The following is a 576,716-nucleotide window of genomic DNA, read 5'->3' on the forward strand; positions in this document are numbered from 1 at the left end:
TACCTCTGTGTCGTCAAGTATACTATCCATCCATACCTGTGGTGCATTTCAGTTTTGCACAGTTTGCTGACCACCAGTATATACTATATAGCAGTACGGTACAGTAGTCCACTGCTCTACCTACCTCTGTGTCATCAAGTATACTATCCATCCATACCTGTGGTGCATTTCAGTTTTGCACAGTTTGCTGACCACCAGTATATACTATATAGCAGTACGGTACAGAAGGCTACTGCTCTACCTACCTCTGTGTCGTCAAGTATACTATCCATCCATACCTGTGGTGCATTTCAGTTTTGCACAGTTAGCTGACCACCAGGTTATATTATATAGCAGAACAAAAGGGGTGGATTACCAGCGCTGGCTGATCAAAATTATAAATAATAAAAAAACAATCTATATTCCAAAAGGCTTATAATTATAAAATCATATTTATTCCACATATATATCCTATTAATAAAAAATAAAAATGAAGATGAATAAAACACTCAATAGATTTTACCACAATATCTTAATTGCTTGTAAATCCACATTTGGCTATGGTAGTACTCAAGGGGACTGGAATCACTTGGAAATGTCCATCACTAATCGGTTATTTGCATAAAGCCGATAATTTTGCAGATGTAAGGTATTTACCAGTGTTCTGAAAGCAGATAGTGTCCACCTGATGTATGACTGGATCAGTTGTTCTCTTTGGCATGGAGGATTGAGTCCAGAAGGTGGATTCTGCTGATAAGGATGTCCCAAATAGTATGCACCAGAGTATCCGTAAAGCCAGTGGAGATGGTGGTATTGAGTGTCCAGATAGATATAAAGCTCAACGCGTTTCGCTGGTTAGGATAGTCCAGCTTCCTCAGGAGCAAGTAAGATAGTGGCTGTGGTGGAGCCTTTTTATACCGGATATGAGTGATTAATTAGTTACACATGAATGAATTGCATAAAATCATATATAAGCCTTTTGGAAAATTCATGTAATACTATACACATTAGAATATCCACTGGTCCCATATGCTTATTATCACAAGAAACTATAAAAACGATTATTTATTAAATAGTTATATACTTATAAAATGTATGTGTGCTTGTATGGTATCCCGATCATGTGACAATTTGTATCACGTGATCGGCGTTTGCATCCAATGGAGGTATATATTCAGGTCATGTGGTATGACACGTGGCCGTAATAGAGTCAGTTGCTTAGCAACTAGTCCGGAAGAGTTTGAGATTAAATTCATGACGTTTGAGGAGTTACGTAGCGTCCCGATCATGTGACCATCTATGTCACATGATCGGGATGTCAGCCAATGGAAGGATATTATATCAGTCACATCTATATGACGGAATTGGTTGCTAAGTAACAGGTCTCTGATAGAGAGAACGGCAACGTCCTGTCCGATATTATGACAGAAAGGTCCTGCAAGCGGACTCGCGTCCTGATATTTGGCTACTTCCTATCAACATGAACATTGTTCAATCATGTAGTTTGTCGGCCTCCTAACTAAATACAATTAATACATCTGTATATTTTTTTATCAATTAGTCCCGTACATATAGGTACTATAGACATTTAGACAGATATATATATCTCGATCGTATGGTTCATAGTCACATATAATAAGGATAATTTATTCAAATCTTTGTATATAGTCCATGACCATGTAAAAATAGATTATTAGTAACGAGTTAAAAATAAATAATATAAAAAAAAAAAATCATGACATGAAAGATTATATAATTACCCGATCATGTGACTATTTTAGGTCACATGATCGGCATTTTCCTCCAAATAGAGAAATTTTATAAACATCTATATGGAGGAAAGTTGATTGAGAATAGCAGTTATAATAATAACTTATCTATCTATATGAGATATTATTCATAGAAGAGAGACAGAGAGAGTTAAATATAGTTGACATATACTTAGATATAATTTTTCATATGGGAATCAATTCAAAATCTTAAGAGATTCCTCCAAGGTTAGGAAAAGGTTTAAATAGTAATAAGAGAGGCATATAATTTATTTATTTCTATAACAATCTTATGCAGAAAGGGGGGCATATCCAAAACAAGAGAATAAATGAGAAGTTTGTATAGTTAAATAACGGAATTTAATTCCATGGTTTCATTTAGACCAGCCGGGTGCAAGGAATTAAATTTCAGCATCCAATATACTTCACGGCTACAAAGTTTTTTGAATCTATCGCCTCCCCTAGAGGTAGGAGTAATCTGTTCAAGGCATGTAACTGATAGACAAGAAGGGTTAGACATATGTTTTATAAAATAATGTCGTGAAACGCTATGGGTTTGGCATTTATTTATAATATTTCTTCTGTGCTCCATAAAGCGAACCCGTAGTTTTCTTGTTGTGCGTCCTATATAATTAAGCCCGCAGCTACAGGTTAGCAGATAGATTGCGTAAGTCGTCTCACAATTCATAAAAGTTCTAAATTCATATGTCTCATTAAAGGATGGAATATTAATTGAGACGGTCTTACGTTGTATATGAGAACACATCGTACATCTTGTCAAGCCACATTTATGGAAACCTAGTGGTTTTGTACTAAGCCATTCTGTACCCTTCTGAATCCTAGGTTCCCTAATGCTTTTTAAGTGGCTAGGGGCCAGAATGGTCTTTAACGACCTGTTTTTCCTATAAGTAATTTGTGGTTGGGGGGGTAGGATAGTACTGAGTATATTGTCTTGTTTTAGTATTTTATAGTTTCGTGACACTATTGATTTTATTTCTTGGGCACATCTATTATATTTACAGATAAAAGAGAGATCCCGATTATTCTGTTTTTCTGTTTTATATTTAGATTGTTTGGGATGGAGAAGTTGTTGTCTATCCATATTGTAGACCTCTATGTAGGCCTGTTGTAATCATGTCTCAGGATAATCTCTAATCCTGAAAGAGTCTATCAGTTCTCCAGCCTGAGTTGCAAATGTATCAACATTGGAGCAGTTGCGGCGTAACCTCATAAGTTGACCTTTGGGAATATTGGTTTTCCAAGGTCTATAGTGTGAACTTCTATAGTGAAGGTATGAATGCGTATTAACTGATTTGATATAATTAGATGTAACAATTTTGTTGTTAATTATGTCTAATGTTAAATCAAGGAAGTTCACACGGGTCTTATTAAACGTAAAAGTGAAGGATAAATTAAAAGGGTTGGTGTTAAGAGTGGAAACAAACTGATTAGCAGATAACTCATCCCCATCCCAAATTATAAATAAATCATCGATATAACGGCCATAGAGGACCAGGTGCGCCCCCCATGGGCCATTCCATATATACTGTTCTTCAAAATCGCCCATGTATAGGTTTGCATAACTGGGGGCGAACCTGGTCCCCATGGCCGTTCCCATCACCTGTAAATAATAACGATCTAAGAACGTGAAATAATTGTGTGTAAGGATAAAAATAATACATTGTAAAAGAAAAGATCTGTGATCCACACTGAGATCACTATCTTGGTCTAGACGTCTAGAAATACTATCACAACCCTTTATGTGAGGTATATGGGTGTATAGTGATTTGACGTCAAGAGTCAAAAAAGCAAAAGAATCTTTCCATTGTAGATCTTGTATTTTAGTTAAAAAATCAGTTGTGTCTTTAAGATGTGATCTCAGTGTGGAAACCCGTGGTTGAAGGAAAGTGTCAACGTAATAAGATAAATTAGATGTGAGGGAATCAATACCCGAAACAATAGGTCTACCAGGGGGTGAAGTGAGGGATTTGTGAATTTTTGGTAAAAAATAAAAAGTGGGGGTAACAGGGTGATAAGGTAATAAGAACCGGTGTTCTTCCTTAGACAAAATATTTGATTCTAATGCAGAATCAAGAAGATTTTTTAATTCCGATAAAAAAATGGATGTGGGGTTATTGTCAAGACTTTTATAGAAGTTTTTGTCTTCCAATTGGTTTAGAGCCTCCTTGACATAATCCACACGATCCATAATGACAAGGCCGCCACCCTTATCCGCCTCCTTGAAAATTAGAGAATTATCCTTAGTTAATGCATGAAGTGCCCTCTGTTCTTGTCTAGTTAAGTTGGAAGATGTTTGTAATTTATTACGGTTATGTTCCACCATTTCCTTAAAATCATCTAACGTGATTTTATAAAATGCCTCTATACTACTACTCTTGGCTGATATAGGAAAGAATTCAGATCTGCATTTAAAAGAACCGACTTCTCTCTTTATATCAAATATTTTTTCTGTTTTTAATGGTAAAGTATTATTTTCTTCCCATAATTGTTCTAACATTGATAACATAATATCATCTGTGCTATTCAGAATAATGGGTATGGACTCGTCTTTTTGTATGTTCAGACTTTTCCTAGCAAAATACCTCTTACGGCATAGTGTGCGTACAAATCTGTTGAGATCAACATTCAGTTCAAAAAGGTTTGGATCATTAGTAGGGGAAAATTTTAAACCTTTCTCCAGTAATGACAACTCTGAACTGGTAAGAGTTTTACTGGAAAGGTTAAATACACTGGATTTTTTATTTATATCTTGTGAGGTTCTTGTAACAGATGTTAGAATCTTCTTGGATTTTTTCTTTCGGTTTCTACCTCCTCTGACTCCTCTATACTGGAATCTCTTCTTCTTTTGGGGGTTTCCCTTTGATTCCTGAAATTTGATCGCCACTGGAATGTCTTGGGGCGTGCCCCTAAAAAATCCCCCCTCTTTTCCTGATCAACTGCATCGTTGGGGTGTGGTCTTTTTTCTCTATTTGATTGGTATCTGTCCTTTCTACTCGGATAATGGGAGGAGGGTGATTGAAAGGTTCTATCTTCATATTCAGTTAAGACTTCATATCTATTCAGATGAATATAATTCCTGTGGTTGTTTTTCTGTACTATGTTTCTATTATATTTGAGGTAGTCCCTACGAGGGGATTCAAAATTATCTCTCCTTAAATTAGGGTCACGCTCTCTCTTCTCTCGTTGTCTAAAGGTGCGAACTGCATTATTCTCATAATCTGCCATATCTCGTCTCATTTTTTTCTGTTTCATACTCATAATATTCTGTTCATATTATATAGCAGTATGGTACAGAAGGCCACTGCTCTACCTACCTCTGTGTCATCAAGTATACTATCCATCGATACCTGTGGTGCATTTCAGTTTTGCACAGTTTGCTGACCACCAGGTTATGCTATATAGCAGTATGGTACAGAAGGCCACTGCTCAACCTACCTCTGTGTCGTCAAGTATACTATCCATCCATACCTGTGGTGCATTTCAGTTTTGCACAGTTAGCTGACCACCAGGTTATACTATATAGCAGTATGGTACAGAAGGCCACTGCTCTACCTACCTCTGTGTCATCAAGTATACTATCCATCCATACCTGTGGTGCATTTCAGTTTTGCACAGTTAGCTGACCACCAGGTTATGCTATATAGCAGTACGGTACAGAAGGCCACTGCTCTACCTACCTCTGTGTCGTCAAGTATACTATCCATCCATACCTGTGGTGCATTTCAGTTTTGCACAGTTTGCTGACCACCAGTATATACTATATAGCAGTACGGTACAGAAAGCCACTGCTTTACCTACCTCTGTGTCGTCAAGTATACTATCCATCCATACCTGTGGTGCATTTCAGTTTTGCACAGTTTGCTGACCACCAGTATATACCATATAGCAGTAGGGTACAGAAAGCCACTGCTCTACCTACCTCTGTGTCGTCAAGTATACTATCCATCCATACCTGTGGTGCATTTCAGTTTTGCACAGTTAGCTGACCACCAGTATATACTATATAGCAGTACGGTACAGAAGGCCACTGCTCTACCTACCTCTGTGTCGTCAAGTATACTATCCATCCAAACCTGTGGTGCATTTCAGTTTTGCACAGTTTGCTGACCACCAGTATATAATATATAGCAGTACGGTACAGTAGGCTACTGCTCTACCTACCTCTGTGTCGTCAAGTATACTATCCATCCATACCTGTGGTGCATTTCAGTTTTGCACAGTTTGCTGACCACCAGTATATACTATATAGCAGTACGGTACAGTAGGCCACTGCTCTACCTACCTCTGTGTCGTCAAGTATACTATCCATCCATACCTGTGGTGCATTTCAGTTTTGCACAGTTTGCTGACCACCAGTATATACTATATAGCAGTACGGTACAGAAGGCCACTGCTCTACCTACCTCTGTGTCGTCAAGTATACTATCCATCCATACCTGTGGTGCATTTCAGTTTTGCACAGTTTGCTGACCACCAGTATATACTATATAGCAGTACGGTACAGAAGGCTACTGCTCTACCTACCTTTGTGTCGTCAAGTATACTATCCATCCATACCTGTCGTGCATTTCAGTTGTGTGCAGTATATATAGTAGTAGGCCATTGCTATTGATATATTACTGGCATATAATTCCACACATTTAAAAATGGAGAACAAAAATGTGGAGGGTAAAATAGGGAAAGATCAAGATCCACTTCCACCTCGTGCTGAAGCTGCTGCCACTAGTCATGGCCGAGAAGATGAAATGCCATCAACGTCGTCTGCTAAGGCCGATGCCCAATGTCATAGTAGAGAGCATGTAAAATCCAAAAAAATAAAGCTCAGTAAAATGACCCAAAAATCTAAATCAAAATCGTCTGAGGAGAAGCGTAAACTTGCCAATGTGCCATTTACGACACGGAGTGGCAAGGAACGGCTGAGGCTCTGGCCTATGTTCAAGGCTAGTGGTTCAGCTTCACCTGAATGGAAGCACTCATCCTCCTGCTAGAAAACTTAAAAGAGTTAAGATGGCAAAAGCACAGCAAAGAACTGTGCGTTCTTCTAAATCACAAATCCCCAAGGAGAGTCCAAGGAGAGTCCAAGTGTGTCGGTTGCGATGCCTGACCTTCCCAACACTGGACGGGAAGAGGTTGCGCCTTCCACCATTTGCACGCCCCCTGCAAGTGCTGGAAGGAGCACCCGCAGTCCAGTTCCTGATAGTCAAATTGAAGATGTTACTGTTAAAGTACACCAGGATGAGGATATGGGTGTTGCTGGCGCTGGGGAGGAAATTGACAAGGAGGATTCTGATGGTGAGGTGGTTTGTTTAAGTCAGGCACCCGGGGAGACACCTGTTGTCCGTGGGATGAATATGGCCATTGACATGCCTGGTCAAAATACAAAAAAAAATCACCTCTTCGGTGTGGAATTATTTCAACACAAATGCGGACAACTGGTGTCAAGCTGTGTGTTGCCTTTGTCAAGCTGTAATAAGTAGGGGTAAGGACGTTAACCACCTAGGAACATCCTCCCTTATACGTCACCTGGACCGCATTCATCAGAAGTCAGTGACAAGTTCAAAAACTTTGGGTGACAGCGGAAGCAGTCCACTGACCACTAAATCCCTTCCTCTTGTAACCAAGCTCCTGCAAACCACACCACCAACTCCCTCAGTGTCAATTTCCTCCTTACACAGGAAAGCCAATAGTCCTGCAGGCCATGTCACTGTCAAGTCTGACGAGTCCTCTCCTGCCTGGGATTCCTCCGATGCATCCTTGAGTGTAACGCCTACTGCTGCTGGCGCTGCTGTTGTTGCTGCTGGGAGTCGATCGTCATCCCAGAGGGGAAGTCGGAAGACCACTTGTACTACTTCCAGAAAGCAATTGACTGTCCAACAGTCCTTTGCGAGGAAGATGAAATATCACAGCAGTCGTACTGCTGCAAAGCAGATAACTCAGGCCTTGGCAGCCTGGATGGTGAGAAACGTGTTTCCGGTATCCACCGTTAATTCACAGGGAACTAGAGACTTGATTTAGGTACTGTGTCCCCGGTACCAAATATCATCTAGGTTCCATTTCTCTATGCAGGCGATACCGAAAATGTACACTGACGTCAGAAAAAGAGTCACCAATGTCCTAAAAAATGCAGTTGTACCCAATGTCCACTTAACCACGGTTGTGGACAAGTGGAGCAGGGCAGACTCAGGACTATATGACTGTGACAGCCCACTAGGTAGATGTATTGCCTCCCGCAGCAAGAACAGCAACGGCGGCACCAGTAGCAGCATCTCACAAACGCCAACTCGTTCCTAGGCAGGCTACGCTTTGTATCACCGCTTTCCATAAGAGGCACACAGCTGACAACCTCTTACGGAACCTGAGGAACATCATCGCAGAATGGCTTACCCCAATTGGACTCTCCTGGGGATTTGTGACATCGGACAACGCCACCAATATTGTGCGTGCATTACATCTGGGCAAATTCCAGCACGTCCCATGTTTTGCACATACATTGAATTTGGTGGTGCAGAATTATTTAAAAAATGACAGGGGCGTGCAAGAGATGCTGTCGGTGGCCCGAAGAATTGCGGGCCACTTTCGGCATTCAGCCACCACGTGCTGAAGACTGGAGCACCAGCAAACAGTCCTGAACCTGCCCTGCCATCATCTGAAGCAAGAGGTGGTAACGAGGTGGAATTCAACCCCCTATATGCTTCAGAGGATGGAGGAGCAGCAAAAGGCCATTCAAGCCTATACATCTGCCTACGATATAGGCAAAGGAGGGGGAATGCACCTGACTCAAGCGCAGTGGAGAATGATTTCAACGTTGTGCAAGGTTCTGCAACCCTTTGAACTTGCCACACGTGAAGTCAGTTCAGACACTGCCAGCCTGAGTCAGGTCATTCCCCTCATCAGGCTTTTGCAGAAGAAGCTGGAGACATTGAAGGAGGAGCTAAAACAGAGCGATTCCGCTAGGTATGTGGGACTTGTCGATGGAGCCCTTAATTCGCTTAACCAGGATTCATGGGTGGTCAATCTGTTGAAATCAGAGCACTACATGTTGGCCACCGTGCTCGATCCTAGATTTAAAACCTACGTTGTATCTCTCTTTTCGGCAGAGACAAGTCTGCAGAGGTTCAAAGACCTGCTGGTGAGAAAATTGTCAAGTCAAGCGGAACGTGACCCGTCAACAGCTCCTCCTTCACATTCTCCCGCAACTGGGGGTGCGAGGAAAAGGCTAAGAATTCCTAGCCCACCGGCTGGCGGTGATGCAGGGCAGTCTGGAGCGAGTGCTGACATCTGGTCCGGACTGAAGGACCTGCCAATGATTACTGACATGTCGTCTACTGCCACTGCATATGATTCTGTCACCATTGAAAGAATGGTGGAGGATTATATGAAAGACCGCATCCAAGTAGGCACGTCAGACAGTCCGTACATATACTGGCAGGAAAAAGAGGCAATTTGGAGGCCCTTGCACAAACTGGCTTTATTTTACCTAAGTTTCCCCCCCTCCAGTGTGTACTCCGAAAGAGTGTTTAGTGCAGCCGCTCACCTTGTCAGCAATCGGCGTACGAGGTTACTTCCAGAAAATGTGGAGAAGATGATGTTCATAAAAATGAATTATAATCAATTCCTCCGTGGAGACATTCACCAGCAATTGCCTCCAGAAAGTATACAGGGAGCTGAGATGGTGGATTCCAGTGGGGACGAATAATCTGTGAGGAGGGGGATGTACACAGTGAAAGGGGTGAGGAATCGGACGATGAGGAGGAGGTGGACATCTTGCCTCTGTAGAGCCAGTTTGTGCAAGGAGAGATTGATTGCTTCTTTTTTGGTGGGGGCCCAAACTAACCAGTCATTTCAGTCACAGTCGTGTGGCAGACCCTGTCGCTGAAACGATGGGTTTGTTAAAGTGTGCATGTCTTGTTTAAACAACATAAGGGTGGGTGGGAGGGCCCAAGGACAATTCCATCTTGCACCTCTTTTTTCTTTCATTTTTCTTTGCATCATGTGCTGTTTGGGGACTATTTTTTTGAAGTGCCATCCTGTCTGACACTGCAGTGCCACTCCTAGATGGGCCAGGTGTTTGTGTCGGCCACTTGTGTCGCTTAGCTTAGCCATCCAGCGACCTTGGTGCACCTCTTTTTTTCTTTGCATCATGTGCTGTTTGGGGACTATTTTTTAAATCTGCCATCCTGTCTGACACTGCAGTGCCACTCCTAGATGGGCCAGGTGTTTGTGTCGGCCACTTGGGTTGCTTAGCTTAGCGATCCAGCGACCTTGGTGCACCTCTTTTTTTCTTTTCATCATGTGCTGTTTGGGGACTATTTTTTAAATCTGCCATCCTGTCTGACACTGCAGTGCCACTCCTAGATGGGCCAGGTGTTTGTGTCGGCCACTTGGGTCGCTTAGCTTAGTCACACAGCGTCCTCATTGCGCCACTTTTTTTCTTTGCATCATGTGCTGTTTGGGGACTATTTTTTAAATCTGCAATCCTGTCTGACACTGCAGTGCCACTCCTAGATGGGCCAGGTGTTTGTGTCGGCCACTTGGGTCGCTTAGCTTAGTCACACAGCTACATCATTGCGCCTCTTTTTTTCTTTGCATCATGTGCTGTTTGGGGACTATTTTTTTGAAGTGCCATCCTGTCTGACACTGCAGTGCCACTCCTAGATGCGCCAGGTGTTTGTGTCAGCCACTTGGGTCACTTAGCTTAGTCATCCAGCGACCTCGGTGCAAATTTTAGGACTAAAAATAATATTGTGAGGTGTGAGGTGTTCAGAATAGACTGAAAATGAGTGGAAATTATGGTTATTGAGGTTAATAATACTATGGGATCAAAATGACCCCGAAATTCTATGATTTAAGCTGTTTTTGAGGGGTTTTTTTGTAAAAAAACACCCGAATCCAAAACACACCCGAATCCGACAAAAAATTTTCAGGGAGGTTCTGCCAAAACGCGTCCGAATCCAAAACACGGCCTCGGAACCGAATCCAAAACCAAAACACAAAACCCGAAAAATTTCCGGTGCACATAACTACCCTAAGGTAAATTTTAAGAATGGAATAAATTGTTATTAAGGACACTGTTCTCTATATCAATACTTTACCACTGCTGCATGTGTAATCTATGTTGCTTGAATGTAACAATGCATATTATATACTATAATTAGTCTAGATTTAATTGACAGACAACTTTTTCCTTTTTCACCTTGGTTTTAGTTTTTGATATCTCAATTTTTTGACATTTTTGCAAAAAAACCAAACCATGGTCTTAATTGCGACCAGAACCTGTAAAATGCTACTTGCATAAAATTACCAATGTCCGTTACAAATACATTATTATGATAAATTATTTTGCAGGTCGTCTTCTGGTGCTGGCTGTATGTTTGGCCATGATTTTACGTCTCCCAAAGGTAATTTTTAATAATAGAATAAAATGTTATTAAGGACACTCTTCTCTATATCAATACTTTACCACTGCTGCATGTGTAATCTATGTTGTTTGAATGTCACCATGCATATTATATACCTAAACAACTGTACTCAAATTACTCTAGAATTAATTGACAGACAACTTTTTCCTTTTTCACCTTGGTTTTAGTTTTTTCTTGGTATGTCAATTTTTTAAATTTTTTTGCAAAAAAACAAATCATGGCCCTCATTCCGAGTTGTTCGCTCGGTAAAAATCTTCGCATCGCAGCGATTTTCCGCTTAATGCGCATGCGCAATGTTCGCACTGCGACTGCGCCAAGTAAATTTGCTATGCACTTAGTAATTTTACTCACGGCTTTTTCATCATTCTGGCGATCATAATGTGATTGACAGGAAATGGGTGTTACTGGGCGGAAACAGGCCGTTTTATGGGCGTGTGGGAAAAAACGCTACCGTTTCCGGAAAAAACGCAGGAGTGGCCGGAGAAACGGAGGAGTGTCTGGGCGAACGCTGGGTGTGTTTGTGACGTCAAACCAGGAACGACAAGCACTGAACTGATCGCAGATGCCGAGTAAGTCTGGAGCTACTCAGAAACTGCTACGAGGTGTGTAATCGCAATATTGCGAATACATCGTTCGCAATTTTAAGATGCTAAGATTCACTCCCAGTAGGCGGCGGCTTAGCATGAGCAAATCTGCTAAAATCTGCTTGCGAGCGAACAACTCGGAATGACCTCCCATGGCCTTAATTGTGACCAGAACATGTAAAATGCTACTTGCATAAAATTACCAATGTCCATTACAAACACATTATTATGAACAATTATTTTGCGGGTCATCCTCTGGAGCTGGATAGCCCTTTCCTACTTGTGTCTGGTCATGTTCGGGCAGAACGTCTTGGTGGCGAGGTTACAGGTGACACTAAGGGGGTTGTGCCTGTAGAACTGGTACTTGTTTGCTCATATTGATGAGTGAGATGCTATGTTAGGGCTGTTATAGTGACATTCAAGTCTCTAGTGGCTATCGTGTGGGTTATCATGATTCGGACCATGCTCTCTTGTGTGTTTTGGGTAGGCTTGATGGAGCCTGTGATTCTCATCCATAATTTTTTGGTATGCGTCTAGCATCCTATTATTGTCTGCCCTCATTAATTCCAGGGTGTTAGCCATTGTAGTGAGTTCTGTGGTTTGTCTGCTGTTGCTTCATCATAATCTGTGTACATAATGGGCCAGACTACCAATAAATTGGGGTTGCCTACACAAAATTCTAATTTATTTGCTTGCTGGGTGGACCAGCTGTCCCAAAAGGCCTGTTCCTGAGACTGTGAGTGGTAAGGCTTATGTCCTGTTCAGGTGTCCTTTGAGTGGGCAGAGTTAACAAATGTGTAGTTGTTGCGTCAGGTGTTGGTATTGCTGTCAGATTTAATGTGAATGTGTCTTCATTGTCAGGTGGCAGCACTTGGCCAGGCTGAGTTGGGTGAAGAAGGGTATCCCCTGAAATTGTGTGTAAGTATAATTTGATGAACTAATGAAGAATATCCTATGTGTTTTGCTTCCTAGGGCTACAAATATTATGTTGCTTTAATTAATAATTTGTGGCTATTGTCCTTATCCACATTTTGTATATTTGCTAAACTTTTGGGTTATTTATTTCCTAAATTATATTTTGATTTTGATTGTTGGCTATGGACAACATATGCACATCAATTCTATTTGTATAAGTGATTTAAGACCATAATGATAAGTTTGTTAGCGGTGCATTATTTACATCACCACTTTGTCACTAAACTGCTTCCTTAAACTTTGAAACTACAATGGTGTAATTTTTCTAAGATGTGAGTTCTATTTATGATGGGATGTTGCACATAGCAACCAATCACGTTCCATGTTTTACCTTCTAGAAGGTGCTACATAAATGAGAAGTAGAATCTGATTGGTTGCTGTGGGCCACATCCCATCTTAAATAGAACTTCCTTCTTAGTAAATTTATCCCAATGTTTGACTTATGGTAAAGTGTGTGTGTGTGCGAAAGTATGTGTCCTTTTTGTGTTGTTTTGTTTACTCACCAGGCAGATGTGGCGAATGTGGTAACAATGGCTGCGGACTGTCCAGGAGTTGCATTGGTGGCACGGCTGATACCTCCGACATGCGTCGACGTGGTGGTGTGATGTGTACTGGTTTTGAAGAAACACACAGACTGCGTTTCCATGGTGGCAAAATGTGTGTGGATGGACCTAACAAAAAACTAAATTATTATTGTATCCAAATTGATGTGAAAACACACCCAATGCTAATGTACTTACCGGCTTCATCAGCATCCTCAGCTTCAGTAGGAGTGGAGATGGGGCCAGAGGATCTTTTTGACTTTTGGGATATGAAGCATTTAGTTATTTTCCTAAAAATGTAATCAACACACACATGTTGCTACTCATAAATTCAAAACTGATGTTGGACATATTTTTAAATTAATGTATATTAAAAAACAACATTATCCAAAATGTTTGCATACTTTTTAAACAACTATAACACATAATCTGAATAACCATGTATTACACAAATCACCACCTCTATTTCATTTGGAAAACATAGAATTCAGATTTAACCACAGTATGTTAGAAATAGTATTTATGCACAATACCCAAATAACATATTAAAGATTGGCATGCATGATTCTACAACAAAGCCATGACAAATATTTGAAACTCTCACTACAACATACTGACGTAAATGTTTAACCCAAAAAACAGCACCTTCACAACATACATTTCAGTGTTGTCAGCATACACAATGATAATTTTTTTTTCAAAACATGCTTCATTATTACTGATCAATACATAAAAAAATGCACAACACAAAGCTTACTAAAAATAATTTACAAATTATTACATCTTCAAAATTATTATATTAAAAAGCACAACTTACCAGCTTCCTTGGGGGCGATCTGAGTCCCAGACATAAGTCCCCCTCACTACTTCTGGAGGAATCAAGTTCTACAGGGGCTCCTCATATTTTAAATAAGTGGCAACAAAAGTACGCTCACCTCCTGTTTGGCATGCAGACTTGACTTTCTTGGCCATTTTGGCTTTCACACGCCGCTTAATATCATAGAAACGTTTTCTACAGGTCTCCTTGGTTCGCCTCACCCAGCCCACACAGCATCAACCACCTTCTTCCAGGTGACTGTTTTTTTTATGGGATGAGACATTAGCAGACTCTGGACCAAAAAGATGCCAATGGTACTTCATGGTCATCCGCACCAGGGCAACATTTTCATCAAAAGTGAACTTCACATTGCGCCCTGTCTTGGTCCTGGTGCACGGCTGTGGAGCCACATCACTCTCACTAGAGGACTCACGCCATCCTCTGCCATCTCCTCCTCCTCCTCACCCCCCTCACTAACCTCCTCCGCTTCACCCCCTCACTAACCTCCTCCACCTCACTTCCCTCACTAACCTCCTCCACCTCACCTCCCTCACTAACCTCCTCCACCGCACTAACCTCTGCATGTGACATACTTAAGACAAACAACACAGAACAATCAAAAATAAAGACAAACAAAACACACTCCTCTTCTACCTCTACACAGCACACCACACACACACACACACACACACACACACACACACACACACACACACACACACACACACTAGACTAAATGCAAACAACACTGACAGAAAATTTGACAAACTACTAACTAACAATACAACAATAAAGACAAGACAACTTTCAAACACAATACAACAATCAGAAATCGAAATACAGAACACCACTAAACTTACCAACTCCTCAGACCACTATCTCTCACCTCTCCACTAACTAAACCCACAAGGTTTGGACGATTTGGGGAGTATTTATATGGCTGCGCTTTGACACTCCCACGTATTCGACACAACCAATCACGTATCACCGTCAAAATCGAAAGTCACGCTTCAGCGGCACAGAGAGGGCAGGCTGTTTTAGTAGGGCACTGCTTAAGGGGCAGGGCGCATTTTGCTATTTACAAATCGGGCAGGGTGCAGCTAAAACAGCCTAGTATTAACACTATGAAAGAGCTGCAGATTGAGGAGACATTCTAGTTCATTGCACACCGCTAGTGCATGGCCACTTCCGGTCTCCTGGTGTGCCATTTCTGGTCCAGTGGTCAGTTTTAAGTTGCTTTTATAGCAATTTAAGATTTAGAAATGCAATGTATTAAAAGGGATGTGTGCCATGTATGTGATAATACCTATCAAAATTGTTTAAAACCTTAGATCCCAGTACTGCATTTATAATATACACCACTTTCACAATGGAGGAAATCTGGTTTCGCCCATCTTTGTTTGCCTTTATGATCAATCAATTATGCAATCAGGAGCCCTATATAAGTGTGCTCTGTTAAAGAGGATACACATTATCCCTGAGGGAGTCTGAGTGATGAGACATAGCTCCATCTTGATGAAACACATTTGATAACTTGCTGACTGGCAGTTTTCAAATAAGCAAAATTTTCTCATTTACATTGTACAAGCATTCATCTATTTTTATGGTGTTCATTTCTTGTAAACTGGATTGCACTATGGGCCTAATTCAGACCTGATCGCTAAGGTGTGTTTTTTGCATCCCTGCTATCAGGTAGTCGCCGCCTACAGCGGGGAGATTAGTTACTGTGCAGGGGTGCGATCTCATGAGCAGAGAGCTGCACAAACAAAAGTTTGTGCAGTCTCTGCACAGCTCGGGAATTACTTTTCCAGTGCGAAGTACCGGCCAGGAGCTGACGTCCGGAACCCTCCCTTCAAACGGCTGGACACGCCTGCGTTTTTGCTGGACACTCCCTGGAAACGGTCAGGTGACACCCACAAATGGCCCCTTCCTGTCAATATTCTTGCGATCACCAGTGCGATCGCTTTCTTCGTTCACCCCGTCACTGTCCTGCGATTCCCGTTGCCGTGGGGTGATGCGTCTGCGCATTGCGGTGCATACGCATGCGCAGTTCAGGCCTGATCGCAATGCTGCACAATAAGCTAGCTTGTGATCAGATCTGAATGATCCCCTATGTATGTTTGTTTTATAGTGTTTTTAATGCTGTTTGGAGTCTTTTTAAAACACAAACACACTGCTGTCGAATTATTTCAAGCAAACAGATTAGCCAATATTTATTTAATTTTGGAACAGGTCCACTAACCTTTTTGGTGGTGTTTACATATTATAGCACTAGGAGGCACCCATGTTTTTGTTTTATTTCAGATTTAAGAGTTGGTGTGTATCCAGACGAGGAGCTTGGCCATCCCATACATGTGGATTTTTCTAAGCATTTCATATTTCACTTTAAGGAGTATAGTCAGGGCCGGATTGGCCATTAACCCAGCTTTTGAGAATCCTGGTGGGCCGATTGGTGTGCGAGGCGGCCTGTCATCTGTGGCACCGCCCCCCGCATGTCATCATCTCAATGTAAAGCGCCTTGTGCGCTGCAGACGTCGGCCGCTAACAGGAGAAGAGGTCCCGCTCCCACCCAACCTGGCTGTCTGAAGAGGAGGTCTGCATGCCAAACGCTGTTGATGTCATCACGCGGACCTCTGAGGAAGAGACTGTGTGGCTGCGGTGGATCCAGCAGGAGAGGTATGAGTCTTCTCTACTCTCTCTGAAATCTGCCTGCAAACAAAGTACTTGTCTTCTGTCTGTAATGGTGCACTGATATACTAAGTTCTGCAGGTCCAACCCATTCATTATCACATTTTCATTCTCTTCATTTCCTCAGCAGTGCTGCACATAAATACTACTGTAACTTAAGCTGATCCACAATCGACCCTCTGTGTGGTGAAATGTGACTAACGGACACCACTGTGTGCTGTAATGTGAACAACAGCTGCCGCTGTGCGGTGTAATATGAGTAACAGATGTCACTGGGCACTGTAATGTGACGCCGCTGTGCGCTGTAATGTGAATGTAATGCCGCTGTGCACTGTAATGTGAATAACAGACGCCGCAGTTCATTATAATGTTAGTAACGGTAATCGCTGGGCGATGTAATGTGAATAAAGGATGCCGCTGGGCGATGTAATGTGATGCTGCTGTGCTGTGTAATGTGAATAATGTGACACTGCTGTGCTCTGTAATATAAATAACAGATGCTGCTGTGGGGTGTAATGTGAGTAACGGATGTTGCTTGGCGCTGTAATCTGACTCCGCTGTGTGCTGTAATGTGAAGAATGTGATGCTGCTGTGCTCTGTAATGTGAACAACAGATGCGGCTGTACATTGTAATGTGAGTAACAGATGTCACTGGGCATTGTAATGTGAGTAATGGATGCCGCTGGGCGGTGTAATGTGAGTAATGGATGCTGCTGGGTGGTGTAATGTGAGTAATCGATGCCGCTGGGCGGTGTAATGTGAGTAACAGATGTCACTGGACATTGTAATGTGAGTAACGGATGCTGCTGGGTGGTGTAATGTGAGTAACGGATGTCACTGGACATTGTAATGTGAGTAACGGATGCTGCTGGGTGGTGTAATGTGAGTAACGGATGCCGCTGGGCAGTGTAATGTGAGTAATGGATGCCGCTGGGCGGTGTAATGTGAATAACAGATGTCACTGGACATTGTAATGTGAGTAACGGATGCCGCTGGGTGGTGTAATGTGAGTAACGGATGCTGTGAGTAACAGATGTCACTGGACATTGTAATGTGAGTAACAGATGCTGCTGGGTGGTGTAATGTGAGTAACGGATCCCGCTGGGTGGTGTAATGTGAGTAACGTATGCCGCTGGGCAGTGTAATGTGAGTAACGGATGCCGCTGGGCGGTGTAATGTGAGTAACGGATGCTGCTGGGTGGTGTAATGTGAGTAACGGATGTCGCTGGGCAGTGTAATATGAGTAATGGATGCCGCTGGGCGGTGTAATGTGAATAACAGATGTCACTGGACATTGTAATGTGAGTAACGGATGCCGCTGGGTGGTGTAATGTGAGTAACGGATGCTGCTGGGCGGTGTAATGTGAGTAATGGATGCCGCTGGGCGGTGTAATGTGAATAACAGATGTCACTGGACATTGTAATGTGAGTAACGGATGCTGCTGGGTGGTGTAATGTGAGTAACGGATGCCGCTGGGCAGTGTAATGTGAGTAATGGATGCCGCTGGGCGGTGTAATGTGAATAACAGATGTCACTGGACATTGTAATGTGAGTAACGGATGCCGCTGGGTGGTGTAATGTGAGTAACGGATGCTGCTGGGCGGTGTAATGTGAGTAACAGATGTCACTGGACATTGTAATGTGAGTAACAGATGCTGCTGGGTGGTGTAATGTGAGTAACGGATCCCGCTGGGTGGTGTAATGTGAGTAACGTATGCCGCTGGGCAGTGTAATGTGAGTAACGGATGCCGCTGGGCGGTGTAATGTGAGTAACGGATGCTGCTGGGTGGTGTAATGTGAGTAACGGATGCTGCTGGGTGGTGTAATGTGAGTAACGGATGCCGCTGGGCGGTGTAATGTGAGTAACGGATGCTGCTGGGCAGTGTAATGTGAGTAACGGATGCTGCTGGGCAGTGTAATGTGAGTAATGGATGCCGCTGGGCTGTGTAATGTGAGTAACATGTCACTGGACATTGTAATGTGAGTAACGGATGCTGCTGGGTGGTGTAATGTGAGTAACAGATGTCACTGGACATTGTAATGTGAGTAACGGATGCTGCTGGGTGGTGTAATGTGAGTAACGGATGTCGCTGGGCAGTGTAATGTGAGTAACGGATGCCACTGGGCGGTGTAATGTGAATAACAGATGTCACTGGACATTGTAATGTGAGTAACGGATGCATCTGGGTGGTGTAATGTGAGTAACGGATGCCGCTGGGTGGTGTAAAGTGAGTAACGGATGCTGCTGGGTGGTGTAATGTGAGCAACAGATGTCACTGGACATTGTAATGTGAGTAACGGATGCCGCTGGGTGGTGTAATGTGAGTAATGGATGCCATTGGGCGGTGTAATGTGAGTAACGGAGGCCGCTGGGCGTTACAATGTAACACCACTGTGCACTGTAATATGAACAATGTGACACCACAGTGTGCTGTAATGTGAATAATGTGCCATTGCTGTGCACTGTAATGTGAATAACGGACACCGCTGTGCAGTGTAATGTGAATAACGGACGCTGCTTGGTGGTATAATGTAAATAACAGATACCGATGTGCGCTGCAATGTGAATGTGATGCTGCTGTGCGCTGTAATGTGAATAATGGATGCTGTTGTAATGTGAATTGCAACTATTCTTTGGCAACAACCCCATATTTTTTACGTGCACCTTCGGTGCGCCCTGTCAATGTTTTAGTTATGTGGGGGTGTGGCACCAAAGGAAACTTTTACCCTGAGACTGCATCATATGGGTTACAGGATAGGATATACTATTCATTACAGGACAGTGAATTACAGGTCATTGGTGCAGAGGTAGAGTATTTTAGTATAAACTTAATGAGATTCTCCTAGTTTACTTAAAGCAAATCACAAATGGGGTCAGAATTAGAATTTCTTGCATAGGATCTTAGATTTTTATAAGACGTACATTTACATCACAGTGTCGGTCTGGAGGCACATGAAAAAAAAAGTTTAAATTCTAAATACATCCAAGGCACATTAATGGTGCTGTCCCCAGGGCCCTTTTATGATGGCACTGCTCGCAAACCATATTTATGGCCCGGTGTACTGATCCTGCCTACTTTGATGTTGGCTCCGCCTACCATTGATTTGGTGTCACCCGCATGGGGCCACTTCTAGAAAATTTACCATGGCCACTTTTAGTTCCCAATCCGCCCCTGACTATAGTATATTTTCCTTTGATACATCTCTTGACTCATTATTGGTATAAACATTTCACCTGGTTTTAATAAGTCAAAGAACCTGCGTGATTCATGAGTGTCCCAGTTTAAAGGAATAGTGTGGTAAGCCTATATACTGTGTATATATATATATATATATATATATATATATACATATATATGTAATACCAAATTAAACCTTAAATTGTGCTATACTCCAAGCTACACCACTGAGAAACACCTTCTGTCAGATAAGGTATTAAAATTAAAATAGAAAAGTAAAGGGGATTCTCATGGGAGCTGTACCGCCTTACAATTCACAATACAATTTTTAATAATTATTTTTATTCACATAAAATGAACAATGAAATTCATAACATTGTCACATACGTCTTTGAAGCAAATATATAAAACCTTTTTCAGAGTTATACATCAATCATATAGCCATATATCATGTTGGTTTGAGGAATTACAATCTGGTGATTTTCTGCTTGAAATTAGAAAGGATGAATCTCCAACCAGATGATGTATGTTCTAATAACCAAATCGAAGAAACCCAATGCATTTCGTCCGTTAGGACTTCATCAGGGGTTAACATCAAATTCTCTATATCAGAAAGGATTACCAATAGTTGTAATTCTCAGTGTATCACATCCAAAATGTGTATTCGGTATTCAATTTATAAGATATCAAAATGGCTTCACCACAATAATATCAACATATAGATTTGGATTAGGTGCTGTGATAATCCTTTCTCCAATGAATCAGGGTCACTCTCACAGGATCACAGCTGATATATATATATTTATTTACTAGCTGTTCTACCCGTTCTTCGCATTTCACATTCTGATTTTCACGGTTGTAAATATAAATGAGTGTTAAATATTTGGTTAATCTATAGAGATGTAAATTTGAGACGTCTTAATGTAAGTAAATATTACTTTGTGGTTCTTGCCATTACCTGAAGAGCATCCGTGGCAGATACAGTAAAAAGTGACAGGACCATTTTTGTTATTTATTAAACGCTACCCACCCATGGGAGGTGCAATCCAAATTTTGATCTGATTGTCCATGTGGGAGTTATTGTTCACACAACACAGCATTGGTAATGACGTCATTATGAGTGAGGGCTTTTGTATATATATATATATATATATATATATATATATATATATATAGTACTGTATATAAATAAAATAAAAAATGGGTTCCTTAATGCGCTGATATTATATAATGTGGTAAGAACTAACCACAATAATTTAGTAGTTTCAATTATATAACAGTTATTGATGTCTTAGGCAGCTTTCCCAAAATGAAGGTCCCTTGCCAATATGGCCCTGCCTTTCATTCAATGGATATTTTTACCAGAGATGTGAACATAGGATGAATTGTTATGATCTTATATACAGATACACACACTGTATAAAAAAATAAAAATATTACAAAATTAGAATAAAATATTCCGAAATTAATTTTCATATACATTTTCTTGATACTCCAAAGAAATATCAACAATTAGTGGGCTTGCATGCCCTATTCACTTTCTGTTAATATAATAAAAGTTTTTCACCAAACAAGTTTCGTTTATGGTGACGTCTTCAGGGGTGTTAATTCTCAGGTAATTGATATTTCATCTTTTGATGATAGGAATCATTTTTATTATATTAACAGAAAGTGAATGGGGCTTGAAAGCCCTCTAATTTTGACATTTGTTTGGAGTATCAAGAAAATGCATATGAAAACGAATTTATGAATATTTTATTCCAATTTTTTAATACAATTATTTTTCTTTATACATCGGGTGTATCTGTATATAAGAACATAACAATTCAACCTCTGCTCATATCTCTGGTAAAACTATCCACTGAATGAGAGCGCTTCCCCAAAAAAATAAAAATAGAAAAAATAAATATATATATATATATATATATATAGCAAACAGTTACAGCCGGCACTCCAAAGGTATCAGTCCATTACCTGCTCCGGTGCCCTCCCTCAGTCAGCACAACTGCACATAGTCAGGAATCACGGCGGCACTCAGGAGACTGTTATACTTGCAGTAATATTTTATTGCCAAATGTGCATCCAACACATGTTTCGGGCTACAGCCCATTGTCAGGGATGAAAGTGCAATGGTACAAATATGCCTTAAATACATACAGAGACATACACCCAATCAACATAATAATGAACAAACCAAGCTCACCTGTGTGACCGCTGTTGAATCCAGACACCCCTGTTCCTTACTGTGCACGTGTCACAGCGGATGACGTCATCAGCCGCTGCCCGTTCGTGACCTTTCCTGTCTCATCCAAAAGACGCATACAGAGAGTCATAATCACCAGACGGCAGCCGACGCGCTCCCTTGCCTCTGACACTAGCCGTGTAGACCGGGTGATGTCATCAACAGCAGCCCACACCAGGACAGCATACCCGTCACCATAGTAACTGTCAACAACGTCATCCGCCGTGACACGTGCACGGTAAGGAACAGGGGTGTCTGGATTCAACAGCGGTCACACAGGTGAGCTTGGTTTGTTCATTATTATGTTGATTGGGTGTATGTCTCTGTATGTATTTAAGGCACATTTGTACCATTGCACTTTCATCCCTGACGACGGGCTGTAGCCCGAAACATGTGTTGGATGCACATTTGGCAATAAAATATTACTGCAAGTATAACAGTCTCCTGAGTGCCGCCGTGATTCCTGACTATATATATATATATATATATATATATATATATATACTGTAAAAAAATTGATTTGCTGAACAGCACTCCCAGGGATAAAGTATAAGTTGTAATCAATGGCCAAGACACATGGATGATTAACATTTCATTTCATGTTAAACTTTTGTCAGATTGTGATGAAAATTTAATATAAACTGAAACATTAATCATCCAGATGCATCTTGGCCATTAATTACAACTTATACTTTAGCCCTGGGAGTGCCATCCAGCAAATCGAATGACATAACAGGACAATCAGGGAAGGGCACCCAAGAAATATCAAGGCTGCCGTGAGTGCAGGTCACCACAGACTCTGAAAAAAAAAATATATACATACATACACACATATATAATGTCCAAAGGTCCAGCACTCACAGAGATAAGGCAGCTCGGCCAGGTGCCCCACAGGTATACTTAATACTTCCAAGAACGGTGCGGCACTCCAGGCATAAGAACAATGCAGACACAGCTCCTCAATAACAACGTTTCAGTTTATAACTATGTTGATAACCTGAAGACAGTTATAACCTGAAGACAATTATAAACTGAAACATTGTTTATGGGGAGCTGTGTCTGTGTTGATGTTATGCCTGGAGTGCTGCACCGTTCTTGGAAGTATATATATATATATATATATATTTATTATACACCTTACATTTCTATTTCTGTGTTGAGCTATGTCCTTGTGTTAAACTACAATGTTATCAGAACAAACACACTTTCTCACAGTTTGCCAAGAGAATGAAAAACCTTGAACAGTTCAGAAGCCTTTCTTGATTTTGAACTTAACATATTGCTTTAGTTAGAATCACCAGACAGCAGCAGCTGAATTTTTTTTATTGGTGATTACATTTGTTTTTCTCTCTACCATTTACCTTTAATCACCACCTCATTGATGTGCAAACTAACAGCATGCAAGGTATTCCCTAAAATGAATACAAATGAACCTACTTTAAATCCCAAGTTCTGCATAAACTAAGCACTTATCAGGGTATGCAGTCATAAAGTCGACAGTCACAATGTTGACACTGATATGTCAACATTGTGACTGTTTGCAGACAGAATGTCTACAGCCAATTTTAGGGTTAGGACTTTATAAGATCTAGGGTTAGTCTGCAGTTAGGACATCGACGTGTGGTGAGGTCAGTGGCTGGGGAGGCACTGGCTGCTAACCAACTGACCCCCCCCCCAAAAAAAAAAAAAAGCATAGTGTCCCCCTGCACTAGTTCAGCCTGGTGCTCACTAAAACCAGCACCACGCTGAACTAGCCAGGGCAGCAGCTGGTGGCGGTGGGTGCGAGGTTCATGGTATGATAATATTGGGGCAGATGTATTAACCTGTAGAAGGCATAAGGAAGTGATAAACCAGTGATATGTGCAAGGTGATAAAGGCACCAGCCAATCAGCTCCAATATGTAAATTAACAGTTAGGATCTGATTGGCTGGTGCCTTTATCACCTTGCACATATCACTGGTTTATCACTTCCTTATGCCTTCTCCAGGTTAATACATCTGCCCCATTGTTCTTTACAGGCAGCTTACAGGTTCCAGCAAGCCTGCACCAGCATGCCGGCACTTGGAGAACCACAAGTGCCAGCATGCCCGGACATTAAGGGCCCGCTGGCACCTGTAGTCCACCTGTAAAGAAAATATTAAAATAAATACAATTTCATGGCCGCCGCCTCCCCAGGGCTTCCGGGGCAGCATCTTCACCTGGCCTTTAAGCTCTTTTACATTGCCGCCGCCCATCCAGGACTTCCATTAGATCTTTACTCTTCAGGAGCTCTTTAATGCTCCCCTCCACCGTTGGACTGACAGCTGCTGCCTCGCGCTGACTTATATGTCAGCCAGAGGGGGGTGATGATGCAGCAAGCTGTTATTGGCTCACAGCGACCATCTTGAATTAAAAAATTGATGCTGCCAAACTCTGCAGAATGGCAGACAGGGATCTCGGATCCATGCCTGCCGCTAATGCCATCCCCTCCACCGCCAGTCGCCACTGACACCTGCACTTTCACCACGTCCCGCCATCACTGACGCTCGTTCCTCTGCTGCGTCCCTGGCACATTCGCCTGCACCCACATAGTGATGACAGTGGATACAGTGACTGATCCGCTGGCCAATAACATCTGGCCTCATTGACTGGGGAGTGCTTTCATAGGTTGAAAGCATGTCCCTGTATCAAGGAGGCACTTTAGTAGGTGCAGTTTTTCATTTTATTTTAAATGGTCTTTTACTGCCTGCAGCATGGCCCTGCCACCCGCTTTGGCCCCTTTCCCATTGTCAACAAGAGGCACCTTTATACCAATTTTAAGTGTAAAAATGATTAAATTAATATAAAGGAGATACTTATGACACAGAATATGTGTCATAACTATCTTCTTTGTATTATTTTAATCATTAATGACACGGGAGGCACTTCCTCCCTTGACTGCACGTCCCTTAGTTAGGGTTCAATTAGGTCTAGAGTTAGTCTGCAGTTTGGGTTAGATTAGGTCTATGATTATTCTGCAGTTAGAGTTAGGATTAAAGGCAAAGATTCTCCAGTAGTGAAGAAAAAAGAAGCGCTGATATTCAAATATTATTTGTTTTAATAATTATAACATGATCATACATGAATATAGACAACTAACATATAAATGAAATAAATTAAATTACCGGCCGGTAACTCAAATAAAATATGCCTCACTTTGAAACAAGCACATTAAAAAAGTTCAGAAGGAACTTCCATATAAGTGTCCTTAATATGAATATTAAAGTATCCAAGTGCTGATAGTTTGTTTCACCTGAATAGATGCCCAATGATAATTTTATGTACAGTCCTCCCGGCCGCTGGTGGCTGATCCTTTTTATGTGGACATATCCAGAGGTCTTAAAAAAAGCCTTGTTGTAATTAATATGAAATAACAGTGACTCACCGATGATGTATTAATTCAGCATTCTGCTATTGTTGGGTGCATTCCAACTGGCTTGTCACATATAGACCAATCTCCTCTCTCTGGTCTCAAGCTATTTGTAGGCAGTACAGGGGCTTTGTACACTGTCTCAGGTAGAAACAACAAAGTACAAATGAGCGCTCACCCGCTCTCTATGTCAGGCTGCCTGCCGCACACAGATCACACAGCGTGCAGACCAATCTTCTCTCTCCGGTTTCAGGCCTCTCACTGGCAGCACGGGGGCTTTCAACACCGCTCTCTGTATCAGGCTGCCTGCTGCACACGGAACATACAACGCATGGACCGATCTCCTGTCTCTGGTCTCAAGCTGTTCGCTGGCAGTATAGAGGCTGTTAGCACTGTCCCAGGTGCGCTCCCCCGCTCTCCGTGTCGGGCTACTTGCTGCACACAAATCATGCAGCAGATGTTGCTCTCTCCTCGGCAACCAAACCAATTATATCGGACACAATGGTACTGTTCCACTTCCCGGTATAGGGGAATAAAAAGAAGCCGACTGGCAACGTGTAGATAGTTAGGTTAACACGTTTCCCCGCCTTAAGTTCAAGTCGGCGGCTTCCTCAGAACGTAGTGAGGCAATTATTTATTAACAGTTTCTTATATAGCGCAGCAAATTCCATTGCGCTTTACAATTGGAAATAACAATAACAAACTGGGTGATATCAAACAGTCATAGAGGTAGGAAGGCCCTGCTGTAAGCTTACAATCTATAGATGTACACATAGGGGTACTTTTAAACTGGTTACACTCTTGTGCAATGAATTGTTACAAATATATATCGCCTAACACTACATTATTTTTTTTTTATATACATACCATATATAAAAATCTTACATATATAAATATATATAAAATGTGACTTCGCTACAATGTTTCCTAAATACAACATACAGCAACACTTTTTTGTTACATATGAGATATATATCAATTTGCAGAGAAAAAGTGGTCATCCTCAGATCATCAGCATAAACAGATTTCTATTAAAAATATTATGACCATGTCATAAAATTAGACATATATATATTCTTAGTTTCCTAAATTAAACACAGACCTACAGCACAACTCAGGCTGCTTTTTTTATATATATTTTTTGTCCAGGGAAGAACTTCAATATAAATTAACAAATGGTAATGTACAAGATAAAATTGTAATAAAATACATTTATAAATCAAAAATCAATATATAACCCCTTATATACATATATGCCGAGGTACAAAATCCCTATGCACATATGAGTAATAGAATCGTATATAATTTCTAATGGATACAGACAGAGAGTAAAATTTATTGTACACATACGCAAATAATGAACATCCCCACAAATGTATATGCATCCACAAGCCCACATATATACATGTATATACTATATACACATGTATATATGTATATGAACATGCTAACTAGCACACTTCATATTTACATTTTAATTGTTAGATATTGTTTAACTCAATTGTATCGTTGAGCCCAAAGGGTACTAAAGATTTAAGTCTATAGATCCAATATGACTCCCTTCTAAAGAGCACATTGAATCTATCACCCCCCTCCTGCTAAATTTAATAGACTCTATTGCCCTGACATTGATTTTATTAAAGGAGTCTGATTTCATACATTGAGATGTGACTTGAAAGAGGATGTGTCTTAATTCCCTTGTTTATATTTCGCCAGTGTTCCATGAATCTAGTGTGTAATGTGCGTGTTGTTCTCCCAACGTACTGTTTGCCACAGCCACATTGGATTACATAAATGATATATGTGGACCTACAATTCAGGAACTCTCTGATTTGAAATACTTTTCTACTTGTATTTGAAGTGAAATCTGAGGCTTTTCTTAGGGCATGCGTACATGTGGTACATGTAGATTTCCCACATGAATTAAACCCTTTTGGTCTTTCTGGGATCCACGTTCTATTTATAACTTTTTCTTGTTGATAATGGCTCTTAACTAATAACGATTGTAAATTGATGGATTTCCTGAAAATGACCATGCCTCCCAAGTCCACATTTTCACGTAATACCCCATCCACTTTGAGCAAGGCTGAATTTTTCTTGATGATGGACCTAATTTTATAAGCACAATTATTATATTGTGTAGTAAATAGGGCGGATTTATCTATATTATCTTTATTCCTAGGTTTTTTAGATACCTGTAATAAATTCTCTCAGTCTAATTGATTTACCTCTACCAATGCTTTCTGCAAGATAATCTCCGGATAGCCTTGTTCTAAAAATGATTGATAGAGCTACCCCACTTGTTCCTTATAGCTTCTATCAATACCACAATTTATTTTAATTCTTGTGAATTGCCCCTTTGGAATGTTCGTTTTCCAAGAATTGGAATTGAACTGGTAAAATTTAGATAACGGTTTTGATCAACCGGTTTAATATAAGTTTGTGTAGTTAATTGGCCTTGTGTAACGAACAGCGAAATATCCAAGAAATTGATGCACGTACTGTGAATATTGGACGTGAAATGTAAACCAAATTGGTTATTATTTAAACTAGCTACAAAATTCTGTGCAGATAATAAATCCCCATCCCAAACAAAAAACAAATAAACTATAAATCTGCCATAGAGGGTGAGGTTCGCTTCATATTGTCCGCCCCAAATATGATGTTCCTCAAATCTCCCCATAAATAAATTTTCTAGGCTCAGAGCAAACCCCGCCTCCATCGCAGCACCCCATGTCTGTAAATAAAATTGTGAATTAAACGTGAAACAATTGTGACCTAAAATAAATTGTATAGATTGTAAAATACATTTTCGTAGTGATATTGACATATGGGGATCTTGAGAGCGGTAGTATTCCACTGCCTCTAATCCCAATGTATGTGAAATATTAGAATATAATGCCTCCACATCACATGTCATTAACAGATAATTTTGTTTCCATGATACTCTCCTTATCAAATTTAGGAAGTGGGTTGTATCTTTAACGTGGGAGCGCAATTTTTTCACGTGATCTTGTAAATAGTGATCAACAAAAAGTGATAAATTACTAGTAAGAGACCCAACACCAGAAATTATAGGTCGACCGGGGGGTGCTGTGAGGGACTTGTGTATTTCTTTTTTTCTTTTCCTCCAATTCACACATTTTTATAAACTGATCTAAAGTACTATTGTAGAAGCTCTCAACGAAGGGGCCTCTGTATTGTAAGGGGTAGAAGTCAGATTTTTTTTAAGTAAAAAGTTGTTTTTAGCATCATAAATTTTTACAGTATCACCATTAGGATCTCCCTCTTGTTGTAGAAGTTCCAATATCTCAATAGCTTCACTGTCATCCTGATCTAAAAGGATCGGAGTTCCTATGATCTGTTTTTGCTTTATTGCTTTAAGTGCAAAATATCGTTTGCGACTCAAAGTTCTAACGTATCGATTTAAGTCCACAAACAAGCTAAAAAGATTATGTCTCATAACTGGGGCAAAATTAGGTCCCTTTTCAAGGAGAGTGAGTTCATATTCATTCAGACTTTTATGTAGACAGATTAAAGATACTTTCACCAGTACATTTTATCTTGTGCATATACTTTTTGTTGGATTTTCGTCTTCCTCCCCTATTCCTCCTTTTCCTTTCCCTTTGTCTTTTTTGTGCCCCTCTTTGTGTAACAAATTTGGGATTGAACTGGGGGCATCTCTCTAAAGAGAGGATTAGATTAGGTCTAGGGTTAGTCTGCAGTTAGGGTTACAGTTAGATTAGGTCTAGAGTTAGTTTGCAGTTAGGGTTAGATTAGGTCTAGGGTTAGTCTGCAGTTAGGTTTAGGGTTAGATTAGGTCTAGGTTAGTCTGCAGTTAGGGTTAGATTAGGTCTAGGGTTAGTCTGCAGTTAGGTTTAGGGTTAGATTAGGTCTAGGGTTAGTCTGCAGTTAGGGTTAGATTAGGTCTAGGGTTAGTCTGCAGTTAGAGTTAGATTAGGTCTAGGTTTAGTCTGCAGCTAGGGTTAGATTAGGTCTAGGGTTAGTCCACAGTTAGAGTTAGATTTTGTAAATACCAAATTGCTTTCTAACAAATATTTAAAATGCCCGCTCTAATATATATTGTAGATGCCTGCACATCTTATTACCATGTGCCATGAGTGTGCGCTATACATAACAAAACACTGCATCCCATAAGAGAAAACAATACACCCACACATTATCTGAGTTCCAAAGCTCATTGATGTATATATTTGTTATTAAAAGGATATGTATTCAATATATCACAATGTACAGTATACATATAGTTACATGGTTACAATTTATACAGTCAGCAGTAAATACATACAGTTACAGGCCAGCGATACAATTACCATTCCCTCAATGCATCCTCCTCTTAATATATCTCTGTCTCTCAGCAAATAAATACAGGAAATGGTCTGGCAACATCTCCACCATCGTCTGGGACAAAACAGCAACTAACTCCTGTGTGTCTGATCAGCAAATGTGTTATCTAGTTTGGGGGAGTGCACTCATCTAGTCTAAGGGAGGGAACTTTCTCATTCATGATGAGTCACTGGTCTGTTCGTATGCTAACCAGGTTCAGCCTTGAAGACATCAAAAGGGCTGGCCTGAGTTTCCTGTCCACCACCTGTTTGGAATGTCCATTGTCCTAATAAGAGTGATTATAGCTTTCATACATTTAATCATAACTACTTGTTGCAATGTCCTACAACTTAATAACAAGTATCAAATGAATCTACACATTAATCTGGTTGCTTTAATACCAAATATGACATGTCTATCTTGCTCCGCTCCAATAATACGCATACATGACGTTACTCCATTATATAATTTTAAATCATTATGATGTCTGGCGCTTGATATGTTATAATTATGTGCTGTATGAAATAAGTGTCGAATCCATCTCTGTGGCATGTCCGTGTAAATGCGTGTGTTACCATATATTGCTGTGCTCACTGCGCATATTTGCAAGCATAGTGACTCATAATGTGTGTAGTCTGTATGTTCTCTCTATGTAATATTTTTGACTTTGACAGTCCACCCTTTGGCAGTAAACAATAACTGCCATCAAATATTAACATAAGAAAAAAATATTTCAGACAATAATCGGTGACCTAGACACAAGTATGTAATTATTTCGCAAATCAGATGTTTGACCATATTTGGGGAAGACAGGGAGGAGGACGAGACATCCTCTATATGCACTCGGCGGTCACGGGACCACTGGTTGGGTGTGGGACAATATTTAACCTATAGAGTATGCTGGGACAGTGCTTTGGCCTATAATGTCTGATTTGGACGAACATTTCACACATACATGTACATACGTCTTTGTACACTGATGTTTGGATTCGATTGAGGTTCTGCTGGGTAGATGAAGAAGACACAAACAAATCATGAAAGTGACATATAACATTTTCATGATCTACATATTACTATTCTTTTCTGAACATTGTTTCCATTTCTGGAACGTATGCTAGGTATGTTTAATAATTGAACAAGGGTTATAAGTAGTGTCCTTCCTAAATAACATAAACCTTCGGAGTTCGAGGAGAGCCACTCATAAACCTTTCTTCCACATATATTAATGAGCTCTTTATCTGCAATGTGTGAATAGCCATTGTCTGATTGTTCCTGATTACCTCCGAACTCCATAACTACTAGACCTTTGATTTTTTTCTCTGGCTTTAACAAACATCAGCTAATCCTGGGATCCTATAAGGAAATCACTCCTTTCTCCAGAACTAGTTCCAGTCCCACACTCGAAAAAAACCTCGCAAAAATAGAATGTCCTGAAAAAAAATGTTTGTCAGCGGGAAAGAGAGAAAAGAGAAATAGAACAAAACAACTCTTGTTCATAACACATCGATTACAATGACTGGTCTTTCTGCAATTCTTTAGTATGCTCAGGTAGTGTTCAACAGTGCCGCCTCTCAGTCTTCACAGAACAGAGTCTCTGGTGATACTTTTGTGATCTCACTCCATTTACGAGTTCCTTCCGGACTACCGACTTTCCTGCAATGGGAATCGTGGACCCAAGTCTCTCTCTTGGCTACTTTCACTGGAATAGTGCTGTCAACAAAACTTGGTACGGTCCTTCCCACCTATTAAGCAACCCGAGCGTAAGAACAATCACACAGTCTCTTGGTTCACAATCAAGACAGTTAGTATTTGGCATACCAGCAATCAACAGTTTCAAGTTCTTTTGTCAAGTTCTCAAATGCTGGCTCATCTCAATAAGGTGCTGTACTGTCACCTCATTTGTGTATTTCTGATCATTGTGCAGATCAATCATGACATGAGGTTGTCTTCCAAAACAAAAAAAAACACAAATACCAAAACCAAAACAAAACAAATTTCGAAGAGGGTGATTCATTAAGTGAAGATCTGGGAGTGGTTCCGATGCTACATAATACTAGTGGCAGTATCTATGATCACAATAGTACAATTTCAAGCTTTGCTCCTACTTCTAGGGGTACCATTATCTACACACAAATTTCTGCACAATTTTTTTCTTTGCGGTAAACACAGCAGCATCCGTAGTGGCAGGAAATGCCTCTACCCAGTTTGAGAAAACATCAGTGCACACCAATACATAACAATAATTCCTAAAGGGTGTTAACTGTACGAAGTCGTTGTGTGTTTGCTATGTAGAGTATCATGAGCATAACTCAAAAAAAAAAAGAAAAAAAAAAACATCTCTAGAGGAGAGAAAGAAGGAGAAAATGAAAAAGAAAAATGTCAGGTTTGCCATTAACCAACAGGCTGTCACACCATCATGCATATCGGTGTCTGTCCCTTCACCAGTATTCTCATTCTCCACCCTTTGTGCATGACCAGGCACATTGCAGTAATACTGGTGTTATCGTGCTGGTGAGATATACTGGGTTTGGGCATAACTCTGAAGGACCAATTAGGCATATAGAGTTTTAACTGTAATTGGGTCTATGTATTGTACCACCCTGTGTGAACGCAAAAGATGAAGAGGAAACTGTGGAGAAACAGAATAGAGGTTGGTGACAGATGAGTTTGCAGAGGTGGAGAAAATGTTATACAAATTTGACAACTGGATTGGGCACTATGGGGAAGTGATTCTCTACTTGGTCTACTCCCCTTAAAAAAATTCTGTGTTTGTCGTATCGCTATTGGGATTATCCCAGCCATCAATCCAGTGTCCTGTCCATCCTAAGTTCATAGGGAACCCGGTATCTGTGAGATGATTTCCTCTACCTGTGATGGACATGCATCTAGAACAGTGAAATGTAACATTAGACTTCGTGGGTGTCTAACATACTTTGTACTTCCTGAGCGGGAGCACATTATATGTATATCATATCTAACAAAGCTCCTGTTAAGTTAATCAGGGGCCATTTCTGCTAGGATAAAGAAGCAAAAGATTAGAGGCCCCATCTTAACCCCAGCAAGTTTTGTCAAAGGGTAATGTATTTATTTTGTTCTTCACATTAGCCGAATCTGTGTTTTCTATATGGCTTATGATTCCTTACTATATGTCCCTTGGTCCCGTCTATGTGTTTAATAATGTGGCTTGTGTTTCCTGTCTAGGGGGTCTATATTGACTATGTGTCCTACTACTCCTACAATCTCTGGCAAAATGCCCTTCCTTCCTGCAAGTGTAACATATTATTGACCATTAGGGATCTGGGGTTTGGACTGATGGGTCTTTCCTGTATGTGCCTGTATACTTACCGTCCTTAACCTCTCCACCTGTTGTTCTCTGCGCCTAGCACTATTCTTGTGATGTTCAATAGCATACTCTCTAAGATTAGCTACTGTGACCCCTTTCCAATTTTGCAAAGAAGTCTGCACCCTGACCCTCAATGCCTTATGGAGCCCGTCCATTAGCACAGAGACAGCCACCTCCCATTTGCCGAATTTAGTCTTTACCAGTGATCTTATCCAGATGGAGAGTTTTCTATTACTTCAAAAGACAATTTTTTTTTAACAAGCTTCTAGGTCATGCGAAGTATTCATTCAATCCTTCTCATCCCGTATTAAGGGTCTGTGCATGGTCCAACAAACATTTCCGAGCTCATCTTGACTAGGGGCATTACTAGGAATGAATACTTCTTATACGGTAACTAAAAGAAATACCCGGGGGTTACCTTGTCTCTGTCCGCTTTCCTACTGGCAAATACTAATGTGCGGACAGGTTTTTCTCCATTTCTGATGTTACTTTCTTGATTTTATTTTTTATTTTTGAGTTTACTATATATGTACACGAATTATACCATACTTACCAGTTCCACAGGTCTCAGCCACTTCCCCCACAGGCTACTGCTCTTCTTTTACTGGTTGGATACTCCTCTGAGTGCATGAGAAATGGCTGAAAACAATTAGGTCACCTTCTCCTCCTAAATAAACTTCAACATTCATTAGTACATATATAGGTTACAGTCATATTTTTCATATTTTTATTAATTTCTATAGTTTGCATACTGGCCGTAACTGCTTCCACATCTACATATGGCGGTGTACTTGCATTCTCTTTTTTCTTCCTACTTGTTTATTGTGGCTACAAGTTCAAACAGTTCTTCTATTTCCATTCTTGTCTTATATGACTTTTGGTTAGACATACCACCTGCAATACCTTAGGATCAAACTCACCAACCCCTCTTGCTGCCACAGGTTTAAACAATTTGTATGTCTGACCCTTTGTTTTCTGGATTTTATCAGACATATTCTAATCTTTACGTTCTGCAGTACCTCTGGCTCAAAGCTGCCCACCCTAGGGAATGATACCCTATCGTTGTCAGTCATACGTACCCATTCGTCACAATAAACTTCAACGTGTGGACCATATTCCTCACACATTATAAACCTTGCGGACCCCTTGGTTGAGCAACTGGCTCCCATAATTGTGGGCCTTTTCCCACAAACACCAAAATACTCAATACCAAAATACTCAATATAAGCCGACGGTGAAAGTTCTCTGAGCGCTTTCACCCACTCCCACCCTCGTTGGCCGGTACTACCATACACTGTCGATAGCGAAGGCGATGTACCCAACTTAGGGCCCCTACTTTGACCTACATTTTCTGGAAGTTTTTAGGAGTGACTTACCTTTTTTCAGTAAATATCTGTCGTTGGAGATTTCCTGAGAGAGACCAGTGAAAACTCCCTTTATGCACTTGTACACAAATCACGCTTGCGTATGCTCTATACAGCGATAATGATACCGTAACTTTACGCAAAAGCTTGTAAAAGGGGTATCAAGTTATCGCACCCACAAACATGCAGTCCAGTCGCACAGCGTATAGGTACTTGTTACCTATCCGCCCTACGACCACTGGAATTGAATCACAAGCTGTGAAACCTCAGCCGGAGCATATCAACAAAACTATATGGGTCACAATCACAATTCACAATTCCCTACCAAGCTCCTGTGTAAGTCTCCTCACAACTTACGTATTCCAATCTATACTAACGTGAGTCAGCCGCCTCACGCCACCAAGCCTCCACTCACTTGGTGTACCAAACAACGGGATCCCGAATTTCACGGGGTTCAATACGTTCACTCCTACTTTCACTCACTCAAATACGCTTTGTTTTTCTGTACAGAAAATTTCCACTCGTTCTGGTCGGCAGCTTTACCCCCAGAGGCAATACAGTTTAAACAAAAGTTTTCTACTAATCTGCTTTTGAAACCGGATAGTTATGTGCTATTGTAGCATGGCTACTGTCCCACCTTTTAATTGAACAACTATCATGTGGTTTTATTATGCGCACACAACCCTACGCAAGCTTGCGTAATTATGCAACCGTGCGTACCCCTATGCCACGTGTGCGGCCTTGCGCCACGTGCATGTTTTTGTATGCTGTCCTAATGTTCCGTATCACGTGTACCAATGTGCATATGCAATAAAACAAATCACACAACTCTATAAATGTGAGCAATACTAACTACTATTGCCCACTAGACACAACTTGTTCTGTGTAACCCTTTATGACTGGGCCAGACCTGCGTTTGTGTCTTTCCACTTACTTCCTTAAATACTGTTATTTCAAAATTACCTATATAGCAACAAATGTATCCGATTTCACACAGATCTATAATGACTGCAATAATCTATAATTTAAATGATATGATTCAGATTGGATACCTATCTTGCAGAACATACACTGATAAATATACACATAATTATAATAATATTATATATATGTACCATTCACTGGCCTCCTATGAGACACCTTACCTCTAATTTGTATATCAAAGATATTTGCTTTACACTTCTAAAAAAAAGTAGTTACACAGGTTAATTTGCATTTCAATGGCTATCTTCCCTAGTAAGCAGATTCGACAAGTCTTGGAAGAAAAAAAAAAACTCTTTCCTTTTTCTATCTGTGTGCAACCCCCCACTTGATGTAAAGTAATTACGCACAGACAAGAAGGAAAAAAAAACTTATCTCACCATTTACTCTCACTAGGCCCAATTGAAACTATTTGTAATTGACTATGGCATGGGTTAAATAAATGCATTGGTAACTCATAAATGGTGCTATGAATGTGACAAAGGAAACTGATTGTTCTGAGCAGACTGAAAATCAGCTATTTAGAAAGTGACCTTCCTAAAATGGCCACTGCTCCTACCCATTCCACATCCATGAGGTTTACACAAGATGGTGGACAGGCCATGTGTTTAGGCCAAAATGGAGGACAGACCATGCGGCTTCCTTTGTCACAAAGAAATCACAAATTATACAAGCACCAGAAGTTACTTTAGGCCTGAGTTAAAAAAAAAAACTATATCAAGGCTATGTAGCAACTTTTAAATGTACTTTTAAATCTACTTAAAAGATAAACAATCCAATCTGAATCAAACACAATATGATTTATTTGAACTTTGTTTTGCAACAATAAAAATACATTTTAGCATTTTAAATATTATGAGAAACACATTGTCCCATGAATTTTCATATCATCGGCTTACTGATAACACAACAGAACACAAATAAATACAGGAACTGGTCTGGCAACATCTCCACCATCGTCTGGGACAATACAGCAACTAACTCCTGTGTGTCTGATCAGCAAATGTGTTATCTAGTTTGGGGAGTGCACACATCTAGTCTAAGGGAGGGAACTTTCTCATTCATGATGAGTCACTGGTCTGTTCATATGCTAACCAGGTTCAGCCTTGAAGACATCAAAAGGGCTGACCTGAGTTTCCTGTCCACCACCTGTTTGGAATATCCATTGTCCTAATAAGAGTGATTTTAGCTTTCATACATTTAATCATAACTACTTGTTGCAATGTCCTACAACTTAATAACAAGTATCAAATGAATCTACACATTAATCTGGTTGCTTTAATACCAAATATGACATGTCTATCTTGCTCCGCTCCAATAATACGCATACATGACGTTACTCCATTATATAATTTTAAATCATTATGATGTCTGGCGCTTGATATGTTATAATTATGTGCTGTATGAAATAAGTGTCGAATCCATCTCTGTGGCATGTCCATGTAAATGCGTGTGTTACCATATATTGCTGTGCTCGCTGCGCATATTTGCAAGCATAGTGAATCATAATGTATGTAGTCTGTATGTTCTCTCTATGTAATATTTTTGACTTTGACAATTAGGTCTAGGGTTAGTCTGCAGTTAGGGTTAGATCAGGTCTATGTTTAGTCTGCAGTTAGGGTTAGATTAGGTCTAGTGTTAGTCTGCAGTTAGGGTTAGATTAGGTCTGGGTTTAGTCTGAAGTTAGGGTTAGATTAGGTCTAGGGTTAGTCTGCAGTTAGGGTTAGATTAGGTCTAGGGTTAGTCTGCAGTTAAGGTTAGATTAGGTCTAGGGTTAATCTGCAGTTAGGGTTAGATTAGGTCTAGGGTTAGTCTGCAGTTTGGGTTAGATTAGGTCTAGTGTTAGTCTGCAGTTAGGGTTAGATTAGGTCTAGGGTTAGTCTGCAGTTAGGGTTAGATTATGTCTAGGGTTAGTCTGCAGTTAGGGTTAGATTAGGTCTAGGGTTAGTCTGCAGTTGGGTTAGGGTTAGATTAGGTCTAGGGTTTGTCTGCAAATGGGTTAGGGTTAATTTGCAGATTGTATTAGGCTGCTGTTAGGGTTAGGTTTAGGGTTAAATGACAAGTCATTGCAAAACTGCAATGTCAACATGCCGACTGCAGATTTTCATAATGTCGCCATTCTGGCAATATCGACATTATGACAGTGTCAACATATTGAATGACAACACCCCTTATCAGAACAAAATGACTTTTCATCTATTTGCCACGAAATTGAGACTTGCTTTGGACCTATACTTAAAATGTAGGCTAAGTTAGTGGGACATGAATTAGAACGGAAAATAAAGCTCAGATAAGATAAACACTATGGCTAAAACTTATCAGGACTGTCTAATCTTAAAGATAGACAGAATCGGGTGCAATTAACTATTTTTTTACAATTGTCTTTTTTATATAAGATATATTAGCAGCTCCTATTTGATTATCTGGAAATCAGTAAAGCGATCAAAGGAAATGTTGTGTTACTTAATTAATAAATAAGTAACAGCAAGGAGCGCTCTAGATTAAAAATAGAATAACATTTAATAACATTCAAAATAATTTCTTTAAAAATAACAAATGCTTTCAGAATAGCAATATTAAACCAAAAGCAGTTGCTGTAAACATAGGGTTAATACCCTTATTATCGATATGACTGAATTGAGTCCAGAAAAAAATGTTTTTTATAACAGTCAATCATAAGCAATCCTGGATAAAAACTCACAGATGCAACTTCCAAGTTGTTACTGATGATAAACAGGTACGCTATGCTACTACCCCTGATTTATACACAGTTCTCACCCACAAGACTTGATTTGGCCGTCCGCATTCAGTGCCGTCCACGGCATCAAAGTGTTTCGGCGTCGGGGAGCTTAATTCACAGCAGCGCTTACAAGCTGATGATCAATGCTGATGTCCGGCTCTCGCAATAACTGTCCACCGTGCCTGGGATTCAGGTGGCTGTTGTATAATAATCCCATCCAAAATTGGTAAGAGGGTTTTATGGGGGAGGGCGTACCCAGGATTTTGTGAATCAAGTCTTGTGGGTGAGAACTGTGTATAAATCAGGGGTAGTAGCATAGCGTACCCGTTTATCATCAGTAACAACTTGGAAGTTGCATCTGTGAGTTTTATCCAAGATTGCTTATGATTGACTGTTATAAAAACCATTTTTTTCTGGACTCATTTCAGTCATATCGATAATAAGGGTATTAACCCTATGTTTATGGCAACTGCTTTTGGTTTAATATTGCTATTCTGAAAGCATTTGTTATTTTTAAAGAAATTATTTTGAATGTTATTAAATGTTATTCTATTTTTAATCTAGAGCGCTCCTTGCTGTTACTTATATATTAATTAAGTAACACAGAATGTTTTAAGGATTATACTGTATATACTTGAGTTGACTTTTTAACTAGCACTGCTCTTCAGACTGTGTACATATTACATGCTGCTATAAGGAAAACTATTATGTCTGGAATTAGTTTACAAACATACTGCATCAGAATTCAGAACAAACAGTAGAACTGTGAACTTGTAGTAAACAAACTTTTATTCCTTTTTAAAAAATATTCCTTATGTTCCTTATTATAGACTTTTACAGCAGAAATGTTTGACAGTAGAGAGCAAATATATTTTTTTGTAAATTCTTCATGTCAGCAGTGTTATATGAAACCTCAGCAGTGTTATACGAAACCGATTGTATAGCATATCATGTAAAATCTAGAAATAAAAATACTAAAATTGCTTCACAAAAGTGAATTAACACTCCTGTTTTAATAATTACAATGAATGCAGTGACAGTTTTAGGTGCGGTCTAGCATGATGACCATCCAGGGTGCTGCGGCCTGAGGGCGTGGCTGCCATTATCCTGGCAGCGCCATCTGATTTGCGCATGGCCCCCCACTGCCTGCACTGTGTTGCCAGGCTCCTGGCTCCCACACTCCACTTTCCACCTCCCGGCCCCCGCCTCCCGCTAGTGACTTCTGGCCAGCTTTGCCTCTGGATAGAGGATGTGGATGCAGGACTCTGGGGACAACAAAGGAGAGGAGGCAGCTTACTTTTTTGGGAGCTTGTGGACCTACTGCTGTATCCAGAGAGCTGGTGAGTGACACAGACAGCTGATGACTGACACAGACACTCACACTCTCTTAACAGGCTATACATGGTGCAAAGTGTATAACGAGCTCTATCTGGTGCAGTGTATATAAGGAGCTCTCTCTGGTGCCGTGTGTACAAGGGGCTCAACCTGTTGCAATGTGTATATGGGGCTCTACCTGACGCAATGTGTATAAACGTCTATATGTGGTGCAATATGTAAGGGGCTTTACCTGGCACAATGTGTATAAGGGGCTCTACCTGGTGCAATATGTATAAGGGGGTTAGTGCACTGTGTATAAGGTGCTTGAAAGGCCCACCAGAGAAATGTAGTAGTCCGGGCCCATGTATAGGGGTGTAGCCAGTCTCCAGAGGGGGTGTGGCCAGCTACCACAGAAGTTTGGCCAAGCATTAGAGGGTACATGGTCTAGCCACCTTGATAAATATATATATAGTAATTACTGCTAGTGCATGCATGATAATGTACCAGATTAATAAGTGTGCACTGTACAGAATACATCATAGCCTGTGCAGCATAAGGTAACATATAGTATGTATAATGTATAATTCAAATGCACATTCTGGAACCTGATCCCTAGAGGAGGAGGGGGGTCCCCAGGCAGTGGACACACCAGAGGTTTCCCCTGTATCCCGGAGGGCCAATCTAACACTGAATAGGCTCTATCTGGTGAAAGGTGTATAAGAGCTCTATATAGTGCAATGTATATAAGGGGCTCTATTTTGTGCAATGTGTATAAGGGGCTCTTTCTGGTGCAATGTGTATAAAGGGCTCTACCTGGCACAATGTGTTTAAGGGACTCTACCTGGAACAATGTGTATAAGGGGCTCTACCTGGCACAATGTGTATAAGGAGCTGTATTTGGCATATAAGGGGTTCTACCTGGCGCAATGTTTACATGGGGCTCTACCTGGTGCAATGTGTATAAGGGGCTCTACCTGGCACAATGTGAATAAGGGGCTCTCCTTGTCACAATGTGTATAAGGGGCTCTACCTAGCATGATGTGTATAATGGGCTCTACGTGGTGTAATTGTTTAAGTGGCTCTGCTCCACTGTGGTGTAATCAGAATCAGCTTTATTGTCCAGGTGTTCTTGTGTATACTATGAATTTGTCTTTGGTTTGCTATACAACAACCAAGTAGGTAAGAGATAAGCAGGTTGGGGGGGGGGGGCAGGAAAAGTCATACAGATAGGAATACCGTAGGGACACAAGCGAGTTACATGTACATCTGGTCATTCATTTTTCAGGAGTTTAGCAGGCAGACTGCTTGGGGAAAGAAACTTTTGAGGCTTCTGGTGGACCTGGTGGGGACGGCCTTGTAATGTCTGCCTGAAGGAAACATGTTAAACATGCTGTACCCCTCCCAATGTGTACAGAGGGATGAATAGCAGGGAGAATGAAGGATGTTTTTGTTTTAGAGAAAAAACTATGGAGTACAATGAAGAAAATTAATTTGTGGTACGTGGTTTGTTTCAGATAAAAGTACAGTTCTTTAGGCTTGGAATGTAAAAAGCTGCAATAATTTAATGTAAACGTTCAAATACCTGTTTACTGGTGTTGTTCAGCTGTTCATTTACAAACACTTAGTATTATGAATAATTTACGTATGTGAGGGAAAATTGATCAGCACAGCTGACCCTAGATTGCATCTAAAGAAATACTTGGCAAATTAATAAAGGCTACCAGTGTGGTAAAAGTTTAGTTGGTTATAGGTGAAAGTGACACTTTATGCGAGTATGCAAACACCAGGCCAGCATGCTTTCATTGAATATGCATAACTAAGCAAAAATTGCAAACCCAGGAATTAACAGTCGCAAGCAAATCGTGATATAACAACTGTTCCTAGACTGAATGAGGATGTGAGAGAGAAACCTATGTACATATGTTTAAATGGACGGCTGAGTTTGTAGGAGGTTGAAAGGCTGGTTGTATATCTGTTTATTTGCTGTAATGTTGTTTGTCTGTTTCCGTTCTGTTTAAGTCCTGGATAAGTCCTTTTATAATATTTCATAACCCTTTTAAACAACCCTTCTAATACAATCCTGATCAGCCTAGCACCTCTCCTTAAGAATGGATTCTATCCATTTGTGTCCAATAATTAAAATCAAGGCCTAACACCCCACCCCCCAGTTACAGAGGATGCATTAAAACTCCACAAGTATAAACATTGATAGCAGATTACCAACACTTTAGAAAATTGAAATAAAGTGTTATCCTAGTATACAATAATAACTGCTGATGTAAATATTATTGGTGTAATTACACAATATAATGTATTGCACTGCAGCATGAATTTTCTAAACAGACCAAAACTGCAAGGGACCGGTGTAAATACCTAATATAATGTATTTGCACTGCAGCATGAATTTTCTAAATAGACCAAAACTGCAAGGGACCAGTGTAATTACCTACAATGAAAGGAGAGAGAAGAGCAAATCATCACATCCCAGTACAGCACAGTCATTCAATGTCTGTCACAGATACAGCCACTATGCAAGTCCTGGATAAGTCCTTTTATAATATTTCAAAACCCTTTTAAACAACTCTTCTAATACAACCCTGATCAGCCTAGCACCTCTCCTTAAGAATGCGTAAGGTGCTCTAACATAGCATAATGTGTATAATGGTTACTACTATGTGGTATAATGTGACTGATGGACACTACTGTATGGTGTAATGTGAGTTGGTACTATTCTGTGGCCACGCCCCTTCCCAATGAAGCCATACCCCTATATTTTGCCATGATCCTTAGGCGTGCACTGTCCCTGTTTTTAATGGTGTGCGGGGCCCCAAAGGAAACATTTGCCCTGGGCGCCACATGATCTAAATCCGGCCCTGAATAAATACTATTATTTTCCAAAACTCTGGCTTCTTCTATCACAAAATTGCATCAGGATGATTTTTTTTCCAAGGGACAAAAGGTTTTAAACACCATTTTCAAAATATACTATATACTATGATACATTAACAATATACTGTAGATTGGTGAAGATACCTGCTAATGCTGTCATCATCACCTATGAGGCATATCTAAATATGCTAGCAATACTATATACAGTAGGGTGCATCTTTTGGGGTGAGTTCATGCTTACTGTACTAAACATACACTTATTCACTTCTCCAGGTGCAAGCGACAGCAGTGCAATGTATGTATAACTCTAAATTTTGATGTTAGTTTTTGCACAATCACATTTTTACATATGTCAAATGGATTTATGTCCAACTTATGTTCATCTCAAAATCAGGCCCATTATATTTAATATTTGTCCAAAAAAGGACAAAAAAAATTTGTATCCTTAAATGAGAATAATTCCTCAAAAACACTAAAAAACAAAAGGATTTATCGATTTCTGTAATGTATGTTATATATTGCTATTTCGACTGCAATTGAATTGCTATTTATTCTTTGTCATATACCTGGATGCAGAGCCGTAAGTAGGGTGGTACAGCTGGTCCTTGCGGAACCAGCTGCTGCAAATAACAGACCCTCACTCTCTGAGTGAAGGGTCAGCAGACTCCAGAGCAGCCAGGTAATAAGAGCAGTTTGCTGCGCAGGACCACAGGAGAGGGAGGGGACAGGAGCAGCAGGAGAGGGTCATATCATCTGTGACATGCTCAGAAATGGTGCTGTAATGAGTAAGGGCATGATGAGTAATACATTACTGTGTGACATAATGTGTATACGGACACTACTACTGTGTGACATAATGTGTAAGGGCATAATGTGTAAGAAACATTACTGTGTGGCACAATGTGTTATAAAGGGGCACTACTGTGTGGCATAATGTGAATAATGGGCTCTACTGTGCAACATATTGTGAATAAGGGCCCTCATTCCGAGTTGATCGGTCGCAAGGCGAATTTAGCAGAGTTACACACGCTAAGCCGCCGCCTACTGGGAGTGTATCTTAGCATCTTAAAATTGCGACCGATGTATTCGCAATATTGCGATCACAAACTACTTAGCAGTTTTAGAGTAGCTCCACACTTACTCTGCCTGTGCGATCAGTTCAGTGCTTGTCGTTCCTGGTTTGACGTCACAAACACACCCAGCGTTCGCCCAACCACTCCCCCGTTTCTCCGGCCACTCCTGCGTTTTTCCCGGAAACGGTAGCATTTTCAGCCACACGCCCATAAAACGCCGTGTTTCCGCCCAGTAACACCCATTTCCTGTCAATCACATTACGATCGCCGGAGCGATGAAAAAGCCGTGAGTAAAAATACTATCTTCATTGTTAAATTACTTGGCGCAGTCGCAGTGCGAATATTGCGCATGCGTACTAAGCGGATTTTCATTGCGATGCAATGAAAAATACCGAGCGAACGACTCGGAATGAGGGCCAAGGTGTACTACTGTGTGACATGAAGGGAGGGAATACCGCACAGGAAGGTTTAAATATAAACAGTTAATTCACTAAACCAAAGTCAGGTAATTGCAAGAAAACACTGTTTTCTAATTCTGATATTGTTTGGTGGTGCACCCTGAGTGAGTAGGGAAACGTAGACAATGGGAAGAAAAGAAGACTCTTTTGTGGGTGCACTCTTTACTTTACATAAATATAGAGAATAGTCAAAGTAGATTAAAATACAAATTTTAATGATTTAACAAGATAATTTTGCACAGTTAAGACAATTAGTGGTTCATAAAGAAGATAATGGTGGTCAATTAATTAACAAAATAATCGGAATAGCACTATGTGCTGATATAAAATGAAAAACTGGGTTTTGGCTGACGGAAGGAAATTCTAAACGTTCTATATTCAATGGTACATTCTGCTAATAAGCCAATCACAGTTATGCATTCCCCTGTAATGTAGTCTGGATACTGATGGTACTTAGGAGTAGTATAACTGTCTCTGTTTTGTATCCTGCCAGAGAAGATAGGGGTAGAGGGGGCAGTGAGGGGGGAGCGACAAAGAGTGGAAGTCGGAGAGCAGTGTGAATCTGCTGTCAGTGTTAGACGCTATATGGGCTCCAACAATGAGCTCTACTGCACTGAGTATTCCTCAATGGTCACCCACTTGAGTACTAACCCAGCCCAACACTGATTAGCTTCCGAGATCGGACGGCTTTGGGCGTTTCCAGTGTGGTATGATAGTAGAGGAAATGACCAAATATTTCGAAGCTCTGGAATCACTGATGAGAGTTCACGAATTTACAAAGTTATTCAGGACAGATACCAGGCATAGAGGAAATTAGATGGATCTGCTGCCAATGTTAGACAGGGACACGACCCTGAATCACTGGTGAGAGTCCACGAAAATAAGGATAGGAAGGAAAATAAGTAGATATTGAAAAATCTGATGGGTTTAAATCCCAGATATGGCAATAGAAAATGAACTAGAATAGTTACATTATAATTGGCAACAGTTGCCTAGATATATGGTGCCTGAAATGCCAAAGCAGAGACAAAAGAAAAAGTGAAAAAATGATGACAGAGTCCCAGCTATGATAAAGTATCCAGTATGTATTATTGGTACTTAAAAGTAGCAATAAGGTTATAGCTGAATTGCACCTAGAGTATAACTGTTACAAAAGTATCCACTGCAGGTTGTCAATACTCCAAAAGGATGTACATAAATAGCAGTGAGGTTGTAACTGAGTTGCAATGATATGTCCAGACTAGGGAGGATCTATCTAGGTTTTTAAATTGAATCACTGCCAATGTCAACACACACAGAGAAATGGAAATGAAACATTATAGTACAGTACATAAATAATGCAGGTATTGATGTAACTGCTAAGGCAGGTAAGAACCTATTAGCAAAAAGTCCCTCTAATATATACAATCTATCATAGCAGAGTGATAGTAATAAATGCTCATAGGAGCGAATGAAAAACATATAGAACTACTGCGGGCATGTAACTTCCAATATGCACTAAGTAGTCAAGTTGTTGTGGATAAGTAAGAAACAAGAGTTGATATTACCCGCGCCGAATATAGGGGTAGGATCTCCCCTTCTGCAGTCTTGCCACCCGTCTCCACTCACAAAGGTGCTGTCAGTCTTCTAAGCGCCCCGAACATCTAAAAGGATGGGGCAGTTCAGGAGCCGCTGGTCCGAGGCGTCCTGTCGGACACGAGCCGCCGTTGGACGTCAGCTGCTGCAGTCAGCCTCGATAGGTGAGGGTCGGGGGAGACCGAGGGCACAGGCAGATACCCGATGACGTCCGTGGTTCCAGTCAGCCAAATGGACAGAGGTTGTATCGGAATACGCGTTTCACCCGTCCGCCGGGCTTGATCACTTCCTGTTGTGGTCTTGATCCCAGCAGGTTTTTATGGAGAGGTTAAATCAGTGTCTTCCAATCAAAAAAAAGGGGGAGGAGGTGTATAAGTCCTTTGATCACCAGCTGAGGTCTTACGGCTTGAATACTCCAGATAGATTAACACTGAATCACTTGTTGATTGACAGGGGAAGCCGTTATCCATGTGAGCAAAAATAAAATAAAGAAAGGAAAAGAAAAAAAGAGTTTTAAAACACAACCCAAGTAAAGTTCTTATTGACCGGATAATAAATCATATGCAGTATGATGCAAAGCTGAATTAAGTGAATGCAGGTGATTAGTTTAATATTGCACACCCAATAATAATGGAGGTAATGAGAGTGGCATGGTCAGCCCATATAGATAAATAATTACTATTGCTTGCTGGAGTGATAAACCTTTTGACTGATAATTTCGGATCGTCCCTCTTGTATGCCTGGTTTATTAGTTTATGACAGTTTGCAGTACGGAGCCCGGACAGGAAAAGCTTACTAATAGGACTAGTGGTAATTGTATCTAAGCCACTATTAATAGACACACAATATTGTCCAAATAGACTGATAAAAAAGGTGATTATTTAATAAACTGTTACTACATAGTCTATGGTCCTGGGTCCGAGCAAAGAAAACTAAATTGTCATTAATTTATAATGATTAGATATAAATTACTACAGGTGATCAAACAATGTTGGGTGTATATTATTCTTATTAATTGGTGATTCAGAAGATGCTGATTATAAGGCACGTGTTTAAGATTTAATAGGGTGCCTCAACTAGTCAAATATAATGGTCGCAAGGTCAGTGGTCCTAAAACCGGACAGGAGGGCTCCCTAATAATGCTGAGAAATAGCCTTACAATAAAAATGATACATCTAAAACAAGGATAATAGAGTGTCTCGTTTATTAATAATCGTCCAGTATCCTGTATAAACAATAGGTAGTGATATAAATGTTGATTACGTGGGATACGTCTACTTTTAAATGCAGTGAAATATGGGTCAGAAAGGCTGAATATTATTGCCGCATGGCCCGTGATACTGAGTACGGGCAGAAAAAAGGGGGAAGAAAGAAAAGGATGAGAAGGAAATGAGGGGGCTCCCTAATATAGCTGATACGCTGATAAATTACCATGATCTAATAAGAGTCACTGATGGTGACCCAGTAATGTTCATTGTGCAAGTAAAAAATAAAAAATAATAAATAAAAAATAATAAATAATAAATAAAAATAAAAATAAATTTAAAAAAAAATAATAATAATAAAATAATATATATATATAAAAATTATATAATATTAATATATATCTGAGTGCGCACGAGTTGTACGAGGCATACATGCAATATTGGGGGATCTCCCTATGAGCCCAGGATCCTAGTTATTGTTGCCAAATATCAGTCCCTTGATTAGTGATAATTGTATTTATAATATCTAATTAAATAAATAAACATGGCAAGACATTCTTCACTGCCTAGTGTTGGGTGTAATTGTAGGGCTCAGATTCAACCTGTACGGGGTAGAAGATGGAGAATTAATGTGTATAGTAATCATAATGAAACCTAGGGGATGGGTTAGAGGGTGAAATTTGTACTGAGAGATATAGTTAAACAGTGCACTAAACTATATTATTAGTGTTGAAATCATGTGCTAATAAACAAATATAATGGGCTAAGTGCGGTTCGTGGGAGGTTTGTGAAAATAAATATTGGGTCCGTTAGTGAGTATTAGGGAAAGATTGAGAGTGGATGTTCTGGTGTTAGGGTCGGTATCTGTGAAACAGGGAAAGGGGGAAGGGTTTTGGGTTTGGAGTTTGGAGTGCGTGCTGGGAGAAATTGTATGTATGTAAATACACACACACATATCCATACACATGACCATAAAACACATGGGACACAAGTGTACGTGTGAATGAATGGGTTCCAAAATGTAAAATGTTGTGATGTTGTTGTAAATTGTTTGGTGGGTGTGGAATATGAGAGATCATGGGACTCTGTGCCATTATGCTAAGGGTGTGGACATTAGATTAGCAAGTATATCCACGCATGGTTTGAATTGATATTCGTATCATATGAATACGCTATAGTTAATATACTCATTTAGGCCTGCTGGTTTTAGTCCCCCCAACTTGAAAGTCCATTCACTTTCTCTTTTGATCAGTTGTTTACTTAGGTCTCCTCCACGTATGCCCAAGTGAATTCTGTCTAGACCAAATGCTCGCATTTCACATGGGGAATCATGATGTTGAACATGGAAATGCCTTGCTACCGATGTCAATTTTTTGCCTTTCTGTAGATCAGATGAGGCATTTCTGATATTTCCCATGTGTTCTAGAATCCGGGTTTTGAATTTCCTTGTGGTCATACCGATGTAGCGTTGGTTACAGCTACAGATTAAACAGTAGACTATTCCTTCTGTATTACAATTAAAGAAATGTCGTATTTGAATATCACGTCCTAATCTATCTGTGACCTTGTCGGTGATCTGGATCTGAGGGCAGGCTTTGCACTTCCCACATGGGAAGGATCCTGTTATATTGCTGGTTTTAGTGGGATTACGTGTAAAATGGCTCTGAACGATCATGTCCTTCACATTCTTAGCTCTTCTCCAGCTAATTTGGAGCGTTGAATCCAATAGCGGTGATAGATCTGCATCCAGGTGTAGGACCGGTAGATGCTTATGAATCGCGTTTTTGATTTGACGCCATTCTGGGCAAAAGGTACCTACAAAGTGAATCTTAGTATCATCTTTTTCTTCCTTTGGTTTGTCTTGAAAGATCAGGGTATCTCTTTTTATTTTGAGAACGGTTTTTTGAGCTTTTTTCAAAGCTCGTTTGCTATACCCACGTGCGTGTAATCGGGCCGCAAGTTCATGACTTTTTTGTTTGTATATGGTATCTTCTGTACAGTTACGTCTAAGTCTGAGAAATTCCCCTTTGGGAATGTTCTCGACAGTCGGCGGAAAATGTGAACTTGTCTGGTACAGAATACTGTTAGTGGCCGTGTCTTTTCGATATAGTTCTGTGGCCAAAGTTCCAGTAACTGTCTTGTAAATATTAAGGTCTAAAAAGGATACCTTTTCTTTACTTATTGTGTAGGTCAGAAAGATATTGAGACTGTTGTTGTTGAGTAGATTTATAAAGTCAAGTAGTAATTGTTCATCACTGTCCCAGATCACAAAAATATCATCTATAAATCTCAGCCAATTCAGAATGTGTTGTGTATATTTCTGATTCTCATCCCTGAAAACGATGGTTTGTTCCCACCAGCCAAGAAACAGATTTGCATATGTAGGAGCACAAGCCGCTCCCATCGCTGTCCCTCGGATCTGCTGGAAAAATTGATCACCGAAGGTGAAAAAATTCTTGTTGAGTACGAAGCTCAACATTTCACAAAGAAAATCATTAAACTCATTTCTTTCTTTCATGTCCAAAAAGAACTTAGTCGCTTGTATTCCTTGTTGATGGGAGATGCTACTATACAGAGCCTCAACATCCAATGTGACCAAGATGCAATCCTTCTCCAGACAGATGTCATGCAACTTTCGTAATAAATCAGAAGTATCTTTTAGGTAGGAGGGTAGTGTCAGAACATGTTCCCTAAGGTGTAAGTCCAAAAATTTGCTGGGTATTTCTAATAGTCCCCCATTCCCTGAAACAATGGGTCTTCCTGGTGGTTTCATGATGTTCTTGTGTACCTTCGGTAGAAGATAAAACGTTGGTACTCTGGGGTTGGAGACTGTAAGGTATTTAAACTCCTGTGATGTAATGGTTCCAAGTGCCAAGGCTTCTTCGATCATATGCATGTACTGTCTATGAAATTTAGCTGTGGGGTTGAGTGGTAGTCTCAGGTAGCATGAGGTGTCCAGGAGTTGTCGTCGTGCTTCTTCCTCATACATGGAAACAGGCCAAATCACGATATTGCCCCCTTTGTCAGAGGGCTTGAGAATTATATCTTTCCATGACTGAATTTCTTTTAGAGCAAGTCTTTCTCTATATTTCAGATTGCTCGTGAGACATCTTTTCTTGGAATTTGTTTGGATTTCATCAAATTCTCTCGATACTAGGTCTAAGAAGACGTTAATCTCCGGACTGTTGTTATCTGGTGGAAAGAAAGTAGATTTAACCTTACATGTGGGTCTGGTATTTTGCACATCTACCGAGTTAGAGGCTGATTCCATGTATAGTTCTTCCAGGTCCTGGATTGCCATTACTTCTTCTTCAGATAAGGGTGTATTCGAGGGAGTTGAAGAGGACGATCCTTCCGATGGGGATGTGATGAGAGTTGATCCGGCATTCATAGATAACGAGATGTCCATAGTTTCTTTGGGTTTGGCAAAGAATTTTTTTAAAAGTAGTTTGCGGCCAAAAAGCCTAAGGTCTTTTTCCCATGCAAATCTATTAAATGATGATGAAGGTGAGAATGATAGTCCTTTGCTAAGGACTTCCACCTGATCTTCCGTGAGAATTCTGGTGCTGAGATTGATGATTTGTAGCCTATCTGTGGTCAATACTTCCTGGTTTTCCGTATTGGATAGTGAGAGGTCCTTGGGGGATCCCAATCGCGATTGTTTTTGTCGGTGTTTCGTCCCCCCTCGTCTTGTCTTCCTCGATATTTGTTTCTGCCTCTTGAACGTTGACCTTTCCCTAAAAAAAGATCCTCACTGTTGTAACGTTTGGTTGTCGCCGAGGCTCCTTCTGGGTGTTCTGTGGAGGAGTCTTCACTATATGAGGATTCCCTTTCGGATGAGCTAATATCCTCCCTTGTGGGTCCTCCTCTACCTCTTGGGGTGTAAGAATTCCAACGAAATATGTTACCTTGGGAGAAATCACTTTTGTCTCTTTGGAATTTGTTGCGTTTCCGTTCTATTATAGAAGTTTCATATGAATCTAGTTCTTTTTTGTATTTGTCAAAAGTGTTTTGGAAGGTAAGGTCCTTCTCCCAGGTTTCTAATGTTTTGCCTAATTCCTCAATGCTCTTTTCTACTTGGTCTAAAACTAAATTGTCATGTTTGATGAGAATCAGAGTAAGCTCATGGGAGCATTTCAGCAAGACGGCTTCCCAGTCTGCTTTTAAATTCTCTGTAGCCAGAGGGAATGAAGGGAAAACACGGGGTTGTAGACCTCTAGGTGAAATTTTGTTTTTGTGATAGTTCTCTAGAGTAGTAATGTCCCACGATAGCCTAATCCTTTTTTGTAGGTTCTTCTGTAATTTGGAGAGGTCCGATCTCCAATCTTTGGGAGTAGCTGGATTCTGAAAGGTGTCTGAAAAGATATCACCGCATTCATCTAAATTTCTGCGTTTGGATATCAGTGCTGTCTTTAATGAGAATGTAGTCATAGTAATAAGTTAGGTTGTGAATATTAAAAACAATTTGTAGGAAGTATAACAATTCTCATAGAGCCACTAAGGAAAATCGTGCAAGGAAAATAGGAAAGAGATCCTGATAGAAAGAAAGATTGTTTGGTCCGTGCAAGGTATTAGAAAGCTAAGAATGTACTCAGCATACAAGTACTTAACATGAAGGGAGGGAATACCGCACAGGAAGGTTTAAATATAAACAGTTAATTCACTAAACCAAAGTCAGGTAATTGCAAGAAAACACTGTTTTCTAATTCTGATATTGTTTGGTGGTGCACCCTGAGTCAGTAGGGAAACGTAGACAATGGGAAGAAAAGAAGACTCTTTTGTGGGCGCACTCTTTACTTTACATAAATATAGAGAATAGTCAAAGTAGATTAAAATACAAATTTTAATGATTTAACAAGATAATTTTGCACAGTTAAGACAATTAGTGGTTCATAAAGAAGATAATGGTGGTCAATTAATTAACAAAATAATCGGAATAGCACTATGTGCTGATATAAAATGAAAAACTGGGTTTTGGCTGACGGAAAGGAAATTCTAAACGTTCTATATTCAATGGTACATTCTGCTAATAAGCCAATCACAGTTATGCATTCCCCTGTAATGTAGTCTGGATACTGATGGTACTTAGGAGTAGTATAACTGTCTCTGTTTTGTATCCTGCCAGAGAAGATAGGGGTAGAGGGGGCAGTGAGGGGGGAGCGACAAAGAGTGGAAGTCGGAGAGCAGTGTGAATCTGCTGTCAGTGTTAGACGCTATATGGGCTCCAACAATGAGCTCTACTGCACTGAGTATTCCTCAATGGTCACCCACTTGAGTACTAACCCAGCCCAACACTGATTAGCTTCCGAGATCGGACGGCTTCGGGCGTTTCCAGTGTGGTATGATAGTAGAGGAAATGACCAAATATTTCGAAGCTCTGGAATCACTGATGAGAGTTCACGAATTTACAAAGTTATTCAGGACAGATACCAGGCATAGAGGAAATTAGATGGATCTGCTGCCAATGTTAGACAGGGACACGACCCTGAATCACTGGTGAGAGTCCACGAAAATAAGGATAGGAAGGAAAATAAGTAGATATTGAAAAATCTGATGGGTTTAAATCCCAGATATGGCAATAGAAAATGAACTAGAATAGTTACATTATAATTGGCAACAGTTGCCTAGATATATGGTGCCTGAAATGCCAAAGCAGAGACAAAAGAAAAAGTGAAAAAATGATGACAGAGTCCCAGCTATGATAAAGTATCCAGTATGTATTATTGGTACTTAAAAGTAGCAATAAGGTTATAGCTGAATTGCACCTAGAGTATAACTGTTACAAAAGTATCCACTGCAGGTTGTCAATACTCCAAAAGGATGTACATAAATAGCAGTGAGGTTGTAACTGAGTTGCAATGATATGTCCAGACTAGGGAGGATCTATCTAGTTTTTTAAATTGAATCACTGCCAATGTCAACACACACAGAGAAATGGAAATGAAACATTATAGTACAGTACATAAATAATGCAGGTATTGATGTAACTGCTAAGGCAGGCAAGAACCTATTAGCACAAAGTCCCTCTAATATATACAATCTATCATAGCAGAGTGATAGTAATAAATGCTCACAGGAGCGAATGAAAAACATATAGAACTACTGCGGGCATGTAACTTCCAATATGCAATAAGTAGTCAAGTTGTTGTGGATAAGTAAGAAACAAGAGTTGATATTACCCGCGCCGAATATAGGGGTAGGATCTCCCCTTCTGAATTGGCTGAGATTTATAGATGATATTTTTGTGATCTGGGACAGTGATGACCAATTACTACTTGACTTTATAAATCTACTCAACAACAACAGTCTCAATATCTTTCTGACCTACACAATAAGTAAAGAAAAGGTATCCTTTTTAGACCTTAATATTTACAAGACAGTTACTGGAACTTTGGCCACAGAACTATATCGAAAAGACACGGCCACTAACAGTATTCTGTACCAGACAAGTTCACATTTTCCGCCGACTGTCGAGAACATTCCCAAAGGGGAATTTCTCAGACTTAGACGTAACTGTACAGAAGATACCATATACAAACAAAAAAGTCATGAACTTGCGGCCCGATTACACGCACGTGGGTATAGCAAACGAGCTTTGAAAAAAGCTCAAAAAACCGTTCTCAAAATAAAAAGAGATACCCTGATCTTTCAAGACAAACCAAAGGAAGAAAAAGATGATACTAAGATTCGCTTTGTATGTACCTTTTGCCCAGAATGGCGTCAAATCAAAAACGCGATTCATAAGCATCTACCGGTCCTACACCTGGATGCAGATCTATCACCGCTATTGGATTCAACGCTCCAAATTAGCTGGAGAAGAGCTAAGAATGTGAAGGACATGATCGTTCAGAGCCATTTTACACGTAATCCCACTAAAACCAGCAATATAACAGGATCCTTCCCATGTGGGAAGTGCAAAGCCTGCCCTCAGATCCAGATCACCGACAAGGTCACAGATAGATTAGGACGTGATATTCAAATACGACATTTCTTTAATTGTAATACAGAAGGAATAGTCTACTGTTTAATCTGTAGCTGTAACCAACGCTACATCGGTATGACCACAAGGAAATTCAAAACCCGGATTCTAGAACACATGGGAAATATCAGAAATGCCTCATCTGATCTACAGAAAGGCAAAAAATTGACATCGGTAGCAAGGCATTTCCATGTTCAACATCATGATTCCCCATGTGAAATGCGAGCATTTGGTCTAGACAGAATTCACTTGGGCATACGTGGAGGAGACCTAAGTAAACAACTGATCAAAAGAGAAAGTGAATGGACTTTCAAGTTGGGGGGACTAAAACCAGCAGGCCTAAATGAGTATATTAACTATAGCGTATTCATATGATACGAATATCAATTCAAACCATGCGTGGATATACTTGCTAATCTAATGTCCACACCCTTAGCATAATGGCACAGAGTCCCATGATCTCTCATATTCCACACCCACCAAACAATTTACAACATCATCACAACATTTTACATTTTGGAACCCATTCATTCACACGTACACTTGTGTCCCATGTGTTTTATGGTCATGTGTATGGATATGTGTGTGTGTATTTACATACATACAATTTCTCCCAGCACGCACTCCAAACTCCAAACCCAAAACCCTTCCCCCTTTCCCTGTTTCACAGATACCGACCCTAACACCAGAACATCCACTCTCAATCTTTCCCTAATACTCACTAACGGACCCAATATTTATTTTCACAAACCTCCCACGGGCCGCACTTAGCCCATTATATTTGTTTATTAGCACATGATTTCAACACTAATAATATAGTTTAGTGCACTGTTTAACTATATCTCTCAGTACAAATTTCACCCTCTAACCCATCCCCTAGGTTTCATTATGATTACTATACACATTAATTCTCCATCTTCTACCCCGTACAGGTTGAATCTGAGCCCTACAATTACACCCAACCCTAGGCAGTGAAGAATGTCTTGCCATGTTTATTTATTTAATTAGATATTATAAATACAATTATCACTAATCAAGGGACTGATATTTGGCAACAATAACTAGGATCCTGGGCTCATAGGGAGATCCCCCAATATTGCATGTATGCCTCGTTCAACTCGTGCGCACTCAGATATATATTAATATTATATAATTTTTATATATATATATTATTTTATTATTATTTTTTTTTTAAAATTTTATTTTTATTTTTATTTATTATTTATTATTTTTTATTTATTATTTTTTATTTTTTACTTGCACAATGAACATTACTGGGTCACCATCAGTGACTCTTATTAGATCATGGTAATTTATCAGCGTATCAGCTATATTAGGGAGCCCCCTCATTTCCTTCTCATCCTTTTCTTTCTTCCCCCTTTTTTCTGCCCGTACTCAGTATCACGGGCCATGCGGCAATAATATTCAGCCTTTCTGACCCATATTTCACTGCATTTAAAAGTAGACGTATCCCACGTAATCAAAATTTATATCACTACCTATTGTTTATACAGGATACTGGACGATTATTAATAAACGAGACACTCTATTATCCTTGTTTTAGATCTATCATTTTTATTGTAAGGCTATTTCTCAGCATTATTAGGGAGCCCTCCTGTCCGGTTTTAGGACCACTGACCTTGCGACCATTATATTTGACTTGTTGAGGCACCCTATTAAATCTTAAACACGTGCCTTATAATCAGCATCTTCTGAATCACCAATTAATTAGAATAATATACACCCAACATTGTTTGATCACCTGTAGTAATTTATATCTAATCATTATAAATTAATGACAATTTAGTTTTCTTTGCTCGGACCCAGGACCATAGACTATGTAGTAACAGTTTATTAAATAATCACCTTTTTTATCAGCCTATTTGGACAATATTGTGTGTCTATTAATAGCGGCTTAGATACAATTACCACTAGTCCTATTAGTAAGCTTTTCCTGTCCGGGCTCCGTACTGCAAACTGTCATAAACTAATAAACCAGGCATACAAGAGGGACGATCCGAAATTATCAGTCAAAAGGTTTATCACTCCAGCAAGCAATAGTAATTATTTATCTATATGGGCTGACCATGCCACTCTCATTACCTCCATTATTATTGGGTGTGCAATATTAAACTAATCACCTGCATTCACTTAATTCAGCTTTGCATCATACTGCATATGATTTATTATCCGGTCAATAAGAACTTTACTTGGGTTGTGTTTTAAAACTCTTTTTTTCTTTTCCTTTCTTTATTTTATTTTTGCTCACATGGATAACGGCTTCCCCTGTCAATCAACAAGTGATTCAGTGTTAATCTATCTGGAGTATTCAAGCCGTAAGACCTCAGCTGGCGATCAAAGGACTTATACACCTCCTCCCCCTTTTTTTTGATTGGAAGACACTGATTTAACCTCTCCATAAAAACCTGCTGGGATCAAGACCACAACAGGAAGTGATCAAGCCCGGCGGACGGGTGAAACGCGTATTCCGATACAACCTCTGTCCATTTGGCTGACTGGAACCACGGACGTCATCGGGTATCTGCCTGTGCCCTCGGTCTCCCCCGACCCTCACCTATCAAGGCTGACTGCAGCAGCTGACGTCCAACGGCGGCTCGTGTCCGACAGGACGCCTCGGACCAGCGGCTCCTGAACTGCCCCATCCTTTTAGATGTCCGGGGCGCTTAGAAGACTGACAGCACCTTTGTGAGTGGAGACGGGTGGCAAGACTGCAGAAGGGGAGATCCTACCCCTATATTCGGCGCAGGTAATATCAACTCTTGTTTCTTACTTATCCACAACAACTTGACTACTTAGTGCATATTGGAAGTTACATGCCCGCAGTAGTTCTATATGTTTTTCATTCGCTCCTGTGAGCATTTATTACTATCACTCTGCTATGATAGATTGTATATATTAGAGGGACTTTGTGCTAATAGGTTCTTGCCTGCCTTAGCAGTTACATCAATACCTGCATTATTTATGTACTGTACTATAATGTTTCATTTCCATTTCTCTGTGTGTGTTGACATTGGCAGTGATTCAATTTAAAAACCTAGATAGATCCTCCCTAGTCTGGACATATCATTGCAACTCAGTTACAACCTCACTGCTATTTATGTACATCCTTTTGGAGTATTGACAACCTGCAGTGGATACTTTTGTAACAGTTATACTCTAGGTGCAATTCAGCTATAACCTTATTGCTACTTTTAAGTACCAATAATACATACTGGATACTTTATCATAGCTGGGACTCTGTCATCATTTTTTCACTTTTTCTTTTGTCTCTGCTTTGGCATTTCAGGCACCATATATCTAGGCAACTGTTGCCAATTATAATGTAACTATTCTAGTTCATTTTCTATTACCATATCTGGGATTTAAACCCATCAGATTTTTCAATATCTACTTATTTTCCTTCCTATCCTTATTTTCGTGGACTCTCACCAGTGATTCAGGGTCGTGTCCCTGTCTAACATTGGCAGCAGATCCATCTAATTTCCTCTATGCCTGGAATCTGTCCTGAATAACTTTGTAAATTCGTGAACTCTCATCAGTGATTCCAGAGCTTCGAAATATTTGGTCATTTCCTCTACTATCATACCACACTGGAAACGCCCAAAGCCGTCCGATCTCGGAAGCTAATCAGTGTTGGGCTGGGTTAGTACTCAAGTGGGTGACCATTGAGGAATACTCAGTGCAGTAGAGCTCATTGTTGGAGCCCATATAGCGTCTAACACTGACAGCAGATTCACACTGCTCTCCGACTTCCACTCTTTGTCGCTCCCCCCTCACTGCCCCCTCTACCCCTATCTTCTCTGGCAGGATACAAAACAGAGACAGTTATACTACTCCTAAGTACCATCAGTATCCAGACTACATTACAGGGGAATGCATAACTGTGATTGGCTTATTAGCAGAATGTACCATTGAATATAGAACGTTTAGAATTTCCTTCCGTCAGCCAAAACCCAGTTTTTCATTTTATATCAGCACATAGTGCTATTCCGATTATTTTGTTAATTAATTGACCACCATTATCTTCTTTATGAACCACTAATTGTCTTAACTGTGGAAAATTATCTTGTTAAATCATTAAAATTTGTATTTTAATCTACTTTGACTATTCTCTATATTTATGTAAAGTAAAGAGTGCACCCACAAAAGAGTCTTCTTTTCTTCCCATTGTACTACTGTGTGATGTAATGTGAAAAAAGGGAGCTACTCTGTGACGTATTGTGAATAAGGGGAACTACTGTATGACATAACATGAATAAAGGGCTCTACTGGGCAATGTGAATAAGATGTACTACTGTGTAATGTAATGTGAATAAGGGACACTACTGTGTGGTGTAATGTGAATAAGGTTTCACTACTATGCGGCGTAATTTGAATTGGGGGTACTATTGTGTGGCCATGCCCTTTCCTCACAAGATCACTCCCCTCCTACCCCTATTCAAATTATGGGGGGGTGCCATTGGTCTTTCTTGAACATGTCAGCAATATGTCTAGTTATGGCTTTGCCTGAAAGCATTGCTGCACTTCAAAAAGCATAATCAGTTTAAAAAACAAAAAAAACAATGATTAAACACTGTTCAACATAACCATGCATAACAGTGCAAAAACCTTGCAACATCAATAAGTATAATCAAATATTAAAAATCAATTTTTGTTATAAACATGTAAGAGCAAAAAAAGAGAAAGTATTTGTGCACCTGGACAAACTATGTTGTAGTGCAAGGGGTGCACATACATTTTCCTTTTTGTATGCAGACTAAGGGCCTTATTCAGATTCAGTTGCAGTTTTGCTATTTTAGGGCAAGGCCGCCCAGAATATAAATGCCTGCCAGCTATGCGATCGCAATGCAATTGCGATCGCATTGCTGAATTGTGGATGCTCCCCTGCCTCAGCAGCCAGGCTGCAAAGACAGGCACAAAGCTATTATGTTTTGGGTTGCATTGGCCATGTCACGCGGCATCCCCGAACCCGCTACTACACTCCCGTTCAACACCATGTTGCCTCCCCTGCAATACCGCAACACCACATCGCCACCCTGTACCACCCTGTATCGTACCGGGAATGCCTCTGCTTGTTAATCACTGTGTGCGCACGCTCAGTACAGCTGCTGTGCGTACGCACTGGACATTAATAGTTCAGTATGCGATTGCATAGCTGATGAGATCCATAGTGAATACAGCCAAAAATACTGTCTGCTGTTGCATGTAGCCCACAAGTGCTCGAACGCTTTATTTCTTACACTGCCATTAAGATTCTCCACACATTTTACATCTCTCCCACCTGCAGTGCAACATGGTTTTACAAAGTTATTTGCTCTTTTTTTTCTTTCTTTATTTCCAACTCAGAATCAGATTCTTTTTCTTTTATAGGGTACAGTATGACATAATTTTGATGAAAAAAGAGCCCTAAAATACCCTTTATTTACCATTATGATTTGTTGAGCTGTGCTAATGAAAAAAGAGGTAATTTAGTATGATTATTTTTTGTGTGCATGTATACAATGACATTATATCAAATTCATTGGCAAAAATGCCATATAACTTTTTGTCTCCACTAATAAAATAGTCATACATTGCAAATAAAGACACCCCAAACATAACCCTCTGGTACTGTATTGACAATGGTAGCCCTCTTACTCTACTCTTTTAAAGTGTTTTACTCTATGCCCATGTTCATCAAATTACAACTACAATGTAGTGTGAACAAAAACTATTCTACTCCTGATAGTAGTGAAAGATGCAGAAACAAGACACTAAAGAATGGATGCTTATAAATTGTATTTCATATTAATAATCCCCTAGTTTTTATCTTTTTATATTTCTTATAACTAGTGATGAGCGGGTTCGGTTCCTCGGGATCCGAACCCCCCCGAACTTCACCCATTTTACACGGTTCCGAGGCAGACTCGAATCTTCCCACCTTGCTCGGTTAACCCGAGCGCGCCCGAACATCATCATCCCGCTGTCGGATTCTCGCGAGATTTGTATTCTATATAAGGAGCCGTGCGTCGCCGCCATTTTCACTCGTGCTTTGGAGATGATAGCGAGAGGACGTGGCTGCTTTCTCTCAGTTTCTGTGTTCAGTGTGCTGCAAATATCTGCTCAGTGTGCTGCAAATATCTGTGCTCAGTGTGCTTGCGAATATCTGTGCTCAGTGTGCTGAAAATATCTACGTTCTCTGCCTGAAAAACGCTCCATATCTGTGCTGCATTGTAGTATATAGTAGGAGGACAGTGCAGAATGTTGCTGTGACCACCAGTATATATATAGCAGTACGGTACAGTAGTCCACTGCTCTACCTCTGTGTCGTCAAGTATACTATGCATCCATACCTGTGCTGCATTTTAGTTGTACGCCGTATATAGTAGGAGGGGACAGTGCAGAATGTTGCTGTGACCACCAGTATATATATAGCAGTACGGTACAGTAGTCCACTGCTCTACCTCTGTGTCGTCAAGTATACTATGCATCCATACCTGTGCTGCATTTCAGTTGTGCGCAGTATATAGTAGGAGGGGACAGTGCAGAATGTTGCTGTGACCACCAGTATATATATAGCAGTACAGTACAGTAGTCCACTGCTCTACCTCTGTGTCATCAAGTATACTATGCATCCATACCTGTGCTGCATTTCAGTTGTGTGCAGTATATAGTAGGAGGGGACAGTGCAGAATGTTGCTGTGACCACCAGTATATATATAGCAGTACAGTACAGTAGTCCTCTGCTCTACCTCTGTGTCATCAAGTATACTATGCATCCATACCTGTGCTGCATTTTAGTTGTGCGCAGTATATAGTAGGAGGGGACAGTGCAGAATGTTGCTGTGACCACCAGTATATATATAGCAGTACGGTACAGTAGTCCACTGCTCTACCTCTGTGTCGTCAAGTATACTATGCATCCATACCTGTGCTGCATTTTAGTTGTGCACAGTATAGTAGGAGGGGACAGTGCAGAATGTTGCTGTGACCACCATTATGTATATAGCAGTACGGTACAGTAGTCAATTGCTCTACCTCTGTGTCATCAAGTATACTACAAAAGTTCAGTAAAATTACCCAAAAATCTAAATTAAAAGCGTCTGATGAGAAGCGTAAACTTGCCAATATGCCATTTACGACACGGAGTGGCAAGGAACGGCTGAGGCCCTGGCCTATGTTCATGGCTAGTGGTTCAGATTCACATGAGGATGGAAGCACTCATCCTCTCGCTAGAAAACTGCAGTGCCACTCCTAGATGGGTCAGGTGTTTGTGTCGGCCACTTGGGTCGCTTAGCTTAGCCACACAGCTACCTCATTGCGCCTCTTTTTTCTTTGCATCATGTGCTGTTTGGGGACTATTTTTTAAATCTGCCATCCTGTCTGACACTGCAGTGCCACTCCTAGATGGGCCACGTGTTTGTGTCGGCCACTTGGGTCGCTTAGCTTAGTCACACAGCTACCTCATTGCACCTCTTTTTTTCTTTGCATCATGTGCTGTTTGGGGACTATTTTTTAAATCTGCCATCCTGTCTGACACTGCAGTGCCACTCCCAGATGGGCCAGGTGTTTGTGTCGGCCACTTGGGTCACTTAGCTTAGCCATCCAGCGACCTCGGTGCAAATTTTAGGACTAAAAATAATATTGTGAGGTGTGAGGTGTTCAGAATAGACTGGAAATGAGTGGAAATTATGGTTATTGAGGTTAATAATACTATGGGATCAAAATGACTCAGAAATTCTATGATTTAAGGTGTTTTTGAGGGTTTTTTGTAAAAAAACACCCAAATCCAAAACACATCCGAATCCGACAAAAAATTTTCAGGGAGGTTTTGCCAAAATGCCTCCGAATCCAAAACACGGCCGTGTAACCAAATCCAAAACCAAAACACAAAACCCGAAAAATTTCCGGTGCACATCTCTACTTATAACACAGTTTTCCTCATCTACTGTACCTCACCATCCATTTGCTTCGGTCAGGGTATCGTGCTGTTGTACCTGTCAACTGTGTTTTGAGTCCTATTGGTGCCATCAAATTTGCAATCTCTAATGATAAGGGGTCTGATTCATGTTTGTAAGGAATTGCACAGCTGCAAGGAAGCGCCTCGTGCACACTAATGAATAGTAACTTTACACACTTAAGGACTTAAGGGCCGTATTCACGGGACGATTTGGGGAGAGATGTGTGCTGAGCGGTTCGCTCAGCACACAACTCTCCCCCCGCTCAGCACAGCACGATGTGTGCTGAGCGTGCGGGGAGAGATGGGGGGGCGCGCTCATTTCACCCAGCGGGTGAAGTGAGCGACCTGCTAGATTGGCCTGCATCAGGGCGATCTTGCAGCAGCGATAGCGATGCACGGGGCTGCGCATCACTATCGCTGTGAGGGGTACACACGGAGTGATCGCTGCTTAAAATCTAAGCAATCTAGTCATATTGCTTAGATTTTAAGCAGCGATTGCTCCGTGAGTGCCCCTCTTTACTCAAGCAACTCAACAGCATTCCTAATTTTGCAACAAATGGCTAAGCTCACTTTCTAACTTTTTTTTTACATTATCTTAATAAAATGTAATCTTACATAATTGTAATACTAGAAACAAAAATGACAATTTACAAAGTAAGTGAGGCCTTTTGGCTCATGGGGATGGGTGCATGAATACATATACTTTTATTAATCATCACCAAGTATTCCTCTTTTTCTTTTATTTGTTACCATGTTCTTTTATTTCTTCAGTAATAATTTTATTTAAATGAGGAATCCATAATGCATGTATTTTAAAATCTATAATTTTCCACATCCACCCATTCAAACAGATGTTTAAGCGAGGTATATGAGTGCTTAATAATTTTTTTTTCCTTTTTTCTAATTATATCTGAACATTTTTTTTAAATAGCTTCATCTGCAATAGATTTAAAATTTTAATGTATTAGCAGTGAACACATGAACCTGCTGTCAAATCTTCTATTATAAATCCTATGTAGAATCCAATCTCTATGACACAATTGCTTTTAAAAAAAATAAATTGTTTTATTTGGTATATTCCTGTATAGAACGCAATTCATGCATACAGTAAACATGGGAAAATACAGAAAAACCATCAAGAAGTACACATAAAATCACAGGGCAGAAAAATGTGTTAGACAGAAGCCTGACATATACTTCAATATATCCAGAATTCAACAAAGAAAAAAAAAATTATATTTCCAGAGCAGTAAATCATATAATATAGCATTTCAAACATACTATTAACCAAAAAAGAATACCATTTTTATTTTATAACAGAATATTGGAGAAAGAGGAAGAAAAGAAAAAGAGGAAAGAAATAAAGAAGACAATAAAGAAGAAAACATACAAGATATAAGAGATGGGAAGGGGGAGGGGTAAGACAATTGCAACACCACAGCATCAACTCATTGTACACCAGAGCTTGCTCCTGTTGTGAAACATACTGTAAAAAACCGTTTAGGGCAATCCCAGAAAACACTGTGAGGGGAAGAGTAAAAATACTGGAGACAGTCTTATTCGGCCATAATCTAAAGTAATATATGTTTTAGTGACCAGGAAGTATTGTCGAAAACCTGTATAATGTTCACATTTACAGCTTGTGGTAAAAATTCTAAATAAAGACTCCATTTTCTATAAAACATTTCTACTCCTTTTTCAATATTGGTCAAAGCCGCTCTACGGTCAAAATAAAGAACGTTAAGAAGTTCAGCCTTCAATAACATTATCATAGGTACAGATTTCGAGATCCAGAAGGACAGTATGAGTTTTTTGGCTAACGTTACCAACACTGTTAAAAATGGGAGAACAGACCTATGTAAAAGGGAGGGTACCCAAACAGAAAAATCAGTCAATAAAAAGAGTTCCCAAGCGAATGGCCTTCTAAACTTAGTAACCTGTTGGAGAAAGTCATGAATTTTATACTAAAATCTTTTTATCTTAGTACAGTACCAAATATTATGGACAAAGTTAGCGACTGAGGCAGAACATTTTGGGCAAGTACTAAGTATATCAGGAGCCATATGACGCCTCTGCACCTGAGAGATATATGCTCTATTGAGAAACTTAAAATGTATTTCTTGCAATTGCACTGAGCCCAGCCATTTATAAACATAAGAAAAAAAACAGTTTCACAATACGGAAAGGATTAATAAAATCTGGGAAAACCACGCCTTCCAAACTGACTGCCAGGACACACTAGAAAATGAAGTCACTAAATCAAGATATCATATCTTGAATGAGCTTTGAGATATTAAGGTGAAAAGGGAGGACAAAGCAGATGGATTAAAAGAATCCATACAGGATTCATAGGAACCAGAAACCTTCTTACTGTTTATATGGTGTCTTACTTGTAAAAATAGGAAACATTGGGAGTTAGGTATATCATACACATCTCTACTTTTTTTTAAATGAAAACAAGCTACTCCCTGGATCAAAAACATTCCGAATCGATGCTATACCCTTAGATTTCCTGTAAAGGAGATATGGGGTCATCAGGGAAGGTAGAAAATCAGGATTACCCCAGAGAGGCAAATATTTGGTCAAAAAGGGATTCAGTCCCAGACGTTTGTGAATGACAGACTACGCACTATAAGTATCCCTAAAGAAAATATTATGTTTGACTCCCTCTGTCAGTTTGTTCCTCGGCAAATGCAGCAATGCACTCGGGGAGTAAGGGGTAAATAGCGTTTCCTCCAAGGATAAATTAGTAAATTGGGAGTGGTTTAGACACCAATCAGATATATATCGGAATGCGGCTGTGCAAGAAAAGGTAGAAATATCAAGCCCACCTTTCTCCTAAGGCAGGAGCAGTCTAGCCCTAGCTATTCTTGTTTTTTTTATTATTCCATAAAAAATGTTGAAACATAGAAGTACACCTACTTTGATCCGATTTAGTTAAAAACAAAGGCAACATTTGGAGTATGAAAGATAATTTGGGGAACAATACACTCTTTATTACAGCTACCCTTCCAATTAGAGATAAGGGCAACGGCATCCAATTGTTAATAATTTAGGCTATGCGCGTGATTATGGGAGAAAAAATTGCAGAGTATAAATTCTGGATGTTGGGAGTAATAAAAATACCTAAATATTTGAGTTTTGATGAAGCTACATGAAATAGCGAGAGGGATGGGCAGGAGGACAGGAGACCTGGTCCAGTCAAAAGAAGTATCTCCGACTTCATTGTGTTCACTTTATAACCTGCAAAAGAGCTGAAAGCTGAAATTTCAAGCAAAATAACTGGGATAGAAATAGAAGGCTGTGACACAAATAGCAACATATCATCTGCGAACAATGACAATTTAAGATCATCTTTACTCAATTTAACCCCCATAAACAAAGGATTCTTTCGCAAAGCTACAACTAAGGGTCTCTGGGCTAATGCAAACAGGAGGGGTGAAAGGGGACAGCCTTGCCTAGTATCCCTTTGAACACATATGGGATCTGAAATAAAATTATTAGCCCGTACCCTAGAGGTGGAAGCAGAATTTAGCATGTGAATTAACGAGATTATTTGGAGTGGAAAGCCAAATTACGGAGGGCCTCATAGAGGTGATTCCAAACCACGAGGTCAAATGCTTTCTCAGCTTCAAGCGATAATAGGATATGGAGATCATCAACATAGATATCATCTAAATGTTGGAGGACCGCTAGAACCCTCCGGATGTTAGTAACCGCATTGCGGCCCCAAACAAAACCCGTTTGGTCCTGTGCACCAGGGATGGGACCACCCGTTTAAGCCGCTCCGCAATTATTTTCGTAAAAAGCTTGTAATCTATATTCAATAATGAGATGAGGCGATATGAACTAGGAAGAGTGGGGTCCCTTCCTGGCTTTGGCAAAACTTTAATAATGGCATCGTTAAAATAAGAAGGGAACATATTATCCTTAAGAAAATAATTAAAAAGATTATTGAGGGGAAGAGAAAGTGACGATTGGAGGATTCTATAAAATTCTCCAGTATACTCGTCCGGGCCTGAAGATTTACTGAGTTTAAGACCCTTAAGGACCGAAAGCACCTCATCTTCCGATATTGGACTAATTAAGGCCACTGATTGAGATTCTGTCAATGTGGGAAGAGAAATTTTACTCCAAAAAAGAGTTTTATTGTCAGTATCAGGAGGGCCTTGGGCATATAAATAGAGTAAAAAGAGTGCAAAATTGTGATAATGCAGTGCCCTGTTGTATGTGTCACACCCCTTGAATCCATGAGATATAAAATAATAGAACTAGACCTAGAGCAATTTACTATTTTTGTTGCCGTATTTATGAAAAAAAATCTATTGGACCGAACTCTAGCATCACCCATCTGCTGCATTAAATTATCAAAAGCTAACTTAGATTCATCATATTGTGATCTATGCACAGGGGATGGGTCTTGCCTCAGATCTCGATAAGCCTGTGTTAGAGCCGATTGAGACTCGAGAATCAAGGATTGTCTATGTTTTTTATGGTGGGAGGCATAAGACAGAATCTGGCCGCGAATAACCGCTTTGGCAGTTTGCCAGTACAGAGCCGGGTCAGAGACATGCGTGGAGTTTACAGTCATATAGTCATTCCAGGCAACCTGGAGCATATCTTTAAATGAAGTAGAGGACGCTAGGGAGGAAGGAAAGCATCAAATTTATACCCATCTGAGGAGGTCAAACGAGACAAAATAAACCAAATGAGAGCATGGTCCGCCAATTTCAGGGCATCTACACCAGAAGAATCTATTCTAATCGCCAGTTCAGAGGCTGGTAGCAAACAGTCAATCCTAAAATACATAGTATGTGGAGCTGAATAATAAGTAAACTCCTTATCAATAGGATGTTACACCCGCCAAGTGTCCACCAAATGTAATTTACATATCAGATAAGAAATACTAAATCTACGGGTCAGGTAAGCAGAGGAAGCATTAGATTGCCGATCCATAAAAGAGTACACAACCGTATTGAAATCGCCACCAAGAATTATTGGGAACTCCAAATGAGGGTATAATAGGTTAACAATATTAGTAAAGAATTTTCCATCATACAATGTGGGTGCATACAAGTTACAAAAAACATAATGTATACCATAAATTTCAGCTTTAAGCAGTACATAGCGGCCATTTGGTTCCGATCTCAGCAAAGATACATTGAAGGGTACACCTTTCTGTATCAGGACGACTACACCTCTGGACTTTGAGTTATAGGATGCAGAAGCCATCACTTTAAATCCAAGCATAGCTAGTTTCTGGTGCTCTACTTCAAGTGGGGGTGGGGGAATACAGGAAGATAAAAAAAGAAGAAAAAGAGCAAGAAGAAGAAGTAGAAAAAAAGAAAGAGAAAGAAAGAAAGCACTGCCAAAGGGTGATCCTATGCCAGCAAGCGGTGAGAATAAACAAAACAAGAAACAGAACCACTATGACAACAAAGCACCACATAACAAAACAAATGGAATCACTCAGATCCCAAGCCAGATAAACCCAGACTCCAAATCAAACACACATAATAAACAACCTTAAAACCATATAAGATGCATGTCATATACAGTATATAATGAGCAATATTATGTAAATAACTGCAATAGAGAACTAACAATAAACCTCCTAATGATAATGTGTGGACCCTTATTCAAAAAGTAAAGCATTCAATACCTTTAATACCAAGAAATAATGACACGGAGACTTGAATTTGGCAGAAAATTGTTAGCTATTTATTGTACCCTAACCATTAGAAAAACCTGTAAAGTAAAATATTAGTTAACATGCCGATTCAGCCGGCATATGGTGGCAGAAAAAAGAACGGCTATATTCCACTGACGATAACCTCAAAAAATATTAATACCCAAACGATCCTAATTTACCACAAACCATACATAGGTAATAGGTGCCCGACTCAGACCTCCACGCTGACTGCCCACCCTGATGGGTGATGACGCTGCCCCCTGATGGGTGATCTAGCGGCCTTAAAAGTCAATGGAGGTGAGTGCACCTAAACCACACCAATACTGTAAACAACTGTAACTAACAAGTCAAACTACAACCTGCCGTTCTTTTCCGCCAACAAATAGCCAACGATAAACCACACTAACAATTTAGCCAAGGCACTCCGTGCTAAAACCTCTCCCAAATGGGGTGGGAGGGCGGGAAGGCAAACCAGCAGCAAGAGAGACTTAGCTAGCCTATACATCCCTATATATACTGATCCCTCCCTTCTCTACCATTCGCTGTACTTTTCATAACAGTTAGGTCCACCCCTTACAGGAGGTTTAACTCTCTCCATTCCTATGCCTGTCATTTCGCTCTCCTAAACCTCCTAATGATAATGTGTGGACCCTTATTCAAAAAGTAAAGCATTCAATACCTTTAATACCAAGAAATAATGACATGGAGACTTGAATTTGGCAGAAAATTGTTAGCTATTTATTGTACCCTAACCATTAGAAAAAGCTGTAAAGTAAAATTTTAGTTAACATGCCGATTCAGCCGGCATATGGTGACAGAAAAAAGAACGGCTATATTCCACTGACGATAACCTCAAAAAACATTCAAACCCAAACGATCCTAATTTACCACAAACCATACATAGGTAATAGGTGCCCGACTCAGGCCTCCACGCTGACTGCCCACCCTGATGGGTGATGACGCTGCCCCCTGATGGGTGATCTAGCTGCCTTAAAAGTCAATGGAGGTGAGTGCACCTAAACCACACCAATACTGTAAAAAACTGTAACTAACAAGTCAAACTACAACCTGCCGTTCTTTTCCACCAACAGCGAAAGACTCTTCCCCAGAGTCTTCGCACCGCCACCATACCCTCAACCTAACTCCTGCAACACCAGAAACAGATCCTCCAGGAAAAACAACATCCCCTCCTTGGACAGATGCACACCATCAGGCCGAAAAAGGTGACTTTCACGGAACAGAATCCTAGGGTGGCGAACCACTTTCCCTCCGTGAGCCAATACCCACTTCGCCACCGCCACATTCACCTTTTGCCTGGCCTTATCAATCGGGCGACCGTCCGCCACTCCTTGCCAACGCAACCTTGGCACCATCATAGAGAACAACAAAACACAATTGGGCCACGCTGCGGCCACACTGGCCAGATCCTCCATCATGGCCCATCGCAGCTCCAAAGATGTCCTCTTCCCCAGATCGTTGACACCCAAATGGACAACCAGCACCCTAGGGACTCCATGCTCGCTGACCTGACTGACCAATCTACTCTTCAGATCATGCCACATCATCCCTCGCCAACCAAGCCAATGAACGCCATGAGCCCAAGGAAAAAACTGCGCCCCCTCCGAGGCCAAAAACCTGGCTGCCCAGTAAACATAAGAGTGGCCAACTACCCAGATTGCCAAATCGTCGTCAACCCAACCTAAAGAGAAGGAAAGGAGTAAAAATCGGTTAATAAGAATCCTAACAGGATCTTATTGAATGCATTAACCTGAAGGATCTGCCAAAAGAAAAAAGGGGTTTTCGTGTCTTAAAATGGGAAAAACATGTATGAACTCAGCTGGAGGTGAAAGCGTAAAAACCTGCTGAGGGACTTTGATTTGTACTGATCAGCCGAATTGTAGATTTAAATTCAGTCCGTCAAGTCAGGCAAAAAATCTCAAAAGAACTCCAGACCCCCGCTGCCAGCAGCTGGCGAGTAGCTAATCCCTGAGTAGGATGAACAGGGGAGACAAACAGACACAACTGCACAAGGACGTACTTAACCTTACAACATGAACTTATACAACGTCTAATAAAAATGAACTGTTAATCAAACTAAAAACTCATGAAACTGGGCGAATATATCGTCTGTAACTTGACGACTTCCATCGCCCCACTGCCTGAATCTCCGCAACGGAAAAACCCGCCGACGCAGCCGACGTCGCCGCCCCGATTCGGAAAGAATGCGTACCGAAAGCAGCGGGTGAAAGGCCCAAGCTCGCCAGACAGCGACTCAGCATCCAACGAAACTGATATTCGTCAAAGGTAAACCGTCATAATGCAGAAGCCACGACCCCTGCACACCGGGCCAAACCGCTGCATATTTCGATGCCAACCTCACCGGGCAAATGCTCCTCTCCAGAGACGGTACCAAAGTGACCCATCGCCCTCTACCTACTTGGTCCGTATTAGAGCGACGCAATCTGCACAGCAAGGACCTCTCACCCACCACCACGTCATCCAGAAGCATGCGCGAGTCTGCCCGCTTAGATGGCGCTACCAGCTCCGAAACCCGAAAGGCTCCGTGGTAAGCCAATGAGAACGCCAACTGGAACAAAAGCGATTCAAAAATTGACGACGCAATACTGCCTACCGCATAGATGACAGCCGGTAGCAAGGCCGCATCGATGGGCCGTCGCCTATCAGGCGGCGTTGGCGCCACGGCCGCCCACCCTTTCATCGCCTTTACCAGAAGCCCACTCTTTGTCACGTCAGGGACACCCTTGATTTTATTAAAAAACAAAATCCCTGCTAAGTACCGGGACACCACCGCTCTGGACCTACCCATGACAAAAAGCTGCCAAATAAAAGAAAGCATCATCCAATGCCCGTTCTTACCTTCTTGACTACGTCCTCGGACAAACTCTTCCCACTCGCTCCAAGCTTGACCGTAAGCCTTGAGCGTGTTCGGAGCCACTGACCGCATCGCTAGACCCTCCAGTCCGGTCCGATCACCTGCCAGACATAACCGGACATTGAAACCCATGCTCATCGGCCTCGGGTGCCAACAAACGAAATCTCTCCCACTGACCACGGGACAACGCGTCGGCAATTCCGTTCTCAAGTCCTGGCACATGCTGCGCGCGGAACCATACATTCTTATGCAAGCATGTCAGCAGCAATCGCCCAAGCACCCTCAGAACCACCAGCGACTTCGCCCTCTGGTTATTGATCGCATGCACCATGCCCAGATTGTCACATCTAAACAAAATGCTGCAATGAGCCAGATGATCGCCCCAAACCTCAGTGCTACCATAATGGGGAAAAGCTCCAGCAGCAAAAGGTCCTTAGTGAAACCTTCGCGATGCCAATTCTCAGGCCACGCCCCAAGATCCCTCTAGTTAGCAACCGAACCCAGAGGAACCCGCCGCGTCGGTAAACAGCTGTAACCTAGCATTGTCGATAGTTGGGGCCAGCCAGATACGCACCCCATTAAAGTCCTCCAGGAACGAGGCCCAGACGGCCAAATCCCTCTTAATCTTGGAGGACAAACAAATGAAATGATGTGGCCTGGCACACCCCGCCGTCGCCCTCTCCAGTTTTCGACAGAAAACCCTGCCCATCGGGATCACCCAGCAAGCAAAGTTCAAGAGGCCCAGCAAGGACTGCGCCTGCCTCAGCGTGACTTTGCGTGACATCACGAACTGGCAAATAACCTCGAGGAGCTTTGCGACCTTGGCCTGAGGAAGGCGACACAAGCCTGCCACCGTGTCAATTTCAATCCCCAAGAACGACAAACAGGAAACCGGCTCCTCCGTTTTATCCTCGGCCACAGGAACGCCAAAATGATAAAACAACGCTCGGATGCTGAACAGCAAGTCGCTGCAGCGCGGCGAATTCGCCGGTCCCACACAGAGGAAATCATCGAGGTAATGAGCGACTCCATGACCCCCTGAAGAAGACTCCACGCACCAATGCAAGAATGTGCTAAACCTTTCAAAAAACGAGCAGGAAACGGAACATCCCATCGGCAAACATTTGTCAATGAAATATTCCGCTCCAATCCGAAAACCCATAAAACGGAATGAGTCCGGATGCAACGGGAGCAACCGAAACGCAGACTCAACATCGATCTTAGCCATCAGAGCTCCCGGGCCGTAACTACGAACCAACTCCAGCGCCTCGTCAAAAGACTGGTACACCACCGAGCAGTGTGCCGTCGGTATCATGTCGTTGACAGACGACCCTGATGGATAAGAAAGATGCTGAATGAGCCGAAAGGCACCCGGAGTCTTCTTGGGTACTACCCCCACTGGGGAAATGACCAAGTCATCCACTGGGGGCGAGCTAAACGGGCCCTCCATCCTACCCATTCGCACCTCTTTATCAACTTTCTCGCGCAAAAAGGACGGCAAGGCGCGAGCGGACTGAAGATTCCAGAGAGCCTTGACCGATACTTCGCCCGCAACTGGCAAGCGGAAACCAAACTTAAAACCCTGAAACAAAAACTGAGCGTCCGTACTATTCGGATACCAATCCAACCATTTGGACATGGCGTCCAAATTAATTGGCGTTGGGGCCCTGCGGAGCGATCCCGCTCGCGCCGGGCCTTGCGTAGCTTTGCTTCCCCCTCGCTCCTTGTCGATTTCCTTTAAAACAGTTGGAGGCCGGGTGGAAGCCGCCACATTGCAAGCACGAATGTCGAAACCGACACTGCTTGCCGAAGGAACAGGTCGCATTATTAAATGCGAAGCACTTCCCCTTCGCGGCGGCCTGCCCACCCCCGCCAACCTACCTTTCCTACCCGGTCCCCCTTCTGCGCTACTCCCTTGAGCGGACGACCCTGCGCATTGCCCGTCCGCCCCCGGATTCCGGGGCTCCTTTGCGTGTTGAGAAGCCCGGGTGACCTGGAGCCAGACCTCCACGTCCTTGCAACCGAAGTCAATAATCTGTAAGCAGTCCTGCTTCTCTCGGAACTTCTCATCATACATCCGCCATTCGATTCCCGACGATGTGCGCTGCATATCGTGTATCAAGTGCAGGTATCGTATGACGTTCATATGTTTGTCAGGCCTATCTTCCAGATAACACGCCGCAAAGACGCAAAAACCGGCCAGCCAGTTGTCGAAAGTACGGAAAGCTTCAGCTCCGATGCCTTTCTTAGCTGTCGCTGCCTTATACTCCTTTTTCGCGTCCTTAGTCAGCACGAACATATCCACGCAATCGCCCCTGCAGATCTTCCTACGGCAGCTATCCCGCAACCCCCTCAAAACTGCCGTATAATCACAGTGGACTACCCCAGGCAAATCGCGGCGCTTCTTGGCCCTGCGAGCGTCCTCGCTAAGCCGCTTGCATCTCTTCCGCCTCTCCTGCTGCTACGCCGCCCTCTTAGCGTACTTCGTGGCACGCTTTTTTGCCCTAGTCGTGCTACTGACGTCGGACGCTTGCGACGACAGGGATGAAGAAGAGGAGGAACTGAGAGAACTGGAGCGTGCGCTGGAGCCCGACGCCGACTGGTCAACCTCACCTGACGCTGTCGACCGTTCGGACTGGGAGTCCTCCGGTGTGGAAACTTCGAAATCCTCCTCATCGCTCACGTCCACCTCAACCTCTCCGCGATCACCTGAAAAAGAAGACAAAGCACGGGACCCGGAAGCCACTCCCGGGGCATGCCTAGTACTCTGGGGCAAAGACGTCCCCACCTCGTGTCCGCGCTCCGTCCGTACTGGACGGTGTCCCAACTGCGCCGCGGCCGCCCCCAGGTCACGGCAAGCGCGCGCTATTCGCTGAGCCGCTGACCCCTGCTGCGTACCGGACGCCCCCGCTTCAGCGCGCGCGCCGGAATGCCTTGCTGCCCCCGGGGATGCGGCTGCGGCCAATGGGCCCAATTCCGCCACCACTGTCGACAGAGCCGACACCAACTCTCCTGAAGCCTCCTGACTTCCCCAAAAATCCCGGCCGGCACCGGCGGGAGCCCCCGCAGATGCCGCCGCACCTCTCCTGGCCCGTCGGCCGGCAGGCGCCGATAAGGGACCCAACGGCCAAAGCCCCGCCTGGCCTGCTGGCGATCCGCTGGCCCCCCTGACCACGATTGGCGTGGTCCCCCACCAATCCTCTAACCTATCCCATGCCTGCTGGCCCTCACTACCGCTGCTGTGCCTGCCACCTGCCCCCCCGTGCGTGCCCTCCCTCCTGCAGGCCGGAGCTCTCCCCATCTGCAGGGAAGGCACCTCTGTGGGGCTCAATGCTGTTGCTCCCTATCCTGGGATGCCCCCCCCCGCCGCCGCTCCCCGCCGGACTCCAGCTGTAAGGGAGGCAGCAGTGGAGACGCTGAAACTGGAGGTGCCGCTGCGCGCACACGTGCGCGAATGGCGCCACTTGCTGAGAGCGCGGGCGTGCGCGCGGCCCGCCGCTTCCCACCACCGTCCTCCCAGCGTCTGGGCCACAAGCAGGGACCGCCGGACGAGGCCCCGCGACAGGCCTCGTCCGACCCGCCACAGCCCTCCGCCCACCCCGGCCCCCTCGCCCGGCATCACTCCGCGGCCGTGACAAGGGGGACGGGTGGGGAGATGGGATGGGAGCCCCCGTAGGCCGCCCGCTCTGGCGCGCATGCGCACGCCCGAGGGTGCCTGCTCCCGGCAATGGCGCCTCACCCTCAAGAGGTGGAGGTGAAGGCCGATGCCTGGCCAGCTCCGGACGGCTCCCCCGTGCCCCCGACCCCCACTGCCGCCCGCGGCCGGAGGTTATCACCGGATCCGAAGCCAGGGGCAGGGAAGACCGGGTCCGCCCAGCCACCGCCACGCGGGCACCCGCGCCGGTGGATGGGGAACGGGCAGATGAGCCCGCAGGCCCATCCGCGGACCCAGCTTCACCGCCAGCAGAGCGGTAACGAGCTGGGGTCCTGGCAGAGTGGAGGGGGCGAGAGGCGGCCATTATCCCAAGCAGTATGTGGGGGAGATGAGAGAGGACGGTGAAGCTATACAGTGAATACTGTGAACAGTGAAACAGTGAAAATGGAATACTCTAAGTAGCTAGCTAAAAAACAATAGTGCATGTGCAATTCAGCAACACTCACCAGAAGGCAAACCAGCAGCAAGAGAGACTTAGCTAGCCTATACATCCCTATATATACTGATCCCTCCCTTCTCTACCATTGGCTGTACTTTTCATAACAGTTAGGTCCACCCCTCACAGGAGGTTTAATTCTCTCCATTCCTATGCCTGTCATTTCGCTCTCCTAATATTAGAGTATTATTAAACCAACCCTGGAGGAGTGTTCTAAATATAGATCCTATCACTGACCTGGTTTGGGAGTGTTGTGGACTCGGGGCTTCTTCCGATGACCGGGAAGAGGAACCGCCACTGGGTCGTAGTAGAGATGGCCGGATGTAGGTCTTCCTCATGCAGAACTAAGACGGCAGGCGGGAGGCCCAGAGGAATTCTTGTAGGTCTCCTGTAAGACAAGACTTGTAGAAATAATGAAGGCTGGGGTACTGAGATATTGGAGACACTGTGGTATTGAAGGCACTGAGGTACTGGGAGTACAGGGAGTGCTGGGAGACCCTTGGAGGCACGGAGGTGTTTGGAGGCACGGAGGTGCTTGGAGGCACGGAGGTGTTTGGAGACACCGAGGTGTTTGGAGGGACGAGGTGCTTGGAGGCACGAGGTGCTTGGAGACACGGAGGTAACTGGAGGCACGGAGGTGCTTTGAGGCGCGGAGGTGCTTGGAGGCACGGGGTGCTTGGAGGCACGAGGTGCTTGGAGGCACGGAGGTGCTTGGAGGCACGGAGGTAACTGGAGGCACGGAGGTAACTGGAGGCACGGAGGTGCTTGAGGCGCGGAGGTGCTTGGAGGCACGAGGTGCTTGGAGGCACGAGGTGCTTGGAGGCACGGAGGTGCTTGGAGGCACGGAGGTGCTTGGAGGCACGAGGTGCTTGGAGACACGGAGGTAACTGGAGGCACGGAGGTGCTTGTAGGCACAGGATGCTTGGAAGCACAGGTTGCTTGTAGGCACAGGATGCTTGGAAGCACAGGTTGCTTGTAGGCACAGGATGCTTGGAAGCACAGGATGCTTGCAGGGACAGGATGCTTGGAAGCACAGGATGCTTGCAGGAACAGGATGCTTGGAAGCACAGGATGCTTGCAGGGACAGGATGCTTGGAAGCACAGGATGCTTGCAGGGACAGGATGCTTGGAAGCACAGGATGCTTGCAGGGACGAGGGAGCTCTGGATCATAGCTTCCACAGGAGAAACGAAGATACTCAGGCATCGGATCTCTGCCTGGTATCTGATTTTAAATTCCCCGCCCTAGCCTGATTGGCGGAGCAGGCAGGTGACGTCAGACCTGCTCCGCCTCCTTGCCCTTGCTTGTGATGGCGGCGCCCTTGCTTCCGGGAAGCCGCCGGAGAGCAGCGCCGACCCGCCGCTGAAGCCGGAGACTGACAGGGGAAGAGAGGCGCCGGGCAGACCAGGCCACCCGCAGGGACAAGCGCGGTCGCCGCTGCCCGAGGTTCGTGACAGTACCCCCTCCTCCAGGAGTGGCCCCTGGACACTTCCCGGGCTTAGTCGGATGTCTGGAGTGGAAGATCCGAATCAGACGAGGAGCCGTTACTTCAGTAGCCCCAATCCAACTTCTCTCCTCAGGTCCATAACCCTTCCAGTCCACCAAGTACTGTAATTTTTTATGAAGATAACGAGAGTCCAGAATAGCTTTGATTTCAAACTCCGCTCCAGCTTCTGCCACTACGGACGTTGGCCTTGGGAGTGCTGAGTGGAATCGATTCAGTATGAGGGGACGGAGTAGAGAAACATGGAAGGCGTTAGGTATGCGAAGATGGGCAGGCAAACCCAGTTTACAGACCACAGGATTTAAGACTTGTAGCACAGGGTAAGGACCGATGAACCTTGGAGCGAATTTCATGGTGGGCACCTTCAACCGGAGATTCCGTGTGGACAGCCATACCCTGTCCCCAACTTTATATTGAGGTGCGGCTTGCCGTTTCTTATCTGCAAAGAACTTGTACCGAACAGAAACCTGCTTAAGATTAGCATGAACCTTTCTCCAAATTTGTCCAAAGTGTCGTAGAGTGGACGCTACAGCAGGAACCTCTATTATCGGAAGGCTTGGAAATTCCGGAACACGGGGATGGAACCCGTAGTTGACGAAAAATGGTGATTCCCCAGTGGAAGAATGAAACAAATGGTTATGGGCAAACTCCGCCCAAGGCAACAACTCCACCCAGTTGTCCTGTGAAGGAGAGAGATACAACCGAAGAAAAGTCTCTAGATCTTGATTGACTCGTTCCGTTTGTCCATTTGTTTGGGGATGATAGGCCGACGAAAACTTAAGTTTAATGTGTAGAGTTGAACAAAGGGCTTTCCAAAACCTGGCGGTGAACTGTACTCCACGGTCAGAAACAATCTCTTGTGGCAACCCATGCAAACGAAAATGTTCTCGGATAAACAATAGAGCCAGTTTCGGTGCTGTCGGAAGACCAGTCAAGGGCACAAAGTGTGCCATCTTCGAAAAACGGTCAACGATAACCCAAACGGTGTTGTAACCCTTGGAACAGGGCAAGTCAGTGATGAAGTCCATGGAAATGTGAGTCCAGGGTCTCACAGGGATAGGCAGAGGACGAAGTAACCCTGCAGGAGGCAGACGAGGAGATTTATGTTGTGTACATTGGGGACATGAATTAACGCAATCTTGTACATCCTTCCTCATGGTGTTCCACCAGTAAGACCTTTGCAGAAACTTGTACATCTTCTGAGCGCCGGGATGACCGGAAAACTTGGAGTTATGGACCCACCGTAGTATTCCTGGGCGGAATCTAGCTGGTACGGACATTCTTCCAGGAGGAGGAGCTGGAGTAGTTAAAGCAGCAGAGACAGAAACTGGATTCAGAATTAAACCCCGCTCCGGAGGTTCATCCTCGTCTGTGGGAACCTGTGAACGGGAAAGCGCATCTGCTTTAATATTGAGAGTCCCGGCACGGTACTTGATAATGAACGAGAATCGGGAAAAGAAAAGTGCCCATCTCGCCTGGCGAGGATTCAAACATTGTGCGGATTTGATGTACAGTAAATTCTTGTGATCCGTGTAGATGGTAAACACATGTTTAGCCCCTTCTAGAAGATATCTCCATTCTTCCAAGGCAGATTTGATTGCCAAGAGTTCCTGGTCTCCAATAGAGTAATTTCGTTCGGCTGGAGAGAATTTACGAGAGTGGAAGCCACACGGATGTAATTTCTTATCAGAGGAATGCTGGGAGAGGACAGCCCCCACCCCGACTGAAGATGCATCAACTTCTAAGAAGAAGGGTTCCTCGAAATTTGGTTGTTGGAGAACTGGAGCCGTCGTGAAAGCTAACTTTAAGCGAGAAAAAGCTACAATGGCTTCCGGAGGCCACAAACTAGGATTAGAACCCTTTCTCGTCAGGGCAGTAATGGGTGCAACAATGGTGGAGAAACCTTTAATGAATTTCCTGTAGTAGTTCGCAAAGCCCAGGAACCTTTGTATTGCTTTCAGGGAAAGAGGCTGAGTCCAATCACGAATGGCCGACAACTTTTCCGGATCCATGCGAAGCTCCGTCCCCGAGATGACATAACCGAGGAACGGAATAGATGTTACTTCAAAGGTACATTTGGAAAGCTTGGCGTAGAGATGATTCTCTTGTAAACGGTGTAGCACCTCTTTGACTTGAGTCCTGTGTTCGACAAGATTCTTGGAAAAAATCAGTATGTCGTCCAGATATACCACAACGCTCTGATACAGCATATCACGAAAGATTTCGTTGACGAATCCCTGGAAAACCGCGGGAGCATTACTAAGACCAAACGGCATCACCAAGTATTCGTAATGCCCATCTCGGGTATTAAAGGCAGTCTTCCATTCATCCCCCTCTCGGATGCGTATAAGATTATAAGCTCCTCTCAAGTCGAGTTTTGAAAAAATGCGGGCACCACGAACCCTATCAAATAACTCTGTGATTAGTGGCAAGGGGTATTTATTCTTAATAGTAATGTCGTTTAGGCCGCGGTAGTCGATGCATGGTCTCAACCCCCCGTCCTTTTTCTTCACGAAAAAGAAGCCTGCACCAGCAGGGGAGGAAGAGGGGCGAATGAATCCCTTGAGCATATTGGACTTAATATACTCCGACATGGCTTGAGTCTCGGGAAGAGACAGAGGATATGTGCGACCACGAGGTGGCGTCTTCCCTGGGACAAGGTCAATAGGGCAGTCCCAAGGCCTGTGAGGTGGTAACAGGTCAGCAGCTTGTTCCGAAAATACGTCCTTGTACCCTTGATATGCCTCCGGAATGTGCTCTTCATCCGTTTTGGAGGTAACACGGAGCGGACAAACAGGAGTAAGACAATTAGTGTGACAAAAGGAACTCCAGGACAGAATTTGTGACGACTTCCAATCGATGTGGGGGTTATGACTTTTCAGCCAAGGCATTCCAAGAACCAGATCATGGGGCATTTCTGGGATTACCAAGAGTTCCAAATCTTCCTGATGTAGAGCCCCGACCCGCAGCTTAACTGGCCCCGTGCGCCACATTATGAGACCTTTGGAAATTCTAGTCCCGTTGATAGCCGTCAGTGAAATTGGCCGCTCGATAGGCCGTAACTTTAAACCCAAACTTTGGGCACAGAAGGAAGAAACGAAGTTCCCTGCAGCTCCGGAATCCAATAGGGCTTCACAAGACCTGGAGACTGAATTGGAGACTAGAGTTACTGGAAGCAAGCAGTCCGAAGTTGGAGAAGCTTTTGTCGTAACTCCCAGCTTGACTCCTCCGGAACAAGCTAGGTCTGCCCGTTTCCCGGACGGACTTTACAAGATTTAAGAAAATGATCTGCGGCTCCACAGTAAAGGCAGAGTTTACCCTCACGACGACGCTGTCGTTCTTCCGGAGACAGTCGGGAGCGGTTAATTTGCATGGGCTCATCTGAGCTAGGTGAGGCCACCGGCCTAGGAGTAGGATTCCGGAACCTGGAACGATCCGAACGGTTACGTTCTCTTCCACGCTCCTGCATCCGAAGATCCACCTTGACGCAAAGGGAAATCAAATCTTCTAATGGATCCGGCAGATCTCTAGTAACCAGCTCGTCTTTCAGCCGGTCGGAAAGACCGTTCCAGAAGGCAGCTCTCAGGGCATCATTATTCCAGCGTAGTTCGGAAGCAATGGTCTGGAAATGAACCACGTACTGGCCCACGGAACGGGCGCCCTGCCGAACACGGAGCAAATCGGAAGAAGCAGTGGTCATTCTGCCGGGCTCGTCGAAAATCCTTCGAAAGGACGAGATGAAGTTGGTGTAGTTGGAAACCATGGGATCAGATCGTTCCCATAATGGAGACACCCAATCCAAAGCAGAACCTTCCAACAGAGAAATAATATATGCTACCTTGGACCGGTCTGTAGGAAAGTTGTGTGCAAGTAGCTCGAAATGTACCTCGCACTGGTTCAAGAAACCACGACAATTTTTGGGATTCCCATTATAGCGGGACGGAGTAGGCAACTGAAGGCGTGGAGTGACACCGGCCGATGGTTGAACATTGCTGGCAACGGCAACTGGTGCGACTGCTGGAACAGGAGCCGGAATTACTGAGGCCAGAGACGCCTGAATCTGATCCAGACGCCCGGACAACTGCTGGAGGTACTGCATCACCTGACCTTGTGCTGCTTCCTGACTTTGCACTCGAGAAGCCAGGTTCTGGATGGCACTAGAGTCCGTGTTCCGATCCCCCGAGTCCATGAGGCCTGAGTATACTATCACTGACCTGGTTTGGGAGTGTTGTGGACTCGGGGCTTCTTCCGATGACCGGGAAGAGGAACCGCCACTGGGTCGTAGTAGAGATGGCCGGATGTAGGTCTTCCTCATGCAGAACTAAGACGGCAGGCGGGAGGCCCAGAGGAATTCTTGTAGGTCTCCTGTAAGACAAGACTTGTAGAAATAATGAAGGCTGGGGTACTGAGATATTGGAGACACTGTGGTATTGAAGGCACTGAGGTACTGGGAGTACAGGGAGTGCTGGGAGACCCTTGGAGGCACGGAGGTGTTTGGAGGCACGGAGGTGCTTGGAGGCACGGAGGTGTTTGGAGACACCGAGGTGTTTGGAGGGACGAGGTGCTTGGAGGCACGAGGTGCTTGGAGACACGGAGGTAACTGGAGGCACGGAGGTGCTTTGAGGCGCGGAGGTGCTTGGAGGCACGGGGTGCTTGGAGGCACGAGGTGCTTGGAGGCACGGAGGTGCTTGGAGGCACGGAGGTAACTGGAGGCACGGAGGTAACTGGAGGCACGGAGGTAACTGGAGGCACGGAGGTGCTTGAGGCGCGGAGGTGCTTGGAGGCACGAGGTGCTTGGAGGCACGAGGTGCTTGGAGGCACGGAGGTGCTTGGAGGCACGGAGGTGCTTGGAGGCACGAGGTGCTTGGAGACACGGAGGTAACTGGAGGCACGGAGGTGCTTGTAGGCACAGGATGCTTGGAAGCACAGGTTGCTTGTAGGCACAGGATGCTTGGAAGCACAGGTTGCTTGTAGGCACAGGATGCTTGGAAGCACAGGATGCTTGCAGGGACAGGATGCTTGGAAGCACAGGATGCTTGCAGGAACAGGATGCTTGGAAGCACAGGATGCTTGCAGGGACAGGATGCTTGGAAGCACAGGATGCTTGCAGGGACAGGATGCTTGGAAGCACAGGATGCTTGCAGGGACGAGGGAGCTCTGGATCATAGCTTCCACAGGAGAAACGAAGATACTCAGGCATCGGATCTCTGCCTGGTATCTGATTTTAAATTCCCCGCCCTAGCCTGATTGGCGGAGCAGGCAGGTGACGTCAGACCTGCTCCGCCTCCTTGCCCTTGCTTGTGATGGCGGCGCCCTTGCTTCCGGGAAGCCGCCGGAGAGCAGCGCCGACCCGCCGCTGAAGCCGGAGACTGACAGGGGAAGAGAGGCGCCGGGCAGACCAGGCCACCCGCAGGGACAAGCGCGGTCGCCGCTGCCCGAGGTTCGTGACAGATCCGTGTTTCAATAGATCAAAAAGAATCAATCAGTGAGAGTAAAATCAAGTAAGGCCGTAGTGACAGGTAAAGTCCCAACATCAGGTAGACATGGAAGAAGCAGAAATTGTATCCCCATCCAAATAGGCCATTGCATTCACCGGTTCCATGAAATCTTTATAGTCTTTAAAGTCTTTAAAGTCTGAACCCGTGAAGACACGCAGTCTTGCAGGAAAAAGAAGAGCAAATTTGCGCTGTAATTGAACTAGTTGAGAGCAGAATGGAGACATATCCTTATGTGCTTTGGACACCTCAGTGGAATAGTCCTGGAATAGGAGTAAGCGGTTGTCTTGCCATTCCAAAGATTTAAGTTTATGTGCAGCAGTCCAGATCAGCAATTTGTGGGTGAAATTGAGTCATCTGAAGATGACCACCCTGGGGCACCTAGTATCTCTGACAGGACCAAGTCGGTGAGATCGTTCAACCGCAAAATCTTTCAACATGTCCTGGAGGTCCAACATTCATAAAAGATCTGTAGAGAGGAATTTGTAAAGATCAGGCCCCTTAACGGATTTTGGTAGGCCCACGATTCTCAAATTATTTCACCTGGAGCGATTCTCCAAATAATCTACTTTATTAGGGAGGTGGAGAGTAAGTTTCTGTTCGTCATCAAGTTGCTGCTGTATCTCATAAAGGGCCTGGTCATGTTCTTCTAGCTTATGTTGGTTTTCCACAACTTGCAAGTCAGTGGCGTCCAATTGGGATTTAATATCCTTCATGGCGTCAGCAAATTTTGCAGCTTGTTTATCAAGGAGGGGCGTTGTAGTAGCAGTTATAGCTCTAACCACATCATCATAACTTAAAGAAGTGCAAACGTGAGATGATTGAGACAAAACGGGACCTCCTTGTTCTGAGTCAGATGCATCCGAAGCATTAACATTCCCCCCTTTTTACCTTGCTTGCCCCTCACGGGTCTGACCGGTGTGGCGGGTGTCACAAACTTCTCCATAGCAGATTCAGTATTCCAAAAAAAAAAAAAAAGTCACATTTGAAGCAGATATATAGAGATAAGCCGCAGGTAGTCTAACAAAATATTATTAAAAAGGAGGGAGGAAATACATCAGAAAATACATGCAGCCGGTGACATCAGCAAAAATGTACAGGATGTGAAAATTGCAATGAAGAGACAGTCACTAACATGCTTTTATATATATCGAGAAAAAAGAACAGTCCAGAAAAACAATTAAAGAGCATTGGAGGCTGGGAATCTGTGCAACTACTCACATATCAGTATTTATGGCTTCCATCCTCTGAGCCAAGCATATAGTGCAGCATAAGAATGGCAGCAGAGTTCTGCAGAATGTATAATAAATACAGCAGTACAGATGGATTGGGAGTCAGGCAAGATGCCGCTTGCAGCGCAGCACAATACCCATGGCAGGCCAGTATCTGATCAAATGCTGCCTCTTCATGCATCCTCGCAGTCCTGGGAGGCCGTTGGCACCCGCTCCCTGCACTCTGGGAGAGACCAGCTACTCCCAGAGCGATTGGGTAAGGAGCTGAGGGAGTGCTGGCGCGAAGTCACCAAACTCCAGGCCGCGGTCTGGGGCCCTGAGCAGTCCTCAGTGGCGGGCGGTGAGTGCTCCCTTTACTCCCTAAAACATTTCAGCGGTGGCTGGGGAGGCTCACATATGGTATTTAGGCAGGATAGGCCAGGTGGGACCACAGGAATGCTGATAAGAACGCTCCCCAACGCAGACCTCCACAGAGACCCAGCTGCTCCCGTCCGTGTCCAGGCCACGCCCCCTCACACAATTACTTTTCAGTAAATCAAGTGCTGCACCTATTTTACCACATCCTAGTCAAAGCTTCCAGGTTCAGTTGATGTAGAAGCTTCTAATGCCACTTTTGGAATCCTGTTTGCTCATTGGGCAACAGCTTTGCAAAAGCTGCTACACTATGCCTACCTATCCGGGGAGTTCATCGCTGTAGATTAAAACTATAATGTTTTTAATTTAAAGTTACTACCTTTCAAAATGGCCTCACAAAAGTGGAGACACTGTTGGAAGTATTGGCAGATTTTACCTAGAGGCTCCAGGGCACCCCAGTAAAACCCTCCATACCCCTGTGAGCTAGCAGTCCCCAGTACGTGAATTTGAGTGGCTTTCCATGGGAAGCATTCCCCACTGATCATAGGCCGGACAGGCTTTTATAAGGGGAGGGCAGACAGTTTTCTTCCCTGAGACTGCCAGTCTAGACTGCAATTAATATAGAGTGCTTCCAGTCGGAAACCATTCCTCTGCTAATGAAGACAATGGTGATGGTGTTGTCTATTGATATGGGTCACAGTCATCCCAAAAAACAGATCATATTGTGGAGGGATGTGAAGTCCCTTCTTATCAGCCATGCAGCCAGCTGGCACGGGGACAGGAACTTTTTTGTTTTCGGCTTGGGGTTTTGCAAACATGAGCACACTGTAGTCCCTTCCACCACCATCAGTAGGAGATGCTTCTGATCTGGGTGGAAGGGATTTTTGCATTACTAGTGACGCAAAAAGTATAAATGTTATTATCAGTGCTTAAAGTTGTCCACACGGTGGAACTCATCACCCCCACCATATCACCCCCTCCTTTAGGTGAAGCTACACTGAGATAGTGCCTTGCCACTGCTAGTGGCACTGCTAGGATTGATGATGACAAGTATAGGGAAAAAATAATACTGTTGCACCCTTGAAAATAGTTGTTTAAAATTGTGGCTTTATACTGAAATACACAATGGAAACAAATGAGTAAAGTGTAAGAGTAAGGTGAACCCTCAATATAATTAGGCAGAATTACTACTTGCACAAATGCAAGGTATATGGAAATTTAAAGTGAGTGTCCGGGGGCCTTAGGTCCCCAGTAGCTTTAGGGGCTATGATACTGTAAAATACATTTTAGATGCTTTTTTAAACTCTCCTGCCATTAGCTGATCCTACAATGTTAGGTCACTAAAAAAGAAAACAGAATTGTGCTATGACATCAGTTTTTCTGACACTGACTTTTTTTTAAATTTAGTTTCCAAGTCTTTGTCACTTGGGTGCCCCATGTTCTTCTTTGCAGCCTCTACATATCCCCTGTTCTTGAGTATTTTCTTGCCTACAGTATATACAGGTTGAGTATCCCTTACCCAAAATTCAAAATCCCACATTTTTGGTTCCCCTACGGATTTAATGACACGCATATATATATATATATATCCTGAAGACGGGGGTAACACCCCGAAACGTTGATGATATGCAATAAAACGACACAGATATTTTGAAATCTATTGGCTGTCCTGGAGTGCCGCTACTGTTGGTGTGAATATATATATATATATATATATATATATATATATTTATATTTAGATATATTATATATCTATTTAATATATCTATATATACACATAATATATAATATATATGTCATTATCTCAGTAGGGGACCCAAAAATGTGGGATTTTAAATTTTGAATAAGGGATACTCAACCTGTAGTGGGTTTTCTGCAACAAGATGCCTCTGAAGAAAGTAAGCCTCCGTAGGCAGACCGTGTCTTGAGCTGGTATTCAGTGTGCATATAGGAGATCATGTGGTATGGTAGCCACCTGTTTGTGTAGGAATACTGTGCCATCTCCATGCAACAGATGTTCAAACAGATAGTAATAGAAGTTCTGGAAAGAGACCATCCTGTTAAGTCTCTACAGTGTTATCCCCCTTGCATCTCTCCAGCTTCCTCCCTGGGTCTCACCAGTGCCATTACCTCATGCCTTAACAACATCATCCCCCCGCGTCCCTTCTGCACCACTTTCCTGTGTCCCTTCAGTAGCTCACCCCACCTGTATCCTGTCAGCAGCTCACCCCATTTGTTTGACTGTTCCTCCAGCATAATTTACTGTATACCTTTATCAGCTATAGAGGAAAGATGGGTTGCAGCACATTCAAAAATGAAGAAATTGTGGGGTCTATTTACTAAGCCTTGGATGGAGATAAAGTCGCTGAAGATAAAGCACCTGCCAATCGGCTCCTAACTGTCATTTTTCAAACCCAGCCTGTGACTTGTCAGTTAGGAGCCGATTGGCTGGTACTTTATCTCCAGGGACTTTATTTCCATCCAAGACATAGTAAATAGACCCATAAGGGGTCTGTGAGAGGAAGAATGCAAGGTAAAGCTGATATATAATGACACAAATGAACTGCTCTAAAAATATGAGACACAGATGATAAATTAATAATTCTGTATAAAAGTCTGTAATCTGTACATTAAGGAAATAACATGTTTATAGAGATTACACTGCAAAGTACACTGTCAGATACATTTATAACACTCACACTTAGATACAATCTCAGCATCTGCATGGTTGGGACTAGGTCCTCTCAGGGTGCCTCCTCCTCTCTTCACTGTGGCGGGAAGGAGACAGAATGCTATGATGCCAGGACCATGGTGGGGGAACTGTTTACTGGTGCAGGCAGGCCAAGTGAGTCACTGTCTGTAGTGCCCAGGTCCTTCATAATCAGACAGCCACAGCACTGCATGTCCGGCTATTGACTATTGAGAACCAAGGTCAGGCGTGTTCCGTCTCCAAGTGCTACTGACAGAAAGCAGTTAGGCCCTGTTTCGGACCACTTTAACCCCTGTTTATTATTACTAATATCTTATTTTATTTATTATGTGCCACAAAGTATATGCAGAGCCATAAAAAAAATAAAAAAATAACACTCTTACACTTATCTTATATGGACACTAGGGCCCAGATTTATCAAGCCTTGGAGAGTGATAAATAGCATGGTGATATGCTACCAACCAATCAGCTCCTAATTGTCATTTTTCAAACACAGCCTTTAACATGGCAGTTATGAGCTGATTGGCTGCTACTTTATCAGCGTGCGATTTATCACTCCCCAAGTTTCCATAAATCTGGGCCTAGGTGTGATGCTCTGCAATGTTTGCCTCTAGTTAATGACCAATGTTTACAAACCAACAGCATCTTCCAGCTATCTACCCTAGCTTTGACCTGTCTGTAATACAGTTCTTCTAAAACCCAGAACCAAATTCCAACATGCTGCACTGCTGCCGCCACCTCACCAGCAGAATCCAATGATTTGCTGGTGATACATGCAAGAGTCTCAGTGACTGACTTACTGTATGGTTAGAATTCTCTCATTATAGTATGTTTTACTCAGTAATCTTTATACGGTACTTCTCTGTATTTTTCGCATCAAGACACATTTTGGCAAGCCATATAGATGAGGGGGTAATTCAGACATGATCGCTGTTGTGCAAATTCGCAAGGCAGCCATTTAACATTCGGCTGCGCATGCATACGGATTGTAGTGTGCACGTGCAAAGCCAAACTGCAAAAAAATCCTTTGTCTTTTTTGATTGCTAGGTGTACACAAGTTGATTGACAGGAAGAGGACATTTGGGGGTGGTAACTGCCCGTTTTCTGGGAGTGTCAGAAAAAGATCAAGTGTTTTCAGGGAGATTGTGTGACCTGCTCTGATCAGCCTGACTTTATCGCACTGTAGGAGTAGGTCCTGGTCTACGCACAGACTGTATAGACTGGAAAAAACATTTGATGGTGAGTGAGTTGCGAACGTATTTGCAGCTGACAGGTGCTTGCAAAGCTTTTCACAAGGCGTACGCAGACTTGCATTGGGTGGGTATTCACTCTAGACGGCGACTATCTGATCGCAAACCTCTGCAAATTCGCACAACAGTTACCAGGTCTGAATTCCCCTCTAAATCCAGTAAAGTTTATATATTCTTTTTTTTTTTAGTGTATTATAAATAAGGTATATTATTTTAATTTAATACTATAAAATAAATAAGCAATTATTATAAACAGAGAGACATGATAAGTTTTAAATTGACACAAAACGGAAAAACTTCATTGAATGTTTTGCATACATACAGTAACCCTATGCTAACTCTGCTAGAATGGGTCATAGAAGAGATTTCTCATAGTTATTTCATTACTTTTAGCACAATGTTTCTAAAATAGACTATCTTACTCTTAAATGTGTGCATGGCAAGATGCCCAGTATTTATGTTGCTAACTTAGCCACAGGCAGAACATCTTATTTCACTTAATGATGCTTATTGAACATGCTTTGGTGTATTCGCTTGAAATGTTTCTCATGCAATCATTTATAAAGAAAACCAAATTTAACTTTAAATATATTTTAATTTAAGCAACTGCCAAGCGCAATTTAATGTGATATACCACAATGTTTCACACTACTGAATAGTGTATATTTTTACCTTTTTGCTGATAACCTGCCCATCTGTTGGTATCATCTGTTTGTACATTTGGAAATGTTTTATGTAAATGTAGTATAATAGTTTTGTCAGACAGTACATTACAAAAGTAAAACTTTCTTGTGGATACAGACTAGAAAGGAAACATACAATAGTGATCACTAAACAGGGATGGTACCCAGGTAATCAATTCATCCCAGTCGTCCGGGGACACATTGGCATTTGGTGCCCCCCTCCTAAAAAGGGAAAGCAAATACGGGGTATATATACTGTATATATACATATATATATATATATATATATATATATGTAAAACGGGTACTTGAAATAAGAGGCCAGGTTCAAATGTCCCCCCCTCCTCCCTCCCGCAATCGTGCCTGCCTGTAGCTATTCTAATGTTGCTGTGGACGGGCGCATCAAATTCATGTCAGCTTGCTACCCCCAGAGGTAGCGAGCTGAAATGCGCGTAAAGAGACCTGTTTGGGTGCTCAAACGGGTCTTTTCACGATCATGCCCATTAATTTAGTTGGGTTTAGGTGCTTTGCGAGCCTAAACCTGACTGTACTGGGCGCGATAGGGGCAATAACGGGGGACATTTGAATATCACCCCTCTATCTCCCGTCACTTTAGATGGGAGATAGAGGGTATGTCAAGATTTGACTTCCTCCCAAGGACTCAAAGGCAGGTCTTCCTGTAAAACAGTGTCTTTACTGGCATCAGACACTGTGCATAGCATACACAGGCTTGGGCCTGGTCACGCAGGTACATAACTTAAAATTAATAAATGAGGGGGTGTGTATTGGCTGTAAGGGAGAGCAGACGTGTCTGCTTGCAGCTTACATTCTATACCTCCTTGCAGTGGAAATCTATGGCTGTATCCCCCTCCTGTATAACCAGGGAGCCCCCGCTACCTTGCCCAGTGTCTCCCGAGCAGTTGGGATTGTGCCACAGAGCCGGGACCCAGCCTGTCTGGCTTTGCGGGTTGCTGCCTCTCACCTGCGTGAAGCCAGGGCCTCAATTTCATAGCCCACTGTAGTGCCGAGTCCTGGAAGGCATTTGCACAATGCCGGGAGGACGACCGCCCACCTGTCTGGCCGCAGGTTCTCCTGCTGTCTCCCTTTGCCACCTGCAGAGCCGCGGCATTATGAAGTACCGAGCCGGGTCCCCGCTGGACTGCTGTTGAAGGTGGCATGGTGTAACACCCATGCCCTGTACCCACTACTGTTGTGGCTCTTTTCTTCTGCTCCCCCGCTGCCTGGAGTGTCTGGCGCTGATACATTCTGGGCAATCCCCCGCTCCTGAGCCCTCAGTACACCGCAGTGTGTTCCAATCCCTGCTCCTTATTGACTGGACAGGAGTTAGGTGCTACCCATCCACAGCACCACTGATTAACCCTTGCAGTTAGGCTCACCCTCATCACTGATCTGAGCCTTGGATTGCTACTGTATATCCATCCTGTGTCCTGCTTCTCACTATCTGCGACTGAAATATAGTAGAGAATGTCACAGTACTGCTCCACGCTGGATTTTGCTCTCTGCTGTGCATGCAATATTCCCTCCATTTCCTGTGCATAGTCTTTCACTTTGTCATCTGGAGGCTACCTGGAGGAGCTGCAGCAGTTTTAATTGGATGTCCTCACCAGTAGTGCTGTATTTTCTTAACAGTTTTATACTTACGCTTCTTCAGCTCTAATTGTATACTGTGTCTTCCACTGTAATTTAACCCACCCTGGCTGTGATTATACAATGAAATACTTTGCTGCTGTGAGTGAGTGATGTGACAAGCTACTCTCTACCCACCCACCTGGGGTCCACATGTTTAGCACATAATTGTGCCTTGGAACCAACATTACTTCATTTATTCAGGCTCCCAGCCTCTATTACTACATTGTGTTTGCTTGAATGTCTTCATTCCATTTCCTTGTTATCATGCCGCCTAAGAAGTTCAAAGGAGTTCTACCTGCTCCCATATCTTTTCAAAGTCAGAAATTGCCTCGTACCTTACCCTCAGTCCATGGAGTACACACTTCCTCCTCTACGAGCAGTCCTGGCCAGAGTGATACTGTACGATGCGTTTACTGATGGTACCGGGAGTCGATCCCAACTCTAGTGATCCTCTTACTGTGAAAACTCTCTGTCAAGTGTTAGCAGCCTTTTAGTCAGATCTCCCAGGATCTAACAGCCACTATTGGATACAGAACAGATCATCTGGAATGCAAAATGGAGGAACTAGTGGCTTCACATAATGGACTCATTACTGCCCATGACCATCAACATGCTGAAATGGAGGCGTTCAAAAACAAAATGGCGGTAATGGAGGACCAATATTAAGATCCGTGGAATTCCTGATTCTGTGGTCAAAGCGGAATTGCTGGATTATGCGATGTCTCTGTTTCATAAGCTTTTACCAGACGCTAATGATAGAGACCTGCTTATTGATCGGATTCACCGTCTTCCTAAACCTCGGGCCATATCAACCTGTACCCCCAGAGATACACTTCTTTGGGTTCACGTCTTTCCTACTAAGGAATGTATTCTTCGGGTTCGAGATGCAGATGAGTCTTAATTCTAGGAAGTCTGCAACTTTTTCCGGACTTCTACGCTTTTACCATTTCAAAACGAAGATTACTGGCTCCTATTAATGCTGCCTTGCAAACCCAGGAGATTCATTACCGTTGGGGATTTCTGGTGAAATTGATAGTTACCCATGAAAATTCCTTGTTCGTTATCTCTGACCTAGATGCCGGCATTAAGCTGCTTGGGATATTCCAGTAAAGATTCCTACTGCTCCTGAGAGGCGTCCGCCGCCCCAACCGGAATGGTCTATTTGAACACTTTTTCTAAGTATGGTTATGGTTTCTTTTTCTATATCTAGTTAAAGCGTGTCCTCCATTTACTAGGTGTACTTTTGGGACTGCCAAATTACCCTTACTGAGTTATGTGAGTTACCTTGTTGGTTCTGTATGTTTCTGATTTGATGCATCTTTTTGTTGATTTGCAATGTTTTTTCTGATGCCTCAATTACGACTTGTGCTGCATTTACTGTACGTGTTATATTTTACGCTAATCTGTGTTTACAGCTTAAATAAGGTAACGTTATTATACCTTTAATGCATCTCCTTTTGTAGCCATTGATTGTTTAAAATTGACCCCGGGTGGAATACCGATGCCATTACCTCCCTACTTGACCTAAAGTTTTCCTTTTTTTCCCCTACAGTAGCAATGCAGATCTAATATATTGGATCTTTTTGGTTTTATCTTGTATTCTCTTTCTGACACTTTTTCCTTCTTTTTTTTTTTTACCAGTTCTTTCCCTTTTTGTTCCCCCCAGGGATATACTGTAACTTGAACCATTGTGATTTGACTACTTTACCATGGTACGACTCTTTTCCTTAAATATGAAGGGATTAAATTCCACCAATAAGCATCGGCTGGCATTGTTCTCTTTTTATAAACAAAATACCGATGTTGTTGCCCAGCAAGAGACCCACTTTTATTCTTTAGGCTCCCCTGTTCAGGAGCATCATTCCCCACATGGTACTTCACTAATGACCCTTTTAAAAGGAATGATGTAGCTATCCTTTTTAGGAACACTGTCTACTTTGTTTTACATACCCAACTAGCTGACAAATCGGGTTGTTATCTAATTCTCACGGGTTTATTAGAGAATAAACCTGTTACCGTTTTCTCTCTTTATGCTCGTAATTCAAACCAAATTGCTTTTCTAAGGAAACTCTGTTTAACAATACAAAAGATTCGGGTTGGCTCGTTAATTTTGTTGGGGGATTTTAATTTAGTAGTTGACCCAAAATTAGATAAATCATCCCCTCCTGGCCCTGACATCTCTAGATCACGACCTTTCCCCCCTTTAGTGTTTTGTAACCTTTTAGCAAAGTTCGACCTCTACGATGTTTGGCAAATTCAAAATCCGTCTGGCAGAGATTATGCTCTTTTTCCCCAGTTCATAACTCCTACTCACATATCAATCTTGTCTTATGTGATAAATGGACTTTACAATACTCTGGTCCTGTAGATATGTTGCCCATTTCCTGGTCTGACCACACCCCTCTGTCCAGGAGATGGGACATCTCTAACAATTCTATTCTCCCTAGATTATGGCACCTCTCTCCTCATCTATTATCTGACCTGTTAGCAAAAAAGATTTTGATTGATTGTATTTCTCTTAATATGGACACAAACTCCTCTGACACTTTCATTTTGAATTATTGGTGCACTTTTAAAGTGGTAGTTCGGGGAGCTACTCTTCAGGCTGGAGCCACTCTCAAAAACAGGCTCCCCAACTCCAAACCAATTTAGAAGTTAAACTTAAAGACCTTGAAGATAAAAACAAGCGCCACCCCACTAGAGCCTTACGTAAAGAATTGTCTGAGATCCATAGTCAATTGCAAAGACTCCTAGTCATTAAAACTCAGGCTGCTCTCAATAGACTGTGGCAAAAATTCTACTTGGTTGGCAATAGACCTGGTCCTCACTTGAAGTGGAGGCGGCAATTAAATCCCTTCCCAAAAATAAGGCCCCTGGCCCCGATGGCTTTATTAATGACTTTTCCTTTTCCTTCAGTTCTATTCTTTCTCCCACCATAACATCCCTGTTCAATGAAGTGAATCGTGGGGGTTCGTTTCCTACTAAAATGTTGGAAGCCCAAATAGTCACAATCTCCAAACCGGGGAAAGATCCAGCCTACTGTCAAAATTACTGCCCGATTGCTTTATTGAATTGGAATGTCAAGCTTTATGCTAACCTGACAGCAGCTCGCCTCAACGTCTACATACCCTCTTCAGTACACCCTGACCAGGTTGGGTTTATGCCCGGCAGAGTCTTTAATTTAATTGACTCTCTCTCTGAGGGGAATGGATTTCTCCTGCTTTCCCTAGATGCTGAGAAAGCATTCCATAGGTTAAGCTATACATGCACGCTGTTTTGACTAAATTTGGCATTTGTGACCAAATCCTAGCCTCCATCCTAGCACTGTATGGTTCTCCTACTGCAAGGGTGTTTAGTAATGGCTTTCTGTTGGACACGTTCCCTATATTTAATGGCACACGTCAAGGGTGTCCCCTCTCCCCACTAATTTTTGTTTTAGTAATGGAACCCTTTGCAGCTAAAATTAGATTTGCTGAAGACTTCCCTGGGTTAACCCATGGACAGACCTCTCACAAACTCTGTCTCTTCACTGATGATGTCCTCCTCTTCGTCTCACACCCCATTTCTTCCCTCCCTCCCCTTCATGCCATACTAACTAGTTTCAGTGAGGTCTTTTACAAATTGAACACAACGAAAATCAATGCCTTTCCTATTAATCTCTCCATCTTACGTTCTCAATATCCATATAACTGGAGGTCTGAATCTCTCCTCTACTTAGGAATTCATATTCTTCCTTTCTTCTCTTCTGTGTTTGACGTGAATTTACGCCCCCCCCCCTTATTGACTCTCTTCAATCTTTAACTTCTTCTTGGCTTTCATTTGAAATATCTTGGCTTGGTAGATTAGTAGCCTTCAAAATGTCCTTACTGCCCAATCTTATGTATTTATTTCATACTATACCGTTCAACTTCCCTAAACAATATTTAAATAAATGTAGGCTCAAACTCACAAAATATATATGGAAGTCCCACCCCCCTAAGCTAGCTCATCTTAGATTGATTTTACCCAGACATCGTGGAGTCCTTATGCTCCCAGATTTAGCCATCTATCATGAAGTCTGTCTTCTTGTCCACTTGAAATACTCTGTCCACATCTACTTGGGTACCCATTGAAAAAGTGGGGTGTTTAGGTTACCTTCTGGAAGATCTTTTATTGACACCCACACACCTTCGGCCATACAATTTATCTTTCCTGCCCTCCATGACCGCCTCTTTATGTGTCTGGGATAGTTTGCTTTCTAAACTTCTAGGATATATCCCTCCGTATACAGCCCTCTCTTTGGTTGTGGTCACTGAACTCATACCCAGCTTAAACTTCTCTTCTTGGTTCCCTTGTCAGATTGGCACCTTGGGGGACTTACATGATGGGAGCAGCTTGCTCACATTCCCCCAATTGCAAGACTGCTTCTCGCTTCCACATAGTAAATTATACCACTACCTCCAAATTCAACGCTGGTATAATGACCTGCCAAAAAAATGATATTCTCTTAGTGCTATAACCCAGTTAGGGTTGTCTTACATATCATTAGTCGTGTCAACTAAAGATATCTCATTTTGGTACAATATACTCATACAACTAGTTCCATCCCATAAATATAATGCTCAGTTGCGGTGGGAGAGAGATTTAGATGTTTCTCTGTCTGACGCACAATGGGAAACCCTGTATCGTATATGTCTTTCCGTATGTCCAGATGTTTGAATCATATGGAAATGTATATTAAACTACTGAATAGATTGCATTTAACTCCGGATAGTCTGCATAAATTTTGGCCCTCCTGTTCTAAATATTGCTGGTGGAATTGTGGGGAAATTGGCCATTTGTTCCATGTGTTTTGATTCTGCCCCTTGCTATGTAACTTTTGGAATGGTGTTTTTGACTTAATGAATACAGTTCTGAAACTGTCTCTTAGCCCAGATACTTCGCTAGTGCTGCTGCTCATTTTTACGGTTGAAAGGTACCTATTAGGTCATATGTGTATTGTTGCGAGAACCACAGTAGCTCAAGCATGGAAACAACTTACTCCCCCACCAGTGTTGAGAGTCTTTCATAAGATCAATTTTCACTTTACTGTGGAAAATGAACACATACCATATTCCTCCCTGGCTTCCTCACCTATTATGAAATGGATGCCCTGGTATGAATATGTTACAGATGGTGAAGGGACAGATTTACTACCACAATCCTTTAGTTCCTCTCCCTTACAGTTTAGTCTGAATGAAATGAACCCCTCTGTATCTCACCTTAATAACTCAACTCCCATATCCTTTCTATGTATTCTATTTTTGCAGTGTCTACAATCTTGGAGGATTTTTCTTGACTGTATCGTAATCTTTATGCTCCACCATTGTCTTTGTGTTTGCTAACTTTGTATTTTTTTGATGATATCATTTTGTATATCCCCCCTACCCATTTCTTACCCCGCTTCTTTTTTCTGTACTCCGTTGTTTGAATATATTTTCAATAAAAACTATTGATGTTAAAAAAATAATAATTAACAAATGAAACCAAATATCTCAGAACTCTCCTTGCTCAACAGTCATTCTGCGGCAATGACCTGCATCCACCATCCGCTATGCTCTCCTGGCATAGCCAACGTCCACAGTCCCTGGCACTACAAACTGCATCCTACTCACTAGCCTCTAACAGGCATCACTTACACGTGCATGGGATTATGGGAGTTTAAACCCCTCTCCTGCTTCTGACTTCCTGCTGGCTCTAGGTGAGCTGTAAGACCTGGAATTCTATTTTTTCACCTTGAGCTGTGCATCCCATAAACCCCAGCATTCCACACTTCTACTGCAGGTGCAGAATGTGCAGGCCTTGTTTCCCTCTCCCTTGGAAGGAGCTGATCCCAAAGAAATGTGGGCAATTGTGGTGAGACACAAGCCCTCTCACCATAATACACACACACTACTTATGGCTTGGAGCCTGCAGTGAATTTACATGGTTCCAGCTATGCTGTGTGACAACGGCTGGTGAGACAGGGTCATAATCACGAAATTCAGCCATCTGTAGCATACAAAAATCAGCGTTCACCTGTGGGTACCATCTGACAGTCTAGCACCTGTCGCTTGCTGCAGTGTAAGCTGAAAAATACCAGGCAGTAGTCACCCTGTCCTCTATTGCAGGTGTCAATTAACTCTGCAGCAGCAGTGGGTGTGCTGCAGTGCTCTGTTGGAAGAGGAGCAGTCACACTTGGATCCTGCTGTGAACCATACATGTGCTGCTGTACATGCAGGTGCCCCTTCTGGGCTTGGATCCCAGAAGCAGCTGTCTCCATTGCCTCTGGGAGTTTCAACCCTGATGGTAACATACTGGTCTTCTTTAGCGGTAGAAAGATGAAATGAGTTAATGTTTTTGTATTACAGATTAATACTGCCATACAGATGTGTCCCTGTACAACTTTGCCCACTATGTGTTTGCATCACGGGACAAAGTGCCATGCTGTGGCATTCGCAGACTACTGCGAACGTTTCCACACTAGGAGCAGGATGGAGCCCCTGGCCAGGCAGCGTAAGAGGCTCCTGCTGCCATGTATAGTAAGAGTATGTTTTTATTATAAAATTTCATCAAAATTATACATATATACATTTTTACAATAAATAAAAATTAAAAATGCATAATCAACAAAGGAAATGTTGCAATGATGTCATAGATAATTATCTCTAATGACCACGGAACCTTCTCCATTTATTTCTGTGGTGTTTCCAAACCAAGTCAAAACAAAACAAAAAAATAGAATAAAATAAGTTTCTTTACTCTAACTAGTCCCCTCTTTAACCTTTAAACCATCAATCTTCCTCTCCCTTATCTTATAAGGGCCCAGACAAACTCAAACTCACACCCATTCATAGTCCCTCCACCACCAAACATCCCTCCCCATTCAAACCCATCCATACTCCATCCAGTCTCCCACAAAGTCTCAAATATCCCTCACTCAAAACCAGGACTACCGACATTTAACAAGAAAGAACAAGGGATTTTTGTAGCCCTTCAGACACATGCAAACCATTTCACAAAACAGACCATACCAAAATCTAAAAATACAGATTCTAATGAAAGAAATCTTAGCCAAAGGCTGAAGAGAGGGAAGTCATCCACCACCCACCGAGGGGGCTTCGACTAGCACCACAAATGGGACTAGTTGACAATGTCTAACCTCCCCCTCTCCAACTTCATCATCCATCTCACCTAATGCAGAATTAAAGCCACCACATCTCTACAGGGAAGGATTTTCCTTCTGAGGGATACCTGACACCGTGCACTCCATATGTGATACCTGACTGCTAAACTAACTAAAAAAATAGTGCTCAACTCCAAAGCCTCATACCGTTTGAATATCAGAAAAACCCATTCCGAATTACTAAGCCCCAATAGGCAAGGGATACCTAATGCTTTTGAAACCTCCTCGTAAATGTCTATGTTAAAGGGACATGGCCGCAAGAAGTGGTCCATGGTCTCTTCTTCTTCCAGACATTCCTCCCACGGACACCTGCATTCACTAGAACTTCTAAATCTTACGTTCTCCCCAACATAGAGCTTCCCCTGAAAGGAGAGCCAGGCAATGTCCCTGAATTTTAGCAGAATTCTTTTTGAATTGATCAGAGAGATTCCCTCTGAACAAACATCACCTGGACAATCCCTCAAGGCCAGCGGATCATGAAAGTGTGTTTGCAAGATCCTCTTTCCAACTCTCTCCTACTGAGTTCTCTTAGCTCCCCCACTCCCAAGCCCCACTGCCCTATTACCATCAGGCACTGAATCACATAGATTAGGAGGTAGCCTTTTCTAGCCCGAAGACTTTTCAAATGACCTCCATCCTGCTATGCTCCAACGAAAGGGGACCCCATTTCCTGAAAACAGATACCCACCAAGGGGGGTCCCTAAAAAGAAACCTCTAAAATGTATTTTCAAAAAGGGTATTATGAAGAAGACCACAGGATTTATCATCCCGAGTCCCCCTTCCTTCCTCGTTTTGTAGGTTATGCCTCTCTTTACTATGTTCATCTTGTTCCCCCATAATAACATGAAAAACAAGGAACATATTTTAGACAACCTTGATTGTGGCAAAAAACATACATAACTGACATATAAAAATATTGGAATCAGATAAGTCTTACACAAGTTAACCCTTTCCTTCAGAGAAAACTTGCATTTTCTCAAGGCCTCCACCTTCTTGGCAGCATCCTCCAAACTCTTATCCCAATTTGCTGTGGCATAATCACCGTGATCAAATTGGATGCCTAATATCTCAATTTGATGACTAGCCTTGGGGAGGCTGTCCGGGAGGCAGAACTCCTTGCTTCCCTCTCCCATTTATAAAGTTTTACACTTATCCTGATTCACTATAGAGCCAGAGGCTCCAGAGTATTCACAGATTAGTTGGTCCACTTCACGTGCCTCCGCCTCCGATGACAGAATCACCGTGATATCATCAGTGTAGGCTACTTCCCTCAATGGTGTCTCCGGATCCAGCTGCACCCCCTCCACCATGCCGCTCTCTAAACTTCTGATCAAAGGGTTGATTGCAAACACGTATAGAAGAGGGCTCAGGGGACATCCCTGACAGACACCCAAATCTACCCTGAAGGTAGGCCAAACCGAACCATTAACAAGTGGGAAGCTTTTGGCCTTGCTGTATAACACTCTAAGCCATTTCACCATTCTCCCTGGGATACCACACCATTCCAGCAGGGTCCATAAGTACTCATGATTGACTCTGTCAAAAGCATTAGACTATTCCAATGCCAGAAGATTTTTCTCCCCTCTTAGCCCTGCACAGCTCAATGGCCTCCCAGACACCTAGGACAGCACTAAAGGTGCTTCGACGCTTCACTGTGCAGTGCTGAGAAGGCAAAAGCAACAGTTCAGAAAATTCTTTAAGCCTATTGTATAGTATTTTTTACAAAATCTTCCTATCTGTATTGAGTAAGGCTATGGAGTGCCAGTTCCCAATACAAGCTGGGTCCTTTCCTTTGGAAAGTAAGATAAGTGCAGATATCCTCATGGAGGGAGGGAGTTTACTCTCTGCCAGGCTGGTGCTAAAAACCTCCACACAGCATGGGGCCAGGACATCTGGGAATTCTTTATAAAATGCAGCTGTTAAACCATCTGGGCCTGGAGATTTTTTTGTTGATAAGCTGCCAATTGCCTCTCTGACCTCCACCACAGATATCTCACTTTCCAAACATTCAATAGAGGCATCAGGTTCCACAAGACCAGATGTCTCCCCCAGAAATGTTTCCATCCTTTCTCCAATGAGTGATTTTTCAGACAAAAGATCTGAATAAAAGGATCTGACAACTTCCAGAATTACCTTTCTCCCCTCCTGCAGGACACCCTTTCCGTCATACAGACCCCTTATCTCCTTTACCTCAATCATCCTCTTACAATTCTGGTAAGGGTCCGGTGAGTGGTACTTCCCGTAATCCCTCTCCAGAATCAAAAAGGAGAGTCAGCTATACTGCAGTTCCTTCATCTGAAACTTCACTCAGGAGATTTCCCCTTCATCTCCCTGCTCAGAGATCAAGAATCCAGTTTTCTCCCTAGAGCATAGTAGGCATTTTTCTTTCTCAAGTTCTTGATTGCTACCAGCTGCCTGAAAAGACCCCAGGCCCTCTTTTTGGCCTCCTCCCACCACTCAGATCTTCTCCATTCTCCCTCCAACAGTGACTCTTGTGCCAGAAAGAATTCCCTGAAAGATTGTGTTACTCTCTCTTACTTTAGGAGCCTGTAATTCAATCACCATAGGCACCTTCATTTTGGAACAGTCTGTGAGACATTCAAAGAAAACTTCAAGAAACAGTGATTAGAGAACGCCAACAACTTCACCTCCAGAGGTAAAGGTTTGGAGCCCTCCTTAACAAAAAACCTATCTATTCTTGACCTCCTCACTCCACAGAAATATGTGAAGTCCGTGAGATCTGGCTGATGTCTGATGTGTACATCAATCAGACCCGCCTGCTTGACCATGCTAACTAAAAAATTTGAGTCATACCTCAAGATTTTCTTTTTGGAGCCTACCCTGTCTCTTGGCCTAGTAACGGTGTTGAAATTGCCTCCAGACACAACCTGTATATTAAGAGGGGGACCGGGACACACTGTGGGGACAGGTAACTTGAGGATTTGCTCCTGCTACTTATAGTTATATTGCCCGTTTCAAGGGCAGAGAGATTTAGATTTGGGTGGGTTATATTGTTTCTGTGCATGGTAAGTACTGGCTGCTTTATTTTTACACTGCAATTTAGATTTCAGTTTGAACACACCCCACCCAAATCTAAATCTACCCCACATGCAGTGCATCATGGTTTTGCCCATTAGTGTGCTTTTTTGGTTTGCTAACAACTCTGAATAACCCCCTCTGTTCATTCAGCCAGTTGTTCACAGCAGTGTATGAAGCCATTCAAACACATGCACAGAAATCACATAAATACGGAATATACAGATAAAAACATTGGAGATGATTCTGAGTGGTCCGCAGCCACGTCTGTGTGTGCATCTATTGGGTGGTCCCTTGTCTGTAACTTTGGGGTATCTTTACTAAAGTGTGGGTTTATATGAGTGGAGATGTTGCACATAGCAACCAATCAGATTCTAGCTATTATCTTCTAGAAGTAGAATATGATTGGTTGCTATGGACAACATCTCCACTTCACTAAACCCATACTTTAGTAAATATACCCCTAAATGTAAATCATGTTACAAAGTCCTTCCCTGGTGTACATCCATGTATACAAATGTGCAAGGACTGAGATGCCCTCTGTCAGTGCCTGTAGATGCAATAACCACCATTGGTCGCATCAGTGAAGCTTGCATCTGCCTTATGGTTACCCAGAATCCCCCCTCCTCTTAGAGTGATGCTCAAATTATGACCTTAATTGCAATAATATATAATACAATTACTAGAGCTGCTGACACAACATGCAGTTTAAGGGACTGAGCGGAGCTGCTGCACATACCCAGTGTAGGACTGTAGCTTATTTTACCGAGTTTGCTGTGTGTGGAGATATGAGTGCTCAATCAGTGCACTGAACCAGCAACCAGTAAGAAGAGACAGGAACCTTACCATGAAGTGTGTATGCTTAGAAAGTGCAGTTCTGCCTCCTACTGTTTCTAGTGGTTATTTATTTATTATGGAAAGTTTAAGCTTTTCCTGATCACGTATGATTATATTAGTAAAATATGGTTTATACAGCCTATACCAGGGGTTCATAGCCACAATTCTCAATGCACACTAGCAGTTCAGGTTTTAAGGATAGCGATACTTGAGCACAGGTGACTTATTTAGTATCAGTAATTTGATGTAACCATTTGTGCTCAAGCATGGATATCACTAAAACCTGGACTGTTAGTGTGCCTTTGAGGACTGTGGTTGGGAGACACTGGTCTATACCATCTTAACCATCTATAGTGTTAATTATGAATACTACTGTATATTCCATACATTATCCAGTATATAAAAAGACCAACATGTACATATGTGTCCAGGGTCAGTGCTAGGCTTTCTAACACTCCCCCTGACTTCCACATATACTCCAGCATTCCACGGAACAGGAGATTGTTGATTGCATTTGGAAACACCCATCTAGAAAGTAGAAATCCTGTATTTGCTCCTGTAGTCTATACTAGTAAAGTAGAGGAACATGTTGTGAGTTTCACATAAAACTAGATAAAGTACATAGCACCAGTCCTACTTACGCCACTGGTTAATACTACTATGTTATTGAGTTCCTAAATAGCTAGTACAACTTTGTTTTATCACTAGCTGATAGTACCTGGGGGTTTATTTACTAAAGGTCAATTTCGATTGATTGGAAAACGATGAAAATTGATCTCAATCGATGTTGGGTTCCATGAGCTGAAACACACATTTACTAATAGATTTTTTTTATTAATTTTTAAAAGTCAGTAAATGTCTGTTTTAGCAGAAGGAAATCGACCTTAAGTAAATGTATCCCTTGTTTTCTTGTTCTACGTTCAACTTTAGTGTTTATTGCTATAAGCAGATGCATTGCAGCACTAGCTATTTATCATCAAATTCTAGCCAATGAATATGTTACAAAGAGGCTTTTTTAAAATAGTGTTTCACTGTTTCTCTCATTGTTTTCTGTACTATAATCATCAAAGATGTTTAAATAGTTTATATTCAATTTCAAAAGACTCTAAAAATATTGGCCAGAAATTTTGACTTAACAATGTCCATATGGTTCATACACCTGTCACAAAGCTTGGATTCTCCAACATATTTTCTGCTGGAAAAAGTACTTTTCTTTCTTCTACAAACTTATTTGATGTGTCCCCATCATAAAGATGCCGAACATTTTTTTTTTTTTTTAAATGTCTTCTTAAAATACGAGAGTTGACAGGAACACAGACAAAACAAAATAACAGCTGATGCCTACAATATTCTGATTGGGGCTTCATCCATTGTAACTGTTGTCATTCACTGGCATAACCTTTAGCTCTAAATCATGCACATTCTCCTAATTCCCAGCTTTTAGCATCCGGCATTAAAGATATAGCCATGTGTTTGTTTATGAGCTACAGTAGTCTCCTAGTCAATTTTAATAACTTCCGCTGAAAACTCTGTTTCTCCTATTTTGAGCCTGCTGGCTGTCAATACACTTTTGACATGTGTATATTTTTTCCTCTTCTAGACTGAATGCTGTATCATTTCAAAGAGATATCTCATTAAAGTTTCATCATATGAGAAGAGTTAGAATCCCCGTGTGCCGTGTGATTGAAACAGGGAGGCAAAATGAGAACACTATTTTTACAATTTCCAAGGCTATTTGTAAATAGTATCTAATTAAAGTAACTTGTCGTATAGTGCTATCTATAGGGCAATCAGCCCCTGGTAAAGTTTCAAAGGAAATTAAAAATTTTGTATCTTTCATTGCTTTGAGCTTTATAGATATAGTAATTTAGCATGAAAACATAAAAAATACGACAGACATGAATTATTATAATGGCATGGTTATATGATTTTTAATTGTCATCTACTGGATTTAAAGACCGAAAACAAAGTGTATTACTCATAAACATCTTATAAGATTTGCGTTTATGATACACATTACATGGAGGCTATCGTCAGGTGTTTTCTTGTACAACCCACATGGGCTATTGTTTCAAAACAAACATTTTGCTGTTTCTCATCAAATCGTTTTCTTACTGTGATTTCATGCTTTCTTATTGAGATAATGAGACATATAAATCATTGTTTTCACGCTTATAGACTTCTTCATTTAATTGGTTATACTATGACAAAATGGCATGCTTTTCTAGCATTGGTTAAAGTCAAGGGAGACATGGCGTTTTTCAGAATAGTGTTGTGTATATAATTTTACCTTTCTTGCTCTTCTGAATATCAGTGGTCATACAGTATGTAACTGAGCTTATTATAGCATATGTGCATCAAGTGACATTAACCTACACACACTGAAGGCTTACTTACTACAGCATCAAGATCATGGGATTTACATTTAATAATGAATATATATTGCAGTATATTTATTAATTATCATGAATAAAATGGTGACTATGTATATATTTTTAAATATAAATAACATTCAAGTTAAAAGGAAATTGGTTATTTTAATAACATATTTTCTAGCAGGTTTTCTCAGATTTAGAGGCTGATTCAGAGGTGGGTGCTGTTCTGATTTTTACACAGATGGGCAATGTTTTGAGGACTGGGCATGTATCGGAGATGCAGTGCATATGTGCCTCTTTACAGCTGCAACATCGGTCGCAGTGCCCTGTAAGCTGCAGCATGGTTGTCCTGCTGCTGCCATTTGTTAGTGGAAATGGGGAGGGTTGCACAAAATGGAGGCATTGCACAAAACATTTTGTAGGATTGCTGATGCCAGTTTTACTGGACTTGGCCGCTGAGCTGTGGTGGACATTCTGAGTAACCTCAAGGTTACTCAGATGTCCGATGCTGTGACCAATGGGTGCGTTGTTGATCAGATGCTGCATCTTTGGATGCAGTTGGTGGATTAAAGTAGGCAGCCTTGGACATCTTTCTATGCTCATTTGGCATTTCCATATTTTCGCACAACTGCTGCATACAAAAATGCAGCTGCTCTGACATTTGTGTCCACCTCTGAATCAGGGCCTTACAGTAGGTCATATTTCATCCTAATAGATTAAACTTTTTTCTGTATTGAAAAAGTCTAAAACATGTATTAAGCAGGGCCATCTTAACAGCAGTGTAGGCCCCTACCCATTCTCCAGCAGTAGGGGTGGGTGCTATTAGCGGCAGCTTTGATGTCCCGCGGGTGGTAGGGGGTGTTCTATCTTCTGCTCTCCATGTACCTGGAGCAGTAATTTCTGCTAATTACCCCTTTACTGAACAGATGGTGGGAGATGGGAGAACACTAAACTGTAGAAGAGGCATTGGGCTGAATGAAGAGTCCCTGATACATGTCTTTCAGGGTGGTTTTATATGCCGGGGAGGGGTGGATAGTGGAGTGGGCTTAATATTCATAATTTTCTGGTGGGAACAATGCTTGCTTCACTGCAGATATCTCCAGTTCCTTGAAATAGATTTCTTAGATTTACATGGGATAAAAACTAGAGAGACCCACTTTTCAGGAGGTACTGGGGACTTGAGGATCAGAGTTCAGGAGCCAGAGCAATCCACCAATGAATATATAAAACTGAATACCAGCAGAGGCGGAACTACCGGCAGTGCAGGCAGTGCACTGCACTGGGACCCGCCTCTGTCCAGGGGCCCAAGCATGTAATGAGTCAAACTGACTCATTACATGCCGCTGTGCGCTGCAGGCAACCGCTGCCCGCAGCGCACAGCCGCCCGGAGATAGGAGCTGAGCAGCGGTACAGACGGGGGAAGGAGGAGGGAGCCGGAGGACGGAGCCGCAGCAGCGCTTTGTTACTGGTGGAGGCGCTGCTGCTGCTGCTCCTCTGCTTCCCTATAGGCTGTCTTCCGAGAACAGCCTATAGGGAAGCAGAGGGGCAGCAGCAGCAGCGCCTCCACCAGTAACAAAGCGCTGCTGCGGCTCCGTCCTCCGGCTCCCTCCTCCTCATTCTCTACTGCCCGGGAATCGTCGTCTGACGCAGCTGCACCGAGGAGCCTGAGGGTAAGTATAATTCTTCTTTCTTTCTTTCTTTCTTTCTTTCTTTCTTTCTTTCTTTCTTTCTTTCTTTCTTTCTTTCTTTCTTTCTTTCTTTCTTTCTTTCTTTCTTTCTTTCTTTCTTTCTTTCTTTTTCTTTCCTTCTTTCTTTCTTTCTTTTTCTTTCCTTCTTTCTTTCTTGTGCCTGCCTGCCGCAATGTGTAAAAAGGGGGGACTACCTGCCGCACTGTGTAAAAAGGGGGGACTGCCTGCCGCAATGTGTAAAAAGGGGGGACTACCTGCCGCACTGTGTAAAAAGGGGGGACTGCCTGCCGCAATGTGTAAAAAGGGGGGACTACCTGCCGCAATGTGTAAAAAGGGGGGACTGCCTGCCGCAATGTGTAAAAAGGGGGGACTACCTGCCGCAATGTGTAAAAAGGGGGGACTGCCTGCCGCAATGTGTAAAAAGGGGGGACTGCCTGCCGCACTGTGTAAAAAGGGGGGACTGCCTGCCGCAATGTGTAAAAAGGGGGGACTACCTGCCGCAATGTGTAAAAAGGGGGGACTGCCTGCCACTATGTGTAAAAAGGGGAATCTGCCTGCCGTAATGTGTAAAAATGGGGACGCTGTCTGCCGTAATGTGTAACAAGGGCACGCTGTCTGCCGTAATGTGTAAAAAGGGCACGCTGTCTGCCGTAATGTGTAACAAGGGCACGCGGTCTGCCGTTATGTGTAAAAAGGGGTAATCTGCCCGACGCTATGTGTAAAAATGGGGAATCTGCCTGCCGTAATGTGTAAAAAAGGGGGGCTGCCTGACGCTATGTGTAAAAATGGGGAATCTGCCTGCTGCTATGTGTAAAAAGGAGGAATCTGCCTGCCGTAATGTGTAAAAATGGGGACGCTGTCTGCCGTAATGTGTAACAAGGGCACGCTGTCTGCCGTAATGTGTAACAAGGGCACGCTGTCTACCGTAATGTGTAAAAAGGGCACGCTGTCTGCCGTAATGTGTAACAAGGGCACGCGGTCTGCCGTTATGTGTAAAAAGGGCACGCTGTCTGCCGTTATGTGTAAAAAGGGGAATCTGTTCGCTGTAAGGTGTAAAAGGGTCTCTACCTGGTGTAGTGGTGCTACTGTGCGGCGTAATTTGAATAATGGAGACTACTGTGTTGGTATTATTTTGTGGCCACACCCCTTCCCCACGAAGCCACGCCACTATGTATTTTTGCGCGCGCCTACGGCGCGCACTGCCCCCGGGGTGGACTTGGATGGGGGGGGGGCCCAAAGCATTTTGTCGCACCTGGGCCCACCGCTTGCTTGTTCCGCCACTGAATACCAGGCGTGTGAAGCTGCAGCAGTGATCAGCTGCTGGAATATCTCTGGTTCTGGGCATAGTAGAGACAAGCTGCCAGTATCCACTGAAAGGGGAGAGTTCCAGCTTTTGGAGAATAACCTCAGAAAAACTCTATGTCAGACAGACCCTGAGATATCCTGCTTTGAAGAACAATTAACAGTCTCGGATGGGGACCACTGCTTTGAGCCCATATGAAAAGATGGCCCTGATATTAGGGGGTATCTTAATACATATTTACATGTTGCCACTAATTTACATACATGAGAGCAAATGTATTGATGATGTTGATGACATTAAGTTAGTGGCTGCAAGATCATCATGTGATATATAGATAGCTACAGTATACACAAGATAATGTTATTAAGGTCCCTTCCTAATATATAATGGGATGCAGTTAATATCGAGGCTGTCGGGATCCCGGCACTCAGGAGACTGACGCTGGAATCCTGACAGCCAGTAAATGCCGCCAGTCAAAATACCATCACGCTCGAAGTGTGGCGAGCGCAGCGAGCCCACGAGGGGACTCGCTGCCAGGATTCCGACAGATGGGATGTCGCTGTCTTTATTGTGACAGCCGGCATCTCGTCTGCCAGGATATCATACAGTATTTATTTCAATATACTGAAATACCCCTCCACACAGTTAAGCTATTTTACTAAATTGCAAGACTATGGCCCAGCAGTGCAAATTACATTTTCTGATGTCATATACCAAATGGTCTGATTTTTGTTGGGTTTACCTGTGGCTTAATAAATCAAAATGGCAGGTAGCAATGTAGGTTAAGCATGCTTTTGTGCCTGCACTGCACCCACATGCATCAAAGAAGTAGTGCTGTGAAATATATTTGTAACTTGCAACTTACCTTCAACTGTGTACAGTATCTCTCCATTAGTGATAAAAGCAAGTACCCAAGATGTCATTTACTCACTGTTTAGTGATAGCAATAGTGCTGGTGATGGCAATAGTGTGCTAGTGATGGCAGTAGTGTTCTAGCGATGGCAGTATTGTGCTAGTGGTGACAGTAGTGTGCTAGTGATTGGCAGTAGTGTGCTAGTGGTGACAGCAGTGTGCTGGTGATGGCAGTAGTGTGCTAGTGATGGCAGTAGTGTTCTAGCGATGGCAGTAGTGTTCTAGCGATGGCAGTATTGTGCTAGTGGTGACAGTAGTGTGCTAGTGATTGGCAGTAGTGTGCTAGTGGTGACAACAGTGTGCTGGTGATGGCAGTAGTGTGCTAGTGGTGACAGTAGTGTGCTATTGATGGCAGTAGTGTGTTAGTGATGGCATTCGTGTGCTAGTGATGCAGTAGTGTGCTAGTGATGCAGTAGTTTGCTAGTGGTGACAGCAGTGTGCTAGTGGTGACAGTAGTGTGTTAGTGATGGCATTAGTGTGCTAGTGATGCAGTAGTGTGCTAGTGATGGCAGTAGTGTTCTAGCAATGGCAGTATTGTGCTAGTGGTGACAGTAGTGTGCTAGTGATTGGCAGTAGTGTGCTAGTGGTGACAGCAGTGTGCTGGTGATGGCAGTAGTGTGCTAGTGGTGACAGTAGTGTGCTAGTGATGGCAGTAGTGTGTTAGTGATGGCATTCGTGTGCTAGTGATGCAGTAGTGTGCTTGTGATGCAGTAGTTTGCTAGTGGTGATAGCAGTGTGCTAGTGGTGACAGTAGTGTGTTAGTGATGGCATTAGTGTGCTAGTGATGCAGTAGTGTGCTAGTGATGGCAGTAGTGTGCTAGTGGTGACAGTAGTGTGCTGGTGATGGCAGTAGTGTGCTAGTGGTGACAGTAGTGTGCCAGTGATGGCAGTAGTGTGTTATTGATGGTATTAGTGTGCTAGTGATGCATTAGTGTGCTAGTGATGGCAGTAGTGTGCTAGTGATGGCAGTAGTGTGCAGGTGATGGCAGTAGTGTGCTAGTGATGGCATTAGTGTGCTAGTGATGGCAGTAGTGTGCAGGTGATGGCAGTAGTGTGCTAGTGATGGCAGTAGTGTGCAGGTGATGGCAGTAGTGTGCTAGTGAGGGCAGTGAGTCAGAATCTTTATTTTTAAAACAATTATGGTATGTGTTTCCTTGATTTATCTGTCATTGCTGTGTTGCACATTCTGTACTTACAGTATGGAGACTATTGTCTTGTCCATATACCATGTTGGTACCACGATGTGTCTTATATATCTCTTATATGGAGCTTTTCATTAAATGCTTTTCATACATTTTAATATTTTTTCTTTTTCTTTGTTTTCGCTTCATGACGTTCATTTAGTCATAATTTTTTATAGTTTGGGTGTTGTTCACTGGAACTTGCTACTTGTCATATTTTTATTTTTTCACTAAAGTACTTAGCTTTTCTCACTAGTGGGTGTTTTGACGTGGGATGTTTTAAGCACTGCTGTGTAGCTGTTGCATTCAGTTATTTGCATGGCCTTGATATCTGCAGTTTTATTAGTACCTTCATGTTGTTTTTACTAACATGCTCTCCTTTCATTGTTGGTTCAGTGCTATGTAGCACAGTGACAGTGGCCGTCCTGTGGTCATGTGCTGCAGGATGTTGTCATGTTGCTAGCTGGTTTACTAATTGATAAGGTCACCGATCAAGCCTCTGTGATGACAGGATCCTCCCACACAGTTGGAGGTCTGGCAACAAATGGGTTCACAGCAGGCTAGATTGAATGTCTATAGCTTAATTGAATAGTCCCTTGCAGGCTACCTATACCGGCATGTTAGCACTAACTTCATAGGGCCCTGAGAAAAACTGCCAGAGGTTGGTTAAAACTACCATTGGGCACCTGCTGAGATGTCCAGAGTTATGTTTTTCTTCAATAAAGACACCTTCATGTTAAATAGAAGTGTTGGACCATACTTTATTCTGGATGGATGAGGAAAGTGTGTAAATGGACCATGCACAACACCTTCATATTGGAATCATGTGAGTACTGCCTCATATCCTAATAATATATATTGTGACAAGAACACTGAAATAATGGTTGAAAGAAGGTATATTTGCAACAGGTTTCTAAGCTATGTATTTTAAAAACTCCAATGAATATGTTGTGTTTCTTCTACTGAGAGCTTTTTAGCTTTTGTAAAAAGACGGTTAAGGAGTCCTGGGTGTCGGGAATCAGCGTTCAGTAGTATCTCACTTACCAGCATGCTGGTGCGTGGCCCTCCGGAGGTCACATCCCCAGCTTGATGCTGCATGAGTACTCTGTCCGTGGTGCACAGAACCCATTACCACTGTGCACCCCTGAATTCTATCTGGCGTGTACCCCGCTGTGTTCCCGCCATCTGTACTGCATGGATGCTGCCATGACACTTGTGGTCAGCTGACCTGAAATATCCAATCCTGCACTGTGTCTGCACACATGACTCCAGCATCCAATGCCTGCTGACCAGGGGGTATAAAGCCAGAACACCGGCTCAGTCTCATTGCCTTGAACAACGTGTCGCATCCAGTGCCTAGCGTCTCCTGGCTCCAGTCTCCCGAGATTTCCTAGTGTCAGTTCTTCCGTGGAACTACAGGCACCAGCCATCTAGCTCTGCTTCAGCTCCTTCCACAGTCTGCTACCCCTACTACTTGCAGTAAGAGACTCTCTCCAGGTGCTGCCTTTTCATACTCACCTGTGTGTTGTTACTCTGCATCAGCATTGTGCTATCCATCGAGAACTAAAGTAACCAGCTCAAAGTTACCATCTGTCTCCTGCTAATTGCCAAGCCTAGCTCTGTGGTTGTTGTGCATTCCTAAATGACTGTGTGACTCTATTACAAATTGCTGTCAGTTTCCAGGCCGATTACCGGTGTTATCAATTATCCTGTTCAAATCACCATCGCTTTCCAGGCCAATCATCTGTTGTACTACTTACCTTCAGAGTATTGATTCCAGTTGCCATTGGGTTCCAGGCCGACCATCATTATTTGAAAGCTGTTATTGGTTTCCAGACTGATCCATTGTATGTGACTGTTTATTCTAAGACTCTTCCAGCTTCCAAGCTGAGATTCACCTGTACTTGTCATCATTATATTTTCTGTTTGCTTTCAATAAAACATCATTGCAGCCTCCTCATTTCCTCCACCACACCACCACTGATTCTCTAGTGCCCGCTCCGGGAACAGACACAGACCTGACACTGGGTTTTTGGATGGAGAGTGAAAATGGGCTCCATCCATTAGGCCCAGTTTGGCTCTTAGGGCCTGTAGCCTATAGTATATAACAGAAAAGAACAATACAGTAACATGCATACGCTTGCTAAGGTTCCTGCTTGAGTATTCATTTCTAGAACCAAAATGAGCGATGGTGTGTGACTCTAAATACAATTTGGAGCCACACACTAAAACTATTTGAAGCAAAACAACTTTTATGAAACATCATAGCAGAAAATGAAATACAAATATTGCATATTCTGTATACAAATACACAAAATATGCAAGTTACAGAGGAAGGCATCTTCACATCAATACACAACATTACATTTCTTAAAGCCTTTTTAATGCTTTCTCTCATGAGGACAAAATAGGCTCACTTGAGGACACTGACAAGTCAGCTCTTTAAAAAGGTAGTAATGATTATAAAATAACTATCTTTAAATGGATTCTTCATAATATGAGCAAACAGAATGTGAACAGCAACATAAAATGTGAACCAAGGCAAATAAATTTGTACTCTAAATGCTAAGTACCCGGACTTAAAGGATGAAATAACAGTGCCAGGAATGTATGAAAGTGCTGGGGAATGCATGTTTCATTTTGTGCTCAGTACCCTGATGCTTACTTAGAAAATGGATCAATCAAGACAAACATAGATGGCTTCATTGCTTAAATGACTAGGGCCATAAATATGCCTAGTATTTACTAAAACTTATCACTTTCATTGTGTCCAAAATCTTATGCTTTGCAATACACCAGCAAAAGGAACATTTCTTTCAAAGTCACTCAGGAAATACAATACAGTTCAAACCATTGTTAGATCAAAAACTAGTATTTTAAATGGTTTTTTTTTTTGCACAAACTGTTGTCACAGATGTAGTGCAGCATACTGTACATCCCAGTATGTCAAGTCTTCAATTTATAGACAAATTTTACAAAGTTTTTTCTTCAACAGATAAAATACAGTATATGAGTATAGATAGGAATAAAACATACATAATTATACATGAAAAGCACACCTTACCACCTTAAAATAATAGGTTTTAATTATTTCTACCTATCCTTTCTAGATTCTGTCAATTTTTTTGCCATATATATCAATCTCCAGTCAGAGTTGTTTATTTTTGTAACAATGAGATAAAATAATGATCTGCTATTTCACCTTGGTCCTAATGGTAAGACCAGTGACATAGCTAGGGTTGGAGCAGGGGGTCTACTTAGCATCCTCTTATCTAATCCATGCTGCAAGATGGTGCCACTTGCGGGCTAAACTGGTCAACCATGGCCAAGAAAGCTTAGAAAGTGCATCTCCTGTGAATTATAGCAAAACAAATTGCACTAGCAAACCCTACAATATTATTAAACAATAAAACAAATATGTAGTAACTTGCATCCTCTAACTGCAGCTTAGTCCCGACAATCAGGAGCACCACTCCCTAGATCAGCCGGAAATAAAAGTTTTTGTTGTCCTTAAGTGCTGTAAGTATAAGAATATGAAGAACTGTTCATCGTCCTTGGATTCTTGCTGTGGTAGTTCCTATATCTCCAAAAGACCAGTGAAACACAACAGGGTCACCTCATCAAAGGTGTGTAGGTATACTCTTCACTTGTGTTAAAGGAAATTCCGGACTCACTTCAGAACAGTGAGATGCGTTCATGTTGCGTTTCTCTGGTCTAATGGAGATATAGGAACCATCACGGCAAGAATCCATGGACTATTAACAGATCTTATATTAACAGCACTTCGGGACCACACATACCCTACAAAATGAATCAATACTAATACAACAAAACCCATTAACATTTAAAAACAACCACTATTAAAAAAAAGTAAAAAAAGGGGAATCTTATCTAAAGGTATAAAGAAGAAATATTGGAATCAGCACTCTAATCATTGAAGTGAGTCCAGTTTCCCAGCTAATATGGATTAATCACATCAAATACTGTAGTACTATCACTCTTAATAAATAAATTAGTTAATTGCTGTCCATCCATTCCATCTGTATAGAGTAATCAACAGACAAAATAGCAAATGCATTTGGAGCATAGGGAAATAAAGTTATAAAGTATCAATAATCAGAGTTTCTTGGGTGGATGTAACAAGACCTCTAAGATGCCATAATTAAATAATTGCAGCAATGTGAAAAAGGGCAAATGTAGCAATAAGCAATATTATATGTAGCAACCTTCAATTTGTCTAACCAATTTGTATAAAAATACAAATTGGTGAGAGAAATAGTTTGATCAGGTTGCTACATATAAACATGATCTAATACAATACAAGAAGTCTAAACTAATTAAGATCAATGCTGACTATGAACAAAATAGAGTATACCATTGGGTCAATAGTGGACAACGTGAATGTGGTCGCCGTTATCATCAGAGGGTTATAAATAATAATTTGCATCTGACTACTCACTAGACAAACTTACAACTAGTGACTCTGATACTAATGGACCTATAAGACCATTTTCTTCAGTGTCCCCATGAGGTATTTTGCCCCCCTCTGTCATGGTGCCCCACTGGCCAGAGCACACTGATATCACTAGCACTCTCTGTCTCTTGTGCAGTTGCAGGATCAGGCAGACAGAATTTGGGCATGACAGTATGCAATGCAGGCAGAGACACAAGCATATCAGATTTCTCTAACTACTAATGGAGCTTCCCAACCAGAAGAGAGATAGGAGTGGGGAAAGCGCTGTAAGTGATCCAGGGATCCCAGCTTTATCTCCTCCCTACCCGGGTGTCTGGGACCTATGTAACATGTTAGCTAATGAGAGCATTCAGGTCTACAGACACACAGACACACAGACACACACAGACACACACACACACACACACACACACACACACACACACACACACACACACACGCAGTCCTCCTGATTCTGTCCCAGTGAGTAACGAACAAGAAAACTTTATAAAATAGTTGTCTCTCAATTAGGTGGAGTTATAAACAGTACTTAGGCTTTATTAAACTATTAGTTTAAATCTAATATACACCATTGGTTTAAATTTAAAATACACAATTCATACCTCCCAACATGACCCATTCCAGGGGAGGACAAAATGCTCTCTACCTGGACTTCCCTCTTAAATTCTGATTGCAATCACCTCTGTTGAAATACCTTTCTTATCAATTAAATAGTTCAACATGGGTGATGCCGATCATATATTAAGAGGGAAATCCAGCATTTTTCCCTCTTGGAATGGGTCATGTTGGGAGGTACTGTATGCACAATCTAATATACAACCTCTCCAACCCCAGGTCCCCCTGTCTTAAGTGCCCCGGGCCCCTTCAAGGCTTTATCTGGCCAGGTTCGCACACAGGCAGAGACCAAAGATCAGACCCACCAGGAGAGGTGGCCAGAGGGCGTGGTCAAGGAATAGCAGGGGGACCCCTCATTCCAAAGAGAAAATAGTCTTTAATTTATCGACACACCCTCTCGCTGATGCTGAAATTCAAGTATTAAGTAGAAGACTTTCTTTTGTGCCCACAGTCCATCTTGATGGTATGAACTGGGAGGTGGAAAAGTATAAACTTAATCGTCAGATGAAATTACATGAACATTTTTAAAGTTTCTTTTCACATTTTCACACATTTCACATGGCTAAAGCCATGACGGGATCGAGAGATACCTTATTTTTGCCAAAAAGGGATCAGACAGGCTAAAAAACGGTTACTTTGGGTGAACCACTTTAATACTGCAAGTGAAGGGATTAGACATGTAGTAAGAAGTCTGTGGCCGTTTGTGAAGACTGACCCAGGCATCAATTTACAAGACGTATTGATTATGCCTGTTATTCACGTGGCAAAAATATTAGGGATTATGGGATGAAAACTGATATTACTGTCTTGCAGTTGCAGCAGAATATTCAAACGCATTTTTGTCAGCTAAAAACAGCTGCTATAAATGATTATATTGTGTGACCTGTATGTATTTGACTGTAGGGACTAGCTTCTGTCATTAGTGTAAGAAGTATTGGATTCGACATCGTCTCACATGTACAATGAAATTTATAGTTTACATCATGACATGCCCTTGTGGGCGATCTTATGTTGGTGAGACAGAGAGGACACTACATGAGCGGGAGGCTATACACCGGTATTCCATTAAAGCTGTTATTGAATCTGGGCAGAGCGACCATTATGCCAATAGTGGGCACAGTTTAGCAACCATGAGATATATGATCATTGATCTTACTCTGGCAGCTATACATGGGGGCAATAGTTCACTTAAACTTTTGAGATGTTAGTCCGCATTAATATTTCGGATTGGGACTTTGGCCCCCTATGGTTCTTAATGAGCATATGGGTATACATTCTTTCTTGTAAAGGTTATTGCTCTTATGAAGGTTATGCTCTCATTACCTTTATCATTATGACGTAGGTTACTTTGGACCAATTTTTTTATGTTTACTTTGCTTTTTGTTCCATTTACCTTTTTCACTTTTCTCAATTTGCTTTATTATAACATTATAGGAGAGTTGTTGTTACATCCACCTGAGACACTCTGTTTATTGATACTTTATAACTTTATTTCCTTATGTTGCAAATTTGTTTGCTATTTGTCTCTTGATTACTCCATACAGGTGGAATGGACAGACAGCAATTAACTAATTATTTATTTATTAGGAGAGATAGTACTATTTGATGTGATGAGTCCACATTAGCTAGGGAACTGAACTTTTGTGTATTTTTTATGAATATTATTTATGTTTTATTGTGGTCTGGTAGTTGTGGTATCACTAGTGGGCCTCATTGCACTGGATATGGATGCTGCGGGCAGGACACGTGGTTATGTGATCTTTTATAAGGTCAGTGTTTTATGTATGTTTTTGTATGATGATGAGAAAGTATTAATCTTCGAAACTTCGATAATGCTAGTTATGGTGTGAGCTGCATTCCGAGTGCCTCCTGTGTGTATCATATATATATATATATATATATATACTGCTCAAAAAAATAAAGGGAACACTTAAACAACACAATGTAACTCCAAGTCAATCACACTTCTGTGAACTCAAACTGTCCACTTAGGAAGCAACACTGATTGACAATCAATTTCACATGCTGTTGTGCAAATGGAATAGACAACAGGTGGAAATTATAGGCAATTAGCAAGACACCCCCAATAAAGGAGTCGTTCTGCAGGTGGTGACCACAGACCACTTCTCAGCTCCTATGCTTTCTGGCTGATGTTTTGGTCACTTTTGAAAGCTGGCAGTGCTTTCACTCTAGTGGTAGCATGAGACGGAGTCTACAACCCACACAAGTGGCTCAGGTAGTGCAGCTCATCCAGGATGGCACATCAATGCGAGCTGTGGCAAGAAGGTTTGCTGTGTCTGTCAGCGTAGTGTCCAGAGCATGGAGGCGCTACCAGGAGACAGGCCAGTACATCAAGAGATGTGGAGGAGGCCATAGGAGGGCAACAACCCAGCAGCAGGACCGCTACCTCCGCCTTTGTGCAAGGAGGAAAAGGAGGAGCACTGCCAGAGCCCTGCAAAATGACCTCCAGCAAGCCACAAATGTGCATATGTCTACTCAAATGATCAGAAACAGACTCCATGAGGGTGGTATGAGGGCCCGACATCCACAGGTGGGGGTTGTGCTTACAGACCAACACCGTGCAGGACGTTTGGCATTTGCCAGAGAACACCAAGAATGGCAAATTCACCACTGGCACCCTGTGCTCTTCACAGATGAAAGCAGGTTCTCATTGAGCACATGTGACAGACATGACAGAGTCTGGAGATGCTAAGGAGAACATTCTGCTGCCTGCAACATCCTCCAGCATGACCGGTTTGGCAGTGGGTCAGTAATGGTGTCGGGTGGCATTTCTTTGGGGGGCCGCACAGCCCTCCATGTGCTCGCTAGAGGTAGCCTGACTGCCATTAGGTACCGAGATGAGATCCTTAGACCCCTTGTGAGACCATATGCTGGTGCGATTGGCCCTGGGTTCCTCCTAATGCAAGACAATGCTAGACCTCATGTGGCTGGAGGGTGTCAGCAGTTCCTGCAAGACGAAGGCATTGATGCTATGGACTGGCCCGCCTGTTCCCCAGACCTGAATCCAACTGAGCACATCTGGGACATCATGTTGCTCTCCATCCATCAATGCCACGTTGCACCACAGACTGTCCAGGAGTTGGCGGATGCTTTAGTCCAGGTCTGGGAGGAGATCCCTTAGGAGACCATCCGCCACCTCATCAGGAGCATGGCCAGGCGTTGTAGGGAGGTCATACAGGCATGTGGAGGCCACACACACTACTGAGCCTCATTTTGACTTGTTTTAAGGACATTACATCAAAGTTGGATCAGCCTGTAGTGTGTTTTTCCACTTTAATTTTGAGTGTGACTCCAAATCCAGACCTCCATCGGTTAATAAATTTGATTTCCATTGATAACTTTTGTGTGATTTTGTTGTCAGCACATTCAACTATGTAAAGAACAAAGTATTTAATAAGAATATTTCATTCATTCAGATCTAGGATGTGTTGTTTAAGTGTTCCCTTTATTTTTTTGAGCAGTGTATCTATATATCTATATATCTATATATATATATATATATATATATATATATATAGAAGGTAGATGGTACGGCACTCCAAGCGTCTTGAATAATTCAATCTTACACCAGCATGAAGATAGACAACGTTTCAGGGCTTTAATTGTAGCCCTTTCGTCAGGTCAGCAAAGGGCTACAATAAAAGCCCTGAAACATTGTCTATCTTCATGCTGGTGTAAGATTGAATTATTCAAGACGCTTGGAGTGCCGTACCATCTACCTTCTGTTGCTATCACTTCCTCGTTCAGGCACCCGGCGCACAGACACTAATGAAGGGAGAGCCGGACCTTCTACTGTATGTATATATATATATATATATATATATATATATACATATACATATTAAAGCAGGGATTCTCATACTTTTTTCAGTCATTCCACCCTAGAGTATCAGAGTCTATTCCATGGCACCCACTAGGACAAGAGTTTCTTATAAATTCAGAAAAATGTATAAAATTAAGAAAATGTGTTTATATGTCATCCTTATGTTCAGTTACGGGGGTTAGGGACAGGATTCTCTTCTGTTTGTCCACATATGTTATGATTGGAAGCCACAAGCACTGATCTTACCTATTAAATTACTTATGAGCTCTGTCCGTGCATGCAATTATTGCAGTGCGAATTTGGGAGACTTTATCACATCCGATCTGATATGCGGATTGTGATAAATATGCCCCATAATGTGGCATATAAATATAACATTTTGTTTGTAGGAGGCAACCTTATCCTGAAATAAGGTAGAGAGGTACAGTACAAGTAAAAAGATGCAATAGTCAACAACAGTATAATCTAAGCTACAATAATTACCATTCAAAACAATTCAAAACAGTTGAATATAGGAAAAATAAAGGAAAAATCTTCCAGATTCTACAAGTTATTGGACTACATCATTTTCTTTGTATGTTGTTCTTGCTGCCAGTTAAGCCTATTCAGGGTGGTGTATTTAGTTCCTTTACTGACTGATATTTAGATGATTTTTCATTAAAGGAAGTTAATTATCTCTTGTACGGTAAATAAGATGTCTTGCATTGGTATTCTATGAGGTTTATTCATCAAACAGTGATTTGGACACTAATGAATAACTCCTATTGAATAAGTTAGTAAGTTGTCTTATTTATCTCACGTGAGATAAATAAGTCACTTTGATGAATATAGCTGTTAGTCTTAAGCAGGGGAGCCGTGTTTGATGTTGCATTAATGTTTGATATTAATGAATGCTGGCAAGTGAAAGCTTCTGATTAGTAACACCAAATTTGTCAAAACTAAATGGCAAAAATGAGTGTACTATCAATATTAAAAAAACATCTCTTAGGTTAAAGAATCTCCTTCAATGCGTACTTTTCTGAAGGTAAACAAACCAATCAATTTAAACATGACTAATACACTAGCCATTACAATAATTTTTATACAAACTTGCTGACATAACATTGAGTGTGTTGTAGCCCACACAATAAATCTTAAAGACTCGTCAAATCAAAACTTTAACATACAACCACAACATCCCTGACGGGCTGCAATTATGTGACCAGCGGTGGACATCTGCCCTGTCCATTCCACTAGAGTAACAATTGGGTAAAAGTGTGAGTTAAGCTCCAAAGTGTACAGAATTAAGTCCTGTATTTCTGTCCCAAAAGCTTTAACTCAGACTACTTACTGTCCCATAATGTAAATTGCTGATGCTTCTAAAGTACATTAACAGGACAAGTGTAATAGTTTTTCTATAAATGCCATTTTTATATGAGGCCTATAACAAAGTAAAGTGGGATTTTATTGACTGACTAAATGTCTGGTCAAATGTGTATTTATATTTCTCATTTCAAAATTATACATTTTTTTGGGAATATAAAATTATTATGTTTTTGCTGTCATTGGGAGATAAAACACTGTCCATTCATAATAATACTCAGCATTCTTAATGGTACATAGCCTGGGGTATTTAAATCACTCAATCTAACATGCATTTTGTCACATATAAAATACACAGTAAATAAAATGTGAAACAAAAAATCATTGTTTAAGGAGAGTCTATACCAATTTACATCATTGCTTGTTTGCATTGTGTTAGTAGTTAGTATTATGTTACGTGTTCCATTTTTGTGTATCTGCCACATTTTAATGCATTTGGAAAGGTTTAATAATTTTACATAATTTCAAAAGATAGGAAAAAAACTTTGAATTAATATTTAATGGTGTTTTTAATACTGTTCAAAAATGCATCTCAAACACCAGAATACTAGAATGTTCTAGATTTGGGTTGCACCGTTGTCCACAATACAATTTAATATAAAGCAGTGCAAAATCTCAACATCCATTGTGACTCAGAGCAATTTGCTTTAACTCAAATAAATTTATGTAAATTTAACGGAATAGACAAATAAAAAAGATATATAAAATATACAGTACATCCCTTATGGATTAGAAGTCTGATTCATAAGGCAAATTAAATAAAAACAGGTTACCTGCAGAACATTAATATCCAAACAATAAAAAAAATACATCTTTGGTTGCCAAAGCAACAGCTAATTACAGAATACAATTATTATTACTGGCCTAGATATATATTTGCCACACAGCTGGACTGGAACAAGAGATGACACTGGCTGGACTGGAACTGGCAAGCTTCAGGACAGGCAGGTGTACAGTAGGTAACTGGATCTGCTTTTTAAATTACTATCAGCTGGCTGAGACCTGTAGTTCTCAATGTAGCAAAGGGACAGCAGGAATCGCAATGTATGTTGTTGACAGCTAGCTGGAACCAGTGATATAGTTGCTGAATAGACAGTAGATGAGCTTGGGGAGCAATCTAACAGTATCTGGACACTACAGGATAGCGCCTGTGATACAGGATGCATGTACCACCAAAAAGCTAGAAAATGTACGCAATGAATAATATGCTTGCTCACTAGGAATTCAGTGGTTAATTGCACTCCAGGACTCAGGCAAAACTCACAGGTGGTGATTAGTCTAGAACATTGGTTCTCAAACTCGGTCCTCAGGACTCCACATGGTTCACGTTTTCCATGTCACCCAGCAGGTGCACTGTGTATCACCAACTGTCACATTTTAAAAATCTACAGGTGACCTGCAAAACATGAACTGTGTGGGGTCCTGAGGACCGAGTTTGAGAACTTGTGATCTAGAAGGTAACACAGCAAGCAGGCACACAGACACAAGATGGAGTTTACTGTTGACTGGTAACTTGCATGTGCTAGAGGTTTAGAGTAGTCCGTAAAGGTAGTGCAGAGCTGGGATACTGGGAACAGGTACATTTTGGTTTGATTGACAGGACCTCAGATAAATGGAACTCAGGAGTCAGAGAATCTTCCCAGGCAAGGATTCAGGCAAAGCAGGAACGATGGAACTGAAGTCTTCTATAGACAGAAGCCAGAATAAGCAATCAAGCTAACTTTAAGATGGAGCTGACTAGACAGGTTGTGACTTACTAGAAGACAGAATGACTTAAGCTCTGGCACTGGACTCATGATCAGAGAGCCCTTACGTAAAAATGACAGTTCTCTCATTGGTTGCTAGCATCAGCTGAGGACAAGAGTACGGTAACTGGAGGAATACAGTCAGATGACATGCTCCAAGATGGTGACATCCATGCATCTGTTCTCAACAAGGAAAACATGAAAACCTTACCTACATACAGGACAGGTAGCAAAGGCAGGGCCAGCTCCAGGCTTGTTCCTTAGGAGTGGCCGCGCTAGGCGCCAACTCTTAAGGGCGGCCGGTAGCTGGCCGCAATTTAAATCTTGATTAGCTGCCGGACCGCAAGCTTTAACTGGCTGACAGATTGGTGGCTGATTTCAGATGCAGGGCAGGGGGCCGCCGAGACCAGACTGAGGGGCAGGAGAGGCACGTGCTGCTCTCTCCTCCCCTCACACAGCAGTGGCAGCAGCATCAGCAGCAATAGGAGGAACATGAGAGGCCGGCGGTGATGAGCTTTATTACAGGGGGCACCTGTGTATCTGACACTGTGGGGGCACCTGTATATCTGACACTGTGGGGGCATATTATGGGTATCTGATACTGTGGGGCATATTATGGGTGTCTGGCACTGTGGGGGCACCTGTGTATCTGACACTGTGGGGGCATATTATGTGTATCTGACACTGTGGGGACATTATTATGTGTATCTGATGCTGTGGAGGCACCTGTGTATCTGATACTGTGGAGGCACCTGTGTATCTGACACTTTGGGGCATATTATGGGTATCTGACACTGTGGGGGCACCTGTGTATCTGACACTGTGGGGGCATATTATGTGTATCTGACTCTGTAGGGGACATATTATGTGTATCTGACACTGTGGGGGCATATTATGTGTAAGGCTGCTAATTATGTGTATAGGGAGTGTGAAAATATATTTATTTATAGTATGATACTACAAAGTTGCGATTCCATGCCCACTTTTACAGGAGCATACGTGCCGAAGGGGGGAGGGCACTTCAAAATTTTCTTGCTCAGGGTGCTAATAGGCCTGGAGCCACCCCTGAGCAAAGGTAAAGATTATGGCAAATACTTGAATTTGATTGTTGCAAGACAGGATCATAGCACTTGGAGGTGCATTATAACTTATGCTCATATAAAGCAGGATGATCCAGCAAGTGGGAAACAACTTTGTATAACTGGAGACATCAACCAGACACCTGGAATACTAGCCAGCCCCTGTAACCAAAAACTGGACCTTAACCCCAGGTCTGTGGAACTGGAACCATGTGGCTTCAACTCTTTGGAACTCACTTCCCCATACATTTCGAGAGGCCCCCACTCTAGAATCCTTCAAAAATGAACTAAAGACTTTTCTGTTTACTCAAGCATTTCCATAATTGTCCCTTTAATATCTCCATGCTTTCTGTATTTTCTGAAAAGTGATTCTGTTCTTCGTTGTTTCTGTACTGTATTATGTTAATTTCTTTACATGCCTTTAGTCCTATTGGACAAAAAGCGCTATATAAATAAAATTATTATTATTTATTATTATTATCATTACTACTACTAGGAACTCGGGGTCCTGCACTAGATAAAACTGAGAAACCCTTGAGCCTGACTAGAAACTGATAAATAGGGCACTTCCCAGGAACCAGGGTAGGGGGGGGGGGGGTGACTTGACGTTTACCCTATTTAAGGGATACAAAGCTGAAGCACACACACTTAGCACCTAGGACTGATGGAACCATCAGAAACTTAGCACAGACCTCAACTACCAGCAAATTGAACCTAGAAAAAAAAATCCCCACTATTGATGGTACTCCTGATGGTCTTGTGTACTAGAGTCTGTCTTAGAAGTTGGTGTGAAGTCCGATGTATTGTATACTTGCTGAGTGCAGAGGCAGAGGTGAGCGTGGTAGCTCCAGGAATCCACAGGTGTTGCTAGGGAAAGCAGCAGCAGGATGCTTATAGAAGTGAGATTGAAACAAGTCTGTGGGGACCCGCAATGAGCAGACAAGAGCACAATGTAAGTGACTTATTTGGAGATACACGGTAAGTATTAAGTACCAGTGATGTAACTGGCCAGATGATGATAATACAGGCTGTAACAGTATGATTAGTGCTGGTTACTTCAGGCAAAAGGTGGTAGCACTGTGAGGAGTACGAGCTGTGAGTGAGTACAGATTATTTAGTCCCAATAGCAGAGGCACTGAACACAGACAAATAACTTCAGACAATAGGTGGTAGCAGAGGCATCACTCACCTACGGGACACCCAGTGTGGCCACAAAAGGGGTGTGGCTTCATGGAGTAGGCGTGGCTTCATGGGAGGGGGCGTGGCTAAGCACCCGGACCACCATTTTTTATCACTCTGGGGGTCCGGGAGAAGCAGGCTGCCCCCGGGAAACTGGCATACCTGCTGTGCTGGCTTCTGCAGTGTGCCTGGAGCCTGGTTGCTGCATGTAATGTTAAAGTGCAGCACCCAGCTTCTGTCACTAAACAGGAGCCGGCACTTTGGTGTCAGCCCTCAGCAGTCAACAACCGGGTGCGTGCCGCACCCCCCGCACTCCCCTTGTGATGGCACTGGGTGGTAGTGCTGTGAGGAGTTCAGGCTGGTATCTGGAGAGCTGGACAGAGGTTGATAACAGAAGTGCTGGGCTCAATGAAATAACAGGAGCACTGGTCACAGGCAGATAACAGAGATAATGGACACAGGCTGATAACAGGAGCACTGGCATAGGCCGATAACAGGAACACTGAATACAGACTGGTGACAGAGATCCTGGACACAGGCTGATAATAGGAGTGGTGGCACAGGCTGATGACAGGAGTGCCGAATACAGGCAGCTGCACACAGATATTGATTCTGAATTGGGAATAAAGTAAGAAAGAGCAAGTAACAGTGTACTTGGACAAACCATGTTGCAAAGCAAGGGGTGCAAATACATACTTTGCTTGCAGGTTAAATACTGTCTGCCTTTGCATATACTGTAGCCCACAAACACTAGGCAGCTTTTTTTTTTACACTGCAATTTCAATTTGAGTTTGGGCACATCTCTCCCAAATCTAAAACTCTCTGCAAATTTTAAATCTAACCCATCTGCAGTGCATGATCTTGTCCAGGTGCAGTTACTAGCTCTTTCTTAATTTATTCCCAAATCAGAATCAGGCTCAGGGTGACTGGGGGTCAGAGAGCACATACACTATGAAGTGAGTTTTTCCGACAAAGACTGAGCTCAGGTACAAGTTTAAATAGGGCACACCTTGCTGTCATAGGATGTAGAGGTAATGTGAGCACAGTATTCAGAATCTGACTGGATGGATTAGTCACCTGAATTCATACAACATGACAGTGCCCATGTAGTCCAGGAAATGAAAACAAACACCTGAATATGGCAGCATCGGACCTAATAAGACAGACTAAGCCCAGGTTTGCGACAATGTGTAGAAGGGGTCAGTCCACATGAAAATTATAAACCACGGATGCTTTTTCAGCCAACAGGACCAATTCACGGTTAACAGGGCAAGCAGATATGCAATATATACAGTATACTGGAATATGCAGGGTTAGCAGTGGTATGCAGTGGTGTCTTATATATATATATATATGTATATACACTGTGTACATGAGAGGACAAGAGACCCTTGTCTCACTATGTTTTCAAACTCCACTACTACAGTCCATGTTTTAAGTATATCCATGCTTGAACACAAGTGACTTAATTAGTACATCAGTCAAAATTATTTAGTATACTACTGGATACTATAGTACACAACTTCTGCAAACAGGTATTTAAACGGGTTGAGTATGAAATACCTACAATCAAAATCCTGACAATCAAAATCGTGACAACAATTGACCAACGGTCAAAATCCCAACAAGGTCAAAATACTAACATTTAAAATGTTGATTGGCCAAAAAGTCGACACAAGTTTTTCATTTTATTTTTGGTATGTATGTCAATGCAGGTCAACATGGACACCGCATAAGTGTACCGCATCCCCTCACATGGCTCGTGCTCGTCACACTATTATATTCCCCCTCCAGGTCCATTGGGATGGTAAAGTACTGTATGAACAAGTCGATTTCAATGAAAAAATAATGAAAACCTCATGTCGAAACTCATGTCGACTTTTTGACCTCTCAACATTTTAAATGTCGAGATTTTGACCTTGTCGGTATTTTAAATGTCGGTGTTTGGACCGTGTCGGTATTCTGACCTTGTCTGTATTTTGACCGTCGGTCAATGGTTGTCAGTATTTTGGCCATCGGGATTTTGATTGTGGGTAATGTAACAAGTGACCTTTCAACAGACAAGACGCTGACACACTTGTGTTAAAGAAATGCAGACGGTTTACTTTACAGCATAGTAAACTAACATTTCACAGCAAGTTTCAATGGGTACCTTAATTAGGCACCAGTTCACAAACAGCATGTACACAATCTCAGGTTCCCTGTCTCTAACCCACTGGCCCGCTTTCTATCGCCTGGCCACTTGTTGGCATCAGGAGCCCTGAGCCCTTGCCCTAACAAGCTTTAGAAAAGTGTGGCACAGGTGTGCCTGATTGCTGGGAGCGCTTGCTCCAATACCTGGACCGGACCTGCATGGATGGGATCTCATGTGTGAAATTGCAGGGTATTTCTGTGTATCAACAGCAATACAATACTATAATTTCCAACTACCAGATAATCTTTGACACAACATTAAAGAGACAACCTGCTGTGTCCCAACACCTCCCTGGGCTTCCTCTTGGTCCAATACTAAACCCAGGTTGCTTTAGTCTGGGGCACCCGAACTGTTGTGCCCTGTCCTGCAAACACCCGGGGTGGCATCTGGACTGGACTGCCACAGTAAATTGACTGCATTACATTTAAACAACTATGGGGTATATTCAATCGAAGTCGAAAGCTGCCGTCTGTCGGAAAGACGTCAGTTTTCGACTTTTTTTTGGTCGGAATGGGTTCCGACCTATTCAATATACCCCAAAATTATCCGACAAGTCAGGGAATTTGACTTGTTGGAAAGCACGTGGATCGGCGGAATAACTGCCGATCCGCGTGCTTCTGTCAGAAAAGGGGCGAAATCCGACAGGTTTTGTCTCCCTTTCTGACCATCTCAATCCGACTTTAAAAAAAGTCGGAATGTGATGAGGGACATGAGGGAGCTGAGAGGAGGAAAGGAGGAGATGGGGGGGGGGGGAGAGATGGGGGAGAGCAGCGCTACAGCAGCGTAGCAGGTGGATGTGTCACAGCCGCCGCTCAAAGCAGCATCCACCCATCTCCAGCAAGCGTGACACATCCTCCTGTTACGCTTGTTGAAGCTGCTGCTGTAGCGCTACTCTCCCCGTCTCTCTGCAGCTCTCCCCGTCTCTCCCTGTCTCCTCCTCTCTGCTCCCTCATCTTAATTCGACTTTTTTAAAAGTCGAATGGAGATGGCCATTTGAATAGTCCTGGTCGGATCCATTCTGATTAATGCATGTTGGAATGGATCCAACTTCAATTGAATATACCCTTTTGTACCTTATTTATGGGAATTGAAAATGTATTATAAAAGCTATGGATAATAATATCAATAGCACATTATTACTTTATGTTAATAACGATCAATTTCTAGCTAGTTCTGCTTGTACATTAGCTATCTTAAGTGAGTTATTTATACAGTTCTGAAATCTTATTTACCCACTTACTATAAGATGGTAAGTAAGGTCTGTGTGCAACATTTACATTTATAAATGCAGCAGTCATTTTGGTTTTGTTTAACGTGTCTGCCTAATGCACATTTTTACAAATCTGATTTATTTGCATAATAAGTATAAATGCATACAGCATCTCAACATGCAAAATATTTGAGTAGCTCAGAAATTGTTCATACACAGCTCCCAATAACATAATACAGAATCATCACTTACCCATATTACAGGTGCCTGAATGTCATAGAGGCTAATACATTTAAAATTCATGATTCATGGACCATGAACTTTAGTATTGTTCATATTTGACAGGTTATTACAGTGACGTATATTTATCAATGCATTTATGTATCAGAAGGATTTATTTCGCTGGCAGGAATACAATGCAACATAACAGTTGATACAATGAGTATTCTGTCAAGGCTGGCACTTAAGTCATGTATTCAATCAGTGCAGTGGAAGAAAACAGACTTTCGCCCTTGTAAACAACTGAATGATAATGAAAACTCTTACATTTTAAGTTTAAGATGTTGACATTGACATTGCATGCTTTTCAGAAAATGATGTATTTTGATTGCAGTCCATCATAACTTCATGATATAGAACTTGTACCAAGTGCTATATATTTATATAAAGATGTACAGTATCTCTTGTTTGACATACTGTACATGTAGATATGTGATCGGATGTGCAGTGCATATGTGTCAAAAAGTTTAAACTAACCCGTCAATGTCAACATTTAATAAAAACAAGATACAGAAATGTAACTAATCCACAAAAATGAAATCACTTCTAAACGCTTATAATACATACGCTAAGCACTTATAAAATTGCTAAATATGTTCTGTATATTTTGGCTAAATTACTATTAAATAGTTTCAGATTTTCAAAGTGCTTCTGAGCCAGCTCCGTGATAGCCAAGATGAGAATGTAGTATGTCAAGATTCTAACAATATTAAACTCTTCAGCAGAGCCTAACACAGTAAACCACACATTTTATAAAATTTGTCCCCTTGTCATAGTGGTTTATCATTCATATAAATATTTTTGCTTTAGTTAATGAGTTCATTGTGATTATTCCTAGAAGGACTGTTCAACTTAAATGGTAGATCACCTGCAGCAGAGATTAAGGTAATTGATAAAAGTAACATATAAACACAAAAATAAATCCATGATCAATAAAATAGAAGGCTGCTATAGTAGAAGAGGTACTGATACTGGTACTGTGGGGTAAATTTATGAAGCAGTGATAAGAGTGGAGAAGTGAGCTAGTGGAGAAGTTCCCCATGGCAACCAATCAGCATTGAAGTAACATTTAAAATTTGCATACTTTAAAATTATACAGAGCAGCTGATTGGTTGCCATGAGCAACTTCTCCACTGGCTCACTTCTCCACTCTTATCACTGCTTCATACAGTACATTTTCCCATGTCTTATAATTATTAAAATCACTGTGATAATCACAATGAATTTGCAAATTGATCCACCACTAAGGATTGATTCAAGAGATAAGTATTCAAACTCCAGAAAGTTTCTCCCTGCCATAGCTCTTACAACTTAGAGCTATAAACCCCAATTAATTCTGCTTTAGCTACATAGCGATTTACTGCCAAGCTAATTTTGGCACCTGAAGTTGTGAAAATACAGAAACATAAGTTTCTTAAATTATGTTTAATATGTGAAAATACAATACTTAATGGATAAAACATTACAAAAGATAGAAAATAGTTTCATCAATAAAAAAAAAACCAGAACAATTGAGGCTATGGACCTTATGCAGAGTTAAACATGAAAGCAAGTTATTTCTCCAAAATTGAGTGCAAGTGCAGCAAATAATAACAATAATTGATGACAGGAAGAGTAAAGGTGATTGTATATATGAACAGATTTGGGCCCTAATTCAGACCTGATCTCAGCAGCAAAGTTTTTCTCTTATGGGCAAAACCATGTGCAGTGCAGGCGGGGCAGATATAACATGTGCAGAGAGAGTTAGATTTTGTTGGGTTATTTTGTTTCTGTGCAGGGTACTGCTTTATTTTTACACTGCAATTTAGATTTCAGTTTGAACACACCCTACCCAAATCTAACTACCTCTGCCCATGTTATATCTGCCCCACCTGGACTGCACATGGTTTTGCCCATTAGAGAAAAACGTTGCGCTGTGATCAGGTTTGAATTAGGCCCTTTGGCTCATCTGCGCATGTGGTGTTAATGGGCCTAATTCAGGAGCAAATTTATTAACTAATGGGCAAAACCATGTGCACTGCAAGTGTGTGTGTGTGTGTGTGTGTGGGGCGCAGATATAACATATGCAGAGAGAGTTAGATTTGGGAGGGGGTGTTCAAACTGAAATCTAAATTGCAGTGTAAAAATAAAGCAGCCAGTATTTACCCTGCACAGAAACAATATAACCCACCCAAATCTAACTCTCTCTGCACATGTAATATCAGCCCCACCTGCAGTGCACATGGTTTTGCCCATTAGCTAACAAATTTGCAGCTGCTATCAGATCTGAATTACCCCCAATGTGTAAAGCACCCAAATGTGCCTAATTAGACTCAAATAAAGTTCCCCAACTTTATGAATAGTTCTACAATTAAAGTGAAACGAGTCTTGATGCAGTGTGCTCTGTTGATGGTATATGTGTGGACCACAAATGGGATGCAAAAAATGCAGTATAAAAGCACATTTATTTTAAAACAAATATTTAACACACACACACACACACACACACACACACACACACACACACACACACACACACACACACACACACACGATATTGATGTATTAAAGTCCTATTAGGTAGCATAAAAAATAAATCATGATGTGTACGAGCATCAGTGTTTAGGAAGTGCTGAAGTGAGTGACCCGCTAGATTGAGCCTGCATGCAGGCTCAATCTAGCACCGGCGATAGCGATGCGCGGGGCCGTGCATCGCTATTGCTGGGGAACACACACGCGGCAGATCCGTGCTTAAAATCTAAGCACTGTAGTCAGATTGCTTAGATTTTCAACATGGATCTCCCAGTGTGTACCCCCCTTTACTTTGCAGTCAAGTGCTCATTTTCAGGTCCATTATCTTTCAGTTTAGGAATATGGCGACTTTAGGACAATTTGAAGCTACAGTAAATATAAACATATAATTGAGATGTATGAGAAATGCTGTAGTGTAAGTACTGCCTTATAAAATGGATCTGAGTTAGATACATAAATTTGTAATGCATACAAATTGCACGAAATCTTACTTAAGATTGACATTTCTATAGAATTTATTCTTAATGCAATCTTATAACATTCATTCTCTTTATACAAGGAGATTATGTACAGACCATGCTGATATGTCTAAATGCATTTTTGAAAAGTGCACAATAATTGTAATTATTTAAATCCTTTTGATGGATAGGTACATTTATACCTAGGTACTTTATGGATTTTTGTGATATTTAACATTAAAATCAGCTTTTATCTACTTCCCTCTGCTAAGGTTATTTCTAGTTGCATAATATTTCTTGGCTCACACAGTTCGTCAAGAAGATAGTTTAGGATTAAGTAAGGTCATACATTTTTAATTAGAGTGTGTTAATTAACACCATGTGTGTCTGCTTTATGAGTGTATTAGTTTTTCTCTGACACATATTTTTATGTTGGACGTACTGCTGTATAAGTTATTTTCTATTAACCCGTTACTCTGTTGCACAAGGCCTTTTTATATTTTTATTTACAGCTTTTGTTTTCTGTTATTTCTGAATATCATATTTATGGTGTAAAAAACAAAGGTTATTGTTACTGATATAAGGGTCATTTTCAAATGTGACATAACACTTAGAACTCCATTTAGGAAAATAACTAGTGCATGGATTTATGGGTCAAGATGATAGCATCTACAGCTGACCAAAATGTAACAACTAGGAACAGCACAGATATGGTGCATAGTGTACCTGCTAAATGGTCTAAGTATAAATGACTCTACTAATGTATGCACCATCATGCAAAAATATGATGACGTTTTCTAATTTTACAAATTACTTAAATATGTAATTGGTTAGTGTTGGCAGTTCTTAGGGATGTCTTTTCATATGGGCTCAATGGGCAGTTTCCCAAGGACCCCAGTAATATAAGGGCCCTAGGCTGATAGATGAGAGTCCCTTTTTTCAAGGGGTTCCAGATTTTTGAACACCGGCACTAGGGAACCTGGACATATCCGACTTCAAAGTAGCAGTCCCCATCTGAGCCTGTTATTTGCTATTCTCAGCCAGATATCTTGGGTACTGTCTGACTTTGAGTTTTTTCTGAGGGTATACTCCAAAAGCTAGGACTCTCCCCTTTTGGTGGACACTGGCAGATTTTCTCTACTATGCCCAGAACCAGAGATATCAGCCTTCCAGCAGCTGGTTCCTGCTCCAGCTCCACATGCCTGGTATGCAGTTTTCTATTTTCATTGGTGGATTGCTCTGACTCCTGAACTCTGATCCCCAAGTCTCCAAAACAGGTTGAAAGGTGGGACTCTGTAGTTTTTTTTCACATTGAAAGCTAAGAAATACAGTATATTTCCATGAACTGGTGATATCTGCAGTCAAGCAAGCTACCCTCCTACCGAAAAATTATCAATATTTAGCCCACTCTACTATCCGCCCCTCCACTGTCTATCAAACACCCCTACCACCCCTGAAGACATGTGACGGGGCCCTTTCATTCAGCCCAATGTCCCCTGCTACAGTTTAGTGTTCTTCTTCCCACCCTTCTCCGACCATCTGTGTAGTACACCCCCTTACCGCCCAATGGGCATCAAAGCTGCTGCTGATAGCACCCCCCCCCACACACTCTTACCACTGGAGGATAGGTAGGATTGTTTGCTCATGAGTCTACAATGCTGTTAAGATGGCCTTAGCAGTTCTGAGTCAGTTTATACTTACAGCAGAATGCACTTTGTACCTTCCATGAACGCTGTTATTCAGTATGCATTTCTAGATGGAATTTAACTAATGTGATAAAGACATTCAAAAGCACAAAGGTGACACATGACATAAAAACAATCTCAAGGTCGCATTACTCTCACAATTAAGATATAAATGTGGCTAACTCAAAAGCATGTTATGAGAAAAAATAAAAAGTTGAACTTAGCTTAGAAGTAAAGAGTTAAATAAGGATTTGTGGGACCCAGGGTAGCAGGTGCTTAATCAAACAAAAATGTATATATACTCAGCAACACATCTCTGAGGTATGTAGATGCACTAGATCTCCACACTGCAACGTGGGTAACCTTCTTCCTTCTTCTACAAAAGGCTCTCCTCTCAGGCAGATGTTGACATGAAAAAAGAATGATGTATATATGTGTAGTAAAGTTTTGATAATAGACAAGTCTCTCTTAATGCTGTATACATTCACACGGACAAGACAAAATTTGTCCACCGAAGAGGCGTACCCCAACTCACTTTCCAAACAGTAGGTTTAAGCCTATCAAGGTATATTTTATCCACCACTGTGTCAGAAAGCATCAATTTTGGTGATGAACCCTCTTTACCAGAAGAATACGTGTACCTCACTCACACAAGAGAGGTCTAATAGAAGCACATAAAGGTTTCTTTTATACTTTAGTGGATGAATATAAGGCGTACCCTACTCATGGAAAAAGAGGTTATATTCAGACTCATCTGGGTTTCTTTTGAAGGTCATCCGTGTAAGTAGTTATCATCATCTCATCCCCATATGTGAATTTTCCAAAGAGGGCATCAAAGTTTCAATCATGATAAATCCACATAAAAAATGATTCTTTATTAAAAAAAACGCCCCACACATTTGGGGTATAGCATAAAACATAACAAATTAAAAAAGTAGGCAAAGTCTATAAGATGTTATAGCAGCATGACATATGCGTCAAAAGAGCAACAGAATCCAAATTCCCAATCGCATGAACAATACAAAAAACAAGAAAAAAAGAGTTTTTTTTTAAAAATAAATGTCATTTCATACCTATATGGTATAATAAAAGGTCCACACTCTCAGCTGGTCAACATGTTTCGGCCTGTCATAGGCCTTTATCAAGACATGCTGAGAGAGTGGAAAGACCAGAGATTTATATGTGGAGTAGCCAATCAGCGATGCTCAAATTATGACATCATCATTAAGTGACTTTTCTCATTATACAAAACTATTGTGTAAAGTACAGGAAAAGATACATACTTTCTGTGTAAATTAACAGAGTTGTGTGGAAAAACAACATTTAAAATAAACAATATTAACATTTGTCCGTGGGATCTCCATGGCAACCATATAAACAGGTAACATCCCTTTTTCACTCACTGCGTTCAACAGCAGATATCTACCTGGGCTGTAAGAATTAAAGGTTCATTCAGCGTTGCCAGCATTAGGACTAGGCGCCGCTGTAGGGTGTGATGGTAAGATGAAGATATTTATTTTTAATGAAACTCAGGCTGTGCGCCATCGCTATGGCAATGCGGTCTGTGAAGAGGAAGTGGCATCAGTGTGAGTCACTGACGCACTGTGGAACACAAGCCGGGACATGAGGTTCCTGTCTGTTGACAGGAAGTCCAGACACGGCTATATTTCAAAGGGTGTTCTTTCAATATATAGTAACCAGAAGTGCCCAACGGTCAAATAAGGTGCCTTATCGTCAAAATGATGACACATCTGGGCAGGCACAGCTCCCGGGAGTACACAAGCAGCGTATCATACTGGTACTGGTGATGACTGAGAGCCAGAGGTTAGAATATATACCCCAGGACCAGCCAGGATTGGTTTACCAACACCATGTGGTACAGAGCAGCTCAGGCTGGCTAGTGATTGAACAGATCGCAGTCAAGTGATTGGGACAGCAGTTATCTGGGTCTGGCTGGCTGCGGAGTGTGGCCTAACAGGATGGAAACAACACAGCCTGCATCCCCTGGGGATGATAGTGAATGCATATACTGGCCGAGAGCAGGTGACAGGATCAATAAGCGATCCAGCAGCAGGGGTAACAAACCAAAGTTGTGACAATAGTGTGTTACAATAAAAGAACAATAAAACAGCACCAGTGGTTGGATATAGGCCACCCAGACATAGATCTCTAAAACTTACTTTTACATGAGGGAAAGTTCAAAAGTTCCACACCAACAGATATAGAATGAGTTCTTTACCCCTTATTAAGGTCCTCTTTCCGGCATAGTACTGCAGCTATTAGGAAGGGTCAAAAAATTATTTTCCTCTACAGTTTTCAGTCCTCCCTGGATAAATTCCAATTACTGAGCTGTATAAAGAAAAACAGAACTGATGGTATATAAAGCATTGTAACAATGTTGGACTGTCTCATAACATAGTCCTTTCACTTGCACCCAGATACTTGCACCAGGATACACAAATCTGTGGGAAAATAACAAAATTTTTAATAATAACCCATGCAAATTCCAAATCCTACTTTGGCCCAGATACATAGATGACATTATATGTATCTGGAGAGGGGAGACTGAAGATCATTGAATACTGTATATCAACAGAAATCCATTTCACCTTGAATTCACAATCAATATCAATGAGGAAAATTTGGAGTTCTTGTACTTAGGGATTTAGATTAAAAAAACATACAAATGAAGACCTTCATTAAAAAAGTCGATAGTAACAACTTTGTTCCAGTCAAAATGAGTTATCGTCACAAGTGGCTGGAGAACATCCCTAAAAGACAATTGAAGAGGATCTGACAAAAATGCTAGATTCCTAGAGAAAAATTACAATACAGCTCAGATTAATGAGGCCTACGAGGATGTTAGGATCTCCAAAAGACCTTCAAAAAATTGAAAGAGGAAGACAAACAACAAAATAAAGAATCTGATGGGTAATTTTCATTGCAATTAAATAATAAATTACATTGAAGAAGCAATTAGGAGATATTAACCACTATTGCTAAAGGATGACAAACTGAAAAACATCTTGCCAGAATTACCAAAAACTATTTGTCAACAGGCTTATAATCTGTAGAGAAAATTGGTTCTAACTGCCATGAGACCATATGCCAGTAAAAGTAAGGAATACACTTGACTGAAGTAATATAAACTTCGTCTTATATATTGCCCCAGATGTCAGGCATGTAAACTCACAGGTTGAAAATTCACAAGAGCCACAGTTTCTTTCCAATCACATAAAACTAAGAAGAAATGTAAAATAAAAGAAATAGTGACATGTAACACAGCAGGGGCAATATACTGTACATGTTTGAGTGGGCTTATGGACTCCGAATTGTTGGCCACACCATTAGAAAACTAAGCACTAGATGGGCAATACAAATAAGGAGCATCAAGAAGAAATTGAAAACACATTGTGGAGAGCCCTCCCTCTGGAAATGTACCAGCAATTATAAAGTACCTACACAATGGGGAAAAGAGAACTACACATATCGAAAGAAGTAGGTAAGTGGAATTATCCAAACAAAAACACTCCTAATGCAGCGCCTAATTGTTATATAAAATGAAAATTAAAAACTGCTGAGACACTGCGCTTGCCGTGACCACTATGTGCAAAATGGAAAAAAGAACTAAAACAACAGAGATGGCTGCGCTGTGTGTCAGTAGTTCAATGAAAAAGAGAGCAAACGTGTACTATATAAGTAATAAATTTAATAAAATTTACATAGAGTTAAAAAAGTGAACATAAAATTAATATAAGCACACCTGTAACTGTCTCAAAGGTATTATATTGATGGTTAAGGATACATATAGATATTTATATGAAAAGTTCAAATGCTGTAATTCAGAGAAAGAAATTCAATGAGGTGCAGTCCCCAAAAGTGGTTATCTCGTATACATCACCAGGTAAGTCGTTGTGAAGATATAGTACCTCTCCGAATGGGCTGGTATAGATTTGGACGGGCGTCCCCGGCCAAAAACAATCCTGCTTTGCCCAAAAGTGTTGCACAGCGGAGGAAAAGATCTGCAGACTGCCTATAGTTATTCACTCGTCACCGCGAGGAAATGGCAACAACAACCGGCTGAAGGACAGCAAAGTCCGATATTGCTCACCAGTTGCGGCAGTGAGATGGACGGCAGCCTGTATGGTGATGAGCCGGTCAGTGGATAGCAATGGAGACCAACTGGTGAGCAATATCGGACTTTGCTGTCCTTCAGCCGGTTGTTGTTGCCATTTCCTCGCGGTGACGAGTGAATAACTATAGGCAGTCTGCAGATCTTTTCCTCCGCTGTGCAACACTTTTGGGCAAAGCAGGATTGTTTTTGGCCGGGGACGCCCGTCCAAATCTATACCAGCCCATTCGGAGAGGTACTATATCTTCACAACGACTTACCTGGTGACGTATACGAGATAACCACTTTTGGGGACTGCACCTCATTGAATTTCTTTCTCTGAATTACAGCATTTGAACTTTTCATATAAATATCTATATGTATCCTTAACCATCAATATAATACCTTTGAGACAGTTACAGGTGTGCTTATATTAATTTTATGTTCACTTTTTTAACTCTATGTAAATTTTATTAAATTTATTACTTATATAGTACACGTTTGCTCTCTTTTTCATTGAACTAAATCCATGATCAATAAAATAGAAGGCTGCTATAGTAGAAGAGGTACTGATACTGGTACTGTGGGGTAAATTTATGAAGCAGTGATAAGAGTGGAGAAGTGAGCTAGTGGAGAAGTTCCCCATGGCAACCAATCAGCATTGAAGTAACATTTAAAATTTGCATACTTTAAAATTATACAGAGCAGCTGATTGGTTGCCATGAGCAACTTCTCCACTGGCTCACTTCTCCACTCTTATCACTGCTTCATACAGTACATTTTCCCATGTCTTATAATTATTAAAATCACTGTGATAATCACAATGAATTTGCAAATTGATCCACCACTAAGGATTGATTCAAGAGATAAGTATTCAAACTCCAGAAAGTTTCTCCCTGCCATAGCTCTTACAACTTAGAGCTATAAACCCCAATTAATTCTGCTTTAGCTACATAGCGATTTACTGCCAAGCTAATTTTGGCACCTGAAGTTGTGAAAATACAGAAACATAAGTTTCTTAAATTATGTTTAATATGTGAAAATACAATACTTAATGGATAAAACATTACAAAAGATAGAAAATAGTTTCATCAATAAAAAAAAAACCAGAACAATTGAGGCTATGGACCTTATGCAGAGTTAAACATGAAAGCAAGTTATTTCTCCAAAATTGAGTGCAAGTGCAGCAAATAATAACAATAATTGATGACAGGAAGAGTAAAGGTGATTGTATATATGAACAGATTTGGGCCCTAATTCAGACCTGATCTCAGCAGCAAAGTTTTTCTCTTATGGGCAAAACCATGTGCAGTGCAGGCGGGGCAGATATAACATGTGCAGAGAGAGTTAGATTTTGTTGGGTTATTTTGTTTCTGTGCAGGGTACTGCTTTATTTTTACACTGCAATTTAGATTTCAGTTTGAACACACCCTACCCAAATCTAACTACCTCTGCCCATGTTATATCTGCCCCACCTGGACTGCACATGGTTTTGCCCATTAGAGAAAAACGTTGCGCTGTGATCAGGTTTGAATTAGGCCCTTTGGCTCATCTGCGCATGTGGTGTTAATGGGCCTAATTCAGGAGCAAATTTATTAACTAATGGGCAAAACCATGTGCACTGCAAGTGTGTGTGTGTGTGTGTGTGTGGGGCGCAGATATAACATATGCAGAGAGAGTTAGATTTGGGAGGGGGTGTTCAAACTGAAATCTAAATTGCAGTGTAAAAATAAAGCAGCCAGTATTTACCCTGCACAGAAACAATATAACCCACCCAAATCTAACTCTCTCTGCACATGTAATATCAGCCCCACCTGCAGTGCACATGGTTTTGCCCATTAGCTAACAAATTTGCAGCTGCTATCAGATCTGAATTACCCCCAATGTGTAAAGCACCCAAATGTGCCTAATTAGACTCAAATAAAGTTCCCCAACTTTATGAATAGTTCTACAATTAAAGTGAAACGAGTCTTGATGCAGTGTGCTCTGTTGATGGTATATGTGTGGACCACAAATGGGATGCAAAAAATGCAGTATAAAAGCACATTTATTTTAAAACAAATATTTAACACACACACACACACACACACACACACACACACACACACACACACACACACACACACACACGATATTGATGTATTAAAGTCCTATTAGGTAGCATAAAAAATAAATCATGATGTGTACGAGCATCAGTGTTTAGGAAGTGCTGAAGTGAGTGACCCGCTAGATTGAGCCTGCATGCAGGCTCAATCTAGCACCGGCGATAGCGATGCGCGGGGCCGTGCATCGCTATTGCTGGGGAACACACACGCGGCAGATCCGTGCTTAAAATCTAAGCACTGTAGTCAGATTGCTTAGATTTTCAACATGGATCTCCCAGTGTGTACCCCCCTTTACTTTGCAGTCAAGTGCTCATTTTCAGGTCCATTATCTTTCAGTTTAGGAATATGGCGACTTTAGGACAATTTGAAGCTACAGTAAATATAAACATATAATTGAGATGTATGAGAAATGCTGTAGTGTAAGTACTGCCTTATAAAATGGATCTGAGTTAGATACATAAATTTGTAATGCATACAAATTGCACGAAATCTTACTTAAGATTGACATTTCTATAGAATTTATTCTTAATGCAATCTTATAACATTCATTCTCTTTATACAAGGAGATTATGTACAGACCATGCTGATATGTCTAAATGCATTTTTGAAAAGTGCACAATAATTGTAATTATTTAAATCCTTTTGATGGATAGGTACATTTATACCTAGGTACTTTATGGATTTTTGTGATATTTAACATTAAAATCAGCTTTTATCTACTTCCCTCTGCTAAGGTTATTTCTAGTTGCATAATATTTCTTGGCTCACACAGTTCGTCAAGAAGATAGTTTAGGATTAAGTAAGGTCATACATTTTTAATTAGAGTGTGTTAATTAACACCATGTGTGTCTGCTTTATGAGTGTATTAGTTTTTCTCTGACACATATTTTTATGTTGGACGTACTGCTGTATAAGTTATTTTCTATTAACCCGTTACTCTGTTGCACAAGGCCTTTTTATATTTTTATTTACAGCTTTTGTTTTCTGTTATTTCTGAATATCATATTTATGGTGTAAAAAACAAAGGTTATTGTTACTGATATAAGGGTCATTTTCAAATGTGACATAACACTTAGAACTCCATTTAGGAAAATAACTAGTGCATGGATTTATGGGTCAAGATGATAGCATCTACAGCTGACCAAAATGTAACAACTAGGAACAGCACAGATATGGTGCATAGTGTACCTGCTAAATGGTCTAAGTATAAATGACTCTACTAATGTATGCACCATCATGCAAAAATATGATGACGTTTTCTAATTTTACAAATTACTTAAATATGTAATTGGTTAGTGTTGGCAGTTCTTAGGGATGTCTTTTCATATGGGCTCAATGGGCAGTTTCCCAAGGACCCCAGTAATATAAGGGCCCTAGGCTGATAGATGAGAGTCCCTTTTTTCAAGGGGTTCCAGATTTTTGAACACCGGCACTAGGGAACCTGGACATATCCGACTTCAAAGTAGCAGTCCCCATCTGAGCCTGTTATTTGCTATTCTCAGCCAGATATCTTGGGTACTGTCTGACTTTGAGTTTTTTCTGAGGGTATACTCCAAAAGCTAGGACTCTCCCCTTTTGGTGGACACTGGCAGATTTTCTCTACTATGCCCAGAACCAGAGATATCAGCCTTCCAGCAGCTGGTTCCTGCTCCAGCTCCACATGCCTGGTATGCAGTTTTCTATTTTCATTGGTGGATTGCTCTGACTCCTGAACTCTGATCCCCAAGTCTCCAAAACAGGTTGAAAGGTGGGACTCTGTAGTTTTTTTTCACATTGAAAGCTAAGAAATACAGTATATTTCCATGAACTGGTGATATCTGCAGTCAAGCAAGCTACCCTCCTACCGAAAAATTATCAATATTTAGCCCACTCTACTATCCGCCCCTCCACTGTCTATCAAACACCCCTACCACCCCTGAAGACATGTGACGGGGCCCTTTCATTCAGCCCAATGTCCCCTGCTACAGTTTAGTGTTCTTCTTCCCACCCTTCTCCGACCATCTGTGTAGTACACCCCCTTACCGCCCAATGGGCATCAAAGCTGCTGCTGATAGCACCCCCCCCCACACACTCTTACCACTGGAGGATAGGTAGGATTGTTTGCTCATGAGTCTACAATGCTGTTAAGATGGCCTTAGCAGTTCTGAGTCAGTTTATACTTACAGCAGAATGCACTTTGTACCTTCCATGAACGCTGTTATTCAGTATGCATTTCTAGATGGAATTTAACTAATGTGATAAAGACATTCAAAAGCACAAAGGTGACACATGACATAAAAACAATCTCAAGGTCGCATTACTCTCACAATTAAGATATAAATGTGGCTAACTCAAAAGCATGTTATGAGAAAAAATAAAAAGTTGAACTTAGCTTAGAAGTAAAGAGTTAAATAAGGATTTGTGGGACCCAGGGTAGCAGGTGCTTAATCAAACAAAAATGTATATATACTCAGCAACACATCTCTGAGGTATGTAGATGCACTAGATCTCCACACTGCAACGTGGGTAACCTTCTTCCTTCTTCTACAAAAGGCTCTCCTCTCAGGCAGATGTTGACATGAAAAAAGAATGATGTATATATGTGTAGTAAAGTTTTGATAATAGACAAGTCTCTCTTAATGCTGTATACATTCACACGGACAAGACAAAATTTGTCCACCGAAGAGGCGTACCCCAACTCACTTTCCAAACAGTAGGTTTAAGCCTATCAAGGTATATTTTATCCACCACTGTGTCAGAAAGCATCAATTTTGGTGATGAACCCTCTTTACCAGAAGAATACGTGTACCTCACTCACACAAGAGAGGTCTAATAGAAGCACATAAAGGTTTCTTTTATACTTTAGTGGATGAATATAAGGCGTACCCTACTCATGGAAAAAGAGGTTATATTCAGACTCATCTGGGTTTCTTTTGAAGGTCATCCGTGTAAGTAGTTATCATCATCTCATCCCCATATGTGAATTTTCCAAAGAGGGCATCAAAGTTTCAATCATGATAAATCCACATAAAAAATGATTCTTTATTAAAAAAAACGCCCCACACATTTGGGGTATAGCATAAAACATAACAAATTAAAAAAGTAGGCAAAGTCTATAAGATGTTATAGCAGCATGACATATGCGTCAAAAGAGCAACAGAATCCAAATTCCCAATCGCATGAACAATACAAAAAACAAGAAAAAAAGTTTTTTTTTAAAAATAAATGTCATTTCATACCTATATGGTATAATAAAAGGTCCACACTCTCAGCTGGTCAACATGTTTCGGCCTGTCATAGGCCTTTATCAAGACATGCTGAGAGAGTGGAAAGACCAGAGATTTATATGTGGAGTAGCCAATCAGCGATGCTCAAATTATGACATCATCATTAAGTGACTTTTCTCATTATACAAAACTATTGTGTAAAGTACAGGAAAAGATACATACTTTCTGTGTAAATTAACAGAGTTGTGTGGAAAAACAACATTTAAAATAAACAATATTAACATTTGTCCGTGGGATCTCCATGGCAACCATATAAACAGGTAACATCCCTTTTTCACTCACTGCGTTCAACAGCAGATATCTACCTGGGCTGTAAGAATTAAAGGTTCATTCAGCGTTGCCAGCATTAGGACTAGGCGCCGCTGTAGGGTGTGATGGTAAGATGAAGATATTTATTTTTAATGAAACTCAGGCTGTGCGCCATCGCTATGGCAATGCGGTCTGTGAAGAGGAAGTGGCATCAGTGTGAGTCACTGACGCACTGTGGAACACAAGCCGGGACATGAGGTTCCTGTCTGTTGACAGGAAGTCCAGACACGGCTATATTTCAAAGGGTGTTCTTTCAATATATAGTAACCAGAAGTGCCCAACGGTCAAATAAGGTGCCTTATCGTCAAAATGATGACACATCTGGGCAGGCACAGCTCCCGGGAGTACACAAGCAGCGTATCATACTGGTACTGGTGATGACTGAGAGCCAGAGGTTAGAATATATACCCCAGGACCAGCCAGGATTGGTTTACCAACACCATGTGGTACAGAGCAGCTCAGGCTGGCTAGTGATTGAACAGATCGCAGTCAAGTGATTGGGACAGCAGTTATCTGGGTCTGGCTGGCTGCGGAGTGTGGCCTAACAGGATGGAAACAACACAGCCTGCATCCCCTGGGGATGATAGTGAATGCATATACTGGCCGAGAGCAGGTGACAGGATCAATAAGCGATCCAGCAGCAGGGGTAACAAACCAAAGTTGTGACAATAGTGTGTTACAATAAAAGAACAATAAAACAGCACCAGTGGTTGGATATAGGCCACCCAGACATAGATCTCTAAAACTTACTTTTACATGAGGGAAAGTTCAAAAGTTCCACACCAACAGATATAGAATGAGTTCTTTACCCCTTATTAAGGTCCTCTTTCCGGCATAGTACTGCAGCTATTAGGAAGGGTCAAAAAATTATTTTCCTCTACAGTTTTCAGTCCTCCCTGGATAAATTCCAATTACTGAGCTGTATAAAGAAAAACAGAACTGATGGTATATAAAGCATTGTAACAATGTTGGACTGTCTCATAACATAGTCCTTTCACTTGCACCCAGATACTTGCACCAGGATACACAAATCTGTGGGAAAATAACAAAATTTTTAATAATAACCCATGCAAATTCCAAATCCTACTTTGGCCCAGATACATAGATGACATTATATGTATCTGGAGAGGGGAGACTGAAGATCATTGAATACTGTATATCAACAGAAATCCATTTCACCTTGAATTCACAATCAATATCAATGAGGAAAATTTGGAGTTCTTGTACTTAGGGATTTAGATTAAAAAAACATACAAATGAAGACCTTCATTAAAAAAGTCGATAGTAACAACTTTGTTCCAGTCAAAATGAGTTATCGTCACAAGTGGCTGGAGAACATCCCTAAAAGACAATTGAAGAGGATCTGACAAAAATGCTAGATTCCTAGAGAAAAATTACAATACAGCTCAGATTAATGAGGCCTACGAGGATGTTAGGATCTCCAAAAGACCTTCAAAAAATTGAAAGAGGAAGACAAACAACAAAATAAAGAATCTGATGGGTAATTTTCATTGCAATTAAATAATAAATTACATTGAAGAAGCAATTAGGAGATATTAACCACTATTGCTAAAGGATGACAAACTGAAAAACATCTTGCCAGAATTACCAAAAACTATTTGTCAACAGGCTTATAATCTGTAGAGAAAATTGGTTCTAACTGCCATGAGACCATATGCCAGTAAAAGTAAGGAATACACTTGACTGAAGTAATATAAACTTCGTCTTATATATTGCCCCAGATGTCAGGCATGTAAACTCACAGGTTGAAAATTCACAAGAGCCACAGTTTCTTTCCAATCACATAAAACTAAGAAGAAATGTAAAATAAAAGAAATAGTGACATGTAACACAGCAGGGGCAATATACTGTACATGTTTGAGTGGGCTTATGGACTCCGAATTGTTGGCCACACCATTAGAAAACTAAGCACTAGATGGGCAATACAAATAAGGAGCATCAAGAAGAAATTGAAAACACATTGTGGAGAGCCCTCCCTCTGGAAATGTACCAGCAATTATAAAGTACCTACACAATGGGGAAAAGAGAACTACACATATCGAAAGAAGTAGGTAAGTGGAATTATCCAAACAAAAACACTCCTAATGCAGCGCCTAATTGTTATATAAAATGAAAATTAAAAACTGCTGAGACACTGCGCTTGCCGTGACCACTATGTGCAAAATGGAAAAAAGAACTAAAACAACAGAGATGGCTGCGCTGTGTGTCAGTAGTTCAATGAAAAAGAGAGCAAACGTGTACTATATAAGTAATAAATTTAATAAAATTTACATAGAGTTAAAAAAGTGAACATAAAATTAATATAAGCACACCTGTAACTGTCTCAAAGGTATTATATTGATGGTTAAGGATACATATAGATATTTATATGAAAAGTTCAAATGCTGTAATTCAGAGAAAGAAATTCAATGAGGTGCAGTCCCCAAAAGTGGTTATCTCGTATACATCACCAGGTAAGTCGTTGTGAAGATATAGTACCTCTCCGAATGGGCTGGTATAGATTTGGACGGGCGTCCCCGGCCAAAAACAATCCTGCTTTGCCCAAAAGTGTTGCACAGCGGAGGAAAAGATCTGCAGACTGCCTATAGTTATTCACTCGTCACCGCGAGGAAATGGCAACAACAACCGGCTGAAGGACAGCAAAGTCCGATATTGCTCACCAGTTGCGGCAGTGAGATGGACGGCAGCCTGTATGGTGATGAGCCGGTCAGTGGATAGCAATGGAGACCAACTGGTGAGCAATATCGGACTTTGCTGTCCTTCAGCCGGTTGTTGTTGCCATTTCCTCGCGGTGACGAGTGAATAACTATAGGCAGTCTGCAGATCTTTTCCTCCGCTGTGCAACACTTTTGGGCAAAGCAGGATTGTTTTTGGCCGGGGACGCCCGTCCAAATCTATACCAGCCCATTCGGAGAGGTACTATATCTTCACAACGACTTACCTGGTGACGTATACGAGATAACCACTTTTGGGGACTGCACCTCATTGAATTTCTTTCTCTGAATTACAGCATTTGAACTTTTCATATAAATATCTATATGTATCCTTAACCATCAATATAATACCTTTGAGACAGTTACAGGTGTGCTTATATTAATTTTATGTTCACTTTTTTAACTCTATGTAAATTTTATTAAATTTATTACTTATATAGTACACGTTTGCTCTCTTTTTCATTGAACTACTGACACACAGCGCAGCCATCTCTGTTGTTTAAGTGGAATTATACCTTGAAGCCTTTGTCGACATTATTGCATCACTTTGTGCCCTTTCAGACTGCCTGTGACTATCAGTGGAGAGAGAAGAGACCCACACAGAGGAGCCAAGCTGTCAAGACAGATGTGAACATATTGAGGAGTTACAAACACCCGAAAAGTGTGGAACATGAGAAGAAGGTAAGTGAAATACTTGGGGGAAGGTGCAGAAGAGTGCATCACTTGATATAAAGAGGAGGTGGGTTCGGGGGGTTAAGAACATGACAAATAGATTATGGTTTGGGAGCACATTAATGGCCAAACATGGGGAGTGCACACAATTTGGAATACAGAGGGAGGGGGAGGAGCACATTACCGGCAATACAGAAGGAGGGAGCACATTTATAACATTACTATTATATCATTCACTTAAAATTTATATATTTTGTTAGCTTACGTTTCATTGGCTCAGAGCCCTAAAGAGCGTACTTCCTAAACCATCCCATATTTGGTAGATTGCAAAAGATTTTCAGCCTTTACAATAAATCACCAAGTAAAAAAAAAGTCTGCCCATCACTTGTTTAAGTATAGTACAGTATGTGTGCACTTAAGCATCCAGCGTATTTTAAATTTTTTTACTATCAATTTGCTACTTTTCTTTCACTTGTATTTTGTTATTTGCAAGACTATATCAAACGTTAAGTAAAAAAACCTGATATAATTTATCCTGATTTCTTTATTTTTATCACAAAAATCTAAATTGTCACCAAGGATGCGCAGATGGTTTATAGCCACTGTCCATCTTTGTGCAAATTAAATTTTGCTGAATAACCTAGCTATGATTGGCATAACTTAAATATTGTTTATTTTACTGTTATTGAGATCATAATAAGCAATACATGGTCTAAATGAACCATCATGCTCAACAAAGAAATTCTGTAAGCTGCACAAGTGGGTGATGTAACATTTTTCAAGGTTCTTCTTAATGTATTTGTCCACTTACTCTTCAGAGGGAAAGAGTAGACACACAATACTGTGCTACAAGGTGGCAAGGTTACAGGAATGACAAAACATACTGTATCAGAATAAAGTGACAGAAGATTAAAATTACATTACACAAATCTAAATAAAAATATCTTATGGAAATATAAAATCATCAATCCAGAATCGGACCAGATTGCCAATGATAAACAGGACATGCTGCCTACACCCTATTACAGGTACAGAACTAGATATTCTTACAGTGCATTGCAACTACAGTACATGTGTTCAAATATGTGTAGTTCAATTAATGTACTTTAATAAAACTTTTGTCAATAAGATATTAGCCAAAATTAACTTCCAGAGACATACAGTAGCTTGAATTTGATCAAATGTAAAGCTTCATCTGATTCCAAAAATGGAGGCTCAAGGAATGATCTCCCAATAATAAAATGGAGACTGAAAAGTTTATTGCTAAGAATAAGTACTATTTAAACAAATGGTTAAAAACCCCCAATACATTTTATTTTAAATATTATAATTTTTTATTATAGATGGTCAAAATAATCTCACCCCCTCTCCACAGGAAAAGTGACCCTTTTTCTGAACACTAGCACAGTGTGTGAAAATGTCTGGTAATTGGATGGCTAAAGAAAAGAGTCCCAAGGACACCAAGGGATAAACTATCTACTTTAACCATTAGTTTTGGTTCTCAACCAAAACGAACGGACAACTACAAATATCAATGTTGTCTAGCTGGGCTTCAGCTTTAATTGAAGACTGTTGTCGATGTTCATCGTTTTTGCTGCTCTAGGTGTCATTGGTTTTGATCTTTTAATTCTAAACAGAATGCAAATACTGTAGAAGATGTAACATGTAAACATACATGTATGTGTGTATATGGTGAGCTAACAGCGCCAAAAATGCAGTAGACAGTAATTTTTCACAGTACGTATAATATACCCCAGTGGAATACCTAGTCCCTATATGCCACTCCCCTTTCTTTATGGGGCGTCTGCTAGATCTTAAGAAAAACCTGCACTTGTACGTGTGCAGGATGGGTAAAAATTGGAAAAAGCAAATAAGATCAGAGCGACCATAGGTGGTAAAATACTTTAAGAGACTAAAAATATTCTTATAAAACAATGAGGGGTTTATTTACAACGAACATTTGAGACAATTGAACACATGAAATATAAAAACATAGAAAGAGAGGGCAACATGCATAAAATGCTGTTTTTAAAAAACGGTTGCAAAATTTTTTTTAAAAGAACTTTCCATAGGACATATAAAAGACAGTAATAAAAAATAGTGCTAAGAATACATGTATTTAAAAATTAGAAGCTCTAGAGATAAATATATGACTAAAGTTATGTGTAGAGATACAAATAGATAAAAAGTTCCGTATAAAGAAAAAGCAGCTTAACTGAGGATTTCAATAGTAGCAGGAATCACCCAACGCGTTTCGTCTGGTCTGACTTCATCAAGGGGAAATGAGCCAAGTGGGACACATCATCTATATATACCCATATGGATGTGGAAGTAGTTGGTGACATCACTTCCTGTGATTAATTGATATTTAGAAAGCAGGATTCAAAATCACATATTGATTAAACCTAATGGTGAGGGAGGCATTAGATGTATTAAAGCGCTTGGTTTGCGCTTGTAAAATGTGCAGGGAGTCTTTAAAAAACTTTAAAGTCTGTTAAGATTGATATTTCCGGTAAAAAAACGCTAATCGCGTCATTTCCGCCCCACTTCCGGTGTCCGCGGCTTCTTTCTGCGCATGCGCCGGCTGAAATACAGGAAAGTGCGGTGGCCATATTTTTAGAGTCCATACGACGGGACAGTTGTTTGTAATGGAAGCGGGTGCCGGCGGCCATCTTTTCATAGAAAACATTCATTCAGTTAGATGGGTGAGGCATGTTCCCATTGTCTCCACACCGGAAAACCGCACATGTAAATAAAGTATAAGAGCGGAATCAGTGCTTATATATAGTACAGTAGTTATGTGTATTCAATACTGTATATAGAAGATCTTCAAAGTTCTATGTACTAAATATGTTGCTGTGTGTGATTCATATCCTTGATCTGATAGATATATACACACAGTGCAAATCATGTGAGAATGACACCCCTATAGAATTATAATAGGGGATTTGATTTGAGATACAGTGGTTAAACATAGATTAAATATATTTGGGAGTGGGTGTGGCAATCAATATCATGTTTATACTAATTATACATAGGTGGATAACGTCATATATAAAGAAGTAATTTTATAGGTCAGAATATAGAAATGGAAATAGCACGCCCCTGATCCAGTTATTGTTACAGCACCCGGTCTTCTTGGGAAGTTACCTTACCCAGTACTGGCCGGGCCAACACTGCTTGGCTTCCAAGATCAGACGGATTTGGGCATATCCAGTGTGGTATGACTGTAATATAGGATCTGGGCAATGGAAGAGAGGATACAGAGGTTGGGGAGACACCGCCCCACGTAACAATATGCACTTAGCTAGGAGCAAGTAAGTAGGTGATGGCAAGATGAAAGTATTGGGAATGGCAGGCTTACGTTCATAAGAAAGGAGCTATTTCGTAGCCTTCATTCAGTCCGTCTGGATGAAGAGATTTCATTTCGTGTATCCAGAACATCTCTCTCTCTTTGATAGACGATTGGAGAGGTCCCCTCCTCTTTCTCCAAGTGTCACTAGTTCTAGACCTAGCACTATTTTTTATTACTGTCTTTTATATGTCCTATGGAAAGTTCTTTTAAAAAAAATTTTGCAACCGTTTTTTAAAAACAGCATTTTATGCATGTTGCCCTCTCTTTCTATGTTTTTATACTTCATATGTTCAATTGTCTCAAATGTTCGTTGTAAATAAACCCCTCATTGTTTTATAAGAATTTTTTTAGTCTCTTAAAGTATTTTACCACCTATGGTCGCTCTGATCTTATTTGCTTTTTCCAAACATACATGTATGTTTAAATTGCCATATGTCCACTCCACCTGGTTGCTGATTTGTACTAAGGTTTCTAATCCTCCATTACTGCATGTTTTCCTCTCTATTCGTGGCTCAGACTGTTAACTAGATTTTGTTGCAATCTCACTCATTTTGTCTTTAGCTTGTTTTTGGATTCAACTTGTTTGTTTCTTGCCCTGATTCTGAACTAAGCTTATCTGCTGCCTGCCTTGATTCAGGATTAATAAAAAACAACAAAGAAAACTACTTATACAGCGCCTCATCCAAATGTATCAAACAATAATAAACAAATGTAAAACAGGCTCCTGAGACACTGCGCTTGCCACAACCACTATGTGAGATGGAATAACGAACTAAGAAGAAACAAAACGTGGCTGCGCTGTGTGTCAGCAGCAATATAAAATAGAGAGCACAACGTGTCAAATATTAAGAATTTATTCTCATGATAGAAACAATTTAAAACATGTAAATTGACAGTGCACCTATATCTGTCTCAGGTGATATAAAAGTTCAGCCGTATAATAAAGATGGCTATCCAATGTAATATTTCCTATTGTGCAATATGGTGGAAACAGGAGAGTTTGTAAATGCAATTCCGGATAGTATTAGAAACGTATATTACCTCTCCGACAGGGGCTGGTATAAACTAGCCGAGCGTCCCCGGCTAGTGAGTCCTGCATTGCCCGATGTTATGCACGGCGGAGAGGAAAGATTCGGTGCCCAGTGCCGAGCACCTGCCACTAAGAATGGGTGTGCAGTCGTCTCCTGTTCTCCTTATCGCCAGCCGGCGATATAACAAGCTGCTGAGATACACGATGTAATTGCACAGCGAGGCAGAGGGGAGGGTAGCCCAATGCTGAGTATCTGCCGCCGGGAAGGAATGTGCGGCCGTCTCCTGTTCTCGTAATCGCTGGCCGGCAGTGGTAGCAAGCCGCTGTAGTGGAGTGAAAAGCGGCCTCTTGCCGCGGTCAGCCGGTCAGCTAGATGGAAATATGGCTGTGTAGGTTGCACAGAGGTAATTCACCTGGACCATTCTACTATTTCCCAGACTGCTGCCACCCCTGACCACAAAAGTGCTTTCAGACCCAGACTTACTGGCCTTCTGTCTTGTCTTGCATCATTGCTCTGAGTGAGTGCTGTTAGCTGTATTATTTGGTACTAGACTATTCACTGGTGCTCCTAGGCTGGTTACACACTGCAAAGATTTCTCTGCTGTCCTGCCATTGCACTGATTATGTAAGCTATACACACTGACCAATCTGCCACTTGATATGTTGGTCCAGACAGATATAAAATGCCCGCTCAATGATGTCTGCTATTGATATATCATGCATTTGATTTAATGGACATTATAGTATATCGACCAGTATATCGACCAGTGTTCATCCTGTTTTAGTGAAACTCCATTAGTGTTATGTTGTTAACAAAACTTCAGTTATACCCTGGGAAGATAATTTTTTTCTACTTGGAGATGTACTGTAGCACATGGTGCATCATATTTCAAGTAAACATGTACATCTTTATAGGAAAGGCAGCTACTAAAAGTGAAGTCCACCAGAATCAGTTCTAAAGGTCTTATCTCTTCGCTATTGGTATTACCCTAGCAGAACCATTTTCTCACTAGTAAGCATACTGTATGTAAAGGAAGAAATTGGGTTAACTGAGTTACTGTATGCTATTTTACTTAATAATATTGTGAGTGCCAATGCTCTGTCTTGAAGAAACTTATATAAGGTAGTTGTACAGATGCTTACTTTTCTAACTGTACCAGATAAATTCAGTAGCTACATTATTTGTTATCATATTTTAAAATTGAGCCGATTACCATTTTTGGGTATTACTGTTGTGAGAGGCATGTATGGGATCAGCAAGCAGTTGGAGGGTTTGCTGGTCCTTGTAGTGCCATTGGAGGATTTTGGGGTGTCTCCAGGTGAGTTAGCTCTAAACTTAGAAATATATGAATACATGTGATATTATCATGTAGCAATCCAAAAATGTATGACCCATTGGGTACTATTATCATGTAGTTTTAGGACCACCATATCAGAGACGCCATGAAGTGGCTGGTGGCTTGACCTGAGATCTCTGCATTTTTCCTATCATATATGATGCAAATCTCATTTACTAGTCCATTATAGTCTGCTGGGGGATTTCTGTGTTGTTTTTTCTCATGCTTACGTATCTTCATATATAGATGCTCATGAAAGTCTATACTGAGATATCATCCCGAGTACACCTTTGGTTACAGAGGATAGGAACTACAGGAGATGCTTTGATTTGGTAGGTGAGTTTGCCCAGTATAGTTATATAGTGCATGAAATATACTATTATGTAAAGTATATGATGATACAGATATATTTATACAGGATATACGTTATTTAAGTAATACATTGAAGTGACTGTAACTAATTCACTTGAAATTCGTAAGAGGAACATGTCCCAGCAGTTATTACATTTAATCAAACATGCTGTCCCTAACTCCCTGGAACATTGGGTTCTGGAGGGAACAGAGGAAAAAAAGTACTCTTCCTTGCAAGCCTTTGTATGTGATTGAAAGTGTCAAACTCCTCATTTTGCCACAGAAGTGTATATTGATTAAGTTTTGTAAAAATGGATAAACGCTATATCTATGATATATCTATACTTATGAGATGAAGTTGTTTTTTTAGTCAACCTACTGATTGAGCAAAATGCACCCTCTCTGATTATCTGTCCAACATACTGAGGATTTTCCATTAAGGCTGGACTTATGCTTACAAACAGCCAATGAAGTTACTGATGGATGAACCATGAAGTTGGCAATGTAGGTCAATACCAGTAAGTCAGAAGGCATGTAACCAGTTGTTTCTCATGGAGAACAACTCAATAGGCTGGAAACAAGTTGATGATATTGATCAGGCCACATAAGATTCAGGGTGCAAGTCCTGTTTCCTGCGGAATCAGTGGACTTGCCTTGGGACCACATGACTTGCTAAAGATATCACTTGTTTGTTGTGAAGGCAAGACACCAGTATGGGCAGTGACAGTTTTTTCACCCAATACTTCTCTCTGTATTCTTCTTTGGCTAGGTTATATTAGCAAGATGTAATTAGATATTTGGAATTTTACATGTAGTAGGATTTGAAGTTCATATTTAGCTTTTATTATTATACCTGGAGTAAGGAAAGCATGTAATAAAACCAGCATAAAAATTGTTAAGTGGAAAAGGACTTAAACATTCCACTAAAAAGCTGCATATTCTAACTTGTCATAATTCCTACATTTTTATTTTTTATTTTGCAGGAAACCTTTAAAGTAAACAACAAAGTATTTTAAATAATTATTGTTTTAAATGCATTAAGCAAAATCTTTTTTTGTTGCTAGGTTACATTTAGAAAGTCTACTAAAGTAAATACAGTACACACTTTGTTACAAATATTCCCAAAAGAATTTAGTTTAAAATAATGTTCAAAATGATGTCAAGCGCTGCATGATGTATGCTAGTATACATTCTGCAATCATGTTTTTCTATTGAATTCATATAAATCAGGATTTCATTTATATTTGTAGGACTATTGGGGCATCAAAATAAAGCAATCTAGAAATATTTAGGTCATAAGATGAGTTGCAGGATGGATTTTTGGATACCCAGCAGATATAATATTCAAAGAGGAGGTAACCTTAACCAGACACTGTATTACTTAGGTTAACTTGGGAAGAGTATTTGTTTGCTTTTGGGAGCAGCAAGGCACATTAAGAACTGAATTTATCACTAGTAGGTACTAGGTACTAGGTCAGGGGTGGGGAACCTCAGGCCCGAGGGCCGTATAAGGCCCTCAAAGCCACTTGATCCGGCCCGGCCAGGCTCACCTAAACGAGAAGAGATGCTGAGCGCCTGCTGAGATTTTGAAAGAGACAATGGTACCACCTGCGATCCTTGCTAGTAAACTGGCTGCTGGAACTTTTAAGTGACTGCACCAATCACAAAAGAACAATACAAAAAAAGGGGAAAAAGTTCCTGCGCACTGGAAAGGGTATATGGCACACCTTATTTGGTGTGATTAGAACCTTAACATCCGTCTTATTTATCGCAGAAAATGTACAACAAAAGAAAAAGTCTCGTGACAATATCATGAAAAATGTGTAAAGTCCAATCAAAGTCCAATAATCCGGATCAAAGAAAAAGCAATAAGTCTCTTATCTGGTATCCTTCTTAATATTCGTAGTAAGTCGTCCCCACCGTATATGATTCTTTGTTTAGCTCCTCAGTTTAGGTACATGCAAAACAAATAATGGAGAATCATGGTGCAGACTTCTACAAATTTATTCAAAAAACAATATTTTACACTTAAAATGCGTACCACAAATGACCTTCCAGGAAGGCACAGTAAATAGCGTACAAGGGTTTTTGTAAAGCTCCCCCTATAGAGCTGTACCTTCACCAGGTCCTGGGCAGCCAAGAGCACCAACAATAGTGTAAAATATTGTTTTTTGAATAAATTTGTAGAAGTCTGCACCATGATTCTCCATTATTTGTTTTGCATGTACCTAAACTGAGGAGCTAAACAAAGAATCATATACGGTGGGGACGACTTACTACAAATATTAAGAAGGATACCAGATAAGAGACTTATTGCTTTTTCTTTGATCCGGATTATTGGACTTTGATTGGACTTTACACATTTTTCATGATATTGTCACGAGGCCTGCTGAGATTTTACCACAAGCAGGCGGCCGGCTCCTCAGCAGCAGCCGGAGGCAGGAGCTCACTCCTGAGCTCCATCTTCTGGCTCAGGCAGTGTACATGTGTAGTTGTGTGGCGCTATGGGAGAGACGTCATGACATCTCTCCCATAGTTTCGAGGAGAGGGAGGGCAGCGGTCTGGAAGCAGGAACAGGGCTGGTGGGCATTGTGGTTTTTTTTCTTTCTTTTAATGTGTGAGTGTAAGCGGCACTACTAGGGGGCATATTTAATGGGGCATAACTGCAGGGGGCATAACTACAGGGGGCATATTTAATGGGGCATAACAACTGACGGGGCATATCTATTGGGCCTAAACAACTGACAGTGGGCATATCTAATGGGGCATAACATCTGACTGGGGGCAAATCTAATCGGGCATAACAGGTGACTGGGGGCATAACTACTGACTGGGGGCAGGCTAATTTTTAAGTTGATAATTTTTGTATGGCCCCTGAAGGATTTTTTAAATATCCAAATGGCCCTCGGTAGAAAAAAAGGTTCCCCACCCCTGTACTAGGTAAATGGTGAGTCAATGGAAGAATGGTGCTGATGATAATTAATCTTTATTTATATGGTGCCACAAGGATTCCGCAGTGCATAACAAAGTATATAGACAAATGAGCAAAACAGGAAAACAGTGCATTACAGTACAATTTAATGCAAGATGAGTACATGGTTTATAAGCATTGCTGAATCAGTGGTCATAACACTCAAATAAGCAGAATGGAGGCAAAAACCAAGGATAGGTGCCACTGTAGGGAGTAGATGATAGTATAAGTTAAGAGGACTTTTTAGATGGCCAGTCCATACAATTTAGTGCCATACCTGTGCAAATGCATTACACGATTAAATTATATAAGTACTCTCAAATGCATGTCTGGACTCCTTAGAGTACTTAATGCTAAGGTTAATTTCACATTTTCAAAATTGTGTTTGATAAATTATCCCAATTTATGATACATGTTATATAACCAAAGATTTAATTGTATCAAATCCATATGGTTTCTTTAAATTAAAAATGTATGTTTTTAGTATGGGAAAAGAAACAGTTAATTGGTTATATGTATGGCCCCTTCTTGTGTAACTCCTGTAGCTGTATTCAGCCTCCCATTGGAATTTTGAGTACCTCCTGTGTATCAAATCTGTGATACAGATTAGTGAGCAGCCAGATTAATTAGTCAACAAGTCTGTACAACCAGAGGAGATCCGAGGTCAGAATACTGACGCGGGGATCCTGACATTGATCGCAATGCTGGCGCCAACATCCCGAATGTAATTATGCTGGGTCTGCGTAGGGTAAGGCAGTGTGGTGGTTTTTTTTAAGCTTTTAGCTACAGGTAGATGGCTAGGGGTAGCCTGGAAAGAAGGGGGGGTGGTAGCCTTAGGCACCATTGGCAAGGTTTAGGTTAAGATTGTGGGGGGGGGGGAGGGTTAGAGTCAGGCTGCAGGGAGAGAGGGTTTGAGTTAGGGAGGTAGGAGGCTAGGCTTAGTATATATACCTAGTAGGTGTTAAGATCCTATGTGTCAGGATGCTGCTGTCATTATTATGACCACCAGCATCCCAGGTGCCAGGATCCCAATACCATCCCCTCACCCTCCTGTGTATCATATCTCATAATTTGGTTAATTAATTAAGCACAAAATTGGAAAGGTTTACAATAACCTGAACACTAATTATTCCAAATACGAGTCTGGACATACATATGATATTACCAGCGGCAGCTGCAGCCACCATATAGTGCAGGGGTGAACTGCTTAGCACATATACAGTATATACATGTTCTGATATATGTAATGTATGTGCTGGCTGGTTCCTCCAGGGATCGGCAGCGCTGTGTGTATCAGGTGCCATGCAACACCCGGTACTCAGTATAAGGAGTGTGGTGCCTTATGCTGAGTCCCGGGTGCCACATGGCGCATGATGCACACAGTGCTGATGATCCCTGAGCAGCTCCTGCCAACCCCAGGATATTACCTATATAATTTACTCAGCACACCATTGCTATATAAGTGTTCGATAAATGGTGTATTTATTCATTATAATTTTTCTTAGCTTTTTTTTATTGTTGTTTCTATTATAATGTGATGTTTAGTCATTGATAGTAAAATTAATTTATACTGTAGGCACTTCTGAGCTTTTACAATTATTGTTTGAAATTTAAAGTGAATGTTTATATTCTTGCCCGCATAAAGCTACCCATCTGATTTTAAGTTGAATCTCTTGCAAAAGTGTACTGATATTGGGTTAAGCCTACTTCAAAAAGTGTATGGCATGGGGTGGTGTTGCTGCATAGGTTCATACAACTCTGCATACAGTTGAAGATCCACATTTATTTCTGTACCCACAATGCAGCTGCACTTGTTTCAGACATGGGCGTAACTCTATAAAAGTCCCTCTATGTATCAATTTAACGTCTTCCAGTATCTAGGATAATTGCATCTCATGAATGCTAATCCTCAATTCACCAGAATGAAAGTATTGTAAAAGTACAAATGAGTATATAAAAGTTGAAGCTAACATACCAGTGGGCATTCTTTTCAAGGATAATAGGAAATTCAGACAGTGATCCTATTGTTCTAGAAATGGAAATAATTTTCCTGGATCTCAAACATAGTTGAAAATGAAGTTAAAACATTTGACTAACCTAATTTCAGCTGTATCAGTAATAGCTGAACTGGTAAAAAAATGTGCATGAACAACTACAAAGTTTATGGAGCACGACACTCTTCCAATTTGGCATTAGAAAAGCTCATTCCACTGAAATAGCTCTAATAAAACTGGTACATGACTTAGCTATTGCGAAAGACAGAGGATTTACAGCTGGTGCAGTGTTTTCACATCCAGCTAAAGCACTTGACACTGAAAATGATGAGTTACTCCCAGATAGGAAATATTGTGTTCTGTTTAACATGACTGGTGGGTTAGAGAAATTAGGTTAAGGACAGATGCTTTTCATGGAACTTTAGAAATTGACTAGAGATCTATTCCGAGGGTTCTGATGTTTGCTTTTTGCCTTTTAATACTGAACCTTGATCTGTATGATGAATAAATGCATTTATGTATGCAAATGACAGCAGTGAACAGTTTTAGGGGGAAAATGCATTATTTGCTTTCTCAGCAGTAAACTGAATGTATTCAGATCTTAAAGATTGTCTGACAGTTAGTAAATTATGTGCTGTTACACAAAATACTGTATACCTAATACAAATCAATATGTTAATTTCTTAAACATAAACATCTATTTTATATTTTTGTTTAGCATATATTAATAAATACAACCTGTCTACAGTTTTTACATTATTTAAAAAAAACACAGATGTATTCTGTTAATAAGGGTTGACATTTTTAAAAGTCTACATGAGCTACTGTATTTTAGAGACTGAAGTTTTTATTTAGTTTACCTTGCATATGTTTTATGTATGTAGTGTTTTCCCCACTGTCTCTCACTGCACAGCACTCTGGTATGTTAAAAATCAATGACAGTAATAAGAATAGGGCATATAGTTTAGACACCATCAGCCATAGGGATCTGTTACCATATTAGATATTCTGCTGCCAACTATAGGGACTGATTGTGTCTGGCAGTATACCCAGTTTTAAAGTGCACATAATCAATGAATGGAGGCATTTAATCCAATACTTCTCTCTGATGATCTGGCTGGCTTATTACCTGCTCTCCCCTTCTGTTCATTTCTTTCTTCAACTGTTTCTTACATTGCCTCTCATCCTATCCTGCTCCTCCCTCTCCTATCCACTCAGCACATTGGGCTGGTGCCAACTGTTAAAAGAAATTGCTCTGCACTGTCTCCTGTCTCCCATTAGTGCCACTGCATTACCTCTGACCCCAATGTGCTACTGCACATGCATGCCTTTGCCACACATTTTCAATTCCATCCTCCGTAGAGGAAGAATGTGCCATTGAGGGTCTCCATGATGAAACAGCTCTCATATACTGTATAGGAGAAACCCTGCATATTCCTTCTGTATGTGTAACTACATTGGACACAAATGCTACACCTTTTGCATACTATATTTGCAGGTTTGTTCTTTCCTTTCTCTGCACAGCACCTGCATTAACTTGAACTGCATTCTTGCCTAGATCTGTTGTTTCTATTATATGACTACATATAACACATTAACCAACATTAATACATACCCGCTTTAACATTGTGTCATCTTGCAACCTGTTCTACCTGGTTAATAAATCTAAGACCTGGTTAAGTTGTTCATCATGTGAACTGACGTCTATCACACACCAGTCTACCAATATTGTATGGGTCCAAGTCACAAAATTTGAAGAAAAATGATACCTAGAAAGCGGCATCAGCAACACAGAATAAAGGATCTGAGAGAGTTCCGAAAAGTTTTTTATTCACACTAAGGGTAAAAATGTACAGTGCAGGAGACAGTATAATATTTGCTAAGTTAGTAGGTTTAGAGAACTATGCTACATGGAAATTTGCTATGAAGATGCAATTAAGGCAGGAAAAATTATGGAAAGTCACTAAAGATTCTGGGGCTAATTCCAACCCAGATGATGGTGATAGAGCCATGGGGCCCATAGGCTTGGCTGTGTCCTAGGAATGGTTAGTTTTAGGAATGAAACCTGTCTTCACTGACACATCTCTAAAGTCCTTGTTTCTGTTAGGAGATCCAATAATTGAAAGAAACATTTACATTTTTTTTCCACATTTTAAATGTAAGTGCAGTATACTATCTGTGGTCACATTTCTTAATGGTCACAAGGATGTTGTTTATAAGTAATTTATGGTAATCCACTATTCTAGTTTGTCTTTATTATAGGATTACACACTGTACTAGAGGAGTAATACACAGAATTTACAATTTGAGTTGTAAGTGCAACCTTTTTTATTACTTGCCTGATTTTTTATTTCAATATTATTATTAGCTGAAGAGCATCACCTGTATTTCATTATTCACAGGAAGATGACACCACATGAAATGTGGGTGGCTTTGCCCACGTCTTATGAACACAGAAACTTACTGAGAAGAATCACCCTGAGGAATGCTCTGTACAGCATTAAGCTACTGTAAGTGCATGCAAAGATATAAATTAATACATAGAGAGGAAGCTGTCTATCTCTTAGCAATTGACACCAAGTACTGTAAATGAGGAGGAGGATGCAATTTTGATTTTCTATTAGTACTTTAGCTTTGGTGTCATGTTCTGCCAAGCTATCAGCAACAATTATACAGGTCAAGCTACTGCAGTTCAAGAATGCTTATCTGTTGAGACCAATGTTGAGAATTCAATTCTGCTGTTAAAGGGAGTAAAACCCATAATGCCTCATAATATAGAACAAGCAAACCAGGTAGTACTTCATTAAGCAAGCATGATAGAAAGAATATAGTAGCAATAAATGTAGCTGACAGTCACTGCAAGGATTGCTGGTACATGGACTCTGGAGGCACTAAACACTTCAGCTACAATGTAAGCCATAAAGTCATGTGATCCTGTAACCGTCAGGGGAGTAGGAGATAAAGGGGTAAATGTAATAGCGGGTAAGAAGTAGAGATGAGCGGGTTCGGATTTACTCGGTTCTTTACGCCAGAATTATCAATATTTCTTATTTTCTGGATTTTTCTTATTGGCTAACCAAAACACGTGACGTCCGATATCCAATAAGGAGATTCGGGTATATCCGAGTAAAACCAAGTAAATCCGAACCTGCTCATCTCTACTAAGAAGTGGAGGTGCGGGAGTTTTTGCAAGAATGCCTGTATTTTTAAAGCGGCAATCATTTACAAATCAAAATCAGGTTGGCTTTGCCTTGTAAATGATTGTCGCTTTAAAAAGCCTAAATCCCTAAATGCCATGGATGCTGGGACAATTATTGTGTGCTTGAGGATAAAGACCAAAATAGTTGTCTTAAACATAGAAGATGCACTATTTGTGCTCTAGGGACCAATCTGGAAGGAGAAAAGAGGAAATTGCCACTGAGTGAATGTCAGATGAATACACACATACACACTCTCCCCAGACTGTATATTGATAATGATTTCATACAATAAGTAAACAATAGTAATTAATGCCTGAGCTGCCATTCAAAATGTAAGGGATGTGATACACTTTGGGTTGTGAAAAAGACCAAGTTAGTGGTTACAAGTTTTAGTTGAAAAGTGAAGTGGGAAAATTGCTGGCTCCACAGTTGAGGAGTTCACTAATGCATAGAGCAGTAACTGGAATTAAAGTTCTCTGCAATTGATATAGTCCCCTTGTGCAATAAATTAGCATAGCTCACCGCACATCAGATGTTCCAGAGTCCCATTAGTAAGAGAGGGAGGATAGGAGGAAATACTTCTGCAGCTCCGTGCAGTCCCGGTTGGTAGAACACCTTCGAATGATTGTTGAATGTGTCCACACTGGAGTCATGGTGATCAAAAAAGGATATTGGGAATCAATTATTCTGCAGCTCAGTGCTGTCCCAGTTTATAGAGCACTTGAGTTGTGTCCAATTATGTTCATGTGAAACAGTATTTGCTTTGTAGCGGTCGCTGTCTGGACCAAGAGTTCTTGGGGATGGAGTATATATTACAATATTGTAACTCCCAACTTGTTTTTAAGTTCAGTTAAATGTGTACAGCTCAGGATAACGTATGTGAGCTAATGCGTTTCACTGTATGCCTCTGATGAAGCTGTTTGACACAAGGAAGCCTGTTAGGCTCTTCTGCTTTTGACTGTCCTCAGCTCTCCGTAGAGGATGGATGTGCAACTGAGAGTCTCCACAGAGACATGGCCCTCATATACAGGAGAGACCATGCATATTCCAATATGTAACCACTGCAATATGTAAGTGGGTGCATACTCCACTGCTACCTCTGTGTATGTACAGCTTCCCTTTATCTGCACAGCACCTGTATTCCTGGCTGGATCCATTGTATCTATTATATGTCTTCATTGTGCACCTGTTGTACATGCCATAATTAACCCTGTGTCATCCTGCTACCTGATCTGCCTCATTAATAAACTTGGTTAACTTGTTCATCATGCGGACTGACCTCCATCACACACCACTGGCATCTGTATCAACTCCTATAGGATCTGCCAATATGAACTCCATACATGTGCAGAGGACACACATTAGGCAGATGTAGTGGTGTACTATAATGTCTGTGGGGAGTGTATTTATGTAATGTAATGATGGTATTGATATAATTTGAGGGCTGTGAGGGTTTTCTTAATATATATTTGGCACATAGGTATTTTAATTATAGATGTAATCTTGCTTCAAGACACAACACAGCGAGAGATGCCTGCTGTGAGTGAGCTGACAGATCCCGTGCAACTTCATTACCATTGAATGTCTTATTTGTCAAAAAATGTGCCTTATTTGCATTGCTACTGAATAGGACACACAAGCAGACTCTGTTGATTAAAATAATCACTATATTCTGTGTGCATCTGCAGCTGTAACTGCACATGAAATGCTACATCAAAGTGTTGTCTAGGAAATCACTGTAGCAAAACATTTTACATGCAGATACAGCCACTGTCACACACAGAATATAGGCATGCCGCATATTATTTTAATTGCAAAAAGCTGATTGTGCATCCTATTTGTATTGTTTTGTGAATAAGTTAATGAAAAACGTTGCATGAAAAGACACTCAGCGCTACCAAGTCACGCCACAGCATGGCATAACTAGAAGGGCTATTTAATGTGCAGGGAGGCTAGATGTAAGTGGACACATCTTTAGTATTGGTCCTTGCATTTGCTGTCTACATATTAGAAAGAGCACTATTATAGATAAGTATATATATATATATATATATATATATAAAATATGTCAGTATAAGGGATGTTAGGGGCCCACATGATTAGGTCACCATACATGGTAGGTGGGCCAGCATTTTTGGCCAATCGTGCTAAGATCCCCAATTTTACTCTATATAATTTTAGAGTTTATCATAATTGTTTTTATTATCGGTATTCTTAGTGCTTAGAGTGCACCTGTGTTTTCTGTTTTCCTGCATGGCTTTACAAGTCTCAGCATGGTACAATAGAACCTCTTATGTTTAATATTAGGGTGTGCAGTCCAGTCCCCCCCCCCACACACACACTCACTCTTTTTACTCTGTAATTGTGTATGTATGTACACTTGAAAGCAGAGACTCCTTTTACCTGGACTAGCACCCCACTCACTTGCCCTAAGGTGTTTTAATTAGCATGGGTCCTTGCATTTACTGTCTACATTGTAGAATTGGCATTATTATTGATAAAACTAGGGTGTTAGGGGCCCACATAATTAGGTTACCATGATGTAGTAGCTGGGCCTGCATTTTTGGCCAAACATGCTAAGAATCTAAATTTTGCGCCATTTTAAATTGTAGTTTTTAATAATTGTTTTGATAATCATTATTCCTAGTACTTAGAGTGTGCACTTGCATTTTATTTTTCCCATGTGGCACTACAAGTCTCAGCTTGGTAGTGCCTCTAATGTTTAAAATTAGGGTGTGCAGTCTAGCTCATCCACCCCTTTTACTTTCTACTGCTAATAATGCTATGTCAGTTAAATTAATGACAAAGCTATTTAAGTGGATGGAGGCCTATTTTCTAAATAGGAATGTAGTTCATTTTATGCTACGGATGTTTGTAGTGATAGAGACTCTTTGAGTTATAGTATTATTGGAATAGATTGGTAAGGCATAACTACAGTGTTTTTTGTTTTGCTTAGCTTACCAGGATTTGAAAAGTTCCTATCCTTTTCCAAAATAGGGACTCAAAATTCACAGATCAAGTAAAGCAGCAACATAGATTAATTCATCAGGAGCAGCAACCGGATATGATGACCAGTTGACCCTGTCAACCATTTGTACCTGTCAACTTTTTATACTGTGTTCCTTTTATATGTCAACCTATTGACCCTATTGACCTTTTGGCCCTGTTAACCTATTGCATGTGAACTGTGTTTGATCGACTAATCGACTGTCAACCTAATTCTGGTTGACCCAATGATCCACACCCCATTAAATGATAAAGTCCTGAATTGGTGAAAAGCAAAGCAAGCAGTAGTAATGTCCCAGAGAGGAATGGTTGATGCAGGTGAACTGGAGTGTTAACAGTAATGTCCAGATTGTTATTATAAGTGCACTATGTAGTCTCTTTGGTAGATTTATTGCAGGTGAAGTTCATATGAGCTAACGATATAAGAATATCATGAACTATACATTGACACATTTATTTCATCTTATATACTTTCATTACAGCATTACATAGTCCAATCAAATTAACAGGCCAATCATATATATAGACCAATCACTATTCATTTATCAGAATATATCATTAATTCATATACTCCCCTTATGGGGGATCTCCAATTAATTAGCTCAACATCTTGTGATTATGACTGTTTAATATCAAAATACATTTTATCTCTCACCTACTTTTAATTGTCTTTATTCTGCAAAGATACAATTCCCAATTCTGCAGAACACTAGCTAACCACAGTCTCATGACATACTTTGCAGCTGGCTTTTACTTCTTTGTATTTACTAAAAATTACAGTTTCTGCAAGCATATAAAAATCACTTTTAAAGCAACAGTTCATTTTCTGAACAATAGACATCTAGCTTCCACTTAATGTATTCTGTTATTTATATCATTCCTCTGTCTGCCAATATTCTTGGCACTCTAATACACAAATCAGAAGGTTAGAATTCACAATTTCTAGTTAGGGTTAGGTAGATGCACAACACAGGTAAAGGGTGTGTTCACAGGGTTCGGTTGGGCACCAATGCTCACCGCACCGGACGGGAAAATCCCTAATCTTTGATGTGAACTTTCCAGTGTTAGTTAGGAGGGCTTTGATACAGTTAATTTAAACTCATATGTATTTAATGTTCAGTTTCCACCTTGTTATACATCTCGTAAATGAAATTTACATGCTGAGTACTTTCCCTACCTTCCTGATCACCTTCTAACGTCTGGTATATGGGTTCAACTTCCATGAGCTGTAAACTTTCATAAGAATTTTCCATGTCAGCATACACTACCTGTCTTTCCTGTTGCTCTTGGCTATTTCCCTGAGTCACCTGTTCTAGTGGACCCTCCTCATCTATTACCAAAATGGTCATCTCTTGGTGTATCTTCAATTTTCGAAATAATTTACCATATTGCACACAAACTACTGGTTCACACTTGTTGATAAGGTATATGATTCCCACAATAAGGGCAGCAAACACAATATACAGTACTGCAATATTCCACAGAAAAGCTTTGCAATACTACCTACTTACCATCCAAGTGGGTCCCAACCTTCACTAGCACCTAACCTTCTAATTTCCTGCTGTAACACTCTTACTTTGCTCAGATGAGCACCTATTTCAGCTTTGTGATCTTCAATATAAGTATAACATTCTTGTCCTACCACTGCCACATGTGCCACCTTCTGCTGACAACAACTGATCCAGTGTCATCCTATTCTGTAAAGCCTCCTTTCTCATTTGAGCAAGCTCTTCCATTGTCTGATTGATTGAAAACACCAATTCTCCTATGATCTGATCCAATTCTGTCAAGATTTGGGACACAGCCTTTTCTACAAGATAACTAGTAGAGGAAATAAAGTTCCCGCAGTTTGCTCACAATCAGAAAATCTAAAAGACACATCTTTTTTTACTTCTCTTTTACTATGATCTCTCAAATATGTCAGGTCACTTGGCACCAAGTCATGCTCTATAGGAATATTCCTTGGGTATTGATCCAGATTATTAATGGCTCTCACAATGGGGACTACATAGGAGAGCACACATTGTCCTTTAGCACCTAAACTAATCCATAACTATGTCCATTTTCCACAAACCCAATGCATACCCTTAGGCAGGGGCATTCCAAATATTTTGGTATAAATGACTCCTATGTATATCATAAAGTACCCTGTGTTATTGCCATTGGCATCTCCACATGTGCTGTTGTCAAAGGTACACCCCTCTCTTTGTAACTGGAACAGAGTGTTGTTAGACATTAGTACCCCATTTGTATCTATTGAATGCCTACTGCACATATGTCCCAGGCTTTTAATTAACACTTAAGCAGAATTCAGGTTACCCTGTGGCTGCAGTTACTTGTAGAGCAGGTGCAGACAGCAAGCCTGCGTCTGAGACATCAAAATATGGAAAGTCCACCATGTTTTGTTCATTATGTATATTGTTGACACAAGTGTGACTACCATTTTTCAGCTTATGACAGGATCATTCTCTGTCCATCATGTCTGTTGTGCTTATGTAATGAGCTAGAAGGGGTATGCCTGCATCTACACTGATGGGTAGGAGGGTACAAATCCAACATTTTCTTTTGTTTAGAGCCTCTGTAATTCTGCTTTGCATTGCTATTATGGAGTTACCTGTAAATTCATCTCTGTAATTCTTATTTTGTAGGCCTCTGCGTGCACGTGCTCTGAATAGCATACCATTGTTATATATTTATTACCTGTTCCACTGATCACGTTATTAGCAGACCCTGGAGTGTATACACAAAACTCAAGCACGATGAATATTTTTGTAATCAGATATGCCCATAAGAGAATGCACCCCCACAGTCCATGGTCTGGCCTTTGGCCCATCAGCATCATCCTGTTTAGCATTGTCTTTGGTGTCCTTGATCTTCACAGTACTCGTCCAGGAGTTATGTGGCCTCCACAGAGATACTGCATTGGTAAAGGCTCAAGGGATTATTATGCCCGAACCACTCACTTGTTGGTTTTACTGGTGAAGTGAAGAGGTGGTGTCTTTGAGAATATTTTCCACTTGTGCTGTCTCAGGAGGTGTGACTTTTCTGTAGTGAGTGGAGTGGCTCCACAATGTCTTCTCCTTTATTCTAACAGCAGTTGGAGTTGTCAGCAAGACTTGATAAGTTTCTTCCCACCAGTCTGTCAGCAAGCCCGATCTCAGGAAATTTCTGACCATTACCTCATCACCAGGTTGTAGATTATAACAAGCACCTTCCACAGGAGTTGGTTGTGTGCTGGTCACAGTAGCTTGAATCTTCTTTAGCTGATTGCTTAATGAGATAAGATAGTTCACAGTTAAGTTATTTGTATTACTGAGTTTATATGCGGGTGCAAGAGCAACATTGGGCAATTTTCCAAACAGTATTTCATAAGGGGAAATGTTCAACTCTCCCCTTGGTGTTGTTCTTATTGAATGTAACACTAATGGCAAAGCTTCTAGCCAAAGCAAGAGAGGTCTCTACGTATTTTGGCCAGTATACTTTGATTGGAGCTAGAAGGTCTCCCAATCGGGCGCACATTTAGAGTGAGTGCGTACCTCCACTTACACTATAACGATAGGTGGTAAACTTGTAGACCTTCTAGCTCCAATCATCATTTAAAGAAACCGTTATGTGCTGTGATTTATTATTTATTGTGTAAGCTAGGTATATCCGGCAATAAAATAATATCGCATAAATCCATATAGAAAAAATTGGAACTAGAATATAACCTAGTTATTCCAATTTTTCTATTTACATGCACCATCCGAAATTCTTTGGAAGATTACCTTCAAAGAAAACAGAAGGAGAAGGAAGATCACTCACAATATCAGCACACCCTGATATTTAGATAAGTATTAGCGATTTATTCTCAGCGCCATCCCTCTTTTTCCACCTTTTTCCACTGTTTCCGTATTTCTTTTGGATCTTCTGGGATAGATCCGGGATAAAAGTAGGAGGCAGCAGAGATCATTTGGAGCGCCAACGAATTCCCCTAACAATTCTCTATAAAAATGTGTACCTTGGTCTGATGATATTACATATGTGTAGCCATACCTACATACAAATTCTTGTACCAGTTACTTTGCTGTGATTGCTGCTGTTGTACTAGCCACAGCGTATCCCTCCACCCATCCACTAAATGTGTCCACACCAACCAAACATATTGAAGCATCCTAACCTTTTGAAGCTGAATGTAATCAGTTTGTAGGATTTGTAAAGGACCAGCTGTTTGGGAAATGTGTGAAGGTATTGTTTTAACTGCTCTTCCAGCATTCTTCTGCAAGCAGGTGATGCAAGAAGCACAGTATTTGGTTGCCACTTGTGCAAAACCAGGTGAATATTAGTAAGTCTAAGTCAAACTTATCATAGCCGACTTACCTGCATGGGCCAAGGTATTTATGACAAAACAGAGAAAACACTTGTTTATAGTTAGGTAGTCCCAAAGTGGGGGCTGCTGTCAGGTCCTCTTTCAGTTGTTGAAATTACAAGGTTGTTTATTCTGTGTGTATAAGGGGCTCTGGTACAGAGGCATTGGTCATTTCATACAAGGGTGCAGTTAGCTTAGAGTAATTAGGTATCCAGTTTTTGCAGTAATTCACCATTCCAAGGAAACCCCTTAACCTTCTTTTGTTAATGGGCAACCTTATGTTTTGAATGGCTGCAATCCTATCCGGGGACAGGTGTCTGAGGCCTTCAGATAAGCGATGGCCTATATAGGACACCATTTTTTGGCAAAGTTGTAATTTGTCTTTGGATACTTTGTGTCCATTCTTAGCAAGAAACTTTACATGCTCTGCTGTGTCTTTAAGTGATGTTTCAAAATCAGGAGAACAAAGTAACAAATCATCTACAGATGGGTCCATGTTTATTTTAGCCTTTAATAGAATTAATTGAGACTGGGCAGTCAGACTTAATCCCCTGCTGAAATCACTTAATCCCCTGCTGTATTGTTCTCTGTATTGTACTGAAGGTGAGAAAAATAGATGAAGGGTTTATGTAAATAAACCATGGTGTGCCTAGGCCAAGATAACTGTGGATCTATCTGTACATACTGAATCAGTGTACACCCACCTGGAAAGGTGAGTCCTTGCAGGTTTTCAGCAAGGGACTGGCTACAAATCATTGGACTATTAAGATACCCCTGAGCCATCCTTGTCCAGGTGTACTGGGTACCTCTATAGGTGACTTCAAAAAGGTACTGACTGTCTGAATGTATTGGTATGGAGAAAAATGTTGACCACAGGTCAACTACTGACAAGTGAGTGCTGTCTGTAGGAATCTTCCTCACTGCCACTGACTTTGCCTCCTTCTTCATCTCCAAAATTGAGGATATCCGACATGACATCTCCTCCCATCACCCCTCTTATCTTCTCTCTGCTCATCCTTCTGGACCTCTCTGCTGCCTTTGACACCATGGATCATCCTCTCCTCCTCTGCACACTGCAAAAAAAATTGGCCTATCTAGCACTGTCCTTGACTGGTTTACCTCACTAACCGCTCCTTCTCTGTGTGTGCCTCTGGCATCACCTCACACCCTTTCATCCTTCCTGTTGGTGTCCCTCAGGGTTCTGTCCTAGGCCCCCTTCTGTTCTTCCCTGGGTGCACTCATTAACTCCTTTGGCCTTCAATACCACCTCTATGCTGATGACACACAACTCTACCTCTCCTCTACTGATCTGTCCCCCTCTGTCCTCTCTCAGGTTTTCAGCTGTCTCTCCGCCATCTCCTCCTGGATGGCTGAGCACTCTCTGAAGCTCAACATGGACAAAACTGAACTCATTATCTTTCCCCCATCCAGAGCAACCTTACCAATATCTCTATCACTGTTGACAACTCCATCATCTCTCCTGTTCCCCAACTCCGCTGCTTGGGCTTCACTCTTGACTCCTTCCTCTCCTTTGCACCCCACCACATCCAAGCTCTGGCACAATCCTGTCGGTTCCAGCTACGCAACATTGCTTGCACCAGGCCATTTCTCTTCCAGAGTGCAATTAAACTTATCATCCACTCACTGGTCATCTCACGACTCGACTACTGCAATGTTCTCCTCACTGGCCTCATTTGCTCCCATCTTGCTCCCCTCCAATCTGTCCTCAACTCTGCAGCTAGGATTATCTTCCTCTTCCACCACTCCACATCTGCCACTCCCCTTCGACAAAATCTGCACTGGCTCCCATTCCCCTACAGAATCCTCTTCAAACTCTTCACCCTCACATACAAGGCCATCTCTATTTCCACTGCTCCCTACATCTCCAACCTCCTTTCCCTTCATACACCCTCCCGCCCCCTTCGGTCGGCCAATGACCGTCGCCTCTCCGCTGCCCTGGTCACTGCTTCCCGTGCTGCACCCCTTCACTGGATCGTGCTCCCCTGCTCCATTAGACTCTCCCCGACCTTGCAAAGCTTCAAATGGGCACTAGAAACCCAACTATTCATCAAAGCATACCCTTCCGATGCATAGCCTAGTCCTGAGGCTGCTTCTCCACCCCTCTGCCTCATGCCTTGAACATCTCTGTTTTGCTTACATACTGCCATCAGGCCACCTCCCGCTTGCTTGCACCTCATGTCATTTGTCTGTTGCCCCTTCTCACTAGATTATTAGTTCTCAGAGCAGGGCCCTTTTTCTTCTTGTTGCCAAAGCCCTCTTTTCGACACATTTCACTCACAGATCTCTCCTACTCAGTGACCATCTTTACCCGCTTTTTCTCCTGCTGGTAAAGGCTCATCTCTATTTATGGCCACCAGCCCCAAGTAGTACGATGATTACTCCCTCGCTGCTTACATTTTAGCTGTATTATGTTTTGAGGGTTATGGTGCTCTTTGTTACCTGTACTCTATTTTTGTTATTTATTTACGGTAATGCTAAGTTCTGTCTCCCTGTACTGTCCTTTGTACGGCACTGCAAAACACTTAGAACCTTCTAAATAAAATGTAGTAATAATAATAATAATAATAATAATAATAATAATAATTTTAATCTGCATTAAGATGGTGGCAGGGTTTGGTACCACAGGGTGCAAGGGTTCAACAATTGCATCGATTGCCCTAAGGTCTTGAATTAAGCAATAACTCCGCCAATTACTCTTCATCATGGGAAAGATGGGCGTGTTAGCTTGGCTCTGGGTTTTATCCAACACCCCTTGCTGTAGCAGTTCTTCGATTACTGGGAACACCCCCTTTTCAGCTTCAAGGGGTACTGTGGTCTACTGGGAATTACTGCACCTGCTTTGAGTTTAACTTATTGGTGGAGCATTAAGGTTTTCCCCACATCACTGGACCCTGTGGTCCACAGTTGGCCAGGAATTGTTGATAACATTTTAGATACTTCAGGAGATCACATACTCAAGGGATTCAAATCCACCTTTCCTGGACAAGGAGGGTCAATGAGCAGTGCATCATTGACCATGTCCTTGTTGGAATCTGGTACCTGTTGGTATACCCCTTCTGGAGTGCAAAACACAATCCTTCCCCAGCAAATTTGTGGGAGCGTCAGCTGCCAAAAAAAAGGAGTGGTCTCTTGTTAAGGGGCTGTCACACGCCATAGGCGGCGTTCACTGCGTTTACCCCTGCGTGCCTGCTGGTCTGTGTTGTGGCCTCCGCCTTCGTTGGTCCACGGGCTCCGGCGCCTGGCTGGCGCGGCTCCCGGCGGTTCTACGGGGCAGGGGCACCGCCATGACAACCGGCATCACGTGGGCGGGGAGCAGGTGACGTCATCAGACTGTTCCGCCAATCCAGCGGAGGCGGGAGATTCAAAGGCAGACGCCGGGCAGCGCCTCGGCGCCTGAGTATCGTCTTTTCCCCTGAAGTGGATGCCAGTGCTTCTGTCCTTGGTGGATCTCTCTGCAGCATACCCCAGTGTCTCCGGCATTTCCAGGTGTCAGTTGTTGCACAGCTACCAGCGTTCCCAGCCGCTGCTGGGTTCCACTGCGCTCTAGTCACCAGTGCTTCTTGGAGTCAGCGTGGGCTGCAGGTTAACCCTCGCTCTCAAGTTATACAAGTCCTCAGTGTCTTTAACCACCGCTCTCAAGTTCTTCAAATCATCAGTGTCTTTCACCACCGCTCTCAAGTTCTTAAAATCATCAGTGTCTTTAACCACCGCTCTCAAGTTCTTCAAATCATCAGTGTCTTTAACCACCGCTCTCAAGTTCTTCAGTCACCAGTATCTTTTACCGTCACTCACAAGTACTTCCTGGACATTTCTCCATACACTCCTTCTCTGTTATGTGACATGGTGTTGCTCTCTTCCTGCAATAAAGTCCTTTAATATTTTCACCAAGCTTTTCTGTCAGAGTCCTGTATGAGGAAGACCTATATCAAGCCATCCCTCTTCCAACCCAACTGTGGTTCCTCTCCCCTGCCATCGGGAGAACCCCCGAGTTCACAACACCCCCAACCTAGGTCAGTGACAGTATACTCAGGCCTCATGGACCTGGGGGATCGGAGCCCAGAGGCAAGTGCCATCCAGGACTTGATTTCTCGAGTACAAGGTCTGGAAGCATCACAGGGCCAGGTGATGCATTATCTCCAGGAATTATCTGGTCGGCTGGATCAAATTCAGACTTCTCTGGCCTCAGTAGTACCGGCCCCAGCTCCTGTACCCGCTCCAGTGGTTGTCTCTAGTAATATTCCATCCTCCTCTGGAACCAGGTCACGCCTTCAGCTCCCTACTCCTTCTCGCTATAATGGGAATCCAAAGAATTGCCGTGGTTTTCTCAATCAGTGCGAGGTACATTTTGAACTGCTTTCACATAACTTCCCTACTGATCAGTCCAAGGTGGCATACATTATTTCTTTGCTCGAGGGTTCAGCGTTGGATTGGGTGTCTCCGTTATGGGAGCGATCTGATCCATTGGTTTCTAGTTACACCAATTTCATTATGTCATTCCGGAGGATCTTTGATGAGCCCGGCAGGACGACCGCTGCCTCTGCAGACTTGCTTCGTGTCCGACAAGGCTCTCGTTCAGTGGGACAGTATGTGATTAATTTTCAGACCATAGCCTCAGAACTGCGCTGGAATAATGATGCCCTTCAGGCTGCCTTTTGGTCACTAGAGATTTGCCGGATTCTTTAGAACAGTTGATCTCGCTCTGTGTAAAGGTAGATCTTCGCATGCAGGAACGAGGTGGCGAACGTAGTCGGTCAGATCGATCGGGGGTCCGATCTCTTCCGTCTAAGCAAACGATTATTCCAAGTCCTGATGAACCCATGCAGATTAATCGATCCCGGCTGTCCCCAGAAGAACGTCAGCGTCGTCGTGAGGGTAGACTCTGCCTCTACTGTGGAGCCGCGGATCACTTTCTCAAGTTTTGCAAGTCTCGCCCGGGAAACGGGCAGTCCTAGCTTGTTCCGGAGGAGTCGAGCTAGGAGTTTCTTCTAAACCTTCTCCGCCAGTGGACTGTTTACTCTCCGTGTCTCTGTTCTCCGAGTCAATAGCCAAACCCGTTAAGGCTCTGCTGGACTCAGGGGCTGCAGGGAATTTTATTTCCCTTTCCTGCGCCCAGGATCTGGGTTGTCAGCTACGGTCGGTCGAACGACCTATTACGTTGACTGCTATCAATGGTACCCAAATTTCTAACGGTCTGATTTCAAGTTGTACAGTACCAATCAAACTGCAAGTGTGAGCTCTGCATCAAGAATACCTAGAGTTCCTAGTGATTCAGGAGATGCCCCACGATCTGGTTCTTGGCCTTCCTTGGCTTAAACTTCACAACCCTCACGTCGACTGGAGTTCGACACAAATAACATCTTGGAGTCCCTTTTGTCATTCAAATTGTCTCACCCCAGTCTATCCGCTCCGTGTATCTTCCAAGTCTGATAAAGGGCTCATTACGGAGGCCTATCGGGAGTTTTCTGACGTGTTCTTGGAGCAAGCGGCCGATCAGCTACCACCGCATAGACCCTGGGACTGCCCCATTGAGCTCATTCCGGGGAAAGTGCCACCTCGGGGTCGCACTTATCCCTTATCATTGCCCGAGACCCAAGCTATGTCGGACTATATCAAGTCTAATCTACAGAAAGGATTCATCCGCCCCTCTACTTCTTCGGCGGGGGCGGGTTTCTTTTTTGTGAAGAAGGACGGAGGGCTGAGACCATGTATTGACTATCGTGGTCTAAATGATGTCACCATTAAGAACAAGTATCCTTTGCCGCTCATTACGGAGCTTTTTGATAGAGTTTGCGGAGCCCGAGTTTTCACCAAGCTTGATTTAAGGGGAGCTTATAATTTGATACGTATCCGACAGGGGGACGAATGGAAGACAGCCTTCAACACCAGGGACGGGCATTACGAGTATCTGGTAATGCCATTTGGCCTCAGCAACGCCCCTGCCGTCTTCCAGGGATTCATTAACGAAGTCTTTCGGGATATACTATACCTAAGTGTAGTGGTATATTTGGATGACATTCTGATATTTTCTAAAAATCTCACAGAGTACAGAATACATGTCAAAGAGGTACTTCTTCGATTGCGAGAGAATCATCTTTATGGCAAGATTTCCAAATGTACTTTTGAGGTTCCTTCTATTCCATTTCTTGGTTACATCATTTCGGGCACGGAGCTTCGTATGGATCCAGATAAACTCACTGCCATCCGGGACTGGACTCAGCCTCTTTCCTTAAAAGCGGTACAATGATTTCTGGGCTTGCAAATTACTACCGGAAATTCATAAAGGGATTCTCTACCATCGTGGCACCCATTACTGCCCTAACCAAGAAGGGTTCTGACCCAAGTCATTGGTCCTCCGAAGCTGTAGCAGCGTTCGCTCAGTTAAAGGCAGCCTTTATGTCCGCTCCAGTCCTTCAACAACCAAATTTTTCAAAACCATTCTTCTTGGAGGTTGATGCTTCCTCGGTAGGCATAGGTGCCGTGCTTTCGCAGTACGCTCCAGATGGGAAGTTACATCCATGTGGTTTCCATTCTCGCAAATTCTCTCCTGCGGAACAGAATTACATCATTGGAGACAAAGAGCTTTTGGCAATAAAATCTGCCTTGGAGGAATGGAGATATCTTTTGGAAGGTGCTAAACACCTAATTACAATTTTCACTGATCATAAGCATTTGCTGTACCTCAAGACGGCCCAGTGCTTTAATCCCCGTCAAGCTAGATGGGCGCTCTTCTTTACCCGGTTTTCGTTTGTTATTAAGTACCGGGCTGGGACTTTTAACACCAAGGCTGATGCTTTATCCCGTTCCTTAACAGTTTCGGATGAGAAGAATTCAGTTGAGAAGGCTTTGATTCTCAGTCCAGTTTCTATGTCAGCGGCTCCCACCGCTTTGGGTCCTCCACCTGGGAGAATGTCTGTGCCAGCTAAATTTCGACCAAGGTTGTTGCAGTGGGCTCATGTTTCCAAGTATTCCGGTCATCCTGGAGTTCAAAAGATGTGGGAGTTTCTACGAAGGTCTTACTGGTGGGACACTATGAAGAAGGATATTCAAGATTATGTCAACTCATGTCCTCAGTGTGCTCAGCACAAAATTCCTCGTTTGCCTCCTGTGGGGTTATTGCATCCACTGTGCATTCCTCAGAGGCCTTGGACCCATATCTCTATGGACTTTGTCACCGAATTGCCCCTCTCCAAGGGTCACAATACCTGTCTGGGTAATTATGGACTGTTTCTCTAAGATGGCACATTTTGTACCTTTGACTGGGTTACCATCAGCTCCCAAGTTGGCTTTGTTATTTATCCGAGAACATTTCCGCCTGCACGGCTTACCTCAGGAAATTGTCTCTGACCAGAGGGGACAATTCCCTGCAAGATTCTGGAGAGCTCTCTGTACGGCCTTACAAATAAAACTCAAGTTTTCATCGGCTTACCATCCACAAACCAATGGGCAAACTGAACGCGTCAATCAAGATTTAGAGACTTTTCTCCGTGTTTATCTTTCTCCTTCGCAAGATGATTGGGTAGAACTGTTGCCATGGGCCGAGTTTGCCCATAATCATCTGTACCACTCTTCGACTGGTGAGTCCCCATTTTTCATTAATTATGGGTTCCATCCTCAAGTTCCTGAATTGCCCATTTTCCTCCGGCGGAGGTTCCTGTTGCAGCCTCTACTCTTCGGCACTTCAGCCAAATTTGGAGTCGAGTTCATGCTAATCTCAAGAGAGTTTCCGGCCGCTATAAGTTCTTTGCGGATAGGAAGCGACGGGCAGCTCCCCAATACAAGGTTGGTGACAGGGTATGGCTTTCCACCCGCAACCTCCGGTTAAGGGTGCCCACTATGAAGTTCGCCCCAAAGTTTATTGGTCCTTACCCCGTGTTACAAGTCCTGAACCCAGTTGTCTGCAAATTGGGATTGCCTTCCCACCTCCGGATACCAAACTCCTTTCATGTTTCTCTCCTTCCCCCCCTTATTTTAAACCGGTTCCATTCAAAGTCCCCAAGGCCAACCTCTGCAGAGTCTGAAGCTGGAATGGACTTTGAAATCAAAGCTATTATTGACTCTCGTTATCTTCACAAGAATCTACAGTATTTGGTGGAGTGGAAAGGTTTTGGCCCCGAGGAGAGGAGCTGGGTCAACGCTACTGAAGTTATGGCTCCCGACTGGTGCAGATTTTCCATTCCACACATCCAACAAAACCTGGAAAGTGTCCGGGGGCCACTCCTGGAGGAGGGGGTACTGTCACACGCCATAGGCGGCGTTCACCGCGCTTACCCCTGCGTGCCTGCTGGTCTGTGTTGCGGCCTCTGCCTTTGTTGGTCCACGGGCTCCGGCGCCTGGCTGGCGCGGCTCCCGACGGTTCTCCGGGGCAGGGGCGCCGCCATGACACCCGGCATCACGTGGACGGGGAGCAGGTGACGTCATCAGACTGTTCCGCCAATCCAGCGGAGGTGGGAGATTCAAAGGCAGACGCTGGGCAGCGCCTCGGCACCTGAGTATCGTCTTTTCCCCTGAAGTGGATGCCAGTGCTTCTGTCCTTGGTGGATCTCTCTGCAGCATACCCCAGTGTCTCCGGCATTTCCAGGTGTCAGTTGTTGCACAGCTTCCAGCGTTCCCAGCCGCTGCTGGGTTCCACTGCGCTCTAGTCACCAGTGCTTCTTGGAGTCAGCGTGGGCTGCAGGTTAACCCTCGCTCTCAAGTTATACAAGTCCTAAGTGTCTTTAACCACCGCTCTCAAGTTCTTCAAATCATTAGTGTCTTTCACCACCGCTCTCAAGTTCTTCAAATCATCAGTGTCTTTAACCACCGCTCTCAAGTTATTCAAATCATCAGTGTCTTTAACCACCGCTCTCAAGTTCTTCAAATCATCAGTGTCTTTAACCACCGCTCTCAAGTTCTTCAAATGATCAGTCTTAACCACCGCTCTCAAGTTCTTCAAATCATCAGTGTCTTTTAACAACCGCTCTCAAGTTCTTCAGTCACCAGTATCTTTTACCGTCACTCACAAGTACTTCCTGGACATTTCTCCATACACTCCTTCTCTGTTATGTGACATGGTGTTGCTCTCTTCCTGCAATAAAGTCCTTTAATATTTTCACCAAGCTTTTCTGTCAGAGTCCTGTATGAGGAAGACCTATATCAAGCCATCCCTGTTCCGACCCAACTGTGGTTCCTCTCCCCTGCCATCGGGAGAACCCCCGAGTTCACAACACCCCCAACCTAGGTCAGTGACAGGGGCCAACCGTTACTTTTACATCCTGAGTTTATCTTAAGGGTATTATTTTGTTTGCCACACCTACTGCATGTACAACCTTGTTTGTGGTAGGTAATGTGACTTTGTCAGCTATCAAAGATCATGCAGCACCCATGTCGATTAAAATGGAATGTTTAGAATCTCCAATTGTTAAATTAATGTTTGGCTCTTGGGAATTATAACATTTCACAGTTATTGCATTCATGGGAGCTGCAGCTTCCTGTCATTGCAAATCCTCAACACTTTCAATGGGGCCTTTCTTTACCTGGGACTGTCTGGGTTTCTTAGGGTGCCTGCAGTCCCTTGCATAGTGGCCTTTTCTCTGGCAATTGTAACAAGTAATTTATGATTTGTTAAATGGTCGCCTGGCACCATTGTGGTGGTTACTTGGTCTGCTAGCTAGGTCACAGGTGGCTTAGGCAGCTTTGACCTGTAGGTTCATAAGATTGGTTTCTGTATTTCATTTCTTGACCACCAAATTATCTTCATGATGTATGGCTAGGGCAACTAGCTCCTCTGGGGCTTTCTTATGCAATAAGTGATGATTGAGAGTCAAGCAAGTTTTTACCTGGGGTTGGAGACCTTCCACAAAGGCACCAGACAACTTTGGAAGGAGTACATCATGGTGAAATGTATCTTCAATCCCCCCATAATTTTGAACCTCAATTTTGAATCTGCCCTAATATTCCCTAACTGGTTCAGTGGGACCTTGTTTAATCAGCATTATATTTCCCCAGTCAGGCTGGCAGGGAAACTGTTCTGAAAAAGCTGTCATAAAATTTTTCCATTCATCATCTAATCGCTCTCTATCAGTGTCTAATGCTGGCTAAAACATTTCTGCATACCACCCTGCTGGTGATGTGAGTTTCTTCTATTTTTCAGTAGTGAGTAAAGCAGTAAATCATTGTGCCATGTCATTATGTGTTGCATGGTGTGTTTTGTACAGATGTTGAAGTTTAGTTTTGATTTTTGCTGGTTTTCTTCTATAATCTGCTACCTCTGTACAAATTTAGATTAACTCAGGTTTTGTCCGAGGAACATATATGGACCACTGTGCAACCTGATCTGTAGTTACCACTCTCAGAGGCATTGTCTCAACTGGTTTGCCCTGGGGGGTTGTGCTGCAAGTGCCAGAGGCCACAATGTTCGATAAGAGTATGTCTGTGTAATGTGCTCCCTTTAATGGTGTCTTGTCTACATAGGGAACTAAGTTCCCCTGTTTTTTCTTGGATAGGATGTCTTTGACAGTTGCCCCTTCTTCATTAGCATACTTGGTAATATATATGTTAGTGAGGGGGTCATAAACATACCTTCCATCAAAATCAAGATCCTCACTGTACGAGCCACCCAGATCCCATCATCTCCTACAAGATAAGTGTCATGTTTTTTTGTTTTGGGGTTTACTAGAACCCTATTTTCCTTTTTCTGCTGTTATGCTGGAGGGGCACTTGGGGCTCTGGCCAGCACCATTATCGCTGGGAGAATGTGTTCTAATGGGTCTGGGCTTTCTTGTTCTAGTGTCTTAAGTGGTATTGTTTGTGTTACCAGTGGGGGAACATGCATGGGTTGTATTTGCAATGTTCCTCCATCAACTACCTGACAGGACATTTGTGCAACATAGGCTGGTGGTGGGGTAACATTAGATGCATCCAGCCATAATGTGTAAGCTTTCTACTCTTCCCTTTTCCTTATTTTACCCCTTAAGTCTTTCCATTTCTGCATATCAAAGGTGTCTATCACTGGTATTTCAGGGTATTTTGCATGCCATCTCCTGAAAAATTTCACAGCCACACTCCCATGTCTATGATACATCACACTTGCTGTACTGCTGTGCAGGATCTCTAACATAGAAGAGCCCTTCTGTGTGGACATCTCTTTACCCATTGTAATGGCTAATCTTTATTTTAAAGTCCAGCCTCAGTGTCCAATACAATGGTAAATAGGGACGCTCCCCTTATTTAAAGAGATATTACTCCACTTGTGGGAAACCTCCACACCTCATCAGGTGCCATTGCTCTGGACAGACACACATGTTCCACAGTCTGCTAAGCTTGGCCTTATAGTGTACAAGGTGCTTTTCACAGTGGGTGAGTATCCCTGATACTATCCAGCATAGGAGAGTTTAACCAGAGCCTCTCTCCTACCTGGGCCCTCTCCAGACTCTGCCGATGTAAAGCATTGGCCAATCACTCACAGACTTCACTCTCAATTTAGCAAGATATGGCAGACAAAAGATCCCATAAAATCTTTAACTATGATAATGACAGAAATTACAGGCTTAACATTCTAAACAAAACAGTGTAACTGGTAATAAAATTTCAGTCAAACTCAATTTGGGTCCATACTCACAATCTCCAAAAAGACTTCTGGGAGTTACAATCCAACAATATTATACAAAGGCAGTAGACCGAGGCAGGGACACATGGAGCAGAAGTAAGATAACATTTATTACCTGTGGCCACTGTTAATCCAGGTATCCCGCTCCAGCCCACCTTCCTTCTTTGTGTGTCAATGTTGGGGTGATCTTGGTGGCACGGAGTTCCAAAATTCTATTGCAATGTAAAGTAATTGAAGAACATTGAAGTCTCTTTGGTAGTTTTATTGCAGGTGAAGTTCACATAGGCTCACGATAAAAGAATATCATGAACTGGACATTGACACATTGATTTCACCTTATATACTTTCATTAGAGCATTACATAGTCCAATCAATTTAACAGGCCAATCATATATATAGACCAATCACTATTCATTTATCAGAATATATCATTAATTCATATTCTCCCCTTAGGGGGGATTTCCAATTAATTAGCTCAACTTATTGTGATTATGACTGTTTAATATCAAAATACATTTTACCTCTCAGCTACTTTTAATTCCCTTTATTCTGCAAAGATACAATTCCCTATTTTTCAGAACACTAGCTAACCTTAGTCTCAAGACATACTTTGCAGCAAGCTTTTACTTCTTTGTTTTGACTAAATTCACAGTTTCTGCAAGCATATAAAAATCACTTTTAAAGCAACAGTTCATTTTCTGAACAATAGACAAACTGACATCCAGCTTCCATTTTGTGTATTCACTTATCCATATCAACTGGTATGCTGTTTTCTTTGCTTCTGTGTGTTTGGAGATGCCCATCTACCCCAGGAAAGGGCACCACTACCCTGATCTCCTCACATCTGGTGGAGAATGCAAGCAATATACTTAAAATTCCAGCAATAGGAAAAGTTTACATTTAAAATTTGACAGACACCAATCTGTTGTTTTAGACATCAACCCATATACTGTGAAATCCATGGTGGTGGCATTGGCAGATGCTTAGGGAAGCCAGATTCTGCTTCCAACCTACACCCAAAGATAACATGGAAGACATTGTTGAGACCTGGCTGCAGTCTGCGTCAGCTCAGCAGGAAATCAACAAGATGCAGCAAGAATCCAGCAGAGCTCAACAGGAAGCTACTAGGGCTCAGCAAGAATACACAAGGGTTCATCTACTGGCCTTTGTAGCAGTCCTGTCTGGAGATGTTTTCACTGATGTTCCAACTAACACTCGTTCCGTATGGGCTAGTCACTTTCTGCAAAAGAATACCTAGAGTCATGGTGTTGAAGCTTATCTTACTACTTTTGAAAGAGTTGGCCTAAAAATCAGTGGGCAAGTCTTGTGGCACCCTTCAGGTATGGAGAACTGCAAAAAGCATATTGTGCCTGACTGATGCCGAAGACCAGGGGCGTATCTACACTTTGGCCAGGATGGCACTCGCCAGGGGCGCCACCAGAGCTAGGGCGCTGCCTGGCTGTGCCATCCGCAGCCACTGGGTTTAAAATAATAGTGACAGTGAGTAGTATAGGGTGGAGTGCAGATGTGTCTGAGGAGCCGCATATCCCGGACTCTGTCATCATTGCAGCACCGGGGGAGGGGGGAAAATCTCCGTTTGTATCTGAGCCAGCCAGCCAGGGGGTAGGGACCGGCTGCAGACACCGTTCTGTCTCTCTGTGTGACAGTGGGAGGTGGAGCTGCTTTGTCTGCTGATCCTCCCTCGGACATATCAAAGGCGCCACTGTATGGAGTGGGTGACGTCGGAGTGACTGGGTGGTGGGTGCGGAGTTGCGGACTCAGCGCTGGAACATGGGTGAGAAAGGAAGCTGTGTCTCTGCTTATGGGAGAGGGCAGATGGCAACGGTGCTACCAGGTAACAGAGGATGAGGGGAGGTTTGGGGTGGGGGAGACATTTAGTGGGTGAGTGTCTTGACGCAAATGGATTCTAGAATTTCAATACGCTATCCCTCCATATCCCCTCTCCCATCTTCCATAATTGAAGATGGGAGATGGCGTATGGGTGGATGACAAATTGAGAAGGCATATGGGGGGTGCCATAGTGAGGGGATGGCATGTTGAGGAGAAGGCATATGGGGGTGGTGGTGGTATATTAAGGTATTTGGGTTATAGCCTACTGAGCAGGTGTATGGGGGATGGTCTATTGAGGGGAAGGGGTGTATTGGGGGGGAGATGGCCTATTGAGGGGAAGGGGTATGGGTGGGGAATTGAGAAGGGGTATATGGGGGGGTACATTGAGGAGAGGGCCTATTAGGAGAACTGGCATATAATTATGTATATACGGGGGAGGAGGGGTATGTTGGAAAGCCAAATTGGGGAGAAGAGCTGTAGATGGCTGGCACTTGGAAGGCACATGTGGGGGGGGATGAGAGTTGCTGGTATTTTAGAGGGGATGTGGAAATGGTGATGATGAGACTCTGGTAGTGTAGATGAGAATGGATATCGGGTTAGCTGGCATGGTATGGAAAAGGGATATGGAGGGTGGTGCTGGTGTTTAAAGTAGATGGGATATGGATGGTGCTGTCATGAGAAGTTAGCTGGCAAATGGAGAAGGGCTGTGTGTTAAAGGAGAAGGGTATGGGGGAGCTGATGTGTTAGAGTGAAGGGACACTGCTTTTTTTAAAGAAGGGAACAGACTGGAAGGGGTTGAATTGTGGGAAGGGGAAACCGTAGAATGGCTGATATCATGGGACAGTAGTTTTCGCTCAGCTACACAGAAATTGTTCATACATATGTACTGATGGTGTAATCCTATTTCAAATATGGGGGGGCGTCAGCCCCATAATTTGCCAGGGGCGCTCGGACTCATAGATACACCCCTGCCGAAGACTATGATAAATTGAAACAAGAATCCTAACTCGATTGGAAGACACAGCATTTGTTCATGCCCAATGTCTTCAACACTGGGAATACCAAACAGAAAAGCCTTCCTGTTCTCAAAAGCATGAACTCATCTCTCTTACCACAAATTGGTTACAGCCAGAGTTGCTATCAGGAGCACAGATCATGGAACATGTCGTTATGGATAGACCATAAAACAGCAGACCAACTGGTTGAAATTGTGTGGTGACTGAGGAACTATTTAGTGTGCCCCACCAGGCCCTAATCCAATGGCAATCTCCAGTGACCACTAGTAAGACTGTTCCAGGGGAGAAGGGTGCTGGGCGGTAGAAAGACCTGAAGACTGTGGGTTTGGAACCTGGAACTAGGCCACCAGTGCCAGGAAGGTTCCTATTCTGAGAAAGACTTGTAATAATAGGATCCAATGTTTTAAATGTGGTGGTTTGGGCCACAGTATATTGCTTCTAATTGTGTGCTTACCTCTGAACCTATGCAATGCTTATGTCAATCACAGAGTGTATTTCTTTGCTCAGCTAGCCTGCAAGACAGACTGACAGGCCGATACAAATATGCAAATGTGTAAAGTCACCATAGAAGGCAACCAGGTAGAGTCTTTTGATAGATGCCAGTAGTCTGGTTACTCTTATTAAACCCTAATTGGTGAACCCCTTAAACTGTAAGGAGAAAACTGTTACTTAAGTGGTAAACATAGAAACCGCAGTGTGGTTCCACTGTAGTCTCTGTGGGTTTGGTTCCTGGCTTGATGTATGCTGCAATATTGGGGAGAGAATTTGCTTACTTATGGAAGTTGTTTGTTACAGAAGTAAATAAGCCCAACCCATTTGAGAATGGTACTGATACAGTGGTAGTGGGAGTGTATTCTGAGTCTGAAATGTGCCTTTCAAGCATGAGTGGGGAACCTCTATGTAACAAAACTTTTACAACTATTCAAAAGAAAGTGGTGTATAAAGAGATTGAGATTATTTACTACCTTATTTATTGCTGCCCATAAGAAAGGTTCCAGAATCCTCCATAAGGTTTTCACCTTTTGATTTGTTGTATGGGAGAAACCCAAGGTGATTACTGTACATTGCCAAAGAGACATGGGAGGCGCAATCCAGGTAATATAAATCTGTATGTCAGCCATCCCAGTCCCACCAATAAATCCAGTGCCTTTGGTTCCCAAATTAACAATAATTAAAAACCTCTCAACTGTTCAACAGCTGGATGCTAAAGAATTTCTCATAAGAAACAGGTAAAACAACAGTCATTAAACATGACATAGTCACTGTCCCAGGGGTTAAGGTTAACATAGAGCCGTACAGAATACCAGAATCAGTATCTAAATACATTTAAAAAAATGTTGGATTTGGGGGTAATTGAAGAGTCACATAGTGAGTGGTCAAGTACCATTGTCCATATTCCAAAGCTGGACAGGAGTTTGCACTTCTGCAATGATTTCTGTAAGCCTCACTGCAGCTGACTCCATTGTCTCTGGCAGTTCTGTATCTGTAGTATATCAATATGTTCATAACAACCTTATGTTAATAGTTATAAATGCACTGTCGACATGCATCAAATAGTTAGTAAAGTCAATAAAAAGTAAAAACAAATGAAAAATAGCTACTAGAAACTTCAAAGCAGTAGGGACAATCATGGGAACTTACCAACATAATAAGACCCAAAAGAATATCTGCCTTATTATGAACTATTGAAATTGGAAGAGGAAGCTCAACCAATAGTCAGAATTGAAAAAAAATTGAATTAGAAACCATTTGCTGCCCATGTTCTAATATAGAGTATTGTCTTAACATATGTTCTCAGTTACTTGTCCCCCTATCCTAATGCATAAATGCTAAAGTTTATAAAATTATTCAAGTGTGTCAACTCTAAATTCCAATTTCCACTATGTACAAGATTTTCAAGAATAATACATGTATGATAAAAATAAAATTACACTATTATTATCATCATCATCATCATCATCATCATCATCATCATCATCATCATCATCAGATGAAACTACATTCCAAACTATTAAATTGCAAATACAATTTGCCTAAGGTTTCGGTAAGTGTAGGTAAGAGCACAGTGACAAACCTGGAGGCTTGAAAGCCCCTGGAAAACTCTCTAGGTGGGCCACCTATTTGATTTCTATAAGCCCTTAGGTCTACATGTGCAGTTGCAGCTGTGTAGGTACCAATGGTGCCAAAAAGGGAACCAGCTGATGAGGAGGGAGATGTACAGGGTGCTGGTCAGAGGTACTTTCAGGAGAGAGACACAGCAAGGGGCAGCTGCTTAGGTACCCATGTGGACACCAACCTCCAAAGTTGGACCCCAACAACAGAGAAGCCTTCTTAGGTAAGCAGCAGACAACAGCGGGTGATACCGGCCCAGCAGGCAGCAGCAATGACCAAAGAGTCTTGTAATCCAGGCTGTGGCTTCAGGCCTGTCAAGATGCCAGAGCTCGTTGGCCTCCTTCACCTTGTGGACTCCAGGACATTTGCCAGTCTAGCCACCTTACAGATAAGCCACTGTTAGGTTATGTTCATATAATTGCAGCATAATTAGGTATCTTATGCAGACTCTCAACCGCTGGTGCTAAGCTTTATGCATAAAATGATGAGTACATACATGGAACTTTGCAGAATGAATAAAAAAAAATCTATTTACTGTAGAAAAATTGGTATTTTTCACTTACAGTATATGAATGACTTTGTTTGCAAACATGATCTATTTATTTTCTGTTGGTCTTTTGTTTTGTTTTTTAAATGAAATTAGATAGAAAGTATGAGATATTGGCTATTTATCTTGCTTTATGTCCACCCATCCCCTCAGCAGCTGTCCCCATAGGTTTTTTATGTGAATGGTACTCAACATGAGTGAAACGTTGCCTGTTTGAATATAGATTTAGCTAATTGACTGCGATGGAGCAGGCCTTCCAGAGAAGGATCTCGTGAAACCTCTCCAGTGGGCCACTGGAGATCCAGCTTTTTCTGCATTGCGCATTTGCTGCTGGAAATCCAAGAATACACAGTAGTCGCAAATGGGCATAGTGGTTAGTGGTAAAGGAACTGCAGGTAAGATCACTTAACTTCCTCCTGATCGCCAATTTTTATTAATACATTTAAGCTAAAAGAGAATCATTATTGTCATAAAATGCAGTGATAAAGAGTCGAAGAAAAAGAAGAGGAAAGAATGTCTTTTTGCTGGCGCACAGATCTGTGCGCCAGCAAAGAGACATTCTTTCCTCTTCTTTTTCTTCGTATAATTAAACTTGTCTCTGGTAGCACCTCCGAACGTCCAGTAATTAGTACCTAATCAAACTGACGGACATTTATCGGAGTTTCTCCTTCTTTTTCAAATAGCAAAGATTCAGAATTAGTAGCTGGTGCAGAACATATCCCCTTCCCCTATTTCCCTATATACCTCAGTGATAAAGAGTCTCAATATTCGTGGGCTTGGCACTTTTATAATAAAAATGACCCTTCATACAGTATCGCAATATCAGTCTTACAAGAGAAGTGGGATGTGTATAATATATTGCCCAAATATGGTTTTACAGTAAGTCATACAGCTAAAAATCAGCATTCATCGGATTTATAAATTATATTTTGTAAGATAGTCTTAAGCTTTAATCATGCTTTTTAATTTTAAACTTACCTCCATATGTGCAGATCACAATTTATCATGCTGAGAAATAAAGCTTTTTGTTAAATTTTCCCTGTGTGAATACGTTATCTATTAATTACAAACAGGAACATTTTTTTTCAGTCCAGACCAAGAATAAAATATGTTTCTCTACCTATAGCTTGCTGTCTACATGAACAGACCTAAACCAGATATAGTGCAGCACTTCTCTAATGTGTATTTCATGATTAGAGAGCTTGTTCTTTGCTTGGAATGAGTGCTTTTCAATGAAGGAAATATTTTCATCTCCACAATACAGTACATGGCAGTGGCACTATGAGGACAGAATGCATAACCAGAACCAGATTGAAGCAAAGTCTTTATTTTTTCCTGTTTCTTTACCTCTAAGCGATTTCCTTCATTTTATAAAAATATGATTATTGAAAAATTCATGGATTTACTGTTGAGTCTACTGGTAGTTTGGTTCTGAAAAATGTCTCATATATGAAAATAAAACACTACTTTTTCTATATGTTATGTGGTATTTGGCAACTGTATTGTTGTTTCCACACACAGTTATTATTTATTAACAGTCATTTATAGCACTCACATATAATTTACTTGTCTACTTTTGAAAACAAGTTTCAGGGAGATTTTACGTGGTATGACAGTTTGCATGCTGTGCTACTGAGGGGGGGGGGGGGGGTGTCATGTTCCACCTAAAGGGCATGTCTAGCTCCACCTATAGGTATAGTTCATGTGAAAGTGTAACATTCTCCAGAGGAGGGTTGTGTTTGGGTGGCATGTGCCGTTGCAAAATTATCGCTAATTTACAAGATCACTGACACTAGTTAACTTAACCAACATGAAAGTCCATAAACAATTAACTAGAAAAACAAAGCAAACCCATTGATTTTAAAAGCATCTCAGTGAATTTCAGGAAATAAAGGCATACAATTAAAAGAGATACCTTGATACATTACACCCCAAACGGACATACCCATGTTTGTGTATGTTATTGCACTCAGTCTGCCCTTTTCCACAATGTAGTAAACATTTGTAGATTTCTACAGATAAAAGTTTCACTTCCCCTGTGGGTTCTGTGACACCAGCTCAGTGACAACAGCTGCTCTGCACATAATGTATATATACACTCATCAATGAAACTCTTAGACACACATCAATTTCCTTATACAAAAGGGGCAAATGTTACTTATTTTTTTGAAAATCAATTGACCAGATATGGCATACACAGTATATCAGTAATACCCCGTGAATGCACATCAACCCGACCAGGGTCACAAAGCTGAGACCCAGGAATTTGCCATTTAATAGACCTGGCAATTTCCCTGGTCACATATCTGAAAGGGGTATAACTAAGCTACTATATAAAATGCCATGTGGTAACTCAGGGCAGCATTATGTACACTCAGCAATAGCCAATAAATGTACAACCAGAACATTTTCAAAGAAATATAATCTATATTAAACTTATTTAGCATAACAACCACATTGGCGCACTGCTTAAATAGACAGGTACACAATACTATGTAATATTAACCCATAATTTATAAATTGCCTGTAATTGTCTCTAGAAATGTATGCAAATACACACGCTCATGCACACCCAGACACTCACTAAGGACTGGGCGCTACTCCTCCTTCTCAAGCCTCTCTGACCTCCCAACTGCCTCTGAGCTGTCAATCTCTATTAGAGCTGCTCTCCATGCCAGGCCAGCTCTTCCATAACTACCCCTCTCAGATGTGTCACTGCCTGTGGCTCTCAATGTACTACTTGCATATTTTTGGTGCATAGCTGGCATATTCTGGATGATTGCATCAAGCTCCGCCCCCATCATGTCCGGAGTCATGAATGTGCAATCCTGATTTCAAATGGGGCTGTGGAGTCTAGGGTATTGGGAATGCTTTTTGGGGCAGTGAGAAACTGGTCAGGATGCTACATGTTCTACTGCATTATTTAGAGAATGTGTAATCATTATTCCCCTCCCCGGTGTAGCATACAATCTGTGGGCATAATTCTGAAGTGTGAGTCAAGCAAAAAACAGCAAAAGCAAATACAGTACAGTAGTAACACTTTCACACCACTGCTTTGACCCAGGTAATTGCTGGGTTAACCTGAGTAGTGGGTTGGTGTGAAAGGGTCCCAAAAAAATAACCCGGGTCCAGTGACCTGGGAATCCAACCCAGTTAACTTGCAGGGTTGGTCCCAGGGACCGGGGTGGATCCAGGATACGGTTAATCTATGTCATCAGACCTATTTAGCATTCACAGCATAGAGAGAGTCGCATTCCTGGCAGACTAGTTCCACTACACCCATGTAAACAGTGCCGACCTGGGAATAGCCTGGGTTGATGCCATGGTATTAAAGGGGTCTATCCCAACTGGGATTTTGGTGTGAAAGGAGTACTTCTGTGCCTCTGGATAAACCATATTGCAATGTAAGGGGCTCAAATATTTATTTATTTTTTTAAATACAGGGTAAATACTGTCTACTATTGCATGTAGCCCACAAACACTGGACATCTTTATGTTTACACTGCAATTATAATTTGAGCTAGGACACACCCCTCTCATATCTAACTCCCTCTGTACATGTTATATCTGCCCCACCTGCAGTGGAACATGGGTTTGCCAAGATGCAGTCAGTTACTTTCTTTTTCATGCTTTACTCCCAGTATAGAATCTGGTCCTATATTCTTTACCACACAGACTCACACAAAAGGTTACATTTTTTGACAGATGTCTATTAACCTACCAGTATGTCTCTGTAATGTGGATGTATACTGATACTGACACTAACACCTTCCAAATGATGTTTACGATGTACTGTAACTTTGGTGTATAGACTGCTTTATTTGTCAGGATTTCTTGACAACCCCAAGTGCTAAACTAACAGTGTTCAAATGATTATCATATTGATCTCCTGGCCGAACATCAAGTGTTCTTCCCACAGAAATGTCCACCCTAGTTCTACCTTATTGACTGGCATTAAACCCATGTTTTCCTTTCTCTGTGGTTACCATTTCCCTTTTTTCACACTGATATGGGTATGATTTACAATTACTAACATTGGTCTTCAATTGCAGAGGCACACACAAAAACAAATAATTAGAGTGAGCATTATAGGAACAGGTTGTTCCCCTGCATGAAGGATTCAATCTGGTTATCAGCAGAACCAGGATCTGATACACAGATTAGTTTTCACAAGCCAGAAAAAGGTGAGAAAGCAAGCAGACAAGGAAAATACAAAGGCACAGTAAACCAGTCAATGGTACAGTATGTTTCCCAGGGAAACAGGCAGAGACAATTTAGGCAGAAACAATCTTTTTAAAAAATAGCGTGGGTAGCATGTGAGCTCTTCAGGTGTGTTAAGCTGTGGGTCAGGGCTACCATCAGCAGAGGGGGCTGCTGTCCTGGGCCCAGACAGAGAAGGGGCCACCTCTGCAGCTGTGAACAAAAACATAGGAACACAAGGAAGCATCACATTTAACACAAGTCAGAGAAAAGGCAACATTATGTCTGTAGGATCATGGCAGACCAAGTGGCACACTGGGAAACTGCATCTGACAGTGGTGAGGCAGGGCTATGGTACATACTGTATATCTGTGAGAGGGAGGTGGCTGGAGTATATGTTTGTGAGAGGAGGTGGATGGAGCAGGGCTGGGTATATGTCTAAGAAGGAGTTAGCTGGGATATGTGTGTGTGTGTGAGTGAGGTGGACCTGCCATGATGGTATTTATGTATCATACTGAAGCAGGGCTAGAGTATTATATAATGAATTTGATAGATTGACATGTTATAATAACACCCACTAAGATAGCCCATACTTTGACAATTAAAAAAAAAAATGGATTACGCACAAATTGATGCCCCACCTCCACTGTAGCTCCATCCCTAGGGGGCCTGCCTATTTTGTCAGTCCCACACCCTATCATTTCTGATGGCAGCCCTACCATGGGAGGTAAAAAAAGGCAACATACAAGCGGGACCATAACAGGTGTTTTTTTTTAAATATATATTTCAGTTAATGGTGATTCCCTCTGGGCAAAATACTGTAGTTCATAAACCTTCTACCATAATCTAGTTAATCTAAAAAATGTGTAGTTGGAATTTCCCTTTTAGTTTGGGACACTGTTTTACTGCTCTACCTTACCTACATGGGGTTTACTTGACAAAGCACCAAGTACTTGGCCACCTTCAGGACTATTTCACATGACCATAAGAAGGCCTCCACATTTGTTAGGTGTGACTAATAATCCTGGGAGTATATTATAAGTCATGTAAGTAACATAACATAAACATTATTTATAAGGCTTCAACAATGTATTCATGGTACAGGTTGAGTATCCCATATCCAAATATTCCGAAATACGGAATATTCCGAAATACGGACTTTTTTGAGTGAGAGTGAGATAGTGAAACCTTTGTTTTTTGATGGCTCAATGTACACAAACTTTGTTTAATACACAAAGTTATTAAAAATATTGTATTAAATGACCTTCAGGCTGTGTGCATAAGGTGTATATGAAACATAAATGAATTGTGTGAATGTAGACACACTTTGTTTAATGCACAAAGTTATAAAAAATATTGGCTAAAATGACCTTCAGGCTGTGTGTATAAGGTGTATATGTAACATAAATGCATTCTGTGCTTAGATTTAGGTCCCATCCCCATGATATCTCATTATGGTATGCAATTATTCCAAAATACGGAAAAATCCCATATCCAAAATACCTCTGGTCCCAAGCATTTTGGATAAGGGAGACTCAACCTGTACCATGTTACCCAAATGGTGGTACAGTCCAAAGGAAATGTTGGAGGGCATCACTGCTGCATACATGAGGGGAGTTTGCCAGTACTCTTTTGTTAGATCTAAGCTGGTAAAATACTTGATGTTAGCTGGATTCTTAATTTAGGGGATCATTCAGACCTGATCGCAGGGCTACAAATTTTGCTGCCCTGCGTTCAGATAGTCATCGCCTACAGCGGTAGTGTATTTTCACCTTGCAAGTGTGCAATGCTATGTGTACGTTGAGCTGCTAAAATCCACTTTGTGCAGTCTCTTTGCAGCCCAGTACTTACTCCTTCAGTGCGATCACTTCAGGCTGACCGGGGGCTGGAGCTGACGTCAGACACCCTCCCTGAAAACGCTTGGGCATGCCTGCGTTTTTCCTTGACACTCCCAGTAAAACGGTCAGTTGCCACCCACAAATGGCTTCCTCCTGTCAATCACCTTGCGAACACCCATGCAAAGGAATTTTCGCACCATCCCATCGCTGTTGTCTGACACGCGTGCGCATTGTGGTGCATATGGATGCGCGTTTAGCACCTAATTGCCGGCTGAGCGAAAACACACAGTAGCGATCAGATCTGAATGACCCCCTTAGTTACATTATCCTAGGCATATGGCAAGTGCCTGAAGTCATTAAAAAAACATATGGTTTCATTTGGTTTCAAATCCAATACAAGTGCTGCGAATGGGGGAGACTGTCTGGGGGTGCTGCGGGGGGTGGAAAGGTGGTTCAGCGGTCCCACGGGTGGGGGAGGGGCACTGTATATACATCATACCATTCACACATGATACACTGTACACATACCCCATGCACAGACTATACACAATACACCACACAGACAATCTGCTGGAGCAGCAGCAGCAGTGCTGCAGGGAACCGGATGCGCGCTCCCTCACACTTGCTGCAGGCACTGCTCCTGCTGTCCAGGTAATGGCGGCGGGGGCTTGGAGTCAGTGTCGCGCCTAGGCTGCAGCAGCAGGTGACGGGCGGGAGCACGCCGGGCATTGACACGGCAGGGCGTGCCCCCGGCAGATGACAGAGACTCGGGAAGGTGGCTTCATCCTCTGCCTCATGGCATCCTGTGGCCAGGCTCAGCCACTCTCCTAACCCTAGCACAGGAGCTGGGAACCACGGGCAGGACCAGATTAAGCCTTGAGGGGGCAAGGGGTACTTTTGTAGGGGGGCCCACCCCCTTTTGTCTGCACCATCCACCTGGTTGTACACACTGGGTGTGTCTCCACTCCTTGAACTTCCATGAGGCAGCAGTAACGCAGGTCCTCCTCTTTTGCAGCACTGGGGCCAAGTGTGTGTGTGTGAATAGCAGGACATGATAACTGGCAGCAGCAGTGGGCAGTGCGATGTTCCTAGGCAGCTGAGCTGAACCTTAGCAGCAGGTAAAGCAGCCACTTACTTGCAGTGCTGGGACAGAGGTTTTCTCTCTCTCCCTAAGCAGCACATCCCAGCAGCGTGTGTATGTAACTGTGCAGCAATGACAGCAGGGAACTTGTTGTAGTACTTTGCTGCACTCTGAGTCCGCTGGCCCTCTGTCCAATGTTACTTCATTTTATGTGGGATGGCTGGCTCTGCTGCCTCTGCTTTCAACATGCAGAGCTCTCAGCCGGCACTTGCCCACCACCAGTCTTCTAGCCAGCAGTGCTTTGCAGGGGACAGGGACTCCTGGGATAAGCTTTCTGTGATTGGCCAGGAGATCTCTCCTCTCTCCCTGCCCAGCTTCTGCTGCTGTGTTAGCGCTCTTATCCCATGCTAGAGCTAGGTGGGAGCAGATCCAGCCGGGGGGCCCTATTAAATGGAGGGCCCAGGGTACATGACCCCTGTGCCTCCCCCTTAATCTGTTTCTGACCGTGAGGAAGATGGTGGAGAGGTATTTGACCAGATCTGTGACTGTATATCTTAATTCCTGGTCCATTATGGTGTACTGGGAGAATTTTTTGTAGTTCTTGCTTAGATTACCCCCTCTCCTTCAAGCACCTGTCATGGACAATTACATTGACTTGAGCAGCTTGCCATTTTTGTGTATTAAATAATAAAAATAGATCAATTTAATATTTACAATATATAATTTAAAATAAATAAAATACATGCATTTACAATCGTACACATTTAGTGTACAATGTCATATATATTCATGGCCAAGATAAAAAAAACTGATATGCAGGTGTAAAGTATATATTAATATTAAAAGTAGAAAATGTCTTTCCCAGTCTATTGTGCACAACCACAATAGGAGCAATAGAACTGCATATCTCGGACTGCAATATTTGCACAATTTAAACTCTTGCAAATTTACAATATAATCATACAATCATTGACTAAGGACCTGATTCAGCTTCAGTTGCGCACAGTACACCACGTTTGTGGTGTTGCAGGTAAGGACATGCTTGATTTTAATTAACTTCCCTGAATGCGGATGCTGGAAGGTGCTCCCTGGTTCCAAGAAGCCACACGTAGCCAGTGTCGGACTGCAGCATGAAGGGCCCACCGGGGGTATGCAGTGGTAGGGGCCCATGATTAGAGGTGTGGCCAGCCTCCAAAGGGGGTGTGGCCAGCTACCACAGAGGTTGTCGAACCATTATAGAGTACCTGGTCTGGACTCCTTGATAATTTATATATAAATTAATGCTACTGCATGCATGATAATGTGCCAGATTAATGACAACAATGTATTGTACAGAATACATCATAATCCTGTGCAGTATAAGGTAACATATGTATAATATATAATTCAAGTACACAGTCTAGAACCTGATCCCTAGAGGAGGAAGGCCCCCCAGGCAGGGGGGCCTACCGGTGGTTTCCCCTGTAACCCTGTGGGCCAGTCCGAGCCTGCACATAGCACAGCCCAGGCAGCGGTAGTTACCTGGTTTCTTAGTTAGGAAATGTTCAGGCTGCTTTTGCATTAACTCACTTATATCTGTCAGAACTACCCAATCTCTAAAATTTTTACTCGGTTTGTAGCAAGGTGTCAACCTTGACTCTTTCAGGAGAGGTAGATCCACATCAGAAGAGATGATATGCCAATGACATTTAGCTACCTTAGTGAGGTCACCGCTGGCTGGCGTAAAGTGGCTAACCTTAATGGTTCCCTTTTCTGCTTCATTCCTACTGGCTTTCTTGAGTAGTTCCATTCCAGGAATCGCCAGTGCTCTCCTTTTTGCCTCCCATAATAAGCTACTAGAATTTCCTCTTTGCAGGAATCTATGCATCGTGATTGACAACTGTTTCTCCTCCTCCGGTGCAGTGTCACAGATTCTACTAACTCTCAGGAACCGACTAAATGGAAGTCCCCTTTTGAGGGGTTCAGGAGGAAAATTTGAAGCCATCAGGAGGGAGTTGCCATCAGTAGGTTTGCTATATAGAGTGGTGATCAGTGCTCCAGCATTAAGTGTGACAGTCACATCCAGAAAATGAATTGCAGTGTCAATGGTACTGAATGTATATTCATATTTTCATCCAACCCATTCACAGTCTCCATCATGCTGATGAAACCTTCTCTTGTACCGTCCATAGGAGAAACATGTCGTCTATATAGCGCTGGTAGAATTTTATCAAAGACGAGTATAATGAGTTATTGAAAAACATGTAGTTCTCAATGCTGATAAACATAAACACATTAGCATACATGGCGGTCACACAAGCGCCCATTTCACACCCCTGCAATTGAAGGTAATAGGTCCTACTATCTTTTAAGAGAGGGAACCTGTTTGTTTAGTTAGTGCCCAGGTGAGCTTGGATTTATTTTTACGTTTTGTATTTTTTTTGTACTCACAATAAAACTAGCTATGGCCAACATCGTAGGGGGTAAGTATTTTACCCCCACCTGTCTCCTACCCCAACTCTTGGAGGGTGACAGTTAGGGCTTACCATCTGGGGGTGTGAGCTATGGCTAACCCTTAGGGGGTGGTGGCTTGGGCTAACCACCCATTTGTGCTTCCACTATCCCTGCTATATAACCTGTGCCGGTTTCCTGGATGAATGAGCATAGAAGTACCGCTGCATGCTACTTTGTCTGTCTCCCTCCACTTGTTGCCCTGTGCTGTTAGCAGGAGCATGTGTGCGCATGCACCTGCTTTAATACACTATGCCGCAATGATATATAAGGACACATCTGTATGTGTGAAACAATGTGCCGTATACAATAACTACTCGTTTGAAAGCCCCTATTTTCTGTTAAAATTAGCTTGAATGCACTAAAACTGCACTCCTTGTCACATGAGGTAAAGGGTGCGTATTTCATGGCTGCTATTTCCATAGGATTCCAAGGCAGTGTTTATTGTCTCTACAGAGAACAAGACCCACTTTTTCAATCTTCTTGTAATCGGGATTGCATGCCAGCACAGCTCCAACTTCTTGGCTATGGATGCCCCAACTTGTCCAGGAGCCACTTTCTTCCTCACTTCCTGCATGACATGAAGTGTTTCTGTCATTGGGAGAGTTGCTTCTTCCAGCTTCTTGACAGTACCATACAGTATGAGCCTGACCACACACATATACATAGGTGACAACGCGGTGGACAGCAGGTTCAATACGGGTGTAGTATGTTATGCCAGCAGCCGGGATCCCGGCAACCAGCATACCGGCACTGGAATCCCGACTGCTGGCATGCCGGTAGCTGGGCAAGTGCAAATGAGCCCCTTGTGGGCTCGCTGCGCTCGCCATGCTGCAGGCACGGTGGCGCACTTCGCGCACCATGCTATTTCTTTTCAGTCCAGAGGGGTCATGGACCCCCAAGAGGGAGAATAGTTGTTGGTATGCGGGGTTTCGGGATTCCGGCGCAGGTATACTGAGCGCTGGGATCCCAACAGCTGGCATACTGAATACCACCCATTCAATACACCCAAATCAGAAATCAAATCACACAGGGTGATGCTGGAATGGCCTGCCTTCTGTATCCGCACATTTCCACAGTAAATTTCTATAGTTTCAATTTAAGTAACACAATTAGGTCTTTTTAGGTTCTCACAGTCGAAATAGGCAATTTTAGGTACTAACACCCAGATTAGGTAATTTTAGTATATTACTCCCTGGTACATAAAACATAAAAGGAAACTAACATTTTGAGAGTAATGGGAAAGGATTTAAATAGGACCTAAGAATCCTGGGCTTAGAAATTATGCTTTAATCCACCTTCCAAACAAGCTGCAACTGCAAGTAAATATATAGCCATTTATTTGATTTCCTATTTGAAAATCTGCTTTCCTGTTTTGGAACAGCAAATAACCCTATTGCTCAGTATTGCTTCTCTCTTTAAGTGGCAGCAGCTTAGAATACTGTGCTGTGCTAATTCTTCCTGTCATGATGTCTGTAGTTTTACTGGGTACATCTGGGTCTACTATGCTTGCCTGGCTGTCAGGATCCCGGCGACCAGCATACCAGTGCCGGGATCCTGACCACTGGAATGCCGGCAGCAGGGCTAGCGCAAAAGAGCCCCTTGTGGTCACGGTAACGCGCTACGTGTGCCACGCTATTTATTCTCCCTCCAGGGGTGTCATGGACACCCCAAAAGGATACATAGTTGTTGGTATCCCAGTGGTCGGTATCCCGGCACCGGTATGCTGAGTGCAAGGATCCTGACAGCCGGGTATTGAGTGCGACCCAGTACAGTTGAATATGAGCTGATCTGTCTCATGTCTCTCTCACTCAGCAAATAACAGCAGTCCTTACTAGACGGGGTTTAAGGGGTAATTCAGACCTGATCGCTTCTGTGCATTTTCGCACAGCGAGCGATCAGATCTGAACTGCACATGCGTATGCACTGCAATGCGCCGGCGCATCGCACAACAGCACCGGACCTTGCGACAGGATGGTGCGAAAAAACTGATCGCACAGGCGATCGCAAGCTGATTGACAGGAAGTGGCCACGTGTGGGTGTCAACTGACCGTTTTGCAGGAGTGTCTGGAAAAATGCAGATGGGCTCAGGCATTTGGAGGGAGGGTGTCTGATGTCAGCTCCGGCCCCGATCACCAGGAATCCATTGCAGCGGCTGAGTAAGTCCTGGGCGGCTCAGAGACTGCACAAACTGATGTTTGTGCAGCTCTACTAATGAGCGAACGCACACTTGCACAGGCTTTACCCCTCCCCCTGTGGGTGGTGACTATTTGATCTCAGTGCTGCAATAAATGCATCCTAGCGATCATGTCTGAATTACCCCCTTAGTGTGCGAAATGTCAACAGATCCGCTCTAATGACATTCTGAATAGACTGTCTATTAGTGATATTATTAAAGCACATTAACATGTACTAATACACAGCTTTTAATTAGAGATGAGCGGGTTTGGTTCCCTGAGAACTGAACCCCCCTGTCTGCTACTGCAGTGCCACTCCTAGAAGGGCCAGGTGTTTGTGCCACACACTTGTGTCACTTAGCTTAGTCATATAACTACCTCATTGCACCACTTTTACTTCTTTGCATGATCTGCTGCTTGGGACTATTTTTTTGAAGTGCCATCCTGTCTGCCACTGCAGTGCCACTCCTAGATGGGCCAGGTGTTTGTGCCGCACACTTGTGTTGCTTAGCTTAGTCATCCAGCTACCTCATTGCACCTCTTTTTCTTCTTTGCATCATATGCTGTTTGGGGACTATTTTTTAAATCTGTCATCCTGTCTGCCACTGCAGTGCCACTCCTAGATGGGCCAGGTGTTTGTGCCGCCCACTTGTGTCGCTTAGCTTAGTCATACAGCCAGCTCGGTGCAACCTTTTGGCCTAAAAACAATATTGTGAGGTGTGAGGTATTCAGAATAAATTGGAAATGAGTGGAAATTAGTGTTATTGAGGTCAATAATACCATAGGATCAAAACTACCCCTAAATTCTGTGATTTTAGCTGTTTTATGTTTTTTTTCAAAAATCATCCAAAACCAAAACATGAAAGGGTGGTTTTGTCAAAACCAATCCAGATCCAAAGCATGAGCATAGAACCAGAACTAAAACCAAAACACAAAAAGTGCCCGCCGCACATCTCTACTTTTAATCAATACTTTGCTGCTTGCTAATAACTGTGAAAGTTCAATCTGCTCTGCTGTGCATTTGTTGTGCTTTTGTATTTCCTCTATGGAATGTCGGTTTCTGGCAGGCTCTACCAGAAGATACAGCTGATTAGACACACACTCCCTTATCTGGTCACACTGGGCAGTGTTTCTCTCTCCTTCTGGACTGGCACCTTCTTGACAGCGGGAACCACTGTAATGCCCGAGTTTCTCTCTGTCATCATTGACATCAGAGAGGGAGGACTAGATAAAATGTAGATGCTAGATCCTAGTGGGCTAAAGTGGGACATCATGGGGAGGAGCAAGGTTGGTGAGATAGCACTTTCACTATCCACATCAACAACTATTCCCTTTATTAAGGCCAAAGTGTGGTGAGTGAAGCAAACGTGCGAGGAAACATTTTGGGTCCCATGTTCCAACTGTGCTCCTCTTCCTTCTTGTTGCTGGTCACATAGTAGTGACCTCAGAAGTCCTTTAGTCTTGTAAAATTTAGCCATAACCTTGGAAAAAAGGGCCCAAGTAGGGGATCTGACAGTTGGGCTATACTCCTTCCACCTTCCGACAGAGGGGTCAAGAAGGGGACAGCACACAAGTCAATGCAGATCTGTCAGCTGCAGACGCTGACTTTGTTCACACTTATTCGCTCCTCTGTCCCTCTTTCTCTGACAGGACAAATCACTTCCTGCTATATCACTCCACCGCTCTTTCCAACTGTCACCTCAGCAGTCAGAACTGGATGCCTGAGCATCCCAACACTTTTGCATTTTCTTTTGCTAAAGGACTCACAGTATTTTCATCCACACCACTGCTATTAGAAACGCTCACCGCAAGCCGCAGTTCCAGACGCTTTATATTTACACACGGACTTTATCCTCCAGAGATGACTGCTCTTCAAGGTTAAAACCACCAGCAGCCGGGAGGAGTCCTTTGCTATTATATTGCTGGAAGGAGCGGTGAGAATAACAATTTTGTCTGGCCAGACGATTCAAAGAATCTATTTATTATATTCAATACAAATGGATTTTAATTGCTGAATGGACTGTTCTATGGGGGTGATTCTGAATTGTTCGCTCGCTAGCTGCTTTTAGCAGCATTGCACACGCAAAGCCGCCGCCCTCTGGGAGTGTATCTTAGCTTAGCAGAATTGCGAACGAAAGATTAGCAGAATTGCAAATAGAAATTTCTTAGCAGTTTCTGAGTAGCTCGAGACTTACTCACAAATAGTGTTCAGTTCAGTCCTTTTCGTTCCTGGTTTGACGTCACACACACGCCCAGTGTTCGGCCAGCCACTCCCCCGTTTCTCCAGACACTCCCGCGTTTTTCCCTGACACGCCTGCGTTTTTCCGCACACTCCCAGAAAACGGTTAGTTTCCACCTAGAAACACCCACTTCCTGTCAATCACACTCTGAACACTTCAACGATGAAAATCTTCATTCGGGCATGAGTAAATCTACTAAGTTTTGTGTTAAAATACTAACTGCATGCGCACTGCAAACCATGCGCATGCGCATTTTGCCTTAATCGCTCCATTGCGAAAATCGGCAACGAGCGAACAACTCGGAATGACCCCCTATATCTTGCAGTTATTGAAACATATAACTACGGCTATCAGTGACGTTCACCAGCTGCATGAATCAGTGTGCATTATGTCACGTTGTTATTTAAATCCATAGTGACACAGTATTACTAATTACTGAATGGACTGCCATTGTCAAAACGGACTGATTAATACAGTGTGGTTGTTAAGTTACACATGAGAGGTGTGGCTGCTACTTATTAGCTACAAGAAAAGTTGTTTAGAGTGCCACATTGTTACAATCTTTCAGTGATATAGTGACATCAATTCCCGATTGAGCCTCTATACATTCTCTTGTTTATTTAGACGGATATTTTAGGTGGGAGTGATTCTCTGTGGCTGTATTAAATAGGACATAGTGTGCTATTCATTCATTTATATCTAAGTGATTTTACCAAATAAGTATAGGAATTGCATGCTTTACAGAGAGTAGACTGTGTCATATGTCTTTTTAGTTTAACATGTTAGCCATTACAATTCACCGGCCGGTGGTTATGGATTTTTGAATGTTGTTTTTATTTATTATTACTTTTAATGAAATAGTAATAAAAATAAATAAAAAATCTTTGCCCAATTTATGTGCGCTGCAACATTCCTTGTTTTTGCTAAAGTACTTCCCTTACAGAATTGTCCTCAGTTCTCCAGAATTTTCTAATAAAAGCTGTGCCACCATAGTTATAACACCAAATACAGTGGATTTTTTTTTTCAATTAAATTTTAATAAACTAATATTAAAATACATACATAGATTGATATCTACAGGCAGGTACTGTTTAATTCACATTTTACATTTCTAACCAAGGGCTACAGGTCTATTTACTAAGCCTTGGTGAGAGACAAGGTACCAACCAGCCAACCAACCAACCAACCAACCAACCAACCAACCAACCAACCAACTAACTAACTAACTCTTAACTGTAATTTTTCAAACACAGCCTGTAACATGGCAGTTATGAGCCGATTGGCTGCTACTTTATCTCCATCCACTTTATTTCTCTCCAAGGCTTAGTAAATAAACCCCTTTGTGCCTATTGGAATGGGTCAGTTGGAGAGTATTGTACAGGTCTTTAAGTGAAACTTCATAACTGCAAGGTTTCACACATGTAAAAAGCTGCTAGCTACTGTACTTTTGGTTCCTGACAACATCTGGTGCTCCCTGTCGGGGAACTGCAGAGGAATTAAAATCAATTGATGAATGACAACATGCTACTCTTACAGTGATTTATGCTTTCTCCCAACCATTGTATACCTACCAACTTTTGCCACACAACAGAGGGACACCTGTGCGCACCAAAGACATGGACCCAAAATTATGGGGTGTGGCCTAGCAGGTAGGGGGTGTGACTTCACAGCAAAGGCAGCTATCGCGAGTGACGCTCCATTTTTGTTATTGTGGGGCATGCCCAGTGAAGCAGAGCATTGAGTGACAGGGGAGCCCCCAAATGCCCCACCTTGGGACACTGCAGCCTGCTGGTCGGAGAGTGGGACAATACCTGAAAAACAAGTCTTTCATGCCATAATCGGGCCAGTTGGCAGGTATGTCATTGGAGCTCTGGGGATTAGATTTGTCTAAATGTAGTGCTGATTCTGTTGATATAATTGCTGAAATGGATTTAGATGCATCCATTGGGGATAGCAAAACATTGCCTGACAATGTTTTATATGTGTAACTTAATACACTGTTGACATGGGGGGCACTCGTTATACCAACTATTCTCCCTCTTGGGGTATCTACAACACCCCTGGAGGGATAATAAATAGTGCCCGCAGCGTGGTAAGTGCAGCGAGCCCGCAAGGAGCTCTTTTGCGCTCACCCCGCTGCCGGCATTCCGATTGTCGAGATCCTGGTGCTGATGTGCTGGGCGCCGGGATCCCGACAGCCGGCAATTCGTAGTACACCCGTTAACATAGTTACATATTGTAAGAAGTGAAAATATTATTGTAGTAAGTTTATTTGGGCTTCTTTTGTTAAAATAAATATTTAATGTTAAAAATTTAAATTTAAAAGCAGATTGGTATTCTACAACCTTACCATGCTGTATGAAAACAAAACATTTGTTAAAGGTATAAAGAATGTTATTTTCATTCAATTGCCTGAAAAGATAAAAGTGTTAGAATAATCGGTCCAGGTGGGCTGTAGTTCCAGCTAAGCGTGGGCATGGATAATGAGTGATAAATTATATACAAAATGACAGTGTGAGTATTTAAACACTATTTGCACTGCTACATCTTCTACTTATATGCTTCACTGAATCACTGTTTTTATATCTTCATTTTGATTGAGAATAATTATTGTGTATAACTATCTCTTCATCTGGAACCAACAATTCACTACATTAAGAGTGGAGTTAAAGAAAAATACATACTCTATTGCTAGAAGCCCCAAATATTATTAAATAAACTTACAGCACGTTATTATTAACATGCATACAGCCAATCATGTTATAATTTCTGTGCAACAGGATTTTGATCCTGATATATTTTTACATTCACATGTATATTTGTCCAAGTCTTGGCATATGAAAATGGAGAAAAACAAGCCAAGGTCCCCAAAATAGAAATAATAGTGTGAAAGAACATTATATTGCAGTTAGTGGTTAGGAATGTAAATGCTCTTTCCATTACTGCTCATATTTTCAGATGCTGTTAAATCTTTTTTAGTAATTCAGATCTGCCTGAGTACTGGGACAGAGAAATTAGCAATCTCTTTAGGCAATTTTGAGAGAGATATTTGAAATAAATAAAACCTAAAACATTTCAAATGGAATATAGATGTCTCCACACGTACTGATTGTCTGTAAGTCATATTGTGCAAGATGTCCGATGCGCTGAGAGGAGTAGCATACTGTAATTTTCTTGAAAATTTGCATATACAGTACAGTAAGTCGCATCACAGACACAGTGAAACTCTAGCAGTGTACTAGAGGCTAGGCTGCGACTTTAATGGTTTTACACACATACAAAGTTGCAGATGAAGCACAATGGAACTTGGCATGAGGAAAAGCCACGGCTGCTCACATCAGAGCCCTTTGTACACAGATTCTGGCTTAGTCGAATGCAGATGTACACAGAGGCAACACAGAAGGTGACACTAAAATGTCGACTCCTCCACAATGGCAGGAGCTGGGTGCTGCAGTGTGATGTTATTCTGCAGCACTCTGCTCCTGTCACTGAGGAGGAGCCGACAATGCTGGAAGTGTCTCCGGGGGCAGCCCGCAAGCCCTCAGCGTGAAGTTATTGGAGGTGTCCTATGAGACTATGGGGGACATTTACTAAACAGTGATAAAAGTGGAGAAGTGAGCCAGTGGAGAAGTTGCCCATAGCAACCAATCAGCTGCTCTGTATATTTTTATAGTATGCAAATTATAAATGTTACGTCAATGCTGATTGGTTACCATGGGCAACTTCTCCACTGGCTCACTTCTCCACTTTTATCACTGCTTAGTAAGTTTCCCCCTATGCCCCTTTAATGATGTCAGTGGGACTACCAAGAGTGCAAGCGTCCTGTTCCGAGAAGCCACTCGCATTTTTGGTGCCGCCACGGGATGTAAAAATGATGCACATCACATTGATCAATATAAGCCATCAATGTAGTTTTGGTGATTCTACAGTATGTATTTTAATTATGTGAATAAGTACTGGACTTGGTTGGGGCTAATAGGCAATTCTGAATTACAGTAGGACACATCTGTAGTGAGCCACAATACAGACAGATTGAGTAAAATGTATCTAATAAACAATTCATTGAAGAGATTTTGTCCTACATAGAGTATGTTTTACAGTAAATGAAGTTTCAACATCTTCCTAATTTACGGATACTTAAATAAAATGTACTACGGTACATGTCTGTGCGTTGTACAGTATGTGTCTGTGCATCACAAAACTCTGCAGCACAAGCTTGCACTCCAGTGTCCTTTCAGTGCTAAGTCGCAGTTCAGTATGACTTGTTAACATGTATAATGTCAGCAATCATACAGTAGTAAAGACATACCTTCCAACTGTCAACTTTCCTAATTTTAGTGGGACAGTCCCATTTTTTTGGGCACTGTTCCGCTGTCCCACCAGCAGGCTGCATTGTCCTGCAGTGTGTGTGTGTGTGGGGGGGGGGGGGGGGGGGCGGTGTGCAGGTGTGCAGTTGGGAGACTGAGTAGTCGTGAATCGAAGCTGTGCTCATGTGCATGACATCTGTCTAATGGGAGAGAAGTCCTGGGTGCATGTGCAGCAGCTTACAGAGCCCTGGGCATGCCCCCATAGTGATATATATGGGGGCATGGCTTGTGAGCACGGCACTTCCCGTGAGGCCTTGTCCCTATCCGCAAGACCATGTCACCTCACTGCCGAGGCCACACCCTCTCTCTGGTGAGTGTGCACCTCCAGCGTGCGATGGTCCCAATATCCTGGGACCAAATGTTGGGTGGTATGGTAAAGACACTATAATATTGACAGTCACTACATGTTGACAAAGCACATACAGTATCAACATGTTGATGATGTTGACATGCACAATGACTCACCGGTAAATCTATTTCTCGTAGTCCGTAGTGGATGCTGGGCGCCCATCCCAAGTGCGGACTGTCTGCAATACTTGTATATAGTTATTGTTAACTAAAAGGGTTATGGTTGAGCCATCTGTTGAGAGGCTCTGTTATGTTCATACTGTTAACTGGGTATAATATCACGAGTTATATGGTGTGATTGGTGTGGCTGGTATGAGTCTTACCCGGGATTCAAAATCCTTTCCTTATTGTGTCAGCTCTTCCGGGCACAGTATCCTTACTGAAGTCTGGAGGAGGGTCATAGTGGGAGGAGCCAGTGCACACCAGGTAGTCCTAATTCTTTCTTAGCTGTGCCCAGTCTCCTGCGGAGCCGCTATTCCCCATGGTCCTTACGGAGTCCCCAGCATCCACTACGGACTACGAGAAATAGATTTACCGGTGAGTAAAATCTTATTTTTTCAAACACAATCTGTAACTTGGCAGTTAGGAGCCGATTGGCTGTTACTTTGTCCACTTTGTCTCCCTCCAAGGCTTAGAACATAGACCCCTATATATGTAATACCTCTGATAGTTGAGGTGTTACAGCTACTGCACAATATTGAGCTATTCTGCACATGCACAAGTAGAGAGGAGCCCTGTCATGGGTCAGCCAGAAGGCTGGGTGGAAGAGGAGAGGCAGTCGGCGAGTAGCAATTGGTCTGAGGAAAGTGTGAGAAGAAGAACAGCTGTGGCTGCCATCTTGTGAGATGGAGATCTCATGGCTTAGTGAAGGAGTTGAAGAAAACCTGTCACAATCCTGACTGTAGGTTTCATATTTGGTGACTTACCCCTATCATCTGTCCCGGATCCTGTGTCTTTTTACTCACTGAGTTAAACAGCTTGTCAGCACTGAGTTTTCCTGAGTTCTCTGCCTGAAAGGTGATAGTTAATTAGCTCCACCTGTGGTGAGCTCCTGTGTGAAGCTGAATTCAGTAATCTGTAGTTTAGGTCTAAAAGCCAGCATCTTATGTTTTGCAGAAGTTCAGGCTTCAGTGTTCTCTCGGCCTGCTAGGCCTCATTCTACATAACAGCCTAGGCTAGAGTAGTCACATGACAGTGACTGTTCACCTGACCCAGAGTTGTCCAATCCTCTGCCAGCCTGAGACTCTCTGCATCACCTAATCCTGCTCACCAATCACCAAGGACCAGGAAGTATAAGTCAGGAGGCTGAGTTAGAAACTGGGCCAGTTCCTCGTGTCACACACAGCTCCGTGTGAGTCTTAAAGCTGAGCTCACTAAAGGTAACCTTTGTACCTAAGTTCCTGTGGAAACTGTTTCCTTGTTACCCTGTTTGGTTTACTTTTGTGTTGCCACTGATTTCACTGTTTCCATGAGTCTCAATGTAAAGGCACAGCTGTAGTGGTTTATCTTAAAGGCACAGTACTGTATTCCATAGTCTCCATTAAAAACCACAGCTGCCGTGTTTCAGTTTTACTGCTGTTGTAGCTGTGATCTCCAGAGCTCCCGTATCCCTGTGGCTTCCGTGCCTCCAAGAACCTCTGTGCCTCAGCATCTCCGTGCCTCAGCACTTCCGTGCCTCCAAGAACCTCCGTGCCTCAGCACCTCCGTGACTCAGCACTTCCGTGCCTCCAAGCATCTCAGTGCCTCCAGGCACTTCTGCACCTCAGTGCCTCCAAGCACCTCTGCACCTCCGTGCCTCCAAGCACCTCCAAGGACCTCTGCACCTCAGTGCCTCCAAGTACCTCTGCACCTCAGTGCCTCCAAGCACCTCTGCACCTCAGTGCCTCCAAGCACCTCTGCACCTCAGTGCCTCTAAGCACCTCCGTGCCTCCAGGCACTTCTGCACCTCAGTGCCTCCAAGCACCTCTGCACCTAAGTGCCTCCAAGCACCTCTGCACCTCAGTGCCTCCAAGCACCTCTGCACCTCAGTGCCTCCAAGCACCTCTGCACCTCAGTGCCTCCAAGCACCTCTGCCCCTCCATGCCTCCAAGCACCTCCGTGCCTCCAAGCACCTCAGTGCCTCCAGGCACCTCTGCACCTCAGTGCCTCCAGGCACCTCTGCACCTCAGTGCCTCCAAGCACCTCTGCACCTCCGTGCCTCCAAGCACCTCAGTGCCTCCAGGCACTTCTGCACCTCAGTGCCTCCAAGCACCTCAGTGCCTCCAGGCACTTCTGCACCTCAGTGCCTCCAGGCACTTCTGCACCTCAGTGCCTCCAAACACCTCAGTGCCTCCAAGCATTTCTGCACCTCGGTGCCTCCTAGCACCTCAGTGCCTCCAAAAACCCAGTGCTCACAAGCGTAGTTGGTGTCTCCAGCATCCGGTACTCTTTAATTCTTTCCTCAGCACCTTTTTCAAGTTCTGTCTTTCAGGAGACCTCCAGCATCCATACCTGCTTCCTGTCTGCCGACCAAATCCTGCATGAGGAAAACCTAGATTCGGTCATCTCTGCTGCGGTCCCTCTTCCTGGTCACCGGAAGAAACCCCGAGCCCACAACACCTCCAAACCAGGTCAGTGAAAGTATTCACATAGTCCTCCAGTCGCCCGAACAGACTTCACTAACACCGGGTTCACAAAACCTCAGTCATGACAAAACCTTTACAGAGTAACAGATAATTTCAGCAAAGCCACTGGGTATAAGTGAGAAGCAGAGCTAGCAGAATAGAAATTAACAAGGTACCTGCATTTAAAGGAAGTCTGACCCTGAGGTAGAGATCTTTTTTGGGTGAGAATGTTCCAGCTGTTAATTACATTGAATGCCAGAGTTCCCTCCAAACCCAGACAGGGACATAGCCATGTTAGATTCAGTCAGCTGACTCCATAGCCAATCTGAACACTGCTCAAACACCAGTGGATTACAATATCCAATCACATGATGCTCAGCCCTATAAGTTCTATTTCCTGTTTGGCTCAAATCACCAGTACAATGTCACTTCTGCAAAAGATACAGCTCTGTGCTGAACTTCCAGGTACTCTGTATCTGTACGGATCCAGTCCGCTCAAGTTCAGTGCCAATCTGTTTAATGCAAATCTCCAGTTACCACTGTGCTCCAGTCTTTTCTGTTAAGAGACTTGCTTCTAGTCTCCTGCTGGTTCCAGTCCAGTCACCTGTTGGTTCAAGTTACTATTCCGGTTCCAGTCTGGCTCCAATTACTATTCCGGTTCCAGTCCAACTCCAGTTTCTATTCCGGTTACAGCTACTAATCCATTTCCAGTTACTATTCTGGTTCCAGTTTGGCTCCAGTTATTATTTCAGCTCCAGTTACTATTCCGGTTCCACTCCATTCACCGACTGGTTCCACGCGGGTCACCATTTGGTTCCAGTCCAGTCATTATATGGTTCCAGTCAAGTTCAATCTCCAGTTCCAGTTTCCTGTGCAATTTCCAGTTCTGTACATGCCTTTGGGCCATCCAGACAGGGGCCATCTACACACCTTCAGCTCCTGCTTCAGCACTCCATGCCTACATAAGCCAGATCCAACCCTCACCTATGACACCTAGTTCATATTATGAAACATTATAATGCATTCCAGTTCATTTTCTACCATACTGCAATGAGCAGGTCCAAGGGTGCCCCTATATTCCACCCAATGATAACAAATGTATATGACATATATAACTTTGACAGGGAAGGTGGGTACTTCTCAACTCTGGGCCCTATAGCAGCTGCACTCCCTGCATCTATAGTAGCTATGCCCTTGATTATTATTAATGTATCTACCACATAGAAACTTGCTCCTTGTAAGTGGCTATACCCCTTGTTTTAATTGCAGTGCATTCGGAAAGTATTCACAGAGCTTCACTTTTTCCACATTTTGTTATGTTACAACCTTATTCCAAACTGGAATACATTCATTTTTCCCTCTCAAAATTCTACACATAATACCCCATAATGACAATGTGAAATTTTTTTTTGAGATTTTTACAAATTTATTAAAAATAAAAACTAAGAAATCACATGTACATAAGTATTCATAACCTTTGCTCAATACTTTGTTGATGCACCTTTTGCAGCAATTACAGCCTCAATTCTTTTTGAATATGATGCCACAAATTGGCACACCTATCTTTGGGCAGTTTTGTCCATTCCTTTTTGCAGCACCTCTCAAGCTCCACCAGGTTGAATGGGAAGCGTCGGTGCACAACCATTTTCAGATCTATCCAGAGATGTTCAATCGGATTCAAGTCTAGGCTCTGGCTGGGCCACTCAAGGACATTCACAGAGTTGTCCTGAAGCCACTCCTTTGATATCTTGGCTGTGTGCTTAGGGTCGTTGAGAGATGAACCATCGCCACAGTCTGAGGTCAAGAGCAATCTAGAGCAGGTTTTCATCCAGGATGTCTCTGTACATTGCTGCATTCATCTTTCCCTCTATCCTGACTAGTCTCCCAGTTCCTGCCACTGAAAAACATCCCCACAGCATGATGCTTCCACCACCATGCTTCGCTGTAGGGATAGTATTGGCCTGGTGATGAGCAGTGTCTGGTTTCCTCCAATCATGATGCCTGGCATTCACGCCATAGAGTTCAATCTTTGTCTCAGACCAGAGAATTTTGTTTCTCATGGTCTGAGAGTCCTTCAGGTGCATTTTGGCAAACTCCAGGCAGGCTGCCATGTGCTTTTTACTAAGGAGTGGCTTTGGTCTGGCCACTCTACCATACAGGCCTAATTGGTGGATTGCTGCAGAGATGGTTGCTCTTCTGGAAGGATCTCCTCTCTCTACAGAGGAATGCTGTAGCTCTGACAGAGTAATCATTGGGTTCCTGGTCACCTCCCTGACTATGGCCCTTCTCTTCTGATTGCTCAGTTTAGATGGCCGGCCAGCTCTAGGAAGAGTCCTGGTGATTCCGAACTTCTTCCATTTACGTATGATGGAGGCCACTGTGCTCATTGGGACCTTCAAAGCAGCAGCTATTTTTCTGTACCCGTCCCCAGATTTGTGCCTCGAGACAATCCTATCTCGGCGGTCTACAGACAATTCCTTTGTCTTCATGCTTGGTTTGTGCTCAGACATGCACTGTCAAGTGTTGGACCTTATATAGACAGGTGTGTGCTTTTCCAAATCATGTCCAATCAACTGAATATACCACAGGTGGACTCCAATTCAGCTGTAGGAACATCTGTAGGATGATCAGTGGAAACAGGATGCACCTGAGCTCAATTTTGAGCTTCATGGCAAAGGCTGTGAATACTTATGTACATGTGATTTCTTAGTTTTTTATTTTTAATACATTTGCAAAAATCTAAAAAAAACCTTTTGTCACATTGTCATTATGGGGTATTGTGTGTAGAGTTTTGAGGGGAAAAAATGAATTTATTCCATTTTAGAATAAGGCTGTAACATAACAAAATGTATAAAAAGTGAAGCTCTGTGAATACTTTCTGGATGCACTATAGATCGGTTTGGACTAATCTCGGTCACTGTAGCTCTTTGTGATGCCCACTTAGTCTCTCTCTAGGGTGGTGGTGGGGGTGTGTGACTGTCCCTTGCTTTACCAGGGGCACTCAGAACTCTAGATACACCATTAAATGCAATGTACAAAGGTTAAAAAAACCTTTCCATTCTGACTTAGAAACATAGAATTTGATTGTGAGATTTGCACTGTAGTATCCTTACTAATTTTTTAGGAAACCTGAATTCTACTGTAGTATGAACACACTGTACTCAGGACTATTTATATTGCCTGCACTGCTGGACTGTGCTGAGTCTACAGAGTTCTCTCATTGTTTTCATTTTAACTGTTACTGAACTGGATTATTTTTGAACTCTCTCATTCTTTGGCTTTCTGACCTAAGCTTGTTCCAGGATATCCCTTTTCCTGTCACCTTCCCCCAAAGTTGGATTGTGATCTGACATTTCTGCCAGTTGCCTACTTTAAACATGGAACAATTCCCTGACTATTCTGTTTGCTGCCTGCCCTGACTACTTGCCTGTTTCTGTACTGTCTCACTCATTTTTAGAGATGTGCGCCAGCCCAAATCTTGGGTTTTTGGTTTTGGATCTGTAGCTCCTTCATGTTTTGGATCTGTATTGGTTTGCCAAAACCACTCTTGTATTTTTTTTTAAATATATAAAAACAGCTAAAATCACAGAATTGTGCCCTATTTTTGTTCTTATAGTATTATTAACCTCAATAACATTAATTTCCAGTCAATTTTGGCCACATCACAAAATTGTTTTTATCCAGCACCGGCACTTGCCGGTTTTGGATTCCATAAAAGGGAGCCATAGCCAGGACAATTTCACTCCCTTTCTGCCACGATGTCAGTAATAAAGTGGATATATGTTTGAATTAAAACAAAAATTAGTTGTGCATATTGGTCAAAAACATACATATTTATTTACATATTTATTTACATACCTTGTGTTATGCTGGCTGAAGCACCTTGAGGCACTCCACCATTGTTGCCAAACTACTTCAATGGGTGATTAGTTGCCTTCTCCATGTCAAAAAAAAACTTTCAGGAACTGATCCTACATTGAGGCTGAAAATAATCTGTACAGCTTCTAAAAATATATATTCTCCATTGTTTGTACTGTGGTCAAAAATGCCTAAAAAACCCTGAAAATGAATGCTATTGGGGTTAATAAAACTCTTGGAACATAAAAAGGCTAAATCATGTGATTTTAGCTGTTTTAGCTCTTTTTAAAAAAAAATCTGAAACCAGAATCAGCAAGAATGATTTGACACGGAACTATTTCAATAACTCGATCAGGGGCCCAAGGGAGGTAGAGTATGTATGTAGTGGAAGGAAGGATTGATTAGAAATTTTATTTAATTTGTTTGATTTTATAAATTGCAATTAATCATTGGTGGCATTGGTGACAGTCTTTCTTGCATAGACAACAATTTTTATTGGTTATATGATTGCACTAATCTGACTTTTACTTTTTCTTTGATTCTACATGCCCTGACTTAAACTGTCTATGCCTCTACTCTCAATTGTTCGTCCTCTATATCTATCAACAAACACAAACCAAGTGAGGTACAGCACACACCACAATTTGTACAAAAAATATACCACCTACAGTGTCACAATATGTGTATGAGTGAGTCAAAGATAATCTAACACTACAGTTTACTTTCACCTAGAGTGTCACACAATACATGTATGAGTCAGAAATAGTGATCAAACACTGTGGTTTAATTTCACCAACAGTGTTGCACAATATGTGTATGAGATGAGTATGAAAATATATTACTGTGCTGCCATCTTCACCAACAGTGTCACACAATATGTGTATAAGTCATAAATAGTAATCAAACACTGTGGGTTAATTTCACCAATAGTGTCACACAATACATGTATGAGATAAATAAAAAAATATTTTACCATGGTACCACCTTCACCTACAGTGTCGCACAATAAGTGTTTAAGTCAGAAATAGTAATCAAACACTGCAGTTAAATTTCACCAACAGTGTTGCACAAAACATGTATGAGATGAGTATGAAAATATATTACTGTGGTACCACCTTCACTTACAGTGTCACACAACTTGTTCATGAGTCAGGAATGGTAATCAAACACTGTGGTTTAATTTCACCAACAGTGTTGCACAATATGTGTATGAGATGGGTACAAAAATATATTTCTGTGGTACCACCTTCACCCACAGTGTCACACAATACATGTATGAGATGAGTATGAAAATATATTACTGTGGTACCACCTTTACCCACAGTTTCACACAATACGTGAATGAGTCAGGAATAGTAATCAAACATTGCAGTTTAATTTCACCAACAGTGTCACACAATACGTGTATGAGTACAAAAACAATGATATACTACGGTCTGACCGGCAGAGTCACAGTACTTATGAAAATAAAATAAAAATTGTATAGTACACTGGGGTACAGCACAAACAAAACAAATCTATCTATCTATCTATCTATCTATCTATCTATCTATCTATCTATCTATCTATCTATCTATCTATCTATCTATCCATCTATCTATCTATATATTATAATTATATATAAGGTTATTTAGCTTTTATTATTTTAATTTTACACTAGGACATAGCCCCCAGATTGACAGACAGATCACTCCTAGATGGACAGAGCACCCCTTGTCAGATACACCAGACGTCTGACAGAGCACCCCTGAACTGATACTGATAGAAGTTGGACACATCCACTTCTGGATGTACACAAAGTATACTGGGTTTTAACTTATAACACTGGGGCAGAACCACTGGATGTATATGGACAGACAGAGCACTCCTGGACTGATACAGCAGCCAGCAGCCCATGCCCCCCACCACACAACCCAGCACTGAGATGGACACGTCCGTTTAGTGCACTCTGTATAGCCAGAGTGAAAATGGCACCGATCACCGGGACTCGTTTTGGGATCAGAGTCTGGGGGGAAAATTCGAGTTGGACTCGGATCGGAAAGTTTGAGTAGGTCTGGTTTTCCAGGAACCGGACCCGCTCATCTTTACTCAGTTTCGGTATTTCTGCAAGGTAAATTTATTTGAAAATAAAAATTACTTTAGTTTAGCAATGAAAATGATCTATGGTTTTAATACTTTATTAGGAGGAGTACTCATTTATGTTTCTCACTTTGGAGCTAAATGAGCTAACTAGGTGATATAGCACTGGTCTGTAATATCCTGCAGACTGATTCTTTTTTTTACCTGACAACAAGGACACTTAAATACAACATTTTGTCAGTTGTCTACAAATTGGTAGGTGTGTGGCAGATGTTGACTCCAAACCAGAGTAGGTTTTATTCACTGGCGTGCGCAGCACATTTTATTAGGGGGTGCACTGTCGGAGGGGTGTGTCTAGCACCGCCTTTTGGGCGTGTCTAGCACCATCTATTGATGATCAACGCATATAAAATATCCACCCTTGTACCAATCCTAATAAAGCAGATACATTGTCAGATGTTGTGGTGTGCACCAAACAAACACCCCTAATGGCACTCACTGCAATTACACTGCTCCTCCTCAGCCTGGTCTGGCTCCCCCTCTCTTTCCCCTGCAAGCTGCAGCAGCTTACTTACAAGTCGGTAACTGAACTGACACTGACAGTCGCAGACTAGTTACTGCTGCTGCTGGAAAAACAAGTGACGTGTCAATGCTGCTGCAGAACGCCTGCCAGTATTGAACTTGTCTTCGTAAGAGGAACGCTGGCTGCATGCTGAGCCTCATCAGTGGCTGGCGTTGGCATAGCATAGAAGGAGAGAGGTGGGCATGTGACGGGTGGGCGTGCGAGTATCACACTGTGTTTGTACGTGGAGGTGGAGCAGGGAATTTGAAAGCCAGTGGCACCCTTGATTAACCCAGGCGTTCGGTTAGTAATGCAGTCCTGACAGGGTGCAGCTCAGAGGGGACAGTAATCTGCCTGCTCGGTGATTGCTGCATCAGGCATGTGAGATTGGGGTGCCAGACATTAGGGGGTGCCTGTGCGCACCAGGCACCCCCCCTGCGCACACCTATGGTTTTATTGAAGATAACAGGATAAAGGTGATAGAAGATAAAAGGTAATTAATATGATAAGAGATTAATCTCTATGTATCTGCTGTCTCTGTCTGTCCCTGCCGCCACTCTCTCTTTGTATCTGCTGTTGTCTCTCGCTGTCCCTGATGCCACTCCATCTATATGCCTTATGTCTCTCTCTGTCCCTTCCACTACTGTCTATATAAATGTCCCTGCGGTGCACCAACAGTGTCACACAATATGTGTATGAGTACAAATACAATAATATACTGCGGTGTGACCCAGATTAATCTCTTCTGGGCTAAGCACTGTGCAGCCGTACCACACTGTAATGTTCTACTAACACACTGACAGGCTTAGGCATATGCAGTCCCTTTTATAGAGCCAAGTAGAAAAACATGCACTTACTGTCTAATCAGCCCCCCTTAAAGTTTGGTGAGTCATACACATGATGTTGTTGTGACTGATGGACAATAAAACTCGGTTAAGAGACAGCCTGTAGCATTTAGCAATTTAACTACATGTCAACCGAACATAGATCATCTGTCTGGACAAGAACTTAGGACAATATGGGGGAAACTTGTCTTCATTATGAAAGAGAGAAAAGGCCATGACATCTACATTTAATAATAACTCTCTCAAGAAATAACCCCTAAAAAGAAGATGTATTTTATAATTGTATATTATTAATTGGTAAATCTTGTAATTTAAATGAATAATATTTGCTTTAGTTACTGTGAAAAAGGTAACATTATGAAAAAAGCATGCCTCTGTATTCACCAAACCCAGCAAAATCTCATCCTAACCCTCTGTTCTACACTCTCCATGTACCCCATCTGTGTCACCCCTGTCTGTCTACCCCTCCCCTTTAGAATGTAAGCTCTCACGAGCAGGGCCCTCTTCCCTCATGTGCTTATCCTTTCTTACTTTAATAATCTTCAACTGCATCAACTCCAGCAGTCTTCTGCCACCTGATACTTATTCCAGTGTCATCTGCTGATGTAACTATGTTTATTTACCCTGTACTTGTCCTATACTGTCATCAACTGTAAGTTGCTGTTTTCCTGTTTGATTATTCATGTACTCTGTAATTGGGCGCTGCGGAACCCTTGTGGAGCCATATAAATAAAGGATAATAATAAATAATAAATTCACAGGTTATACTACATACCTAAGTCTTTTGTTAGCTCCAGATGCAATCAAAATATGATTCATTTTTATCTGGGATCCAGTCACTTTTTAAAGTGTTAGGCATTTCTCTCTAAGAACCCCTTCCCCCATTCTTACAAGTAACTATTGTCCTCATCCTAACTGAATAGCTTTTAGTTTGACTGCAATGATTTTGCATGGTCCATTATGACACAGGAGCCTCATAGAGGCTACAAAGTGGCCACTTTGTCGATTCTTATAGGAGCCACAAACACTAGAGTATATGGTTGCATTATCTACAGAAAAGAATGGAGACACATTTTTTCTGCACACACCATCCCATATCATAATCTTTTTACTATTGCTGATTATATTTGGCCAGCCAAACTAGCTACCTGCTCCATTTGCATGTGGCAAACTGGATAATGTTCATCCTGACTAACAATTTTATATAGTGATGAGCGGGTTTGGTTCCTCGGAAACCGTACCCCCCCGAACTTCACCCATTTTACACGGGTCCGAGGCATACTCGGATTCTCCCGTATGGCTCGGTTAATCCGAGCGCGCCCGAACGTCATCATCCCGCTGTCGGATTCTCGCGAGATTCGGATTCTATATAAGGAGCCGCGCGTCGCCGCCATTTTCACTCGTGCATTGGAAATGTTAGGGAGAGGACGTGGCTGGCGTCCTCTCCGTTTGTGCTTATTGCTTAATTGTGGGGACTGGGGAGCAGCTGTATTATATAGGAGGAGTACAGTGCAGCGTTTTGCTGATCAGTGACCACCAGTTTTATCCGTTCTCTGCCTGAAAAACGCTCCATATCTGTGCTCAGTGTGCTGCATATATCTGTGCTCACACTGCTTTATTGTGGGGACTGGGGACCAGCAGAATTATATAGGAGGAGTACAGTGCAGAGTTTTGCTGACCAGTGACCACCAGTATACGTTGTCTGCCTGAAAAACGCTCCATATCTGTGCTCAGTGTGCTGCATATATCTGTGCTCACACTGCTTTATTGTGGGTACTGGGGAACACCAGTATATTATATAGGAGGAGTACAGTGCAGAGTTTTGCTGACCAGTGACCACCAGTATACGTTGTCTGCCTGCAAAACGCTCCATATCTGTGCTCAGTGTGCTGCATATATCTGTGCTCACACTGCTTTATTGTGGGTACTGGGGACCACCAGTATATTATATAGGAGGAGTACAGTGCAGAGTTTTGCTGACCAGTGACCACCAGTATATATAGCAGTACGGTACGGAAGGCCACTGCTCTACCTACCTCTGTGTTGCCAAGTATACTATCCATCTAGATTCTATACCTGTGGTGCATTTTAGTTTTGCAGTTTACTGACAGTGACCACCAGTATATATAGCAGTACGGTACGGAAGGCCACTGCTCTACCTACCTCTGTGTTGTCAAGTATACTATCCATCTAGATTCTATACCTGTGGTGCATTTTAGTTTTGCAGTTTGCTGACAGTGACCACCAGTATATATAGCAGTACGGTACGGAAGGCCACTGCTCTACCTACCTCTGTGTCGTCAAGTATACTATCCATCTAGATTCTATACCTGTGGTGCATTTTAGTTTTGCAGTTTGCTGACAGTGACCACCAGTATATATAGCAGTACGGTACGGAAGGCCACTGCTCTACCTACCTCTGTGTCATCAAGTATACTATCCATCTAGATTCTATGCCTGTGGTGCATTTTAGTTTTGCAGTTTGCTGACAGTGACCACCAGTATATATAGTAGTACGGTACGGAAGGCCACTGCTCTACCTACCTCTGTGTCGTCAAGTATACTATCCATCCATACCTGTGGTGCATTTCAGTTGTGCGCAGTATATATAGTAGTAGGCCATTGCTATTGATACTGGCATATAATTCCATACATTAAAAAATGGAGAACAAAAATGTGGAGGTTAAAATAAGGAAAGATCAAGATCCACTTCCACCTCGTGCTGAAGCTGCTGCCACTAGTCATGGCCGAGACGATGAAATGCCATCAACGTCGTCTGCCAAGGCCGATGCCCAATGTCATAGTAGAGAGCATGTAACATCCAAAAAACAAAAGTTCAGTAAAATGACCCAAAAATCAAAATTGAAAGCGTCTGATGAGAAGCGTAAACTTGCCAATATGCCATTTACGACACGGAGTGGCAAGGAACGGCTGAGGCCCTGGCCTATGTTCATGGCTAGTGGTTCAGCTTCACATGAGGATGAAAGCACTCATCCTCTCGCTAGAAAACTGCAGTGCCACTCCTAGATGGGCCAGGTGTTTGTGTCGGCCACTTGGGTCGCTTAGCTTAGTCACACAGCTACCTCATTGCGCCTCTTTTTTTCTTTGCATCATGTGCTGTTTGGGGACTATTTTTTTGAAGTGCCATCTTGTCTGACACTGCAGTGCCACTCCTAGATGGGCCACGTGTTTGTGTCGGCCACTTGGGTCGCTTAGCTTAGTCACACAGCTACCTCATTGCGCCTCTTTTTTTCTCTGCATCATGTGCTGTTTGGGGACTATTTTTTTGAAGTGCCATCCTGCCTGACACTGCAGTGCCACTCCTAGATGGGCCAGGTGTTTGTGTCGGCCACTTGTGTCGCTTAGCTTAGCCATCCAGCGACCTCGGTGCAAATTTTAGGACTAAAAATAATATTGTGAGGTGTGAGGTGTTCAGAATAGACTGAAAATGAGTGTAAATTATGGTTATTGAGGTTAATAATACTATGGGATCAAAATGACCCCCAAATTCTATGATTTAAGCTGTTTTTGAGGGGTTTTATAAAAAAACACCCGAATCCAAAACACACCCGAATCCTACAAAAAAATTTTCAGGGAGGTTTTGGCAAAACGCGTCCGAATCCAAAACACAGCCGCGGAACCGAATCCAAAACCAAAACACAAACCCCGAAAAATTTCCGGTGCACATCTCTAATTTTATATAACATAACCTCATTTATAAAATCATATGGAAAATTACATCATTAATGCTATCACAGATTATTATTATTATTATTATTATTATCCTTTATTTATATGGCGTCACAAGGGTTCCGCAGCGCCCAAATATAGAGTGTCACGATCCGGGTATCTGGACGCCATTTCTTACCCATCAGATGCCTCCTAAGGCTGGCTCAGCGCTCCAGGACCGGATCCCATCTGTTATCCTGATGTGTACATTCCTGTATCCTCTCCTGTCACTCTGGGACGCTGTCACAGTAAACGCCATATTACACCTGGCATGGCGGCTCCCGCGGCCTCCGCCGCCGTCCCTGAACTTCTGCATGCAGAGTGTCTGAGTGGCGATTACGTCAGCCGCGGCCTCCGCTGTGTCCGCGTGGTTGGATGTGCATCTGTCAGCCTGGCGCCTCCTGTCTCCGGTGGCCGGCGCCGCCATTACTGTTTTCATTACCACATGGATTACAAACCAAACTTCCCTCCAAGTGTCTGCATGGGCGCAGCCATCTTGGATTCTGTCAGCTGATCATTTCCACCAATCTGTTCTCAGTATTGATAATCTGCATAATTGCCTAGCCAATCCCTTCCTTGCTGCAGGTATAAATACACTGTGCCTGAGCAAGGAAGGCGTCAGTGCTTTGGTTGTCAAACCTAGTTCCTGTTTGTCTCTCTCCTGTGATTGTCTTCCAGGTTCCAGCTCCTGTCTCAAGACTTCCACCATAGAGACCCGCACCAGCATTCCACCTGCGGTGTAGCCTGACTCTCCAATCCATTGTGGATTCATCTGTTTCCAGCTACAACATTACCTGCTTCCAGCTCAGCTTCCAGCAGAGTACAGCTTCCCTTAAAGGGCCGGTGTCCTTTCTACACTTTACCACTCTCCACCTGTATTATTATTTCTCCGCTCTCAAGTTCTACATTTCAGTTCATATTTCATCGCTCCCAAGTTCATTTATTATTTAACTGGTTCCAGCCAGTATCCACTCCGTGCTAACAACAGTCTGGTTCCAGCCAGTATCCACAGCAGCTGTTTTATCTTCAGCAACCCAGCTTTTCCTGGAACACCAGCTGGCACAATCCTGGGTTATCTCCATTGCTACAGTCGGGCCTGGTAAGGACTTTCCATCTAGAAGATCATAAGAACTATCTCACACTACCAGTGCCCTGTGGCTCCTGCCATCCTGTAGTACCCAGGAACTGTATTTATTCTTTGCTGACTTTTACGTTTTCTTTTACTGCTGCTGTGTTGCGGAGTTGTCATAATAAACATCATTGACTTTTATCCAAGTTGTCGTGGTCACGCCTTCGGGCAGTTATTATTCGTGTTACTTACATGTCCAGGGGTCTGATACAACCTCCCAGGTTCCGGTACATCTCAGCCCCTACAACTGAGGCTGCCTCCCGTCAGCTCAGGCCCTCAGTTGTGACAGTAAGCACTGACCTAATGAATCCAGCCGGAGACCAGGATCAAGCGGCCAGGCCGATGCAAGAACTGGCAGCCCGACTAGAACATCAGGAGGCTGCACAGGGCCACATCATCCGCTGTCTCCAGGATCTCTCTACTCGGCTGGATGGGATTCAGACAACTCTCCGTGGATCAGGCGCGTCTGGTGCGTCAACCACAGTGACTCCAGCTATAACCCCACCCACCTTACCCATTTCTGCTCCACGTCTTCATCTTCCAACGCCAGCAAAATTTGACGGATCTCCAAGATTCTGCAGGGGATTTCTCAACCAGTGTGAGATTCAGTTTGAGCTACAACCTGGCAATTTTCCCAGTGACCGTACAAAAATTGCCTACATTATTTCTCTTCTCAGTGGCTCAGCCCTTGATTGGGCATCACCGTTATGGGAGAGGTCCGACACCCTGCTATCTTCCTACACTGCCTTCGTGTCAACATTCAGGCGCATCTTCGACGAGCCAGGCCGGGTAACCTCAGCTTCATCCGAGATTCTCCGTTTACGCCAGGGGTCACGTACTGTAGGACAATATCTGATACAGTTCCAGATCCTGGCATCCGAACTGGCATGGAACGACGAGGCCCTGTATGCTGCATTCTGGCATGGCTTATCTGAGCGGATTAAAGATGAGTTAGCTACCAGAGACTTACCTTCTAAGTTAGATGAGCTAATCTCACTCTGCACGAAAGTTGATTTACGTTTCAGAGAGAGAGCAACTGAGCGTGGAAGATCATCTGCTCCAAAATCTTCTGCTCCTCCTCCTCGTCAACTGTCACCATCTAAAGATGAGCCCATGCAACTTGGCCGTTCCCGTTTAACTCCTGCTGAGCGCCGAAGACGTCTCTCCGAGTTTCTCTGTCTCTATTGTGCAGCTCCGTCTCACACCATTAATGCCTGTCCCAAACGTCCGGGAAACTCCAAATCCTAGCTCGCCAAGGAGAGGGCCGGCTCGGAGTAATGATCTCCTCTCCATCTCCTCAAGATTGTAATCTCCCAGTCTCGCTTCAAGTTGCTCAACGTTATCGGAACGTCATTGCCCTCCTTGATTCCGGAGCAGCTGGGAACTTTATTACCGAAGCCTATGTTAAACGGTGGTCCCTACCCACCGAGAGACTTCCTTCGTCCATTTCTTTAACTGCCGTGGATGGCAGCAAAATTTTTGATGCAGTTATTTCTTTAAGGACTCTACCAGTTCGTCTGAGAGTGGGAGTTCTTCATTCCGAACTTATTTCTTTTTTAGTGATTCCAAGAGCCACACATCCTGTGGTCCTGGGCCTTCCATGGCTCCGTCTTCACAATCCTACAATTGATTGGACGACTACGCACATCCTGGCATGGGGTTCCTCCTGTGCTGAGACATGTTTGTTTAAAGTATTGCCTGTCTGTTCTTCCTCCCCCAGGTCGTCTGATGTTCCACCTCCTCCATATCAAGATTTCACGGATGTGTTCAGTAAAGCTTCTGCTGATATCCTTCCTCCTCATAGAGAATGGGACTGTCCGATTGATCTCGTTCCAGGGAAGGTTCCACCTCGAGGCCGAACTTATCCGTTGTCTCTGCCTGAGACGCATTCTATGGAGGAATATATTAAAGAGAACCTAGCAAAGGGGTTCATTCGACCTTCTTCTTCTCCAGCCGGCGCAGGCTTCTTTTTTGTAAAAAAGAAAGATGGTGGTCTGCGGCCGTGCATCGACTACAGAGGTTTGAACGACATTACCATCAAGAACCGTTATCCTTTACCCCTGATTACTGAGCTCTTTGACAGAGTTAGCGGAGCTACCATCTTTACAAAGCTGGACTTGAGAGGTGCATACAATCTCATCCGGATCCGTGAGGGTGACGAGTGGAAGACCGCCTTTAACACCCGTGACGGACATTATGAGTACCTCGTCATGCCCTTCGGATTGAGCAATGCTCCAGCTGTCTTCCAGCATTTTGTCAATGAGATCTTCAGAGACATTCTATACCGTCATGTCGTGGTCTATCTAGACGATATCCTCATTTTTGCCAACGATTTAGAGGAACATCGTTTTTGGGTTAAAGAGGTTCTGTCCCGTCTCCGTGTCAATCATCTCTATTGCAAATTAGAAAAATGCGTCTTTGAAGTCAAGTCCATTCCGTTTCTAGGGTACATTGTGTCCGGTTCCGGACTAGAGATGGATCCTGAGAAACTACAAGCAATCCAAAATTGGCCGGTACCCTTAACCCTCAAAGGGGTCCAGAGGTTCTTAGGGTTCGCCAACTATTACCGAAAGTTTATACGAGACTTTTCCACCATTGTGGCGCCTATTACTGCTTTCACTAAGAAGGGTGCTAACCCGTCCAAGTGGTCTGAAGAAGCCATGCAAGCATTTCATCTTTTAAAACAAAGGTTCATCTCTGCGCCTGTTCTGAAACAGCCTGACATCGACTCTCCTTTCATCTTAGAGGTGGATGCCTCCTCCGTTGGAGTAGGAGCGGTGTTATCTCAGAGGGCTAAAGATGGCCATTTACACCCTTGCAGTTTCTTCTCCCGGAAGTTCTCCCCAGCTGAGCGCAACTATGCCATTGGCGACCAGGAGTTGCTAGCCATCAAGCTCGCTCTAGAAGAGTGGAGGTATCTGTTGGAGGGAGCTTCTCATTCAATCACCATACTTACAGACCACAAGAACCTTTTATACCTGAAGGGCGCACAATGTCTCAACCCTCGTCAGGCCAGATGGGCACTTTTCTTTTCCAGGTTCGACTTTAAACTCCAGTTCTGTCCGGGCTCTCAGAATCGCAAGGCCGATGCCCTTTCCCGCTCATGGGAGCAAGAAAATGAGTCAGAGTCTTCAGACAAGCATCCTATTATAAATCCGTTGGCATTCTCCACGGTAGGGATGGACTCTACGCCCCCATCAGGGAAAAGTTTTGTGAAGCCGATGCTAAGGAAGAAGCTCATGCATTGGGCCCATGCTTCCCGTTTTGCCGGACATACAGGTATCCAAAAAACCCTGGAGTTTATCTCTAGGTCCTATTGGTGGCCAACTCTGAAAAAGGACGTCTTGGAGTTTATTGCATCTTGCCCAAAGTGTGCCCAACATAAAGTATCCCGCCAGTCGCCTGCGGGGCAACTGGTTCCACTATCCGTTCCCCGTCGACCATGGACCCACTTGTCGATGGATTTCATTACAGACTTACCCATGTGCAACAAGTTCAGTACCATCTGGGTGGTAGTTGACCGGTTCACCAAGATGGCACACTTCATTCCTCTCACCGGTCTTCCGTCAGCTTCCAAGTTGGCTCAAGTATTCATACAAGAGATCTTACGACTCCACGGTCTTCCTGAAGAAATTATCTCAGATCGAGGAGTTCAATTCACAGCCAAATTCTGGCGAAGTTTATGTCAAGTCCTCCAAGTCAAGCTAAAGTTTTCCACGGCTTACCATCCTCAGACCAATGGTCAAACCGAGAGGGTGAATCAGGACTTGGAGGCCTTCCTCCGCATCTATGTGTCCTCCTCTCAAGATGACTGGGTTCAATTACTTCCCTGGGCCGAGTTCTGTCATAACAACCAGTATCATTCTTCATCTGCTTCAACACCATTCTTCACTAACTTTGGATTCCACCCTAAAGTCCCTGAGTTCCAACCGCTTCCAGCAACTTCTGTTCCCGCAGTGGATATCACCTTGCATCAGTTTGCCAATATCTGGAAGAGCGTACGATCAGCTCTGCTCAAGGCATCGTTCAGGTACAAGAAGTTTGCGGATAAGAAGCGTCGAGCAGTTCCTGCTCTCAAGGTGGGTGATCGGGTATGGTTATCCACGAAGAATTTGAGGTTAAGAGTTCCCAGTATGAAGTTTGCACCTCGCTATATCGGTCCTTTCAAGATTGAACAAGTCATCAATCCTGTTGCTTACAGACTCCAGTTGCCTCCCTTCTTAAAAATACCCAGGACATTCCATGTTTCCCTGTTGAAACCGCTGATCTTGAATCGGTTTCATTCCTCACTTCCTCCAACTCCGAAAGTCCAAACTCAACAAGGCGTTGAGTATGAAGTGGCCAAGATCCTGGACTCACGTCACCGTTACGGTCAACTACAATATCTTATTGACTGGAAGGGTTATGGTCCTGAGGAACGTTCATGGACCAATGCTTCTGATGTCCATGCTCCTGCCTTGGTCCGGAGATTCCATTCCAAGTTTCCTCAAAAGCCAAAGAAGTGTCCTGGGGCCACTCCTAAAGGGGGGGGTGCTGTCACGATCCGGGTATCTGGACGCCATTTCTTACCCATCAGATGCCTCCTAAGGCTGGCTCAGCGCTCCAGGACCGGATCCCATCTGTTATCCTGATGTGTACATTCCTGTATCCTCTCCTGTCACTCTGGGACGCTGTCACAGTAAACGCCATATTACACCTGGCATGGCGGCTCCCGCGGCCTCCGCCGCCGTCCCTGAACTTCTGCATGCAGAGTGTCTGAGTGGCGATTACGTCAGCCGCGGCCTCCGCTGTGTCCGCGTGGTTGGATGTGCATCTGTCAGCCTGGCGCCTCCTGTCTCCGGTGGCCGGCGCCGCCATTACTGTTTTCATTACCACATGGATTACAAACCAAACTTCCCTCCAAGTGTCTGCATGGGCGCAGCCATCTTGGATTCTGTCAGCTGATCATTTCCACCAATCTGTTCTCAGTATTGATAATCTGCATAATTGCCTAGCCAATCCCTTCCTTGCTGCAGGTATAAATACACTGTGCCTGAGCAAGGAAGGCGTCAGTGCTTTGGTTGTCAAACCTAGTTCCTGTTTGTCTCTCTCCTGTGATTGTCTTCCAGGTTCCAGCTCCTGTCTCAAGACTTCCACCATAGAGACCCGCACCAGCATTCCACCTGCGGTGTAGCCTGACTCTCCAATCCATTGTGGATTCATCTGTTTCCAACTACAACATTACCTGCTTCCAGCTCAGCTTCCAGCAGAGTACAGCTTCCCTTGAAGGGCCGGTGTCCTTTCTACACTTTACCACTCTCCACCGGTATTATTATTTCTCCGCTCTCAAGTTCTACATTTCAGTTCATATTTCATCGCTCCCAAGTTCATTTATTATTTAACTGGTTCCAGCCAGTATCCACTCCGTGCTAACAACAGTCTGGTTCCAGCCAGTATCCACAGCAGCTGTTTTATCTTCAGCAACCCAGCTTTTCCTGGAACACCAGCTGGCACAATCCTGGGTTATCTCCATTGCTACAGTCGGGCCTGGTAAGGACTTTCCATCTAGAAGATCATAAGAACTATCTCACACTACCAGTGCCCTGTGGCTCCTGCCATCCTGTAGTACCCAGGAACTGTATTTATTCTTTGCTGACTTTTACGTTTTCTTTTACTGCTGCTGTGTTGCGGAGTTGTCATAATAAACATCATTGACTTTTATCCAAGTTGTCGTGGTCACGCCTTCGGGCAGTTATTATTCGTGTTACTTACATGTCCAGGGGTCTGATACAACCTCCCAGGTTCCGGTACATCTCAGCCCCTACAACTGAGGCTGCCTCCCGTCAGCTCAGGCCCTCAGTTGTGACATAGAGTACATAAACACATAATCAAATAGGAAAACAGCAACTTACAGTTTATGACAGTATAGGACAAGTACAGGGTAAATAAACATAGTTACATCAGCAGATGACACTGGAAAAAGTATCAGGTGGCAGAAGACTGTGTCACAACTGAGGGCCTGAGCTGACGGGAGGCAGCCTCAGTTGTAGGGGCTGAGATGTACCGGAACCTGGGAGGTTGTATCAGACCCCTGGACATGTAAGTAACATGAATAATAACTGCCCGAAGGCGTGACCACGACAACTTGGATAAAAGTCAATGATGTTTATTATGACAACTCCGCAACACAGCAGCAGTAAAAGAAAACGTAAAAGTCAGCAAAGAATAAATACCGTTCCTGGGTACTACAGGATGGCAGGAGCCACAGGGCACTGGTAGTGTGAGATAGTTCTTATGATCTTCTAGATGGAAGTCCTTACCAGGCCCGACTGTAGCAATGGAGATAACCCAGGATTGTGCCAGCTGGTGTTCCAGGAAAAGCTGGGTTGCTGAAGATAAAACAGCTGCTGTGGATACTGGCTGGAACCAGACTGTTGTTAGCACGGAGTGGATACTGGCTGGAACCAGTTAAATAATAAATAAACTTGGGAGCGATGAAATATGAACTGAAATGTAGAACTTGAGAGCGGAGAAATAATAATACCGGTGGAGAGTGGTAAAGTGTAGAAAGGACACCGGCCCTTTAAGGGAAGCTGTACTCTGCTGGAAGCTGAGCTGGAAGCAGGTAATGTTGTAGCTGGAAACAGATGAATCCACAATGGATTGGAGAGTCAGGCTACACCGCAGGTGGAATGCTGGTGCGGATCTCTATGGTGGAAGTCTTGAGACAGGAGCTGGAACCTGGAAGACAATCACAGGAGAGAGACAAACAGGAACTAGGTTTGACAACCAAAGCACTGACGCCTTCCTTGCTCAGGCACAGTGTATTTATACCTGCAGCAAGGAAGGGATTGGCTAGGCAATTATGCAGATTAACAATACTGACAACAGATTGGAGGAAATGATCAGCTGACAGAATCCAAGATGGCTGCGCCCATGCAGACACTTGGAGGGAAGTTTGGTTTGTAATCCATGTGGTAATGAAAACAGTAATGGCGGCGCCGGCCACTGGAGACAGGAGACGCCAGGCAGACAAGTGCACATCCAACCACGCGGACACAGCGGAGGCCGCGGCTGACGTAATCGCCACTCTGACACTCTGCATGCAGAAGCTCAGGGACGGCGGCGGAGGCCGCGGGAGACGCCATGCCAGATGTAATAAGGCGTTACTGTGACAGCGTCTCAGAGAGACAGGAGAGGATGCAGGAATGTGAACATTAGGATAACAGATGGGATCCGGTCCTGGAGCGCTGAGCCAGCCTTAGGAGGCATCTGATGGGTAAGAAATGGCGTCCAGATACCCGGATCGTGACAGACTGATGGAATTGGTGCAGTTGAAGATTATTAAAGTAAGAAAGGATAAGCACATGAGGGAAGAGGGCCCTGCTCGTGAGAGCTTACATTCTAAAGGGGAGGGGTAGACAGACAGGGGTGACACAGTTGGGGTACATAGAGAGCGTAGAACAGAGGGTTAGGATGAGATTTGGCTGGGTTTGGTGAAGAAGTGGGTCTTGAGAGCCCGTTTGAAGTTTTGTAGAGAGGTGGAGAGTCTGAGGGGGAGAGGTAGGGAATTCCAAAGAAGTGGTGCAGCACGTGAAAAATCTTGGAGGTAGGAGTGGGAGGAAATAATCCGTAGGCAGGAGAGTCGGCGTGCATTAGCAGATGACATCACACAGAATAATTCAACCTTAATTATACACTTGTTCACTTACATCACACACAATCCTTGGGACCAGCAATTATCGTAATCATACAGGATACTATTAAAATATCAGGAAAAGATAGAATTCCTAAATCTGATGATTTACTCTGCAATTAGAATAGCACACTATGAATGTAATGTTAGTAAACTCACAGGTCACATTATGAGTAAATATTACCCCAGATGTTTCAATTGCCTGCTTTTTCTGATTCTTTTATTTTTCTTCCTTTTGATTGCCATTATATACATATACTCCTTGGGAGCGTAAACAGAATACATAATATGTAATGTTTACATGGCTAGGGAATTGGGCAATAACTTTAGAGCATAGACACTGGGGAAGTAAGAAGGTAATTACTTTTCAACCAACAATTAATATGAAATTCAATTGTTAGTTGGATACAGCATTTGGTCCATTTATATTGAATTGGAATAGTGATATTTCTGTCATTGTCCAACACTAGTAATGTACATGACATGTTAGATCCTGCTATTGGGTGGAGTTTTTATATTGTTTGACCTTAATGTTAATCATTTTGCTGCTGACGGTTTTCTCACCACTCTGATGAGTCTATTTTTCAGGTTTGCACTGGCTGTATTCCAGCATCAATAGAAATAATATATTATGCAGTACCCATACAATTTTTTTTTAGAAAAGGACTTTCAATTATCAGATACTGTAATATAATTTGTTGTTTTGCTTCTTCTAACATGTCAATGAAAATGTACTTTAAATAGTCTATGAATTGTTTTTCCTTGAGTTTATAAAACTGAAATGCTTTGATAGTCTTTCTTGTGACATTAATCCATCTTTCCTAAACAGCAAAAGGGAATATTCAACACATAGGGGGTGATTCCGAGTTGTTCGCTCACAAGCTGCTTTTAGCAGCATTGCACACGCTAAGCCGCCGCCTACTGGGAGTAAATCTTAGCTTATCAAAATTGCGAACGAAAGATTCGCAATATTGCGAAAAGACTTCTCTGTGCAGTTTCTGAGTAGCTCGAGACTTACTCTTCCAGTGCGATCAGTTCAGTGCTTGTCGTTCCTGGTTTGACGCCACAAACACACCCAGCGTTCGCCCAGACACTCCTCCGTTTCTCCAGCCACTCCCGCGTTTTTCCCAGAAACGGTAGCGTTTTTTCAAACACTCCCATAAAACGGCCAGTTTCCGCCCAGAAACACCCACTTCCTGTCAATCACACTCCGATCTCCAGAACGAAGAAAAAACCTTGTAATGCCGTGAGTAAAATACCAATCTTCATAGCAAATTTACTTGGCGCAGTTGCAGTGCGAACATTGCGCATGCGCAATAAGTGGAAAATCGCTGCGATGCGAAGAAAATTACCGAGCGAACAACTCGGAATGACCACCATAGTTTTCATAGTATATTTGCACTTGAATTTTTTTATTTTATTTCTAATGAATGTCACTTTCTGGATTTAAATGCTTACAATGTGTAGGTATAACATGGTAGCCTAGTACAGTATTTAAAACTAGAAAACCTACCAGATATTTATTTGATGTTTGGGTATATCTGAGCATTAGATCGTGTTGAAAAGGGAGTGTGCTACTGCGCCTACTCATACTATTCCTTCAGGGAGGCTTTATTTCTTGTACCAAGATTTCCACAGATCTAAATATATCTGAAACAAGCCAAATGAATTGCGAAACAAGCCAAATGAGTTGCCTCCTGGAATGACTGAGACGAGATGAGACGAGTGAGCAGGAGACGCTGAGAGTGAGCAGTGCAGGGGAGCCCAGAACCAGAAGTGATGAACGGGAGCGCGCACATGAGCGCATGCGTGAACGCAAGAGGCAGTGGGATGTAGCGGCCACACCAACTGTAAGGTGCAAGGGCCATGCAGGGAGTCGGAGGAGCAGTGCGGGGGAGCCCGGGGAGCAGTGCAGCCGGGCAGAGAGAGCCAGAGACTGACAGCCAGGGCGCTGTGAACGCTGAGCAGGGAGCCGTGCCAGGGGCTGAGTCATTGCAGATTACTGAAAAAAAGGGAGCAGATAAGTATTAACTTTTGGTATAACCAATTGTCTCCCTTGTCCATTACTGTATTATTGTTGCACTTTAACTTCTACCTAATTTACTTACTTTATCTTATATTTATCCTTTATTGTCCTTTTGGTCCCTTATAGATTGTCCCTCTCTTTTTAATTTTCTCTTTTCACTTACTTAATTTGTACTTATTTTATCCTATAATTGTCCTTTGTTAATTTATTGTCCCTTGTCTCTTTATATTTTGTCCTTATATAGACTGTCCCTCTCTCTTTAATTTTCGAAGGGTAATAGGGAGTTAGCGCATATTAAATATGGGTGGGGCCGTGATTGAGGATCTCACTGTGCACCTGGCTCAACAGTCCGAGTGCAGGTACATCTGTATGAGATGTGAGCAAATGGCCACCCTGGAAGCCCAGGTAACTGATCTAGAGCGGACTGTTAAGCGACTGAGGGACATTCACAATCTCAAGCAAAATAGATAAAATGGTGGAGGAGTTGCAGGGGGGAACATTGGTAGATGAGGATGATCAGGTCGACAGCTGGGTCATGGTTTGAAGGAAGAAGAAGAGGGGGAGGGGGAGACAGGACATCTCCGATCTGCAAAACCCCAATAAATTTGCCTGATTGGACGAAGATTCTGAATATGGCAGTGAGGAAATGACAGAACCAGAGGAGACTATTCCCTCTAGCGATTGGAGGAGCGGTCCCCCCAGTACTGATGGGAAAAAAGATAGTGAGATACATAGTCAGATTGTGGTGGTAGGGGATTCTATTATCAGGAGGGCAGACAGGGCAATCTGCTACTGGCACCGTGATTGCCGTACAGTCTACTGTCTTCCGGGTACTCGGGTATGGCATATCGCGGACCAGGTAGATAGATTATTGGAAAGGGTTGGTAAAGACCCAGCGGTCTTGGTGCATGTTGGCACCAATGACAAAGTGGTAGGTGGGATGTCCTTAAGAAAGACTATAGGGAATTAGGCAAGAAAATTAAGGGTCTAGGGTAATAATTTTCTCAAAAATATTACCTGTGCCCAGGGAGGCAGAGGGAGATTAGGGAGGTAAATGTGTGGCTTAGGGATTGGTACAGTAAAGAGGGGTTTGTGTTCTTGGAACACTGGACAGACTTCTCAGTCAGGCGCCATCTTTTTTGTCACAATGGATTGCACCTGAATTTCAAAGGGGCTGTGGTGTTGGGGGGGTAGGATGGTTAGAAGTTTGGAGGAGCTTTAAAAATAGGTGCCTGGGGGTAGGGTTTATTTAGAAGCTATTGGTCAAACAATGAGGACAGGAAAGATAGGGGTGGTGAACAAATTGGGGGAGGAGAAGGGGGGAGTGAAAGATCAGCCAGCGAGGCCAAGGGTCTCTGGAATTACTGACACGGGTATTGCCCAAGATACTCCAAATTTATTACATACTGATGATTATTGTACAACAATACGGTATATAGAAAGTGATGTCCATAGCATAAGTTAAGATACTAACATCAGGAGGAGGGGTTTAGAAAGCAGTAAAGAAGACTGTATTAAGTATGAAGGGGTGGAAAGGGAGGGAGGAGATTATCAGTTGGTAATAGTCATTCTAGAAATGCACTTGTAAATATAGAAAAGATACCATTAAATCAAATGGGCAAGGGAGATGCAAAACAAAGATATATGCTTGCGAACGCAAGAAGCCTATCAGGTAAAATGGGGGAATTGGAATGGCTTGCATCAAAGTCTATGTATGATATTATAGGTATTATGGAAACATGGTGGGACGACTCTCATGACTGGGTTGCGAATTTGGAGGGATATTCTCTTTTTAGGAGGGACAGGGCTACCAAAAGTGGAGGAGGGGTATGTCTCTTTGTTAAACCATCTCTAAAACCAAACTTAATTGAGGGTATTTTTGAGGGGGCAGGAGATAACGTGGAGTCGCTATGGGTTGAGATCACAAGTGGGGGCACTGAGGCAAACAAACTAGTCATTGGCATGTGCTACAAGCAACTGGATATTAGTGTACACAATGAGGAACAACTCGTACACCAAATTGAAAAAGCAGCAGGGATGGGGGACATCATAGTTTTAGGGGACTTTAACTATCCTGATATAAATTGGAGTAACGATTCATGTGTAAAAACTAGGAGCAGCAGGTTTTTAAATATATTGAAGTATCAATTCTTGACTCAATTGGTTGAAGACCCAACTAGAGGTAAAACTATTCTGGACCTAGTTATTACCAATAATGTGGACATTATATCAAACACTAAAATTGGGGAGACCCTGGGAAACAGTGATCACTACATGATCACATTCGACATCAGTTTGAGAAACATAGCTATAAGGGAGCGACCAAAACATTTAACTTTAAAAAAGCTAACTTCAATATGCTGAGACGGGCACTAAACAACATTGACTGGGAAGTTTTATTTCAAGGCAAGGACACATTGGAATTGCGGGAGGCTTTAAAAGGGTTGCTTGAAAGCAATATTCACAAATTCATTCCCATGAGCAGTAAACACAGGAGTACTAAACACAAACCAATGTGGCTTAATAAGGAGGTCAAGGAAGCAATGGCTAATAAGAGGCATGCTTTCAAAACATTTAAATCTAATGGAGGGGAGGAGTCATTCCGGTATTACAAGGAATGCAATAAAAATTTTTAAAAAGCGATAAGGGCAGCTAAAATTATAAACAAAAAAAGATCGCTATAGAGAGTAAACCAATCCTAAAAAGTTTTATAAATATATAATCAGTAAAAGGTTAAATAAGGAGAACATAGGCCCTTTAAAAGATGAATTGGGAGCTTTGATAAATTATGACAAATTAAAAGAGGAAATATTGAACAATTTTTTTTCATCAGTATTTACCAGGGAGAATGAGCCGGGGACACAAGTACATAACGAAAGTGAGGGTAATGACTCTTGGCTTGATGCTTGTTTAAGTGAGGAAGTAGTCCTGGAGACACCTGGTAACATGAAGATTAATAAATCACCAGGCCCAGACGGTATTCATCCAAGGGTTATTATGGAGCTTAGGTTACAGCTAGCAAAACCCCTATACTTGATGTTCCATAGTTCAGTTAGATCAGTGATGGTACCAAGGGATTGGCGCATAGTGGAGGTAGTGCCTTTATTTAAAAAGGGAAATAAAAAGGATCCTGGAAACTATAGACCAGTTAGTTTAACCTCTATAGTGGGTAAAATATTGGAAGGCATTTTGAGGGATAGCATAGGGGATCACCTACAGGCTACAAAGTTTATTAGTAATAGTCAGCATGGGTTTGTAAAGGACAGATCATGCCAAACTAACTTAATTAGCTTCTATGAGGAAGTGAGCAAGAATCTTGACCATGGAAAAGCAGTGGACATGGTGTATTTAGATTTTGCAAAAGCCTTCGATACAGTGCCTCATAGGAGACTGATCAACAAATTATGGGAACTTGGTCTAGGTTATATTATTTCTACATGGCTAAGTAACTGTCTGGATAACAGAGTGCAACGAGTAGTGGTCAATGGGATGTTCTCCAGTTGGGCACCAGTAGTCAGCGGAATACCACAAGGGTCAGTTCTTGGCCCACTGCTCTTCACTATATTTATCAATGATCTAGGAATAGGCCTGGAAAGCACAGTCTCAATCTTTGCAGATAATACTAAACTGTGTAAGGTAATTAATTCAGTAGGCGATGTGGAGTCTTTACAGAATGACTTAGTTAAACTGGAAACCTGGCTGTCTAAATGGGGAATGAGGTTTAATATAGACAAATGCAAAGTTATGCATTTTGGGAAAAAAACCCACATGCATCCTACACTCTGGATGGGGAAAATATAGGGGTTACTATGGTGGAAAAAGATTTGGGGGTGCTCATAGATAATAGGCTTAATAACAGTACACAAAGTCAAAGTGCAGCAAAGAAGGCAAGTAAAGTGCTTGCTTGCATTAAATGGGGCACAGAGACAAGGGACGAGGATGTAATCCTGCCACTGTACTACAAATCATTGGTACATCCGCACTTGGAATATTGTGTTCAGTTCTGGGCACCGTATTATAAAAAGATATCGGGGAACTACAAAGAGTTCAAAGAAGAGCTACTAAATTGATTAAAAAGGGTTAGAGTGTCTGGAGTATGAGGAAAGGCTTGCTAGGTTTAATATGTATACACTAGAAAAGAGGCGTCTAAGAGGAGACATTATTAATATCTTCAAATATGTAAAGGGTCATTACAAGGAGCTAGCAGCGGATTTGTTTATTAAAAGAACGCTATATAGGACGCGTGGGCACTCGCTTAGGTTAGAGGAGAGGAAATACCGTACACAGCATAGGAAAGGGTTCTTCGCGGTAAGGGCAATAAAGATTATGAACTCTCTGCCAGAGAGGGTAATAATGGCAGACTCTGTAAATGTATTTAAAAGTGGATTGGACAAATTCCTAACTGGTAAATGTATCTAGGGCTATAGCATTTAACATATGGACATTACATTATCTGGGAGTGGTAAGAATCATTGTTTTCATTTGGTACTAAGCCATTACTTCAGCAGGCACATAATAATATGAATAGATTAATACAGAAAACAGGTTGAACCCGATGGGCAGTTTGCCTCTTTTCAACCTCACTGACTATGTAAATTTGCCATCTTATTACTGTGTTAGAGTGCCACAGTGGGAAACAGTAGTCCACCACCTAGCTCTGGTGAGACCTGTAAACACCTGCTGTTACTGTACCAACACTTTCCAGAGCATCCTGCACTGCTTTCCAGAAGATGCATCCACTCATTGAGAAAAAGATGTATGACACTCCACTCTACTAAGAATGTGAATAGCAGTGACACTGTGTAAAATCTACAAACTACTTCACTGGTTAAGTAAATGGGCTGTGCATAGTTTTAAGGCATCCAGTGGCGTGTACAGAAACATCTTCAAGCCTGTAAACAAATACCGACAACAGAACACCCCCCCCTCCTCCGATAATTGTGAAAATTACATTTTTTCACAGATTGTTGTGTTAACTGCAATTGTCATTATCATGTGTGAATTAATGGAAGCCAGGATATGGTAGATCTTAACCTATCCCTGGTCTTCCTGAGTAGTGTATGATTTTCTTTTTTGAGGTCCTGACAAAAAATTGCATGACCTATTGAGGTCCTATTAATACAATATATATTTGTTCTGGTCTGGAGGATACGGATGTAGGAATGTTGGTGTCCACATTTTTCTTCCAATCTATCATTGAAATAGATGAACCAGAACACACTTTGTTTTTAAAAAGATTTATTGTTTTTATGTTGAGATTTGTTCTCTAGCTGTTGAATACAAATTTAATCTTATGTGGGACATAATAAAAGTTACGTTTTAAACTTTGCAATAATCATTCTTTTCACTATTAAGCAAACAAGTGAGCTCACACAAGAGTGTTTTTTTCTTGATACTTGTTTATTAACATTTTTCTGACTCAGGGTGCACCACCAATAAGACATACTTAGGAACCTTTCTCCCATGATATTGTCGAATTTTGGTTTATAACTATAATTTGGATGAAGTGCGGAGTTACAAACGTATATTTATCACACATACATACAACAGAACATCCCACCCATCCGATAATTTTGAAAATTAAATTTTTTCACAGTAAATTGTGTTAACTACAATTGTCATTATCATGTGTGAATTAATGGAAGCCAGGATATGGGAGATCTTAACTTATCCCTAGTCTTCCTGTGTAGTGTATGATTTTCCTTTTTTGGGGATCACACTGATTAGTGGAGATCTTATATGGGCCACATAGTTTGAAAAAGAGGACTCATGTCTTAAAAACAAGGGTGTGCCCAGCTTGCAGGTCCCAGAATGGGTAACATAATGGATTTAGGGCCTGATTTCAGATTTGTATGCAAACCCAATGGTTTATGTACAAATCTGATGGCTTCAGGTTTTTGGGTGGAATATTGACATGCTGCTGCATTTAGTGGGTGGTGTGCAGGTCCGTTTTACAAAAAAAGGGCATGTTGCCCTAATTATGTAGGCGTGCCAGGCTCAGTATTTGCATTGTCAGAAGCAGACTCCCTGGACCTGGCTGATTGAATCTGACAGCCAGTCCAAGTAAGCTTTGGCTTACATAGACTGACTAAGGGCTGCTACCACTGCGAGTCATGACCAATGGTCGCATTGGTGATCTGATTCTGCTTCCTTGGACGCAGTACTTGGATCTTGCAGATACATGTAGGATATGTCCAATTTCTACAGATGCTTTCCTTTTGCATTTCCATTCTATTTATAGTATTGTACATACAGCCACTTCCCTGCATCTGTGCAATACCTTGCAAATCAGAATCAGGCCCGTAGAGCCTTCCCATGACTTGCATTACAAATGTTTTATCTTATTGATATCGTCATCATGTACAGGATTGCCAATGTCATTTCCCCATAACTCCTCACTGGCGCCTCATGACTCCCCACCTGTAACAAGGGTAAGAAGTTTTTTTATTTTCTTGGGTTACAGTGTGGCAAATAATGAAAATATTGTCCACCTTTTTAATGCATGTGCAGATGTTGATCGTTTGCAGAGAAGCAGTGAGATAAATATTAATTGCATAGTATTCTACATTAAACATTTCTGTGATTGTTTATTTCCTTATGTGATTTGAAATAACAGCTACAGTAGGCCTACTTATGTAAGGTATGCTCATTCTTATGCACTAATTTACTTGTTAAGGACCTCCACATTTGTAGTTATTATTTTTCAAAGACTGGGACCCTTCTTAGACTTAATGATAGGGACCCTTCTTAGACTTAATGATAGTTGTACAGTACCTGCTAAAGAAGATCTGAAAAGGATGTTACTCCATTAACCAAAGTGGCCAATTAGGATTTGAATAAGTGTAATTGAAAACTTTATAAAATGTGGAATTGTCCTTCAATGATTAAATTAAAGTGCCATTGATTCAATTTCTTAATATACCAAAAATAATATTATATTTATTATGAATAAACGATAGGTAGCACAGATATTGTTTAAAAACTCTAAGTGCACATATAACGATGAAAAGGGCAAGCATGAAAGTCAGAGAAGCTCCCACAAGGAGAATATATAAGAGCATTCTGGGCAGGTAAGTCAGTCATATGTGAAAGAAACATTGGATCAGTGAGAGGGCACAGAACAATCAGAGTGACTTTGGATCAGTCAGTGAGAATACAGATTGAGATCAGTCAGTAAGCATGTGAGAGCTGAATCAAGACTGTTATTCCAGTCCAACAAAACAACTAATTTGTCCTGGAATTGGAGCCAACCAATGGAGTCCATGACAGTGTACCTCCAATGCTGTTGGGAAATGTCATAGAAACCATGGGGCAGATGTATTAACCTGGAGAAGGCATAAGGAAGTGATAAACCAGTGATATGTGCAATGTGATAAAGGCACCAGCCAATCAGATCCTAACTGTTAATTTACATATTGGAGCTGATTGGCTGGTGCCTTTATCACCTTGCACATATCACTGGTTTATCACTTCCGTATGCCTTCTCCAGGTTAATACATCTGCCCCCATGTTCTTTGATGTGTGAGGAGGACTCCAGGTATTTGTATTTAGCACACTTGTGACACTTGTATTGCTTGTTTTGCATCTGCAATAAGGTTAAATCTAACTTTACTCTTGAATCTAATGGAAAAACTGTCTTTTTATATGAATTTATATCAGTCCAACAATCATTTAAAGTGCATCAATGAAAGATTAGCCATAATGTGTTGAGACTATTGAAGGTTTTTTATGCATTATTGGTTATAACATAAGTGTGTGGGTTAAAAGTGTTTAATGGGTTGCAGTTTAAGGGTGGAAACCTTGTTTAAGAGATTTTTGGCAAAGTGATCTGTATTTTATGGGTAATTAGCTTCTGATGAAGGACATTCATGTCTGAAATGCATTAAGTATGGCTCTGCAATGTTTGGACTCCTGTGCTGCTAAACATCTTTGGGCGCTCTTTGGGCTATTCTCATTTTTCAGAAGTGAGTCTCAGCTGATTCCTTGTGACATCTTGGACATCCAAGAGTGACCTTTGCTGTTTTGCCTTTGTGTGATTTGTTTATGAAGTGTTTCTAAACACTTTTTGTAAGTGTGTAGCTGTCTTTAAATTCCGTGTGTTTTGAGTGATCTGCACTATTTGTCTCCATCTTTTCATGTTTTTTATGTGTTACTATGGAGTTTATATGAAAAGGGACAACTATTTGTTGGAATCCAGACATTTGGTCCATGCTGCTTTGCCTCTGTCGGATTCTCCAATGCTGTTTCCCTAACACTCTTTGTAAGTGCATACCGGCTATTAAAAAGCTTTTTTATATTTATGATCCTCTGCACTATTTTTATTTTATTATTTAGTCTCCTCATGTGGTAATGTGGAGTCCATATGGAAAAAGACACCAATGTATTGAGATCCAGATGATTAATCCATCTCAGCTATGAATACAGCCTATGAAGCCCACTGACATCCAATACTGCTCGGGTTATATAATATGAAGCCTTTTCAGATATTTTTTTCTAAGTCCCACTTACTTTGTTTTATTTCTCCTTAAGGGTTCATGTGGTAATCTACCTTGCACTCTGATTTGTGTACTTCCTTGTCTCACATCTTATCTCTTTGGTACTTTGGATGTGTACTCTTACACAATACTTCAGTTGAAATGTGGGGGACTTTCATTGCGCACCTATCTAAAATAATTTTGTCTACAGTAAATGTGGAGGGCTATACTCTATTCCGAGACACAGGGCAAATTAAGGAGGAGGAGGAGTATGTCTATATTTTAAGACAATCTTAAAACCATACATTAAGGAAATTATTTACAAAGGTACTGATGATAACGTAGAGTCATTATGGGTGGAAATATCAAGTCGAGGTAAATGTTCAAAGAAGCTACTAATAGGGACATGCTATAAACTGCCAGATATTAGTGTGACTGAAGAAGTGCAACTCCTTCAGCAAATTGAAAAGGCTGCATCAATGGTGGAAATGTTAATTATGGGGGATTTTAATTATCCAGATGTAAATTGGATATATGAGTCATGTGATACAGCTAAGGGTAATAGGTTTTAAACATACTTAAAGAACACTACTTGTTCCAAGTAATTGCGGGACCAACTTGAAATAGGACTATACTGGACCTAGTAATAAAAAATAATATAGCAGTAATATAGAATATTAATGTAAGGGAGCCATTGGGTAACAATGATCATAATATGGTTTCATTCAAAAAAGTTTCCAAAAGCAACAATATAAGGGTTCAGCTAAGACTTTACATTTTAGAAAAGCAAATTTTACTATGCTTAAGTTCATTGATTGGGATAAATTGTTTAAAGGTAAAAACACTATAGAAATGTGGGACACCTTTAAAATGTTGCTGGACAAATTACACATAAATTAATTCCCATGGGCAACAAAGGCAAGATTACCAAGTTTAAACCAATGTGGCTTAATAAGAAGGTAAGGGTAGAAATGGATAAAAAGAGATGTGCTTTTGAAGTATTTAAAATAAATCTGATGGGAACATGGAGTTTTTTCACTCCTACAAGGAATGTAACAAAAAGTGCAAAAAGGAAATCTGTACTGCTAAACTAGAAAACGAAACAAATCCCAATAAGTTTTTCAAGAATATCAATGGAAAAAGGTTAACAAAAGACAACATAGGACCCTTAAAAAGTGAGTTGGGCGAATTGATTAATGATGACAATGAAAAAGCAGAGAAATTGAATGAATTCTTTTCATCAGTATTTACTAGAGAGGAAAAATTTGAGGGAATATTACATAATAATAGTAATGATAATGTCCAGTTACAAAAGATTTGTTTGAGTGAGGATGCTGTCCGTGAGCAACTACGTAAAATTAAGACTAACACATCTCCAAGACCTGATAGACAACACCCAAGGGTTCTCATGGAGCTAAGCTCAGAAATAGCAAGGCCCGTATACTTAATTTTCAAAGAGTCAATTACATCAGGCTCAGTACCAAGGGACTGGCAAATAGCATATATAGTGCCATTATTTAAAAAAGGAAGTAAGACACATCCTGGAATTATAGACCGTTAAGTCTAACATCTATAGTGGGGAAAACATTGGAAGGTAAATTAAGGGACAGCATTCAGGAGTACATGGGATGCAATAAGATTATTAGTAGGAACCAGTATGGATTTGTGAGGGATAGGTCAGGTCAAACTTACTTAATTAGCTTCTATGAAGAATTGAGTGAACTCAGACCTGGGAAACACTGTGGATGTGGTCTTTTTCGATTTTACTAAGGTCTTTTACACAGTGCCTCATGTACGGTTGGTTTATAAATTAAGAGAACTTGGCCTAGGAAGCAACATTTGTACTTGGGTCAAAAAGTGGTTGGCAAATAGGGAACAGAGACTGGTGGTCAATGGAACTTTTTTTAAGCTGGGCTAAAGTATTAAGTGGTGTACCTCAAGGGTCTATAGTAGGCCCACTTCTGTTTAACATACAGTATTTATAAATGACATACAGTAGGAGACAGTCTTGATAGCAAGGTGTCCATTTTTGCAGATGATACTAAACCGTGTAAGATAATTAAATCACATCAGATGTGGAATCTCTACAAAATGACTTAATTAAGCTGGAGGTTTGGGCAGCTATGTGGAGTATGAGGTGTAATATAGAGAAATGTATAGTTTTGCATTTTGGGACCTAAACCAAACATGCAATCTATAAATTTAATGGGGTAAATGTAGGTAAATTGGTCATTTTTTAAACTCAGCCTGTAAGATGGCAGTTAGGAGCTGATTGTCTGGTACTTTATCTCCCAAAATATAAATTTTTAGTACAAAACAATCTGATATTTTATTTAAAAAAAACTGTTGAGCTTTATGAGATTACATGAATGCAGTGCTGATCTGTCAAGTGTAAACTAGTTACAAGTAAGTTTTGCATTATTTTGTGATGACTTGTTAATTAAACAAGTATTTACTAATTTCACTCAACATTGTTGCTGAGATCAGCAGTACAGGGTAAAAACTGAAATGACACCTAGAATGAACAACGTGAATGTTGCCTAATGTGTGCTTGCTGTAATATATCCATATACATATTAGAAATATGTTTATAAGATAAGAAATCAAGTCTGTAGTCAATATTTTCATAAAAAGGACAGCTCTAAGGCAGATGGCTTTGAGAAGTACAGTATGAACTCAGATGTAACACAATTGCTTTTGGGTTTGTCTAGGGATATTATAAGGCAGTTTAAAATAATTATTGCCACATTTGTAAAAAAGCTGTGGCGTTTTAAGATTATAAAATTGCTTTTTAAATTGAAGGAATATTTAGTTTCTTTGATGTTATATGCCGCAGGCAGTAGTGAGCTAATGACAATGCTCAGTGCTTCACCTGACCGCTGTGATTCATAGAGAAACTTTATTTTAATTAAAAATAAAGATTTGTTTTTCAACCAAATAACTGAATTTAAAAATAATATTTTTTCTACATATAATAGTATACAGTCATATAAATAGTTTGTATAGACGTATAATTATATTACCATGTACCTAATGACATACTGCGGGTTTCAATTCATAGAAACAGGCATTTTGTGTGTCCATGTGTGTATTGTACCAGTTCTATTCTTATCTGTGCTCTGTCTGTATGATTGTAGAAATGGAATCCAGGGACTACTGAAATGAAACATTATTGCTATTTTATGACACATAACAGTTGTCATACATTGAAATGAGCATGTTTCTCAAGCATTGTCAGTTAACCACATGAATGGGTATGGGACTGTGCTCAATGTACCATGAAACAATTATCTCCACTATAACCAATGTTTCTTCCAGAAACTCAGAAAAGGAACAATGTGTCTAAACTCATGTAATCAATTTCAGGAGCTCTAGTGCACCATCAAAGCGCAGACATTTCTAAGGCATCAAGTAGATGAAACTAAACAGGCACTCACTAGACTTGAATTCCTCATTTACAAATAATTATTTGTTGATCAAATAGGATACCTATCGTACACGAGTGGATACTTTTTCAGTCCCAATAGTGTATATACACATATAAAGTAACGGTTCTAAACAGATCTAAGTCAGAATAGATGGGTATAGCCTATAGATACATTGGGGTGTGGTTGCTGTGACATATTCAGTATCTCCGTTCTGCAGTAAGTCGATTTGTATGCACCTTGCAATGGATTAGTAACTTATTGCCTTTTTCATACTGCATTGTCATTACAGATTTAATGCTGCCCATAGGTAGAAAAATAATTGTATAAAATTCTTTTAAAATCCTTATTCCTAGCTGTGCTCTATCAAGAACAGTAATAGCCACATTTTATTCTCAAAAAAGACAATGCCCAAAAATGTGGCTACATTTGTATGGTATACAGTTGGTAGTGGAAACAGAAGACTAATAACCCAGCATTACTGAATAAAAACATCATAACAAATAAACTACTCCGCAATCTGCAGATGCCCCTACCCTCATCTACGCAACTGCATCCTCATAGTAGTGTCAATGTGCAAGCTTTGTCCATTGTCCATTTTATAAATAGAAATTGAGACCATGGGCAAATATTTGCATTCATTAATGTACAGTAAAGCACAAGGAGACATGTAATATTTACACATGCGTAGCTGTTTATTTTTCTCATTTGTAATCAGTAACACCCCCCGTCCAAGTGCATTTATATATACAGCAACTACTGACAAGTAAACTGGTTTAAGGACTGTACTTAACCAAACTAAATGTGTGCTACAGGCCTAAAGGCCAAACTAGAATTTAAAAGCTAAATAACCATGCAGGGATGAAGTCAGAAAAACGGGATCAGTATGATATACAGACGGTTGGGATGCCTGCTGTCCGTATACCAACAACAGCATCCCAGACGTCAGTATGCTGGAATCGGGGGGCAAAGAGTACCCTTGCTGCCATGCTGTGCTCACTATGCTGTAGGCTCGGTGGCTCACAGCGCTAGACATAGGTTCTATTCCTACTCTATGGATGTCGTGGATACCCACGAGTGGGAATAGCTAGCCAGGCAAAGGGATGCAGTATGTTAATTGGGGTTCCCTATGCTTTGGCGATGAAAATTACACAAAAAATGCGATGTCAACCTATTTTCCCTGTTGACTTTTTATGTGTCAACCTTTTGTAGCAGTCAACCTTTTCCATTATCTATCTTTTACATGTTGACATCATGAACCTGTCGACCTTTTGAACATGTTGACCTTGACTATGTTGACCTTTTCCATATTGACTGTCAACCTAAACAGGGTCAACCTAATGATCCACACCCAACTCATTCAACCTTACCCATAAAATCCTGCTAGTGCCTTTAAAATGCTGCAACACATTTCCACCAAATTTATCTGTCTTGATCTGAAGATGAGAATTTGCATAGAGCCCATTTATGGGGGTCATTCTGAGTTGTTCGCTCGTTATTTTTTTCTCGCAACGGAGCGATTAGTCGCTAATGCGCATGCGCAATGTCCGCAGTGCGACTGCGCCAAGTAAATTTGCTATGCAGTTAGGAATTTTACTCACGGCATTACAAGGTTTTTTCTTCGTTCTGGTGATCGTAATGTGATTGACAGGAAGTGGGTGTTTCTGGGCGGAAACTGGCCGTTTTATGGGAGTGTGTGTAAAAACGCTACCGTTTCTGGGAAAAACACGGGAGTGGCTGGAGAAATAGAGGAGTGTTTGGGCGAACGCTGGGTGTGTTTGTGACGTCAAACCAGGAACGACAAGCACTGAACTGATCGCACTGGAAGAGTAAGTCTCGAGCTACTCAGAAACTGCACAGAGAAGTCTTTTCGCAATATTGCGAATCTTTCGTTCGCAATTTTGATAAGCTAAGATTCACTCCCAGTAGGCGGCGGCTTAGCGTGTGCAATGCTGCTAAAAGCAGCTTGCGAGCAAACAACTCGGAATGAGGGCCAATGTTCTTGGTATGCCTACTCCTGGCTTTCTAAAATACTACAGAGCAATTGCCTTAACATATAGTGTTTTCCTTTACTTTCGAATGACACAAAGGTTGGGTCGACATACAGTACAAGCTTTTGACATAGACCTTTTCTTTCCATTATCTTTACTTTGGGTTACACCACAAATTGTCTATTTCATTGACCCAAAAAGACTCTTAAGAGGGAATTCAAATGTTATCGCCCCCAATCTCCCATCTAAAGTGATGGGAGATCACAGGGGGCGATATACAATTGAGGTCCCCTATCATGTTGATTGTGGTCATTAGTGTTGGGTTTAGCTGCTAAACTAAAGGGCACAATCAGAAAAAGTGTCATTTGGGTGCCCAAATGGATCACTTTTCACACATTTAAGATTGCCAGCCCCAGTGGGTGCAAGCTGAAATGTAGATGCCTGCAGCTGAATGGACCTACATTTGAATATCTCCTTTCAGCGTGATCTAGTAGCTCTAGTGGATTTGGATTCTACCCTTAGAGTCACAATAGAGATGTCAAGCATTGCGCAGGGACCAGTAATAACAGTAAAGTCAAGTGCCCTCCCTCTACTCTCTGACAAGTGCTATGTACATATTAACAAGCTTGTTCACAATACAGCACTGTGCACTTTATTTTTTGTGAGTTTGAATCTTTGGCAGTATGACAAAATCTCTTGATCCCAACAGCGGAGTGCTATTAAGCATATAAGTGCTCTACTTACTGTTCACTATATGGATTAATATGTTTTATATATATATATATATATATATAACAGGATAGTCTGGCACTCCTTTGATGTCACAGACTAGTTGCCCGGGTGCCTCAGTATGATGGATTATATGCAGAGAAGAAGACAGCTGCACTCCGGTTTTAAATCAATAAATCGTGTTGTATTCAGGCATTGGAATCAAATGCGTGTTCAATCTTTCGGGGGTCGTAGCCCCTTTTTCAATGTGAGTTACCCACCTTGTAAAAAGGGGCTATGAGCCCCGAAACATCGGACATGTATTTAATTCCAATGCCTAAATACAACACAAGTTATTGATTTAAAACTGGAGAGCCGCTGTCTTCTTCTATGTATGTATATATATATATATATATATATATATAAATAAATACCAAGTTATACCTTAGTTCTGCGCTAAGGATAGCTGCCCTCTAATTCGATCCTTCTGTTAGCAAGAACCAAACCAAACAACACCTCCAAAAAAATGAATCAGAGGGTGCTAAATACCACTTTCCAATAGTACCAGCACTATAATAGACCAAATGGATACGTTTTTAACAATTTATTAAAAGCACATTTTTGCCCAAAAAAAGAGACAGAGATCACCCTTTCACATACACAGATCATACATTGTGTCAGAAATGGTTTAAATTGAAGGGCATCTTTCTCTCTCTCTCTTCATCCCTGATGCGTTTTGTCCTATGTGGACTTCTTCAGAGGGATGGTCAGTACAGCTAAAGAATCAGTCCAAGTAGTAACCATAGGAATATTCAAATAGGTTGAATCACTTTGTAGCTCAGATTTGTTGGCCAATTTTTATGAACTAAAAAGACCTCTTTCCAATATACATGGCGGTCCCAGCAATAACTCAAAAGGTAAGTGTCCCACTTTGGGTGTGCCTCAATAATAAAGGTGTTTCCGCAGATGAGCAAAACAAAATCAAAATGTGCTCCTGTGTGCTCTCCCAAAGTGCAACAGTTGCACTTTGGGAGAGCACACAGGAGCACATTTTGAGTTCATAAAAATCGTCCAACAAATCTGAGCTACAAAGTAATTCAACCTATTTGAATATTCCTATGGTTGCTACTTGGACTGATTCTTTAGCTGCACTGACCATCCCTCTGAAGAAGTCCACATAGGACGAAATGCATCAGGGTTAAAAACGTATCCATTTGGTCTATTATAGTGCTGGTACTATTGGAAAGTGGTATTTAGCACCCTCTGATTCATTTTTTTGGATATCTATCTATCTATCTATCTATCTATCTATCTATCTGTCAATAGAACATATATAGGAGGCGCTCCATAGTGCATAAACCTTTTTTATTTTAAAAACACACAAAGTGCTTAAAACAAATGTTAAAATACATTCGTACCAGACGGCAACCAGTGTGGGCTGGTTACCACATGATTCCACAAATGATCACCGGGTAAAAGCTGGAACAAGTATCAGTCAGTCGTACGGGAAACCTCCACCCGCCGGCAGCTGATTTCCCTGGGACTCACGGGCAGGAAACACACACGTCTGTGACTCCTCGTTCAACAGCTATGGTGATCCTCGACATCACTAGACTACGCCCCAACGCGCTTCGTCATCGACTTCGTCTGAGGGCTGGAGTCTGTGGTGCTCAGATCCATTTTTAAGGATCACATACCTCATTTACATAAATGTTAAATTAATACACCTGGGCGGCAGGTTGAAGTTAAAAACCAATATAGTAACAATTAGCACATACATATATTTATATATGAGTATTCTGTGCCTCGTATCTATAATAGCTATCTTTTAATTGCTAAACACTTGGGACATGTGAGAAACTTCAATCCGCCGCTCAGTTTACAATGTGCCAGATAATTGGAAACAGATGGACATATGCTTTGTACTGCATATTAAAATAAAATAAATTTACATGTTGTATATATACTAGCTCCGAGGGTTTACTTTCACAAATAGAAGGCATAATTAAAGAATCATAAGATCTAGATACATGAACAGTTATATCAAACTTCTGTATTAGAACGGTGGAGGTTTCCAGTACGACTGACTGACACTTGTTCCAGCTTTTGCCCGGTGATCATTTGTGGAATCATGTGGTAACCAGCCCACACTGGTTGCCGTCTGGTACGAATGTATTTTAACATTTGTTTTAAGCACTTTGTGTGTTTTTAAAATAAAAAAGGTTTATGCACTATGGAGCGCCCCTATATATGTTCTATTGACAGATATTTTCCTCCGTTGGAGTTCGGGTTGGTTGAAGGGGAGCTGCGATCCTGAAGTATCATAGGAGGATCTAGTGCTTATGAGCATCTATTGAGCAGCTGTGGTTCCACTTAGAGAATAACTTATATATTTTATATGTGTCAATACTCCAGATTGTATCAACCAGCGCTATATCTTTCATGTTTGTATTGTCAATTCTTGTGAATTCCAATTAGATATACAGCTGCGGTTTATTGGAGTATTTTATATCAATTTGTGTTTCTATTAATTTGGTTTTAATATTGATTATTAATTCCACTGCTATTAAGAACAGGTCCATTATGTTTAGAAATAGTGATTTCAAGACCAAAAGGTCCTTTGAATGTGCTCGAATTTTTAATGATAATGAAATGGAAAGTGCATCTAGTGCATTGTGGGAAGTTTTCACCAATGGGAATAAGGATAAACTACTAGTGATGTGCACCGGACATTTTTCGGGTATTGTGTTTTGGTTTTGGACGCGGTTCCACGGCCGTGTTTTGGATTCAGACGCATTTTGGCAAAACCTCCCTGAAATTTTTTTGTCGGATTCGGGTGTGTTTTGGATTCGGGTGTTTTTTACAAAAAACCCTCGAAAACAGCTTAAATCATAGAATTTGTGGGTCATTTTGATCTCATAGTATTATTAACCACAATAACCATAATTTCCACTCATTTCCAGTCTATTCTGAACACCTCACAATATTATTTTTAGTCCTAAAATTTGCATCAAGGTCGTTGGATGACTAAGCTAAGCGACCCAAGTGGCCGACACAAACACCTGGCCCATCTAGGAGTGGCACTGCAGTGTCAGACAGGATGGTCGATTTAAAAAATAGTCCCCAAACAGCACATGATGCAAAGAAAAAAAGAGGTGCACTGTGGTCGCTGGATGGCTAAGCTAAGCGACACAAGTGGCCGACACAAACACCTGGCCCATCTAGGAGTGGCACTGCAGTGTCAGGCAGGATGGCACTTCAAAAAAATAGTCCCCAAACAGCACATGATGCAAAGAAAAATGAAAGAAAAAAGAGGTGCAAGATGGAATTGTCCTTGGGCCCTCCCACCCACCCTTATGTTGTATAAACAGGACATGCACACTTTAACAAACCCATCATTTCAGTGTCAGGGTCTGCTACACAACTGTGACTGAAATGACTGGTTGGTTTGGGCCCACACCAAAAAAGAAGCAATAAATCTCTCCTTGCACAAACTGGCTCTACAGAGGCAAGATGTCCACCTCCTCCTCATCATCCGATTCCTCACCCCTTTCACTGTGTACATCCCCGTCCTCACAGATTATTAATTCGTCCCCACTGGAATCCACCATCTCAGGTCCCTGTGTACTTTCTGGAGGCAATTGCTGGTGAATGTCTCCACGGAGGAATTGATTAAAATTCATTTTGATGAACATCATCTTCTCCACATTTTCTGGAAGTAACCTCGTACGCCGATTGCTGACAAGGTGAGCGGCTGCACTAAACACTCTTTCGGAGTACACACTGGAGGGTGGGCAACTATGGTAAAATAAAGCCAGTTTCTGCAACGGTCTCCAAATTGCCTCTTTTTCCTGCCAGTATACGTACGGACTGTCTGACGTGCCTACTTGGATGCGGTCACTCATATAATCCTCCACCATTCTTTCAATGGTGAGAGAATCATATGCAGTGACAGTAGACAACATGTCAGTAATCGTTGGCAGGTCCTTCAGTCCGGACCAGATGTCAGCACTCGCTCCAGACTGCCCTGCATCACCGCCAGTGGGTGGGCTCAGAATTCTTAGCCTTTTCCTCACACCCCCAGTTGTGGGAGAATGTGAAGGAGCAGCTGTTGACGGGTCACGTTCCGCTTGATTTGACAATTTTCTCACCAGCAGGTCTTTGAACCTCTGCAGACTTGTGTCTGCCGGAAAGAGAGATACAACGTAGGTTTTAAATCTAGGATCGAGCACGGTGGCCAAAATGTAGTGCTCTGATTTCAAAAGATTGACCACCCGTGAATCCTGGTTAAGTGAATTAAGGGCTCCATCCACAAGTCCCACATGCCTAGCGGAATCGCTCTGTTTTAGCTCCTCCTTCAATGTCTCCAGCTTCTTCTGCAAAAGCCTGATGAGGGGAATGACCTGACTCAGGCTGGCAGTGTCTGAACTGACTTCACGTGTGGCAAGTTCAAAGGGTTGCAGAACCTTGCACAACGTTGAAATCATTCTCCACTGCGCTAGAGTCAGGTGCATTCCCCCTCCTTTGCCTATATCGTAGGCAGATGTATAGGCTTGAATGGCCTTTTGCTGCTCCTCCATCCTCTGAAGCATATAGAGGGTTGAATTCCACCTCATTACCACCTCTTGCTTCAGATGATGGCAGGGCAGGTTCAGGAGTGGTTGCTGGTGCTCCAGTCTTCGGCACGCGGTGGCTGAATTCCGAAAGTGGCCCGCAATTCTTCGGGCCACCGACAGCATCTCTTGCACGCCCCTGTCGTTTTTTAAATAATTCTGCACCACCAAATTCAATGTATGTGCAAAACATGGGACGTGCTGGAATTTGCCCAGATGTAATGCACGCACAATATTGCTGGCGTTGTCCGATGTCACAAATCCCCAGGAGAGTCCATTTGGGGTAAGCCATTCTGCGATGATGTTCCTCAGTTTCCGTAAGAGGTTGTCAGCTGTGTGCTTCTTCTGGAAAGCGGTGATACAAAGTGTAGCCTGCCTAGGAACAAGTTAGCGTTTGCGAGATGCTGCTACTGGTGCCGCCGCTGCTGTTCTTGCTGCGGGAGGCAATACATCTACCCAGTGGGCTGTCACAGTCATATAGTCCTGAGTCTGCCCTGCTCCACTTGTCCACATGTCCGTGGTTAAGTGGACATTGGGTACAACTGCATTTTTTAGGACACTGGTGACTCTTTTTCTGAGGTCTGTGTACATTTTCAGTATCGCCTGCCTAGAGAAATGGAACCTAGATGGTATTTGGTACCGGGGACACAGTATCTCAATCAAGTCTGTAGTTGCCTGTGAACTAACGGTGGATAACGGTACCAAGGCCTGAGTTATCCGCTTTGCAGCAGGATGACTGCTGTGATATTTCATCTTCCTCGCAAAGGACTGTTTGACAGTCAATTGCTTACTGGAAGTAGTACAAGTGGTCTTCTGACTTCCCCTATGGGATGACGATCGACTCCCAGCAGCAACAACAGCAGCGCCAGCAGCAGTAGGCATTACACTCAAGGATGCATCGAAGGAATCCCAGGCAGGAGAGGACTCGTCAGACTTGCCAGTGACATGGCCTGCAGGACTATTGGCTTTCCTGTGTAAGGAGGAAATTGACACTGAGGGAGTTGGTGGTGTGGTTTGCAGGAGCTTGGTTACAAGAGGAAGGGATTTAGTGGTCAGTGGACTGCTTCCGCTGTCATCCAAAGTTTTTGAACTTGTCACTGACTTATGATGAATGCACTGCAGGTGACGTATAAGGGAGGATGTTCCGAGGTGGTTAACGTCCTTACCCCTACTTATTACAGCTTGACAAAGGCAACACACGGCTTGACACCTGTTGTCCACATTTGTGTTAAAATAATTCCACACCGAAGAGGTGATTTTTTTTGTAATTTGACCAGGCATGTCAATGGCCATATTCGTCCCACGGACAACAGGTTTCTCCCCTGGTGCCTGACTTAAACAAACCACCTCACCATCAGAATCCTCCTTGTCAATTTCCTCCTCAGCGCCAGCAACACCCATATCCTCCTCCTGGTGTACTTCAACAGTGACATCTTCAATTTGACTATCAGGAACTGGACTGCGGGTGCTCCTTCCAGCACTTGCAGGGGGCGTGCAAATGGTGGAAGGCGCCACCTCTTCCCGTCCAGTGTTAGGATGGTCAGGCATCGCAGCCGACACAATTGGACTCTCCTTGGGGATTTGTGATTTAGAAGAATGCACAGTTCTTTGCTGTGCTTTTGCCGGCTTAAGTCTTTTAATTTTTCTAGCGAGAGGATGAGTGCTTCCATCCTCATGTGAAGCTGAACCACTAGCCATGAACATAGGCCAGGGCCTCAGCCGTTCCTTGCCACTCCGTGTCGTAAATGGCATATTGGCAAGTTTACGCTTCTCCTCAGACGCTTTTAATTTTGATTTTTGGGTCATTTTACTGATCTTTTGTGTTTTGGATTTTACATGCTCTCTACTATGACATTGGGCATCAGCCTTGGCAGACGATGTTGATGGCATTTCATCGTCTCGGCCATGACTAGTGGCAGCAGCTTCAGCACGAGGTGGAAGTGGATCTTGATCTTTCCCTATTTTACCCTCCACATTTTTGTTCTCCATTTTTTAATGTGTGGAATTATATGCCAGTATCAATAGCAATGGCCTACTACTATATATACTGCGCACAACTGAAATGCACCACAGGTATGGATGGATAGTATACTTGACGACACAGAGGTAGAGCAGTGGCCTACTGTACCGTACTGCTATATATTATATACTGGTGGTTAGCAAACTGTGCAAAACTTAAATGCACCACAGGTATGGATGGATAGTATACTTGACGACACAGAGGTAGGTAGAGCAGTGGCCTACTGTACCGTACTGCTATATATGATAAACTGGTGGTCAGCAAACTGTGCAAAACTGAAATGCACCACTGGTATGGATGGATAGTATACTTGACGACACAGAGGTAGGTAGAGCAGTGGCCTACTGTACCGTACTGCTATATATTATATACTGGTGGTCAGCAAACTGTGCAAAACTTAAATGCACCACAGGTATGGATGGATAGTATACTTGATGACACAGAGGTAGGTAGAGCAGTGGCCTACTGTACCGTACTGCTATATATTATATACTGGTGGTCAGCAAACTGTGCAAAACTGAAATGCACCACTGGTATGGATGGATAGTATACTTGACGACACAGAGGTAGGTAGAGCAGTGGCCTTCTGTACCGTACTCCTATATATTATATACTGGTGGTCCTCAAAATTATGCACTGTACTCCTACTAAATACTACAATGCAGCACAGATATGGAGCATTTTTCAGGTAGAGAACGTATAATACTGGTGGTCACTGGTCAGCAAAACTCTGCACAGTGCTCATCCTATATAATACTGCTTGTCCCCAGTCCCCACAATAAAGCAGTGTGAGCAGGAGATATATGCAGCACACTGAGCACAGATATGGAGCGTTTTGCAGGCAGAGAACGTATAATACTGGTGGTCACTGGTCAGCAAAACTCTTCACTGTACTCCTCCTATATAATAATGCTGGTCCCCAGTCCCCACAATAAAGCAGTGTGAGCACAGATATATGCAGCACACTGAGCACAGATATGGAGCGTTTTTCAGGCAGACAACGTACACTGGTGGTCACTGGTCAGCAAAACTCTGCACTGTACTCCTCCTATATAATACTGCTGGTCCCCAGTCCCCACAATAAAGCAGTGTGAGCACAGATATATGCAGCACACTGAGCACAGATATGGAGCATTTTTCAGGCAGACAACGTATACTGGTGGTCACTGGTCAGCAAAACTCTGCACTGTACTCCTCCTTTATAATACTGCTGGTCCCCAGTCCCCACAATAAAGCAGTGTGAGCACAGATATATGCAGCACACTGAGCACAGATATGGAGCGATTTTCAGGCAGACAACGTATAATACTGGTGGTCACTGGTCAGCAAAACTCTGCACTGTACTCCTCCTATAATACTGCTGGTCCCCAGAATAAAGATATGCAGCCCCCTGAAACAAAGTGAGAGGACGCCAGCCACGTCCTCTCACTATCATTTCCAATGCACGAGTGAAAAATGGCAGCGACGCGCGGCTCCTTATATAGAATCCGAATCTCGCGAGAATCCGACAGCGGGATGATGACGTTCGGGCGCGCTCGGGTTAACCAAGCCATACGGGAGAATCCGAGTATGCCGCGGACCCGTGTAAAATGGGTGAAGTTCGTGGGGGTCCGGTTTCCGAGGAACCGAACCCGCTCATCTCTATAAACTACCATTACTAGAGAAATTGCTCATTAGAGAAACCAAAACCTGGTGGGACATTAACAGCCTGGAAAACTATCTAAAATGTGGACGAGATCCCTGAGGGCTGTGGTTAATGAAAAATCCCACCACAGGTTATGATAATGAGAAATTTCTAAAAGAATGGTTTAGAATACTTGATGAATGTTCGTTTGAGCTCATTAAATTGTTGATATTTGAGAAAAAGAAAATACTTGAAGAAACAGAAAAGGAGCTTAACACATTAGAGGAGGATATACAGTTGATGGCTAAATATAAATCTGTAAAAACTGAAATAGATAAAAAAATAAATAGTATAGAGGAAAAAGTAATTGAGACTAAAATTAAAAAAATTTCTCGTGACAAAACTGACTAAATAAAAGATCAGGTCAGAAATTGGCATATAATCAGAAATGAGACAAGAAAGTTTACTGCTCATAATCAAGGTAACTCCAAGTGGAGAAATCAGGTGACACGAAAACCACCTGAAACTGCTCCTCTAGAATCTCGTAGGCCTAATGGGGGTAGGCGCTACTCACACACCTCACGTAGAGATGCAGGTTGGCAGCAGGTTAGGTATAAACAATGGCAATATGCCAATAACATCCATCATGAATATAGTCAGGGGAATCAGAGGGATAGAGCTAATACAATGGATATGTTCATAGGAATAGATATGAACGCCTTGCATCCATGAGAGATGATCAGAGTTATGATCACCTGGATTTTCAGGTGCGTCAAAGGCCACCAAGGTTAAAGAACCGAATAGAGACGCATCACACTTTGGGGGTCCATACTCCAATAGGTCTAAAAAGACGGTTAGAGGAAGGAGAGGAGCAGGAGGTAGCAACACGAGACCTCAAGAAACGAAATATACAATAGGGAATCAGGACGTTGGTATTTATAATCTTTCCAAAGTAGAACTGAACACCACACAGAAGAATGTCTTGAAAAAAGGTTTATCTTTTGCCCCGTCCTGCCATGTGAATAAAACAAATCTATACATTGATTTAAGTTTATATGTCAGAAATTTAACACTTAAGAGGCACTTTTTACGTAAAAATTATGCACCCATAAGAAACTGGCAGAATGAAAGTATTACTAACAATTCCTCGGGTCTTAAACCCAAATCCACGTTTTTTTCCCTTAGAATCTAAGGGCCCTCATATAGAAATGTTTGCTCAAACAGTCAGAAAAGATATCGAAAAGCTTCAAAAAAATATCAGTGTGAAACCCCCCAATTTAAAAAAATCTGAATTTGTAGCACTTAAAAGTGTCTCTGATAACTCAGATATTGTAATTAAAAGTGCGGATAAAGGGGGAGGTGTAGTTGTACTTGATCGGTCTTACTATATAGAGGAAGCATATAATCTTCTTAATGATAATGCTTCTTATCGTAAACATAGTGAGGACCCCACTGTGGGTTTTGTCGGTGAACTAAAAACAATACTAGACAAGGGGATGGAGAGTAAATGTATATCACAAGAGGAATATAATTGTCTATACAATATACATCCTAAAATCACAACGTTTTATCATATACCCAAGTTGAATAAAAATCCTACTAAACCACCGGGACGCCCCATAATAGCGGATATAGGTTCCTTGACCTCACATGTGTCTGAATTTGTTGACATCTATATAAAAAAATATGTCTCTAATCTTCCATCTTATATACGAGATTCCACCCATGTTCTCCAGATTTTAGAAAATGTAAAATGGGAGAGTAATTACATGTGGTGTACTATAGATGTGCAGTCTTTATACACTGCGATCCACCATTTGAAGGGTATTGACAGTGTGAGAAATATACTTCTAAGTGATCCAGAATTAAATAGTCCGTTAGTGAGTTTCATTTGTGAATGTCTTCATTTTGTACTGGTGCGCAACTATTTCACCTTCCTGGATGACTGGTATATCCAGTCATGCGGGACGGCGATGGGCACTATTTGCGAACCAAGTCTGGCAAACATCTATATGGGTGAATGGGAAAATACAGCTTTAGGACAATATGCTGAATATATTGTCTTGTTTAAGAGATTAATTGACAATATTTTGATAGTGTGGTGGGGGGATGAGGAAATACTGCAAACATTCATTAATACTATTAACAGCAATGAATATAATTTAAAATTCCCATATAGGGCTGATAAACATAAAATAGAGTTTCTTGAATTAGTCCTTGATAGCTCAGAGTCCATGAATACAGGAAAAATTAATACTTACACATTCTTCAAAAAAGTTGATTGTAATAGCTACCTTGATTTTTCCAGCTGTCATTTACCCAGCTGGAAAAGAAATATTCCTTTCTCTCAGTTTACCAGGCTTAGACGAAACTGTGCCAGCCTGGATAAATTTGATGAGCAGGATTCAATATATACGGAGAGATTCCTTGACCGAGGTTACCCTGCAAGTTTAATTGAACAATCCAAAAATCGAGCGAGGGGGAAGGAGAGAAAGGATCTACTAGTCTATAAAGACAAGGCAGCAAACAATAGGTATGAGAATAATAAAGATATATGTCCGTTTGTCACAGATTATAATAATGAAGCAGGAGCGATCAAAGCCATCCTCAAAAAGAACTGGCATATTTTACAATTAGACCCGGTCCTGGGAAAACATCTCCCCAACTATCCGGGTGTTTTTTACAGAAAAGCAAAAATGTTTAAAACTCTGGTATCACGAAGTAGGTTGGAACCTATTAGAGATAAAAAGGATAAGCATTTTCTGGATGGTATTAAAGGCTGCTATGCATGTGGAAGCTGCAAAGTATGTAAACTATTAGATAAGGAGAAAACTGTCTTTAATGATAAAAATAAAACAAGAACATATCAGATCAATAGCTTCATTAATTGCAACTCCACTCACGTAGTGTATATGATTACATGTCCCTGTGGATATAGATATATAGGAAAAACTAAGAGAATGTTAAATATCCGTATCCTTGAACACACCAGAAATATAAAAGATCAAGTAACAAATCATAGCATTCCACGTCATTTTAAGGAACATCATTATAGTGATCCCACCAGGTTACGCTTTAAAGGCATAGAACATGTCACCTTAAATAAGAATGGCGGAGATAGGGATTCAGAATTAGAAAGAAGGGAAACCTTTTGGATACTTACTCTCAAAACTCTCAAACCGGAGGGGTTAAATGAGGGATTTGAAGTCACACCGTTTTTAAAATAATGTTGTTTGTAATTTGATGCTGAGTTAAAGTATTGTTCTGCTTCACCGTTCTAATACAGAAGTTTGACATGACTGTTCATGTATCTAGATCTTATGATTCTTTAATCATGCCTTCTATTTGTGAAAATAAACCCTCGGAGCTAGTATATATACAACATGTAAATTTATTTTATTTTAATATGCAGTACAAAGCATATGTCCATCTGTTTCCAATTATCTGGCACATTGTAAACTGAGCGGCGGATTGAAGTTTCTCACATGTCCCAAGTGTTTAGCAATTAAAAGATAGCTATTATAGATACGAGGCACAGAATACTCATATATAAATATATGTATGTGCTAATTGTTACTATACTGGTTTTTAACTTCAACCTGCCGCCCAGGTGTATTAATTTAACATTTATGTAAATGAGGTATGTGATCCTTAAATGGATCTGAACACCACAGACTCCAGCCCTCAGACAAAGTCAATGACGAAACGCGTTGGGGCGGAGTCTAGTGATGTTGAGGATCACCGTAGCTGTTGAATGAGGAGTCACGGACGTGTGTGTTTCCTGCCCGTGAGTCCCAGGGAAATCAGCTGCTGGCGGGTGGAGGTTTCCAGTACGACTGACTGACACTTGTTCCATCTTTTGCCCGGTGATCATTTGTGGAATCATGTGGTAACCAGCCCACACTGATTGCCGCCTGGTACGAATGTATTTTAACATTTGTTTTAAGCACTTTGTGTGTTTTTAAAATAAAAAAGGTTTATGCACTATGGAACGCCCCCTATATATGTTCTATTGACAGATATTTTTCTCCGTTGGAGTTCGGATTTGTTGAAGGGGAGCTGCGATCCTGAAGTATCATAGGAGGATCTAGTGCTTATGAGCGTCTATTGAGCAGCTGTGGTTCCACTTCGAGATATACTTATATATTTTATATGTGTCAATACTCCAGATTGTATCAACCAGCGCTATATCTTTCAGCCTTGGATTCTGAATCCAGGGGAGCCCGACCACCAAGTGGTTTTTTAGGGAGGGGTACACGAACACCCCCCATAAGAGACTCGGAAGATCTAGAAGACCCCACCCTAGGAGAGGCAGTTTCAAAAAGAAGAGCGAGAAGGAAGAAGGATTAGACACTATATTTAATCTATCTGATCATGTTTTGGATAAAGGGTAGATGTCACTGTTGTCTCTAGGCTTATCTTTTGTACCGACCTCCAGACATGATGACTTCAACCTAGCGGTTGATCATTATAAGTTTGGACGAAAATTGAGACTACATGAATATTTTGGTGATAAAAATACAAAAGAGGCGGGAGAACCAGTTGATCAAAAAATACTCAAAAAACCGAGTCTGTTTGACCCCCCTTCTTCCAGTCCCAGCATCCGTATGTTTCTGAGGATGATGGAGAATGACTTCAAAATTAATACTTCAAAAGGATTCGCAAACTTGACGCCTGACCAACGCGCAGCCTTAACATCATTGAGAAATAATGACAAAATAGTTATCCGGCCCGCCGATAAAGGCGGAGCCGTGGTCGTTCAGAACTTTGTGGACTATGACGCTGAGGTCAGACGCCAACTTGCGGATCCTGAGATTTACTCTAAATGTGGATGCAACCCCATGCCTCTTGTAAAAAGAAGGGTTGATTTGTTGATTGACCGATCAGTAAACTTGGGTTGGCTGAATGAGCAGATCGCATCCTTCCTGAAAGTTGACTTCCCAATCTGCCCTATGCTCTACACACTCCCCAAGGTCCATAAGTCAATGATCAATCCCCCTGGCAGACCTATTATTTCTGCCAAGGGGTCCCTTTTACAACCCCTTGCCATGTTTGTTGACGGCTTTTTACAAGAACTAATACCATTTATACCGAGTTATCTTAAAGACATAGGTGATTTTTTGACTAAGATCATGGACCTTGGGGAGATTAAGGGAGACGTGTTACTTGCAACACTTGATGTATCATCGCTGTACACTATCATTCCCCACAATAAGGGTCTAGAGGCCGTGAAGAATCTATTAGTCTCATCTGATATAATTAACATCCCCATAGACTGTATTTTGGAATTCCTAGAGATTATTTTGACAAATGACCATTTTATGTACCAAGGTGAATACTATATGCAGTGTTCGGGGACAGCTATGGGCTCGAATGTGGCCCCTATGTATGCAGGTATATTCATGCATGAGTATGAGACTACTAACATCATGCCGAGCTATGGGAATAAAATTGTATACTATAGACGTTTCATAGATGATGTTTTTCTGTTGTGGGACGGTACCGAACTAGAATTTAATGATATGCTAGAACATCTAAATAATCTGGATTCCACTGTATGATTTACGGGACATTTAGACTCCCATTCCATCAATTTTTTGGACTTGACCATCTTTAGGAATGGTACTCATCTGGGCACGACTCTATATAGAAAAGAAACAGATCGCAATACGATCCTGCATGCTACGAGCAATCATCCACCATCTTTAAGAGCTAGTTTGCCGATCTCGCAATTTATGCGAGTCTTGAGAAATAACACTGATTCAACGACTGCTGAGGAACAGATTGTGGAAATGAAAACTCGCTTTATTCAGAGGGGGTACAGTATGAGCACTATCAACAAGTGTCTGGATAAGGCTCGATCAAGAAAGGTGATGGCCAAACCGACCAAGGAGCCGCGGATGATATATGTCACACAGTTTGATGCAAAATTGCCTGCTGTCAGAGCGTCAATAAGGAGACAATGGCCTATATTGAACTCAGATCCAAAGTTCAAAAATTCTCTCGCACATCCACTCATGCTGGCTTATAGGCGTGGGCGTAATTTGAAGCAACTACTGATGCATCCAGCTAGACAAGCGTCTGGCTCTGAGAACAACTGGCTGAACAAGACAAGAAAAGGTTGCTTCAAATGCCTAGGCTGTGTGACATGTCGCTCGATGCTGGTCGGTGAGAAGTTTCCACACCCACTAAGTGGACAACCGATTACTATTCGGCACCGATTGCATTGTCGGATGGACCATGTTATCTACATGCTACTGTGCCCGTTCGGGCTTCCATATGTGGGGATGACCACTTGTTCATTCAGAGAGCGGATGGCCAACCATCGCAGTTCAATTCACCAAGCGCTGCAAACAGGCCGGACTGATAAACCGGTGGCTCAGCACTTTTTAAATGAGGGACACCAAGTGGCATCACTGAAGTGCAGGATCATTGATTGGGTCCCGGTTCCCAGTAGAGGGGATGATCGATCCCTCCTCCTAAAAAAATTGGAAGCAAGGTGGATACATAGATTGGGTTCAGTGACCCCAAATGGACTGAATGAGTCAAACCCATTAAACATTTTTTTACGGTGAAACCCAGTAGGTGATTTTGGCCCGATGCATCCCACATTTATTATTAATTTGTTTTTGTTTGTCAGGTGTCTATTTATGTGTTATCAGAGCCATGCTTGGCTTATTTTAATTGTGTAGTTTGATCTTCTGGGTGCAGTGGAGGAGCGACGGAATGGCCGCATTAAATCACAATTAATTATGTCCTGATTGGGTTACTTACCTGGGTTGGGTCGCTGTCGTTCTGCCACTGCACCCTTGTTGATCTACTACTATATATTATATATAGAGCTGTTGGGTTATTTATGGGGAATGTTTTTTAACTGCACTGCCTGGCTCTTTTACCCTCGTTAGTGCAATAAACATGCACGTGGCCACAAATGCATTGACATACTCATATACCTGCGATTGATGGATGGGGAATATCAATTTGTTGTATGGATTTGGTAGCCCGCTTTGCAATAATGAGCAACACTAGTTTCGTCTAGCCCACGCTCCGTCCGTTGGACTGAGTGCTTCACTTCCTGTTTGCGTTTCACTCGGCATGTGGACACTTCCGGCAGGATGACACTTGCGTTCCATGCACCGGAAGTGCTCGGTGCCGGGACGCGGTGGACTCTAAAGCCTTGCTAGTATATCTTTGGTGTGTTCAATTTGTTTAAGCAGATATGTAGACCTGTTGATGGGGACTATTGCAATAATATATGACTGCCTGAGAGTTGTTAATTAAGCATGAAATAATTATTGTCTCACCTTGATGACATCACAGTTTTTTGGCGCTTTTTTGAGCCATGAGGGTATTTAGAGCCAGTCAGGCAGGACCAGTGTGACTGCTGGATGCTTGGAGTTTTGTTCCTATCTTATTGGAAGTTGCCACTGATGTGCAGTGCCTCCTGAGGAAGGCCCGTGTAGGGCCGAAAGCGCTTGAGGAAAACTTTGCTATCACGCTGAAATATGTAACGTATACTATGAATAAAATGAATTGATATATTTACAAAAAAGTCTGGAGAGTGCCCCCTCTGAATCTTATATATGTATATATATATATATATACTGTGGAAGGAGAGGTACTTTGCCACCTGTAAGCTACACACAGGATCTGGGGGTGGATGGGAAGTGTGGATGGACCAGGTTCCCATCCATTTGGCCCAGACCAGGTCTTATAGGCTTCTTAGCCCAAGAAGCTGCTTCATCAGCCAGCACCTGGGTGCTGGGTTTAAAGCAGAGTCTCTCCCATGAGTCAGGGCTCCTGAAGGCAGTTAGTGTCCAGGTGATAGGCCTGCTAGGGACAGTGGGATCCAGAGGGCTGGGCCACTAGTGTCAGGATGCCGGGAGCTTAACGGTTCCTTATTAAGTAAGAGGGAGTGATGCAGGGCCTAACCTCCCTGGTAGTTTATACTAAAGACTTTGTTTTATGTGTATCTTTGTTTTTGAGCTACCTGAATAAAAGGTATTTGTTGTTTTTGCACAAGCCTGGAGTCGGTCAATGGTGGAATTTTTGTAGCAGAGCAAATTCTAGCAAGACTCCTGTTACAAATGGCACCTGAACAGGGACCCTTCTGCTAGTCATGTCACACGTGGCAGAAGACCTGACAGCCGCAAGGTAGCAGCACGCATACCAGCAAACTCAAGACCAAGCTGAACTCATGGGCATCAGTACAAGACCAAGGGTGTCGTGAGTAGTGGTTAAGACCAACCCCACAGGGTAAAAATAATGATATGTTTTGTTTAAACTGAATGTGTTTGATTTTGGTACAAAGGTTTGCATTGGCAGCAAAGAAGTTAAACAGGGTGCATAACCTGTTCTGTCTTATATGCTTTGCACCATTCATTGAAAGTAGCTGTGCTAATTTGCGCTAAGGGGTTGCAAGCAGCTGATAATTTATTACTGAATTTCTTTTCCAAGCTTATTTTTACCTGTGCCTGCAAAATCTGGTATTGGGAGTCTGGTGTCCCTATTAATTAGCTCATTAAGACCAATCAAGCAAAATTGAAACCTTTTATAAATCTGGTTCTATTTAAATAGAGACATTTTGTGGCACTATGTGTCCCAGCAATTCTTGACACATAGTGCCACACTTAAAACTTGAGTTCTAGTTTTAAGAGCCTGAAGGGAGAAGTTGTTTATTTGCACTACCAGTGTAAGGTATTTGTGACCACTATGTACTGTACATGCTACCTTTCAGTGCTTTGCTAAAAGCATAATCTGTGCTAAAAAAAGAAAAAAGGAATTTTTATTTTCCCTTTCACTTACAGTTCAGTTTTCAAAGGTAACAGGGTGAATAAAGATTTTCAGATATATAGTATACAGTATTCTGAGGTGTCTCTTCAAATGGGTATCAAAAAGAGAATTCATGCTAAAAAAACAAAAGGGGTGACAGCTCAAACACCTCAGGTCAGGAACTTATGTGACCCTATTAAAGCCCCACAGTTGGAGAGTGAGTTATTGGAGAGTAATCCAGATCTTGGGGAAGATTTTAGCATGGAACCTGTTTTTTGGTGTCACATGATAAGTGACCTTGAAAGGAATGTCCAATTAAAGGACCAGGAGCTAGAAGAGCTTAAGGAAAAATGTGATTTTCTTCAAGAGCAGGTGAACACCTTAACTCAAAAGCTGGAGGAGAAGGAATCTCTTTTGTCTGACTCTCTGACCAAATTGGGAAGGAGTAGAGACGAGATTGCCAAGCTCTCAGGCCAGGTGTCAGAGTTGCAGAAAACCTTGGCAAAGGCTAAACCCAGATTTGAAAACTTTATACTACATACCCAAGGACGATTAGAGAAAATCTCTTGTGACTAGACACGATATGGGAGTTTGGTGCTGGTCAATAAGGCTCTGTCGCAAGACTTGGTGGAGCTTCAGGAGGAGGTTTCTAAGCTAAAATTATTGGCTATGCCTAGTTTCAGTTCAGACACAAGTGTAGCTACGCCAATTGCTGAAGACGTTATGCCGAAGGTTGGGTCAGAGACATTATCAGCCGAAGTGGAGATGGCATCATCAGGGGAAATTATGCCAATGGTGGTGCAGGCTGCGGAAGAATGGTACCATACTGTATTGGAACTCGGCTATACTGGATTCCCTGTTCCAGCCAGAAGGAACAGGAAAGTTGAGCCATAAAAGCTGCCAGTGCCTAAGGCCCGGAAGGCTCCCTGCTATGCCACTAGTAAGGCCATCTGCCTGGAAAGTGGAAATGAGGGCCCTTCCTCAGAGGTAGAGCATTTACAAGCACTAATGTCCATTCAGTTGGTATTGCCATTCACAGAGCATGGAGGAAGCTGCAGACATTATTGCACAGCGCACAGAAAATCCACAGGAATTTTTCAAGCAGCATGAGAGAGCCACATCAGATGGGTGTAGTACGGGTTACCGGCGGTCTCCTGACCGCCGGTCACCTTACCGACGCCGGGATCCCGGCAGCATACCGACGCCGGGATCCCGGCGGGGAGGGGCGAGTGCAGCAAGCCCCTTGCGGGCTCGCTGCGCTCGCCACGCTGCGGGCTCGTTGGCGACCTGCGGTCGCCACAGGTTCTATTCCCACTCTATGGGTGTCGTGGACACCCACGAGTGGAAATAGTCCCTGTTGGTTGGCATGCCGACCATCGGGATAGTGAGCCGTCGGGCTCATGGAGGAGGTCATGTGACTGTCGGTCAGCCGACCGGCGGTCACATGACTACCACCCACATCAGATGGCAGTGTTTTGTTGTTAGCCCCTAGGACGGCAGTTAGACGTTCCTCCGAAGCAGGACCACCTCATTCTCCAGAAAAAGAATGTCATAGTAGCTTGGATGAAGAGTGGAACAAAGCCCTGAGTTCAGTGGAACCTGTTCAAGATGGAGCATGGGAGCCACAGGGGCTCACAGAAGATGTGTTTATGGAGACACGAGATGAGGATGTGGGATTCCCGGCTTCTCCTCTGTTGACAGGGAGTGAGGAGGTAGTGGTAATGGAGCTGGGAGAGGTTGACTTGATGTCAAGTGATCATCCACCTCCAAAACAAGAATCCTCTAATCTGCTGGATCTGTGGCAGAATGATGAACCCCAGGAATCTACCTGGACAGATGGCAATTTGATGACTACTCAAAAGCCCATCCTAGAGCAGGATGTTTTATCTGAGCTAGAGGTTGCTTCTGTTGAGGTCTTGGAAACCCAGGATCCTTCTCCTGTTGACGCGATGTACGTTCAGAAGTCAATCCCAGAAGGGACATCACAGGTTCAGAAGCCCCTGGTTCTGGACATCCAGTGCACATGTGAGACTTTTTCTGATGAATAACAGACAAAGACCGTACCTTTGGAGATGTCTCGCCTACGTGACCTAGTCATGGCTAAGCTAGTTGCTATACAGGAGTCCACTTCCGAAGTCATCCAGGAACCTGCTTCTGAAGGGGTTCCCCTTGTGTATGAGGAGGATAAAGTACAAAATTTCGATCTTGTGGTTGTTGCACCCTGGCATGATCCACCACGATAGGCTCAAGATCCAATTGCTGAACTGGGACAGTTCATAAAGGACACACTAAGTAAGGAGCAAGAACCTGTCTCAGAGGAATCGGTGCAGAGTCCCATTTCTGAGGTTGCTCTACCCAGGGAGATTTCTCTATATGAGACATAAGAGCTGGAAACTTTGAGGGGAGAGGTCCAAAAGCTGGCTCTAAGTAACAGCCAGCTAAAAGAAACAGTGAAGGAGATTCCTAGACTACGGAGTCGAATAAGAGACCTGGACAAGAGACTCAAAATGGGTTATGTGCCAGTCATAGAACAGCAGGAGTCGGTGACTAGGGTCAAAAATGGAAGATCGGAGGACGAAGCAGTCACGTTAATGAAGGAAATGTTACCAAAGCTGGAAAGACTGAAGGAAGCAATAAAAGTTCAACAAATGAAAGGACTTTCTGAGACTCAGGACCAATGTCTCACACTGAGGGAAAGGGTGGGGGCAAAGTTGGACCATGATCTCAGAACAATTAAAGTCAGGGCAGAGACTAGGTGTCCAGGTGATAGGCCTGCTAGGGACAGTGGGATCTGGAGGGCTGTGCCACTAGTGTCAGGATGCCGGGACCTGAACGGTTCCTTATTAAGAGGGAGTGAGGCAGTGCCTAACCTCCCTGGTAGTTTATACTATAGACAGTGATCCTTGTTTTATGTATATCTTTGTTTTTGAGCTACCTGAATAAAAGGTATTTGTTTTTTTTGCACAAGCCTGGAGACGGTCGTTGGAATTTTTGTAGCAGAGCAAATTCTAGCAAGACTCCTGTTACAATACGTTCATCAAATAACAGTACCAGAAATATACAGGTTTTACTAACTTATTTATTAATGTGTATTTTGTTCTCAGCATTTAATTTTTAAATATATGTTATATTGCATATTTTAATAAATGCATTTATTGCTCTCCCTGTGTGAATATCTTTTTACCTATCTTATTTGTTCTTTGGTGTATTTTGCAAAACAGTATTGCCATGCTGAGAGCTACTGTACAGTACATCTATTTAAATTTGGTGGACATACATAGCTTGGTGGCTTAGTTTTGTGCTACGGTTTATTTGTTGATTCACATTAATGCATGTAATCCATAGGTGAATACACAATGAGAGAAATGTCCACAGATTTGCACAGAACCTTCAAGATGCGCAGCAGTGGTAATATTCCATATTTCATGATATATGCAATCCACAGGTGAATCCACAATGTGGAATGTACTGTACAAAGATTTGCACTGAACCTTCAATATGAGCAGCAGTGGTAATACTCAATGATATAGGCAGCAGCAAGACACCAGAATTTAGTCTGCCAAGACAGGGAGTGAATAAAAAGGCTCCAGGAAGAACTACCACCGATGTGGGTGTGTGGGACTGACTGCCTTTTAACACCAACAGAAACCAATCAGAGAGACCAGCCCCCTAAAGACAGGAATGGATTGCAGCTGTAAAACTGCACGTACAGCCAGCATCCCGAGACCAGGAAGCACTGAGGCTGTGTGGAGTCCCAGTTGCCTAGCAATTGCTGGGACCATTGAGCAGTGCGGCTGATGTGACGCAGTGTCCTGGTCACCTAACAATTACTGGGACTCGCAATGGAGCAGAGTGATGTGACGGCGGCTCGTAACACTTTCCCTCTGTGCCTGGTGTCCCTTTGTGGTAATAATCAGTTCCTTCTAGGCTGAAACTACTTTCTCTTTTCCCATTGTTGTCTTTTTATATTGTCATAATGTTCTATTGCATTCTGAAATCATGCATACTCAATACTGACATGCAGATGAGATTTGATATTTCCCATTACTGCCATGTAATTTCTATTCAGACACTAATATACTTCATACTAATATACTTCATATATCTATTCAGACACACATGTTTATGGGCATCATGACTCATCCCCTTTGTTATCTGCTGTGCTCTCAACTGTCCCCTTCTAAAGGTCTAATTTCCTCTTTATACCAATCAGTTCGGAAACATAATAGGATCCTCAAGGATCTACATGAGCTCATATCTGAAAAGGACATAGGTGAAACTCATCCACTGACTGAAGAAGTTGTAATAATCTAGTGAGACTTCGTTTATATTCTTTAGTTTTATGGTTTATCAGTTCTATGTCTATGCTTTATGTGTATACATGCAACATTATTTTAGTGTTATTTAGTCATTATTTATGGTATTTTGTGCACTAGATTTGAGTAATTTGCAGTTTGAACAATATAAAAAAAAACCAATGGTGTTATTGTTCAAACTAATGTGAATCTGAGGGTGATTTTACCAGGTTTAAACAGTTATAAAAGAAACAGAGTTATAATGGGATGTTACAGGTTTGGACAATTATTTGAAATGAGGTATAATCATAAGGGGCATCAGAAGGTAAACTGCATCTAGTTAATTTGTGAGTTCCTCTTTTCTTGGTATATACTAGAGATGTGCACTTGAAATTTTTCGGGTTTTGTGTTTTGGTTTTGGGTTCGGTTCCGCGGCCGTGTTTTGGGTTCGACCGCGTTTTGGCAAAACCTCACCGAATGTTTTTTGTCGGATTCGGGTGTGTTTTGGATTCGGGTGTTTTTTTCAAAAAACACTAAAAAACAGCTTAAATCATAGAATTTGGGGGTCATTTTGATCCCAAAGTATTATTAACCTCAAAAACCATAATTTCCACTCATTTTCAGTCTATTCTGAATACCTCACACCTCACAATATTATTTTTAGTCCTAAAATTTGCACCGAGGTCGCTGGATGACTAAGCTAAGCGACCCTAGTGGCCGACACAAACACCTGGCCCATCTAGGAGTGTCACTGCAGTGTCACGCAGGATGGCCCTTCCAAAAAACACTCCCCAAACAGCACATGACGCAAAGAAAAAAAGAGGCGCAATGAGGTAGCTGTGTGAGTAAGATAAGCGACCCTAGTGGCCGACACAAACACCGGGCCCATCTAGGAGTGGCACTGCAGTTTCACGCAGGATGGCCCTTCCAAAAAACACTCCCCAAACAGCACATGACGCAAAGAAAAAAAGAGGCGCAATGAGGTAGCTGTGTGAGTAAGATAAGCGACCCTAGTGGCCGACACAAACACCGGGCCCATCTAGGAGTGGCACTGCAGTGTCACGCAGGATGGCCCTTCCAAAAAACACTCCCCAAACAGCACATGACGCAAAGAAAAAAAGAGGCGCAATGAGGTAGCTGTGTGAGTAAGATAAGCGACCCTAGTGGCCGACACAAACACCGGGCCCATCTAGGAGTGGCACTGCAGTGTCACGCAGGATGGCCCTTCCAAAAAACACTCCCCAAACAGCACATGACGCAAAGAAAAAAAGAGGCGCAATGAGGTAGCTGTGTGAGTAAGATAAGCGACCCTAGTGGCCGACACAAACACCGGGCCCATCTAGGAGTGGCACTGCAGTGTCACGCAGGATGGCCCTTCCAAAAAACACTCCCCAAACAGCACATGACGCAAAGAAAAATTAAAGAAAAAAGAGGTGCAAGATGGAATTGTCCTTGGGCCCTCCCACCACCCTTATGTTGTATAAACAGGACATGCACACTTTAACCAACCCATCATTTCAGTGACAGGGTCTGCCACACGACTGTGACTGAAATGACGGGTTGGTTTGGACCCCCACCAAAAAAGAAGCAATTAATCTCTCCTTGCACAAACTGGCTCTACAGAGGCAAGATGTCCACCTCATCATCATCCTCCGATATATCACCGTGTACATCCCCCTCCTCACAGATTATCAATTCGTCCCCACTGGAATCCACCATCTCAGCTCCCTGTGTACTTTGTGGAGGCAATTGCTGCTGGTCAATGTCTCCACGGAGGAATTGATTATAATTCATTTTAATGAACATCATCTTCTCCACATTTTCTGGAAGTAACCTCGTACGCCGATTGCTGACAAGGTGAGCGGCGGCACTAAACACTCTTTCGGAGTACACACTTGTGGGAGGGCAACTTAGGTAGAATAAAGCCAGTTTGTGCAAGGGCCTCCAAATTGCCTCTTTTTCCTGCCAGTATAAGTACGGACTGTGTGACGTGCCTACTTGGATGCGGTCACTCATATAATCCTCCACCATTCTTTCAATGGGGAGAGAATCATATGCAGTGACAGTAGACAACATGTCCGTAATCGTTGACAGGTCCTTCAGTCCGGACCAGATGTCAGCATCAGCAGTCGCTCCAGACTGCCCTGCATCACCGCCAGCGGGTGGGCTCGGAATTCTGAGCCTTTTCCTCGCACCCCCAGTTGCGGGAGAATGTGAAGGAGGAGATGTTGACAGGTCGCGTTCCGCTTGACTTGACAATTTTCTCACCAGCAGGTCTTTGAACCCCAGCAGACTTGTGTCTGCCGGAAAGAGAGATCCAAGGTAGGTTTTAAATCTAGGATCGAGCACGGTGGCCAAAATGTAGTGCTCTGATTTCAACAGATGGACCACCCGTGAATCCTTGTTAAGCGAATTAAGGGCTCCATCCACAAGTCCCACATGCCTAGCGGAATCGCTCCGTGTTAGCTCCTCCTTCAATGTCTCCAGCTTCTGCAAAAGCCTGATGAGGGGAATGACCTGACTCAGGCTGGCAGTGTCTGAACTGACTTCACGTGTGGCAAGTTCAAAGGGCAGCAGAACCTTGCACAACGTTGAAATCATTCTCCACTGCGCTTGAGACAGGTGCATTCCACCTCCTATATCGTGCTGAATTGTATAGGCTTGAATGGCCTTTTGCTGCTCCTCCAACCTCTGAAGCATATATAGGGTTGAATTCCACCTCGTTACCACTTCTTGCTTCAGATGATGGCAGGGCAGGTTCAGGCGTTTTTGGTGTTGCTCCAGTCTTCTGTACGTGGTGCCTGTACGCCGAAAGTGTCCCGCAATTCTTCTGGCCACCGACAGCATCTCTTGCACGCCCCTGTCGTTTTTTAAAAAATTCTGCACCATCAAATTCAAGGTATGTGCAAAACATGGGACGTGCTGGAATTTGCCCAGATTTAATGCGCACACAATATTGCTGGCGTTGTCCGATGCCACAAATCCACAGGAGAGTCCAATTGGGGTAAGCCATTCCGCGATGATCTTCCTCAGTTGCCGTAAGAGGTTTTCAGCTGTGTGCGTATTCTGGAAACCGGTGATACAAAGCGTAGCCTGCCTAGGAAAGAGTTGGCGTTTGCGAGATGCTGCTACTGGTGCCGCCGCTGCTGTTCTTGCAGCGGGAGTCCATACATCTACCCAGTGGGCTGTCACAGTCATTTAGTCCTGACTTTGCCCTGCTCCACTTGTCCACATGTCCGTGGTTAAGTGGACATTGGGTACAGCTGCATTTTTTAGGACACTGGTGACTCTTTTTCTGAGGTCTGTGTACATTTTCGGTATCGCCTGCCTAGAGAAATGGAACCTAGATGGTATTTGGTACCGGGGACACAGTACCTCCAACAAGTCTCTAGTTGGCTCTGCAGTAATGATGGATACCGGAACCACGTTTCTCACCACCCAGGATGCCAAGGCCTCAGTTATCCGCTTTGCAGCAGGATGACTGCTGTGATATTTCATCTTCCTCGCAAAGGACTGTTGGACAGTCAATTGCTTGGTGGAAGTAGTAAAAGTGGGCTTACGAGTACGACTTCCCCTCTGGGATGACCATCGACTCCCAGCAGCAACAACAGCAGCGCCAGCAGCAGTAGGCGTTACACGCATGGATGCATCGGAGGAATCCCAGGCAGGAGAGGACTCGTCAGAATTGCCAGTGACATGGCCTGCAGGACTATTGGCATTCCTGGGGAAGGAGGAAATTGACACTGAGGGAGTTGGTGGGGTGGTTTGCGTGAGCTTGGTTACAAGAGGAAGAGATTTACTGGTCAGTGGACTGCTTCCGCTGTCGCCCAAAGTTTTTGAACTTGTCACTGACTTATTATGAATGCGCTGCAGGTGACGTATAAGGGAGGATGTTCCGAGGTGGTTAACGTCCTTACCCCTACTTATTACAGCTTGACAAAGGCAACACACGGCTTGACAAATGTTGTCCGCATTTCTGTTGAAATACTTCCACACCGAAGAGCTGATTTTTTTGGTATTTTCACCAGGCATGTCAACGGCCATATTCCTCCCACGGACAACAGGTGTCTCCCCGGGTGCCTGACTTAAACAAACCACCTCACCATCAGAATCCTCCTTGTCAATTTCCTCCCCAGCGCCAGCAACACCCATATCCTCCTCATCCTGGTGTACTTCTACACTGACATCTTCAATCTGACTATCAGGAACTGGACTGCGGGTGCTCCTTCCAGCACTTGCAGGGGGCGTGCAAATGGTGGAAGGCGCATGCTCTTCACGTCCAGTATTGGGAAGGTCAGGCATCGCAACCGACACAATTGGACTCTCCTTGTGGATTTGGGATTTCGAAGAACGCACAGTTCTTTGCGGTGCTTTTGCCAGCTTGAGTCTTTTCATTTTTCTAGCAAGAGGCTGAGTGCTTCCATCCTCATGTGAAGCTGAACCACTAGCCATGAACATAGGCTAGGGCCTCAGCCGTTCCTTGCCACTCCGTGTGGTAAATGGCATATTGGCAAGTTTACGCTTCTCCTCCGACAATTTTATTTTAGATTTTGGAGTCCTTTTTTTACTGATATTTGGTGTTTTGGATTTTACATGCTCTGTACTATGACATTGGGCATCGGCCTTGGCAGACGACGTTGCTGGCATTTCATCGTCTCGGCCATGACTAGTGGCAGCAGCTTCAGCACGAGGTGGAAGTGGATCTTGATCTTTCCCTAATTTTGGAACCTCAACATTTTTGTTCTCCATATTTTAATAGGCACAACTAAAAGGCACCTCAGGTAAACAATGGAGATGGATGGATACTAGTATACTTATGGATGGACTGCCGAGTGCCGACACAGAGGTAGCTACAGCCGTGGACTACCGTACTGTGTCTGCTGCTAATATAGACTGGATGATAATGAGATGAAATCAATATATATATATGTATGTATATATAATATCACTAGTACTGCAGCCGGACAGGTAGATAATATATTTATTAGGTAATGATGACTGATGACGGACCTGCTGGACACTGTCAGCTCAGCAGCACCGCAGACTGCTACAGTAAGCTACTATAGTAGTATGTATAAAGAAGAAGAAAAAAAAAAACACGGGTAGGTGGTATACAATTATGGATGGACTGCCGAGTGCCGACACAGAGGTAGCTACAGCCGTGGACTACCGTACTGTGTCTGCTGATAATATAGACTGGATGATAATGAGATGAAATCAATATATATGTATATATAATATCACTAGTACTGCAGCCGGACAGGTATATATATTTATTATGTAATGACTGATGACGGACCTGCTGGACACTGTCAGCTCAGCAGCACCGCAGACTGCTACAGTAAGCTACTATAGTAGTATGTACAAAGAAGAAAGAAAAAAAAAAAACCACGGGTAGGTGGTATACAATTATGGATGGACGAGCGACTGCCGACACAGAGGTAGCTACAGCCGTGGACTACCGTACTGTGTCTGCTGCTAATATAGACTGGATGATAATGAGATGAAATCAATATATATGTATATATAATATCATTAGTACTGCAGCCGGACAGGTATATATATTTATTATGTAATGACTGATGACGGACCTGCTGGACACTGTCAGCTCAGCAGCACCGCAGACTGCTACAGTAAGCTACTATAGTAGTATGTATAAAGAAGAAAGAAAAAAAAAACCACGGGTAGGTGGTATACAATTATGGATGGACTGCCGAGTGCCGACACAGAGGTAGCTACAGCCGTGGACTAACGTACTGTGTCTGCTGATAATATAGACTGGATGATAATGAGATGAAATCAATATATATGTATATATAATATCACTAGTACTGCAGCCGGACAGGTATATATATTTATTATGTAATGACTGATGACGGACCTGCTGGACACTGTCAGCTCAGCAGCACCGCAGACTGCTACAGTAAGCTACTATAGTATTATGTATAAAGAAGAAAGAAAAAAAAACCCACGGGTAGGTGGTATACAATTATGGATGGACTGCCGAGTGCCGACACAGAGGTAGCTACAGCCGTGGACTACCGTACTGTGTCTGCTGATAATATAGACTGGATGATAATGAGATGAAATCAATATATATGTATATATAATATCACTAGTACTGCAGCCGGACAGGTATATATATTTATTATGTAATGACTGATGACGGACCTGCTGGACACTGTCAGCTCAGCAGCACCGCAGACTGCTACAGTAAGCTACTATAGTAGTATGTATAAAGAAGAAAGAAAAAAAAACCCACGGGTAGGTGGTATACAATTATGGATGGACTGCCGAGTGCCGACACAGAGGTAGCTACAGCCGTGGACTACCGTACTGTGTCTGCTGATAATATAGACTGGATGATAATGAGATGAAATCAATATATATGTATATATAATATCACTAGTACTGCAGCCGGACAGGTATATATATTTATTATGTAATGACTGATGACGGACCTGCTGGACACTGTCAGCTCAGCAGCACCGCAGACTGCTACAGTAAGCTACTATAGTAGTATGTATAAAGAAGAAAGAAAAAAAAAAACCACGGGTAGGTGGTATACAATTATGGATGGACTGCCGAGTGCCGACACAGAGGTAGCTACAGCCGTGGACTAACGTACTGTGTCTGCTGATAATATAGACTGGATGATAATGAGATGAAATCAATATATATGTATATATAATATCACTAGTACTGCAGCCGGACAGGTATATATATATTTATTATGTAATGACTGATGACGGACCTGCTGGACACTGTCAGCTCAGCAGCACCGCAGACTGCTACAGTAAGCTACTATAGTAGTATGTATAAAGAAGAAGAAAAAAAAAAAACACGGGTAGGTGGTATACAATTATGGATGGACTGCCGAGTGCCGACACAGAGGTAGCTACAGCCGTGGACTAACGTACTGTGTCTGCTGATAATATAGACTGGATGATAATGAGATGAAATCAATATATATGTATATATAATATCACTAGTACTGCAGCCGGACAGGTATATATATTTATTATGTAATGACTGATGACGGACCTGCTGGACACTGTCAGCTCAGCAGCACCGCAGACTGCTACAGTAAGCTACTATAGTATTATGTATAAAGAAGAAAGAAAAAAAAAAACCCACGGGTAGGTGGTATACAATTATGGATGGACTGCCGAGTGCCGACACAGAGGTAGCTACAGCCGTGGACTACCGTACTGTGTCTGCTGATAATATAGACTGGATGATAATGAGATGAAATCAATATATATGTATATATAATATCACTAGTACTGCAGCCGGACAGGTATATATATTTATTATGTAATGACTGATGACGGACCTGCTGGACACTGTCAGCTCAGCAGCACCGCAGACTGCTACAGTAAGCTACTATAGTAGTATGTATAAAGAAGAAAGAAAAAAAAAAACCACGGGTAGGTGGTATACAATTATGGATGGACTGCCGAGTGCCGACACAGAGGTAGCTACAGCCGTGGACTACCGTACTGTGTCTGCTGATAATATAGACTGGATGATAATGAGATGAAATCAATATATATGTATATATAATATCACTAGTACTGCAGCCGGACAGGTATATATATTTATTATGTAATGACTGATGACGGACCTGCTGGACACTGTCAGCTCAGCAGCACCGCAGACTGCTACAGTAAGCTACTATAGTAGTATGTATAAAGAAGAAAGAAAAAAAAAAACCACGGGTAGGTGGTATACAATTATGGATGGACTGCCGAGTGCCGACACAGAGGTAGCTACAGCCGTGGACTAACGTACTGTGTCTGCTGATAATATAGACTGGATGATAATGAGATGAAATCAATATATATGTATATATAATATCACTAGTACTGCAGCCGGACAGGTATATATATTTATTATGTAATGACTGATGACGGACCTGCTGGACACTGTCAGCTCAGCAGCACCGCAGACTGCTACAGTAAGCTACTATAGTAGTATGTATAAAGAAGAAAGAAAAAAAAAAAACCACGGGTAGGTGGTATACAATTATGGATGGACTGCCGAGTGCCGACACAGAGGTAGCTACAGCCGTGGACTAACGTACTGTGTCTTCTGATAATATAGACTGGATGATAATGAGATGAAATCAATATATATATATATATAATTATATAATATCACTAGTACTGCAGCCGGACAGGTATATATATTTATTATGTAATGACTGATGACGGACCTGCTGGACACTGTCAGCTCAGCAGCACCGCAGACTGCTACAGTAAGCTACTATAGTAGTATGTATAAAGAAGAAAAAAAAAAAAAAACACGGGTAGGTGCTAGGTGGTATACAATATTATATATATATTATATACAATTATATATATATATATATATTAAACTCATAAACTGGTGGTGATTATTAAACTGGTGGTCAGGTCACTGGTCACACTATCAGCAACTTGCAAGTAGTACTCCTGAGTCCTAAGCAGACAATCACAATATATATTATACTGGTGGTCAGTGTGGTCACAAACAATGGCAGTGTGGCACTCTGGCAGCAAAAGTGTGCACTGTACGTTATATGTACTCCTGAGTCCTGCTCTCAGACTCTAACTGCTCCCCACTGTCAGTGTCTCCCCCACAAGTCAGATAATACAGTCACACTATCTCTATCACTTCAGCAAGTACTAGTAGTAGTAGTACTCCTCCTAATGCTCCCCAAAATTACTACTGTGTCTCTCTCTGTCTCACTCTCTTCTCGAATCTCTATAAACGGAGAGGACGCCAGCCACGTCCTCTCCCTATGAATCTCAATGCACGTGTGAAAATGGCGGCGACGCACGTCTCCTTATATAGAATCCGAGTCTCGCGATAGAATCCGAGCCTCGCGAGAATCCGACAGCGTGATGATGACGTTTGGGCGCGCTCGGGTTAACCGAGCAAGGCGGGAAGATCCGAGTCGCTCGGACCCGTGTAAAAAAACCTGAAGTTCGGGCGGGTTCGGATTCCGAGGAACCGAACCCGCTCATCTCTAGTATATACCACATCTCTTCCAAAATTTATCAGCTCATTTGTAATTCAGTATCTATATGGAGATGATTCCCATATATATTTATCTTCTCAGGATCTCTCACAGAAATTAGCTGAACATTGCTCCGGTGACAGCGATGCGCAGTCCCGCATGTCGCTATCGCCGGTGCTAGATTGGCCTGCTCAGCACACATCTCTGGGGAAATCTCTCCATCAGTACGCCCTTTAGTGTCATCTTTGAGCTGCCCTTTATTCCCCAAATGCAATGTGTTTCCAAATCCTGTTACATACGAAATATTCCAGAGTACAAACACATTTCACACAAGACTGTCAAAAACTGTATTTCATGCACTCATTATTAATCACATTGACTTGTGATAACCTTCTTGCTGCTCTTCCACTAAAAAGACTTTTACTCCTTCAATCTATTATGAATGTACTAGCTAGACTGATTTTCCTTGCAAAATGTTCTTCTGCTACTCTGCTTTGCCAGTATTGGCTGCCTGGTTCTTATTGATTTCAATATTAAATACAGATGGGTCCTCCGTTATCTTGGCTGGCTGAGGTGTTAGTCACGATCAGGCATATGCAGCTTGCGGGGTGCAGGGAGGCGCGCCTAGTCGCAGAGAGGTGCGTCTAATCGCAGGGAGGCGCACAGACCATTTTTCATTGCCTTTAAGTGTAATACCTGTGATTATCCACCAGATGTCGCTTTTTACAATCACCACTGCGCATGCATGTGGTCTCCTGTAAAATACAATACTGAAATACATAATAAGAACTACTTTACTAGTGTGTCTTATTACGCTACATTATTTCATACAGTATATACAGTACAGACGCAAATAGTACAGCATATACAGATGCAAACAAACGTGATAAAGCCACAGTATGGTCCATTTACAGTACTTTAGGAATATGTGAGCGTCCAAGTCCCACAGAGAAATCAACATTAAACCAGTAGTGTACACAGATGCAAACAAACGTGTTACAAGTACATTGTTGCCTATTGGTGTTACGGATATTGTATGTTAGCATCCTAATCCCGTAGCCATTATGGCATAATCAAAACCAATGGACTTATTCATCTGTCGGCAGCGAAGTGTCCGAGTGGTGAAGTGTTACGCTTCTCATGCTTAGAGTTCAGAGTTCGATTCCTAAAGTATGAATGCATGTTAGTTTCTTCCAGACACTTTATTATTTTTTTAATTTTTATATCTATCGTACTGTAGTATACTTTCACATTCAATACAAGTGTGCACACAAGTTTTACATAAAGCAGGGCAAAGCTGCAGGAGCATTTCTACTGTTAAGGTTATATGCACCGTATGGTACACATACAATTCTGTAGCAGGGCAGACTCAATTGAAATGGCTACTGCCTGTGACTCCTTGCCCGATGGAGGCACTCGGCTACGGAGCAAATAACAGCACAAGTTTTGCAGGCTATGGGCCAATGCTGAAGGAGCGTCACAATCTTCTAGATAAAATACACAGTGGCAATAGGGATAAGCGAGCTCTGTGCACATAGCGATACACCAGACTCAATTGCATAGCAAACTGATAAAATGTCCGCCGCCCGTGAACCCCCTCCTCATGGCAGCACTTGGCTATGGAGCGAGCGATGTCATAGGTTTTGCAGGCTATGGCCAATGCTGAAGGAGTGTCACAATTTCCTAGCCAAAATACATTGTGGCTATAGGAATAAGCGAGCTCTGTGCACATAGCGATACACCGGACTCGATCGCATAGCAAACTGATAAAATGTCCGCCGCCTGTGAACCCCCTCCTCATGGCAGCACTTGGCTATGGAGCGAGTGAAGGCATAAGTTTTGCAGGCTATGGCCAATGCTGGAGGAGTGTCACAATCCCCTAGCTAAAATACACAGGGGCTATAGGAATAAGCGAGCTCTGTGCACATAGCGATACACCGAACTCAATCGCATAGCAAACTGATAAAATGTCCGCCGCCCGTGAACCCCCTCCTCATGGCAGCACTTGGCTATGGAGCGAGTGAAAGCATAAGTTTTGCAGGCTATGGGCCAATGCTGGAGGAGTGTCACAATCCCCTAGCTAAAATACACAGTGGCTATAGGGATAAGTGAGCTCTGTGCACATAGCGATACACCGGACTTGGTCGCATAGCAAACTGATAAAATGTCCACCGCTCGTGAACCCCCACCTCATGGCAGCACTTGGCTATGGAGCGAGCGATGTCATAGGTTTTGCAGGCTACGGGCCAATGCTGAAGGAGCGTCACAATCCCCTAGCTAAAATACACAGTGGCGATAGGGATAAGCAAGCTCTGTGCACATAGCGATACAACGGACTCGATCGCATATCTACTGACAAAATGGCCACCACCCATGAACCTCCACCTCGTGGCAGCAATTGGCTCTGGAGCGAGTGATGGCATAGGTTTTGCAGGCTATGGGACAATGCAGTGGTGAATCCAGGGGGGGGGGGCACCCAGGCACGTGCCCCCCCTGTCATTTAGAAGGAAGATTTTTTTTTAACTTTCATTTTAGCTGCACCTCCCATGTGCAGCTATGGTTGCCCAGAGCCATACCCATACGCGCACGCAGGGGAGGGGGGGTTTCCGAGTACCTAGAAACCCCCCTGGCCTCCGATCCATCGTCGCTGCCGTCCGATTTTTTTTTTAATGAGGAGAAGCTTTTTAAGCAGCTCCCTGCTCCTTACACTGTCCGAGTGACATTGAGAACCTGGCTGCTGCTGCTGCTGCCACTGGTGGCTGCCTGTAGGGGGAGCTGCAGCGGAAGCACGCAGCTCCTCTCAGGCAGTTCAAGGGGCCATGAGACAGAGCTACGTGAGGCAGTGGCTGCTGTCTTCGGCTCCCATTGTAGTTTGTGAGTAGTATAAGGTGAGGAGGGGGTTCTGTTTACTGTTAATGAGTGTGTGTATTGCTATGTGAATGTATAGTGTGTGTGTGTGTGTGTGTGTGTGTGTGTAACTATGTATATATGCTGTATGCATGTGTACTGTGTGTGCATGTATACTGTGTGTGTGTGTATGTACGTACAGTATGCTGTGTGCATGTATAGTGTGTGTGTGTGTGTGTGTGTATGTGTGTGTGTATGCTGTGTGCATATATACTGTGTATATGTATGTACAGTGTGTGTATGTATAGTATGCTGTGTGCATGTATACTGTGTGTGTATGATGTGTGCATGTAAACTGTGTACGCATGTATGCTGTGTACAGTATGTGTGTGTATGTCTATGTACAGATGTTCTGTGTGTGTATATATATATATATATATATATATGTACACACACACACACACACACACACACACACACAGCTTGTGCAGTGTGCTGGCTGCTCAATTACAAACACACACACGTACGGAAACCCCCCCCATGAAAATCCTGCGTTTGCCACTGATACCATACAGTAACAGGGTGCGTAGTCAGCTGTGTTAGCGTGCATTGCCTCCGTGTCCCCTACAGCAGCGCCAGTCCCTGCTCCCGGCAACGTCGCACATCTGCTGTAATTAGGATGAGACACTGCCACAGCCTGACAGGGGAGCCGGGAGAAGAAAGCAGGCTTTGCTGCTGTGAGGTGGGTGGAAGCAGGGGACAGGTAGATGCTGAAAACAGGACGGGGGACAGAGGGCATAGGCGTCGGAACGGGGGGGAGCAGCTTGACCCCCCCCCAAACATGATGCGTCGCCCCTTTCTGTACTAGCTGGCTGTCTCTCAATTGGTGATGTATTACTGGGAGGAGGCATGGCTGTGGGACACGCCTTCTCCCAGTAATGCATCACCATTGAGGAGACAGCTGGGTATTACAGAAGAGGGGACACCGCACCCTGCTTTGGATGCCGCCCACGGGGATGCAGAGGTAAGCGCCCCCCGCACTGAAGGAGAGCGACCAGCACCACAGTGGAAGCGGAGGGGAGGGAGGGGGGGGGGGTGTTTGAAGGAGAGGAGATTGGCACCACAGCAGGGGCGTCAGAATGAAATTCAAACTTGCCCCCCCCAGCGTGAAATCATTCTGACGCCCCTGACAGAGGGCACTATATTAAAAACACACTGGCAGGAGCTGAGGGGTATATAACAAAAAACAGAAAGGGAGGAGCACTATAAGAAAAAACAAAAGCAGGTGGACCACTCCAACAAAAATGGGGACTATAACAAAAATAATTACAGAAAGGGACGCTGTAACTAAAAACACACTTGCCCTGTCCCCTACCAGACCTGTCCCCGCACACTTGCCCTGTCCCCGCACACTCACCCTGTCCCGTGCCAGGCCTGTCCCTCCACACTTGCCCTGTCCCCTACCAGGCCTGTCCCTGCTCACTCACCGTCCCCGCACTCTCATCCTGTCACCCACTGCCCTAGTACTCCATGCCCCCAGCGTGATGAAAACGAGGGCGTGACGCATGGGTATGGCATTCTCTGTGAGGCCAAACCCCTTGTTACAATGCCACACCCTTTTCACAGGAGCACATGTGCCGAACCCCCCCTTCCTTCCCCTATTGTGGTGCCCCCCCTGTCATTTTGTTCTGGATCCGCCCCTGGGCCAATGCTGAAGGAACATCGCAATCCCCTAGCTAAAATCACAGTGGCTATAGAGATAAGCGAGCTCTGTGCACATAGCGATACACCGGACTCGATCGCATAGCAAACTGACATAATAGCTGCCGCCTGTGAACCCCCACCTCATGGCAGCACTTGGCTAGGGAGCGAGCGACGGCATAAATTTTGCAGGCTATGGGCCAATGCTGAAAGAGCGTCACAATCCCCTAGCTAAAATACACAGTGGCAATAGGGATAAGCGAGCTCTGTGCACATAGCGATACACCGGATTCGATCGCATAGCAAACTGACAAAATGTCCGCCGCCTGTGAACCCCCACCTTGTGGCAGCACTTGGCTATGGAGCAAGCGACGGCATAGGTTTTGCAGGCTATGGGCCAATGCTGAAGGAGCATCACAATCTCCTAGCTAAAATACACAGGGGTAATGAGGTCCCGTAGAATGATCAATTAATAAATACTGTATAGTGTACAGTATACAGATGCAAAACAAGGAGTTTAAGCAACAGTGTGGTCTATTGAAGTCAGGGATACAGTACAGTACAGTACAGTAAGTGAGCGGCCAAGTCCCCTAGCCATTAGGGCATGATCTAAAACCAATGGCAAGGGATCACTGCTTACTGTACATTTAGGCATGAGCTTGTGTATCGGTCATGAGGTGTTTTTTCCCCTGACACTATTTTTTTTCTATTGTAATATACAGAGCCAGCCCTAGGCATAGGCAAACTAGGCAAAATACACCACAACTATGGGTGGGGATACAGTAAGTGAGTCATGTCACCATAAGCTGTCTGCTGTGTATAGCAGATTTCAGTCTGGGATGCATTTGTGTGTTTGCAATAAAAAAAACATTTGACTGTACATTTAGTGTATACAGTACCTCTCCCCCATAACGACACATCATACTGTACATTTAACCCCATGTACTGTACCATACCATACCATACGGTATAATGGAATATTTATTGGAAAAGCATCAATATTAATGTAAAAAAAAGTCTTTATTACAACATCAGATTTCATGTACTGTACTGATCAAAAATGTACAGTACTCTCTTATTCAGGACTTATAAAACTGTAAAGAACTGTTCATACACATCAATAACAGTACTACTGTATAGTATAATGTATAATATTGGTGGTCATTCCGAGTTGATTGCAGCCAGCAACTTTTAGCTGCTGCTGCTATCAACAGTCCATGCCTGTGGGGGAGTGTATTTTAGCTTAGCAGGGCTGCGATTGCTTGTGCAGCCCTGCTAAGCTAAAAACATTTCAAGCAGAAGTAGAGCAGCCCTGGACATACTTACCGTGTGCGATGGATCCAGCGATGATGGACCCGGCTTTGACGTCACACCTCCGCCCTCCGTTGTCCTGTACATGCCTGTATTTTACTCACCACTCCCCGAAAACGCTCTCCAACGGTCCGGATCCGCCCATCCACGCCTCCTTCCTGTCAATCTTCTTAGCGGTCGCCGCTGCGTCCGCTCCCGTCGGTAGCCGCGACATATCCCGGCGACCCCTGTTGCCGAGCAATATTGCCCACCGCGCATGCGTATTCCACACCCGTTCGCACCACAGCGAAAAACGTGCGAACGGTTCGGAATGACTCCCATTGTACATTAGCTTATGCAATATTCAGACAAAGGCAATCTTATAAACATTTTTAATAATGCATTGATTAAAATTTTATACAGAAAATACAGTACAGAACTACGTATTTGTGGCTTGTCCATTTCTTTCAACTATAACAGGTAATACTTTATACAGGTGATTTATATAATTATTACAATGTTCAGGTGTGAGTACTTCTAGCCAAAATTTCTGGATCCCATCCAACAGCTGCTGTTTTGTTGTTGGCTTCGCAACACTCCCAATGTATCTCTTCAATTGAGCCCACACTAATTCAATTGGATTCACAAGTTCATGTGTAAAAGTACTGCAAAGAGCGATTCCTTCCCATTGGTGTTGGTTTATGCCTTAGGGGACTCGGACGCTCATATTACAAAAGCACGGTTTTTAGTGCACTGTACATACTTTAAAGTCAATGAGCTACTTTATTCCTTTCACACATTAGTTGCATCTGCATACACAATCTTTAGTTGCGTCTGCATACACAAGTGTTTTAACATGTTCGTTTGTGTCTGTATAAACTATTTTTTATTTTTTAACTCTCTCCGTCTGACCATTGGCTCAACGCGCCTGTCCGTGATTAAACTCAGCAACCTAAGCTACCACCTAGGCATGACTAAACCTCCGTCTAGGCGCAGAAAGAGCCAAGATAACGGAGGACACATCTGTACTTTTACTCAGAGGCATTTCTAGAGAGGAGGGGACCCATGTGCAGGCTCTGTGTGTTGGCCCCTCCTCTCATATGCTGTCACCGCCGCTGTTAGCGCTCTCGCACTGAGACTCTGGCACAGTGCCAGAGTCTACAGTGCATATGCAGGACTGTGAAAAAATGGCCGCCGTGCCATTTTCTTGAAGTCCTGCGCATGTGCTGTACACTCTGGCACTGTGCCAGAGTCTCTAGTGCTCAGTGTGCTAACAGCGGCGGTGATGACTACAGGAGAGGAGGGGGCCACACACAGTCACCGATGGACACCAGAAAGGTGAGTATAGAAGAAATGGGTTCAGTGTGTCCAGTGTGGGCCCTATCTGGACCTGTGGCCCGTGAGCACTACAAGCACTGAACCCATTATAGATACGCCACTGCTTCTACTACAGTAGCGTGCTAGGCTATAAACAACACTACACTAAAATACATCTATACTGTTTTTTAAAAATATATCCTAATTCACATCCTCTGCTCTGCACAAGATCTTCATCTGACATCTACACTCATTACCAGTTACCATTTTTGGTTGCAGGATTATGGGGGTTATTCAGGTTTGGTTTGGGATAGGCAAGTAGACTTTATATGCTGGAGCACTCTTTTGTAATAGATTTAATTAAAATGTTTAAACTTTATTAGTATGCATAAAAAATAAGGAAACATCATCTCTGTTCACATATTGCATAATAAAAAGAATTGGGTCAGTATATTACATGTATATATTTTTTATCCATTTAATACAGCACTTGGGAGTACACAAGAATGTTTTTGAGTGTATAAATAACAAGGTTTGTTACCTCCGCAAGTTATGATTTTAAGATAAAAAATATATGGATATGTATCAGCCAGTTCTGTTGTATGGTTAACAATACTGAGTACCGGATTATCCTGTCAATCATAAATCCATTATGGCTGAATTTATTGATAACACAAGTATTTGTATATATACTGTTAAAAGTACTGGCAAAGATTATTTTGCCTGGGCGAAGTATTTAAGGTACCTAATCACAAAAGTGCATTTATATTTGTATGTTACTGAATATTCCAATACATACCAGTGTCTTGTAAATAAATCTATGTGTCCAAAAGGAAGAAAAAGAAAGTAACACAGTACAATGGGGGGTCATTCTGAGTTGATCGCACGTAGCAACTTTTTGCTGCTCGTGCGATCAACCTGACGCCGCCTATGGGGGAGTGTATTTTAGCCTAGCAGGGCTGCGAACGCTTGTGCAGCCCTGCTATGCTAAAAAAGTTTCAAGTAAAACAAGACCAGGGCTGCAATTACTCACCCGGTGCGACGGATCCAGCTATGAAGGTCCCAGTCCTGATGTCAGACATCCGCCCTCCAAACACCTCGACACGCCTGCGCCTCCCACCTGTCCCTCTTCTTGCGATCGCCGCTGCGATCACATTTCTTGCTGGCAGCATCATTGCCCGGTGACGATCATTGGTGCATGCGTGCAATGCGTCTGCCACGCATGCGCACTTTCGACCCGTTCGCACCGCAGCGAAGAACCACTGTGTGCGAATGGGTCGGAATGACCCCCAGTACCCTGTCCCAAATCATTATGGTAGAATTTGTTCGAGTTTCACCATTGTCTCTATGCACATAATAAAGAGGTTCAAATTCCTCTGGCCATAAAATGTATACATGTAGTCACAAAGTACTCATATGACCTCTCTTTAGTTTTTACTGCCCTTCAGTGTGCCTTGTAAGGCAATAAACTGGAGGGTGAGATTACATCTGAGTGGATCAGGGATGAGAGAAGATAGTAAAGTAGAAAGGATCTGCTTTTGAGCATAGAGTGTCACCCCACAGCCTGTTAGCAAAAAAACAAAACAAAACAGTGCAGGGTATGAGGGAACACCTGCACAATGAGAGTCGCTCCTGAGGACACACACAGTATTACACAATGATTTATACTTTATAATTCTGTGGCAGTCAATGTGTTTGTATATGTGTGGCAGTACATATGCTGCATACTGAGAATTAATATATCACATAGATTAGCCAAAATAATATATAAAAAAAGATGGAATTGGCACTCATCAGTTTTGCTGGTAATCAAGAGCTGGTCCTTTATGTTGTAACCTGTATGCCAGGGTAGGTACTTGAGGGTAAGTAACTGGACACTTGTTTCACCTGCATAGAGGCTTGCTCACCAGATGTAAATATCTCTAATTATACAGATGAAGCCATACTCATTTTTGCTGCGGTGCAGCATGCTGCAAGATGGCCTCCTGCATGGCGTGCCAGGCTTTGACTCTTTGGAACTAATGGAACTAAAGGAGTTAATAGAGTGATTGCTGGCTGCCAATAGTCAAAGCCTAGCGCATCATGCAGGAAGCGATCTTACAGCATGCTGCACCGCAGCAAAGATGAGCATGGCTTCATCTTTATATAGAAATCAATTCAGGGGTGCAATTCCTGTGCTGAACCTATATCGTACTGTCCGGTTATTCAGGTTTCTTAGCAAACCAAAAAAAGCACAAACCAATTATTTCAGCCACAGTAGTGTGGCAAACCCGGTCGCTGAAATAATTGGTTTAAGTGTGCATGTCCTGTTTATTCAACATAAGGGTGGGTGCGAGGGCCTAAGGACAATTCCATCTTGCACCTCTTCTTTATTTCTTTGCATTATGTGCTCTTTTTGAGTTTAGTTTTTAAAAGTGCCATCCTATCTGCCACTGCAGTGCCACTCTTAGATGGACCAGGTGTTTGTGCCGCCCACTTGTGTCGCTTAGCTTAGTCATCTAGAGACCTCAGTGCACCACTTTTTTTTCTTTGCATTATGTGCTCTTTGGGGCCTAGTTTTTAAAAGTGCCATCCTGTCTGCCACTGCAGTGCCACTCCTAGATGGGCCAGGTGCAAAAAAAGCAAAACCATGTTGCACTGCAGGTAAGCAGGATGTAACATGTGCAGAGAGATTTAGATTTGGGTAGGTTACATTGTTTTTGTGCATGTTATATACCTGCTTCTTTATGTTTACACTGCAATTTAGATTTCAGTTTGAACACACCCCACCAAAATCTAAATCTTTAACTTAAATGGGCCTATAGTTTTACAACTCAAATGTAATGGTCGTTGTGTCTGAGCCATGATATTTACTACTATGTCATGTGACAGGGATCAAAAACTGTCTTCCTGCTTTTGGCCACATGTATAAAAACTAGAGATGTGCGGCAGACACTTTTGTGTTTTGTGTTTTCAGTTTTGGATCTGGATCCCCACTTGTGTTTTGGATCTGGATTGGTTTTTCCAAAACCACCCTTTCGAGTTTCGGATCGGGATGATTTAAAACAAAACAAAACATAGAAACAACTAAAATCACAGAATGTCAGGAATCTGCATTCTCCATCGCATCATTTACTGTGGAACTACAGGTTCCAGCAGTTCAGTTCAGTTCCAGTTCCAGTTTTCAGTCTACTGCAGCCTGGAGTACACAGTGCTTCTAGTTAACAGCATTTACTCCCGGTGCACTACTGAGCCCAGCCAGCAATCAGCAGAGCATTGCAGAATCACTCTCCTGATGAATAATTAGCTTCAGCTAACTCACAGCTGATCTGAACACCCAATCCAGCGGGGTGTGTTCTCACAGAGATGCAACATCCAATCATCACAGACCAAGGGGTATAACTCCAGTTCTTGGCTCAGTCTTATCGCCTTGGACAACGTGTCACATCCTTTGAACAGGCGGCTCCTGTCTTCAGTCCTCTGTCTGCAGAGATTCCCCAGTGTATTGGACCTGTGGAACTACAGGTTCCAGCAGTTCCATTCCAGTTCTGGTTCCAGTTCCAGTCTGCAATCCCCTGTTTCCAGCGATCTCCTATTTCTGGCATTTCCAAGTTGTTTCCCTGTTTCAGTGTTCTTGTGGAACTACAAGTACCAGCATCCATTCCAGCTTTCCTATGAGTTACATTTGGTGCACAAGTTCTCCTGGTTCCTGTGTTCCTGTTTCCAGTGGTTTCCTTGTTGTCATTCTTCAGTCTTCAGTTTGCTATGAACTCCAGCCACAGTTTGCCACAACAACTTGCAGTAAGAGACTTTCTTCAGGTGTTCTTCCATTACTCAGCCTGTGCACCTGATTACCAGCATCTAGCTTTGTGCATTGCAGTCCGCACTTAACAACTTGCTGTGTTAGAACTGTCTCCTGCTAGGGCCTTGCTTGGCTTAAAGACGTGTGCTTCTACAGAGACTGCGTGCTTTGATTGCTATTTGTTATATATCAGAGTTTCATTTGCTGCATCTGATTTCATTATTGCCTTATCATTTATATCAAGTTACAAGTTCATCTTCATTGCTTATTTGTTACCAGTGACTTTGGAAATATTAATTTATCGGATTAAGTTATTATTCATTGTTCCTGTCATCCGTTATCCCTGTGTGATAATAAATATATCAAGCTCACATGCGCGAAACTTTTCGTCAGTCTCCCCGTTTCCTCTGTCACTCTTACACTGACCCACTAGTGCCCCCTCCGGGGACAGACAAAGTTACAGAATCCTGACACAGAACTTGGGGGTAATTTTGATCCTACTGTATTATTAACCTCAATATCATTAATTTCCACACATTTCCAGTCTATTCTGAATACCTCACACCAAGGTTGCTGGATGACACAAGTGGGCTGCAGAAGCACCTGGCCCATATAGGAGTGGCCCTGCAGTGGCAGACATGATGGCACTTTTAAAAACTAGGCCCCAAAGAGCACATAATGCAAAGAAAAAAAAAGTGGTGCACTGAGGTCTCTAGATGACTAAGCTAAGCGACACAAGTGGGCGGCACAAACACCTGGTCCATCTAAGAGTGGCACTGCAGTGGCAGATAGGATGGCACTTTTAAAAACTAAACTCAAAAAAAGCACATAATGCAAAGAAATAAAGAAGAGGTGCAAGATGGAATTGTCCTTAGGCCCTCGCACCCACCCTTATGTTGAATAAACAGGACATGCACACTTAAACCAATTATTTCAGCGACCGGGTTTGCCACACTACTGTGGCTGAAATGATTGGTTTGTTTTGGCCTCCACCAAAAAGCAAGCAATTTATCCCCCCACCAAAAAAGAAGCAATAAATCTCTCCTTGCATAAACTCGCTCTACAGAGGCAAGATGTCATCCTCATCCTTCGATTCCTCACCCCTTTCTGTGAGTACATCCTCCTCCTCCTCCTCACAGAGTATTAATTCGTCCCCACTGGAATCCACCATCACAGGTCCATGTGTACTTTCTGGAGGCAATTGCTGGTAAAGGTCTTCCCGGAGGAATTTATAAATCATTTTGATGAACATCATCTTCTCCACATTCAGTGGAAGTAACCTCCTACGCCAATCACTGACAAGGTGACCGGCTGCACTAAACACTCTTTCGGAGTATTCACTGGAGGGGGGCAACTTAGGTAAAATAAAGCCAGTTTGTGCAAGGGCCTCCAATAGGCCTCTTTTTCTAGCCAGTATACATATGGTCTGTCTGATATGCCTATCACCGATCTAATCCTCCACCATTCTTTTAATGGTGACAGCATCATATGCAGTTACAGTAGACATGTCAGTATTCGTTGGCAGGTCTTTCAGTCTGGACCAGATGTCAACACTTGCTCCTGACTGCCCTGCATCACTGCCAGTAGGTGGGCTCGGAAATGGTATACTTTTTCTTGCAGCCCCAGTTGCGGGAGAAGATGAAGGAGGAGCTGTTGACTGGTCACGTTCCACTTGAGTTGTCAATTTTCTCACCGACAGGTGTTTGCACCTCTTCAGACTTTTGTTTGCCAGAAAGAGAGATACAACGTAGACTTTAAACCTAAGATCGAGCACGGTGGCCAAAATGTACAGTAATGCTATGATTTTAACAGATTGACCACCCTTGAATCCTGGCAAAGAGAATGAAGGGCTCCATCCACAAGTCCCACATACTTAGCGGAATCGCACTGTCTTAGCTCCTCCTTCAATTTCTCCAGCTGCTTCTGCAAAAGCCTGTTGAGGGGAATGACCTGACTCAAGCTGGCAGTGTCTGAACTGACTTCACGTGTGGCAAGTTCGATGAGTTGGAGAACCTTGCACAACACGGAAATCATTCACCACTGTGCTTGAGTCAGGTGCATTCCCCCTCCTTTGCCTATATCATAGGTAGATGTATAGGCTTGAATGGCCTTTTGCTGCTCCTCCATCCTCTGAAGCATATAGAGTGTTGAATTCCATCTCGTTACCACCTCTTGCTTTAGTTGATGGCAGGGCAGGTTCAGGAGTGTTTGCTGGCACTCCAATCTTCAGCACGCAGTGGCTGAATGTCGACAGCATTTCCTGCATGTCCTGTCATTTTTCAAAAAATTCTGCACCACCAAATTAATTGTGTGTGCAAAACATGGAATGTGCTGGAATTTGCCCAGATGTAATGCACGCACAATATTGGTGACATTGTCCAATATCACAAATCACCAGGAGAGTCTAAGTGGGGAAAGCCATTATCGGATGATGTCCCTCAGAGGTTGTCAGCAGTGTGCCTCTTATGGAAACAGGTGATACACAGCAAAGCCTGCCTAGGAATGAGTTGGTGTTTGTGAGATGCTGCTACTGGTGCACCTGCTGTTGTTGCTGCGGGAGGCAATACATCTACCTAGTGGGCTGTCAATCATGTAGTCCTTAGTTTGCCCTGCTCCACTTGTCCACATGTCCTTGGTTAAGTGGACACTGGGTACAACCACATTTTTCAGGACACTGAGGACACTTTTATTAATGTGCCTGTACAGTCTGGGAATCGCTTGCCTAGTGAAGTGGAATCTAGACGGGACACAGTACGTCCATCAACTGTCTAAATCCCACTGCACTATTGGCAGATACCGGACGCATGTCTAATACCAGCATAGTTGTTATGGCCTCAGTAATCCGCTTTGCAAAAGGGTGACTGCTGTCATATTTCATCTTCCTCGCAAATGACTGTTGATCAGTCATTTGCTTAGCTGAAGTAGTACAAGTGGTCTTCCGAATTACCCTCTGGGATGACGATCGACTCCCAGCAGCAACAACAGCAGTGGCAGCAGCAGCAGTAGGTGTATCACTCAAGGATCCTCTGGAAGAATCACGGTTAGGAGAGGAATCGTCAGTCATGCCAGTGACATTGCCTGCAGGACTACTTACGTTCCTAACTGAGAAGAAAATTGACATTGAGGGAGTTGGTGGTGTTGCTTGCAGGAGCTTGGGTACAACAGGAAGAAGGGATTTAGGTGTCAGTGGACTGCTTATGCTCTTACACAAAGTTTCCGAACTTTACAATGACTGTTGAGAAATGCGCTGTAGGTGACGTATAAGGGAGGATGTTCCTAGGTGGTTAACATCTTTACCCCTACTTATTATGGATTGACAAAGGCAACACATGGCTTAACACCTGTTGTCTGGATTTGTGGAGAAATAATTCCACACCGAAGAGGTTACTTTTTTGATATTTTGACCAGGCATGATAATGGGGTTTCTCATCCCATGGACAACAACTGTCCCCACTGGTGCCTTATTCAAACAAACCACATCACCATCAGAATCCTCATCATGAACTTCCTCCTCAATGCCAGCTACACCTATATACTCCTCATTCTGGTGTACGTCTACAGTGACATCCTCAATCTCAATATCAGCAACTGGACTAGTGGTGCTCCTCCCAGCACTTTCAGGGGGTGTGCAAATGGTGGTAGGAGCTTCCTCTTCCCATACAGTCTTGGGAAGGTCAGGCCTAAACATTGCAACTGCAGACACACTTGAACTCTCCTTGGGGATTTGTGATATCTCTAAATGCACAGTTTTTTCCCCCTGTGCTTTAACAAGCTTATTTTTTTTTTCATTTTTCAGTAGGGAGGAGGGATTTCATCCTCATGAGAAGCTGAGCCACCAGTCATGAACATAGGCCAAGGCCTTAGCCTTTCCTTGTCACTTCGTGTTGTTAATGGCATATTGGCAATTTGATGTTTCTCATCAGATACATTTTTTATTATTATTATTATTATTATTTTTGCATCTGGGATTTTACATGCCCTCTATGACATTGGGCATTGGCCTTAGCAGACGACGTTGATGGAATTGCATTGTCAATGTCATGACTGGTGGCAGCAGCAACAGCTTCAGCACTAGTACTATGAACTGGAAGTGGTTCCTGATCTTCCACTAATTTTTCCTCCAAATTGTTGTTCTCCATTTCACAGGACAGCACACCTTTATTTCTACAGCACACAGAACAGTGCCCATGTTATTTTCACAGCATCCCTGTATTCTTACAGCATACAGGTCCAGTGTGCTTTTATTTTAACAATAGAAGCACCCCATAATTATTACAGCATACAAGACTGGGCCAGCACCCCTGTATTTTGACAGCATACAGGACCAGTGTGCTTTTATTTTAACAGAAGCACCCCTGTATTTATACAGCATACAAGATTGACCCAGCACACCTGTATTTTCACAGCTTACAGGACCAGTGTGCTTTTATTTTAACAACTGCACCCTTGAATTATTACAGCATACAGGGCCAGTGTAATATTATTTTAACAGCAGCACCCCTGTATTTTTACAGCATACAGGACCAGTGTGCTTTTATTTTAACAATAGAAGCACCCCTGAATTATTGCAGCATACAAGACAGGGCCAGCACACTTGTATTTTTACAGCATACAGGACCAGTGTGCTTTTATTTTAACAACTGCACCTCTGAATTTTTACAGCGTACAGGACCAGTGTGCTTTTATTTTATCAGAAGCACCCATGAATTTTTACAGCATACAAGACTGGGCCAACACCCATGTATTTTCACAGCATACAGGACCAGTGTGCTTTTATTTTATCAACAGCACCCCTGAATTTTTACAGCATACAAGATTGGACCAGCACCCCTGTATTCACAGCATGCAGGACCAGTGGGCTTTTATGTTAACAACAGCACCCCTGAATTTTTAAAGCATATAGGAGGACAGTGTCCTGCCCCCTGTACAACACAGTGACAGCCAGGACAGCAACAACACCCATGTACAGCTGCAGCACCCCTAGCCACACATGAAACACCAGTGACAGCCAGGACAGAACCCCTAACAGCACAGTTACACCACAGTGAAAGGAGCAGCACCCCTACAGTGCACACACTGACTCCACCACCCACAGAGAGACAGAGGTCTGTCTTCCTCACTCACCAAGACCGGAGTGAAAATGGCGGCCACGCGCAGCTGTTTTTATGGAATCCAAAACCCGCGAGAATACAACAGTGAGATGATGACATTTTGGCTCATTCTGGTTTCCGGGTCTGGTGGGAAGTCCCGAGCAGGTCTCTGACCCCAGCTCAGAACGTGAAGTTAGGGGGGGGGGGTGTTTCAGTTCTCTGGGGACCGAACCCACTCATCTCTAATGAAAACCAATGGAGACAGAAGAATCCAATCTTTTATGTGATCACAGATCAACCCAAAAAGAACTGAACCCCATAGTCAGTGTGCCCCAACTGATGAAAACTGAGACGTTTAATATCCATATTTGTTCCTATGGTAGCATTATTACTTTGGGGAAATCTTTATACAACTCAGTAGTCCAGGAATCGTGCTCAATTAGTGGGTGGCCACTGAGTGTCAACTCAGTTCTTGGGTTGCAACAGATGCACTGCAATAAGGAACTGTGGCTAGCCTTATCAGGGAACAAAGGAAGCCATTCGTCTTTCCAAAAAATATATTAATGATAGAAACCTCTAAAATCTCTGTCTACCTGAGTCTACATGCTGTACTCAAGGGTATAGCTGCCATAGGTGCAGTGAGTGCAGCTGCTATGGGGCTCAGAGCTGAGAGGTGGCCACCTTCCTTGCCAAAGTCACATGTTATATACTATTATCACCTTTGGGTGGTACAAAGTGTCCCTTACAAGCTTTTGCCTTGAGACATATATATATATATACTGTATCTCGTTTTGTCCCTGGACCTGCTGATTGTAATGTGGTCTAAAATGAACTGGAAGTCATTTAAATGTTACACATGAACCGGGACACTGTAATGTGGCAGAATGGGCCTAATTTGGATGTTGTTGTCATTGCGATTGCTGGTGCAATCCTTTGCCTTACTCAATTGTGATTAGATGCTATTATTGGCAGAAGCTAACTGCGCATAGGGACGCTCACTGCAGTCGCTTCATTTCCATCCAACGGCATTTCATTGGATTAAATATTGCTGATACATCGGTACCATCATTGCCGAATGGGTCATGTTGCAGAGTCTAAGTGCCTCTGTAGACACGCATGCTGAGCTGCTCTCCAAGGGCCTAATTCAGACCTAATCACAGCAGCAAATTTGTTAGCTATGAGCAAAACCATGTGCACTGCAGGTGGGGCAGATATAACATTTGCAGAGAGAGTTAGATTTGGATGGGTTATATTGTTTCTGTGCAGGGTAAATACTGGCTGCTTTATTTTTACACTGCAATTTAGATTTCAGTTTGAACACACCCCACCCAAATCTAACTCTCACTGTAAATGTTATATCTGCCCCACCTGCAGTACACATGGTTTTGCCCATTAGCTAATAAATTTGCTGCTGCAATCAGGTCTGAATTAGGCCCCAAGTACACAGAGGGCTATCCGGTAGCAAGTAAGATTGTAACTTCTAATTAATGAACGCCTGCATTTACCTCACCACTCTCCATTACTACACCCAAACACTGTCTTCTTGTCACTCACTTTACAACAAATTCATCAGTGCTACTGCAGTCGCGATTCACTTGCTGTGCATGCACACCGCGCCACAGATGCATGCATAGTAAGAAAACATTGATCGATTTGCTTACAATAGACACTTTGATGGTTTCCAATAAAACAATGTGGGATATCTTTGATACGGGACTGGAACAATGAGTCTAAAAAAATAAGGCAGGCTTGAAAAGTGAGCCCTTGGCCAAAATTATAGGGTGGCCTGGTTGCTTAGACCATCTTTTTTAATTTTTGGCATTACATATAAAATAGGCATTAAAGGAAATTTTGATATCAGGGCTTTTTGTAATTGGCTAGTGATAATTTTAGCATCCACAGCTTGTAGTAGATTAAAAAATCCTTCTGAAAAACTGGTGCAGGTGCTTGGGAAACAACCAGTACAATGAAGCAGTGCTCAATTGTCTAAAGATTTCCAACTTACAGTCCTGTAAACTATATCACTGCACTTGTCTGTGGGTTACTTAAAAGGTAATATTGTCATTGTTCAAAACTTACTTAAGGCTTATGTTATTACTTGTTAAGATTAAAATGGGTAGGTGTTTTCAAGGAAGTGGATGTATCAATTTAGCTTGCACATATAAGATTTTATTGTAAAATTAGATGACTGGTCAAATGTTTATTCTTTTTCTATCATTCTGCAGCTGTTATGCAATGGAGTACTCCTTTGGATAATAGCTTATGTTTGATAGTAGACAGTTTGTCAGATTAGTTGTAAACTTAGTTCTCTGTGGCCGGGGCAGTCTTTAGCCATGACCTCTGCCTTATTTTTTGACATTCAGTGTTAATTTTATCGACAAATATTTTTACTAAAAGCAATCATCAACAACAGTTTATTTCAGGACATAAATTTGACTAAATTAGATTAAAATGAAAACGGAGATCCACTGACTAAATCTTGACTAAAACTAAGCAAATGAAAGCTACTAAAAACTACATTTAAATTCCTTGTCAAAATGAAGGTTTAAAATTTTTAAAGAACAATTATGTATTTTAGATATTTGCAGAAAATAAATATGACCTACTGTGAAGGAAATATGATTATTTAATGCATTTTTTTGTTCCGACAAACGTAAGGCATTAATTTGTATATGAAATATGGGAGTACGACGGTAAGTCAGACTCAGTATGTAACACATCCTCATCCTACTGAGCCTTGATTACTAAACATATAGTTAAAGGTATGCAAACTTCTCAAAGGAATTTAGAGAAATGTCCTCCAGAAAAATTCCTTATAGTAACATTAAAATGTTTGCAAATGTCATGACTAAAACATTGACTAAAATTAGACCAAAATGAAAACTGAGATCCACTGACTAAATAAGGACTAAAACAAAGCAAAAAAAAAAAAAGATTAAAATGGAACTTTAAACCAACTACAATTTTAAGTATGCAACTAAGACTACAACTAAATTGAAAATCCTTGTCAAAATTAACACTGCAGCCACTATTGGTATTCTATAGGTTCTTTTTGGCCCATGGCTGTAATTGTTTATGTGACCCCAAAAAGGTGCCTACTTGCAGAAGGGTAATGTTGTGGATCTTAGCAGAGAAATTGATTCCATTTGATAAATCAATATTAAATAAAATGTAAATTGTCTTTAAAAAAAAAAAAAAAAGGTTGTTTGGCTACTCTATAAATGCTGCCAAGACCTATTGGTACACTGTATGGTTTTCATAATTAGATCCATTGAAAAGATTTTTTATTTTTTAAAATTTAATTAGATCTATTTATATAGTGAGATTTGGTTATTATATTTACAATATAATGAGTATTGGTGTCAGCTTCTAAGGTAGACTTAACGTAGCTAATTTTCCTCTGATAATACAATGCTCTTTACTTGATTGTTCTATGACTAATAAAATTAGATCAAATGAGCATTTATTAATTATGGCCTTCCAGCACTTAAAAATAAGGTCATATCTTCCAATAGTCAGACTATTATGCACCCTAAATGCTATTGGGATTTTATTTGGCCTTATATTAATCACTTAAAGATACACCATGTTAAAAAAGAATACTTATTTTTTTCTTCAAATGTTATAAATCTTAGTAAATGTCTTTCAAAGGAGCTGACTCTATTTGATCAATGAGATAATTATATAGTATGGCCTCAGTCTCCATTACTAAAAAGCTGAGGGCATCACCTAGTGTACACAGATCGACTATACAGTACGTACTGCTCTGAACTTGGGCTAAAGTGACATCTAAATATTCAAGTGTATCTAAATATTTCTTAGAGACTTCACATAGTCTGGTCACTCTAAAACATTGTATGACAAATAATATCCATGAGTTTATTTCCAGTAGAGATAGATCCAAGTGCTTATTACAGTGTGAAACACACTGAATACATTGCTTGGACACTTTAGTCCCTAGTTGATTAAATGAAAATGTGTGATTTAATTATTTCATTTAGATGTGTATATTTATGCTGCCCTATGAAGATGCCTTTCTGCAGTATATTTGTTTAGCTATCATGATTTGTCATTATAATTGATAATCTGTTTTTTATTCTGTATTATTCCTATTCTCTTCCCTTATGTGCCTTTACTTCTCTTACTTAAACCAATTTCTAATCCATGGCACCAAATCCCTACTTTTTTTGCCACCCTGATACCTTCAGTGTCGTCTTGATGCAGCTACTGTATGTTTTGTATACCCTGTACTTGTCCTATATTGTTTTGAACTGTTATGGGCCCTACTCACTTGGCGATGTGCCGCCGAGGTGCCCGACGGCCGATACGGCCGACGAGCGACCCGGCGGCGGGGGGGCAGTGACGGGGGGGAGTGAAGTTTCTTCACTCCCCCCGTCACCCGGCTGCATTGAAGTGCAGGCAAATATGGACGAGATCGTCCATATTGGCACGCATGCACAGCCGACGGGAGACCAGCGATGAACGAGCACGGGGACGCGCATCGTTCATCGCTTAAGTCTCCACACTGAAAGATATGAACGAGTTCTCGTTCATTTATGAACGAGATCGTTCATATCTTTCAGAATATCGCCAAGTGTGTAGGGCCCATTAGTCACTGTTTTCTTGTTTTGCTTATTTGTTTATTTACTTTTTAATTTTCTCTGTGGATCCCTTGTAGCTCCATATAAATAAATAATCGTAATAATAATAATAATAATAATAATGTTATAACATGCAATATTTTGTGCAGTAATATTTAAATATACTCATCTAAGCCATTTTCTATTTATGTTGGTATAAAATATTGAAACACACACGCGTGCACACACACACACACACAGGCACACATTAGCCACCAAATGAAAAAAACAAAACAAATCCATTGTCCCTACTGTCCTCAGCTGCAGATTCAGTTTGGCAAAAATAGCCAATCAGAATCATCCTGCTTCTTATTGGCTTCTGCAGAGTGTCCACCATGATCAACTGGTGGAGTGTCCACGTTCGACCAGTCAATAGCAATTAATGGTTTGTCCATCCCTGCCTTACAGTTTGACTGTTATCTTACAGTGTTTTGGTGGTGTAATCATATGCTGTCACCATTTAGCACCACCAGCTTGGTGATGCATCATGCATCTGGCATGCTGCATGCATGTAGTGACTGAGGGTAATATAAGGTGAGCGATTTTTGTTATTTGTCCCTGATGAAAGCATGACAATAAAAGTAATGACATTTTTGATAAATATTCTAAATGCTGGCTGTAAGTTTATGGCATGAGTGCCACATATTTGTTGATTTATTGGTACTAATCTGTGAAGGAACCAGGGTAAAGCCACAGATTTGGGAACTGTGAGTGGAAGTCACATTGGTGTTTTATATATATATTCTCTGTGCATGTACTTTTTGCTGGAAAACTTGTCAAAAAGCCCTGGATTATTTTGCTCTTGGTATTGTAAAATAACAGGCACCATCTGATTCATTCATCATTTTACATGTGATTATGGTTATGTTGGGGGCGATTCATTATAGTCTTTCATAAAATGACAAGTACAGTATGATCAGTATATTAGTAAGTCCACAATTTAGTAAAGATCATTAGTATGCACAAATTGCTAATGATCATCTGTTTTTCTCTCATTTAAAATCTTTTATTAAAGTTTACTGAAGGGGGTACAGAAAAAAAGAGAGGTGGGCGGATGGGAGTAGAAATAAACATGGAGACAAATTACAATGTGCAACAGGAGCAGGCATGCACTTGTAATAAACATTCACCTTTTAATGTCAGCATGCATGATTTTGCAGGAATGATGGTTAATAATGGGTTAAATCATATACAGCTCTAGGTAAAAGGCTAATCCAAGCCTTTTCACAGAATTGAAACCTGTAAATAAATAATATACAGAAGGATGAGACAGTCAATAAAATGCATAATTCCCAAATAAAACTGCACTCATAAGAAATAGTTAAAAGAATATGAATAGATAGATGAGAGCACTCTTGCAGGAGACATTATCTTTGGGCTCAGTGGTAGTTTTCCATATCTCATTGGTACTCTAAATACCAGTGTGCCACATGATGCATGGTAAGTAATCAGAAGTTGTGGTTAATCCCCTTCCTCATTGAATATAGATGTTTTCTTTATTTAAAATGGTGATTGGCATATTATAACAACAAAATACGCAATGCTAAATCAAATCATTAAAATATCAATTTAAAAATAAAATGCATTGTCCTAGGTGTTTTGTGTTTAAGTGTACAGTGACTTGTTTCCATATTACGTTTACACTGGTTGTGTGGATACACATTGTGCCTCTAGATGCAGCAGAATCTCTTAAAATGGTTAAACAGCAAGAAGACTATTTTTCATGCAACTCAATTGTTTGGGAAAGCCTGTATTACCTTTGAGTAACCACAGTAATTTATTTTTTGATAAAGGTAGTATTTTGTTTCTGAGGGAACTATTGTGCCTTGATAAATCACACAGAACTGTGGATTACAAACAGGAAAAAAATCTTGTGGATTGCATACAAGCTGCCAGTAAAAATCTATCCCACGGCACTATTAACAAGGAGAGATATGGGCTGAGACTAGATATAAGCAAAATCAATGATTTGACATGTATGACGTTTTGTGATGAAATAAATAATATGCTCACAAAAGCACAAAGTTACCCCAAGCAATCAATGACTTTGACTTTTGAATGTTCCTAGCATACCATACAGACCTATGGGCCTGAGCTGTATGCAGGTTATCCATAATTGCTCAGATCTAAATGTGTACATTCACCCCTGTATCTTTGCAAGTGAACAACATAGTTCAATACCATCATCATCATCAGGGTGCACTGCAACAGTCTTTAATTGGCAGGGACATGCGGTGAACTAAATGGCTCAGGAGGCACCGGCTAGCACCAGAACCACAATTACATGCATTATGGGAGTCACTCCGAGTTGATCGCTCGCTAGCTGCTTTTTTTAGCAGCAGTGCAAACGCTAAGCCGCCACCCTCTGGGAGTGTATATTAGCTTAGCAGAAGTGCGACCGAAAGGATCGCAGATCTGCTACAAAAAAAGATTGTGCAGTTTCAGAGTAGCTCGAGTAGTACTCCTAGCTAGCGATCACTTCAGTCTATTTAGTTCCTGTTTTGACGTCACAAACACGCCCTGCATTCGGCCAGCCACTCCCCCGTTTTCCCAGGCACGCCTGCATTTGTATCTGACACGCCTGCATTTTTCAGCACACTCCCAGAAAACGGTCAGTTACCTCCCAGAAACGCCCCATTCCTGTCAATCACTCACCTATCAGCTGTGCGACTGAAAAGCGTCGCTAGACCTTGTGTGAAACTGCATCAGCTTTTGCGAAAGTACGACGCGCGTGTGCACTGCGCGCCATACGCATGGGCAGAATTGCTGATTTTTAGCCTGATCACTGCACTTCGAACAACAGCAGCTAGCGATCAACTCAGAATGACCCCCTATATGAGTCAAAGGGTTCATGTGGGCATTATACACAGGTTCAGCAGTATAAACTCCTGAAAAGTTGGTGAGTTTTGATCAGAGATGTGCGGAAAACATAGGCAGGTGAGGAACTGCCTCACCTGTCATAGACTTTTTACTCCAGAGTTTTGTCTACAAAAATGATTAGAATAATGTAATGAAGATATTTCAAACAAATTCTATGTATTTTTCATATACTTTATACAGTCAAACTTCTGGCACAAACGTTAGTATGACAGGAAAGGCTCAGCCTCAACCCATTGCATGTCACTGTTAATTGGGGCAAATGGTATACCAGGAAATAGCTGTAATAATGTTGAGGTCCCTCTACATAGCCCAAAATTCTACCAGCACATCCTTTTTTAACTTTGCCTATATTACTGCGACTCACTACAGCCCAGGTTTACTCCTTTGGTAGCAATTGAAGATGCCACCAAAATGGGTATGAATCATATGTAATTGTGGGCCTGATTCTGAGTTGGAAGTAAAGCATAAAAAAAGCAATTAACTGTACACCTGGGCAAAACCATGTTGCACTGCAGATGGGGCAGATATTAAATGTGCAGAGAGATTTAGATCTGGGTGTGGTGTGTTCAAACTAATTTTAAATTCTACTGTAAAACTAAAACTGCCTAACAGTTGTGGCTACATGCAAAAGCAGCCATATTAACCCTGGACAGATAAAATAAGCATTATGGGCATTATACACAGTATTTGCTCCCCATGCATTGCATCAGGGCCAAAACTAGGATTCTTGTCACCTGGGGCAAGTCAGTAATGTGGGGCCCCCCCTCCCCCCCAGCAAACACAGATCTATTTACTGTTGGACATATTCCATATAGATGCGCTTGCTATAGTTGTACCCCCTATAGATGCTTTCCCTATATACAGTATATGCTCCCAATAGATGCACTCTTTAAATGAATGCTGCAAAGATGTACTTCTAGATTTACTTACGATATATATATTTCCTATAGATGCAATCCCTATGGATGGACTCACTATAGATGCTCTCACTCACTGTAATGGCTGTGATCTCCCATGCACAGAGATGGCCACCCTGGGGCCAGTGTGTGAGGGCTGCTGCTGCCTCTGGTGTCTGTGTGTGTCTCTGTGTACACTCACAGCTTCTGTCCTGGCGTGTGATTGGAGGAGAGCCATGGGGGCGGGGCCATGCACAGTCCGGTATAGAAGTCCCAGCTCGCGGACTGGCTGGGACATTGCAAAACTTTCCAAAGGTTTCCCCAGCCTGGTAGAGAGTGTGCGCCAACACCCACGCAGGCTGCAGCAGCGACGCTGGGAGTGAGGCACATGGAGATAGCTGCTGTATGTATGCCGGTGACCGGGAGAGGAGAGGATGTAGCAGTGTTGGGAGTGGGGAGGGGGGACAGCTTGGATCCCCCTATCTCTAGTTACAGCCATGATTGCATCATTGTTTGTTCCAGTTACTTGCTCTACTTCCAAATCAGAAACAGTGTATGCTTGGTTCGGGGACATGTGCAGTGTAAAAACACACAAGGTATGCTACTCAATCAGGCAAACATCCAACTCTGCATTAGTTTCTATTTCTGGGAGGATGATAGTGAATGATTTCTTTTTTGTTGATTCTCCCATTTTTTCCTATCCTGAGGAGGAAAAGGAAAAGATGATAATAACCGTTTAGGGACTTTACATTTCCTATCAGGATTAACCCATGGTTCTTCAAATAGGGTATTTAGTTCCTTTGACACAGGAAAAGCGATTGAGGATTTCTTTTTATATTAAAATAAGATTTCTCACTCTCCTCTGTCACCTTATCAGGGATATTCAGAACTTCTATGATAGCCTCTATGAGAGCCTCTATTACCTGTGACAGAGTACCCTCCCCCACCTCTGAGTCCACCTCACCCTCCTCCATTTCTGACCCCTCATCATCAGTGTCAGACTGCAGGTCATGGGCCAAAGTATGTAGGAGCTGCGCTGGCCAGGAGTTACTCCTCAAATACAAAGGCATCGCCTCTGTGCGATGCTTTTGTATTTGTGCGGGGGGTCGGCACTGACATGCGGGGCGGACTAGCCCTGTGCTGGGTCCCCCCCCGCATGTCTGAGTTAACGATCATAGCTGTGCTAAATTTAGCACAGCTACGATCAACTCGGAATGACCCCCAAGTACCTAGATTAGAGACTTAGTACACTAATAATCGCTCCCCCCTGCTATGACTCCCTGGTACCGCTGATGTAATCTGGAGTCTCTCTGGAGGAACTGCGCATCCCTGTCAGTCAGCATCTGTGTCAGCTGCAGAGGGAAAATGGTGCTGGTGAGCTGGTGGATCCGCTCATATTGAAGCCCCGCCCCTTCAATGGCACGCAGTCTTCCCACTCTTCTTTATACTGGATGTATGTGTCTATGGGCATAAAATGGAGACAGACTCCTTTTATGACTTTGTTGCCAGTCTGGGTACTGTGTCCGCTGTTCAGCACCTGTGGCCGTACACAGCGGGAGATGCAGTCTGCCCCGTTTAGAAGCTATGCGTCTCCATACCCACATGCCGCCATAATGGCTGGTGACCCGCTAATTGGGATGCCAGCTTAGTACTGGTGAGCTGGTGAGCTGCTGGTGAGCTGGTGAGCTGGTGAGCTGGTGGATCCGCTCATAGTGAAGCCCCGCCCCTTTAATGGCGCGGTCTTCTCGCTGTTTTTTATACTGGCTGTATGTGTCTATGGGCATAAAATGGAGACAGACTCCTTTTATGACTTTGTTGCCAGTCTGGGTACTGTGTCCGCTGTTCAGCACCTGTGGCCGTACACAGCGGGAGATGCAGTCTGCCCCGTTTAGAAGCTATGCGTCTCCATACCCACATGCCGCCATAATGGCTGGTGACCCGCTAATTGGGATGCCAGCTTAGTACTGGTGAGCTGGTGAGCTGCTGGTGAGCTGGTGGATCCGCTCATAGTGAAGCCCCGCCCCTTTAATGGCGCGGTCTTCTCGCTGTTTTTTATACTGGTTGTATGTGTCTATGGGCATAAAATGGAGACAGACTCCTTTTATGACTTTGTTGCCAGTCTGGGTACTGTGTTCCCTGTTCAGCATCTGTGGCTGTACACAGCGGGAGATGCAGTTCGCCCCGTTTAGAAGCCATGCGTCTCCGTACCCACATGATGCCATAATGGCTGGTGACCCGCTAATTGGGATGCCAGCTTAGTACTCACCACTCTTCATTCTTCTGGCTTTGTTAGGGGTAGCAGCGTACTGTGGGAATGTACGCTTGTGGTGGGGCTTGCGAATAGTTCCCTCAGGAGCTAGTGTCCTGTTAGCGGGGAACGGGACCATTAACCCTTCAAGAGGTTGGGCTGTTCCCCCCCAAGTCCCACAAAGCAGACAGGCTGGTGCCATCCAGTCATGCCCAAAAAGAGCAAACTCAGAAAATAAATACAGAAAACTCTTCAGGAGCTTCCATAGACGTGACTGGCTCCTCTGAGCACATTTTTGAAACTGAGTATGGTAGGAGCGGCATAGAGGGAGGAGCCAGCGCACACTATCAATTTCTTAAAGTGCCCATGGCTCCTAGTGGACCTGTCTATACCCCATGGTACTAAATGGATTCCCAGTATCCCCTAAGACTTAAGAGAAATATAGGTTAAAACTGACCTTATTAGAAAAGTCTAATTTTAGTGTTGTGTTTTAAATTCTCATGTATCTCTTAATTTGTTGTGTCATCTGAAACCCTGTTTTAAAAGGGCCTATTTGTTCTGGATTTCTCTACTGACCCTGGTGAGCACTCTCATCATACAAATGCTTCAATTCTCAGTTCTTCAGGCCTTTGTCCTATTCGGATTCTCATCCTACTTATGAAATCGCTATTTCAATGTTTGCTTCTCTGGATCCACCCTCCTCTCACATACAGTATCTCAAAAAGCACTGCAATAACGTTAATTCATGCACTCAATATCTCCTGCAATGATTATTACTGCAACTGTCTCATTGATAGTATTCCACTAAAGAGACTTTCATCCCTATAATCTATTTTGAATGCAACTGCTAGACCAATATTCCTTGCAAATTGTACTTATGCTCCACTCCTGTAAGTCCCTATGTTGGTTGCCTGTATTTTCCTAAATTCAATAAGCAATATGTCTACTTACAATATGCATAAGGTTATCAACAAAATTACACCAACATACATATTTTGGTTATTTAAAAATATCTCCCAGCTTTACCCCTCCATAGGAATGCACCCACTGTGGGGAATGTCCTCCCTTGCACAACAAGACTATCATCAAACCATTCCATGAAAACACACCTCTTCAGGAAAGCTTATCCTAATACAGAACAACCAATGTAACCCACATCAGCTATTCTATAAAGTTACATCCCACTTAAACACTCTACATATGACTTTGCATACAATTTAATTCTATACTCATACAACCATATATCCCAATCAGGACCTGACTGGACAAATATGCAAACTGTAGCATTTAGCCACCAGTATCAAATTTCTATTAACCACAGATTAATATTTGTTTGTGAGCATGACCTGTTTACCTCGTCTGTCTGTTATTCTCAAGTCTGGTTTCATTACTATTTTGTTCACATTAGTAAAGTGCAACAAGATATGTTGGTGCTATATATTTAATGTTAATAAATATATGTCAATCTGCAGGTTTAACTCTTAAGGAAACTCATTCAAGTCTGCTCACCCTAACCTACACAAGGGAATGTATACCCTATTTCTCTTCTAACACTAAACAATTGGACACTGCCATCATGAAACACTTTTAGATCCCTTTCATTTTAAACGGCCCTGATTAGATCCCCCCCCCCCCCCCCTGTGGGTTGCTTTAAACTTGCCTTAGCTTCTGTATATGCACCTAACTTGGGACATAGTGCCTTTTTTGCATTTTGCAACAATTAATGGGAATTGCTCAAGGCAAACATTATTGAAGGTAGTGACTTCAATGGCAATCTGGACTCTAACTGGGATAATTCCAGCACATCCTTCACCAAATGAAGCTCCTCCTGATCTATAAAAAGTTGTCATATTGCAGCTTTATGATCTACGTGATTCTTTGAGAATCTTATACATCTCTAGGTGACAATTCATCCATTAATCACCCCACACTAAGTATACAGTTCATTTTGAGGGACTACTTTCTTAACCAATATTTGCAGCATATTCTCCCATAGCATGGTCAGATACTTTTGTAGTCTTTTGGTAAATAGATTTCCTATTTTTATCCCCATCCTACTTAGTGGAGACTTGATGATGTTCTGAATTTGTTCCTTACTATTCCACCATTACCACTGGGAATTGGAGGGTACGATTAAGAAGAGTCATGAAGACCACTTAACTGGCCATCTTGGTACATACTATAAGACTGACCAGACTAATTCAATGAGGAGAGTTAATTTAGAAGTTTAGATAGTTTCTAATGGATAAGCTTACCAGACTTTGATTGATTTGAATAAAAACAGAATAGATATGTTTTTTTTTTATCTATATTTCAGTTATTCTTACTTTATGGGTGATTCTCTAGTGACTATTAAGGATAATTTTCTGCTGCTTTTATAGGGTTGAAATTATTTTGTTCAATCATGTCTATAAATTTTGAAATTCTAAAACTATATATATTTTTTAACAAATGTAAGTTAATATACAAATATGATGTTCACATCTAAAGGGATATACAAATATTGTAGAATTGTATAATATTTGGGACCAAAAATGTATTAATCAGTATATAATTTTGCTTAGGTCAAATTTAGCTCAACATATTTTACACAGTATGTCATGATAACTTAACTAAATAAATATATTAATAAATAATGATCCACCAGTAGAACTCCAAAGTCTAAGTTTAAATGAAGTCAAATTGGATTTCCAGTAGCCTAAATCAAGCAAATTCTATAACAAACACAGAGAAGTCCTCTCTCTAAGCACTTTTCATAAAATGTAACAGATTGAAAGCATTCTGTATTTATATCCAACATATAAGACGTAATGTCACACAATACCAAATGTAATCTATCTATATATATAAAAATGGATGTATGTGTGTATGTATGTATGTATGTATGTATGTATGTATGTTCCAGCATAACTCTGTAATGCCTGGAGCAATTTACACCAATGACTTACAATCTGGACAAAAATACTGTGGGGGTAAGACACCCCTAGCACCCCTAGGGGTGGGGGTGGGAAAGGGGTGATATGTCAAAATCCATAGTTTGCAGGGTCGCTGATATGAATGGTGATGGGCGCAATGAAAACAGTCTTATTGCATTAACATTTCCATGCAGGTGAAGAAGCAGGCAAAACAGCTATCTATATATAAGAAGTGAAAATATGTATGTACTTTTGTATGTTCTTCATAGGCTTCTACATGGCTTGATGGATATGGACCAAACATGGTGCACCTACTCTTCATTATCCAACTTAAAATAGTGGTGGGGTCTAGACTAAAAAAATTCACCCTTATTGGGTCAAGGGCCATATATCTTAATATAAAATTAATTGGTCTGTTTTTTTTGTTTGTCTGTCGGGTTATGCATTCGGACACCCCTGCACCTATTGGGATGCAACCAATGGTAAGTGGTCCGGTTGGATTCTGGCCATGTTTTAGTGGTGTTAGGGTCCTGGTAGGACCTCATGGAGGAATGCACTGGGCAGAACTTTGACCTTGACATTGGGTAGAAAACTTCACAGAGTGGTAACATTGGATTCCAGAAGACATACTAAGGGGTTGGGGTCGGTCGGACCTCACATTGGTGTACGCTTGGCATAACTTTGACACAAGAAACCTGTTCTGGGCCTGGCACTGGATGGATTTGAATGAAAACTTTAATAAACTGTAATAACTGACAGAAATAACCATAATTCAATGACCTGAAATAACTGAAGTAATGGCGGACTCGGTCATTACTTTTAAGAATGGGCTAGATAAATTCCTAACGGATAAGGATATTCAGAGTTATGGTGGGTAAATTATGCATTATTAAAAAAAAAATAAAGAGAAATAGACATATTCGACTAAACATTCACCACAGTTAAAATTAGTTTTACAAATTGTCTTTTTTCAACCTCAGAAACTATGTAACTATATACTATGTAACTGTGTAAAAGACTGAAATAACCATAAATCAATGAACTAAAATAACTGACAGAAATGGTGGTGGGAAGACAAAAAATGTTAGGCACCCAATAGCCTTGGAATAGCAACATTGATAATAGAAGGAAAAATGTAAACTCGTCTCGCAATGGAAAGGTGTTTATAAAAGTGAACAGTAAGAAAAGCTGGGGATCAGGACTACTGGTGACACCCTAAAAACAAAAACGCACTGGGCAGCCACCTCATTGGTGTGTTGGAAGAGCTACTAAGTTACTATAGTAGTGACAGTTACATCAAACTCATTAATAACTTTAAAACTGGAAAATTTAAACCCGGGAAATGCCGGGCACTTTAGTTAGTTGAGTATAAAAATGGTATAAATATTATATATATATATATATATAATTTACTTTTTGCCTTATTTGTTGCAAATTATTTTAAAAAAGTATGATTGAATAGAAGGTAAAATGGAGCAATACAGTACTAATAAAATGTAACTTAAAATATTGTGAAAGTTTTGGAGCCACTACTCTTTAAATTTTAGGGCAAACTTGAAAGTCAAATAACATTTTACTGTTCCATGTTATATTTCCCCAGGGCACTTCTCTAAAATGTACTTATAGTCTGAAAATGTCCCAAGAGAAGACAGTGCACTTTAAACAATCAATTGCTGTGTCACCAATAAATTATCACCATACTGAAGAAGCACTAGACCAAATTGCTTTATTTTCCATTTCACAAAACCTTTTTGTATATCTATTGTACCATTTTCTTGACCTATAAAATGAATCCTTATTTTCATCTGTTGTCTTATAAAACACTGCTGTCCAATAGAAGAATAACCTTTGTTATTAAACAAATTAACTGTTTTCGCTAAACTTTAAAAAGTAGATTAAAACTACCTTTATTCTTCAGTTAAGAATTAGAGCATATGGGTTTATGTCATGTAGAAAACTGACTTTTAAATCATATTATATATCATACATTTAGAGTATTGCTCCGCAGTACACCAACCTCTCTTTGGTTGTGGCTGTTGACTATGGGAATAGACCAAATTGACCAAAATCCTTATATAAATGTCCTAATTGTTGTGATTTTGGAGAACAGTTTAGATTTGATGGAATATTTCCATCATCCTGCAGTCATTACACTTAGCACATTTTAGTGGGGCTTGGCAGGTATTTACCCTTCTGAAATAATATTATTTTTTTTTTTTAAAGTACATCTATTGGAGTATGATCACACATTTAGCATACCACATTGATGCTTCACGCTTTCATTTATGAAGCTGTTAGCCAATATATTCTATATCAGTGTTTTTCAAACTCTGTCCTCAAGGAACAGAAACAATCCAGGAGTCCATACTTGAGCACAATTGACTTAATTAGTATCTCAGCCATTTAGATTTAAGCATCTGTGCTTAACCAAGAATATCTATAAAATCTGGTCTGTTGTGGTGCCATGAGGACAGTGTTTGAGAACGACTGGCCTATACCTTTTGCAAAGCTATACTTTTGTATGCATTATAGTTTCCATTAATGCTTTAGGGGGACATTTACTAAGTAGTGATAAGAGCGGAAAAGTGAGCCAGTGGAGAAGTTGCCCCATCAACCAATCAGCAGCTCTGTATCATTTTATAGTATGACAGTTATAGATGTTACTGATTGGTTGTCATGGGCAACTTCTCAGCTGGCTCACTTCTCCGCTCTTATCACTGCTTAGTAAATGTCCCCCTAAGTCTCTAAAAAACTTCTTAAATGTATCATATGTGTTATGAGGCAGTCCAAGCATATAATTTGCAGATCTAGATTTGCCTATTTTAGGAAACATACTGTAAATTAGCAGAATACTTCTCCAGCACTGAAAAAGGGCTAATGATATATTGTACTGTGTGTTTCAGGGGAGTTATTACACAGAAAAAAACAAACAAGGACATTCAATGGTTCAGTCTTCTTATTAATTAATGACCCATATAAGTAAATAAAAAAATCAATGATGATTTAAACTATAGTGGTCATAGTCTTATTGAGATTACCAAGGTATAAAAGATAAAAAGCAATAATAGAGTTTTTGGTATATATGACTGCTTTTGCCATATTTAGATCAGCAACATTGCTACAAGTGTATTATTTCCTTTTATATACCAGGATGAAATGCAGCACTTTTGACATGCTAAGCTGCCACACATTTGGTAGTTTATTTTATTCTTCTATTGTGCTGGGAATTTCTATCAGTTTTACTAACATGATGCTTATTAAATTCAGTATTGTATTCTTGTCTATATAAAGGTACTGTATATGATGTTTGGCCCAAAAGTCTAATGTCATCAATAAACATCTAAATTCATGTTTACCTACGATTCCCTGTTGGGTTTGCCTTTAGTACTGAAAATCTCTGATTTGCAAAATAGATGCACTGTCACAGAAAAACACCAACTTGTCCCAAATCAATGCTTGGTAAATGTTGCCATTATTGCAGACACATGTAGAATAAGAACCTAAATATATAGGCCTGGGTTGGTGTAGACTGGCTGCCTAGGGTCATCACATTGTAATATTGAATTATGCACCTTTTTAACACCTTATTATTTTATTACCTATGTAACACCTATTAACATTACCTCTCACCCATATAACACTTTTAATGCACAGTAGAGTATGCTTCTTATTAACACTTACCTCTCACTAGTGTGATGCCTTGGGATGTTGGCCTGTGCTGACATGGGAGGTCCTGTGCCTTGGATTTGTATCTTAGTGTTAGGGACCCACATAAGGATGAGGTCACCTTGATGCAGTGCTTTGTACCCAGGGTGTGTTCCTGTAACTTTTCTTCCTTCTGTTTGGAACTATACTGTACGTCTCAGCATGGTAGCACCTCTCATTTTGTTTGGAATTAGGATGTACAGTCTAGCCGCCCCCTTATTTTATATTTACATGCATACAATTGAATGTGGATACTTTTTCAACTTGACTAGCACCCCTCCCACCTGCCCTTGGTGTTTTTAATTAGGAATGTGTTCCTAACATTTTCAAGCTGCATATTGGGAAAGGCACTATGATGGTAAGTCCTGAATAAATTTTTACAATTTGTCAATTGTAGGGATGAGTAACTGCCATGTCACAGGCTCTGTTTTAAAAATGACAGTTAGTAGCTGGTTGTCTGGTCATTTATCACTCTTTATCCATCTCTACTTTATCGCTTGTTAAGGCTTAATACATTTGGGCCATTAATTCAACTGGGTATCGGTTTCCATGTGAATACCGACCCAATTGTCTGCCTGTGAATTTGACACAGAGATGGGAACTGAGGAGGTCTGTAATAGCTGAAAGCCTAGAAGCCTGGACATGAGTTAATACAGCCCTGGGCTTGGTCACATCATTTGTGACCACACCAGGTTGTGTGTTATTTCACCGGTCACAAACAATGAGACCAGTAAGAAATGTAAAGTTGCTGGCTGCTGCAACAAAAAGTCACTACTTCCCTACCTTGGCAATGCCATGTGTTTGGTTGGTCTTAAATTGTGGAAAACTCCCATACCACACACACACAACTATTGGTTTTCAAATCTTGATTATTTTATGTTTATGGAAGACAGTTTATTATCCCTGTGAGGATATGGATTCTCTGATCACTCTGGTAAACAGTTTAGTAAAGTGGCAACTGCCCTTTATTGTAAATATACACACACAGTACACAATAACATTAACAATTGCAAGCCAGGATGGTATCTTACTTACTAAGTCTCCACAGTAGTTTAGGATTACAGATGCCTGCAATCTCCTGCTGTTACACACTGGCTGTGGTTCTGTGTCCCCTGGTCTAGGATACCAGCTCACACAGCATCCTGCACCATGTATTCTTGCCACTGACGGCACTGCAATGCCTAGTCAGTGTCTGCACTCCAGAGGTACATGCACTCTCAGACCTTCTGTCCTGATCTCTCTCTCTCCAGAAGAACTCACTCCTCTTGTAATACCCTCCCCTGTCTATTCATCACACAAGCTGGTCGGTGAGGAAGTCACAGAGGAGTCTGGGCTCCTGTACACAATGTGGTGTATAGGACTCCTGTACACAATGGGGTGTATAGGATCAGATTACCTGCAGCTCCATATATAACCTATTTACTACTGAACCTACTCACCCTAATCACATCTGATTGTACAGCTAGGGGACTTACATTACTATGAACTGATTTAACTATGTTACTTACACTCTGGCATACAATGACATTGAACACAGTATAACCAAATAAACTGCATATTCCTAATATAACAGATAAAACATAACTGTACAATATACTAACAACATAATATAATACAATATTGCCTAGCATATAACAAATACATTCATATATATACATCGTCCTATTCATTCTGAACAAAACATCAGGCTAGAGATATTATTCCCTGATAAGCACAAACACATATAACAGAGGGATTATGTTTCACAATAATATGTGATGTCCAGTTCTACAGTTCTACTAGGAATCCAGGCAGCATGCTGTATAGGTGATAACACAGCTCTGTCCTGCCTCTTTACACTTACGCACTGAATCCAGAAACAGGCCGGCAAAAAGTACTCCTTATGAGCCAGAGCTGAGTCCATTATAATCCCCTGCAGATAAAATGTATGATTTCATCAGCACATGGTTCCCTTGGCTAGAATATGTTCTCTGATGCCTATCAGACTTAAATGTCCATGACTACATCGAGTACGTAACCTAAGTTTTAAGTACATATACATTACTCACTTATTACCCACCTTAGGTCATAATCTAGCCATAAGCATTAGTATAATGGGTGAAAGGTGTTCCCGGAGACCTGCGCATACACAGTAGACTCTAGCATAATGCCAGAGAGGAGGGGGCCCCCAACAGAGGCTGCACGCAGGCCCTCTCCTTTCTTAAAACACCCCTGCATCTAGCCTTCCTAAGATCACCTGATGGTTCCCTTACACACCCCTCACCCACCCCTGCCCTTGTCTTTCTCTCATTATTTTTTCCCCTCCACTGTTTTTATTTTTATTCTACTGGTTTGTTCTGAATCCTGTTACTGTTTATTTTGCAATCAACCAAACATGTAACAGTAAGGACAATACGTGTTTGGAATTCCCTGCCTGAGGGAGTTGTAATGGTGGACTCAGTCAACACCTTTAAGTATGGGTTAGATAAATTCCTAATGGATAAGGATATCCAGGGTTATGGTGCGTAGTCACGTAATATAGTTACTATAAAAAGAGGGATAAAATGCAACAGCTGACATCAGCATCAGACAAAATTTTAGACCAAAATAATCCTGCATAGGAGACCACAAATAGGTTGAACTCGATGGACAAATTGTCTTTTTTCAACCTTTGATACTATGTTACTATGTTACTATATATGTGATTACTATTGTCATCACAATTTGTACTACAGAGTGACCTGTAATGACTATATTTGAAATTTTCTTGCTTTTGAATATTTTTATAAAACAGATTATACAAAAAAAATTGCTAGTAAAATGGTTAAATTGGTTGGGTTCATGTTAATTTGAAAGTGAATGCCAGTATTTGTGAACATCTGTTTTCAGAGACAATATGAGTGACTAAATGAAATGGATCATATAGAGGTGGTGGGATTAGGTAGTCACTTATTATTTAAAACTACAGTAGCTTCCACCACTTAATATCCAATACAGTATATGTGCAGCTCTGTGTGAGTGTAATTAATCAGAAATCTATTCATACATGTGTACTGCATTATCCAATACAGACTGCTATACACAAGAATTAAGTTAGATATTTTCCAATATATGTTATTAACAAATTTTTCTTTATGTTTTTTAAAAAGAATGGACAAAAAAAATCTTTGCAAAGTATAAACATAAAAATAAACATACAGTACTGTATGCTATAGTTCCAGTATGGCCACTAAGGGAGATAAGTCTGACTGACCAGTGGTTGCATGTTGTTTTGTCTCTTCTGAATTTTGCCTCTTTTTCTATTAATTTATTTTAATATATATATATATATATATATATATATATATATTCCATATATCTATGTATTTTGTGTAGTAATAAAATGTTTTATGAAATTTAATATGTACATGACATGTAACCCATCGGACACAGAGCTCTCTTATATTGATGCTATTCAGAACGGAAAATCTCACCCAAAATAGCACCCTATATGTATTCAGGATTATTATGTTTATAAACATATTTACATTTCTCTCTTTTTCTGTAGAAATCTTATGGATAAGTGGCTTTAGTAATATTCTGTGAAGCTTTTATGCTAGCTTTAAGATTTTGTGTATATTTAAATTTAAATTTAATTTATTAGGCGGTTCACTTTAGATATGGCTACTAGAAAATGGTGCAGTACATGTGATCAGGAGCTCACTGTTATAAATGGGCCAAGTGTTATAATTTACATTTGTTTCTTATTTATATAGTGTCCCTTGTATCAATGCACAGCCGATGTCTGTCTTTTTATGTTATTATTGAATATAGACATCCTTGCCAATTACTGGGCAATTAAGCCTGATTAGTATAAAGGAAAGCACTACTGAGGTTATTACACACACCCTGACAAAGTCCTTGGTAGTGATGAAACGCATTGGAAATGCCCTATCTGATGGTGGATGTGGTGACATCATGGGACTATTCCAGGAAGTAGCACATTGACTGTACTGAGCTGAAGCCAGGAGAATTTGTCTGACTGCTGTTTTCTGGTGAGAACAGTGTGGATATTTTGAGCTGGTTTTATGCTGTATGCTGTTATTTTCAGATGTATGTGAGCATTGATACAAGTAAATGTTATATTTATACAAGCCTCTCTTTGTGTGCCCTCCATTTGTTCTTTTTACATGTTCTACATGATGGTTGCGGCTGGGAAGAAGGTGCTGCACTCTCATCATTTGGATGCTGGAATAAAGATTTTATACTAAGGGGGGTACTCACAGAGCGATATTCTAAGCAATCTGACTAGATTGCTTCGAATTTGAGCATTAATGCTCCGTGTGTACCCCCTACAGCGATAGCGATGCGCAGCCCCGCGCATCGCTGCTGCTAGATTGGCCTGCATGCAGGCCAATCTAGCGTGTCGCTCACTTCACCCGCTGGGAGAAATGAGCGGCCCCCCCCATCTCCCCCTGCACGCTCCGCACAGATCGCGCTGTGCTGAGTGGCGGGAGAGATGTGTGCTGAGCGGTTCGCTCAGCACACATCTCTCCCGCATCGGCCCATCTATATGGGCCTTAACACTAGAGACTATTTACGCATAACCATCTAATCTTTATCTGTAAAAATATACATATTGTAAAAAAAAAAAGTTAAGCAGGGTAGGAAATTATACTATTTCAATGAATTTTTAAAAAAATAAGTTAATTACAGTAGACCATACTTAAGATCAGAATATACAATACAGGTGGGGGATAAACAACCCTGGGCGCTTTAGATCAATACAAAGTTCTTGTATGTGAAGTACATTCCTTTCCAGTGGATGCTTTCGTATTTCTCTCTTGATCCTCTCCGTGCTTGATTTCCGCTCAAAAGTGATGAAGTGTATGCAAAAAATTTTAAACAAAAAAAAATATATAGTGTAATACAGTTTTTTTTATGCAAACATGACTATTATGTGAATAAAGTGATACATATTAAAAGGTCTTGACCAAAATGCATTGATGACAGAAGGAGTGTGAACAGCCAGGATTTTCCACACCATCACAGCAAACATCGCTATCTCTGGAAAAAGGTAATTTCTGCTTATTTTTTTGGTAGAAAAATAATTACCTTAGAGATTAGCCTGGATGGTTGTGGCTTTTTATCCAAATTTTGTCTTTTGATTATTTTGTTCTATTTTTAATCTATTTACATCTGTATTTTTATTTTATCCTGTATCTTTGTAGTGATATATTGGACGCTCTGCCCCTTCTGTTTGGGGTTTTTGTACAATTACATTTTTTGGTCCTTTTAAATACCCGGTGTGGGACCAGATATTTATTGTGGAGTATATTGAATAAGGAAGTTTTTGGCCGGACTGTCTGTATGGAGGCCACCAAGAAAAGATACCTTGATGTGCTTTGACAACAGCAACAACACTGTGAGTTGGGGTACGTAAATCATGAATATAATCTAGAAAACCTCTAAAAGATACCTTGATGTGCTTATGTCTTTCCAATTTCTAGTAAGTTGGGTATGTTTATATCACACCTTCATAGTGGTAACACATAGTTGTGAAAAAGTACGCATCACTATATTCTGAATTGTTATTTCCAAATGCCCATGATAGATTATACTACACATTGGATATTTCTTGTCCCTTCTTTTGATACATGTACAAGTCTAATGTTATAATTTGATCAGCCTGAAGAAATACACGGAAAATACGTTAAAGATACCTTGATGTGCTTCATAACCTCCAGTAACATTGTGAGTGGGGTACGCCTATCTTTCCGGTTAAAGATACCTTTATAAGCTTGCTGTATAACTGGCCTATAGTGAGTGTGGTACACTCCGCATTGCCTATACATCACTTTTGATCTACAAATCATGGCTGATAGCCTTTTTATTGTAAGTTGCACAAATTTTGTTAAAATTTAATACGTATCACTTTATTCACATATTAGTCATGTTTACATAAAACACTGCAAAAAACTGTATTACACTATATATTTTTTTTGTTTAAATTTTTTTGCATACACTACATCACTTTGAGCGGAAACCAAACACGGAGTGGATCAAGAGAGAAATACGAAAGCATCCACTGGAAAGGAATGTACTTCACATACAAGAACTTTGTATTAATCTAAAGCGCCCAGGGTTTTTATCCCCACCTGTATTGTATATTCTGTATTTTCTTAGATGTTTTGGTGACATTTTAGGGATGTAAATAATCTAGGGCAGCTATACATAGCGCCGGTGTAGCGGAATTCTCCATCTTCTTTTTTTGCATACTTAAGATCACATTTGAGGCTTTTCAATAGTTCTTATTTAAGTCAAATACTATTAGACCCATAAAATAGCATCTCATAAGCTCTGTATGCACATTAGAGCATCCAGCCTATTGAAATTACTCTTTGTACTAGGTCTTAAGGAACCTTAAAGAGACCTTTTAACATATGAACCCTTCTCTTATATTTTACAAAATCCAGATAATTTTAAATTATACAACACAGAATACATGTATTTGGCTTGTCAAATGTTCTCTAATGCCTAATAGGACTTGCTGCTGAATGGCTACTAAAGGCAGTGAACAGCAGTTCATTTTATAAAGGAATTGTCAGGTCAAGTGTCTGATTAAACAATATATCTTACATTGTGCAAATACCAGAGGAAGGAGAAGTATGCCTAGTTACTTTTGAAAACATCCTTTACAGATTATTTCTAAGTAAAATTGATTTTCCAGGGCTGCTTCTTTGATTTTTAATTTCTGTTCAGAGACTTCTGAAATACAAGAGCCTGAAAGTGTGAAATAGAAAAGGACAGTTTCCCATGGGAATTAGATTTCTATTCTATGTGTTCAAAGGAAAATATTGATCCAAGTGTATGTAACAGATAGCAAAGCCAATGAAAAATGTCTGTCAATTGTAAAACATACCATACATTACTTTAAATGGACGGGAAAAGTTAACAGTTATTGATATATGGTCAAATAAAATATTGCCCATAGTACATGTACCCTCGAGTATGAAAGTGTGGTGATTTTAGCTCATATTACCTTAGTGCTGCTACTTTTCAGCACACAAGTTAGAGCTAGCAATGCTATGATATACTGTTCCTAAATAACTGCTGTGGGGCTTTAGACTAAGGAATAAGACTTACTGAACAGAAAATGCTGATACATAAAAACACAATTTTAGCTAAGTGCATCTTGGAATTGTGGTAATGTGAAATGTACTGTAATAGGACAGAATGTATCACATTGGAAAGACTAAATGGGGGAAGGAGAAAGGCCTGACGAGAAATAACACAGAGAAAGAGCAAGCACAGCTGTCAGAGTAACAAGAGGTATCATGAGGTAATAGTAAATCTCTATTAACCAGATGATACACAGGGGTAAAGTAAAAACTGACCCATTTCACAATGGCATGCAGCCATATTTTTTCAATAAACTTCAAATGTCACCACATCCCTATATAATTACTGTTTATCAAGTGTCTAAACAGTTGTAGAGAGGATGAAAGGTTGCATTATAACTAAGTGAAATATGCTAATAAAAAGAGTAATAAAAATCAACACACCCAAGTACCTGGACTATAAATTGACCTGTACATTCTGATTGCTGTCCACAGATATATCAAGAGTTATCATTTGTTTCTTGTGCACTCCACCCCTGTCTAGTTAGTAATGCATCAAAGATATGCATATGTGGCAAGGTGGAATTTTGAAGCAAGGGCAAACTTTGTACAGGACCAATGTACAAAGCTTCATGATGAAAATAATGAATGGCAACAGCTGGCATCTGAAACATTTTCTTTTGTTTCTTCACTTTCATGCTGCATGAGTACCTTCATCATTTATCTGACTTGACAAATATCACTCAATACAGAACATGTTTGCCAAGCGAAGATCTAAATATATATTCTTCCTTACTAAGGGCTTTTCTGGACATCACCCATTACAAGCACTTAACTAAAAGTTATACAATCCAAAAATATATCAAAGCTGTAATTATTTATTAGGCACTCTAGATTATTTACTTGAATCAATTTTGCTCCATGTACTTCCAGTTATGATTTTCCACATCCCTTATCAGCATAAATAGTTAATCATCAGCACTTCCATCCAGCCATCTGAACATGGAAATGAGGAAGCTTTATTAATATTCCACATTTGGAACTATTAAGTGTGGGACTGTTTTAGTTAAGTTAAATTACAGGGAAAACCTGTTGTCTGTATTTTATGTCTATTTTCCAAACTGTGTGTTACCGTATGTGATAATGCAGCAGATGATTCAATTGAGATGCTGAATTTAATAAATAGAATTCTGCTTAATGTAACATTCACATGCATTTTGCATGCTCTCCTTTCATACTGTAAATTCTTCAGGCTTCTAATTGATTGAATTCAGTGCATCAAAATGTTGATGTTATTGATGCTCCTCTCATGTGCTATTAATAAGCTAACGGGGCCACCATTAACTATCTCCCCCTCCTCCTCACCAGCTCACTATTGTGTTAAATAAATTAAAGTACACCTTCCCTGTAGGATCCTTTAGGACAAGAAAGGCTTCTGGCCAGACAGATAAATAGATATATATGTGATTGGGTTTTTATGCAGTCATGGTAGCAGCTTACAAATAAGAAACATGAAAAAACATGGAATATGGAAATATTTAACAAAACAGTGTAATTCTGGTGTTTGTTAACTATCATAATAACCTGGCTTTGATTGACTGCCATATGTTTACTATAGAGGAATTAGAAGATGGGGTTAAGCACTAGCATTGAGCATGCAATAGGTGACTTCCAGAGCGTGCCACTCTAGAACACTCCCTGATTCAGTGTCTACAGCCAATAGTATTATTAAACAGTTTTAAATTATGCTAAACTGTGCAAATATCCAGAAGTAGTCCATATTTTTGAATACCACTTCAGGATGTAAATTTAGAGATTTATGTATGAAACACTCCTTTACATTAAGTAAGGTTCATACACCTACTGTAAATTGTTCACAATAATCTATGATGGTGCTGTCTCTGACATGTCTATCCACCTATTTAGGAAACCAATGATCTCATGGTTGATATGGATATTATTGTAAGACTTTACATTATGAAGAGTCGTAAAATTTAATTGTGTGCAAAAAAGGGGAATAGAATGTAACTGAGGTGTGATTTATAGTACAAAAATACTGTAAGCAGAGTATTTTTTTTAATAAATAGAAACTTTCATTTCATAATTATTAATCTACTAAACCTATTAAATCTGTCTTTGATATCAAACCTGCATGATCATCTTGAAAATCACTCCTACTATGATATAAAAAAGTTTAAATTTGTAGCATCAGCGCTCTATATTAACTCATACTGCTAACCAGAGGAGGATCCAAAAGGAAACGTTAGGAGGGGCACCATGATAGAGGAAGGGGGACATTTAATAAAACAAGACCATTACCACGCAACTGTTAGGTTTCATTAGATATACTACCCCCTGTGTTCGATACCAGCAGATCTTCTTTTATATAATGCAGAGTGTATCGTACCCTGTTATTGCTTCATACAGCAAAACTCCATTCAGATAGTTGCTGCCCAAAGTGTGGTGTGGAGGAGGCTGACTTATGGTACCTATTATGGTCCTGTTAAAAGGTATTTCCCTTTTGGACCAAAGTTTGGGATGATATTACTCTCACTAAGCCATCCCTACCTGTGATGAATCCTAAAATTTGCCTGTTTGGGTTTGATGTTGAGGAAACACATTCTCTACTACTTTACAGATATGTTTTATGTCTGACCACTATGGCTAAAGTGTTGATAGCGAGGAAGTGGTTCTCACCTGCACCACTTAACATTTCTCAATGGAGAACTCTCATTAATTATGTCTCTGGACACGAGAGACAGCTGTTTTGGTCTTGGGGTGGGCCCATCACTGTAGGAAATTACATTGGTGGAACTGCATGTAGGGACCCAGTATGCTGCACACATATGGCTTTTAAACACTTCTGTTGTATTTCGCTAGGTTTCAACTAATACACATAATTTCTTATTTTGTTCTAGATGTATATTTGTTTAATTACTGTATTCATACTGATACTCATGCTTATGTGCACTCGCTCTTCTCTTTGACTGGGATATTTTCATTGCAATAATGAGTATACTGAATGTTATGTAAAAATGACCGGATACGCAATGTTTAATGTGTTTAGCTGTTTATTATTATATCTTTTTTTTTGTGTTACACATTTTGTAGTGTAACGTGTACTTGTACACCAAGTTTAACATAAACCAATAAAAATATTACACAATAAAAAAAAAAAAAACCCAAAAAGAAGACCACCACCTTTACCTGCTTGCCATGCTGTGGGTCTTGTCTCCCTGTTGATGACCGTGTCCTCCGGGTGCCTGTTCCAATCGACGGCAGCCGGCTGGCTCTTCTCCACAGTCTGTGCACCTTGGCTGAATCACATGAGTTATATAGTCAGTCATTAAAATAAAACAGAAACAGCACAGTTAAAAAGTGATGTACACCACACAGCACTCCACCTTCTTTAATGTTGGCTCATAGCACTCTCCCTTTAATGCTCACCACAGTGCACGCCACACCTCGCTCCTTCAAGGTCAACAGTACATTCCTCCCCACCTACACTCAATAGCACTCTTTTGACCCCTGCTCTTTCAGCACAGCACAGCACTCTCCCCCGCTCCTTCACAGCATTGCATCCCCTGCCGGTGGTGCATTCAAATTTAGTGTCTGTATGACTGACTGTCTGATTCTCTATGCTGACTGAGGCATTGCTGCACATGCACAGTAGCACATGTTGCCACACAGTCCTGCTGTTACGGCCACGGTGGGTCCTATTGCCCACTGACCATATCAAATTTGCTCTCATTTGAAAAGAAAGACAGATCTGTCTATGCAGCTAACAGTGAGGATGTGCTAAGAGCAGACTATTATTATGAGATATGGGCTGGTACACAATGCAAGCCTTTTTTTGAGCGAGAAGGCACTGCATACATTTATTTGTCATTTTAAATGCAGATCCCAACCACACATTTATAATAGTAAAGATCCACAAGCAAAATCTTCCCCCTCCATAAAGTGAGTAGGAAGGAGCAGGGTGTTGCTCAGTGCACTAGTGGCTGTAGGAGGACATGGGAAGTAGTGAATCAGTACTTAATCAGTCCAGGCACGGTGGAACCTGGCTATTAATAATTAAAGGACACTCATTTTTATAAAGAGGGGCCCAATTATTACTTATTATCTGATAATCGCTTGTAATCTCCAGGCAAACTTACTCCATGCTATGGGAAAAGTATGTTTTCCATATATAGGGGAGGGCAATAATGTACATGCCTTATCACCCCCATAATGACAGCTGCAAGGATGAGGACATCCAGATTTGAAAACACTTTCAAATTATTGTGGTCCACTAATAGCTATTCTGCAGTGTGGAAAATAAACTTTTTCTATATAAGTGTGGGATGGCTCTATGGGGTAGATATATGAATGTGTGTTAGGTGGTTTAGTGGTATCAGCTCCTGTCATTATTGGTGATCCTACTGTAACAAGACATTCCGATTCTTACCTTTAACAATTTTGCTAGCTCAGCCTGGCGGTTCTGCAGTCTCCACTGTGACCTTTTTTTTTCTTTGGTCAATAAAGTTACTTTTGTTAACAAATGCATGTAGTGTAATGTGCCTTGCTGCTGTGGATTTTGAGGTAAGAAAGTAGAGTCTATCAGAGACAGTTATCACATATACTTTTTTTTAAATCTATATGATTATAGTCTAATGGCTGCAAATATATTATAAATATTGAGGCATATACTGTATATCTTAATTTATATACATATTTTTTAAATATCTATCTGCCTATAATTAGAGATGTGCGGCGGGCCCTTTTCGTGTTTTGTGTTTTGGTTCTAATTCTAATTCCCCGCTCGTGTTTTGGTTTTGGATTGGTTTTGCCAAAACCACCCTTTCGTGTTTTGGTTTTGGATCTGCATGATTTTTGAAAAAAAACATAAAAGCGGCTAAAATCACATAATTTTAGGGTAATTTTGATCCTACGGTATTATTAACCTCAATAACATTAATTTCCACTCATTTCCAGTCTATTCTGAACACCTCACAATATTGTTTTTAGGCCCAAAGGTTGCACCGAGGTGGCTGTATGACTAAGCTAAGTGACACAAGTGTGCGGCACAAACACCTGGCCCATCTAGGAGTTGTACTGCAGTGGCAGACAGGATGGCAGATATAAAAAAAGGCCCCAAACAGCACATGATGCAAAGATGTAAAAGAGGTGCAATGAGGTAGCTGTATGACTAAGCTAAGTGACACAAACAATTGGCCCATCTAGGAGTGGCATTGCAGTGTTAGACAGGTGGCAATTAAAAAAATAGTACCCAAATAGCACATCATGCCAAGAAGTAAAAGAAGGCAATGAGGCAGCTGTTTGACTAAGCTAAGCGACACAAGTGTGCGGCACAAACACCTGGCCCATCTAGGGTTGGCACTGTAGTCCTACTGCACTAATGGTGGATACCGGATTCACGTCTAACACCAGCATAGTTGTTATGGCCTCAGTAATCTGCTTTGCAACATGGTATATATACACACACACACACACACACACACACACACACACACACACACACACACACACACACACACACACACACACACACACACAGTTGTGCTCATAAGTTTACATTCCCTAGCAGAATTTGTGATTTTCTGGCCATTTGTCAGAGAATATGAATGATAACTCACAAACTTTTCTTTCACTCATGGTTAGTGGTTGGGTGGAGCCATTTATTGTCAAACAACTGTGTTTATTCTTTTTAAATCATAATGACAACAGAAACTACCCAAATGACCCAAAGGTTTACAAACCGTGGAGATTTTGGCCTGATAACATGCACACAAGTTGACACAAACGGGTTTGAATGGCTACTAAAGGTAACCATCCTCACCTGTGATCACCTGTGATCTGTTTGCTTGTAATCAGTGTGTGTGTATAAAAGGTCAGTGAGTTTCTGGACTCCTGAAAGACCCTTGCATCTTTCATCCAGTGCTGCACTGACATGTCTGGATTCTGAGTCATGGGGAAAGCAAAAGAATTGTCAAAGGATCTGTGGGAAAGGGTAAATGAACTGTATAAAACAGGAAAGGGATATAAAAAGATATCCAAACAATTGAGAATGCCAATCAGCAGTGTTCAAACTCTAATTAAGAAGTGGAAAATGAGGGATTCTGTGGAAACCAAATCACGGTTAGGTAGACCAACAAAAATTTCAGCCACAACTGCCAGGAAAATTGTTAGGGATGCAAAGAAAAATCCACAATAACTTCAGCTGAAATACAGGACTTTCTGAAAAAAAGTGGTGTGGTTGTTTCAAGATGCACAATAAGGAGGCATTTGAAGAAAAATGGGCTGCATGGTCGAGTCACCAGAAGAAAGCCATTACTATGCAAATGCCACAAAGCATCCCGCTTACAATACTCCAAACAGCAAAGAGACAAGCCTCAAAACTTCTGGAACAAAGTCATTTGGAGTGATGAGACCAAAATTTAACTTTTTGGCCACAACCATAAATGTTACATTTGGAGAGGAGTCAACAAGGCCTATGATGAAAGGTACACCATTCCTACTGTGAAACACGGAGGTGGATCGATGATGTTTTGGGGATGTGTGAGCTAAAAAGGCACTGGAAACTTGGTCAAAATTGATGGCAAGTTGAATGCAGCATGTTATCAGAAAATACTGGAGAACAATTTGCACTCATCAGCCCAGAAGCTGCGCATGGGACGTACTTGGACGTTCCAACATGACAATGATCCAAAACACAAGGCCAAGTCAACCGGTCATTGGCTACAGCAGAATAAAGTGAAGGTTCTGGAGTGGCCATCTCAGTCTCCTGACCTCAATATCATTGAGCCACTCTGGGGAGATCTCAAACGTGCAGTTCATGCAAGACAGCCCAAGAATTTACAGGAACTGGAGGCTTTTTGCCAAGAAGAATGGGCAGCTTTACCATCTGAGAAAATAAAGAGCCTCATCCACATCTACCACAAAAGACTTCAAGCTGTCATTGATGTTAAAGGGGGCAATACACGGTATTAAGAACTGTGGTATGTAAACTTTTGATCAGGGTCATTTGGGTAGTTGCTGTTGTCATTATGATTTAAAAAGAGTAAACACAGTTTGACAATAAATGGCTTCACCCAACCACTAACCATCAGTGAAATAAAAGTTTGTGAGTTATCATTCATATTCTCTGACAAATGGCCAGAAAATCACAAATTCTGCTAGGGTATGTAAACTTATGAACACAACTGTATATATATATATATATATACATATATATATATATATATATATACATACAGCAGTATCACTGGAATTATATGGCAGTACCTCTGCACATATATGGCAGGATTACTGGACTGGACTTAAACGCCAGTAACACTGGAATTATAAGGCAGGATCACTTGATTTATTTGACAGTACCGCTGGACATTTACGGCAGTACCGCTGGACATATATGGCAGTATCACTGGACATATACACCAGTACCACTGGAATTATACGTCAGGATCACTGTAATTATACGTCAGGATCATTGGAATTATACGGCAGGATCACTGGAATTATACGGCTGGATCACTGGATTTATACGGCAGTACCGCTGAACATATACGGCAGTATCAATGGACATATACGGCAGTACCACTGGACATATACGGCAGTATCACTGGACTAGTCTTATACGCCAGTACCACTGGAATTATACGGCAGGATCACTGGACTTATATTCCAGTACCACTGGAATTATACGGCAGGATCACTGGACTTATATGCCAGTACCACTGGATTTATACAGCAGGATCACTGGAATTATATGGCAGGATCACTGGATTTATACAGCAGTACCACTGGACATATACGGCAGTATCACTGGACATATACAGCAGTATCAATGGACATATACGGCAGTATCACTGGACATATACGGCAGTATCACTGGACATATACGGCAGTATCACTGGACATATATAGCAGCACAGGGACACCACCACTGGACTGATGCAGGACAACACAGCACCACTGCAATGGACTGGACTTATACAACAGCGCTGGACATATGGCAGCAGAGAACCTGACACCTGATGAAGGAAGCTGAGCGAGGGAGAGTGCACTTCAGCAAACAGGTAATTTAACACTATTCCTCTTCGGCAAACTAGATATTAATACATTCTGCCAATGTAGGGACCTGCTTTGCTGCACTAAATGGGCATAGCAGGTCCTGCCAAATAATGGGAGACACAGGACCAATGAGACATCTCCCTCTGTGTGTCCTATTACACCTCGATTTACATCTTTAATTGTGGGAGCACCCACGTACGGAAGAGGAGAGTTCCCTATTTCAAATTATATGGCCCCTTAGCAACTATTGCCTGGTGATGAATACAGGATCCAATCAATTAAATTGAGCCATCCCTTGTTAAAAGCAGCTCTCAATATCATAAAGGATAAATATTAGCAAAAAATGAAAACAGATGTATGTGTACTTCCGAACAAATCTGCATAGCCTGTAAATTCATCAGCACATACAATATAGCATATTTTAGAATGCCCCATAACAGATACATCCCTTTAGTTGCAAGTGGTGGCATAAGCTTGATTACAGAGCATGTGTAGGTTTAAAACAGATACAATATGCTTTGCAGATAGACTTGCAGTCACCTCAGCTGCACTGTCTCTGGGTGGTTTATAGAACACTGTAAGAATGTTAAGTGCCAACCTTAGAAACACAGAAGGACATGCCATGCTATCTTAGATTGGTAGTTATCTTCAATGATACATGCAAATTGTTGGCAAGTACAGAGGTTTATGCAAGTGGTTGCAGTAGAGCAAACAGACAGAAACATTGCCTGAGGTAAATGACCCAAATTAAGATTAGGTATTTTCCTGGACCATAGAGAAAATGTGTCACTTTGTGACTGCTCAGTAGTTTATTGCTTGGTCTGACAGATTACCATTGGAAAACTGCCTTGCTGACTTACATTCCAGCTAAAGCTAAGCACACTCTTTGTATTTATCACTGTGAATGATCACATTAAAGTCTCTCCAAAAGTAGTTCTTTTGTTAAAGAAAAAATGAGGCAGATAAAGTCACCTTAGACACATGCATGCATTTTGTACAATAGAGGCTAGATTCACTAAGCGGCAGCTTTTTTGGCTGCAAAATTTAAAACAGCAACAATATTAATAAATGCAAAATATGCCTGGTTTTGTATGTAATTTTATTTTAAATGTAATCCTATGACCTATAACATTTTACAAACATCTGAAGCTGAATATACATTAATTTCATCTCTAGTCTGCTATATTTGTGGATTTCTTTATAATATGTAGTATGCTATTGTTTGATATTTCTACTAATGTATGTCACTTCTGTCTGTTCTGTGCTTTGCTTAAACAAAACCTTTGGAAAAGGCTGTTCTTTTTAGATAATTTTACACTTGTGATGTGTGCTTTTAAAATGTTGACATACTGTATGTACTTTGTCCTGCATTTCTAAAGTTTCGGGCTATATTTCCTTCACAAGTCTTTCTCAACACATTTATTTTGAAGCCACAAGTGATTCCATCTGTGATTCCATATTGTCAGTTCAACAAAGGTGCACATCTTTCTGCTGTTCTGTCGTCCACTGTCACGTTATTTTCATACTTCTTGGAATATGTGTGAGATTTTGTTTTATCAGCAACACAGCATTTGGTAGAGGCAGCAAATTACCAGTAACATATGTGAGGTTACTTGCATACTGTATTTTAAAACATAATGTAGCACAGTAAAGCACAAACTGATTGCCTATTTATTAATGTTAAATGGGATGCTATAAAACAAAACATATGTCATTGAAACTCTTGTTCATATTAGTAGAATTTCAGCCATTTGTATTTTGCATGTGTACACCTCAATTTGGGAAAGATGTATCATTGACTACATATTGAATGTGATTATATAGAGAATGTAGTTTATTGTTGCTTCCTGGCTTTTAGTATCCATCGGTGTATACAGGGGGTCATTCCGAGTTGTTTGCTCATTGCCGATTTTCGCAACGGAGCGATTAAGGCAAAAATGTGCATGCGCATGGTACGCAGCGCGCATGCGCTAAGTATTTTAGCACAAAACTTAGTAGATTTACTCACGGCCGAATTTTCATTGTTGAAGTGATCGGAGTGTGATTTACAGGAAGTGGGTGTTTCTGGGCGGAAACTGACCGTTTTCTGGGAGTATGCGGAAAAACGCAGGCGTGCCAGGATAAAACGCGGGAGTGTCTGGAGAAACAGGGGAGTGGCTTGCCGAACACAGGGCGTGTTTGTGACGTCAAACCAGGAACGAAACGGACTGAGCTGATGGCTGGTATTCATGTGACCGCCGGTCTGCTGACCGACAGTCACATGACCTCCTCCACCATCCCGCCGGCTCAGTATCAGGATGGTCGGCATGCCGACCAACAGGGACTATTTCCACTCGTGGGTGTCCACGACACCCATAGAGTGGGAATAGAACCCGTGGCGACCGCAGGTCGCCACCGAGCCCGCAGCGTGGCAAGCACAGCGAGCCCGCAAGGGGCTTGCTGCACTCGCCCCTCCCCGCCTGGATCCCGGCGTCGGTATGCTGCCGGGATCCCGGCGTCGGTAAGCTGACCGGCGGTCAGGAGACCGCCAGTCAGCCATACTACACCCGAGCTGATCGCAGTGTAGGAGTAAGTCTCGAGCTACTCAGAAACTGCTAAGAATTATTTATTCACAATTCTGCTACTCTTTCGTTCGCAATTCTGCTAAGCTAAGATACACTCCCAGAGGGCAGCGACTTAGCGTGTGCAATGCTGCTAAAAGCAGCTAGCGAGCGAACAACTCGGAATGACCCCCACAGTACAGTAGGAATATCTGCTTGACAGCTGTGTGATAACCAGCTGTGCCCAGTGGCAAACGCAGGATTTGCATGGGGGGGTTTCCAGAACTGGGTGGAGTCAAGCACGGGGGTTGAGAACTGAGGTGACCCAGTATATGCTGGGTCCATAAAACTAGTGTGTCTGAGTTTGTGTATGTATATATATATATATATATATATATATATATGCACACACATACATATCTACACATATATATACACCTATATATATATATATATATATATATATATATATACATATAGTATATATATATACACATAAATAAATAAATACATACCTACATATAGCATATTAAACATGCATACATATATATATATATATATATACACACACACACACACACACACACACACATACAGCACACATATATATATATATACGCATGTATATATATCACATGTGTGTGTGTATGTTTATATGTATGTATATACATGTGTATATATGTATGCACATGGATATATATGTACTATGATTAAAAAAAGTAAACTTTTATTAAGCACTTACAAGTGCCACCAGGAAGACAGCAGGCTGCAGAGGACGCTGGACAGCCATTAATAATACTCATGCAGCAAAAACCACTGGTGCCAGCAATGTCTTAGCTACCAAGTTTCTGGCCTAGGTTAGAATAGAACTGTGCATGTGTAATAGTCACTAACATTGAATAACGATGTTTAGGTTACTTGCAGCGTTCCTCTTAAGTATTACTGAAGGTGGTTAGCACTCTTCTCTTAGGGCCTGATTCAGAGATGGGCGCAGTACACACAGCACTTTTGTCTGAATGCAGCTGCTGTGTATAAATATGCAAATACTGCAGGAGGCTGCTGTGTGTCAATATGCAAATACTACAAGACACAACACAGCATCAGATCATCTACAAAATCATTGACCACTTGAGTAATCCTCAAGTTACACAGGATGCTGGTGTTTTCACTCTCCCAGGGTCAGGAAATCTGCCTCAGCTGGATGGGGACATGGTATTGGATTGAAGGGCATGGCCAGCACTACCTGAATATAACTGGCAAATCAACCTCTCCAGCATTAAGTGGCTGTGGAAACAGTTTGGAGCAGAAGTAGCAATCACAGTTACAGAGCGGGATGTATTAAGATACATCGCCGTCCTTGGCCGCCCATCGCAGCTATGTTGATTGCATATGTACTAACATATGCGATCAATATTGCAATGCAGTGACAGAGGCCCCCCACGATACCTCCCTGGGATCTTCACCTGCTCCCCTGCCAGGAAGCAGACAGCAGACTGTCCCCGACACCTCCTCCTCCCCTATGCAGCCGGAAGGACATCCGGCTGCATTGCTAGGGGGAGGAGGAGATTACCTTCCGGCTCCAGGTTTCCTGGAGGAATGTATGCCGGGGGGTAGGGAGGTCGGCATCTGCGGCAGGGGTCATCATCTGCGGCGGCCAGCAAAAAGCCCATAGGATTCTATAGGGTATCGCCATCCAGAGATGGCGATACCCTCATCGGCGAAAACGCAGCAGTCGGGTGATAGTACATTTGAAAATGCGGTAAAAATCCAGAAAACGGGGTTTTACCACATTTTTTCTTTAGTACATCCCGCCCACAATCTCTACAGAGAAATGAGGAAGATTAAGGTTCTCCTTTTTTGGAGACCTTGGGGCAGAGGAGCACAGGGGAAAACAACTAACTAACTTCTTAAATGTTTCATCCGCTTACAGATTGGCAAAGGAAGAGATGCAAATAATATTTAACTACAAAACATTTTTGCCCGCGGGTCTTAGTAAGGACTATGAGGTTAAATGGTTTTTATGATTTTTCACTTATTTTTTATACAAGGAATTTTCCTATTGTATTTTTTATGTGTTATAGTAATTTGTTTTTATCTTGTACCCACATGACGATGACTTCCTGTTGAACTAACAGAAATACTACATAAAAATGGCCACTGGAAAAGAGAGGACTTAATGGATTATCCGTGGGACCCATAAAAGTGGAAGTACGTCACTCGAAAATTACGTCAACCGGAAGTGACGTAGTTTAATGGTAGAACACAAAATGGAACGCAAACCGCAGGACAGTAATTTCCGGTTCCGGTGGAAATCTGGCAGCTTGCGGGAGTTTGAGTGTGTCAAACAGGAGGCCTCTATATGTGGAAAACATGGATTTATGGACTCTATTAGAATATGGGATGATAGGGAAGTTTTAGATGGCTTAGGTAATCTATGTCTGGTATTAGGTGATGCCTCTTTTAATTATGGTAATTAAAATGTGTGGGTATATAATTCCCACAAAATGACTCTCCTCATACCTTGAAAAAGACACCCCTTTGGTGTAAAAATGCGTTGGTGGCAGGAGAGTGACCTGGGACTTTGGACCAACGCAGTGGTGACTGCATCATTCGGGGATGCCTGTTTTTTCTATTCTTATGCACAATTGTCTACTTATTCATTGTAGACTGATTGAAGCGGTGAGAGTCCAGTTTACCCTGGCCATTATATGTATGTGTGTTTTATTGTATTAAAAACTTATTTACACTATTGGGAGCATTTTCCATTTATCTGAGGTGACCTGTGAAAGAAAGAAAAGAACGTGGGAGTGCTGGCTATATTCCTAAAGAATCATTTGGCTATATTGTCTACTTACCTTTGTAGACCAACCTATTTGGTACAAATTTGATTAGAAGAATAAATCCAGAAAAAAAATGACAAACACATTACACAGAATTACGCTATGCTATTGTTTGTTATCTTTCTTTTCTGAGGTTACTTTGATACAACGGATGTTGAAACATTTAATAAACCTGCGCTAAAGGAATTGGTGATACTTTTTGTATTTCTTTGTGTTGTTTTAAGTGTGGGTGACACTTATTATCACTGAATCCTAAGTTGCGGTAGCACACTGTTTGAACACATCCTTTTCCACATGACAAACTTATTAAAATTCAATACTTATTATTATTATTATTATTATTAATTATTCATATGGCATCACAAGGGTTCCACAGCACCTAATAAAGTACATAAACAAATAAGCAAATTAAGAAAACAGCAACTTACCACTTGCGTATCTATAATGGGTGCAATGTGTGCAATGCACACGGGCCCCTGGGTCCAGAGGGGGCCAACACCGCACACACTGCACTCATTTCTTCTATACTTACCTTTCCGGCGTCCATTCTCTCCTGTAGCAGTCACCGCCGCTGCTAGCGCACTGAGCGCTAGAGACTCTGGCACAGTGCCAGAGTCTACAGCGCATGCGCAGGACTCCGGAAAATTGGCATGGCGGCCATTTTTCGGAGTCCTGTGCATGCGCTGTAGACTCTGGCACTGTGCCAGAGTCTCAGCGCTGAGAGCACTAGCAGCGGCAGTGATGGCTACAGGAGAGGAGGGGGCCCACACACGGAGTCCGCACATGGGTCCCCTCCTCTCTAGAAATGCCGCTGCGACTTACTGTACAATACTATACAATGTAGGGTAAGTACATGGTATGGAAACATTGCTGCATCAGGGGACATGACAGTGAAATAAGCAAAAGGGTGGCGGAAACCAAGGGTTATGTGCTGTTGTAGCTAGTAGTAGAAGATAGCTTAAGTAATGGAAAGAAAAGCACATTAGGGGAGAGCGGTTGGGATGTCCGCTGTCAATATACCAACAGCAGCATCCCAGACACCGACACAGAGTTATTTGTAAAGGTAAGCCTGATGCCTAACCCCACTAACCCTAACCCACCTTTTCCACAGCCTGACCCTAACCCCCCCCACACCGCAGCCTAACCCTAACCCTCCCTGGTGGTTCCTAATCTTAACCCACCCCCCTCCCTGTAGCCTGTATCCAATCCTTCCTCCACTGTAGCCTAACCCTAAACCTCCCTGGTGGTTCCTAACCCTAACCCCTCCTACCCACAAATCTAAGCCTAACCCTACCCCGCTTCCGCGTAACGCTAACCCTCCCCTCACAGCCTAAACCTGACTAGGGTCCTGCTCATGAAAGCTAACTAATTCTTAATTCCCTTAGTATTATACCAGTGATAAATCTGTATTATCGGGATGTAGTAATGTGACCGGCAGTCAGGAGACCACCGGTCACAATACCTCCCCCTACATCCCGCCCACTTACAATCCTGACAGTCGGCATGCTGACTATCAGGGACTATTCCCACCCGTGGGTGTCCAGACACACACAGAGTGGGAACAGAACCTGTGGCGAGCGCACGCATATGCAGTCACACATACCCAACCCATAATATCAGCACTCTAAAGCAGTGTTTCTAAAACTCGGTCCTCAGGACCCCACATAATTCACGTTTTCCATGTAACCCAGCAGCTGCACTGTGTATCATCAACTGTTTACAGGTGGCCAAATCTACAGGTGACCTGCAAAACAGAGTTTGAGAACCTGTGCTTTAAAGCACAGGTTCTCAAACTCACTCCTGAGGACCCCACACGGTTCATGTTTTCCAGGTCACCTATAGATTTTTAAAATGTGACAGTTGATGATACACAGTGCACCTGCTGGGTAACATGGAAAACGTGACCCGTGTGGGGTCCTGAGGACCGAGTTTGAGAACTACTGCTCCAAAGTAATGTTCTATCAGGTGGAAACAATATCACATTATTTGTATGAGAAATTAAGTATGTATTGTTTTGTTTCAAATACAATAACACAACTGTACTCTTTTCTATAAGTTCCAATATTTTTAAAAAAGTTGCAAAACTGTATCTGTATGTTTCTGCAGTATATATTAAAAAAATACTTCCGTTTTCCCATTAAAGCGTTAACATGCACAAATCTGTTTTTCTACTTCACTACTCTGGGTTTTCTCACCTCTGTCCTGAAACCAACTTTGAATGTTTGTCATACTGTATTTCAACATCAATATCACTGATGTTTTAAAACACCTAAGCAAATTATACTAGAGATGTGTGGCGGACACTTTTTGGGTTTTGTGTTTTGGTTTTGGATCTGGATCTCCTTCATGTTTTGGATCTAGATTGGTTTTGCCAAAACCACCCTTTCAGGTTTTGGTTTTGATTTTGGATCTGGATTTTTTTTAACAACCCTATCCAACACCGCAACACTCTGCAAACACCAGGAACTTATCACAGATCCCTGTGTTTTCACGATTGCAATTGTGAAATTACGGCACTTATCACATATTTTGTTTCTCTTGCTTTTGGGCAGGTGAAATAATATCCCTGATAATGACGGATATTGGCATCAATTGAATCCCCCCCAGGGGATTAACTAGCTGTGGTATTTTATCATGGCTAATTGATTCCCCCCCTCCCTATGTTTTAATAATTTTTTTACATCTATGCAGAGATAGAATGATTGTTTTCAAAGTGCAAACAGGCATACAATAACTTTAAAAGTCAACACTATAATAGATAAAATACAGCTGATTATGTACTGGTGATAGTTGCTATCAGTTGTTCATCCTAGATTAGAAGAAAAGTTGAATTGGGCATATAAATATCCAAATAATGTATTTTCTTTGTATGGCTTAGTTTGTCTTCATTACTGAGCAAGTCTGCATGCATCGTTTTAACTAAGCTGCAGTTGTTCATCAAACTCAATGTTGTAGAAAATGCGAGCAGAAAATAAACTAATAAAAGCAGAATGTTTACTCAATGTCCTTGCCATTAATACTCTAATTTAAGATAACATTACAGAGTCTATTTTTTTTGCCCATTTAAAAATATGAGGCACAATAAAATGAAATGTTTTTATCAACTTTAAAGATTTAAACTTTGCACAAAAGTGCATTAAAACTAGTAATTAATTTAGATATTTAAATTGTGCAGCACACCATTGAGAAATTAATGAAGAAATGTTGAAATGCAAGCACAATCTCTACGTCTTCCAATGGAATACACATAAAATATATTTAGTGCCCTTGTAAAGATGCATTGAAAATACTAGTCCAAATAAATTATTAAAGTGTCTTGAGTGAATATGACTCTATATTAGCAATGGGAATTATCCTTAATGTGACAGTGAGTACTATACTTGATTTTGTGTGATATATATATGTGTATATATATATATATATATATATATATATGTGTGTGTACTGTATATCTAATCATCTATATATTGTGACAGGAGTCACATAGACGGAGTACAGTTCAAATATATATATATATATATATATATATATATATATGTGTATGTGTGTGTGTGTACTGCATATCTATTCCTATATATTGTGACAGGAGTCACATAGACGGAGTACAGTTCAACTGACTTTATTTCTACCTCAGGCAAGTTACACAATACAGGCAGTCTTTAAAACAGCAGCAAAAGATTTAAAGTTCTGGTAATCACAAACAGTACAGGTTCCAAATGACTCCTAACGTAACCCCAGACCCCTAATCTATTGCTGGCCACTTGCTGGCATCAGGACACAATGACCTGCTGCACAAACACATTTTTAAAGGTAGTAGGCAAGTTGTGGTGATTAGCCCAGCTGTAGTTTACAACAGACTCAGCCAACTGTCACAACTGAGGGCTGGTGTTGGTAACGGGAAGCCTCAGTTGTAGGGGCTGATGGGTACTGAAACTTAGGAAGTAAGATGGGACTCCTAGACATGTGCAGAGGCTGCAGCACCAATGCCCGAAGGCGTGACCACGACAAGTGGAGGTAACTTTAAGGGTTTTATTAAATAATAAAACTCATGAAAAGTGCAACAAAACAATAACCACGAAGACAGTCTCCGAATTCCAACTGGTTTGAGACCAGTAACTTGGAAAATAATTGAAGGTATTTAATGATGCTTGAGAACATTGAAGAAATATTAGAATGATGCTAGAGATCGCAGGAATTGCACTTAGCTGTAATGTTGAATACTGAGAACAATGTGAACAGAATTCCACTGGAGAAGCTGCTGGTAGCCAAGGCATATACTCTGCCAACGCAGGGTGCAAGTAACAGAAAAGTCAGGCTGCACCACAGAGAGTTGTCACAGGAGAAGCAGACTGCACTGTAGAGAGTTGTCACAGGAGAAGCAGGCTGCACCGCAGAGAGAGTTATCACAGGAGGAGCAGACTGCACTGTAGAGAGTTGTCACAGGAGAAGCAGGCTGCATTGCAGAGAGTTATCACAGGAGGAGCAGACTGCACCACAGAGTATAGACACAGGGGAGTCAGGCTGTACTGCAGAGTATAGACATAGGGGAGTCAGGCTGCAGAGTATAACACAGGAGAGTCTCTAGTGAAGCGGAAGACTGGAATCATTGAAAAGACAATTGAAGCACTGAAAACTTCCTGGGTGTTGAGACAGGCATTCGCTAACAACTTGACACAGGCACCAGCAGCGCTGCGGATTGGTAAGAAGAATGACATGTCACTTTATCCAACATGGCTGCGCCCATGACTGAGTTTGAAGGGGAAAGAACCATGTGCCAAACAACTATGGCGGTGGAGGCCACGGCAGCAGAGGACTCCATGCTCTCCTACACGCGCACAGCGACCACAGAGATGACAGCGGCGGCCGCGGCTCACAGAGGACGGCACACTCAGTCTCCATGTGGCAAGATTGCGGGTGCGGCTGTGATGGCCGTGGCTGGGCTGAGAGCGCCATACTAAGCTAAGTAAAAACACTAAGAAGGCCACTGAGCTGGCGCTGCGGGTAACACAAAAATGAAATGTAAAACAAAACATAGTTATGACCCGGGCCTGGCACGCTGAGCCAATCTCAGGAGACACCTAACTGGTAGAAAATGGTGACCAGTCACCCGGATCGTGACACCAACACCCAGACTGGATTCCATCAGACCTATTGCTGCTGGTCCAATCTTGCAAATTCCTGCTTTTCCACATTAATCTCATGTGGAATCATGCTGTCTCTGCCACACAAATATATATATATATATATATATATATATATATATATATATATATATGTGTATATTTCTCTCAACACTGGATGTTGTCAGTTTATACACAAACATTCCCCACCAGAAAGGATTAGAGGTGGTCAGATTGATTATTACTGACAATGAGAATTATCAGGGACCAGACATTGATTTCTAGTTGAAACGGCTTGAACTCACACTGACTCGCAAATATTTTCTATTTAATGGCCAGTTCTATCTGCAGTTAATAGGATGTGTGATGGAGTCCTGTGTGGCCCCTACATATGCAAATTCTTATATAGTCAGCATTGAGTGAAACTTGTTTTTGACCTCCCCTGATATTTCCAGATCAATTGTTCTTGTTTAAAGGTATATAGACTATATTCTATTGATTTGGACTGGCACTCATGAGTCACTAAAACTGGTTCTCAAACAGGCCAATACAGCCGATGAAGATATTAAATTCACTATCACCATTAGTGATAGTGAGATACACTATCTAGATGTGAAAATAAAAGTTAACAACCAAGGGTTGTCTACATTGGTCTATCGTAAGCCAACAGATCGCAACACAATTCTGGCCCCTTCAAGTCATCACCCCCCTGCTCTCATAAAAGGTCTACCTTTTTCTCAGTTACTTAAGGTCCACAAGATCTGTAGGACCCCAATGAGGCCCTGGCTCAGATGGACAAAATGGTTATGAAATTCATCCAGAGGGGGTATAACCCTGTGGATTACAACAAGCTAAAGCCAAGGTATGGTATTAGCAATCCCTCGACAACAAACTCTAGTGATAAGACCTAAGGAGAACAAGCATGGTGTTCTTCCATTTATTAACACCTATTCCACTGCCAGTCAAGAAATTGTTCAAAATGCAAAACGAAAAGTCAGGATCCTAACATCTCTTCTTTAAAAAACAGCTGTATTATGCCCTGCTATCGCCGTGGCAAAACTATTAGTGACTTTGTGGTAAGCACAGATATATCTTCATTCAAGAAGCCTATTGGGTTGCATTTCCTCACAAAGAAGCAAGGCATTTATAGAAGCATGGGATGTGTCATCTGTGGATACCTCGAGAGGGGTAGTACCTTTGCTCATCCGCATTCGGGCAAATTTATCACATCAGGCATATCCTTTCCTGCAGTAGCCGATGTGTCATTTATTACATCTGCTGTCCATGCGGTTTGTTATACATCGGCAAGAGTACCCGACAATTCAAGGAGTGGATGGCGGCTCACCGTTGTACATAGCTTCTTCAAAGGTTTTGTATAGTTAGTTGTTTATCTGCAATGTGATTGTCTCTTTTAATGTCAATAAGCAATCCTTTTCTGTCATTGATTATCTGATCTGTATTGCCTACGCTTTCTATCTTCTGGTTGTGCACGGGATTCCATGATAACCCGGGTGCGATGTCCGGACCCAATGCATTTCATTGTGTGATGACATCAGGGCACATGAAGCCCACCAGGGAACCACGCATCGGGTGTCTTCCTACACTGGTTATGGCATCCTATATATGTAAGTTATTTACATGCATTTTTTGTACTCTGATGAAGTGAAGTAATAACATTTCTGAAATGTTAGTATTGTACCTGTGGTAAGTATTGTGCTGTCTGTTGCTTGTAAGCAGTCTGCTGAGTAATCGCCTCCACACCGTTTGATATATATATATATATATATATATATATATACATATATATATGACCAAACACAAGTCACACTCTCCAATATGATATTCTTAGAACTCTTTAATCATATCGTGATCTAAGCAGATTAAAAGAATTTATGTGGCACCAATTTAGATTGAGAGCAGCAAACCCCGTTTGCACCGATGGTATTCCCCTATACCAGAGTGAAAATGTGGATATGTATGAAGTAGGTACAATAGGGTGCGCTAAATCTGTGAATCTCACTTATAAGCTTATGCCCTTCAACGTGAAGAAATAATTTAAAATAATACTTCCCTTAATACTTCATATATGCATACATTCTTAATGGAGTTCCATATGCAAGGAAACAGAGAAATGGCATATAGTGCAGTATATTTGTATAGGGAAAATTTAATACAAACATAAATACAAGATAAAACAAATATCACACTTTTAAAACACGTCTGATTCGCAAAGTTCCAAATGGAAGGTAATAGGGTGGAGGATTACCAGAAACAAAGTGTTAGTGGGCGTTTAAGATGTAACCTTAAGGCAACTGGCTCCGGAACCTGGTTCCCTCGTCCACGGCACTGTCGTCTGGTCAGCCTTTCCCCTGGGTCTAATCCGGTAGGTACTCCACTCTCCTGCTGCTACGCGTTTCGGGAATGTCCCTTCATCAGGCAGTGAGGATGGAGTGAAAGAGCTTCCTATTTAAACCATTCATGTTGATTACTTCCGGTTCAGAGGTCAGGAACTGGATCTTAAGATTATCCCTTAATATTCATAATATGATATACCATACATAAATCAGACAAACATGTCTGTTCAATGTGCTGTGCTAGACTTAAATTCTAAAACAACAAACAAACAAACAGAACGAAACAGAAATGTCCTGAGAGTCCGTGTCCCGGTGGCCGGAAGTGAATGGTCCTCTAGGCTTCGGCGTCTTGTGTAATTACTCCATTGTCAGAGTCACTATGCCACATCAACCAGGGGTTCTCCCTGGTGGATAGTCCATACAAAAAAGTCTGCAAAGTCCACAGACACGGAGAGCCGATACCTGCTCAGCCGTGGAACGCATGTGGAATGCACCGGACTTCCGGTGACGTACTTCCGGTGACGTCCATCGTCCCTTTCATATTGTGATGCAGTCCAGCGCCCCTACTGTCCAAACAGAGTAGGAGGATAAATGCACCTCTAGATATCCAATGGCTTGTTCTTTTGGAATAGATATAATTTGCATGAAAAATAATGAATAAAAATATCATATTGAATACTCAGTGTGTGGTGGAATAATATAGATGTGAGTGACTCATGCAAATTATGTGTGATAGAAGATGAGAGGAGGAGGGGGGAGAGGAAATTGGTAATTTTAAAGAAACCATTTCAGTTCAAAATCTGCATTAAGTCCGTGAGGAATAAGGCTTTTTACCTTATGGATCCATTTCATCTCATTTTTGGCTAGGCGGGTGGCTTCATCTCTATACCTCCAATTGTTTTTAACATTTTCAATTGCTAAGAACCGAATGATATTTTTAGTTGAACAGTTGTGTTTTTCTTTGAAAAGTTTTCTAATAAATTCCTCTACATCTATGTAGACGTCAAAGGGAGATGCTTTATTGGTCAGTGCATATTTAAGCCCTTTTAACAGCAGTTTTTCCTCTGTTTCTGTTAGATTTCTGTTGCTTAAATTAAAGATTTTTCCTTGTGTGGATCCATTTGTGGTGCCTCCCTCTCCTGTAACGGGGGTAGTCTTCTCTATGGGCAATATTCAATTCTCTCTCGGATTTAAGCGGGGTGACTTCTAGGTCTTCTATAATAGGGTCCAAATATGAAGAATTTACAGTCAAAAACAATAAATACAAACTTCAACAATTCATGACATGCCATACTACTAACGTAGTATATCTGATTGAATGCAGCTGCAATCTTGTTTACATAGGCCACACCAGCAGAGCCTTAAAGACCAGACTGAGCGAACATCTCTGCAACATAAAGAAAGTACTGACTACTCATTCTCTATCAAACCATTTCAAAGAAAAACACAACTGTTCAACTAAAAATATCATTCGGTTCTTAGCAATTGAAAATGTTAAAAACAATTGGAGGTATAGAGATGAAGCCACCCGCCTAGCCAAAAGTGAGATGAAATGGATCCATAAGGTAAAAAGCCTTATTCCTCACGGACTTAATGCAGATTTTGAACTGAAATTGTTTCTTTAAAATTACCAATTTCCTCTCCCCTCTCCTCCTCTCATCTTCTATCCCACATAATTTGCATGAGTTACTCACATCTATATTATTCCACCACACACTGAGTATTCAATATGATATTTTTATTCATTATTTTTCATGTAAATTATATCTATTTCAAAAGAACAAGCCATTGGATATCTAGAGGTGCATTTATCCTCCTACTCTGTTTGGACAGTAGGGGCGCTGGACTGCATCACAATATGAAAGGGACAATGGACGTCACCGGAAGTACGTCACCGGAAGTCCCGGTGCGTTCCACATGCGTTCCACGGCTGAGCAGGTATCGGCTCTCCGTGTCTGTGGACTTTGCAGACTTTTTTGTATGGACTATCCACCAGGGAGAACCCCTGGTTGATGTGGCATAGTGACTCTGACAATAGAGTAATTACACAAGATGCCGGCGCCTAGAGGACCATTCACATCCGCAACCGGAAGTGATGTGAGCGTCACTTCAGGCCACCGGGACACGGACTCTCAGGACATTTCTGTTTCGTTCTGTTTGTTTGTTTGTTGTTTTAGAATTTAAGTCTAGCACAGCACATTGGTATATCATATTATGAATATTAAGGGATAATCTTAAGATCCGGTTCCTGACCTCTGAACCGGAAGTAATCAACATGAATGGTTTAAATAGGAAGCTCTTTCACTCCATCCTCACTGCCTGATGAAGGGACATTCCCGAAACGCGTAGCAGCAGGAGAGTGGAGTACCTACCGGATTAGACCCAGGGGAAAGGCTGACCAGACGACAGTGCCGTGGACGAGGGAACCAGGTTCTGGAGCCAGTTGCCTTAAGGTTACATCTTAAACGCCCACTAACACTTTGTTTCTGGTAATCCTACACCCTATTACCTTCCATTTGGAACTTTGCGAATCAGATGTGTTTTAAAAGTGTGATATTTGTTTTATCTTGTATTTATTTTTGTATTAAATTTTCCCTATACAAATATACTGCACTATATGCCATTTCTCTGTTTCCTTGCATATGGAACTCCATTAAGAATGTATGCATATATGAAGTATTAAGGGAAGTATTATTTTAAATTATTTCTTCACGTTGAAGGGCATAAGCTTATAACTGAGATTCACAGATTTAGCGCACCCTATTGTACCTACTTCATACATATCCACATCTTTAATCATATCACCTCTCCTTGTTGCGGAGGGATTATTCATTGACTCATAAAAATTTTCAATTTCCTCTCAGCAATACAGATTCTTTCACATATACGTTACACTGAACATTACATAGCTTTTACACATCGTATGGCAACAACATGATTTTATGCCTCGCAAAGCAAAGCTTATGCTCATCCAGAACAATGTCCTTACTGTCCACATAGGTAACATGTGATGTCTGCTGCTGTTTTACAAAAAACATCTGTCACAATCCATAGTTGTGGTGCCTTTAACTTTATACACCAAGCGGTGTGTGTGTCAGTCGACTTCGGCTGCCATCCGCGCCGTTCAAGACAATATACCTGTTCAGCCTGACCACTGGCATGCGCCCCACACCACTGCGCACGCCAGCGGTTAGGCTGAACAGGTTTTGAAAACACCTGTGGGCTATTTGGAAACAAGTATAATTAAGTAAGATAGTGTTCCTTTTCCCCTTTATTTTTGGGTCACTCCATTACTTCTTAGAGGAGTTAAATAATTTTTACTTCTTTGGTATTTTTTGAACTGTTGTTTAAGCAACTTATTTGAATTATTTTAATAATTAAGATCCCTAATTACAGAAAGTGAAGTCACTATTAGGGTAAATAAATACCAGCTTCAGAGCTCTGTCAGTTCATTCTGAACCTGGTTGCCGTGTGGAACTGTTCTGGAGGCTGCAGTAAGTGCATTTTTCACTCTGAATGCATGGATTGGATTTTTTGTTTACATTTTGTATAATCCTTTGGTATATTGTATTCAAATAATCGAGCTATGGATGTAATAGACCTAGCCGATATTTATTATGTATATATAAATAAGGATGAAATGTTTATAAGCACTTTGTACAGTATATACTATTAGGTATATTATATAATTATGCACACTAGTATCAAGCACTTTATATTAATAATTCATGTATACAAGCACTAAGCACTTTATATGTCATTTGTAAATTGATATTTTACTGTGATAAGCACTTTTTTATAATTATTTGAGGTAATTGTCATTCTAAATAAATATTTTATGTATCTTTTGTAAATACAGCTATAATTCTGTATTTGTTAGTAAATAAGGAAAAATGTTATCAAATGTTTTGTAGGGCTCAATACAAGGATCCTGTCCAGAGAAATATCTATACAGAAACTGCAAACAGGCTCAGCACAAAGAGCTGAATACGTATGAGAAAAAGCTCTAAGTTATTTGATATATACTTTTGGTGTAAAGGATACCGTACCTGATAACCCCCACAAATATTTGAATATTAATTCAAAAATATGTTTATAGGTGCCACCGCCCTTTAATCAATTCCGGAATGAATCAATCAGAATACGGTATATGACTAGTCGTGAAGCCTTTCCTTTCTTTGTCCCTTTTTTGGTATGTTTCCTCTCCATCTTTCTCTATAAATGTATAAAGAATATAGAATGTGTAAATCTACACCTCCTCTCGAAATCTTCTGATCATCCGTTCTATGTTATAGTGATACTGTTTATTAACCCCTGAAGAAGTCATCTTGACGAAACGCGTTGGTTCAAATCAGTTATGGTCTTCTGTTCAGTTCACCACTACATCTTTTTGAGCTCACACCTGTAAAGGTGAAGATGATTGTTCCAACTGTTGTAACTGACGGATTTCCTAGACTGTATTGAGGCATTATTTTAACTGTATATGTGTCTTTTAATAAAAAGCTCATTTGGTATCTCATCTAATTTTGGCCTCTGGCCATCTTTTGGGTGATCTTTTGGTGTGAGTGTATATTTACAGGCCTACAAAATAACCCATACCATGGAGAAAATTCTCTGAACTTTATATGGAATAAAGAATTTGAATACAAATATATCCTCAAGGCTATGTACTGAGTGCAATTGGTTTTTGTATATAAAATTTGTTTTTTAGGAATTCATTAACACGGATTCCTTCGAATTTGCTGCTGGTGTTCTGAGCGCAAGTTTTAGACATTTTTGTATCTGTGTTTGTATTTTCTGTTAGTTGTCTTTTTGCTGCTGGAAATGCCTATGTTTAGTGATCGGCCGAAAAGACTACAAAAATGTAAAGATATCTTTTCAGATGATATTATGGAGGGAGATATAGAGGAGGATAATAATAATAATTTTATTTATATAGCGCTCTTTCTCCAATAAGACTCAAGACGCTTAACAGATACATAGCATAATATAGTACAGAAAATAATGAAGTACATTTTCATAAAATACAGAAGCATGAAGATACTAAAAGGGACATTATGTAAATGCTTGAGTAAACAGGAAAGTATTGAGTCTACTTTTGAAGGATTCTATTGTTGGGGCCTCTCGCACTGTGCGGGGAAGTGAGTTCCATAGAGTCAGAGCCGCATGACTAAAAGCTCGACCCCCAGATGAATTACGGGAGATTCTAGGTACTGCTAAAAGTCCTTCATCTACAGATCGCAGTAATCGAGTGGGGCAGTATGGGGTCAGAAGCTGCTTCTGGTACCTTGGGCCCTGGTCATGTAATGCTTTGAAACTCAGTAAGCCAATCTTGGAGATGATTTCCCATCTTACAGGCAGCCAGTGAAGGGAGTAGAGGATGGGTGTTATGTGGCTAGAATGGGGCTGGTTGGTTAACAACCTGGCAGCTGTGTTTTGCACCAGCTGTAAGCGTTGCAATTCTTTTGCTGGGAGACCAAGGTAGAGGGCATTACAGTAGTCTAATCGAGGTGATACAAATGCATGTATGACTTTTGGCAGATTATCTGAGGGAATTAAGTGCTTGATTCTGGCTATGTTCCTCGGGTGAAAGAATGAGGATTTGATTGTGGCTGATATCTGATGTTTAAGTGTCAAGCCACCATCCAAGACAACACCAAGATTCCACACACGATCACTGGTCTGTAATTCTGAATCCCGAGTGTAAGTCCAGTCGGTTGGCTATGCTGCGGATGTAGAGGATTACTATTCACAGCTAAATCTCATTGAGAAGCTGGCAATTAAAGAACTAAAAAATTGGTATGACATATTGACATTAGAAAAATATATAGAGGTAGGTAGAGTCCCTAGAGGGTTGAGAATGATAAAAGTAGCAACATTTGGTAATCTTAATGAAGGGTTCATAAGAGTTGGAACTCCATTTTGGAGGACTGCTCCATAAAATGGATAACCCTATTAGTAAAAGAAAAGAAAATAGAGCTTAATAAGCTGGAAGAAGAGATCAGCTAATTAGAGACTACTTTGACGAAATTTGAGAATAGTGAGGAGTTTAAAAAGGATTTTAATGACTTGCAAGATAAATTAGACTCAGTTGAAGATGAAATTATAAATAGAAAGCAAAAAAAGTTTTCAAGAGATAAAAATGATTATGCAAGTAATAGGGTATTTAATTGGTCCAATATGGAGGTCAGATCGATCAATCAACCTAACAGATGAACAAATAGAGATTTGTAGCGTAAAGGCAGATTTGAACCATATACACGTGCTCTTGTACGCTCAGACAACTTCAGGAGGGATAACTGGCAAAATAGGAGAAGGCTTTCCTCCAACCATTCCCCTAATTATAGAAGGGGAAGAGATAGAATTCCATCATACAAGAACCAGGGGAACAGTTACCCCTCATATAGAAAGAGGTATGATATGGGTAGATCTCCATCTCCAAATGTTTTTCGACAAAATTTTTTAGATGAGGGTATGAGAAAAGATCCACAACACGGCCAAAAAAGGAGTTTATTTATAGGAGAGGAAAGAGAGAGGGGAGAAAAATCACCCAACAAAAAAAGAAGACCACTCTCCCACTTGGTGGAGAATTAGAGATCGGACTCTTTAACCTCTCCAAGGGACAATTATCGAACTCACAGACAGTGTTATTAGGCAAAGGTCTTAAATTTGCCCCGGACTCACATGTCAATAAATTTGATCTATACTGAACATTGACTTAAATAAGTACATAAGAAATTGTCACGATCTGGATACTGAGACACCATTTTCCTTCTGGATGTACGTCCTCCATGGGCCTCTGCTGCCACTCCTGTCTCGCTGACCGCCGCGCGCCACTGGGCGCATGTTATTCTGCTACTGCGGCCTACATCGCAAGTGTTGCACCTTCCCTATAGTACTTAATTCCCCTTCTTTGTTTGTTCATGGGCGCAGCCATGTTAGACTCCAGTCACATGACATTATTCCTCCTATCCACGGTGCTGGAGCCTTGTCATAATTGCTCAGCCAATCCCTGCTATGCAGCAGGTATAAATATCCGGTCCCAGCTCCCAAAAGATGGTCAGTGCTTTCATTGTCATCTGTGATTCCAGCATACAAGCTTCACTACAGATTTTCTCCTGCAATTCCATTCTGCAGATCAGCCTGACTTCCCTGGTGATTACACTCTGCCTGTGTAACCCGACTCTCCAGTGTTAACCCCTACAGCCTACTTTGGATTCCTGTGTTTGAACTTTTGCTTTGCAGTAATCATCCTTCATTCTTCAGTTCCTGCGTACTCCAGTTTCATTCCTCATCTTCCAGTGAACCCCAGCCTCATTTATTGTTTACAGGACTTTCTTCCATATTCCAGGTTACTGGCCTTCACCGATTGTGAACTTAATTATCACGTGTGACTTTATATTATTCTTTTGCACGTTTTATGACTTTTCATTTAATAAAATCACTGAAAGATATTTCCAGTTGTCGTGGTCACGCCTTCAGGCATCCTTGCTACTGTCTTTACGCATGTCCAGGAGTCCCAACGCTCCTCCAACATTCAGGTACCCGTCAACCCCTACAACTGAGGCTCCCAGTCACGGTTTTCAGCCCTCAGTTGTGACAGTAAGCACTGACCAAATGGATCCAGCTGGAGACTTGTCCCAAGCGCTTAGGCTGATACAAGAATTGGCAACCCGCCTTGAACGTCAGGAGGCTGCTCAGGACCATGTTGTTCGCTGTCTCCAGGACCTCTCCTCCCGGCTGGATGAAATTCAAGCGGCCCTCCATGGATCAGGGGCGTCCAGTGTGCCGACTCCAGCGCCTCCGGTGGTGTCCCCACCCACCGTACCTGTTCCTGTTCCCTATCTTCACTTGCCGACTCCTGCTAAATATGATGGATCCCCTAAAGCCTGCAGGGGTTTCCTAAACCAGTGCGAGATCCAATTTGAATTGCAACCCAGCAGTTTCCCTACTGACCGCATTAAGGTGGCATACCTTATTTCTCTACTCACTGGTGCCGCTCTAGACTGGGCCTCACCTATATGGGAAAGGTCTGATGTCCTGTTGTCATCCTATGCTAACTTCGTGGCAACGTTCAGACGAATTTTCGACGAGCCAGGTCGAGTGACATCAGCTTCCTCAGAGATCCTTCGACTGCGTCAGGGGACGCGAACTGTCGGTCAGTATTTGGTGCAATTCCAGACCTTGGCATCTGAAGTCTCCTGGAATGATGATGCTCTTTATGCAGCCTTCTGGGGAGGGCTATCCGAGCGTATCAAAGATGAGCTCGCTGCTAGAGACTTGCCTTTAACTTTAAACGAGCTCATTTCCCTCTGCACTAAGGTCGATTTACGGTTCCGTGAAAGGGCTGTTGAACGAGGAAGATCTACATTTCCCAGGATTCCTACGGTTTCCATTCCTCGTCAGCCATCTCCGTCTCTGGAGGAAACTATGCAGATAGGTCGCTCTCGTTTATCTCAGGCAGAGCGTAGTAGACGTCTCGCTGAGCGTCTCTGTTTGTATTGTGCCGAATCTTCTCACGTTATCAAGTCCTGTCCCAAGCGTCCGGGACAACCTCAAGTCCTAGCCCTCCAAGGAGAAGGTCAGCTAGGAGTGACGAATTTCTCTCCATTTCCAAGTAACTGCAATCTCTCAGTTTCTCTGCAGGTGGCTCCACGTACAAAGAATCTCACTGCCTTATTGGATTCTGGAGCAGCCGGAAACTTTATTACAGAGAAGTTCGTTAAGCAGTGGTCTCTTCCCACTGAGAGACTGTCATCACCGATATCTCTAACTGCCGTGGACGGCAGTAGGATTCCTGAGGCGGTGATTACCTCCAAGACCCTACCTATCCGTCTGAAGGTAGGGGACCAGCATACAGAGTTGATTTCTTTCCAGGTTATCCCAAGGGCCACCCATCCTGTGGTCCTAGGCCTTCCATGGCTACGTCTGCATAATCCTCAAGTTGATTGGAAGTCGACCCGTATCCTGGCATGGGGTCCTTCCTGCTCAGAGACCTGTCTCCAAAAAGGGCTTCCAGTTCGCATATCCTCCTACAAGTCTTCATCCAGAAGTTCCATTCCAGATGGCCAGGTAAACTTAAGAAGTGTCCTGGGGCCACTCCTAAAAGGGGGGGTACTGTCACGATCTGGATACTGAGACACCATTTTCCTTCTGGATGTACGTCCTCCATGGGCCTCTGCTGCCACTCCTGTCTCGCTGACCGCCGCGCGCCACTGGGCGCATGTTATTCTGCTACTGCGGCCTACATCGCAAGTGTTGCACCTTCCCTATAGTACTTAATTCCCCTTCTTTGTTTGTTCATGGGCGCAGCCATGTTAGACTCCAGTCACATGACATTATTCCTCCTATCCACGGTGCTGGAGCCTTGTCATAATTGCTCAGCCAATCCCTGCTATGCAGCAGGTATAAATATCCGGTCCCAGCTCCCAAAAGATGGTCAGTGCTTTCATTGTCATCTGTGATTCCAGCATACAAGCTTCACTACAGATTTTCTCCTGCAATTCCATTCTGCAGATCAGCCTGACTTCCCTGGTGATTACACTCTGCCTGTGTAACCCGACTCTCCAGTGTTAACCCCTACAGCCTACTTTGGATTCCTGTGTTTGAACTTTTGCTTTGCAGTAATCATCCTTCATTCTTCAGTTCCTGCGTACTCCAGTTTCATTCCTCATCTTCCAGTGAACCCCAGCCTCATTTATTGTTTACAGGACTTTCTTCCATATTCCAGGTTACTGGCCTTCACCGATTGTGAACTTAATTATCACGTGTGACTTTATATTATTCTTTTGCACGTTTTATGACTTTTCATTTAATAAAATCACTGAAAGATATTTCCAGTTGTCGTGGTCACGCCTTCAGGCATCCTTGCTACTGTCTTTACGCATGTCCAGGAGTCCCAACGCTCCTCCAACATTCAGGTACCCGTCAACCCCTACAACTGAGGCTCCCAGTCACGGTTTTCAGCCCTCAGTTGTGACAGTAAGCACTGACCAAATGGATCCAGCTGGAGACTTGTCCCAAGCGCTTAGGCTGATACAAGAATTGGCAACCCGCCTTGAACGTCAGGAGGCTGCTCAGGACCATGTTGTTCGCTGTCTCCAGGACCTCTCCTCCCGGCTGGATGAAATTCAAGCGGCCCTCCATGGATCAGGGGCGTCCAGTGTGCCGACTCCAGCGCCTCCGGTGGTGTCCCCACCCACCGTACCTGTTCCTGTTCCCTATCTTCACTTGCCGACTCCTGCTAAATATGATGGATCCCCTAAAGCCTGCAGGGGTTTCCTAAACCAGTGCGAGATCCAATTTGAATTGCAACCCAGCAGTTTCCCTACTGACCGCATTAAGGTGGCATACCTTATTTCTCTACTCACTGGTGCCGCTCTAGACTGGGCCTCACCTATATGGGAAAGGTCTGATGTCCTGTTGTCATCCTATGCTAACTTCGTGGCAACGTTCAGACGAATTTTCGACGAGCCAGGTCGAGTGACATCAGCTTCCTCAGAGATCCTTCGACTGCGTCAGGGGACGCGAACTGTCGGTCAGTATTTGGTGCAATTCCAGACCTTGGCATCTGAAGTCTCCTGGAATGATGATGCTCTTTATGCAGCCTTCTGGGGAGGGCTATCCGAGCGTATCAAAGATGAGCTCGCTGCTAGAGACTTGCCTTTAACTTTAAACGAGCTCATTTCCCTCTGCACTAAGGTCGATTTACGGTTCCGTGAAAGGGCTGTTGAACGAGGAAGATCTACATTTCCCAGGATTCCTACGGTTTCCATTCCTCGTCAGCCATCTCCGTCTCTGGAGGAAACTATGCAGATAGGTCGCTCTCGTTTATCTCAGGCAGAGCGTAGTAGACGTCTCGCTGAGCGTCTCTGTTTGTATTGTGCCGAATCTTCTCACGTTATCAAGTCCTGTCCCAAGCGTCCGGGACAACCTCAAGTCCTAGCCCTCCAAGGAGAAGGTCAGCTAGGAGTGACGAATTTCTCTCCATTTCCAAGTAACTGCAATCTCTCAGTTTCTCTGCAGGTTGCTCCACGTACAAAGAATCTCACTGCCTTATTGGATTCTGGAGCAGCCGGAAACTTTATTACAGAGAAGTTCGTTAAGCAGTGGTCTCTTCCCACTGAGAGACTGTCATCACCGATATCTCTAACTGCCGTGGACGGCAGTAGGATTCCTGAGGCGGTGATTACCTCCAAGACCCTACCTATCCGTCTGAAGGTAGGGGACCAGCATACAGAGTTGATTTCTTTCCAGGTTATCCCAAGGGCCACCCATCCTGTGGTCCTAGGCCTTCCATGGCTACGTCTGCATAATCCTCAAGTTGATTGGAAGTCGACCCGTATCCTGGCATGGGGTCCTTCCTGCTCAGAGACCTGTCTCCAAAAAGGGCTTCCAGTTCGCATATCCTCCTACAAGTCTTCATCCAGAAGTTCCATTCCAGATGGCCAGGTAAACTTAAGAAGTGTCCTGGGGCCACTCCTAAAAGGGGGGGTACTGTCACGATCTGGATACTGAGACACCATTTTCCTTCTGGATGTACGTCCTCCATGGGCCTCTGCTGCCACTCCTGTCTCGCTGACCGCCGCGCGCCACTGGGCGCATGTTATTCTGCTACTGCGGCCTACATCGCAAGTGTTGCACCTTCCCTATAGTACTTAATTCCCCTTCTTTGTTTGTTCATGGGCGCAGCCATGTTAGACTCCAGTCACATGACATTATTCCTCCTATCCACGGTGCTGGAGCCTTGTCATAATTGCTCAGCCAATCCCTGCTATGCAGCAGGTATAAATATCCGGTCCCAGCTCCGAAAAGATGGTCAGTGCTTTCATTGTCATCTGTGATTCCAGCATACAAGCTTCACTACAGATTTTCTCCTGCAATTCCATTCTGCAGATCAGCCTGACTTCCCTGGTGATTACACTCTGCCTGTGTAACCCGACTCTCCAGTGTTAACCCCTACAGCCTACTTTGGATTCCTGTGTTTGAACTTTTGCTTTGCAGTAATCATCCTTCATTCTTCAGTTCCTGCGTACTCCAGTTTCATTCCTCATCTTCCAGTGAACCCCAGCCTCATTTAATGTTTACAGGACTTTCTTCCATATTCCAGGTTACTGGCCTTCACCGATTGTGAACTTAATTATCACGTGTGACTTTATATTATTCTTTTGCACGTTTTATGACTTTTCATTTAATAAAATCACTGAAAGATATTTCCAGTTGTCGTGGTCACGCCTTCGGGCATCCTTGCTACTGTCTTTACGCATGTCCAGGAGTCCCATCGCTCCTCCAACATTCAGGTACCCGTCAACCCCTACAACTGAGGCTCCCAGTCACGGTTTTCAGCCCTCAGTTGTGACAGAAATTTGACAGTCCAAAGGCATTTAAAAAAAATCCCAGCTCCACCCCTGTCTGAGAAAAATTAACGTAAACCCTTGGTTATCCTTCCATCTAAATTCTACCCAGTAGAATCAAGGGGAAGCCATTTAGACATCTTTTTCGACTCCGTAAAGGAAGAGTTTTGGAAAATTAAAATAAAATTGGACAAATTTACTTCTAATTTAAAACCACAAGAAAAAAAAGGCTTTATCCCTTTTGAAGAAAGATGAGAACATAGTGATTCGGAGTGCAGATAAAGGAGGAGGTGTGGTTGTTCAGGAAAGAGATGCATATTTGCTAGAAGCTAGGAAGATTCTCAATGACCCTTTGACTTATTTATGGTTAAGCTCAGACCCCACTAGTCAATTCCAAGAAGAATTACAAGTATTACTGTTTGATGCTAGGAGAAAAAAATGTCATTCGTCAGACTGAATTTAATTATCTTTATTATCACCTCCCAAAGGTACACAAAGATAAAAAATGTCCACCAGGGAGGCCGATAACCTCAGGAATAGAATCTCTGACCTTGAATCTCTCATATTTTATCGATCTTAAATTGCAACAGGTTGTAAAGAAACTTCCATCTTTTCTTAAAGACTCCACTAGTCTACTCCAGGAATTATCAGATCATATTTGGGTAGAAGGTGATGTTTGGCTCACTGTTGATGTTCAAACACTATATTCATCATTCCCACATGATAAGGGTATTTGTGCAGTTAGAAATACATTAGAATCAGATTTGGAGAAATCAGAAGACGAAATTGAATTCATTTTGGGTGGCATTGAATATATCTGGCACCACAATTACTTCCAGTTTGAGAGTGTCCACTACCTCTAACAGCAGGGGACTGTGATGGGGACAAAATTTGCCCCATCGTATGTGAACCTGCTGATGGGGGAGTGGGAAACCTTTTCATTTATGGTAATTCATCATTTTCAAAAAACATCAAATTTTATAAGCGATATATCGATGATTTGATATTTATATGGAATGGAGATGCACAAAGTATCACCTCTTTTATTGATACTATTCATCAGAATCAATTTAACCTCAAGTTCACTTATAAGACTAATAATGCTGTGATGGATTATCTTGACATCAAATTGATAAGTACCATCAATGAACCAATTAAGACCTTATCTTTCTTTAAGGATGTAGACACTAATAGTGTTATACCATCCACTAGTTGTCATCATCATAATTGGATCAATTGTGTGCCTTTTGCTCAGTTCTTAAGACTTCGTAAAAATTGTAGTGATTTAAAAGATTTTCTGGACCAAACAGAAATATTGAAGGAACATTTTTTGGCAAGTGGATATGACCCTTTTAAGATTGATGAAGCAATTACTAGAGCACAGAAACAGGACAGATCATCCCTTCTTACCAATTGGGAAAAAAAATTAGAAAAACTATTTAAATGCCGTCCTTTTATTATCAATACAATAAAGGGAATTGGCTGGTAAAAAGATAACTAGAGAAATACTGGGACATTTTACTAAAAGATCCGATTTTGGGCCCAACTCTTCCGCCAAGACCAATAGTTATCTTCAAGAGAGCAAAAAACCTGAAAAGTATTCTGGCCCCTAGTAAACTTAGACCCATTAAGGCACTAAGGTGATCATTCCGAGTTGATCGCTTGCTAGCATTTTTTAGCAGCCGTGCAAACGCATTGTCGCCACCCACTGAGGAGTTATTTTCTCTTTGCAGAAGTGCGAATGCCTGTGCAGCAGAGCACCTGCAAAAACATTTTGTGCAAAACAAGACCAGCCCTAGACTTACTCTTTGTGTGCGTTGATTCTGACGTTGGAGGGTTGGCTTTTGACGTCACACACCCGCCAAGTGTCTGCCAAGCCACCCCTGTGTTTTCCCTAGCACACCTGTGTTTTTCTAAACACTCCCTGAAAATGGTCAGTTGACACCCGGAAATGCCCCTTTCCTGTCAATCTTCTTGCAGCCGCCAGTGCAACCGAAAACGTCGCTAGAACCTGTGCAAAACCACAAAGGCCTTTGTACCCGTATGTCACGCGTGCGCAATGCGGTGCATACGCATGCGCAGAAATGCTGATTTTTAGCCTGATCGCTGCACTGCAAACAACGGCAGCTAGTGATCAACTCGGAATGATCTCCTAAGTTCTAGCCAAGATACGTTCCTTTCAATTGAGACAAAAAGGTGGTTGTTTTCCATGCAGGCATTGTATTTGCTGTAAGTACATGGAAAGAAAACCCTTCTTGTGGCTACAGGATGATGGGTTGGAATAGAAATTGAAAGAGATAGTTAACTGTAATACAGAGTTTGTAATTTATAGAATTACATGTACCTGTAACCTGTCATATATAGGAAAAACAAAACGTTTGGCAAAACTAAGAATCCAGGAACAAATGCGTAGTATTAAGAATAAAATAGTACGTCATAACTTGCCGAGGCACTTTTTGGAGTATCATAACTCTGATTTAAAGGGATTTTCATTTACGATATTAGAATGGGTATAGTTAGGAGATAGAGGTGGGCATAGGGAACTTTTGTTATAAAAAAGAGAGACCTTTTGGATTTATAGTCTAAATACTTTGACACCGAATAGGCTCAATAAAAGTATTGACATAGTTTCTTTTTTATGATGTCTCTTCTTTTATAATGTCCCTATGTCTTCTGTTTTCTATTCTTCATTCTGGTTTGGAAATCATGGTTTTTGGTTAATTGTACTAATGATGATTCGATTTGATGTAAGATGAAATATAGGGGTTGTAAAAGCCCTGCATTTAGGAGAGATTAATGCACTTGACCATGTATACCTCTCTTTTACATTGGGGTCATTAACTGTCCTAATGATGTCTTAATATTTACATTTAGGCTATTGATTGCCTTAATAATATTTGACATTTATTATGTATTATTTTTGGTATAGGATATTTTGTAGGGTGATTAAAATACACTAATTTAGGAGGGATTAAACCATTTGTAATATATCTAGCCCCTAATATTTCACATAAATATTATTATTTTTAAGGTTATAGTAATATAGGTGTAAAGATGTTTAAGAAAATCTTGTCACTACCCTTTATAATATAGATGTGCTATGTATAGGAACAATATGAATGGGTAGTTTAATGTATTCTATTGTGCTCCATTGTGGATGATGCTGGAATGCATATGACATGATTCTGATGGGGACATAATTATGTCCCATACCTGCATGTAAATGCGTTCCACCACGGACGATGGTGGAACGCATGTGACGCATTTCCAGTGAGACGTGCGCCCCTGGGATGACGTATCCTAAAGCACACGTGTCAGACTGTCGGGAGGTGTGATTTGGCATAAGGGAGGGCAGTACATATGTACTGACTCCTCAACTAATGGATGCTGCCGGAGAGGGGGTGTGTCCCGCCGTGTGAGATGGCGGTGCACTCGCTATTTTCTGGATGATGTTTGCGGTTCATAAATACGGAAGGGAGACACATACAGGATGTCTTTTATGTGTTCCACTGAGTAGGAAGTAGAGCACAGATTGGGACGAGTTTTGAAAACAGCTGTGGGCTATTTGGAAACAATTAAGTATAATTAAGTAAGATAGTGTTCCTTTTCCCCTTTATTTTTGGGTCACTGCATTACTTCTTAGAGGAGTTAAATAATTTTTACTTCTTTGGTATTTTTTGAACTGTTGTTTAAGCAACTTATTTGAATTATTTTAATAATTAAGATCCCTAATTACAGGAAGTGAAGTCACTATTAGAGTAAATAAATACCAGCTTCAGAGCTCGGTAAGTTCATTCTGAACATGGTTGCTGTGTGGAACTGTTCTGGAGGCTGCAGTAAGTGCATTTTTCACTCTGAATGCATGGTTTGGATTTTTTGTTTAATTTTGTATAATCCTTTGGTATATTGTATTCAAATAATTGAGCTATGAATGTAATAGACCTAGTCAATATTTATTATGTATATATAAATAAGGATGAAATGTTTATAAGCACTTGTATATACTATTAGGTATATTATATAGTTATGCACACTAGTATCAAGCACTTTATATTAATAATTCATGTATACAAGCACTAAGCACTTTATATGTAATTTGTAAATTGATATTTTACTGTGATAAGCACTTTTTTATAATTATTTGAGGTAATTGTCATTCTAAATAAATATTTTATGTATCTTTTGTAAATCTACCTATAATTCTATACTTGTTAGTAAATAAGGAAAAATGTTATCAAATGCATTGTAGGGCTCAATACAAGGACCCTGTCCAGAGAAATATCTATACAGAAACTGCAAACAGGCTCAGCACAAACAGCTGAATACGTATGAGAAAAAGCTCTAAGTTATTTGATATGTACTTTTGGTGTAAAGGATACCGTACCTGATAACCCCCACAAATATTTGAATATTAATTCAAAAATATGTTTATAGGTGCTACCGCCCTTTAATCAATTTAAAAAAAAAATACAGGGCTTGTCCCGCCTCCCTCTCCTCCCATTGGATGCTGTTTTTTTTTGCTGTTTTGGCGCCAATTTATGTTTATATCCCTGTGCTAGACACTGCTCAGATAGCCCCTGAGGAAGACCTGTATCGGTTCAAACAGCTGTTGGGCTGTGCCTGTATGTACATTTGTCGCCTTGATATGGAATAAATCTTCTTCGTTTTCTCATCTAAACCGTGAGTGCTGGTTTGTTTTGCTTTTTCCAATGAGCTGGAAAAGCGAGTGCCTTTATGTTATTTTACTGCCTTGCACCATCTATTCATTCAGTACTATGGTTTTGAGTGCTGTCATTTTTGCTCTTTTGTAATTAACCATTACCAGACCTGCACCTGCCCTGTAGAGTTTATATGTACTCTCTTTAAAAAAAAAAAAATTCCTATCCATTTTTTTGTTATTCTGATTACTATGTACGTTACAGTTGCCTAGGGGGGTCTCTCAGTCCAGCACCACTGGCCCTTGCACAGTACTATTGGTGATTCAAATGTCTACAAACAAGGAACTTACGTCCATATTACAATTTGACACTGCGGATGCAGAAAGGATTTTATTTGATGACACTGAATCTCTGGTGTTCCATCAGGACAGCCCAGAGGAATTCACGAGCGATCTGCTTAGGTTGAAAAAGAGGGAGATTGAATTACATCTCCATGGTCTCACCCTCTCACAATACTATAAGGAACAATTCATTCCGAGGGGATTCAGACTACATAACCAGCCTACGCTTGGTAGACACAATAATGACTTCTGCACTAAATGGTGCAACATACTCAAGAAATGTTCTTTTGATTTAATGCTCTTAGTGATAGAACAAGCGGTTATGGATTTAGAAAACATCAAGAAAGATATTTTGGAACTTGAGACCTCTGATCTCTATAGAGCCATCCAAACTCCTGAATGTGATCTTCTATCCAATCTGAATAAGGATATTGAGAAATTTAAGGGAGATCTGCTCAAGTTTAATAAAAACAAATACAAGCAGGTCAAATTAGATTACAAAGATAACAGGGTTTATCCCTGGTACTCTCGCAGTGAGTCGAGGAGGTTTAAACCATCGTACCAACGTGGAAGAAGACCTCAACAACCTTTCACTGACATTGATAGTCAGTCACATACTTCAGCTAGTGACTCTGATGTTCCTTCTACATCTGGCCAAACCACCTATCTCTCAAGGTCGGCAAGAAACAGACAACCTCCAAAAAAAACCTTATACCCACCTGTCGAGGTGGGAGAAAAAGAAAGAAGACGGCAACAAAAATTCAACTAGGAACAGTGGTGTTCAATCTCTCCAAGCATCCCCTCACACCTGATGAATTATCCATTCTTAATAAAGGCCTCTCATTCATCCCAACATTGACTCAGGACGAATTTAAGTGGAAAGTGGATCTGTACAAACTGGGCAGGCAGTTGCGACTCAGGGACTTTTTCTCGAGCAACAACACCAACTCTGAACCTATACCGACATCAGTAGAGTCGTGCCCTCTGAAGAAGCCCAGTACCTTCGATCCTCCATCTGTCAATCCTTCTATACAGACCTTTATGAGGGTTCTCAGGAGAGACACTGTACCCTTTGTTTCCAAACAAAAGTTATCTCATCACAACATCACGGTGGGTGAAAGAAAGGCCATTGAGTCCCTACGCAATGACACTCAACTGGTTATCAGAGCTGCGGACAAGGGGGAGGCATTGTGTTGTTGGACTATGATTACTATACCATGGAAGCCAATAACCAATTGGCTGACACCACTTGTTATCATAAACTTGGCCATGACCCTACAGGAAGCTACAAAGTTGAGATAGATTCCATCATTCAGGTGGGACTCAATAATGGATATATCAACAAGAGCACAGCAGAATCCATGACCACTGCACACCCCAGGATACCCTTTTTGTACACACTCCCGAAAATTCATAAATCTCTCTCCCAGCCTCCAGGATGACCCATTATATCAGCAAGGGGGTCCCACTGTCAACCTCTATCTCAAGTAGTTGATTTTTACCTACAGCCATTGGTTAAGCAAACAGCCAGCTTCATTGAAGACACCTCCGATTTCTTGCAGAAACTTGAAACAGTATGTAATATTACCGATGACACCCTGTTGGTGACTCTTGATGTCTCGAGTCTCTACACAAACATTCTGCACTCACAAGGAATGGGAGCATGCAGGGAACTGCTTACGGACAATGATGCCTATTTCGGCCCACCGGTGTCTCTTTTGCTGTTGCTCATTGATGTTTTTCTCAATAAGAATTATTTCCTCTTCGAAAATTGCTTTTATTTACAGAAACAGGGGACCGCTATGGGTTCGAATATGGCGCCATCTTACGCCAATATATTCATGTCGGCCTATGAACAGGTGCATATCTCTGGTAATCCTCGTTTTGGTCAATTTTTGTCATTTTATGTTCGCTACATTGATGACTTATTTTTCATTTGGTAAGGCAGCGAAGAGAAACTTTTGGCATTCATCAATGAACTTAATTCATTTCCAGGAACAATTAGATTTAGTCTGACTTTCAGCAGAACACACATCAACTTCTTGGATGTTTCCATCAAAAAGGAGAACAACAAACTTTTGATGTACATTTACAGCAAGGAATCAGATAGAAATACTTTGCTGTTACATTCACGCTACCATCCGGCTCCCCTTAAAAGAGGGCTACCCTTTTCACTACTACTGCGGGTGATTCGCATTACCTCAGATCCCACGGCCATCCCGGCTGCATTGGAGTCCATGTGTCAACGATTTCTTGACAGAGGCTATCCCAGGAAGGAGATAGATGACGCTCTATCTAGGATCGGACAGATTAAGAGAGAAGATGCTTTACATAAAAAAGTTCGTCCTGCTGATATGGAGCAAGACAGGTTAAATTTCAGCAGTATGTTCACCACAGCCTCTGGCTTTATCCGCAACAAAATTCGGGAACACTGGCACTTGATTGCGAGTGATCCAGTGCTCACCAAAGACCTTTCCTTGATTCCCAGATTTGCCTACAGACGGGTTCCTAATTTGAAGGACCTTCTAGTCAAGACTGATTTTTCTCAAAGAAAGACTAATAGAACGTCTAATTGGCTTACGAAAAAACCTGGGGTTTATTGATGCACGGGATGCTCCAACTGTTCATTCCTGTTATTGGGCAACCGCTTCATCAATCCATCTGACAATAAGGAGTATTCAATTAAACAGAGTTTGGATTGCAACAGCCGCTTTGTTGCTTATGTTCTCAAATGTCCATGCAATCGACTGTATGTTGGCAAGACCAGCAGAATGCTTAAAGAATGACTCAGCTAACATCGCTACTCTATTAAGAAATGTCTTGCATCCACAGATTCCACGAGAGACTTCACGAACTTATCAGTTGCAAGACACTTCAAAGAGGCACAGCATACGGTCAATCAACTTAAATGTTGCATTATAGACCAGATACCACCACTCCAGCGGGGAGGAGACCGAGACAGGCTGTTACTACAAAGAGAACTCCAGTGGATTCACAGACTACACACTTTGACTCCCAATGGTCTTAATGAAGACTTTAGGTTGGGTTGTTTCTTGTGAAGCGATCCAGCCCTTGCTTTTGTTGGTTTTATTTCTTTAGACACCGCCGTGTGTCCAGTATTATGCATTTTCACCTACTAAGTTTTTTGCTTGAGCCTCTTGACACCGCCGTGTGTCAGTGATTGTGCATGATGTATTGATGCGATTACTTATCTTGCTTTCCTCATGGGTTGTGGGAGTGACTTTGCTGCTATGGCACCTTTCTGCCATCACCCCCAGCATTGCCCTGTTACGGATAGGCATTTGCTGGCTCTTGATGTGGAATTCTAGTGTTTTCTACAGCCATACCACACTGGACGACGTCCAATTCCGTCCGATCTTGGAAACTAAGCAGTGTTGGGCCCAGTCAGTAACAGTTCTGGAGACGGTCTGGGAATACTGGGTGCTGTACTTTTATCACTTGACCACTCATGGCCTCGGACTATAGCATGGGCATCCTTAAGTTATCTCTGTTTATTCTGCGTTCTTGTGCTCCCACCCCCTATCCCTTGGCATCATTTACCCTTCCGTTTAATGCACTACCTTCGATCCATCCAATATCTGCACACAGTGGGCTCTACCTTAATTCTATTTCTTTTCTTTCATTTTATATTTCACTTAGGTGCTCTATCCACAGGGATGCTGATAGCGTCCTGCCACATCTTTGCCCCTATGGGATTTTCCTTCATTTTCCTGTTCTTCTGCCGCTGTTTAGTTTTTGCTCTGCTGGGCACCTGAATATTGTCCATTGACACTTTCCAATGTCATCCACCACCATTTGTGCCATTAACTGCCGCTGTCATTTCTGATATATGATTGAGTTAGACCTATTGGTCCATTTAATGCCTACAGTGCCTTAATGATCGTTATTGCTTCAGGGATCTGTCCATACGGGACAGTTTACGGCTATTGTTTGACACCTTTTTATCAGCGACACCCAGCGGAGCGCATTCTCTTATTTGCATCTTGCATTTTGCATTGGTTATTCTTTTTGTTTATGCATTGTGCATTGTGTGATTATGTAGTATATGTTTTTTTCTCTTTCAGCGCTATATTTTACACTTTTTTATGTCATGCCACGTTCCATGTCTTGTTATATACCGTGTGCAGCCTACACTGTCCCCGTCCCCTGTGCGGGCTCAGTGTATTCTGTGCTGGTGTCCCCCTCCTCTCACACAGCGCACCAGAGCCGTTGCCAGGGATGGCGCCAGCTTTGTTTACATTAGTGATGACACGACGGAGCTGGAGAGCCGGGGGAGCCGCGGGCTGTGCCTGTATGTACACTTGTCGCCTTGATATGGAATAAATCTTCTTAAAAAAAATACAGGGCTTGTCCCGCCTCCCTCTCCTCCCATTTGATGCTGTTTTTATGCTGTTTTGGCGCCAATTTATGTTTATATCCCTGTGCTACACACTGCTCAGATAGCCCCTGAGGAAGACCTGTATCGGTTGAAACAGCTGTTAGGCTGTGCCTGTATGTACACTTGTCGCCTTGATATGGAATAAATCTTCTTCGTTTTCTCATCTAAACCGTGAGTGCTGGCTTGTTTTGCTTTTTCCAATGAGCTGGAAAAGTGAGTGCCTTAATGTTATTTTACTGCCTTGCACCATCTATTCATTCTGTACTATGGTTTTGAGTGCTGTCATTTTTGCTCTTTTATATAATTATATATATATATATATATATATGCCATGGGCTTCATGCACCCCACCCTATGAGTGGCGAGTGCGGACGCTGCACCCCGCTTCTCGGGTGGTGAGTGCTGTGGTTTTCTATACTTGTTTGTATATTGCGGGGTTAATCTTTGGTTAACTCTTATTAACTGTCGCCACAGGCCTTTTTCATGCGCCCCTGTGTAAACTCATTTGTTCTAATCCTGTGTCAGCTGCTCCTTAGTAATTTATCAGCCAGTGTCAGGTGACTAGTGTACCTTTAAAAGCCATAAGATATGTGGCAGGTATACCTTAAACCTAGTGGGCATATTTGCAGTTATATTATGTGTGATACAGTTGCCAGGTTATAATTTTTAAAACTTTGTGATAGTGTACGACCTGCAAGAAGGTGGGGTACCTTGGCGAGCGGTTTGCAGGCTTCCGTGCATTGGCCAATTCACTAACTAAACCCCCATCATTTATTTATTGATGTTGTGAGGACAAGTGAGCTTGCTATGGTGAGTGCTGAATTTCCTGTTTGTATATATATATATATATATATATATATGCACGGAATATGGCTAGTCATGAAGCCTTTCCTTTCTTTGTCCCTTATTTGGCATGTATTCTCCCTATCTTCCTCTATAAATGTATAAAGAATATAGAATGTGTAAATCTACATCTCCTCTAGAAATCTTCTGATCATCCATTCTATGTTATAGTAATACCATTTATTAACCCCTGAAGAAGTCATCTTGACAAAACGCGTTGGTTCAAATCAGTTACGGTCTTCTGTTCAGTTCACCACTACATCTTTTTGAGCTCACACCTGTAAAGGTGAAGATGATTGTTCCAACTGTTGTAACTGACAGATTTCCTAGACTGTATTTAGGCGTTATTTTAACTGTATATGTGTCTTTTAATAAAAAGCTCATTTGGTATCTCATCAAATTTTAACATCTTTCGGGTGAACTTTTGGTGTGAGGGTATATTTACAGGTCTACAAAATAACCCACATCATGGAGAAAATTCTCTGAACGTTATATGGAGCAAAGAATTTGAATACAAAAGTATCCTCAAGGCTATGTACTGAGCGCAATTGGTTAATATATATATATATATTGGTCTCCAGGGCTGGCACTCACTATAATCAAAAACCTCAGCCGGTGCCCCCACAAAGTAATGTAATACCTTCCCTCTGGTGCGGCACTCCAGGCTTCTCAAATACATAAGACACTGTGTTATAACATTTCAATATTTAAACTGTCATCAGAGTAACAAGATATAAAACATGACATACCTTTTATAGAACACACCACAGTGGATCAGGCTAGCTGGAGTGGGACCACGCACCCATCCAGGGATGCCTTAAAATGATGTCATTCCATTGCTGAAGCCACGGAGCGTCAGTGCCATCACCATAGTAACCAAACCCTAACATACGTGCATGTACGATCAAGCTGAGAATGATAAGAAAGTGCTTAGAGTATTAAAGCACAGATGACTGTAATGAACTAGCTTTGTAGTTAATTATAATAGCTAATAACATGCTCTATCATACATACTAGACAGTACAAAAAATATTAAACAGTACTAAAAAATATTATGATACTAGCAGTTATATGATCTGCAACATGCTTCTTACACTATTTCTAATCAGAGTACCCATCTCTAATGCCTAAAGTAACAAGTATTAGCCAGGACTACAAGAAACAGCCAAATTAAATATTTTCATTTAAACCCTTAGGCTGAATTACCCCTAATCTGGCAATCCAACGTGCCTCACATTGAATTAGTTTTTGTGACCTATTACCGCCTCTAGGGGAGGCTGGAATGTGGTCTATCATTCTGTATTTAAGTGAAGAGAGTGGATGTTGGTAACTCGTAAAGTGTCTGGAGACAGGTTGGTCACTAGAACCACTGCTAAGAGCATTACAAATTGAAGACCGGTGGGCTGCCATCCTCTCCTTAAACTTCTTCTCCGTCTTACCGACGTATGATAGCCCACACGGGCATATTATCTGATACACTACATAGCTGGTATTACACTCTAGCAGATTACATATCTGTATCTTTTTCCCTGTTTGGGGATGTGGAAAAATGTCCCCTGATATAAGGAATTGGCATGTAACACATGCACAATGTATACACCCCAGCATCTTTGGTTGAGAGAATAGGGTTTGCTGTATATCATACTTTCTGGATATATCAGTCTTTACCAGAAAATCTCAGAGATTACAGCCCCGTGAATAACAAGGCATCAATTTGGTTTATATTAAACCTAGATGTTTATCAGTTTTAACCAACGGACAGTGTTTTTTTAGCAATATGGCTGATGGAAGGTGACAGGGTATTATATTTATTTACCCAGGGCATTCTTTTTTTCAACCTCCCCCGGTTTCTCCCTCTGCCTTAATAAAGACTCTCTATCGATCTGCATCACTTTTTCTTTGGACTCTAATAGGGATTTATAGGTATAACCCCGATCCCTTAACTTGACAATTAAGCTATCTATTTGTTGCTCAGCCATCATAGGATCACTGTTGATCCTCCAAATCCTCACCATCTGCAAATAGGGAAGACTCCTAGTCATGGATTTAGGGTGACAACTCTTGGCTTGGAGCAAATTGTTTTTATCTGTGGGCTTGGAATAAACAGTGGCATTCAATCTATTGTTATTAATACGAATCTTCACATCCAAAAAGTTCATGTGCTTATCATCTAGTGAAATGAGCAGTGCATCCAAATATCCTGTATGTGATGTGGAGTGCACTATCCCTCCTATTTATTTGAGATTAAGTCGTGACGACATTTAAGTATCCCATAGTGAATTGTTATATAACCATAGCTCCCTAAATCTGATAAATATACATCACTATTAGATGAAGACAATTAAATAACTTACTTGACTCTTTGCCTACAACACCTACTATTCCCTGGTGGTCTCCCATCCAAGTACCGGCCAGGCCTAAAGCTGCTCTGCTTCAAAAATCAGACAAGGATATGCATATCCGGTGTGAGGTAGTTGCAGATAGAAATGCCCCACCAGGCAATTAGTTTAATATTAACCTCCCCTTTACAGAAATTTCTCTCCAGATTCATATTTGTTGGTAAATACCACATTGCTAAAATGCTCTTTAAAGGTTTTATAAGTATCACATAGTGGATTGCTATATAGTTGTAGCTCCTTAAGTCTGATAATTAATATACCTCACTATTAGATATAGAAAATTAAATAACCTAATAAACTCTCTGCCTACAACACCCAATACTCCCAGATGGTCTCCCATCTAAGTACTGACCAGACCCAAAGCTGCTTAGCTTCCAAGATCAGACAAGAATATACATATCTACTGTGGCGTGGCTGCAGGTAGAGATACTACATCAGGCAGTTAGTTTAATATTAACCATAGAGTAATTATCTCCATAATAATTACTACTAATCTCTATATTGGTTAGTTTTTGAGAATACAATAAAATATTATTGTCAATACAATTTACATTTAGTGTTAACATAGAAAATGCAGAGCATATAATGAATATAAGTAAGGTCAATATTATCCAATATAGCTTGAAAATATTAACATAATATGTCCTGTTAGACTAAAAAACCTAAAACATGTGCTTACCATCTAGTGAAATGAACAGTGCATCCAGGTATCAAGTGTGTGATATGGAGTGCACTATCCATCCTATTTATTTGATATTAAGTCATGACATAATTTCCTCCTGCACTGATAGGTGGAAAAATAATGTTTTAAAAAATACCATTAGCACTAATGTGCCTTGTAAATAATTATAAGTGAGAACTACAGTACATTAACCATGATTAAACTATAACTCCTAAATTGGTGCCCCCAAATCCTTTGGTGAAGTTTATAAACCCTAATTGGTATAATCTCCCATGATGCCCAGCATATACCCATAGTGCTATTGTGCAACCCACAGTGATTGACACATAAGGTGATTCAATCCTAACTTGGAGGGGGGTGGGACATGATAGTACCAGTACATATAACTAAATAATTGAATAATATCTTCCTAGTGCACAAATAAAACAAAGGACATTTGCCATCCAGTGCACAAGAATCCAGGGCTCCAATGCTGCCTACACAAAAATCCCCCAGCCCGCCGCCGCCATTCAAATGGCGCAACATGACCTGGTTTGTTGTTATCACGTGACATTAATCACTTTTATTTTGACTTACTACATGGGGAAGGTTGCTTAGCAACCACCTTGGTAGCCTAATAATTGTCAAAAAATATATTACATAATATTACAGAAACCCTCAACTGATATTATAAACATCCCATAGAGTGCTCAGTATATAGATACCGTATTACTGGATGGTTCTCCAAAGATTTTATAAGTATCCTATAGTGAATTGCTATATAACCATAGCTCCCTAAATCTGGGAGTTAGAATACATCACTATTAAATATAGATAAATAGATGACTCTTTGTCTATAACACCTAGTATTCCCTGGTGGTCTCCCATCCAAGTACTGGTCAGGCCCAAAGTTGTTTAGCTTCCCAGATCAGACAAGGATATGCATATCCAGTATAGTGTAGCTACAGACGGAAATGCTACACCATGCTATTAGTTTAATATTGACCTCCCCTTTACAGGAATTTCATACAGCTTCATATTTGTTTGTAAACACCAGATTACTAAATGGCTCTCTAAATGTTTTATAAATATCCCATAGTGGATTGCTATATAGCCAAAGCTCCCTAAGTCTAGTAATTGATATACAGTACATCACTATTAGATATAAAAAAAATTCAATTAAATGCCTACAACACCTATTAATTCCCAGATGGTCTCCCATCTAAGTACTGACCTGGCCCAGAGCTGCTTAGCTTCCAAGCTCAGACAAGAATATGCATATTCAGTATGGTGAAGCTGCAGATAGAAATACTACACCAGGCAATTAGTTTAATATTGACCTCCCCTTTTACAGGAATTTCATACAGATTCATATTTGTTGGATAATAAAAACCTAGTATACATTCACTGTATCCATTGTTTCTTTACAGTGGTGAAAAAACCCATATACATATTTACACATAGATGGAAAATATTATATTATCTAACTGGCATGTCTCTCAAAAGTAATAATAAAGGGAAAAAAGAAGTAGAGGCTAAAATGGACTGCTATGGAAGTAGAAGAGGGGGGGGGAATATTATACTACAAGAGGGTAGGAGCGGAGGATGAAACGGGATGATGAGCTATTTTAGAGGAAAGCTACCAAATCAATGCTTTCATTCAAACCATGCGGGATCATGGTATTAAGTGTGAAAATCCAAAATGATTCTCTTCTGGCCAATAGAAAATCTCTATCTCGCCCTCTTGGGCCCTCCTTAATATGTTCTACCACAGTAAACTGGAAACTCTTAGTGTCATAATTATGTTTATCTTGAAAATGGCGTGGAAGACTATGGTTTTGAACCTTATTTTTAATGTTACATAAATGTTCCTGAATGCGTAACTTTAGGCATTTTTTTGGTTTTTCCAACATAAGATAAATTGCAGCTACAAGTAATTTTATATATAACATAGTTTGAGTTGCAAGTGACAATGCTGTTTAATTTATATCCTTTCTGGTTATCAACCTTCCAGTCTAATCCTTTACGATCAATAAAGGGGCAGCAAATACATTTATTGCATGGAAAGAGAGCAAATATCTTAGATAACGGATGATCCCTAACACCGGGTTCCTCCCTCTTTCCACTTCAAAGTTGACTTGGTGCCAACATATTCTTAAGATTGTTAGCCTTCCTTTATACAATACTTGGTCTTTCTTTCAGGTGGGGCCCCAGGATAGGGTCCTTAAGGAGGAGATGCCAATGTTGGTCCAATATCTTCTTAATTTTGTAATGTTCCTGATTGTATTGTGTAACAAAAGATATCTTTTTGACTTTCTGCTTAGTCTAGTCAGTAAGCATTGTTTTTTACATGACTAGGGAAAAATATCGTACTGGTGTTATGCTTTCAATTAAAGTTTTTATTTTTTTTATTATAACAAACCTGTGCATAAAGTCAAATTTATTTTATAATGAACTTTCTCAATATATCCTATATACTCCCAACTGACTATAATATATATGAACATTTTCTCACTTCACTTTTGTGACTATAAATTCACACAATATTACAAAGTCAGTAAATACATATGTAAAATTAAAAGACGATAATTTTATGATTTCAGCTATTGAGCAGAAAAATATTATAATGTGTTATGTAATTACCAGGTAAATACAAATATAAACCTGGTAATTGTTTTAATTAACAGAATAACAATACAATAAATTATTTGAACCAGTTTTCAGCAACCGATTATTCATGATCTAAATGCCAGGAAGGAAGATAAGCAACTAGGCTCGTTTGTTAAAAAATTGATCAGTGGAAGGTTAATGCATAAACTATTGCTAATTAAAAAACAGCAACCTGTCATCATTGTATTGATTGGCTGGACCACTATGACAAAGTTTGGATCCTATTAGATATACTGTCTAGTAATCATGTGTGTTACACTATGTTATTAAAACCCACACTCCCGGGAGTAACTATTTTATTACACATATTTTTCTGATTGTCAATGATAACACAATCTGTATTTATTAATAAACTAATTTCTAAATGTATCCATTATAGGTTTTAGCCTATTTGTGCAGTGCCATCCACAATCTTTTTATTTTGCCGTTTGAGATATACTGTACAGAGTGGAGATGTAAAACAGACCATTTTTGCTGGATTTGGCTCTGATTCATCACCTGACTTTAGATTTGGATTTGCCAAACCACCGTGTTTGGTTGGATTTGGATTTTTTTCAAAGGTTTCCAAAAAAGGTAAAATCACATAATTTGGGCCTTTTTTGTTCCTAGAGTATTATTAACCTCAATATCATTAATTTCCAGTTATTTCTACTCAAGTTTGACCACCTCACAGCTCACAATACTGTTCACCAATATTAGCCAAAGCCTGCAGTGAGCTGGCTGGTTACTATGCAACAGAGCAGTGGCACAAACACACTGCAGTTTATAGCACATCTATGAAACATGGGCACTTATTCCTAGTTGATCGCTCGCTAGCTACTTTTAGCAGCCGTGCAAACGCATAGTTGCCGCCCACGAGGGAGTGTATTTTCACTTTGCAAGTGTGCGAATGCCTGTGTAGCCGAGCTGTGCAAAAACAGTTTGCGCAGTTTCTGAGTAGGTTTGGACTTACTCAGCCCTTATGATCACTTCAGTCTTTTTGGCGCCGGAATTGACGTCAGACACCCGCCCTGCAAACGCATGGACACGCCTGCGTTTTTCCAAACACTCCCAGAAATTGGTCAGTTGACACCCACAAACGCCCTCTTCCTGTCAATCTCCTTGCGATCGCCCGTGCAAATGGATTCTTCATTAAATCCATAGCTCAGCAACGATCAGCTGTGTACCTGTACGATGCGCATGCGCATTGCAGTGCATACGCATGCGTAGTAGAGACCTGATTGCTGATCTGAAAAAACGGCAGCGAGTGATCAACTCAGAATGACCCCCATTGCTATACACTGCATGGATCACAGGGCATATAGATGCACATGAACAAAGTGCACTAGAGTAAAATGCACCAACCAGTACAATAAAGTATATAGTAGTATATTTTTATTTTTAATCTTGCAGCTCGGTTCAAACTGCATTGATCACATGGCTTATAGATGCATGTGAACAAAGCGCACCATTCAGTAAAAACAATAGTTATATATTTTTTATTTTTCAATTTTTAAACTTGCAGCTAGGTTTAAACTACGTGGATCATGGGGCTTATAAATGCATGTGAACAAACATAGTGCACCAACCAGCACAAACAATAGATATATATATATATTTTATTTTTTAACTTGCATGTGAACAAAGTACACTAGGGTAAAGTGCACCAACCAATACAATTTACAGCAGAGTACAGCGCAGCATACAGCAGCGTTCAGCATACCTCCAACACAATCACTTTATACTGCATTGCCACTTGAGAGGCCAGAGTCTCAGTACAACCACTACAGCAGAGTACAGCGCAGCTTTCAGCAGTGTGCATTAGTGTGAAATGGTGCTGCATCCAAGTCCCGTGAGTATCCAACACTGGGAGGATGACATTTGGCATCTACTTGGAATCTGAGTGTAGTGGGAAGCATCTAAGCCGCAGCTCGGGGGGACTCAGATCCCCGCTGTTCAGAGCAGTCCGGATTCCAAGGACTAGTGATTTATATACTAGTGATTTTTATCTCTAGTATATACAGCAGAGACTGCAATGTGTCCCTTAGGAAAGCACACAGAGAAAACTGGTCAAATGAGAATATACAGTATATAACACTGGTCGAACGTATCAAGCACTTGTTAAATGACATGCATTTACATTGATGGAAATTTACAAACTCCACCATTACAGTCCAGATTTTAAATATTAGTAAGTTAGGTACTAATTAATGCCCTTTTCCCACATAAACCTCAACTTTAACCTGGCTCAGACCCTGAGCATGGGTTGAATGGGGTTCAGTATTTACACCATTTGATGGACCATGGTTATGCACGGGTCACCAACACTAACATGGGACATGAGTCTTCTAGTGACCCAGGTCTTCCAACTTATGATGTCATCTCCAAACGCTACTGCCTCTCAGGCGAACACCTCTCAGTAAAGTGAATGCCTATGCCTAATTTACAGGTAAAGGCATTCACGGGGTGATGATGCAGCGTTTTTGGGTATGGTGCGGCGAAAATGGGGGCGGGACATTTTTGGTGCGGCCACGTGACATAAAAAATGAAAATGGCAGCGGAGGCAGGGGGCTTTCCTCAATCAGCAATGTGATTGCAATTGAATTGCCAGCCATTTGCACATCACTGGCAACACACACCACATCGCTGGCTGCTATTAGCATGCTGGGAGGCCTTGTCCTGTGCTGTGTGGGCTGCATTTCTAGCCAGTTACAGTTTTGCTACTTTAGAAAAACTGCAACTTAATCTGAATCAGGTCCTATGAGTGAAAGGTATATATTACCAGTGCTTATGCAAGGATATCCTTAAAACCTGGATTGTAATGAGTGTGGGAACCTCTGCATTTAGGGGTTTATTCTTTGGAGCAAAGCAAAAAAAGAGCTAATTGTTTAACAAGGATACTGCATGTGAAATAAAAACTATTTAAATGTCTTGAAGTTTTAACCCGGCATGATCTAAATCGCCTACCCGATGAAAGCACTTGGAACTGGACATGACATGGGTCACCACAATATTTCTCACCCGTCTACCAGCTCTTAACAAATATAGACCCTGAACAGGGGGGAAGGTCATTGCCAATAATTCTTTCTGCAGCTCTTATCACCCTTTGGAGTCTTAAAAAAATTTACAGAGAGATTTAGGTTTGAGAGGAGTATGTCCGAACTTAAATCTACTGTAAAATGTGTTGTAAAAATAAGGGATGTGGTCACTATCCTGGCGGTCAGGATCCCGGCGGTCAGAATATCGATGCCGGGATCCCTACTGCCGAGAATGCTGATAGCTGTACCAAAGCTATTCCCACTCGTGGGTGTCCACAACACCAATAGAGTGGGTATAGAACCTGTGGTGAGCGCAGCAAGGAGCTTTCTAGCACTCGCCCCACTGCCGGCATTCTGGTAGCTGGGATCTCTGTGTTTGTATTCTGACCTCCGGGATCCCGACCGCTGGCATTCTAATCCCAACTCTAAAAATAAAGCTGTCCTGTATTTGTTTGTGGACTACACTCACAAGCAGACAGTACTTACCCTGCATGCAAAATAGAAAAATGTATTTGCAACTCATGATTGCAATATGGTTTGTTCGAGATATAAAGGTACTTGCTTTTTTGCTTTGCTCCTAACTCAGAATCAACCTCAAAAAATGCCTCTAAAAATTTCAGCCAGTGTCCAAATGCAAAGGAAAGCAGGGATTCATTTTAAAGCATTAAGGGGGTCATTCTGACCTGATTGCTCGCTGCAGTTTCTCGCAGCGCAGCGATCAGGTCAGAACTGCGCATGCGCCAGTGCCGCAGTGCGCCGGCACATGGCAGCCGTTGTTGCCTAGAGATCGCCTCTGAGGCAGGGCAGGAGGGGGCTTGACGGTGGCGTTAAGATGCCGTTTAGGGGGCGTGGTCCGGCCAATGCAGGTGTGGCTATACCATTTGGGGGGCAGGCCGCGGCAGCTGCATGATGTCACATGCATCCACCGCGGGCCAGGGAGCGACGAGTAGCTCCCAGCCAGCACGCTAAAGTGCCTTTGCACTTCTGCAGGAGGGGTGGCACTGACATACGGGGTGGACTAGCCCTTTGATGGGCATCCCCCCGCATGCCAGCGTGAATGATCATAGCTGTGCTAAATTTAGCACAGCTACGATCGACTCGGAATGACCCCCTAAGTCTTTATTTGTAGATATTGGTAAAAATTAGAATGCAGACACACACACAAATCAGTGGAATACATTTATTTAGTAAAATAAATATATAAAAGTAAGCAAGAACAAACAAATGATGGATAACATCAGGGAATAAATACTAGCAAACTACCATAGTAAGGTTATAGAATTTGGGTTATGTGTGGATTAACTAATAGTAATTATTACCAACTATTGGCAAAGAACTCTCCACTGCTAGAGCGGTGTATATTAGATAGGGAGTAAACAGGTTTCACAAGGGAAAAATAATTAAAAGAGTAAGATAGAAGCAGAGTCCCTGGATTTTCTGCAGTGATGAGAAACTAGATGGATATTGTGAGGAAATGAGAGTTCTGTGACAATTAATATATTTATGCCTCATTTCCCAAGTCAAAATAATCTGTTGAATATGTACTTTTTATCCCCGATGTTCCCTATACATTCATAGTTACATAGTAATTACATAGTTACATAGTCAGTGAGGGGGAAAAGAGGCAAAATGCCCATTGGGTTCAACATGTATTCTCTGTTAAGCTGTTCATATTATAAAGCACCTGCTGAAGTAATGGTTTAATACCAATTGACAACTATGATTCTACCACTCCCTGATATTAATGTCAGTCTGCTAAATGCTATAACCCTGGATACGTTTTCCAGTTAGAAATTTGTCCAATTTGTTTTTTAAATGCATTTACAGAGTCTGCCATTATTACCTTCTCTGGCAGGGAGTTCCAACTCTTTGTTGCCCTTACCGTGAAGAACCCTTTCCTATGTTGTATATGGAATTTTCTCTCCTTTAGCCTCAGTGAGTGCCCATGTGTCCTATATAGAGTTATATTAATGAACAAATCCCCTGCTAGCTCCTTGTAATGACCCTTTACATATTTGAATATATTAATAATGTCTCCTCTTAGACGCCTCTTTTCTAGAGTATACATATTTAACCTAGTAAGCCTTTCCTTGTTTGTTCATTCTTCATAGCATGTCCTTGTTCACTCCATAATATGTTTGAATTGGCCTTAATATTGTAATACAGTATATACACTTGTGTTATGTTATCTGTTACACTGTATGTGGGTTATTACTGTTACAGATCCTAGGCTATGAGGTTATACTGCTGCCACCAAATGTGAAGATGCAGGGTTCCAGATCATGCAGGCTTGGTGGTAGATGAAAGCCAACAGTGGTTTATTGAACAGAATGGGTGATAAACAGCTCAGCACACATTCTCCTTGGAGTGGACAAATATAAGTTCTGTGTGGTCGATAATGGAATCTTAAACCATTCTTTATGCAGAACTTGTTCAAGTTCCAGGAGTGATGTTAGAGACAGATAACGTGACTGATCCCATACTCCAAAACCAACCACAAGGGCTCTATGATATTGAGGTCCGGCGACTGGGTGGGGAGCTGGTGGGGGGCAGGGAATATGAGACACCTCATTTGCATGCTCAGAAAACCACGATTGGATGACACGAGTGTCTCAGTACCAGGCACCACCTGCCAGAAACAATGCACCTGGTTGCCCAAAATGTCTACATTGTCTTTGGCAGTGGTTGAACCGTGCATGGTGATAATGGGTCCAGAAGAATCCCATGATATGGTTGCACAAATCATCACCGACCCTTGGCTCAGTGTTCTCCATACTTGAACTTGTCTACCAACTGCTCAGGACAAGTTCAAGTGTGGAGAACACTGAGTTGTTGGTAGATTTGTCCAAGTGGAATGCATTTTGGTCGAGTATTAAACTACTTCAGATGACTGAAGATCAGGCAAATGTCTTATTATCTCATTTCTCTATGGAGGAAATTTCAGCTGTATTTACAGCTTTAAAAACAGGCAACGCTCCAGACCCCAATGGCCTATCTAATGATTATTAGAAAATCGTATTGCCAAAAATTTTCAAATCTTTAAAGGTGGTTTACAATGCTATACTTTCTGGCAAATCTTTGCCGTACTATTTTAATTTAGCATTTATTAGAGTTCTGACGGAACCGTCATTGTTAACTACTGATTACAACATTTCCACCAAGATATTGTCAGATAGGTTAGATACCATTTTCTTTTCCATCATTTATCCTGATCAGTCAGGGTTTATATGGGGAAGCAAATCTGTAGTGAATATTAGAAAAGTACTGATGATGATGCAGTGGCGGAAGTCTTCTGGACCATTTTTTTTATTACAAGATGCTGAAAAGGCTTTTAATATGGTCACATGGAGCCACGTGTTTTAGTTCCCCAAAATGACCCAAATATATACTTACAGTATACCCATTTTTATGTACCCTGAATTTAATTTTAGCAATTACTGTATTTTGAGGAAACAATTGCTTTCTATTATTTTTATTACATTTAAAAAAAAAATGCATGTAACAGCCATTTGACCCAATTTAAGTTTCAGAAATACTTTTATTATACGCAATAATAAACTTTTATACTGTTACTCAATGTTACTTTAGTAATTTTGGGGGGTAAGGCAGATGTAACCATTTTTCACTCTTAACTGTTGGCAACAATTTTCACAGTAATCCCATTTTTGCGAATTTGCAATTGAATAGGCGGATCATGGGGTCATTCTGAGTTGATTGCATGCTAGCTGTTTTTAGCAGCCGTGCAAATGCATAGTCGCCACCGACGGGGGAGTGTATTTTCGCTTTGCAAGTGTGCGAACGCCTGTGTAGCCGAGCTCTACAAAAACATTTTGTGCAGTTTCAGTGCAGGTCTTAACTTAGTCAGCCCTTGCGATCACTTCAGTCTTTTTGGTGCCGGAATTGACGTCGCACAAATGCCCTCCAAACACCCGGACATGCCTGCGTTTTCCCTCCCACTCCCAGAAAATGGTCAGTTGCCACCCATAAACGCCCTCTTTCTGTCAATCTTCTTGCGATCGGCTGTGCGTATGGATTCTTTGTTAAATCCATAGCTCGGCAACGATCCGCATTGTACCCGTATGACGCGTGTGCACATTATGGTGCATACGCATGTGCAGTAGAGACCTGATCGCAGTGCAGCGTAAATTGGCAGCATGCAATAAACTCGGAATGACCCCCAATGGGAGCAAGCATACCTGTGAAACTCCATTTTTTGCAACAAAGGCAGCAATCACGGTATATTACTGCGATTTTGTGGCTAATTGAATTTGGCCCTAAATTGGAATCACTTATCCTGAAGTAGTTATCTCATTTGTACCCAAAGTAAATCTGGGTTTTGATGGAAAATACATTATATTGATAAAACTATCCCAAGTCTCATACAAATGTTGCATACATTTTACCTTGTGTATGGAAGCCTCTACCCATTCCATATGGAAATTCTAAAACATATAAAATCCCTCTGCAGGAGAGGTGGTATGTATCCACATTCATTAACCATATTTGACAATGTCTCTGTGAAGACAGGCTGGCTCTATGAAATATACTGTATATAGTATATATATTATAATACATTTCCAAATATATTATTGAAGAAAACATTTGAGACTAGTACTGTAAGACAAGGAGCCCAGTATATGCTGTTTTGTCACATCAGGAAATGTTCTCTCCAAGTAACAATGCCAGAAGCATATAATGTATTGATGGCTTTGCGTCTTGGGAGCACAGTAGTTAAAAGCTTGATCTGAGGATTAGCCAAATATTGATAATGTCCTAATGAAATTATGAACAATTCTTAAGATTTATCGTTAAATGTATGCAAATGTTATGACATGGAGATATCCCCATTATAATCCAAGTATAGGAATGGAAAAGATTTGGGGTTGTGCACTCTGTGTATCAAAACATCGGGCCTGATTCCGAGATGGATGGAAAAAGCAATGTATTTTGTCCAATCTGAAGGAAGGACATGCAGGAGATGTCTCAGTAGAAGAGACACCTTCTGCATGTAACTGCGATCCCAGCACTGCGACTTACGTTGCAAGCTGGGATCCAATGATGTTTCACTCAGATGGCCAGATGAGTAAACTCCAGATTATTCAGCTGACCAATGGAAGCAGGGGGCTGCAAAACCAGGAAGTCTGCATGATGACATGCAGACCCCTGGCTCACTCCTCCCAGAAAATGGGGGCGACACACCCCATTTTCTTAAAACACAGATCTCACCTCTCTCCCCACTCCCTCAATGACACTACCTGTCAATTAGGCAGCAGAGGGGAAGTGTGGCCAAGATTACAAGGCCCAATTTGCGTATGTGCAGAATGAAACTTGCATAGCCACAAGTTCCTGATAATAAAGAATCTGCATGTGGTCTGAATCAAGCCCACTGTAAATAAAGCAAAAGAGAAAAAGGGGATACACACAAATATAGTATGCACAGCAGTGGTGAGTAATGGGTGGGGGATGTCTGTAAGTACTGGGGGTAAGGTGTAAGTATGGGTATCTGTGAGTACTGAGATGGGGCAGTAAAGTATGTGAGATATGAGGGGGAGGTGAGCTGTGCGGGGTTAGCCATGAGGGGTGGATCATAACCTGTGAAGGGAGAAGTGAGCTATGAGGGAAATGGGGTGAAATGTTAGGGGGTCAGTGTGTGCTGTGAGGGGGTCATAAGCCGGGGTTAAAGTGAGCCAGAATGGGGCGGAACTGCATTCCATTGGTTCCACTCAGAAACTACTGTATAATTAGAGATGAGAGGGAACGGTTCTCAGAGAACCGAACCCCCCTGAACTTCATGATCTGAGCCTAGAACCGAGTCCGGCTCGGGACTTCCTGCCAGACTCAGATCCCAGAACGAGGCAAAACATCATCATCCCACTTTCGGATTCTTGCAGGTTTTGAATTCCATTTAAGGAGTCGTGCGTTGCCCGCCATTATCACTCTGGACTAGGAGAGTGATGGAGAAAGACCTCTGTCTCTCTCTGTGGGTGGTAGTGTCAGGTGGGGTCAGTGTGTGCTCTCTAGGGGTGCTGTCCTGTCACTTTTGTGTCCCTGGGATGTTAGGGGTGCTGTCCTGTCACTGGTGTTTCATGTGCTGTTAGGGATGCTGCAGCTGTACATGGGTGTTGCTGTCCTGGCTGCTGTGCTGAACAGGGGCACTGTCCTTCTGTATGCTGTGAAAATACAGGTGAGCTGGCCCTGTCTTGTATGCTCTAAAAATTCAGGAGTGCAGTGAAAATAAATGTACACTGGCCCTGTCTTGTATTCTGTAAAAATTCATGGGTGCAGTAAAAATAAATGTACACTGACCCTGTCTTGTATGCTGTAAAAATACAGGAGTGCTGTGAATATAAAGTGGTGCTGGCCCTGTCTTCTATGTTGTAAAATTACTGGGGTATTGTGAAAATACAGGGGTTCTAGCACTGTCCTGTATGCTGTAAAGATATATGGGTGATGTGAAAATAAATGTACATTGGCCCTGTCCTGTATGCTGTAAAAATACAGGGGTGCTGTGAATATAAAGGTGTGCTGGCCCTATCTTGTATGCTCTAAACTTACAGGGGTGTTGTGAAAATACAGGGGTGCTGGTACTGTCCTGTATGCTGTAAAAATGCAGGGGTGCTGTGAAAATTATTGTACACTGCCCCTATCTTGTATGCTGTAAAAATTCAGTAGTGCTGTGAAAATAAAGGGGCACTGTTCTGTGTGCTGTAATAATAAAGGGGTGCTGTCCTATTAAATGGAGAACAAAAATTTGGATGAAAAAATAGTGAAAGATCAGGCACCACTTGTAGTTCCTAGTACTAGTGCTGAAGCTGCTGCTGCCACCAGTCATGACACTGATGATGCAATTCCATCAACGTTGTCTGCTCGGGCCAATGCCCAATGTCATAAAGAGCATGTAAAATCCAAGAAGCAAAAATTAAGAACTAAGAAAAAAAGGAATTATCTGATAAGAAACGTAAAATTGACAATATGCCATTCACGACACAAAGCGGCAAGGAAAAGCTAAGGCCTTGGCCTATGTTCATGACTGGTGGCTCAGCTTCTCAGGTGGATGGAATCCCTCCTCCCTCTAGAAAAGTTTTACAACTTAACCTTGTTAAAGCACAGGAAAAAACAACTGTGCGTTTAGTGATATCACAAATCCCCAAGGAGAGTCCAAGTGTGTCTGCGGTTGTGATGTCTAGGCCTGACCTTCCCAAGACTGTATGGGAAGATGAGGCTCCAACAACAATTTTCACACCCCGTACAAGTTCTGGGAGGAGCACCACCAGTCCAGTTGCTGATATTGAGATTGATAATGTCACTGTAGAAGTACACCAGGAAGATGAGGATATTGGTGTTGCTGGCGCTGAGGAGGAAGTTCATGATGAGGATACTGATGGTGATGTGGTTTGTTTGAATAAGGCACCAGTGGAGACAGTTGTTGGCCTTGGGATGAAAAAGTCCATTGCCATGCCTGGGCAAAATACCAAAAATGCCACCTCTTCAGTGTGAAATTATTTCTCCACAAATCCGGACAACAGGTGTCAAGCCATGTGTTGCCTTTGTCAATCCATAATAAGTAGGGGTAAGGATGTTAACCACCTAGGAACATTCTCCCTTATACGTCACCTGCAGCGCATTCATCATAAGTCATTGACAAGTTCAGAAACTCTGGGTAACAGCGTAAGCATTCCACTAACAACTAAATTATGTGGTTTTTTGAATATTATTTCTATGTGAGGATGAGGATGTAAACACTGAAGGAGGAGTAAATCTTAATATGAGGACAATATCTAGACTCTTTAGAGCCAGTTTGTGCAAGGAGAGATTAATTGCTTCTTTTTTGGTGGGGGCCCAAACAAATCATTTCAGCCACAGTCATGTGGCAGACCCTGTCACTGAAATGATTGGTTTATTAAAGTGTGCATGTCCTGTTTATACAACATAAGGGTGGGTGGGAGGGCCCAAGGACCATTCCATCTTGCACGTATTTTCTTTGTCTGCCACATCATTCCAGGGGTGCTGCCCCACTGCTGTTTAAGTCCATGGGTGCTGGTGCCTGCCCTTTGTGCTGTGTGATTCTCCAGTGCTGCTGCCTATGCTGTATAAATCAAGAGGTGCTGCCTATCTGCTGAATAAATCCAGAGGCGCTGCCATATAATTCCAGGGATGCAGCTGTACTTCATCCTAGGTTTAAATTAAAGTCTAGAGCAGAATATGAAACAAGCTTCAACATCAAAAACAGATTTGTGAAACCATATAGCCACAAAGGTGGGATGGACATTGCAATCTTAATGTAATGCAACCACATTTGTGGTCAAGGTCAGTCAGACACAGTAGAGACAGAATCATAATCCAGCACAACTGCCGGAGAAAATTAGATTTTCCAGTGCTGCTGCCTATGCTGTATAAATCAAGATTCTCCAGTGCTGCTGCCTATGCTGTATAAATCAAGAGGTGCTGCCTATCTGCTGAATAAATCCAGAGGCGCTGCCATATAATTCCAGGGATGCAGCTGTACTTCATCCTAGGTTTAAATTAAAGTCTAGAGCAGAATATGAACCAAGCTTCAACATAAAAAAACAGATTTGTGAAACCATATAGCCACAAAGGTGGGATGGACATTGCAATCTTAATGTAATACAACCACATTTGTGGCCAAGGTCAGTCAGACTCAGTAGAGACAGAATCATAATCCAGCACAACTGCCGGAGAAAATTAGATTTTCCAAACATACCCATGTAATTCCAGGGGTGCCCTGTCCGAACCCATTCATCTATATCTTCTGGTATGCACTGTGTACCCAGCATTAGAGAGAGGTTCTTCTCATGTTAGAGACTCACTCAAAATAATGGCTCCAATTAGTCAACCTTAATTTTGATTTATTATTGATGTTCCACATTTTGGGATTATTTATTTACAAAATGCGCATTTATTGCACAGGGTTCTTTTCCTAAGGGCTGTATATGGTTATTACAAGACCTTGCGGTGTTAGAAGAACAGAGTTTCAATGATCTTGCATTGCATCAGCTTTACATTGCACTGCACCACTAGATGGGCCAGGAGCTCCTGTGAGGCACAAACAGTTACTGAATAAGGCCCAGTATGGAGTCTCATGGTCAGAGGCATAACTAGGGTAGGGCGAGTGGGGAACATGCCCTGGGCGCCTTGGCAGGCCCAGGAGAGAGGGGCGCCGTCGGCGGCCAGGGCATCATGCCCCACTCACCCCCATCATGCCGAAATGTGAGGGGAGGAGAGCGCAGCGTCTCTCCCTAACCTCACCGCCGCTGCCAGCACTAGCAGCACTGCGTGTGTCCGGTCTCCGGCGGCGTAAGCAAATTAGAGCTTGCGGACCGGCTCCTGATTGGCTGCCAGTCCGCGAGCTCTGATTGGCTAGCAAACTGGCGCCACACAGCCGCCGGAGACTTGGAGCAGTGAGGGGAAGGAGAGGTGCAGCGCTCTCCTCCCCTCACATATCAGAGGCGAGCCACAAGCGGTGAGTGACCGGGGGGGAGCACAGTGGGGCATGTAACTGGCACAGTGGGGCATACATCTGGCACTGTGGGGCTTTGTAACTGGCACTGTGGGGCATGTATCTGGCACTGTGGGGCATGTATCCGGCACTGTGGGGCAATGTATCTGGCACTTTGGGGCAATGTATCTGGCACTGTGGGGCAATGTATCTGGCACTGTGGGGCAATGTATCTGGCACTGTGGGGCATGTATCCGGCACTGTGGGGCATTGTATCTGGCACTGTGGGCCATTTTCAGTGGCCACACCCCTTCTGGAGTGTGGCCACGCCCATTTTCCACCGCACGCACCTTAGGCACGTGCACATGCTTCTTTTCTTGTTTTTTTTTGGGGTGGGGGCGCACCATTTTCCATCTTGCCCTGGGCTCCGAAAACCCTAGCTACACCTCTGCTCATGGTGGCTTACAGCCAGAAAGATGTCTGGCTTGCCAGGCTGAGGCATACTGTTGGCTCAGAGGTTGCATTGCTTCCTCCCACAGTCCTACTTATATTATGAAATGAGTTTCGACTGTAGAGTGGTAAGCTCCACTATGGTAGGGGCTCAATAACAAAAAATTCACTGCACAATCCTGCTTAGTACTTCACCAAACCCACCCGAACTCAACTTCCTCATCCGGGGCTGCTGTGGGGGCTCAGGAGGGGCTGCTGAAACATCTAAGGGGCTGCTTTATTTAAAAATAAAATCTGAAAAAAATAAACAAGACACACAGGTATGCTCACATGCGTGTAACTGGGAGCTGTGAAAAACAAAAATAAGGCATCTGCCACAAAATATGTAAAAAATGGAGAAAAATAAACCCACGAGATTTTCACAAAACAAATCTCTAGACTCCATGGAGGGGAAAATATCCAATCTTGATCCTGTGGTATACCTCAGTTTATTTGCATGCCAGCATTAAATCTGAGATAATCTTAATCCATGAAAATGGAGAAGTGGGTACAAATTCGGAGGCTTTGGCCCCTAGTTTTTTAGTTAGTCCAGTAATGTGGTAATTATATCTGTTCCACACCCATATAGGAGTGTAGGTGAAAGCCTGTGTGGTGTTCCTGATTGCATGTACCTCTCTAATTTTTAATCACCTTCTTGACACTGTCCTCTTCCTCTTGCCTCTTCTCATAATGTGAAAAGTCATCAAATATATAGGTGGTATGTTTGTAGCTAGGTTTGATTTGGAGAACTTGGCGAGCTTTTTCCAGGGGTACCACCTGTCCCTGAAATGATGGGTTTATTAAACTCTGCATGTCCTGTTTAAACAACATAAGGGTGGATTGGAAGGCCCAAGGACAATTCCATCTTGCACCTCTTTTTTTTCTTTGCATGATGTGCTCTTTGGAACCTAGTTTTTAAAAGTGTCATCCTGTCTACCACTGCAATGCCACTCCTAGATGGGCCAGGTGTTTTTGACACCCACTTGTGTCACTTAGCTTAATCACCCAGCTACCTCGGTACAACCTTTTGGCCTAAAAACAATATTGTGAGGTATGAGTTTTTCAGAATAGAATGGAAATGAGTGGAAATGAATGTTATTGAGGGTAGTAATACTGTAGGATCAAAATACCCCCAAATTCTGTGATTTTAGCTGTTTTTATGGGGGTTCATTTTTTTCAAAATAATCCAGATCCAAAACCAAAATCCGAAAGGGTAGTTTTGGCAAAACCAATCCAGATCCAAAACCCGAATGGAGATCCAGATCCAAAACCCGAACGGAGATCCAGATCCAAAACCCGAAATGTGTCCGCCGCACATCTCTAAGTGTAATACATGCAAGAGAGATTTTTTTGGCGTGCGAGTGGGCGTCATCAACATATTTTTACACCTGAGCCCACCACTTGATTGTTTCGCCACTGGTCTGAGAGGAAAACCAGCAAAAGTTTCAACTGAATATATTTTAACAACATAAGAGCACTAGAATTGCTTAACATATTTGATGTGCTTTCAAATTCAGAGGCTGCTGAAAATACCAACAGTACAGTATCTGTAGTTCAACTACTCTAGTTTAAAAAGAATACAAACTATACTGAAAAGTCAGCAAACACAATTTTAATATTCCCTTTGTCAATTTTATAAAAGACAAATATACTTGCACAATATTGCTTTTTAAATTTGCCGTCTCTAGTCCCAAGTATATTCTTCCAGCTGAATAGTGGGCTTACTGGGGTTTTATCCATGATCAGAATAGCCCTCTTTCACTTTCTTAAGTGTTTAAATTGTCTAGCCAATGTACATATGTTTCATTGCAGTCAAATCTCCAGACATATTCTTTGTTAGAGATTATGCCAGTTTGACTGACGTGTTTATAAAACCTATAGAATATAAACATCTTTTACATTTAATAGATTACCTTAGTCACTTCTTTATAATGAGACAATGAAAACAAAACTTGCATACTGCTTTGTATGCTGAGGTACTGTCTGAATCAAATGTTGTGTATGAATACAGTGTTATAGAAGACAGATCATCCTAGAGTCGTGTAAATAATAATTACTGAGAAAACTGCCAAATACATGTAACAATGGGGGTAATTCCAAGTTGATCGCAGCAGGAATTTTCTTAGCAGTTGGGCAAAACCATGTACACTGCAGGGGAGGCAGATTTAACATGTGCAGAGAGAGTTAGATTTGGGTGTGGTGTGTTCAATCTGCAATCTAATTTGCAGTCTAAAAATAAAGCAGCCAGTATTTACCCTGCACAGAAATAAAATAACCCACCCAAATCTAACTCTGTCTGCACATGTTATATCTGCCTCCCCTGCAGTGCACATGGTTTTGCCCAGTTGCTATCAAAAATCCTGCTGCGATCAACTTGGAATTACCCCCATGGTTTTGCCCATTAGCTAACAAATTTGCTGCTGCAATCAGGTCTGAATTAGGCCCATTGTCATTTCCACATCTGCATCACCCAGACCCTGATTAAACTTGTTAGTAACTCTAGGCAGCTCATGCTGCCCTTCCTATCGCCTGCATTCCTGCCATTGCCTCAGAGATCAGTGTCTTCAACATACATCTTCTTCTGTCTGCATACAAAAAGTATATACAGCCTAATTCATGTTTTTACACAATACGAATACTCACACAACTGAGCGATTATTGTCAGACTGCACATGTGCCACAATCGCAATGCGCGTACACAAAGATACTGTACTTTTGTAATGCCACTCGCAGTGAGATTTTTAACGCCCAGTGATTGACAGGATAGGACCATTTGGGGTTGTTAATGGGTTGCGGTGGCAAAAACGCAGGCGTGTCTTAGAAGTTTTCCAGGTGTGTATCTGACTTTATCACATATGTAGAGAAACATGGTGTCAGCATCGCTGCTTCTGTGCCCAGTCTGCATGATCACAGACTGCCTCAGGGTGTCGATGTTCCTCATAATTCGATGTTCCTCATGGCTGCAAACTTACATCATTTACTTTTGAAGTAACTGGCAATTCATTATGAAATGAAATGATTTGTTTTATTCATTCATGTATTCTTTCTCATTCTACAATCTCCACACTCTTTCTCCCCTTTGTTCTCTCATTAACTTCACTCTTCTCTATCTTTCTCTTCTATATACCTCTCTAGTCTCCACCTTTGACAGAACAGCTTTATGTTTATTCATGGAATCATTTTTGTATTTGAGTTACATTTAGAAGAGATGAGCAGTTTGGATTACCTTTAATCTGAGCATCCCCCAAACTTCCAGTTTCCGAGTCTATCTGAGTCCTTGCTTGGGTTTTTCCACCAGGCTCGGATTCCAAATCGAGGCAAAACGGCATCCTCCCAGTGTCAGATTCTCGAGGGCTTCAGATTCTATATAAGGGTGTTGCGGCAGGGACTTGGTGCCATTTCATGCTGTTCTCAGTCACACTGCTGTATGCTGCTCTGTGCACTGCAGGGTCATGTGTCTGTGTCTTGACTCCAGATTCTATAAAACACTAATAGTGTCTGTGCTGTGTCCAGAGTAACAGCGACTCAATAAAAAGTGACTGTGCTGTGTCCATACAGCTTGGGTATGAGTTACTGGCTGTCGGGATGCTGACGTTCAGTAAAAGTGTCAGTCCCTGTCACTGAAGTGCTTGGTTTGTTACACTGTACATGTCCTATGTAATATCCAACATAAGTGTGGGTGGGAAAGCCCGAGGACAATTCCATCTTGCACCACTTTTCTTTTCTGTCACTGCTGTGTGGGAAGATTTCATAGATGTGCTATAAACTGTTGTGTGTTTGTGCCGTTGCTCTGTCGCTTAGTAACCAGCCAGCTTGCTGAAGCCTTTGGCCTAAAATGGATAAAAACATTATTGCAGATGTGTGGTGGACAAAATTGACTGGAAATGACCACAAATTAATGTTAGTAATAATACTGTAGGAACAAAACAGGCCCAAATTATGTGAGTTTAGCTTTTTCAATAATGAAAAACCAAACCAAAACCAGACAACAAAATAGAAACAAAACCAGCAAAAATGGTCTGGCAAACATATCTAATATTAAGTCATGATCTGACTCTTTTTTATATTTTGTTAATACAAGAAGATACACAAGCAGTATTCATCCACCACAGATTCTCTTTGCACCCCTCTAAACAACTGTAATATTAGTTATAATTTCCTTTGAGTTTAATTAGTTGAATTGTTTGTGACTCATGTAATAGTATCCCTGCATAGTAACAGCCCAATTCATACAGTCTTTCTTGCATTTCAGTGTGGGACATTCAATGCCGTTATTATTGATCAAACAGTTGTTATTGTAAAAATGATAATACCATCTATAAATGGAATTGCTGATGATGGTCCCATTCCACTGACACATTTCAGGCTTTAATAAAACCTTTCTGCTGAATCCCCACCAAGTTGAAGAACTATGACCATGCCTGGTTGCTACCAATCTGGTTAGAGATCAGCAGGTTCGGTTCCCTGAGAACCAAACCCCCCGAACTTTGCAATCCGAGCTGGGATCTGAGCCCGGCTCAGGTTTTCCCACCTGCCTCAATGACATAATCGAGGCAAAGCGTCATCATCACGCTGTCGGATTCTCGCGGGTTGTGGATTCTATATAAGTCCCCCTGCACCATCTTCACTCTGGCATTAAAGAGTGTACTGGACAGACGTGTCCATCTCAGTACTGCGTGGCCTGGCGTAGCGTGCGGCGGGTGGGGGTGCCCTGTGTGCTGTATCTGAAAAAGGAGTGCTCTGTCTGCTGTATTTGAAATGGGTGCTCTCTATCTGTCAGCTGTATCTGAAAGGGGTGCTTTCTCTCTGTCAGCTGTATCTATAAAGGGGTGATTTCTCTCTATCAGCTGTATCTGAAAAAGGAGTGCTCTCTATTTGCTGTATTTGAAAGGGGTGCTCTCTCTGTCAGCTGTATCTGTAAAGGGGTGCTCTCTCTCTGTCAGCTGTATCTATAAAGGGGTTATTTCTCTCTGTCAGCTGTATCTGTAAAGGGGTGCTCTCTCTTGCAGCTGTATCTGAAAGGGGTGCTCTCTTTCGGTCAGTTGTATCTGAAAAAGGGGTGCTCTCTGTCTACTCTATTTGAAAGGGGTGCTGTCAACTGTATCTGAAAAAGGGGTGCTCTGTCAGATGTATCTGAAAAAGTGGTGCTCTGTCAGGAATGCTCCCTGTTTGCTGTATTTGAAAGGGGTTCTCTCTCTCTCTGTCAGCTGTATCTGTAAAGGGGTGTTCTCTCTGTTAGCTGTATCTGAAAGGGGTGCTATCTTTCTGTCAGCTGTATCTAAAAAAGGGGTGCTCTCTCTCTGTCAGCTGTATCTGAAAAAGGGGTGCTCTCTCTCTCTGTCAGCTGTATCTGAAAAAGATGTGCTCTCTTTCTGTCAGCTGTATCTGAGAAAGGGGTGCTGTCTTCTACAGTATCTGAAAAAGGGGTGCTCTCTGTCAGCTGTTTTTGAAAGGGGTGCTCTCTCTTTGTCAGCTGTATCTGTAAAGGGGTGCTTTCTCTCTGTCAGCTGTATCTATAAAGGGGTTATTTCTCTCTATCATCTGTATCTGAAAAATGTGTGCTCTCTCTGTCAGCTGGATCTGAAAAAGGGGTGCTCTCTCTCTTTTAGGTGTATCTGAAAAATGGGTGCTCTCTGTCAGATGTATCTGAAAAAGGGGTGCTCTCAGTCTTCTGTATTTGAAATGGGTGCTCTTTCTTGGTCAGCTGTATCTGAAAAAGGGGTGCTTGCTCTCTGTCAGCTGTTTCTGAAAAAGGGGTACTCTCTCTCTGTCAGATGTATCTGAAAAAGGGGTGATCTGTCTGCTATATTTGAAAGGGGTGCTCTCTGTCAGCTGTAATTGTAAAGGTGTAATCGCTCTGACAGCTGTATCTGAAAAGGGTGCTCTCTGTCTGCTGTATTTAAAAGGGGTGCTCTATCTACTGTATCCGAAAAAGGGGTGCTCTCTGTCAGTTGTATCTGAAAAAGGGGTGCTCTCTGTCAGATGTATCTGAAAAAGAGGTGCTCTCTGTCTGCTGTATTTGAAAGAGGTTCTCTCTCTGTCAGCTGTATCTGTAATGGGGTGCTTTCTCTCTGTCAGCTGTATCTGAAAAAGATGTGCTCTCTGCTGTATTTGAAAGGGGTGCTCTCTCTGTCAGCTGTATCTGTAAAGGGGTATTCTCTATGTCAGCTGTATCTGAAAGGTGCGCTCTCTCTCTGTCATCTGTATTTGAAAAAGAGGTGCTCTCTCTGTTATCGTATCTGAAAAAGGCGTGCTCTCTCTCTCGGCTGTATCTGATAAAAGGGGTACTCTCTCTGTATGCTGTATCTGAAAGGGGTGATCTGTCCATCCTTCCAGGGGCTCTGCCCCAATGTAAAATTAAAATAATAAAAGCTAAAACCAAAAGCCTAAAATTATAATTATAACAAATACATATATATTTTTGTTTGTACTGTACCCCAGTGTACTATAAAATTTTTATTTTATTTTCATAAGTACTGTGACACTGCTGGTCAGACCACAGTATAGTATTTCCTACTCGTATTGTGCGACGCTGTCGATGAAGTCAACCGCAGTGTGTAATTATTATTATATACATTTCTGACACATTTGTGCTACACTGTCGGTGAAGTCAACCACATTATGTAATTATTACTATATACATTTCTGACTCATGTGTGCTACGCTATTGGTGAAGTCAACTGCAGTGTGTAATTATTTTTCTCTATCGTCCTAAGTGGATGCTGGGGTTCCTGAAAGGACCATGGGGAATAGCGGCTCCGCAGGAGACAGGGCACAAAAAAGTAAAGCTTTACTAGGTCAGGTGGTGTGCACTGGCTCCTCCCCCTATGACCCTCCTCCAGACTCCAGTTAGATTTTGTGCCCGAACGAGAAGGGTGCAATCTAGGTGGCTCTCCTAAAGAGCTGCTTAGAGAAAGTTTAGTTTAGGTTTTTTTCTTTACAGTGAGTCCTGCTGGCAACAGGATCACTGCAACGTGGGACTTAGGGGGAAAGTAGTAAACTCACCTGCATGCAGAGTGGATTTGCTGCTTGGCTACTGGACACCATTAGCTCCAGAGGGATCGAACACAGGCCCAGCCGTGGAGTCCGGTCCCGGAGCCGCGCCGCCGACCCCCTTGCAGATGCTGAAGCGTGAAGAGGTCCGGAAACCGGCGGCTGAAGACTCCTCAGTCTTCATAAGGTAGCGCACAGCACTGCAGCTGTGCGCCATTTTCCTCTCAGCACACTTCACTGGGCAGTCACTGAGGGTGCAGAGCGCTGGGGGGGGGCGCTCTGAGAGGCAAATATAAACCTTATACAAGGCTAAAAATACCTCACATATAGCCCATAGGGGCTATATGGAGATATTTAACCCCTGCCTGACTGGAAAAACAGCGGGAGAAGAACCCGCCGAAAAAGGGGCGGGGCCTATCTCCTCAGCACACGGCGCCATTTTCTGTCACAGCTCCGCTGGTCAGAACGGCTCCCAGGTCTCTCCCCTGCACTGCACTACAGAAACAGGGTAAAACAGAGAGGGGGGGCACATTAATGGCTATATATATATATATTAAAGCAGCTATAAGGGAGCACTTAATATAAGGATATCCCTTGTATATATAGCGCTTTGTGGTGTGTGCTGGCAGACTCTCCCTCTGTCTCCCCAAAAGGGCTAGTGGGTCCTGTCTTCATTAGAGCATTCCCTGTGAGTTTGCGGTGTGTGTCGGTACGTGGTGTCGACATGTATGAGGACGATATTGGTGTGGAGGCGGAGCAATTGCCAAATATGCAGATGTCACCCCCCAGGGGGTCGACACCAGAATGGATGCCTTTATTTGTGGAATTACGTGATGGTTTATCTTCCCTTAAACAGTCAGTTGAGGACATGAGGCGGCCGGACAATCAATTAATGCCTGTCCAGGCGCCTCAAACACCGTCAGGGGCTGTAAAACGCCCTTTGCCTCAGTCGGTCGACACAGACCCAGACACGGGCACTGATTCCAGTGACGACGGTAGAAATTCAAACGTATTTTCCAGTAGGGCCACACGTTATATGATTTTGGCAATGAAGGAGACGTTACATTTAGCTGATACTACAGATACCGTAAAACAGGGTATTATGTATGGTGTGAAAAAACTACAAACAGTTTTTCCTGAATCAGAAGAATTAAATGACGTGTGTGATGAAGCGTGGGTTGCTCCTGATAAAAAGTTGATAATTTCAAAAAAGTTATTGGCATTATACCCTTTCCCGCCAGAGGTTAGGGCGCGCTGGGAAACACCCCCTAAGGTGGACAAGGCGCTCACACGCTTATCCAAACAAGTGGCGTTACCCTCTCCTGAGACGGCCGCACTTAAGGATCCATCAGATAGAAAGATGGAAGTTATTCAAAAGAATATATACACACATGCAGGTGTTATACTACGACCAGCTATAGCAACTGCCTGGATGTGCAGTGCTGGAGTAGTTTGGTCAGAATCCCTGATTGAAAATATTGATACCCTAGATAGGGACAATGTTTTACTGTCGTTAGAACAAATAAAGGATGCATTTATCTATATGCGTGATGCACAGAGGGATATTTGCACACTGGCATCTCGGATGAGTGCTATGTCCATTTCAGCCAGAAGAGCCTTATGGACACGACAGTGGACAGGCGATGCGGATTCAAAACGTCACATGGAGGTTTTGCCGTATAAAGGGGAGGAGTTATTTGGAGTTGGTCTATCAGACTTGGTGGCCACGGCTACTGCCGGGAAATCCACTTTTTTACCTCAAGTCACTCCCCAACAGAGAAAGGCACCGACCTTTCAACCGCAGCCTTTTCGCTCCTACAAAAATAAGAGAGCAAAGGGCTTGTCGTACCTGCCACGAGGCAGAGGAAGAGGGAAGAGACACCAACAGGCAGCTCCTTCCCAGGAACAGAAGCCCTCCCCGGCTCCTGCAAAAACCTCAGCATGACGCTGGGGCCTCTCAAGCGGACTCGGGGACAGTGGGGGGCCGTCTCAAAAATTACAGCGCGCAGTGGGCTCACTCGCAGGTAGACCCCTGGATCCTGCAGATAATATCTCAGGGGTACAGGTTGGAATTAGAGACGGATCCTCCTCATCGTTTCCTGAAGTCTGCCTTACCAACCGTCTCTTCCGAAAGGGAGAGGGTGTTGGAAGCCATTCACAAGCTGTACGCTCAGCAGGTGATAGTCAAAGTACCCCTATTACAACAAGGAAAGGGGTATTATTCCACTCTATTTGTGGTACCGAAGCCGGATGGCTCGGTAAGGCCTATTCTAAATCTGAAGTCCTTGAACCTCTACATAAAAAAGTTCAAGTTCAAGATGGAGTCACTCAGAGCAGTGATAGCGAACCTGGAAGAAGGGGACTTTATGGTATCCTTGGACATCAAGGATGCGTATCTACACGTTCCGATTTACCCCGCACACCAGGGGTACCTCAGGTTCATTGTTCAAAACTGTCACTATCAGTTTCAGACGCTGCCGTTCGGATTGTCCACGGCGCCTCGGGTCTTTACCAAGGTAATGGCCGAGATGATGATTCTTCTTCGAAGAAAAGGCGTATTAGTTATCCCATACTTGGACGATCTCCTAATAAGGGCAAGGTCCAGAGAACAGCTGGAGACAGCTTTAGCACTATCTCAAGAGGTGCTAAGACAACACGGGTGGATTCTGAATATTCCAAAATCCCATTTAATCCCGACAACTCGTCTGCTGTTCCTAGGAATGATTCTGGACACGGTTCAGAAAAAGGTTTTCCTTCCAGAGGAAAAAGCCAAGGAGTTATCCGATCTGGTCAGGAACCTCCTAAAACCAGGAAAAGTGTCAGTACATCAATGCACAAGAGTCCTGGGAAAAATGGTGGCTTCTTACGAAGCAATTCCATTCGGCAGATTCCATGCAAGAATATTCCAAAGGGATCTGTTGGACAAATGGTCAGGGTCGCATCTGCAGATGCACCTGCGAATAACCCTGTCACCAAAGACAAGGGTGTCACTTCTGTGGTGGTTGCAGAAGGCTCACCTATTAGAAGGCCGCAGATTCGGCATTCAGGATTGGATCCTGGTGACCACGGACGCCAGCCTGAGAGGCTGGGGAGCAGTCACACAAGGAAGAAACTTCCAGGGAGTATGGACGAGTCTGGAAAAGTCTCTTCACATAAACATTCTGGAACTAAGAGCAATCTACAATGCTCTAAGCCAGGCGGAACTTCTCCTGCAAAGAAAGCCGGTGTTGATTCAGTCGGACAACATCACGGCGGTCGCCCATGTAAACAGGCAGGGCGGCACAAGAAGCAGGAGTGCAATGGCAGAAGCTGCCAAGATTCTTCGCTGGGCGGAGAATCACGTGATAGCACTGTCAGCAGTGTTCATCCCGGGCGTGGACAACTGGGAAGCAGACTTCCTCAGCAGACACGATCTTCATCCGGGAGAGTGGGGTCTACATCCAGAAGTCTTCAACATGTTAATAGACCGTTGGGAAAGACCAATTGTAGACATGATGGCGTCTCGCCTCAACAAGAAACTGGACAAATATTGCGCCAGGTCAAGAGATCCACAGGCAATAGCTGTGGACGCACTGGTAACTCCTTGGGTGTACCAGTCAGTGTATGTGTTTCCTCCTCTGCCGCTCATACCAAAGGTATTGAAGATCATACGGCAAAGAAGAGTAAGAACAATACTAGTGGTTCCGGATTGGCCGAGAAGGACTTGGTATCCGGAACTTCAAGAGATGCTCACGGACGAACCGTGGCCTCTACCTCTGAGAAGGGACCTGCTACAGCAGGGTCCCTGTCTTTTTCAAGACTTACCGCGGCTGCGTTTGACGGCATGGCGGTTGAACGCCAGATCCTAAAAGGGAAAGGCATTCCAGAAGAAGTCATTCCTACCTTGATTAAGGCACGGAAGGAAGTCACCGTGAAACATTATCACCGCATTTGGCGAAAATATGTAGCGTGGTGCGAGGATCGGAGGGTTCCGACGGAGGAATTCCAACTGGGTCGTTTCCTACATTTCCTGCAATCAGGATTATCTATGGGTCTCAAATTGGGATCCATTAAGGTTCAAATTTCGGCCCTGTCAATATTCTTCCAAAAAGAATTGGCCTCTGTCCCTGAGGTCCAGACTTTTGTCAAGGGAGTACTGCATATACAGCCTCCTGTGGTGCCTCCGGTGGCACCGTGGGATCTAAATGTAGTTTTAGATTTCCTCAAATCCCATTGGTTTGAACCATTGAAAAAGGTGGATTTGAAATATCTCACATTGAAAGTGACTATGTTACTAGCCCTGGCCTCTGCCAGGAGAGTATCTGAATTGGCGGCTTTATCTTATAAAAGTCCTTATCTAATCTTCCATTCGGATAGGGCAGAACTGCGGACTCGTCCGCATTTTCTCCCTAAAGTGGTATCAGCATTTCATCTGAACCAACCTATTGTGGTGCCTGCGGCCACTAGCGACTTGGAGGACTCCAAGTTGTTGGACGTTGTCAGAGCCTTAAAAATATACATTGCAAGGACGGCTGGAGTCAGAAAATCTGACTCGCTGTTTATATTGTATGCACCCAACAAGTTGGGCGCACCTGCTTCTAAGCAGTCGATTGCTCGTTGGATTTGTAACACAATTCAACTTGCACATTCTGTGGCAGGCCTGCCACAGCCTAAAACTGTAAAAGCCCACTCCACAAGGAAGGTGGGCTCATCTTGGGCGGCTGCCCGAGGGGTCTCGGCATTACAACTCTGCCGAGCAGCTACGTGGTCGGGGGAGAACACGTTTGTAAAATTTTACAAATTTGATACCCTGGCAAAGGAGGACCTGGAGTTCTCTCATTCGGTGCTGCAGAGTCATCCGCACTCTCCCGCCCGTTTGGGAGCTTTGGTATAATCCCCATGGTCCTTTCAGGAACCCCAGCATCCACTTAGGACGATAGAGAAAATAAGAATTTACTTACCGATAATTCTATTTCTCGGAGTCCGTAGTGGATGCTGGGCGCCCATCCCAAGTGCGGATTATCTGCAATACTTGTACATAGTTATTGTTAACTAATTCGGGTTATTGTTAAGGAGCCATCTTTAAGAGGCCCTTTCTGTTGTCATACTGTTAACTGGGTTTAGATCACAAGTTGTACGGTGTGATTGGTGTGGCTGGTATGAGTCTTACCCGGGATTCAAAATGCCTCCCTTATTGTGTATGCTCGTCCGGGCACAGTACCTAACTGGAGTCTGGAGGAGGGTCATAGGGGGAGGAGCCAGTGCACACCACCTGACCTAGTAAAGCTTTACTTTTTTGTGCCCTGTCTCCTGCGGAGCCGCTATTCCCCATGGTCCTTTCAGGAACCCCAGCATCCACTACGGACTCCGAGAAATAGAATTATCGGTAAGTAAATTCTTATTATTATATATATTTCTGAGTATTTTGTGCGATGCGGTCGGTGAAGGTCAACCCCACTTTGTATTGATAATGGAGACTACTACTAGTTCTGAAGCTGCTGCCACTAGTCATGACATTGACAAAGCAAGTCCATCAATGTAATCTGCTAAGGCAGATGTCCAGGGGCATAGAGGGCTTAGGCCAGGGTATGTAAAATAATTTCATTATAGAGTGGTAAAGAAAAAAAAAGGAAAGTTAGCTGCAGAGTCAGTAAGACAAACTGCACATTCAGAATCAGAACCATCAGATATTCTTGAGGAACATTTAGGGTTGTCAACATCAGCTGACATTTCTCACACTGTCTTCACAGAGAAGACTTTCACCTCATTCCACCATTTCTGAACATGTGGGGAGCAGTACAAGTAAAGATTGTGATGATGAATCTGATGAGGAGGACATAATACAAATTGAGGATTTATGTGTGGAAGTGGGACAGGATGAGAGGGATATGTGTGTACTGTCTGACAGTGAGGAGGTTGATGATGATGTTGTTTGTGTAAGTCAGCTACCGGTCGCTGCAGTTGTTGACAATGATAAAAAGAAAGCCATTGCGATGACTGGGCATAAGACCAAAAAAGCCACCTCTTGGGTGTGGGATTATTTTTACCCCAATCCTGACAATGTTTATGAAAGCATCTGCTCCATTTGTGAGGCCAAATTTAGTAGGGGTAGGAACGTTAGCCATCTAAGCACCTCCTCCATGTTACGTCATTTGCGGCGAAGACATGAAATTTATTGTACAATATTATAATGCAATTTAACATCTCATCATCAACATCCTTACAGTAATTCTTAATGGAGGAAGTCCTTCAAAAAAATTGTTTTGTGGGGGTCCAAACAAACTAATCATTTCAGCCTCAAGTGACGGTCCCTGTCACTGAAATGATTGGTTTGTTAAACTGTGCATGTCCTGTTTAATATATACAACATGAGGGTGGGTTGGCCCAAGGACAATTCCATCTTGCACCATATTTCTTTGCGTTATGTGCAGTTTTTGGGCGTAGTTTCTAAAACTGCCATCCTGTCTGCAACTGCCGTGCCACTCCTAGATGTGCCAGGTGTTTGTACCACCCATTTCTGTCGCTTAGCATAATCATCCAACTACCTCGGTGCAACCTTTTGGCCTAAACTGGTTAAAAACTATATTGTGAGCTGTGAGGTGTTCAAAATAGTAAAATGAGTGGAAATCAATGTTATTGAGGTTAATAATACTGTAGGAACAAAAACACCCCCAAATTATGTGATTGTAGCTGTTTTTATGATTAAAAAAAAAAATTAGAACCAAAACCAAAACACCCAAGGGCAGTTTTGGCAAAACCAATACAAAACCAAAACACGAAAAAAAACAAAAAAAAAAAAACAAAATCCGAAAAATGGCCAGGCGCACATTTCTAATTCTTGTAAAATTAAGGTTGACCCTTCATTGGTAGCTTTCAGGCTGTTGGAAATACAAAAGAGGGCCACATTGTGAATAAGACACTGCTGCATCTTGCTGCAATGCGAGAGGCAGTGACAATGAACAGTGTACAGTATACAGGGGGTCATTTCCGAGTTGATTGTAGCTTTGCTAAATTTAATAGTCACTTCTACGCATGCGTATGCGGTGCAATGCGCATGTGCGACGTACTTTCACAATGGGCGATGTAGTTTTACTCAAGGTCTAGCGATGCATTTTAGTCGCACTGTCTGCCACAGAGTGATTGACATGAAGTGGGCATTTCTGGGTGTCAACTGACCGTTTTCAGGGAGTGGTTGAAAAAACGCAGGCATGCCAGGAAAAACGCAGGCATGGCTGAGTGAATGCAGGGCGTGTTTGTGACGTCAAATCCGAAACTGAATGGTCTGAAGTGATCGCAAGCGCTGAGTAGGTCTGAAGCTACTCAGAAACTGCACAATATTTTTTTGTAGCTGCTCTGCGATCCTTTTGTTTGCACTTCTGCTAAGCTAAGATACACTCCCAGAGGGCGGCGGCTTAGAATTTGCACGGCTGCTAAAAACTGCTAGCGAGCGAACAACTCAGAATGACCCCCAATGTCCACACATTCTTTTCTACTACATGAGGCATTCAGTTGATCATCAGAGAGAGTTATTGGAGGATCACTAAAAACATACCCATTTATGAACTATGGCTATTATCTCTATCCTTCACAGCAGAGTATCTCTATCTCAGGATATAAAGGGGTATAAATTGTGGTTAATAAGTGCTTGTACCCAACCCATTTATTAATTAAAACTCCCATACTTAGCACCATATTCAATTAATGGGCACAAACAGCCGAGAGATTATAGCCCGCCCTTACCAACTATTAAATTAATAACCATAGTCCCCCCTAATTTTTTTAAGGGACACCAAACATTTATTCATCTTCTACTATCAAGTGCATTCTTGCTATCTACAGTACACGCATTGCCTCTGGTTAGTGTACAGGGAAATAGAAGGGAAAAATTGCACATTCAATCACACCTTTTCTTACATTATGAATAGAGATGAGCGGGTTCGGTTCTCCAAGAACTGAAACCCCACCCCCTTCCCGAACATCCCACTCCAATCCAGTTTCCGAGTCCGACTCGGGACTTCCCGCCAGACTCGGAAACCAGAATAAGGCAAAATTTCATCATCCCGCTGTCGGATTCTCGCGAGGTTTGGATTCCATATAAACAGCCGCGCTTTGCTGCCATTTTCACTCTGGACTTGGAGAGTGAGGGAGACAGACCTCTGTCTCTCTCTGTGGGTGGTGGCATCGGGTGGGGTCAGCGTGTGCTCTCTAGGGGTGCTGTCCTGTCACTGTGATATTAGTGGTGCTGTCCTAGCTGTCACTGATGTTTCATGTGCTGTTAGGGGTGCTGCATCTGTACATGGGTGTTGTTGCTGTCCTGGCTGTCACTGTGCTGTACAGTAGGCAGGGGCACTGTCCTCCTGTATGCAGTGAAAATACAGGTGTGCTGGCCCTGTCTTGTATGCTGTAAAAATTAATGGGTGCTGTTGTTAAAATATATGTACACTGGCTCTGTCTTGTATGCTGCAAAAATTCTGGGGTGCAGTAAAATAAATGTACACTGGCCCTGTGTAATATGCTGTATTAATTCTAGGGTGCAGTAAAATAAATGTACACTGGCCCTGTCTTGTATGCTGTAATAATTCTAGGGTGCAGTAACATATGTGTACACTGGCCCTCTCTTGTATGCTGCAATAATTCAGGGGTGTAGTAAAATAAATGTACACTGGACCTGTCTTGTATGCTGCAATAATTCACAGGTGCAGTGAAAATCAATATACACTGGTCCTGTATGCTGTAAAAACACAGGGGTGCTGCTGTTAAAATAAAAGTACACTGGTCCTGTATGCTGTAAAAATACAGGGGTGCTGCTGTTAAAATATTACAGTGGCCCTGCATGCTGTAAAAATTCAGGGGTGCAGTTGTTAAAATAAAAGCACACTAGTCCTGTATGCTGTTAAAAAAAAGTTATGGCCCTCATTCCGAGTTGTTCGCTCGCAAGGCGATTTTAGCAGAGTTACACATGCTAAGCCGCCGCCTACTGGGAGTGAATCTTAGCTTCTTAAAATTGCGAACGATGTATTCGCAATATTGCGATTACAAACTACTTAGCAGTTTCAGAGTAGCTTCAGACTTACTCGGCATCTGCGATCAGTTCAGTGCTTGTCGTTCCTGGTTTGACGTCACAAACACACCCAGCGTTCGCCCAGACACTCCTCCGTTTCTCCAGGCACTCCTGCGTTTTTTCCGGAAACGGTAGCGTTTTTATCCACACGCCCATAAAACGCCGTGTTTCCGCCCAGTAACACCCATTTCCTGTCAATCACACTACGATCGCCGGAGCGAAGAAAAAGCCGTGAGTAAAAAAACTATCTTCATAGCAAAATTACTTGGCGCAGTCGCAGTGCGAACATTGCGCATGCGTACTAAGCAGAAAAACGCTGCGATGCGAAGAAAATTACCGAGCGAACGACTCGGAATGAGGGCCTATATTTTCTGCCGGAGCATTAGAGAGAGGTTCTTCTCAATTATTTCATTGTAGGGACTCACTTAAATGAATGGCTCCAATTAGCCAACATTAATTTTGATTTATTATTGATGTTCCACATTTTGGGATTATTTATTTAGATGATGCACATTTGTTGTACAGGGATCTTCTTTTCCTAAGGCCTGCGTAGGGTTATTGCAAGACCTTGTGGTGTTAGAAGAACAGAGTTTTAGTGATCTTGCATTGCATCAGCTTTCCATTGCACTGCAGCACTAGATGGGCCAGGAGCTCCTGTGAGGCACAAACAGTTACTGAATAAGGCCAAGTATGGAGTGTCATGGTGGCTTACAGCGAGAAAGATGTCTGGTTTGCCAGGCTGAAAAATGCTGTGGGAACAGAGGTTAGCATTGTTTCCTCCCACAGTCCTACTTATAGTATGAAATGAGTTTCGACTGTAGAGTGGTAAGCTCCACCAGGGCAGGGGCTTAATAACAAAAAAATTCACTGCACAGTAATGCTTAGTACTTTACCAAACCCATCCAAACTCAACTTGCCCCATCTGGGGCTGCTGTGGGTGCTCAGGAGGGGCTGCTAAAACATCTAAGGGGCTGCTTATTTAAAAATAAAATATGAATAAAATAAACAAGACACAGGTATGCTCATGTGTGTAATTAGGAGCTGTGAAAAACAAAAATAAGACATCTGCCACAAAATATGTAAATAAAAATGCAATAAAAAAATAGAAAAAAAGAAACCCATGAGATTTTCACAAAATAAATCTCCAGACTCTGCGGAGGGGTAATTTCCAATCTTGATCCTGTGTTATACACCAGTTTATTTGCATCTCAGCATTGGATCCAAGATTATCTTAATCCCTGAACATGGAGAAGGGGTCCAAATTTGGAGGCTTTGGCCCCTAATTTTTTAGTTTGCCCAGTAATGTGATTATTAATAATTATATATTTGCTTTGTTGAAGTCCTTCCTGTTCCACACCAATATACAGTAGGAATGGAGTTGAAAGCCTGTGTGTTTTTCCTGATAGCATGTGCCTCTCTAATTTTTAATCAACTTCTTGACATTGTCCTCTTCCCCTTGTCTCTTCTCATAATGTGAAAAGTCATCAAAGAAGGAGGTGGTTTCCTTGCAGCTATCTATGATTCGGACAACTTGGCAAGCTTTTTAAAGGGGGACCATCTGTTACTGAAATGATGGGTTTGTTAAACTGTGCATGTCCTGTTTAAACAACATATGGGTGGATGCGAGGGTCAGGGTGGGTCTTTGCACCTTTATTTTTCTTTGGATTGTGTGCTCTTTGTCACCTATTTTTTAAACTGGCCATCCTGTCTGCCACTGCAGTGCCACTCCTAGATGGGTCATGTGTTTGTGTCGCCCACTTGTGTCGTTTAGCTTAGTTATCCAGCTACCTCATTGCACCTCTTTATTTTCTTTGCATTATGTGCTCTTTGGGGCCTAATTTTTAAAACTGCCATCCTGTCTGCCACTTCAGTGCCACTCCTAGATGGGCCAGGTGTTTGTGTTGCCCACTTGTGTCGCTTAGTTTAGTCATCTAGCAACCTTGGTGCAACCCTTTGGCCTAAAACAAAATTGGCCCTCATTCCGAGTTGTTCGCTCGCTAGCTGCTTTTAGCAGCAGTGCAAACGCTAAGCCGCCGCCCTCTGGGAGTGTATCTTAGTTTAGCAGAATAGCGAACGAAAGATTAGCAGAATTGCTACTAAATATTTTCTTGTAGTTTCTGAGTAGCTCCAAACCAACTCCTAGATTGCGATCAGCTCGGTCCGTTTAGTTCCTGGTTTGACATCACAAACACGCCCTGCGTTTCAGCCAGCCACTCCCCCATTTCCCCAGGCACTCCCGCGTTTATCCCTGACACGCCTGCGTTTTTTAGCTCACTCCTGGAAAACGCTCAGTTACCACCCAGAAACGCCCCTTTCCTGTCAATCACTCACCGATCAGCAGTGCGACTGAAAAGCGCTGCACAATCAACAGCAAAACTGCTAAGTTTTTAGTTATATAACTAAGCGCATGCGCACTGCGTACCATGCGCATGCGCACTGCGTACCATGCGCATGCGCATTTAGCAACAAATTGCAGCATAGCGAAAATCGGCAACGAGCGAACAACTCGGAATGACCACCATTGTGAGGTAAGAGGTGTTCAGAATAGACTGGAAATTAGTGGAAATTAATGTTATTGAGGTTAGTAATACTGTAGGAGCAATTACCCCCAAATTCTGTGATTTTAGCTGTTTTTATGTTTTTTTTTTAAATCATCCAGATCCAAAACCAAAACCCGAAAGGATGGTTTTGGCAAAACCAATCCAGATCCAAAACATGAGCAGGTATCCAGATCCAAAACCAAAACACAAAACCCGAAAAGTGTCCGCCGTACATCTCTAAATTTATGATTAAAAAAACAGACACACTCACTTCGCCAAGGTTCAGTCAGGGCAAGTCAAAGCCATTATGCAATGTACCTGATTCAGAGAAGTATGCAACACCAATGTTTTATGGAACTGAGCGATTATCGGCAAACTGCGCATGTGCTGCATTCACATTGCGCATGTGCCAAAGTGTCACTGCAGATCCGCACATAGGCCCTCATTCCGAGTTGATCGTTCGCTAGCAGTTTTTAGCAGGCGTGCAAATGCATTGTCGCCGCCCACTGGGGAGTGTATTTTCGCTTTGCAGAAGTGTGAACGCTTGTGCAGCAGAGCACCTGCAAAATCGTTTTGTGCAAAACAAGACCAGCCCTGAAGTTACTCTTAGTGTGCGTTGATTCTAACGACAGAGGGATGGCTTTTGACGTCACACACCCACCCACCCAGCGAACGCCCATCCACGCCTGTATTTTTTCTGCCTAAAAATGGTCAGTTGACACCCAGAAACGTCCTCTTTCTGTCAATCTTCCTGCGTTCGGCCGTGCGACTGGAATGTTCGTTACACTCTGTGCAAACCCACGATGCTCATTGTACCCGTACGACACGCCTGCGGATTGCGGTGCATACGCAGCAATGCTGTTTTTAGCCTATTTGCTGCGCTGCGAACAATGGCAGCTAGCGATCAACTCGGAATGACCCACATAGTGAGGATTTTTGCACAAACTGATTGACAGGAAGTGACCACTTGGGGGTGTAACATGGTGTGAGCGGGGCCTGTGTTTGATGTCAGCTGTGGACTCTAGCATACAAAAACCTGGTGCCTGCGTGACTACTGCTGCAGCCAATCTGTGTAGCCATAGACATACAGATGTAGCCACACTCATTGTGGCTTCACTTAAGTGCATTCACACCTCGTTTGCTGCTACCGTGTCTATGCCTGGCAAGTGCGTGCATCTTAGTCACACCTATTAACAATGTTTTGAGTGCCAATTGGTGCAGCTTAGCTTGGGTGCAACTAGGCAGGTGAACATGCAGCCATGGCAAAGCCTCGATAAGCTTGGCTATATCTGTACTTGAGCAGTTGATGTTTCCTGTTCTTGTGTAGAGGCTGAGTATGTGTACGCAATTGCAAATGAGTTGTGGTTGCCCCGATGGGTGTCCCTTTTGATTTCTGGGTGGCAGCTTCACTTGCTGATATCTGCAATTGCATTGCATATAAAACCAAACCTGCAGCTGCAGTAGCATATTTCTCTGAATCAGCCCCACTATGCAGAGTGGATGCAAGCTAACATATTATTGTTTGTAGGGTTATCCTTTGCACCTAGTATTGGGGAAGTGCAATTGTACACTGATAATGCTGACTAGAAGCAAGCTATGTGCTATCCTTTCCAGAGGCTTACTACCCTACATATAGGCAAATCTAAGCATTTTATCAGTACATACTTCTTTTGATCGATACTCACTTGATTACTATATCTAAAAATCAGTATCAGTACCAAAATGTGTATATATCCTTAGCATGTAAATTTATGAATCACCCATCCCTGCATATGGTAGTCAGTGTGAAAGCTCTATATAATGCTAAAACGGTTTCATTATTACATTGTAATCCCACTTGAATCTGCCTTTCTCCCTTCAAGTTCAACAGTGTTGTGAATGTGTTTGTTTATTGTAATAAAAGATGGAAATAAATACATGGAAGGTAGGATAGAGACCCCATCTCCCTTTGTAAAATGATATACTTGCTCCTCTAGCATGATCAATAATACAAGTTACTGTATCAACTTGACAGGCTCCGGGCACTGATTGTTGCTTGCACATATTAAATGTAAGCATTGTAAAAAATATTTCACAATTGCAAGACTGACACGCATAGTGTAAGGGATGGCAAAGTAAGTTTTCACATGAACAGATACTTTCACAGGAGCTGTCTCAGTGGAAAGACAATGATACAGTTAATATACATTTTTTGGAATGTGTAAAGTGGTGATGCATGCCATTATTTTTTGTAGTATTAATTACATTTCTGGCTTAATAATATACTTTTTACAGTAATTAGCACATTTGTTGGGCAAGAGTTAAACTTTGGCTGCAGGAGCGGGTTGCTGGCCAATCTCAGACCATGCCTTGTAAGTGATTGCCCGTTTAAAAGAATGTCTGAGATCGCCTGTGGTGCGGGATGCAAGCCAATCTCAGACATTGTTTTAAAGTGGCAATCACTTACAAGGCATGGTCTGAGATTGGCCGGAAACCAGCACCACAGGCAATCACAGACTCCATTACATCCCGCCGTTTGAATTGAAATATAGGGATATACAATAAATAGATATCCTTAAATGGAATTAATCAGAACATGAGTAACCAACAGCGTTATAATACTGTAGAAATGTGCATTAATTAACTGGAGGCATGATGTGCAAGATATGAAATGTGAACAATAAATAAGTATAATGGTTGTATTGGGGTACCAAAAGCCAATTGTAGTCTCTCATATGGCAAAAACAGGCAAAACTATCCCTCAATACTCCCGCCAGTAACTCACACTAACTGGCGTGGGTGTTGCTTCAGGTTCCTACATGTATGCATGCAGAAGGAGCAATTGGACAATGGACATATTGCTTACAGCATTCCAATTTCCAGTGGGCAAAGGCCTACATTTTCTGAACCAAATAGTTGCCGCAATCACAAAGTTAACAGCGCCAATTCAATATGAGTGTCATGCTCATAAAATCCCCAAACCGCTACATAACCAAACTGATAGCATGAAAGTAAGGACCCATCCCTATGTAACAGCAATGAGTCCCCAACCACAGGGCACCTAGCCAAATAAACATGGGCTGAAGACACCAGACAGATATGATCCTGGAGAGAGACCCATTGACCATGCACCAGCTGATCCGTTTTTTGAGCATTGCAGATTACATAAGAAAATGGCAGCACCCAACATAACATTGTGCTTAGGCAAACCAGACACCACTGTAAGAAAAACATTTTGCTATCCCTAATGCACTCTGAGTGAAAAATAACACTACATAATGATCAGATAATACAGATATCTTGGTTGCATATATCTGCAGATATAGGGTTAAGCACCCAGGCCGAACGGCAAGGTGTCTCTGTCACTGGGGGTCCCTAACACTAGGTATGGGTCCGGGGTGCAGGACCCCATTGTGCCGGCAAAGGCCGTCCACCCCAGAGCAGCACACAGGTGAAAATTAGTAAGGGTTAATAAGAAGCACATAAGTGCTATGTAAGTGAGGTGTGATTAAAATAATACAAAAGTCTATACAATGTGATAGGGAAAAACACAAGTGTTAAAAAAGTATTAATTACCCCCCTTTTAGCACATGAGTGACATCACAATCTGATTGAACAGCTAGCCAATATATGTGCATTGTAGTTAGAGAGGCATGGAGGGGTCAGCATTAGGTGGGATTGCTGACTCCAGAGTGCCATTGGAGAAGCTAGGGGTACTCCAGGTAAGCTGGCTCTCAGATCCTGTAGGAGCAATTATCATGTGGCCTTACACTGGGCTATTTGACCCAGACATACTTGTAATTATTTATGGGGTGGGTTTGGGGTCAGTTACCCCTATGTTGGTATGGCTGTGCTGCTTAAGGTTGGCACACCCTAACACTTTATTAACACTTATGTTTTCCCTATCACATTGTATATATTTTGTATTGTTTTAATAACACTTCTCACATACATAGCACTTTATGTGCTTCTTATTAACCCTTACTAATTTTCACCTGTGTGCTGCTCTCGGGTGGACGGCCTGTGCCGGCATGATGGGATCCCACACCCCGGACCCATACCTAGTGTTAGGGACCCCCAGTGACAGAGACAAATTGCCATTCGGCCTGGGGGCTTAACCCTATATCTGCAGATATATGCAACCAAGATCTCTGTATTATCTGATTATTATGTAGTGTTATTTTTCACTCAGTGTGCATTATGGGTAGCAAAATGTTTTTTTCTTACACAGAATTACTCCCCCCTTTTAACACCTGAGTGACATCACGAATCTGATTGAGCAGCTTGCCAATAAATGTGCAAAGCAGACACCATTGTTATAGAGGATGCCACCAGCTTGCACATTCATAAAGAGCCATGAAATGCCAGTGTAAAAGCAAATCTAAAGAAAAGGGCATCAAAGCTAGATAATATTGAAGCAATATCAGCTAGCACATATATACGTGCAATAAAATAGTAAATCAATAGGCCTTCTGGAGCCCAAGGTTCCCGGGCATAACCTAAACCAACCATTGAGAGCCATCCAAGGAGGTAGATGAAATACAAAATGCCCATTAAATTCCTGGCCACCACCATCTGAGAGCTACCTGTTATTATATCTGATAAACTCCTGCACTGTATAAACCTAGACACAGTGTCCTTCACCAGTAAGAACCCCCTTTCCCGAAATACTCATTTGTTCATAGGTACTCGGCTGCCGCCTGGACTTCACCAGGCCTTGCATCAGAAATTGTGGGGCCCGGAAATGACAAAATAAAATGAAATAAAAATAAATAAATATATATACAGTATATATATATATATATATATATATATATATATATACATACATACACATACATATAACAAAATAAAAACTCTTTCTGCGCAGATTGAAAATAGAGTAATAGGTTAGAGATCACATTCAATAATTAGGAACGGCTGTCTTATTACACTAGGTTCCCTGTTATGAGGAACCAAAAAACAGATATATAGTATTAGTGTAATTGGTGCCTAGGGGTTGTTTTAACACCCTTATTTTTGTGACAGAATGATCAAATGTCAAATAAAATCTTGTTTAGGAAAACAAACAATATGTTCCAACACGCAAAATGTATTAAAATTTATAAAAGATCATCTGATACTGTATTGATATAACTGTCCATAAAACATTTCAACCACCACTAACATCCAGTGGTGGTCCACATAAGAGCAAATGTACAAATATTTATTTTGCAAACTCCTCCTTCAAGGATTGTAAATTGGAGGTCAGATCACAACAAATTATCAAATTTGTTGTGATCTGACCTCCAATTTACAATCTTTGAAGGAGGAGTTCGCAAAATAAATATTTGTACATCTGCTCTTATGTGGACCACCACTGGATTTTAGTGGTGGTTGAAATGTTTTACGGACAGTTATATCAATACAGTGGTCCTCGTTTCTGATCAGAGCAAATTTTGCATCTCATTTGGAAACCAAGGTCCCAGAGTATGGAGGAAGAATAGAGAGGCACACAGTCCAAGATGCTTGAAGTCCAGCGTGAAGTTTCCACAGTCTGTGCTGATTTTGGGAGCCATGTCATCTGCTGGTGTTGGTCCACTGTGCTTTATTAAGTCCAGAGTCAATGCAGCTGTCTAACAGGACATTTTAGAGCACTTCATGTTTCCTTCAGCAGACGAGCTTTATTTAGATGCTGACTTCATTTTCCAGCAGGACTTGGCACCTGCCCACACTGCCAAAAGTACCAAAACCTGGTTCAATGATTATGGGATTACTGTGTGGATTGGCCAGCAAACTCACCTGATCTGAACCCCATACAAAATCTATGGGGCATTGCCAAGAGAAAGATGAGAGACATGAGACCGAACAATACAGAAGAGCTGAAGGCTGCTATGGAAGCATCCTGGTCTTCCATAACACCTCAGCAGTGCCACAGGCTGATAGTAGGGTCATAACTATGTGTGAGCTGATGGTGCTTGCCCACAGCGCAAATGCACTGAGGGCACACCATCGGCAGCACACCCCACCCCCACCCCCCGCATGGCTGCTACCTCTAGTCATAACATACTCCCACAGGTGCCGCCACCAGTCCTCTGCCACAGCCTGTCTCCCACCGCCACATGACTCCCACCCTGTGCTGCCTCTGCAAGGGACTCGGGAGCACTGCATTCCCCTCTGCTTGGCCACTATCTCAGGATGTCACACTGAGTCCCGCCGGTGCCGCCAGTCTCCCACCGCCGCTGCCTCTGCAAGTGACTCCGGAGCTCTGACACACCCATCAGCTCCCATGTCTCTGCCTCCTTTGCCTTCCATTGACAGCCCTGGATCAGACTTCTCACAGTCTCTGCTCTGTGCCCTGAGGAGCTGCTAACTGTGGGAGTACTTGGGTGGAAGGAGAAAAGGAAATGCTTGCCAGCTGGTCATAGATAAATATAAAACTTTATCTCTCTCTTGTAAAAATGGGGACTATGCTGCTTAATGTGTAAAAAAGGGGGCTCTGCTGCTATAAAGTTTAAAAATTAGCTCTGTGGCCGCGCTCCTTCCCCATGAACCAACGCCCCTATATTTTTGACGTGCACTGGCCCTGTTTTGTATAGGGGGGCACCAATGTTATTTCTTGCACACAGCGCTAGAATGTCTAGTTAAGGGACTGGCTGATAGAATCCATGCCACACTGCATTGAGGCAGTAATTCATGCAAAAGGGGCCCAAACCAAGTACTGAGTACATATGCATGATTATGCTTTTCAGAGGGCCAACATTTCTGTATTTAAAATCCTTTTTTTATTGATGTTATGTAATATTCTAATTTTCTGAGATTTTCAATACATTTCACATTACTGATTGTTCTGATATATGTATTTTCTAGGCCATCAGCATGCACTATACCCAGATCATCTGTGACTCTAACAGGGCCGGCAACAGAAATTCTGGGGGCCAGTACACTCATATCTCTTGGGGAACCCCAACTTGACAAAACAAAGGACGACCGGGCACTGGTCTAGATTAGATTACAGTTTATGTGTGAAAAACCAAATGTGAACGATTGTAATTCGTGGAAAGAGAATATATATCTTTCAATTATGGTCCTAGTTGGTGGTGCGCCCAGAGCTAGGGAGTACAAGTACTAGCAAAGGGAGAGAAAGAAAGCTCTTGTGTGTGCGCCCACACAAGAGCTTTCTTTCTCTCCCTTTGCTAGGACCCCCAACTTGACCCTGCCACCCTCAACCCCCACATCACTCCCTTGTGTATACCTATACATATACCAGCATATTATATAAATATGTATATATATATATATATATATATATATACATACATACACACTATATACATACGGAGATATATATATATATATATATATATATACACACACTGCTCAAAAAAATAAAGGGAACACTAAAATAACACATCCTAGATCTGAATGAATGAAATATTCTTATTAAATACTTTGTTCTTTACATAGTTGAATGTGCTGACAACAAAATCATACAAAAATGATCAATGGAAATCATATTTATTAACCCATGGAGGTCTGGATTTGGAGTCACACTCAAAATTAAAGTGGAAAAACACACTACAGGCTGATCCATCTTTAATGTAATGTCCTTAAAACAAGTCAAAACGAGGCTCAGTAGTGTGTGTGGCCTCCACGTGCCTGTATGACCTCCCTACAATGCCTGGGCATGTTCCTGATGAGGTGGTGGATGGTCTCCTGAGGGATCTCCTCCCAGACCTGGACTAAAGCATCCGCCAACTCCTGGACAGTCTGTGGTGCAACGTGGCATTGGTGGATGGAGCGAGACATGATGTCCCAGATGTGCTCAATTGGATTCAGGTCTGGGGAACGGGCAGGCCAGTCCATAGCATCAATGCCTTCGTCTTGCAGGAACTGCTGACACACTCCAGCCACATGAGGTCTAGCATTGTCTTGCATTAGGAGGAACCCAGGGCCAACCACACCAGCATATGGTCTCACAAGGGGTCTGAGGTTCTCATCTCGGCACCTAATGGCAGTCAGGCTACCTCTGGTGAGCACATGGAGGGCTGTGCAGGCCCCCAAAGAAATGCCACCCCACACCATTACTGACCCACTGCCAAACCGGTCATGCTGGAGGATGTTGCAGGCAGCAGAACGTTCTCCTTGGCGTCTCCAGACTCTGTCACGTCTGTCACATGTGCTCAGTGAGAACCTGCTTTCATCTGTGAAGAGCACAGGGTGCCAGTGGCGAATTTGCCAAGCTTGGTGTTCTCTGGCAAATGCCAAACGTCCTGCACGGTGTTGGGCTGTAAGCACAACCCCCACCTGTGGATGTCGGGCCTTCATACCACCCTCATGGAGTCTGTTTCTGATCGTTTGAGTAGACACATGCACATTTGTGGCTTGCTGGAGGTCATTTTGCAGGGCTCTGGCAGTGCTCCTCCTTTTCCTTCTTGCACAAAGGCGTGGGTAGCGGTCCTGCTGCTGAGTTGTTGCCCTCCTACAGCCTCCTCCATGTCTCCTGATGTACTGGCCTGTCTCCTGGTAGCGCCTCCATGCTCTGAAAACTACGCTGACAGACACAGCAAACCTTCTTGCCACAGCTCGCATTGATGTGCCATCCTGGATGAGCTGCACTACCTGAGCCACTTGTGTTGGTTGTAAACTCCGTCTCATGCTACCACTAGAGTGAAAGCACTGCCAGCTTTCAAAAGCGACCAAAACATCAGCCAGAAAGCATAGGAGCTGAGAAGTGGTCTGTGGTCACCACCTGCAGAACAACTCATTTATTGGGGGTGTCTTGCTAATTGCCCATAATTTCCACCTGTTCTCTATTCCATTTGCACAACAGCATGTGAAATTGATTGTCAATCAGTGTTGCTTCCTAAGTGGACAGTTTGATTTCACAGAAGTGTGATTGACTTGGAGTTACATTGTGTTGTTTACGTGTTCCCTTTATTTTTTGAGCAGTGTATATATATATATGTGTATGTGTAATACTTTGTTTGCTATTGAGGTATTATAAATGTGGTCTTAGTAAATTGATATAAAGCTGTTAAAAAAAAACCCTAAGTTAATAATTTATGTTGTTAATGGGTGCTCCTCCTAGCAGTGTGTATTACATATGTATGTTGGCCTCACATAGGGAAGATAAAGTTAATTAATAATCTCCCTCACAGAGGGAAGTTAGGGTTAATTAATGGCCCTCTCACAGAGGGGAGATGGTTCATACTGGTCTGTCAGCGCTCGGGGAACTGTGTGAGCGCGCGGTATAAGGGACTCTCCCATGTTCTAGTAAAAGGGGAATGTCAGCGCTGGGTATGTGGAGGAGCCAGTACGTGGAGAAAGCAGGGAAGGGAGTATATAAAAGGAGGACCAGGCGGACTGTTATGGAGACTCTCTGAGGGGATAGTGAAGCACGGAGGTGCTGCGCTGCTGGTGAGACACGGTACGGCTGTCATACCCCTTAACAGTCCCTAAACTAAGTAAATTTAAGTACCGGATCCTTCATAAAACCACCGATGATCTCCGCAGTCTGTGTAGTGTGGGTCCGGTGATGCTGACTTCCAACTGCAGGTACGGGAAGGAGGCGGCCTTGGCTGTGATGACGAGGGCGGATCCCCTGTCAGGCACTGTGAAACCCAGTTAAAGATGTCCCTTGGAAGCGGCTCAGAGTCGAGTGGCAGTAGCGTCCACAGTCTATAGAGCACAGATCAGATGACAGGGTAATCGGGGAAGGTGACGTGGGTACCCTGGACGGCTATATATATTTAGTTCTTTTTAGCTTTTTGCGCCGTGTTGGACTGCCTGCCAGCGTGATCAGTTTATCACACTGCAGCAATCTTTTGTGCATGCCCCTGCACCTTGGGGCCCTTCTTAACTTAGGGGCCCAGGATGGGTATACCCTTTGTACCCCCCTGTCGCCGGCCAAGGCCTCTAATCATGGTCGAAAAGTGTGGTGTATGTACATGATGGCACTAATAGACCATCCTGTACCTCAAAAAAAGTATGAGTATCAGTCACAAGTAAAATCTGAAACTATCATTCCGGTACAAGCTTTGTGGCTTGCTCTCCTTTTTTTCATAGTATCACATCCAAATGACATTGGAAAAGGTTATTTGCCTTTTATTGGAACAGTTATCTTATAGTTCCTGAATTCCTTTTTTTTACCAAAGTAAGACCGTGTGCACATTATTAATGTAGTCTTGACAGCATTTATTAAAACTAATTGAAATGATTTTCAACTTGTGAATGTTTGATTACTGTATTATTATATAAAATCAAGGTTTTATTTTTATTTAATATGCATACTTTGTTCACCCAGCTAATCAATAATGTTCTTAGAAATACCACTGCACCATTCAGCATAATACCCATAAACTTGCCAAGTGCTGATCTTATTTAAAAGGCTATTAAAACTGTGTGTGCTCCAGTTCATCATATGGTCATTTGAAAGATCACAGATCATGGATAAAAGCCAAGTGGCCAGCACAAGACAATGCTGATTCCTATCTTGTCAAATATCATTGTCTTTATTAAACTGTGGATAGTAGGTTTGCTGAGCAAGCACTGTGGTTTATGTCTGATTCTTTGTCTTTTAAAACAGTATAAATCCTACACATCTTGTGGAAATAATTACAGATAAGTAAAAGGCTCTTAGAGAACATTGATTGAGAAAAACATAAACTTGATTCATGACTCTTCATGTATTTTTCTACTGTCTAATCACCTATATCATATGAAAAGAACAAGGGCAACAATAAAACGACACCTATAGTAAAAGTCTACAGCACAAATTGTAATGTAAAATAAATATTTCTGCTTGGTTTAAGTAACTCAAGAAATCTGTCTAAAAAAGAAATGAGTAAGATACACTAAAAATATGCCTTTGCAGTAAATACAGGAGAGATTACATTAACAATAAGGTATTATCAACAATTGATAGTTTCAGTAATAATAGAGTTTACACCTGACTTTACTTGCACTATGGTTGAATATCTATGTTTAACCACCTACTGTATGTAATCAGCTTAAAAAGTGGACTAGGACATGATTTGTGAAACTGATTGGAAGTGAAAACAGCACCAATACACAGTTACGATTTAGTTGATATAATAATATCCAATTTACTCCTACTTTTTTATTTTAATTCCTCAATATACTTTATTTACTGAAATAGCAGGATAAACATCAGTAAACTGCCATACATGTTTTCTAATAAAAACTCTGCATCACTGTCATACTGCAGATGTGTTCCTTTTGGACATCTGCTTTTTAAGCAATTAAGGCTTTCTTTATTTTAACAGTGAACATTAGTTATATAAAATAATTTAATAAATAAAGTAAATAAGTTAAAAAAGAAATACATAACTACATACATTCTTACTGGGCATGCCCTTTTCTCTGGATCTGCTTTTGCTTCCTAATGCTTTAATATGTGCTATGCTGCACTAATCTGCACACTAAGCATGTGTGGATGCCCATTCATTGAGAACCTTCCTTTCTTACAGACTCTCGACCTGTTGAGTAGTTATAGCACAGGACAGGTACTGCGGGAATGCACCAACTTGACTTACCCTGCAATATATTCATTTCCTATTGTAATTATTTTAAACTGTACAGAGGAATTCAGTATGTTGTACCAGCGGACGGGATGCTGGCTGTCCATATCATGACAATGGCATACCTCCCGCCAGAATGCCAACATGGGGTGAGCGCAAAGAGTCCCCTTGTGGGCTCATGGTGTCGTGGAGACCAACAAGTGGAAATAGCCCTGCTGTGCTGGGATTCAGGCTGACTGCATTTCCAGCTGTCATGATTCTGGTGTCGGTATCCTGACGGACGGGATCCCGACAGCCGGCAAATTAAACGCATCCTGTATAGAGAATCATCTAATTTCACTCTCCATCCATTCTCTTCCATCTTCTAGTGACACTATTAATCATTCCATTACATTAATCACATCCATATTTTATCCAAATACACATATATTTTACCCTTGCATTCAGTAACACTGTATTAATTTTATACCTCATTCTCTCCTTAGACACATTAGTAGATTAATCTGAGGGTTATACAACTGAACATCCTTTTCTCATGTACAGTATCTACAGTATTTCCATGTTTAACACACTTACCTTTCTCCATCCATCAACTGACCATGACCAAAACTCAGTCAATACTGTATATCATTGTGGACAACTTATTAGGTCAGCAAGCCATATGAATCCACAGTAACTTGACCCAACACTCTATATTTATTGATTTTTTTTTTAATTATTGCTTGGGTTTTTGTTTTAGTTTATATTGTCTGTGCCATTCTAGGTTTTTTATTCATGTTAATTATTTACTTTATCTTGACAAAGGCAAAATCTGGCTTGACTGCTGTTATGGATTCCCAGGGCACACTGGGACATGAAGGTTCACAACAGCTGGACAGCCACTGAGTGTCTATCATTTTCCTTCATAATTTAATTGGAGAATGGTGGGAACCCTGAGGGTGGCATTCTGCGAAAAATATTTCTGCCTGCACCAGAGGGATAAATATATGGCCCTGAGTATGTGGCCTGGCAATAATATGTTCAATCTTTTACATCATCCAGTAGGGACCACAGCACTTGCATAATCATCTTGTTTACTGCACAACAAGTATTCTCTATGCAGTTTAGCAGTAAGGAAACACTGTGGCCTGGCTTCTTCTTACCGGGTACATGCAGTGCATGAATGTGGCTGCACTGCCCCTATACATCCATTTGTGAGGGCAGCTATTATCATTATCACAACCACACATTTTTACCAGTCCATCTTTGGTGTAAAATAGCAGTCTGAGATCTGTGGATCTCTGCATGCTAACCTAAGAATATCTGCAAACTCTATGTATTCATAACATGTACATGCCACACTTATTCTAGGTACAGTAAATTTCCATCCTGCACCGTACAGCACACAGATCTTCAGAGAAGGATCTAAGAAGTATTTGCACCAGGACTCGTGCACAATGGGAAAAATCACAGATTTGGATACTTTGTATGCCAAATAACCAGTCCCATAATATTGTACAAAATATATTATATATTTTTCCACTGTAATTGAACAAACCAATGATGTATTTCAATTGCTAAAATCATCACTCTTTTTGTTGGAAGGACAATCTTCTCATAATCATTAATAAAATATAACTTTTTTAAACTCTACCAATATCTAACATTAAGTAGCCTTGCTTATTTTGAAATACGATAAATAATTACGCATACATATTTTGAAGAGAAAGCTTCTATACAATAGTTTGGCAATTTATGGATTTAAGATTTACTGTTATGATCTGGGCATTATATCTGGACAGAGTGTTGCAGAGAACTGGGTACTAGGAGGTGTTGAAATAGGTAACTTGACATGAAGAATGGTGGTGAGCTTGACATGTAGTCGATCTTCTGATGATAACCCTAGATGCCAGGGTGTAAGACTCGTAGAGTAACACTCAGCAGGTCTTCATGCCTATAATAGCCACTTTTCCCATAAGACTTTATACGTCTACTGGTACTGGGATGCCCACCAGAACTTACGCCACTGGAAACAGTACGAGCTTACCCCCAAGACGACCAGAGTTATAAGTCGGCAGAAAAGACAGTAACGAAAAGAGAAAGACTGAGACCAAGTTTGGGTCAGAGGACAGGCTAACAGAGAGGAGACTAAGTACAGGAACTAAGAGATATGGAAGAGACAATGTAATGCAAGGAACTGTGGTGACGAAAGGTTAATGTGGTAGTTATGCATGAAGCAACTGAATGTAAATAACAATGATAATGGACTATAGCAGATACACCAAATAGAAAGACAAGATAAAGAATAAATGTTGTGTGGAAGAATCCCCACTACACCTTAAGCAAAGCAGGCAGGATCCAGACAGGACTGAGACAGTCAATAACCGACTGTGGACGCTACTGCTGGCCACTGCAAAGACAGACACAAAGGAGAAATACTACTGTAGGAGAAGTTAGACACAGACAAACAGAGAGACTGAGACAAGGAATTGTTCTGAGGACAGACTCCTAGGACTGTGACTATGTACATGGATAAAAGGCCTGAGAGAGAGACTTTAGTGGAATGGGACTGTGGTAATAGAGGCAAATGTGGTGGTTATCTGCAAAGCAGCTGTAATCAAATGAAATAATAATGGATAAACAGAAAGACCAAAGATACACAAGACAAAGAAAAAAGCATAGTGTGGAGGAATGCACACTGCAGCTAAAGCCAAGACACACAGGACTGGGTCTGGTGAGGACACTCTAGCACAGGATCTAACAGGACTGGAATATGAAACCGAGAGCCAAAGACTTCCGCAGCAAACCAGCATCTATGACCAACATGGAGTAATGGGCAGACCCGGAATATAAAGGGAGCACCAACCAATGACAAGGTTCAATGCAGCCAGGCCCCCTTTAATTAGTGATCCTATGCAGATGCGCACTGCACATCCAGACTTTATCCTAATTAAAAGTTCTGCTGCTACACCCACACACCAGTCTCCAGGTTGTTAGGAGACAGCCAGAACAACAAACAGGAATGAGCTGCTGCAATTCATAACACCCACTTATTAGCCCAAGAAAAACTGGAAAAACATTTTCAATTTGATTGGACATGAACACTCTTGGAACCTCTACCACCAAATGAGAACCATTTGTACACTGCTTCTTTTAGAAAACAGCACATGGTATTTTGTTGTGTTAAAACAGGGGCTACAATCTACAAACATTATACAATAAGTAAAACTCTTTGTAACCATAATTTTTTCTTTCAAAAGAGATATACTGTGGTTTTTATTACATATGAAGCACAGTACCGTGCCTGGTCCTCCTCCATTATGATTTCCTGAAACAGTGACTCCCCAGAAATGTGATGGTGTCCTGGAGTCCACACGTGTAACGCAAGAGCCACGCTTAATGCGTTTCAGACCAATTGTCCTTCATCAGAAGTTTGGGGGGTTACTTTCCTGTGTGGATCTGGGCATCTGGTGCTTGGACCAGCTTCATCTTTTGGTCATCTGATGATCTAGGAATCCTCCATTGTGATGTCTGATTGCTGTTGTCCAGAAGGAGATAATTGTAATATGCTGTTTGATTTTTGTCTCTTGTAAGTGCATTCTGTGTCATTAAATGTGTTACATTTTAAAGAATTGCTGTACTATGTTTTGTGTTTTTCAGTGTTCTCACCTATTCTCATTGCTGTGAAGTGTTTGAGATAGGGAGACACGCATCTTGATCGTATATAAAGTATTTAAGGAGAACACATTCTACATTCAAGACTACCTTTAAAGAGGGACTCCACCAATTATTGGTCACATCTGTTGTGTGGAACTTAGAGGATTTGCCTTGCATTTGGTGATTTATTAATCAATTACTATATGTACTTCACACGGTGTTTATTCAACTTGGATGTGATATCTGGAGAGCGCTCTTACCTGTGTACAAAATATATGCTCTTTCACTCTGTTCAAATGCATGCATAATCATGTGGCAGGGCCAGTTAGCCATAAAGGTTTTACTGCAGCTGCCACAACAATGATACCAGGATCTCCAAGAGACTTTACAGTACATAATTAATAGAGCAACTGCTTACAAATAGGATATGAATTATAGTTATATAATTTAGACCATTAAATCTATTTTTTTACATTTTAAATTCCAAAACAACCTCCACAAATGTCTGCATAACTACAGTAAGTTACATAAACAGAGTTGTACAGAGAACAGATGAAGGTCAGTTACCATTAATGTTGGTTGAATATTGGTTTATAATGTTATAAAGAAAGAAAAGTTTTATTAAACAAAATAATTTTATTTTAAAGTGACATAATTAATGATGCATAGCATTGAAGATAAATCACTATGCAAAATCTTCTGAGGCAACTATTTATATTTTGTGCCTGGAAACTGTGGTTTTCGTGTCCCAGTTCTTTGGTTAACAGTGATTCATGTTTACTGTATTAGAGTTATTTTTAATAGCGCAATATAAATTAATCTCTCTAGACGTATGCATACCTAAGTAGTGCTTTTTTCATTTAAAGTTATAAATTCTATTTGTGTAACTCTCTTTTTCTTCACAACTTTCATTTTACCTCTATAAAATGTATATATCTTGGGTTTATAGTAAATCTAGGTAATAATGTTTTATGGCTATATTTCTAAATGCAGGGCAGAACTTTTTTTATTAGGTTAACCTAGAATTTTTCATCAACATTAACCCTATAATAACATAATATTTAGTTCCTCTAACTAATATGCAGGATTTATTTTTATTTATATACATTAAATGTGCAGGTTCTTCAATAAAATTGTTGAGTTATGCTAATTACTTGTTACACAAGTAAAATTGTTTATATAACTCAGTGGGTGCCTTTCCAATGTAAAAGTTAACAAGTTCCATCACAATTACTTATAAATGAATCTGTGTTTGTTAGCGCTTTTATGATTAAAGGGTGGTGAACTTCCAATTGTGCATATTGGAGGTCATTCCGAGTTGTTCGCTCGCAAGGCGATTTTAGCAGTATTGCACATGCTAAGCCACCGCCTACTGGGAGTGAATCTTAGCTTCTTAAAATTGCGAACGATATATTCGCAATATTGCGATTACAAACTTCTTAGCAGTTTCAGAGTAGCTTCAGACTTACTCGGCATCTGCAATCAGTTCAGTGCTTGTCGTTCCTGGGTTGACGTCACAAACACTCCCAGCGTTCGCCCAGACACTCCTCCGTTTCTCCAGCCACTCCCGCGTTTTTTCCGGAAACGGTAGCGTTTTTTCCCACACGCCCATAAAACGGCCTGTTTCCGCCCAGTAACACCCATTTCCTGTCAATCACATTACGATCGCCGGAGCGAAGAAAAAGCCGTGAGTAAAAATACTATCTTCATTGCAAAATTACTTGGCGCAGTCGCAGTGCGGACATTACGCATGCGCACTAAGCGGAAAATCACTGCGATGCGAAGAAATTTACCGAGCGAACGACTCGGAATGAGGGCCCTTGTCTAGATAATGGAGGATCTTTAGAAATGTGTAAATTTTTAAGTGATTTACCTCAGGCATGTTTGAAGGCACATGTAATGGTCAACTAAAACCACATCTACTCAAAACCATTACCTGCAGATACACATGGCATTGAACAGTTGCTTTTAGGATAAAGGAACCAGAGCTTCTGAAATACTGACTATGGCCCTCATTCTGAGTTGATTGCTCGCTAGCTACTTTTAGCAGCCATGCAAACGCATAGTAGCCGCCCACAGGGGAGTGTAGTTTTGCATTGCAAGTGTGTGAACGCGTGTGCAGCCGAGCGGGACGAGTTTCTGAGTAGCTCTGGACTTACTCAGCCCTTGTGATCACTTCAGTCTTTTTGGTCCTGGAATTGACATCAAACACCCACCCTGCAAATGCTTGGACACGCCTGTATTTTTCCAAACACTCCCTGAAAATGGTCAGCTGCCACCCACAAACGCCCTCTTTCTGTCAATCTCCTTGCAATTGGCTGTGCGAATGGATTCTTCATTAAATCCATCGCCCAGCAACGATCCGTTTTGTACCCGTACAACGTGCCTGTGCATTGCAGTGCATACGCATGCGCAGTAGTAACCTGTTTGCTGTGCTGCGAAAAACGTCAGCGAGCGATCAACTCGGAATGACACCCTATGTCCCTGTCCATCATGATTTTGCCCCTTAACTTATTTCTGAATTTTAAAATAATAGATCTGTCATTTTAGGGAAATGATTTCCAAACTGTATTTACCTTTTATGGAGCTGAAGCAATGACGATGTTAACTCATTCTACTCGGTTGAATAGTTGGTGTAAAATAATAGAGAAGTCAACGTGAATGAAAATGATATTGGAATTTTATGTGACTTGAATACAGATACATGTATGCAGGCACAGTTAGCTTCAGACTTCCACAACATGATACAGTATGCTGAGATGTGGAATTATTCTGGCTACAGGAAACTGACAGGAGCACTTGCTTGCAATGGATAGACACTGACACCCAGAGTGGAAGTACTTGGAACCAGGACTTGATATTCTTGACTTGACAGGATGTGTACTCAGAAACCTGTTTCCCATGCAGTGGTGAATGTCTCCTTGACACCGAGCAGATGGTGTGATATCATGCACTGAGTAGTACTCTGCTGCCTTTCATCCCCAGGGACTGATATTAGATTACCCCCATGCTTTTGAGGTTGCAGATCATACTATTCTGCTCAGGGATAGCTCAACATTTATATCTGCCTTCAACAATTGACAGCAAATCAGTAACTATAAGTGGTGGATTTTACCTATGGGCTGCAGGACTTTAGCCCCACCCCCAGTAAAATCCACCACCTCAGCTTAGTGTCAGTGAGCCAGTTGCAGTCCATGACTGCACTGGCTTCCCTATGACTGGCAGTGACTTTTTATAGGAAGTGCTACCTGTCAGTCACCCAAATGACAGGAATTCCTTTCTGGGACTGCCAGGTCGGGCTGCAATTAACAGAGAGTGTGCTTCCAATTTCTTATCATTGGCCCTACCCAGCTTCTATGGTCTGTAGCTGATGCAGTCCATATAAGCGGGTGTCTTGCACATGCACTGTTCCCAGCACCAGCCATATCCATTGCACAGGTTACAGGTCCCGGCTGGCTAGATACCTTCTCTTGGACATGGTAGTGGCAGCCCCCCTCCTACAAGTAAGTTAGAGCCGCTGCTGGTAATTATTATCCTAGAACCTATCAGGAGGGATTCTATTGCTCTGACTGATCACTTTTCTCATAAACAGATTAGTGAAATTTAAGATACATTTCTTTTTGTGGACCAAGTACAAACCTTTACCTCTAACTCTTTACCACAGCTGCAACTGATCTCACTATCTCATCAGGACCCTTGGACACTGAAAGCATTAATCCATCTTTTACTCAGTCACTAAAAGCCCCTTCTGCGCCATGATCTCCTCCAGACACTGTAAATCTTGTCTGTATCCTCAGATTGTATCAGGACAGGATATTGCTGTGGCCACCTACCTCACTACTAACTTCAGCTAACTGGTGTCTATGCAATACACTAATTCCCTCTTTATAAGACTGGGACAGCAAAAGTAGCCAGATAAGGATGAGTTGGTGAGCAAGCATCAAAGTGCATGATAATAATGTCCGTGCAGTAAATAATCCCCACTCCTTATACACAGCAGCAATTCAGAGAGGAGGGAGACAACTTCACATAGGAGCAGAGCAGCAGGATGTACACTGACATCCAGCATGAAAGTACCCACGGCACCCAGCAAGACAACAATGCTCCCTCAGATCCGAGCAGTACACACAACAGACTTCTCAAGAGGGAACTCAGGGAGCAGTTAGAAACACTGGGGAAGTGTCAGAGGGGCTCAAGCAGACTCTCAGACATAGGAGGCAGCGTGCAGATCCAGTAATAAGCAGCAGAGCCCAACACTGCCAACAGGAGGACTGCATGTGTTCTGCAGCCACAGAGGATGGTAGAGGAGAGGCAGCGGATCCACAGAGAGCAGCAGCGGCTGTGGGAGTTCTGTGATGAAGCCACAGCAGGACACTCACCGAGAATACAGCCAGTGAAGAAGCACAGTCAAGCAACTCTTCACATACTGCCACAGAGTAATGTAGGCAGCTTGATTCCCTCTTCAGAAAACACTTAGAACAGGGGAATGCTGCGGAAGAGGCAACTGAGCTCCTGCTATGTTCGCGCCCAAAGATGGCAGCGGCAGGCATTCATAAACACCTGAGTTCTTTTCAGGCTTGACTCCGGTGGAGATGGCAGCTCCAGATCCACAACAGTGCCAGGAATGTCCACCTATGTGTCCCTAGCTAAAAGTGAGGAACAATCCTAGGACAAAAGTCTGTTACTTGGATTTTAATACAAGATGGATGCTGAAGCTCAGCTAAAATACGGACACTCTTTGTGCCCCGCCCACCGGAAGTCGCATCCTTAATTTTTTTATACTTTAAACTGCTCTTGTTGCATACCTTAGTTTATCCTCCATGTCCCTCTCCATGTGTTTCTGCTACCTTGCCCCTTTCACTATTTCTGCTTTTATAAGTGATCCTCCTCTCCTTTCCTTTTCCATATAGATTCCCTTCATTCGGCTGTGGAGGAGTTATAGCTTAACATAGCAATAGCTTGCACTGCTGTGATCACATTCGCAGTCAGGAACGTGCGGTGAGGTAACTGGCTCAGGAGGCACTGGCTAGTACCAGAGCCAGATTTACACACAATATATAAGCCAAAGGGTTCATGTGGGTATTATGCAAAGGTGCAGCAGTATAAGCTGCCAGAAATTTGGTGAGCTTTGATCAGAGATGTGCAAAAAAGATAAGCAACTTTTTACGCCAGAGTTGTGACTATAAAAATGATTAGAATTATACAAAGAAGATATTTCTAACATATTCTTTGTATTTTTCATATACTTCATATAGTGAAAACTCTGGTCCAAATGTTAGTATGACAGGAAAGGCTCTGCCTCACCTGCCTCACCCCACCACACATCACAGTTCACAGTGTAAGTGTGAAAATATGTTAATGACTGAGATGCCATCTTGTGTATAGAGACACTCACTGTTGGTGTCTCACATCTGCCACTCACATAGAAAAGCACACAAGTCTATGCTGTCTCAGAATGAGGGTCTCACCTAGGATGCCTGTACCTCTCCTTCTGTAAACAAATTCACCATGCAACACTTAGGGGTCTATTCATGAAGCAGTGAGTGGAGAAGTGAGCCTCTGGAGAAGTTGCCCATGACAACCAATCAGAAGCTCCGTACAATTGTATAGTATGCAAATTATAAATGTTACTTAAATGCTGATTGGTCGCCATGAGCAACTTCTTCACTGGCTCACTTCTCCACACTTTTCACTACTTCATGAATAGACCACTTAAGCACACCCAAAAAAATAGACCCAACACACCTGCATTTTTCTATTCAACCTCCATTAGCTCCCCCCAATGTTTGCTTCCTGTCAGTCACTTTGTGAAAAAATCCTCTTTGTGGTCACTGTTACAAGACTTTTGTGGCACATGCTAAGGTTTAGGCTGTGTGAATGGGGGTTAGGTTTAGGCTGCGGAGAGGAAGGGTTAAGTTTGGGCACTCCCGTGGAGGGTAAGGGTTAGGCTGTGGTGGGGAGGGTTAGGTTTAGGCTGGGGGGAGGGTTAGGTTTAGGCTGCGGAAAAGGAGGGTTAGGGTTAGGGAGGCATTGGGGAAAGGTAAGTATACTTACCTTGCCTCTGTCGGGATTCTCACCATCAGAATGCCATAGTCTGTATTCTGACTGCTGGCATCCCAACCGCTGGCATATCTGACACAACCCTCCATGCACAGAGATGAAACTGTGTGCGGATTTTAGCATAATATTGAATCCGGGATTATATACTGTAGGTTTCCTCTTCAACTACTCACTCTGTGTCACCAATTCTTAATCCAAACTAGCATACAGTAGATGTTTTCTGCTCTCTTCAAAGAGATATTTCATTGTCACTTTCTGTTCTATCTCTCTCACAGGGTTTACACTTGCATTGACTTTATATGTTTAGAGAACCATCTTTCCTATAGCGTCTACAGTGTTCCATCTTACCCAATCGCTTTGGCAATTGTGGTGTCTACATCCATCTCAAAGTTCCTGAGTTACCTGTGAAGTAATCTATGTGGAAAGTATACAAGTTCCTGTTCCTTAGATCTACTAATTACCTAGATTTCTTTGATCCCAAAAAGATTTTTTTCCATTAAGAAGTTCTCTGAAACATTACTGGGAGTCTTTTAAAATCTCACAAAGCTATTACATATACATACTAGGGATGTGCACTTGAAATTTTTCGGGTTTTGTGTTTTGGTTTTGGGTTCGGTTCCGCGGCCGTGTTTTGGGTTCGACCGCGTTTTGGCAAAACCTCACCGAATTTTTTTTGTCGGATTCGGGTGTGTTTTGGATTCGGGTGTTTTTTTCAAAAAAACCCTAAAAAACAGCTTAAATCATAGAATTTGGGGGTCATTTTGATCCCAAAGTATTATTAACCTCAAAAACCATAATTTCCACTCATTTTCAGTCTATTCTGAATACCTCACACCTCACAATATTATTTTTAGTCCTAAAATTTGCACCGAGGTCGCTGGATGACTAAGCTAAGCGACCCTAGTGGCCGACACAAACACCTGGCCCATCTAGGAGTGGCACTGCAGTGTCACGCAGGATGGCCCTTCCAAAAAACACTCCCCAAACAGCACATGACGCAAAGAAGAAAAAAAGAGGCGCAATGAGGTAGCTGTGTGAGTAAGATAAGCGACCCTAGTGGCCGACACAAACACCTGGCCCATCTAGGAGTGGCACTGCAGTGTCACGCAGGATGGCCCTTCCAAAAAACACTACCCAAACAGCACATGACGCAAAGAAGAAAAAAAGAGGCGCAATGAGGTAGCTGTGTGAGTAAGATAAGCGACCCTAGTGGCCGACACAAACACCTGGCCCATCTAGGAGTGGCACTGCAGTGTCACGCAGGATGGCCCTTCCAAAAAACACTACCCAAACAGCACATGACGCAAAAAAAATGAAAGAAAAAAGAGGTGCAAGATGGAATTGTCCTTGGGCCCTCCCACCCACCCTTATGTTGTATAAACAGGACATGCACACTTTAACCAACCCATCATTTCAGTGACAGGGTCTGCCACACGACTGTGACTGAAATGACGGGTTGGTTTGGACCCCCACCGAAAAAGAAGCAATTAATCTCTCCTTGCACAAACTGGCTCTACAGAGGCAAGATGTCCACCTCATCATCCTCCTCCGATATATCACCGTGTACATCCCGCTCCTCACAGATTATCAATTCGTCCCCACTGGAATCCACCATCTCAGCTCCCTGTGTACTTTGTGGAGGCAATTGCTGCTGGTCAATGTCTCCACGGAGGAATTGATTATAATTCATTTTAATGAACATCATCTTCTCCACATTTTCTGGAAGTAACCTCGTACGCAGATTGCTGACAAGGTGAGCGGCGGCACTAAACACTCTTTCGGAGTACACACTTGTGGGAGGGCAACTTAGGTAGAATAAAGCCAGTTTGTGCAAGGGCCTCCAAATTGCCTCTTTTTCCTGCCAGTATAAGTACGGACTGTCTGACGTGCCTACTTGGATGCGGTCACTCATATAATCCTCCACCATTCTTTCAATGGTGAGAGAATCATATGCAGTGACAGTAGACGACATGTCCGTAATCATTGTCAGGTCCTTCAGTCCGGACCAGATGTCAGCATCAGCAGTCGCTCCAGACTGCCCTGCATCACCGCCAGCGGGTGGGCTCGGAATTCTGAGCCTTTTCCTCGCACCCCCAGTTGCGGGAGAATGTGAAGGAGGAGATGTTGACAGGTCGCGTTCCGCTTGACTTGACAATTTTGTCACCAGCAGGTCTTTGAACCCCAGCAGACTTGTGTCTGCCGGAAAGAGAGATCCAAGGTAGGTTTTAAATCTAGGATCGAGCACGGTGGCCAAAATGTAGTGCTCTGATTTCAACAGATTGACCACCCGTGAATCCTTGTTAAGCGAATTAAGGGCTCCATCCACAAGTCCCACATGCCTAGCGGAATCGCTCCCTTTTAGCTCCTCCTTCAATGCCTCCAGCTTCTTCTGCAAAAGCCTGATGAGGGGAATGACCTGACTCAGGCTGGCAGTGTCTGAACTGACTTCACGTGTGGCAAGTTCAAAAGGTTGCAGAACCTTGCACAACGTTGAAATCATTCTCCACTGCGCTTGAGACAGGTACATTCCACCTCCTATATCGTGCTCAATTGTATAGGCTTGAATGGCCTTTTGCTGCTCCTCCAACCTCTGAAGCATATAGAGCAGGCATTCCCAACCACGGTCCTCGAGGCACACTGACAGTGCAGGTTTTAGTGATATCCAGGCTGCAGCACAGATGGTTAAATCAAAATAACTGAGCTACTAATTAAGTCACCTGTGCTGAAGCCTGAATATCACTAAAACCTGCACTGTTAGTGTGCCTTGAGGACCGTGGTTGGGAATGCCTGATATAGAGGGTTGAATTCCACCTCGTTACCACTTCTTGCTTCAGATGATGGCAGGGCAGGTTCAGGCGTTTTTGGTGGTGCTCCAGTCTTCTGTACGTGGTGCCTGTACGCCGAAAGTGTCCCGCAATTCTTCTGGCCACCGACAGCATCTCTTGCACGCCTCTGTCGTTTTTTAAAAAATTCTGCACCACCAAATTCAAGGTATGTGCAAAACATGGGACGTGCTGGAATTTGCCCATATTTAATGCACACACAATATTGCTGGCGTTGTCCGATGCCACAAATCCACAGGAGAGTCCAATTGGGGTAAACCATTCCGCGATGATCTTCCTCAGTTGCCGTAAGAGGTTTTCAGCTGTGTGCGTATTCTGGAAACCGGTGATACAAAGCGTAGCCTGCCTAGGAAAGAGTTGGCGTTTGCGAGATGCTGCTACTGGTGCCGCCGCTGCTGTTCTTGCGGCGGGAGTCCATACATCTACCCAGTGGGCTGTCACAGTCATATAGTCCTGACCCTGCCCTGCTCCACTTGTCCACATGTCCGTGGTTAAGTGGACATTGGGTACAACTGCATTTTTTAGGACACTGGTGAGTCTTTTTCTGACATCCGTGTACATTCTCGGTATCGCCTGCCTAGAGAAGTGGAACCTAGATGGTATTTGGTAACGGGGGCACACTGCCTCAAGAAATTGTCTAGTTCCCTGTGAACTAACGGCGGATACCGGACGCACGTCTAACACCAACATAGTTGTCAAGGCCTCAGTTATCCGCTTTGCAACAGGATGACTGCTGTGATATTTCATCTTCCTCGCAAAGGATTGATGGACAGTCAATTGCTTGGTGGAAGTAGTAAAAGTGGGCTTACGACTTCCCCTCTGGGATGACCATCGACTCCCAGCAGCAACAACAGCAGCGCCAGCAGCAGTAGGCGTTACACGCAAGGATGCATCGGAGGAATCCCAGGCAGGAGAGGACTCGTCAGAATTGCCAGTGACATGGCATGCAGGACTATTGGCATTCCTGGGGAAGGAGGAAATTGACACTGAGGGAGTTGGTGGGGTGGTTTGCGTGAGCTTGGTTACAAGAGGAAGGGATTTACTGGTCAGTGGACTGCTTCCGCTGTCGCCCAAAGTTTTTGAACTTGTCACTGACTTATTATGAATGCGCTGCAGGTGACGTATAAGGGAGGATGTTCCGAGGTGGTTAACGTCCTTACCCCTACTTATTACAGCTTGACAAAGGCAACACACGGCTTGACAAATGTTGTCCGCATTTCTGGTGAAATACTTCCACACCGAAGAGCTGATTTTTTTGGTATTTTCACCAGGCATGTCAACGGCCCTATTCCTCCCACGGACAACAGGTGTCTCCCCGGGTGCCTGACTTAAACAAACCACCTCACCATCAGAATCCTCCTTGTCAATTTCCTCCCCAGCGCCAGCAACACCCATATCCTCCTCATCCTGGTGTACTTCAACAATGACATCTTCAATCTGACTATCAGGAACTGGACTGCGGGTGCTCCTTCCAGCACTTGCAGGGGGCGTGCAAATGGTGGAAGGCGCATGCTCTTCACGTCCAGTGTTGGGAAGGTCAGGCATCGCAACCGACACAATTGGACTCTCCTTGTGGATTTGGGATTTCGAAGAACGCACAGTTCTTTGCGGTGCTTTTGCCAGCTTGAGTCTTTTCAGTTTTCTAGCGAGAGGCTGAGTGCTTCCATCCTCATGTGAAGCTGAACCACTAGCCATGAACATAGGCCAGGGCCTCAGCCATTCCTTGCCACTCCGTGTGGTAGATGGCATATTGGCAAGTTTACGCTTCTCCTCCGACAATTTTATTTTAGATTTTGGAGTCCTTTTTTTACTGATATTTGGTGTTTTGGATTTTACATGCTCTGTACTATGACATTGGGCATCGGCCTTGGCAGACGACGTTGCTGGCATTTCATCGTCTCGGCCATGACTAGTGGCAGCAGCTTCAGCACGAGGTGGAAGTGGATCTTGATCTTTCCCTAATTTTGGAACCTCAACATTTTTGTTCTCCATATTTTAATAGGCACAACTAAAAGGCACCTCAGGTAAACAATGGAGATGGATGGATACTAGTATACTTTTGGATGGACGAGCGACTGCCGACACAGAGGTAGCTACAGCCGTGGACTACCGTACTGTGTCTGCTGCTAATATAGACTGGATGATAAGGAGATGAAATTAATATATATTATATCACACTAGTACTGCAGCCGGACAGGTAGATATATTTATTATGTAATGACTGATGACGGACCTGCTGGACACTGTCAGCTCAGCAGCACCGCAGACTGCTACAGTAAGCTACTATAGTAGTATGTATAAAGAAAAAAAAAAAACACGGGTAGGTGGTATACAATTATGGATGGACGAGCGACTGCCGACACAGAGGTAGCTACAGCCGTGGACTACCGTACTGTGTCTGCTGCTAATATAGACTGGATGATAATGAGATGAAATCAATATATATTATATCACACTAGTACTGCAGCCGGACAGGTAGATATATTTATTATGTAATGACTGATGACGGACCTGCTGGACACTGTCAGCTCAGCAGCACCGCAGACTGCTACAGTAAGCTACTATAGTAGTATGTATAAAGAAGAAAGAAAAAAAAAAACCATGGGTAGGTGGTATACAATTATGGATGGACGAGCGACTGCCGACACAGAGGTAGCTACAGCCGTGGACTACCGTACTGTGTCTGCTGCTAATATAGACTGGATGATAATGAGATGAAATCAATATATATTATATCACACTAGTACTGCAGCCGGACAGGTAGATATATTTATTATGTAATGACTGATGACGGACCTGCTGGACACTGTCAGCTCAGCAGCACCGCAGACTGCTACAGTAAGCTACTATAGTAGTATGTATAAAGAAGAAAAAAAAAAACCACGGGTAGGTGGTATACAATTATGGATGGACGAGCGACTGCCGACACAGAGGTAGCTACAGCCGTGGACTACCGTACTGTGTATGCTTCTAATATAGACTGGATGATAATGAGATGAAATCAATATATATTATATCACACTAGTACTGCAGCCGGACAGGTAGATATATTTATTATGTAATGACTGATGACGGACCTGCTGGACACTGTCAGCTCAGCAGCACCGCAGACTGCTACAGTAAGCTACTATAGTAGTATGTATAAAGAAGAAAAAAAAAAAAACCACGGGTAGGTGGTATACAATTATGGATGGACGAGCGACTGCCGACACAGAGGTAGCTACAGCCGTGGACTACCGTACTGTGTCTGCTGCTAATATAGACTGGATGATAATGAGATGAAATCAATATATATATATATAATATCACTAGTACTGCAGCCGGACAGGTATATATATTTATTATGTAATGACTGATGACGGACCTGCTGGACACAGTCAGCTCAGCAGCACCGCAGACTGCTACAGTAAGCTACTATAGTAGTATGTATAAAGAAGAAAGAAAAAAAAAAAACACGGGTAGGTGGTATACAATATTATATATATATTATATACAATTATATATATATATATATATATATATATATTAAACTGGTGGTGACTGGTGGTCAGGTCACTGGTCACACTACCAGCAACTTGCAAGTAGTACTCCTAAGCAGACAATCACAATATATATTATACTGGTGGTCAGTGTGGTCACAATGGCAGTGTGGCACTCTGGCAGCAAAAGTGTGCACTGTACGTTATATGTACTCCTGAGTCCTGCTCTCAGACTCTAACTGCTCCCCACTGTCAGTGTCTCCCCCACAAGTCAGATAATATACAGTCACACTATCTATCACTTCAGCAAGTAACTAGTACTCCTCCTAATGCTCCCCAAAATTACTACTGTGTCTCTCTCTACTGTCTCACTCTCTTCTCTATAAACGGAGAGGATGCCAGCCACGTCCTCTCCCTATGAATCTCAATGCACGTGTGAAAATGGCGGCGACGCGCGGCTCCTTATGTAGAATCCGAGTCTCGCGATAGAATCCGAGCCTCGCGAGAATCCGACAGCGGGATGATGACGTTCGGGCGCGCTCGGGTTAACCGAGCAAGGCGGGAAGATCCGAGTCGCTCGGCCCCGTGTAAAAAAACATGAAGTTCGGGCGGGTTCGGATTCCGAGGAACCGAACCCGCTCATCCCTAATACATACCTATACGTCATAGGCTACACTTCATGATGAACTTCGTCATCTATGTCCTGGTCTGCCCATGCAGGCTTTATTGGTCTGCAAGCATTTGTGAAGTATGTATTTATTAAGGATGTATTTTAAGGATGACGTTAGAACCAGAACTGAAAACCATCTCTCCTTTATTCACAGTTAAAAACACCATCCTCATGCTTGTATATCTGAGGCTATCAACTCTCTCTGGCTAAACTTTTCACACCCCAAGAAAGTTTGTCTGCAAATGTCTGTGATCTGTCTTCAATGCAAAATCCCCTCTGTTAATTAGCTAAACTTCTAATTGCACACCTCCCCCTTTGCCAGCTGATATACTGTAGGGCCTAATTCAGACCTGATCGGTGCTGTGCGTTTTAGCACAGCAGCCGATCAGGTCTGTACTGCGCATGTGCCGGCTCCGCAGTCTAGCCAAACAGCCGATGCCCATTTCAGCCCTGTGATTGCCTCTGCCTGATTGACAGGCAGAGGCATTCTCTTGGCGGGAGTTAGCGGGCCAGCGATGTTTAGTTGCTGTTTTTGGGTACGGTCTGGGCAACACAGGCGTGCCCGGACTGTGCGGGGATGGGCTGCGGCGGCTGTGTGACATCACACGCAGCCGCTACAACTCTCACAGCGACGAGTAGCTCCCTGCCAGTGTGCAGGAGCTGCGCTGTTAGGGAGTTACTCCTAAAGTACAAAAGCATCACTACTGTGCAATGCTTTAGTACTTGTGTGTTGGGGTTTTGGGCCTGACTAGCCCTGTGCTGGGCATCCCCCCGCATGTCTGTGTGACTGATCATAGATGTGCTAAATTTAGCAAACCTACGATCAGGTCTGAATTTGCCCCATAGTTGTAGCATTTAAATGCAATATCCTCAAGGCCTGCAGCCAGGACTTGGTCTGCAAGCATTTGTGAAGTATGCATTTGTTAAGGATGTATTTTAAGTATTTAAGTATGAAGATAGAACCGGCGTTTGAACAGGACTTGAATTTTGGACTACGCTAGAATTTCTAATTAAATTAGTTCCTCGAACACTGCAACTCAGGATCATTATGTGGGCTCTCCTAACCTCTGCCATGGGAACACCAGTTCCAATGCAACTACTCTTCTGTCCAAGAACATCATGACTGCCCCCGGGCCTACCCCTCAAGCTGAGCAGGGAACTGAGGGGCGTGCGCACCAGGACCAGACTTTGCAGGGTCATTTCCATTAGACATTCTCACACTCACTCTCACACCCACTCTCACTGCTCCCGTGAGACCAGGATATTTATAATTTTGACAAAATAATGTTATTACAGTTTTCCTGCAAATGTGTTTTTCTCTTTTTTAATTCCTACAGCAAACCTCCACCCCACTGTGTGCAATTCCTGTAATATTTACCTCCATTGACTGAACACCCTGCCAGCAGCAACCTACACAGTGAACCCCACATGGCTGCCTCGGATGGTTCCTCGGTGGGCAGGGTGTGCTTCATTTGGATCTTTCCATGCAGGGTAAAGCATTCTCCTACACATGTCAGTTTTCCCATACATGCATTTGGCCCTTGTATGGCTCATATCCCACAGTGTAACCTTTGTAGTGTGCCAACATGTAGATGGGATGAAAAATACATGGACCTGATGGTTTTGTTGGAACCTTACTCTGAACCTTAGGACTCTGCAATCTCCCCATTTTGTGTTATCTCTTCTAGGGGTAGACTATTCCACCCTGGGTAATCCTACACAGTGTGCCCAAGATGGCTGCTGCACCTGGTACCTTGTGAGGGTGGAATGCACAACCCTTGGAAGTTATTACCCAAAATGCCTACACCAATCATGCATTATTCTTTCTGTGTGCTCAAGGTTTTCTTTTCTGTCTGTGTGGTTTATCTTTTGATGTATTATTTAAATCTTCTGTATGATGTGCATTGTTTTGAGGTCTGTAAAGCGCCTTGAGTTCTGTTAGAGAAAGAGCGCTATATAAATAAAATGATGATTATTATTATTATTATTATTATTATTATTATGATGTGGGCATGACTAAAAGATGCTTCCATGATTGGTTGGCCAACACTCCAATAACACAGTGACAGGCTTGTGCATATATAGACCCTTTTATAGAGCCAAGTAAACAACATGCACCTGCAATCTAATCAGCAGACATGTGATCTTATTGTAAAGATGAGTCATGCACAATAACACTATGGGGGTCATTCCGAGTTGTTCGCTCGTTATTTTTTTTCGCAACAGAGCGATTAGTCGCTACTGTGCATGCGCAATGTCCGCAGTGCGACTGTGCCAAGTAAATTTGCTATGCAGTTAGGTATTTTACTCACGGCATTACGAGGTTTTTTCTTCGTTCTGGTGATCGTAATGTGATTGACAGGAAGTGGGTGTATCTGGGCGGAAACTGGCCGTTTTATGGGAGTGTGTGAAAAAACGCTACAGTTTCTGGGAAAAATGCGGGAGTGGCTGGAGAAACGGAGGAGTGTCTGGGCGAACGCTGGGTGTGTTTGTGACGTCAAACCAGGAACGACAAGCACTGAACTGATCGCAGATGCCGAGTAAGTCTGGAGCTACTCAGAAACTGCTAAGAAGTGTCTATTCGCAATATTGCAAATCTTTTGTTCGCAATTTTGATAAGCTAAGATTCACTCCCAGTAGGCGGTGGCTTAGCGTGTGCAAAGCTGCTAAATGCAGCTTGCGAGCTAACAACTCAGAATGAGGGCCTATGTTAGGAGACAGCTTGTAGCATTTAACCATTTAACTACATGTCAGCATGTACCCATCTCTACTCAATAACTCTCTTGCGACAACTTGTTCCATACATGAAACAAGAGAGGCAAGAAGGAGTATTTCTGGGATGGGGCACTATGATACTGATAAAAGGCTATCTATCTATTTCTCTATCTACTGTATCCATTATTTTTTTGAAAATGTGGTATCACATGGACACATGCACACACTAGGCCTATCAAATATCTACTACTACAAATAAATAATAAAATGGGAAACCCCACAAATTGTAATCTAATACCTATATGTATTAGCTTGCTGTGAAAAGCATCACAAAATTGTCCATATATGTTTACCTCTCCAAGAACAACCAGCAATCTTGCTTCTCCTCCCCAATCTGATACAGGTTTGAATTGGCAAGTACCTGGACATCATGAGTAGAGATAAGTGGTTCAGATTTTAAGAAATCTGAACCACCCCAATCTTTCAAGATCTGAGGCAATCCAAGCTGGGGCCCAGATCTGGCCAGCTGCACCAATTTCAAAAGTCTCATTGAAATTAATGGGATGACCGCTGATCAGCACGTCCCCATAGACTTCAATGGGGCAAGATGGCGTACCCAACCACACTAATGACACTGCTGCCTGCCCTGCTGACACCCCCACACTGCCAGCAACCCTACATTACATGCACTGCCGGCAACCACTAAGGACACTGCTGGAACTCCTGCACTGCCAGTACTGCTGGCACACCCGCACCGGGGACACCGTTGGCAACCCCACAATGGGGACACGGCCAGCACCCCAGCAGTACCAACACTGCTGGCAACCCTGCACTGAGAACACTGCTTGCACCCCTGCATTGAGGATATCACTGGCACTGCCAACACTGCCATCACCCCAGCAGTACAGACACCACCAGCAACCCTGCACTGAGGACACTGCCAGCACCCCTTCACTGCTGATATTACTGGACTGAGGACAGTGCAAGGACCCCCTGACACAGTAAGTGCACTATTGGTGTATCCAACCCACACTGTATCCCGCACTGTATCCATCCCACACTCTATCCAACCCACATGTTTCTGACCCACAATGTATCCAACCTGCACTGTATCCAACCTGCACTGTATCCGACCCACACTGTATCCCGCACTGTTTAAACCCACACTGTGTCCCGCACTGATCCAACTTACACTGTTTCAGACCCTCACTGTATCCAACCCACACTGTATCCCATACTGTATCAAACTTGCACTGTAACCAACATGCACTGTGGGACTTATTCAGAGTGGGACGCAGCTGCTGCATTTGCATGCATGACCGCATCCCAAGGGTCTAGGCACGTGCAGCGACTGTAGTGTGCATGCGCAACCTTTCACTATGTCAAACCATGGATATCCCTGTACCAAACAAACAGGAGATTGTTCATTATTCTCCTGGGAATGTATACCACTACAACACAATATATAATCTCCTACTTGGCTCAATATGTTTGTTTCAGCTGGTGGTTTTCTTAGTGAGTCCTGGGGTGAGAAGTTCCAACAACGACTGATACTTTATGAAAGTGTTCCATCCACTGCTCATCCTCAAAAACTTCCACAGTCAACCAGACAGTATCTCTATGCCTGCAGTCTTAGGCTCACATTGCTTGATTTGTTGCAGCTGTAAATTTTAAAATACTGTAGAAGAAATGTGTATTCAACAAGTACATCATAGTATTTTTAAAAAGTTTAGTATTTAGAAAAACTAATTATCTATTTTTAAACTTAAGTTTAATTTTTGCAATTCGTGTTTTGACAATTGGAAGTTAATATTGAAATCTGGGATTTCAATTCATCTGCACATTGGTGAGCTGGCTAGTCTACGGCGAATCATTGGGTTAACTTGCACCAAATCAGGCCAGTATTACATGGAGTTGACACATTTTGAAAACCTGTGATGATTTGTATTGCCCCAATAAGCAGTGATTCAATATCAGCCTTACCACCACAAATAGGTACTTGATAAATAGGCCCCTTAATGTTACACACATATACAGACTGTAAAACACACCCACATATGGACAGACTGGAGCACACATACATACAGTTTAGGCAGTCTGTAGCACATACACACATATAGACTAACAGTAGCACACACATACATATAGGCATTCTGTTGTATATACAGTGCCTTGCTAAAGTATTCACCCCCTTTGTATTTTTCATGTTTTGTTGCCTCACAACCTGGAATTAAAATGGATTGTTTGAAGGTTTGCATCATTTCATTCACAGAACATGCCTACAAATTCAAAGATTTTTTTTTTTTATTGTGAAGCAAACAACAAATAGGACAAAATAACAGAAAACTTCAGCGTGCATAACTATTCCCCCCCCCCTAAAGTCAGTACTTTGTAGAGCCACCTTTTGCGGCAATTGCAGCTCCAAGTCACTTTGGATAAGTCTCTATGAGCTTGCCACATCTTGTCACTGGTATTTTTGCCCATTCCTCAAGGCAAAACTGCTCCAGCTCCTTCATGTTGGATGGTTTCCACTTGTGAACAGCAATCTTCAAGTCTGACCACAGATTCTCAATTGGATTGAGATCTGGGCTTTGACTAGGCAATTCCAACACATTTAAATGTTTCACCTTAAACCACTCGAGTGTTGCTTTAGCAGTATGCTTCAGGTCATTGTCCTGCTGGAAGGTGAACCTCCATCCCAGTATCAAATAACAGACAGACTGAAACACATTTTGCTCAAGGATATACCTTTATTTAACACCATCCATCTTTCCCTCGACTCGAAGCAGTTTACCAGTCCCTGCTGCTGAAAAACTTAATTTCCCTAATTATGTAACTTCTGAAGGTAATTGGTTGCAACAGAACTTTTGAGGGGCTTCATAGCAAAGGGGCTGAATAAACATGCACATGCCAATTTTTTATTTTTATTTATAAAAAATATTTTTATATACATTTTTCTCATTTCACTTCACCAACTTTGACTATTGTGTGCAGATCCATCACATAAAATTCAGATAAAAATAATAATTAAATTATTAAATTAAATTAAATTATGGGATGCAGTGTTTTGCGATATATAGTGCACATTCATGGGATATGGCAATAAGAGGTGCAGGCATTTACAATATATATTAGAGCGGGAATTTTAAATATTTGTGAGAAATCAATTTGGCATTCTTAGATGGGGGCTGGTCCGCGATATCAGGGTCTTAATGATGCACTGTACATTACAAACGCGGCTGTAATTGACCGGCTCCAATGGAGGCATTGTAAAGCTGATGAAAATAACATCCATGTTAATGTATTGTTGTGATATCAGTAAGCTAATGATATGAAATTCAAGGGACAATGCGTTTCTCATAATATTTAAGATGCTAAAATGTATTTTTATTGTTGCAAAACAAGGTTCAGATAAGTCATATTGTGTTTGATTCAGATTGGATTGCTTATCTGTTAAGTAGGGTTAAAAGTATATTTAAAAGTTTCTGCATAGCCTTGATATAGTTTTTATTTTTAACTCAGGCCTAAAATAACTTCTGATGCTTGTATGATGTGTGATTTCTTTGTGACAAAGGAAGCCGCATGGTCTGTCCTCCATTTTGGACTAACCACATGGCCTGTCCACCATTTTGTGTAACCCTCATGGATGTGGAAGGGGGAGGAGCAGTGGCCATTTTGGGAAGGTCATTTTTCTAAATGGCTGATTTTCACTGATCAGAATAATCAGCTTCCCTTGGTCACATCAAACACCATTTATGAGTTACCAATGCATTTATTTAACCCATGCCATAGTCAATTACAAATAGTTTCAGCTGGGCCTACTGAAAGTTAATAGTGAGATGAATACTTGATGTAAGAATTACACACAGATTAAAAAAAAAAGTTTTTTTTTCTTTTACCTCTAGGATTCAGTTAACTCTGCTTGCTAGTTTAGGATAGCCATTGAAATGTTAATTAACCTGTCCCACTACCCTCTTGAACAGGCATATGAACCTCTGTTGATATGCAAATTAGAGACTTTAAAGGAAATGCATTCATTCAGTATGTGTGTACTGTGTGGGGGTTCTATGAGAGTCAAGTGATATATATTATATAAATATATATTATATATAATATTATTATAATTATGTGTATATTTATATCAGTGTATGTTCTGCAAGATAGCTATCCAATCTGAATCATATCATTTAAATTATTGATTATTGCTAAATTCATTATAGATCTTTTTGAAATAGGATACATTTGTTGCTATATATGTAAATTTATAGGTAAATTTTAAATAACAGTATTTTAAGGAAGTAAGCGTAAAGACACAAACGCAGGTCTGCATAAAAGTTTATACAGAACAAGTTGTGTCTAGTGGGCAATAGTAATTAGTATTGTTCACATTTATAGAGCTGTGTGATTTATTGCGGACGCAGGGTTTTGTACACGTGTCTCGGACAAAGTACAGGACTGCGCACGCAGCGTAAGAGACACGCACGGTCGCGTGTTTGCGCAAAGTGTGTAAGAATGCGGGCGCTAAGTACAAATTATACGATAGTGTCGTTTAGTTCAAAGGTGGGATAGTAGACATTTAATACAATAGCACATAACTATCAGATTTCAAAAACAGGTTACTCTAAATTTAGTTTAAAAACTGTATTGCCTCTGGGGTAAAGCTGCCTATCTGAATGAAAATATTTTCTGTACAAAAAAAAACAAAGTGTATTTGAGTGAGTGAAAGCGGACAGAGTGGAACTGAACCCAGAAACTGAAGTAGTCTGAAGTGGTCTGAAGTGGTAACACCGGGTTAATAGAGGCCCAGCGACGTAGGGTTCGCTACCCTGCGTTATTAGGAACTGAAGTGGTCTGAAGTGGTCTGAAGTGATCCCATACAACTAAAGTGATGTGGAGTGGTCTAGGCTAAGTGGTCTACAGCAATCAAAGGGCATATAGATAACTAGTATCTATAGGCTGTGCTATTGCATCACATGTCCGTTTGTTCTGCACAGCGCAACGTGATATTATTGTGTCATATGCACTGTGGAAGAGCATACGCAGATGTGATTGTATAGACAGAGGGATTTTTCTTTGACAACGTCAGGAAATCTCCCTGGTGGGCTTCACTGGAAAGGGTGAAGGACAGTTATCTAATTTCTCTGTTTTTCACCCTACAAACAATTCCAGTTGAAAGATACCGAAAAGGAATTTTTCGCTGCCTCTCTCAGGAAAATATTCCAAACAGAACTTCCACCAAAAGAAATTACAGTGTTGTAAGGACTGATAGGGGCCCTAGGTTGGGTACATTGCCTTCGCTATCGACAGTGTATGATAGTACTGGCCAACGTGGGTGGTGAGCGGGTGGAAGCGCTCGGAGAACTTTCAACGTCGCCTTTTATTGAGTATTTTGGTGTTTGTGGGAAAAGGACCACAATTATGGGAGCCAGTTGCTCAAGTAAGGGACATTTTACCAGGGTTCAGGTTGAAGAGCCATGGCCCAGTGGGTCAGCGAAGTTTAAAGGAAAAAGTATTATGTGTGGGAAATATGGTCCACACGCTGAAGACTTTTTGTCTGAATGGGAACGTATGACTGACAAAGATAGGGTACCATTCCCTAAGGTGAGCAGCTTTGAACCAGAGGTATTGCACAACTTAAGGATAAAAATATGTCTGATAAAATCCCGAAAACAAAGGGTCAGACATACAAATTGTTTAAACCTGTGACAGCAAGAGGGGTTGGTGAGTTTGATCCTAAGGTATTGCAGATGGTATGTTTAACCAAAGTCATATAAGACAAGAATGGAAATATAAGAACTGTTTGAACTTGTTGCAACAATAAATAAGTAGGAAGAAAAAAAGAGAATGCAAGTACACCGCCATATGTAGATGTGGAAGCAGTTACGGCCAGCATACAAGCTATAGAAAATAATAAAAATATGAAAAATATGACTGTAACCTATATATGTACTAATGAATGTTGAAGTTTTATTTAGGAGGAGAAGGTGACCTGATCATTTTCAGCCATTTCTCATGCACCCAGAGGAGTATCCAACCGGTAAAAGAAGAGCAGTAGCCTGTGGGGGAAGTGGCTGAGACCAGTGGAACAGGTAAGTATGGTATCATTCGTGTACATATATAGTAAAAAAATAATAATAATAATAAAATAAATAAAACTAAAAAAATCAAGAAAGTAACGTAAGAAATGGAGGAAAAAACCTGTCCACACATTAGTTTTTGCAAGTGGGAAAGCGGACCGAGACAAGGTAACCCCAGGGTATTTCTTTCAGTTACCATATAAGAAGTATGCATTCCTAGTAATGCCCCTAGTAAAGATGAGCTTGGAAATGTTAGTTGGACCACGTACAGACCCTTAGTACGGGATGAGAAGGATTGAATGAAATACTTCGCGTGACCTAGAAGCTTGTTAAACTTTTGTTTTGTTTTTGTCTCTTGCAGAAATAGAAAACTCTCCATCTGGATAAGATCACTGGTAAACACTAATTCGGCAAATGGGAGGTGGCTGTCTCTGTGCAAATGGACGGGCTCAATAAGGCATTGAGTGTCAGGGTGCAGACTTCTTTGCAAAATTGGAAAGGGGTCACAGTAGCTAATCTTAGATAGTGTGCTATTGAACATCACAAGAATAGTGCTAGGCGCAGAGAACAACAGGTGGAGAGGTTGAGGATGGTAAGTATACTGGCACATACAGGAAAGACCCATCAGTCCAAACCCCAGATCCCAAATGGTCAATAATATGTTACACTTGTAGGAAGGAAGGGCATTTTGCCAGAGATTATAGGAGTAGTAGGACACATAGTTAATATAGATCCCCTAGACAGAAAACACAAGCCACATTATTAAACACATAGACGGGACCAAGGGACATGTAGTAAGGAATCTTAAGCCATATAGAAAACACAGATTCGGTTAATGGGAAGAACAGAATAAATGCAACTTACTAATGTTACATTTCACTGTTCTAGATGCATGTCCATCACAGGTAGAGGAAATTAACTCTCAGATACCGGGTTCCCTATGAAGTTAGGATGGACAGGACACTGGATTGATGGCTGGGATAGTCCCAGTAGAGATAAGACACACAGAATTTTTTTTTAAGGAGTAGACCAAGTAGAGAATCACTTCCCCGTAGTGCCCAATCCAGTTGTCAAATTTTTATAAAATCTTCTTCACCTTTACAAACTCATCTGTCACCAACCTCTATTCTGTTTCTCTACAGTTTCCTCTTCATCTTTTGTGTTCACACAGGGTGGTACAATACATGGACCCAAGTACAGTTCAAACTCCACATGCCTAGGTACTTCAGAGTTCTGCCCAAACCCAGTATATCTCAACAGCACGATGACACCAGTATTACTGCAGTGTGCCTTGTCATGCACAAAGGGTGGAGAATGGGAATACTGGTGAAGGGAAATTTTGTATAGACACTGATATGCCTGTTGGTGAATGGCAAACCTGACATTTTCTTTTTCATTTTCTTCTTCTTTCTCTCCTCTAGAGATATTTCTTTTTTCTTTTTTTGAGTTATGCTCATGGTACTCTACATTGCAAACACACGATAGTTAAATTAAGATACAAAAATTTGTGTTCCCTGCAGGAAGAGGCAGTCTGGAGGACAAAGGGGTATGGCCAGGAGTCCTCAGGACTGTGGGCAGGTGGACACGGTAAGCCAGTAGCCCCCAGAGCATACCTTCCAAGTCTAGCTGAGGTGGCACACGGTCTGACTCATCTAGGCAAAGAGGGTATGTGCAGGCTGATGAGAGCCTACTGGTGTGCGCCAGGATTCTATTCTCATGCAGGTAAGAGAGCAATGACCTGTCTTACTTGCTTGAGGAAGAATATTGGTAAAGCAATACCAACAGAGCCATCCCATATCCCTCCTGCAGATGGATCTTTTCAGGAAATACAAATCGACTTCGTACAGTTAACACCCTTTAGGAATTATTGTTATGTATTGGTGTGCACTGATGTTTTCTCAAACTGGGTAGAGGCATTTCCTGCCGCCACGGATGCTGCTGTGTTTACCGCAAAGAAAAATTGCGGAGAAATTTGTGTGTAGATAATGGTACCCCTAGAAGTAGGAGCAAAGCTTGAAATTGTACTATTGTGATCATAGATACTGCTACTAGTATTATGTAGCTTCGGAACCACTCCCAGATCTTCACTCGACGAATCACCCTCTTCCAAATTTATTTTTGTTTTGGTATTTGTGTCTTTTTGGGTTGTTTTTGGAAGACAACCTCATGTCATGATTGATCCGCACAATGATCAGAAATACACCAATGAGGTGACAGTACAGTACTTTATTGAGATGAGCCAGCATTTGAGAACTTGACAAAGAACTTGAAACTGTTGATTGCTGGTATGCCAAATGCTAACTGTCTTGATTGTGAACCAAGAGACTGTGTGATTGTTCTTAAGCTCAGGTTGCCTAATAGACAGGTGGGAAGGACCATACCAAGATTTGTTGACAGCACTAAAGGTCACCGAAAGAGAGACTTGGGTCCACTCGTTCCGCTGCAAGAAGGTCGCTGACCTGGAGAGAACTCATGATAAAGTAGTTTATTGCTCACATTCATCGACTTTGTGTAGTTTGGTAACTGTGTGTTCCAAGTGAACTGTGTGTTCAAAGAGCAAGGTGGAGAGCAAAGTGAACTGTGTGTTCCAAGTGAACTGTGTATTCAAAGAGCAAGGCAAAGAGATCGCAAAAGTATCACCAGAGACTCTGTTCTGTGAAGACTGAGAGGCGGCACTGTTGAACACTACCTGAGCGTACTAAAGGACTGCAGAAAGACCAGTCATTGTAATTGATTTGTTATGAACAAGAGTTGTTTTGTTCAATTTCTCTTTTCTCTCTTTCCCGCTGACAAACATTTTCGTTCAGGATATTCTATTTTTGCAAGGGTTTTTTTTTATGAGGAGTCGAGTGTGGGACTGGAACTGGTTCTGTAGGAATGAGTGATCTCCTTATAGGATCCCAGGATTAGCCGATCAGTTTGTTAAAATCAGAGAAAAAAAAAATCAAAGGTATAGTAGTTATGGAGTTCAGAGGTAATCAGGAACAGTCAGACAATGGCTATTCACACATTGCAGATAAAGAGCTCATTAATATATGTGGAAGAAAGGTTTATGAGTGGCTCTCCCCGAACTCCGAAGGTTTATGTTATTTAGGAAGGACACTACTTATAACCCTTGTTCAATTATTAAACAGACCTAGCATACGTTCCAGAAATGGAAACAATGTTCAGAAAATGATAGGAATATGTAGATCATGAAAATTTTATATGTCACTGTCACGATTGGTTTGTGTCTTTTTCATCTACCAGGCAGAACCTCAATCAAATCCAAACATCAGTGTACAAAGACGTAGGTACGTAGGTATGTGTGAAATGTTCATCGCAAATCAGACATTATAGGCCAAAGCACTGTCCCAGCATACTCTATAGGTTGAATGTTGTCCCACACCCAACTAGTGGTCCCGTGACCGCCGAGTGCATATAGAGGATGTCTCGTCCTCCTCCCTGTCTTCCCCAAATATAGTCAAGTGTCTGATTTGCAAAATGCATACATACTTGTGTCTAGGTTACCGATTATGGTATGAAATATTTTTTTCTTATGTTAATAATTGATGGCAGTTATTGTTTACTGCCAAAGGGCGGACTGTTGAAGTAAAAAAAAATTACATAAAGAGAACATACAAACTACACACATTTAAGTCGCTATACTTGCAAATATGCGCAGCGAGCACAGCCATATATGGTAACACACGCATTTACACGGACATGCCACAGAGATGGATTCGACCCTTATTTCATGCAGTACATAATTATAATAATATCAAGCGCCAGACATCATGATGATTTAAAATTATCTAATGAATTAATGTCATGAATGTGTATTATTTGAACGAAACCAGATACACCTGTCACGTTTACTATTGAAACAACCAGCTTAATGTGTAGATTCATTTGATGCTTGTAGTGAAGTTGTGGTACATTGCAGCGAATAGTTATGATTACATGTATAAAAGCTAAAATCACTTTTTGTTAGAACAATGGATGTTACAGTGGACAGGAAACTCAGGCCAGCCCTTTGGACATCTTCAAGGCTGAACCTGATCAGCATATACAAAGGAACTGGTGACTCATCGTGAGTCCCCCTCCCCCAAACTAGATAACACATTTTTCTGATCACACAGGAAGTTAGTTCCTTTTTGGTCTCAGAGGAAGATGAAGTCTCAGCATGATTTTACAGAGGAAAGAGAGAGAGAGAGAGAGAGAGAGAGTCATATGGAGGGACAAATTTTTATGAGAAAGAATGGTAATTGTATCGCTGGCATGTAACTAAAACTGTATGTAATGGCATATAACTGTATGTAATTGTATTTTTTAACTGCTTACTGTGTGAGTGTAACCATGTAACTATAGGTATACTGTACTTTGTAATATATTGAATCCAAATCCTTTTAATAACAAATATATACATCAATGAGCTTTGGAACTCAGATAATGTGTGGGTGTATTGTTTTTCTCTTATGGGATGCAGTGTTTTGAGATATATAGGGCACATTCATGAGATATGGCAATAAGAGGTGCAGGCGTTTACAATATATATTAGAGCAGGCATTTTAAATATTTGTGAGAAATCAATTTGGCATTCTTAGGGGGTGAATACTTTAGCAAGGCACTGTACACACATATAGGCAAACTGTGGCACATACACATATAGACAGAACATAGCACATACACATATAGATAGACAGACTGTAGCACATATACACACACATATATATATATATATATATACATACTGTCTGTAGTAAATATACACATGTAGGCAGTCTGTAGTACTGTACATACACACATATATACACTGAGACTGCAACACATATATACAGGACATCATACTGAGGTAGAAGTGGTCCTGGGGATGTACTGGTGCCTCACCTCACAAGTGAAGGGCACCCGCCGGTACAAGCCATTCTCCTCCTCCTGTCAGGGTGAAGCAGAGTGGTTACTAGGAATGCAGACAGTAGACAGGAGTGGGTCCAGGAGGACTGAGGGGTAGTGGGGTAAAGCTTGACTGGTCATGTGAAAGACAGAGGCAGCAGCTAATTTGCCAATTGTGCATGTCCCACCACTGGAACCAATGACAACTTTCGGTTTGCATTCAACAGTGTGAACCGCAAATCCTGGAAGTGCAGCAACTGGCCAGGCATATAGATGAATCAGCCCAGTCCAGGGTTGGTCTGCCCAAGAAGCAGCATAAGCAGGCCCAACAGAGGGGGAATAGGATCGACCAAGGGGAACTAACTCACAGTCCTAGTGGCCCAATCTGCACCTGGTCTCTGCAGCTCATACTTTATGTCAATATATGAGTAGGTAAAACTCTGTTTTTAAATCCTACATATGCAACAAACCATGGCCAAATCCAGCTTCATCAATGTCTTGCAACATAGTTAAAGCTAAATACACAGAGCAAATTTCAGTTTTGTTACATGAGTATGTGTTAATACATAATAATATTGCTTGTCCTGTGGCAGAATGATCCTACTATAACTTACAGTACTGCATACTGTATTTATATTTGTGGAGTTTCTATATAAAAATTCAAATTTGTTATTTACATTTAAACACTTTTTACTAAAACATGTATTTTCAATGATTAAATATTTGAGCTAGTAAAAATACATGGATGTTTAAGTACATTTGCAGATCAGAATTAACTGTCTAAGTGATAAATATTTAAAAATAACATAAAAGATTGCAATAACTTAAAAGTTCTGCTAATTTTCATTCTACCGCAACCTCTTATGACATGGAACAAGAGAAAAAAATATGTTTTCCTTAGACACAGACAATTTCAATTACTAGATGAACAATTTTCACAGTGAAAGTAGAATTAGATGTAATTTTATTGGATTTCAGTTAATTCCATAGGCTAGTAGAACTATAGACTTTCGTACTAAAATACTTAGGTATAGATGATCTTAAAGATGAAAAGAAAAAGTCACAAATCATTTGTACATTACAGCCATGTGAAAGCTACTGCCTCTGTAGCAAGAACTCTTATCTTGATAGTGAAGGCTCTAAAACAATTATTTTCTAGTGCTTCAAAGTACGGCAAGGAGACGATAAATACAAAGTGACTTCAAACTTCAAATATTTTATTTTTTATTTATTTTTTTCAAATGACTGGACAAATAATCAAAAGTGCTATGTGTGAGGTCCAAAATGACAGTCCTACTCAGCAATTTTCCTAGCAAAATAAAAAATATAGTTATCTGGTATGTCACTTAAAAAAATCAGGAGATGGTCACTTACAGAAGAACCTAATAAAATTATAGCAAGTGGCCAAAGCATAATATAATTTTCCCTTACACAAGTTGCCATAAAGCTGTCAATAAAAATAAGATAGCAATCTTTTTAGTAAGTAAATAAATAAATAAATAAATTATAACTAATATATAACCTTATGCTTATTGTGCACACTTTTAAACAACATTTCTCATAACATAACCACACTACTAATTTGAGTCTGGAATAAAATTTACCTCTGTGTAACCTATAAGTTTGTTAGTTTAGTTTCTAATTTGTATTATCAATATATTTACAATGTCATTAAATGCTACTTCTTATTTACATTGTTATGCATTTTTCAAACATTAGAAATTGTAGATTTAGCAATTCATTAAATATTACTGTTAACCTTTTATTTTAAATGAGCAATTATGACTATTTTACTTATGTTATTTCACTTCTAGTAAATTTTATCAATCCCTCAAACACAAATATATGCCTGTTATGTAGCATAAATGCTGATGTAACTTTTGTTTCAGAACTTTTGCTTCTTAAGAGACTGTTTGAAACTTGACAGCATGGTGGAAGGCTAAGGAGGGGAATTCAATTAGCTGCAGTGATTTACTGCACCTAATCGATTCTCCAGGGACTATGCAATTAGCCCCAAAAGCCAGCACTATCTGGGCTGCAATTGAATTGCCCCCAAAAAATAATCAGGCAAAAAAATTGCATTAAATCCCATTTTTTTGGCACAATTGAATTTCCCCTTATATATAATTCTTATTTTTCCCTTACACAATTTCAATACATTTAAAAGAAAAATGAAATGAATCATACCTACTAAAAATAATACACTCTTCACTTTCTGAAACAGTTCTGTGCATAACGAAGCATGCAGACTGATATGTTCAGTTTTTCAATTTTGCTTCATCGGTTAGATTTTGTTTACATGTACTGTACATAAGTACATTCATTGATGCATTTACTGTATGCACTGTTTAAAGTGCAATTTAAAACACATACTGTAAAATCTCTTCTCTATAATCAGCATATTCCCAATAATACTAAAATAGCATACTGATTGCAGAATAAATACCACAGTAATTTTACCTACCACCCAAATCAAATCTCTTTGTGTCTTACTGAGTACTGTCCTTACCACTCTGCCAGGACTTGTTACAGCAAGAGAGTATGTCAGATGTGAAGCTGTCTACAAACAAGGTACCCCGAAGTTGTTCACACCACACCCACTATACCCTCATCATACTGGCATACCAAACAAGTGTAGGATGATTTTTATTATTATTATTAGGATGCAGAACATAAAGTGTTTTATAAATATATGAATAAATATTAGGTTGCTCCCCACAATGCAATTCAAATAAGATAAATCATCTAAAGAAAAAGAGCATATCAGTCATGCTGGGCATTTCACGCCATATAACATACAGACATAAGGGAGGAATTAAGTTAGCACTGATATTTTTTTGGGTGTGAATCATGTGTTTTGCTGTTTTTGGTTTGGTGTTCAGTTAGCCCCATTTTTTGCAGCCAAAAAAATAAATAAATCTATTTTTGTGCAGAAACACATAGAATCCGTGACAAGTTTACGGACCTATGTGTTTTCGTGGCCACGTTTGCGAAAACGGGGTCAACATTAGGGATTTTTTTTCTATGCCTGCTGGCGTTCAGAGAAAAAAATCACCAGTACATGCTGGTGGGGGCTGTGCTTCAGGGCTAATTGAATAGCCCCAGAGAGTCAATTAGCCCGTGGTAATTTACCATAGCTGATCGAATTCCTCCTAGGTGTATGAGGATATCTGTATACTGCTTCTTTACATATTGAAATCAGTAGTGAGCATTGTTTAAGGAGCTACAGAACTCCATGTGGTTTCAGTACATTTAGCTACAGTTATTGAGGAATAATATATTCTTATGTAGAATTAATAATTTCTACACACATTGAACATTGTGTTTGCAATTTAAGATTATTACTATTATTATTATTATAATAATAATAATAATTATTATTATTATTATTATTATTATTATTATTATCCTATTAATGGAATTTACAACTCTTACCATCATTGTTTCCACATCATGCAATGTACTCTTTTTTATTAAATATTCTTGAGCATTTTAAAATAATAATAAAGATAAATAGCAAACTTCTATAATCACATTAACATTTCAATAAAATTACATACCATGTTTGTTATGCCCTTTTACAAAGCTTTAGTCGTAGAATTTGCAGCTAAAATATAATTTATTAACATGCAAACAATCCTTTCATTTGATTACATATGCATTTGTTCAAAAATATTTTATTATATAAGACAGATACAAGATATTTCTTCTTCATTCAGTAAATACACAATGTTTACCAGACCTACATTGGTATAAAAGCAGCTCGCAGGAACATCACCATTTCACTTATGGGAAACATCAATTTTTATTACATTAACCAGCTGCAGAGACAGCTGCTTTAAGCATACAGTACATCTTTTAATCCCAATGACAGAGGTAATGATTACTCAATCAATGATTTACCAGGGATTTGCAGACAAGTTAGTGGTTCACATAGAGAAGAGCTTTTGGATTCTTGTGCCATAACAGCTTGCAAGCATTGTTCTGCCTTAGAAAACATTACTTGGTTGTCAGCTGTTGATGTAATTGGCATTGTTTGTGGATGTCATCCATCTGTCTCATCTCCTCGTTGTTACCATAGACATATATGGCTGAGGTGAGCATGATACTAATACTAATATTGGCACATTTATTGTTATAAAGGCCCTGTGATGTATGCCCTGACATGGTGTGACTATTTGGCAGTGGAAAAGGGTAATGTGTGGTATAACTGTAAGATTTTGTTGGCTGAGTGTAACAAAAGCAAACACATAGATGGCGAGATGAACATATGCCTGTTTGCGGAGCATAAGTTGCATAGTTTTGCATTTTGCATGGACTGTAACTGTGGGCTCCTGACTGCGGGTCATTCCAGAGTCATTCACATTATTCTAGTTTTCAATCAAATCTGTGCTTATGATGACAATGCATAACTGGACTGTAATGGGTTATTGGCGTGTATGCAAACCTGAGAGAGGAAATGTGGACAGAGCCTTGAACTATGCAGAGCTGAATATTAGTGCAACTATATCTGTTTCCATGTGTATCTTTTGCATCTAGTATATGAATGCTGCAAGTGCGCTATAATGATGATAAAGACTCAGAAAGCAAATGCATATACTGTACTGTATAGTAGGGTTACCACCTCATCCCTTTAATTCTGGACACATATTAATTACACAGGATCTGTGGCTGATTAAAACCAGCTGAAATGTAGGTTTGAAGTCAGCCAGCCACAAAACCTGTGTAATCCAGGAGCGTCCCAGGTAAAAGGGAAAATATGGTCACTCTACTGCAGGGTACCATTCAACGCACTCTGAAAGCCAAATACAATTGCTGTGGGTTAGTGACAGTGCTTCACCTTGGGCAATGGCACTGCTCAAACATTCCTAGCCATGACCATGCACCTTGCTTCAAATAAGACTCAAAGGCATTTACACTTAACAGAGGCAGAGGAAACAACCTGGTTGCGCTCATTTGCTACTCTAGATAATCATTCACATAGCCAACACAATTGGGGCTTATATTCTAAATTCCCTAACACACACACACACACACACACACACACACACACACACACACACACACACACACACACACACACACACACACACACACACACACATAAATCTGCTAGTATACATTTGCATTACATCTCCTCTCTAACACACACTTTACTTGCTATAGAGTCCTTGCTATGAATTCTATAGTAGCGTTTTGAACCAAATGTACGACTAAAAACTACAGATGCTAGAGTGGAAACGAATGCATTTTGTGGTGGTTGTCATCAGAAGGTAGTATACTCTTTTAAGATGTTTACAAGAAATAAGTAGCCACATAAATGTTACTGCAAATTCAGATAGTTACTCATTCTCTACTCCTCATTTCAACTCTCTTGTAAATGTCAAATTATGATCAAGCACATTGGTCCAGAAGAAACACAAATTGTAAGTATAAAGAAAAATTCTGTCAACAGTAATTCATTTAGAAAAAATGAAATGTATTTGGTTATTTTCCAGTTACTAGTCATTAAACAAACTAAAGCACAGTGTGACTCAGTACATTGTAGTGATTAATATGCACAAGTTAAACAAAGCAACACATTGTACATAGTTTTTCTCAGGCAACTAAAATGTTTCAACATAATTAAAAAGAGAAGTTAGGAATATTTGTTGGGAAGATTGAAAAATTAACTAAAACAGGATTATGTATTTTATTTATTTATTACCAGTTTTTTATATAGCGCACATTGGTGGTCATTCCGAGTTGTTCGCTCGCTGCCGATTTTCGCAGTGCAGCGATTAAGTAAAAAAATGGCAAAAATACGCATTCGCATGGTACGCAGTGCGCATGCGCTAAGTACTTTCACACAAAACTTTGCAGATTTACACAAGCTTGAGCAATGTTTTTTCATCGCTCGAGTGATCGTAGTGTGATTGACAGGAAGTGGGTGTTTCTGGGCGGAAACTGGCCGTTTTCAGGGAGTGTGCCAAAAAACGCATGCGTGTTAGGTAAAAACGCAGGAGTGGCTGGAGAAACGGGGGAGTGGCTGGCCGAACGCAGGACGTGTTTGTGGCGTCAAACCAGGAACTAAACGGACTGAGGTGATCACAGTCTAGGAGTAGGTCTGGAGCTACTCAGAAACTGCTGGGAATTATTTAGTAGCAGTTCTGCTAATCTTTTGTTCGTACTTCTGCTATGCTAAGATACACTCCCAGAGGGCGGCGGCCTAGCATTTGCAATGCTGCTAAAAGTAGCTAGCGAGCGAACAACTCGGAATGAGGGCCATATTCCGCAGTGCTTTTACAGAGAATATTTGCCGATTCACATCAGCCCATGCCCCAATGGAGCTAACAATCTATATTCCCTATATGATCGAAATATTTTAAGTACTTTATTTTGCAAAGATTTTGCTATTGCAGACCTGGCATGAATAGTGATTCAGGATATTTTGTACACTATATGAAGTACACTCTGAAGCTCATGTTGTGTTAGACATATTTTTACTACAAATTGCATATTTTTCAATTGCGTGTGTCCAAATTCTTGTGTATCCAGACAGATATATGTTTTGAGTCACAGAGGGTAATTCAGAGTTGATTGCAGCAGCAAATTTGTTAGCAGTTGGGCAAAACCATGGTGGTCATTCCGAGTTGATCGCTCGCTAGCAGTTTTTAGCAGCCGTGCAAACGCTATGCCGCCTCCCACTGGGAGTGTATTTTAGCTTAGCAGAAGTGTGAACGAAAGGATCGCAGAACGGCTACAAAGTTTTTTTTTGCAGTTTCTAAATAGCTCTAAACCTACTCAGCGCCTGCGATCACTTCAGACTGTTCAGTTCCTGTTTTGATGTCACAAACACGCCCTGCGTTCGCCCAGCCACGCCTGTGTTTTTCCTAACACTCCCTGAAAATGGTCAGTTGACACTCAGAAATGCCCACTTTACATCTATCACTCTGCGGAAGCCAGTGAGACTGAAAAGCATCGCTAGACCCTGTGTGAAACTACATTGTTTGTTGTAATAGTATGCAGTGCGTGCACATTGCACCGCATACGCATGCACATAAGTGCAGTTTTTTTGCTACACAGTGACCGAAAGCAGCTAGCGAACAACTTGGAATGACCACCCATGTGCACTGCAGGGGGGGGGGCAGATATAACATGTGCAGAGAGAGTTAGATTTGGGTGGGTTATTTTGTTTCTGTGCAGGGTAAATACTGGCTGCTTTATTTTTACACTGCAAATTAGATTGCAGATTGAACACACCACACCCAGTGGCGTAACTACTGCCCCCGCGGTCCTCGCGGTGGCTTGGGGGCGAGGGGCTGCGGGGGCGCCACTGACTTAGAACAGATTGACATGCGGACGAGCGTCCGCATGTCAATCTGCGGTCTCCTCTCCCTCCCTGCGGTGTTGGAGGGACACGGAACGCACATCGCGCGTCTCTCCTGTGTCCCTCCCTGGCTCTCTCTCCCCCGGCCGGTCTAAGGAAGTGCCGTTCGTGAGCTCTGATTGGCTCACGAACCGGCACTTCCTTTATTAGACCAGCGGGGGAGAGCCAGGAGGGACACAGGAGAGATGCGCAATGCGCTCCGTGTCCCTCCAACACATGGGGGGGGGGCCGGGGGAGCAGGCACTTGGGGCATATACCTGGCACTGTGGGGGGCAGATCTGGCACTGGGGGCATATACCTGGCACTGTGGGGGCAGATCTGGCACTGGGGGCATATACCTGGCATTGTGGGGGCAGATCTGGCACTGGGGGCATATACCTGGCACTGTGGGGGCAGATCTGGCACTGGGGGCATATACCTGGCACTGTGGGGGCAGATCTGGCACTGGGGGCATATACCTGGCACTGTGGGGGCAGATCTGGCTCTGGGGGCATATACCTGGCACTGTGGGGGCAGATCTGGCACTGGGGGCATATACCTGGCACTGTGGGGGCAGATCTGGCACTGGGGGCATATACCTGGCACTGTGGGGGGAAGATCTGGCACTGGGGGCATATACCTGGCACTGTGGGGGCAGATCTGGCACTAGGGGCATATACCTGGCACTGTGGGGGCAGATCTGGCACTGGGGGCATATACCTGGCACTGTGGGGGGGGGAAGATCTGGCACTGGGGGCATATACCTGGCACTGTGGGGGCAGATCTGGCACTGGGGGCATATACCTGGCACTGTGGGGGGAAGATCTGGCACTGGGGGCATATACCTGGCACTGTGGGGGGGGGAAAGATCTGGCACTGGGGGCATATACCTGGCACTGTGGGGGCAGATCTGGCACTGGGGGCATATACCTGGCACTGTGGGGGGAAGATCTGGCACTGGGGGCATATACCTGGCACTGTGGGAGCAGATCTGGCACTGGGGGCATATACCTGGCACTGTGGGGGCAGATCAGGCACTGGGGGCATATACCTGGCACTGTGGGGGGAAGATCTGGCACTGGAGGTATATACCTGGCACTGTGGGGGAATATCTGGCACTGGGGGCATATACCTGGCACTGTGGGGGAATATTTGGCACTGGGGGGAGCAGGCACTGAGGGGGCATATGTGGCACTGGGGGGGGGTATATGTGGCACTGGGGGCATGTACCTGGCACTGTGGGGGAATATCTGGCACTAGGGGCATATACCTGGCACTGTGGGGGAATATCTGGCACTGGGGGGCATATGTGGCACTGGGAGCATGGCCCTAGCAACAAGCACTACCCCCTAGCAACGAGCATGACACCCAGTGCATGAAACCCCTGGCAACGAGCATGACACCCTGAGCATGAAAACCCCTGGCACCGTGCATGGAACCAAGAGCATGAAACCCCTGGCAACGAGCAGGTAATTTAAAAGTAATTAGAAGCCTTACTGTAGAACTTAATGTGTAATGGGCATTATGGTGTGTGGCATAATGTATCACGGACATTGCGGTGTGTGTCATAATGTATCAGGCATTACGGTGTGTTGTATACTATATCACGGGCATTGTGGTATGTGGTATAATGTCTCAGGATCATTGTGGTGTGTGTCATACTGTGTCACAGACATTGTATGTGCTATAATGTATCAGGGGCATTGCAGTGTGTAGCATAATGTATAACAGGCATTGCGATTCCTGTCATAATGTGTCACAGGCATTACGGTGTGTGGCATAATGTGTCTGGGGCATTACAGTGTGTGCATATTGTGTCATGTGCATTATTGTGTGTGGAATAATGTCTAAGGGCCATTGCAGTATGTGGAATAATGTATACTGGGCATTACTATAAGGAGGAAAAATGACAAATAATGTAAGGGGCATGAATCAGGATTTTTTTTCTTTCCTGTGGTGGCCAACGTCTGGGCGTGCAGGTTGCAAAACTGGGGTATAAGGTAGTCTTTTCCTGCAATGCCACGCCCTCCACGCAAAGCCACGCCCATTTTGACAAAGCCACACACCCTTTTTGCCGGCGCGCGCATTTTTCTACCTTTGCTAGTGCCAATTACGGGGGGTATGGGGGGGGGGGGGGGAGGGGGGCGCCGAAGGATTTTTTGGCTTGGGGGAGAAAAATTTCTAGTTACGCCACTGACCACACCCAAATCTAACTCTCTCTGCACATGTTATATCTGCCTCCCCTGCAGTGCACATGGTTTTGCCCAACTGCTAACAAATTTGCTGCTGTGATCAACTCTGAATTAGGCCCACAGTCCCTTGTTGTAGGACAGGATGGAAGTTGGAGGAGACATCTAAATAAGGCCACAGTACAGTAATCACAAACTGTGTCACGCTAACCATGAGAATGATACATATGCACCTGTTCGGAGGCAGATCATGTTAGAAAAATATGATCATGATTAGCAGCCACACCTGACTGGCTGAACTCTTCTAAATGCCTCCCACTACAGCCACATTAAAACATACTGTATTTCTATCTAGATCTTTTGGAGAGAAAAAAATATTTACATGAACACCCCTCTAAATGCACCTTCTTCACCCCGCTATTCTATTTCAATAATCTCACCCTGCAGTATGAAATCCCGTCTCTTCAGTCCTCATTGGTGTCCCTAGTCTAAACTTTGCCACTGGCTTCAACAAACATCTACTCCCCTTTAATAGCACCATTTTGCTCAGTATACCTGTGCAGAATTATACCTGCCTTTATGCAAATCAAGGCAGGCAGGGTTTGTACTTAAGATTGGCCTTCTGTGAGGGTTATTTATAGAGATGTGCAGCGGGCATTTTTTGTGTTTTGTGTTTTGGTTTTGGATTCGGTTCAATGGTCGTGTTTTGGATTCGGACACGTTTTGGCAAAACCTCCCTTAAGAATTTTTGTTGGATTCGGGTGTGTTTTGGATTTGGGTGTTTTTTTTTTTCAAAAACAGCTTAAATCATAGAATTTGGGGGTAATTTTGATCCTCTAGTATTATTAACCTCAATAACCATAATTTCCACTCATTTCCAGTCTATTCCGAACACCTCACACCTCACAATATTATTTTTAGTCCTAAAATTTGCACCGAGGTCGCTGGATGACTAAGCTAAGCGACCCAAGTGGGTGGCACAAACACCTGGCCCATCTAGGAGTGGCACTGCAGTGTCAGACAGGAGGGCAGATATCAAAAAAGGCCCTTAACAGCACATGATGCAAAGACGAAGAAAAGGTGCACCTAGGTTGCTGTAGGCCTAAGCTAAGCAACACAACCACCTGGCCCATTTAGTAGTCTCATGCAGTGGCTGAATGTCAAGAGTGGGCCGCAATTTTTCGGTCCACTGACAGCATCTCCAGCACGCTCCAGTCACTTTAAAAAAAATATGCAATTGGTGGACTTATACAGCAGTACCCCAGGACTAATATGGCAGTGTCACACAGGATGGCACTTTTCAAAAACTAGGCCCCAAACAGCACCTCATGCAAAGATGTCGAAGAGGTGCAATGAGGTAGCTGTATGACTAAGCCAAGCGACACAAACAATTCCAACTGGAATTATATGTCCAAATCACTGGAATTATTTGGCAAGATCACTATACTTAATAATTATAAATCACTGATATTAATTGGTAAAATCACTGTACTGCTACGTCCAACTCACTGGAATTAATTGGCAAAACCTTGCTATCGCCTGCCTGGTGAAGTGGAATCTAGATGGGATTTGGTACCGGGGACACAATAACTTCATCAATTGTCTAAATCCCACTACACTAATGGCGGATAATGGGCGCACGCCTAACAGCACACTAATTATACTGAGCACTGATTATACTGAGCACTGATTATACTGATCACTGATTTTACTGAGCACTGATTATACTGAGCACTGATTATACTGATCACTGATTATACTGAGCACTGATTATACTGATCACTGATGATACTATGGAGAACTGACACTGAGCAGCACGATTGCAGCACAAGACACTGTACTAGCACAAAAGCCCTCTGGAATTGTCACCCCCCAGATACCACTGTGACTGGAATGATGATGACCTATGCACAGTGACAGGACACTACCACAGCACCCTACAGCAGCAAGTTGCAGCACAAGACACTGGACTATTAGTAATGTACTGTAGTATACTGAGTACCACACAATGCAGCACAAGACAATGAGCAGTGATACTGAGCACTGATGAGGATACTAGAACTGACACTGGGCAGCAAGAACAGCACTGGACTATTGTACTGTAGTATACTGGTCACCACAATGCAGCACTGATACTGAGCACAGATATTGAGCACTATTCAGGATACTAGAACTGACACAGAGCAGCAAGATACAGCAATGGACTACCGTACTTTACTACTATATACTGGTCACCACAATGCAGCACTGATACTGAGCACAGATATTGAGCACTGTTCAGAATACTAGAACTGACACAGAGCAGCAAGATACAGCAATGTACTACTGTACTGTACTACTATATACTGGTCACCACAATGCAGCACTGATACTGAGCACAGATATTGAGCTCTGTTCAGGATACTAGAAATGACACAGAGCAGCAAGATACAGCAATGGACTACTGTACCGTACTACTATATACTGGTCACCACAATGCAGCACTGATACTGAGCACAGATATTGAGCACTGTTCAGGATACTAGAAATGACACGGAGCAGCAAGATACAGCAATGGACAATTGTACTGTAGTATACTGGTAACCACAATGCAGCACTGATACTGAGCACAAATATTGAGCTGATATTTAGCTGATATTGGGCTATTCAGGCAGAGAACGTAGCCACGTCCTCTCCACTCAATCTACAATGCACGAGTGAAAATGGCGACGACGCGTGGCTCTTTATATGGAATCCGAATCTCGCGAGAATCTGACAGCGGGATGATGAAGTTTTGCCTTGTTTGGGTTTTGCGAGTAAGGCGGGAAGAACCAAGGCTGCCTCGGACCCATGTAAACCACGTGAAGTTCGGGGGGGTTCGGATCTCGACTAACCGAACCCTCTCATCTCTAGATATTTACTACTGGTTTTACATTTGCATTTACAAATGTACCCTTATATATCTTGCTGCAGTCTCACAAAACAGCCCTTCCTGCCGTGCCAGATCCCGTAAAGCATCTTTCTGATTGTGCTGATTAGTTGATATTAGAGATGAGCGTGTTCAGTTCCCAGAGATCTGAGTCCAGCTCAGGACTCCCCGCCAGACTCAGAAACTAGAACAAGGCAAAACGTCATAATCCCGCTGTCAGATTCTCATGGGTTTTGGATTCCATATAACAGCCGCGCGTCACTGCCATTTTCACTCAGGAATTGGCAAGTGAGGGAAACAGACCTCTGTCTCTCTCTGTGGGTGGTGGTGTCGGGTGGGGTTAGCGTGTGCTCTATAGGGATGCTGCTGCAGTCACTGCGGTGTACCTGTACTGTGTTAGGGGTGCTGTCCTGGCTGTCACTGGTGTTTCATGTGCTGTTACGGCCAGGTGCTGCAGCTGTACATGGGTATTGCTGTCCTGGTTGTTATTGTGTTGTACAGGGTGCAAAGACACTGTCCTCCTCCTGTATGCTTTAAAATATAGGGGTGCTGCTGGCCCTGCATGTTGTAAAAATTCAGGGGTGCAGTTGTTAAAAATTAAAAGCACACTGCTCTTGTATGCTGTATAGGGGAGTTGCTGTTAAAATAACATTACACTGGCCCTGTATGCAATAAAAATTCAGGGGTGCAGTTGTTAAAAATTAAAAGCACACTGCTCCTGTATGCTGTAAAATATAGGGTGCTGCTGTTAAAATAACATTACACTGGCCCTGTATGCTGTAAAAATTCAGGGGTGCAGTTGTTAAAACTTAAAAACACACAGCTCCTGTATGCTGTAAAATATAGGGGTGCTGCTGTCAAAATAACATTACACTGGCCCTGTATGCTATAAAGATTCAGGGGTGCAGTAAAATAAATTAACAATGGCCCTGTCTTGTATGCTGTAATGATTCTAGGGTGCAGTAAAATAAATGTACACTGGCCCGGTCATGTATGCTGTAATAATTCTAGGGTGCAGTAAAAATCAATGTACACTGGCCCTGTTTGTATGCTGTAATAATTATAGGGTGTAGTGAAAATCAATGTACACTGGCCCTGTCTTGTATGTTGTAATAATTCTAGGGTGTAGTGAAAATCAATGTACACTGGCCCTGTCTTGTACGCTGTAAAAATTCAGGGGTGCAGTGAAAATAAATGTACATTGGCCCTGTATGCTGTAAAAATTCAGAGGTGCTGTTGTTAAAATAAAAGTACATCGGTCCTGTATGCTGTAAAAATACAGGGGTGCAGTGAAAATAAATGTACACTGGCCTTGTCTTGTATTCTATAAATTTACAGGGGTGTTTTGAAAATACATTGGTGCTGGCACTATCTGCAGTTGCGATGTCTAGGCCTAACCTTCACAACACTGTATGGGAAAAGGAGGCTCCAACCCCCATTTGCATGCCCCCTACAAGTGCTGGGAGAAGCACTGTTAGTCCAGTTGCTGATATTGAGATTGAGGATGTCACTGTAGTAGTACACCAGGATAAGGAGGATATGGGTGTAGGTGGCGCTGCGGAGGAAGTTGATGATGAGGATTCTGATGGTGATGTGGTTTGTTTGAATAAGGCACCAGTGGAGACAGTTGTTGGCCATGAGATGAAAAAGCCCATTGTCATGCCTGGGCAAAATACCAAAAAGCCACCATCTTCGGTGTGGAATTATTTCTCCACAAATCCGGACAACAGGTGTCAAGCCAACAGGTGTTGCCTTTGTCAAACCATAATAAGTAGGGGTAAGGACATTAATCACTTAGGAACATCCTCTCTTATACGTCACCTGCAGCGCATTCATCATAAGTCATTGTCAAGTTCAGAAACTTTGGGTATTAGCGTAAGCAGTCCACTGACACCCAAATGATGTGGCTTTGTTTGAATATTATTTCTCTGTGAGGATGAGGATGTAAACACTGAAGGGGGGAGAGGGTGCTGAGTATGAAGATGACATCTTGCCACTGTAGAGCCAGGTTGTGCAAGGAGAGATTAATTGCTTCTTTTTTGGTGGGGGCCCAAACAAACCAATCATTTCAGCCACAGTCATGTGGCAGACCCTGTCGCTGAAATGATTGGTTTGTGCATGTTCTGTTTATACAACATAAGAGTGGGTGTGAGGGCCCAAAGATAATTCTATCTTGCACATCTTTTCTTTGCCACATCATTTCAGCGGTGCTGCCATATTTGGGGTGCTGCTCCTCTGCCCTATCAGTCATGGGGTGCTGCCCCACTGCTGTTTAAATCCAGAGGTGCTGTTGCCTGTCTGCTGTGCTGTGTAATTCTCCAGGGGTGCTGCCTATGCTGTATAAGTCCAGGGGTGCTGCTGTACTTGATCATAGGTTTAAATGAAAGCCTAGAGCAGATATGAAACAAGCTTCAACATCACAAACAGATTTATGAAAACTAGCTGCAAAGGTGGAAATGGAAATTGCCAAAGTGTTTTTAAATAAAGTGGGGAGTGATCACATTTGTGGACAAAGTCAATGTGACTCAGAAGAGACTGAATCATAATCCAGTGCAACTGCTGGAGATGTGAAAGTGATATTTTCTGCCAGAGTATTAGAGAGAGGTTCTTCTTAATTATTTCATGTTAGGGACTCACTCAAATGAATGGCTCCAATTAGTCAACCTTAATTTTGATTTATTATTGATGTTCCACATTCTGGGATTATTTATTAGGAGATGCGCATGTGTTTTACAGGGATCTTCTTTTCCTAAGGGCTGCGTAGGGTTATCACAAGACCTTGCAGTGTTAGAAGAGCAGAGTTTCAGTGATGTTGCATTGCATCAGCTTTCCATTGCACTGCAGCACTAGATGGGTCAGGAGCTTCTGTGAGGCACAAACAGTTACTGAATAAGGCCCATTATGGAGTCTCATGGTGGCTTACAGCCAGGAAGATGTCTGGCTTGCCAGACTGAGGAATGCTGTGGGCACAGAGGTTAGCATTGCTTCCTTCCACAATACTACTTCTAGTATTAAATGAGTTTGGACTGTAGAGTGGTAAGATACACTAGGGCAGGGGCTCAATAATGAAAAATTTTACTGCACAGTCGTGCTTAGTACTTTACCGAACCCACCCAAACTCATCTTTCCCATCCGGGGCTGCTGTGGGGGCCCAGTAGAGGCTGCTAAAACATCTAAGGGGCTGCTTTATTTAAAAATAAAATATGAATAAAATAAACAAGACACATTCATGTAACTGGGATACACAGGTATGCTCACATGCTGTGGGAGCTGTGAAAAAGAAAAACAAGGCATCTGCCACAAAATGTGTAAATATAAATGCAATAAAAAATGGAAAAAAGAAACCTACGACATTTGCACAAAATAAGTATCCAGACTCCATGGGGGGAGGGGGGGATATCCAATCTTGACCCTGTGGTATACACCAGTTTATTTGCATCCCAGCATTAAATCTGAGATTATCTTAATCCCTGAAAATGGAGAAGGGGGTACAATTTGTCCAGTAATGTGGTAATTAATTTTCTTGGTTGAAGTCCTTTCTGTTCCACACCAATATAGGAGTGGAGGTGAAAGCCTGTATGTTGTTCCTGATTGCATGTGCCTCTCTAATTTTTAATCTTCTTCTTGACACTGTCCTCTTGCCTCTTCTCATAATGTGAAAAGTCATCAATATGGAGGTGGTACTGTATGTTTGTAGCTTGTAGTTTGTAGCTTTTTCCAGGGTGACCAACTGTCGCTTATATGATGGGTTTATTAAAATGTGCATGTCCTGTTTAAACAACATAAGGATGGGTGGAAGGGTCCAGGTGGGTGGGAGGGCCCAAGACAATTCCATCTTGCACCTCTTTTTTTCCTTTACATTATGTGCTCTATGGGGCCTAGTTTTTAAAACTTCCATCATGTCTGCCACTGCAGTGCCACTCCTAGATAGGCCATGTATTTGTGCTGCCCAATTGTGTCGCTTAGCTTAGTCATCCAGCTACCTTGTTGCACCTCTTTTTTTTCTTTGCATTATGTCCTCTTTAGGGCTTAGTTTTTAAAACTGCCATCCTGTCTGCCACTGCAGTGCCACTCCTAGATGAGCCAGGTGTTTGTGCCGACCACTTGTGTCGCTTAGCTTAGTCATCTAGCAACCTCAGTGCAACCTTTTGGCTTAAAAACAACAATGTGAGGTGTGAGGTGTTCAGAATAGACTGGAAATGAGTGGAAATGTATGTTATTGAGGTTAATAATACTGTAGGATCAAAATTACCCCCAAATTCTGTGATTTTAGCTGTTTTTATGTTATGTTTTCCCCAAAAAATCATACAGATCCAAAACCAAAAACAAAACCCGAAGGGATGGTTTTGGCAAAACCAATCCAGATCCCAAACATGAGCGGGGATCCAGTTCCAAGACCAAAACACAAAACACGAAAAGTGCCAGCCGCACATATCTAGTTGATATATGACACTTGTTATCTGTGTGACTGAGCAGTCTATTTATTAAGCCTTGGATGGCAATAAAGTCAGCAGAGATAAAGTACCAGCCAATCGGCTCATAGCTGTCATTTTTCAAACACAGCCTGTGACATGGCATTTAGAAGCTGATTGGCTGGTACTTTATCTCTGTTGACTTTATCTCCATCCAAGGCTTAGTAAATATACCCCATAATCTCTGAATCTGCATACAAACTGCTACAATGCAGCTGCCATGGCTTTTTACCATGCCAAATTCTGTAGTGCTTTATATACAGACTCAGTTTCACACAGATTTACACGTCTCACATATCAAATTAATCAGCACAGTCTCCTGATGCGTTCTTGTTGACTAACATAAATTTTTTACAAAAAAGACACCCAATGCTAGGAACGTTGCAAAGGACCTGTAAAATCATGCCAGGCATCTTCCGCTGCTTGACATGTTGAGACTAGAGATTATAAGCTTGCGAGCAGGGCCTTCCTACCTACTATGTCTGTCTGTTATTACCCAGTTTGTATTATCACTGTTGATTCCAATTGTAAAGCGCAACGTAGTATGCTGTGCTATATAAAAAACTGTAAATAAATACACTAGAGGTACAGTATGAGGACATATCTGTAGGTGACAATTTGACATTCACTTTAGTGATAAATAATTTGTTTTCATTCGCTATATTGAATAAAACAATTTAATATACATGTGTGCCTAATTTAAAGTTAATAATTAACACTCAATATTGGTTCTAATTTACACTTTATTCTTAATTTGTACTTACCTGTCTAATGTATTCATAATTTTGTTTGATCTTCTTAGTTGGTAGATTCTCCTCATTCTGCATTTTTCACATTGTCAGTGTTCCAAATACATTTATATAAAATTCTGTTAACCTTTGTGAGGCAATGTGGGTACTTAATTACTCAGACTGGCCAATGGAGCTGGTTCAATAATGTTTCTTCATTATACACTCATAGTATATGCTAACACAGCAAGACAAAATAACAAACCATTTGATCAACACCTACATTAGAAATATTGGGGGTAATTCAGACCTGATCGATAGGCTGTGTTTTCGCACAGTGGGCGATCAGGTCTAATCTGCGCATGCGCATGCACTGCAATGCACAGGCGTGTCGCATGGGTACAAAGTGGACCGACGCTCAGCGATGGGTTAATGAGAAGAATCCATTCGCATGGGCGTTCGTAAGGAGATTGACAGGAAGAAGGCATTTGTGGGTGGCAACTGACCATTTTTTTTAGGGAGTGGTTGGAAAAATGAAGGCATGTCTAAGCGTTTGCAGGGAGGGTTCCTGACGTCAATTCCGGTCCCGGACAAGCTGATGTGATCGCAGTGGCTGCGTAAGTCCTTGGCTGCGCAGAGACTGCACAAGATCTGTTTGTACAGCTCTGTTACACGTGTTCGCACACTTGCACAGCTAAAATACACGCCCCCTGCAGGTGGCAACTATCTGATCGCAGCAGTGCAAAAATCGCTTGCTAGCGATCAGGTCTGAATTAGGCCCATTGACAAGGAACTTTGGGTCAGTTACTGCCTCTAGGTACTCTCATGTTCATAATGCAGAACACTTATGTACAAACTAGTGGCAACATCTGGTTTATTTAAACAAGCAATACTAAGCTATGTACTGATGAAATTATATTGTTTCTAGATAACTGCATGTGTCACTCTACTCAACTGCGAGTGGCAGCCAGTGTCACTAACACAGCAGCCCAAGCCTCTTCAGTGCTGGTGCTGCTGTTCCTCTGCTCGACAGAAGCTGCAGCGGTGGCTCCACCTCCTTTGCATGAAAGGTGCGGCATGATGTCATGACATCATGCATCAAAATACAAGAAGCGCAAACTGTGCTGGGGCAGGGTTTGAATGCTGCCATGGTTTGAATCACTTGGAGGAGACACAGATACGTTTGAGCATGTAGGTGGCCGCTCGCTCGCCTAACCTCCTCCCAAGCAGCTCAACAACCTTCGGCACTGGACTCTGGAATTCAGAATCAGCCTCATTGTGCACCTATTTTGTAAGTGCAAGGCAAAAATAAGATTGTTGAAATGAAAGTTGATGATCGTGCGTTGACACTTGCTGTGAGGAGGAATATACATCCATTTCCAGTCTGCAGATGGAATTCATTTCTGCAACAGCTCAGAGATACTGTAGATGGTAAAGGACAGGTATTGTCATGTACTTTTAATGGAATATATTTTACCCTTCAACCAAGGTATAAAAAAACTAAATCTAAAAAAAGTCTAATACACAAAATGTCACATGTACTAAAGATAGACCTGGTGTCCCCTCACTCAATTGATTAAATGAAGCCATAAATAAGTCTAAACTATAATTTAGGAGATAAAAAATGGAAAGCTTTTTGATTGAATAAAGGAGATGGTTCTAAAGTTGTGTTAATATTTGATGTGATGTATATGCTCTTGCATAGTGCACCTCTACAGAATTGAATGTTTATTGGCACAGTGGTACCAAGAAGGGGGGGAGTATTAATTACCCAGACCAACAGCAAATGCAAACACAATGAACATACTTAAATGTGAGGAGCTAGGGGTGTGACATATGTTGGGTAGGAGGGGCTAGGGCAGGGCTGGATTAAGGCTTGGGGGTGCCCGGGGCACTAAAACAGGGGGGACCTTGTGGAAGGAGGGGCATATATTAGATTGTGCATACCTCCCAATATGACCCATTACAGGAGGGACAAAATGCTCTCTACCTGGACTTCCCTCTTGATATATGATTGGTGTGACCTGTGTTGAACTATTTAATTGATAAGAAAGGTGTTTCAACACAGGTGACTGCAATCATAAATTAAGATGGAAGTCTAGGTAGAGAACATTTGTCCCTCCTGGAATGGGTCATGGTGTGAGGTTTGGATTGTGTATATTAAATTTAAACCAATGGTGTATATTAGATTTAAACTAATAGTTTAATAATACCTGTGTACTGTTTATAACTCCACCTAATTGAGAGACTACTCTTTAAAAAATGTATTGTGGTGGAATAAAGACAACTAAACTTAAAAATACACATAGAATAATAAAATATATAATTTATCTTATCACATGCAAGAATAGCAGCCTCTGTACTACTTACACATTGGGACAAGACTCAGAAGGACTATCTGTGTGTCTCTCACTCTAGACCCTCAATAGATAACATGTTACACAGGACCCAGACACCCAGGCAGGAAGGAGGAGAAGCTGGGATCCCTGTGTCACTTACAGTTCTCTCCACCCTCCTAACTCTCCCCTGTCGGAAAGTTCCATAGGTAGCTCATGAAACCTGATACTCCTGTGAGTCTGCCTGCACTGCATACTGTGCTGCTCACATTTGGGTTGCTTGGTTCTGCTGCTGCATAAGAGAGAAATGATTGAAAACTAGAGGAAACTGACAAAGGGGGGCCTGGGGGACAGTATGCCTTGAGCCCCCATAATCTGGCTAGGGGCTAGGGGGTGGCACCCATGGGGGGGGAGTTCCCCCTCCTCCCTAGGACCACTTTAAGCACTGGATAACTGTATTATACAACCAGTCTCCTTTGGTTACTTTATATTCTCTTTGTCTCCTTCTCATGATTTTTTCAAGGTGTGCAGAGTACTAGATGTGCATAGATTAACAATCTTTAATGTCTGCTACAGATATGCTTAGGGATGTAGCTGAAAAGTATCATAAAAAACTACACTTACATAAAGTTTCTGTCACGCATGCACGTAACAGAATCTTTACGGTCCTCTGGTCACAATAACATGGATATCCTCCAGATTTTCCAAAGAAAGATTTATTAAACAGTTCCACATAAAATCACAAACAGGGCTGGGGCTAGCAGTAATGCCGGTGAACCTCAGAGCGTGATGGATGGAAAACAGACTCACACATATGTCCCAGCTGCAGACTTAGATCCGTAGTGTAGATGGTACATAGAGTCCAAAGCTGCCTCCTAAGTACTTCTCCGGTGTAAGCAGTCACCCCTCACCAACGGCTTCAACGCATTTCTGAGAATCCTTTCCCCTTTGTCAAGAAGGACTTCTTGACAAAAGGGAAAGGATTCCCAGAAACGCGTTAAAGCCGTTGATGATGGGTGACTGCTTACACTGGAGCTGCCTCCTAAGTATTTCTCCGGTGTAAGCAGGTCTTAAGTGATCAGACTTGTGATCTAAAAAAGACCAAAACATTGTGCAATGATAAACAGCCCTGGACGTTAGAGAATGGCGCAAATTCCTCATACAATTTATAAAGATGAAGCACAGAGGTACATGTGCTCCTCACAGTCCAGTGAAAGATTCACTGGACCTTTTTAAAGTTTGTGTCTAGAGCTTATTACTCAGACATATGCCGATTCACCTGAATCAATATTCACAGTGATGTTTTCACTTTTTTCAAGCTACCTTAATCACGTTGTATCTAACCAATTGATCTAGTACCCCTGAGGAAGTCATATGGGACGAAACGCGTTGGATTCTTCTTCTGATCCACTTATTGGTGTACGCTGAATTCACGGCAACAAGGGAATTTACCCAAAGTAGTTGTCAGTTTGAGAAGTGTAAATCTGGAAAATTTGTCATGATATTGTACTATTATGGAATGAATTGAGCTTGTGCATACATTTTTAAGCTAATGTTTTCAATTATTTTTTACAATGGATGGTGAATTTTAGTAATATTCCATTACGTTCAGCGCCCTCTGATTTGTATTATTTGTATTGCTTTTTGAACTTCTGCTAACAGGAAGTTCATCAAAAGGTGCTGCTTGTATTACTCCTAAGTGTAATTGGGAACCCTCTCTTTTATATATATATATATATACACACACACACACACACACACACACACACACACACACACACACACACACACACACACACACACACACATATTGTAACACTGTAGGTGGTCCATGCTTTGTTATACATAAAGGGGTCCTCAGCCAATTTAGGGGTGCTCTGCACCAGTTAAAGCTGAATATACTGTTGGTGAAATTAATCCGCAGTGCTGAATTACTATTTCTGACTCATACACCTATTGTGGACACTGTTGGTGGAATTAAACCACAGTGTTGGATTAATATTTCTGACTCACATACACATATTGACATATTGTGTGACACTGTAGGTGTACTAGTGCTGAAGGTGCTGCCAATAGTCATGGCAATGCAAGTCCGTCAATATCATCTGCTAAGGCCGATGCCCAATGGCATATAGGTCACATAAAATCAAAGAAGCAATAATTTTACAGTGGTAAATAAAAAAAAAAAATCACAAGTAAAGTTTGCTGCAGAGAAAAAAAACTGGCAATATACTGTACCATTTACCACATGAAGTGGCAAGGAAAGGACAAGTCCTTGGCCTTTGTTTATAACTGGTGGTTCTGCATCCTATAATGATGTAAACCCTTCTCCGTGTAAAAGAAAAAAATGAAACTTGTTAAGGAATAGGAACCAGATTTGTCCTTAGAAATATCACCAATCCCCAAGGGTGCCATGTGTGAACCTGACCTTTACAATATTGCACTCAAAGAGGAGGATCCTTCCATCATTTGCACAGCCTCTGCAAGTGTGAGGAGGAGAAGCACAAGTCAACATGCTGACTTAAAAAGGATGCATCTATGGAATTACACCAGGATGAGAATTATATTTGTGTAGCTGGCACTAATAAGGATGTTGATGATGACAATGTTGAGGGTGATGTTGTTTGTGTAAATTAGGCACCAGTTGAGACAGTTGATACCCATGGTATTAAAAAGCATGTTGTCATGCCTAGGCAAAAGACAAAAAAATTCACCTCTTATGTGTGGAATTATTTCTAACCAAATCTGGACAACAACTGTCAAGCTATCTGTAGCCTTTGTAAAGTCATATTAAGTAGCGGTAGGGCCTTTAACCACCTAGGAACATCCTCCATGTTTTGAAAATTGCAATGAATACATCAAAAGTTTTTGTCAAATTCAGAATCTTTGGCTTAAAATGTATCAGCCAGTCTTAGCATCACCTAGCTGCCCCATTACCTCTGTTAGATTGAAGGGCCTGCAATCTCAACCACCAACACCTGCATCATCAACATCCTCAGATATGATCAGAAGTAGTCCTGCATCCAATTTTAGAATGATGACTGACTCCTCTACTATCCAGGATTCCTCACAAGCATCCTTAAGTGCTATTCCTGTTGCTGCTGCTGTCCAGAAGGGGACCAGGAAGACTACTTGTAGTAGTTTAACAAAACAATTGACTGTTAAACAATACGTTGCAAGGGGGATTAGTATGACAGCAGTCACCCAGTTGCATAGTGGATTACTGATGCCATAACAACTATGCTGGTGCATCCAGTATCTGCCATTAATGCAGTGGGTTTTAGACAGTTGATTGAGGTACTGTGTCCCCAGTACCAAATCCCATCTAGATTCCACTTCACTAGAAAAGTAATTCCCAACCTGTGCAAGGACATTTAAAAAAGCATTATTAGAAATGTTGTTATACCCACGGATATGTGGACAAGTGGAACAGTGCAAACTAAAGACTACATGATGGCAACAGCCCACTGTGTAGATGTATTGCCTTTAGCAGCACCAACCACAGCAGCAGCATCTCTCAAATTTCAGCTCATTCAAAGGCAGCCTACTTTGTGTATTATCTGTTTCAGTAAGAGGCATACCGCTGACAACCTCTTAGGGAAATCATTGCAAAATGGCTTACTCCACTTGGACTCTCCTCAGGATTTCTAATATCTGATAATGACACCAATATTGTGAGAGCATTATGGGGGTAATTCCAAGTTGATCACAGCAGGATTTATGATAGCAACTGGGCAAAACCATGTGCACTGCAGGGGAGGCAGATATAACATGTGCAGAGAGAGTTAGATATGGGTGTGGTGTGTTCAATCTGCAATCTAATTTGCAGTCTAAAAATAAAGCAGCCAGTATTTACCCTGCACAGAAACAATATAACCCACCCAAATCTAACTCTTTCTGCACATGTTATATCTGCCTCCCCTGCAGTGCACATGGTTTTGCCCAGTTGCTATCAAAAATCCTGCTGCGTGTCAACTTGGAATTAACCCCTATATCTTTGTAAATTCCAACACATCTCATGTTTTGCTCACACAATTAACTTGGAGGTGCAATTTTTTTTAAATGATAGGGGTGTGCAGGAGATGCGGTCTGTGGCCCAGAAAATACCGGGACATTTTCGCCATTCTGCAAGTGCATGTAGAAGATTGCAGCACTTGCAAGAACTGTTGAATTTGCCCTGCCATCAGCTGAAGCGAGAGGTAGTAACGAGGTGGAATTCAACACTCTATATGCTTCAGTGGATGGAGGATCAGCAAAAGGCCATACAAAGCTACACATTGACCTATGACATAGATAAAGAAGTGGGAATGCACCTTTGTCAAGCACAGAGAATAATTTCTGTGTTATGCAAGTTTCTCAAAACCATCGAAACTGCCACAGCTTGAGTCAAGTCATTCCCCTAATCAGACTTTTGCAAAAGCAGCTGGAGAAAGTGAAGGATGAGCTGAAATAGAGCAATTCTGCTTGGTAGGTCGGACTTGTAGATCAAGCCCTTAACCACTTGCCTGGCATGTGTCTGCCAGGAAAAAACTACATTTTCCTGAGAAACACACTAGTGTTAATACAGATGAGTCAGCAAAACCTTATGACATCTAGTTAGGCTTAAAAGAATGACCACAATTAGTGATTTGTCTACCTTGACTCCATTTGATATGGTCACCATTCAAGAAATGGTTGATGATTATTTTAGTGTAAGCATCCAAATAGGCATGTCAGATAGTCAGTTTCACTACTGACAGGAAAAAGGCAATTTGGAGGCCCTTGCACAAACTGGCTTTGCTTTACATAAGTTACCCCTCCAGTGTGTACTCAGTAAGAGTATACAGCACAACCGGGAACCTTGTCAGCTATCGGTGCAGAAGGTTACTTCCCCAAAATGTGGAAAAGATGATGTTCATCAAAAGAATTACTAATTCCATGAGGAAGAACTTTACCTGCAATTAAATCCAAAAAATACAGAGGCACCTGTAATGGTGGATTCCAGCGGGGACAAATTAATATTGTGTGAAGAAGATGATGTACACACTGATGGGGATGAGGAATAGGATGATGATGATGATGACGATGGCATAATTTTGCCTATGTAGAGCCAGTTTTAGATCACTGCTAGCAATGTTCACTGCCCATTAGCAGCTTGTATGGTGGGGGCCCAAACAAACCAATCATTTCAACCACAAGTGGCAGTCCCTATCACTGAAGTGATTGGTTTGTTGAATTATGTATGTCCTGTTAAATATATACAACATAAAGATGGGTTGGAGGGCCCATGGACAATCCCATCTTTCACCTCCATCCTTGATATGCTGTTTGGAGCATTGCTTACTGTCTTCTTGTGTAGATGACAAACATTTGTATAGTTTATTAAAGTGCCATCCTCTCTGCCACATCAGTGCCATTCAGTTTCCTAGATTTGCTGTGTTGGAAGAGTAAGTGCCACCTGTTTGTGCCACCCACTGCTGTCGTTAAGCTGCATCCACCAGCTACCTCAGTGCAACCTTTTGGCCTAAAATGGATGAAAACAAAATTGTGAGCTGTGAGGTGGGCAAAACGTACTGTAAATGAGTGGAAATGAATGTTATTGAGGTTAATAATACTGTAGGAACAAAAACAGGACCAATTTCTCTCATTTTAGCTGCTTTTATAATTTAAAAAAAAACAGAACCAAAACCCATAAGGACGGTTTTGGCAGAACCAATACAGTTCCAAAACATGACAGAGATACAGATCCAAAACCCAAACTCAAAACCCATGATTTGGGCTGACACACATCCCTACTCATCTCATAATGAATCCTCATAAATCATCTTAATAATTAGAGATGAACTTCATAATTGAATGTTGTAATTGACACTTGTACTGTAGGCTAAACATCTATTTCTGGGTGACAGAAAATAATTAAAATAACCCTAGAAATTGGGAAGCAAAATTCTTTTGCTGAACACAATTTCAGAATCAGACACATTTAAGAAGTGTTTAGTGAATAGTGTTGTCATTTCAGAATCACAATGAAGCACTGGGAGTCATACACAATGAGGCATTTGCTAACTCTGTGCACAAGGACCCCAGTGTTTGCTCCTCAAGCATAGATAAATATATTAAAAAGTTTAGTGACAAGCATGGCTAGTGTCCCTTTGATACAGACTGAAGTAATCCAACAAGGGACTTCTGTGTATTATTGTTTTGAGCAAAAGAATTTCAGATTAACAATGTGTTTATTTTCTTTATACGATGCAGCATAACAAGGAGGTGTTAAAACATATTTTGAGTTGAAGCCAGAGCATTTTTTCTATAAGTAAAACTTTGTGAGGATACCGAAGCTGTTATGCAGTAGCGGTTAAATGATTTTTACTTTTTTATTGTCATAAGAAGAGGGCACATTTAAAGATATGGAGACAGAATTAGTCTTAGTATTGTTTGGACATAAGTCAAAGTTGCTGATCAATACACAGATGTAGCCATGTTCATCACAGCTGCGGCATGGCCATACATGGCATGCCATGCCACAAATGCGGCTTAATATGCCAGGCAGCAACTAGCCGCAGTTCCATATATATCCTATGGCAGGGCTTGCATGTGCACACACACCACATAGTACACGGGCACACTGGCTATGCTAGCTTTTCCGCGACTAGGATGCTTGGTGGCAAAGCTAAGTATGGCTACATCTTTAGGCTATTTAGCTGACAGAAAAAAATCAGATTCTAACTATAATTTCTTTACTGCATTCTAGAAACTGATAGACAGGATCTGATTGGTTGCTATGGTCAACACCACCACTTGTCTTTTTTAGAAACTTTATTATATCTAACACTTGGAGGTATTTTAAAATGCGGTTCTTTTCACATAGATGATACCCCTGATTCAAGACCTAGTCATCAGACTGGGTCAGGGCCAGAAAACAAAACATGGGCACAGGGAACAGGCAGGTAGCAGGACACAGGGGAGACAGGGATCATGAATCATAAATCACTAGGAAATGCGGGATTATGGTAAGAGAGCCTATATTCTCTATAACTGTTATTACCCAGGTTTGTTTTATCACTGCTGTTTCCATTTGTCTAGTGCAACAGAATTTTCTATGCTATATAAGAAACTGTTAATAAATAAATACTCTGGCACTCATCAGTGCTCAGAGACACTCTTTTATATGGAGGTAAATTTAAATTTGTTGCCAAATGTAATGTCATGTTTGGCACGTATTCCCCTTCGAATCTAAGACAGAGTAGCATATGCGGCTTTATGGGAACTGAGTCTGCTAGTCAATTGCTGGGACTGAACTGCAGCAGCTGGGGAGTTAACCAGCAAGCAGGAGGAGGACCGCTGCTAAACATTTCACTGTGGCAAGTTGTGCTGGACCCCTGTCCGTGGTGGAGGCGCCACTGCACAAAGAGACCAGTGCTTCTGGACCTGACAAGTTAATCTTGGGATCCACCATGCTGTGTTAAGACTTTCTTCTAGCCTCCAAATCTTCAAGCATTCCCTGAAAACTTACCACTTCTGGTAAGACAGACAAATCTATGTAGCACCCACCTACTGCACCCTCCTTAAATTATTTTTCCCAATTACCACAACTTTTCACAGTTCACACAAAACATGCAACTGTTTCATTATTTTACACTCGCACTACTCTGACCCCAGATCAACATTGTTGATTGAATAAATCATATTCTGTAGTTCACTAAGTGTTTATTATCCCTGTCGTATAAATTATGTAGCACGTAACCTTATGTATTAAACTTCTATTTTCCTAGAATTATAAACTTACAAACAGGGCCCTCTTACATTTCCGTCTTTCAATATGTTAATAATTACTCTTGTGTATAACTGTTATGTTACCAATTGTTAAGCACCACTGAATATGTTGGTGCCATATAAATAAATGTTAGTAGTAATACTACTACTACTACTACTACTACTACTAATAATAATAATAATAATAATAATAATAACATGTTCCTGCAACATTTTATGAACTTGATTGTTGAATATGATGTTTACAAAGGGTAGGAAAGCAGGATTTAACATAAAACTACTGTAGATAGTCTAGTATATGCAGTAAGTACAAATTGACGAAACACAAATAGAACATTATGCAGCCCAGTGATTACATAATAATAACATTTTGTCCCTAATTTTTGAATTTATGAATTCTATAGTAAAACACTCAGAGTCAATTTCTAAAATAATATATCTCATAGTTGGCCAGTAAAGTCTTCTTTGGCTGGACTGTATAGACTTTGAAGAAATGTCATAAAATGCATTGCTATACAAACCCACTTTGTGAAATATAGAGAACACACATGGATCAGTAGAACACTAATAATAATGTAATGAAACAGGGCAGTGCCGTAACTAGACATTTTAGCACTGTGTGCAAGAAACAGCATCAGCAACCCCCCTACCACCAATATAGAAAACAGGCCCAGGGGCCTGCCTTCATTGGAAAGGGGCATGGACACAATATAGTACCAATTTATATTACGCTGTACAGAAGCGTCCATTATTCAAATTATGATGCACAGTAGCACCACTTACACACATTACACCAGGTAAAGCCAGTCACACATTACATCAGGTAGAGTCCCCTTTTACACATTAAGGTAGGCAGAGCTCCCTTTTACACTTTACAGCAGCAGATTTCCCCTTTTTACACATTAGGCAGGCATGTCCCCTTTTTACACATTACGGCAGCAGAGTCAACATTTTACACATTAAGCAGGTAGATTCACCATTTTTACATATTATTGCAGCAGAATCCCCTTTTTACACATTAGGCAGACAGAGTTCCCCTTTTACAAAGAGAGGTAGAGAGATTGTGTGTGTGTGTGTGAGAGACATAGAGAGAGGGTGGTGGGGAAAGATGGACAGAGAGAGTGGGGGTGAGGACAAAAGAGAGAGAAAGAGAGAGAGAGAGAGAGAGAGAGAGAGAGAGGACAGAAAGAGTCAGAGTCAGTCAGGGCATATATACTGTACATCTGCACTCACCCTGGCTGGGGAGCGAGTGAGAGGGCACACTCTCCCTGCAATGCTGAAGCTGGCTCTGAGCAGTGCTGCTGCTGGTGCCGGGATCCCGGACTGCGTGGATGGAAGCCGATAGGATGGCTGCAGACCTGGCTGGTGCTTGAGGGTGGGTGGGCGCCATCGCTGCTGCTCCTCGATCTTCTCCGCTCCTCGGTCACCCCGCTCCGCTGCTGCGGCTGCTCCTCGATCTTCTCCACTCCTTGGTCACCACATGCCACTGCTGGTCACCACGCGCCTTGATCTTCCCTGCTCCTCAGTCTTCTTCCACCACTGCATCAGCTCCCAGAATGCTGTGTGGGATGATGTTGCGCCCGCCTGAGCATTCTGGGAAGGTGGGAGGGTTTGGGGGGGAGAAGAGATATCAGAGAGAGGCTGTGGAAGTGTAGAGTGGGAGGTGGGGCTGCTCAGCAGGCAAGGGGACAGCTATGCATATAATTAGCCACATTTCATGTTCACCACTCCAGAACTGTTTTGCTGCCTACTATATACAGTGCCGTGACTCCCGGCTGATTCTTGGCTGACCCCGCAGTGCAGCGGGTGACTCTTCATCACCAGCAAGATGCGCTCCCTCTACGAGTGCGCTGTGTGCAATGCACACTCTGCACACACATAGTTATGGCCATGAAACAGGTAAACCAGTAACATATCAGTAGTAGTGAACCAGGTTTTAAAACAAACAGAATAGCTATGTGTCAAGAAAGAAAGACATAAAAATGATATGTAGTCAATTATCAAGTGCAGAGGCAAAGCCAGAACTTTGTGGGCCCCATAGCAACATTCTGAAGAGAACCCTGTCCTAATGCTGAGAGACAACTCTCTGCAGCAGTTGTTTATTTTTTGAACAATAGTAGTGCCCTAGTTCATCTTATGTCATACTGCAGGGCTGCTAGTACACATTATGCAACACAGTACCCACATTTCACATAATGACATTCAATGTTCTTACTTCATGTTATGCCACATTACAGTGTCCCGGTTCATATTATGTAACATTATAATGCTCTCCAGTTCATTTTATACACATTACAATGAACAGGTACAGGGACATAACTAGATATATTGCAGCCTCCACAGCAAAAGATTGTAAGGTCCCCTATGTAGCAACCAGTTGTGAAAAAATGTTTACTGTATAACACATGTAACTGGGACAGGGAAAGTGGCTCCTCTCAGCTCTGGGTCCGATAGCAGCTGCACTCCCTGCACCTATGGTAGCTACAGTGCATCCACAAAGTATTCACAGCGCTTCACTTTTCCACATTTTGTTATGTTACAGCCTTCTTCCACACTGGAATAAATTAATTTTTTCCCTCAAAATTCTACACACAATACCCCATAATGACAATGTGAAAAAAGTTTTTTTGGAGATCTCTGCAAATTTATTAGAAATAGAAAAACTAAGAAATCACATGTACATAAGTATTTACCTTTGCTCAATACTTTGTTGATGCATTTTTGGCAGCAATTACAGCCTCAAGTCTTTTTGAATATGATGCCACAAGCTTGGCACACATATCTTTGTGCAGTTTCACCATTCCTCTTTGCAGCACCTCTCAAGCTCCATCAGGTTCGATGGGGAGCGTTGGTGCACAGCCATTTTAAGATCTCTCAAGAGATGTTTGATCGGATTCAAGTCTGGGCTCTGGCTGGGTCACTCAAGGACATTCACAAAGTTGTCCTGAAGCCACTCCTTTCATATCTTGGCTGTGTGCTTAGGGTCATTGTCCTGCTGAAAGATGAACTGTCTCCCCAGTCTGAGGTCAAGAACGCTCTGGAGCAGGTTTTCATCCAGTATGTCTCTGTACATAAAACAATTGAGATAATAAAAACTATCAAGGGAGCACAATTATTTTGGTCAGTTTAATCACATCACATTTACTTACAAATAATACACATACAAGAATGTTTTTTATAAAAGTATATAAAGATATATACGTGCAAATGTATCTAGGTCAATTGACCCATGCTCCAAATAATTAAAAGATCAGAATGTCCCGCTGAGCTCCTTGTATCCACTTGGTTATTATATCATAATTTTAAGTAACAAAGTTCTTTAGTAAGATACAATGGTGTTTGCTTTATGTTGGAATAGTTATTGCAGTCTGTATAATTACCACTTTAGGGTTTTGCTGACAGGGGTAGAGCGCTGTGTTAGATAACCGTACACAGCAGTATGCTATGACCCCTGTTTGTAGCAGCCGAACTTGATATTACCGGATACTCACGGCTGCAAACAGCCTTTCTTGAACATGGTATGGACCTCCTTAGCCAGGTCTCTCATGCGCTTGATTCCCCATTCAATAGCTCACCGGCGGACTTGTAATCAGCAACAGATAATGTAGTGTAGATGCTCCGGGCAAAAGGGTTGAAGTTGATGGCGCCTTCCTTATGCTTTTCCCCACTCTTTAGACCAGCGGTTTCGTCAGAGGATATACCCAACAACCTCAGGCTCCTATTTTTAAACCTGACAGGACCAATCACAATACTAATTGTTTTATTGTATACATCTGTTTCTCACTCATGTGGAATCACAATCATATGTATATTGTGATCAAAAAGGTTTTAACTCACACATAAATACATTGAATTACTTAAAACAGTTTGGTGGTATAAAGAAAAATCAATTATATCATTATTTACTATACTATATAGTTAATATATTCATATCTACTTCTTTATATACAAATTACATGACCCGGACTCTAATGAGGTTAAACATTTTATCAAACCAAAGATAACAAAAAAAGTGTATGTCTTTACAAGAGCTCCTATGGCTCAGAGGAATTTCACCTCGCAGTACAAACTGCGGTCCGGGGTTCGAATCCAGCATGCGTCTAATGTTTATGTTTTATTTGTTTAAAATGTATTCATATGATTTATATGATTTATGTTTAATAATTTAATTTATTGTGTTCTCTTTCCATATTCGTGTTTTTCATCATATCATATATGCTCATTTCATCTAATAAAATATACATATTAAAACATTTCTAAGATGTGTACCCTTTAAATAAAGATACTCACATCCTATTTTGAATTAGATGTTTATGTTATACATAAATAAGGACGCTGCTGGATTTCCTTAGCCCTGTACTTCTTTGAATTGATTAATTACATTCAATCCACTTAATAATCCACCCACTTCATAATAGACCCTTCTTTACAAAGAGAGGCAATTTTTTTTTTAATATTAATGTAGAGAGAGTATAAATTGTTAGAAGTTATGTTACTTTAGATAGAAAGAAACAGAGGGGGGGAGGGGAAGGAAAGAAGAAGAAATGGATGGAGGCAGTTGAGGAAAAATGGATTTAACATATGGAAATGGGGAAGGAACTAAATTAACAACCCCCAATATTATTCAGTTCAATATTCTCATTAAGACCATCGGGAGTGAGGGTACCCAATGAGAATATCCAAAATACCTTTCTTGTACACAGGCGATTAAACCTGGCATCCTCTCTTGGAGTGGGGGCCACAGATTCAATCCCCTGCAGTCTCAATACATTAACATTACCAGCATGATAGTATGTTACATGTCTTGAAACACTATGTTTACAATTCTTCTTTAGTACATTCCTTCTGTACTCAAGAAATCTCATATTTAGGCTTCTAATGGTCCTGCCCACATATTGTTTCCCACATATACAGCTAACTAGATAAATCACATATGTCTGTTGACAATTAATGACGGTGTTAATATCAAATGTATGACCCATGGAAGAGGACTTAAAACTCATACTTCTAATTATAATATGTGGACAAGTCAAACAATTCTTTCTACCACATTTAAAACAAACTTTCAATGTGGTTAACCAGTTTGTAGTTCTAGGGGTATCTACACTCTGCTTCTGGAAATAACTTGGAGAAATGTAGTTCCTAATGTTTTTTGCTTTTCGAAAAACAACATTTATTGACTCTCCTAAACATGGATTCAGTATTTTATCACACTTCAGGATTTCAAAGTTCTTACTTATAACATTTCTAATCTCACTAGAACATGAATTAAATTTAGTTATAAATGGAAGTATTTTATTCACATTAATGCTGGTGCTTTGTGCCACAGCCACTGTAGTTTTAGATAGGAGAGAACTTCTATCTCTATTTTCTACTTTCTGCAACGATTCCTTCAATAACTTCTATGGATACCCTTGATCTAAAAAGGCAATAGTGAGTATACCAGCATGTTTAAGGAACTCACTCTGTTCCGTACAAATCCTTTTCATCCTCAAATTTTGTGCAATTGGTATGTTATCCTTCCATTTTTGATGATGACATCTATTATAATTTAGGTAGTTGTTACAATCAACTTCTTTCTTAAAGGTGTTCATAACTAGAACACCTTCCCTGACAGAAAGTGCATCATCCAAATAGTTAATGTGAGTAGGGTGACAAGAATGTGTAAACTTAAGACCAAATGTGTTAGACTTAATATAAGAAAGAAAAGAAGAAACACTAGAGACCCCATCCCAAATAATAAATAGATCATCAATGTACCACCCATATAGCACCAAGTTTACCCGATACGGACCCCCCCCAAATGTAACGGCCCTCAAAAAGACCCATATAGATGTTCACAAAACTCGGGGCATACTTGGTGCCCATGGAGGTACTGTGCACTTGTAGATAAAACTGTGAATTAAATAAAAAATAGTTATGTGCTAAAATGTATTCAATTGACTCTAATACAAACTCACGTCGCTCAGGCATCAGACCCACATCAGTGTTCAAAAAGTGCCAACAGGCCTCATTTCTCCTTTGATGTGGGATGTTAGTATAGAGGGATTTCACATCACATGTCAAAAATACACAGCCTTGTCGCCACTCTATACCACCCACTAAGTTTAAAAAGTGGATGGTATCACTGATGTAGGACCAAAGACCCACGACATGAGTCTGTAAAAAAGAGTAAATGAATGCTGATAGATTAGAAGTGAGGGACCTAACACCCGATATTATGGGATTACAAGGAGGTGCTTCCAAGGATTTGTGAATCTTGGGAAGGTGATAATATGTAGGTATAATAGGATATGGGTTAAACAAAAATAAATACTCGTCTTTGGTAATTGCTCTCTCTGTCATTGCCTTCTCCAATATAAGCTTGAATTCTTGCATATACCCCTTAGTTGGATTGATTCGATAATTGTCTTTCTGCTTCTTCTAAATAAGATGATCTATCTTGCACTACAACTCCCCCTCCTTTGTCTGCATTTTTGATGATAATGATGTTATCCTTTTTTAGAGAGATCAGGGCTCGATGCTCACTTTTATTCAAATTATCTCTCCTCACTGATCCTCTCTATTTCTTCTGTGGTTTTAAGTACCTTTTCCTTCCTATATTTAATAAATAATTTAATCAAGGAAAGTGAACAGGTATCAAGAATCTGATTCCATTCCTTGGTTAAATCCGGATTATCTTTGAATGAACAGGATTTAAATACCCGTAAACCTCTCGGGATCATATTTGTATCAAAATACTTGCTAAGAGTTTCCTGATCCCACCAATAGCACATCTCTGCCTTTAGGGATTCTAGATCATTAAATAATTTCCCCAATTCTGGGATATACACTTTTCTATCTACATCATCCACAGTATTATTTGTTATCAACATTTATCTCCTGGTCAGTCTATCGGATACACTTCTAAATGAAGCCATGTTATTAATTAAAAAACAATATTATATTATAATATACTAATCTAAAAAATCTTTATATAGATATTATGTAAACAGCTGCGAAAATACAGTGTATCATAAAAAATCTCTAGGACATATATAAAAACCCAACGTAAAACTAGGCTAAGATATAGGGGTATATATAACCTTTCATCTAAAGTGTTAAGTGAACACGAAAAAGCGGTTATCGCTAAAGGTTTAAAATTTGCACCATCAGTGGATCCCGATATTTTTTAAGTTTTTGTGTCAATTAACAAATTTATAAGAGACCTTTGTCGCAAGAGATATTTTATGAACAAAATTCTTAAAAATAATGAAATTGAAGGTTTACCTTCATACTTCATACTTCATACTTCATACCTCATACTTAATGAGGAGGACGATAGAGGTTTGGATATGCTAAATTCCCTATTATTAGAAAACAGAGAAGGGGTGTCTGTCTAAAAATCAACAGATAAAAGTATTTGATCTATCAGAAAGTACAGATGGGAGTGGGAGGTTTAAGAAAAAGTCAGAATTTTACCCCCTGCAACATAGGAGTGCTTATATTGATACCTTCTACACATCGACATTAAATGATCTCCATCTACTTTGTGACAAGAAAAAAGGATCAGTGAGGAGAGATAATTTGAATAAAAATGAACGTCGAGCCCTGAGCTCTCTAAAAAAGGATAACAGCATTATCATCAAAAATGCAGACAAAGGAGGGGGAGTTGTAGTGCAAGATAGATTATCTTATTTAGAAGAAGCAGAAAGACAATTATCGAATCAGGATTATTATTCAAAATTGTCAATCAATCCAACTAAGGGGTATATGCAAGAATTCAAACTTATATTGGTGAAGGCACTGACAGAGAGAGTAATCACCAAAGACAAGTACTTATTTGTTTAACGCATATCCTATTATCCACACATATTATCACCTTCCCAAGATTCCCAAATCCTTGGAAGCACCTCCTGGTCCTCCCATAATATCGAGTGTTGGGTTCCTCACTTCTAATCTATCAGCATTCGTTGACTCTTTTTTACAGACTCACATCGTCATTCTTCGGTTCTACATCAGAGATACCACCCACTTTTTAAACTTAGTGGGTGGTATAGAGTGGCAACAAGGCTGTGTATTTTTGACATGTGATGTCGAATCCCTCTATACTAACGTCCCACATCAAAGGGGAATTGAGGCCTGTCGGCACTTTTTGAACACTGATGTGGGGCTGATGCCTGAGCGACATGAGTTTGCATTAGAGTCAATTGAATATATTTTAGCACATAACTATTTTTTTATTTAATTCACAGTTTTATCTACAAGTGCACGGTACCGCCATGGGCACCAAGTTCGCCCCGAGTTTTGTGAACCTCTATATGGGTCTTTTTGAGGACCGTTACATTTAGGGGGCGTCCATGCGGGGTGAACTTGGTGCTATATGGGCGGTACATTGATGATCTATTTATTATTTGGGATGGGGTCTCTAGTGTTTCTTCTTTTCTTTCTTATATTAATTCTAACACATTTGGTCTTAAGTTTACACATTCTTGTCACCCTACTCACATTAACTATTTGGATGTTGCTCTTTCTATCAGGGAAGGTGTTCTAGTTATGAGTACCTTTAAGAAAGAAGTTGATTGTAACAACTACCTAAATTATAATAGCTGTCATCATCAAAAATGGAACAGAGTGAGTTCCTTAAACATGCTGGTATACTCACTGATGCCTTTTTAGATCAAGGGTATCCATAGAAGTTATTGAAGGAATCGTTAGAGAAAGTAGAAAATAGAGATAGAAGTTCTATACTATCTAAAACTACGGTGGCTGTGGCACAAAGCACCAGCATTAATGTGAATGAAATACTTCCATTTATAACTAAATTTAATTCATGTTCTAGTGAGATTAGAAATGTTATAAGTAAGTACTTTGAAATCCTCAAGTGTTATAAAATACTGAATCCATGTTTAGGAGAGTCAGTAATTGTTGTTTATCAAAAAGCAAAAAGTATTAAGAACTACATTTCTCCAAGTTATTTCCAGAAGCAGAGTGTAGATACACCTAGAACTACAAACTGGTTAACCACATTGAAAAGTTGTTTTAAATGTGGTAGAAAGCATTGTTTGACTTGTCCACGTATTATAAATAGAAGTATGAGTTTTAAGTCCTCTTCCTTGGGTCATACATTTGATATTAACACTGTCATTAATTTTCAACAGACATACAGTATGTGATTTATCTAGTTAGCTGTATATGTGGGATACAGTATGTGGGTAGGACCATTAGAAGCCTAAATATGAGATGTTTTGAGCACAGAAGGAATGTACTAAAGAAGAATTGTAAACATAGTGTTTTAAGACATGTAATGTACTATCATGCTGGTAATGCTAATGTATTGAGACTGCAGGGGATTGAATCTGTGGCCCCCACTCCAAGAGGAGGTGACAGGTATAATCGCCTGTGTACAAGAGAGGCGTTTTGGATATTCTCATTGGGTACCCTTACTCCCGATGGTCCTAATGAGAATATTGAACTGAATAACATTGGGGGTTGTTAATTTATTTCCTTCCCCATTTCCGTATGTTAAATCTGTTTTTCCTCAACTGCCTCCATCCATTTCTTCTTCCTTCCTTCCCCTCCCCCCCTCTGTCTCACTCTTTCTAAAGTAACATAACTTCTAACAATTTATACTCTCTATATTAATATTTGAAAAACATTTTTTTGCCTCTCTTTGGAAAGAAGGGTCTATTACAAAGTGGGTGGATTATTAAGTGGATTGAATGTAATTAATTCAAAGATGTACGGGGATAAGGAATTCCAGCAGCGTCCTTATTTATGTATAACATATACATCTAATTCAAAATAGGATGTGAGTATCTTTATTTAAAGGGTACACATCTGGGAAATTTTTTAATATGTATATTTTATTAGATGAAATGAGCATATATTATATGATGAAATACATGAAAATCGATAGAGAACACAATAAATTAAATTATTAAACATAAATCATATGAATACATTTTTAATAAATAAAACATAAACATTAGACGCATGCTGGATTTGAACACCGGACCTGCAGTTTGTACTGCGAGGTGAAATTCCTCTGAGCCATAGGAGCTCTTGTGAAGACATACAGTTTTTTTGTTATATTTGGTTTAATAAAATGTTTAACCTCATTAGTCTCCTGGTCACGTAATTTGTATATAAAGAAGTAGATATGAATATATTAACTATATAGTATAGTAAATAATGATATAATTTAGTTTTTTTAGTTACACTTCGTGTGCATTGATACTAACGATGGAGGGACGGCTTTTGACATCACATACCCGCCCAGCGAACGCCCAGCCATGCCTGTGTTTTTTCTGCCACACCTGCGTTTTTCTAAGCACTCCCTGAAAACTGTCAGTTGCCACCCAGAAACGCCAACTTCATGTCAATCTTCCTGCGTTCAGCCATGTGACTGGAATGTTCGTTACACTCTGTGCAAACCCACAATGCTCATTGTACCCATACGACGCGCCTGCACATTGCGATGCATACGCATGCGTAGAAATGCCAATTTTTAGCCTGATCGCTGCGCTGTGAACAATGGCAGCTAGCGATCAACTCAGAATGACCCCCATTGTGCGAGCATTACATCTGGGCAAATTCCAGCATGTCCCATGTTTTACCCATACAATTAATTTGGTGCAGAATTTTTTTTTAAAATGACAGGGGTGTGCAGGAGAAGCTGTCGGTGGCCTAAAAAATTGCTGGACACTTTTGACATTCAGCGACTGTGTGCCAAAGACTGGAGCGCCAGCAAGCAAACACTCTTGGATCTGCACTGCCATCAGCTGAAGCAAGATGTAGTAACGAGGTGGAATTCAACCCTCTATATGCTTCAGAGGATGGAGGAGTAGCAAAAGGCCATTCAAGCCTAAACATTCACCTAAGACATAGGCAAAGGAAGGGGGAATGCACTTTACTCAAACACAGTGGAGAATGATTTCTTTGCACTTCCCACATGTGAAGTCAGTTCAGACACTGCCAGCTTGAGTCAGGTCATTCGCTTCATCAGGCTTTTGCAGAAGCAGCTGGAAAAATTGAAGGAGGAGCTAAGATGGAGCAATTCTGGTAAGTACATTTTGGCCACCGTGCTCGATCCTAGGTTAAAAGCCTATGTTGCATCTCTCTTTCCAGTGGACACAAGTCTGAGGAGGGGCAAAGACCTGCTGGTGAGAAAATTGTCAGCTTAAGCTGAACATGACACGTCAAAAGCTCCTCCTTCATTTTCTCCCACAACTGGGACTGCAAGGAAAATAATAAAATTTCCTAGCCCACCCGCTGGTGGTGATGCAGGGAAGTCAGAAGCAAGTGTTAACATCTGGTCCAGACTGAAGGACCTGCCAACAATTACTGACATGTCTACTGTCACTACATATGATGCTGTCAACATTGAAAGAATGGTGAGGGATTATATCGGTGACAGCATCCAAGTAGGCATGTCAGACAGTCCGTATGTATACTGGCAGGAAAAAGGCAATTTGGAGGCCTTTGCACAAACTTGCTTTATTTTACCTAAGTTGCTCCCCCCTCCAGTGTTTAGTGTTTAGAAGAGTGTTAAAAGAGTGTTTAGTGTAGCCGGTAACCTTGTCAGCAATTGGTGTAGGAGGTTACGTCCACAAAATGTGGAGATGATGTTCATCAAAACATCAAAATGAATTATAAATTCCTCCAGAAAGACCTTTACCATCAATTGCCTCCAGAAAGTACACAGGAACCTCTGATGGTGGATTTCAGCTGGGATGAATTAATACTCTGTGAGGATGAGGATGTAAACACTGAAGAGGGTGAGGAATCGGAGGATGAGGATGACATCTTGCCTTTGTAGAGCCAGTTTGTGCAAGGAGAGATTAATTGCTTATTTTTTGGTTGGGGCCCAAACACACCGATCATTTCGGCCACAGTCTTGTGGCAGACCCTGTCGCTGAAATAATTGGTTTATTAATATGTACAGGTCCTGTTTCTACAACATAAGGGTAGTTGGGAGGGCCCAAGGACAATTCCATCTTGCACCTCTTTATTTTATTTGCATTATGTGCTCTTTGGGGCCTAGTTTTTAAAAGTGCCACCCTGTCTGCCACTGCAGTGCCGCTCCTAGATGGGCCACGTGTTTGTGCCATCCACTTATGTCACTTACCACAACCAGAATGGGCTTTGTACCCGTACGTTGCACATGTGCATTGCGGGGCATACGCATGTGCAGAAATGCAATTTTTTAGCCTGATCACTGCGCTGCAAACAACGGCACCTAGCGATCAACTCGGAATGACCCCCATTGTTTTTAGGCCAAAAGATTGCACCAAGGTGCCTGTATGACTAAGCTAAATGACACAAGTGTGTTTCACAAACACCTGACCCATCTAGGAGTGGCACTGCAGTGGCAGACAGGAGGGCAAATATAAAAAAAGGACCCAAACAGCACATGATGCAAAGAAGAAAAGGAGGTGCACCGAGGTTGCTGTATGACTAAGCTAAGCGACTCAACCACCTGGCCCATCTAGTAGTGTCACGCAGTGGCTGAATGTTGAAAGTGGTCCGCAATTTTTTGGACCACTGACAGCATCTCCAGCACGCCCCTGGCATTTTTCAAAAATTCTGCAGTTGGTGGATTTCCCACTGGAATTATACATCCAAATCACTGGAATTATGTGCCCAAATCACTAGCGTTATACATCCAAATCACTGGAATTAAATGGAAAAATTACTGGAATTATACGTCCAAATCACTGGAATTATACGTCCAAATTACTGGAATTATATGTCATAATCACTGGAATTTAATAGTAAAATCACTGAAATTATACGTCCAAATCACTGGAATTAAATGGCAAAATCAATGGAATTATACGTCCAAATCACTGGAATTAAATTGCAAAATCACTGTAATTATACATCCAAATCACTGGAATTATACTGCAAAATCAATGGAATTATACTGCAAAATCACTGGAATTATATGTCCAAATCACTGGAATTATGCGGTAAAATTACTGGAATTAAATGGCAATACCACTGGAATTAAATGGCAAAATCACTGGAATTATATGTCCAAATCACTGGAATTATATGGCAAAATCACTGGAATTAAATGGCAGTACCACTGGACATAAACGGAAGTGACAGGATGGCACTTAAAAAAAAATAGTCCCCAAACAGCACATGATGATAAGAAGAAAAAGAGGTGCAAGATAGAATTGTCCTTGGGCCCTCCCACCCACCCTTATGTTGTATAAACAGGACATGCACACTTTAACAAACCAATAATTTCATCAAAAGGGTCTGCCACACGACTGTGGCTGAAATTAGTGGTTTGTTTGGGCCCCCACCAAAGAAGAAACAATCAATATCTCCTTGCCCAAACTGGCTCTACAGAGGCAAGATGTCGACCTCATCCTCATCCTCTGATTCCTCACCCCTTTCACTATGTACATCCTTCTCCTCACAGAGTATTAATTCGTCCCCACTGAAATCCACCCTCACAGGTCCCTGTGTACTTTCTGTAGGCAATTGCTGGTAAAGGTCTTCCCGGAGGAATTTATAATTAATTTTGGTGAACATCATCTTCTCCACATTTTGTGGAAGTAACCTCCTACGCCGATCGCTGACAAGGTTACTGGCTGAACTAAACACTCTTTCAGAGTACACACTGGAGGGGGGGGGGGAACTTAGGTAAAATAAAGCAAGTTTGCACAAGGGCATCCAAATTGCCTCTTTTTCCTGCCAGTATACATACGGACTGTCTGACATGCCTACTTGGATGCGGTCACTCATATAATCCTCCACCATTCTTTCAATGGTGACAGAATCATATGCAGTGACAGTAGACATGTCAGTAATCATTGGCAGGTCCTTCAGTCTGGACCAGATGTCAGCTTTTGCTCCTAACTGCCCTGCATCACCATCAGCGGGTGTGCTAGGAAATCTTATCCTTTTCTTTGCTGCCCCAGTAGCTTGAGAAATTAAAGAAGGAGCTGTTGACGGGTCACTTTCTGCTTGAGTTGACAATTTACTCCCCAGCAGGTCTTTGCACCTCTGCACACTTGTGTCTGCCAGAAAGAGAGATACAAAATAGGCTTTAAACCTAGGATCGAGCACGGTGGCCAAAATGTAGTGCTCTGATTTCAACAGATTGACCACCCTTGAATCCTGGCAAAGCGAAGGATGGGCTCCATCCACAAGTCCCACATACTTTGCGGAATTGCTCCATCTTAGCTCCTCCTTCATTTTCTCCAGCTGCTTCTGAAAAAAGCCGGATGAGGGGAATGACCTGACTCAAGCTGGCAGTGTCTGAACTGACTTCACGTGTAGAAAGTTCGAAGGGTTGGAGAACCTTGCACAAGATGGAAATCATTCTCCACTGCGCTTGAGTCAGGTGCATAACCCCTCCTTTGCCTATATCATAGGTGGATGTATAGGATTGAATGGCCTGTTGCTGCTCCTCCATCCTCTGAAGCATATAGAGTGTTGAATTCCACCTCGTTACCACCTCTTGCTTCAGCTGATGGCAGGGCAATTTCAGGCATGTTTGATGGCACTCCGGTCTTCGGTACGCAGTGGCCAACATCTCCTGCACTCTCTGTCATTTTTCATAAAATTCTGCACCACCAAATTAATTGTATGTGCAAAACATGGGATGTGCTTGAATTTGACCAGATGTAGTGCACGCACAATATTGAAAACATTGTCCAATATCACAAATCCCCAGGAGAGTCTAATTGGGGTAAGTCATTCTGCGATGATGTTCCTCAGTTTCTGTAAGAGGTTGGAAGCTATGTGCCTCTTATGGAAAGCTGTCACGATCCGGGTATCTGGACGCCATTTCTTACCTATCAGATGCCTCCTAAGGCTGGCTCAGCGCTCCAGGACCGGATCCCATCTGTTATCCTGATGTGCACATTCCCGCATCCTCTCCTGTCTCTCTGGACGCAGTCACAGTAAACGCCTTATACATCTGGCATAGCGTCTCCCGCGGCCTCCGCCGCCGTCCCTGAGCTTCTGCATTCAGAGTGGCGATTACGTCAGCCGCGGCCTCCGCTGTGTCCGCGTGGTCGGATGTGCATCTGTCAGCCTGGCGTCTCCTGTCTCCGGTGGCCGGCGCCGCCATTACTGTTTTCCAGACCACATGGATTACAATCCAAACTTCCCTCCAAGTGTCTGCATGGGCGCAGCCATCTTGGATTCTGTCAGCTGATCATTCCTACCAATCCGTTGTCAGTATTATTAATTTGCATAATTGCCTAGCCAATGCCTTCCTTGCTGCAGGTATAAATAGGTTGTGCCTGAGCAAGGAAGGCGTCAGTGCTTTGGTTGTCAAACCTAGTTCCAGTTTGTCTCTCTTCTGTGAATGTCTTCCAGGTTCCAGCTCCTGTCTCCAGACTTCTGCTATAGAGACCCGCACCAGCATTCCATCTGCGGTGTAGCCTGACTCTCCGATCCATTCTGGACTCACCTGTTTCCAGCTACAACATCACCTGCTTCCAGCTCAGCTTCCAGCAGTGTACAGCTTCTCTTAAAGGGCTGGTGTCCTTTCTGCAGTTTACCACTCTCCACCGGTATTATTATTTCTCCGCTCTCAAATTCTACATTTCATCTACATTGCATCGCTCTCAAGCTTTATTTATTATTTAACTGGTTCCAGCCAGTATCCACTCCGTGCCAACACCTGTCTGGTTCTAACCAGTACCCACAGCAGCATTTTATCTACAGCAGTCCAGCTTTCCCTGGAACACCAGCTGGTACGACCCTGGGCTTTCCTCATTGCTACAGTTGAGCCTGGTAAGGACTTTCCAACTTGCAGATAATAAGAACTGTCTCATACCACCAGAGCTCTGTGGCCCCTGCCACCCTGTAGTACCCAGGAACTGTATTATTATTTCTCTGCTGATTTTTATGTTACTTTTTACTGCTACTGTGATGCATGGAGTTTGTCATAAATAAATATCATTGACTTTTACTCAAGTTGTCGTGGTCACGCCTTCGGGCGGTTTCTCTTCATGTTACTTACATGTCCAGGGGTCTGATACAACCTCCCAGGTTCCGGTACATCTCAGCCCCTACAACTGAGGCTGCCTTCCGTCAGCTCAGGCCCTCAGTTGTGACAGTAAGCACTGACCTAATGAATCCAGCCGGAGACCAGGATCAAGCGGCCAGGCCGATGCAAGAACTGGCAGCCCGACTAGAACATCAGGAGGCTGCACAGGGCCACATCATCCGCTGTCTCCAGGATCTCTCTACTCGGCTGGATGGGATTCAGACAACTCTCCGTGGATCAGGCGCGTCTGGTGCATCAACCACAGTGACTCCAGTTATAACCCCACCCACCTTACCCATTTCTGCTCCACGTCTTCATCTTCCAACGCCAGCAAAATTTGACAGATCTCCAAGATTCTGCAGGGGATTTCTCAACCAGTGTGAGATTCAGTTTGAGCTACAACCTGGCAATTTTCCCAGTGACCGTACAAAAATTGCCTACATCATCTCACTTCTCAGTGGCTCAGCCCTTGACTGGGCATCACCGTTATGGGAGAGGTCCGACACCCTGCTATCTTCTTACACTGCATTCGTGTCAACATTCAGGCGCATCTTCGATGAGCCAGGCCGGGTAACTTCAGCTTCGTCTGAGATTCTCCGTTTACGCCAGGGATCACATACTGTAGGACAATATCTTATACAGTTCCAGATCCTGGCATCTGAACTGGCATGGAACAACGAGGCCCTGTATGCTGCATTCTGGCATGGTTTATCCGAGCGTATTAAAGATGAGTTAGCTACCAGAGACTTACCCTCCAAGTTAGATGAGCTAATCTCACTTTGTACAAAAGTTGACTTACGTTTCAGAGAGATAGCAACTGAGCGTGGAAGATCATCTGCTCCAAAATCTTCTGCTCCTCCTCCTCACCAACTGTCACCAACTAAAGATGAACCCATGCAAATTGGCCGTTCCCGTTTAACTCCTGTTGAGCGCCGAAGACGTCTCTCTGAGTCTCTCTGTCTGTATTGTGCAGCCCCGTCTCACACTATTCATGCCTGTCCCAAACATCCGGGAAACTTCAAATCCTAGCTCGCCAAGGAGAGGGCCGGCTAGGAGTAATGATCTCCTCTCCATCTCCTCAAGATTGTAATCTCCCAGTCTCGCTTCAAGTTGCTCAACGTTATCAGAACGTCATTGCCCTCCTGGATTCCGGAGCAGCTGGGAACTTTATTACCGAAGCCTATGTTAAACGGTGGTCCCTACCCACCGAGAGACTTCCTTCCTCCTTTTCCTTAACTGCCGTGGATGGCCGTAAAATTTTTGATACAGTTATTGCTCTAAGGACTCTACCAGTTCGTCTGAGAGTGGGAGTTCTTCATTCCGAACTTATTTCACTTTTAGTGATTCCAAGAGCCACACATCCTGTGGTCCTGGGCCTTCCATGGCTCCGTCTTCACAATCCTACAATTGATTGGACGACTACGCAAATTCTGGCATGGGGTCCCTCCTGTGCTGAGACATGTTTGTTTAAAGTGTTGCCTGTCTGTTCTTCCTCCCCCAGGTCGTCTGATGTTCCACCTCCTCCATATCAAGATTTCACGGATGTGTTCAGTAAAGCTTCTGCTGATATCCTTCCTCCTCATAGAGAATGGGACTGCCCGATTGATCTCGTTCCAGGGAAGGTTCCACCTCGAGGCCGAACTTATCCGTTGTCTCTGCCCGAGACGCATTCTATGGAGGAATACATTAAAGAGAACCTAGCAAAGGGGTTCATTCGACCTTCTTCTTCTCCAGCCGGCGCAGGCTTCTTTTTTGTAAAAAAGAAAGATGGTGGTCTGCGGCCGTGCATCGACTACAGAGGTTTGAACGACATTACCATCAAGAACCGCTATCCTTTACCCCTGATTACTGAGCTCTTTGACAGAGTTAGCGGAGCTACCATCTTTACAAAGCTGGACTTGAGAGGTGCATACAATCTCATCCGGATCCGTGAGGGTGACGAGTGGAAGACCGCATTTAACACCCGTGACGGACATTATGAGTACCTCGTCATGCCCTTCGGATTGAGCAATGCTCCAGCTGTCTTCCAGCATTTCGTCAATGAGATCTTCAGAGACATTCTATACCGTCATGTCGTGGTCTATCTAGATGATATCCTCATTTTTGCCAACAATTTAGAGGAACATCGTTTTTGGGTAAAGGAGGTTCTGTCCCGTCTCCGTGTCAATCATCTCTATTGCAAATTAGAGAAATGCGTCTTTGAAGTCAAGTCCATTCCGTTTCTAGGGTACATTGTGTCCGGTTCCGGACTAGAGATGGATCCTGAGAAACTACAAGCAATCCAGAATTGGCCGGTACCCTTAACCCTCAAAGGGGTCCAGAGGTTCTTAGGGTTCGCCAATTATTACCGAAAGTTTATACGAGACTTTTCCACCATTGTGGCGCCTATTACTGCTTTCACCAAGAAGGGTGCTAACCCGTCCAAGTGGTCTGAAGAAGCCATGCAAGCTTTTCATCTTTTAAAACAGAGGTTCATCTCTGCGCCTGTCCTGAAACAGCCTGCCATCGACTCTCCTTTCATCCTAGAGGTGGATGCCTCCTCCGTTGGAGTAGGAGCGGTGTTATCTCAGAGGGCTAAAGATGGCCATTTACATCCTTGCAGTTTCTTCTCACGGAAGTTCTCCCCAGCGGAGCGCAACTATGCCATTGGCGACCAGGAGTTGCTAGCCATCAAGCTCGCTCTAGAGGAGTGGAGATATCTGTTGGAGGGAGCTTCTCATTCAATCACCATCCTTACAGACCACAAGAACCTTCTATATCTGAAAGGCGCACAATGTCTCAACCCTCGTCAGGCCAGATGGGCACTTTTCTTTTCCAGGTTCGACTTTAAACTCCAGTTCTGTCCGGGCTCTCAGAATCGCAAGGCCGATGCCCTTTCCCGCTCATGGGAGCAAGAAAATGAGTCAGAGTCTTCAGACAAGCATCCTATTATAAGTCCGTTGGCATTCTCCACGGTAGGGATGGACTCTACGCCCCCATCAGGGAAAAGTTTTGTGAAGCCGACACTAAGGAAGAAGCTCATGCATTGGGCCCATGCTTCCCGCTTTGCCGGACATACAGGTATCCAAAAAACCCTGGAGTTTATCTCTAGGTCCTATTGGTGGCCAACTCTGAAAAAGGACATTTTGGAGTTTATTGCATCTGCCCAAAGTGTGCTCAACATAAAGTATCCCGCCAGTCGCCTGCGGGGCAACTGGTTCCACTATCTGTTCCCCGTCGACCATGGACCCATTTGTCGATGGATTTTATTACAGATTTGCCCATGTGCAACAAGTTTAATACCATCTGGGTGGTAGTTGACCGGTTCACCAAGATGGCACACTTCATTCCTCTCACCGGTCTTCCGTCAGCTTCCAAGTTGGCTCAAGTATTCATACAAGAGATCTTTCGACTCCACGGTCTTCCAGAAGAAATTATCTCAGATCGAGGAGTTCAATTCACAGCCAAATTCTGGCGAAGTTTATGTCAAGCCCTCCAAGTCAAGCTAAAGTTTTCCACGGCTTACCATCCTCAGACCAATGGTCAAACTGAGAGGGTGAATCAGGACTTGGAGTCCTTCCTCCGCATCTATGTGTCCTCCTCTCAAGATGACTGGGTTCAATTACTTCCCTGGGCCGAGTTCTGTCATAACAACCAGTATCATTCTTCATCTTCTTCAACACCATTCTTCACCAACTTTGGATTCCACCCTAAAGTCCCTGAGTTCCAACCGCTTCCAGCAACTTCTGTTCCCGCAGTGGATATCACCTTGCATCAGTTTGCCAATATCTGGAAGAGCGTACGATCAGCTCTGCTCAAGGCATCGTTCAGGTACAAGAAGTTTGCGGATAAGAAGCGTCGAGCAGTTCCTGCTCTCAAGGTGGGTGATCGGGTATGGTTATCCACGAAGAATTTGAGGTTAAGAGTTCCCAGTATGAAGTTTGCACCTCGCTACATCGGTCCTTTTAAAATTGATCAAGTCATCAATCCTGTTGCTTACAGACTCCAGTTGCCTCCCTTCTTAAAAATACCCAGGACATTCCATGTTTCCCTGTTGAAACCGCTAATCTTGAATCGGTTTCATTCCTCACTTCCTCCAACTCCGAAAGTCCAAACTCAACGAGGCGTTGAGTATGAAGTAGCCAAGATCCTGGACTCACGTCACCGTTACGGTCAACTTCAGTATCTTATTGACTGGAAGGGTTATGGCCCTGAGGAACGTTCATGGACCAATGCTTCTGATGTCCATGCTCCTGCCTTGGTCCGGAGATTCCATTCCAAGTTTCCTCAAAAGCCAAAGAAGTGTCCTGGGGCCACTCCTAAAGGGGGGGGGGGGTGCTGTCACGATCCGGGTATCTGGACGCCATTTCTTACCTATCAGATGCCTCCTAAGGCTGGCTCAGCGCTCCAGGACCGGATCCCATCTGTTATCCTGATGTGCACATTCCCGCATCCTCTCCTGTCTCTCTGGACGCAGTCACAGTAAACGCCTTATACATCTGGCATGGCGTCTCCCGCGGCCTCCGCCGCCGTCCCTGAGCTTCTGCATTCAGAGTGGCGATTACGTCAGCCGCGGCCTCCGCTGTGTCCGCGTGGTCGGATGTGCATCTGTCAGCCTGGCGTCTCCTGTCTCCGGTGGCCGGCGCCGCCATTACTGTTTTCCAGACCACATGGATTACAATCCAAACTTCCCTCCAAGTGTCTGCATGGGCGCAGCCATCTTGGATTCTGTCAGCTGATCATTCCTACCAATCCGTTGTCAGTATTATTAATTTGCATAATTGCCTAGCCAATGCCTTCCTTGCTGCAGGTATAAATAGGTTGTGCCTGAGCAAGGAAGGCGTCAGTGCTTTGGTTGTCAAACCTAGTTCCAGTTTGTCTCTCTTCTGTGAATGTCTTCCAGGTTCCAGCTCCTGTCTCCAGACTTCTGCTATAGAGACCCGCACCAGCATTCCATCTGCGGTGTAGCCTGACTCTCCGATCCATTCTGGACTCACCTGTTTCCAGCTACAACATCACCTGCTTCCAGCTCAGCTTTCAGCAGTGTACAGCTTCTCTTAAAGGGCCGGTGTCCTTTCTGCAGTTTACCACTCTCCACCGGTATTATTATTTCTCCGCTCTCAAATTCTACATTTCATCTACATTGCATCGCTCTCAAGCTTTATTTATTATTTAACTGGTTCCAGCCAGTATCCACTCCGTGCCAACACCTGTCTGGTTCTAACCAGTACCCACAGCAGCATTTTATCTACAGCAGTCCAGCTTTCCCTGGAACACCAGCTGGTACGACCCTGGGCTTTCCTCATTGCTACAGTTGAGCCTGGTAAGGACTTTCCAACTTGCAGATAATAAGAACTGTCTCATACCACCAGAGCTCTGTGGCCCCTGCCACCCTGTAGTACCCAGGAACTGTATTATTATTTCTCTGCTGATTTTTATGTTACTTTTTACTGCTACTGTGATGCATGGAGTTTGTCATAAATAAATATCATTGACTTTTACTCAAGTTGTCGTGGTCACGCCTTCGGGCGGTTTCTCTTCATGTTACTTACATGTCCAGGGGTCTGATACAACCTCCCAGGTTCCGGTACATCTCAGCCCCTACAACTGAGGCTGCCTTCCGTCAGCTCAGGCCCTCAGTTGTGACAAAAGCGGTGATACATAGCGTAGCCTGCCTAGGAATGAGTTGGCATTTGCGAGATGCTGCTACTGGTGTTGCTGCTATTGTTGCTGCGGAAGGCCATACATCTACCCAGTGGGCTCTCACAGTCATATATTCCTTAGTCTGCCTTTTTCCACTTGTTCACAAGTGCATGGTTAAGTGGACAGTGGGTACAACTGCATTTTGTAGGATACTAAGGACACTTTTCTGACGTCTCTTTACATTCTCGGTATCGTCTGCCTAGAGAAGTGGAACCTCAAACAATTCTCTAAGTCCCACTGAACCAATGGTGGATACCAGATGCACGTCTAACACCAACATAGCTGTGAAGGCCTCAGTTATCCGCTTTGCAAAAGGATGACTACCGTCATATTTCATCTTCCTCACAAAGGACTGTTGGACAGTCAATTGCCTACTGGAAGTAGTACAAGTGTTCTTCCGACTTCCCCTCTGGGATGACGATTGACTCCCAGCAGCAACAACAGCAGCGCCAGCAGCAACAGCAGGCGTACTACTCAAGGATCCTCTGGAGGAATCCCGGTTAGGAGAGGACTCCTCAGTCCTGACAGTGATATGGCCTGCAGGACTACTGACGTTCCTGACTGAGGAGGAAGTTGACGTTGAGGGAGTTGGTGGGGTGGCTTGCAGGAGCTTAGGTACAAGAGGAAGAAGGGATTTAGGTGTCAGTGTACTGCTTACGCTCTTATCCAAAGTTTCACAACTAGGTGGTTAACATCCTTACCCCTACTTATTACAGATTGACAGAGGCAACAGATGGCTTGACACCTGTTGTCCGGATTTGTGGAGAAATAATTCCACACCAAAGAGGAGGCTTTTTTGGTAGTTTGCCCAGGCATCACAATGGGCTTCTTCATCCCATGGACAACAGGTGTCTCCCTCGATGCCTGACTTAAACAAACCACATCACCATCAGAATCCTCATGGTCAACTTCCTCCTCAGCGCCAGCAACATCCATATCCTCATCCTGGTGTACTGCAACAGTGACATCTTCAATTTCAATATCAGGAAATGAACTGTGGGTGCTCCTTCCAGCACTTGCAGGGGTCGTGCAAATGGTGAAAGGAGCCACCTCTTCCCGTGCAGTGTTGGGAAGGTCAGGCATCGCAACCACTGACACACTTGGACTTTCCTTGGGGATTTGTGACAACATCTCATAACGCACAGTTCTTTTCTGTGCTTTTTCCAGCTTAACTGTTTTAATTTTTCTAGCGGGAGGATGAGGGCTTCCATCGTCATGTGAAGCTGAACCACTAGTCATGAACATAGGCCAGGGCCACAGCCGTTTCTTGCCACTCTGCGTCGTAAATGGCATATTGGCAAGTTTACGTTTCTCCTCGGACCATTTAAATTAATTTTTTTTGGTCTTTTTAATGAACTTTGGCTTTTTGGATTTTACATGCCCTCTACTATCACATTGGGCATTGGCCTTGGCAGATGACGATGGCATTTCATCATCTATGTAATGGATAGTGGCAGCAGCTTCAGCACTAGGAGGCAGTGGTTCTTGATCTTTCCCTATTTTATCCTCCAAATTTTTGTTCTCCATTATTTTTCTGTAGTTATATAACACAATATGTGGCACAGGAATGACTGATGGCTGATACACAGGACACTACAACTGGTCTGATGAAGGACAACACAGCAACACTGTAAGGAACATGTTGTTATTATTATTATTATTATACGGCAGCACTGGACATATGGCAGAAGAGTATACCACTGTGACTGCCTGGTCACTGGAATGACTGATGGCTGATGCACAGGACATTACCACTGGACTGATGCAGGACAACACAGCAACACTGTAAGGGACTTGTTGTTGTTATTATTATTATTATTATTATATGGCAGCACTGGACATATGGCAGAAGAGTATACCACTGTGACTGCCTGGTCACTGGAATGACTGATGGCTGATGCACAGGACATTACAACTGGACAGATGCAGGACAACACAGCAACACTGTAAGGGACATGTTGTTATTATTATTATACGGAAGCACTGGACATATGGCAGCAGAGTATACCACTGTGACTGCATGGTCACTGGAATGACTGATGGCTGATGCACAGGACACTACCACTGGACTGATGCAGGACAACACAGCAACACTGTAATGTACTTGTTATTATTATTATATGGCAGCACTGGACATATGGCAGAAGAGTATACCACTGTGACTGCCTGGTCACTGGAATAACTGATGGCTGATGCACTGCCACTGGTCTGATGCAGGACAACACAGCAACACTGTAAGGGACTTGTTGTTATTATAATACAGCAGCACTGGACATATGGCAGCAGAGTATACCACTGTTACTGCCTGGTCACTGGAATGACTGATGGCTGATGCACAGGACATTACCACTGGACTGATGCAGGACAACACAGCAACACTGTAAGGGACTTATTATTATTATACGGCAGCACTGGACATATGGCAGCAGAGTATACCACTGTGACTACCTGGTCACTGGAATGACTGATGGCTGATGCACAGGACACTACCACTGTACTGATGCAGGACAACACAGCAACCCTGTAAGGAACTTGTTATTATTATTATATGGCAGCACTGGACATATGGCAGAAGAGTATACCACTGTGACTGCCTGGTCACTGGAATGACTGATGGCTAATGCACAGGACACTACCACTGGACTGACGCAGGACAACAAAGCAACACTGTAAGGAACTTGTTTTTATTATTATTATTATACGGCAGCACTGGACATATGGCAGCAGAGTATACCACTGTGACTGCCTGGTCACTGGATTGACTGATGGCTGATGCACAGGACACTGCCACTGGTCTGAAGCAGGACAACACAGCAACACTGTAAGGGATTTATTATTATTATACGGCAGCACTGGACATATGGCAGCAGAGTATACCACTGTGACTGGCTGGTCACTGGAATGACTGATGGCTGATGCACAGGACATTACCACTGGACTGATGCAGGACAACACAGCAACACTGTAAGGGATTTATTATTGTTATTATACGGCAGCACTGGACATATGGCAGAAGAGTATACCACTGTGACTGCCTGGTCACTGGAATGACTGATGGCTGATGCACAGGACACTACCACTGGACTGATGCAGGACAAGACAGCAACACTGTAAGGGACTTGTTGTTGTTGTTATTTTTATTATTATTATTATTATTATTATACAGCAGCACTGGACATATGGCAGCAGAGTATACCACTGTGTCTGCCTGGTCACTGTAATGATTGATGGCTGATGCACAGGACTCTACCACTGGACTGATGCAGGACAACACAGCAACCCTGTAAGGGACTTGTTGTTATTATTATTATATGGCAGCACTGGACATATGGCAGAAGAGTATACCACTGTCACTGCCTGGTCACTGGAATGACTGATGGCTGATGCACAGGACACTACCACTGGACTGATGCAGGACAACACAGCAACACTGAAAGGGACTTGTTGTTATTATTATTATTATTATTATTATATGGCAGCACTGGACATATGGCAGAAGAGTATACCACTGTCACTGCCTGGTCACTGGAATGACTGATGGCTGATGCACAGGACACTACCACTGGACTGATGCAGGACAACACAGCAACACTGAAAGGGACTTGTTGTTATTATTATTATTATTATTATACAGCAGCACTAGACATATGGCAGAAGAGTACACCACTGTGACTGCCTGGTCACTGGAATGACTGATGGCTGATGCACAGGACACTACCACTGGTCTGATGCAGGACAACACAGCAACACTGTAAGGGACTTGTTATTATTATTATTATTATTATTATACGGCAGCACTGAACATATGGCAGCAGAGTATACCACTGTGACTGCCTGGTCACTGGAATGATTGATGGCTGATGCACAGGACTGATGCAGCACAATACACCACCACTGAACTGATGCAGCACAACACAGCAGCAATGGACATATGGCAGCAAGAGGACACAACCACTGTGACTGGACAAATACAGCACAAGAAACGGACACTGAGAGAATGGAGACACATCCTCTCTTTACACTCTCCAATGCCGGAGTGAAAATGGCGGGGACGTACGGCTCCTTATATGGAATCCAAACCCAGTGAGAATCCAACAGCGGGATGATTACTTTTTGCCTCGTTCTGGTTTCTGAGTCAGCCGGGAAAACACGAGCCTGACTCGGATCCGGGCTCGAATGGTGAAGTCTGGTATGGTTCGTTTCTCTGAGAACCGAACCCGCTCATCCCTATTTCTAATGGTGTGTAATTGTTATACGTTTTAAACGCTGCTCCCAGAACCTTTGCCTGCCTTTTATTAACACCACCTATATTAGTTTAATGTGCCCAACGGGCGCCCCGGCGGAGGGGGTGGGTGGGAAGTGACGGGGGGAGTGAAGTTTCTTCACTCCCTCTGTCACCCAACCCCATAGCCCTGTATGCTAATATGGCCGAGATTGTCCATATTGGCATGCAGGTATAAATGAGCAGACACCAACGATGGACGAGCGCGGGGCTGCGCATCGTTCATCGTAGGTGCCTACACACTGGACAATATGCACGAGTTCTCATTAATGAACGAGAATGTTCATATCATTCAGTTAGATCTTTAAGTGTGTAGGGCCCATTAGAGTTACAATTTGCACATGGGGCAACCCTCTTTTTTGGGGAATACAATCATGTTTAAACTTTTGTTCAGACTCCAAGGCATTGGCGTTTCTATAATGGGTGCAATGTGTTGCGTGCACACAGGCCCACACTGCACACACTGCACCCATTTTCTAATACTCACCTCTCCTGAGTCCAGCGCCGGGCGCTGCTTTTGCGGCAAAAATCGCAGCCAAAATGCATGCGCAGTAGCCAAATTGGTCTCCAGAACTCGGTGGGCGCCATGTTTCTGGAGACCTGCGCATGCGCAGTAGACTCCGGGATATTGCTGGAGACTACCGTGCCATGCAGAGCAGGGGGTCCACCCGGTGGTGCACACGGGTCCCTTCCTTTGTTAAAGCGTCCCTTCTCCAAGGTAATGTATTATACAAAGAACTGAGGAAAGCTACAAAAGAAAAGCAGTGCTGTAGTTACCAAGATGACTGTAAACTGGATAGTGGTGAAATGATTATCAAAGATGGCCATTAAACACAAATTTGAAGAAATCAGTAAACTAAGCACCAGAAATATAGCAGTCATGCACACTTATACAGCAGGCTATACACAGGTATATCACTACTTTACCACTTATATCTTCCACATAAAAGGGAAAAAATAATGATTTAGGCTGATATCTGTTTGATTTTATTGTTTAGAGTAAAATCACTGGTATGTATTGGAAGTCTTCATGCAGAGTTTCTTCTTGGTATCTTACACATAAGGCACTTTTAGTGAAACATGTGTACAGTATGTGTTCTGTATATGAAACAATGGGGGTCATTCTGAGTTGATCGCACGCTGCTTATTTTCGCTGCGCTGCGATCAGGTCTCTACTGCGCATGCGTATGCACCACAGTGCGCACGAGCGTCATACGGGTACAATGCGGATCGTTGCTGAGCTATGGATTTAATGAAGAATCCATACGCACATCCAATCACAAGTAGATTGACAGAAAGAGGGCGTTTATGGGTGTCAACTGACCGTTTTCTGGGAGTGGTAGGGAAAAAGCAGGCATGTCCGGGCGTTTGGAGGGTGGGTGTGTGACATCAATTCCGGCACCAAAAAGACTGAAGTGATCGCAAGGGCTGAGTAAGTTCAGACCTACTCTGAAACTGCACAAAATGTTTTTGCAGAGCTCAACTGCACAGGTGTTCGCACACTTGCAAAGCGAAAATACACTCCCCCGTGCGCGGCGACTAAGCGTTTGCATAGCTGCTAAAAACAGCTAGCGTGCGATCAACTCGGAATGACCCCCAATGTGTTACAAACTTTAAAGTCTATAATCCATGATCATATTCATAAATTAACTGATTCAAAAGTGATTAGTAGTAGAGATGAGCGGGTTCGGTTCTCAGAGAACCGAACCCTACAGAACTTTGGCTTCCGTGCCCGGATCCAAGTCCGGCTCAGGTTTTCCCGCCTGACTCGGAAACCCGAATGCGGCAAAACGTCATCATCCCGCTGTCGGATTCTCGTGGGCTTTGGATTCCATATAAGGAGCCGCATGTCGCGGCCATTTTCACTCCAGTCTCGGAGAGTGTATAGAGAGGACATGTCCTCAGTGTTCAGTGTCTGTGTGTTGGGGCGGGAAAGTGGGGTGGCAAGTGTTGTGCTGCTCAGTTCAGTCCAATGTAGTCACTCAGTGTATTGTGCTGCATCAGTCCAGGCAGTCACAGTGTTGGTGTTCTCTGCTGTCATATATCCAGTGTAGCTATATAAGTGGTGCTGTGTTGTGCAGACCAGTCCAGTGTAGTCAGTGTATTGTGCTGCATCAGTCCAGCCAGTCACAGTGTTGGTGTTCTCTGCTGCCATATATCCAGTGTAGCTGTATAAAGTGGTGCTGTGTTGTGCAGACCAGTCCAGAGTAGTCATTGTATTGTGCTGCATCAGTCCAGCCATTCACAGTGTTGGTGTTCTCTGCTGCCATATATCCAGTGTAGCTGTATAAAGTAGTGTTGTGTTGTGCAGACCAATGGTAGTATCCTGTGTCATCAGTAATTCCAGTGACAATATATGCTGCTGCTATATGTCCACTGCTGCAGTATAATAATTATAACAACAACTTGTTGTGCTGCATCAGACCAGTGGTAGTGTCCTGTGTCATCAGTAATTCCAGTGACGATACACACTGCTGCTTTATGTCCACTACTGCAGTATAATAATTATAACAACAACCTGTTGTGCTGCATCAGACCAGTGGTAGTGTCCTGTGTCATCAGTAATTCCAGTGACGATACACACTGCTGCTTTATGTCCACTACTGCAGTATAATAATTATAACAACAACCTGTTGTGCTGCATCAGACCAGTGGTAGTGTCCTGTGTCATCAGTAATTCCAGGGACGATATACGCTGTTGCTATATGTCCACTGCTGCAGTATAATAATTATAACAACAACCTGTTGTGCTGCATCAGACCAGTGGTAGTGTCCCGTGTCATCAGTAATTCCAGTGACGATATACACTGCTGCTATATGTTCACTGCTGCAGTATAATAATTATAACAACAACCTGTTGTGCTGCATCAGACCAGTGGTAGTGTCCTGTGTCATCAGTAATTCCAGTGACGAAATACACTGCTGCTATATGTTCACTGCTGCAGTATAATAATTATAACAACAACTTGTTGTGCTGCATCAGACCAGTGGTAGTGTCCTGTGTCATCAGTAATTCCAGTGACGATATACACTGCTGCTATATGTTCACTGCTGCAGTATAATAATTATAACAACAACCTGTTGTGCTGCATCAGACCAATGGTAGTGTCCTGTGTCATCAGTAATTCCAGTGACGATATACACTGCTGCTATATGTTCACTGCTGCAGTATAATAATTATAACAACAACCTGTTGTGCTGCATCAGACCAGTGGTAGTGTCCTGTGTCATCAGTAATTCCAGTGACGATATACGCTGCTGCTATATGTCCACTGCTGCAGTATAATAATTATAACAACAACCTGTTGTGCTGCATCAGACCAGTGGTAGTATCCTTTATATCAGTCATTCCAATCATTCCTGTGCCGCATATTGCGTCATATAACTCCCAAAAAATAATGGAGAATAAAAATGTTGAGGATAAAATAGGGAACGATCAAGAAGAACCACTTCTTCCTAGTGCTGAAGCTGCTGCCACTAGCCATGACATAGACGATGAAATGCCATCAACTTCGTCTGCCAAGGCCGATACCCAATGTGATAGTAGAGGGCATGTAAAATCCAAAAAGCCAAAGTTCAGTAAAAAGACCCAAAAAAAGAAGTTTAAATGGTCTGAGGAGAAACGTAAACTTGCCAATATGCCATTTACGACACGGAGTGGCAAGGAACGGCTGAGGCCCTGGCCTATGTTCATAACTAGTGGTTCAGCTTCACATGACGATGGAAGCCCTCATAACTGAGGCCTTGACACTTATGTTGGTGTTAGACGTGCGCTCGGTATCCGCCATTAGTGCAGTGGTATTTAGACAATTGAGGTATTGTGTCCCCGGAACCAAATCCCATCTAGATTCCACTTCACTAGGCAGACGATAGTGAGATTTTGCCATTTAATTCCAGTGATTTGGACGTATAATTACAGTGATTTTGCCAATTAGTGTCAGTGATTTATAATTATTAATTACAGTGATCTTGCCAATTAATTCCAGTGATTTGGACGTATAATTACAGTGATTTTGCCAATTAATGTCAGTGATTTATAATTATTAATTACAGTGATTTTGCCATTTAATTCCAGTGATTTAGACGTATAATTACAGTGATTTTGCCAATTAATGTCAGTGATTTACAATTATTAATTACAGTGATCTTGCCAATTAATTCCAGTGATTTGGACGTATAATTCCAGTTGGAATTGTTTGTGTCACTTGGCTTAGTCATACAGCTACCTCATTGCACCTCTTCGACATCTTTGCATGAGGTGCTGTTTGGGGCCTAGTTTTTGAAAAGTGCCATCCTGTGTGACACTGCCGTATGAGTCCAGGGGTACTGCTGTATTAGTCCTGGGGTACTGCCATATAAGTCCACCAATTGCAGATTTTTTTTTAAAGTGATTGGAGCGTGCTGGAGATGCTGTCAGTGGACCGAACAATTGCGGCCCACTCTCAACATTCAGCCACTGCGTGACACTACTAGATGGGCCAGGTGGTTGTATCGCTTAGCTTAGTCATACAGCAACCTCAGTACACCTCTTTTTCTTCTTTGCATTATGTGCTGCTAGGGTTTTTTTTTATATCTGCCCTCCTATCTGCCACTGCAGTGACACGCCTAGATGGGCCAATTGTGTATGTCGCTTGGCTTAGTCATACAACTACCTCATTGCAAATCTTTTTCTTCTTTGCATGATGTGCTGTTTGGGGCCTTTTTTATATCTGCCCTCCTGCCTGCCACTGCAGTGCCACGCCTAGATGTGCCAATTGTTTGTATCGCTTGGCTTAGTCATACAACTACCTCATTGCAATTCTTTTTCTTCTTTGCATGATGTGCAGTTTGGGGCCTTTTTTATATCTGCCCTCCTGTCTGCCACTGCAGTGCCATGCCTAGATGGGCCAATTGTTTGTGTCGCTTGGCTTAGTCATCCAACTACCTCATTGCAATTCTTTTTCTTCTTTGCATCATGTGCTGTTTGGGGCCTTTTTTATGTCTGCCCTCCTGTCTGACACTGCAGTGCCACTCCTAGATGGGCCAGGTGTTTGTGTTGTCGACTTGTGTGCTTAGCTTAGTCATCCAGCAACCTCTGTGCAACCTTTTGTCCTAAAAACAATATTGTGAGGTGTGAGGTGTTCAAAATAGACTGGAAATGAGTGGAAATTATTGTTATTGAGGTTAATAACACCATAGGAGCAAACAAAATTACCCCCAAATTCTGTGATTTTAGCTGTTTTTAAGTTTGTTTTCCCCCCAAAAATCATCCAGATCCAAAACCAAAACCAAACACGAAAGGGTGGTTTTGGCAAAACCAAGCCAAAACCAAAACACAGAAAGGGAAATAGAACCTAAACCAAAACACAAAACACGAAAAGTGTCTGCCGCACATCTCTAATTAGTAGGGGTGTGGCCATGGCAGGTGTGGAGGTAGTAGGTATGGAGTAGTGTGCTCCAACTAAGCTATCCAGCTCCAAACAATCTTCCTGCAAAACCTAGCAAAGTACCCCAGGGCACCTAACCATAACTCTGTCTTAGGATGTTGCGATGGAGGACATTTTTGATGTTGCGATGGGGGACATTTTTGACCAGTGAACTGCATCAACCTGCTTTTGATTAGAGATGTGCAGCGGGCACTTTTCGTGTTTTGTGTTTTGGTTTTGGTTCCATCCTCATGTTTTGGACCAGGATTGGTATTGCCAAAACCACCCTTTCGTGTTTTGGTTTTTGAAAAAAACATAAAACAGCTAAAATCACAAAATTTTGGGGTAATTTGGATCCTATGGTATTATTCACCTCAATAACATTCATTTCCTGTCATTTCCAGTCTATTCTGAACACCTCACACCTCACAATCTTGTTTTTAGGCCAAAAGGTTGCACCAAGGTGGCTGTATGACTAAGCTAAGCGACACAAGTGTGCGGCACAAACACCTGGCCCATCTAGGAGTGGTACTGCAGTGGCAGACAGGATGGCAGATTAAAAAAATAGGCCCCAAACAGACCATCATGCAAAGAAGAAAAAGAGGTGCAATGAAGTAGCTGTATGACTAAGCTAAGTGACACAAGTGTGCCGCACAAACACCTGGCCCATCTAGGAGTGGCACTGCAGTTGCAGAAAGGATGGTATTTAAAAAAACTAGGCCCCAAACAGCACATCATGCAAAGAAGTAAAACAGGTGCAATGAGGTAGCTATATGACTAAGCTAAGTGACACAAGTGTGCGGCACAAACAATATAGGATGTGCTGGAATTTGCACAGATGTAATACATGCACAATATTGGTGACACAGGAGAGTGTACCCCTAAACCACACACACACGGCAAAGCCTGTAAAATTAATTTGGATAATAATAACCCTTTTATTTGGAGCTATTGTAATAATATGCAGCACAGGCGAGCGTACCCCTACACCACACAGGGCAAACCCTGTAAAAATTATATTTAGATTAAATGTTTATAACCCCTTTATTTGGAGTAAATAATATACAGCACAGGACACTACCACTGGTCTTATGCAGGACAACAAAAAAACAAAGAGAAATCTGCACTCTCAAAATTATCTATGAAAATATCTGAAGAAGACCCCGATTGGTGTGTCTGGAAAAATCCTACATTCTCATGTCGGGGGTGCTACCTAGGACAACCATCAATGACAACTGATACACAAAGAGAAAAATGGGGTTGTACTGTTAGGTGCACAAGAATAAAATAAAATTTAACTTTTATTAATACATATTGTTAAGAGACCGATATTTCGGACGGTGTGCGAAAAAATATTGTTAAAATTGGAATAGAAGTCCAAGGATAGTGCTCTGAGATTGAAAGGTGATAAGAATTAAAAAGTGTGTGTCCGCTCCTGTGACTGCACTGACATTCTAATAGGGTATATTTTTATAAACAATTTAATATCAATAATATGTATTGTATACTCCTAGTAGAAAAAAACACAATTTGGATATATTTCAAGGTACCCGTAATTTGATAACCCACTATGAATTGAATTCACTGTATCATGAAGGCGAAAATCACTGCCGGGAATACTGTTGTTCACATCTGTGACTGGTGTCCACAGATGTTGAATAATTGGGGTCCAAAATAGTGATGCATATAGCTGACTGCTCACTATTTAGAATAATTATTGTGGAGCAATTGGACCATATTACGGGTGTCTGCCCTGAGTCCCTAATCAAAATCCTGATAGGGTATTGATTCCCATATATCACAAAACTGCTACAGTCAGATAGATCACTAGGTCTGCATTAAAACTGAAAATATATGTGCAACATGCCATGCATCCTAGTGCAATGCACTGGATGACTGATATTGCATCTGTGTATCTTTAATATATTAATATCCAGTAAATTGTATTTATAATATGTTTAGCGGTGTGAGTGATCTGGACACAGGGTACACCTCACAGAAATAAAGGGCTGCTCTTAATTAATGTATGTAGGAACACCGACACCCCAGTATGGGAGTATTTTCTGCGCAATGATTGACAGTCATATGCGTGTATTTTATGCATGTAACTGGGTATTAATATCAAAGATATGTCCCATTGGGTATAAAAAAGCCATACCAGCTAGACCTGACTTTAGGCTTTGCCGGCACTGGCCATGCAATGCTGGTACACCTCTGTGTAGACTGGAGCAATTCGTCAAAGGCTGTTTGAATGTGGACGTTAATACTACAGCAGTCTGTGAGCCAATCAGCAGTCATCCGATTGACAAGGTGTTCCCATGATCATTGTACAGTGCATGTCTCCTACCATACACCCTCAATCAAGTATGGGAAAGCCTATTCCTGATACAAATGGCAACGCTGCACCAGTGTTAAAACTAATCGACATCAGTATTGACAGGTGTTACCCTGTGAGTATTTCTCCTTTAACCGTAAGTCCCTGTTATAAATGCTGGTAGGGACAATATTAAAGATAATACTGTGATACACTGTACACTCTTGAATATTTATCATATGTTTGGCAGTGTGAGTAATCTAGACACAGGGCCCACCTAACAGATATGAAAGGCTGCTCTTATTTCATGTATGTAGGAACACCGACACCCCAATGATACTGTGTTTTCTGTACAATGACTACCAATCATGTGCGTATATTTAATACTGCAACAATCTATGAGCTAATCAGCTATCGAGGCTCGAAAAAGCTTGTTGCGAAATGCGCGCATCGGCATTGTGGTCCGCTCCAATGTTCCTGCACTGACCGTTAGATTTACTATATGTACCTGGGTTATCAGAGCACTGCACTGCGAACACGGAAACACCCGTGGATCGGACAAATGCAGATCAAAAGCCGATGCAGTGGAGATACCCACTATCAATAGCATCTCAGATATCTGTACCACATATTGCAATTGCATGTTCATTTACAGGCTATGCACAGTGTATTCGGGAATACCCGCTAATCGGACAAACGCTGATTAGTTTCAACACTGCTGCAGCGCCGCCATTTGTATTAGGTATAGGTTTCCACATTTGATTGAGGGTTTATGATAGGAGACATGTCCGGCACAATGAGCATGGGAACACCTTGTCAATTGGACGATAGCTGATTAGCTCATAGATTGTTGCAGTATTAAATATACGCACATGATTGGTAGTTATTGTACAGAAAACACAGTATCATTGGGGTGTCGGTGTTCCTACATACATGAAATAAGAGCAGCCTTTCATATCTGTTAGGTGGGCCCTGTGTCTAGATTACTCACACTACGAAACATATGATAAATATTCAAGAGTGTACAGTGTATCACAGTATTATCTTTAATATTGTCCCTACCAGCATTTATAACAGGGACTTACAGTTAAAGGAGAAATACTCACAGGGTAACACCTGTCAATACTGATGTCGATTAGTTTTAACACTGGTGCAGCGTTGCCATTTGTATCAGGAATAGGCTTTCCCATACTTGATTGAGGGTGTATGGTAGGAGACATGCACTGTACAATGATCATGGGAACACCTTGTCAATCGGATGACTGCCGATTGGCTCACAGACTGCTGTAGTTTTAACGTCCACATTCAAACAGCCTCCACATTCAAACAGCCTTTGACGAATTGCTCCAGTCTACACAGAGGTGTACCAGCATTGCATGGCCAGTGCCGGCAAAGCCTAAAGTCAGGTCTAGCTGGTATGGCTTTTTGATACCCAATGGGACATATCTTTGATATTAATACCCAGTTACATGCATAAAATACACGCATATGACTGTCAATCATTGCGCAGAAAATACTCCCATACTGGGGTGTCGGTGTTCCTACATACATTAATTAAGAGCAGCCCTTTATTTCTGTGAGGTGTACCCTGTGTCCAGATCACTCACACCGCTAAACATATTATAAATACAATTTACTGGATATTAATATATTAAAGATACACAGATGCAATATCAGTCATCCAGTGCATTGCACTAGGATGCATGGCATGTTGCACATATATTTTCAGTTTTAATGCAGACCTAGTGATCTATCTGACTGTAGCAGTTTTGTGATATATGGGAATCAATACCCTATCAGGATTTTGATTAGGGACTCAGGGCAGACACCCGTAATATGGTCCAATTGCTCCACAATAATTATTCTAAATAGTGAGCAGTCAGCTATATGCATCACTATTTTGGACCCCAATTATTCAACATCTGTGGACACCAGTCACAGATGTGAACAACAGTATTCCCGGCAGTGATTTTCGCCTTCATGATACAGTGAATTCAATTCATAGTGGGTTATCAAATTACGGGTACCTTGAAATATATCCAAATTGTGTTTTTTTTCTACTAGGAGTATACAATACATATTATTGATATTAAATTGTTTATAAAAATATACCCTATTAGAATGTCAGTGCAGTCACAGGAGCGGACACACACTTTTTAATTCTTATCACCTTTCAATCTCAGAGCACTATCCTTGGACTTCTATTCCAATTTTAACCATATTTTTTCGCACACCGTCCGAAATATCGGTCTCTTAACAATATGTATTAATAAAAGTTAAATTTTATTTTATTCTTGTGCACCTAACAGTACAACCCCATTTTTCTCTTTGTGTATCACTTATGCAGGACAACACAGCGACACTCTAAGGGACTTATTATACAGCAGCACTGGACTTATGGCAGCAGAGGACACCATCACTGTGACTGGTCACTGGACTGACTGATGCACAGGACACTACCACTGATCTAATGCAGGACAACACAGCGACACTCCAAGGGACTTATTATACAGCAGCACTGGACATATGGCAGCAGAGTACACCACCACTGTGACTGGTCACTGGACTGACTGATGCACAGAACACTACCACTGGTCTTGTGCAGGACAACAAAGCAACACTGTAAGGGACTTATTCTACATCAGTGCTGGACATATGGCAGCAGAGGACACCACCACTGTGACTGGTTACTGGACTGACTGATGCACAGGACACTACCACTGATCTGATGCAAGAAAATACATCAACACTGTAAGGGACTTATTATACAGCAGCACTGGACATACGGCAGCAGAGGACACCACCACTGTGACTGGTCACTGGACTGACTGATGCACAGGACACTACCACTGGTCTTATGCAGGACAACACAGCGACACTGTAAGGGACTTATTATACAGCAGCACTGGACATATGGCAGCAGAGGACACCACCACTGTGACTGGTTACTGGACTGACTGATGCACAGGACACTATCACTGGTCTGATGCAGGACAACACAGCAATACTGAAAGGGACTTATTATACAGCAGCACTGGACATATGGCAGCAGAGGACACCACCACTGTGACTGGTCACTGAACTGACTGATGCACAGGACACTACCACTGGTCTGATGTAGGACAACACAGCGACACTGTAAGGGACTTATACAGCAGCACTGGACATATGGCAGCAGAGGACACCACCACTGTGACAAGGTCACTGGACTGACTGATGCAAAGGACACTACCACTGGTCTGATGTAGGACAACACAGCAATACTGTAAGGGACTTATACAGCAGCACTGGACATATGGCAGCAGAGGACACCACCACTGTGACAAGGTCACTGGACTGACTGATGAACAGGACACTACCACTGGTCTGATGCAGGACAACACAGCAACACTGTAAGGGACATATTATACAGCAGCAATGGACATATACAGCAGCACAGGGACACCACCACTGGACTGATGCAGGATAACACAGCACCACTGCAATGGACTGGACTTATACAGCAGTACTGGGCATATGGCAGCAGAGGACACCACCACTGTGACAAGGTCACTGGACTGACTGATGAACAGGACACTACCACTGGTCTGATGCAGGACAACACAGCAACACTGTAAGGGACTTATTATACTGCAGCACTGGACATATGGCAGCAGAGGACACCACCACTGTGACTGGTCACTGGACTGACTGATGCACAGGACACTACCACTGGTCTGATGCAGGACAACACAGCAACACTGTAAGGGACATATTATACAGCAGCAATGGACATATACAGCAGCACAGGGACACCACCACCGGACTGATGCAGGATAACACAGCACCACTGCAATGGACTGGACTTATACAGCAGTACTGGGCATATGGCAGCAGAGGACACCACCACTGTGACTGGACTGATGCAGCAGAATACACCACCACTGGACTTATGCAGCACAAGACAGCACCACTGGACTGGACTTATACAGCAGCACTGGACATATGGAAGCAGAGGACACAACCACTGTGACTAGACTGATGCAGCACAAGACACTACCACTGAACTGATGCAGGACACTGAGGATGGAGACACGTCCTCTCTCTACACTCTCCTATGCCGGAGTGAAAATGGCAGTGACACACAGCTCCTTATATGGAAACCAAACCCCACAAGAATCCGACAGCGGGATGATGATGTTTTGCCTCATTCTAGTTTCCGAGTCAGGCGGGAAAACCTGAGCCTGACTTGGATCTGGACTACAGTAGTGAAGTCCGGTAGGGTTCGGTTCTCAGGGATCCGAACCCGCTCATCTGTACTTTTAATGCAGTGATTTGCAGATATACTGAATCCAGAATTGTGTTTTCCTTTTACCTGTACCAGGGCGAGTAGACTACCAACATTTCCTATATGCTGACTAATGACTATGTATCTGGGACAATAGCAGACATTTATAACAATTAGCAATATCAATAAGTATTAGTGCCTGCACATTGATTTATATACTTTTGGAAACTTACCTCAGTTACCTGCCTGAATACCATTAGCCTCAGTCTGTTTGATATCTGGCACCACACATTCCAGCTTGCACCAAGCTATTCCAAACTGAATATGCCTAATTATGTGTGATCTTGGTTGTTGTGCAGTGTTGGCCTGGTTTAGTACTTGGATGGGAGGCCACTAGTTAATACCAGGTGCTGCAAGTGAAGTTAAAGCCAGACACAAATATTTGTCTCTGAGTCCTAGACTCTTGACTGGTGAATTGCACCAATCTTCTAATGCTGTATACCTTAATGGGCTTTGATGCAGTAATTTGCAGATATACTGAAACCAGTACTGTGTTTTCTTTTTACATGCATCAAGATGAGCAGACTGCCAGCATCTCCTGTATTTGCTGCCTAATGACTATGCATCTGGGACAATAGCAGACATTTATTACAATCAGCTATATTATCTTGCACAATCAATTGGCTAGAACTAATTGTTCCTCCAACATAGGGGGTAATTCCAAGTTGATCGCAGCAGGAATTTTTTTAGCAGTTGGGCAAAACCATGGGGGTCATTCCGAGTTGTTCGCTCGTTGCCGATTTTCGCTATATTATGATTAGTCGCTTACTGCGCATGCGCAAGGTTGGCAGAACGCATGCGTTTAGTTATTTTACACAAAAGTTAGGTATATTACTCATGGCATAACAAGGATTTTTCATCGTTCTGGTGATCGTACTGTGATTGACAGGAAGTGGGTGTTTCTGGGCGGAAACTTGCTGTTTTAAGGGCGTGTGCGAAAAAACGCAGGCGTTTCTGGGAAAAACACGGGCGTGTCTGATGAAACGGGGGAGTGTCTGGGCGAACGCTGGGTGTGTTTGTGACGTCAAACCAGGAACGAAACTGACTGAACTGATCGCAATGGCGGAGTAAGTCTGGAGCTACTCAGAAACTGGTAAGAAATTTCTATTCGCAATTCTGCGAATCTTTCGTTCGCAATACTGCTAAGCTAAGATACACTCCCAGAGGGCGGCGGCTTAGCATGTGCAATGCTGCTAAAAGCAGCTAGCGAGCGAACAACTCGGAATGAGGGCCCATGTGCACTGCAGGGAAGGCAGATTTAACATGTGCAGAGAGAGTTAGATTTGGGTGTGGTGTGTTCAATCTGCAAGCTAATTTGCAGTGTAAAAATAAAGCAGCCAGTATTTACTCTGCACAGAAATAAAATAACCCACCCAAATCTAACTCTTTCTGCACATGTTATATCTGCCTCCCCTGCAGTGCACATGGTTTTGCCCAATTGCTAACAAAATTCCTGCTGCGATCAACTTGGAATTACCCCCATGGTGTTAAAGGTTATTGATGAAAAGGGAGAAGTCTTAAGGAAGACTCTAGATATTGTGGTGGTATTTGTTCGAGTTGTAGTATTGAAGATGTGAGTATGTATTTGGCTGAAATTCCTCTTCCCATGCTAGCTAATGAAATTAGTGAATTTCTTTAATTCTCCACTCACAAAGGAGGAAGTAGAGTCTGCACTGCACTCCTTCCCTGGGAAAAAGGCTCCTGGTTTGGTTGGTGTACGTATTGATCTATATAAAAAACATATCTAGTTTGCCTAAACTAGAGAAGATTCCAAAGCTGCCTGAAACATGTCATCCTATGGGGGTTATTCAGGTTACAATGATGCGACTGCAATAAAATAAAAAATAAAAAATAGTGGTATTTGTTTGTACTGTACACTGCTACCCAGTATGCTGTAGTACCCCAGTGTACATGCGTAAAAGTGGTCTGACTCCATGCAGTGTGAGACAAGCTGGCAGTTTAAAATATTAAAAATTGTTGTATTTGTACTGTGAACTGCACACTACACCATAGTACACTGCACCTCAGTAAGCCCTGTACCCCAGTGTGCACGTGGAAAAATGGTCTGACTCCACAGTGTCAGCCAAGCTGCCAGTTCAAAAAATAAATAAATAAACTGTTATATAATTTGTTTGTACTGTTCTGTTCACTGCACCCCAGTATGCTGTACCCTAGTGCGCATGTGTAAATGAGGTCTGAATCCACAAAGTATGAACTGAGCTGCCAGTTAAAAATGTATATATTGTTGTATAATTTGTTTGTACTGTTCTGTGCACTGTACCCCAGTGCATGTACAGAAAAGCAGTCTGACTCCACACAGTGTGAGCTGAGCTGTCAATTAATAAATGGATAACTATGTGTGTAATTGTAAGATACATGTAGGCGCTAACCTGTTACTACTTAGAGAATAATGTATACCTTGTAAGGGTAAACACATTTAATTTAATAAAAACAAGGTATTTTTTTCCAGACAGTACAATGACATACAAAATAAAAACAAAATGTTATGCTGGTATAAAATCATACAAGTAGGTAAAAGCACAATGAAAAGGCAGAAGTGCAATGTGCATAAATATTAGCAGGGTAAAAATATAAGACAATGTTCATTTGTTCTTATGATAGTAGCAGTAAGGAGTCCTACCAGGATTAGATGTAGGAGCCGCAGGTCTCAAAGAGTGCAAGGTATTCCAGCCATACCCTTCATTTGGCTAAAAAATTTAATGTCCTCCTCCTGGTAATGGAATCTCCACTGGTGTCCTGCAGATGGTGGGTGGCAATAGGTGCTGGCCACCTGTGAAGTGAATTCAGACACTACTGGCTTGAGTCAGGAAATTCCCCTAATTAGGCTTTTGGAAAATAAACTGGAGAAATTGAAGGAGGAGATGAAACAAAGTGAATCCACAAAGTATTTCAGACTTGTAGATCAAGTCCTTTATTCACTTTGCCATAAGACAAGTGTTACCAATATTTTGAAATCAAATCACTACATTTTGGCAACCATGCTTGATCCTAGTTTTAAGCTGTATATCATGTCTTTCTTTCCACCTGGCCCAGATCTTGAGAGATGCAAAGAGCTCCAGGTAAGCAAGTTGGCAGCTCAAGTGGTATATAACAAGACAACATCTCCTCCTTCAGTTTCTCTGGCAGCTCAGCTATCCCAACTCAGCTATTCTAACAGATCCAGTGGTGCTGCAGAGGAATCAACACAACATCTGATATAGTCACCATCCAAATGATGGTGGATTATTTTTCATGACACTGTACAAGTAGGCATGCAAAAAAGTACCTTTGACTGCTGGAATGAAAAAAGAGGCAATTTGGAGGACGTTGCAGAAACTGGCTTTGCACTACTTTAGCTGCCCACCCTCCAGTGTGTACTTCTAAAGAGTTTTCAGCACACCAAGATTTTTATCAGGCATCGGTGTAGGAGGCTACTTCCGCAAAATGTGGAAAGATTATGTTCATTAAAATTAACTACAAGTTTCACAAGGAAGACATTTACTGCAATTATGTCAAAGAACAGAGACTTCTGCAATGGGGGATTACAGTTGGGGTGAATAAATATTGTGTGAGGATGATGTACACACTAATCAGGATGAGGGTGGTAGTGACAATGATATCTTGCCACTGTAGAGCTGTTAGCTTGGTTCCTTAATCCCAGTCATTTTGTGTGGGTTCAAGCAAAACAAGCACTTCAGCCACAAAAGTGTCAGTCCCTGTCGCTGAAGTGCTTGGTTTGTTAAACTGTACATGTCCTTTTTAATATCCAACATAAGAGTGGGTGGGAGGGCCCACTGACAATTTCATCTTGCACTACTTTTTATTTCTGCCTCTGTTGTGTGACAATGTTTCTTAGATGTGTTATGAACTGCCCTGTGTTTGTGCTACTGCTCTGTTGCTTAGTATCCAGCCAGCTCGCTGCAGTCTATGGCTGAAAGCAAATGAAAATAATATTTGAAGCTGTCAGGTGGTCAGAATTGACTGGAAATGAGTGGAAATGACTTTTATTGAGGTTAATAATACTCTAGCAAAAGGCCCAAATTATGTGATTTTAGCTTTTTCTGTCAATTTTTTTAAAAAATCCAAAAACAAAACCAGTCAAGGCCAAAATTAAAAACCAAAATTGGATGATTAATTAGAAACAAAAACAAAACCAGCAAAAATGGTCAGGTGCACATCTCTAATATTAAATGGCTTCAACTTTTGTATGCGACAAGTAGCTCAGATTTCTGTGAACAGATATATGTCCTCTCCATTTCCCCTATTACATGGTATGGGTGAGACAAGGTTTTCCCATCTCACCGGCATTATTTGCCTTAGTAATTGAGCCTTTGGCATGTATATTACATTTGCACCGAGGCATTTGGGGGTTTGAGTTGGACCCTAGGATGGATAAAGTGGTGTTATATGCCGATTATATGTTACTATTTGTCAATGACTAACATACTTCTATTCCAATGGTTTTGGAGTTAATTGACAAATTTAGAAGCTTCTCTGGTTTGATGATAAATCGGGACAAATTGTGCATTGTTGCTTTGAGTGGTCCATGCCTGGCTACTACATCAGTTAATCTTCCACTTCAGTGGGTAGATACATTTCAATATTTGGGTATTTGGATCTCTAATATACCTCAAGAGTACATTTATTTAAATGTTAAACCTCACATTTAATATTTAAAGGTATGGGTAAGAAGTTGGAGTAAATTACACCATTGTACTTGTAACATTGACTTGCTGAGTAAACTAGATAAAGATGGTTATGCTCCATAAATTTTTGTATGCTTTTCATAATTACCCAGTTTTTCTCCCCACTGTACTTTTTAGGCAAATTGATAGCCTTGTTTCATCTTTTATAAGGGCAAATAAATGTTTTTGAATAAAATTTGATATACTCGCAAAACCTAGACCATGGGGAAGACTTTGCAGTACCACATCTTTGGTTATATTATTTTTAGAGATGAGTGGGTCCGGTTCTCTGAAACCCACCCAAAAATTTAAATCATAGCCGGGATCAGAGTCTGGCTCAGGTTTTGCCTCCTGACTCGGATCCCAAAACGAGGCAAAATGTCATCCTCCTGCTGTAGGATTCTGACAGATTTTGGATTCTATAAAAGGTTCCCAGTGATCGTGCTATTTTCACTCCAGCTATGGAACTTGTATAGGGAAGTTGTCTCCATCCAACGGTGCTGTGTTGTCAATCCAGGGATAATGCTGTGTTGTCCATCAAGGGGGTGTTGGGACCAACCAGGGGTGCTGTGTCCATCCAAGGGTGCTGTGATGTCCATCCAGGAGCGGCTTTTATCCATCAAGAGGCTGTTTTGTCTGACTAGGGGTGTTCTGTCTGCCCATCCAGAAGCTCTGCCCCAGTGTAAAAAAAAAGATCTTAAATTATAATTTCTTTTTTTTTGTGTGTGCTGTACCTCAGATCAGAACACAGTGTAATATTCAGACAAATATTGTGTGTGACACTGCAGGTCATACCACAGTGTAACATATTTATAAAGTATTGTGACACTGTAGGTGGTACTCAGTAGCAGCTCTTGCCATGTGCAAGCAGGCTTTTTGCCTGGGGCGCTGCTTTCCTGAGGGCGCTGCCACCACTGCCGTGGCAAGAGTCGTTACTGCAGGTGCTGTGGGGTGTGCCTGACATCATTGCGCAACGCACGGCATTGTGGGAGCACACGCTAGAGGTCATAATTGAGCTATAGAGTCTGTGCAGTGTGCGGCACTATGATAGAGACATCATGACATCTCTCCAATAGATCCGAGGAGCAGTGACCAGAGATGGAGGACAGCAGCAGCAATCGGGAAGCAGGAGCAGGGCTGGTGAGTATTTTTTTTCAAGCGCCGCTACTAGGGGCACAGCAACAGGGGGCACAACTACTGAGGGCACAGCAACAGGGTGCAAAACTACAGGGGCACAACTACTGAGGGCACAGCAACAGGGGGGAAAGCTACAGGGACACAACTACTGAGGGCACAGCAAAAGGGGGCAAAACTACAGGGGCACAACTACTGAGAGCACAGCTACAGGGGGCAAAACTAGAGGGGGCAAATCTACTGGGGGCACAGCTACAGGGGGCACAACTACAAGGGGCAAAACTACAGGGGGCACAGCTACAGGGGTCATAACTTTGACCATGTCTCTTCCCTATGAAGCGCCCCATCCCTATGAAGCCACGCCTGCAGAGTGTACTATCCCTTTTTCAACGTTTTTTTTTGGGTGGGGGACCAAAGTAAACTTTTGCCTTGGGCACCACAAGGTCTAGAACCAGCCCTGGTGGTACCCTAATTTCATCCGAGTACTGTGAGTGACACTATAGGTGGTACTGCAGTGTAATATATATATATATATATATATATATATATAAAAAAAATATATATATGTATATATATATATATATATATATACACATACATATATATACACACACATATTGTGACACTGTTGGTAGTATCCCAATTTCATCCAAGTATTGTGACACTCTAGGTGGTACTGCAGTGTAATATTCATACACATATTGTGACACTGTAGGTGGTATTGCAGTGTAATATTCATACACGTATTGTGATGCTGTCTGTTGTATCCCAGTGCATTCACCTATGCTGCAGGCCATACACCAATTTCATTGAAGTATTGTAACACTATATGTGGTACCACAGTGGAATATTCATACATACATAATATTCAAAAAACATTGAAAGGGAAGGTAGCTGCAGAGAAACATATAAATTACCAACTTGCCATCCACCACACACAGTGGCAAGGAAAAGCTCAGGCCTTGGCCTTTATTTATGAGTGGTGGTTCTTTAACTGTCAGTGAAGCATCTTCTGCCTCTCATGATGATGCAGGAACTTTTCACTCAGAGTCTAGAAATATTTAAAACCACTAAGCCAGTAGAACAAACTGTACATTCAGAAATGTCACACATTCCTGAGGAACATTTAGATGTATCCATGTTAACTATGTGTGAGTCTGATATTTCCACACTGCCCTCACAGAGAAGCCTCTTTCACCTCCTTCCATCATTTCTGCACCATCTGCATATGTGGGGAGCAGTAAAAGTAAAGATGGTGATGAGGGCATAATGGAAATTGAGTATTCATGTGTGGAAGTGGAACAGAATGAGGGGGATATGTGTGTACTACTATTATCTGACACTGAGGATGTTGATGATGTTGCTTTTGTAATTCAGCCACCAGTGGCAGCAGTTCTTGCCCATGATAAAAAGAAAGCAATTGTGATGCCTGGGCATAAGCCAAAAAAACCCCAAACACATCTTGGGTGTGGTATTATTTTTTCCCAAATCCAGACAATGTTTGTGAAGTCATCTGTTACATTTGTGAGTTCAAAGTTAGTAGAGATAAGGACATTAGCCGTCTAGGCACCTCCTCCATGTTATGTCATATGCAGTGAGTTCATGAAATTTATTTTAATGTAATTAACACTTCATCATCAACCTTCTCATTAGTAATCAAAGGTAGTCTTTCCAAAAACTTATTTTGTGGGGCCCAAACAAACCAAGCACTTCACCTACAAAAGTCTCAGTCCCTGTCACTGAAGTGCTTGGTTTGTTAAAACATCCACTTTTTAATATCCAACATAATTTCAGGGCCAATTACATTTAATTTCTTCCACTGCTGTGTGGCAATGTTCCATAGATGTTCTATAAATTGCTGCATGTTTGTGCCTCTGCACTGTCAGGTAGTAACCAGCCAGCTCGCTGTACTATTTGGCCTAAAATGATGAAAACAATATTATAAGTTGTGATGTGGTCAAAATTGTCTGGAAATTTATGTTCTTGAGCTTAATAATACTGTAGGATCAAAAACAAGCACAAATTATGTGATTTTAGCAGTTTTTATGCTTTAAAAAAATACAGATCCAAAACCAAACACAGATTCAAAACATGAAGGAGATAAAGATTCAAAACCCATGATGGGGGCCCGCACACATTCCTTATTATTTTGCTTCCCAACTGGCTCCTTTATGGTGGTTGCTTTGAGATCCAGACCCCAATGTCTTACCAAGCTTACTAGTCAACCAGGTAGGATATTTTCATACTCCGATACAGATACTATTTAGTGGCAAGAAGATTAGGAATGGTATCCCTCTGGTTGAACAGATGATTTGTGTATGGGAGTTTGCATTGAAGCTGGGGAAGGAAGGATTAGATCCAGAGCACTCCAGAGCATTGTCTGAACTGTCTGCTGTACAGACCTGTGAGGTTTGGAGTGAGAGGGGAGTGGCCTCTGTGGGTCATTTATATACACCAGGGGCTCTAAAGTTATTTTCCCAATTACAACAGGAATTTGGTTTATCTAATGCTTACTTTTTTTAGATTTTTACAATTTAGGCACACATTATCCACTAAGTTCGCTGAAGGGAATTTATACTGTTTACCGGCCGCTGTCAAGATCCCGACAGCAGCATCCCACCCACCAGAATGACAGCACCTGGGCAAGTGGTAAGAGTCCCCTTATGGGCTCACTGCACTTGCCACGCTAGGGCTCAGTGGCTTGCTATGCTCACTCTATACTCACTCTTTGGGTGTCATTGACACCATCAAGTGAGAATAGTCCCTGCATGCCAGGATTCTGGCTGTCAGCATTGTTGGCTGTTGGGATTCTGAAGTTGGTATCTTGACCGCTGGGATCCCAACAACCGGCAAATTGATTGCATGCCCCCTGTAGGCCCTCCAGTTATAAAGGACTCTATTATTAAAAAGTATATAATGTCCATAGATCAATGTAGAATGTTGTCTAAATTGTATACATTTTTATTAAGAGCTCATCATTTGGAAGAATTAACACCTCTTAGACTTAAATGGTAGGCAGACTTGAGGCCCATATGCGAAGAGTAATGGAGCTTAGCATTAAAAATTATTCTCGTGATTCAACTATTTCTATTCTTTGTTAACAAATACAGTTATCTATTATTACATAGAGTATATCATACTACAATACACTTATATAGAGTTGGGGGTAGGGCAACATCACAGTGCCCCAAATGTGGGAGTTCTGATGGCATATTTTTACATTTACTAAGGGAGTGTCCCCAGGTTTTAATGTTTTGGAACCGAGTGATTGGAGTTTTATTTGCTACAGGTGTGTCAAGAGGTATATTTACACCAATAGCTTGTTTATTTGGAATAGTTAAAACATATGTGCTAGATAGATATACCAAACAATATGTTCTCAAAATGTATAGTCTGGCAAAAGTGTGTATAGCTTAAACTTGGATGGCCCTGAAGGGTCAAAAAAATAATCAGTGGCTTCTCTTGTTAATGTCATGGTGGCAAAAGAGAAATATGTGTATATAGCCAGACATGCTGAACATAAATTCAACAAATTATGGGCCAAATGGTTTACTTCTAAGTATTTTACAAGAGTTATGGAAATAGATTATGAATTGTCACACACTCCTTAGATGAGTTATAAAGGTATTAATTGGATAGAGTAATGCTAGTTTAGCGCTGTGAAATGTAAATACAGCTTGTGCAGATACGTATGTGTGGTACAGTATATCTGGAAGATAAGTTATACAATGGGAAATATTTGTGATATTTGTATTACAATATTCCTTTTATTCTCTCTCTTTCTTTTTTTATGTGACTGTTTTTGTATGTGCTTGTATTTGTAATGTATTGTGTATTGGTGGTATGAAAAATTATAATAAAAAGTATTAAATAAAGTGATTGGCATTTCCCCTTATTTGGTTTATGTCTTTAAGAAAACCTTTATTTTATCTGATTTTAAAATAGTAATGTTTATTCCTAATACACTCCTACCTTATCACATTCCTCAGCCCATTGCAAATAAAAACATGATGTAACATTCATCTAGTCATTTTTTATGTGGTTGGACTTTTTACAATAGAAAATTCTTTAAAATGTTCCTATTCCTTGTATGATTTGAAGCTAGAGGTGACAATTATTTTCCCTTTTGTAGTGTAAAGCCAAGATGAAAAAAACAGATAGGTCATGGGCGCAATGTCTCTTGCACACATTGTTAGAGTCCTAATTTGGCAGATCTTTGAAAAGACTGAGTTTCAGCATCAAAATATAGTATTATGATGGAGTGCTGTTTGAAAAATCCATCACAGACCAAGTCAAGGTGAAATACAATGCTGAAATAAAATCCTATTCCCAATTCTTTTTCTCTGAAATTGGCACCCTGTTAAGTCCAGTCAATGTAGGAAAACAGTGGAAACATTGTTTGAAACTCAAAAGAAGATAGAAATTTTGTTTGTTTCTGAATCAACTGTGAAGACATAATAATGTAAGCATTTGACAGCTGTTTTCTCACATACAAAATCATTTGGTAAGTTATGTTTTTTTAAAAACTTTAGGAATGGCAAATGTACAATGTATGTACATGTTTTAAACATTTGATGCCACTTACAAAGCTATTTAAAGCTCAATCTAATGTAATGACTACAAGTTAATAAATACATTTTAGTCATCATGTTAAAAACATAATTACCTGTTTTATATACTGTACATGTACTGTATGTTTTTTTTATATATATTCAAGTAAAAAAAAAGAGAACCCATCATTTCAGAACTACTGTATACTATAATAGATGTGCTCTAGCACACTCTTAGAATATTGATCATTTGTTGTTTTGGCATAAGATGCCTAAAACTTTCTAATTTAGGGCACTCTTAACACATTTTAGTGCAAATCATTAAATATACAGTACAGTATAGTATTGGTATGGTTCATGTTTATTTTGGAGGGTGAAAAACATATTTTACTACCCACAAAAGTATATTTGAACCTGGTAGAGATGTTTTATGATATGGGAAAAAGATAGTGTTTACAAAGACAAAAGTATATTTGACACTACATTCAAGTTGGTAAATCTCAAAGTCTGCAATGATATAGCTATATGATACAAACAGTAACACACAGAAACAGAAGCCATGGTTTGGGTGCACTTGGAACCTCACAAAAATATATTAAAATATAACTTTTATTTTCAAAATTACTTAAAAATGTAAATTCAGCCTACATGAAATATTAAAAATATATAGAATGTGAAAAGTGAGAAAGTGGTGTACTAAAATAGAATTAAATCTATAAAACAGGGACTGCTAGGTGCTCATTAGAGAATGTTTCTTCCTATTAGGACATTATAGTCCCTGCTGGCTGAAATGTCTATATTATAATGGATATTTCTATATATCTGTATTCTTCCTGCAGGAATCTATAGCATGTATTCTAATCTATAGTACGTGATGAATCTTTAAATTCTTATTATTTTTCATGCTATGATGGACATTAATATGTATCTGTCATGATCCGGGTAACTAGACGTAATTTCTTACCGCTTAAATGCCTCCTGAGGTTGGCTCAGCGAGCCAGGGCCGGGCTGGAGTCTGTGTGGCCTGCAGCGCTGGCTTTAGCAGGCCTCCTCAGTGTTTGCACTGGCGGTGGTGCGTCATTTTCATTCCCGTCGCGGCTGTTGCTTCCGCGCCCTTGGTTCCCCGTCGGATGTGTGTCCTCCTTGTGCTCCGGCCGCCGCTTCCATCTCTGTGGCCGCTGAACGCGCTGGGCACGTGGACTTCTGCTGTTGCGGCCTCCGCCGCCATTGTTGCCTCACACATGGGTTCTAAGTTCCTAATTCCCCTTCTGCATTCGTCCATTGGTGCATCAATGTTGGGTTTGCATCACATGATACCGTTTCGCCTATCCACAGTGCTGACAGAAACGTAGCCTAATTGCCCACCAATCCCAGTTATCCTACAGGTATAAATATCCTGTCTCAGCACTTGGATGGTTGTCAGTGCTTCAATTGTCTCCTGTGACTCCAGTGTGCAGTTCTCTGTGGACTCTCTGCATTAGCCTGACTCCCTGGTGGTTCCCTCTCCGGTGATATTCCAGCTCCCTGTGTTCCTGCCCTGAGGTGCAGCCTGTCACCATTGTTCCCGCACCCAGTGCTAACAGCATTTCATGCTCCGGCTTCCCAGTAGCCACTTCCCAGAGCTTCACAGTTTTCCAGCGAACTCTAGCTTCACTTACAGATTTCCAGTGAACCCTAGCTTCACTTACAGTTTTACAGCGAACCCTAGCTTCACTTACAGTTTCCAGTGAACCCTAGCTTCACTTACAGTTTTCCAGTGAACCCTAGCTTCACTTACAGTTTTCCAGCGAACCCTAGCTTCACTTAGAGTTTTCCAGCGAACCCTAACTTCACTTACAGTTTTCCAGCGAACCCCAGCTTCCTTTACAGATTACCAGCAAACCCCAGCTTCATCTCCAGTTTCCCTATGAACCCCAGCTTCATTTATAATTTACCCATGAACTCTGTTATTATTTACAGTCTACTACTCCCAGCATCACATTACTACCTCACGTGAGTCCCCAGGCTTTATACAGAACTCTTCTTCACACTCCGGATTACTGGTCCTAACCAGTTGTGCTTCAAATAACCACTCGTGACGTTTTATTATTCTTTGCACCTTATATGACTTTTATTTAATAAAATCCCTGAAAGATACTCTCAGTTGTCGTGGTCACGCCTTCAGGCATTTAATGTTACTGTCTTAGCGCATGTCTAGGAGTCTACTCACACCACCCAAATTCCGGTATCCATCAGCCCCTACAACAGAGGCTTCCAGATACCCTCACCAGCCCTCAGTTGTGACAGTAAGCACTGACCTAATGTATCCGGTCGGAGATCAAGTCCAAGGGACCAGGCTGATGCAGGAACTGGCTGCCCGTCTCGAACATCAGGAGGCTGCACAAGGCCATGTTATCCGATGTCTCCAGGATCTCTCCTCCTGACTGGATGAAATTCAAGCTACCCTCCGTGGGTCAGGGGCGTCCAGCATGCTGACAGTAGTAGCTCCGGTGGTTTCACCACCCACCGTACCCACTTCTCCTCCTCGTCTCTATTTGCCGACACCTGCCAAATATGATGGATCCCGAAAGCCTGCAGGGGTTTCCTAAACCAGTGCGAGATCCACTTCGAGTTGCAGCCCAGCAGTTTTCCCACAGACTGCACTAAAGTGGCGTATATCATCTCCCTACTCAGTGGTTCCGCCCTTGACTGGGCATCGCCCCTATGGGAAAGATCTAATACCCTGCTGTCATCCTACTCTGACTTCGTGGCAACATTCAGACTAATTTTTGATGAGCCAGGTTGAGTGTTGTCAGCTTCTTTAGAGATCTTTCAGCTGCGCCAGGGGACACAAACTGTCGGCCAGTATATAGTACATTTTCAGACGTTAGCTTCCGAAGTCTCCTAGAATGAGGAAGCCCTTTATGCAGCATTTTGGCAGGGGTTGCCAGAACGTATTAAAAATGAGCTCGCCACTAGAGACTTGCCCTCGAAACTGAATGAGCTCATATCGCTCTGCACTAAAGTTGACCTACGGTTCCACGAAAGGGCTATGGAGTTAGGCAGATCAACAGCTCATAAGACTTCTTTTGCTCCTCCTCCTCCTCGCCAGCCGTCTCCATCTAAAGATGAACCTATGCAGATGGGTCATTCACGACTATCTCCAGCAGAGCGCAGAAGATGTTTGTCCAACCGCCTGTGCCTATACTGTGCTGCATCTTCCCACCTCCTTAGTGCCTGTCCTGAGCGCCCGGGAAACTCCAAATCCTAGCCTGCCGAGGAGAGGGTCGGCTAGGAGTAATGTATGCATCTCCGCCTTCAAGTGACTGCAACCTCTCAGTTACTCTTCAAGTGGCTCAGCATTCCAAGAATCTTGTGGCCCTATTGGATTCTGGAGCAGCCGGAAACTTTATTACTGAAAGGTTCGTTAAGCAGTGGTCTCTACCCACTGAGAGACTTTTATCTCCAATTTCTTTAACTGCCATGGATGGCAGTAGGATTCCTGATGCAGTGATTACCTCCAAGACCCTACCTATCCGTCTGAAGGTAGGGGTTCTACACACCGAGTTGATTTCCTTTCTGGTAATCCCAAGAACCACTCATCCTGTGGTTCTAGGCCTCCCATGGCTTCGTCTGCATAATCCTCAAGTTGATTGGAAGACGACCCAAATCCTGGCATGGGGTCCTTCCTGTTCCAAGACCTGTCTACAAAAAGTGCTTCCAGTTTGCAAATCCTCCTCTATGTCTCCTGATGTTCCACCTTCTCCATATCAGGACTTCACTGATGTATTCAGCAAGGCCTCTGCCGATATTCTTCCTCCTCATAGAGAATGGGATTGTCCTATCGATCTCATTCCAGATAAAACTCCTCTTCGTGGATGCACGTATCCATTGTCGTTGCCTGAGACCCACTCCATGGAGGAGTATATCAAGGAAAATCTGGTGAAAGGATTCATCCGGCCTTCATCTTCCCCAGCTGGCACAGGCTTCTTTTTTGTGAAGAAGAAGGATGGCGGCCTGCGGCCTTGTATTGACTACCGGGGTCTGAATGACATCACAGTGAAAAATCAGTACCCTCTGCCACTCATCACCGAGCTGTTTGACCGCGTCAGTGGAGCCACTATCTTCACAAAGTTAGATCTCAGGGGTGCTTATAATCTCATGCAGATCCAAAAGGGTGGCGAGTGGAAGACCGCTTTTAACACCCGTGATGGACATTATGAGTACCTCGTCAAATTTCCCAAAACACTGCATCTGTTTATTAAATAGGGTAAATAAAATATTTGAGGCAAGGTTAAACAGTTCAGCAGAGACTTTGGAGCCTTCCAATCAGGCAAGATTATTCAAGAGTGGAGCTTATGAATGTAAGATAGTTGGACTAGACTTACTGAAGCAGAACACTGTCAACAATATAAATCTGGACTCTGCTTGTACTGTAGTTCTCAAGTGGATTTTAAAGCGAAATTACCCTGAGCTTCAGGTAAATTCATGTACTTATTTGATCTTGAGTAGATCATTTGAAGTTGAACTGAATCTCCTAAAAAAAAAAAACAAAAAAAAAAAAAACAATCAACAGCTCTATCATCCTATGAAATTGTCATGGAATTCAGCTTCTGGTCATCTACTTTACCTCTGTTTTGATCATTAGCACATGATCTCCATGAAGACAAATTGCCTCAAATGATTTCTCATTGATTTAGGCTCAGATCATTGGGATATAATGTTCCTAATACTTCAAATAAGACATTATTAATGTCATAGTTTTTGTTTTCTGTGCATGTAGTCACCTTTTTGCCCTATAATCTTAGTTTATTCTTGCCATTATTTGAACAATTCCTTACTTCACAGTTAAAAAGTTAAGCACAAGTTTGGAGACTAGCATTTTTTTTCTTGCCTTTTTCCTGAGGAAGTTGAATTCTCTAAAGAAGGTAATTTAAAGTTATAGCATTGCTGTGTGGAGTTTGTATATTCTACCGTGCTTGTATGGGTTTTCTTTGGGTTTCCTCCCACAATCCAAAAATATAATTGTAGGTTTATTGACTCCCAGCAAAATTAACCCCTGTCTAATGAGTGTGTGTAAATGTGGAAGGAAATATGGATTGTAAGCTCCACTGGGGCAGGGACTGATCTGAATTGCCAAATATTCTCTGTAAAGTGCTGCAGAAAATGTGTGCGCTATATTAAAAGCTGGTAATAATAAATAATAAATAAATGGCCCCAGGATACATTTCCTAACATAATACAAATAGGAGAATAAAGCACAACTAAGAAAATCTTGAGAGTTCAACCTTCAAATTCTTCAGTTGAAGTAGGTATCTTGTTTTAAAACAAAGTACACTCATTGTGTTATATAGTGTAGTAATACAAAATTACAGTTCTAAATAACTTTCTTCTAGTCATTTTCAATGTTTTTTTTATTCAATCCTGACCTTGTGTCATTTAAAATATATTCTCCATGTTGAATGGAGATACATCCTTTTCTGGCTTTAATAGAAAATAAGGTCATTATGAATATCAGATTATGCTTTTTACTATGCTATGCCTGCATGTCTTTTCAGTCTTTTGTAGTGTTTCAAAGATATTTTAGATAGTGTTGTTGTAGTCTGTTTGGATAACATATTTTTATTCTCCAAATCACTTCAAAAGCACCTGACTCCTAATTAAGAGGTACTGAATAATATCCAATCAAATCAGTTTATGATAAATGTGAAAAATGTATTTGATTTAATTTAAATAATCTAAGTTCTCAATGTGAAATTTTAGGTTTTACATTGCTCTGCATAACTAAGTAAATCATTGAGTCTATACATACAGGTTGAGTATCCTTTTTCCAAAATTAAAAATCCCCTTCTGAGATAATGACATATGTATTACATAGATTATCTATAAATATATATATTTATAAATAATATATATATAATATATATATAAAATTTATGTTATTATATCAGTAGGGAGCCCACACATTTGGGATTTTGAATTTTGATTAAGGGATACTCAACCTGTATTTATTAAGGAATGCAAATACCCTAACCACATCCTCCCACTCGCCATCTTTCTAAGCAAAATCAAAATACTTCACTTGTTAATTCTTGGACATGCCCCATGTACAATTTACATACTCACAAGAGAAAAAATCCTGCATACATTTTTTGCATCCTGCACTTTATTTTAAAACACAGAAGGAGATTATTAAATAATCTCCTAAATGTACTGTAACTCCTGCACACCTGAAATTGGAATAGATGACAGAGACACACAATACTATACTACATATTCTCCATAGCTCTTTTCTTGCAGTGCATTTAAGTATTTTGGTAGATATTGTCCACCAATAGTTGGTTCAGAAAAGCACCTATGACCTAGTGTATAGGTGTAGTGGACAATATCTACCACCTTCCAATAAACCATCATGAAGAATATTTAATCACTTTTTGGAAATTGTTTCCTGTATTAAAAGTATAGTGTTAAATATATCAAAAGATTACCACTAGTTATATTACATTGAAGTATGTAGTTTTTTACTTGGCATATGAAACTTTTTTGTTATATCCCTATATATTGTGACTACAGATCTCTGTCTAGAAACGGTTCTCAAGATATTATGCTAATCTTTAAATTTCAAACCATATAGATGAAATGTAACTGTGCTACATATGCAATATACGATAGATGATAAACTGATACATTAAATTAATTATCCACTTAATTAACACTCAACCTTACTATATACATTTACAAAATCTTTGTCTTATAAGTAAATACAAATGTACCAAATCCCTAAATAAATTATTTACCCATCATACTAAATTGCAGCCCTCATTTACACATTAAACCTACTCACATACACAATAAAATGAGCACTTTATTTTTACATTATAGAATAACATTGAGTGTGAATAAATGATAGCCATTACAAAATTGGTGCACAAGAAAAATGTTTGGGTAATAAAATCTTTAAACTTTAGGAATGGCATCTTGAGTAATTTAGGAGTAGATCACAATAATAATCATCCAATTAGGTTACAAAAAGTGCTCAGGACATAGATTAAATAGGGTTATCACATAAGCCATTAGACAGTATGGTACTGAATAATGGTTATCAGGCTTTGCTAGTGCTAGTGAGCAGGTCCAGGCAATAGTGAATATTGAGCCTTGTGTAAATTACCATTAAGGTCCCCAAAGTACTAGAATTTAGTCTTTGACAAAATGGAGAGTAACAATGATGCTACAATCAAATAGTATATAAACTGTCACTGAGCATAACACAGCTTGTTTTATCTCTCCACACCTACTCTCACTATGGCTGTGTCCTGTGGCTGAAATAGATTTAATCACTTACCCCAGCCCCAATACTGAATGGCTAAACTGATGGGAGGCTCACTATCCCACTGGTTAGCTCAGTTTCTCTGTATGCAACTGTCACTGTCTGTGAGCAAAATCAATCTTTTCTTTTCAATTACCTCATCTTGGTTAGATGCTGTTTCTACTTGTGAGCATTATCTACTCAGACTGAAATTACAATAAGTGCTCCATTTCCCAAACACTGTCCTTAATGGCATTGGGGCTTAAATTAAGGTGCCGAAAAACAGGACAATCATAACCTCTCAAAAAGTTAATGCAAATGTATGGGTAACCAAAATTATGTTGTTAGGTTATGACAGAAGTTTGCATGATACAGTAAGACCAGTGCTTTTTTCTGTCTGAATTTCTGTCAACTTTTTTTTGGTGTTATCTATAGATTGGGACAAGATTTTGCCAATTGTTCATTTAAAAAAAACAGCTTTTTCCCCTCTTTTCTTATATAACCAACTGAACATTGAGCCATTGCATATACAGTAGCACTGTGAAAGAGAAAATTATTTTCAGCTTTTTATTTCTTTATTTATTTGCTGAGCAGATAAGAATGTTGTCCCAAGCTGGAAGTCTGAGCAAATATGTGCACGGTTGCACACTTCACTTCCTTTGATAGGTACAATTTGTGCTCAATTTGTTGTATAACAATATTACAGATATGTGTATCCCTCCTATTATTTATCTGCCTAATCATTGTCTACAGTAATTGCTTGACTTGTTCTTGAATTTAAATAAGATAAAAAAAATGGTTGAGATTTAAAATATTAACTGTCCTTTGAAGCTATTGTATCCAAGTAATATACTTGGAGAATCAAAAGTGCCAGCATGCATGAACATACAGTGTTCACTGTTACCTATAGTACTATTGTAAGAAATACAAAAAAAGACACACATACACACACATAGTAAAAAAACTGAATTTTATTAAATAATGAAGTTACACATTTATTACGTACCAGATTTATTACTTATCAGATTCATAAAGGCATCCAGGGTACTTAGCACAAAAAGAAAAACCTTAAAGACAATGCTACTTGTCCCTTGCAGGACCCCCTGGCATGGTAGTAACCCACTTCCCTAGGAATTCCAACCATGGGCTGGTCAGTCTAGGGATGTTTACATTAGAGTTGGTTAGTGAAAGATCGGAGGATCACATGCTTTTTTTACACTCTATTTTTTAATAACAGCCTGGAGTAGCTAATTCCAGACCCAGCCACTTAACAGTTTGGGAGCTGTCAGGTCTTCTTTGTGGATCACTGATGATCTGCTTCCCACTGTTTTCTGCTGCCATTGTTTATTTTGTTGCTTCTCACTGGCACCTGCTTGATTGTGATACAGGTGGCTCCAATGTCTTCCCCACTGTAGTTCCTGTAGGTTCCAGTCTCTGGGTACAGCCATCTTGATCCAGGTTAACTGACCACTGTGCGATCAATGCAGGCTCAGTTCCTGGTTACCTGGCATCCTCAGCCAATCTGCAGTCATCAGTCACTATAAAGGGATATTTCCTTCTCAAGAAACTGTTATTACTTTATAACGGAGAAACACGTCAAGGATGTTTGGTTACTGCTATCATCATTACTGGAGCTTAACAGGCAAAACCTGATTGGGACCACAAAAGAAGCAAGCTCTGTATGCCATTGTGCTTTCCCTCCCATTGAGGCTATTGATCCTTGCATCCATCGAGTGCTTGACTCCATCGCCCGGAGACCAGTGAGACAACACTTACTATTAAGTATTACCGGACTTCTCCAAAAATGGTGAGCCCATACATATTAAATAAGAGGAGGTTGAGCAAAGCACAGGCAGCACTCCACTTCTAACTAAGTCTCTAGCTGACCACTTGGTTTATTGTGAATTAAGTTTGAATCTATCTACAAATTATGCCTATTCAGCTGAAGATTCATTATAGCTCTTAAACAATGTGAACTCTGGTAACCAATCTATATTTATTATATATAAGAGAAGGTTTATATTCCTCTATCCCCCATCAAAGGGGAATAGAGGTGGCAAAGAACGTACTGGCGAAAGATCCAAACATTACAGATCTACTAATTTACTTTATTGTAGATTGTATCAAATTTATTCTCAAGCACAATTTTTTTGAAGTTGATGGCAACTTTTATTTGCAAAAACAGAGAACCACTATTGGAACCAAATTTGCTCCCTCATATGCGAATATTCTCATGGGGAAGAAAAATATGTTTATAATACAGTATATGAAGAGCACTATATTAAGTTTAAACAGATATACATTGATGATCTTTTTATTTGGCAGGGGAATCAAGAAGATGTGAATACATTTTTTGATCATCTGAATAATAACCTTTATAATCTAAGTTTTACTTTTAAAACTGACTGTAAATGTATTGACTTCCTTGACTTAGAACTTAAATGTTGTCCTACTGGTCAGATCGCTGCCAAAACCTTTTTCAAAGATGTTGACGCAAATAGTTACATCCCACAAAATAGTTGCTATCATCCTTCTTGGAAAAATAGTGTCCCTTACTCACAGTTTGTTAGAATAAGGAAAAACAACAGCTCTATGGAGAACTATTAGGAACAGTCTGCTATTATTTTTGAAAGATTTGTTGAAAGAGGGTATGATCCTGGTCTACTAGATGATGCCCGGTATAGAGCGTCCCAATGCTGTAGGGAAGAACTCATCAGTGACAAAATCTCAGGAACTAAGAAAGATAACTATTTGCTACCTTTTTTTACCCCATGTAGTAAAGATGCAACAAAAATAAGAAAAATGATGTGAAAACATTGGGATATTCCAAAAAATTACACAATATTGGGACATAATCTTCCTACTAAACCACAATTGGTTTACAGAAAAGTGTTCAACTTAAAAAATATCCTAGCACCTAGCAGAGTAAAACAAACTGATGAACTGAACAGAAGGTATCAGATTCCAATTTCTTGGGGAACAAAGGGGGATGTTTCCTCTGTAACCACTGTATCTGCTGTAAGTATATGCATAAAAACCCATTTAAACACATGTTAGACGATGGGAGAATATTTTCAATAAGAGACAGAGTAACATGCAATACTGAATACGTTATTTATAAGATCGATTGTACTTGCAAACAGTCCTATGTAGGGAAAACAAAAAGGAAAGTAAAATTACAAATTCAAGAGCACTTAAGGAACATTAAAAATAAATTAATGTCCCATAGTTTACCTAAACACTTCTCCGAACACCATAACTCTAACGTGAATGGACTAACCTTTGTGATATTAGAACATGTCAAAATTAGTGATAGAGGTGGTGATAGAGATCTATTATTAGCTAAATTTGAGACTTATTGGATTTACACTCTCAACACTTTATTTCCCAATGGGCTTAATGAGAGTGTGGATATTGTGGCGTTGTTAGGGTAATTAGGACTTTATACCTATATATATGTGCACTTACTTGTTTTGCTCTATCTGTAATGTAAAGACATTGAAGGAATAATGTATTACACCTTTTCCATTATGTATTCTTGACTTAGTCCAAGCATTTCTGTATTTTTGCATATTATATATGGGATTATATTAATCAATATCCAATTCGGTATTAATATATTTGTCTTTATATCCTTATATAGTTATACTTTTATATTAATATTTCTATCTTTATATTTTATATTTTATATTTGATCAGGCATCAATATATTATTAAACTATTCCCGGCAAAATTAGACTACTATTAATATATGGGCAGTCTTAGAGTATGATCCTTCTAATATATTGTTGCCCGGATCAGTGGACTAAAATACATTTATAGTCACGTCCTTTTGCTATTTACCTTCTAAAGTAAATGTTTGGATGTTAGAGTTTAAAAATCCTATCTATCACCGTGGTGCGCTCCACTAGACTGTGTGTGATGCAATACAGGGGAACTAGGCAAGTGCATGCGCACTAGGTCCCGATGCACTCCACAATTGAGCTGAGGTGGAGCGCACGGGGCCATAATTGGCACGTGCACAGCCAACTTCCGGTGCGTTCCACTGACGGACGAGGTGGAACGCACATCGCATGCTGTCAACTTCCGGTGCATTCCACCGACGGACAAGGTGGAAAGCACACTGTGAGCAGGCTGTACCTATTGATAAGGGCCGTTCCCGGCTCCCTCATGGGTTAGTAAAGTTCACCCGCATTACTAGTTAGGTTTGCCAACAGGATTAAGTTTATATTACAACCTCTGTTGGCATTATTAGCCTTGCATTCCATGTGATCTTAGATGAAATGCATGATGGATATGACATCATTACACCTTCATTAATTTAGATTAGTGTTTTATTATACAATAGAGCCCTTATTTGGGAAAGCAAATTAGAGGATTGAATTCTGTAAGGTCCCTGTAGTGTCATAAACAATAATGGCTCTATTATAAATTCCTTTTTACTGTAATTAAAAAAGCCCCTTCCTTATTGGTCATTACTCTAGAGGAAGTGAGGTATCAAATCTAGGGATATAAATAGATGGACTCTGTCTCCTGGTGTTCATTCACCATTTGGGAGAAGACAGACTCACATCCTGTTGGAGCTTTATTCAGTAAGTCAATATATATGAACTCTACCTTATAACTTTGTTGCATTATTTCATTTTTTATCACTAATTTTTTTATCTCTAATTTATGTGTTGTAATTTAGACACACTTCTATAGTTAATTAATTAATATATAAACTATTTAATTAATTCAATCAAATATTATTTGGGGTCACTATTGTATAGGATTTAATTTATCACATAATGCACCTATATCTGTTATAATATTTAATTTACATTAATTTATAATAATTTGTTTTATTCATTATTTCCTAGAACACCATCACTTTTTGCCCATAATATATATCAAATATATTTCATAAAAGCTTCTGATCTGGTGAAGCATCCTATGGTCCCACTTCTTCCCATTTATTAGTAAGTGAATTAATCATACACCCCTTTCTTATCCCACCTGAAGAAGTGAGATATGACATTCAATTATTATTTATAGGTAGCACTATAATATCCAGCTGCACTGTGGGTATGCCTTATCTTTTGCTTATGTATCCTCTTTTTGTATGGTGACTTCTAAGAGAGTTTCCCATGTGAGTAAACATGTGGTATTGATACACTCTTCCTTCAATGTTTCAAGAGTATTTTGAATTTAACTATTTAACTCTGTAATTAAGGTTGGATTGCTTATTTGTCTAGTCCAATAAGATCATTTATTAGTTGAGTTAAAACTGTTTGTTCTCTCTCAGATTGATTATAGTTTTTAAAATGTATCTTGCATAAATAATTTTTAAAGTGTATTTTGCATAAATAATTTGATACATAGAAAATGATCAAATACATCTAATTGTGATACTCTGTAAAATTATAAAATGATATCTTGTCAAACCATGCTGTTAATCCAATTATGATTCTCTGTAAAATTATATCTTGTAAAACTATTTTTCAATTCATTGATGGCTACTAATTATCAGATGTATTGCTCAAATAATGAAATATAATGTTAATGTTGTTGATAGTTCCATAACGTGAATATAAATGTTCTTTTCTCTCTTTTTTCCTCTCCATTACACCAGCTCCGATTTGATTTCCCCTGATGAAGTCCTTATATAGGATGAAACGCATCAGGAACAGAGACTAATTCTCTTCTTAAAGGACAACAAACCCCAGAAAAATCAGTCTTCTAGGGGTATATTTATATGTGTCCAATTTGTCACAATATTGTAATTTAATAAATTTTAATATGATTTTTTATATTTGGTTGCTGGTTGGATTCTATTTTAAGCATTTTTATTGATTTCAGTTGTTTATTGTGCACCCTCTGAATTTGTATTCTCTTTCTCTCTCTCTCTCTCTCTCTCTCTCTCTCTCTATATATATATATATATATATATATATATACAGCATTTTTATTGTAATTTGAATATTAAAACTTTATCAATTATATTTGTAATTTGCGCTCTCTTTTTGCTAGTAATACTGTTCATTCTGAGGAAGTAATCCAGTTTTTCTATTGGGAGCAGTACATATATATGTATATATAATTGTAAGGGTATTCAGCTCTTATATATAATTTTTCATATATAATTTTACATTCATTTGTGCCTGATATTTCTGCATATTTATCCCTATAAAGGAACTTACTGAAGTGCTAGTTGGCTGCCAGTGCAACCTCTCTCACAGTTCTCTAGAGTGGAATCTGGTTCCAGCTTTGTGTCCTCTACCTCTGCTTCCATTCCAATGCCCAGAACCACTAATATCAGCCAGGTGTCCAGTACCACTAGTGCCACCCTAGTGTTTATTGTTCCTGTCACCAATACCAACAGTACCACAGGTACCAATCAAGTGTTAAATACCACCAGTACCAACCAAGTGTTTATTGTTCCTTTCTCCAGTGCCACTAGTTCCAGCCCAGTGTTCCTGATTTTATAACCTCCAGTCCCAGTCTGGTATTCAGTACTTCCAGATCCTGCTCAGTACTTAGCTCTGTAGTTCTTAGTCCAGTCCCCAGTGCCGGAGCCTCACCTAGTGCCAAGTCTCAAGTATATACAAGTCTTCTGTTCCATTGATCTCAGTCCACCTCCAAAGACAAGCCTCACCAGTCTTAACTGGTTCCTGCAGTGAGCTTTGCTGATCTTATCCTAGCTCAGTAGTTCCAAGTTACACAAATCTCTAGTATCTATCTATCTATCTATCTATCTATCTATCTATCTATCTATCTATCTATCAAATAATCTTTTTGGTAAATATTTTACAAAACAATACAAATGCTGAACAGAACAGCAGAGATGTGTTTTGAGAAAAAGAGAGGGGGAAGAGAAAAGAAAAAAATACTGTCAAGGAAAAGGGGAAAAGTGAGAGGAAACACGAAGGATGGAGGAAAGGGGAGCAATGGGGATGTCACTGACCACAGAAAGTGCAAAAAAGAGTGTAATCATGTATTAGACTGTATGCAAAGGAGGTTTGGTATTGATAAGTTATTTGCTGATGTGTATTATTCCATATCTCATGGGTTGAATGGTATTTAGTCTTTTTTTTCAATTCTTTATTTAAAGAGCTCATAAAAGAAGACAACGTGAACAAATAAACGCAGACAGTATCAACAATGAGCCATCATTTTTAAATGTGAAAAATACAGTAGTAAGAACAAGATATGGAACTGAAGCAAAGGAAAAGGAATTAAAGGAGCGGGAGCAAGGGGGGTGAGAAGGGGCTAGTGCTATAAAAGGAAGGAACAGGACTATTGTAGAAAGATAGAACATCTTGAAGAGCATCAAAAGATGCACAGGAGGTAACAATATATCAGAAAAGTACCTATCCAAGTTAATAGAACAAAGAAGGAAGAAAAAGGTTAGGAAGAAAAAAGAAAGTAGTCAACCCCATTGCACATGGGCCCTCATTATGAGTTGTTTGCTCGCTAGCTGCTTTTAGCAGCATTACAAACGCTAGGCCATCGCCCTCTGGGAGTGTATCTTAGCTTAGCAGAATAGCGAACGAAAGATTAGCAGAACTGCTACTAAATAATTTGTTGCAGTTTCTGAGTAGCTCCAGACCTACTCCTAGACTGCAATCACCTCAGTCCGTTTAGTTCCTGGTCACAAACACGCCCAGCGTCCGGCCAGCCACTCCCCAGTTTCTCCAGCCACTCCTGCGTTTCTACCTGGCACGCCTGCGTTTTTTAGCACACTCCCTGAAAACGGCCAGTTTCCACCCAGAAACACCCACTTCCTGTCAATCACACTACGATCACTCGAGTGAAGAAAAAACGTTGCTCGAGCTTGTGTAAATCTTTCAAAGTTTTGTGTGAAAGTACTTAGTGCATGCGTGCTGCGTACCATGCGCATGCGCATTTTTGCCATTTTTTTTCACTTGATCGCTGCACTGCGAAAATCGGCAGCGAGCGAACAACTCGGAATGACCACCATGGTTCTGGTGGGGGATGTAGGTATAATGGTCAATGGTGAGTGGTGCCTTTGTGGGAAAGCCACAATGACCAGACTTGGGCAAATATATGGCCCTGATTTTAAGATAGTAGATAATGTTTTCCATTGCAGTGATATGCCAGATTTACACTTTCAGTGCATGGAGGGATGGCTGAATAGTTTTTATTCCAGGTGAGAGCTTTAAGTTTTTTAGCAGCTACCAGAATATGGGACAACAGCTTTTTAGAGAGTTTGGAAAGAACAAGAGGAAGGTAACACAAAAGAAAAATCCAAAGATCCCGTGGAATTTGGGTTTCAAATAAAATATTTATAAGAGTATGAACCAAGGAGCAAAAAACATCAAGAACTGGACAAGTCCACCAGACATGGGTAAGAATACAGTACCTTGGAGGCCACAGTTTTTCCAGCAGAGAGATGAGGTAGAAGGAAACATTTGTGAAAGCTTTACAAAGGTATAATACCATTGATAATATAATTTGTATGAGGTTTCCTTAAATTGAAAGGATTTGGCAATAGCCTGCCTCATGTCAATCCAGGATTCCTCATCCAGTGGGGGGACGAGATCAGCCTCCCAAGTGGATTAATCAGGGCTGCGATCGGAAAAGCTGCATCATTAAGTATACCATAAATTTGGGAGATCATTCCCTTGGACACAGGATGGAACCTACAGAGGTGTTCAAAGGGTGTGATGGTATGAAGAAGTGATTCTTGTGGCATAGAGCATAAGAAGTGCCATATTTGGCAATATTCAAAGGGGATTGAGGGGTTTGGTAGGGTTTTCAACTGTAACTCTGAAAGGGAAAGCCAACGCCCATGTGCACTAAAGTTCACAGGGAACATAAGGGCCAGATGTGTCCAGCGTGTCATGTAACTCAGTCATAGGCCTGGTTGAAAACAGTGAATACACATATGGGTGTGAGGGTTGATATGTAGGAGGTAATGGAAAATGTTATGGTCAATACAGTCCGCAAATTACTAAGGAATTTAAGTGTAGGAGGGAGGCTGGAAGAGCAAAGATAGTGTTCTTTTGTAAGCCCCAGAGGGAGGACAGATCCAGTAAGTTAATAAAACTATCTTCAATATCAAGCCAGGAGGATGTACAGTATCTGGGAAGAGTAAGAGGAAGCGATTTGGTAGAGGTGTGTAGACAAGTAGTAAAGTTTAAAATCTGGAAGTCCCCTATCACCTACATCAGAGGACAATCTGGGGGTTTTGCCATTCCAGATAAAACGGGTAATGCTTTGTTGAATTTTCGGAAGGAAAGTGTGGGGAACCGCTACAGGGATGGTCTAGAACAAATAAAGCATTTTGGGAAGAATGTTCTGAGCAGGGAGATATTGATATGGGTGTGGTGTGTCCAAACTGAAATCGAAATTGCAGTGTAAAAATAAAGTTAATATTTGTGAGCTACATGTAAAAGCAGACAGTATTTACCCTGCACAGAAAACATATACAGTAAATGTGTTTGCTCCCCTTGGATTGCAACGTGGCTTGTCCCATACAAAGGTACTTGCTGTTATTGCTTTACTTAAAAATCAGAATCAGGCGCCAAGTACATATGTTATGGTAAAGGTACCATATCCAGAAGCAGATTAAGTCTTATTTTTTATTTTGATTTGCTGTATTAAGCACAAGAACAGTGCAATGCAAAGGCTGCTTTAGTCTCTGCCATTTTTAGTGTGAATTTTTTTTCACAATTCCAGTCTTGCCATGATGAGTCTTTTGCCAAAAGTGCTGCTGCAAGCCTGCAACAACAATAAATACAGACACATCTGGCCTCAGGGCCCCCACGCTCCCACTCCTCTCCCACTCTGACTCTCTCTCTACCTACTACTACTGTCTAGTTTCAGTCTTTCTGCTCTACCACCTACTACTACTACTACAACTACTACCACCAGGGGTTAAAGTGAGCCGGAACGGGGCGGAACTGCATTCCGTCAGTTCCACTTGGAGACGGAATGCAGTTCTGCTTTCTCCAACTCACCTTACCCCATGTTAGCCCAGCGCTGCAGGGAGATGCTGGGCGCCCGCTAAGATTGTTTTACCAGCGAGTGCCCGGATCCCTCTCCACAGTGTCAGCTGGAGGCAGGAGCTCACTACTGAGCTCTGGCTTCTGGCTCTGTCAGTGCGCGCTATGAAAGAGATGTCATGACATCTCTCCCATAGTGCTGAGGAGGGGACGCCAACAGAATTGCAGTGGACGGACGCGGGAGCGTGGCACGGTGAGTATGGTGTGCTTTTATTTCCATATGTGTAGCGGCGCGTATACTGGGGCTAACTACTGGGGGCTTTACTACTGGGGGCAACATACAAGAAGGGAAGCTACTGGGGCATAGCTACAGGGTCATTACTACTGGGGGCATAACTACAGGGGCATTACTACTTGGGGGCATTACTACAAGAGGGCTAAACTACAGGGGGTCAAACTACAAGGGGGCAACCTACAAGGGGGCAAGCTACTGGGGGGCATTACTACTGGGGGCATAACTACAAGGGCATTACTACAATGGGAATAAACTATGGGGGGCTGAACTACTGGGGGCATAACTATAGGGGCTTAACTACTGGCGGCATTACTACATGGGGACATTACTTCTGGGGGCTAAACTACAAGGGGCATAACTACAGGGGCTAAACTACAAGGGGGCTAAACTACTGGGGTCATTACTAATGGGAGCTAAATGATGGGAGCAAACTACATGGGGGCTAAACTACAGGTGCTAAACTACTGGGGACATAACTGCAGGGGGCATTACCAGTGGGGGCTAAGCTGCATGGGGCAAACTACATGAGGGCTAAACTACTGGGGCATTACCACTGGGAGGCTAAACTAAAGGGGGGGTAAACTACTGGGGTCATAACTGCAGGGGCATTACTATTGGGGATAATAAAGCCAGCCTGGTCCCAGATCTGCTGCAGCCGCCCTCAGCCTCATTTGCCGCCCTCAGACCTCTGCACACCCACAGCCTCCTCCTCCGCAGTAATTCCGAGGCCCACAGTCTCATCCCCCCACGCCTACCACAGCCTCCTCATCCACTGCACCGCAGACCACTGCCGCTACTAAACAGGTAATCTTACCCTGCTGACTTTCTGTCTCCCTAGTCCCTACTGTATGCCCCATGCTGTCCCTCTCTCTGTCACTCTCCCTGTCCCTGCTGTCACTTTCCATGTCCCTGCTGTCACTTTCCATGTCCCTGCTGTCACTCTCCCTGTCCCTCTGTCACTCTATAATGTGAATGTAGGCTCATACCATGTGCTATAATGTGGATTTCGGCTCATACGGTTTGCTATAATGTGAATTTTGGCTCATACCGTGTGCTATAATGTGAATTTCGGCTCATACCATGTGCTATAATGTGCATTTTGGCTCATTCTGTGTGCTATAATGTGAATTTCAGCTCACACTGTGTGCTATAATGTGAATTTCGGCTCATACTGTGTGCTATAATGTGAATTTTGGCTCATACTGTGTGCTATAATGTAAATTTCGGCTCACACTGTGTGCTATAAAGTGAATTTTGGCTCATACTGTGTGCTATAATGTGAATTTAGGATCATACTGTGTGCTATAATGTGAATTTTGGCTCATACTGTGTGCTATAATGTAAATTTAGGCTCATACCGTGTGCTATAATATGAATTTCGCCTCATACCATGTGCTATAATTTTGGCTCATACCGTGTGCTATAATGTGAATTTCGGCTCAAACCATGTGCTATAATGTGAATTTCGGCTCATACTGTGTGGTATAATGTGAAAATGGCACCAGTAAGGGGTCCTAATACTGTATTGTGGTGCATAATGTGTATAAGGCATATATGGTTTGGTAAACTACACTGAAGGACACGCCCCCTTCTGAGTGTCCATGCCCCCTTGTCCAGAGCGCGCCCATCTTTGGCGCGCACATAATTACAACCGTCACTTGTCCATACCCCCACTTCAAAATTTCCACATCGACCACTGAGTGCTACTACTGTGGGCATTTTTACTATTGTATGACCACGCCCCTTTATTTTTGAGACCATGCCCCTTTTTTCATGCACGCCTATAAGCATGCACAATACCTTTATTACATGGGTGCCGTGGGGAGGGGGGTGAGTTCCACCACCTCTCTAGGACCACTTTAAGCACTGACTACTACTACTGTCTACAGCAGTCTACAGCAGACTCCAGTGACCATCTTTCTCTGGCTAGTCAGAAAAGAAGATGCAGCAGGGGGAAGTGGCATACTTTATACACTACAAATTAAGTCTCTCACTACTGTACTGCCAGATGAAGTCCATCACTGCCTTTTCAATGAGAGACAGTAGCAGCAGGGCAGTATGTGAGTCACACACACTGCATATTGAAACATACTTCTCATAGATGTGGTTAATGAGACTGTAGACAGTCACTGTGAGTGGCTGTCTCATGATCATGAGAATCTTCTTAATACACAGGATTTGGTGCCAAAAATTCACAGGGAATTTGGGCACCTGAATCTCAGAATCCTGGATTGGATACCCTACTGTAGTTCCAGAAAACACACAACTTTAACACACTATTCTTTCTATTTTTCTTCTAGTCAGAGGAATGCCAGAAAATAAAGTGATTTATAAGTATAAACAATGGCTAGCAAGAACAACATCAGTCTAACTTGCAGCTACTATAAGCCTACTTATCTATCTGTGGTCACTTTTTCAGAACCCATGTGAAACTATACTCAGTCACCTCTTTGGACCTCTATGCTGTCAGTGCAAGTCTGGGAAAAGAGCAGGAGCGGATTGAGAACTAAAAGTGGCACTGAAAAAATTTCTAGAAGTGGCCCCATGTGGGCGACACCAAATCAATGGTAGGCGGAGCCAATACTAAAGTAGACGGAATAAGTACACCGGTCCATAAATATGGGTCGCGAGCAGTGCCATCGCGAAAGGGGCCTAGGGGCAGCACCGTTACTGTGCCTTGGATGTACTTAGAAATTAAACTTTTTTTTCATGTACACACAGACCGGCACTGCACTGTAAATAGATGTCTTGTAAAAATCTAAGATCCTATGCAGGAAATTCAAATGCTGTACTCATTTGTGATTTGCTTTAAGTAAACTAGGAGAATCCCATTAAGTTTATAGTAAAATATGCTTCCTCTGCACAGATGACCTGTAATTCATTGTGCTGTAATGTATAGGATATCCTATTCTGTAATCCATATGCTGCAGCTTCAGGGTGAAAGTTTTCTTTGGCACCGCACCCCCACAGTACCAGATAGGGCGCGCCGAATGTGCGCTGAAAATATATGGGGTTTTGCCACATACAGTAATAGTTCCAATTCACATTACACTGCACAGGAGCATCTGTTATTCACATTATATTACACTGCACAGCAGCATCCATTATTCACATAACAGCGCACAGCAGCATCACATTATTTACATTACAGTGCACAGCGGTGTCACATTACAGAGTACAGCAGCATTCGTTATTCAAATTACAATGCCCAGCGACGTCCGTTACTCATATTACACTGCCCAGCAATGTACAATACTCACATTACAATGCCCAGCTGTGTTCGTTTCTCACATTACAATGCCCGAGAATGTTCATTACTCAAATTACAATGCAGAGCGGCGTCTGTTATTCACATTACTTTACACAGCGACATCACATTATTCACATTACAGCACACAGCTGTGTCACATTACAGCGCCCAGCATCGTCTGTTACATTACACCGCACAGAGATGTCCGTTGTTCACATTACAGTGCACAGCCACAATCTGTACTTGCTGTGTGGCCACTGGGATGTTGTTACTGGCAGCGGTGAGCCTGACATCTTCTCAGCTGGGCAGTCTAGAGCTCTGCCTCCCCACTCCCACACTGTATTTAGGGAGTGACGTCATTGTCTCCCACAGTGCCGAGAGAGGAGCTGACCTGAGCCTGCCAAGGAGTAAGCACCACATGCGAAAGCTCAGTTGCATTGCCCACTGTCGTCTCAGGTTACTGAGTACTTTTTTTTATAGCTCCATTAGCTACAGCATATAAAAAAAACTACTTTATTAAACAGAAAATATACCCTAGAAGAATGACAGAGTTTATGCTGCAATGTATCCATCATCTACACTAAATAAAGGCAAGCCACCAGTTCCTAGTGAACTGATAGGCTCTCTGTCTAGCCCACACACGGACTGCATCCAATGTGTATAGACTAACTCCTGCTGCCTCACATTAAATAAAATGTAGTTTTACACTGCTTCTTTATTCCCATTCCATGATGCTAGCCACAGGAATTACCATACATATCAGGTATGCCAGTAGAGAAGACTCATGCTCACCTCTCCTGCTGGATCCACCGCGGTGCACCATCTCTTCCTCTGAGGTCCACGCGATGACATCAATGGCGTTGGCGCGTAGACCTCCTCTTCCGGAAGGACGGGTGGGCTAGGGTGGTGTCAGGACCTCTTCTTCCATTAGCGGTTGGCGGCCGCAGCGCACAGTGAGCTGGTGACGTGCGGGAAGGGGAGGTGGGACCACAGATGGAAGGTAGCCCCACACACCAATCTGCCCCCCGGGACTCTTCCCGGTACAACTAATGGCCAATCTGGCCCTGGAACAGAGACACTGCAACACATTTGTACTCTTCACAATTGATCAGAGATGGTTGTTTTCCTACTGTATACTCAGGCTGAATTATGCATAGTTTTTTTAAACACTGCCCACTATTCAAAAAAGCAGGATATTAATAAATACAATTACATCTCTCTCAAATTAGCAGACTGCCACAAGTAACCAGAAGTGAAAAATAGGAAGTAAAATATTTCTCAATGAGAACAGACAACACTTGCTCAATAGTTATTTCCTTATCTTGAATTAAAGTTCTCTTAACAAAAGTTTATATTTACAATATTTTGTAGTGATCTAAAGCTATAGGGGCAGAATTATTAACATTTACTTTCTAAAATAATGTGAAAAAGGTTGTTTTCATACCCTTTTCACACTATTTTAGTTTCACTGAAATGCACAGTATTAAATAGAGATGTGCACCGGACATTTTTCGGGTTTTGTGTTTTGGTTTTGGATTCGGTTCCAATGGCGTGTTTTGGATTCGGACGCGTTTTGGCAAAACCTCCCTTAAGAATTTTTGTCGAATTCGGGTGTGTTTTGGATTCGGGTGTTTTTTTCCCAAAAACCCCTCAAAAACAGCTTAAATCATAGAATTTGGGGGTAATTTTGATCCTATAGTATTATTAATCTCAATAACCATAATTTCCACTCATTTCCAGTCTATTCTGAACACCTCACTCCTCACAATATTATTTTTAGTGCTAAAATTTGCACCGAGGTCACTGGATGACTAAGCTAAGCGACCCAAGTGGGCGGCACAAACACCTGGCCCATCTAGGAGTGGCACTGCAGTGTCAGACAGGATGGCACTTAAAAAAATAGTCCCCAAACAGCACATGATGCAAAGAAAAAAAGAGGTGCACCAAGGTCGCTGGATGGCGGTCGCTGGATGGCTAAGCTAAGCAACACAAACACCTCAATATCACAGGAATTATTCGTTCTAATCAATGGTATTATTTATTGGTCCAAATCACTGGAAGAAAATGACAAAATCACTAGAATTAAAAGCCATTATCCCAGGAAATATTTGTTCTAATCAACGGTATTATTGGTCCAAATCACTGGAAGAAAATAACAAAATCACTGGAATTAAAAGCCATTATCACAGGAATTATTCGTTCTAATCAATGGTATTATTGGTCCAAATCACTGGAAGAAAATGACAAAATCACTGGAATTAAATGGCAGTAATGTTGGGAATTATATCAAATGGCAGTACCACTGGACATATACGGAAGTGTCAGACATGAAGGCACTTAAAAAAAACCTTTTTCTTTATATGACAGGGACAAACCCACTGTCCTAACAATTGGCAGGGCTGATTAAACAAACAGCCAGGAGGAAACTCTTGAATCCAGTTTCTAACCCTGGGTAATAATTTTTATTACCCGGGATATAATAATAATCACTAAGGTTCCCCTGTAGTGATGTAGATGAGATCCCCCCCAGTGGACCCCCACATGGGAGTCCTTCTGCGTCACACTGAGGATGCTAAGGGAGTAGAATCCAACCTCTGAACTCGTGCACCTGTAGAGGGTGCAGACTTTCTGCTCTTTCTATGGCCTAGCCTTGTACAGAAGTAGGCCCTCCCGAATTTTATTGATCTGGCAGCCCAAGGGGACGGCATCAGAGAAGCAGAGTTACGTCTTCTCACAGGTGGTGCTGCGGAAGGATTTGTATTCAGAGTGTCCCCAAGCGGTGTCTCACCAGCGAAGGGGAGGTACCTCTTGGATTCAGCATCTGCGTTCCATTGGCGGATCCAGAGACCTCTGCGAGCCGCTACTGCCATGGAGGATGCTCTAGAATTCATTAGCCCAATGTTCCTCATGGCTTTCACCATGAATTTAGCCGAATCCTTTATGTGACCTAGAATCAAGACAACATCATCCCTATGGATTGTATCAAGGTCTTCTATTAAATTGTCTGACCATTTTAACATAGCCCTAGCTACCCAAGTGCATGCAATAGTGGGCCTAAGGTAAATGGATTTTAGAGTTGTCTCTATCTTGCGGTCAGTCGGCTCCAGTAACGAGGCCGATCCTGGTACAGGTAATGTAATTACCCCTGATGGCCTGGACATCAAAATGTCCATTATGGGAGGAATCTCCCATCTCCTTCTATCCTCCTCAGGAAAGGGATATGTCTTAAGTACTTTATTGGGGATGTGAAAAACCTCTTCTGGGTTTAACCAGGATCTTTCAAATAGGGTATTCAACTCTTCCGAAACTGGGAATGTCACTAATGATTTTGCAGTTAGCATACAAGAATTTTCCTCTATTTGTATAGGTATTTCTAACACATCCCTAATGGCATTGATAAATTGCTGAATTTTATATTCCAATCTATCATAGTGCCCCCCTCTAACTTCTGTGTCGATCCCTGTGTCGGCATTGATGTCCGCGTTGGCCTGCAAGACCTGTGTATCAGGAGCTGAGGGGGTCCTAGATGAAATGGACTGATCCATATCTAGAGCATTCTTCGTAGCTTTTTTCCAGCAACTTAATAGAGTATGCCCTAATGAACTCTGATGAATCTTATATCATAGGCTATCCAGCCATTCTGTCTCCATCCTAATGGGATGAAACCACTCAAAGCAATCCTGAGTACCTGGTACAGACTCCTCTGAGGAAGACACCTCCACAACCTCCAAAACATTTTGTTCTGACATGACACTGACCAGTGATACTGAGCACTGTTCAGGATACTAGAAGTGATACGAAGCAGCAAGATACAGCAATGGGCTACTGTACTGTACTACTATATACTGGTCAGTGGTCACCACAATGCAGCATTGATAATAATGAGCACAGATATTGAGCACTGCTCAGGATAATAGAACTGACACTGGGCAGCGAGAACAGCACTGGACTACTGTACTGTACTACTATATACTGGTCAGTGGTCACCACAATGCAGCAATGATAATAATGAGCACAGATAATGAGCACTGTTCAGGATAATAGAACTGACACGGAGTAGCGAGAACAGCACTGGACTACTGTCCTGTACTACTATATACTGGTCAGTGGTCACCACAATGCAGCAATGATAATATTGAGCACAGATATTGAGCACTGTTCAGGATAATAGAACTGACAGTGGGCAGCGAGAACAGCACTGGACTACTGTACTGTACTACTATATACTGGTCACCACAATGCAGCACTGATACTGAGCACAGATATTGAGCTGATATTTAGCTGATATTGGGCTATTCAGGCAGAGAACGTAGCCACATCCTCACGCTATTTCGACAATGCACGAGTGAAAATTGCGGTGACGCACGGCTCTTTATATGGAATCTGAATCTCGTGAGAATCCGACAGGGGGATGATGACGTTTTCCCCCGTTCGGGTTTTGCGTGTAAGGCGTGAAGAACCGAGGCTGCCTCGTACCCGTGTAAACCACGTGAAGATCTGGCGGGTTCGGACCTCGACGAACCGAACCCGCTCATCCCTAGTATTAAAGGGCTTTTGGACCAGTTTTTCGTGAAAAACTGCTCCAAACCCTTTAAGTCACTTGTTTTTTTAGTAACCAGATTACTTTTCACATAGTTAATTTACTTAAAAAAATGTAAAAATACTGCAGTAAGACCTGCCATAATTATCTTCAGATAGCATTATCACAGGGATCTCTGCAAATCCTGTACCCCTGCACACAAGCTTATCACTGTGTACAAAAAAAGTAAAAATAAATAAATCATACTTTCCAGACCCAGGGACCGGTGATTAGTGCTTTGGTGATGGCTGCTGGTCATCGGATCCTCCTGTTGCAGCTGTAACACCCGATGCAGTAAAGTGATGCTGCAAAGCGGTAGCTCACTTTACAGCACCGGGGTCACAGCAGGAAGAGGATCCAAAGACAGGCAGCCCTCCAATAACTGGTCTCTGGGTCTGGTGACTATGAACAGCAGTGAGGAGTTTCACCACAGGGGGGATAGTCATGATGGGGGGGCACCCAGCGGTAGTATAAGCAAAACATTTTGGGGGTATTTTTCATGAAAAATACCCCAAAAAGATGTGTCCCTGCATGTGATCATTGATATAGCCATACAATGTAATTAATTATCGCATTGTGGATTGGGATGAGTTTATCACATAGAAACATAGAAACATAAAATTTGACGGCAGATAAGAACCACTTGGCCCATCTAGTCTGGCCCTTTTTTTTACCATATTTTTTACATTAAACATAATTTAGTCTTTATTTCTTTGTAAGGATCTCCTTATGTCTATCCCATGCATGTTTAAATTGCTCTACTGTCTTAGGGGGTCATTCCGACCCGTTCGCACGCAGCGGTTTGTCGCTGCGGTGTGAACGGGGTCCAGAATGCGCATGCGGCGTCCGCAGTGCACGTGTGCGACGTTGCCCGGTGACAGGGGTCGCCGGGTTACGTCGCGTCCTACGAAGAAAGCGGTCGCAGAGCCAACCGCAAGAAGATTGACAGGCAGAAGGCGTTCCTGGGCGGATCCGGACTGTTGGCTGGCGTTTTCGGGGAGTGCTAAAGAAAACGCAGGCGTATCCAGAAGAACGGAGGGTGGATGTCTTATGTCAAAGCCGGCTCCAGCATCGCAGAGATCTTCGCACAGGGTAAGTATGTCCAGGGCTGGTCTAGTTTTACTTGAAATTTTTTTAGCCTAGCAGGGCTGCACAAGCGTTCGCGACCCTGCTAAGCTAAAATACCCTCCCCCATAGGCATGTACTAGTTGATAACAGCAGCAGTAAAAAGTTGCTGGCTGCGATCAACTCGGAATGACCATCCTAGCCTCTACCACCTTTCATAGGAGGCTACTTCACTTGTCTACTACCCTTTCTGTGAAGTAATTTTTCCTCAGATTTCTCCTGAAACTACCTCCCTCTAGTCTTATTTCATCTCCTCGTGTCCTATTGCTTCTCTTCTTTTGAAGAATGGTTCCCTCCTGGACTTTGTTAAACCCCTTTATATATTTGAAAGTTTCTATCATGTTCCCCCTTTCCATTCTCTGCTCCAAACTATAAATATTGAGATTTTTAGTCTTTCTGGGTTTGTTTTGTGATGTAAGCCATGCACCATTTTAGTTTCCCTTCTTTGTATAGTCTCTAAAGTATTAATATCATTTTGAAGACATGGCCTCCAGAATTGAACACAGTATTCTTGATGAGACCGTACCAATGACCTATACAGTGGCATTATTATTTCTTTATGCTGCTGATTGCTCTCCCAATGCAGCCAAGCATCTGAACTAGTCTTTAAGTCACCTGAAATAGCGACTCCTAGATCCCTTTCCTCCTCAGTAGTTTACAGTATAGTGCCATTAATACTTGGGTTTTTGAGACCCAGGTGCACGATTTTGCATTTTTGGGCATTAAATTGTAATTGCCACACTATTGACCATTCCTCTAGTCTACTTAGATCCTAAATCATTTGTTTTACCCCTACTGGTGTGTCTACCCTGTTGCATACCTTTGTGTCATCTGCAAAGAGGCATACTTTCCCTTTAATGCCATTTGCAATGTCACCAATAAAAATATTAAAAAGCTCTGGTCCAAGTAAAGATCCACTGATAACATTTCCCTCCTGTATATGTACTCCATTTACTACAACTCTATGTTTTCTATCATGCAACCAAGATCTTATCCAGTCAACAATCTTAATATCCAATCCCAAGCTTTGGAGTTTATTTAGCAGTCTGCTATGTGGAACAGTGTCAAAAGCCTTACTAAAGTCTTGATAAGCTATATCCATGGCTATACCTTTATCAATCACTTTACTCACAAAGTCAAAAAAGTCAATAAGGTTAGTTTGACATGATCTCCCCCTAGTGAATTCATGCTGTTTGGAATCCTGTAAATTGCTGGATTTGAGATAATCTACAAATTTTTATTTTAATAGTGTTTCCACCAGTTTCCCTACTATTGATGTAAGAGTCACTGGTCTGCAGTTGTTTGCATCTTCTTTGCTTCCACTTTTGTGCAGTGGGACTATGTTCACTCTTTTCCAGTCCTCAGGAATTACTCCTGTAGCTAATGACTGGTTGAACAATTCTGTTAATGGTGCTACCAGCACCTCTTTAAGCTCTTTTAGTATCCTTGGATGTATCTCATTTTGCCCTATAGATTTGACCACTTTCAACTTTGAGAGTTCTGTTAGACCCTTCTCCTCTGTAAATGTACCTGTTTCATTTTCCTGAATATCCCTGCAACTTAACTGTGGCTTCTATGCCTCTCTTTCAGTAGTGAATACTGAGCAAACATAATTATTAAGATGATATGCTATTACATTGTCTCCCTCAACAAGTCTCCCAGTCTCTGTCTTTAGTTTTATCAGTCCACCTTTTGTTTTTCTCCTTTCGCTTATATACCTAAAAAAAGTTTTGCCTCCTTTACCCACTGACTGTGCCATTTTCTCCTCAGCTTGTGCCTTTTGCACATCTGATTTCCTTCTTAGTCTCCTTCTGTCTCACGAGATATATCTCTTTTTCTTCATTATTTTGTGTTTGCTTATATTTCCTAAAACCCATCTTTTCTGCTCTTACAATACTTGCTACTTCTTTCACAAACCACACTGGCTTCCTTTTCCTTTTGCTGTTCCTAACACTTTTGATACAAAGGTCTGTTGCAATTAATATTGCACTTTTTAATGTTTCCCACCTCTCCTGCACTGCTTCCAAGTTCTCCACTCTGCCACAGAATCGCTTACACATTTTCCCATCCCTACAAAATCAGCCTTCCTAAAATCTAACACCTTTGTTTTTGTATGGGATGAGTCAGTCTCTGTCTTTATACTTAACCATACTGCTTGATGATCACTGGATCCCAGGTTTTCACCCACTTTTACGTCAGATATTCTGTCTCCATTTGTAAGTATTAAGACTAATATTGCATCTTTCTGAGTGGGCTCCCTTACCAATTGGTGGAGGGATGCTCCTTGCATGGAATTTTAAATTTCCCTACTACTTGTGGAACTATCAACAGACACCTCCCAGATTACATCAAGACGATTAAAGTCTCCCATGATTACTACCTCTCCTTTTAATGCCATTTTAGTTATGTGCTGCAATTGGTTCTTGTCCAGTTCCTCTTCCTGACCTGGCGGATTGTACAGTATATCATGCCACTACGAAGAATCAACTTCTCCCCTGTTTCTATGGTCACCCAAAGTGCTTCAGTTTTTTCTTCAATACTTTGTATTAAGGCAGAATTTATGCTTTTTTTTACATACATTGCTACCCCTCCTCTGATTCTTCCCATTCTGTCCTTCCTAAATAAAGTATATCCCGGTATAGCTATCTCACATCACATGCGCATCCTCAGATGCTGATTGTGATAAATCAGCCCTATGGTGAGAAATGCTGCACTTTCATACAGAGAATGATACTAAATGCTGCTAAGATAAATACATAAAAATAACAATTACATCTTAGCCATACTAGAAATTTGTATATATAATAAATAAAAATAAAAGCTACAATAAAAAATATAAATAACAGCTTTGAAAAAAGCCAAACAAATATATCAAGGGACTTGTATAATAAATGTTATACTGCTTGTAATGTGATACATCCTAATTCAAATTGCAAGAGAGCTATATATTTTTTAAACATCACAGGTTTCTTTTGCTTTTATATCTTTGCTTTGGGATTTATCATATGGACTCCTGTGAAGTCTCTAAAGCCATGAACATTAGACTGTTATCTATGAAACATGCTCATGTTGCCCTCTGAAAGCAAAACAAATGGCAACAATTCTATACTTCAAAAAGTACACTATCTCTAAAAAAAGTAGCAAGCCTAAAGTTAGGATGCTGTACTATATAATGATTAAACCATATGCTTTTTTATTTAATTTATTTCAAAGGTCTGTGAATTTTTATTTTTAAAACAACACAATTTTATTCATTTTTTTTACAAGAATAAAATATGCTGTTACACGGACAAAGGAAGACAAATAGTTTTTGAAATAACAAAACTATAATCTATAGAATATATATTTTGCACCACATCATGGGGCTGATTTTAAGTAGGGAACAAAGCAAACGGAAAACAAAAACAAGCAAGTGTGCAACTGGGTAAACCATGTTGCACTGCAAGGGGTGAAAATACATTTATTGTGTTTGCATGCGGGGTAAATTTTGGCTGCTTTTATGTAGCCCACAAAGTCGGGACAGATTTATTTCTACACTGCAATTTATATTTAAGTTTCCACATGTCCCCCTCAAATCGAAATCTCTCTGTACATGTTTTAAATCCAGTGTATTTATTGAAAAGATTTTTACAAGTTCCAAAATCAAATGAACATATGACAGAAAAAGGAAAGGAAACAGATGATTAGCACACAAACAAGAAATAACAGCAACATGTGATAGTCATACAAATAATTGCATGACAAATAAATAACATAAACATGGAAATTAGGGATGAGCGTTTTTGTTCTCTGAGAATCGAAGCCCCTCGAACTTTGAGATCCGAGTCAGGTTCGGTTTTTGTTCCCCTAACTCGGATCTGAAAATGAGGTAAAACGTCATCATCCCACTGTCAGATCTCGCAGGTTTTGGATTCTATATAACACGCAGCGTGTCGCCGCCATTTTCACTCCAGTCTTGGAGAGTGCACACACAGTAAGGACGTGTTCCTTCTGTGTGTGCTCTGTGCTCTTTTCAAAAATCTCTGTGCTGTTACAAAAAGGGAAGGGGGCAGGACAGCGAGTGTTCTTTCTATATGTGCTATAAACGGAAGGGGGCAGGAGAGAATTATTGTGGAGCAGAGCAGTTGTTGTCTTGCAGGAAAAAGGGAGGCAGGAGAGAATTATTGTGGAGCAGTGGGGTTGTTGTTTTGCAGGAGGCAGGAGAGTTCAGTTGATCTGTGGCTTTTTGTGTAGGTGTGCTGCTGTGTTAGGGCGCTGCATATCAGTGCACTGCATATAGCATTCTGTGGCTGTGTATAGGTCAGGAGTATTGACCAGGTGTTCTCTGTCTATAAGTGGCTGTGTGACTGTGTACAGTTGCGCGTCACACTACTGCTAATATCCTGTGTGTGTGAAACAGAGAAATAAATATATTACATTTCTATTTGTGCGTCACTCAGTGACTACTAGTACAGCGGCTGCCGTACACTACTGGCATATATATCCTCTGCGTGTGATACAGAGAAATAAATATATTTCTAATTGGTGCGTCACTCAGTGACTACTGGTAATACCATGCACTACTGCTAATATCCTGTGAGTGTGATCCAAAGAAAAAATATATATCTATTGGTGCATCACTCAGTCACTACTAGTCTTGCAGCTACCGTACACTACTGCTATATATGATATATCCTCTGTGTGTGATCCAAAGCAAAAAATATATTTCTGACTCATTTGTGCAACACTGTTGCTTTCACCATTCAAAGAATGGTTGCTGATTATTTCAGTGATAGCATCCAAATAGGCATGTCAGATAGTCTGCTTCGGCTGCCGGTCACTACTGATAAATATATGTGTGTGATTCAAAGCAAAAAATATATTTCTATTGGTGCATCACTCTGACTACTGGTACAGTGGCTGCCATACACTACTGCTATAAATCCTCTGTATGTGATCCAGAGCAAAAAAATACATTTCTATTGGTGCGTCACCCAGTGACAACTACCAGTACTGCCATACACTACTGCTATATATCCTCTGTGTGTGATCTAAATAAAAAAATATATTTCTATTGGTGTGTCACTCTGACTACTAGTACAGTGGCTGCCATACTCTACTGCTATATATCCTCTGTGTGTGATCCAGAGCAAAAAATATATTTCTATTTGTGCGTTACTCAGTGATGACTACCAGTACTGCCATACACTACTGCTGTATATCATCTGTGTGTGATCTAGAACTAAATATATAATTCTATTGGTGCTTCACTCAGTGATGACTACCAGTACTGCTGTACACTACTGCTAAATACACTGCTCAAAAAAATAAAGGGAACACTTAAACAACACAATGAAACTCCAAGTCAATCACACTTCTGTGAAATCAAACTGTCCACTTAGGAAGCAACACTGATTGACAATCAATTTTACATGCTGTTGTGCAAATGGAATAGACAACCGGTGGGAATTATAGGCAATTAGCAAGACACCCCCAATAAAGTAGTTGTTCTGCAGGTGGTGACCACAGACCACTTCTCAGCTCCTATGGTTTCTGGCTGATGTTTTGGTCACTTTTAAAGGCTGCCAGTGCTTTCACTCTAGTGGTAGCATGAGATGGAGTCTACAACCCACACAAGTGGCTCAGGTAGTGCAGCTCATCCAGGATGGCACATCAATGCGAGCTGTGGCAAGAAGGTTTGCTGTGTCTGTCAGCATAGTGTCCAGAGCATGGAGGCGCTACCAGGAGACAGGCCAGTGCATCAGGAGACATGGAGGAGGCCGTAGGAGGGCAACAACCCAGCAGCAGGACCGCTACCTCCGCCTTTGTGCAAGGAGGAACAGGAGGAGCACTGTCAGAGCCCTGCAAAATGACCTCCAGCAAGCCACAAATGTGCATGTGTCTACTCAAACGATCAGAAACAGACTCCATAAGGGTGGTATGAGGGCCCAACGTCCACAGGTGGGGGTTGTGCTTACAGCCCAACACCGTGCAGGACGTTTAGCATTTGCCAGAGAACACCAAGATTGGCAAATTCGCCACTGGCGCCCTGTGCTCTTCACAGATGAAAGCAGGTTCTCACTGAGCACATGTGACAGACGTGACAGAGTCTTGAGACGCCAAGGAGAACGTTCTGATGCCTGCAACATCCTCCAGCATGACCGGTTTGGCAGTGGGTCAGTAATGGTGTGGGGTGGCATTTCTTTGGGGGGCCACACAGCCCTCCATGTGCTCGCCAGAGGTAGCCTGACTGCCATTAGGTACCGAGATGAGATCCTCAGACCCATTGTGAGACCATATGCTGGTGCGGTTGGCCCTGGGTTCCTCCTGATGCAAGACAATGCTAGATCTCATGTGGCTGGAGTGTGTCAGCAGTCCTACAAGATGAAGGCATTGATGCTATGGACTGGCCCGCTCATTCCCCAGACCTGAATCCAATTGAGCACATCTGGGACATCATGTCTTGCTCCAACCACCAACGCCACGTTGCACCACAGACTGTCCAGGAGTTGGCGGATGCTTTAGTCCAGGTCTGGGAGGAGATCCCTCAGGAGACCATCCGCCACCTCATCAGGAGCATGCCCAGGCATTGTAGGGAGGTCATACAGGCACGTGGAGGCCACACACACTACTGAGCCTCATTTTGACTTGTATTAAGGACATTACATCAAAGTTGGATCAGCCTGTAGTGTGTTTTTCCACTTTAATTGTGAGTGTGACTCCAAATCCAGACCTCCATGGGTTAATAAATTTGATTTCTATTGATAATTTTTGTGTGATTTTGTTGTCAGCACATTCAACTATGTAAAGAACAAAGTATTTAATAAGAATATTTCATTCATTCAGATCTAGAATGTGTTGTTTTAGTGTGCCCTTTATTTTTTTGATCAGTGTATTTATATGTGATCAAGAGCAAAACATATATTTCTATTGATGTGTCACTCTGACTACTAGTGCTGCGGCTGCCATACACTACTGCTGTATATCCTCCGTATGTGATCCAGAGCAAAAAAAGAAATAGTTCTATTGGTGCGTCACTCAGTGACGACTACCAGTACTGCCATACACTACTGCTATATATCTGTGTGTGATCCAAAATGAAAAAATATATTTCTATTGGTGCATTACTCTGACTACTAGTACTGCGGCTGCCATACACTACTGCTATATATCCTCTGTGTACAATCCAAAGCAAAAAATATATTTCTATTGGTGCATCTCTCAGTGACTAATAGTCCTGCGGCTACACTACTGTTATATATGATATATCCTCTGTGTGTGATCCAGAGCAAAAAATATATTTCTGACTTATTTGTGTGACACTGTTGCTGTACCATATGAAGCATATGTATGCTGTCACCATTTAAAGAATGGTTGCTGATTATTTCAGTGATAGCATCCAAATAGGCATGTCAGACAGCCTTTTAAATACTGATAGGAAAAAGAGGCAATTTGGAGGCCCTTGCACAAACTGGCTTTGTTATACTTATGTTGCCCACCCTCCAGTGTGTACTCAGAAAGAGTTCTTAGTGCAACCGGGAACTTTGTCAGTGATTGGAGGTTACTGTGGAAAAGATGATGTTCATCAAAATAAATTACAAATTCCATGAGGAAGACCTTTACCAGCAATTACTGGGGGCCCAAACAAACCAATCATTTCAGTCACAGGTGTGGCAGCCCCTGCCGCTGAAATGATTGGTTTGTTAAAGTGTGCATGTCCTGTTTATACAACATAAGGGTTGGTGGGAGATCCCAAGGACAATTCCATCTTGCACCTCTTTTATTTGCATTATGTGCTCTTTGGAGCATTATTGGGCATAGTTTGTAAAACGGCCATCCTGTCTACCACTGCAGTGCCACTCCTAGATGTGCCACATGTTTGTGCCACCCACTTCTGTCGCTTAGCTTAGTCATCCAGCTACCTCCGTGCAACCATTTGGCCTAAAAACAATATTGTGAGCTGTGAGGTGTTCAGAATAGACTGGAAATGAGTGGAAATGAATGTTATTGAGGTAATAATACTGTAGGAACAAAAACACCCCCAAATTCTGTAATTCTAGCTGTTTTTATGATTTTTTTTTTTTAAATCCAGATCGAAAACCAAAACCCGCAAGGGTGGTTTTGGCAAAACCGATATAGATCCAAAACACAAAGGAGATACAGATCCAAAATCAAAACACAAAATCTGAAAAATAGCCCGGTGTACACCCCTAATGGAAATAAATACATTCAAGTGGGGTATTCCCCAATGAACAAAAATAAAAATGCAGTGAGGTGGTGGAGAACTCAATGGACAACAATAGAGGTCCTAACCATGAAAGAATTCCAGAGTATACCTGTATTGTGTAGAGCACCTAAGAGACTAGATTCTAAATGTCAGTGTACACTTAAGCTTAGTGTATAAGAACTGCTCATGAGACACAGTAAAAAAAAAAAAAATTATCCATGAAAAGAGAGTGGTGCCTGTGACAGTTTCTAACACTCTTTAGATAGAGTAAACAAGCTATGACATAAGTTTTTAAATAATGATTCAACTTGTCTGCAAGGCCCAAACAAAAAATGCAATGCCTCTGAGAGAACAATGACATCCTTATCCCAGGATCTTCTACCCTAGTCCAGTATAATAGTCTACTAAGAGGAAACCATCAAGCAAGACCAGAGCAAATTTCCAGAAGTCAGCATCAGGCTAACCACATTTAGGACAGGAGGTGAAACCATTCTCCCAAGTTTCTCCAAACTTATTGACGTACAATAAACTCTATACAGTATATGCACATGAATCTGCTGGAATCTGGTATACATCATGGCTAATCAAGGACAACTCAAAGCATAGCTCTAATCCTAATTTGACAAATAACACAAATCCACCTCCCACTTGTTCTGCAATGTTTGCCGACCCTTGGAATCAATAGCTAACAGAAGGGATGAATATATGCAGGAAATATATTTCTTGAAGGTAAGGGTACAAATCAGTACATACAGGGAATTCTGCTAAAACAGGGAAGCCCCCCACTGTGTGCTAAGTGCATGTTGAAGCTGCAAAAACCTGTAAAACATAGGGGTAAATTTACTAAGATAGGAGTTCTATTTAAGATGGGATGTTGATCATAGCAACCAATCAAATTCTACTCATTCATGTAGCACCTTCTAGAAGATAATACCTGGAAACTGATTGGTTGCTATGAGCAATATCACATCTTAAGTAGAACTCCCATCTTAGTAAATTTACCCTATAGTCTTAGGAAGACCAAAATCAGATATGAGTTGAGCAAAGAAGCACAAATTGTCTGCTCTATAAATATGACTAAATGTAGACACTACAAAAGCAAAGCATAAGGAACTACCTTCCAAATAAAAAAACTCAAAATAAGCAGCATTGCTACATAAGGGAGAACAGGGATCCAAACAATTCACACCCAGAAGATTATGGGCTGCAAACTAAACCTTTTTTGCCTGCACCAGAACGGAGAGACAACCATAAGAGAGGAAAAAAGGTTTTGGAGAAAGCGCTTTGGAACAGGCTATTTAATACTGCAAATCAAATGAATATACTCTAATAAGTACAAATACACTGGCTGGCATACAATAAATATGACATTAAAATAACAAAAATTCATAATTATCATATATAAAAATCTCTCTATTAAGACATTAAAGACAATCACCACCCAGCCCTCAGTTAATGCATCCAGATTATTATATTAGTACAGAAAGCTTAATAAGCAAGAAATTCCACTGTGCAATAAAACAGCTCCTCCCACTAAAAAAGTTTGTCCGTATGAAAAGCAGTTTGCATAAATGTTCAGTTATTGTATTAGTACAGTATTTAGGTAGCAGCAGTTATTAGTATAAAAAGCAATTAGCCATTTTATTAAAATTTGAACACTGTAAGGCAATATTTCAAAACTGTGTTAGTACTGTAATTCCATATATAGAAGTCAGGATGGTAGTAGTTACTGTTCCAAATGCTTATTCAACAAGCATAGAAAACAGGCCTTTTTATACTGGCTTCTCAAAATAGAGACAGTCCCAATATTCCAAATCATAGTGAACCAATGTGATATTACCTTGTATTGCTTATAAGCTTGGCCAGTCAGTTTGTTATAACTGTAATATTCCAGATACGGATCCAACCACCTCCTGTCTCCAGCACTAGTGTAACTACTGACTGCTGATGCTTAACCATAAGTGCAGGTCTTTCCAGAGTTTAGTTATAGAATGGATTTAATTCCCTTCTGCATCTGGGTAATCCGGCCAGTGTGCACAATCTATAAAGGTCTTGATACATTTCCCCACCTCCTTTCAGTTATCAGCGGCTTCCTCAGCAGTAAGTAATGACTTTTTAGGAAGATGCTGATACTGAAAAGAGGGAGGGGGGGTAATGTGTCAAGACCTTTATAGATACAAAGGGGGACCATACAAAGGGAGGCCCCAGTCTCACTACATAGAACAAAGAGTGTGTGTGCTACAGCCATAATAATAAATTGGACAGAAGAAAAATAAAAAAATAAAACACAATAGAGCAACATCCCCCCCACTCTGCATAATTACCCAAATAGGTACGCCTATTCCAGGGGCATAGCCAGAACCCCATAGCAACAGTTTAAAGGGGTCCCTGTCCCAATGCTTCAAGAGAGTCACATCTCTGCAGGAGTTTATATATTCCCCATAAATAGATCCGTCTGAACCCACTTACTAACTAACTTTAAATACAGTAGCTGTAGAGGGAGGGGAAGCTACCACTCTAGTAATCCCTAACAATATGGCACAGCCAGCCCAGGAACACCGGACCAACCATGGTCACCAATACATTGTGGGCAGAAGTAAGTGCATCAAGTTCACTGACAACAATAGGTAATTGATTTCCAAGATATTGGACATTAACCAATATCCCTCAAAACCCCCCTAAGCCAATCAGAGTCACTATCCTCCAACAAATAAGATCTTAGTGGCAGCTGGGGAGAAGCAGGAGCAGCCTGAGCACACAGAGTCACTCTGAGAACTCATGAAGCCGCTGACATTGGGATTAAGCACAAACATCAACACACCACAGCAGAGAAGCTAGAGGGAACCTAGATGAGAAAACACAGCACAAGACAAGACATCTGAGGCATCGCTGGATAGCAGAAACAGTCGCAAGCCATGCCATTTAGTTAGAAGACCTGCAGGTGGCCACAGATCATTTAGAGCAGGATAATCAGGTTGGAGCGCATGGTAGAACATGTTCTACTCCATACCAGGTGTATAAATCCCAGTGGCAATGGAGACACCTGTCCCTGTGCTCCAAGTCCTTAAGGGAAACCTGCATGTACAAAGGCACCTGTATGGCTCACAACGGGATCCAAATGTGACTGCTCCTCTTTCAATGGAGGCAGTGTCATACTGGGGCATAAAGGGCCCACAGGGGGAATGCAGTGGTAGGGGCCCATGTTGAGGGGGTGTGGCCACTCACCACAGAGGCTTGTCTAACCATTAGCAAGTTTATGGTCTGGGCCCCTTAAAAAATATACACAGTAATCACTGCTAGTGCATGCGTGATAATGTACCAGATTAATAACAGCAATGCACTGTAGAAAATACACTGTAGTTCTGTGCAGTATAATATAACATATGTATAATGTATAATTAGTGCACAGTTTGGAACCTGATCCCTAGAGGTTGAGGAGGGCCCACCAGGCAGTGGGGTTTACCAGGGGTTTCCCCTGTACCCCTGTGGGCCAGTCTGACCCAGAATGGAGGTATGAGTCGCACCCACTGCTGCTTCTGCAGAGTTAATCTGCTCTGTCCCAGGAGCCATGCTAGCCTTCAATAGGGGACAGGATGACTCCTGCCTGGAACCGCTCACCCTGTGCTGTAGCAAGTGATGGTGCACCTACCGGTGCTGGATTGCAAGGTGGAACCCACCAGTGAATGCTGATGCTGAATGCTGCAAATGGCTGAATCTAATGAGTCCTGACCTTGAACCACTGGCCATTGTTACACAGCATAGCTGAAGCCCTGACAATTCACTGCAGGCTCCAGTCACTGTAGACCAGCTGGGAGCGCTATCTATATAATTAAGTATGCCATGTGTGTTCATCTTGCCTCTGAGCGACTGAAATTAATTTATGCCCCTGCTTCATACCTGTGCAGGCCACGCCCCCCCTCTCTGTTCATTTAATATATCCCTCACCTGCACTGCAACATGGTTTGGCCAAGGTGCAAGGTTACTTGCTCTTTTTTGCTCCCAAGTCATATTTAGTCCCTAGTCCCCTTACAAAATTAGTGAAATAATGAAAAATGAAGAAATAGAAACAAATAAAGCCATCATCTGGTGGTATAGCAATCAGCGGTCTGATGCTTATTCAGGTACCATTTGGTTTGGTTGTGCCATTATACTGTAGTTACAACAAAAGAGAAAACAAACTTATGCTCAACTTGACAGGTCTCATCTTATTTGCAGTGCAATGTCTGCTGCTCAAAAACATGGGCAAATTAGAATGATATTAGTGAGCACTGACTGCACTACAACAGTGCACTACAGAGCAGTTATTATGTTACAATGCATATACATTGCCATTTTATATTTTAGCCATAAACATCAGAAGCTTGCAGTTTTAGAAAATAAACCCATTTTTTGTTTGTTAGCTCTTCTCTCAGTTTAGGGTCTTTTAGGGTAAAGGTATGAAGATAGCTGATGCCATCATTTGATGGAAGCTACCCTTTGTGACTGAAGTAACACTTTCCAGTGATGTCTGTTTATACATGCATAGATGGTCAAAGGCACATATGCAGTAACTTTGCTGGGTCCAAGCCTGGGAGCACAGTGATCACTTTACGCAGGTATGTCCAAACTGCGGCCCTCCAGCTGTTGTTAATCTACATATCCCAGCATGCCCTGACAAAGTTTTTCTGTCAGAGAATGCTAAAGCTGTGTCAGGGCATGCTGGGATGTGCTGTTTCTCAACAGCTGGAGGGCCGCAGTTTGGACATGCCTGCTTTACTGTATTTATTGGAAAGCCTGTTCCTGCAGATTTTTTTTATACATTCCAGTGATACATCTTTTCTTATTGCTACAATGTGTGGTGAAAAACAGGATTATTATCAGGGCTAAAATGCAGACTATAATACATATGCCACATTGTACTTTAAAAAAAAAGTATCAAATGCCCTGCTGTAGACAGTTCCTGAACTTCAGTGTTGAAGGTGCAGCAGCAAATTTCAAATCATAGGGTTGATCTGCCAAGCAAGAAAAGAGTAGAGAAGTGGCACAGTGGAGATGTTGCCTATAGCAACCAATCAGCTTTGAGGTAGCCTTTAATAAATATATTCTATAAAATGATAGGAATATGCTAATTGGTTGTTACAGGAAACTTCTTCACTCTTTTCACTGCTTGATACATAAGAATTCAGACTCCACTGTAGGTCATAGCTGATCAGGTTTCTTATGAAGAAGATAGAAATAGAAATATCTTATTTTACATTTTTGGGAGTTCAAGAAATTAGATAGTGTGCTAAGTGAATCCGGAGAATGCAATAAATAGGCAGAATTAAGAGCTATTTTGCTATTTATAAATGACGAGTTTGTAGAAACATAAAAAAATGTGTTGGGTATGTTGTACTTGTAATGTAACTATTGAGAAGTAATGAGGTGTTCTACTGGGTCAATGGCATCTCTGGGCTCGGGCCCAGGTAATTTGTACCTGGTCCCCCCCCCCCACCACCCCCTCCTCATAACCATTGGCAGTACTGGCAGCTGCAGCACTGTAAAATCACAGGTGAAATGGTGTGGTAGCCACTTTCCCGGTATTTTGGCATGTGCAGTAGGGAATACACCAGGAAAATGGCCATCAGGGTAATTCCCCTGAAAACTGAACAGTGCCAAAGTCCACTAGTGCTAGAGCAGTACTGCTGACTAGGGAGGAGGGATCCCAGACAAAGATTGCACATGGGCCCCCTACTCTCTTGCCACTGGATATAGTTATAAATCGGTGATGAAGCATATTGTGCACATAGTAAAAATACTGTATCATGTGTATAAAAAAGAGGTCTTCTTCCACAATTTTGTTTGTGGAAATTAAATATTCATGGAAGCCAATATGAAATATATCTAGAAAAAGTTGCATAAGGGAAAGTTGGGGTGTTAGGTAAACTCATCCCTCCTTGTGATCTGCATTGTATTAATTTAACTCAAGACTATTTTGTTTACTCATGCATTTTCATAATTGTCCCTTTAATATCGCCATGCTGTATGTATTTTATGAAAAGCTTTTCTGTTCTTCATTGTTTCTGTAATGTATTCTGTTAAGACTGTTAAGTGCCTGAAGTCCTACTGGAGAAAGAGCACTATATAAATAAAATTATTATTATTATTTTCCTCACAATCCATGTGTTTTTTTGACTGCCAAATAAATCAGGTAAAGTACATGAAAGGAGGAAACATTTGTATGCAATATTAAAGTTTGGAGAAAATTTCACTTTTGATTAATGCAATTTTACCTAATAATGAAAGAGGAAGATGCAACCAATTTTCTCTGCTCAGCTAATTTCCATATCATACAGTAGGAGTGAAATGTGTTTTTAAAAGGTCATGTATATTATTTTGGAAATTCTGTATATCCCAAGATGTTTCAAACTGTAGGAAGTTATTGTAAATTGTAAACAAAACTGTAGAGAATTCTACTAAACAGGCTTAAGTGAAAAGGGAAAAATCTTTTACTTTTGAATATCAAATCTATAGCTGGCAAATGACCCAAATAGAGAAATAGTGTGAATTAGAAGGGTGTGCAATAAGTTTCTGGATGCACAAAAAGTACATTTACAAAGGGAACATAATATTTTTTTAAAGCATTTGCCAGAGCCTATGCAAAGTTGCATGCGCTCAAACCACTTGGTGAAGCAGCTAGACCAGTGCGAAGCAGCTATGTCTTCTAAATGCTGGATGAAGGTTTCCACTGCAGCTTCTGGTGACTCAACATGAATCCCATGTATCTTGCGCTTGATTTGTGGGTACATGAAGAAGTGGCAAAGGGCCAGGTCTGGACTGCACGACAGATGACCAAGCTCCTGGATGAGTTCATGGGCCACAAAATCCAGCACTTTTCTGGACTTGTGGCCATGTGCATTGTGATGATGGAGAAGGACACCACAAGCACAAGTTCTTGAACAGCATCTGGAAATGGCTTCCAGCACTTGCAGCAAGCATTGGCTGGTGTACCAGAGCCCAGTGATGATGTGCTGCTGAACAAGTGGTACTGTAGCTACATGACAAATCTTAGCCACTAAAACAGTTACCATCTATTTGGCCATACTGCGCTCACATTGGATCTTCTGTGGCGGTACACATCAAACTGGGGTTCACAGGGCTGACTGTAGTTTGGTCTCTGGGTAAAAACTATAGATCCAGGATTCATTGTCACTGATGATCTATCAGTTTGAGTTTGAGAGCCTGCCATGAAACCTGACCAGCATGTTGTTGCACCAAGTCACACAAGCCTTTCTGCTCTCAAGTCAGCTGATGGGGCAGCCAGTGTGCAGAAACCTTGCTTAGGCCAAGCATTTAGTGGAGTATTCAGCAGATGGTTTTCAATGAGATGCTTATCTCCTGGTGTCACAGACCACTCTTGTAGTTGTAGAAGACCATGGCTTTCCAGAGCCCTCTGTTGAGCTCCATAACAAATCCATGAAGGAAGTGAATATGTTGACTTCTGTGTGCAGTGCTGCTTATATGCTGCTCTGGACCTTGATATTTCACAAGAACTTTAATCAGAGATTACAGATCACAACCAGTCAGATTTTGTCTTCTATACCCATGCACTGCACATTCAGAAACTTATTGTACACTCCTCGTACTTATGACTGGTTTAGATATAGTAGGTTTAAACTTCAGTAATGAAATGTCATCTGCAAAAAGATTTGAGTTTAATTCTATTGAACCAACTTATATACCTGGGAACAAAGAATTACCCCTTAATGCCCCTCTCTGCATGTAGAAAGGAAGTGAGAGAAAACCTTTAGATGATACTTGAGTAGAGGGTTTGGTGTATTCATATATATATTTCAAAGGGAAAACAAAAAATTGGAGCATTTTATATAGTTTATCCCTATTAAATACAAAACCTTTACTGTGTCAAGGTATAAGAAGAGGTTGGGACCCTCCGATCTGACCCTTCAAAGTGTTGCATGATCAATTCAGAAGCTTACAAATATTTCTGACCAAGTTCCCTTCCCAAAGAAACCCAGTTTTGTTTTTATATATTATGCTCAGTAAATAATGTTCAACCAAAATCTTTGTAAGATGTTTGCAGTCTGTATTTAGTGATGATACAGGATGACCAGGGCACCTGAAAGGATTTTGGAGAGCCTTGACGAGGACAGCATTAAAATGAAATGAGATATAATATTTTGAATTATGAAATCAAAAAAGACTTTACGAGGGCACACAGATGGGGTCTAGTATTTAAAAAAACAAAACATTAAAGCTAACAGGACCAGCAGATTTAATATTCTTAAAGCATTAACTGTAATTGCATTTTCAATCTTTTCTGCACTGATTGGTTTTAAAAGCAATACAGCTATTTCTTTAGTAATTTTCAGTAGCTCAAGGTGTTCTTAATTTTGTTTCATTGCAAAAATCACGGGAGTTTTGAGTGTACAAAGTACTATAGAAGAACCCATTAATCGCCTCACTTTTATAAAAAAAAGGTACCTGCCTGCCCCTGTTAGTGTTCTATTTGCTAAGTTGTATGTATAATACCTGACTGCCCCTGTTAGTGTTTCATTCAAGGTCTATGAATTAGTAAAAGATGGCAGAGATTTTTGGAGGGATATTGATATCGAAGTTATAGTGACAATATGTTTTTAAATGTAGCTGCATAGAGATTATATCTCCACTAAGAACAGTCTTGACAATTAACCAATATGCAGATGTGTCCTTATGTACTGACTGTCTTTATACCATATGGCGTGAGACACCCTGCATGACTTAAATGCTCCAAGGTGAGTAGAGTACCATAGTTTCCTTAAATTTTGTGCAGATTTATACAGATTTAGGGGGTCATTCCGAGTTGATCGCTAGCTGCCGTTCTTCACAGCGCAGCGATCAGGCTAAAAATGGGCATTTCTGTGCATGCGTATGCACAGCAATGCACACGTGTGACGTACAGGTGCAAAGACCTTTGTGGTTTTGCACAGGTTCTAGCGAAGCTTTAAGTCACATGGCACAACACAAGAAGATTTACAGGAAAGGGGCGTTTCTGGGTGTCAACTGACCGTTTTCGGGGAGTGTTTGTAAAAATGCAGGCGTGCCGGGGAAAACACAGGCGTAGCTGGGCGGACACTGGGCGGGTGTGTGACATCAAAAGCCAACCCTCCAACGTTATAATCAACGCACACGAAGAGTAAGTCCAGGGCTGGTCTTGTTTTGCACAAAATGTTTTTGCAGGCGCTCTGCTGAACAGGCGTTCGCACTTCTGCAAAGCGAAAATACACTCCCCGTGCGTGGCGTCAATGCGTTTGCACAGCTGCTAAAAACTGTTAGCAAGCAATCAACTCGGAATGACCCCCTTAGTTTCTGTTGCTCCAGTGATCTGTGTATGTTAGCAATGCTGTTTTGTTCAGTTGCCTTACTGTATTTATGTGAATACTGTAAGATTCACATTTTGAGCAAAAAGAAAGCTTGGTGTTTCCAAATTGCACGGGACCTGGTATGCTGAGAGGGGCTATTTGGCATGACGGAAGCCACAGTATAAAACAAAATATCTATAAATTAGGATTATCCAGATGTGCTGAATTAAAAAAAAGCAAAAGCATACCAGGCCACAATCAACATGTCTTTTCATTTTTGAGAAAAAGCGGGCTAGTAGAAAATCTCAATTTGTTGTGTAATGCTATTGTACATTGCTTAAAATCTCCCACTTTAGCTATATGGATCAGACACAAATATAGGGGTATCACCAGCCCTACTGAAAGAGAGATTGAAATTAGGTAGTAATCTATTCTAGAAAAGATTTATGTGGAGGAAAAAATATGAAATTTAGAGATTGAATACCTGTATTCAAATATCCATCAAGTGCAGTTTCTCACAAATATATTGAAGAGACGCAAACTAGAAATACACTGTTGTCTATTTCATGTTTTAGAGGACACTATATTACAATTGCCTTGAAGAAAAAGAAAAAATAATTTAGGTTAAAAATTCTGCAGAGATAGTATTTAAGATTTTTTTCTATGCTGAAGTTTACTGGGTTTGTGTATGCAATGAGTTGGATGGCTTCACTCTGCTGATCTACTGTGATTTTGGCAGCTACTTTTCTGAGGGTGAGGTGGAATTGCTAGGATGTCCCATCTCTAAAGAGGTTCAGTTATATGTTTGCCAAAAACTTTAAAGAGTGAAGAAATTTGCTCAAGTGTTTGAGACAAGAGTCCATAAGGAGGGTTCAATTTAACCCCAAATAAGCACACTATCCAGTTTTCTCAATGTTTACAGATTATTTGGGACATGTTGATAATTGAAAAGAAGTTTTCAAAATTACTACACTACCAGCACCCTATCTATGTGTGTTTTGTAAAGAATAATACATGTTTACCGGCACATTAGAAAGCAGACATGTAATAACTGGTCTTTCATAATATTACTATTTCTTAATGTAACATCTCTACCAATATCAGACATCATCAGACATCAATCCATCATGGCCTCCACATGTCTGGATACCATGTGTAGGAGGATATAAAAGGCAGATGTTGATGGTGCATTGCAGTGCTCAAGTTGTCTGATGGAATAGGTATTCTAGCCATAATGTAAAAGGAAAATGATTTTACATTTTAATTCAGCTCACAAACTTATGTCTACAGATGTTGACATGTGAACCAATTCAAGTTTTACAGATTATGTTGCTGCAGCCATGCGATTTTGCACAGTATTGCTTGTGCCCAAACTTTGTTGTTGCACCTCCCTTGGCCTTGAAACTTAGCCAAACTGCACCATCTGTTTAGATACTTAAGACTACAAAATGTTGTGACTTTTAATCATTGGGCGACTGTATAAAAAAATGATAATTTTCAAAAACCATTAGAAAATCTAATTATAGCTTTTTTACTCTCTTTACAGGAGTCGTCATATGACTGCTCCTATGTATTGCTGCAGTAACAATGGAAACACTTGATGATTTTGTTTGTTGATGTTTGTTTTGTAACCTAATCTGATAAACCATATGTTTTTGGCAAAGGAGGCCCATTATATGCAATGACTCTGCATTTGTCTGCATTTATACATTACCATAAGAACACTCTGATTTCACACTTTTGTCCTTTATTTTTGTGATGTTCTGGCATGGTTTGGGAAATGCTCTGCACCTCAGAGTTGAATCCCTATAATGTTAGGGACCTGTTCGATGAGGTCACCTTGACAATTGGTGTGCAGGCTCATATATTGGCCAATGTATGCCAAGAACATCAGATATGACGTATAATGAAAAATCTTATAATTAAAATGGTTGTATGGTGCAACTGCTCTCTTGTTCCTATTTTACAATAAAAAGTGACTTGCTTGCATGAGCTGTAGATTTTTAGTTTCTAATTCCATATATTATGCCTGGAGGAAAATAATTCACTCGCTGGGTTCGTCAAAATCCCTGTGGAGCTGTCAAAGTGCAATTTCCACTTTGTCGGCTGAGCGCATTTCCTTGAGAGTGCGTAGTGACATACCATGCCGAATGGGCTGAGCTGTGCTGCAATAATGTAGCCCTGTGTCATTTATAACTTGCATAAGTTGGTGCACTGTGTTTTTGATTACAAGTCACTCAGTCCTTCTGCCTGCTTCAAGGCTTCAACATAACACATGTACAACAAAGGATTTTGTACTTCAGAACTTGAATTCTTTTTGGATTAGCCGTGAAAGCAATCCTGACTTATTTTCACTCAGAATGGTCAGGGATATTCTGAACAGAGGACAGGAAAGTGTTTTTGTTCTTCTTTCTTGTTTCGCCTTTTTTTCAAAACAGGTTATTGTATTTTGTTACAATTTGTGCATGTTTACAAAAGTTACTGAAAATTTTTCATAAACAGTAAATTTTTTCAGTGTAAATACCATAATTGTTATATTTTTCCTACCCATATTCCTTGTCACCTCAAGAGACATGTAGTTTAACATTAGTATTGCCAAAAACATAATTGAATCTTCAAATAAGGGTCAAATTGACCCCCATCGGCAAAGGGAGGTATGAGGATATGTCCTGCAAAGCTAGTGTCAATTACACTAACAGACATAACATCAAAGAAAAGTAAAAGAGATAAATGGGCCTAGAGAACCAGAAGACCATCAACAATGCTCCAGTAAACTACAATTAAAAGAAAAATGGTGCACAAAGGAATTGTCCTTGGGCTTTCACATCCTCTCTTACTGTATGTTGTGTATTAAAAATGTTATACACAATTTAACAGACCAAGCACTTCAGTGACAGAAACTGAAACTTTTGTGGTTGAAATCCTTGGTTTGTTTGGGCTCCCACAAATCTACCAATGAGCTTAAGGGGTAAGAGGTATTCAATTAGCCCCTATAATTTATTGGGGGAGAAAAAAGAGGTAGCTTTGATCTTTTTCACTTTGGGACAAATCAATTACATCCTGTTTTTTTCACCCATTAAATTATGTGTTAGCATTGTTGTGGCTCACAAAAACAAACTTTTTACACAGGCTTTTTTCCAATGTTGTGTCGTGTGCCACTTGAGCTGACAAATTACTCACAAGGAGCACTTGCATCGCTTAAAATCTGTGTCACTTGGAAAGAAAGACATTACATACGACTGAGACCTTTGATCAAGCATTTTTTCCAAAAATGTAGTTATCCAGCTCTTGCTGGCAGTGTCTGAACTCACTTCATTGGTTACACTTTCAAATGGTTTCAGTAGCTTGTAGCTCCCCAAAATCCCTGGAGCCTTCTAGTAGCCCTGTAGCATCCCAGCAGCCCCTCTACAGTGGCAAAATAGAGGGGAGACCATTGTCAGCCACGGAGACCACTGGAGAGTACCAGGCAGGTATCTTTGTTCACGTGCTGCATGGTTTTCAATGCTGAAAATCCCACAACCATTTTTTTTTTTTATTTAATACAGCGGGTACCAGGAGTGTGCATACCAATGATATTCCAAAATTGGGTGTGAGTTAAACAAGGTTTTTCACCTCGCTATACCTCATGTCCAATTGAATTCCTCAGATTGTATTTCATGAATAGGTCTTCCTTTAAATTTAAAGGAAAATGCATCACATTTCTAACCAAATTTATTAAATTAAAAAAACTCTCAACAGCTTTATCTTATTACAGTTGATGCTGATGTTTTTCTTTTTCATTTAAATTTAAACTGCTGGGGGAACATTTGTAGTTTCTACAGACTTTCTTTTTCATTTAAGTCATGAAAATAATGCTTCTAGTTTTTGAAAAGCCTAATTTAGATTTTATACAAAAAATCCACATTTAAAAAGTGAATGAATATTAAAAATGACACTTATGAATAACTGAATATTTTCTGTTTTTGCAAAGGTAGGATTTATGTAAAATTTCAGTATCCTATGCTATGAGGCTGTCACTCTAAATTGAATTAGGTTTTGATTACTTACATTAATAAGTTTTTGTATTAGACAGGACTTTTATTGAGGAAAATGATCCAATATCACATATCTGTGGGTGGCAAAAGTATGTGAACCTTTGCATCAGTATCTGGTATGCCGCAGTAACTGCATGTGAACATTGGTTTGGAGGAATTTTACCTCATCCCACTGTACAAAACAGCTTCAACTCTGTTATGTTGGTGCGTTTCCTCTAATGAACTGCACGCTTCAGGTCCTTCCACAACATTTTGATTGTATTAGGGTCAGAACTTTGACTTGGCCTTTCCAAAACTTAAATTTATTCTATTTTATTCTTTGGTCAAATGACATGTGTGCTTTCGGTCGCTGTCTTGCTGCATGACCCACGTTCTCTTGAGATGCAGCTCATAGACAGATGTCCTGACATTTTCCTTTACAATATTCTGGTATAATTAAGAATCAATTGTCCCATCAATGATGACAAGTCGTTTTGGGCCAGACCCAAATCATGATATCACCACCATCATGTTTCACAGATGTATGAGGTTTTATGCTAGAATGTCGTGTTCTCCTTTCTCCAAACATAGTGCTTCTCATTTAATGAAAAAAAAGCTCTATTTTGGATTCATCTGTCCACAAAACTTTCTTCCAATAGCCTTCTGGCTTGTCCATGTAATCTTTAGCAAACTGCAGAAGGGCAGCAATGTTATTTTTGGAGAGCAGCATTTTTTTCCTTGCAATCCTGCCATACACACCATTGTTTTTAAGTGTCCTCCTGATGGTCAACTCATGAACATTAATAATAGCTAATGTGATGAATCCCTTCAGTTGCTTAGAGGTTACCTTTGGTCCTTTTGTGACCTTTCTAACTATTAGATGCCTTTCCCTTGGCGTGATCTTTGATGGTCAACCACTCCTGAGGAGGGTAACAATGGTCTGGAATTTCCTTTATTTGTACACAATCTGTCTGACTGTTGAATGGTGGAGTCCAAACTCTTTAGAGATAGTTTTGTAACCTTTTCCAGCCTGATGAGCATCAACAACTCTTCATCTGAGGACCTCAGAAATCTCCTTTGTTTGTGGCATGATACACTTCCACAAACATATGTTGTGAACATCAGACTTTGATAGATTCCTATTCTCTAGAAAAGACAGGGTGTCCACTCACACCTGGTTGTCATCCCATAGATTGAAAATTCCTGACTCTAAATTCACCTTCAAAATATCTGCTAATCTTAAAGGTTCACATACTTTTGACACTCACAGATATGTGATAATTTAATTAATGAGATTAATTCTAAAGGTCTGACCCATATGGGTGTGATTGAATTTATCCCCAGTTATTAAAAAACCACATGTGGTGCAGGAACATCTAAAGCAACACATCCTTTAGAATTAATCACCACTTAACATGTGAGAGCTCATTTGTTATTTATCAAATAGTTTGCCCTTGTGGTTACAGTTTCATCGGTAAGACCAAACGTAAGTTCAAGGAGAGGATGTCAGCACACCAGTTCTCTATCAGATTGGCTCTTGAGGGCTCGAAATGCGACCAACCTGTAGCGCATCATTTTGTGAGTGCAAGACATAATCTGTCTTGTCTGCGCTACAGAATGATTGACCATATTCCTCCTTTATGCAGAGGTGGTAATTGGGATAATCTTCTGTTGCGCAGAGAATCCTTTTGGATCCACAAATTAGAAGTAGTTCAACCTAAAGGGCATAATGAAATGCTTCCTTTATCATGTTTTTCTTAGCATATTTATGATTCCAGCTTACGTTTCAGGCTCTGCTTTGAGTACTAGAAAAGTTATATGATTTTTTGCATAGATTTATACATAATCATATTGAGCTCAATACCATCTTTCCAGCAGGCCTTAATGAAAGAATCGCTTGGAGTATTTTTGGATAGTGCATTACAGGACTACCTGCTAACATCTTCAGGTTGGTTGCCGACACAGGTCTGTGCCTCCCATGTGAGGAAGGTGCGGCCCTGAGTCTACTTGGGTCTGTGGCTCACCAGGTGGTAGAAGCTCTAGAACCGGTATCTGGCTACCTACATTATGATCTGTATTATGATCATCATTATAGCATTTGGTATGTTAGATATTGTGACCTGTTTGCTAGCAGTGTTTGGTGTTGCAGCTCTGCTCTATTTCTCTATGCTCTCCATGGGTGCTTCCCTCTGTACATGCCTCCTGTCTTTCATTAACCTGCCTCTCCTATCGGCATCAGCATGCCGTTGGTGGGCATGATGATCAGATGCGGTACTGCACTGTTCCCTGTTCTGTCAATACATTTGATCCATATAGGCTCATCTGCGCTGCACTCCGTGGTTTATTTACGTGCACTTCTCTTTTCCTACAGCCCCCCTGCCTCCGCTCGCGCGACGCTGTTTGGACGTTACCAGGCAACCAGCCGGCTCGGGCGCAGCGCTGATGTCATCCTCCATCATCTTCCAGCGCCACTCAGCGGAGGGGACGGAGGCATGGGAGGCGCTTCACTCATGGTTTGGTGGGCTCTTATTCTTATATGGGTGAGTACAGCACTTTTTCTTTTCACTCTCACATCTTGACAAAGGGGTTGAACTCCCCGAAACGTTGATGTAGTATGATGTAAATATCTTTGAACAATACATTGAATCTTTATAAGACCCTGAGTGCAGCAGCCTTTTGTCCATTCTTCTGTGTATATATATATATATATATATATATATATATATATAGAGAGAGAGAGAGAGAGAGAGAGAGAGAGAGAGCAATTTTACCCTTATCTTGCGCTATATACAAAAGCAGCACCTCTAGAATAATCCTACTGCTAGATCAGGGTTCCAGGACACAAGTTACAAACAAATTCTGAGGTCGCACAATACAATATTCAATATGGAATTGTATTAAAAATTATATAAGAGGTGATATAACATTCAGCTACCAAACACAGATATAGATAAAAATTTATTGTACACTTATAAATGGTACAAAATAAAAACATATAAATATGCAGTCAAACCCATATAATGCAATCCATTTTTGAGGGTTACTGCCTTTAAACAAGAGAAAACTCTAAAACTGATGCGTTTCATCCTCAAAAGGACTTCATCAGGTTACAATCGGTTTGGAGAGAAAGCTTAAGGAGCTACCATTCAAGGATAATGAAGCAAAGCCTCTATTGATAAGGAGGATCCATGAATAAGCTGAAAGCCAAAATGTAGCTAGTAATTTGATGAGGAAGAGGACTGATCTGATCTCATCAATTAATTTATTTTGGAGTAAACCCAATAAGTGTATATTTAGGCTCCTGTTAGATGTGGGCTGTCTCCTTCTAGAAATTAGAGATGTGCAGCGGGCACTTTTTGTGTTTTGTGTTTTGGTTTTGGTTCTGGTTCCATGCTCGTAATATGGATCTGGATTGGTTTTCCCAAAACCACCCTTTGGGGTTTTGGTTCTGGTTCCATGCTCATGTTTTGGATCTGGATTGGTTTTGCCAAAACCACCCTTTCGTGTTTTGGTTTTGGATCTGGATGATTTTTGAAAAAAACATTAAAACAGCTAAAATCACATAATTTGGGGGTTATTCTGAACACCTCACACCTCACAATATTGTTTTTAGGCCAAAAGATTGCACCGAGGTGGTTGGATGACTAAGCTAAGTCACACAAGCGTGCAGCACAAACACCTGGCCTATCTAGGAGTGGCACTGCAGTTGCAGACAGGATGGCACTTAAAAAAAATAGACCCCAAGCAGCACATCATGAAAAGAAAAAGAGGTGCAATGAGGTAGCTGTATGACTAAGCTAAGTGACTCAAATGTGCAGCACAAACAACATGGGATGTGCTGGAATTTGCCCAAATGTAATACATGCACAATATTGGTGGCACAGGAGAGCATACCCCTAAACACCACACACACACGGCAAAGCCTGTAAAATTACTTTGGATAATAATAACCCTTTTATTTGGAGCTATTATAATAATATGCAGCACAGGCGAGCATACCCCTACACCACACAGGGCAAACCCTGTAAAAATTATTTGGATAATAATATAAGTAATGTATATAACCCTTTAATTTAGAGTAAATATTATACAGCACAGGACACCACCACTGATTGGGTGTAGTATGAGATACCGACAGCTGGGCGAGCGCTAATAAGCCCCTTGCGGGTTCACTGCACTCGCCACGCTACGGGCACAGTGGAGTGCTATGCGCGCCACGCTTTTATTCTCCCTCCAGGGGTTTTGTGGACCCCCAAGAGGGAGAATATGTGTCGGCATGCCAGCGGTCGGGATCCCAGCACCGGTAAGCTGGTAGCTGGGATCCTGGCAGGCGGCATACTGAAGACCACCCCACTGGACTTATGACAGCACAAGACACCACCACTGGACTGATGCAGCACAAGACAGCACCACTGGACTGGACTTATATGGCAGTACCCCTGGACTTGTACAGAAGTGTCAGACACAATTGCACTTTAAAAAACTAGTCCCCAAACATCACATTATGCAAAGAAGAAAAGAAGTGGAAGATGGAATTGTCCTTGGGCCCTCCCACCCACCCTTATGTTGTATAAACAGGACATGCACTTTTTAACAAACCAACCATTTAAGTGACAGGGTCTGCCACATGACTGTGGATGAAATGACTGGTTTGTTTGGGCTCCCATCAAAAAGGTGCAGACAATCTCTCCTTGCACAAACAGGCTCTATAGAGGAAAGATGTCAACCTCATCCTCATCCTCCAATTCCTCACCCCTTTCAGTGTGTAGATCCTCATCCTCACAGAGTATTAATTCGTCCCCACTGGAATCCACCATCACAGGTCCCTGTGTGCTTTCTGGAGGCAATTGCTGGTAAAGGTCTTCCCAGAGGAATTTATAATTCATTTTGGTGAACATCATTTTCTCCACATTTTCTGGAAGCAACCTCCTACGCCGATTGCTGACAAGGTTACTGGCTGCACTAAACACTCTTCAGGAGTACACACTGGAGGGGGGGAAAACTTAGATAAAAGCCAGTTTGTGCAAGGGCATCCAAATTGCCTCTTTTTCCTGCCAGTATACATACAGACTGTCTAACATGCCTACTTGGATGCTGTCACTCATATAATCCTCCACCATTCTTTCCATGGTGACAGAATCATATGCAGTGACAGTAGGTATGTCAGTAATCGTTGGCAGGTTCTTCAGTCCGGACCAGATGTCAGCTTTTGCTCCTGACTGCCCTGCATCACCGCCAGCAGGTGAACTAGGAAGTCTTATCCTTTTCCTCGCAGCCCCAGTTGCAGGAGAAAATGAAGGAGGAGCTGTTGATGGGTCATGTTCCGCTTGAGCTGACAATTTTCTCACCAGCCGGTCTTTGAACCTCTGCAGACTTGTGTCTACCGGAATGAGAGATACAATGTAGGCTTTAAACCTAGGATCGAGCACGGTGGGCAAAATGTAGTGCTCTGATTTCAACAGACTGACCACCATCCTGTCAAAGCAAATGAAGGGCTCCATCCACAAGTCCCACATACTTTGCAGAATCACTCCGTCTTAGCTCGTCTTTCAATTTCTCCAGCTGCTTTTGCAAAAGCCTTATGAAGGGAATGACCTGACTCAAGCTGGCAGCGTCTGAACTGACTTCACGTGTGGAAAGTTTGTAGGGTTGGAGAACCTCGCACAAGACGGAAATCATTCTCCACTGCGCTTGAGTAAGGTGATTCCCCCTCCTTTGCTTATATCGTTGGTGGGTGTATAGACTTGAATGGCCTTTTGCTGCTCCTCCATCCTCTGAAGCATATAGAGCAGGCCTGTCCAACCTGCGGCCCTCCAGCTGTTGAGAAACTACACATCCCAGCATGCCCTGACACAGTTTTAGCATTCTCTAACAGCAAAACTGTGTCAGGGCATGCTGGGATATGTAGTTTCACAACAGCTGGAGGGCCGCAGGTTGGACATGCCTGATATAGAGTGTTGAATTTCACCTCGTTACCACCTCTTGCTTCAGCTGATGGCAGGGCAGGTTCAGGAGTGTTTGCTGGTGCTCCAGTCTTTGGCACACAGTGGCTGAATGTCGAAAGTGGCCCACAATTTTTAGGGCCACCGACAGCATCTCCTGCATGCCCCTGCCATTTTTTGAAAAAAAACTGCACCACCAAATTAATTGTATGTGCAAAACATGGGACATGCTGGAATTTGCCCAGATGTAATGCAGCACAATATTGGTGGCGTTATCCGATACCACAAATCCCCAATAGAGTATATTTCAGGTAAGCCATTGTGTGATGATTTCCCTCAGTTCCTGTAAGAGGTTGTCAGCTGTGTGCCTCTTATGAAAAGTGGTGATACATAGCGTAGCCTGCCTAGGAACGAATTGGCATTTGCGAGATGCTGCTACTGGTGCCGCTGCTGTTGTTGCTGCAGGAGGCAATACATCTACCCAGTGGGCTTTCACAGTCATATAGTCCTTAGTCTGCCCTGTTCCTCTTGTCCACATGTCCGTAGTTAAGAGGACAGTGGGTACAACTGCATTTTTTAGGACAAAGGGGACACTTTTTCTGATGTCTCTGTACATTCTCAGTATCTCCTGCCTAGTAAAGTGGAACCTAGATGGGATTTGTTGCTGGGGGGACACTACCTCCATCAATTCTCAAAGTCCCACGGAACTGATGGCAGATACCGAACGCACGTCTAACACCAACATAGCTGTCAAGGCCTCAGTTATCCGCTTTGTAACAGGATGACTGCTGTCATATTTCATCTTCCTCACAAAGGACTGTTGGACAGTCAATTGCTTACTGGAAGTAGTACAGGTGGTTTTCCGACTTCCCCTCTGGGATGACGATCGACTCCCAGCAGCAGGAGGCGTACCATACAAGGATCCTCCGGAGGAATCCCGGTTAGGAGAGGACTCCTCAGTCTTGCCAGTAACATGGCCTGCAGGACTACTGACATTCCTGACTGAGGAGGAAGTTGACGTTGAGGGAGTTGGTGGTGTGTCTTGCAGGAGCTTGGGTACAAGAGGAAGAAGGGATTTAGGTGTCAGCGGACTGCTTACGCTCTTACCCAAAGTTTCACAACTTGACACTGACTTCAGATGAATGCGCAGCAGGTGACGTATAAGGGAGGATATTCCTAGGTTGTTAACTTCCTTACCCCTACTTATTACAGATGGACAACACACGGCTTGACACCTGTTGTCCAGATTTGTGGAGAAATAATTCCATACCGAAGAGGAGGCTTTTTTGGTATTTTGCCCAGGCATCACAATGGGCTTATTCATCACATGGACAACAGGTGTCACCCCCGGTGCCTGATTTAAACAAACCACATCACCATAAGAATCCTCATCGTCAACTTCCTCCTCAGTGCCAGCAACACCCATAGCCTCATCCTGGTGTACTTCAACAGTAACATCTTCAATTTGAATATCAGGAACTGGACTGTGGGTGCTTCTTCCAGCACTTGCACTTGCAGAGAGCGTGAAATGGTGGAAGGAGCCACCTCTTCCCATCCAGTGTAGGGAAGGTCAGGCATCGCAACCACTGACACACTTGGACTCTCCTTGGGGATTTGTGATACAATTTTAGAATGCACAGTTCTTTGCTGTGCCTTTGACAGCTTAACTCCGTGTCGTAAATGGTATATTGGCAAGTTTACATTTCTCCTAAGACATTTTCAATTTATTTTTTGGGGTCTTTTTACTGAACTTTGGCTTTTTGGATTTTACATGCCCTCTACGATCACATTGGGCATCGGCCTTGGCAGACGACGTTGATGGCATTTCATCATCTATGTCATGACTAGTGGCTGCAGCTTCAGCACTAGGAGGAAGTGGTCTTTGATCTTTCCCTATTTTATCTACAAATTTTTGTTCTCCATTATTTTTCTGGAGTTATATAACACAATATGTGGCACAGGAGAGCGTACCCCTACACCACACAGGGCAAACCCTGTAAAAAATATATTTGGATTAAATGTTAATAACCCCTTTATTTGTAGTAAATAATATACAGCACAGGACACTACCACTGGTCTGATGCAGGACAACACAGCGACACTGTAAGGGATTTATTATACAGCAGCTCTGGATATATGGCAGCAGAGAACACCACCACTGTGGCTGGTCACTGGACTCTGCATCATAAAATATTTTTTGCACTATCATTTGTACTTTTTCATCAATGCGTTTTATTTTTACTTGAGAAAAATGATAAATAATATTACTCTATTTAAGTATTCATACCTTCATAAAATAATTATTAATGTTTTTGTGCTCATAATGATTGCAGTTTCAATTAATGTATTAAAACTCCTCACACCACTGTTTGACCAGATAGCTCAAAATCCATTTTGTTTGAGCTATCTTACCCATCAGAACTACCTCCTTGTTTTATCAGGATATTCCAGCTGTTTTTTCTCCTTATTATTGTACTGTATTACCAAAACTCCAGGAGGTTTTCTTGCTTTATGACAAAATTACTTTCACTTTTCTCAAACAAATCTCTTATTTGTGTATATTTATTATTGTCCTAATTAGGCAAATTTAGCTGTGGGAAGAATCATATTCAAGTATTTATATATTTGTACAATCATTGTACAAGTTATATGAAAAACAGGAAAGTAAGTTTAAAACAAAATAAAAACTATGCTAGTCAGTGCAGATAAGAATAAGACATTGATTGACATCAGCAAGAAAGGAAGGTTACATATTGTGCAAGATTTACTTCTATAAACAAGGATAAGAAAATAATATGAGACAGGAGCAGAAGGTGCAACTTGTACAAGGAATGTGCTGTTCGGCAAAAACAAAGCACAATGGTTTCTAGACATGAGTAGTTACAGCCTGTCCTTGCAACACAAACAAGTCACAATGTGCAGCCTAAGTTTTGTGCTTACCGTATCTATCTATCTATCTATCTATCTATCTATCTATCTATCTATCTATCTATCTATCTATCTATCTATCTATCTATCTATCTATCTATCTATAGATCTATCTACAGGATCTGTCTGTCTTTATCACATTCATTGAAGTATAATTTCCAATCAATACATTACAAGTTGATGTTATCTTTATCAAGTAACTTTCAATAAATTATCACTTTATAATATACTGTAATATATTATATTCATCATATCTGGTTTCAGTTTATTGATAAAACTTAGGGGGTCATGTACTAAGCAGTGATACAAGTGTAGAAATGAGTCAGCGGCAACCAATCAGCTGCTCTGTATACTTTTATAGTATGCAAATTACAAATGTTACATAAATGCTGATTGGTTGCCGTGGGCAACTTCTCCACTGGCTAACTTCTCCACTTTTATTACTGCTTAGTACATCTACCCATTAGAGCCTAATTCAGAACTGGTCGCTGTTGTGCAAAAATCGCACAGCACCCACTTATATGACTGCGCATGCTTACGAATTGTATTGCACAGGTGGCAAGGCCAAACTGCCAAAAAATCCTGCATCTTTTTTGATTGCTAGGTGAACGCAGGCTGATTGACAGGAAGTGGGCATTTGGGGGTAGTAACTGGCCAATTTCTGGAAGTGTCAGGAAAAACGTAGGCGTTCCAAGCGTTTTCAGGGAGGGTGTGTGACGTCAGCTCCGGCCCGATCAGCCTGATTCTTTTGCACTGTGGGAGTAAAAGTGCCCATAAACCTAAAGAATTAACTTCAAATCTGGCTGGTTGGAACGAAAATCTGGTCATGGATGAGAGCAAATGATAGTTGACCATTTCAAATGGTCAAATGTCATTTGCTCCCAACCATGACCAGATTTTCATTCCATCCAGTCAGATTGGAATAAATCTTTAGGTGTATGGGCACCTTTAGTCCTGGGCCAGTAGCGGATCTTGCCACGGGCAAGCAGTACTTTTGCCCGGGGCGCCGCCTTCCGGAGGGCGCAGGGGGCCCTCCGGAGGGCGCCGCACCAGGGCAAGATCCGCTACTGGTGTGTGCCCCCTGCTGCCCGCTGCCCGCTGCCCCCGGCCGCTACCGCTGGGAAGGGAAACTAGACGCGTACGCGTCTAGTTTCCCTTCCTGGAGAGGTCCTTTACTGTGCGGTGCGCGATGACGTCATCGCGCACCGCACAGCAAAGGTCCTCTCCACGAAGGGAACTAGACGCTACGCGTCTAGTTTCCCTTCGTGGAGAGGACCTTTGCTGTGCGGTGCGCGATGACGTCATCGCGCACCGCACATCAATTCAGCTGTACAGGGGGCGTAAATGACCACGCCCCCTGTACAAAGCCACGCCCCCTAAAGCCGCCCGGGGCGCCACAAGCCCCGGAGCCGGCCCTGTCCTGGGCTATACCCAGACTGCACAGACTGGAAAAATCATTCAATGGTGAGTGAGTTGCAAATGGATTTGCAGCTGACCGGCGTTTTCAAAGCTTTTCGCACGGCGTACGCAGACTTGCACGGGGTGGTTATTCACTCTGGGCGGCGACAATCCAATTGCAGACCTCTGCAAATTCGCAGTGGTGCGATCAGGTTTGTATTATGTGCATATGTACTCTGTAATTGGGCGCTGTGGAACCCTTGTGGCGCCATATAAATAAAAGATAATAATAATAATAATAATAATAATACAGTAATTTACTAAATTTGAAAACAGCACCTGTCAATGTACTGGGTCAAAGGTGCAGTGTAGGTGCTGTCACTTACCATGGGCAGTGGGGGTAATTCAGATCTGATCATAGATGTGCTAAATTTAGCACATCTATGATCATTTACTCAGACATACGGGGGAGACGTCCAGCACAGGGCTAGTCCGCCTGGCATGTCAGGCCCTAACCCCTCGCACAGGTGCAAAAGCATTGCATGGCGGTGATGCTTTTGCACCTGGCGAGTAGCTCCCTGCCAGCGCAGCTCCTGTGCACTGGCAGGCCACTACCCACTGCGTCCAAGGTCGCAGCGGCTACATGATGTCACAAGCCAAGTTCTAACGCTATTGGCACACCCTCTCCTGCCCCGCGACCACATCTGCCTGTCAATCAGGCAGAGGCGATCGCAGCCCTGAGATGCTTTTAGCATGTTACTGGGCTCCCGGGATACGTACGCGCAGTCCGCCTGCTGTGCGTGCACACTTAACATAGGGTTTCAGGGGTACATTTACTAAGCAGTGGTAAGAGCGGAGAAGTGAGCCAGTGGAGATATTTCCCCATCAACCAATCAGCAGCTCTGTATCATTTTATAGTATGCAAATTATAAATGTTACTTCAGTGCTGATTGGTTGCCATGGGCAACTTCTCCACTGGCTCAATTCTCCACTCTTATCACTGCTTAGTAAATGTACCCCTCAGACTGTGATCACTGCCGCTGCAGTGTTCCAGTCTGAATTAGGCCATCTGTCAGGATGGAGATAGCCCCCTTTATGGCTGAAAAATGTGGAGTTAACATAGTGGTGAGGAAAAATCTTGCTTTGTTTGTAGAAACTTGTCATGCTTATTCTCAGGGAAGATATTTTTTTTTATTACCGATATCACTGTGGTGGTGATTGTAGTGGTTGGAGATATGTTTTATGTAAATTGTTGCCTCTTAATTTGAAGTATAATCCATACTCAAAAACTCATGGCTAATCTTTTATGATAATTGTGGTTGATTTCAATGTTACTGCATCAAAAGTTATGAATAGTCAGGCCCTTCCTATACATAGGATGCACCAGACTAAATTACAGTTGGAGTTAGTTATTTTGCTAAACAGCTTTCACTTTGCTGATGTTTGAAGGGTATACAACACTGTAGACAAGGAATTCACCTGCTCATGGCACATTGGGGGTCATTCCGAGTTGATCGCAGCCAGCAACTTTTTGCTCCTGCTGCGATCAACTAATCCCCGCCTATGGGGGAGTGTATTTTAGCATAGCAGGGCTGCGATCGCTTGTGCAGCCCTGCTATGCTTAAAAAGTTTCCTGCAAAACAAGACCAGCCCTGGACATACTTACCCAGTGCGACGGATCCAGCAATGAAGGTCCTGGTCCTGACATCAGACATCCACCCTCCGTTCGCCTGGACACGCCTGCATTCTTCTGACCACTCCCCGAAAATGGCCTCCAACGGTGAGTATCCCCCCGGGACGCCTCTCCACTGTCAATGTTTTTCCATCCAGTGCTGCATCTTTTTTTTTCGCTGGGCGCTCCGTTGCCTGGCGACATCAGCATGCGCAGTTTGACCCATTCGCACCACAGCAAAGAACCGCTGCGTGCGAATGGGTCCCATATTGTCTACCTTCTTACATCTGACAATTTACTACCTAAAGTTTTAGATATAGAAATGTAAGCAATTTCCGTTTCAGACCATGTCCTAATTAGAGATGAGCGGGTTCGGTTCCTCGGAATCCGAACCCGCCCGAACTTCAGGTTTTTTTACACGGGGCCGAGCGACTCGGATCTTCCCGCCTTGCTCGGTTAACCCGAGCGCGCCCGAACGTCATCATCCCGCTGTCGGATTCTCGCGAGGCTCGTATTCTATCGCGAGACTCGGATTCTATATAAGGAGCCGCGCGTCGCCGCCATTTTCACACGTGCATTGAGATTGATAGGGAGAGGACGTGGCTGGCGTCCTCTCCGTTTAGACTAGAGTACTAGAGAGAGACACAAATTTTGGGGAGCATATTATTAGGAGGAGTACTACTTGCTGCTGATAGTGTGACCAGTGACCACCAGTTTAATTAATCCGTTCTCTGCCTGAAAAAAAACGATACACAGTGTGACACAGTCACATACCATATCTGTGCTCAGCCCAGTGTGCTGCATCATATGTAATACTGTATATCATTATCTGACTGTGCTGAGTGCTCACTGCTCACACAGCTTAATTGTGGGGGAGACTGGGGAGCAGTTATAGCAGGAGTACATATTTTAAGTACAGTGCACACTTTTGCTGCCAGAGTGCCACTGCCAGTGTGACTGACCAGTGACCACTGACCACCAGTATTGTGATTGTCTGCTGACCACCAGTATATTGTGATTATCTGCCTGAAAAAGTTAAACACTCGTCGTGTGGTGTTTTTATAAACGCATTCTGCAGACAGTGTCCAGCAGGTCCGTCATTACATAATATATACCTGTCCGGCTGCAGTACTAGTGTGATATATATATATATTTTAATTTTATCTCATTATCATCCAGTCTATATTAGCAGCAGACACAGTACGGTAGTCCACGGCTGTAGCTACCTCTGTGTCGGCAGTCGCTCGTCCATCCATAATTGTATACCACCTACCCGTGGTTTTTTTTTCTTCTATCTTCTTGATACTAGTAGCTTACTTTAGGAGTCTGCAGTGCTGAGTCTGACAGACAGTGTCCAGCAGGTCCGTCATTACATAATATATACCTGTCCGGCTGCAGTACTAGTGTGATATATATATATATTTTAATTTTATCTCATTATCATCCAGTCTATATTAGCAGCAGACACAGTACGGTAGTCCACGGCTGTAGCTACCTCTGTGTCGGCAGTCGCTCGTCATCCATAAGTATACTAGTATCCATCCATCTCCATTGTTTACCTGAGGTGCCTTTTAGTTGTGCCTATTAAAATATGGAGAACAAAAATGTTGAGGTTCCAAAAATAGGGAAAGATCAAGATCGACTTCCACCTCGTGCTGAAGCTGCTGCCACTAGTCATGGCCGAGACGATGAAATGCCAGCAACGTCGTCTGCCAAGGCCGATGCCCAATGTCATAGTACAGAGCATGTAAAATCCAAAACACCAAATATCAGTAAAAAAAGGACTCAAAAATCTAAAATAAAATTGTCGGAGGAGAAGCGTAAACTTGCCAATATGCCATTTACCACACGGAGTGGCAAGGAACGGCTGAGGCCCTGGCCTATGTTCATGGCTAGTGGTTCAGCTTCACATGAGGATGGAAGCACTCAGCCTCTCGCTAGAAAAATGAAAAGACTCAAGCTGGCAAAAGCACAGCAAAGAACTGTGCGTTCTTCGAAATCCCAAATCCACAAGGAGAGTCCAATTGTGTCGGTTGCGATGCCTGACCTTCCCAACACTGGACGTGAAGAGCATGCGCCTTCCACCATTTGCACGCCCCCTGCAAGTGCTGGAAGGAGCACCCGCAGTCCAGTTCCTGATAGTCAGATTGAAGATGTCAGTGTTGAAGTACACCAGGATGAGGAGGATATGGGTGTTGCTGGCGCTGGGGAGGAAATTGACAAGGAGGATTCTGATGGTGAGGTGGTTTGTTTAAGTCAGGCACCCGGGGAGACACCTGTTGTCCGTGGGAGGAATATGGCCATTGACATGCCTGGTTAAAATACCAAAAAAATCAGCTCTTCGGTGTGGAAGTATTTCAACAGAAATGCGGACAACATTTGTCAAGCCGTGTGTTGCCTTTGTCAAGCTGTAATAAGTAGGGGTAAGGACGTTAACCACCTCGGAACATCCTCCCTTATACGTCACCTGCAGCGCATTCATAATAAGTCAGTGACAAGTTCAAAAACTTTGGGCGACAGCGGAAGCAGTCCACTGACCAGTAAATCCCTTCCTCTTGTAACCAAGCTCACGCAAACCACCCCACCAACTCCCTCAGTGTCAATTTCCTCCTTCCCCAGGAATGCCAATAGTCCTGCAGGCCATGTCACTGGCAATTCTGACGAGTCCTCTCCTGCCTGGGATTCCTCCGATGCATCCTTGCGTGTAACGCCTACTGCTGCTGGCGCTGCTGTTGTTGCTGCTGGGAGTCGATGGTCATCCCAGAGGGGAAGTCGTAAGCCCACTTTTACTACTTCCACCAAGCAATTGACTGTCCAACAGTCCTTTGCGAGGAAGATGAAATATCACAGCAGTCATCCTGTTGCAAAGCGGATAACTGAGGCCTTGACAACTATGTTGGTGTTAGACGTGCGTCCGGTATCCGCCGTTAGTTCACAGGGAACTAGACAATTTCTTGAGGTAGTGTGCCCCCGTTACCAAATACCATCTAGGTTCCACTTCTCTAGGCAGGCGATACCGAGAATGTACACGGACGTCAGAAAAAGACTCACCAGTGTCCTAAAAAATGCAGTTGTACCCAATGTCCACTTAACCACGGACATGTGGACAAGTGGAGCAGGGCAGGGTCAGGACTATATGACTGTGACAGCCCACTGGGTAGATGTATGGACTCCCGCCGCAAGAACAGCAGCGGCAGCACCAGTAGCAGCATCTCGCAAACGCCAACTCTTTCCTAGGCAGGCTACGCTTTGTATCACCGGTTTCCAGAATACGCACACAGCTGAAAACCTCTTACGGCAACTGAGGAAGATCATCGCGGAATGGCTTACCCCAATTGGACTCTCCTGTGGATTTGTGGCATCGGACAACGCCAGCAATATTGTGTGTGCATTAAATATGGGCAAATTCCAGCACGTCCCATGTTTTGCACATACCTTGAATTTGGTGGTGCAGAATTATTTAAAAAACGAGAGGGGCGTGCAAGAGATGCTGTCGGTGGCCAGAAGAATTGCGGGACACTTTTGGCGTACAGGCACCACGTACAGAAGACTGGAGCACCACCAAAAATGCCTGAACCTGCCCTGCCATCATCTGAAGCAAGAAGTGGTAACGAGGTGGAATTCAACCCTATATATGCTTCAGAGGTTGGAGGAGCAGCAAAAGGCCATTCAAGCCTATACAATTGAGCACGATATAGGAGGTGGAATGCACCTGTCTCAAGCGCAGTGGAGAATGATTTCAACGTTGTGCAAGGTTCTGCTGCCCTTTGAACTTGCCACACGTGAAGTCAGTTCAGACACTGCCAGCCTGAGTCAGGTCATTCCCCTCATCAGGCTTTTGCAGAAGAAGCTAGAGACATTGAAGGAGGAGCTAACACAGAGCGATTCCGCTAGGCATGTGGGACTTGTGGATGGAGCCCTTAATTCGCTTAACAAGGATTCACGGGTGGTCAATCTGTTGAAATCAGAGCACTACATTTTGGCCACCGTGCTCGATCCTAGATTTAAAACCTACCTTGGATCTCTCTTTCCGGCACACACAAGTCTGCTGGGGTTCAAAGACCTGCTGGTGAGAAAATTGTCAAGTCAAGCGGAACGTGACCTGTCAACATCTCCTCCTTCACATTCTCCCGCAACTGGGGGTGCGAGGAAAAGGCTCAGAATTCCGAACCCACCCGCTGGCGGTGATGCAGGGCAGTCTGGAGCGACTGCTGATGCTGACATCTGGTCCGGACTGAAGGACCTGCCAACGATTACGGACATGTCGTCTACTGGCACTGCATATGATTCTCTCCCCATTGAAAGAATGGTGGAGGATTATATGAGTGACCGCATCCAAGTAGGCACGTCAGACAGTCCGTACTTATACTGGCAGGAAAAAGAGGCAATTCGGAGGCCCTTGCACAAACTGGCTTTATTCGACCTAAGTTGCCCTCCCACAAGTGTGTACTCAGAAAGAGTGTTTAGTGCCGCCGCTCACCTTGTCAGCAATCGGCGTACGAGGTTACTTCCAGAAAATGTGGAGAAGATGATGTTCATTAAAATGAATTATAATCAATTCCTCCGTGGAGACATTGACCAGCAGCAATTGCCTCCACAAAGTACACAGGGAGCTGAGATGGTGGATTCCAGTGGGGACGAATTGATAATCTGTGAGGAGGGGGATGTACACGGTGATATATCGGAGGATGATGATGAGGTGGACATCTTGCCTCTGTAGAGCCAGTTTGTGCAAGGAGAGATTAATTGCTTCTTTTTTGGTGGGGGTCCAAACCAACCCGTCATTTCAGTCACAGTCGTGTGGCAGACCCTGTCACTGAAATGATGGGTTGGTTAAAGTGTGCATGTCCTGTTTATACAACATAAGGGTGGGTGGGAGGGCCCAAGGACAATTCCATCTTGCACCTCTTTTTTCTTTCATTTTTCTTTGCGTCATGTGCTGTTTGGGGAGTATTTTTTTGAAGGGCCATCCTGCGTGACACTGCAGTGCCACTCCTAGATGGGCCAGGTGTTTGTGTCGGCCACTAGGGTCGCTTATCTTACTCACACAGCTACCTCATTGCGCCTCTTTTTTTCTTTGCGTCATGTGCTGTTTGGGGAGTGTTTTTTGGAAGGGCCATCCTGCGTGACACTGCAGTGCCACTCCTAGATGGGCCAGGTGTTTGTGTCAGCCACTAGGGTCGCTTATCTTACTCACACAGCTACCTCATTGCGCCTCTTTTTTTCTTTGCGCCATGTGCTGTTTGGGGAGTGTTTTTTGGAAGGGCCATCCTGCGTGACACTGCAGTGCCACTCCTAGATGGGCCAGGTGTTTGTGTCGGCCACTAGGGTCGCTTAGCTTACTCACACAGCTACCTCATTGCGCCTCTTTTTTTCTTTGCGTCATGTGCTGTTTGGGGAGTGTTTTTTGGAAGGGCCATCCTGCGTGACACTGCAGTGCCACTCCTAGATGGGCCAGGTGTTTGTGTCGGCCACTAGGGTCGCTTAGCTTAGTCATCCAGCAACCTCGGTGCAAATTTTAGGACTAAAAATAATATTGTGAGGTGTGAGGTGTTCAGAATAGACTGAAAATGAGTGGAAATTATGGTTTTTGAGGTTAATAATACTTTGGGATCAAAATGACCCCCACATTCTATGATTTAAGCTGTTTTTTAGTGTTTTTTGAAAAAAACACCCGAATCCAAAACACACCCGAATCCGACAAAAAAAATTCGGTGAGGTTTTGCCAAAACGCGGTCGAACCCAAAACTCGGCCGCGGAACCGAACCCAAAACCAAAACACAAAACCCGAAAAATTTCAAGTGCACATCTCTAGTCCTAATATAAAAATACCAAATCTTTAGCTCTTGGCTATGGCTTTTACAGATTTTCAAATATTCTCTATACTTTGAAGGTCTGGAAATATTTTTTGCATTATGATACATTTTTTGTTCAATTTTGTAACATTTTGTCACAATGTAAGCATGGCCACATGTATACCATCCACTGCAACTATGATGTGCGGATATCCAGCTATTTGTATGAACTGGTAGATCAGCACACTGAAATCCTAATCCAAAATGAGATGTGCGGCGGGCACTTTTCGTGTTTTGTGTTTTGGTTTTGGTTCTAATTCCATTTTCGTGTTTTGGTTTTGGCTTGGTTTTGCCTAAACCATCCTTTCAAGTTTTGGTTTTGGTTTTGGATCTGGATGATTTTTAAAAACAAAAACCCCATAAAAACAGCTAAAATCACAGAATTTGGGGCTAATTTTGCTCCTACAGTATTATAAACCTCAATAACAATCATTTCCACTCATTTCCAGTCTATTCTGAACACCTCACACCTCACAATATTGGTTTTAGGCCTAAAAGTTGCACCGAGGTGGCTGTATGACTAAGCTAAGCGACAGAAGTGTACGGCACAAACACCTGACCCATCTAGGAGTGGCACTGCAGTTGCAGACAAGATGGCACTATTCAAAAACTAGTCCCCAAACAGCACATGAAGCAAAGAAGAAAAAGAGGTGCAATTAGGTAGCTGGATGGCCAAGCTAAGCAACACAAGTGTGCGGCACAAACACCTGGCCCATCTAGGGAGTATAACTGCAGTTACAGACAGGATGGCAGATTTAAAAAATAGGCCCCAAACAGCACATGATGCAAAGAAGAAAAAGAGGTGCAATGAGGTAGCTGTATGACTAAGCTAAGCAACACAAGTGTGCGGCACAAACACCTGGCCAATCTAGGAGTGGCACTGCAGTGGCAGACAGGATGACAGATTTAAAAAATAGGCCCCAAACAGCACATGGACATATAGAAACAAACAGCAGTGGACATATAGCAGCAGAGTATATTGTCACTGGAATTACTGATGACACAGGACACTACCAGTGGTCTGATGCAGCCCAACAGGTTGTTAATAATAATATAATTGTAATT

General features: G+C 42.0%; 4 pseudogenes; 1 reads left to right on the forward strand and 3 right to left on the reverse strand.

Moving 5' to 3' along the window:
- Positions 1-44,718: 44,718 nt before the first annotated feature.
- On the reverse strand, positions 44,719-44,837 carry LOC134912392 (5S ribosomal RNA; annotated as a pseudogene).
- A 7,293-nt stretch (positions 44,838-52,130) lies between these two features.
- On the reverse strand, positions 52,131-52,249 carry LOC134913777 (5S ribosomal RNA; annotated as a pseudogene).
- Positions 52,250-57,468: 5,219 nt separating this feature from the next.
- On the forward strand, positions 57,469-57,587 carry LOC134912393 (5S ribosomal RNA; annotated as a pseudogene).
- Positions 57,588-146,913: 89,326 nt separating this feature from the next.
- Positions 146,914-147,031, reverse strand: LOC134912794 (5S ribosomal RNA; annotated as a pseudogene).
- Between the last annotated feature and the right edge of the window lie 429,685 nt (positions 147,032-576,716).

This window comes from Pseudophryne corroboree, chromosome 4, assembly GCF_028390025.1.
Source record: "Pseudophryne corroboree isolate aPseCor3 chromosome 4, aPseCor3.hap2, whole genome shotgun sequence".
NCBI classification, from domain to species: domain Eukaryota; kingdom Metazoa; phylum Chordata; class Amphibia; order Anura; family Myobatrachidae; genus Pseudophryne; species Pseudophryne corroboree.